This window comes from Cygnus olor, chromosome 6 (genome assembly GCF_009769625.2).
Source record: "Cygnus olor isolate bCygOlo1 chromosome 6, bCygOlo1.pri.v2, whole genome shotgun sequence".
Classification (NCBI taxonomy): Eukaryota; Metazoa; Chordata; class Aves; order Anseriformes; family Anatidae; genus Cygnus; species Cygnus olor.
In genome coordinates this window covers 13,581,654-14,158,369 of record NC_049174.1, presented here as the reverse complement: position 1 = coordinate 14,158,369, position 576,716 = coordinate 13,581,654, and the positions used below count along the sequence as shown (strand labels likewise).

Genomic DNA, 576,716 nt, shown 5'->3' with positions numbered 1-576,716 from the left:
TAAAGCAGGTACTTGAGAGCTTTTGTAGCTTGGGAACAAAGTAATCAGTACCTAGGGAGATTGGAGCCCCCGGCCTCTGCCCTTCTTGAAGAAGAGCTGCCGGGGAGCAAGTAACTACAGGCAGTATTTGGGAGCCAGACGTTCATCAACAAATTCGGCCTAAGCTTTCAAGTTAGTCTTCTCAGGGCAATAATTACTTGGTTGTAAGGAAAGGTGAAAAGTTGTCAATGCATTCCCAATTCCCATTTCATTTATCAGTTCCTTGAGCCTCTCAGCTCCCCTCAGGCATCCTTTTCTCTGACATTTCTGCCCTCACTAACTTGAATATGCCTCCCAGGCACTCTCCATTACTACAGTAATGGCTAGGCATCCTCACCTATTAAGTCACCAGCTTTCTTTGCGCTCACCCCCCTCCAGCCCAGGGCTTCAGAGTGCTTCCTACAAAATCTCTTTACCCAGCACAAGCTTCCCATCCCTCTGGATTCTGCTCTCCTGCCCTCCCACCACCAAACTCCAAAGCTGTTAATAATGCATTGTCAGGTGCCCTGCGTGCTTCTGGGAAGCTGAGCACAACATCCTTAGTGCCTTATCTAAATATTTTATGTGCTAAACTACAGTCTCTTCTCAAAACATTGCTTTACCAAGTCCTTCAGATTGCAGCTGAGTCTCTGGTGATGTTTTTAATGGCGAGCCCCCCAAAGATTGCTATTTATGTCACATGCCGCTCAAAAATAAATTCTGCTCTTGTGCTGCCTGCTTCTCATAGCAAGCGACAAGCTTTGCTGTTAGCAGCGAGCATGTAATCACACTGTACAATTCAACTTCAGCTGTAATGACTTCTTAAAGATTTTTAAATGACCTAAGTGGTGAATATCAGGGCATACGGACTGCTTTGTAATCCTGTTTGTCCTCAGAACATCACTGCTAAATGGTATCTGCGGCACCAAGGCTACCATTGTGATTATAGCCTCCATAAGGCTCTAACTGTCCAACAAAGAGAATTCATTCAGGTCAAAACAGTATTTGAATGCCATTATGGCTACGGGGGGCTGCCTGGTAGTGCTGTGCCGACTTGCTGGTGTGTTAATTGGTAGTCACAGATGTGGGCATTGAAAAGGAGCGGCTGGAAGTTGGGTGAAAGACAAGCTGACATAATTAGTGAGAGTTGGTGAGGAGATGGACACAGCCTTGCAGGCAAAAGAAGCTCCCCGCTTGCTAGCTGAAAAAGCATCTCTGTCTCAGGCTGCAGGGGTCGCTTGCTGAATCTCGCTTCCATCTGCTTGGAAGATGGCTCTCCAAAGGTGGCAGACCAAATCCCGCGCTCAGACGAAACACGCCTCCTCTGCAGCACAAAGAGGAAGCTCTGAACAGAGGGAGAAAACAACTGTGAAATCCAATCTGAACCGAGCACAAACACTTGAGCCAGGAGAGTCCTTGGTGTGGAGACCCCCCGAGTACAGCTTGTTAAAGCTGTTTCCCTGGCTACCTGAAGAGGCTACTCCATGGCACAAGATGGCATCTGCTCCCTGGGAGACCTGGTGATGGGGATCCTCCTCCATCACCCCTAGCTGGCTGCTGCTTCCAGAGGCTGCCACACAACCAGACCGAGGCCCTGGCCAGGCCAGCAGCTCTACGTGGACCGAGCTAAGGCCTGGGGGCAAACCTCAGCCTGTGCTCAGGAGAGAACATTGCAGCCCTGAGAGAGAGAGGTTCGTCCCAGGCATTCACCCCCAGTGCTCTGCCTGTGGAGGCCAAGCGTGTCCTAGCAGAGAACAGGCTGCAGAGTGCAGGGCACGCCTGGGAGGACTCTTTCTTTACACTGCACCTGCTCTCAGAAGTTCTTCTCACCTAAAAAAGTGGCCTCCGAGGCATGGGGCCATGGCTCCTGCCCATAGCCAGCAACCTCTCCCCAGCCTGCACAGAGCCTGGCTCCCAAAGCTAAGCCCTAACACTTACAAGGGAGTTGAATTCAACGTCAGTCACGTGCACATTCAACAGAAATCAACCTGCTTTCTGAAGGGGAAGACATCCCAGCAATTCTCCCCCCATTAAGCCAACCTAGCTGGACTTCTGTTTAGCATACACCGTTTCTTAGGGAATTCTCTCCTTTTCCCCATGCTCCACTTTACTTTGTCTGCAATTTTTTACTTCCTCAAGAGACTCCTTCAAGGGAGAAGCACCTACCAGAAAGAAAAGCCCATTATCAAAAGCCCAGTTCTTGTGCAAGCTTGAAATTTGAATTAATAGGAATTGTTTACCTCCACCTCCTAGAGCAGAACAATCTCTGCCCGCTCCATGCCCCACAGACCGGAGCCTCCTGCTGTACCCTGCCTTCCACTAGCCTGGCGATGCAAAAGGTTCTCCTAATCAGGACTTAGATCCCTCGTGCTCCATTTAAGCCCACTGCTTCTCCTCATCTCTACTATGGGCAAGGAAAACAGATTATTCCATTTTCTTTGAAGCAAACCTTTTCCTGCTCGTAGATGTATCCTATCTCCCCTAAGTACCCTCTGCAGGACCAACCACCTCAATCCCTTCAGCCTGTCTTTACCAGCCACGTTTTCTGAACTTCTGATTGTTGCTGTCTGTCACCTCTGCTTCCCAACCAGGCAATCCTAACCTTGAATTATAGTATCCCAAACTGGATACTTAATTCAAGTACCAAGTACAGCAAAAAAGTGTTGTCTGTGTTTTACTGACAATGTTATACATCTATATATATGCTCGTGCACCTGCTTCTGTTATGATGCCATCATGGCTTTGAGTCATGGCTCTGCAAAGTTGCTATCTATATCTTTGTTCCCCATTCTACATTTGTACAACAGATTACTCATAAAAAGATGCAGAAATTTGTACCTTGTTCTCACAGAATTTCATTTTACATTTTTTCACACCAGGTTCCCAAACTGGCAATAAATACCATTTTGAATTCTCTGCTGCTGAGCCTGGTGCCCACAGGCTCCCCACACCTCGTGCCACCAGCAGGTTTAACTAGCAGACACTTTCTAACAACAAACATGTTGTTACTGAGGTGTTTACAGGGTACAAGCCTCATCCCCTCCAAACCCCACTCACACACCACATCCCCACTACAGCATGGGTTTCCCAAGCACAGCACTAAAAGCTGACGCAGCAGCACTAGAGCTCACAAAGTCAGTGGCAGCCTTGCTTTAACGCTCCTGAAAACTCCGGCCAACCTTCACCTCCTCTGCAGCACTCTGACACAGGGCCCTGATCCTACAAAGTACTCCTCTGGCATGAACTCCCAGGGCACCGGTGACCCTCCAGAGATCCAGCAAACCAGGGCAGAGGTCTAGTTGATGGTAATTGCCCTGAAACTGTGCTGCCAAGGTTAATTAGCAGTTTAGCATTGACAGGTCTGTAAGTGGCCTTCCCGATTAAGTCCTTCCCAAGCCTGCGCAATCCAGTCACTGCAGTTGGCAATCGACACAAACATCTACGGAGCTGCAACCAGTGCAAGGACATCATTCGCTTGTGTCACTGGAAGAGCACATTTCTCCAGGTTATACTACAGGAAGGCCTCGAGCTTTATCTATGCCTCTGATATTGAGGCACACTAATCACCTCCTTACAGAAAATACACAGATATAATTTATGCATTTGGTAAAATTTTATCAATTTACAGCAATCAAATTAATTAGCTAAATTAATTCCTGTTAATTTATTTACATTGCCTAGGAATATTTTTTGCATGTATAGCTCCATTAACCACAACGTTACGTTTCAGAGAAACACCAGCGTAGAGTTGTTCGGTTACAGATCACATTTGGGCTGTAGCCTCCAGCCATAGGGGATTCGGCTCACTCCAAAACCTTGGAAGCTGGTATCTCACAGGTGATTCACTCTCCCAGGATTTCAGTCTGCTCAGGAGGTGATCGCTCCCCTTGAAAAGCTAGCCTTAAAGCACACAAGAACTAAAAAGAGAGGCCCCTTTGTCTGACCCAACAAGGACAAGAAAAGCACAAACATATTCAAGTGCAGCAAACCACAGCTGACCCCTTTACTCCTGCTGGAGCCCCCAACCTTGGCTACCCCCTAGTTGTTGTTCGTTGTTTTTTTTTTTTTGTAGAAATTACTCCACATTTTCTCCACTAACAACTTAACTTAATAACTGAAGTAACTGCAAGTTAGTGTGCTGGTTCTTCTGTACCAAAACTCATGGAGTGCCATCTCTGCCATCAAGGGGAAAGGAGGTTATGCTACCATGTTGGTGCCTGCTTTATGAACGCTCTCCCTGCTCCTCTCCTTCCCTTCCTCTCCCTAACACACTTATTTTCTTCAAGTGCTTCATGGAAGCTTTTATAAATAACTGGACATATTCATTCTAACAAGCACTTTGGCCAGTCAGATTCATTTCTGTATAACCCCTTGCAGTGCTATTCAATAAAATGCGAATAATTACCATAGCAACTGCAGCATGTGGTACATATGGTGCCTCGGAGAAACAAAGCATTTTCTTTCTTTCTTTTCTTATCCTTAAAAAGAGAGCCACATACATTAGTTCTTAATACAAAATTATGTCTTACAGTGTTTATTAGAGGGGGGAAAGGTTTCCAAATGGAGTTCTCTCTCATTCTGCTTAGAAGCTCAGACAACCAATTCCTCACACATCCCCATCCTCTAATCTCTCATTTCCTCGCGTTATCAATGTGCACCTTTTTGCAAAATGAAAACAATAGGTACTTAGACAACAAAGTCCCCTGATTGCATGTTCCTGTGCTCTTACGGGCTAGATGCTACTGAAGACAGACAGCACAAAGTGAAGTCTGTTGAAATATTGAAAGACTAGATTAAAACTGAAGAGTAACTGCCCTCCAGAGCTGCTTTGCTTATCCCCTGGAGGCTTCCTCCCTCCTGGCAGAGACAGCCAAACTATAGAAATGAAACTGCATCCAAACTGCTGCAGTGTACATCTCATGTCCTGGGCACACCTTGTTGTTAACACCAAGGTGCAGAACTGAGCAGAGCAGGAGTTGTTTCACATGCCCTTGGGTGGCACCAAAGACAGCAGCACCACTCAGGAACTGGACTGAGAACCATCTGGGTCTGGTAACTGCAACAGACTTGTGTTCCTGAGCCAAGGTTTTTCCAAGATGGTGGTGTAGTAGCTTGTGAGCCTGACTGGTGGTCTCCGAAGATATCCTGTTGCCCATACAGATCGAATCATATGCTTGTATGTACATGGCGTGGACACCGAGTTTTCTAAGTGTGTAAGATCAGTGCATTCTTTGCAGATTGGTTTCTTCAGCTTACAGCTCCAAAAGTCAAATCACAACTCAGTCACCATATTCCACAAAGGAGCTCTAAAGCAGTTTAATTTTTTTAGCATCCAGCTAGGAGGAAGAGGGATGGTGCTCTTGTTGATCCAGCCTGCAAGTTATGTATCTCTAGTAAAGATTTTCTCAGCCCGCAAGTGTTGTGATCCTGCCGAATTCAGAAGGGCTGAGCTAGTGCTACCCTGTGCCAACAATATACTTCCAGACACCAGGAACTAGGTCATCTCCTTCACACCATCACCCTGCAGCAGGCCCTATTGCCCAAAACACGTCAACCCACCCTTGACTGAGTCTCCCACCAAAGCAGGCTGTAAGGCTTACTGCCCAAAACTAGCAGATGCCAAGGGATTCCGAAAGGACACGAACCATCCCTTCGAGGCCCCAGCACTTCTGTACCAGCCTTTGTTTCCAGTTAAATCTCTCCTTGGTCTCTCTCTTTGTTGTCAGCCTCTCCCACAGGACCAATATCAGAAAAAGGTTTCCTGTAAGTGCAGACACCTTGTAGCCTCAAGCTGAGGAGACTGAAAAGATGCACCACGCATGTCTCCCTGCTGCTCCGCCTTCCCCTGCTGACACATCCCTCCCTGAGCTGCACTGAGCCTGGCTCTGCAGGGGGAGGCAGCAGCGTGGGCAGGGAAGGTAATGCTGCAAGCACAACCCTTTTCCTGGGTGCCCTTTCTGTCTGAGAGAATGAATATGCCTAAGGATTTCCCCTTTCTCAGCTCCCATACCCCCAGGACAGTCCCAGGTGATTGGATTTTTGCTTTAAGATTCCTTTTGACAATATTAGCTCTAGAGAGCTGTAAAGCTGGCATGAGAGGTTTAGTTACACCTAGCTGTACACAGTCTTGCACACATGTTGCACATGGAAATGGTCAGCTGTGGTTAGGCAAATGTTTTGTCTGTTTCCAACCTTTGTTTTTGTGATCTACTCAAACTGAGTTGTTAAATCTCCAGCAGGCAGCCAGCAGTACTCATTCACTGCAGTCTTCAGCCATCAAACCCACTTGAAGGAGGCACACCTCTTGAGGTGCTGATCAGCAGATGCAAGTGGAAACAAATAACCATTACTTTTCAAAATGGAGTTATTGGTTATCATTTTCTCCTTCATGAAATAAGGCTGCAAGCATGATAAACACAAGCTCACAGTTTAACTAACAGTGCCTTCAATGAATACAAAAGAACCCCTTCGTCTTCTTGGGAACGTATTATTTCTCCAAAACTGATCTTGGACTGGGATAACACGACTTGTTTAAACACAACTTTCCGTCAAAATCACCCTTCTCCGCATTTAGATGAATCTCTTCGGAGCTGTTCTGCCACCACCCAGCAGCAATTTTTCAGACACAAAGCCACTAGAGAGCGCCTCTTCCACAGCGATGGGACAAGCACTGCCAACCTGCCTGCATGAGAGACTATTTTGCTGAGAAGTGGAGAATTCAGTGACATGGGGAGTTATTATGCACCATTCATTTCCTTGTAATTTAACTCTCAGTAACAAAAGCATAATGTATAGTCTGGTTTACTGGGCTGATTTACAACACTTTAAGTGAAAAGACGATTTCCTTCTCCTCTTTTCATGCTGACATCAGCAGATACAGCGTGCATCTCGTAACGTGACATTGCTGTAGACAGAGCAATGCAGAAAAAAGCCCTAAGAGGTTGTGGCACCGCGAGCAGCGGCTCAGGAGCCAAGAAGCAGGCCCAGCGCCACAGGAGAAGCCACCAGCAACACCTCCCCGAGGCAGACCGGCAGGGAGCAGAGCAAGCACCCTTTGCGGCAACCATGTGGTTTGGCACCTTGTCACAGAGCCTGGTGTCTCAGACCAGGCGGTGTGAACTTGCCTTACCCTGTGCCAAAACACTGCCCTCAGAGACCTCCCTCTTTCTGAAACCCAAAGTCTCATTTTGTTGTCTGGGCATATGATAAATCATACTCAGACAGGGTTGTTGATTTTATGGGACCACGTCAGAGCACCATGCTCACCCCAGATGTACCCACAAATTCCCTTTGCTTCTCCAACACATGCAAGAAAACTGGATAAGACCTCAAGGTGCTGTTACCTAGACTTACAAATCCCAGGTGGTACTTTTGTCTTCTGACCCTAATATGAAAAACCTATCATTGTAACACATCTTCATACAGCCTCAGTTTTTGCCCTGGACTCCTTAGCCCAAACCTCTATAGGCATCTCTTAATTTTGTTGTTGCTGATTTAACAAAATAACACAGAAAAATCTCACTTCCACAGACAGGAAAACAACATACTTTCTGCCTTGATCAGAAGCACTCCCTTTCTGCCCAAAGGTGAAAAGGAGAGAAACAAATGTGAGATACTAAGGAAACACAAAATCTCACAAGAACAAGTTTCCTTGCCTGACTTGTATGCATCTTGCGGTTCAAAACTGGTCAGAAGCATGTGACAGGGACACCAAGAGTGGTGCTTTTCAGAGTCTTGCAGCACTGAGCGGGTGGGATTGCCCTGTGAGCTCTGTAAACATGCACACCTGCAGCAAACGGGCATGTGGTAACAAGGAGGTGGCAGGGACACAAGGGCCTGCTCTCATCCTCTTAGGCTGTCTGTGGTACTTCAGGGAGTAATAGAGACTCCTTTACTTTCATCTGAGACAGCAGGGAGAACAAAGGGCAGATACAACAGTTTTTGCTCAGGGAGGACATGGAGATGGACAAAACGTCACTGCATCTAACCTAAGGCAAGAGCCCTGGAGTTTCTGGAGGGACACAGCAGCACAGGGTTCCAGGAGAGACTTGTTCCTGAGACACAGCACCTGAGAATGGCGGTCACGACAGAGGCACCACTTTTCTCTGTGCCAGCCACGGAGCCTGCTGAGGAATGAGCTGGCATGGTGCCCGCTGCTTTGCAATGGAAGAGGGCTGAGTGATGCCATGATAATACTGGAAGCCACCATTTAATTCTCAAGCGGTTTTCATGATTAGTAAGATGACCTACCCTGTGGACTTTTGTTCAAAAGAGTGAGACCTGAAGGAAAAACATTCATTTTAGTTAGCAAAGAAGTTGAACAGTGAGCTTTAGGTCTTTACAGATAATGTATCCAACGCCTACTCATGAGGAGACGACTGACACAATGTTCCCTAACAGAATGCACAGACGCAAACCTCAAAAGGCCCTCAAACCTCTAGAAATCAGGAGTTCTTGCCTGACTTCTATGCACCATGTAGCCCAGGATAGGACTAAAGACACCACAAGGAAAGCACTGTAGAAAGCAATGTACTACCACAGCACTGCTGCCCAGAGTCACTTCCTTCCTCTTCAGGATTTACTGTAATTAACAAATCCCACAGGATAGGTCACCTCAGCTGGCTAGCAGTGGCTCCTTCAGAGAGCCTGGTAGGAGGCAGAGGGGAAAGGAGCCATCTCTTCAGCTGTTCAGCTCCCAGGTGGGCTGTGTGCAAGCCAGCTCTAGACTGAAGAGTTCCCAGTCTGTAGGCTTGGTATTAAAAGGGCCCTCTACGAAACAAACTCTGTATGCCCCTCGTACACAAATAAACAGGGTGGACAAAGCACAGTGCCCCAAAGCAGCAGTAAAGAAAAGGGGATCTTCCACTGAAATGACTTTTTTAAGAGCAGCCAGGCATAAACAATAGCGGCTGTGACAGCCGTACCAGCTGTGGGAGGCTGCCCACCGGAGGCACGGTACCTGCTGGACAAGCCTGTGCCTGTGGATGCAGAGGCTCGTGGGATAACTTGGAAGCTCTTGGGACAGTCAGTAGTGGAGACAGTTTGCAACAACAGTATTATATTATAGACAAAAATAACCCCTACAGGAAGATGTGATAAGAAGAGATGTGTCCAGAAGTCTTCCAGCCAAGTGGCTTGCTTCAGATAGCGAAGTAAACGTGTAGACATGCCCAAAGAATGGTAAATGGACTTGAGACCCTGCTGCAGTGTCCCAGGCTAAGCTCCTCTGCTCCTCATTTAACAGGTACACTGATAATTTCACAGCTGTGAACCACAGTAGCAGAACAGGAGCAGCTGGTTGCTCTAAAAGCACCAGGAATCCCCTGCACTGAGTCCCTGTCCCTGGCATTGGATTGTCCCTACCTCAGGCAAATTTGTAGGAGCAATGTATTACAGCAAATGCCTGGATTTCAAGTAAGTCTTTCACCTTCACACGAATTATCAAGGCGATTACAAAGCAGCTGGGATATCTGGCTCATGTTTTGGTCAGTTCATTGGGACCTGCCCACAGCTTCTTCCCAGCAGACAAGAGCAGCAACACACCGCAGAGCTCTGCGACTGGAAGCTCAGCCACATCCACAGCCTCACTTCTGGAGCCATGTGCAAATCTGGAATAAGCAGGTGAAAATTTCACTGAAACCAACACTGCGCACTTGACAGCGTCTCTGGCAGCCTCGGTTATGGTCTACTGAAGTACTTCAGTCTACATCAGCCACAGCAAAGATTCAAGCTTGGGTACCTGCCTGATAGCTAGTGAGGAAATGCGAACCATGCCAGCTTAGCTTAAAATGTCACAAGTCCTGGTCAGCAGCTAAGATGGTTACTATGAGCAGAAAAATATACTTTATTGCCATAACTCTATAGTTTATCTAGGTGATTCATAACTTCAATATATTTTCAGGTACATTTGAGTTCACAACGAAATACAAAAGAAAACCAAATCCTATATAACTCCCAAGAGCTTAAGAGACTTCATGAAAGTTGCAGACTCACTGGGCACTGACGGCCAAGTATGCCCTTACTAAATAGACCAGCAAATACCTTCTGCAATTCTTCTGAGTTATGATCATGAGAAAGAACCCACAAAATAAAGCTTTTTAATCACTCCAGTGTACATAAATTCTAATGAATTCCCTCATGAAAAATTCAGTTAAGGTAGAGCTGGGTTGAGAATATGTTCTGCCTTAACATATGACCAGTATATATGGTCCCAATGCTTTAGATTTAAAAAAAAAAAATCAGAAAAACAAGGTCCACAGGAAATCCCTTGTTATTACAAGCATATATTTGGCAGATAGGGCCATGCTTTCAAAATGGGTTGGCATTACTGAACTCTTACTTCCCAGCTAAAATCCAAATCAGAACTTGTTAGCCACCAGAGGTACGTGATTTTATTTCCCAGCTTTGATTAGGTGACTTACAGAGCTAACATACACTGCCCAAATCACGTGCTCTGTGCTTCAACATTTGCACGTTATTAAACACCTTATTATTTGTATAGCTCAAGTTATTCAATTTAATTTGTATCAGTTAGCTCTATACTTCACAGCGTGAAGGCACAGTTAATTCTTACGTTTCAAACTGACACAATCAGAAACCTTAGTACTTTTCCATGAACTCACTGGAAAATAATGTCAAATAATGAATCAACGCGAGAATTTCACAACTGTTTGTGAATAGGAAAAAAGAATCGTTAAATTATTTATTGAGAATTATTCCCTTCTGTCTCCCAAGAAGCCTTCTAATAGCCATAATGTGCTCAGCAAGGGAAGCTGCAGAAGCGTTTGTTAAAGTCGCAACATGGGGCTCCGGGCTTATTTTTGGCTGAGAGACCCGCTCAGTTTCTGGGCAGAGCAGTTATTGTGCGGTTTTCCTCACTACAAACTAAGCCTGGGACCAGAGAGTTGTGCCCAATTCCTGCAATTCTGTTTAGCATCCAGGCAAACAAGAAAATCTCTACAACCCCCCTAACTGCCTCAGCAAAGCACAGGAAGCTGAACTGCCTTCAGTTTAAGAAGTAGATTTGCACAGGTGCTAAAATGACTAGGAGCTAGCAGGAATACTCTGCTTGTCATGCAGAGGGAGGAACTGAAGGTAATCCTCTCCCCCGGCTGTTCCGATGCTGCGGTGCTAATGGGAATATCAAGCAATACAACGCATTTTTGTCAGGGAAGGCAGCAAATGCAAACAGGGAGCTGATCTCTTAAGCAAGATTCCAGCTTTACCCAAGCACTTTTCAGTCAGATCAATATTAAGTTTCATGCGATAGCTGACACTTCTCCTGAATTTTGTGGTTTTAGGCCTTCTAAATAATACATTTCTATTAAGATTGCTTTAAAGGGCAATATATATTAAGTCTTCTCCGTTGAGAAGAGTTTGCATGGAAGCCATTTAAATTCTGCTAGAATAAATAATTCAAGCTTTCCTTTTTTTTCTTACTTCCTAAGAATATCTTAATGTGAGTGACAACTGAGATGTCCCTGTAAGGTGAAATTTTTAGCATGCAAATCCATAACTACATTTGCAATGCTTTTAAGATGCTGTGTAATCTGTTTATGCACTCTGTGGGTTTTCCCCACCTGAAAGAATGGGCTGAGTGGAGATGATCCTTGTTAGAGATTTTAAATGTAATTCTGTCACCCGTGTTACGTATTGATTGGTGGTGGAATTTTACTGTAGCTATATGGTGTAAATTGTGAAATAAAGAGGTAAATAGACAGGAGTGGACCACGATCTGAAGACAAACTACAACAGGCATAAGGAGCGTAGGGATGCTCTAGCTCAGCAGAGATATACCTCCCCCTACAGACTGCTTAGGAAAACTTTCAGTATTGTTTCATGCACAATGGGTCATCAGACCTACATTTTTGATTTCTGAACATCAAAAAATACTTAGATTAACTTTGTTGCAGCCAGGAAAAAAAGGGGAAACAGAGGGGAAAGTTCATTCTTCCCATCATCGTGAGTGGAAGTGGCTGTAAACCTTCCTTTCATCAGCTTCCATTTAGCAGTTTGCCCCACATCTTCTCCCGGAATTTGGTGTTTCACCCTTATTTTTGCCATCATCTTTCCCATCACAAACACTGGTCTGAGAGAATGGTGTACGGTTTTCCACCCAAGTTCACAGAGAGTCAGAATAACTTTGTGTCTGTCTGTTACATGTGACAGGGGTGATAAAAAAATTACTAGTAACCCAGAACTAGATACCACTGAAAACCCCGAAATGTTGCTGAAATTGCTTTGTGTCAATCACATTCCAGAAATCCAGACCAAAGGGCGGAGGTTTCCTACCTCCATCCTTCCCAGGCTTTCACCAAGGGAAGGAAAGGGAAAGGAGGGGAAGGGATTCTCCAAACTCAGTTCTGAAAATCCCAAGGTCAGAATGGTTCAAGGATGGCTTGCTTGAGATATGAAACACTTTAATTCTTCCATTATCATAAAAATACAGGTTTTGCCACAATTTATGCCTTTACCCAATTAATCCTCACAATAATTAAGCTTTAAACATGGCATATCAGATCCCATAGGATTCCTTCCCCACAGAGGAGGGTGGCGAGCCCCAGGAGCTCTGTCTTCCCTCCAGCTCTCTTGCGCCTTCACCCCCAGACAAGGGCCCCGTGCTTTGACACTCCAAACCACACCACGCACCCACACAGCATAAGGTGCTGTCAGCAAGCGCAGGTAGTTGGGGCATCACAGATCCTTGTGCAGCTCTCCCTCCCTGGCACCAAAGGGTGTGGGAGAGGTGGGGATCCTTATGAAAACCCAGAGCTAGCCAGACAGCTCAGCTTCGCTACTCCTTCAGGGGTAGCGCAGTCCCACGGCACAGCCAGAGTTAGACTTCAGCCTGTCCTAAGCCTCAGCTTACCTTTTGTTGACTGCTATTTTCAATTTTTTGTTGGCAACCACAGTTATCATTCAGATAAAAAGCATAAAATATACTGACACAAAAACATGGTACAACTATTTGCTGTTTGCTTTGCTTTCAGAAAGCGTGACTTCATTGTCAGCAACTTTTCAGTAACACTGCACAAACACTGATGTGTCCTGATAATATCAGAGAGAGTACAGGGGCAAAGCATGTCTACTGTTTGACACCACGAAAACCGAGATGTTTCATGGAGCCATTTGCGTCATTCATGAAAGATTTGAAGTGAAGAGCACAATTTCTTAACTGTGTCTTAAAAAAAGCTGAAGTTTTCTCCGATTTCTGAGGAATTTCACCAGCTGATTTTCTTCCCTAATGAAAATTAGGAATGACAATAGTATTTTTCCCCCAACTTTTGGACACTGATTCAGAAGGCATTTAGACAGATATAGGAATCAACCACAAGTAATCTCCCTGACCGCTTAACAAGTGCTGAGGCATTTAAATACCTCCCTGAAGAAAACTTTAGGCCTCATGGGCAAGAACCACCTCTCACTTGGAGTACAAAATACCTGGCACAGTTACACTTACTACTTTAATGACAAACAGGAGATGGAAAAAATTGGGCCTTATCTTGCAGGAGTAAACTCTTTTCAGTTGCTGTCTGGCACCTTTCAGGATCACTTTGAAGATTAAAAAGGAAAAAAAAGTCACTTAGCCAGCTGAAGTCTGCCCAGTTCGACAGCTAAATCTGGACTAACTCCATTGATTTTGGTGAAGTAATCTTCTCTTTATACTGCTTTAACAGAGAGGTTTTGGCCCAGGATCATCTCTAAAAATTTATCCTTTTCCAACTTAGAAGAACAAAAAATATTTGGGAGGGCAGGGTTTTAAAAGTAAACAAAAAGAGAGAAAAGAAGAGAACATTTGGGTGAAGAGAAAGTGGGAAAGGGATGAAAGAACACGGAGACTTTCGAAAAGACTTGCAATTGGATTAAAATGATGATAAATGGAGGTGCAGCACAGGGGTCAGGCTCTTCTCGATAACAGGATCTGAGTGCTCTCAAGCAGTTGGTGTCTGTCAGTTACGTGGGAGCCCCTTTGGTCTCCTGTGACCAGAGTTTTTCATCGCGCGTTTCTGACAGGATAAAGCAGAGCAGCTAAACAGGATAATTCCCACATTCTGCTGGGTGAGTCATTTCCCTCACGCTTTTGAAAAACCTTGCAGGCAAAGGGGAGCCGTGCTGACAAAGCAGAGGAAGTGCACTTTTCAGATTTCGCAGGGCGCCTGGTTCAAACATGTGTCGCCATGACAGAGAACACCTGCACCACGGCCCAGCCGCAGCCTGGCAAACACAGGAGCCCGCTCAGCTGGGGCCCTGCTCAACACGTGGGCCAGAAGGCTTTATTCCTTGATTTTATTTTATTTATTTAAACCTTCTGGGCAGTGGGATGACACCTTCAACCAGTGCATTCTGCTCTCTCATTATACAGCAACGTGCAATGGCTTAATTAACGAAGCTGCCCAGTGCAGACACAGCCTCCCTAGTGAGGAGCCCCGTGGTGCGAAGGAGAACAGGTCCGGCCTGATGCCGCCCGGCACGGCTGAACGGGAGCACGGCGGTACTAACAGCGCTCCTCGGTGCTGCTACAGCGTTAGGGCTGCCATCAAGAGCCATCTGAGCAGCCAGTGAGGTTGCTGAGCCTGGTGATTAGCAGACTAATTACCCCCTGTGGTTCACAACTCATTAATCAAGAATTAAAATAATTTCTGAGAGCGGTCTCAGGTGTGCAGGGAGAAGGCTGGGATAGTCATTCTGAAGCCACTTTGGGCTACAATTTGAGCTGAGCCTGGAATGATACCTCTGAACTGTTACATGCTTTAGCTCCTGCCAGAGCCCTGAGCTCTCCAAATCCTCTGAGTCAAAAACACCTTTGGCCGATGACCTCTCACAGCTCCAATGTCTTCCCCGCTCCAGCCCCTCTTCCTGCCAGGACACGCACCGCATCTCCCTGCCCCTGCCACCACAGTGCTAGGCATCCAAGGCAGAAGCTGGCAGCTCCTGGAGGTGTGCTGGGCTGGCAGGCAGCAGCAGCTGGTGCTGGGCGCTGAGCTAGCAGAGCAGAGTGCATGCACCCAGTCCAAATCAAACCCTCCTAACCCCTCCAGTCAAATCTGCCCAGCTTAACCCTATGCCAAATGAGGGAGGAAACCGAAGGCAAAAAAGGTTTCACTCAAGCCGTGGCTGAGCTGTACTCACAGCACCTCCCCAGGGCCGTGGGTCTGTGACAAGAGGACATCTGAGTGGGCTCCAAGTGACCCTGGCCCAAAGGACCTGCCAGTCCCAGCCACCACCAAAACACACCCGCAGACCCCAGCCGCCAGCAGACGCAGTGGCAGGACGCCTGTCCCTGCAGGGGCTGCTGTAACAACTTCTGCTGAGCCCCTGACCTGTGCTGCCAGCGCTGCCTAGCAGTCCAACGATCTCTTCTTCACCATTGCTCCCTAACACACCCATTCCTATTTCTTGTCTTTACGCCTGCCCTCTCCTATTGCTTTAGAGATCTGTGTAAAAAGGCAGACCAGCTAAAACACTGTCCTCTTTTGACTCCTGCTTTAAAATCCCCCCTGCTGGAACGCCTGCAAATCGTTTGATAATGGCCAGACCATGCACAAGCTGACACTTTTATCTTCTAAGCTAATGAGGAATGTTTCATTGTTTAACCTGCCTTCTGTCTGGCCAGCAGCTTCTGCTTAGTCTCGCTTATCCATATGTGCAGCTAATCAGGTCTTTGCTGAAAGAACTATCTTTATTACTTGTGTCCAGCACTTAGCACAACAAAGTCCCGAACACATGCTGAGGCTGCAGTACACAGTAGAAGGATAATTCACATATTTTCAGATCAGCTGGGCTTAATGAAAACCCTAGGACATTTAAAGAATTGGTTGAAGCTGCCTTTAAGCACCGAGACACCCAAAAGAAAGGCTGAGACTCTGGAAAACTGCTAAGGGGCAAAAAGAAAGCTCAGATCTTCAAAAGAAGGGAAGGAGGAGGAGTCAAGAAGTAAAAGAGCTCAAATCCAATTCCTGGAAAAATTTTGAAACAAACAAATTAATTACTAAAATACCTCAAAAAAACAGAAGATGAGTAATAGCCAACATGCATTTGTCACAAACACGCCAGGTCAAACCAATCTAATTTCCTTCTGTGGCCAGGGAACAGCTTTAGGGAAAAAAGAGAAAATGTCACAGAACTTTACTTCGGTAAGGTTTTTGACACTGACATGTTACTTTGAAAGAGAAGGCAGAGAAATGCAGGCCAGACAAAAGTACTCTAAGGGACAGGCTGCACAGATTCAGTCAGAAAATCATTCACTGTCAAAATTAAAAGATGGACCTAGTGAGGTTCCACAGGGATGATTTAGTGTTCTCACTAGGCCCAGATAATAGGCTGGGGCGAACGAACACCCACCATATCCGCAAACAATGCAGAGCTCTGCCACCAACAATCAGCTGCACAGGTACAGAACGAGGTTGGGTAGCAGTTCTGTAAGAAAGGATCACCAGCTGAACACGAGTTGACAGCACTAGAGCATCTCTGTATGAAAAAAAAAAATACAGAAAAAAGGGCATATATCATCCTTTACAAATAACAGCATAATCTGCATATCCTATGAAATAATCTTTCGAAACACTATTGGGAAGGCCTCCACAGAAGTAATATCTATTTAAAAGAGATGCAGACGACTTGGAGAGACGGGAGGAGACTGACAAGAAAAAAGAGCAGAAAGACTGCAATAACCAGCATTGCTTCGTGTAGTGAAGACAGCATGGAGGGGGGCTGAGCTAAGGCTTGAAATGCAGAAAGAACAGTTTTGGAGAAAAAGGGAAGAGTTTGCTCTCCCATTGATGGTGGGCATGATGAGTTGTAACAGATTGAAATTACCATAAACTTTAGGTTAATTATTAAAAACTATGACAGGAGTGTAGCATCAGACTACATTTCCCACGGAGACTGTAAAATCACCTTCATTGGAGGTTTTTAAGAGTGTTAAGACAAAATATTTTCAAAGAACAACATATGTTTAGGTGAAAATGCCTTAGGACAGGGAGCTGGAATACTGGACTTCTGTGGTCCTTCCAGACATGCTAAGGGAGGGGACGGTAGTTATCAACGAGCTAAGCAGGGATGCCTAAGTGGTTGCTAATTAATCTAAAGACATATCAGGCTAATATATCTGCTATCTAGGTATACTGGATCTTACACAACATCTAGCCAGCCAAGATGGATCAAGAGTACAGGTATTTTTTGCTCAGTTCTTCAGGGCCGTGGAGTAAATTCTGTACCAGACAATATGTCCAAATCCCTTCCTGGGTTGTACCACCTCATTTACAGGAAGACAACCTCTGGATAGTAAAGCTCACCGCTCACAGGACACAGATCAGTCTTTTAGTTAGGTCTGGATAGCAGCAGTGAATGCACAGCAGTAAGAGCCACAGAGGACACAGACTGCAAAATACTGCAGAGAGAATGAGGCCATTTCCTTGGATGTATAGCCATGTTTGCATTCCATCCTCTTACTAACTTTTCCACTACTTCATCAGTCATAAGTTATCTTTAAATCTACAAGGATGTCTAGGTGCTTGCCTTCTGATGCTGGCACATGTACTTCCAGTAAACTATTCACAAAACGTCTCACTGATTAAGTAATAAATTCCCTTAAAATAAATCTTGAATCCTCTTAGTTTCGTCTGTCTCTGATGACAGATCATCAGAACAGGTCCTCTCCTGTAAAGAGGGAAGGATGCAATTCTGTCAACAGAACTAAGGGAGTAATAATTTGATGGTTTTGTTTTGGTTTTCTGTATGATTAAAACCAACCTGGGATAATCCCAGGAATGCCACGAGACTGAACGTAAATTTGGCACATAACCTGAAGTTCCCCCAGGTCAGCATGTCTTGAAAAACAAGACAAATAAAATGGCCACATTGTCAGTTAGCCAAAGCAAAAATCCCCCAGGGGATGTGTTGCCAGACAGTTTGTATCTGAGGATACAAAACTCGGACAGAAGAATTTTTGCCCCTGAAGTCAGATAGGAATTGCACTGCCTGACCCATACTCATACTAAAAAAAGACAGCCAAACCGGATCAGCTTTATCCCAAAGTCCTAAAACACAAGAGTTCCTGTGCCTCCCAACCTGTAGTGTAGCTAGGGAAGGGTTGGTTCTCACACAGGACACTTTTCACAAACACTGTTCTGCCTGCAGAGTGCAAAATGAATCCAAAACACTGCTGTAGTACATTAGGAACCTACACCCTATTTGCACAAGTATAAGTGACTTTCCTGGACAGCAGAGAATAATCCCTTGTATTTACAGTCAGTGTTGCATTAAATAGCAAGACATGGAAGTCAGGGTTGTTTTTTTTCTGGGTTAGAATTACAAAAACAATATCCAACTGCCCTTTGGATACTGCTTTTTAGCCCTTGCTTCTCACGGGAGAGGAGCATGCTTATATCTGTACACCAAATTGCAACCCTTTTCCCATACTCTTGCCAACATAGCATCTTATTACATTCCTCTGGTGTAGCAGCAGTTCTAAGGTGCTATTGAAAAGAACAGGACAGAATCTCAACCTGTGATGTATGAGAGTAGTGCTGAGTGTGACTTACATATCAGTACACTTGTTTCATGCCTGGAATCATATCATTGCAAGATGTGATCTTCTGAGATCTTACAACTAGGACTAAGCTCAGTTAACACTTGACTAGGGACTTTAAAAGAAAATCTAAGGGCTGAGGGAAGTGCTTGGCAAAGCTTTGAACCAGCTCCTCAGCACAGCGCTTGAGGTCACTGTGGAACACAGAACATAGCCCAGTGGTTAAAAATCTGCAGAAAGAAAAGAGAAGAGAGGACAGAAGGACAGAAAAGAGAAAAGAGGAGAGAAGAGAGAGAAGAGAGGAGAAAGCAGAGAAGGAAGGGGATAGAAGGAAAGGGAAGGGAATGAGAAAAATAGGCAAGGCAAAGCACAGACAATAAAAGAGAAAGGCAAGACAAGGAATAAAAGTAAAGAAAAGCAGTTTGTGTAAAATCAAAGAAGTTTGTACAAGAAAACATTGGCTATGCCTCAAACAAAAGTAAAAGCCCCTATTTTTCATTTGGAAAAGCAGAATGATATATTCCAACATTTTCAAAATATTTTTTTTCCGCCAGAATTTCCATTCTCTGAAAAAACAATAGTTAAAATGTCAGCATTTTGTCCTAAGCAAAAATGAAAAAGTCCTGAAATGCTGAAGTTTTCCACAGGACAGACAACCCAAATGCTGCTCATTTCTAATCCAACTCCTCTTCTCTCTCTTTTTTTTTTTTAGTTTTTTGCCTCTGTCATTTCAGAGACAAAGGGGGCTCTGGAGACGACTTACTCTGGGAGAGCTGCCAAGAAGTCCCCCGCTCTCCACCCTCTCCCACTGACTCCTGCTCTGACTGCAGGTACCATTGACCTGCTTGTGAACTAACTCCTGGCAGCAATTTGGGTTTTCTCTAACAGTTTGAGCTATAATTTACAGCAATTCTCAAGCCACTTTACAAACCAGCAAACCAGACCTGTGGCATGGGTGGGAATGCCTAAGAAAAGGCAAGTTGTGGTTCCCAGAAGGGGGAAGAGTCCATCTTACAAGTTACAGCTGCAAGTAAGGTCTCTACCCCAGAAACTGCAACTGACCATTGCTGCTTCCACTTCAGAAGTCCAAGCCCAGCTTGCCTAGGATGCAAACTCCATTTCCCTGGATAACTTGCAGCTGGGGGCAGCTTGCTACTTGCAGTTTGGATGCTGTTTCCACAGAGGCCCCTGACTGCCTTCATCTGCAGCTTCCCAGAGGTGGCAAACATGGCTTGCCACCTACACAGCAGCTTGCCACCAAACTGAAGGGCAGCATATTGCTGCAGTGACATGCATCTCCCCAAAACCAAGTAGGGCACCCCAGCGTATGTCCTACACTTCATCAACAGGGGCACCCATTCCACTTCTGGACATAGAAGTGTTTTTTGCTTTCGTAGCCCAGTCTTGCTTAGAAAACCCCCACCTGAGTTTTCTGAGAAACCATGACTTTTTGAAAGCTAAGTATTAGAAAAAAAGACCTTTGATTTTCCTGTAAAGAAGTTTCAAAAAGAGAATGTGCTGTGCAGAGCTCCCAGAGAAAGAGTGCCCAGGGGAAGGTGCTGTGTAAGGGGCCTTGGCTCCCACAGGCCCCACTGAAGCTCGGGGCTGGAGCCACATTCCACACAGCTGAGGGAGAGAAACCCTTAATGTCCCTTTGTTTAGAGATCACTGAAACAATAGAAATCAGTGCCCAAAGGCTACGAAATGGCAGGGAAATATAAGGATTCATCAGGGGTCTGAAATAATGGGATTCTTGCTGAACAAACCAGGCAAAGTACAGCCAAAACACAAGGGCTGTGCCAGGTGAGCTCTGATCCATCTTGCTCCTGGCTTTTGCACCCTGCAGTGGTGGCACAAGGCTCTCATCTCCATGCCACGTGCCCTTGTCTCACTGACTCCAGCTCAAACGCTGCTCTGCTGGCAAGAACAACCACCAGCAGAATGTTTTGCACTCAGGAGCTGTCACGAATGGACACAGGTACATCTCCTGTTCTCCTTTGGGGCTCGAAGGAGCTAACATCTTCAAGGGATGCAGCCGTTTGTTCTGTGAATGCAGGTGTTCACAAGCATAAGGCATTCACCTCAGATTCAGGATGGGCTGAAATCTCCAACACCTCCATGGCTGAATTTGGGATTCGAATTTGGATCTGTCGTTAAATGCAATCAGTCTTCACAATGCTTCCACAAACAAAAATGCGGCGTTTTAAATCTCTCAGAGCCTGACAGCAAACAGAAAAATGAAAGTATCTATTTCTCATCCTTGCACTGGGATGAGGATAACATACTTAAATATCCTCTAAAAACTAGATGTTTCCAGGAGCCAGACCAGACCAGGCTGAATGCCTGCTCATCCACCAAAAGCGTTGCCGTACCTCCCCTTAAGAAATTCAACTTCCCAGGTGCTGATAAAGCATTACAGCAACACACATCATTAGAACACAAATAGGAACCATAAAATATTGGCAGTGGGTACATGGTCATTGGCACTGGAAGTTTTCCCTGAAACATACAATTTTCAGCAGCCCCTTCATGGATGAAATGGAGGTTGTCCATCAGGTAAGGCTCAACTTTTTATTATTGCTGTACTAATTAGTTGGGACCCAGGCCAAAGAAGAGATGTCTTGAAGCAGTGTGCTCTAATCGATCCAACCAGCACAGCACGAAGCCTGGCAGATACTTTTCGGTTATCTTCATAGAAAGAAAGAGGCTTGCACAAAGGCCAAGTCCCCTTGGGATACACACTTGAGCCAGGAGCATAAAGAGGAAAAAAAGGCCTTCTGATGACTCAGTAAAAGTGGTCAAACTGCAAGATGGGGAGTGAGGCAAGGCCTCATTGCCAGTCAGAACCTTGAAAGGCTTTCCCCGAGCTGGAAAGCTGTACTACCGCCGCCAGAGCCCGACTCACCCCTTTTAAAGGGGATCTCAAGTCTTCCAAGAATTAAGTCTCATCACATACAGTTCCCCCTTTGACAGAAGGTATACATCAAATCAGAATATTTCATCTAAGCCTTGCAGATAATTTCTTCATCAACATGCTTTATTAAAAAAGCGATTTGAAAAAATCCTGACCTTTTATAGGTCACTTCTCTTTTCCTAGCCAATCCGAGCTCACTGTTCCCCGAGGTCCTAATCAATTATCAGCCCATTTATTTTACTTGATATGAAGACTGTGCCCAATTAATTCAGAGATGCATTAAAGTGAAAGGTTTTACAATTGAAATGAATGTTTCTTAGTCTCTGTCATGTCCTGCTCTGGGAAATTAAGTTTAAACAAATGCTAACGGAATTGTCAATAATGCATTGCATAAAGGTCAGGGTGGTCAGGCTTTAATAAAAGGGATGTTTTTATTTCTTTATTATTACAATGTGTTTTCTTCTTCGGTCTGGTAAAAGAGGAGGCGCGCACAGCTACCACATCTGTGGTACAGTTGAAGCTTCATCGCAGTGAATTAGGAGTTGATACCTTCTCAACCAAGACTATAGCTTGGTTTCCTGTCCCCAGACTTCTGTCATAATTAATGCAAAGTTAAACATTTGACATTACATCAGGTAGGCTGAACTTTGTATTGGTTAAACATCTCATTAGAAAGACTGGTCCGAGTGCAGCTGCGATCTCTGGTTCTACAGCAAAAGTCTTCACCTCTTTGAAAATACAGTAATTTCCAGGGGAGGGCAAGGCAGACAGGCTAAGTTTTTTAAAAGGTAAATTATGTGCCAGCTGCACCCACGTTCCCTCTCATTAATTTCACTCCCTCAGCTCAGTTTAGCGGAGTAAGTTTTGCCTCCTCTCCCGTTGCTGAGCAGTATTGCCAGGCTGCCTTCTCTGCGTTGATGGAGAACGAGGAAATCCTTGTCCACACAACTTCTATAAGAGCCTTGAGTGCAGGAACTCCACAAGTGTCCTAGCAGGCTCGTCACCTCGTGCAGACACAAGAAACTTACCCTCCCTGCAGCCCTGGCAGATGGGGAAAAGTTCCATTTTATAGAAATGACACTTAAGCAGAGAGGAGCTAAGAACAGGGTCTGCTGAGGGCCCCTGGCATCCCCGGTGACCCAGCAGCACTCTGCCTGAGAGCCAGGCAGCTGCCTAACCAAGCACGACACAGAACACACAACATGCTCTTTGTTAGTGCTTAGCAAAGGATTTCCTTCATTTTAGGGGAGACCTGAGGACACCTACAAATGCTGAATGCCCTCTGGATTGTAAACTCCCTCATAGAACAGTCCACTGTAACTCCACAGCTGAAAACTACTCTCATGCCTCTGCAAACCTAGTGCTGGATTTGTACCAGCCAGGAAAGAACTCAACATGTCCTTAGTACCATTCAAGGCCTCAATACCAAAGACGCCTTCTCTATGGGCTGCCTACTTCAGAAAGTAGGGTTGTGCCAACACACCGTCCCTCTCTGCTGCTTCTGCTGGAGAGTGCTAAAACAGAAGGGAGCAGCGGGCAGCTGCCCTGGGCCCTGCAGAGCTGCTCATCTCACTGTATACAGGCACCCAGTCCCTCCTCCCTGGCAGGCAGCGAGCTCTACCACACAGCACAGGCTAATTCCACACCAATCTGCTGCACATTGACTAAATGTGTCTGCAGAGATGGGTTTTGGCAGTTGGGGTGGGTTCAGGCAGAAATCATTTGGAAGTGCTTTACTGAGTGGAACTGTACTTAATACTTCTGCTGTTGAACTCCCTGCTGGAACAGGTAAGAAAATACAGTTACATGTGTGGAAGAGAAAGGGGAAAGCTGGTGGCAGGTGGAATATGTGCCTTCCACCTCAACTGCCAACAGTTAAAAAAATGGCTTGTTTAAGCCTGGGAGTTTGCAAATGTACAATGGGTTTGCTGATGCAGGAAAAAGCATCTTGTTCTTCCTCAGATGGCTCAGTTGGGGATTGCTGCAGGAAACGCGCCATGCAGAGGAAGAGGGCTAGAATTCAGCTCCCCAGCGTTACCCATTTGTGTTTTACAATGTGGCTGCAATTACGGCATTTTCATTGTTTCAACAATCTGTACAGAATACGCCAGGGTCCCCTTTGGTTTCAGAAAGTCTCTGGTCAACAAACATATTGCTTTAAGAATCTGGGTAGGAGGCAAGGAAACACCAACTTTAACTTCATAGGAAAAACTCTGCAGCTCCTTTCAGTTCCCTGCACTTTAGTGACAGCAATCACAAAGCAAAACCATCCTTAGAATGGGATACAAGCTTCTGAAGTCAGAGATGCTGTCTTTGTATCAAGTGGAAGCAGTTTAAAATTAAGTTATTCGGTTTGCAACCAGTTGGCAATGTAGCTGCCATTTCTCAAGGAAGATGTAAAAAAATGCTTAGGCCTTCCTAAGATTTTCTAGCCTCAGCTTTCTTCTTTTTTTCTGTAGTTCTTCAGATGGTGAAAAAAAGACTGAAAACGTAACTCAAATGTAATCAATTCATTTCCTGCTGAAGTTTGCAGAGAGCCTGAAACATCAGCTCTGAGATGCATGACCTGCTCTTTTCATTTCAAAGTGAGACAATTCAGATTGAACTGCGGCACCTTCAATTTCACCGTTAGCTCCTCAGTGAGAACGGTGATGGAGTATTGCAGTAGGAAGACCTGAAACACAGTGAGGTCCTTAACCACACGAGGCAGCACTGAAGTTGCATGATTGGCTTCAGTGAGGAAGAGATCAACTCCTGAAGTTTGAAAAATACTGCTCCAAGATACTGATCATCCTCAGTTCCAACTGTGCCCCAAGTAATTAGGTAATGGAGCTTAATTTCAATCTTTATCCTGTGCTCTTCTTAAAGCTTTAAGCCAAAATACATCATCACTCATTCTGGGCTGCTTCCCACTCTGTGAAGCTGAACCAGCACTTACTACTAAACCTGTCTCTGGTTTCAAATTCATTACTTGATATCACACCCCAGGAATGTGGCCAGTAGGTTTTTAGGGATTTATTTGCAAGTCCAGATTAGTACAGATTCATTTGCCACAACCATCTGTATTTTTTTTTTTAAGTGTACTTACTCCTTTAACTACCTTCATTTAATTTTTTTTCTTTTTTTTTTAAACATCAAACAAAATAACTGGAACTTTATGGAAATATGGATTCAATCAGTGATCATTGGCTATTTTTTCCTGCCTCAGTTATGAAAGGAGATGAGGTGTTTAAATGACTAGATTTCACATGTGGAAGGAATAAGTCTGAAGGAAATAGCATAGGATTCTTTCCAAGCTTGAATTACAAATTTTCCCAGGACCCAGGAGAGGAGCAAAGCAGAGCAGAGAACAAGACTTCAGGAGATTCTTTGTCAAGTGAGTTTCTCAATCAGCCTTGAAAGGCACCTTGAGGACCCAATTTCTTCCTTATGTTGCATTCCTCAACTGGTATAGAAGCTTAAAGACTCCAGTTGGTACCTTGCTCAATAGCTGCTTATATGATGTGCTGAAGTATTTATCTGGCAATAATGCATGTTAATGTCAATTTTGTAAGAAAAATGAACTAACAGATGAACTACTTCCCCCAAAGTGCTTACTTGTTAGTATGAATCTTGCAGGTACACACTACTCATATATTACTATCCTACGAGCTCAAAGAGATTCTTTAAAAAATCCTCATAAGGTTTGATATGTGGATATTATTGAACTGATCAAATATCTAACAGGTGGAAATTCACATCTATCTTCCTCCAAGGAAGACATTCACGTCTATTCTTCCTTTCATTAAAGCAAGAAGAGTTATCTCTGTCCTTTCTCTTACTCTTCCACGCCAAGTTTCCTTCCTAAATAGGCAGTTCCTTCAGGCAGGTCAGTATGAGTAAATGACTTCAGATTACTGCAGCTAGCCCTGGTACTGTAATCACCCGTGTGCCAGGAGGGGCTGTTCCTGCTCTGAATGCCCACAAATCCAGAGAGAAATAGCTGTCTAGAGGTTATCTTTCCTCTGGCATCAAGATAGGGGAAGATAATTTCCCACTCTGGTGCAATGCAGTTCCCGTGTCAATTGGTGCCAAGAGAAACTGCAGAATAACAGCAGTAAAAGGAGAAACAGCAGCCAAGCTCCTGTATCATGTTTTAAATTTAATTTTTTAATTTCTTTTTTAATAATTGACCTGTCAAGATAATTACTGCGGATCATGAGACAATGTCTCTAGTACATTTGGGAAAAATGGAATGGTTCGGGGGAGGATATACATTTTCAAAGGGTTTGCTGCCTGGAGTGGAATGCAATTTCATTATCATCTTAAAGGCAAATGTTAGGGAAGTGGGTGGGGGGTTGGGGGGTTAGAAAACCATGTCCTTTTTTTAATTTTTAGTTTAATAAGGCTTTTCAGAGTTAAAAATCCAGTGGCAAATGAGCTTGCCCTGTACAGGCTTCTATTGAAATTAATGGGAGTAGACTTTCCTGGGAGATGACTGCAATGCAACAGACATCCTCAGTGACAGGCTGAGGATAATGCTATGTCTTGCATTATTCAGCGCACAGATTGCATAGTCTTTACCTATAAAGACTGGCCCATTTTGTTTGGCTTTTATGCTTACTTCCAATGGGGCTTGTTTACACTGCTCCCCCCCCGCAACTTCTCTCCTCCAAACACTCTCCAGGGACCATGAGTTAGAGCATCTCTGCAGGCTGCTCAGCAGCACCATGCTGCAAATTCAAGCCATTAACATGACAGCACATCTGATCCCTACGCTGCTGTCCACCCCTCCCTAGCTCTCCTATGGGAACAGCTGTTTTTAAATGGCGGGCAGTAGTGTCTCATGGTTTGATATTCAAAAACTTAGTGGACCGTGCTCTGTGCACTGGCAAGAGAAATATACGCTGAATCTGCCTGAGAAGAATTCTGCTGCACAGTTTAGCTGTCTCAGTTACTTTAATGCAGCACTGACCCGATAATAAAATCCTTAATATTGAGTATAAGCTTCTGAAGTCACAGATGTCATCAGTTTAAAGTGGAAGCAGACATCATCCATTTTAGTATAAAAGATGCCTAAATCATCATTCCTTTGAAATCAATATGAAAGCACCTCTTAGCCAGAGTAGGCCAGAAAATGTGATAAAACACAAACTCTCATTTCCCAAAAGGAACAGGAAAAAACAGCCAGACATCTCAGTTTTGTACTAGACTCTCAATTTGCTTTTTAAGCATGCTTCTAGGTATAATGATCACTACAGGAACTGTGGGAAGGCAATCTAAGCATCACTGCTTACAAGACCTGCCCGAGTCTACAGAAAGCCTGAAATGCCAACTTTGAATTGCTCCTTTCCAATCCAGTCTGGATTCCAATTAAAATCCTTTGAGTGTTTTACTTCTCAAAAGCATTTGTAGAAGAGAGGAAATACCAGTATGAAGGTAAAGTACTTCTATGGGTGGGTGGGTGTCCAGTGATGAAGCAGTGAGATGAAGAAGCACATTTAGAAGTTTAAAACCTGCAATACTCAGACAGAACATTCAAACTCAGAGATTGGCTGCTGACTAGACATACAACTAAGATCCATCCTTCTATAGTTTACAGTTGACCATGGATTTAATGACAGAAACCATCCTCTTTTATCCATTAAATGGTATGACCACATGATCCACTTACTCTCCCAGCAGGAAAATTGTGCCACTGTCTGAGAGACTACAGCTGCTCAGGAGATCACTTCTGAACTGGAGCTACACATCTAAACAAGAAAAAGTAGTAGTGGAACAGGAGTGGGAAGAAAATGCAGCAGGCCACAGTTCAAAAGAACAGAGAAGTATTTCGAAGTTGCTCTTAATCTTGGCCTAATATTCCCAAGGACAAGAAAGCCCTCATTGCCATTGATACAAGACCGACCAAGTGAAGACAAGAGGCTTTCAGCTATTCTGAGCTCTATTCTTTGCACCTTCCTTTAGTTTAACGTTTCTATCCAAAACCTAGCCACTATATTGTGTAGATCTGGTTTCTGGTGCCTGGCAGGCTCTGCTGTTTTAATGCTGCTAGTGCACTGAGGGGTCTTCATGTCTGTAATGGAACCCAAGTTTCATTGCAGAAAGGAAGAATTGACCTGCTCTGAGCCACAATTACAGATTCAGCTTCAGAGCACTCTGAAAGCTGCCACAAGGTTCCCAGCAGGAATTAGTGTCCAGCTGGGACCAAGCAACAGTGACTGCCTGACTTGCGAAGCCATTAAAACACAGAAGCATTACTTAACACTGAAAGAAAATGCCTTTTTTTCCCCTCCCTATCTTGCCTTTCCTTCTTAAATCGCCACTCAGCATTATTTTAAAAGTGCTCCTTAAGAGCTTCCATTCTGTTTTTTAGGAAGTACTGAATGAGCGCTCAAGGCCAAATGCAACTGGAGATCAGCTTTGGCGACAAGTGCTGATGTTGAAACAGAGCACTTCACACCTGAAAGCATGTTCATTGCTCAGACACAAAGGAACAGAGAAGGCAGGGAGCTGAAGCAGAGACTAGAAGCGCATGTGTTACTGTCTAACTACAGCCCTCTGTTCAGTTTACCACTAATCGACCACAATGCTTGAGCTGAAATTAAGCAGAGCAGAGGATGAACAAAAGCCCAATATCAATCACCTTTTATTTCTCCTGATTTTAGTTTGTTTCCATCACCCCCAAGCTCAAAGATTTTTCTGGCCTTTGGTTCTGGAAAGAAAAGGTTTGCTGTAAGGTAAGTTTCTAACTGCTGCTTGGCTTAGAGTAGACCTAAAGGAAATCACGCTGTCCCAGTTACAGGCGGTGGTGCACGGGTGTTCAAACCAAGAGCAGAGCTCCTCAGCAGCACGTGCTCCAACATCAGACAAGGCAAGTCCCACCGGCTGTGAGTGCCTCAGTCACTCTGCAACACCATCGCACAGCTTGTCTACTCAGGGCTCTCTGTACTTCTCTGGACTGGCCTCATCCCTTTTCCTTTGTAGAATACATGTGATTACAGACACGGGTGAGCCCCACTGCGAGATCCACTGCCTAGCTCTGGCTCAGCACCACGGCCTCTCTCTTGGATCCTAACAGGCCAAGGCTCCTGCCACAGACCCTGTTGTGTGAGCCAACGTGTGAGGGAACAGACAGACAAAGCAGTTGGAAATGCTCTGCATATAGATTGATCCAAGGTGTTCAGAGCCTTTAATGACGGGCAGTAGCCCTCTGTGAGGTCACTGCCCAGGAAAGAACCAAGGACAGAACAAAACAGACGTGTCGCTGCTTGAAGCCTCCCTGAAGTGTGGAGTAAAGCGGTTTTAATCATGACATCTTCCCCTGGATATATTGGAGAGAACACATTCCTCCTGGCACGCTCAAAGCAGCTACCCTCCTCGAAGTGCGTATGTGCAACAGTTTGTAAAAAAAAAAAAGACAAAAAAGACAAAAAACACAACTTGATGCCTGATTTTCAAAATCTGTTGGTAGTTTAAAAACCTACCCATCACACGGGAAAACAGGGAGATGCTGTCAACTTCATTACTCACAAGTGCAGATAAGCCCTGATGACACACTATTTTTCCCAAGTGATGTTGTGACCTGGGGCAATATTAAGTGCTTCAGTCCCTGCTTTCTGCCTGGATACATCCTTCTTGGCATATTTGCTCCCACAGTGTATTCCTTGGTAAGAAACTAGAATTCCAAGAGCAGGAATATATCGGTCCTGTGACTCCAATATGCACAAGTCAGACGTTTCCTATTTAGTATGCATGGCAGAAGCATGAACACCATTTATTTTTGAATACAAATGATGAAATACTGTATTTGCTGAGGAGAGGAAAGGGGATGTCCTCCACCATAATCTATGATTTATTTCCCCTCACTCTGCTTTGCTGCATTTACTGTAAGTTTCTTCCTTCAGAAGCAGGTAGGTTCATCTGCAGTTCCACAGTGGTCACAAGAGGATTTTCTGTCCCTTCTGGAAGGTATCCAACCCCCTTTTGCTCCAAGGGCAATCCCTCCATCCCATCCAAAGAAGCGCAGACAGCTGGAAACCTGCCACGTATGACTGTCTCATCAGTTTAATTTTTCTGGTAACAATAAAGAGGGTCAGTACTAATCCTGGAGACAGTCTGCACGCATGCTATAAAACTACCAGTGTTCCATCCCCTACCCTTTCAACAAAATGATGAAGCGCTGGAGCACTACAGCTGCCTGCAGCAGCATATGGCAGTCAGGGGCTTGCGAGGGAGCCAAACGGGGCAGGCACACACCTCCTTGCTTAGAAAAGCTCAGACTTTCAGCTTCCACCTGAGATTGGAAACAGAATGAAGAATCCCTGAGACTCTACCATGCAGACATTCAGGCTGTGTGAAAATACCACCTCATGACACCCCCTCCTGCCATCCCCTAGTATTATTGGGTTGTGTGTGAAGGATAAGTCTCAATCAAAAAGGTCCTTTGCGGACAGTAGGCAAGGCAGCCAGGATTTAACTCTTCCACTTGCACTTCCCCACCACATTCCCTGCCAAGCTGGGGAATGCAGTACTACTTAAGGAGATCAACTGAGTTGTTCACATGAGCATGCCCTAAACTACTTGAGTGAAAGCAGCCAGGTGAACTACTACAGCTTAAATGGCATGCCTTCGTTAACCATGCCCCTCCTTTCGACTGAAATGGGATAGGCAGCACTCACAAAATCAGCTCCGCCAGCAGGGTTAGCCAGGGGTGCCAGCACAAAGACAAACACTACGGATGCAAAGGCCCAGCTTCAAGTAACAACTTAAAAGCTCACTAAATCAGTAAACCTAGTGGCTAAGCAACTCTACAGACCTAGAGCCAGCCAAAGGGAAAGAGTGACCACAACATAAACTTATGTATTTTAGGCATCAACACCGAAAGCCACATTTACCACTAACTCTGTCTCAGGTAGAGTATGCCTTCCGTGGTAGCACTTTCACTGCATCATCCCTGTGATTTTCCTGCCCCCCTCAACTCTCCCAAATCTGTTGAAATGCTGCTAAAAGATTTGTATGTTGTTTTTCTTCCTCTAGAATCTTTGTTCACCACCTGCAGGTATAAGCAGGCCTGCTGAAAATGAAAAAAGATTCCCCAGTTTGTCTTAGGAAACAGTACCGTGTACGTAGCAATCCAGATGCATGTAGAAGTCTGGACAACGCGAATACCAGATGGAGGTATCTGAAGTTGTTTCCCAAAGAAGTCACTCTGGATATTACTGGCACGCAAAAGAGCAGGCCACATTCAAATGCCACCTAGCTATTCTTCCCCTCAACATTACATAACTCCAAAAACCATATTGTTATCAGGCTTGGAAGAGCTTGATTTATTGCTTCTTATAGGTTTTATCTTTATAGGTAATCCAATGTCTAGTAATCAGAAGCGATCCTGTTATAGTTCACACTGGCAAAACATGCCGCAATCGCCTACGTAGTTTTGGCTGGAAAATGTTACAAGCTAGTGATGTCTCTCTCCCGTGAACCGAGCTGTGGCTGAAGCCTTTTGTGTAACCCTGATATAAGCCCCTTGGGCACAAAGCTCAACTGAAAATTCATATGGGAAAAAGGGAGGGCAGGGAAGGAAGCAGCTTCATGACGTTCATGTAGTTTATTACAAAGATCTAAACTAGCACTGCTTCAAGCCTTTTCTAGCTAAAACTGTTCATAGACTTCTGAAGATAAATATGCCTCCAAAACCACAAAATGCAGCCTGGCCATAAATAAACCTCGTCTACCAGAGTACTGAAGTAGTTCCAAAGTATTAGCTCATCCAGGCGGGGTGCAGAGTTACTAGAAAGCCTCCTCTTCTCCCATGTTACTCCAGTTGTAATTTTCCAGACCATCTAGCTCTCCTCCTGATGTCAAAGTACTCATAGAACTTATGGATGTGTTTAGATTGGAGTAACTCCCCTTACGAGGTCTTAAATGTGAAAGTCAAAGCAGTCTATCCCTGTACTCCAATAAGCCAACATTGACGCCGTTTAAAATTAGTTAGATGCAAATGGGAGGAAAGAATTTGAACCTCACACACATTTGGGTTCTGTCACATTAGGGCCCTGGAAGGTTTAACTGGACAGCTGGCTCCTAAATTAGCTGTAACTACTCTGGAAAAAAAAAAGGTATGTTATCTTTGAGATAATCTCAGTGGAAAACATCTGGTCATTTGGGGGGGGGAGAGATGCTAATGATGGACGAGAAACAGAAGAGAAAAAATGATATATTTTTTAATGCCACTCTGTAAATTAATGGCATGTTTCAGTGTAGAACTCTGTGATCATTTTTGGTCACCCATTCTGAGGGGAAACTGCAGTGAGATGGAGAAGCAAAGTCACGTGTTCTGCTCTGTGTCTGCCAACACACCTTCATCTGCCATCACGTTTTGTTCCTCTGTGTCAGTTTGAGTCTTCAGTCAGATCCTTCTCTTATCCGTAGGGTCTTTTCCAGAACGGTATCACCTACTGCTTGACACCCTCTTTTCAAAATGAAACTCCACTGTATTAGCTGTTGGTATCCCAAAAAAATATTGAACTCTAAATTATTGTGGGATTTTTACTTCATGGCTTATGTGGTACTTCTTAAGTGAACTCCTATTATAACACTTCCATGCTAATTAGCATCACCCCTCCTCTCAGATGAGCTACCAGGGTGATGCTAATTTTCCAGCATCCTGGAAAACTGCAGCTCTAAAATCCTGTCCTTTTGTCATCCCCAAACAGTTCGTGTTTGGTTGCAATTACCCTGTTAGTACCGCTTCATTGACTTATTTCTCTGCAGTCGCTCTTAACTGTATATATGCATTACCTATTTATTGAGGAAAAAGCTGTTCACACAAAACTGTTAATTCACCCCTAACCACACTACAGGAGATTTCTAGACTGTTGCATGCGCTTCACTAAAATTTTATCTCATCAGTTTACAAAGAGTCGTTTCTTTCCTTAAAGCTACAGTACTCCTCCCACACCTCTGTGACCTAAGCTGTCCTTTGGGTACAGTTCATAGCCAGGAATTACAGTATCTTATTGATTTTTGTCATTGCATCATATTTCAAGCTGTCTGTTGAGTAATGTCTATGCTATCAAGGTCCTCTTCTCATAGTAGGCAGGAGTGTCTAGGGCTGTCAATCTCACTGCCATTCATAAGTACTAACATCCACTAAAAATAAATTAGAACAAAAGTGATCTGACAATGAAAAGCTGTAATTTGAAGATATTAAAGGAAAAGGCTTTTGTCAAATTTGACTCATATGGAACATGTCATATAACACGACCCAAATTGTTTGACAAGAACGAATTACCACAACACTCCCTATCAAAATAAGTCAGAGCCATTAAAATAGACAAATAAATCCCTGCTCAAGTATGAGACTAGCATACGGAATTACAGAAATCAAAGATTACTAGATAGTACTATGCGATTGAAAAGTATTAAAGGTCCTTATCAATAAGGAATCAAGAGCTCCTTATGTTTTCATCATGGATGATTTTTTAAAATCTTGAGCTGAAGTCAACTTTAAAAGTAGATTCTTTAATTCCACAGGGCTACTATGATATAAAACAGAGATGTGAAACCTAAAAACACCTGACACCAACAAAATGTAGATTAACTGCAGAAACAGACAAAAGGCCACAACAGCAGATCAAAGAGAGAACAGCTTGGCAAAGTATGATGGAGCATTACCATAATGAATTTTGTGAGTAAGCAGTGTCCTTTAAAATAATTCCTTTGATCACCTAAAAAGGCATTTACTACAATCAAGAAAGGGTTTACTTACCAAAAAATAAAAAATAAATAAAGGAATAAACTTATCTAGGATTTATCTTTAACCCATTTCCAGTACCTCCATCACGACGGTTCATAGATTTCTTCTTCTTGGCCTACCCTGGGTCTGTCCTGGGACCAGTGCTGTTTAATACCTGTATCAGTGACACAGACAGTGGGATTGAGCACACCCTCAGCAAGTTTGCAGATGACACCAAGCTGAGTGGTGCAGCTGATACAACAGAAGGAAGGGATGCCATCCAAAAGGACCTGGACAAGCTTGAGATGTGGGCCCACATGAACCTAATGAGGTTCCACAAGTCCAGGTGCAAGATGCTGCACTTGGGTCAGGGCAATCCCAACACGAACACAGACTGGGAAAACAACTCATTGAGAGCAGCCCCGTGGAGAGAGATTTGGGGGTTCTGGTGGACAAGAAGCTCGACATGAGCCAGCCGTGCCCACTTGCAGCCCAGAAGGCCAACTGCATCCTGGACTGCATCACCAGAGGAGTGGCCAGCAGAGGGAGGGAAGGGATTCTCCCCCTCTGCTCTGCCCTTGTGAGGCCCCACAGCATGACTGCTGCATCCAGGGCTAGGGCCCCCAGCACAAGAAGGATGTGGGACTGTTAGAGCGGATTCAGAGGAGGGACACAAAGATGGTCAGAGGGCTGGAGCACCTCTCCTGTGAAGACAGGCTGAGAGAGCTGGGGATGTTCAGCCTGGAGAAGAGAAGGCTTTGGGGAGACCTCACTGGCGGCTGGAACTTTAAGGTCTCTTTTCAACCCAAACCATTCTATGATTCTACTGTTCTGTGATTCTGTGCTTACCTAGTCTGGCTTCCTGAATTCCAGCCAAAAGAACTTCCTGCAGCAATCCCTGACTTGTCCACTCCAAGAATAACTTCCTCATGTTTCCTTTCAGGATTAATAGTGAGAGACTAGTCAGACATTTCAATTTAACTAGATTTCAGGTCAAGTGCCTAGCCTAGAAGCATACCCAGCTCATCAAATAGATGAATTGAGAGCCAGCTCAAGGCTTCCCTGCAATACAGGTGAAAGCGAACCCTCTCACCCAAAGGATGCTCTTAGGAGAACAAACTGGGACAGTTAAGCTGGAGAGGAAGATCCTGTGGAGCTAGGTTCACTGTTCCCATTGCTGCTGTCTACACGGGTACTGGGGCAGCAAGCACTTGCACTAGAAGAGCCTGTTCTGCAGTACACGTTTCATTTCTTGCCATCCCACAGTAAGAGACATCTCCATCCCTCCAGCTTTCTCTTAGCAAAAGCAGGAGCCAAGAGCAGTGAGAGCCCTTGCTTTGCAGGGGACTGCAAGCTAGCAAAACTGTGGGATTACAGTTGCCATGAGCAACTGCCAGCTGTGCACCTTCCTTGACCTGGCTTCTTCTTGGGCTGTCCCAGGCTAGCAAGGAGCAGTAAGAGCTGTTGTTGTCATCCCTCCACAGCAAGAGCCTAAAGGACTGGAAGGAACCTGTCTCCTGCAGATCATGTTTCAATCCAGACTAGGCTAGCAAATCTACGGGAAACACGGAGCAGACTGTTACCTGCCCAGGCATCCCGCTGCATGCTGGTGCCATCCCCTGCAGAATAACAGCAGGCCAGGCCATGCACCAACAGATCAAAGGCAGCTGTAACTGTCATTACAGCTAACATAATGAAGACGTGGTGCTAGTAATTGTTGGGAGCAGGAGTCCGCTCTTCTGAGAAATTTTCCTGAGTGCTGTTAAAGGGGCCTTGGTTGTTTTCAAATGAAAAAGTGAAATCTAAGACACTCAGATCTGCTAACAATTATCCTCAAAGCCGTTCCTGCTGCTGCCTTTCCCAACTCGGTCCATCACATGGCTGCCTCAGAGCAGGAGCTGCATGGCAGGTTGAGCGCTCTGTGGGGCGGGAAGCCATTACGCCTTATTAACTTTGAGTGACTAAGCCCTTTGTGCAGGAGCTGAACATAATTAAAACACATTTTCCTTGCTAAGCTGTTAGACTGAGGAGGAGCTCGGCTCGGGCTTTTCTTTTTGTCCTACCTGTCTAGTGAGTTTGTGAAAAATAGAAAGGCTGAAGTTAAGAAAAACCTAAAATGATTTGCTGACAGAATAACAACAACAACAATACATAAAAGACAAAAGCACAGCTACTACATGATTTAAGCTATACAGACATCTAATGCAAAAGACAGGGGTCTCTCACGTCAAAAAACGGAGAGTTACTCAAAGCGTGGAGACAACTGTTTACACAAGCTCAGGCAAGCCCTTTTTGTACTTTACATGGCTGTCGACTTTGGAAGATTCCATTTTCCAGTCTTGACTTAAGCTACAGAAACAGCCAGAGCCATCTCGAATTGTTTAAAAAAGAGGTTTCAACAAGCTGGAAATCCCTTCCACTCTTGTGGGAATTCCTGCAAGGAACTGAGCAGGCTGAAATATGCCAAAAAACAATGTTTGGCATAAGTGAGTGACTGTGGCTGCTCCTGCTACAGTAATTTAAGACAGGCAGCAGCTGGGAAAGACTGTTTCTCATGGTAACCCTTTCCATGTGTGTCCTCCACCCAGATGTAAAGTCAAAGACCCTCCTCTCAAAGGAGCAGCTTTGAAGTTCTTAAGTGATATTTAACTCCAACACCATAACCCCTTTATCCTTATTATAAAGCAACCAGTAAAATAAGATACCACACCCCAAAGACTCCAGGACTTTGAAGAGAAGAGTTAAAGCAGAAGAAGGAGAAGCAACCTTCCTTGCTTTGCTCAGGAATCTTAAGAATTCTGCTCTGTTTTAACAGCATTGTTTGAAGTCAGAGAATGCAAAGCCACTCAGTGAGATTTTTATCTTCTCAATTCAAACAACAGCGGTAATAGAGACTCCACCATCTGAGCGTGCCTATGACCTGATTTTTGGCTGCTTCTCTGAGATACTTTTGAATTCATATGCTTTTAATTTCTGAAAGAAAAAGTGTTTGGGAAAGGAAGTAGATATGAAAAATTTATCTGCATTCTGGGAGCTACACTTGGTAGAAAGGAATTATCTGTTTCTTATTTATATATACAAACACACAGTTGATGAAGGACTCTAGACTCTGGGAATTTTTCACATTGCAAAGAAAAAAGCAGCCCCCATAAACTGACAGCATGACTTGTTGCATACAGATTGACACTATTTGCCTGTTCCTATAGAGGAAAATCAATAGGATCTATACCACACTCCTTCATTCCCACTGAAGCATGCCCAGGACCTCGTGGTCCTAGCACAAGGAGCTTCCAAAGCCTCTTCATGCAGCCATTGTTATTACATTTAGGAAAAATATTTTTATCACACAGATGAATGTCTGAATTACATATATATAACATTGCAAGTATTATTTTTTGATAGAGCATGACCACACATCAGCCCAATATTTAATACCCCTGCATTTCTTGAATGTAAACTGGAGGAGAAAAGGGGATAATAATTGTATAAAAACAAAATGGCTCATTTTTAATGGTAGTTCCACTTCAAAATAGATCCTCTTCCATTATTCTGCAAATATTCACACTAGTTGGTTTACAGCCAGAGAGAAAGAAATATTCAGAACACTCAAACGTGGCTAATATCTCCGTGTGTATGGGGATATATCATATTCAAATGGCTGTTTGTGGAGGAACTGTTCAAGCAACCAGTTAAAAACAGGTTCTGGGTATTCAGAAGAAATACCAGAAAACTTGAGCAATAAGGTATGCAGGTACAACAGCCTGCTTTCCAAGGAGAGCAGCAAACAATTAATGAGAAATGCATTGGGTGAAAACTCTTATCAGCCACTTCTGAAATAATTGCAAGTATGTTTGCAAAACTCTGAGCATATTCAGTGACAATTTGAAAAGTGAGTATGAAGCTCAATTCATTAAATAAGTTAATTATTTCAAATAGTTCAACCTTTTCCTGTAAATCAGAATCTGAAGAAAGCAGCCATGGCTTGGGAGGCATTTCAGTACAGCATGGCTTTTTCTTTGCTGGTGAATGGCGCCTTCTTGTTTACATAGGGTGTGATAGCTCTAGGACTTCTCTCTGTACAGTCCCTCCTTACTTTGTGAAGGTTTTATAACTGTATGAAATGGACAATTTAAACCCACAGTAAAGCAACAACCAGGGACCTACACCCTCTTTTATCAATATGATGAACAAAAATGGCTTATGTGGCTCATCTTTACTCATGAAGGACCCCAAAGAAGACTGCTGTTTGGACCACTCTACAGCCCTGTGAGGCTGCCATGCAGTACCCTGGAGTTACCTGGTGTCTTCTTCCCGCTGCACCATCGGCTGCCAGGCACTGGTGGCCATCTCCTCAGAGGGGCTTTAGCAGTCATTTCCTCAGTAGAGACCTGGTGACCATCTCTTCAGAGGAGCATTTCTTCAGCAGGGCAGTGCCCATCTCCTCAGCAGGCCCTAGAGCCCATTTCCCCAGCAGGCCGTTGGCATCCATCTCCTCAACAAGGCAGCGCCCATCTCAGGAGGACCCTGCTGGTCATCTCCTCAGAGGGGAGCTGGCACCCATTTCCTCAGCAGGGCCCTGTTAGCCACCTCCTCAGCAGGCCCTAGCAGCCATTTTCCCATAGCAACAGTGGCATCCATCTCCTCAACAAGTCAGTGTCTATTTCCTCAGTGGGCCCTGAGGGCCATCTCCTCAGCAAAGCAGTACCCATCTCCTCAGCACACGCTAGCAGCCATTTCCTCAACAGGGCAGTGCCCATCTCCTCAGGACCTGCTAGTAGCCATTTCCCCACAATGTCGTTGGCATCCATCTCCTCAACACAGCCGCGCCCATTTCAGCAGGGCCCTGGCAGCCACCTCCTCAGCTGGCAGCAGTTGCACCTCTTCAGCGGGGCACCAGCGCCCATCCCCTCAGCAGAGGCACCTATCTGTGGCGTCAGGCGCCTCCCGAAAACCCCTTGGGGGGTTTGATGGGGGACGTGTGAGGTGCGGGGCGCCTCTGCCCCCTGTGAGCCGCCAGCAGCTGGAGCAAAACTCGGGGCGGCAGCAGCGGGGCCGGGCGAGCGGACGGCCCGGCGCTCCCCGTCAGGGGGTGCTCGAGGCTCTGCCCCCCGGGGAGGCCGCGGGGGCGGTCAGTCACGGCGCCCCTTCCCCGCGTGAGGGGAGCTGAGCCCCTGGCAGCGCCCCCAGGCCCCAAGGAGCAAATGAGGCGGCAGAGGGTGCAGGTGAGCAGCTCCGGGTTAGGAAGGGCCCAGCGCACCTGGAACCATCCTCAGCGTGGAAGATGCAGCTGCGGGGGCTGTGTTAGCTCAACGCAGTGCTGCTGCTGTGGTGACTAAAGGGAATGTGCTGCCTGCTCCGAGCTGGGTCCTGTCACGGCTCTCTGCCTCATAACGATGGCATGGACTGGGGAAAATCCCAGCAGCTGTGATGAACATGCAAAGAAGAGGCTTTAGCACAACAGCGCTTTGTCCAACCACAGACATAAGCCTGGGCCTTGCTGCAGGCCCTTGCATGCTGCAAGGTGCCGTGCAGAGAAGTGACAGCCTTGCTCAAGTCCTGCAGCATGGCGGGAGGCCTGCAGCTTTGCGTCCGAATGTGGCCTTCATCCTCCATACCCCTGTGCTGCAAGCAGTCAGCTGAAACAGGACAGGTGCTGGTGCCTCCTTGAACGCTTGATGGCCAACACATGGCTTTCTGAGGAATGGAAAAAGACAAAGCTGAAGGTGGCCAGAAGTCTGCAGGCCAGGTAAGTCTGCTCCGGCCCTGCGTCCTCCTCAGACCCTGGGCCGGTTATGATAGCTCCAAAGTACAAGAGAAATGACAGAAAATCATCTTACATGCAGCAGTGGGAAACAATTCTGGGAAAGAGTCCTATGAATGCACAGACCTGAGAAATTCACAGAAATTCACAAATTTGCTATTGCTTCGTAAGTTAGTAAACATCACAGTAAACAAGGTTTGCAGGCCCAGGCTCTCTGCCCCATGTTATCGCACTGGGCTCTCAAGTGCAGACAGGGTCTGGAATAACATTAGCAACAACAACTTGAAAACATCCAGGTTTTGGTAGTTCAAGCTCATGCCCAGATATCTTTGTGGGCTGGATTTTTTGGAAAACTGTAAACCTAAAGCACACCTGAACACTTATAGATTCGGGCAAGAGAGTTAGAACTGAAAATTATCTATGATTACTTGACATAACAGGCTAGCCAATACATGTCCGTACCTATTAGAGAACTCTGTAATAAACACATTTGTAATTTGAGTGATTTAAACAAGGAGAGAGTTAAGAGAACGGAAATCATGGTATTGAGTGGAAAGAAGAAGCATTTCTATTCATGAAACCTAATTTTATAGTACTTTTATTTACATCAGTGTAATTGGAATATAATTTGTTTCCATTTATTGTTTAAAATCTGTTCTATCACAGACACATCAGAACAGCCAGTTAAAAGCCAGGGCAGTATAAGCAGCCAGCAAGCTTCTCTCTGCCCATGCTTCTCACCTGCATTGCTGCCTTTTTTGAATTTAGACAACAGTACTTCATCTTTTCACAGCCCATTGCACTTTCTCAGCCTTTTGCACTAGCATAGGGTGTTGCAAACTCAAATGCAGTATTTTTAGGATCACGTAGATAGAAAACACAACTAAAAGCATACACCAGAATCTCCTGTGCATCTTCAGATTTTGATCCCCTGGCTCAAAAAAAGACTTTTACATTCCTTCATTGCCCAAATCCAATCTACATTACTTCACAGTGTGCCTTGAAAAACCTAGCAAGACTTGCATAGAAGGTGGGTGTTTGTAGCATTTACTAGTTAACAGGAAATAATTTACTTCTAAATGGTTTCTGGTGATATGTGTTAGATTGCTGCTATGTGCTGTCTGTTGTGGGTTCATGTGCCGTATAATCCATGTGCTTTACAACCTATACAAGATTAATCATAAAGCCAAGCTATAACTAAATCACAATCAAGGTAAAAAATCTACTTTTATGGTTGCCTATTTTTTTATTACCTACAGATTTTATAGTAACTGTTGAGTCTAAGGTATAAAATGTAATTTATGTATGTTAAAAAAGTTTAAGTGCTGTCTGGAAAAACATTGCAGTCAGGAGAACAGGTACAGCAAATGCAAGGAGGAATACTATGAAGTAGGCATCAGTGTATTGGCAACATTACTCAAGGTGGAAGATGAGTTGAGAGTATATTTCTCAGGACTGAGACAAAATGCACAGATATAGCTGTGTGTTCTTTCCTACAATACAGGAGAAGGGTCTGAAAACATGTTTGCTTTCTTTAAAGAGTATCCCTACCTCCAATGACAGTTTTTTTGATAGGTTAAATTTGTAATACTGTCATCCCAGGAAAACTGTAAGATTACTGAAGTTATCAAAATCACAGCATAAAAACCACAAGACTGGAAATTGAGCAGTGAGCAGATGCTGAAGTTTACTTTCAGCCTATTTGGAACTATTTGCATTTTTTTTCCGACAAAAAACACTGACTTTTAGTGCATAAGTATAGGTGCAATGATAAACATGCTGCAAGGCTTTCTGCAAAACTAGAGGAAACTAGAGCTGCCAGTCCTGATATTTCCGATTACAGCTTCTTAGTCCTTCATTATATAAAAAAAACAAAGCTGAAAATTAGCTTTTAAAAATCATACCTTGGTCTCTTGTATGCTTGGAGTAAATGGCCCTTGGCTGTTGTTTAGATGTTGGTCACACCTGTTGTAATGTCAACGTATCACAAATGTTTTTTTCTACACAAACCTTTCAAGAAAAACAAAGTAAGATCCAAAATTTTACAAGCAGATGACAGATTCTGGAAAATGTCAAGTGGTCATCGTTTAAAAAAAGGAGTGTAGTATAGAAATGAAGCAGTGTTTCCAGTAATATCTTTGAAGGTGGATACAGAAAATCTCTTTAATAATCCCTCCAGTATCCATCCTTTCCTTGCTAACTAAGTATTTTTGTATTCAATTGATTCCACCTCCACATGATGAGTTGGATGTTCCTGTTCCTCTGTGGTTATCACTAAGAGATTTGATTCTGGGCAAGCTGACAGAAATGCACCATGGCAGCAGCATCTTCAAATTATGAACGGTACAGGATTTCTGTGTAAACATCAATTTTTCCAGATTGCTACTGCCTGAAAGCTTTAGAAGCTATGCTCACAACTTGTGTCTACGATAATAAATCTTGGGAATGTTTACCAGCAAAAATGTAGCTAGCACCACCGCTGGTTTTAATAGCTCTGGTTTTGACAGGGCAGGCCAGAACCAAGGCTTGACAACATGCATAATGCTCGGGTGTTGGCAACTGTCCATCTTATTACTGACACCTTACATCCTTTGGTCATCCTTGAGTATATACCAGTACTCCTGCAGAAGTCTTTCTGAGCAGTGGAGGTACTGTGCTACTGTTGGAAAATAGGCACTAAGAAGCCTGCATTAAGACTGTCAAACTGGCAATCCAGCTCCATCTGGATCCTGAATGATTTTCCATCATCATATAACAGTATAAGGTTCATTTGCCATCTGGCTCCTGAATCAACTGCTGTCATACAAGCAGCACCCAGCTGGTTCAGGGTCAAGATTAATTTGTTATTTGGGGTATCTCCATTTTTAGGTGCCCAGCTTGAGTTCCTTGCTTGGTTCCTTGCTGACAGCTTATCAAAAAGGGTCACAAGCACTTCTTGTTACTGGAATACTGGGAAGCTTTAGCAAACCCTCTAATGGTATTCACTGGGATCAGTGTTGCAGCAACAATCAGGAAAGAGCTGGAGCAGGTACTGTTACAGGAGCTAGGCCTAGGGTGTCTGCATAAAGTTAGTTCATGTGCTTAGTTGGATCTCAAGCACCTCTGTGTTTTTCTTCCTGGTTTTGGATGGTGGCATTAGGATCAAGTAATACTAAACTGAAAAACAGGACCGCCTTAAAATGCATTACATTTGGGTCCCAAAAGTTCAAGTACTGAAAACTAATAATTGGTTTTGAAAATTTTTACCTATCTGCTTTAATATTCTGGCCATCATCTAATCTTTTCACAGTATCAGTCATTTATCCTTTTCCCTGAGCTTTCCTCTGTAACATATGGTTCAAAGATATAATGAAGGTGACTCATTCGATGAGACTCTCCTTGCCCAAAGGAAACTGTGAGGTGGAGCAGTACTTTGCCGTAAGCACTCCAGGAACAAGCACAAGTGCTAAAAGAGCCATTGGTTGTGGAGCTCTCCAGCTACTGGAACACTTCATTTCTCATTTTTCATTCTTATTTCCTTTAAAGCCATTTATAATAGAGCTACAGCCTGAAGTGGAAGAACTCACCTTCGCTGTAAAGCTTCATTGCGAGGCAGCAAATTGTACTGTATCAGAATATCCACCTTATCTAAGATTCATGGAATGAATTATACATATTACATTGCCTTAAAAGTGAAACCTGGTGAAGTATTACTGTAATTTAAAAATCTAAGTGGATTTGTACAGTGAGATTTAAAACTTAAACCTGTTTAAATATTGAGCTGATTGGGAAAATATTTTTGAGAAATGGAATTCAATAGGAAAAGATTCTCCATTCAGAGAAACGACAGCCCCAAACTAATTTTATCATTAGAACGAACCATAAAGAAAGATGTTCGCTGGGCTGCTTCCTTCTAGGAAGGCACATAAAATGACAGTCACCTGAATGTGTTAATATCCCTTAGTGGGAATTTATGCTGAATTAGGAATCCAAGGAAATGCAAGGTAATTTACTTTGCAGGATGATAACAGAGACATTCTGTGCAATATGGATTGTGCTAACTTTATTTTATTGATTTATTTTGATCTAATAAAAGCAAACAATTACTATTGGTAGCTGATGCATGCCTTTTTATATGTATTTTTAAAAGCACAAACCGCAGTGGTGACCAGCTCTCAGCCTCCCAGTTAGTGATGCCTGTCCTCAGGTGAAGTGGTATTTTAGCCCACATCCTCCAGCAGTCATTACGTCTTGTCAAAGCAAAAGGGATGTCTCCATGAGAAAAATGTATCAGATTCTATCTTTGGTCTACTAATAAGGTGATCATAACAAGGAGCAAACTAGCAAGATGATTTTTTTGTCTTATTAACACAGTGCTGCCAGAGCCTCATTTTACCTCTTCCTCAGTGAGTGTTGCAGGATTTTATGGGTACCATTTCCCTGCCTAAAAATGATGACTATCTTGCTCTTTACATACCGACATTATTTGCCTCTGATAAGGATGGTAGTAAAATGTTTTAGCTAGTGGAACAGGGAGATTTGCCCAAACACTGTCTCAAAAATGCACTTGTATTAGTGAGATCATTCTGAAACTGATCTGATACCAGCCATCGTTTTTAATCTCAGCATTACTTGGTATGCTTCATACACCATGTGTCCTCTAAACAAATATGCAATAAAGCAGGCTGGTGAAGTTAACCAGACAGATGGCTGAAATCCTACATGTGAGATGGATTGGTAAATGGATAGGTAAGGACACGGATGGGTGTTTCAGAAGGCAGAGGAAAGGGTAGTTGATTACAAGGCTAGATAGAAAATGGAAGGTATTATAAAAAGAAATATGGGATAATATAAACAGAGCCCCTAATCCAGTTGACTGTAAATCCCTTTTTCTTAATTGGTTTAGAAACTGTGGGCTGTAATGTGAGACAGAGGGCTCTCAGCTGCTTTTCTTCTTTGCTGCCTAGAATTACGTTAAGAGGAAAACAATAGCAGAGCCGACAGCTCCTTGTCTGTAGGGGCACTCGGAGCTAATCTGCTATTGAGACTAATACAATTATATGGGATTATAGGATTGCCACTGATACACAGATTAGGGAACTCCCAGAGGGAGTTGCATCTTGGGGTATTACGCAGGGGGAAAATATGTAAGGGTCCCAATTATTCAGAAGTCTAAAGAGAAAGCTGCAAAGACACTTTTGGATTTTTTGTTTCCCTGTCTCTTAAAAAATAACACTTGCACACATACACAAACATTTCCGCCCAGCAGAAGGAGAATAATGCAAGGGACTTTAATATATATTGTTTACTCCATACACAATGCTCCAGTGTTGTCCTGAGCAATCTGAGGTCAGAGAGAAAAATACTTATATTATATTGCTTTCCTGCAAGGGTGCCACCTCGATGCAGTAATTTGAAATGGAGGCAGAACCTAGACCTACGTTTTGTATAGCAGCTGGCTGCCCTCGCTTTCTCCCTCCCTGTGCATGCACAACATATAAAGACAGTGGCCCCAAAATGGAATGATGTAAAAATCTCTTGGGTGGGTTTTGAATACCCATAAATACTGCAGTTGTGAGCCCTGTCCTTACCTCCTTTTACAGATTTACTCTGTGCTCCCAGAATGAGCACAGAGCTGTGTAACAGAGCCTGCTATGGATGTGTGTGCTGTAGACATTGAGCTGACACATCTGCTACCACAGCTTCTGGGCAGCACAGCTTCTGGTACCTCAAGCCTTTAGTGAATTCTTAGCAGCACCATAAGATGTGTAAATGCCAATGTCCTCATTTTAAAGCTTATTAACCAACTCAGCCCAAGTAACATAAAAAGTGTGTGTTAGTGTAGCTCATCAACTGTAGCTATCCCAAGTCTCAGGTTACGGGGCTGTCTTTCACATACAACCCTTTAAGTTCAGATATTTCATACATGTTCTTTTTCCCTAGCCAGTTAGGAGCAAAATGTAAGGATGTGGTTCCCATTAGTCCTTTTCCCAAATCCAGGTCAAACAGCTGCCGTGCTGCTTAACAGCATTTGCTCATATGACAATAGCAAGTAGAGACCTTCAGGAAAGCTTCCCACCTCCTAGTCTAAGTTCGTTCCAGCCATCTAATAAGAGAGATTCTCAGCTCCCGAAATCTTGAGTGAGAAATAAAACAGAAATGTGGAAATGAACTATGATTATCTCATAGCAGTGATTCATGACAAAGCAAGGAATAAAATTTGATGGACAGCAAAGCCCAGTACTCGCTGGACCACGCTGCCGTAATTCAGATCTGTCAGTTATTAATTGCAGTGGAGGAGAGGGCTGTTTTCTCACTCTAAACTTAAAAGGATTTTCCATGCATCCAGGACCATACTGTAAGGGAATATTTTCTTTTTTTTTTTCTTCCATTTAGACAAGTGTGTTTTATATAATATTAGACAATAATTCCCTAAAAAACACATTCTTTAAACCCTGACCTGGAGGACCTTTGACCTTCAAGGAGCATGAGCAAGAGTTACACATGGGCCAAAGCATCCTTAGGAACTCGTCCTTCATTTTCTTTCAGACAGAGTGTAAAACAAAGTAGCCTTAAGGTCTTGAACCTACATCTGGCACTACCCAAGTGCCAAGATGGGTTTGAGATTAAAGGAGTCAGGTGGTTGTTCGGCCTCCACCTTCATCCATCTTTTGAATTTGATTAGACCATGCATTCTGGTCTTGCTCGGGGGTGCCTGTGGACTGGTTTCAGGAAGTGGCCTTCCATTGCCTGGTATTATCCTTTAACACAAAAAAGCCAGATTCTCCGTCTGAACCAAAAGGCACATGGTGAGCACTGCGTTATGCATGGCTCTGGAGTCTTTGCAGCCCTGAGCACTGCTTGTGGGACGGACCTGAAGTATTTTGCTAGAGGGAACATGCTGCTTGCCAGTTTTTGTAGTTATCTGAGAAACATCCAGCTCCTGCAAACAGTGGGAAGAGCAGTCAGGAGATGGTTCTGAGAAGCAGTACAGAGATGGAGGAGGAAGCAAGACAAATTCCTTGAAGTGAATTTAATTCTAATCATGCCCCCTGTGTGAATAAATCAAAGGCTCTGTGCATCCCATAGACCTTCTCCCATGTTCACAGGAGGCTGGCAAGAAGATGAAAAGTTGGCTTTTCTGCAGTGATTTTATTATTTGTTAGTTGATCACCTCACTATTGACTTGACTTAGAAGGAAAACTGCTTCCTCCTGCCAGAGCGCTGTGGTTGGGCCCAATTACTGCTCCATCCTCTATTTTCTTTTTTTTTTTTTTTTTCCTTTAAGAGGGCCTTTCCCTCTGATCTGCATTTATCTCTTAATAACAACTTCCAGCCACTAAAATTAACCAGTTCCTGCTGAGGCTAATACTGCATTGTGGAGCTGGAGAATTAACACCTTAAAATACTGACTGCAGAGGGAATTTTGGCTCAAACACAGGTCAGGTTCCTGCACATTCAGAAAAAGATTTTATGTCCATCATCTTGTCTTTTCTTTTTTTGATAGCTACACTGATTGATTCAGTACAAAATATTACCTCTCGCTATACATCCTAGCTTGCAACACCAGTATATTCATAAAATTTATTTCCTTTTTATCAGCCAGAGTTATAATTTATTCATATTTATAGGAAGAAAGAGCTCTGTAGGAAGAAGAGATAGGCCACCCAAGGTCATTCAGCAGACTACAAGTCTGTGCCCCAAAATTATATGAAATAGAGATTAGCTTCAGTCTTTTTTATTGTTGTTGTTGTTTTGAGTACTGAATTTTAAAAAGGGTTCTGAGGGGGTGAAAACAGAGGACACGAGGCTGCCACCCCCCCGGACATGTAACCTAACTTAAAGGGGAGAGCTTTGGGGTGAAACTGTCTGAATCTGTGCATGCAAGTTTGTGTGTGTGTGTGTGTGTGTGAGCGATGGATACGGATTCCCATCTGGCTGGGTGCTGGGGACAGAGAGCCGCAGGTGCAGCAGGGAATGTGAAAGGCAGATAATGCACAGTACGGAACAGGAGCACTGCATAAAGCACTTTAAAGTGGGGCGAGTGACACACTGACTTGTTTTTATGGGTGAGAAGCATTTTGTTAGGGTCTGAAGTGGATGAGAAGACAATAGAACTTACTGAGGAATTCTTCTGAGAGAGAGTGGAAGGAGAGGACTAGGGGAAAGTGAGCAGAAAGTCTCAAGTCAGATTATCCCGAGTTTATTCTCAGTCAGCAGTTGGGTGTTTTCAGCTGGTGTGCAGGGAGCTCGAACACAGCAGCAAGCATCCTTTACAGCACACCCACGCATCACCTGCAGTCAGTGATTCCACATGTCCACAGCTTGGCCTGGGCACACCGGTGGGATCTACCACAAAGCTGAACACACCTGTGTGTACAGGACTACGTGTGGGATTCAGAAATAAACGAGCTTGAAGTAGTACAGGGCAGATTAGATTACTCTATACTGAAGCAAGAGATTGGGGATGCTATACAGTATGCTATGGAGGGAAGTTGCTTCAATGGCATTTCTGTCCGAGTGCTTTGCACTGCAATTGTACAGCTCCTAATAGCAGTGCAAATGAAGCAATCACTTGTACGTGGAAGGAATCAGCAGCTACATTTGTACACAGGTACAAACAGGTTTCTCAGAGGGTTAAGTACAATAGCCAATTGCCAGCACAAATATTTGTTGTGGTTTTAGTTTACATATTTATGTGGGGATCGAAAAAGTGAAAATGATGAATTATTGTTCAGTCATTACTGAAGAAATATATCTACAGTCCAAGAGTGGGCAAAAATACTGCTTCGCTGCCACGTTTATATACACAGCTTTAATCTTGGTTATATATGAGAGGAGCTGAATGTTTATGGTTATCTAACCAGGGGACTATAAACTTGGAGCATAAATGACAAAACATACAAGAAGAATGTAGTTCAAATGAGTACAGAGGGTCAATCAGAATTAAGAGAAAGGAGAGAAGAGAAACTGGTTTAATTTAAACAGCATTAGGGGTTAGATATTCAAAATGTTATTTCCCTGGTGCTTGATGAAAAACTGCCTTTTAACCACGCAAGGCTGTTTCTCATAATCACAAAAGATGTTAGCATGTGCATGGAATTATAATGAAAATTCACTAGGACCAAGAAGCAAATTATAATTTTGGGGGTGTTTCTACTGTGGGGTGCTCAGTTTAAGACTCAAAAAGGGCTCAGAAGTCTCTCTTTGAGTACCTCTTCAAGTGTCTCTTCATTGAAAAGTTGAATGTTGAGAACCTGAGACCCTCAACATCATTAATCTTCATAACCTTGTCCTGTAACAAGAGAGAAGAACACAGATTTTTCTATATATAACTCTCAGAGAATGCTTTGGGATCTTAAACACTGAAGATGTATTAAGGAATGCTCTTGAAATATTTTACAAAATGTATCTGTTGGGAAGCATCAGCACAGATGGGTACGTTTTGAAATTCATCAACCATATGGAGATGCCCAGCACCAAAACACAGCAGTTCAGGGCAGGAAGTAGAGGCTGTTATAAGCAAGTAAAACTGAGTGGGTGAGGTTTGGTTGGCATAAAGTAATATTCAGAATTGCAGCCTGGTTACATCCTAGTGCCACATCATCTTATTTGTATTTCCAGATCGTTCCTTTCAGGATTCTGCCCCACGACACAGACAGACCACCTAATGGTCTCTAGGTGGCCTACTCTTCCCCTTCTGTCATCCCTTAGCCTTCTAGTAAAGCCACGTTACAGCTCTTCTCTCGATCCTGTCAACTTCTCCTCCCAGCTCAGAGTTAGGAAACTGCCCCTAGCAGTCTCACTGTGGGAATCAAGATTTCAGCCAAGTGCATGGAAGCAGTGTGGGGTGAGCACACCCAAAAGCACAAACTGACCTCTATCTCATGCACTTTTGGCTTTGTGATATTTAAGTCCCTTCCGTGATGACACCATTGGTACCAGAGTTTTGATGTTACAGATGTAAAAAGAGCTCTGAATTCCATCACAAAAGCAAAGATCCCACCCAAGATAGAAGCAGAAGACTAAGCTGGAGAGCTTTGCCAGCCTCCATCTCAGTGACTGTGCAAGCCGTGGCCATGAATGATTGAGTAGGCCTCTGCCTCAGAACTTCTCATCAAGCACTCAGAAGTGGAGACATGCCACTGTGTTGCGCCCATATTTACCCTGGCATACACCACGTCCTTCACATTGCCCAAGAGGGACAGAAAGAGGTGGAGAAGGAAATTTTCTATCACCTACCCAACCAACAGCTGGGGCAACGAACACATCAGGGAATACGCAATCTGTGTCTCAAGATCATGATTTGTTTTAGTGAGATACAGCAATAAATGTGTTAAAAACAAAGCATGTTCACATTTTACAATTGCATGCTTTTAAACAATATTAACAAGATTAATTCAGACCCTTTACAACACAGAATGAAAGAGTATTTAGAAACTTCTAAAGCCGCACACTGTGAACCTAACAGTCTGTAACTGCTTCGTTAAACTATAAAACTTTTCAAGCTAACATAATGGATTCATGGATAGCAAGGTCTGGAGGGATGGATCATTATGCTCATAAACTCTGACCTCCTGCATACGACACAGTCCAGAGCGTATCACCCAGTGATACCACCATCAAGCCCAATAATTTATAGCTGAACCATGCCATCTCTTTTAGAAGGAAGGACATCCAATCTTGATTTAAAGACTGTAGGCGATTAATTTACCACATCCCTTTACCATCTGTTCCAGTGGTTAATTATCTTCAGTTAAATGTGTATCCTATTTGCAGTCTGATCTTTTCGGCTTTAGACTTTTATCTGCCTCTCTGTGTGGACATGATGGCTCATAATGCTTTGATATTTCCCATGCACTAGGACTGAAATGTGATGCCTGGACTGGAAATTTCAGGTTTGGAGTTTTGTTTTGGTTTCTCTTGTTGAAGCCTTAACACAAAGACTTTTAAGGCATTGGCACAACACACTGTAATATTTCATTTTGGAGCAATTTCAATGACTCAGTGTTAATGGCATATAGTATTCCAGATTTTGAGGAGTAAAAATATTATGTGCACTTCATCTGTTTGTTTAAAGTGGTTTTTCCTAATGAAGGCTGTACTGTGCTGAAGTGTGGAAGCAGGAGTTTGATGTAGTGGAAAGAATAAGGAGTGCTGAGAGTTTTAATTCTTCTGCCATGGTCCCAGTTCTGCCACTGCATTTTGAATTGTGAGGCCCACGAAATCACCTCACTCCATCGTAAACAGTTACGGGGGCTGGGTTACAAAGTGCACCGAGATTTTTGGAGCTGGGCTGGCTGAATGACATAAAAAAACAGTGCCAGCTTGATTTTGTGTATCTTTGAAAGCTTAATAACTTCAATTAAAGTGATTTCAAAATCACTTCAAAATTGAGTTTTATAGGCAGAAAGTCTGCCACACCATCCTGAAAAGTATTTTATCTACCAACATTTACATACAGACTTACATCTCTCTTCTACCAGCTATGTGCAGATGTAAAATCTAATTTTGGTGCTTGCATTGTTTTATTGCTTAACCTCAGTTACTGTTATTGCCATGTCCTCTTTATAACCTTGTTCTATATCCCATTTATTGGAGTAGTCCCACTGTCTATCAAGGGCAGAACTCCATTCAGTCTGTGGTATTGCACTTTTTCTGTTTTTCCTTCAAATGCTTTTTCCTTCAAATGCTTCAAATTTTTTAGCTGAATAGAACCCAAGTTCCTGGAGGATGACCATTTCAAATTACTCTTTCTCAGAAATACTGTTACCTCTGTGAAGTGCATTTCTAAGGCCTAAGTCTGTGTTTCTGACAATACAGAATTTAACCTCTTTCCTCTCTCCAAGGAACTAAATAAGGCTCTGTCAGGTTACTGACTTCCTAGCAGATATGATCATCTGAATGCAGACAGTTCCTCAAATACCTGGTATTTTCTTTGACTAAATCTCTTTCTTCCCTGTGCCACTAAAGTCTTCAGGTTTATCAACAGTCTTCATCTTTCTTGGTAAAGAAACCCAGCATTCCTCATTCTGCATCTCACTTGCTTCCCTTGAGCCTCATAGAAGTAGTCTTACGTGCAGAGTAGAAAGCCTAGAGGTAAGAAAAAAACACACCTACGAAGCTGTCCAGCCTCGTCCTAGCCCGGCCGCTCTGCCATTTGGCACACGGGCTTCCCTGCAGGAATTCCCCAGCTGCCCTTTGCCACCCAACAGAGATAGGGCTCTGTATGGGGATACTACCTACGTGACTGGAAATTTAGTGCTTACGACCTACTTTGCACTAAGTCCCCTACTCGAGGGACAGCGTGTGCTTCTGTGTGAGGTCTCAGACCTCGTCTCATTGCACGCACTGGTGCAGCTTCGCTTGTGCCGTTCAAATTCACACTCTTGCTTACTGCCCAATAAATTCTGGGTACTGGTACGGGCATGGTGACAGGATCAGCAGTGCTGTGATAATGAACACTCTGTTCCTTTCTCCAAAGAGACCGCCAGGATGCACAAGGAAGGCCCAGTGCCTGCTTCCACTGCCAGACGGTGCTGTGCTGTCCCTTCTGTTTGTGAAGCAATTAACACTGAATTCTGGCAGGCTACCATAGGCAGCCAGAAACCAGAACACAGGGAGTTAATTCCCTGCTAATCCTCCTCTCTTTCAACAATCATGGAATGCTCCTAGATCTCCTTCAATCAGGAGCCCTAATTAAGAGAATCCTTTCCCGTGTCTAATTAAAACCTAAGAGCCAAAGACCAATCAGGTAGCTTTAGAGAGGTGCTCCCAAGCTGACAGAAAGAAGTGTTTGATAGAAGAGAAGCTTCGAACAACCACCAAATTATTACAGCAGTGTAAATGCAAATGGAGACATTTCAAGGAAGTCCACCAAATTCTTCTTGATTTTAATTCTCTTCTCCTTTGAACTAGTGTAGTTTCAAGTTTTGTTTCCCTGCCCTCAGCTTTTTTTCAAAGCTGCTGGCATATTCCTGGTACCAGCCATATTATCTTAATCAAGATATCTGGAGACAGTGGCCACACAGAGCTACATAGGTTATCTCATATGGAGACAGATTTGCTAAGTTATGAAATAAGTAAGAGATGTAACTATTAAGATTTTTTCCTCCCTTCTACCTCTGCTTTACTCTTGATGGATAATGTATTCCCAAGATACATTAGGCATTGTGATCCTCAGCAATATTTGTGCTTACACTGTTCAGACAATAACAAAAGGTGAAAAATGCTGTTTATCTAGCTACACAAAACATGATGCGAAAAAGCACTTCTCCTGAAAGATCTGTTTACTCAACTGACATCGGCAACTGCTAGCTCAGATGCATTTGAGAGTGCGAGAAACCTAAGGCTAGGAAAGTGCACTGCAAATGTGACAGGGAGTGATACTGCAAAGCAGGAGCGTCTGCAGCACGAGTTAAGGAAAAATGAAGTACTTTTGAAGCAGAAGTGCTGGAGTGGTCAGCAAGGGCAGTCCCGAGCTGTGCGGGTGTACAGCCAGCCGAGCAACCCTTTTAAGTCTGCACCCTGCTATCCCACGGCAGCAGGCCTGGCCCAGGACGCAAAGCAATGGTCCTCTTATCAGAGAGGAGCAGAAGTAGCTCAAAAATGCTGCAGTACTTCTGTCTTGCATTGAATTGTGCCAGGCACACAAAAGTCAGGCCAAGATATCTGGCCCTTGTGCTGCACTCAAAACAAAATTTCTTTTGATCCATATTAAATTTGTGCCTTTTGATTTCATCAAGAGCTGACTTGCATTTAGGCCATGGGACAGAGTGGAATTCATTATCTTGTGTCTCTTATCTTTTCTATTACTTTGCACTTTTCAGATTAAGTCATCATACTCTTTTTTAACTTCATCTGGCGTACAGTCTCTCATTCCTCCAAGCTGTGTCTAGTAGTTTTCTTAGGCTCTTGTCTGGCTTGCTCTCTGCAATGGCCATTTAGAAATGAAGCAACCAAGACTGAATGCCGTAGGTTAGTTGGAGCTGTAACACCAATCGATGTAATCCTACTTCAATACGTTCTGTATTCTCCTTCTTCCCTCTTTCACACAATCTGACATTTTTGCTGTTCTCTTTTAGCACCTCTGCACATTGCAACGATGTCTTCATTGAAATCTCTTATTTTTTTCCCCAGAGGGTTTGCAGCCAAGGGTGTAGTTTAAGTAGTTCTTTCCAAAGTGCATTGTTTTGCACATCTCAATGCTAAGTCCTCTGACCTCCTATCAGCAAATTACCCTGAAACTTGGTACTTTCAAGAGTTCTCTGGTAGCTTTCTCCCACTTCTTATTTTCTTCCCTTTTCCCCCACATTTAGCAAAATGTGGTATCAGTCATTTCTCGATCACAGGATTGCCACTCCCTCCCTCAGTCCCAGCTTACAGCCAGGCTGTACTAGCAAGAGGTCAGCTGGAACTGTTCCGGAGCAGGGTGGTGAGAAATAGCAGAGAGCTAAAATCATGGACTTAAGGGAAAAGGGCAGTTGTAAGGTAAACAGAAGAACAAACTGAAGGGAGTCAAGATAACGGATAAAATAGTTAGAAAGGCAAAAAAGGGTGGGTGGGTAGGTAGGTAGGTAGGTAGGTAGGACAAGCAGTAACGGCTCAAAAAACATTGTTTAACAGTAGGAATGGTGTAGCAGAAATGGTGCAGATGGGGTGAACGCAGGGGTCCAGGAGTCTCTGTCGTGCTCCAGTAGGAGGCAGGGCAGGCGAGGCTTGGTGGACCCAGCGCTGGCTGTGAGTTCTCAAGAGCTCTTCCCCACTGTGTTTCTGGGATTCTGTTACAGACGGCTCCATGGCATGTGCTCAGCAGCATTTCACCTTGTTCTCAGCTGATGTAACCTAGAGTCCAGGCCTTACACGGGGTCTTACAGTTGCTGACAATAAATCACTGGCAAACAACTGCAAAAAGCAATAATGGAACAAATGGGGAAAAAAAAAAAAACACAACACTTTGATGTGGCTCCTGGGTGCCCCACCAAATGAGTACAAAAAGATGTGTGTGTCACAGTGGCAGCAGTAATCTACGGCTCCACTAGAGCGTGCATTGTCCCAGGGAGGGTTGTTTCTGACTCTTGTTCACCTGCTCGGTGACACTAATGAATCTCTTCCTTTCCCTGTCCTCTGCCAACCCCTGTTTGCGTTGCAGGGTGAGGACAGTCTTGCTAGATGTCTCTGCGGCACTGACTGTAACAAGGACTCTATCTCAGCTCGCTCTGCTAAGTGTTACCATAACACAATTAACAGGCAGGAATAGAAGGCACTAACACCAGGAATTATTCCTGACTGTCAAAAGGAACAACAGAACGTTACCTCTGCATCACGGCAGCATCTTCAAGTATAGTCGTATCTTTAAGTGTCTTTGCCACTGTGAAATAACTCATGCTTTGGAATAAATGTATGTACACATTACATATCATATGTTATATATGATTTATTTATACATAAAGACATCTAAGAAGTGTGTATATCTAAGTAAAAATAAAGGTCTTCTGAGGGGAAAAGCATAGTCAGTGAAGTAACTAGCAATGGAAACAATAACTATCATTAGGCTTAATGATTTAGGCTGAGATGCTTAAGCAAGCTTTCCTTTGGGAAACCAAAGCCCTGGAAGCAAACAAATCCTGCACAATCCTGCTTTTAACCATCATTCAGTAGAATCATAGAACGGCTCAGGTTGGAAGGGACCTTAAAGATCACCTAACTCCAACTCCCCTGCCGTAGGCAGGGACACCAGGCTGGTGCTACCAGGAGCTGTTCGATATAGGGCAGACAGCTGTGGTGTAGAAACAAGGAAAGCTCTTCTAAATCTGCAGCTAAGCCTGTATCGTGATGTATCAGCCACTACCTTTAAACATGCAGTGCAGGAAGTGATAAAATCTTGCTTCAGTGCCCATAAAAGAAATTTAATAAATGCTTTAGAAGCAATTTGTCCGTTGCCCAGCTTCAAGGCTTCTCTAATTCCTTATCCCCAGCCACCTGCCTGCTGTCTCCACCTCACAGGCCCCTACCACCCCCTTGCCTGGAAAGCGCAGATCCCTCTGCAGTTGTGGGCTCTGCTGAGCCCCTGCAAGAGCCACACAGGTGTGTTACCATCTATCAGCTATTCCAGAGTAAGTGCCTGTCTGCAAGATCTTATCGCTCGGTAATTGTAGTGTCATTTGAGGTCACGTACTCTGCTCTGAAAGAAAAGTAAATTACCTCAGCCGAACCATAAGGGAACAAGACATTGCCGGAGAGCAGTTATGTGGAGCAGCTGACCTGAGGTAATCTGATGCAATGAAAGCACTGAGACCAAGGAACCTGTTGCTAGAGAGACCCTGTGAATGTAGATGCTGAGCAAACTAGCACAGAGCTAGTGGAAGCAAAAACATTGTTAATTGAAAATAATCACGACCAAATACATGCTTGAGCTCCAAAGCTTCCGGCGATCTATTAGTCTTGCAAGCTGTTAAAGGTGTGTAGATCCTGACTACAGGCCCCCATGAAGGACTTCACCTACAGCTCCTCACAGGAAGGTGGAAAAGCAGCTTTGACAACACAAAAGAAAATATGCTAATCACTGCGCAGAGTTTCTTTTCTAATAATTCCTGTTTTACTGCAGAATCCTAGCTCAAATCCCACTAATTTGAGATTCTTTGAGTACTTGCTACAATATTCCTGACAGCAACAGCAAAGCCACCCTATAGGAGTGTAATTTAGGAGATTGGGCAGCTACATGTTCTTTCTCATAAGATTACAAACTGGGGAAAAAATGAGAATACAGCACACTTTGTTTACTGCCTCCTCCCCCCTCCTCTAAAAACAACCAAAAGAAAAGTATCGCATGGAGGATAACGCATTTAATGAGACAGAAGCAATTCCTTTAGTGCTGAGTTCAATTAACAATAAACACACACAGGCAGCTCCTGCTGTGCAAAGCTTATCCAAAAATATGGATGTCTCAGAGTTTTCTTGACAGACAAACCAGACTCACTGGCTATTATTCGTAGCCCACACATTCTTCTGTCATGCTGTTCCTTAGGAAGACTGCTTGATAGTTATTCACAGTGGTGTCCTGATATGCTCTTTGCTATATGATGGTATACTTGGGAGTGCAACTAATAATTTGAATTGTTTGCCTGTGGTATTGTAGGTCATTCAGGTTTTGCAGTGCTTAAGTCTACACAGATTGCTCTGGAGATGACAAAGAATTGGCCTCTGTTTACACACGTACAGACAAAATCCCTTTGAAAGAAGTGAGACTCTGAGTTGGGAAGTGCCTTGCCAACTCCCAAGACTCCCAAGAAGACAGATCGTCTCACATATTGATACAACATCACAATGCAAATATCATATTGCAGTGTCGGGACAACACGCAACAAGTGTTTTGTGGTGCTCTCAGAATCCATTTGATGTGATCCATCCCTCCTCTCGTTCCTTCTGTCTGTGTGCAGAAAATGTGGTTTGTTTCTTCTCTCTTGCTGGATGCTTGGAAAAATAAGAGATGAAGGTTTGAAAAACATGCTGCATACCAGGCACATTAGCTGCCCTCAAGAGCCACAAATAGCCCTATTATTCTTCCAGAATATTTATATTACAGTAGCGCCTAGAGGCTCCAGCTAACAGCATGGCTGTACAAAACTAGGCTGTGTGCCAGCCACAGTATAAAATGAATGTTAACACACAGCCCGCTCTCCAATGAGCTTGGGATCCTCACTGCAACCACAGAAGTAGTTTTTTTTTTTCCCTCACGTGTTTCTGTGAGACAGGGAGTTTCCAGGTACCTGCGGCTCGCTCGCTGCAGCCAAAACTCTGGAGAGTTCTGATAGGGAAGGGGTGCAAAAAACTCTTATGCGAGGGGAACCTGGTGTTTATTTACAAAATCTTTAGGTTGATTTTACCCACTTTAATAGATTTCATTCAGTCATACTCTGTGTTATATTTAAATACATACTATATATATACTATTTTCAAGAAGCAGGTTGTTTTGATAATTAGTTCCAGGTCATGGTGGAAACGGACAGCATGTTTACAATATATGCTAAAATGATTGTGTGTTTCAAGCTAAGGTATTAGTAAGAAGTCAGTCAGTTTTCTGCTGCAGAAAAGATTACGTATGCAAGTTTGATTGATTTGTAAGAGCAAACCCACCTCTCAGTAGTCTGAAGAATCTCTTCAAGTGGTAGAGGAAGAATCTGGACTGCAAAGTGCAGTGTTGCTGAACTGTTACAATAAAGGCTACTTGCTTCAGTTGCTATGCCATCCTTTTCATAAGAAAAAGCATGTCAGCTGAACAGCAGCTTACATTACATTCCTCACAAGGTACCCTGCCAGGAGTAACAACCTCCCCACATACTACAGGGGCTAAAGGTCTCAGGATTAGAGTGAACAAGGTCAATGTTAATTGATGCTCTAACTAATCACAGGGTAAGTGCTTCCAGCCACAGGCAGTCTCCAATATTGGCTTAATCTGCCATATATATGGTCTAGAGCCGCTGTGATTGTAGTAATTTTAAAGGAGTGTATGTGTATATACAGATTTGTTACATATAATAGCGAACCCAGTATTAAACTTTCAAGAAGTCAGGCATGTGTATGAGGACTGATCCGCAGTGCTGGGTAACTCCATTAATTTGTTTGTGCAGACAAGCACCTAAGTACCCCTAGCTTGCCGACGTCGGCTAGAGTTTGGGGCCCACTCAGCTCCCGGACAAGTGCAGCACTACAACAGGGTGGCATCCAAAAGCAGTGACTACCATTTTGCTATAGGGTACACAGAAAACAGCATCCGTAACTCATGGCCCTTCTCTTCCTTGGCAATGTGTTGGGCCAGAGTTAGCGTAAGTTCTGGAACAAGACCCGAAGAAAAACAAAACCAAAATCCCAAAGCAAACAATAAGAAAAGAGTCCACAAGGAAAAGCAACAAGAAAAGTGAAACCCTTTAGCTGCCATGTTCTAGACATCTCTTTTGATCTCTGTATCTCCCATTTCTGATCTGACAAGTATTACAAATGCCAAGCCTACACCCCTCTTCCTTCCAGTGATTAATGTGCTATGGTCTTTCTGAAAGCTTAAAGAGCTCTCCCTCCGGGCCACAACATTTGATAAAGAAATGAAGCCTGACGATTAATAATTCCCCGGGCTGAGTTTTTGTTTAATAACTAGTCTGTCAGTGATAGATCTAAAGGGCGAGGGTGTGGATGTGCGTGCATGCGGAGGGAGTAATTTGATTGTGGCCAGGAGATTTGGCAGGCTGGCATTACAAAGCAGCTCTTTAGCAATGGCTGGAAAAGCAGCGTGACAAATCACTCCGCTCTCTGCTTCCCTGGCCTACCCCCTCTCAACAGAGCTATCTCATTAGGTTCGAGCCAGCCAATCCAAGCCTATGATTTGGGAAATATTTCCTCCTTGACATTCAAGAGAACAATTCCTTACCGGGGGAAAATTACATTTAAAAATAAATGGAAAAGCATCAATCAGCTAGGAAAATATATTCAGCTTTTTGGATCTCTGGAGAGAAAGTGATTTTTTTATTTAATTATATTTAAGTAGGAGTGAAGGCCACAGTTTGATTTTTTTAAACTAAGATAACTAAAATGATAGCACCTTCACATTTGCATATAAACTGTTACCTTTTCTTTACACAGAGACAGTATTTTTCATTAAATCTAAGTCCTGAATATTTACAGACCTGTGGAGATGTGCTAGCAGATACCTGTTGGTAGAGACAGATATGCCACATAGTGTGATAAATTGCAAGGCCTGTTCTGGGATGATTTGTATGTTGTGAGTTTTTGTAGACAGCAAGCCAACTGTGATTCCAGGTGAGCTTTTTAAGAATTCTCAAGCCTCCCTTCAGGATTTAAAAAAAAAAAAAATAAATAAATCAAATTAGAACAGCTTTTCTTTAAAAGCAGTTCTCTACTGGACTGCATTTTGTTCACTCTTTTGCTGCCTTAGTCCAGAAAAATATGAGAGTCAGCCAAGCCACTAAAGAGTAATTTTTTCATGCACAGTAGCTCCAAAGTTGGCCAAAGCAGGCCAGTCTTCTTTATAACATCACAACCTGTGCACTGAGCCAGAAGTAAACAACCACACTAGTGACAACTTTCCTGGAGAATCCAGAAATTCCAGCTGAGGTCAGGGGTGGATCATGCACCTTCCACATAAAAACCCCTGCCTCAAGAAGCCGCTATCTTCAGGCTCTGGCCATCTGTCCTCTCCTAACAGTAGCTGGTACTACTCAGGCCTCTCCCCAGCCGTGCATCACATCTCCCACTGAAGATTGCCTTCCTGTCAGAGAGGCTAAATGGCTTCAGCATGTTTTACCCCGAATGAGCTGTGTTGGCTTAGACAGCTTAAATAAGTATGTCTTTACGATGCCAGCTGACCTGTGACAGATGGAATCAGAAGGGACACGGGAAGAAGAGTCCCAGCGGCTGATGGTGCTCACCCAGTGTCTCAGAAGGTCATCGCAGAGTCAGGAACATAACCCAGGTATTCTGGCTCCCAGTGCAGCTTCCCTATTCATGAGGCTCACTGCCGTTACAACTCTGACGAAAATACATTCAGCAAAATGAGATTCCCCCGCAAAATGTATCTAAGGAGATATTTTCATATTATGAGAAAGATTATGAATTTTATCCAGGGGGTAAATAACCTCGTGAATGAAATGTGTCATTGCTAGGCCATGAAAGAGGAATTCATTACATCACCTTTTCCTAATGGGACATTATAACTGATCGTGTTTTATTTTTGCAGTCGTGCAAACTCTACCATGTCACATAATTCACCACAGAGAGCTGGAATTGAGGCTTTGCCCATATCATTACATGAAGATGAAGTGCTAGTGCTGCTCTGAATTACATTTCTATTCATTTTACTCCTTTTTTTAAGTATTTGCTTCCCATACATAAATTGTTACTATTATGCTAAGATTCGCTAAGGCACCTTGCTGACAATTTTTCCTCTTTTTTTACTCTGAATTAATAACAAAATGCAAATCAGTAGCAGTGGGGTTTTTTTTTCATTCCACTTAATACAATGCTTGAATAATAGAGCATTTAAAGGTTTACAATGTATATTAATGGCATTTAAGCACCCTTCAGAGTAAATACGCCTTTGTTTTTCTTCATCTTCTTCTATACTCACTCTTTCCTGTATTGTGCCTGCTCTCTGCACCTCACACGCTTTAAAGCAAGGCCATCGCATCACATTCTTTCTTCTCCTCCCCTTCCTTTTCAGTTGGCAACAAAATCTATCTCACTACTTAAAGAAAAATGACCACTCACCGCCCCCCCCCACACGCTGCCGAGCCAAAGCTCAATATATCTGGCCACCTAGATAAATCCAAGCAGCATTGTCAAGGCTGAGTGTCAGGCAGCAGTCACAAAGGCTGCTGCTCTATTAAATTTTTTGGCTAATAAAACACTGGTGTGGCAGCTTTTGTCCGTGCCATTACAAACAACAATGACTATTGCTTATTAAGTCAGACAAACAGCAGTTTCTAAGACTACACCAGATTTTTTTCCTCGTTTACCCAATTAAAGCTATTGGTTTCACCTACAATTTTTGTTTTGTCATTGGCACTGTTCAATTACTGTTTTTTTCATGGTTAAGTGACAGACATCTTTTATTAAAAAAAAGAAAAAGAAAATTATTCCCTAAATTATCCACCCCAGATTTTCTGTGAAAGAAATTTACAAAACAGCTTCTTTTTCCCCAGCAGCACTTTTAGCCTTGTAATAGGAGGATGGTTTTGTGGAATCAAGAAATGATGAGTCCCGTGAACGAGAATTGTCCTCTGTGCCACGGAAACATCTCTTCTCCCTGGAACAGCCCAGCCCCACAGCACTGTAAACCATCTGTGCTTTCCCAAGGAAGTATTCTTTCCTCCCCTTCTTCAGTGGGGACTGGGCAGCTCTGTGGTATGTTTGGGATTCATCACCTCTCTCTAGCTCTCTTAGGTGTTTTATAAAGATGACACAGTGATCCCAGTTTGAAAACTATTGCCAACTTCAGCAGTTTTGTGGATGTATTTGGTTTGGATCCATCACCATTGCTGAGAGACTATGCAGCTCTGATCACTCGTAAGCTGTCCTGGTAAAAACAGATGAGAAATAATAGCTTTTCCTTCTTGCTTAATGCTCGCTAAAGCCAGAAACTAGAACAGACCATCACCTGCTGAGTGCAGAATACCCAGGAGCCATTTCCAATCGCTGAGCCCAAGGTACTCAGCAAGGAAGGTGCTGACACACACTTCTCCAAGGGCAGCCCATTTTAAACCATGGGTGACTTCTGGCAGGGCCCGAGTATCTCGTTCAGTAACTCAGAAGGATTACTCCAACAGGCTCCAAGGAGATCCAGCCCAGGATGTGCCAGGTACCGGCTGCAATGATGGAGCACACTAGCAGCTCCGAGTGCCAGAAACCAGCACTGGGTGGCAGGCTAGGACAGCACTTAGCAGTGGCTCCCAGCCCTGGTGCATCACTTCCCAGCTTCTCCCACAGTTGTCTCCTTGAAAGCTACAAAAGGCTTGGTTGGGTGGTAGAGGAGGAGAAGCCCATGCACTCAGCACGGGGGTTGCTTTGCTCTACTAAATGGCCCTAAGAAACCAGAAACTCACTCTTCATGCAACCAAAGGAGGCTGCAGATATTGGCTCACTTTTTTTTCTGTTTAAACCTGAAGTAAAAGCAACATTGCTGTTGAGGGGAGAAAGTGCGACTGGAATTTGTCCAGGCAACTAATCTTGTGGGTGTAATTTTAGACTGGAGCAGTCTGGTAGCCACACACATTAACACGCCTAACTTGCACTGCGTCCCTGTGTGAGGTAAAAACAACTTGGAAGTGAGCAGCCTTCTTCCCCATGAAAGCAACCAATAAAGCCTTCCCCATCACCACCAGTAAGGTGGTGCGGGACTAACTTGCAGGGTGATCCCCTGGGCCCAGCTCAGCCCTCTTCCATCCCTGCGAAAAGCAATGAATCCGTTGGTTGTATGTGGGAACACTTTTGAGACAAAGTCAGTTAATAGGGCTAGAGATGTTTCTGTTCCCAGAACCAAGCTACTGTTCCTTCTGCGCACCATTGCAATCGCCTCTTTTTGTTTGGATGCTGTGTTACAGGCCAGTCACTTTGTTCCCTCCTGAGCCTACTGTGATTCATACCAAGTGTCTGCAGACCATGCAAACACCCGGGCCCTGTCTGAATGCATAAAATGCTAATCTCATTAGATTTCTCATTTTCAGTGTAATATTGTCACAGTGCTATGCACCACTGTCACAGATTAGCAAGCTTGCCAGAACGGAGCCCACTAATGAGTTAATCCAAATAACGCTCAAATCCCAAATCAGATTTAAAGCCATCTAGACAGAAGACCTGCCAAGGATGTGCGAGGGGTAGGAAGGGAGAGGGTCAGCCTTGTTTTGACAGAAGTAGTTGTCAATTAAGTGAGAGGTGGGGTATAATGGAGAAGCAAGCCTGCATTTTCTCCTTGGTAGGACAGACTCAGTCAAACTCCAAGATACCATACGTGGCCACTAGCCCAAATGGGCCTCGAGAAATAATCTGAAATAACAGATACATCCATGTGGAGCGTTAGCTTTTGCCCTGAGAGAGAGACAGTTAGCTATAAAAATCAGCAGCTAGCAAAGCTGCTGTTGCCATAATTTAATCTGGAGTGCTTGGAAAGTCTAAGCAGCTTATAGATCTGAGCTTGATTCATTCCATCCAGGAATCCAGGGATGAGGAAAGGGCCATTTTTCATGTATTTGTTTCTTATTCTGTCAGTGACCCAACACGCTGAAGAGATGCGCAGAGACTCAAAGGAGAGGCTTCGAGGAAAACACACATCTCATTGTTAGTGTTCCAAGTAGGTTCTTCAGATGTAGCTGCAGTCTGAAGGGTAGAGCTGGCAGGGATCTCTTTTTTTTTTTTTTTTTTCCCTTTTCCTTTTAGATGAAATTGCTCTTTTAATGGGAAAATACTGAATTATTAAAGCTGAAAATTTTCATGGGTATATACCGGCTTCATTAGGCCTCCAGTAAGATACAGTTCCACCTTCGGCTTGGAATTTCTGGCCAGAGCCCCAGGAAGCACTTCAGAACAGCCTGGCCAGCAGAGCACCATCCCAGACCAGGGGAGACCAGGGTCACAACAGGGTTGTCCACACCTCAAATAAGGGTCCAAACAGTAGCTCTTCAGGACAATACTGTCATTTCTCTTCCGTACTTTTCATAAAATAAACCTTGACAGGTCTCAGCTTTGCTCATGGAGAGCAAGAAAATATTTTTTACAATGTTGGCCTATTTTCCTGGACAGAAATAATTGTTTCTTGTCCAATGCTTTACCGAAGAGTGCCTAGAGAACAGCATGGCTTGTCATTGCATTTATTTTCTCCTTGTGGATCCAATCTTTTATGCTTTCCTCAGGAAACTAGTCTGCTGATCACTATAGCACTTTTTTTTTGGCCTGGGGTGGGGAGTAAGTCTTTCATCCTTTAAAGCAAACCCAAGAGCTTAGCATCAAGACCATACAGTTTCAGAGAAGAGAAGCAGCCTGCATTTTATGCTGACTTGTGCATCATCAACAAATTTGTCCTTAAGCTTTCATTTGACTGTTGATGGATGGAGGTAGGAAGAACAAGGTCTGACTCTCAGATGGGGAATTCAGCTAAGCAAAGGAGGTGCAAGAATCTTAATTTGATTGCTAAACGTGGCCAATTCCTTATGGAAATCTCTATTTCTAGGAACTTCTGTGGAGTAACAGTGTGTTAACAAAACCTTTTCTTCCCAAAAGCCGTGTTGTCATAGCACATCCCTTGCTGCTGCACCTTCCAAGTGTTGTGTCAACTGATAAGCAGAGTGTGCAGGCTGCTGGCCTGAGCCAGAACCCAGGGAAGTCCGTGTGAAGCTCTCTGTTCATTTCACAACGTCTTGATCCAGGCCTTGAACCGCACCTTCGCGTGTGGACAGAATAGCTTGCTTATGTCTTTTTCTGTCTCTCACTAAGCAAACAGTTTTAAGTACTAAGCAGAGTATTCAAAGAAAGAGGGTCCATTCTTCTTTACTGTTTTGTGGCTCAGTTAAATTATCCTGCTGATGAAGGATGCCAATACGCTGCCAATTTTTACACGAGATAAATTTTCCAAGTCATGTCTTTTTGACTGCTATCAAATAGATCCCAGTGTAAGGGGCATGAAAGAGCCAGCAGTCCCAAACTTCCCAAATCTAGCTAAGCTTCCAGGAATATGCATTTGTGTGTACAGATCCTACCCCTTTCATAGACAACTGCCCGCAACAATCTTCGTGCTCCATGCTAACAAGGTACTAACAACAATAGTAATCACAGTTCGTCTGCTCAGCTCACCCCAGGAGCATGGCAGCAAATTGATGATCATTTCTCATTGTGAATTATGACACAGGCACATCACCTCACCCCTGGAATAAAGCAGCACCTGCCAATCCTGTTAAAACAGCAAGGGGAAAAATGAAAGCCCTGCCGTAGCCAATCTGATTCCCTGCTGACTCTAATTACCCAGACGGGAATTTTGCAATTGCTTCCTCCACCAACTCCTGCTCTGCAGTCTGCAGACTTTGGCTAGTTCTTTCTTTTGTATGCCTACCACCACTGAGTAGATTGGGTTCCTAATGAGTCTTGACACTAATGGTACAGGGAGACAGCGCAATTACATATCCCCCTCCCATTCAGAGCAAACCTGGCAGGAAATGACCTGAGACCTCACACCCTTCTGCCCCAAAGAATCCAGTTATAATGCCTCAGGAGCAGGGCCAGCTGGTGCACGCTCCCCCCTCCAGCAGCCCTCGCTTCACTTCCCCTTGCCATTGTGCAGGTGGCTGGAAACAGTTCTTTATGGCCTAATCCACGACTGGTGGGTTGATGCTAACACAGAAGCCAGAGAAGGCAAAGCATATTGGAACTGAAGCCCATCAAGAAAGGGGAAAAAAAAAAAGGAAAAAAAAAAACATTTTTTCACACATGTGCTGGAGAGCTCTAACACACAGTTGTTGTCTATTAGGTGTTTAACAATGTGTGTAACTCAGACTGCTTTAAAAGGGGTGGGAGGGAGGAGGGAGAGACATGTGCTTCTGTGATTCCATCTTGATTGTAGTCCAGGTGTAAAAGAGACTGGAGCTACCTATTGAACTGTGAGCTAATTACAAGAAGAAACAGATGTTGTCTGCTAATGAGGATGCAGATCCATGAGAAGCATCTTAGCTGGTGAGGAATAAGCATGTCTTCCACTCCTTGAGAGAGCAGAAGTCTACAAAAGATGTCACATCCATGACCCTTCTTGCCACAGCATCTGAACAACTCACAAACAGCAGTATGTTTGCCCCTGTCAAGAGCCCTGCAAAAGAGGAAATCTCTAGCCCCATTATACAGGTGGGAAGATGAGGCAGAGGACCAAGGACACACACAGAGACTGATCAAAGCATGAAATAGGCCCAAATCAGCTTATTCTCACTCCAGTGCTTTAAATACAAATCTATTGTTTGCCTCATGCTAGTAACTGTGAACACAGCATTTCATGTATCATTTAATTTTTTTCTCTACTTTATACCCTATGATAGCATAATCTCCTACTTCCATTAACCTCACTGCTCCTTCTGTTTCCCCTCAGGGGCCTGCAAGTCTTCTGCCTCACAGCTGTTTATCATGACGTATGGGATGTTTCTCTTAGCTCTCAAAGAGTTATCTGGCCTTCGAGGATCATCCTCCTCCTCCTCTTTGCCTCAGGGTAACAAGGAACTGCTGCAGTTCTCAGCTGCTCACCAACTTCTGCCTTGTTCCCCCCCACACATACGCTGACAGTTCTTCTGCACATCTTGTATTTTCTGTCCCGGACAGTGTTATCTCTGTGGCACTCAAATGCTGCCATCAGCATGAGTGAGCTCTCAAATTGCAATGCTTATGGATTATTACAGTTTAACAAGGAAAAGATTGGAGTATTTATCTCCAGTGTAACTTCACTGACAGCAGTTACAGCATGGATCATTTCAACCTTTTGCATCCTATCTGCCTCCAAAATTTGGTATAAAATATATGTAATTTTAAGAAAACAACAGCTTATTTTAATCCCACTAATTGCTATTTTCCATATTGACGGATGTGCTCCAAAGCACATCATCTGCAAAGTTTTGAGGAACAAGAAATTGTGCTGAGAGAGCATCACGGTTATGCAGGTGTTCCTATTCTAACCCACTGCACAATGTATCCCATACTTGCAAAACAACAAAAAAGGAGCAGTAATTTCAAGTGGCTCAGGGAACTCCTGATGGATTTCTCTTTTTATTTTCCTCTCCAGTTTTAAAGTATTATTTACTGTAGTATTCAATTAAGAACAAGGGTTTACTATAGCAACGGCAGCATTGAGAGGTACTATTCATATGCTGTCTCTGAAATACAAGCTTTTAAGCACTTCTTAGCAACACTTGTTGATAAACCTATGGCATATGAGAATGCTGTGTGGTTTATGAGAAGTAACTTGCACACTAAATTAAGTCTGAAGGAACGGTATTGCTTAAGGTCCTCCCCTTCCTCCATGACTTTAATCTCTGAGCATCAGTGCACTTGTTACCAGAGAGCAACACTAATAAAAATACAAAGACATCATCTTTGGACAAGAACTACAAAGGAGGATCTGTCGTATGGCAGCTTTTCTCTCTGCCACTGTGTGGCAGCAAAAGTTGCTTGTGATTGACTGCATCAGTATCTTCATAGGCATTCCAGCTGTGACCTTGCCATCACTCATTCTGGGGACCCTCTCTCCTTTGGCATCTGCCAGCTGTCAGCGTGGGACTCCAGGGAAAATTATAGAAGATTTCTGGAAAATTACAAGGGGCAGCAGAAGGGAGGATTTGATTTGTTTTTATTTTCTCTGTAGAAGGAGTTCAGGTGCCTGCAGTTCGCCAGCTTCCTGACTTACTTTTGCCTGAGTGTCTCTCTCTGTTCTTCTGTGGGCTTCCACTTCACTGCTTTCCTTTTTCTCATGTCTCTCCATTTCACACACTTCCTCTTCCCGGGAAGTCATAGTTTAAAAGCAATGGCGGTCTTCAAAGAGATCATTTTCTTCCTCTCAGTACTCATTCCTTGAAGGACCATCCCAGCCTGATCAAATCCATTCCACAAGAATGGGAGAGCAACAAAGAATCCTCACCCCTTCTGATGTGGAGCCTGGGTATTTAGACAAGACATATCAATGACTGTCGATCATTATCTTCTTCCTCGACAAGTTTTCCTTCCTCAACTGCACTCCCTTTATAAAGGCACCTTCCAGCAAAGCTGCAAATGGATGTGCACTGGGAAAACCCGCAATTAACAGCTGTGGTTAACCACAAGCAGATAAGACCATTTTAAACATGCCTGTCTTTGTCTAGACTAGATGCTAAGTGGTGTTTGAAGTATACTCACTTTAGATGCTGTGAGTAATTCTGTTTTCACATTCCCACCTGCTTCCCCTACTGGTTGAGAACATCATAACAAATATATTCACGGTTCCTGTGGATTTGATATTCAGGATTCTCACTCTTTCATCGATTGAGGTATCATTGAATTCAAGCTGGCAGTGTTCCACGCTGCAGGACAGAAGTGCTGATCACTGCATCCTGATTTCTTATCTCATTATGGCCTACATTTTTAACTGATGTACTCAATTGCATTTTGCACTCCTTCCTAAAATCAAGCTGCTAGCATGGCCAGGTAACCACTTCACTCCACTACAAGGTTGCTATATTGGGGCGGTAGCTGAAGCAGCCATTTCATATCTATTGTTTGTAAGAGGTGCAAGAGTTAAGAAAGCTATATGCACCAACAGTATTACTGTTGTCTCCAGAAAGGTACCTGCAAATATGTTCAAAAGCACATTCTACCAGAAATTTAGGGAAGGGTGTTAGATCTATATAAAGACCAAATGCTCCTCTAGTTAGGAGCTCCTGGTTTCTATTGTTATCTAGGTCATGGCTGTAGAAAGTATCTGAGCACATGTAACCAAGGACCTGATCAGCTGGAATCGGGTGTTGCTGATTACAGCTGTTGTTTCAAGAAAACTTTAGGGAAACAAGGATGCACATCCCAGGCTTGGCATCAAGAAACAGCTTTGAGCGCTTATACAGTTACAGCTGGAGAAATAGGACTACTGTGGAGCATCAGACTGCTCGTTAACTTCCAGTGCCAAGGTTAACACCTACATTTTAGCCCTCTCATACACACTCTGTGAAACTCCTCTGATTGTCTGCTTTTCTCCTCCTGCCTGTAGAACCCCAATAAAGACCTGATTAGACCATTTTCAATCTTCTTTAAGAAAGCATGGACAATTTTAAGTGCAATGGTGGTGCACAAATTGTTTTAATTTTCTCCTTGAGTAGAATCATACCCCAGATAGCAACAATACAAGAAAATCAACAGGTGGCCTGTTTGCCAGTTACCTGAGCATCACATCTGCGTTATTCAGCACATTTGCAGTAGGAGTTGGTTACCTTCACTCAAACATTTATAGCCTGATTTAATAATGGCTCTTTGAATCCAAAAGCTAGAAAATTCACTGAGTCACTTCAAAAAGAAGTTAAGACAAGTTTTACTCGTTAGCAGGCTAATGCCAAGCAAGAAGTGTAGCTAGGGTCTCATTCATTAAAAATGGTGCTATTCAGTTCCAGTGCATCCATCGGTTTGCTTTTGCAGAAGGCATAATTTTACGCTGATGCTTTCCGAAGTCCCACATTGCTACATATTTTAAATATTTTGCCCCAATATGGCCTGATTATTGCTAAGTGGGAAACTGCTGGCAACAAATATCGTGGGGGCTGGATTTAATCTCAGAGGAGGGGGGAGGATGAACATTAGGAAAGGCCTTCTCCTGTGCCGTCCCTCAGCTCAAACTATTTGGCAAGTCATGGGCATGCTCGGTACCCACGCGTTCCTTGTTACTTGTATCTCCAAGAGATCTCTCTTCAGCATTAATTCAAAGCTCTGCTTCCTCAGCTGGGAGCCAGCGGGAGCTGTGCATTCCTTGTGACTGGTTGCTTTCATTCAATTCAATCACACCATTCAATCTGTGAGCGCAAATCCCCCAGGCCTAGACCCCCTGAAAGACTTAATGCTGACCAAGCACCTGAAGTTCCTCTTTGTCCGTGTTCCTCTCCCCAGCTCTTGATACTCCATTTTTCAGCACCCTCCCTAGCACCTCAGAGCATTCCCACGCACAGCTGCAGGATGTAGTAGCTCTAAGTTGCCTTCCTCTTGCATGGGGAAAAACAAAAGTGCCTCCTCAGTGGAGGAGACTTTATATAATGTAAGACTTTATTTTAAGAAGTTGTTGGAAAACATACAACTGGCAGACGTAAGCAGGGATTAATCCAGGTGTCCCGTTCATACACCAGGTGAATCCTGTGCTCCCGAGAACTTTGGCAGCTCCCACAGAGGGAACTGAACCCTCTTGGTAGCACACACCTTGGCTGTTAGAGCTCACTCTGAATTTGAGACATGGATTCAAATCTCCTTATGAGAGAGGCAGGGCTGTTGGTAGGGAATATCACCATTCTACGTGAGAAGGGGTTTGGAATTAGGGTATTCTGGAAAGGAAAAGCTTATGCCCTAACTTTCAGGAAAGAGCAGCTGTTTGTGAAGCCTAAGTGAGCAGATGTCTCATTTGACAGCGCTGAATGTGGTATCTCAGTTCTAGAAGGGGGCACAACTTTCAACATACATCTATCTTCAGCTCGCTGGCTTTTGTGAATCACACTTTGTTTCTCCCTGGATGAGAAATTGAATGCCTGTTTCTCCCTGGATACTGCAGAGGGAATCTAGGTACCTCAGCCAGGTTTGTGTTATTACAAGGTCTAAACACTTGCGTCTTTGTGCCTTTATAATAGTAGAATATGTATCCTAACAATTATAGGAGTTGACATGGTTTTATACTATTATAATCTTCAGGAATAATTCTTTCATCCGCACCCTGATGGCTTCCACCCCGCATGCTCAGGGTTGGAAGGCAGCCGAGGAAGAGATACTGCCAGCCAAACTACCAGTGCTTGGTGTAACTGTGCTCTCAGCAGGCAGTTAGGAAGGGTCTCCACCTATCTGCTCACAGCCCTCTGAGCCGAAAGGGAAAAAAACACCACAGATTTATAATCATAGTCTGAAGCTGACTAAGCTGAGATGCTATGAAGCATCCTCTGTCACAAACACTCTAGATTAACAGCAGAGATGAGTGAAGTTGCCTGTTCTCCTCCTTGCTGATGACTAAGCCAGAACAGCTCTGCCAGGCTCCACACAGAGGAGAGGAGACTCTTGCTGTGACAAGACCAGCTCTAAGACCACCAGTAGGAAGGGGAATTGGAGCAAAGACTTGAAACAAATTTAATGGGATGGCCAGTGGTTTTCAAAGGCTTACATAGTGATTTTTTTAGCTCAGCAGCTGAACCAGAAGAAAAGCATAAATATTTTATTTTACTTGGATTGAACCATAGCCTTTGTTTTTAAACCCATCATCCTTCCTTTGCGTTGAACAAGTGCCTCATCTGTGCCAAAATGGGATATTTTGTTTTCAAGGACTTATAAGAAAAACAACAGAAATGAAGGGTTAGAATCACAGAGGCGCTATAAGAGGCTGTTTCCAGTATAACAGTCCCCCAGCAATGGCTCATGAACTTACCTCAGTTTTGGGAAGTCATCCCTAAAAAATTAACTACTAATGGAGGCAAGGATTAAACCCCAGCTCCGCGCTGAGTGTTTTGTATGTTGGGTTAGGAAGGCATGGCATTCAGCATGGTAAGAAGTCTCCCTGAACTCAAAAACCTACACAGACACTTGAGGAGGGTCCGAAGCCATCCCACTTCTGAATGCCCCATTGCCTGTCAATTGAGGCATGTTTCTGTGTGATGGGTGTTCAAGGAAGGGGCAAATCCTCAGGCTGAGAAGTACGCGATCTGGATTCTGTCACATTCAGAGGTTTTCACTATCCCACACCTCTCTCATCTTTTTCTGATGACTTTGTGTAGTAAATTTGACTGACATCTGCCAGTAATGATGTAGCTACAGCAAATCCTGCCCTGGGTGGGAGACAGCCTTCTTGGCATCCCTTCCAGCTCCCTTTTTCTTTGGTCCTGTGGCCCAGACTGATGAATATCTCTTGGGTGAAACAAAACCACTCTTTACTATTTGCCAGGGGAGCATAACAAGTTACCTAAGGGTGAATGCAACTGGGTAATGGCTGGCTGGATAAATTTCAGGAATGGGTTTTCCCTGGACACTCTCTAACCATTCTGAATCCCTTGCTATTATACAGCAAGTTATCTGGGGCCCAACCAGAATAGGCAAATAAAGGAAGTTCTGGTGAAGGAAAATGGCTGAAGGAACTTAAGGTTACTTTCTCGGGGAAGTTGAATTTTAAACGTTAACTCAGCTGAGGCAGAGTTTGTTGGAAACTCTCTGGCTTTGAGAATTATTTTCTTCTACTTGGCAGTCAAAGCGTCCATTTTCCCTGATCACCCAGAGGTTATTTGTGACCATCTCCAATGGCAGTCTTCTCCCAAGCATTCACTCTTGGGATGGAGGCTTGTTCCAGTGATTCTGATCCTTTCCCTGGCTGCAGTGGCAGTCTGTGATGTAGCTTTGCCTCCCATTAGACTTTGTGCGAAAAGCCAGCACTAATGCCAGGTTTGGAGACAATACTGTCCCTCCATGGACTGTAATGTGAGGCTGCAAAGCAAACTTTGCTTTCAGACAGCCACAACAAAATAACAAATCCGCCCCTTCATTTTCTACACTCTATTTTCCTAATTAGGTGGGTGGGAGAACAAATGTCCACATGCAGAAAGTAGGTGGGCATAGTCTGGATAAATCCCATGCTCCCAATTCTTGGCATGGAACAGCGCAGCCATTATCCCTTCTAAATGTCAGGGAACTAGCTCCAACTCTACGAGGTGCCAGACACCTGCTCCCACTACTCCCAGCTTTGCCTTCTGCTGTTGCATCTCTCACTCACAGGCCTTGGTGTAATTCCACTCTGCACAAATTGAGGCGTAAGTGCCAGGAAAGTGGGATTCTGAAAGCATTTCATAGAAAAGCACAGACCAGGGCAGCGACAGACCTACAAGGAGGGACACAGCTGCCACTTCCATGAAGAGGTACCACTCAGTACTGAGACTGCACATTGATAAAAAGCCAGCGGAGGGTTAAAGCAAGATGCTTTCTTGCAGGCAGATGAAGTGAAATGGATTTAGGGATTTTTTCACAACAAAAAGAGGCGGAAGAGCCACAAAAGGCTATTGAGAGAAGATAGCTAGCTCTTCTATCTGACACATGTCAACAGAGAAGCAGTGGCAACAAAACAAGGCTGTCATGTTGAAAAAGCAGCTCTTCCAGCCACAGGCTAGGTTGCAGGGCAAATTGTGTGTAGCAAAGGCCTCGAGGGCAGGGGAATCCTTGTGCTGCTCTTCCAGCACACTTGGGGAGCAATTGCCAGGGAAGGCAGCAGCAGCAAGCAAAGGTCGTAGCTGTTCCACTGGAGGCTGGCAGGCAAGGAGGGACATACCCCATCACACTGGAGGAGCAGGGAACACAGGCAGGGAGAAGAGGGAACATGTGCCACAGACCATGATGTCCATCATTCCTGGAGACGATTGTCACCATCCCTAGCTGGATTAGCCCACTATTTACACTTCTGCGACTGAAGGCATGCCGATTCCAGTTTCCTTGGTAAATGAGGACACAGGATGCCATTCCTGATGTACTCCTGCAACTCCTTACCCTCCTGTAACTCCAAGCAGGGTTATTTATCTGCTGGCTACTCTACAGCACATCACAGCCCTCGTAGCAGAACAAGATCAGCATTCTGCTTAGCTCACACCTGTTGTGGCGACCCTGCAGGCTGCTAGCCATAAGGTTGTAAAAGAAGTAAGCCATTCAGCAGCAAACTACAGAGCCAGGTAAGAAGCCAGTCGGTAGCTTGCTCTGTAGTTCATCACATGGCTCCACTACTGTCACAGAAGTAGCAGGCTCTGCAGTTTTTGTGACAGTAACAATACCATCACCACGGCCTTCAGGCACTTCAAATTACCTGTTTGGTGAAAGCCCTATGCACTGTTAGCGTATGTTTAATACAAAGTCCCAGGAACAGTGATGACACCTGACGACAATGCAAGGCAAGCTCACTCTCATGCATTTGAGAAATTGTGTATCACCCAAGAAGAATGGGACACACTGATAACACAACCTTTTCTGCTACGCTGTGCCACTTTGGAGGCTGTCCACTAAAGACAGAAGATAACATGCCAAGTGAAACACAGCTCTTCTTGTGACTACAGAGTGGTTTCTCTGGTAAAGGGAAGCGCTGCTCTCCCAATACAAACCATTTGTCAACATACTGCTTCCACTAATGACAGACCCGTTCTCTCCGTGAATGGCCCTCAGAATAGGTCCTAATTACACCGTGTTAATGCAGAGGAGGAAATGTGCACAGAAATTGGAAAAACTGGCATAGAAACAGAGGAATATTCCCAGCCTACTTTCCAGCTCATTTCCAAACTCGTATTGCTCCCCCATATGTCAGCTCGAGTAGCAGTGTTAACTATTCCATTTTCTGTGGAATTGGTGAGAATCAACTTGGAGGCTCTTATGAAGGAATTTAGTCTTTCCCCCTGAGAATCCTAAGCATTAATCAAACCGTACACTGCAAGATAATCATTTTTAATTGATATTGCATAGCACCTAGCAATCCCCAACCAAGTTAAAGAAGCTTGAACAATGTTCAAACAAAGCAAAGATATTGGCCTTCAGGAGACAAGAGGCAAACAGACGGAGAGGGACCGTGAGAAATTGAGAAATGATGTAGGTTTCAGTCACATTCTGAGTCTTATTTATTAAGGAGCAAGTTGCTTTATAGTGGAGGTTGTCTGTTACTGTAGGTTTTTTTAATGAAAATCATTATTGGAAATGGTAAGATGTGTGCCAAGCAGATATTTTTCTTACTGAATTTCTTATTTGCTAACCTCATATACTGTTTCAAAATACATTGCTATGGGCAAGTTTCCTTCTGAAGGAAAACCTCTGAAAGTCACTATTGAGAAGATTAACATCTAGCATATAAAGCAACATAAGGCAGTAAGTAGCTATATATGGAAAGGAGGAAAAATATTTGCCTTACAAGATGTCAGTAGGTTGAATTCTGGTCCCAGATAACCAGTCTAAAATAAATCAATTTACATGAGCACTAACCTAACTGAGCTCAGACTCTGCCAGCCAAACACACCGTACACTTGAAATCTTGTTGCTTGGGTGATACCAGTCTCATTGTTGGGAACCATGTGGATTTCCACTTCTGGAGTATTAACTTCTTTTTAGCCAGCAAAATCCACAGGATCTGTTTGTCTTGGAATCAGAAAGTGCCAGCTGTCTACTTCACCCAGTATGAATAAATGCAGATTTACTGTTTCAAAAAGACTTATAAAGAATAGTGGTTGTCTGAAGCCAGAAGCAACCTTTTTAATCTCCACAGGCAATCTCCAGACTTATTTTCCTTTTAAGCTACCTGTGGCCTAAAACCTGAAGGCTGCATATGAAGATCCCTAAGATCAACCTTCAGAGAGAGAGAGAAAGTCAGATTCTAGCTGGAGCTATTGAAAAAGTTTCCAGGCTATGTTTGCATTACATGCTGTCTTGGAGCAGTGCCCGATTTCAGCTTATACAGGAAGCATTAGCGTGGCCAATTGTCCTATAAACATCAGAAATAACACTCAGTCCTTCCTGAGTTTGTTGTACAGCATCTAGCTTGAGAGAAAGGAAGAAGAGGAAAGTAAGAGTAATAGAGAAGGAAGAGGAAGAACCAGTAAATTTTAAGTGGAAGGAAAGGGAATGTCCACCTTGAATTTCAGAGATGGAGTAAGATGAAGATGAGAGAATCTGAGCTCCATTAATGTTGTCTATTCTGCCTTCCCACAAGTGCAGACCAACAGGGTACCATGAAATTCAGCAGGCTAGTAGGTCGGTCTCTCTTTCACTTGTAGTGCAAGCACAAAAGCAGCACCTGCTGTTGCTATTCCAAGAGAAAAACAAATACCTGATAGGAGGGAAGAGGAGAAAGCAGAATAATCCAGATGGCTTTCCCCTCTCTTGAGTGCAGCCCGGTGCTAGAAATCTCAGCCTGCACTCCTTGCCCTAGACACAGGGTGAAAGACCACAACCACAAATGCAGACCCCTACTCACATCATGGCAGGTTAAGAACCTAAGGATGTTTAGGTTTAATTACCCCTGTCTGAAAACAACTTCAGATTTGGATACAAAGACAGAAAAGCTCTAAGTCCTTTGATTATCAGGGAGATAATTGCCAAAAATAATCCAAAAGCTTCTCGAGCAAGATTTCAGCTCAAAAGACCCACCCATTTGTGCCACCCAAAGGGGGCACAAATACCACAAAATACTGTGACTGGGATAGAAATCTCAAGAATATCTCAGGTGTTTGTAGACCTGAACCACAAGCCCATCAGGTCTCACTGATGAAATGCCAAATCTACTTCTGACTCCTGTCTAGCACTCTTTTCACCCACGTTTTTACCTGTCTTTTGCGGTTCACTAAGCAGTAGTGTGGCTTTTCTCCACACTCTGAGACCCTGCAGCTCCTGTGGTTCTCCAGACTGCTGTACCCAACATGGAGTTGCAGGGAAAGGGAGAAAGCAGATGCTCTCCTTTGCCAGTAAGTACCTGCCCAGCAGCTGCCTAGCTTAGCAGCCAATAAAACCCAACACCTGGGAGTATGCACCAGCATGGCAGATACTCCTTCTTATGCGTCTGTAGCTGTTGTATCACAAGCCTATAATCATGTCCCGGGCTGGTCTTGAACCCCAAGCATAGCTGGAAACACAGATCCGCATTTAAACCAGACTGAATACCTCCACCTAGCTATAAAGGTGCATCACCCAGATGCAAACTAACCTTATTACTTCGCAGATGTCTCCCCTGCACCTTAGAAACACACTGTCAGTGCTTAGAAATGCCATTTTCTCACACCTGTTTACTTTAAACTGATTTCACTGCTGCGAAGGCATTGTCTCCCTTCATTAGCAGGGTTTTCACAGAAATAGCTTTGCTCCAACTTATGTATTTTAATAATTTAGTCAACCAACATGTACTTGCTCATTTCCCATTCAACTAGCAATGCAACCATGCGAGTGCAATTCAGTGGATGAAGCAGCTATGAAAAAGTGTTTAGCTATGACCTTAAGCAGCCTAGTTATGCCAGAAACTGTCTCCCATTAATCAGTTGCACTTTGTCTCTAGCATTGACTTAATACTCTTTATGGAGCCTTTTGTTGCAGAAAAGCTGTTGGATTGCTCAAAAATGTCAAAATTACATTCAGATTTCAGAGCACAGAAAAAAAAAACAGGAGGAGAAAAAAACGTGACAAAATTCTTATGAATTTTCCAGATGCTGCAACATGTACTTTTGGAAATGTGGTGCATCATTTTCTTGTGTTATTTGAGGAACTGTGTAATCACCCAGTTGTTGGGCTTATCATACAAGAAGTTGCCAGCAAATAACTGTTATCTCTCAAGTATGAGATTTCTGTCCCTGGCTGACACTACTGATTAAAGAGTTCCTGCGGTGAGTGAGTGTGGAAAGGCAACCATTTTAGCTGGCGGTATATTGTTCCCCATTCATATTGTTTAAAAAAAAAGGCTGGTGCTTACACAAAGGACAAACAGCATCATAGCTGGAAAGACAGAAGCAAGTATGAGGCTGTAGAAAAACAAGTTATAATTCAGCACCAATGCGGGACTGTTGAAGAGATGTTACACTGAGGCTGGCAGGCTGTGTTTAGTCTGATAGGTATGGTACTCTATTCATGCAGCTGCCTGCCTGAAACTGTAGAGATCATCCTGATTAGAAAAAGGCAGGTCCAGAAGCTCTTCTGACCTGGGTAATGCTGCACTGGTGAGCAAGTCCTGCTCAGAGGGATACATGCAGCAGGGTACCTGTCTCTTACCTACTCACCGGTTTTCTGGAGGTAGCCAAAGTCCACAGGACCATGGGACACCTGGATTTCTGCAAAGAAACATCGAGCAGTAGGACAGTAAACCCAGTGGGGGCAAAGGCTGCCATTGGAGTCAGTGTCTCTGCAGCATCTAGAGCTGTTGTCTCAATGGCAAACGGTTTAATAGAAAGAGACAGCTCCAGAGTCAACAACAAACAGAGCTGGGGCTTGTAATCTGAACAGCCACATCTGACCTTTGTCTTAGCTGTCATGGAAGAAGAATATCTTCATATTGTCCAGGCAAACACCAGAAATAACACATGGAAATTGAACAGGAGAGATAGAGCACATGAAATGGAAGGGTTAACACATTTTTTTCTGCAAGAGGGTGTTGCTCCCTCCATAATTGATACCAAAGCAGCTTTGGGCACAGTACATCCCAATGAGAGAGCATGTGGCCTAATTTGGCACTTCTTCCACCAGCAGGAGGCTCTTCTGCAGGCTATTCACAATCCAACTGAGGTTGGCATCCTTGCCTGGTTGAAGCTGACATACTGTGCCACATTATGAGTGGGAACAGGACCATCCTAACAGATTAGCGTGAGCACAGACTTGCCAGAATACCAGTATGTGGATAATAGTTAAGTGTTAAAGGGGGGATCCCTGTCCAAAAATGATGAAATGACAGTCTGTCTTCAGCTTGCCCAGCTACAGTTAGGAAATCTGTCACAGGATACAACAGCTGAGCTCGGCATACCCCAGCGCCCTTTCCGCAGCCCACATCAAAGTAGAAACCCTGTTTCAAGAGTGGGGTTCTCCAGGACCCAGGTATGGGCAGGTCCCCAGGAGAAAACTGGGAGAGCCTTAGTAGGGTGGTTGTTGTCCTTCCTGGGGTGCCTTGTTTAGCTGGGAAGCCCAGACAAGAACTTCTTCTGGTTTTCCAGGGGAATTCATACATGTTGGCTTCCCGGTGAATTTTGTAGTGAGGAGAAAAGGTTAGGGTCAGGCTGTGTTGAAGCCTGTGCAGATGCACAAGATAGGTGGTAAGGCAGGAAAATGCTCTCCCTGTTTCCTACACGCTTGCAAGAGTAAAGCAATACCTCACGTTGCATCTGAGTGTGTTAGCCCCCATTTGCTCCTTGCAGAAGTGCTCTGGCCAAGTCAGATGGCGTGCTGCTGTGTCTCAGCAAGCAACTCGGCTGGTTGAGTCGAACTGGCTGTTAAAGCTGGCATCTGCACCCCGTGCACACTGCTGGCACCTTTTCTCCAAGCTGTGCCACCTACTCTGCTGTCATCAAGCCCTTGCCTCACCACCCTCCCCATCAGTGAGGGACCTGGCATTCCTCCCCCCACATCTGATGGGATTATTCCCATCCTTAGACTGTCCTGCATGCTTCCTGGCTCCATTTCCCAGTGCAGGTAGTACCAAGATGACCCCAGTCACACCGCAGAGACCCTTTGCATTCCTCAGTGACCTTCTCGTCTGTCTGTCTCCATGCCTGAGAAAACTCACAGAATATGAACTGAACCTTTTGCAAGATGCTTGTTGCACATAACCAGGAGCTATGGTGTGTCAGGCAAGGAAGAATCATGCTCACAGGACCAGCACCACCATAACAGGATTGGCATTCTCCTTTAGCCTTAGCCTCTCAAAATTAGGGGTTTTCCTATCTGTGGTTGGAAGAGGCACCTACCATTTAGGTTGCATAGGTGATGTATGCAAAAAATACTCTTCTCAAGGACTTAATGTCACCTCTGAATACTCTTTTCAGAAGGTTTTCCTAGTAAAAGGGGAAGAAACAACTGTATTTGCACAAACTGGCAAAAGCATTTGACACGTTTTAAAGGTGTGTGTTGAAACACAGAAATATTTTTAACCCTAGATAAGATCTTGAGGAAATGTTTACTGGGCCTCAGAGGAAATGTAAATCAAAACTGCCAAAACTGTGTCAGTAGATTTCATTTCAGTTTACTTATTTAAAACGAGAATGAAAACAAGCGGAGTTCTGGGCAAGTTTGTACTTCTGCATCTCCTTTTAGATCTGTCTGTTTACATTATACAGTGTTTTGGGACTGACACAAAGGTGGCAAGTTGCTGAATTCTAAATGTCCTTCAATAGCTGGAACATTGCATTCCCGTGCCTTTTGATGAGTCACATTACTTATTTGTCACATATGTTGTTAACGCAGGGAAATGTATTCAATAAAAAAAAAACTAATCCAGGCAGCCAGCCATGGACAGATGAATGAAAGTGACCAAAAGCAGGTTGGAGCAGAAAGCGATGAAGAGAGAAAGGGCTGTTAAATCTGTGCAGTCTCCAAATCCTTTTAATATCAAACACAAAGCCTTTAGAGAGTGAAATCAACACTTCCCACATTAGAAACCCCTCTTTCTGCTCCTGAGCAGAGCCTGGGTTAGGACCAGGCTCTTTTCACATTTGACCTCTGTGATCTGTGCTTTCTCCCTTGACCTGAGGACAGAGGAAAAGCAGCTAGCGTTTGTGTAGGCTGCTTCGCAGGGATGTCAGGAGCCTCTGGATACTTCGTCAGGGCCCACCGGGGCCCATTTTGGAAGGAAAGAGAAAGCTGAAAGCATTGCCAGCGTTATGCTGAGCTGTTGTCCTCTGGAGTCCAGTCTTCAGCCAGGTTGTGAAATCAGAGGACTTGGAATCAAGACAAGAATAAACTCAAATTCAAAACAAGGTTTTTGTTACATCGCCTCATTTCACCACTGTCTCCCTAGGGCACGTGGACACCACAACAGATCGCTGCCAGCTTCGTTATTCTAACACAACATTTTCTCCCCATCATGTTTTGAAGGGAAGTTAATATTCTGCTATGTTAATCAGGGGTAATTTTTGGCTATCCCAAACAGCGTATCCAAGACCCTTGTGCCTGACAGCTGAGGCAAAGCTATTGTGATAGATTAGCACAGTGACAGCTTCTTCCATCCTGGGTTAGTCTTGGTGGTTGTCCCAGCCATTGAGAGCCAAACTCTGGCCATGGTTTCAGGAACTTAAACAACTCGTGGTAGTGTAAACTGGCCCTATCCACAAGTAGTCTTGCCAAGAGCCAGTTGACTTAACAGGCATCACAGAAGGCAAAGGAGCCCAGCTCGTTGTTCCAGCACATGGCCATGAAGCCAGATGAAATTTGGAGTGAACAAACTCATTTGAGCTTTTTACACCATTTTTGCTCTTTGGCTATAGAGGAAGCAGTAGCAGCTTTGGCACTTTGCTAGCAAAGAAAGGCTGGGAGGGGAGGAGGCTGAATACTTTCTCTTGAAATAGGTGGGTACATGGAAACTCTGATATGATTCCCACTGCCCAGCGCCTGGCCAGGGGCTCAATCCTTCAAGAGACGGCTTCAGGCAACTCATCTTTCTTATTTCTATCTCAGAGAGGGGAATCTTTCCTAGACCAAAGCATCTGGGAGGTCTTGAGCACTGCCTCAGTGCAGTGCCCTGCTTACGAGCATGGTTGTGGCTAACTGCTATGGGAAAGGGCATAGATTTTGTGCCTTTTTCTAAAAGGAAATGGGATTTCCTCCCTCAGAAGGCAACTTCTGGGTGTGTAGGTTTGTTGGCCTCCAGCTGCTACAGCTGTTATGCATGGCATGGAGAGGTGCATCTTGTAGTAACACTGCAAATGAAGGATTTTATTTTTGGTTTTGTCTTTAAATAACAGGAACTTAGTATTTCATTATTTGAGACATCTTGCTTTCAGATCTGTCCTCTGAGAAACTGAGATCACAGCAGCCTGGAGACCTGCCAGGACTCAAGGGAATTACAGTCCTAGACTAATAAATTTTGGTCTGACCTAGAGCAACCATAAATCCTAAATAAATTGTCTTACTTCACTCATGTTACTCTAAACTCACCATGGTGTTTCAGACCCTGGACATTGTCCATGCCCACTTTTCCTGAAAGGTCAGTTTCTTGGAAAAATTGTGTTTAAGGAAGCATTCTTGCCATCCCAAATATCCTCCCTATTCATTCAAAAATTAACAAAAAAAAAAAAAAAAAGAGGCTCTTCAACTCTAGAGAAGATGAACAATCTTAACACATTCTTTTCTCTTCCCAGGCCTTTCAACTTGCCAGGAAAAATCCTTCTCTTCCTTCCTTTGCTGGCCCAATCTCAGCAGCTCTCTCAGAAGACTGATGAAATCAAAGTGTAATCTGGGATCCCTAGCAGAACTTGAGCTTGTCCATTTAAAAGTGGTCTGCTTCCCAGTGAGGCAATGATTCAGTGTTATACAGAAGAGTTCTGTTGTCCCCCAGCTTCCACCCGGTGGGGCTGAAACTGCTGCTGCCCAGCGAGCGCTGCTGCATTTACCAGTTCGCAGCATTAACTTGCTAACCCTCGCAGCGCTCCACTGAGGTTGGGAGGTTGAGGCAGGCAGGGGAAACTGGATGCACAGTCTGCAGTAATTCGCAGTGTAGGCTGGATTTGTGCAGAGACATTGGCACATGTCCCACTATGTTCAACTGATTTTGAAAACCTGATCCTAAAAGTTAAGAACAGGGTTGAACCATGGGTAAGAGTAGGACTTGTATGTTTTGTCTCCAGTCCTGCAGCACAGGAAGAACTGAGTTTCAGTTCCTAAAGTTTTCAAAGGCAATTCTCCACTCTAAACCACACCAGCCTCCTACAGAGCCCAGACTGTTCCTCTGGTGCTCACATGCGCTGATTTTGGATTCACACGAGCCACTCCACTGCTTGCATTGTCATCACAGTGCACTTGAGATTCAAAAACAAAACTTTGTCTCCTGCTTTCCCACATACGCCGTGATTGCTTGCGCACCAGGGGAGTCCTGATATTCTCATCTACCTTCATGAAGGATCGTTTGTCACTTCAAGCCCTCTAGCCACCTGGAACATGGAAATCCCATTTACATAAATTCAGGGCCCAGGTTGTCTCTTTGCTCTCGCTGTTGTCATAGCAGCCTAATTCACCGGTGGTCACATCAGCCCTTCACCTGCTCCTGGTGCCTTGGAGTTACAAGTAGCAAACACAAAGGGAAAAAAGGGGAAACGCATTCTTCAGTCTGTCTCAGAACTGCAGGCTAAGCATGCAGAAGAAACCTAAGGGATTTCATACAGAGAGGTTTTAGAGGGACTGTAAGCTACTCTGGAAACGGCTTATCACACAAATATATCACAAAATAGCTAGTTCTTCCTCTCCTTAATAACGACTTTCACAAAGTCCCCCTTACCCAGGAGATGAGATCTGGAAAACCATGTGTACCTTAGGGAGCTTCCTAGCTGTCTTCTACTACAGAATGGATTACCTAAGGATTTCAGCTTGGATTAAACTCCCTGCGGAGCTTCAAATGTTGCCTTTCCACAGCAAACAACATCCAATCAGCTGTTGGCATAAACAACAGTCAAGCTGCCCCCTATTCTTGCCAGAAGAGTTAGGTCCAATGGGACTTTACAACCACAGTTTTTTTCCGCCATAGTTTCCAGATCAAGACTTCCCACCAAGCAGACACCCAGCTCTGAAATGATCTCCAAAAGGCCCAATTCCAAGCTAAGGAAGGCAAGGGCATGGGTCCAGCTCCACTCCGGGACATGGCAGACGATTCTCAGAAATCTGCAGGAATTCTGTTTGCCTGAACCTGAGCTGAATTTGTCCCATATCAAATTTTAATGGAACTGGCAGAACTCTTACATTGCAGCTTTCTTCTGTTCATTTAGTTCATAGTTCAAAAACTAATATCCCCCATTTATCAGCATTTCACATTGAGTTATTTGTTTAGTAGCAAAGAAAAGTGATTAAAGTATACAACATGGTGAAAATCACATTCTCATCCTCTGCACTGCTGTATAATTCATGCTGAAGAACAAATGAGATTACAGCTCTGGGACTGTCTCCAGAATGAGTTACATTTGTCCCGTTTCCCGTTCTTGCTATAATCTTTGTCAAGACAGTAGAATGATACATCCCATTTGCTGTCCCTCTCACAGTATTTGTCACACTACTGCAATAATAGAGTTGCTGGATACCCATATACACGTCATGAATTATTTGTTGATGTAAGGAAAGTTTTCTTGTATTCTCTTCAAGTAATCTGCCCTTCCTTTTAAATCCAGAGGCAGGTACTAATAGACATTATTCCTTTTTATTTATTTTATGTTAAGACTTGGTATTCTCAATCCTTTTTTTTTAGAAGTTATAGATGAGGAGTGGGTGAGCAGCAGAATGGTGGCAGATACAATGCATTACTTTGCTAATTGCAAAGAGGGACCTAGGTGTTGGCAAAGATCAAACCTGCTATTATATTATATATATAAACCTGTATTATATGAATAATATCACGAGCCCTATAAATAATGGCATGCTTATTGAACATGCCATTAGAACAGCCATCTACCCGTAGGCAAACAGCTTTGAGAAAACTTACCTTCTTATGAAAGCATTTGTGCACAACTGCTAGTCATCAACTAACAGCATTTATTTAACCTTAGTTCAGAAATGGATATGCTCTGGTTGCTTCTGAGTAAATGCAAATAGGAAAAGCAAAGGAAAAAAAAAAAAATGCATGAAAATTGTTAGTGATGCTTCAAAATTAATGCGAAAGGAAGGGAACAAATATTCCCCTGTGTTGTTTGCCCTAGTAGCAATCCCTCAAGTGGCAGAATACCAACAGGAAGTCAGGTTACTACCCCGAACAAGCAGTCCCCTGTTTTGTTGGAGGTTCAGTTTAAAGCTTTACCTGCTTCTCCTTGGTTGGAAATCGTGAGACAGCAGGCTCGTTCCTGTTGTCTTCAACAAATCTTGAGCCTGACAGGTCTGCTACCTCAGGCTCCTGAAGTATCTCTGCAGCTCTAGGAAGGGGCCCACCAGAGCTCAGAGCCAAAGCACCCCTCTGCTGGAGACCCCCATGGCCGAGTTAAAATGGCTCTGTGGTGTCTCCTGTCCCCCGGAGCCAGGGATGACTAATACAGACCTGAAAACAAGGAAGTGGAGACTGTGGGTAAGGGAAATGCGATGAGAACCAGGAAACGTGAAGCTAGGAGGGATCCCAGTCCTGCAACCTCAGCACTGCTTGGGCACCTTAGCAGTGAGCACGAGTGCCACAAAAACATACCATGGGCATTCACTGCTTTCCCTGCAGCATCTGCCAGCACTAATCTGCATTTCTGTGAGCTGCAGTTGTACAGAGAGATGGGTTTGCTCCATTATGGTGCACCCAGAGCAGCTGTGTTCTGGCAGCACTACTGCTGGTGCCAGCCACATGGGAGAGGACCCAAAGGAGCATACCAGGGAAGGGGAAGGAATGAAGGCAAGCTGAATCAGACTGACAGCAGGGTGAAAAGGGTAAAGAGGGGGGAATTGACCACTGATAAGCAATGGACTGCTGATTGGCAAGAGCAAAATGATTTTATTCTGTCTCAAACAGGATGTCATAAGCCAGCCATGCACTGCCTGGGTCTTTCTCTAGGAGGTCTGCAAGCTTAGAAGTCCTAAACAGCAAAGAAATCAAAACAGGGAGACTGTCATTCATGCCATTCACACATACACAAAATGAACGTGTCTCACTATACAAACAGAAGCAGCATTATGGTAGTCAGTTTTGTATTTAGAAATGGAACAGTAACAGGAATGCTGTCAGGTTTTTTTCAGAGATTATGCATTCTTCCTGGATAGTTTTTGTATTGCTGTTTGAAATATGCATTTCCAAATGTGAAATATAGACATGAACATTATGTACCAGTTTAAAAAAAAAAAAAAGTATAACTATGGCATTGAACAGATGTCTGGAGAGAATAGGAACAGGGAAAGCATAAGGATACTCCTTCATCCCCCAATACCATCCTCCCAGCAGCCAATTATTTTCGGCTCAAGTTCGGCTCAATTTCGGTCCTTGCCACCCCAACATTTTCCTTCCCTTAACCATAAATATTCAGTCAGCTTGTTCAGGTGAGAGCTAGATAGTAGTCAGTTGTCAGTGATTTTCAGCTATGATCCAGAAGGATTTCTTATTTTAGAAGAAGATGGGATACTTCACACTGGTTAAACTTGCCTTGAACTAAAAGACCATAAGCCAAGCTTACCAGAGGCAAAATGCTACCTCAGTTTTTGCACATTTCTATCAGTCAACCAAGAGAGTAGGAGAAGGAAACGAATGACTGTAGATTCCCCAACTAGAACCAGTTTTTCATTTGCCGCTGTTTACAAAAGATGTGTAGGCTGAAGCCAGTTTCCTACACCTTGAGAGCAAGAAAATTTTATATATATAATTATTCCATTCTTTGTTCTTGGTCTTAATCTTGCTTAATAATATCTTGAATATATTGTCCCTTGTTAACCACAGCAATTACGTTTATGCAAAACCAGAAGAAGGTGTGAATTTCCAGGAACCATTGTGGGGTTTCACAATGTACTGAGGAAGGAAAGCAAGCAGTTGCATAATTATTCCAGCATGACATGTTCATGCATAAAATTAGGCCTTCTCTCCAAGCACTGCCTGTCAATAAGCCCTGTAAGTCTATAGGAGAGCTGTTCGTAACACATTCAATTTTACCTATCAGTGTGATGTCCAATTACTTGGGAAAGGGTGAAAGACTTTATGCCACATCTAAACATGACAGACATAACCTTTAAGTACTGGCAAATGCCAAGATGTTGCTGGCAGTAGGCATTCTGAACATGTTTGTGTTTTTCTTTGTACACAATTTCCCTTTTTTTTATGCAAATTCTAAAGTGTTTTAAAACTCTGCATTATCACATCTCCCAAGGAGCCAGTTTAGAAAACGGAAGGAAGTTTTACACTATCTAATTTTTCTAAATCATTAACATAAAATAGGTTTTGTTCCTTCCATGGGTACTAAAATAGCATTTCCTTGACCCCTAACTTCAGCACACAAGTATCAGGTTATAAATTCAATCATTAGGTCCTGCACAAAAGATTTTTTAAAAGTAACACAGTTTTGTTGTATCGTTCTAAAAAAAAAACACATCAAAAGGTTCTCCTGTATCCCCAAATGGTAAAACTCGTCTGTACCTCTCAAGTCTTTTAAAATAGTCCCGTATGTCTTCCTTCCTAATACCTCCCAGCAGGGAGCACAACAGCAGGCCTAGTTTGTCTTAATTATCTCTCTTTATCTCCACAGGATGAAGAGATTATTGCCAGTATGTCACTGGCTGGAACAGAGGAGCCAAAGATCATATGTAATCTCCATTTCTCTACAACTACTAACGAAGTTGAGGTAACTGGGATGGCAGAACCTGAGGGAGGGAGTGGAGACCTGGAAAATGAGATTTCTGTTGGTTTGGGTTACCCATCCTAACTAGAAACGGGTGGTCAGAATCACAATGTGCATAGAAGAGAGAAAAAAAGTTTCTATGTGTAAGGGAGGATATGTTTTATTCTTGCTTACTACACGGGGAAACAAAAAAGAGAAAGCTGGTTGCAGTCACTGAGACAGCATGCTTTAGCGAAAACAGAACTTTAAGAATCACAGCTGCTATATTAACCAGAAAAAAGCTATTTGAGTAGTAGAGATACTTAAAATACTAAGTGCTTTAAAACAGAAAGAGATTGCCAGTGTTTCCTTTTTATAAGACTGTATTGTAGTTCTTTATGCATTACAGAAGTTACCTTTGTCATTTATTGACTCCCGATGCAGCACTGGACGGCTGCTTCTCTTTCAGATAGTTTAAGGAGCTGGCAACTTGGGCTTTATGTTCCTGGGAACATGTTGTGGCCTTTGATTTGAAGTCTGTGGCCTTCTGGGAACTCCAGTGGCAATCTTGGTTGCATACGTAATAGTGTTATGGCTGAATGTTCAACTACTATGCCCTTGGTTTTCTTTGTTATTAAGGGAGTCACATTTTTTCAGCAGGGCACCATAAGCTGGCTTAGTTTCCTGATGCACTGAGAAGTTAATGGGGACTAGAGCAAGATTCTCATGTGATTCCTAGGACCTCATTAGTGATACAAAATAAGATTGTAACAAAAATCTCAGTTACCATTTTCTTACGTGTTTTGTTCATCTGTGGCGATCTTTTCAAGACTGCCTTTCTCTTAACTTTTCCTGGCCCTGAGGAACAATCTTTTTGCATCAGTTAGATCGTGATCAGAGCTAATAACTCAGCAGTAATTTCAATAAATGTTCATGGAAATATTTAGCATATAATACTCAGCAGCAGCATCTCGCAGAAGTAAGAGACAGTTGTAACCTTCCAGTTTATGGTGAAAACTTAGCTCTGGATGACTTTATATCTGTTCCACATGGTGGATAAACATAAACCCCACAAAATCACTGCCTTACTGGCCTAACCTAGATTATTATTATGACTCTACCTCTGTTGATCATCATGTACGAGACAAGAAAACTCACTTCAATCACCTTTTGCTGTCTGTTACACATAATGGATGGCTACTGATGGTGAATATTTTTTCCTTGACATTAAGAGCTGGGTTACAGTGCTCAGCTCAGTCCATCCAATCAGCCTTGGGGATTGCTGCAATCTGCAGTTCTCTGTTATATAGCAGGTTATAGATAGGGTGTTTTGCCCTCTCCCTAATTGTTATATAAAGGCACAGTCATCAGACTGAGTAACCACTAAAAAAGGAAGCTCTGGGCCTAAGATCCCTCAGTTTAAAGGGAAAATGGAAATTTTGGAATAAAAATGGAATAAAGCTAACTAAATGCTGGTGTTGATGAGTAGCCTCTTCATTATCCTCATGCAGCAAAAGGTAGATTTCCAGGACTGAAGTTAGCAGGAAATCCTTTCAAGCAGCTTTGAAAATTTTAGCCAAGAATCCTCTTCTAGCAGACTTCTGGCAGCATGTGTGCACCCTTCTGGTTTCCTTTTTTTGATGAAGAGCAAGCTATACACATAGTGAAGGATTAAAAAGCAAGATACCAGTAATAATAATATATTCATTTCAAAAACTGGCAAGTTTTCTTCCTTGAAGTCAGGAAGTACCCCTGAGCCAGCTGGACAGATTGAATACTGGCTATCACTACTGTTTTCCAAGACAGAAGACATTTGATAACCTCTTTCAAGCTTAATTTTTTTACCTCTTTGAAGCATGTTGTGTATCTTCTTGCTGTCTATAAAGAACAGTGAGGCCCTGTTTCTGACAGAGGCCTTGAGGACAATACAGTTGATAAATCCAAGTGATGATGAAGATGATGACTGCTTTAATAAGTTGTAAAACTCCTGCTGTTGGCATGTAGCCATGCACAGTTGCCTGCTTCACTGTTCTGGGAATTCCACAGCAGTCTGACAAATCAAAGCCTTATTCCAAGGCCTGTCTTTGAAGGTACAGTTGTACTGACCTCTAGGACTGGGGGCCCAGGATCTGAGCATGCTTTTAATGTTAGAAAGCATGGGGAGGTTTCATAGCAGCAACAGTAATTACAGTTTCTGGCCAGAAAAATGCCCATGTACAAAATAGTCATCCACCTGCAGTTTACCAGTGGTGGCCTAAACAAATGACTAACTTGCTGATCTTCTATCCTGTGGAAAACATAAAGTCACGGTGAAAGAGGAAGAGTAATTTAACAGTACATGGCACTTCCCATCTGAGGAAATTGAATAAGGGACACATACGTACATCACCAGCAAATCTTAGCTGATGTGGTGATCTGTGCCTCATGAATGGTAGAAATAGAAAGACTCCATTTTGTACTATACTTGTGCAACTCATATAACAAGAAAACAATCACAGCACTGCGATCGTGATTCATGCTTGAAACTGTTAGGCAGCTGTTTACTGTGTGCTGTATTTATTTCCGTTGCTGACAGTCCTTTGTTATTACAGATGCTACAACAATGCTGTTTTAATTTTTACACAGAGCTGGAGAAATCCACCTAGATGCAGCCTTCGAGAACCTTTTTCTCAGTCCTCTCCTCTGTAAACTAGAGGTGGGGTAAGAAACACAAAAATGGGGAAAAACTGTCTTTGTGTACTTCTTTCTTTTCTCTCCCACCTAAGGCCTGCTTTTGTCCTTAACAGGCTCAATGACATTTCCAAACAGCTAAATGTTTTTGTTCTTTCTTTCCAGGTAGATTTTCCTAAGCAATCAGACTTCTGCTGCAGCATTACATTAAAAATATATATATTAGAAAATAAATAAATAAACAGAATGAGCATTTTAACTACAAGCAGTCTTTGCTCTTTCACTGCAGCATGGCTTCCATCCAAAGCCAATTATGTAAAACAACAGCACCTCAGCACCATTACCAACAGCCATCTAAAAGGAAGAATTACACCTACTCAAAGCTGAAAACATTTTCAAGAAATTTAATTATTTTCTTACTTTCTCGCCTTGAGCGTGCTTCCTACCTTACTTCACTCTAAAACGCCTTGGGTGTTATTCATCTAGAACATATGGAGCACTATATAAATCCAAGTTGTTGCTGATTTTACTTAAAAGTCAGGTTTTATTTTGTTTTTACTTCTGCCTGTTTACACTCCTTGAAACATCTTTTGCATTGCCCCAGATGTCGCTTCTCACAGTGCTTCATCTTTCCTACATGCTAATCTTGCTTCCTCAGTACTTGTGATTTTTTGCTTCATATAGTGATAGAGAGGAATGCAATGCCAAAAACTAATTGTCAAAGAAAATGGCAAAATGATTTAAGTTCATGCCTTTAAATTCAGTATCAATTAAGTTTAATGGTCAAAATCCTTTCATCGATTTATGAAACTGTGTAGATCATGATTTCTAAAGGAAGAAGTGACTCTGAGACAGCTCTATCTAATAGAGAGATTTCTCTTTATTTTACAGCCTACTGTCTTAACTTTAACATACTATGGATATAATTTGTAGCCTTTCGTTCTCATATTGGGTTTTCAATGATCTTGGTCAAGAATTCCAAGTATGCTGATAACAGCTGCTGGCAAAGCATGTTCCCTGTGCTGCAATTGGCTATAAGATGCAATAATTGAAGCATGATTTATTCTCACATACGGCAACAGTGGGCTCTCTAGAATATCCATCAGTTAAACCCTGGAGGCAGAGTGAGTTGTTAGTTACTGGCTAAAGTTGTGGTGGTCTTCTAGCATGTTTTTCATTTAACAACTGGGTTCTCTGCAGACCATAGACATTTCTAAGGAGTGTTCCTCATGAGGAAGTCGTCTTAATTAAGATGACTTAAGATCACATGTAAGCAATGCATCTTTTTCACTCCTTTATCTACAGTTCTCCCCTAACATGAACTGGGAGCTGTGAATGAAAGCAAACATTTGGAAGAAATCTCTTTGACTTAGGCATGTGATCAGACAGCCCATAAAATATGAGAGGCACTGAAGTGAAGGGGAAATTTGGAGGGAAGAGTAAGAAGAAGAGACTGAAGGACATATGGGAATATACATAGAATTAAGGCAACTAGAAGCAGAAGACAGAACTTGGCCCTGTAGCACAGATGTTTTTTGCAAAGCAAGCAATTAATATGGTATAGCGCCAGCCATCAGCCTGAATTCCTCTTGTCATCATTGAAGAGAATAAATTAGTAGACGTACATAAATTTTGAAAGGAGGAAATATGTACTACATTCCAAAGCATGCATATTTCTATTAACTTACTCTCTGTGGAGCTGGATGAGAAGAGGCAAAAAATCTGGGACTTTGGGTCTCAGTCCTGTTTGAAAGCTTCTACTCATTTAATCACCACTCGTTCTGGCCTCATATCTCTGCAGTTTTTCTCAGTACTAACACTTGCTCCTGCTGCTGCTGAAGGCAATGGAAAAAACATCATTGCGCTCAAAAGCACTGGAATTATAAATAGTCTCTCAGGAGTCTGTCAGCATGGATATCTGTAGAAGTGTCCGGATGCCTGCTAACAGTAAAGTCCAAATTTTTCACGTTGGGATAAGGATTATAGCAAAGACCTACAGAAAAGAGAAGGCCTAGGCGGGGACCATGGCTCTACCATTTAGTAGCGCTGTGCTAGCAGGACCATAGGCAGTTCTTGTTGGTAAATACTGAAGAGGTACTGTGTGACTGTTGTGAGGAACTTCAGAAAGCTCTGTAAAGTCCTGCACAAATGTATTATTATGCTCTGCGGCAGTACCTGCTGCTTCAGTTTTGCTTGCTGTCCCTGTTTGAAGATCTGCTATGTGCAATGCTGTTAGAGCACTGGAGAGCTCCAGCAAGGAAAAGAGCAGTTCCTTGGCTTAAAAAGACCTAAGAAGCATTAAGAAAGCTTGTTGGTTCTACACAAACATAGCAGCATTCAATTATAACCCAAGCTTTTTACCAGTCTCACTCAAGTACAGCAAATACCAGCTGGAGGGTAAGGAGGGATTTGCTTTCCAAACAGCTAGGAGAGGCATTTATTTCACTAAATTAAACAAATATCATCCTGTTTATGGCAGTAGAAGTCAGCTGGACATCATGAGCCGTGGCCTGTACTGCAGGCTGTTCAGGACTTGGCATCCAAGAAAGATCTCAAGGGAGTACAGAAAACACAGATGTGTGTCTGCGGGTCAGTGGGATCCAAGCACAAAGCCCCAGAGATGGAGGGCAGGTTACTTCCACCAGCAAGACTGATGTTGCTGGTGCTACAGCGTTCTCCCATGGTCTCCTGAGAGAGCATCTACCTGCAGAAGAAACGCAGCATGCATTGACCATCTAAATTTCCAGAGATGCAGCTTTTCCTGCCTGCAGTATATTGGCTTAGTCCTGGCTGTTGAGGGCTGCCCAGTGCCTGACCAAAGGGACAGAAACCATCCCAGTTGGAAAGACGGACTAGGTACAGTTCCTTCCCTGTGTGTATGAGCACAGAGAGCACTTGTATCGTGCTAAGAGCACGGACGCCATGCTTTCTGTAGCCCTGTGGCACTACGTATATGAGTAACCTCTACCACTCATCTTGCTTGTCCCTTACTGTCCAGATGACGGCTGCTGGTGATTTTGAATCTCTCAGCTTTACAGGGTCCCTGTTATCGATAATGCAAGAAAAAGGAACTCCATCACACCGAATGATACAGAGGATTTCCAACAGCAATTTGCATCAGCTGGTTATTCTTATTGTGACCTGAGTTTGGGCATTTTGTCAGCAGCCACTCATGCACTAAATATTCTGGCAACCTGCAGAGAGGCTGTGACCCTCTTCACTACAAGCAATCTAGGAGGCAATAGGGCATTCATTCCCTCCCAAATAATGGGTGGGAAGGTTGATTGATTTGCTTGATTGATTTGCTTGATTTGTCGAGCAAACCTCCAACTGATTTCAGGGGGGCTGGCACTTCACTCCCTCCCCACTTCCTTTGCCCTGCATTCCTACATTCCCTGCTTTCCAGTACTAGCTTACTTTTTGTGTAATATAAGGCCTTCCTTCTTTCTATTTTAGATAAAGCAGTCTGATAATGCAGACACTCTTGAAAATCCAAACAAGAATACACCTGCCATCAGAAAAAGGATAAACTTCCTGATTATTTAAAGAAGAGTTGCTCCGGGCTTGTATTCTTTAGTGAATTGAGACCTTAAACACACCCTACCTGAGGTTTGCAGGAAGTCTCTGGTGAAACCAGCATTTTAGTACAGCTCCTGAGTCCCAGCCTGGTGTTTTTGTTTGTTTTTTTTCTGAGGACTGTCATTCTGCTGGTAAGATTAATGACTGTGCAGTGTGAGAGAGAAACGGGAGTGGACTAGTCAGTACTAATGCCAGTACACAGACATGCAGACTTACTTCCAAAAAAAAAATGGAACTTACCTAGCAATAACTTAGAAAATCTGATTTCTTATTTGTTCCAATAGTGAGAGGCATTTCCTTTGTCTCAATCTACTTCTCAGCAGGAGTCCCACGCTGATGAAGTATCATCAAATTGTCAGCTCCCACTGAGAGAGACACCCGCACTGCTCACTGATTGGAGAGATGGAAGCAGTGACAGGTGTTTCTAAAAACTGTTGGGTTTTAAAGTTAAAGGAAAAAATATATATATTTTTCCCCTCCTGAAAGATTTTTCTGAAGTAGAGGAACCTGAAACAAGGCCATGAATATTATGTTGGGAGAGACAGAAGAAAACAAATGAAACTAGCTAGTGTAGTGAGGAAAGGGGTGGCAAAAGAGTGTGGTAGAAGGGTATAGAAAAGATGCATAAAATAGAAAAAAATCAGTCAGCATTTTCAATCAGGAGCAATAAGATATACAATAAAATTTAAGAAAGTCAACTTCACTGGTCCAAGAAATTTTGTTTTAGGTCAGCTGAAGTCTCAGTACTAGGCTGTTGTTGGGGTTCATCTCACAATGACCCACTCAATCAAAGGAGTTAGTGAGATTCTGAAAATGGATTAATCATTTTTATGAATAATGAGGATATCTGCACTTATATTGGTTAGGAAGAGAATGCAAAATTTATGCAGGACCAGTAGCACCACATATTAAAACTGAGCGGCAGCTCTTCTAACAGCAAAACCATATTTCATTTGCCTTTTTAACCATTTCAGAGAGAGTAATGGAAATTCTCATTGAAATTGTTCAGCAATGGTCTCCTCTGCTAAATGGGGATAATGCCAAGCCCTCCTTTTACACAGATGAAAACAAGTGTGTTAATTTATGTGAGGTCCACAGCTGCTAAAGTCAGGAATGTGATGTGAATGTCCATAAGATGAGTAATCCTACCTTCAGCAGGAAGTGAATGGTGTTCAGCGAATAAGCCTGGGACCACACAAACAGAGAGGAGAAGGTAAAATATTGAACAGCTTCTCACACAGTGGTTATTTGTCTGTCCCCTGCATTATGAGCCACAGGCCCTCTGGGAAGGACTAATATAAGCTCATGCAATTAGATAATGCATGCACACAGGAGGGTTAATTAAGGTCGCATGGTTCTGACGTCTCCCATCTCCGTGTTTGAGTTTGCAGCCTTAGTGGTGCGGTGTTTTTCAGGTGACTGTTTTTACCTTTTGTGTTTGTCTAACAGAACATAATCCATATTCATTTTCTAACAGCACCCAACCTTTGGCTTCCCCGATTGTTGCTAAACTGCATTGAAAGCCCCTCATCCCACCCGCACAGGATCCCTCTTAGAGCTTCAATCACGAGCTTCCCTCCAGCAAGGGAGACTGAACAACAATAATAAAGCATTCTCAGTTTCTTTCTGCTACGCTTCTGAAAAACAGCAATGGAACTGACCAGCCACAGCCAAACTCATAATAAGGTTTTAATTCCCTTTTATGTGGGGATACACTGATACCAGGACTGGTGTAAGAAGGCAATTGAGTGGGAAGGGGTTGGTTTGTGTAAGCATGGAGATCACGGTAGGCTACCCTGCGATTCGTTTGTATAGAGCATGATTCAATATGCATTGGATAGATAGATGCTAACTGAACAAAGATGTCTGAACCCTTCTGTGCTCAGAGTAATTCGTGCTGTCTGTCATGTAAGGGCCAGATGCTTCCTCTGGACCCCTTGGGCAAAGGAGCTGGTCACGGGCTATGAAGAGCACAGTCTGGCAGCTCCACAGATAAAGTATCTGGTCATTTGCTGCCCTGCAGCAGCTTGGGGTCTATGGCAGTAGCCAGGGACTTGGTACTCCACGTATTGCTATTAGGCAGATAAAGCGGCTTAATTGTGTATCTGCAGGGCACTCTCCTGTTGTTTCCCTGTTTTTTTCCCCATTAACCCTCTTCTGAGCACACCTGACCCCTTTGTCATGGGGCTGAATGATCCCACTACGTCTAAGCCTCCCAAGACAGCTTTTGGCAGCAAATTTAGGCCAGATATTTTCCTGTCTCTCTACAGTATTTTTTCTCCTGCCATTCTTCTCATCTCATGTGCAAACCCTCCTGGGAAAGGCCTACAAAAGTTAAGAGGGATGAAACCAATAAGAGTCTATAGAAGTGTAATACTACTCTATTCTGGAATTGAAATGGAGAGTCCTGTCTTCTGCAACCTTTTTGAGCCATGCTACTGGATTATATTCTTTGACAAAGATGTTAATTGTATTCTATTCTATAGGATGTTCAGAATGTAAAGAAAGGTTATCATTTTCTCTTAAATTCTGCAGGGTTTTTCCACAGAAAACGACATCACAGACTATATAATGCAGTCACCACATGAAGTATGCCCATTTTTCTTTTGTTAGGTACCTTTTTTATTTTTTGTATGAATTATTTATTACTCATTAATACCAGAGGAAGTGAATTGTGCTCCTGAACATGACCAAGAGAATGACAGAAGCAACGTGGCAATAATTACAGGAGTGCGTGAGCTCTCAAAATGCCTGTAAAAATGATTTAGTTGGTTGTAGAGGGGGGAAAAAAAGGATTTTTAATGTCTATTTTTGTAGGAAGCTTGAATACCCAGGTGATGAGTGCTATATAAATACCATATTGACCATTTTAAACAGTCTGTAAACCTCATCTTGTGTACTCATAGTGAGAGCAATACACAAACAGCACAATGCTCTTTGACATACTGACATCTGCTCTTAAATGTTGAAGTATTTGGCTGGATGAAATAACCATTGCATCTATAGATGAGGAGTTGAGCAGCCCACCAGATCCTTGGCAAATCCCCTGTGAAATGAGAGAGAGATCTCAAGGCCTCGGATCCTTGTGTGCATCCAGAGTGTGCTGCCACTGCAGAAAATCAGAGCATTATAGGTAGGGCTCCACGCAGCATAGGGCTCCACTCCGTAGGTAGGGCTCCACAATCTACTTTCCTTTTGTGGTCCTCAAAGACTTTTAATGTGTCTTGGGTACTGCTAGAAAACTTAGACCTAGCAGCTTTTCATGCATTAGGGGTACAGTACACTCAGCACACCCGTCCTAATTACATCTTGACCTTTTCTGGCAGGTTACCCTAATAAACTAGCATCAATTAATTTAGTAGTAGGCTCCTTCCTTTTAAACTAATCCAGTGCCTTCATTTCTCTTGTGTAAGTTGTTTTACATTTTTTGGCCCTATCTCTTTGTGGCTGTTAGGATAATTAGTTGCTAAAATAAGTCCTTAAAAATGCAGGAGTAAAGCAACAGAGCACTCTAAAATAGGTGCATTTTGTGAAGCTGTCACTGAACAGAAGATGTGGCTGATCATCTGAGTGACATGAACAGACAAAAGGGTTATAGGGGGGTTGTTTTCCACAGACAAAGAGCAGAAGTCCTTGCACTCTGAGTAGCTCTAGTTTTAGAATAAGGCAGCAGAGATAGAGGGTGAAGGGGAGTTTGATCCAGGTAGGTGGATCTACGTAGCAATCGCCGTTGACTTTCTGTGGGGGTTGTAGAGGGGTCTTCCCACTTTGCCCATGTTATGCTTAGCTCCCCTTTACAATACACCAGCAGAAATCCGTAGACAGCTACTGGTGCTCCTGGCACCAGTGGGAGGTGGAAAAAAGAAGAGAGTGCTGTGTATGTAAGTGCACGTGTGTGCACAGATGATTTGCTCTGTGACAGTGACTGCAATGGACTTGGCTCTGAAGGAGCACTCCCTGAAGAGTGGCTGCAGGATTGCTGTAAGCCTTAATGGCATAATATGTTTAAAAAAAATGCACAACCACACATTTGCATATTTATCTTGTACCATTAAAGGCACAGACAGCAAGTGTCAGCAGCAGAAATGAGGAGAGGGGAGACTGAAAGATTTTCCCACTGATGCTTAAACCTTCAAGCAACCACAGTGCAAAAAGCTCCTGTGCTATTTCTCCCCACAGCCCTGTGCTCCTGTCTGCACCAGCGCTGTCTGATCTTGAAATACTTTTAAAATGTCTCAGGAACAGACTCAGTGATGACATTGCTGGTGCAGCTTCAATGGGAGACCAGTTCCTGTTTTATACAATACCGTACAGGTCTGCTGCTGAGCGCAGAGGAAATTACTGCCTCAACTTGCCATAACATGAGGTTTTATCATGCGCGGAAGTATCTTCCTTAGTGGGGTGGAAATAAAAGAAATTTTTGTCCCCCTTTTCCCTTCACCTGTGAACCTCAGTTTGCTTCTTTTGTGCTTCTAATTCCAACTGGAAGCATGAAGTAAAAGAAAAAAATCCAAAAAAGCCATTTTGCCATAATCCAAGTTGTTGTTTTTTCTGATTTACAAATGTTTCTTTTGGGACTTTATCCAAACTGCAAGCCTTGGTGAGGGTCAGTTTTACTCAGCACTCAAAACCTGATAGCAAGATTTTCCCCAAAATCAGGAGGGCGCTGTTAAAAAACATGGATGTTTAAAAGTAGTGCACACTTAAGGTTCTTTTCTTTAGGTTTATAATTTTTCAGTTCTGTTGGATGACAGGTTTTCAGCCTTTCCAACCCCATCAAAAGGAACAGACAGCATTTTTTAAGAGAAAGCTAAAGATTCCCACAGACCCAGAGTTCAGAGCTTAAAGAAAACAATCACCAAATATGGCAAGAAACCATGAGCTGGAGATGTTGAAACATCATTATTATTATCTGCTCATTCTGTCTTTCCCAACAGGCTTCACACCAAACAAAGAGCAGAGAAAATGCTCTCACCTAGGACAGGATGAATAAGCCGGTTAAATTTTAAGAAGTGCCAGGCACCCGCAGCTCTGGTATCAGTGGGAAATGCAGGTGCTCTGAGAATAAGATCCTGTCATCAGTTTTTTTCCGCTGTTGACTTGCTTTCTTGTTCTCTGCTCAGGTGGGACACAGTCCTGTTCCTTTTCTGTGCAATGAGACTAATGGAGACTTGAGGCTGTTCTCTGCAAACTTGATCTATGGGCTTGGACAGGGTCCTTCAGCCTCTTGCGCACTCTGCACTTACAGCCTGGATGACGTGGATTTGGCTAAAACACCATTTTGCTTGCTTTTCCCAGTTTATTTCCCACAGAAATGAGGGTGTGGGAGGATGCATGTGCCTAGGCCTTGCCCCGCCACGGAGCTGGGATTTGCCTGTCTGTACAGAGGAGTGCAGGCTTCATTTAATTTCCTGCTATGACCTTACTGAAAACAGCAGCGTGGCAGGAGGTTCAGCAGTGTAGTGCCTGACTCTGCAGTCAGTGAACAGTTGCCCACGTAGTAGTGTAAAGTGGACCCCACCAAAAGTTTTTTGGTGTACTCAGTGCCATCAAGTTCCTTTTTGTGACCTAACACCCCAAGTCTAACTGGCTCTGAAGTCCCTTGATCTCAGTTTTTCTATGCATGGGTTGTCCTATATATGACCCAGTGGGACAAGAACAGATTTGGAGTGCAGCATCTCTCTCCCTTGGCTGTGAGCAGTGCCAGTGGCACTAGTTCTCTGACTGACGTGCCTGAAAGCTTTCCTTAGCTGTCAGATGCTGAGCAGGGATTCCTGCTGGTGTGCAATGGCAGACAAGTGACATTGAGTCAGCTGGTAGAAGGCTATGCTACCAGTCTCCACAAGTGTACCTCTGCTGGAGCAGGGAAAGAGGCGTGAAGAAAGCTAAAACAGAAAGAGCTTAATAAGGTAAGCAACAGGAATCCAAATGACCAATGACAGAGATGCACATATTTCCATGCTAGGATATGACTCTACCGTTTCTTTATTACAGCTGCCCTTTTAATACATCCTCAGTAGTTTCACAAGTTGCAAACACCTGTGAACTAGCAAAGGCTGAAAAGAAGCATGGATTTCTCTCCCTGCTGGTCCTGCATTGATTGCAATTAAGGAGGAGGAACTGTAGGTAAGGCTTATATGAGTGCATATCCTCCCCAGGCCAGATGAGTTCTTGCTGTTTGATTTTTTTTTTCTTGTCACTTCCTTCTGCTTGTTAAAGGTGCCAATTGTATAATTTTGCGCTATGATTTGAGAACACTATTCACACCCATGGTAGTGATGTTCCACTTCATTGGGCTGCACAGCTTTTAATTTCAAGTTAATACAGTATAGAGGTTTTATGTCCAACATTCTAAATGCCACAGCATGTTGATGAAAAGAAATTACATTGATGAAACAGTTAGGCAGTGATTAATATGATCCATAACTTAGAGTGATGTAACAGCCCTAGCTTTCTCTCCTACACAAAGTGATGTCCAATTACTTGCTATTGATCAGATATTGCATTGCACCAAATGGGACGCCAGCATCAATTCATTTCATCATATTGAATTTCAGCCAATATCAATGGATATTTGGCACATGTTTTGCTGAAACATTTGTCTGCCATCACAGAGCTGATGAACAGGTTGGCAGGTTTTGTTTGTGAAAGGGTGGGGAGGAGACAGAGAAGGAAGAGAAAAGAAATGCACTAATTCTGCTTGTGAATTTCTCCCCATGCCTAGCACTGACAGCACAGGAATGCCTCTCTGCATGTCCACATTTGTTTCACACAAGTGTCTGCATGCCCCTTTCAGGCATGTTAACATTCTGTGCTGCTCACTGCTTATTTTTTATTGATAATCAAGTGAATAATTAAAGCCCAACAGCTACGTAAAAAAACACATAAATCATATGTGAGTAATGCTCCTCTGCTCAGGCATAGCTCCTGTTGTAAATGATGGCCTAGAAATCCATGATTCATGCCAGCATGTATCACTTCCTCACTCCACGTTTGTCTGTAGGACACTTGGGTGCCAGCCAAAGCTCAGGGGTGTCGGATGGAGATACATAGGGTAGTCTTCAGATGTCTCTTTCAGCTCACTTTCCCATGGAGTTATGGTATTGGTTTTGTGTCTCTTCTGGGCTGTTGAGGTGCTGTATTCCCAACAGACATGCTGTTAGCTCTGAGCTTCCCTTTGCCTTATTTTTAATGTGGGTTTTGTTGTTGTGGGGTGTTTTTTGGTTTTGTTTTTGTGTGTGTGGCTTCTTGGACTTGCAGTTATTAGTCCACTTCTAACATTTGTTTTACTCTCATTTGAAAGAAAACCCTCACGTGGGAGTGCCCATCCCGATTAACCTCTCTGGCTAAGATCACCAGTCGTGTGACTGCCACATGGAGTACTGCTAGGCCAAATGTAACAACATCTGCCATGCATTCAACAACTTCCTTTTGGATTCCTCGCACTCTATTTTCACTTTCAGCTCTAAGCAGGAGTGAGATATGTTCTGCTGTCTCTCAGATGCCAAAGCACTGGGAATGTGCCATCCTTCCACTGCGAGCTGGGCGTGTTTAGGAGGCTGACAAATGAAGCCAATAACTAGACTAGGAGTGGAGACGAGCTGTCCACAGCTTATTTCTGTTGACCCTCAAGGCACCTTTCTCCATAGACCTTCTTTCCACATCCTTGAAAAATACAGGAGATGCAAAATTACCACTTATGGAGCTGTAGCTCCGCAAATATTTACATATCTGCTCAATTTTATGCACTTGAACAGTCCTTGGGGCTGTTTGAGGGTGTAAAATTAAGCATACGTGGAATTTTTTCCAGGCTCCAGCTTTCTACCTTACAGACCAGATGGCATCTCTTGGAAAGCTTTGTGGAACATTATATATAGAAACAATTCCATTTGTTATTCTAATTATTTGTTTGCTGAGCACTGACAGCATAGTTGATATGTTGCAGATGTTGAGAAATGGCTCTCTTTTCCAAGGAGCTTGTGACTTCGGTAGAAAGTGGCTACACGGACCTAAGGATGACAACCTACCTGAACTGCTTTCTTGACAACCTGTTTGATTTTACATGACGGCCTCCTTTCTCTTTGTGATACTCCACTCAATTCCACAGTAGCCAACTACAGTGCCTGTGGCAAGATTGCAGTGTGTCCTTGGAACAGATCAGCTTGATAATGGTACTCAAACTGGAGATTGAGTATAAACAGAAAAAAAGGCTGAGATTGCCAAAAGAAAGGTAGATTAAGTAAGAGAAAATAAGAATTTCTTTTAATTCCATGAGCCCTTACATTTTTCTTAATCAGTTCTAGTGTATAGCAATAGTTAACTGGTAAGAGTAGAATAATAATCACAGCTGTCCACTCAGTACTGAACTTCTAAGAACCAAAATATTTTCCGTTCTTACCCTTTTTTAGAATATTTTTTCCAAACCTAGTTTCAAGCCTGTGAACAAATTATTACTTGGCATGTGTCTGGAGGGAGAAATATTCTTCTGCAATAATTCAGTGGATAAAGAATTTAAGGGACGATCCCCCTGGCAAATGCTTGTTGTATTGCAGAGCGTATTCACCTGATGAATCAGTCTGATCCTTGCACTTGGGCTGCATCACACAGAGACAGTTTTTCAGAGGACTAGTCTTCATCAGTTCCCCTCCAAAACCAGACCCCTTTGCAATATTTTAGAATAGGTACACAGAAGGCAGAGATACTCCAAATCAGGAGACACTTGTGATTTTGTAGGTTCATATATTTATGCAATGAAAAGTATTCCCTCTCTTTCAAATCAAAAGCCAGATGAAATTCCCCAATTATTCATAAGTTGCACAAATTCATCATGATTCTTCAATATAAAGCTCTCAGGATTAGACTAGGAACCTAAACATCTCAAAACCCTTACTACCAGTTTATCTCTTGAAGAGTTTCTACCTGTGATGTGAGATTGTCAGCTTTAGTCAAAAGGAAGAGGAAAATCAGGATTTTATTAATTAATTTATTCATTTTGCAATACTTCTATTTTACTTATTCCTGCTTTTTACTTCTTGTTTTATGCTAAGAAAGCAGTTTTTGTTGTTGTTGTTGTTGGTTTTTATCTCTTTTGGCAGCAAACAGGTAAAAGAATGAAGGAGAATAAATCCAGCCACTGATTACTCTTATCAGACTTTCAAAAGATAATGAAATGTAAAACCTTTAAAACTCAATTAGCGTGATGAAAATACCCCTACAAATCTCTGAAACAAACTTTGAACAAATGCACGTGTAGAACTCCAGGTCTTCATTTTTTTTCTACCTCTAGGTTCATTTGCATGTGTGGCTGAGCAAATATACAAGATACACACTGGAAACTGCCCATGCACTTCATGCTGCAATGTTGCAGCTTCGGCTGCTTGGTTAAAGTGATGCTCAGGTCTCACCTGTGTGGCGCGAGAAGCCGTGTAGGTGGTTGTCCAACAGGCTGGGCGGTGTGCATCTCGGAGCTTGGGCTGACTTAAAGGGAGGGTTGGAGCTCAAGGAAAACATAACATTGTTGACGTAGGTCCTGAAAAAGAATGGGTCAACTCCCCCCCTGAATTTAAATGGCTTTAAAACTAGAAATTAATTACAGAACCACAGCATCTGGAGCAGCTCTGGAGATGCCCAGTCCCACCCCGCTCAAAGCAGGGACAGCTGGAGCAGGCTCCTCAGGGCCGTGTCCACCTGGGTTCTGAATATCTCCAGGGATGGACACTCCACAGCCTCTTTGGGCACCCTGTGCCTGAACTCAGTCATGGTCACAGTAAAACTATAATAATAATTTTATATTTAAATGAAATTTCTTGAATTTCAGTTTGTGCCCATTGCCTCCTGTCCTGTCACTGAGCACCGCTGACAGGAGTCCTGCTCTGCCTTCCTTGCTCCCCACACCCTCAGGAATTTAGGCCCCCTAAGACCTCCTAAGTCTTTTCTTCTCCAGGCTAAATAACCCCAGCTCTCTCAGCCTCTCCTCATGGGGCAGATGCTCCAGTCCCTTTACCATATCTGTGTCCCTTTGCTGGGCTCACTGCCATGTGCCCACGTCTGCCTGGTATGGGGGAGCCCCCGCCTGGGCACAGCACTCAGCTGTGGTCTCACCAGTGCTGAGCAGAGAGGAAGGATCACCTCCCTCGACCTGATGGAGATACTTCTCCTAATCAGCCTCCGGTTTTCAAACCAGATATCAGTTCTTGTTTTCAAGCTTTGTTCCATAAGTGTGAAGGATAAATTGGGAAAAAAGGCAAGCAAGCAAGCAAACAAACAAACAAATAAAAAATCCCGCAGCAGAAAGTGCAAGCAGAGAATGTCAGACAAGTCATTGCATCTCGAGGCTGGGGCCCTGAGAAGAAATATCACACTGCCACGTTACTTGTTACAGCTTAAAGAGCTGGCACTGCAGTGCTCTTGTTCAGCCACCATGTCTCTGGTTGCACCATGTCTTCTGTGGGGAAGCGTCAGGCATTCAGGGCACAGCTGGCGTCAGCTCTGCTGCCTCCTGGCTTCTCTGTGTGCTCCAAGCTTTCCCTTAGCCTACAGAGAGTCCAGAGGCATTTCCTTGGCTCCTCTGGTATTTCAGCCTTCGGCTCTTGCTCCAGGCTGGCATAAGGGAATCAGGGTTTGGACTTAAGCTGTAAGTGGGAACATGTATGTGTGTGCGCTGAGGAGAAATCAAGGGGAGGGATGTCACAATGTCTTGCACTTAAAAGGGAAATACTCGAATACTGAAGCGATGTAGAAGCACAAAGTGGGGAGAACTGGGGAAACAAAATGATTTAGCTGGCATATGATCCGCTGTGGCAAGAAACTTCATGATTTCAAAAGGCTTCCCAGTATTTAATAGAAATGCAGTAATAGGCTTAAGTGGAGAAGGGTTTAAGGATAGGCATCATGTGATAGCTGTGATAAGAGAGATGTGTAATTGAGCTGGAGTGGAGGTGAAGGCTCTCCCTGCACGTACAGCGATATTACATTCTTTTCCACTTGGATGACCTCTGCAAGCACACTAATCCATGGATCTGGAGACGGATAATCTACCAACATCCAATTTTCTGGGATTTTTTTTTTTCCTGGACAAACAATTTGTTCACTGAAAGGTGTAGGTGTTAACTCTTTCCTGGCTGAATGGACCTCCAGGATTAAAGGTGAGTTTGTTCACAAGAAATAAGCAAGCCTGTGCTTCCACCTGTCTTCCTGATGGCATGAAGAGGTTCCCCAAGTTAGGGAGGACTTTCAAGATGGAAGATGTTAAATCACCACTGCAATTAAAATGTAGGTAAAGCCATGAGCGCAGGCTCTCAGAATTAGCTGAAGCTAAGAGAGAGGATTAAGCTAAAATGTTTTGACTGTGATCCATGTTCAGATCTATTCCCTGGAGGTCAAATACAGAATTCTGGGCAAAGCCCAATTCTAACAGATATTCCTCGCTCTTACAAGATGAATGCATTTCTTTTTCCAACCACAAATGCCTTGAAGCTGGGATAAAAAAGGCTATTGTGCTTGGCTAGTGCTCATTCCTCCTGGTGCTGACAAAGCCCCATTGTTCTCCCCAGGAGGAGGAGGAGGAGGAAGGCCAGGGAGCAGGGTGTGGCCAGCACAGCCTCACAGAGAGCTTTGAGGGTTGTTTGCATCCAGTCACTTCTTCGCAAGCCACAATGAAAATTTTGCAGCTGCTATTGTAGTGGGGAGAGTTTGGACGGTCGCTGGTGTGTTAGTACACTCTGCATCTTTACAGTGTGTACTGGAAAAGAGTTCTGTCATGGCTCGATGTACTTAGTGGAGGGATCTGCGTGGTGGTGTTGCCTGTGCAAGCAGGGGCTTGGATCAGTGACTTGGTTCTTTCTGTGCCTGTCCAAAGCACTTGGCCCCTCTTCCCTCTCTAGAAGGCCCACAGCGGACATACTGCTGCACTGCCACCTTCTAGAAGGGACGAGCAAGTGCAGCCTGAGGGCAAGGGTGGCTCTCTGTCTTCTGCGAAGTCACATACATTCAAATGGCATCTGCTTGGCATGAGGAAAAAGCAGCATCAGAAGTGTTCCTGCCTCTGGTCAGGCCTCATGGAGGACTGCTCAAGGCCAGTGTGGAAGTCTGTTGGGTGTTTGTATGGCAACAGTTTGCTTATCTCCATCAGAAACCTCAGGCCTCCGTGTGTGTGTGCAGACAAGGTTTAGCCCTCAGTAAATCTCTTCAGGAAGAAGGGAATTTTCTAAAGGGAGGAGAATGGTGGAAGCAAAGAGAGTGATGGGATGAAGGAAGATCTGGTGGAGGGAGCTATTTGGCCTGGCTGGTTTGCTGCCCTCCAGGCTCCTGACATCCTCAGCCAAGCCGGGCTGCCCTTTGGCCCAGCTGCAGGCGTGATGGACGCGACCACCCCCCGAGGGAAGGGAAGCCCTCGTGGGGAGGCTTTCTCTGTTGACCTCTATCTCTAGCACTGCTGGGGTTAATTTCGTCATGAGTGACAGTCTCCCAGAACCTAATTGCTCATTAAAATCTCATGTAGCAAATTTCTGCCCAAGGGAAAGTAGCATTTTTATAACTCTTTTCCCGTACAAACACACACGCACCCCTCCTGTTTTGTTAGTGTCCGGCTGGGTGTTCCCCTTGCAGGTTGACCCTGGCTGCAGATGAAAGGGAATGTCGGATGGGAGTTAATGAGTCCAGCTTCCTCCCGCTGAAGCCAGGCAGAGCAATTCGGTAATGGTTTGCAAAAGGGCCATCATTTGAATTTCTGGAGCAAGGACGTTGACTTGCACCTCCGAAGGGCCTGTCTCCCACCCTGCTGGGGTTGTGCTTTGCCCCCTCCATTTCAGAGAGGCCGCAGCTCCAGCATGGACAGCTGTAGGAGGACAGACACGCTGCACGCCACCTCCTGGCTTCCTGTGCGGAAGGTGGGCCAGGTCTTCTCTGTGCCTGGCTGGCTCCTCGTCTCTCCTGTCTCTCAGCAGAACTGTCCTCCCTCCTGCCATAGGGGGGCCAAACTGATGTTTTCACTCCAGCTCTTGGATCCCTGCTTTATAGTGGATCACTCTTTGGCCCAGAGATTCTCCCCATTTTGGTTCACAGCACTGTTTGAGGTCCCCAGCCCAGAGAAGTGGTCATCTCGCTCCTGAAGGAGGACAGTCTGCTGCCTTGGAGGCCAACCAGTTTGCTCAGACAAGTGATAAACCACACAAGCATGGATGCTTGCACTAGCATTTGGAGCCATTAAGAGCATAAAAAAAGGGGCAAATGGTGGAAAGGGCCAAGTCGTGTTTGTGGAGTTTTTTTCTTTGCAATAAAGATTGGTCCCAGCCCTCTGCTGCATGCCTGCTTTCTCCTGGCTGGGAAGGGAAAGGGCAGGCTGAAATTTCTAATCTTAATCTGTCCCTTGGCTTGATCATGTGCTAGCTTTTGCTGGGGGAGCAGATCACATTTCTTGCCAGCCCATGAGTTCCTCAAGGCTCCTAGCTCTGCTCATTTTTAATTAAATGTCTCATTTACCAGCATGCTTACTTGATGGCTTTGTGTCCCACACAGCTTACTGCTCATTCCCCACCTCCAGCTCTGCAGAGGAGATACATGCACATCGGTTTGTTTAATGTAGGATCCTAGCTAGAGGTATTACTGTCATATCAGACAGATGGACACAAGAAAGCATTTACCTCCCTCTGTCTGTCTGTGTGCTACCCTGCCTGGCTTGGGAGGGCAGAGGCAGCTGCTGATGAAAGAAGGAGACAGGCTTCCTTTATTATTCCATCAGGGCAGGAGACAGAGGGCACTTGACATGAAAAAGCATCCCTTGGGGTGGCTGCGGTGGGCTTGCTTTCCAAGAGGATGCCCATTGCCTCGCTGAGACAGCATCCCCAGTGAGCAGAGGAACGGAGAGCAGTAATAGGGTTGGTGGTTGCTGTAGAAATTGATGAAGTAATAGGCTTAGCCTGCTGTTTCCTTTCTCATCGTTTCCATACTTGTTTGTTAGGGTGGATGGCAACACGCCTGCAGGCGCCGGGGGCTTTCTTATAATGCGAGCATGGCTGTGCCTGGCAGCGTCTGGAAGGGCACGGTGGTCGGGGCTGCAATTCTGTATCTTTACGTGACAGAGCTCTCAGGAAAAGGAGTCGGGGTCAGGAGCCTGATGTTGGATTTAAAAAAAAAAAAAAAAAAAAAAAAGCAAAAATCAGTACTGAAATCGAACGAGTTAGCCCAGATTTGCACTGCTTATCTGAGATCAAAATATGGACATTTGTTCTAAATAAAAAAATATCAGCCTCTCTTTCTGGTAAGCCAGCCAGCTGGTTAAAATTGCACAAACACATTGCAATCAAAACATATCTCCGTAGCTGTGATTTTTCCCTGTGGCCATGACTGGATGTCACCTCTAAGGGGCAGTGTGTGTGTGCATTACAAGGCAGGGATCAGCCGGGCAGAGATAACATACTGCTGAGATCATTCTGCAGTGGCAAGTTGTTTTTCTGGCTGAGAAACAAGACATAATATATAAAGTTGCTTTAAGGACAAGAATAACAAACATGCTGCATAAATAATGTAAAGCAAGAAGAAAGTCCAGCACTGTTTAGAATATTTTATGAGGAATTTATTGCTGTTAATTGAAGGGGAGAGATTGATCACTGAGGAATCGAGCTCATTACTTAACAAAACCTGGATAAATGGTGTGTCACTTCTCCGTTCTGCTTAGCATTCTCCTCCTGAAGCCTTTCTGTTTATGGAAAAAAAAAAAAAAAAAAAGTATTTCAAACGAGATACAAAGTGACGCCCCAGGTTCCCTCCCCTATTCCCACATAAATAGATTATAGAATAGAGACAGGCAGGCTATAATTCTCTCTCCTTCCTTTTCTTTTCCTGCTCCCCGACATTTTGAAATGTGTTTTGAACCTCAGCAGATATAAACAAGGGGGTAAGCAGATCTAAACAAGAATTGGATGGGTAGAGGAATCCTCTGTGCTGTGCGCATTCTCTGCTCTCTAGGGCTTCCCGTGGCTGCGTGCAGCAGAGCGGGGATGCCAAGCACACCGAGCGGCAGGCTGCCGCGCTGCTCCCAGCACCTTGGCCCAGGAGCCCTGCCAGCCAGCGACCCGGCACTGGGGTCACCTCCCTGCAAGCCCTCAGGGCCTGATTCGGACCCGCAGGACAGTTCTGATAACAAGGATGTCTACGTGAGGTGCCTTAGAAGGTCTTCACTGTTAATTTGGTAGGGGAAGAAGCAGGGGGAGGTGAAAAGGCAGCACATTATGCTTTTTTTTTTTCTTTTTTCTTTTTTCTACTTTCAATTTAGATGTATTCTCCAGGCTTTGAATAGGTGCCTGTAATGAGCTGGCTGAAAACAGAAATATTACTGGAATTAAAATAAGACGAGACTCACTTGGACATGCACAGGGATGCTGATTACACCCAACCACTGCAGCCACCCTCTGCTGCCTGTGTAATATTCATTTTCCAATTGTCAGCACCAGGCCAGGGAAATTAAAGGGCATTGTGTAGGTATTAGAGCCTCACCTTGCTTTCTACATGTGGAAGTTGGGGGGGGGGGGGAGGTCAGCTGAGAATTGCTGAGCCTAGTCTCGGCAGCCACAGAGACAAGTGAGGGGGCTCCATCACCCAGCAGACCCCTGTGTGGGGCCTGGGCAACACTGGGCTGGAGATGTTCAGGAGAAGCGGGGCAGATATGCCATGTCTGCCCTCAGCTGCAGAGATAATCAGCCCTAGACTGGAGTTACACAGGTCTGCATATGGCCCTGGGTAAGCATTGCATGATCTGATTTCATGGCAGCAAGATAATTTTCAAATAAATCTTCATTTTACCAGCTGTGTTAAAAAAAAAAATCCCTGAATCTCAAATCATCTCAGTTAGGTCTGTTTTTTCCTAATGAAACACTTTGTGTCTTCAGCATGACGTTTTTATTTTTGGACTTCCATTTTATTTTGATCTTGTTTACACTGCGTATAGCTCAGCAAAACTGCTCAAATCCAAACTGTTTCAACCCAAAGCAAAATTTCTTCCAGTCTTCAATTCACCAGTGTTTCATATCTAATGTCAGCCTGAAAATATTTTCGCCCCATGTTTTTCACCATGTAGTTTCATTGCTAACTCATCAAAGTTTAACTGTGGTTTCAGTGAACCCCTCCCTTCTCCACCTCCCAGTCACTGAAGCCCAACACACTCTTTGCAGGGTTCAGGTTTTATAAGATCCTCTGTCTGGACATCTACCACCAGGGCTCCCAGTGCTATGCAGGGCACCACGTAGCAAAGAGAATTGTAGTTTCCTTTTAAATGGCAGGGGATCATTCTTCTTTAGATTTGTCAGTTATAGTTCATTAGCATCTGCTTGTTAAAACATTCAGGAGATGACTGTCTATTTGTCTGGATGAAAATATGTAAAGTTTAGTCATGGGCAACTTACTGAGGTTTTAGGGTTGTTTTTTTTTTTAATTTCTATGGGACTGTGATGAAACTCAGGCCTAATTAAGTATGGGATTTTTTAATACATTCCTTGGTTATTGCAAAGAAAATTCAAGGGTCGTAAGGGAGCACAGCCTATTAAGAAGAAATCAAAGTCTTGGGTACTTTTTCTAAAATATTCACCTATCTCATTTCTGCAAAATGTTCCTACAAACCTAAGGAAAATCCTTGCGTCTGAGTGGGCAGCACATGGCTGGCTTTCTTCCTTGGGCCTTCAATGGCTTCTGAAGGACCCAGAGTGGAAGCTGCCCCACAGAAGGTGCAAAGTGTCACCTGCTGGGTCCCTCTGAACCTCGTGGCTGTGTTGAGGTAGGGGAGCCGGTGTCTGGGTAGGAAGGCAACACATCCCCCTGCCTTTTGCTGACTTCTCCTACCTGCCACAGGCGTCCTCCAGTACAGAGGAGTCCATGGGGACCGCTCCATCTGTGCTCGGGAGCCGTCCTCTAGGCATCTCGGGATCCTCTGACGGCCTGTTTGTCCTCATGCCTGTCCTTTTCCGCTGACTGTACACTGATCCCAAAAACAGCAGCCCTGGGCGTCTGGCAGACTGAATCTCTCACAGATTTTTTGAGCATAGATGCTGCATCAGGCAGCTAAGTTTGTCTTTAGCCTCACAGTTGGCTGTGTGAATCCAGCCCCAGCTGCTTCATGATAGAAGCACAATACTGACATTTTCCTGTGTTTTTAGAAATGGGCTTAGTCAAATGGTTACAAATAATTTGAACTTTGGAAAGCGAACTCCTCTTTTTTTTTTTTTCTGGGGGCCCAGTGCTGGAGAAAGTAGGTGATGCATGATATGACATTAGGCTCTTCATTTGCCGAGCGCTGCAAAGATTAGATTAAGCTGCTTGTACTGTACATGTGGCTGAGCCAAAGTGCTGCTGTGAAAAATCCTGTCCCGTCTGCTTCAGCAATGGGGGCACGCCACCTCTCCTCGGCAGCCCTGATGGTGCCCAGGGTCGGTCTGGTCACGGTGGCCAGCAGTGGGTCAGCGTGCGTGCCTCTCTATTTGCATGTCTCTGTGTCTCCCTCAGGCCATTTGTCTCACGTCTGGCAGGATGGCCCTTCCGTGTCCTCGTGCATTTGCAGACAGTGACACAGAGCTGTGATACTCCCTTCCTCCACCTCCTCTCAGTGTTGAAATTGAGAGAATTGTAACAGAGTGGTTTCCAGCAGAGAACAGGAATCAAGAGCAAGGACTGAACCCTCACATGTATTCATGACCACGCACACTTTTATGGACCCAATAGTACTGTCAAGCATTTCATGGGGCTTTCTATCAAGGACACTATATAACAATAAGTTGTATTGTACTGCACTTTCAGTGAATATATGAGGTAATTGGTGTGCAGTTCCCTAGACTAATACTGGAAGACAGGCACCTGTAGACAGAGAAAATGAAGTTTAAAAATCTCTTTGCTGACTGCGTTTCCCTGGCTGTGAGAGCAAAGCACAGCCAGTAGCAGCCGTAGGTCACTTGTTCTTAACCCTCTGCTGCTTCCCTGTCTTAGGAGGATGGAGCTGGGGGCGGGTTTCCTTTAGGAGTGGAGCTCCTTCGTTCAGCTCCTCTGGGCACGGTGTAAATCCCTCTTGAACCCAGCCCTTGGTGCAGTGCCTGGCTGGGAGCTCGCCTGCTGCTGAAGCGCTGGGTAGGGGCTGTGGCTAGGAGGAAGGCAGTATATTTTCTTTTGTGTTCCTCCTCACTTTGTGAGCCATCACAGAGCCATTTCTCTGAGATGCTGAGTCCCAAACATCAGGAATGTGATTAGGTTGAGTCATGCTTTCATATAGATTTCTTTATTATTATTTCTAACATTTACCCACTTTACTGTGAACAATAATATTTATGGGGAGCGTGTCCATCCATACATAAATCCTGCTGGTGCTGTGCCTAGGGACAACCGCTTGCTAGGCAGCAGGACTTTAAAAACGTAGTCAGTGTATTCAAGCCCACCCATGGTGATTTATCTCTGACTTAATCTCCTCAGGAGGAGGCCATGCTGGCAATTCTGCTGTGCCCGCAGCGGCTGAATAGCAGCTTACAGTGCTAGCAGCACTGAGTGCCATGGTAAACTGTGCTCAAGGCAATCTGCCACCCATTGCTGCCGGGGTTAGTTGCAGATTCAGATCACCTACCCAGGCATGGGAATGTGAACTTGCACGTCACTGGAGGCCCCAGAACTTTATTTCCACCACACTGCGTGCACCAGCGAGTTAGAGAGTGCCATCCACTGACCAAGTGGTAGAGCAGGTGCAAAGCACAAAGAAAAGAGACTTGGAGAAGAGCCTGTGATTCACAGAGGTTTTTTCCTCAATACAGCAATGAAAAAAGCAGCAGCAGGATTTTCAAAGAAATGTACTGAGAAAAAAAGAAAAGTTTCTGTGGCTGTTGCCCATCAGGTCTAGCACTTCATGGCAGAGCAAGAAGAGACATTAGGCTGTGAACGCTCTGAAGGCAAGGACTGTCTTTGTAGCCCATGTCTGTGTAGCACAAACACAACAGCAAAACAGTGAGCCAGTCTGATCTGTCTTCCTGGGTGCTCCTCTAAAGCAAATGCTACCAATAGGCTAGGTAAAATAGTAAGCAGAAGCAAGTATGTTTGTCAATCTGCTTTTCTATAACAAGGTTGTATAGCTACCCACTAGCAGTATCACAACTGTGTTGTCATAAGGCAAATGATGTAAATAATTTTTGGCATTTTTAAGATGGCTGCAGTGTTATGGTCTAAACAGCTTTGTACACCCTATTGACCGTCATACTCTTCCATGTTATTGTTTAAGCGTGTCTGAAGACAAATGTTTTATATTAATTTTAATTTCCCTTAAATTGTCTTATTTCATGCTATCGAGCAAATTAATCCACTGAATCAAGGACAATTCTTTCTGTTGGGCAGCTCATCTTGCTCATTATTCATTTCTGAAGGAGCGAAAATGCTTTATGTAATGCCATTCTTCTCCTACTTGCAGTGATCCCTGTAAATATGAGGGATTTTTTTTTCTTCAGTCATTGTGTGCAGTTAGGTTGGGAGCTGGCTGGAAGCTGCCCTTGTAGCAACAGAAGGTACTGAATTGGTTTAACCCAAACCCGTAAGGAATCTAGGGCCCATGTTGCTGGGAAGTTTGTTCTAGGATTGCTTTGGGGATGGGGAAGCAAGCACATCAACTTCTAGCGTACGCCCAGGAGCTGCACACTGCCTGCACTGAACTTCGCAAGCATTTTCTCAGCAGAATAAAACCGAATCCAAAATGTGTTGCTGGGCAGAACAGCCGCTCTGAGGACCTGCAATGTTCTGGGAGGCCTGGCTGCTTCCCTGGGTGTCTGGAAGCCCAGTTACAACAAAACCGAACCTTTTAACCTTGTTTTTTTGGGGAAAGAGTAACCTGGCACGTCCTGGCTGCAAAATACTGGCGTGGATTATTGTTGGCTATTACAGTATCCAGTACAGTGTGCACTTTCTGGACACCTTTTGGTGTCCCGGTGTCGGTCACGCTCCTGGTGTTCCCACTGGCTTCTCCTGACACATAGGGTCAGGGGACGGGCCCAGCACAGCCTCCAGCACTGAGGCTGCGGGGTGGATTCGGCCTTGTGCACCGCAGCCCTGCCAGGGAAAGGACTCGGGGCAGGGAGGCCAGGAGCTGGGCTGGCTGTATCCCACAGCCCAGTAACGTATGGCAGATGATGGCACAGGGCAGGGGAGGTTTAGTGCCAGCATCTGACTGATAGGAAAAGTGCCCAGAGGCTGAGGGTTGCTTGTGGAGGCTGCAGCCCCGCAAATATCCGTGTGTGTCACTCTTGAAGGCCTCGTCAGGCATGGGGGCTCTTGGCTGGGGGCTGGCAGAAGGCCCCTCCAGAGAGCGGCGGGAGGCCCTGCTGAGATTAAGCTGCACTGCTTTGCCTGCAGGTAGAAAGTCTTTGGAAGAACTAACCTAATTTCTTACCCCCGTTTTTTTTTTTTTTTAAGTGAGACAGGATTGCATTTTCATCCTTGTAGACTAATCTTGCTCATTCAAAATTGTTCATTCAACAGGAAAGTAAACAGCTCTCTGAGCTGTACTTCTCTCCCCCGCTTCCTTGGCAAGAGAGACCTGTAAAAGAAGAAGATAAATAACATGTCAAACATGGTCTGGAGAGGCTTCAGCTGAGCAGTTTCTGGCTTCCCCTGCCTGTCCTCCAGCTGTTGTGCCCCTTGTAACTTCAGTGGCTGCACACAGGCTCAGCCTGGCTGCGGTTTCATTCAGATGGATCAATGCTTCCAAATATTTTTCTGATTTAACGGTTTCTGCCCAGGCTGAGGCTTCAAACCTCTCCTTACACGGACTGGGAAAAAACATATAACTACTATTTCACCTCTCTGCCATGAATAGACAGTTAATATGTGTAGGTAGAAGATTTCAGGCAAGGTGCTAGGTCAGAAACCATTTCTGTGTGTGCAGGGGTCCCATGTGTCAGCTTTGCATGTACCTCGTCATAAACTTCCATCGCTGGGGTTCCCCGGGAAGGCAGACCTCATGCTCAAACAGCATCAATCACATTTTTATGTGATGACTGCCAGAGCTCCTCCACGATTCTGCCCTGAAAATGCCTTTATGAGGGAAAATTACATTCAAACAAAGCTAAAAGGTATCTGCTTTCACCAGAAATTTCCTGTTATTTGTCAAAAAGAAGTATATGAACAAATCCCAAATGGCTGGGTTCTGAAAGTGCGGTGCCCCGCACCAAACCTGCTGTTCTCTACCTTGCCCCGTGCAGGGTCTTGCTCCCGAGTGCAGCAGAGCCACGTCCCCAGAGCAGGGGCAGCCAGAAAGGTGGCGGCAGAGCACCACCGGACTTGGGATACAGCCAAGGTGCGAAAGGGCCAGGGAAGAAGGGGAGCAGGAGGTATTTAAGTCGCAAATGCCATAGAGGTATTTCAGAACGCATATACTTGGGGGTTGAATTTCTGCCAAAAACCTGAAACTTCTCTAAAACAGATAAAGAGCAAGGTTGTTAAAAACTTCCACAGAAAAAAAGATTGATTCCAGGCATCTGTAGTGACTATGCTAAATGATAGATATGTTCTGATAACCTAATTACAGTTTAGAAAACGGATTGCGTGTTCTGATCAGGTGCTCTGCTATGTACACTTCAAACACAAAATATTAGAAATTATCTGCATTTTCTAAACTCCTAGGGATCCTCAAATAAGAGGCACTGGGTGTGTGACAGAAGATGGGGGTCTTGAGCTGGACCTCTGAGTAAATCTGCCCATCTGTGATTTTCCAGAGCTGTTTACTCATTGGTGTCAGCCCTGTACAATAATATTTGGTGACTCTTTTCCCTGCCTCCTCCCACGAGAAATGTCCTTCCCATAATTGCAGTGACTAAAGATTTGAGGTCATTTTTTTAAGAGTGGCACAAGATATGTGGCTTCTCCATAAACTCCACGATCACAAATAATAATAGCTTGGTGTGTAAAGTTGTAGGATTCCAGTTAACATCCTCCTCTCAGGCATTCAGTGAATCTCATCAGTTATGATATTCTTCTGTCAGTAAAGCAGGTAACTCCATTCATATCAGCTGAAGATCATACATGCGGGGGAAGTGAAATATCAGAACCAACATTAGCTGGGAGCAAAGATGTTGCCAGAAATTTTAAAAGGAAGCAGATTTCAGTAAGGGAGCATTTCAGCATTTCAGTAAGGGAGCAAAACAGGACAGTTACAGTAAATTGTGTCATGAATGGCAATCAAGCATTTAAAGGGAAGACAAGGTAGCTTTTTTTTTTTTTTTTCTTTTTTAAGTAAAGTAAAATCTGTCTAAAGTAAAATCTGTTTCTAGCTGGCAGCTGCAAGGGAGAAAGATTTTTAAAAACTCATGTTGATTAAATTAAAAGCTTAATTTTTGGAGAAGCATTTGATATGCAACCACTTGCACTTGAAGAAATTTCCATTTCATAAGAACAAAACACAATCCTTTCCACAATTGGTTTATGGATTGATTACAGTACATCAAAAAAGGCAAGTAGATTGATTCATAGCTGTTTGCATGCGTGTGCTTACAAGCCACTTAGTGCATGTGCAAGCTGTTTGATTTATAATAATGCGCTGATAGAATTAACTGTATGCAAGATGCTCTGCAAGACAGGGACCCAACCCAAACAGTTTATGGAGTAAATAACCAGGCACTGTAGAGAGGATGCAGTACTCTGGGATGTTTTGTGGCTGACTGGGGCAGTTTCCTGTGTGTTTCCCTTAAGCTGTAATGTCTGGAACTTCTTTTTTAAAGAGGACTCTTCAATGATGTGGTTTGCTTGTGCTGCTCAGGAGGCAGGCTGGGTGCTTTCTGGAAGTTGTTCTTTCAGAGGTGTGGTTTAGAAGGCTGGAGATTTAAGAGCAGAGGAAGAGGCAAGGTTGAAGGCTTGGAGGCAAATGCAAAAGGAGTCACAAGTGAGGTGGAAGAAGGTGGCATGGCTGGTGAACTGCGCAGATTAAATAAACAACTCGGGCATGATAAGTGATGCTAATATGGACAGAGCATTCCTACGGCAAGATCTGGGTTGCTTCATAAGCTGGATTCTTTTAGAAAGCTGGCGCATAGATACAGCTGCTGGGAAGGTCACGTATACACAAACCAAGACTGCAGGTTATATTTTCAGTTTGGGACCAAATACTAGAAAGCAGAAAGTCTGAGAAGGAGGTAGGGGCTATTTTGGACAGATGAATGAATGTGAACTACTGTGAAGCTGGGGCTATGAGGGCTGCTGCAATCTTTGGGCAAGTAAGCAAAGGGATTAGTAGGACTCGGGAGGGAATCACATCACTTCTTGATACAGGACTTCTGAGAGATCTGCTGAACTCTGTGTCCATGCTCATTCTCAGACATCCAGAAAAGATGCAGAAAAACGGAATAGCAGTACAAAAACAACTGGAAAAAGTATTTGCAGCCCTGCCAATTCTGCTTCTTAATGAGAGACGTAAAAAGCTGTTTCAGGCCTTTCCCTGCTTATCCAAAAGGTTAAGAAATAATTTGATTGAGCTCTATAAGCATTATTTGGGAAAAAAATTCTAATGCTAGTCTTCCATCTGGGAAAGAAACCCCAGCAGAAAGGAAGACAAACAGACAAGGTACCAGGAAAACTAGATTCCCCTGTACCAGCTGCTCTGCAGGAGCTGTTTGTCCCCTCTCTGCAAGCGTGTGTTTATCCCTCTTTCCCTGGAAGCCAGGCTTCCCTAATAAATCACCTCACCATTATTGCAGATAGCTGCAGGTAAGAGCCTGAATGAGGATGATTACCACAGGGAAGCTGACCTGTAGTAATTTTTTCCCTTGAGGTGAACTATTCAAATGTTAAAGTCCATGGAGAGGTCCAAGGGCTGTCAGCTGAGGCTAGACACATTTGGATGAAAGATATGATGCATTTATTTTTAACGGGGAGGGTTAAATCTTTAGGTCAAGCTATCTAGGGATGTAGTATGTTCTCTACTAGCCGCAGTCTTTTAATCAAGACTAGGTGTCTTTGTAAAAGACATGATCATCGCTCAAACAGAAGTTACAGGTTCAACACAGAAATTCCTGGATGAAATTCTGTGGCCTGTTAGGCTAAATGATCATAATGAACCTTCCCTGGCCTTTCACTCTACTAATCTGTGAAAAATGAACAGAGGATTGATAGGCAACCAGGAGCTATGCAGTTCGGATCGTGGAAAGCAAGGACAAGAAGATTAAATTTGGTCAAAAGGTACAAAGAAGTTATGGAGGAGCTTGCCAGTGCAGTAGGCAGAGAGCTGGGTTTGGTCATGGCAAATCAGGGTACACAGGAGGCAGTCTTGGGAGAGCCTGGGAAGCTCAAAGAGAGCAAGAGAGAGCAAAGGAGACATATCTGATGCAAATGTCAGAGACGGCACGATGGGGAGACAGGCAGAAAATACACCCCCAGCAAGGGAAGTGTCACTGCCGACCTAGGGGACTAGGCTGGAGTGCGATGTGCCAGTTCTGACAGGGAAGGGAGGAGAGAGAGATCTGGGAAGAAGGGTGAGGTGAGACGGCCTGCGGGGAGTGTGCAGAGACAGAAAGTCTGGGTGCTGAGGAGGAGGAGGGAAACGGCAGGAGAGAAGGCCTTGAGATGGTTTTGCTTAGGACAGCTACAGAAGTCGGCAGAGCAAGCGCTTCCATTCAGACAGCACAGGCTTGACTTTTCTGGCAGGATTACCTGATGGCATTAAACCCATGCTACCAAGGAAAAATACAGGAAAAAGCGTTCACATGATATAAAAGCAGTGCATTCATTTTTAACCGCTCCATGACCAAAAATAAATTGTACAGTCATCCAACTCCAAAATACCAGATTGATGGCAGAATAGTTAGAACTCAGCAAGTTAGGTAATTTTGCACTGAATATAAATGAGACTTACAAGATAAATGACATTTAGTGACATTAATTAACTGATTAAATTAAACCTGATATTTTAATCAGAATTTGTTTATGCAAAGCTCTGGATAAAAAGAAATGGAGTTTAACCTAGTTACTTTTAAAATTCCAGTTACCATAACAACTTCTTGTGATATCAATTAAAGGTGGTCTTTCCTTTATAGTATTTTTAGAACTTGAGTTACCATAACAACAGAATGCTGCTTCATTTGCAAAGAGTTAAAATATGTTGTTGTTCTTTAGGAAACAATCAAAATACAAGTGGGATGCCAGGAATTAATACCCCAGAATGGCTGCACAAACAGCATTTTTCAAACACCTCACTTGTGGCACGAGAGACTGATGGATCTTCTCCAGTGTGACAGGCTCAAGATGTTCCTTGGTTGCTCAAATCAGAAAGAGATTATTTATCAATTGGAGAAGAGCGGGGCTGTCAGGCACCAGAGGTATTATGAGCTGTCAGATCTGCAAGGAAAAAGGATGCAATAGCAAATAAATTCACCTGGCCCTCAAGTGCTTCCGGAGGGCCAGCAGGAGAGCGTATCAGAGCCGAGGCGGTGACCCCATGCCTTCTCCCCTGAGATCCCCGGTGGGGAAAGAGAAATGCTGGCAGATCATTTCAAGGACTTTCTCTCCACTGTGCTGACCCCCCAGAGGTTAGTGCGAGCATCCTTCTATTCTACCTCCAGCTGCTCATCATCTCCTGTGAGGCGGTTTCCCGTGTGCAGGGGCAACACCTGCTGAAAGAAAGAGAACAGACTTGGTCTGAACTTCCTACAGAGAGGACTGGATGAAGTTAGTCTCTTGGCCCATCCCCACAAGAACCTCCATGAGACAAAAGCATGAGTAAGGTTACAAGCCAGATGAGTGGCACTGGTCAGGAAACACAAAGAACACCACAAAAACACGCACTTGTGTATGTTCACCACAAAGCTAGCTAAGGGCTTACACCTCTATCACTGTGGTCCCAAGCCTGATTTTAATGTAATGACTGCGCTGAATTACCTCCAGAGGGGACAAAACAGTAACTAGGAAATAATGGCATGTCCTGAGCCTACACACTGCTGTTTGCTTGCACCTTCCCCTGGCCACTGTCAGGGGGTTGGGGGGTGTCATCTGCAGGGTCTGTGCAGATGGAGCTTTCCTCTTTTTGCAGAGGTGGATCTTGGGGATCCCATTTACTTGTGTGTAGAGCAAGGGGCGGCCTCTGGACACCTAGAAAGCCTTGAACCTGCAAGGAAAGTGCCTTGCAGCAAACAGCGGCCCATGAAGCGTTGGAGCAAGATGATTCTTGCCTCATAGGCATTGCTATTCAGTGGAGAACACTGCAACACAAATGCAAGTTCCCTTACTTCACCTGGGGCTTCCAGTGGATATGTGGGCTCAAAGATGGTGCAGGCTGTTACCAAACCAGAAAACAGAGCCCAGTGTGTGAATGCACAGACTACTGCCCCCTGAGTTGGACACTGATGCAGAGGAAAAGGAGAATTGTACTGGATTTCTGCTACTGCCTTTTGAGGACAGGCTGAAGGGCAGCCATAGCCATCTTGTGTTGTTCTGCAGTGACCCTTTGTCCAGGCAAAGATGTGCAGGCAACAGCCTGAAAGTAGGAGAGGCAACCCTGCATTCCTGGTTTGATTGCTGTCCTCTTCCCTAATGAGGTTCTAAGAGGAAGAGGAGGAGGGCACACAGGGGAATTTGCATGTACTCATGTGTCTGGGGCTTATTTAATTAAAAGGCAATATAAATGTCAGCTGCTGCAGGTTGCAGTCCGGATCACCTTCCGCCACCCTCATCTGCCCTCCTTCCTCCTGTCAAAGCAAATAGAAAAATAAGCTGGGGGATGGAGGGGATCAAAGGGCCAGCACTGCTGCAAAACGCCAGCTTGGCTGATTTCTGCTGGGCTGGCTATGAGGGGGCTCGAGGCTGAATCCTCCTCCCAGCAGCGCCAAGTCAGAGTGCCTGCCTGTTGCAGACGTGACTTGGGGGCAGCCTCTTCACGAGGAAGCTTCCTCCTCCTAGCAGCAGCCACCCCAGCCGCCCCAGCGGCCCCTCACCGCTGCTCTCACACAGTTGCCACCTCCTTGGGCCTGCTGGGGGTGGCATCTGTGAAGGCTCCTGGCCCGTTTAGGCCAAGATGGGCTGCCTCAGTAAAGGCCTTCACATGTGTTACACCGGGACCAGCTCATCTTCCCCACGTGGACGAAGACATGCTCACACAGAGCACACTTGGCGGAGCTTTGTGTGTGGGGTATTGTCAGCGGGAAGAGGGCCCCAAGGAGCTGGGGCTGCGGTGGGGCCAGGCTGCTGCATGAACTTGCCCAGAGAGGTTGCCTCTGAGCTCCTGAGGGAACCCGAGTTTGTAAAAGGGCAGGAGGAAAGCTTCATATCCACCTCCTCGCTCCTGACATCGCCTTGTGTTAACCCCCAGGCTGGGCCGCGCTGAACATATGACACTACCTGCGATTTTATTGCTTGAACAGAAACTGAAGAAATGTGTCATCTCAGGTTTCTTTTACCAGCGAGTTTTCTTTTCCATCAAGCCTGTGACCTGGGTAGCTTGTGCTGTGGGGAAGGTGCTGGGAGAAAGGCTGAGGGCAGGGTGTAAGTGCCAGAAGCAACTAGCTCGTGTCCCGGCACTCACCCAAGGTGCCTGAAGTCCCAGCTTGGGCCCTGTGGTCCCAAGGCCCCCCTTTTTGTCTGAGTACACTGCTTCTATTTGAATGGCATCCAGCCTGCCAGTGGCAGGCAGGGTTTGCATATGCTGGGGCTGGTGCACACTTTTCCTGGGCTCACGAGCAGTGGTTCAGAGCTAGCTGGCTGCAAGCAGGGCTTCCCTCTGCGGGGCTGAGCATGCGGCCTGTGCCAAGTCCTTCCCCAGCCTCCACGCAGAGCTGGACACTCGGGGATCCTGGCTCCCAGCAGCTGAAGTCACTGGCAATGAGCATGGCAAATGTGGCTCTGGTAAATGGTTGAGGCTGTGCACAGAATAGCTGACTTGTTACGGTGCTGATAGCAATAGCACTCATAATGTTAATTTGTGTGAATCCCTCCTGTACAGGGTCTTGCAAGGTGTTAATCTCCGTAGTTTCTGTGTTTCTTTCCTTTTGCATCCTCTCACTGGCTTCGAGGAAAGCTGGCCGTATGGAGAGAGTGGATTGTTTTACTGCTGCAAAAAGGAAAAGCACAAGAAGAGGGAAATAAATGTATTGACAAGTGAGACGAATAAATGTTCCTCTTGCCTGCACTATATAGAGGTGTTTGACATACCAAATTATGACATAACTGTAGGAGTAATGGTTGCAGCTGTTGCCTTTGTAAAATGATCTGCAATACCACATGCTAATAAGTAAGACAACATGTCTAAGTCATTTTATACAGTGCCAGAAGACTAATCCCATGCCATGCATGCACAGTGCCAAAAGTGGTCATATCACAGCAGTAGGATCAGTCCTGGAATAATCACATCCTTAGGAAAAAATCCTCTGTGTAATACAATGAAATCCCACTTAAACAAGTCAACCTTGTGAATCTATTAGAGCAGCATCCCCAGAGTATTGCTACCGTGGTGCGCTTCTAGCACAAAATGGAACGCTCGTGTGTGAAAATGAAGACAGGACCAGAATATTTACTCAGGTGAAAATAGGCTGCTTTTGGGAATCCTAGTGGGGAGAGAGACAGAAGATCTGCAATTGCCATAATGAGGATATTGAAACTTAAAAACATGTACACAGCCAACCTGTCAGCCCAGCTTTGCGCCCCCTAATCCATATAGAACTCCCCTTCTCTTCTGCAGGAATCTTCTTTGAGCTAAGATGCAGGATCATCCCCCTAATCTAAAGAAGTTCAAGCCCTTGCTGCATTTTTCAATTCATACATTCATCCTGAATGGGAGCAGGATGTCAGAAAGTCCCGAGGCAGCTTTGCAAATCACATCCTTTAGACCTACAAAGTCTGGATTGCTTTTTCCCCTGTGTACTTTGCATTAGCTCTAAACACCACCTTTGAAAAAATACTTTTGACAACTTCTTTCTGAATATCACCACATGTATAAATCTGAGAAATACATGAAAGCTGCCTATTTATTGAATAATGAGACCAGCCTAGCTAATTCAGCTGTGCAATACAGACAGATGCGATTTTCCTAATACCTGGCGCTTAATAATTGCAGTATGTTAGGGCACATCTAAGCTTCCAAATCACAGCAGGTTTTTGTATATCCATGCAGAGCATTGTTCAAGTTTATCTATTCCTTGCTTTTCTTCCACAGAATGGTATTTATTACATTCATTTTCTGTCACAAAGCATATGAGGAAGTTTATAAACAAGCCTGCAGCACGTTGGTCAGACATCCTCAGGGTGTCTTAAACAGCTGCTGAGCTTTCCACTTCCAAGGAAAGCTGGGGATTTGAATTGGCTAGGGCCAGACCATTCGTGTGACTCCTCTGCTTTCCTTGGCAGGGGGAAAGCATGACGTTGAATAAAGTTTCATTGGCAGGCAAGCATGGAGCCACCAGTACTTGGAGACCTGTCCTTTGCTCTGGCTGCTGCCAGCCTGTTGCATACCAGTTAGTGCTTGGTAGTTGTGCCTTGGGGCAGCAGCAATGAAAGAGGATATTGCCATCACAGTACTGTGCACTTATCGCCCATTCCTCTCCAATTTCAGGCTGTGCAATCAACAGTGTGCCATGGTGGAGGAGACACAGTTAGGAACTCTCAAATATCCTGGTACCTTAGCCTGATGGTCCTAGCCTTTGTTTCCCTTCCCTCTGGTGCTTTTCAGTCCTGATCATCACAATACAAACTATAAAGATCTGGACAGATCTCTGAGGCAGGTGCCTTAGTAGGTCTGGGCATTTTTCTGCCCTGAGTACAGCCTCTGTATCTATGACCTATATGCAGGAATTTCATGGCAAATTCATTCCAATTCAGTGAACAGTTAGGGGACAAGTACAATTCTCTCTCTTTTTCCCCTGGTACGTTTGTTGGTTACCAGATCCTGCCAGCCTGTCCCAGGAGGTGCACACAGGGTATGAAGACAGGTGAGTCACGTTTCCAGGGAAAGGAGCATGGAAGGCAGGTGCATTCCCATGGAGTTTCTGAGTACACTGTTTCCAGAGAGGGTTTGATAACATGTTATAAAGCAACAGGTGATTCGGGACATAACATTTTGGTTTTTGACAGAAGATATTTTAATGTGGAAGGGAGAATTGGCCAGTGGAAGGGAGAACGAGCCAACTCTAGCATCCTGAGGCTGGGCTCCTGCAAACTCAACAGAGAGAGGTTGGCCTCTTCTGGAAGAGGACCTGGGGCTGAGAGGAGCAGAGCCTCCCTGAGTCACCCGGGAGGTCTGAGCCTCTCCCAGCTGAGATCAGCTTTGCAAGAGCAAACCAGCCATGGTGAATGCCCTGGAGTTGTTCAGGCAAAGCTCTTCCCAGAAACTCCTTTACTCTGCCTCGAGCTACTTTTCTAGGAGATTGGTGGGGCAGCCCTCCCATTACAAAGGGGATGGTGCTCCATATCACTAGATACTGTTTTGGATAAACAGCACCCTACCTATTACCACCACCTCTGCTGGAACAAGATGGTCCTTAAAGAAAAAGAAAGACATTGATGGCATCTTAAACAGCCGCATTTATGAGGGATTATTATTCATGTTTGTGAGGCCAGAGCAACTGCTTTCCCTCACCACCCTTTCCTCTCCTTGCTTATGCAAAAGCGAAGGAAGGTTCCCTGCCCAGGCAGACATGACATGTTTGCCCAGTGAGTCACACAAATTCTCTTTTGCCCAATCAGCTCCCGAATAATCTATACAGCTGTGTAGAGTATGGTGATTTCAGGCCTCTTGCTAGTCCTGCTGTAGAGATGATACTGCTATTCCAGAAATTCCCCTGAACAGATGGCCTCTGCAGACCAGAAGTCCTATAAATGCATTGGAAGTATGTTAATCGGTTTTGCATGCAGTAAATAGAATTTATTCAGGATGGAACATTTTGTGGTTTAGTCACTGAAAACAGCTTGAAATTATTTATTGGAGATGATTTTTGTTTAGGGGCCAGAACAATGGCTGAGAAAGATTGGATCGTTTTCCAAAGCGAATAAATCTACCCATACGGATTTTTTTTCTTCCTGTCCCTCTTTCCGTCATTACTCATTTTTTCTGTCACATTGTCCTGTTGTCTTGATTTACCATAGCTTTTCCCAAAGCAAATTTGCTAAGAGAATGTCAGCTAATTAATTATTGTTTCAGCATCATTTTTATTCTAGACCTTTGACCTCTTGGCAGCTCTGCAAAGCATTCTGATGCATTCCACATTTGCTTAGTAAATATTTCTTTCAGACAATAAATTGAGAAACAAGGGAATGAATGCATTGTCTTTAAAAAAATAGGGTAGAGGGGAGATAGGGAGATAGAAAGCACAGGACAAAGTTGCTAATCAGATCAATGCATTAAGTCCCACAGAAAAATAGAGTGGCAGGATCTGTACTTACTGCGTGGTAGAAAGGAACATGTCAAGAGATATTACTCTACTGGTTTTTATAATTCACTTTCTTCTATTGGCTTTTATTCCTCGATTCCCCATGTGAGTGCACATGCTCTCTCTGGAGCAGTGTAATTTATCTTTGCCCAGGTGAGGAGGGATCTTTCTTTTCTGTGCAGCGCTGCGAGGTAGGAGCAGCTGCCACTTGCCAGGAGATGCGTCCAGCACTTCCCTGGGAGGCTCGATCGGCATCCCTCTGCCCGCTGTCCTCCTGCTGCCTTCAGGCCTGGGACAGAGGGGACAGTGCCAGCACAGGGCATGGGGGGAATCAGCTCTGCAGTCATGGCAATGCCAGGGCCAGGAAAGAGAGGGCAATCCAGCCACAGGCCTCCTCAGAGTCTCGGGACTATCCCCAGGTGGCTGAGCAGCGCTTTATGTCCCTGACCCAGTTTAATAAGCGAGGCACCTCTCAAAGCCTCCAATGATCTGAATAAGGCACTGTACAATGGAGAGCGGGAGGCACCAAGTAGTGACATTGATGTCTGGCTGAATGCAGCCCCGCAGGCTGAGACCCAGTTTCTTTCTTAAACTGAATGTGTGCTTTGGCTGCATTTTACCCAGATTCATGGCTTAGTGCCACTCCAGCTCTCCTCCAGCTGCTGTTCCTGTACCCATTCTCATACTGGCAAGCAGGTATCTGGCCCTGTTCTGCCAGACCATCCCAGATCAGTGTGATCATTTCTTCAAAGGGAATTTTTATCCAGATTGATTAATTTGACCAGATCTGATTTTAGAAGCTCCTCAGAAATCTGGTGAGGCTGGGACCATCTAACTTGCTCGTTTGCAGTAGGCCCTATGCCCTTGAGGTGTCTCCAGCACTCCCTGGCAAGCTGCAGGCATCTTCTGCTTTTATTTTTTTGCTGGAGACTGTGGAGGAGGGGAAGCACAAGAATGCAAAATAAGGTTTCACAAGCTGTGGTTGCAGTGGTCAGGCGGTAAGCGGAGAACAGTCCCTCAGCCAAAGCACAGGGCCCAGAGCCAAGCTTTCTGGATCCTTTTTGTCAGTTCTCCTACACATTTCCTGAAGGACTTTGAAGAAATCATTTAAGCTAAATTGGTCATTTGCATCCAAAAGAACAACTGAAGTAGCTTGATTTTCAGACGTGCTGAAAGCTTGCAGCTTCTGTTCAGAACAGAAAGGTTGTGTGTGTGTTTTTATCCGTCAGGCAGTGCCTGCCCTCTGAGCCCCAGTTCTCATATGGTCTTCATCTCTCTTTGCCTTGCTTTCCACATCTGTAGACTGGGGAGAGCAACAGCTAACTCAGAGGGCTCAGAGAGAGTTAACTTGGTAATGTTTGCAAAGTGCTCTGAGATCTCAGATGGAAGGCACTATATAAATGCAAAGTATTATTTTATGAAGATCAGTTAGTAGCACTTCATCATTTCAAATGGCACCAATTATACACAATGTACAGTGATATATACGCTCTATTTTCATAAAGTGCTGCTGCGTTTGATTCAAACTTATTTGCAGTCTGATAACTACACAGATATTAATAATGCCAGAAAGAAGAGAGTTTTGCATAGTTTATCATTTGTAAAATTATTTTTCCAAGCATTATTTCGTCTGCACTGAATGCCAGATTCACTGGCCTGTGTGCTGGCCTGTGTGCAGCATACGTGTACTGTTCTGGTGACACAAAGCAGCTGTAAAGTCTTGTGCCTGCTTTGTGTCACCAAAGGAGGGGTGAAATAGCCAAAACATACTTGCCAGTGAATCTGGCTCTGGACATGTTCAGTCTGTAAATGGTGATAGGTGAGATTTTGTTATGTCCTTTTAAGCGGACTAATTCTTCCTTGAAGAAGTAACTAAAGCTTTCTGTAATACAAAGCCTCAACAGACACTTCAAATTAAGACCATGCATATAATCTCCTATCCATTTTCAGTATACAATAGCATAATTTACCCAGCTCCAATAAAAATTTCTAGGGATGCCACCCACCCCTCCCTCACACACACACAAAACAAACACTGTTCCTGTAGCTTTGCCAGGCCTTTCTTTTTCAGACTGTGCATATGGCATCACTAAAAAAAGCTACTAAATCATATGGCTAAACTCAGAAGCGATGTGCAGTTGTGTATGACCAACATTAATTTATCTGACAAAACACTAGAAGGCAAGCCATGAGTTTTCTTTCATCTCCGTACCTCCACCTCTGTGAGCTGCATCTCTATTCCCCCATAGTATTCATAGCCTTTGCAGTTTTGGGGGAAGATTTACAGTATTTGGTGCTTTTTCTTTTTGTCCCTTAGTTGGCACACTGCAGAGAAAAGAACTTCAGGCATCATGGTTGTCGATGACAACTTGCAAACTTGAGCTAATGTGTCTCAGTGACTACTGAATGGACATAGGTAGGCCTCCCTAACCTGAATTTAATCACATAGACACATCTGGTGTGGTCTCCGCTCTTCTCACAGCCTTTAAAACAGGGTTGAACAGCACCTGGTGACAGATGAACCAACCCTGCAAGTCACCTGTTGAATTGTCCTATGGTCAGGAGCCACTAGACCTACCCCCTTGTCTAAAAGAGCAGGGAGGTGTCCTGGATGGGCTCCAGGGAAGGGGACAAGTCCCACTACTCCATCACGTACCTCTCAATTCTTTGCTGGCCCAGCAGTGCCTGCTGGCTGGCCTCTACCTAGACCAGGGGTTCAGGTGACCTGGCACATTGCTGTGCTCTCCTAGCCTCGCTGCAGGTGGGTGCTGCCCCTCAGTGGTCTAAAACCTGCATCTAGTGGTTGAACCACAGCACAGCCCTCTGCCCACTGGGGCTGCTGGCAGCACAGTGCGCCTGGGCCACGGGCAGCGGCTGTGGTTGCGTTGGAGGAGGGAGGCGACGTGCCTGAGAGGGTCCCAGTGTCCTGCAAAGTCATGCACGGCTTTTGCAACGGGGCGCTGTGCCTGCTAGTGCAGGAGGCAGTGAGGAGATGATGATCATACGTCTCTGTTGGAAGTCTTTGACTCTGTGTTCTTAAGGAGGCAGACAGCAAGCACAGAGGGCATCGGCACCCTGCTGATTTGAATTTGCAGTTCGCTTGAGCTCAGTTTCAAAAAAGCCTTTCATTTGAGTACATAACATATCAACTAACTTCCCCACTACCTCACATGCGATTTAAGGAAAACCATTCACAGCTCTGCGGCCTCTCACAGTGGTCCAGACAGTCCTGGGCTTCAGAAAATACCGGAGAATATACAAAGCAATTATATTTTCAAATCAATTTATTTTCATCAGGTTCTCTCTTCATCTGAGAGCTGCACTGTTTGTGAGCGTGATCTATGTGAGGACAGCTGAATAATTTAAGTTATTGATGGAAGTGCATGTAGGATAAAGATTTTTGGTCTTCCCATTTTTTTATTGTCCATATTTCACTCCACCCATGTCAGGGCAGAAGGTTTAGGTTATTTGATGGCGAGAAAATTGTTTTATTTATCTTATAGTTGAGAGTAAGACTCTTCTAACAATGTAACTACAAAAATAATCTCAGTAAAAGATCTAGAGGAGAAGGTTTTTATGCACAATTGCACAGCATGGGAAAATGTTTGAATCACAGAACTAAAGGCTGTCTATTGACACAGAGAAGGAGAAGCGACATTCAAGGCGTAAAACAAGAGCAAATTGCACTGTGGCAGGTGCAGGCTGTGCATGAGAAGCGAGTGGGCTATGGTTTGAGATGGACATATCTATAAACCCAACAAATTTATTTGTGATCCCACTTCCAGGGGTAAATCTGCCATAGTTTCTGGGAATGGCACAGGCAGTTGCAGCTTTTCCAAAGATGGTCACCTTGGCTTGCTCCAGGCTAAGGTGCCCGCGGTGCTGCTGGCCACAGGCACCCCCGCAGAAGCAGTGGCATTGTCCAAAGGGCGGGTGGCTGCCATGGCATTTGGAGATGCTCAGTATCTTCTGATTCCTTGCTATAGAAAAGGAGTCCCTAGCTCAGGTGTGAAATCATTTCAGTCCCCATGTGCACAGGCATCTTTTTATGTCTTTTTTTTTTTTTTTTTTATTATGCATGTGCTGCATCTCTAAGCATTATAATCCAACAGTGTCTGAGCAAAAGTATTTCAGAAGGGGGAGGGAACAATGTGGAAGGTTCATTCTTCAGGGTTCAGGTTCATTCTTCCCCTCTGGTGACCCTAAGATATAACTCAGAGGTAGATAACAAACGTATAACCTTAGCTTAGATTTTAATGGGTATATTTCCACACAGAAAAATTCACCATGCCAAACAGTCACTTCCTTGAAAGAGGACCAGTGTGGAAAACTGGGATATTACAACACACAAAATAATGGAATAAAAATGCTTGTGCCGTGTTTGCTTGTTACACGCTTTGATCAAGCCAATCCTATTAGTGTGCTTCCAATCTTTTAATGAAGCTCCCGTGTGCAGAGTTTTAGCAGGAGGTACTTGATGCATTTCAAAACAGAGATCTTTTGGTGGGGCAGGGCTCAGAAGCAGAGGCCTTTCACACTGAATTAAAGCAGTAATTCCCATGGGAAATACAGAAGCAACAATTCATATTTTTGTCTCTACCTGGCGTTGGCTGTAAAAGGATGCAGCCGCACAGGGTCAGCAGCAAACAGCTGCATCAGATCAAGATGTAAGGAGGCTCCAGCTGCTTGTACCTGCCCTTCAGCTGGGGGTCAGCAACCAGAGAGCGGAGGACTGGAGTTTATGCAGAAAGACGTCATCTCCTGTTCCACTTCCATACTTACACCGCTAACACTCTGCAAGCTCAGCTTGTCTGAATTCCACCCCCGCGTGAGTAATTTTGGCAGCACAGTTACAATAATTGGCTGGTGACTATGCAAAATAAGGGAAAACTCAACGGGCTTGAGGTGAAGATTTTTATCCAACCCTGATTTTTATCTGAAAAGCTGAATGTGGAAGTCAGAAGGGGCTATAAGCAGGCTGGGGTGCCAGGGTAGGTGCTTTGGCCTTTGCTTCCTCAACAGCCGCGTGCAGCATCTTTAGCAGCCAGGTGGATGACCTGGCCAGAAATGTTCTTCTCTGTTCAGGTGAAAGCTTGGCTTAGAGGCTTAACTACTGAGTAAACAGGAACCGGAGGGAACAACTTCCTTATTTATTTAAAGCACCTGCAGGACTTAGAAACGAAATGAATCATGGCAAGCCATTTGGTGGACCGAGAACAGAATTAGAATGCACTCAGCTCGTTTCTCAGGCTTTTAATGTTTTTCTTCTTTAATTGGACTGACTGTGGTTTCACCTCATTTGAATAAAGCTTCAGATGTGTTTGGATTTATTCTAGCTTGAATGATGCAATGTGATATTCCTGGGATTCAGAGAGGACTCTGGGATTCTCATAGGTATTTTAAGCTGAATTTTAATGGGAAAGGTGACATGGATTGTCACACAAATGGAAATTGCCATGGCTACCAGCAGTGCTAATCCAGTGCCTTGACTGACTAATCCTGGCCTCATTGTGCTCAGTAAAGAACTAAGCAAAGATTTCTGCAGGTTGGTTGGTTTTCCAACTATGATACCAGCAGCTATCTAACCCGATACAGCTTGAGGAATTTGCATGGATAATGGGCATGGATTGAACAGCGTCCCAGAAAACTACTTTTATAAATAATGCCTTTTGAAGATCACTAACAGAGTGCAGCACAGGGCTAGCTCATCTGAGCTCTGGGATGAAGTGGAGATCTTATGCTCTCCTCTTTCATACAAGAGCTCAGGGACTAGATCAACATACCAATTACTGCAGGAGGTATTGCATCTACTATCAAGTTAATGAAATTAAACAAGCCCCAGGAGTCAGCCAACATAACTCCTGATTTTGCTGCTTCATTAGTGGATCTTTTGTTCAGATCCTGCTCCTGTAGTTCCACGAGATCCTGAACTCAGGAGTTACCAGCCAAGGAGCCATTTTGGAGATTTTGGAGAAGGTGCAGGTTCACCCTGAAATACAAGCAGCTGAAAGGCATTGCAGCTGCTCCCTCAGGTTACATGGCTAGGTCCTGGACAGTGCTCTGTGTGAGCAAGTGAAGAGAAGAAAATGATGAGAGCAGGGCAGGGAGCTCAGCAAGCAGCAATGAAACCACTGCTGTGCGGAGGCCAAAAAGCTCGTCCTTAGCAGCAGGAGGGAGGCCAAAGCTGGGTCTGCAAGGCTCAGAAGTTCATTTGCATTCTGCCAGTCAACTTTCAAACTGGTATTTCGTCAAGGAGACAGTGCCTGCAACTGTATTCCCCCAGACTCCAGGTTGTGAAAGAAGGCCAGAACAAGCCCTGTGTGCTCCCAGAGTCCCTCCAGGGCTGCAGGAAGGCTGTCACAAAAGCGTTTGCCCAGTTGCCTTGGCCCTTTGCGCAGCGATTAATTTCACAAGGACCTTGAGACTACTTTAGTTTCAGCTCTTGCAGATATGCATACTGCTGAGCACTGGCTCTGTCAGAGATATCCTCTGCTCTCCCCACAGTCTCTCAATTTGTGTGATTTCCATTTCCCCCTTTCACTTTAAAGGACAGTACCTGTGTGTAGACTGCAAATGAACCGGAACTTATCAACGTCACAGGCAGAGAGTGTTCCTACACAAAATAAAATCTTTGAGTGAGCTCGAAACACCATTCTGCAAAACACATTCGTTACCAAAGTGGTCCCTGCTTTGCCAGCCATTCCTCAAATAACCCTTTTTGCATAGCAGATGTGGAAAGTTGTTGAGGAATTGCACCGTATTCGGGAGCTCTCCAAATTCTGGCAAGATGTGAAGGGAAAATGAAGTCCAAATGCTTCCTTCCCATTTCTGGTTCCTAATGGAGCCTTTCGCATGCTCTCTTGCCCCTTACTCCAAAGGCTGCTAATATTCTTCTCCTGAACAAGAGTGACCAGGTATCACTGCAACACACGCAACACATTCTTTAAGTCTTCTGAAAAATGTAAATTAAGTGTGGGGATGAGTGATTACAATCCCCATGTGCTGATTCCTTATTAACAGATGAAGGCTCTTCCCAGGTCCACAGAAAACCTGTTCTCTGTGGGACTCCTAAAACATTGGCAAAAGTAACTAATGAAACTGTCTGCTGTCGCAGTTTTTTAAACCCAGTCCAGCATGTTAATCCCAAAGTTATCTTTAACCCACACCAGCTTCCTCCATCCTCATATATCTCTTCTGGCTGCTGCCACAGTGGTTGGAAAACAGTCTGGCTCCAAACTCAGCAGATTTGAGCTATTGCCATGTAGATGAATGTGAAGAGGTGCACTTGGAAGCCATCCTCATCTTTTTGTAAATGTCCAGCATTTCAATGCAGAAAAATAATGGTGTATTTAATTCATGTGCTTGTTTCTTTATTTTTCCAGAACACGAGGACAATGAAACTGTCCTGAGGCTGTCTACACAAGTCATACAGGGATAGCAGGCCAGCAGACAGACACCTGAGCTACTGAAGTGACACTCAGAGGTAAGTGCTGAGCATCTGTCCAGGTGCGGAGCTGACACAGGCTACCTCTCTGTTCAACACATTTCTCAATGGCACTTTCATTCCTCTATATCCCTTTTTTGCTCGCCCGAGGAGAGCCATCTCTGTGCTCAACTCCTGTCAGAAAAGATGAGCTATACTGCTGATTATTTGCTGCTGGGAAAGTCATTCTAGTGAACTGTAAGAGAAATCATCTGCCCAGGAGTGCTGTCGACTGCAGAAATGCACAGATCTAAAATAAAGACCCCCCCACACCTTGCTGGTTTGGGACTGTAGGTGATTTCAAAGGGGCTTAAGGGTGAGAGTTCCAGTACCCATGGAAGATAAATTAGAACTGGGTGCCTAATAGTGTTATACTTTATGAAACTCCCAGCCAGTATATGGAGTTCTGTGCTTTGTCAGAATTATGCCACTGATACACTTTTGTATGGACATACGAAATACTTGACCATAGCTGCCCAGACTATCCCTCTTACCTACCTCCTGTGCAACTCCCCAGAATCTAATCAATCCCCAGGCCAGCCTGTGTGAGAAATGAGTAGACCGTCAAAGAAGACCTCTGTTGTTGCATCTGGATTGCAGTCAGTCTAATATGAAAGCCTGTTTTGCGGAATAGTGCTGTTTGGTCCTGCCTGTGAAATGACACTTGTGGCATTGGCTCAGTGAGAGGGGACTTGGATGAAACTTTAAACAGGTGTCAGGAGGATTTGGCCCGAGATGTGAATAGTGCTCTCAGCACAAAACAGGGGCTTTATCATCTGTTCTGAGCATATGATGCAAGACCCCTTTTAAAGCCAAGGAGACAAAATAGGAGGGCGGGATATGAAGTGGAATAGTAAACAAGTATCCAGCCCCTGAGGCCAGAACAGATGGACACCCACCCCAAAACAGGAGCCAACACTTTGTGGTGGCTCAGGGAGCAGCTAACCACAGCCTGTGATATCTTGGGTTCCCAGGAGCACCATGAAGCACAGATAGTTTAAGAAGAGCCACTTGAAAGCAGTCCTTCTCACTTTTAACAGTGATTCTCTGCCTGCATTGGAGTCAGTGTGGGCTTGATTTTGATATGTTTGATTTCTTGACTTTTTTGTATGCCATTCCTGAGAATATAGCTCAGACTTGTTTTTCAAAGTGAGGGCTTGATTTTTCTGAGTGCTCAGAGCTCTTCTTGACTTCAAGTGGAGATGTCGCTGCTCATCTCTTTTGAAAATCAGGTCCATCTTATGGGAGCATGTGGTTCTTTGTATTTGTCGCAAAACTAAAAAGAAGTTTTGATAGAAAACAAGCTTTATATCTCCTCTTTCATACAGACAACATGTAGAACTGCCCTTGGGGCTTTGAATATATTTACATCCTTTCACAATTAACCCTAATGGGACAAATATGGCATTTTTTCTTCTCTGAGCAGAAACACTCAAAGCTGCAAAACATCCCCTGTTTAAATAGATCTCATTATATCAGCTACACCAAATCTCTCCTCTTTATATACAGAGGATTAGACTTCTTTTCTCTGTCATGCAACATTAAAATAAGAAGGCATACACAAGGCTGACATGGATTTGACAAAAAATTAATGATTTGTACATCACTTTAATGCTTTAAATCTGCAATTCATGTATGCTAATTAGGTCATAATGGGGCTGTTTGAGAACAGAACTGTCATCAGGCTGCTCTGGCGGCTTCTGGGAGCAGAGATACAGCCCTGCCTTCCACTGGTTGGCTCCTGGAGTCTGTGCTGTAACCTGGCAGATCTATGACACCATTTTTTTCTTGCACAATTGTTTCCTGGATGTGGTGCTTTAATCTATCAGAGTTATGATGGCATATCTCAAATAGCGAGCTCCTGGATCCTGCAATACATCCTGGTGGAAATGGCATGCAGGCACTATATCTCAGTGATTGATTCCTTGATTTTAAACTGTCACACTCTATCTCATAGGGCAGCTGTCAGCTTCCCAGATGCATGAAATTATATTTATGCAGCATGCTAGGAAAAAAATATATATATAGTGATTTTATTTACAGATAAGTAAGGTTGTAAAACTTAGGAAAAACAAAAGGGGATTCAAAAACATGCCTGTATTTTATTTTTTAGCTGAAAAGCCTGGCATATCTCTCTGTTGCAGGAGAACAAAACTGCTCCCTCATTCAGAGATCTCTTTAGTTTTGCACCAGTGGTGCAAAGACAAAAGCTGTCACAACAGGGAGAGGGAAAGCCAGAAAGCACCTTCACAAATGGGACAACGGGAAGCAGCTCATCTTGCAAAATGATAACAGTGGAGAGTATTGTGCTGTGTGATAACACAAGCTGCTGTCTTTGCTGACAGCTGTTCTTTACAGGTTCTAGCAAAGCCCAAAGCTGCTTTGCAGTTTGTAGAAGGGTATTTTGTATGGAAAGTTCAAAAAGCATACAGTAACAGAGGAGAAAGTTATGCCTTCCTGTGAGTTTCTTCAAGGGGAGTGTTACAGGTGTCATGGGGCTGATCCAAGCCACCTGAGGGCAGCTTAAACTTTCAGTCAGCTCTGGATCATAAAGGAGTAGTTTCAAGAGGCATATCACATTCTTTGTTCTAGAAAACTGGAAGGAAGGCTAAGCAGAGGTGAATGCTTAAGAGTAGGGGATTTGAACAATGATTCTGCAAGGAAATCTGACAGAAGTAATTTGTTAAAAAAAGTGGGAAGCAACAGGCCAAGGTAGCAACTGGATTCTTCTGCCTGTGGTACACCTTTTTGACTTCTCTTTTGCACGTTGGCTTCAGTCTTGTTCTCTCATTTCCTCTCTCTCTGTACACATGTGCTCACAGACACACACATGGACATCCATTCACTCATATTTATGGTCAGAGCTGTACTTGTGGTCAGTGTGCATTTTCTAAAGCTCATAAAATCGTGTCCCATTAAGGCATCTACAAGTCAGATCTTTTCTTGGCCTAGGCATCTGTACGGTACCTTTTGTATGTGGGGTGTTCTCATCACATTACAAGTAATAAAGGTGTTCCTCATCCTTTTCTTAATAGCTATTTTTAAGAAATATAGTCATAAAAATTCATTTTCTTTTGCACTTGGCATGGTCATATGTAGGAGAGGAAGCCCTCTTACAGCATGGCTGTTCTATTGTCCTATGAAAGCACATTCAAAGCTTATTTTCAAGGCAAAGCAGCCAGTTCATAATCTCACTTTTCATGCAGAGTCAACAATCCAAATGAAAATATAGAAGGTCTGCTGGGAGGCGTGCCTTGCCCATTCAGAAGGCAGAGTGCCAGGGTACATGCTGGATGATCTGAAAAATGCTGGCTTGGCAAATCTTGGAGCAGTCGCCCATTCTGACCACTCTGCAACACTTCTGTGCAAAATGGTAATGTAGACAGTCTGGACTACAGAATAGCTGTAGGTTTTGCACTGTGCCTCAGAGTCCCAACAGAGATTAAAGCTCTCCTGTGGTTGGTGCTGCATACTCATCGCATCGTAAGAGATAATCCCCCTCCCAAAGCTTACAGTCAAACAGACAAGACAGATGAAAGACGGGAAGTAGAAGAGGCACACAGAAGTGAAGTGATTTGCCTGAGGTCACACAGCAGGTCGGTGACAGAGCCAAGTATAAGAAGCCTTGCTACTTCTTGCCAGCATGATGTCCATTGCCTAAAGCTAGTGTACAGAATTTCTCTCAGGCTGAAATGCTCTCAGTCTTCTGCAGGGCTGCTGCCAGCAGTAGTGCTGCTGTGCTGCGGAACAGTAGATGTTACTTTTCTGCAACACCTTTGTGAAGCTTGAGCACAGGGCACCACAGTGTGCATCTGTTCAGCTGCCCTGACTTTGCCTCATCACTGATCTGACAGCCCTATTGTCACACCAAGGGGTAAGCACAGTCCTGGTACAGGACAGACTCTGCGTGCACAATGTTCTCTGAAGGGTTGAGTCATCACTACTAGACACAGCGTTTGCCAACCGTGAGGTGTAATTCCTTTTTTCCTTCCCCCTTATCTGGACTAGCTATGTTTTATTGCTTGGCAAAATGTCTTTCTCATTGTGTTTTTCTTTAGTACTTATTCATGATGCAAAGAATATCTTTCCTTTGCATAGGGAGGCCAGAGACCGCATATGAACTTGAAATATGTTTGTGTAGGGCCATCTTTCAAGAGCTTATAGTTAAGATGCTCTGCCGCTGCTAATCCTGGTCAGAATTGGCTTCCCTGCTGGGGTAAAATAAATCAAACCAAATGCATCTGCAGCCTCATAGGTGTAATTTAGCACAACACTGGGCAGGGCAGAGACAACCTGTCTAATGGCTTCTCCAGCTTTCACTAGCTTTCCTGAATGAAGTCTGCTCCTGTCAGTACAAGCAGCTGGAGCCAGGCCAAAGGAAGCAACAGGGAATCCAGATAGAAGGCATTTGTAACAAGTATAGTTCAGATTGCCTTTGACTAGTAAGCTGAGGTTTTATGCATATCATAACTGATTTGATGTCTGGACCTTCTCATTCTTGCTTACAAGCTGCATGTGGTGTGGTGCACCAGAGCAGTGCAGCAATATGTACTGACTACATGGAAAGTACAAGGTGTAAAGTGAGAGCAGATAATGAGATTAAGAGGGGGCAGTATGTGTTTAGGAGTAGTCCTAACTTGAGGAGTGGTGTATATGCAATCTTTAGTTTGTGTTTTGTTTGCTTTAGATGGAAATTCCCTCCAGAGTATCCCACTGTAGCACAGTAGGAACTTGTCAACGAGCACATTAATGTGGGATCGATTTTTCCAGCAGTCCTTGTCCTGCTCATCATTTCGTGTGTAAACACACTGAGAGATAAAAATCCCACCTTCCCAGCAAAAGGTAGCAGCTCTTTCTACAGGGACTCAGTGGTATTTGGTGAAGTTCACCATGCAGGACAGGAAATCCATTACTTAAGAGGCAGGGTGTGAAAATACTGGATCAGTTTCACATCATTTGTTCTCAGCATTGTCACTGATGTCCTCAGAGCCACCAGTGTCACATTCCTTGTGGCAAAAGCTGAAGCCAACATTTCTGAAAATCACTCTGATGCTTGGTATCCAACTGGAGATGCCCTGGGTCTGTGTCCAACAGGTACCAAACACTCACAGCTGCAGGAGCTCTCCCAGCAGCAGCTGCCCAGCACCTGAGACACCCACACCAAGTCACACTTTGCCCTCACTCAGCTCCTGAACTTCCTGTGGGCCCAATTCCAGCTCTTTTAGAAATGCCTTCCCCTGCTCAAGAAAACTGAGGGCCTTTTAATACGTCCGACACTCTGCTTTCTCCTTCAATTTAGCTGCCTCCCATTTCTACACCTCTGTCAAACAACCTCCTCCATATGCATGTTGCCTGTCATCTTACTCAGAAAATGCAACTATAAAGCATAATTAGTATTAATGATGTGAGAGATTGAGTTTCTTATTTGTATTAATTGCTGATTAATGCTTTAAATGTCTCTAGCACTTACAAGGATTTTAAATTAGAAGTATTCCTTTCTGTAGTGTCTTCTCGGAGGGGGGCTCTTACTGACTGGCACCGACTAACCCAGAGCGTGCCGTGAGGTTGTTTATATGTTCAGGTCTGTTACTGCAGAACAGGGAAAACACTGACGGAGCTCGCTTAAGGGGGAAGAATTACTTCACAGCTAGCGCTGCACTGAGCTGTGTGTTTGGATTTTAAATAAAAAATATTGCTGTGGAGCTGGAAGGGTCTCGTGTGAGCCCCTTGTTAGCATTGGCAGTCCTACAGGCTGGTGCAGGAGGACTTCAGCTTTTGCTATATCTAGGGAGCGGTGAGCTGGGGGTAAGGAAGTCAGAGTTCTTTTCTGTGCTGAAAGAACTTCTGTAAACCAATCTGTAGGCTACCAGGGAGCAGCCCTTGGCTCTGCTTTGACAGCAGGAGGTTAGCACAGCTTTCCTATATGTAGCTTTGATATATTGTTTAAGCATTTAACTTTGTCATGTGTGTCAGTCTTATGAACTGGTGGACCCCAGTTTCTAAGGCCAGCCCTGTGGATAGCAATGACTGCTAAGGAGCCCAGCCAGCGACCTCCTTGGGAGGCAGAAGCAGTCACAGAGACCAGCACAAGAAATACCTGCTTTTTTAAAACCTGGGCCATACATATGAATTAGATCTGTAGGATAAGGATTCTGTCTGGGGGGGTATGTGTGTATATTGATGCAGGAACACATTCTTGAGGAGAAAGGGGAATATGCTGCCCATCAAAGGTGCCTCTTGCTTCAATTCATCCACAGGAGAGGTTGTGTTGACATAACTATTTCAAGGAGAGCAACCAGTGTGAAAGTCTTAAACTGGCTAGGCCTGTACCTACACACAGCACTCATATCTTCTGTGTAGGTATCTGATGGCATTGCTTCCACTGCTGCTTTGCACTTTAATTCAGTTTCTGCATTTTGATACCAGTGTGCAGGTCTCAGCTGGAAGAATTAAATACTGTTATTCATGTTTGCTCAGCTGGGCTGGTTTAAGAGGTTATCACCTCCCAGTTGTTTGTTATTACACCACAGCAGTTCACAGCAGAGTTGGCAGAAAGGAACGTGTGCTGTCAGACCACCAAGGTCAGGGCTGTGTGACACTGCTGGACCAAGAAATTAAATGGCAGAGGCAGAGATTGGCGTTCCCTTCCATCTGTTCCAGAGTTCTTATCAGAGCCCTACATCCCATCTGGAGGGGGGACTGAGCTTAGGAAAATAAGTTTGAAATTCCCGTGGAGTCTTAGGGTGAGAATGCATTTAGCGGCTGTACCCCAGAAGGAGGGTGAGAGCCTGCAGGAAGGGGCAGAGTCTCACTTTCTGCTCCCAGCTGGGGCAGGAGGCATGCAGGAGGGTGGGAGCCATTTCAGGCAGACATTATCCACATAGTTTTATGTTATTCACATAAAAGAAGCTGTGACTTGCAGGGATGGGCCTTCCCCAGGGTAGGGGCGGCTTTATACGTTTACCTTCCCGTAGGTGAATGCTTCCCAGTTTGGGGCAGGGCAGAAGACGCAGCCTGGCTGTTATTATGTGCTAAAGCTGGCTACTGTGAAACCGCTGTCCTGCACCCTCTGTGTTAACTCGGAGGAAGGTGCAGGGGGAGTTTAATTCTGAGTATGCAAGTGTAACGCAGAGCATCACCTGCTTGCCCAAGTGGTGCGATCTCACTGGCAATCAGGGGTCTCATGAGCTTTCATATGGAGCATATTGCATTGAACCAAACATTTAGGTTTTGTTTTGAAAGCTTGCATGACCTTTAACTTAGCTCCTCAGTGACATGTCAGTCTCTGTGTCAGATTTGTGGCCTTTCTGGAAAGACACTGAACTCCGATTTCAGTTAATCTAAAAAGAGTTTGCTCTTTTTGATCTGATTCAGGCCACTCATGTCGAAAGAGATGTCCCTGTTACTGGAAGTTGTGTGTAGTTCATTTCAGCCCTAGAACAGCCTGGTTCTGACTGGCCTGCAGTGGAGGAGGCCTCCCGGGAAGGCAAGTGCCAGGGGTGCTCGTAGGGGGCTGTCAGAGCGATCTGGCCGTGCTCTGGTCTGCTGAGCTCCTGGCAGGCCTCCGGCCTGTGCTATCTCCTGCAGCCTTGGGTTGCCATGTGGCCCTTCCTTCTTGCCCTTACAATTCTTCACAAGGACTAAAATCATACATTTTCCAACCCATTTAACTTTTTACTTCACAGAATGTTTTAAAATAGTGGGGTTTTGGCAGGCTCACAGTTTTTAAGTTCTATAAATGAATCGTCCTATTTTTAAAGGCTTTTGAGCTATATAAACATGACAAATGGACCAAAACCCACAGGCGTGCATGATATTTAATGACAGGAGCAGCACACTGTGTGCAGACTCGACTGTTTTAAGACAGTTAAGATCCCAAAGTTCATTATATTGGGTCAAGTCTGGTCTTCCCCTCACAGCCATGGGGCAGCAGCTCTCTCCTGCCTCCCCTTTGAGGATGGGCCCAAGGTGGCTGTTGCACCCTGCAGCGGAGATGCTGCGGCCCCACTCCTCCTCTGTGTGGCCAGAGCATGTCAGCCGCTCAGAGGAGGCTCTTGTCTGTGCATCTCAGCCTGTGGCTCTGGGATGTGCTGCACAGCCTCCCCCAGAGATGGTCACATTCCTGCGCTCCAGGCTGGGTTCATGCAAGCTGTACACTGGTCCATAGGCCCTTGGCAGTGCACATGGGTTAAAACGCCCATTAATGTGCACAGAATTATGAGGGATGTGGGGTTGTTTGGGGTCCTTAGTTACATATTTGTCTCACCACTTGGCAGCAAGGATGAAACGCACATTTGCAATGAAGAGGGGGCTTTTTAGCAGTGTGTCTTGAGCTGTTAAGCTGTTATCTGAACCCTTTGACCTCCTCTGTGACAGCTAAGGGACAGAATAATTTCCAGTGTTTTCCTAAGAGGTCCTGGGTATCATACAAACAGTTGGGGTTATACCACCAGAATGAGAGTGTGCAAATCTTTACTGAAAGATAGGCTTCATTATAATCAGTGTGTGACCGAGAACAGATCTGGGGATGGATTACATGCCCTGATAAGGACAGACTAACATGGGCCACAGTGGCCCCCAAAACAAGAAAGCAGTGGGATTGTGCTTCTGCAGCTGTGTCCTCCCCAGAAGCACTGAATATTTCTGCTCAGGGCCTGAGGGCCCTCTGCAGCAATTCGTGTCTTGAGCTGTGATTGCAGGGAAGAGTCCAGAATGGAGAGAGACTGTGGTGATGTTTACCTTTGAAGTGACCTGCCTGAGGGGTGGGAATTTGTTTGGGCTTTCTTCTTCCCTGAGTACCTGTACAAGCATCTTTCTTTGCATGCACTGATAGCATTAATGTGGCAGCCTCCTCCAGCTGCAGCATGTGGGAGGTTTGTTGTAGAGCAGCTAGACTACATCAGATTCTATCTTAGGTTCACCACATCATGGGACATTTGCTCCAGTTCTCTTCTGCTCTCCTCCCTTCCCCTGTACAACCATGCATAAAGAGGATCCTTGTGCTGTTGCAGAAGATATTCTGACCATACCATGAGAAGGCTATGCATTTTGCCCTGGCTTGCTGGCAATGTTTTAATTTATTTGAAGAAAGCCTCCTTTAATCCTTTTAGCAGTGACAAGCTGCTAAAAGTGTTTCTACTGGACTGATTTCATCCAGTAGCTATGAGAGAACACTGGAGAACACTCTGCAATATCCCAGTCAAGCCACCGTTTGTGTGGTGTTGACACCATCAGCGAGTGTAAAGAAAGCAGGAATTCCACACCTAGCACTGGAAAATAAAGAAGTTGGATGACAATTTTCTGGCCATTTAAGAACAGATTTGTGACCTTTTATTTTTCGAACAAGAGCTGGTAGTTGGGGACTTGTTTTTCTTTTTCATTTCAACTATTCAGTAGTTACTTTTGTTTTCATTGAGCATGTGTATGTGTGTGTGTTTTATAGAAGCAGCAAGCAGGGCTTCCCATGTGCCCATTTCTTCAGTCCCTCCTTTTGCAATGTGACTAGACTTCACGTTCTGCAATGAATTCCTCAAAACATACACAGTCTGTGCAATGCTGACTTCATCAGTATTCTGCATTTTCATTGGTAAGCCCAGTGCAGCCTGCCCACGAGCTTAGTGCAGCTATTACAGAGGAAGAGGAGAGGAAATGCCAACCAGTCCAAACACAGAATATTGAAAAGGTCAACATAGTAGAGCATGCTGCTATGATTCATAGAGACTTTAAGAGTCTAATATTTCATCTCATGACAAAGATTGTAATGAGAACTGAAAATGGCACAACATTAATTCATATTTGTGACAAACACCATAATGAGAGTGGAAGTGTACAAGCTTCAAACATTCGTGTTAGCGATCTGTGGTCCTTGTTCTGTAACAGGACACAAACCCCAACTGCCCACTTAGAAAGCTAAAGCCAACAAAACTTCTACAGCTACTCTGAACAGCCCTAGTACATGTTCTGATGTTAGTGCAAGCAGAGAGGCACAAGCCTGCCAAAAGCAGGAAAATGTGGATGGACTGGGCAACCAAATCTGTTGTGGGTTGCCCAAGCACATGCAGCACACAGGCATACAGTTGGTCGGCTACCATGGCATGTCCATGCAGAGCTGTGTGTGTGTATTTGTACAGTTGTATAACAAACATGCTCTTTGCACAGGCTTATTTCTACAATGGTAGAAACTCCCTGTAGATACTGGGAGTTGGCTGGAGACAAAGAAGATAGGCTAGATGTTAGCAATAAGTTCCTTATTTTCTGCCTCTGACTGGTCCTTTTAAAATGGAGGGGGAGAAGATGTGTGTGTTTAGAAAGTACTTCCACTTACTACATATTTAGTCTGCATCTCCCACGTTATTGTAGGGTCAGGGCAGGTTGAGCAGAGTGTGAGTTGCAAGTTTATTTTTCCTTCATGTTGGTTTGCTTTAAAAAAAAAGAAGGAAGGAAAGAAAAAAGGAAAGAAATGGCATATGGACAGTGGCAGCAGTTGTTGAAAATGCTCAAATTCATTAAATAAACAGGCATGTATTCTTTATTATGGTGACACAAGAGGCTATGATTTCATACTTCACTTACTGGCCCTGTGCACAACCTCTGGCTTCAGCTCCACAGGCTGTTGCACCATGGTGAGCTGTTTGTCTGGGTAGAGGGCCCCTGAAGGTCCCCCACAAGGCTTCCAAGTGACCCATCACTTTGTATACCTCAGCCTGTGGCTGCCCATCTTGATCCCCTCCCCTGAAGAGGCTCAGTTGTGATGATGTGCCACGCACCCCATGCTTTGGATGCTTTCAGAGGGCTGGCCCAAACTGCAAGAGGGTCTTGTTGATCGCCTTTTCCCTTCCTTTCCCCCATGCTTGCAGTTGCAGAACTTCCTTCAGGCGATGGAAGCAATTTACTTGCTTAAGTAACATTAGGAAAGTATTTAACGTATATTTAACAGTGTCACAGTGCAATTTAGCAGCTGGAAACACAGAGGAAATCAGCACCATGTGACATACCAGCTCTTAATGGGCCATCCCCAAGTGCTCCATGGAGCGTAGTTTAAGAATCAGTGTCTTATTCCATTTTTAAGGAAATCCATATTAATAAAGTACTCCATCTCTCTCACACACATGCATACAAATCCAGGGAGATGTGTGTTTCACATCACAAACTATATAAACAGAAGATGTGTTACCCACTAATGAAGTGGAGCTCTGGGAAGGACGGCAGCAGCTGTTTAAAAGCACACAGTCACACTACACAGCATGCTGGAGTGGGAAGTGAAGAGAAATATTGTATCAGGTTGTAACTACAGGAGGAATTTAGATAAGCAGAAGGAATTTAGAAAAGCAGAATGTGATCATCCACACTGAAATTTAATTAGACCTCCAGAGCTTCCACCCTCTTACAAAAGGTATCACAGGATTGCCAGCAAAGGCGAGCAGTTACTATTCTTCTGCTTGGCAATGTACAAACACACAAGATGATATAATTTATATTCTGAAGAGTTAACAGTTTAAAGCCCCCAATTAGGGTGTCAGGAAGGAAAGGGGAACAGAGACAAGTGGGGAGAGGTGGGCTGGGAGGAGGGAAGAGTGTGTGTGGTTAACTGATGGCTCTGGCCTTACGGAGTCTGTCTGCAAAGCTTGCAAATGTGTGTGTGTGTTTGCAGGGACAGAGCTTCCTTGAAAATAGGCTTGTGAAAGATGAGCTAAAACAGGGAGGGAAGGGAAGGTCAGAGAACGGTGGAGAACAAACACATATATATGAAATGTAGGTTTTCAGGGATTTTGAAGGTTGAAGTCATCTGAAAAAATGTATCACGTTAAAGAGGCAACAGTCCCATGACTGCTGAATCCTGCCCCAAGCAAAGGGGTAGAAGCAGGCAGAAGGGTGGAAGGCAGGACTCAGCCAAAGTGAACTGGAGGTGAATAGAGATCTGCAGTCACATATCCACTTATTTGTAATTTCCCTTAATGTTCCACTTACAGATGGATTATATTCTCTAACACCATGCTGAAACATCAGCAGCTCCAGGATTTAGCTTTCCTTGGAGGTCTGCTGCTCAAGCTGGGGCAAATGTGCTATGAAGTCAAAATATTTGAGGTTGAAAACCTGGCCCTCACTGAAGCTGGTTTTAAAGCTCTCTTTGACTTCATTGAAGGCCAGGTTTCACCACTGGTTCTTTTATGAGCCATTTTAAACTTCTGTGACATTTTAAACTGATTATTTTGCAATTGGTTTCTGAGCATCTCTTTCATGCTGGAATGTCACATTAATTCATTCTTAATTGATCCATACGCTTCCAATTTTCCTAATCCAAACAAGTCTAAAACTTGAGTAGTCTAGATAGTATCTTAAAGTTTATTACTGAAGATATAGTTTCTGTGTTTTAAATTCCCTTACAGAAGTAAGAAACAGCAGCTTTTTGTTAAAAAAAAAAAAGTCTTGACAGAAAGGTATGTTTGCTGGATTGTACTGTTTTTCCAAAGACAGTTATTTTAACTCTGGTTATTTAAACTGCATTTGATCCCAGAGGATGTAAAGATGACTAAGACACCATGGTTACTTGATTTCTGCAAGCTGTAGTTGCTTGCCAAAATACAGTTGGAAGGATTGCTATTTAGCAGAACTATTGTTAAATGCTGTGGTCTTCTTTTTTTCTCTCCTGAACAATCTTAAATATGTCCATAGTGATTAAGAATATTCAGGCTCCTACTGCATGGCAGATATATAAAATTATAATTTATATTCTCATTTGAAATTAAGTTTTAGTGGAAAATGCCTATCAATCTTACTTAGAGAAAAGAGAGATTTTTTTCTACAGCTTTATAACTGTTACAATATGCCGATATGTTTTACTTCTCATTCTAGGGAAATAGGGCTTAAAATGTAGAGGGTGTTTTGAATTTACAGTCTCTGAAAGGATAAGCTCACGGCTTTTTTTGTGTCAGTAATGAACAGAAAAAATTGCTTCTCATACTTCCATTTGGCACTTATTTTGTATTTTCTGCAATTAAAGTGGGGTTATAGTCAAAGCGACTCTAAAAATGACACATTTATCCTCTCACAGAGACTCCTGTATCAAATTTCCTCTGATTATAAATCAAGAGATGATTTCTCTAGCTGTCAGCACTGCAAATTCATCTTGGGATCTCAAACTGGAAGCTGCATTCTTTACACATATTACACCATCACTCGTAACAAAGACCCGGGAATATGGATGTGACTGACTATGCAAGACTCAAAGTATAGTCCAGCCCTCTCCCCCCTGGCATAGCTGGGGGCACACCAGCACGGGAAAGGGTCTGACATAGCCACGGGCCGATGCTCACCCATGCTGTTCTTCTATAGGCGTCCAGGATAAGCTATCCAGGGTGGGGGCACTGAAGGCTAACAACATCCACCGAATGAGATGGGTGGTGATGCAGCCTACCCTGCAAAACAAGGCCCTTCATCGAAACGCTCACAAAAGGGATGTCCAGGCTTTGGTTTCAGTTCAGCTCTGTCTTGCCTTTAAACAGAAAAAAGAGATCCCAGCATCTGTTTTGCCGGTTCTCACGCTTCTAAGCACCTGCCCAGCTTTTCTTTTTGGCTGTGTTCAGTTAGAGATCTCCTGTTGCTTGGCTTTGCCCGGCGGAACAGAGCTGCCCTTGTTGGTGCTGCAGGCACAGTCATGGCACAGGCAGCAGCACGGCACGGGGCAGCAGCCTGGGACTGTTCCCAAGTGCCGAAAATGCTGCCTTCCCTTTGCTAGAGTGATTTACACGAGTAGAGGTGTACCTCTCTTGGTCCTTGTCATTTTCTTTCTTTTTACACCTCTCTTTTCCTGCGTCATCAGCACCACAGAGGGTTGCTCTCCACGCTGCCTGGCCCCCCCAGGGCCACCCTGAGCTCTGGGTGGTGGGGTTAGCCTTGTTTCAAAGACGTGGGGGTCACTGACATCCTTGCAGGCTGCTGCCATTCCTTAGGGAGCTCTGCCTACAGGCACATGAGTCAGAGCCCAGGGATGTGGGATGTAGGCCACCCACGTGGTTTCTCCAAACTTGCAGTCCATAGCACAGTGAACTCCGACTGGCTAAGAGACCAGCAACTGTGTTGTGTCAAGCCTATTTATCACCAGCTGCGGGTGTGGGAGTCATTTAGTTTCACGTTTTATGTAGCAATTCAGTGTGCTGCCATCTCACCGGCCCGCTGAGACATCTTGAAGCTAATTATGCTCATTTATTAAGTATGTACTGCCATGAATATCTCCTTCATGCTAGAGCAAGGGTAGCGCAAACTTAGTTGGCAAGTGAAATACAAAAATGGTTATTGTTGCAGGAGTGCTGGCACAGGAGAGAGATGTTAACCTGCATACGGACTCAATAATAAATGAAATGTTTGACAGAAAAATGAATTGGCGATGTTCTTCCATCTTTCTAAAAAACTGACAGTGTATCCCTACAGCCATGGAGTCCACAAGCTGACAGTTACAAAGAGGTTTTGTGAGCAAACTAATATAAACAGTGTCAGCCTGGCATTAATTCCGGCGTTCCTTTTCTGGGCAGTTTGTAAAATCTAATCAATGGGGCATTTTTCAAAAATCTATGAAAATTGTGAGCCTGTAATTGTGCCTTCCTAAAATAATAACTGGGGACCTGGCAAGGGAGGGTGAAAGCTGCACAATGTGCCTTTCTTGCTGGCTGCTGCTGGAATGTGTCTTGCAAGCACAAGCTTTTCCCATTACGCAATAGTCCCGTGCAGAATCTTGAGTGATACAATGCTCATAGGAGAAACTGGAAACTTCAGTTCCACTTTCCCTTCTCAATTCCCACAATACATATAACAGTAATAAAAAGTTAATATAATGACTGACTTTCTCTTTGCCTTTTCCCCACATAGTTTGACTGTTTATTTACATATTTTCCTTTTATCTGAAATTGTATGGCAGGCTCCACACATCTGAAGATGGGCTGGTTCCAGCCTCCCCATGCTTGAACTGCCTCTTGAACTTTCTCTGATTACATCATTATGTATAATGATACATTATTAGTGCCATCAAGGCATGCAGAGTTGGTCACAGTGCTTACACTCTAAATCTGACAGAAGCAAAAAAGAGGGCAATAGTTTAAATAAAGGGGGAAGTGGAGATGACATTGAGGAGGAAATTGATTGCAGAAAGCTTTATCAAATGAGCACTTAGATGAAAGAGGGCTCTGGAGGAGAGAAAAGAGCCTGTTGGACTAGAAGTTGAGGCTGTTCCAAAATGAGGCCCCTATTCAAGAAAACGTTTCAGTTCAGGGTAGTGTGTAAGCATGAAGTCAGATATTTGCTGGACTGGTGCACATAGATGTTAGGGAGGCATATGTATAAAGGCATGATGAGTTGGAAGAATCAATAGGAATATAAGTACAGGAGAGCAGGGAGGCTTTGCAGCTCGTGTTCAACAGGGCCAAAGTCTACAGCGTAATGCGGTGCATGAGGGGGAGAGATAGGGATGGTCAGACCAGAGGTGCAGAAAAAAATGGCTATTTCAGTGAGAGGACTTGTAGGGAGAGGTGATCTCTTCTACTAAGTAAGTCAGTATATTGCTGGGGAGGGGGCAGGTGAACTTCTGAGTATACAAACTTTTCTCCACGGCTTTAGAGGCACTGTCTGGAGACCTGGCCAAGAAAAAGATGTAACCAAACACCTTTTCCATTCTCACAGATTTTGAACTTTTCACTTCCTTAAATAAATGACTTCTTGCTCGCATCAAGGTGCAGAGCGTGGACTTGAACATGAGGCTTTGGCGCACCAGGGGGATGTCCTAGCCACAGGTCAGAAAGAGAGGAGTGATAGCAGCAAACATCTTCACCCAGTATTAAGAGATCTTGCAAATCCAAAGCCTCTCATTTGATTTTGCATGTTTCTGCTTAACTGAATTGGAGCTTTCCAGACAGCCTTATTGTGTTGTATGGAGGAACAAACAGGAGGAACACAACTTGGAGAAAAACACAGCTGAACGTTAGGAGGAAGGGAGCAGTGTGGGTAGGAACAAAGGAGATGAGAACATAGATCACCTGATGGGCATACAGCTAATTTAAGATAAAGGAGACAATCTGCTCGTTTCCTTTGCCATACGTTTATAGTTTGATGGTGGAGTCTGAATACACAACATCTGCCATACTAGCATTAAGTGTTATATTTTTATCTGTCTTGTGACTGCTGTATAATAGGAGGTTTATTTGATTTTTAAAAAGATGGATGATCTGGAAGGAGAGAGTAGGCTGTCGACACAGGACTCTCAGTTGGCAGTGAAGGCCTCGATATTCTTGACTGTAACAGATAGTGCCTACTTCAAGGGCCATGTAGCATAAATATGTAGGAAAAATGCATGTGAGTACAGCCTTTCCTCCACAGAAAAAAAAATAGCATTTAAAACTTCTATCAACCTTTCATTTGACTGAGATAGAGCACAGTGAGAGAAAACATCTTCATCCCAATTTCTGGCCCAATCAGAGTATATTGCCCACATGTGTGTGTGGTTCCTATGGTATATCTTGCTCAAGGTGCAGGAACGTGGTTGAACAGCCTTGTATTCTATACGACACATTATTTTATCTGAATATTCTACTGAATAAATGTAACTTGGGGATAGTCTCATCACATAAAAATCATCAGCTCTTGTAAAGCTGGCTTTAACACACCACTGGGTAATGGCATCTTCACCTGATATTACTAACCTGCAGGAGTGGTTAGCTGTGCACGCCTAACCCTACCCATACTGAAGGAGCATCACCTTGCCTAAGTGGTGCAAAACCCTGCAACACCGTGTACCCTTCTTTCAACCTCCCTTCAGGTCAACCTACCATCGTGTGCACCGAGCCCTAGTAGGTGGTAACCTGTAACACCATGGGTTAACCTCTTTGTCCTTTCTACTTAAGATCAACCTTGTAATAAAGTTTTCCTGACAAGCAGAAGTTGCCTCAGTAACAGTGGGAGGTAGAACAGAGTTAAACAAAAGAAACAGTAGGCCTGTGAATAAACTGTTACTGAGGTGTGAGTTGCTGCATCTTCGCCTGCCCGATTTGGATCATCCTGCTTGGTTAAAATAAAATGGATATTTATTTCAGGCTGTATCTTACAGCTAGCTACCTTAGCTGTCAGAAGTCATACGTAAAAATATCCTTTTTTCCAGAGAGAGCCATTCATCACTCAACCAGTAAATATTACTCACTCCATTGATTATGCTGTGATTATATTTTCTCTTTAAATGGCTGTTCGAATTGGGTATAAAAGACCCATTTGTTTCTACTATAGATAGTCTCTGTCTTTAAATGCTTCATTGTTTTGAATTAGTCATTGCAGTTTGCACAGCTGAAATGCCAAATGTGATGAGTTTCTGAGCAAAGTCTGGGATCTGTGCCTTTCTCCTCTTTACTCTTGGGCCTTCCAGGGGAGCCTCCAAATCATTTCCAAAGAGTTTTAAAGTTATTACTTCCACCCCTTGTGCAGAACTGAAACTTGACTTTCTGAGGCACCAGAAATTCTGAAGTAATTCTCCACAAGAAAAAGGCCTCGGCTCAAGGGAAGCAATTTTTATCAAGTAAATAAGGTCTTGGGAGACCTGAGTCCCAGGCACGGCTCTACCCTGCCTTGCTTTCTTGCAGCATTTCGTGAGCTGTCAGCTGAGGGTAGTGGAGCCCCGCATACAGTGCTTTAAAACGTGCAGGTGGCAGTGAAAGCTCCCCCTCGCCTCACCTGCTGCTCCAGATCCTGGTGCTCACTCTAGATATATCTTGCCAGGCAAAGAACTGCCTATAAACATCGTGCAGCTCATGAAGATTATCAACCCGCAGAGAACCTGGCATGTGGTTAATTAATTAGGCTGAATCCTAATTAATTAAGGGGCATCCTCAGTGATTCTGTCCAGAGCCAGCTCAGATGGAGCCTGGCACGGCCGCGCTGGTGCAGCCCGAGAACTGAGCTTGCTGCCTGCCTTCACACAACACCGTGACCACAGGCAAGGAAGCACCAAAACATCGGGAGCAATCCCGAGCGCGTTCCCTGCTTTTTTCCACCACCTGGGTGTCCCCACAGAGCAGCACGCTGCCTGAGCGTAGGTCTGGCAGCCCAGCACGAAGACTGTGCACTACTTTGTTCCTCGGCCACCTCTGTTCTTTCGAGACCCCTCTCTATTTCTCTCTTCTCCTGCTCTTCCAGTACAAAGTTCTCCCTCCAGCCAGCCGATGTTTTACCGAGTCTTTTGAGGATGCTCTCAATATCCTGCAGAACAGCAGGAGACTTTCCAGCTGCAAGCAGCCTTGGAGACCCTTGCTGCATGCCAGCCTTCCCATCACTACACTTACCCTTGGCAGCACAGAGGCTTTTGACAGAACTGCAGCTTGTCTTGCAAATGGCCAGTCCATGTGGGAAGAGGTTATTCAGGCCACGGAAGGGTAGGAGACCATCCTCCAGCTTTGCTTCCTTCCTTTAGATCTACCTCAAAGACCTTTCTTAGGCAGGTTGCTGTGTGAGAAGTCAATCCTAGCAAGGCTCTCTTTGGAAATTCAAGTTTCTCAAGCTTGGAGAGAGGGAAGAAAGGTTTAACGCTTTCTGAACATCCAAGCTCTTATCTGATGTATGTGCATGTGAACAATAGTCCTGTAGTTACCTCAAAAACACAGCGTGTTGCAGGTTAACTGGTGAGCTCGTGTAAAGCAGTTTCAATGGCTCTTTGAGGCAAGTGATCTGTGCCATTTTATTAAAAGACAAACATGCACAGTATTCTGTTATAGATAGGCTACGTCATGGCTGTAAGTGAAAAAAAACATCGAGCTTAAAATAAAATCTTCAAAGGTACAAGAAAAACATTAAATGAGATAATCTGAGGCTCTGAAGCTATAGCACTTATCCATTATCTTCAAATTAGGAACCACCTGTTCTCCATAACGTCTGTTTGTATGAATGAGGAACTCTGAGTTTAATTAAGTTGCCTGTGTGGGTGGAACAGGCTTTCCAACAGCAGTGGGATTATTAATGGACATCTATATTGGAGTTCTTTGCATTTTTGAAAGGCTAATTACAATGTAAATTTAGGTTTAAATTATTGCTTTGCTCTGGATGGGAGTTGTCATTTATTATTAGGGTGTTTTTTTCCAGATCCCAAGAAAACATTGGTTTGACTGTATAAGCACTCGAGTCTCTTATTTTTTCCTAATTTACACTTTTTGCTCATGGTTCAATGTGCTATAAAATATTCCCCCATCTCTAGTTTCATTATTTTTATAGCTTTTCATTTTATTTCTGCCATGCAACTTTCTAGGGTTTTGAGAAAATGAAAGGCATGATTTTTGAAAACAGGCCTGAAGCTGAAATCTGGAAACTCATCTTAAGAAAATTGCCCACTGACTTCCTACTACTTTAACGTTTTAGCTGCTAGTTTATTGCATGTAGCTGGTGACGTCTGCAGCATAAATCCAAATGCGCTGGGTGCTACACTGTGTTCTGGCATAATGAACCCAGAATAATTCAGATCTCCAGCTCTTGTGTTCACTGTTTGGCTCTTATATATGCCTTCAGTGGTGAAAAATGGGTTTGTGAGTAGCCTGGACACCCTGAGCCCTGCACTCCGGGAGCTCTCCCTACACTGCCATCCGTAGCTCAGCTGTACTTTGCCACCGGTGCCCATGAGGACAAACGAGCCCCGCGTGGTGGAGCGGCCTGCAGCGTGCCCAGCCCTCCCCGTGGCCCTGCTCTCCAAACCACAGGAGGGACACTGGTGGCCCACGTGCTGAGGTGGTGCATGACGTACTGCTCCCTTCTTCCTCACTGGAGAAAATTTGGCCTGGAGCAGGTCCGAAGTGCGAGTCCGAGAGCTGCAGGCGGTGCGGGTTGGTCAGGGAAGGCTCTCGCAGAAAGGAGCCGGCCTTGTGCTGTGGGCCCGGTGCGCCTGCACCGCCTTCACGGGGAGAGGAACAGAAAGGCAACGACCTAGCACAGCCAGCAAGGTACTGCTTGACCTGTTCCTGCAGTGATGTGGGAAAGCAGTTGGCTGAACATCCGCAGCGCTTTAATGTGGTATTTTGCGCGTTGTGGTTTATTACATGCCGTAGGGAGGGAGCTGCGGCCCGCCTGCGTTGGCCACAGGGTCAGCGTGAGGCTAGTAGGAAATAGGAACATCTGACTCCTCACAGGCTGCATTAAAGGCCTATCTGCTTTGGCACTGATGGATAAGCTAAAGTTTACAGCCGGGAACAACAGGAAAAGATGCAGTATCTGGTCACATCTGAAAGACCTGCAGAGCATGGTAACTCAATTGTATGCAATGAGCACTTCACTCGCATCGCCACTGATAGAATTCAATTAAAAGCTATTAGCATAACAAGCATACAAGGGTTGCCAAAGTGCAAGGAAGCTACAAAGCATCTGCCCAGGGCTGGGGGGACTGATTTGACAATTTTGATCTTTCCTGCTCCATCCTTATTTAGCAGAGAACAGTGACAAAGTGCTGATCTGCCCTGTGGCATTTTGCTTTACCTTTTTCTTAAGTGAGAACTACCTCACAGAGACTTCTGAGGCCACCATCCATAATCTGTTTGCCTTAAGGTGCTCTTGAAAGAAAAGAAGCACTATATAGCTCTTGTTATGAAAGTTGCACGGTTCATGTATTGCTGGGGGAAGGTACCCACAGCAGGAGTTGTTTGATTGTGTGGGAGGTCGGATTAGGTATTTGTTGAAGCCTCCTTGGCCTTATACTTCGTGACTCTCTACAATTTCTTTTCAGAGCATTGAAAATCAAACATGGCTGTGAATTAGAGTCAGTCCCTTCCTTCTCTAGTAGTCCCTGAAGCAAAATTCTCATGGATATTGAGAAACCCTTCTAAGAGCCCTGACGAAGCAAGGGACACAGGAGCACCGTGTCTCAGGAGGACTTGCTGCTCCCCATGGGCTGGCTGCCTTTTGGCTCCCTCACCCTCTGCCATCACGCTCCTGGCGCTGGTGCTGCCGTGCCCTGACGTGGGGCCGCTGCTTCCCCCGGCCACAGCTGGGGCTGGCCTTGGGAGCCTGTAGCTCCCGCAGGCTGTGGGGGCAAAAGGGTCTGCCCTGACCCTGGGGTCTGCACCCACCCCTTCTGGGACTGGGGCTTTTGAGGTAGAAGACTGGAAAGAAGTGGTAGTTAGGCATCTTGAAATGCTTAGAAAAGTAACCAGTAACAGTTAAATGGTTAAAAGCTTAAACAAAACTGGTACAAAAATAACCAAACTGTTGAAAAGTGTGATTATCTCAGTGTGGGATTATTATCATTACTATTATCATTGTTGTTGTTACTTTGCATGGCTGATGGAGGGCTCTCATTTTCTCCTAAATTGGACAAAAAAGGCTAGACAAGTGACAGCACTTTTGTAGTTGAGTCTCTGGGCCAGGCCATCTCAGTGCAGGAGAGGTGCTTTGCCCCAGGTGGGTCCCCAAGGTGCCCCTCTGCCTCCTGGGGACAGTAATACTTAGCAATGCCACGAAGCCATTGTGTCCCTCATTAAGTTATGTATGAGTTCCTTTGATGAAAGCTTGTATAAAAATACAAAATATGATTCATATTTATTTTATTCCATAGTCCAGGTAGGGTCACATTCTGTGAAATTGCAGAAAACAGTATGAGATTTTCATTTTAACTATTTTTTCCTTCTTTCTGTTTTTCATATGTACAATAAGGTTTCATTCCTTGCTCTGTAGCTGTGCAGTCGTTCCCTTCTGTGTTATTAAAACTGAGAAGGAATGCCTCTAGGTCAAAAGAGACTTATTAGTGTGTTAGGTCTTGCTCTCAGGAACAGATCCTGATGTATGTGTTACAATTTGGGACTGATATTAACTCAAATTTCCTTAGTAGAATGAGAAGGTGCATGTAAATTTCATAAAAATAACTGTGATTAAGCAAAATAAAACTAGTTTATCTACGCTCTCTTTGAAGCAGAAATAGCAGTAATATTATTAAATTATCCGAAACCCATAGGTTAATATAAACTGTTCCCAGACTGCAGCATTTTGGAGAGAATTATTAAAGAAGCAGTTGGTGTTATTCTGCACTGAGTACATCCAGCTTCATGCACATGCAGTTCAATTCAACATAATGCCATAGTTTATTTAGGAACAGCTTTACAGACTCACTTTGCAGTCTAAAGGCTAAGACCTGACCCCAGATAGATCAAAATGTATTAGTTATTCTCAGTTTGGCCTGGGTTAAATATTTGGGGTTAGGGGAGGAGGGGACAGCATTATTTCATGCAGAGCACTGCAAAAGGCTGTGTATCATCACATTTTCTCATGCTTTTGCATTTGAAGTTTTTATTTGATTATCTTGTTGTGGGGTGGAGTCAAATGAATATGTTTTCAATTTGGGAGTGAATTGTTACAATCTGAAGTGGATTTTGTAAGCTTCTTGGCATCAATAAGCACAAGTGATTGTGTTTTTGAACCCAAGACTCATAAGGGCAGCCATAACATGTCATGCCTCCCTCTCCACACATCCCCCAGGTTCTGCATGTAGAATATTCTGAGGTAGCCAAAAGATGCATGAGGAAAAATGGCTTTGTTTTGAATAAATGTGGTCAAATGGTGTTGAATAAAAGAGGCACACAGATGCAGGGTTTGTTCCTTTAGGCTAATGTTTTCAGACTTAGTTATGTACTCACATTCACATATTTTAGTCCCTGAATCTAATCCAATTTTCTGAAGAAGGTACAGCATTCTCAGCAACTCTGTAGCCATGACAAAGAATCAGGATGCTGATTTCGACAGTTAAATTTGCACCTGTAAATTTATCGGAACACTGTAACTGTAGAAAATGATGAGTTCAAAAAACGTCTTCCTGATTAGTGCCACAGGAATAATTGATTTTTTTTTTCATTTTGTCAGCCATTTTTTAATTGGTTTAGATGATACTTATTGTCCCTCTGAACAAAATTACTTCCTTTCCCTTCCCCAAAATTTTGTTTAGTTCAATTAAAAAAAAAATCTGTAAAAAGAGGAGACAAAGACTGAGTTTCAGAAAAGTGTTTGAGGATGCAGTGGTGTTGTTATTCTCTTTTTCAGTAGCTCAGTGTCTAAGAACACTTCTCTGAATGTCAAGAGATGGGTTCGTAACCTCACTGAGAACTGGTAAACTTGAGGCAGGAGCCTCTTTCAGGTGAATAGCTAACTAAGCTCTAAGCACTTGCAACATGAACGCAGTCCTTTCTAAGGGAGACCGCAGCTGCTCTTTGTACCTGGGACTGCTGAAGTGTTTCATGTGGAGGACCGCAGGCTCTGGGTTAGAGGAGCCTGAAGCTTGAGCAGTCTGGGTTTCAGCTCTTGTCCCAGAGAGTATTTGTTCATCTGAGTATAATAAAAAGTATCACTGGAAAAAGGACTACTCAGGCAAATTATCTCTTCCAACAGCAGTTCCTTCCATGGGGTGCAGGACTTGTGGTGTCCAAGCTTTTCTGGCAAAGAAGGGAATCCATTCTGCATCATTTGTACCCTTTGAAAAAGGGGGGACAAAACTGTATCCTTTCCTCGTCCTGAGTTGCCCTTCTCTTCTCTGCTCTCATCAGGAATTATTTGTGGCACACTTCATGCTAACTTGTAAAACTAAAAATAAATAGATGTTGTGAAGGTGAAATTACACTTTCAGCTATTTTACAGTTTGTTAGCAAAATTGTTAAAACCCCTCTGTTCTGCTATTCTCTGCTGCTCCTTTCTCCATTTGACTAACAGATCGCCCTTTTTGCCAAAACACCCTGCAGCCGGTTGTCACACCAGTGTATATTTACCAGCTATCTTAGCGTGCCCTTGGAAGGATGAGCAGTGGGTATAGCAGTATCTTGGCATGAATATTAGATGTTTAGATTTCGCATGTGCTGTTTTAGGGAATGCATAAAGGCTCCTACCCACACCTCGAAACAGTTAAGAAGTGGCATGAGGCCATGTAAAAAATCTAATTGAAGAAGGGGAAGAATTTGGAGACCAGCAGCATCATAGTGTGACAAGTCTGCTGTGTAACAGTGGAAAACGGTCAGAAGTAAAATAAGGCAAGAGGAAGAACCATCCATTTGGAAGAACCAAAGAATAAACTGAAAGCAAAATATCCAGACTCAACTTGACAATTATAGTAAGGCAGCAGCACAAAGCTAACCCTCCTTGAACTCTTGGAGTTGACACTGCAACTACAAAAACCTGTAGGAAACGTGACGAAGCTGAGGACGCCATGGCTGTGAGGAGCAGCTGCCACACAAAGCGGTCCCTGTGCTGTCCCTTCATCCTGCCATTGTCAAGGGGTGAGGAATCACAGGAGACAGGGGCTGAAGCCTGCAGTGTTGCATGCTTGCAACAGTCACAGGGATTTTTAAATGCAAACCAACCAAACAAAAAACACAGGCTATGTCAAATGTAAGTTTGAAATGGCTGAGCAGCAACCAAGAAAACCCCTAGATACATCTGCACCTTGTTGACAAGCCTTGTGTGGCACACAACTGCTTTGAATGCAGACAGTCTTTCCGTGTTCACTAACAACACTGTTTGATGTGGCCCTGATCTGAGAAAGCCATTAAGCCCATCTTTAAGTATGTGCATAACAATCTTAAACAAAGAGGCTTTCTTTCTGAATCTGGGTCACTCGTGGAGATACATCTAACAGGAATTATTAAACACATCGTTGAAACCCGTGCTCGCAAAAATAGAGTGCGTCGAGACACACGTACGCATCGAGCCCCTCTAGCGGGGTGGTGAGGCCACACACCAACCTTTGCTCGCCAGGGGAGAAGGCAGCAATCCTGCCATTGAATTATTGACCACGTTGTCAGCTTGAAAGAAAGGCAGAGCACTACCACATTGGGTAAAATAAGTGCAGCTGGAAACAGCCTTCTTGTGGGGCTGCATGCCCCATGCAGCGTCACTTACCTTGCCAGGGAAGCAAACCCAGCTGTTCTCTGCTCGCCACACAAGCTATTCGTTTCAGTTAGGTATTTTCTCCTTGAATAAGCAGGACAAAAGGGATGAGATATGCTGAATCATTTAGGGAAAAAATGTCGCTGTCAAGTGCATTATCATCAGCTAAGCGAGGCCCTGGAGGCCAGAACCTCAGCCTGTAAATTATATATGCTGAATGCCTGTGCTTTTACAGTTCTGTTGAGGCAAAGCCTGCACAGTGTGTTGCAGGGCTGTTAAAGAAAACACGCAAGCAAAGTTATATCGTAGCTGGTATTTGCCCAGTGGTTCCACCTCATCCTTGGGACTAACAGGTGTCCTGGACACACCGAGTCCCCAGCAGAGGGGGGGAGTGCCCAGAGCCTGGCTTCGGAGCTGCTGGCAGAGGTACCTGCGGGGTCACTCAGCTGCTGAAACGCTGAGCCATATAAAAGTGGGGTGTGGGAACTGCAAACCTCCTAGGAGAGCGCACACCCAGCCTGTGAGAGGGAACAGATGCATTCTCCAGAGGTGGGTGTCACTCTTGCTTGAGCTACTCACTTCTCTGATGTTTCCTCTGTTTAGCGTCTACTATTTTCTTCCAATTTTACTTTCAAAGCTACCCGTGCCCATTAGCAGATGGTTGCCTTTCTGGCTTATTTCTCCTTCCAGGAGGTGTTTAGAGTCAAGTTTTAAGTGAAAACACCACATGTTTGGCTTAACACCTGACACTGGCTAGGTTACTTCACGTTTGAGTGATATTTGAAAACTTGTGCAAGTCATTTTCTTATTGGAAATTGTCCCCTGCAATTTCGCTTGACCCACAGGATTATATCACAAGCCAGCTATTCTCCGCTGAACTACATCATTCTAACCCAAAACTTCAGATATTAAATTAACAGTTTCTTACCCAGGTAATTTTAGAGGAGTGGAGTTATGAGATTCGGGTGTGCATCTCTGGAAAAATGCTCTAGCTTTCCTCTGCTCGCTAGGTGCAGCTGCTCTTCTAGGATCTTCTGTGCTGGCTGCACTGACCTGCTTGGCCTGCAAAGAGTCTCTTGCTTTTCCCACTGAAATGCTGCTTTTGTGACCATTTCTGTGGCAGTTAGTCTAAGACAGTAACTCCTGTTCACTGTGCATCAACATGTTCTCTGAAGGGAGCCTTTAGCTCCTAGCCATCTCTCCTGAGGAAGCATGTGGAAAAAGACCTGTCAGCACAGGAGAGGGAGCAGGGCCTTGACCTTGCATATCCTTCCTTGGGACCAGGAAGTTGCTTGGCATGGATGCATGGGGAAGCACAAAGCCCCGTCACTTCTGAGCATCATCTTCCTAGACCGCAGGTAGCAGCACAGTGGGAAAAACCACACCTAGGCATTGCCACATCCTCTTTTTGTTTATGGGCAAACCCAGCTAGTACAGCTCCATCAGCCTCACATCCCTCACATCCTGCACCCAAGACAGGCAAAATGGTTCCTGCACTCTGTCCTCGAGGACAAGCCAGAGGGTGGCCTATTCCTCTAGCACCTAAGGCTTATGGTACCATGCCTATACTCTAACAGAGGGAGCCCAGAGCAGAGCTGAGTGTGTAGGCACAAGACTTTGACATGTATGAGCTTCCAACCTCTAGGTAACAACTGGCATCGTGGCCTTTGCAGCAGCAGACCTTCCAGTCTGCTCCAGGGCTGGGATAATGAGCTGCCCCTTCGCTCTGAGCACTGGCATGATGGAGTCGCCTTTTAAAAACTGTATTGATTTCATTGGGAGCTTTGACAGAGTATGGGTGTTGAAGGGCTGCCAGATTTGGCTGTTAATCTTCAGGATTGCTTCTTTCTGCTTGGCTGAGCATATGCCTAATGTTTGCTGTCGCCTATGTGAAGGATTTAGAAACTGTCAATATCTCTGTTGATTCATGTAGCACTGAACACAGTGGGAGCAAGGTACGCAGTTGGGTCACTCCTGCCGGGCTCCGGCATTTAAGCTGGGGTAATTTAAGAAGTCACCACCTTCCGTCCCACCACTAGAGCCTCTTGCCTTAGGAAAATACAAGCTGCAAAATCTCTGGGGCACCCCCTCCTCTGCTGCCAGCACTGCAGCTCCATACTCAGACAAAGCTGAGACCCGGGGAGGTTCCAGCGGACGCACGCTCACCATTTTGTCTCCTGCCTTTGCCGGGTGGGGTGGTTCCTCTGTGGGCCAGGAGGGCTCTGGCAGGCGCTCTGCACCGTGGCGGCTGCTTGAGGCCCTCCCGGGTGGCAGCAGCACCGTGGGGCCCAAACCATGTGGATACCGAAGGGCTGCTGCTGCCGTTGGTCCCACCGGCGCACTCACCGCTCCTGGAAGCCAACCCCTGTGTATGAAGGAGACAGGGCGGCCTGCACGGGAGGGTTTTTTGGAGACCATTTTGTGTGTCTGTCCTTGTAAATGTACCATGGGCGCTCTGTTCTGGTGAGGATGGGTCATTTCTGCAAATGGTCCGGTGCTCACATTGTCATGGCATCTGCTGGGTGCCTGTAAGGACTGCCAAGTGCTCTGGCTGAACTATAATGTTCATCAAGTATATAAGGCAAAGAGAGTATTCGAGGGGGTGATTCCTTTTTATTTATTTATTTTTTTAAGGCATGCCTGGCATTTTTGTCACAACTGTAGCTGACAAAGCATTTTCTGGTCACGCTGCCTCAAGACAGCACAGAAGATTAATGTTTGGAATATGCTAAGCTCTTGAAAAAATGTAAAGATAATATCAGAAAAGTAATTCAACATGTCCCCGAAGCTCTTAACCATAAGCGATGACATTCTAATCATTGGGGAAACACAGGACAGCGCTGGCAGCCTTTCGGGGTGGTGGGAGCGTGGCACAGTGCAGAGGGTGCAGAACCAAGGCAGCACTCGCAGCAGGATTGCTGTGCTTGCATGGCGCTCTCCACAAAGCAGAACATCTATCGGTGCACCCAAGAAAGCACTTTCAGTTGATGCATTGGATACCAGCGAGCTGTGGGATGTGTTCCTAGCTCAGAAGCTTCACCCTGACCCTGGGGCATGTGCATCCTGTTCCCACATCTGTGGGTACGGGCACGTGGGCCACCTTCTTGTACTCGTCTGCTGCCTGGCTTGCAGGCTCTTTGGGACCTGGAAGCACACCCTACAGACGGAAGCAGAGAGGTGCTGTATTTGCATAAGTGCTAATTGTGCCGGGCTCACGCTTAGGTGCCCGACTCTCTTTGGCATGCAGACACACAGGGAAAGAACCTGTTCATGCATGGTTCACCTGGCAAGGGGGGAGTGCGGCAGGGCTCCAGCACAGTCCTTCCCGCTGCTCTCTCGTGGGCCCTGCTCTGCTGCAGTGCTGCTGTAGGGCCCTGAAGGAACACCACGCGGACAGCACCAAGGTCAATAAAGCATTTTTCTCTGAGAAAAACTGCTTTTCTCTCTTTCACACTGGACTGTGCTATGGAGGTGAAACCTAAGTTGCAACAAACATCTTCAAAGGCAAGAGGCCCCTACAAACAAAGCCGCTGATTTCTGTTGTGACAGAGCAGTTTCTGCTGTCCTTGCTGAAACTGGTGAGAGTCTGGCTGGAGGAAAGGCTGTAGGAAGACTGGGCTCAGGGCCTGTGCTTTTCAGATCTGAGGAAGGAGGGCTAAGCAAGGCCAGCAGAGTGGAGCTGGAAGGTCTTTGCCCAGAGGAGCGGTGTCCTTTGTATCTGCAGCCCTTCTGGGAACTGCTGCCTCTAGCACAGGGCAGGTGGGAAGGGGGGCACGGGTGTTGCTTAGCTTCTGAAGAGCCAAGCTTTACACTGACAAATACATTACAGTGAACAAGAAGTGACTCTCATTCACTTTTACTCCAGGAGCAAAGCTGGAGAAGGGCCAGAAGGGCCACGGAGCTGTGGCACAAATACCGGCAGAGAGGTGGCAGACAGAGCACTGCTGCTGCTGGTGGTGTTCCATTATGCTGTTCCACAGCAAGGCCTTTAGCTGTCATCCAGGCATGCATAAATAAAGCAGTTTATTTATAAATCTCCACTTAGCATAGTCTGTCTGATTTTCTTGAAATGCTGACTTTTGAAACAAGTGCACACCTGTGCAAAAAAAAAAAAAAAAAAAAAAAAAGGTAAACTAGAAAGCCCCCACACAAGCAAAAAAGGCTAAAACTTCTAACCTGGACAAGATGATCATGAGCAATGGAAAATGTCCTAAAATTCCAACTAAAAAGAAATCTGCTCTTGTGGATTCTGAGCCTTTACTTCACATTAAAAACTCATGTTTTAGGAAGTATCTGGCCATAATACTTGCAGGTCTTGCTTGCTTGTTTCTTCAGAGAAAGCTGAAATGTTTGTATGTAAGTTGACTCCATCTGCTGGGCTTTATACATGGCATTAAGTTTCATGATGTTCAGTTTTGCCCACTTGCAGTTTCATCTCAAGTTGAGCTTGCCAGCCAGCGAGGGAGGAGTTTACGTGAGCAGTGAGGTTAGGACCATAAAACTGACTAACTTAAGGAAAGAAAGTAACCTGGCAATATTTCAAATATACCCACTGGATCAGGAGTACTATATACCATCAATCGCAAAAGAATAGTTCATTTTCAAAGCTATCCCTGTGGTTTCATAAGCTTTTTGCCTCGACCAGAAATTCAAGAAGCAATAAAAGAAGACATGCTTCTAAATGCTATAATAGATCCAGAGGGAGCCCAGATGGGGCAGATGATTACAGCACTGAACTCCCCCCTATGGAAATGGACAATTTTGAATATTTTCCTTCAAAATTCAACAATGAGGTTACAGCTCCTGAGACTGCATAGTGCTGACCAGTACTACTTTTCTGGCCTGGCTTTCTTTAGGAATTTCAATAAAAATACCAAATTGGTAGTAGTACCTTTCTTAAAGAGACTCTCTGGGCTTTGGGTCCCAAATTATTTGCAACCTATGAGTGTCAGGACAACTTTGTGGTTAAGCCCCTCTTCCCAAGGATCTCCTGAGAATGAAGCATCCTGTGAGGAAAAGAGTTAAGTCTGTTAAAGCCTTGTAGTGTTTCAGCCATCAAACTGGAAATTCTTTATAAAAAGAGAGCAGCCTGATTTACAATCTTCAAGTGGGTGGTTTTAAATTATTCAAAATGTTGCATTACAAATCCAGCTGAGTCAATTCTAATTTCAACAAAAAATTCAAAGGACCATAAATTATCTGACTGGCATTATATGATTACCTCAAAAATCTTAATGATTAAAAAACATGTTTCCCTGTAAAATTGTCAGATAAATTAGAAAAACCTAAATCATTTCTATAACACATTTCAGTTGTTGCAGCAGACATTCAGAACTGAAAAAAAAACTCATAGACAGGTTCTTTATCTTTAGGATTTTGCAGCACCCAAAATATAAAATGCCTCTAGTTCTTTTCATGTATCACTTCTAAATCTGTAATCACTACGCTCTGTTTGTGTGCTTAAGCGCTGCTTGTCAACAGCCTTTTTCTCTGCCTGGCTGCTAAAAAATGTTTGTTTGCAGTTGCCCTTGTGCTCCGAACTGCGCCGTTCTCTATGCATAGCTTCCTATGCAGGGAGGCAGAGCATTAATACCCTGTTCAGGTAATACAGAGAACACAGTGACACATCGGCATAATTAAATAATGTCATCAGTCTCTGAAGTGTACTCCCTACGGTGATGCACCGCATGAGAAACCTCCTAATACGACACCTACGGGTTTCTTCCACAAAACTGACTCTACTGTAATGTATTCCATTAGGAGAGCTGAAGTTTAATGGGGAAATCATTATTTTATTATATTGGTATTTCATGGGTAACGTGGTATGAAGTTTCTGCCCACTGGATCCTGTTACACTCAATCCCAGCTCAATTACGGAGCTGCCTCCTCTCCGAGGCGGCCTTGCCATGGAGGTGCAGACCACGGCGGTCCAGCCTCGTCAGCGTCAGGAGTTCTGCTGGTCTCTGACGAGCACAGGTTTTGTAGCTCAGAAGCTCTTCCCAGCCCTTTTCTGGAGCCTCTACAGTTTTTCACAGCTGTTTTGGAGTGTGGGCACCCAAAGCAAGGGTCCAGTAGCAGTGTCTCCAGAATTAAATTGAACCTGCCTCTGACGGTCCATCCCATTGCTGTAGCCCCGAACGTTTCTCCCACTGCAGTCAGCAGAAATATCACAGAATTATAGAATCATTAAGGTTGGAAAAGACCTTCAAGATCATCTGGTCCAACCATCACCCTGCTAAGTCCCCATCCCAAGGAAGGAGGCAGGGAGAGGGCCTCTGCAGGGCTGCAGCTGCTGTGACACCGGGCAGAGGACAGCACGTACCACACCGGTTGTGGCAGCAGGGCCAGACTTCGGCTCTGCTATCTGGTGCCCTTGTCAGATGCTCCAGATAAAGTTACTCCCAGCAGATCTGAACACATTTGTGGTGCTGTTGTCTCAAAAAATGAGGGGAAAAGACGACCTGAAAGCCAGGACAAAGGACGGTTGTCCCAGGGTGCCATCCACTGCTGAGCTTAGCAGCTTCTCCCGTGCTCTTGTTCCTTGCCAAGTTGTTTTGCTGCCTTCTGACCTCCTGGCCTCCTGCCCTTCCTGTTCCTGCTATGTTACACACGAGCTTTCGGTTCCCTACCTTTTGTTTTATCACTTCTTGCAGTCAGGCATGCTTTATTTTACCGTTCCTCGCTCCAGCTCCTTGCCTCTCCTTTACTATTTATTTGTCCACCCAGCGCTGTCTCATGGCTGTGGTATTTGGGCACCAGGCACCTCGAGCGAAGTGCCTGCTTCATTGGCTCGCACTGCTCTCAGTTATGCTGGTTGCCTGGTAACAGCTCTTATAACTCAAGTTGCAAAATTTTTGCTGAAAAAAAGATCCCTGTGCTTCCCAACAGCCTCAGCTGGAGCAAGGCTGCGAGCGGGGCTGGAATTTTCCAGGCTCTGAGGCTCTCCCTGATCTCTTGCTGTCTGTGTGGAAAGCTGCAACAAAACCAAGGCAGCCTCCTTAAGGCCTGCAGGGGGGATGCAGCAAACCACACAGCATCCCCACTGCCTTCACGCTGCCTCCTTGCTGCATTCACATGAACGCAAATTATTACCTGAGCCCGCAGCCGGCTGGCTCATGGCTGGCGGGTGTTCCTGGCTCGCCATGTGGTAGCGGAGGGCTTGTCTCTCTTGGCCCCTGCCAGGGGTTTCCACCCTGCAGGATTCAGTTTTGATGCTAAAAGATGTTCCTTATTACTGGCCTGGGAGCTGGGAGTCTGCGTGATTTTAGCCGTGCCGAGGAGGGGAGGCAGAGGGTGCTCGTGGGTGCACGCCCTACTCGCTACCTGGGGTGAAACCCCTCCTGTTGCATGCATTGGTGCAGGCGACAACGCCTGGGACCCGGCCTCCCATGTGCATGGCCCGCCCTGCTCTCTGCCTTCATGGATTGGGAAATCAGACCCGGGGCAGGGGGACGAGAACATCATTCGGCTGCCAGAAGCAGCAGCTTTGACTCAGAAGGCCGTGTGCCAAGGCTCGTTGAGCAGCAGGGCGGCAGCTCCTGGGCGCACCCTTGTCCGTCGGCTCCCACCAGCCCCTGCCCAGCAGCGGTGCCGGGATGCCTCCCTCGCAGCCACAGCAAAACCCATACAAGCTTCTCCCCAAATCACTCCCTGATTCTGCGATACCTTATAAAACCCCAGTCCTCCTGCAAAGTGCTGAGCAGGGAGATCTTCAGCCCCTTGCCAAAAGCACCCAGAACCCCTCAGTTCATGTGAGCATCCAACTCACTGCAGGACCAGAATGCTAACTGCTGCAGGAAACTGGGTGGAAACAGATGAGAAACGAATTGTTAACCTTATAATGAAGAATCCATACTATAGAAATCACAGTGAAAGAGAGAAAGATTTCATGGGCTAGCTGCAGTAAAAATAACATTTCGTGCTTCATTGCATTAATTGAAAAGCATGTAAAAACACCAATAACATAATTTCATAGCATTAATAATGATTATGCAGTGTTCAAAGTTATTTAGTGATGAATCCAAATACAAACAAAATTAGTATGACCAGATCATAATTTATTTTTAAAAATTTGAATGAGCTGTTGAAACAGCAAGCAAAAGAAATCAGCATGTGTTTGTTTGTTTGCTTTTTTCCTTATGGAATTAGTGGGTGTATTTTATTCCCAAAGCCTAGCAGAGGACAAAAAGAACATTTTTCTATCCGTTTAATTCAGTTTCTGGAGGGGTGAGAAGCTCTTCTTAATGCCAACATGAACACTTCCCCTCCCTGTCTATAAACACGTGCACAGACAGCAGCAAAGGAGGGTGTGTGTAGGCTCTAGCTGCTGAGCTTCTTGGGGTAATGTTCTTAGCACAGGGAGGAACCACTGAGATTTTCAAGCCCCAAGAAAAACCAAATGTAGCCGCTTTGGAGAAGTGGCAGATATGCACTGGTGCTTCCCAAACCTTGGTCAGTGTGGCTGGGCTTGGGGTTTCTGCAAACCACGCTCTTCCTGTGTGAGATGAAAGAAAAAAAAATGCGGGAGCATGATGCGAATGGATAAAAGGAAAGAATATTTGCTTAAATTGCCATGTTCCTAAATTATTTCTTATATAAAACTAATAAAACTTAATCACATGTAAGATTTTATTTTCGATCCTTATTGATCTCTGCAATGTGTGTAAACATGTTGGGGCAAAATAATTACAGCTGAAAAATACTATTTATTATTAAACAGTGTGTCTTATTTTAAATATCAATATTATGGCCTCTGGCATTAGTTTTACATCGACTAGAACCGTAAGTGCTGTTTTTTCTGCTTTTTTTTTTTAATATATGGATCCAGTACTTGGTAAATACTTAACTTTCACTAAACAAATACAATCTTGGTTTATTTTCTGAAAATCCCTTCAGCTGTGCATTTAGCTAACAAGAACAGTGTTTGCACTTCATCCCCAAATTTCAGATTCCCCTTTCTCATCCTGATGAAATGACAGCAAAGGGAAAAATTGTTAGCCTCAAATGTAAGATTTAATAAAACAGATGATAGATTTGTTTTGGGGAGCATTGCTGTTCTGTTTTCTTTTTTCTCTTCCCAGCTGTTTGGTTTTGGTCCCTTGCCGCCTCTGTTGTGTGCCAGCGCCTGAGCTGGCTGCCTTACACCCTGCAGAAGCAGGTTTGTCCTCGGGAGCCGCGTGGTGAGTCAGCGGTGTGGGAACCTCTTCAAAGAAAGTTTTGGAAGAGCCCCTGACAAAGGACTTTCCCATTTCAAGCCAGTGACTTCAGTAGGAAATGATTTTCTTTGCTAGTGAAGGAGAGGTCGGTTTGTTACTGGAACCACGAGGAAAGCTGCCAGTATTTACTTACAGCTGTGGGACTGTGTCGCTGGTGTCTTAGGTACGTGTGAGTCCTAGGGGTGCCACAGCTCGGGACAGCCCTGGGCGTGCAGCTACGGGCAGACAGATGTCAGGCTGCGGACTGGTGCCCGGCAGGTCAGAAGAAGGAACTGTTTATTAGGTCCCAGTGAGTCCCAGGTACCTACCAGGCATGGCTGGGGTTTCTCCCCTCTTGTCCATCCACGTACTTATGTGCTTTGCTGACGCCAGCCATCCTTACTGATCAGGAGGAACATGGTGCCGCTGCACAGGGAAGGGTTAATTGCTTCTGTCCAGCTCACAGCCTTCAAGACAGTCATTTTCCCTGCATGGTCAGGAGTCCGTGTTGCAGGTTTAGATCCAGTCCTGGGCATTGCCTGCCCCGTAAGCCTGGTGGAAGCACTGGTGACGGGGCACAGCGTGGTGCTCCCATGTCCCTCACCACTCCCATAAAGCAGGCGGCCATCTGGGGACGCGGCGGGCTTGGGTGGCACCTTCCTGCGGGAAGGCTTGGGAGAGGGCGACGTGGCGTGAGGGTGGGTGTAAGTGCAGAGAGGGTGAGGGCACATGGGCAGAGGAGAGGGCTGACATTGCCTGTCGGCGCTGCATCCAGACAGTGCTGGGCTCCCGGCGGGCGGTCGGGGCAGGGAGAGCTGCGGCAGCGAGGGGAAGGCAGAGGAGGCTCGGGCAGGGTGCAAGGCGCTCCGCAAGGAGCTGGGGAATCTTTTTCTCTTTGCCACGCAGCTGAGCTGAGGTGGCCTGAGTTTGTTGCTCTAGCTGGCGGAAAGTTGAGAAATCCCTTAGGAGGAAGGGTGTGACAAAATGAGCGAGGCTCCTGCACGGAGGCTGGTGAGGTGTGACCAGCAGGCATGTATTAATGAGAGGGAAGCTGAGTTCTCGGCCGCTCCACCTGTGAGTTCCCACCGAAGGCAGCATGAGAAGGCGTAAATGACAGGAATATCTGAAAGCCGCTTGCAGTTTAATTATTGTCAAAAAGCTTCGAGAAGATTTTGGGTGGCTGAGGAGTTATGCAGTCTGCGTGTATATCGCCAGAGTAAAATCCTATTAGAAATAGATGAAACTACCGGAAGGTGATAGCTGCACTATGGCATAAAGCCCTATTCAGAGACTGATGTAATGTATTTTTCCACTGCAGGGCAGGAGCGAAACTTTGAGCTATTGTTTAAAGAAAGAAAGAAACTCTGGCCCTCAAGGCTGCGGTAGGAAAGATAGTTTTAAAAAGATCATTAAAGCAAAATCCCTCTTGAAGACTTTGATGTCTATTGATGCAAGCTGCTATTTGTACTCCTACTGAAGACAGATCTGAAAGACTCTGCAATTACTAATAAATCGCCTGCAATATTGAGCAATTACCAACAATGCAATCATAAAACAGTGCAATAACTAAATAATTATACACTTGTTAGGAGAATACATTATTGGGCACCTTGGAAAGAAAGGGAAAGGAGGTGAGAATACAAAAGACAGGATATTGGATACCACACAAATAGCAACAAAATACACTCCGCTGCCAGAATGCTGAATAGCTGCACATGCTTAGGGCCAACTCCCAGCCCTAGAAAAAATCAGGGGAAGTTTTAACTATTTATAGGAAATTTTTTAACAGGATAGTTAGCCTCATTCAAAATGCTGAGTGTGATGGCTGGGAAAGGTCTCTTCTGAGAGGGAAGAGGAAGAAGGAGGAGGGAAGAAAAATGGGATGGGAAGCTGAGGTTTCACCAGGAGAACCTGCTTGTGGTGTGCGAGAGTAAGGACATTGCTCTTGTTTAGATTTCACCCTCAGTGAATTTGGGATCATTCCAGAAACATCTGGAGAAAACATCTGCATGAATGAAGTGCCTCTTGGAAAGAAAGGTGTGTGTCAGCTACCATGAGTCAGGCTGATACGCCGCTGGCTCGGCTCACTGGTGTTCAGCCGTTGCCGTAGGTGTGAACGCTGGAACACAGTGGAAAGGAATGAGGATTTTGAAATACTGTTGGGAAATGCTGTGAAGTGTTGTAGAAACAGAAAGAACACTGTGTGCTGTATACACTAAAGAAGAATATCTGTTGTTGAGGAGGTCAAGAAATCGTAGCCGGAGGCTTTTGGATATGTGCAAGGATTAGGGACCATCTGGAAAACGGATCATGTGAGGAGCTTCCCACTAAGGAAAGGCGTGGTGTTCAGCATGCCTGACCCAGATAGCTTCGCAGGCACCCTGTACATAAGCAGAGCACAATTCACGGAGCAGTCTAGAAACTCTGATATTCCTGCAAAGCACAGTGCAATTACTTGAACATTAAGTAATCATGTTCAATGGTGGTGGCAAAGTGTGAGGGGAAGACGAAAAGGAGCAGCCCGGCACTACTAGGTGAGGCAAGCCTCCAGTAAGCACGGGTTTATGCTCCTGCCCTCCTAGACAAAGGAGAGGAGGAGGACTCTGCTCCAGTCCTCCCGTTGGCATCCCTTTTAAGCAAATCCTTTGTGGTCAAGGGAGGGGAACAGCCACTTACACACCACGCTCCTTCAGCTGCTGAAGGTCGTGCAGCTGGCAGCAGGCACAGCGTCTCTTTCCACCGAATCCTCTCCCTCCCTGCCGTGTTGCTAGAGAGATTGATTTGTGATCTCAGCCCCTCCTTGAGTTCTCCCCAGGCTGCCCTAGCCTGGGAGCCCACATCTTTTCCATGTTTAGAGCACATCGTTCAGCTTCGGGGAATGAATGGGTAAAAAATTTTCTGTAGCTCATATTACTGGATAGTATAAAATAGCCTGGGAGGAAGAAAGAGAGAAGTCGAAAGAAAGTAAACAGAAAACAGAACTGGTGAGAACCTATTTCAAAAACTGCACCTTCAGCTGTGATGTAAATAGTCCTTTCCTGACCTTCATGCTAAAATAGGCATTTTAAAATTGCGTATATTAATTAATGTTATATATACTGGCCAGGTTACAGCAAATATAGATTTGCTGTTAGCAACCACAAGCGATGGCTGCAAACAGAACAACTAATGAAACCCACATATGAATAAAACAAAATGAAAGAAGTCAGTGCTAGGAGCTAGAGGTAAACAAAATCTGGAAATGACATACTGTTAAATAGAAACCAGTGGTGGCCCTTGAAGACTCGAGTTTTTCTCTCTCAGATAATCAAAGGCCATATTGTGCCTTTAGGCGCAGCTCTGAGCAAGGAGAGATGAATAAATTGCCTTGCCACAGGAGTAGCCGTAGGGCAGGAGGAGCAGAGAGCCAGCGCAACGTCCCAGCTCCCAAATCAGAGAGCCGATGTGGCGCTGCGCGCTGCAGCAGCTGCGGGCGCCCGCGGGAGCTAGCAGCTGTCTCCTGGGGAAGGGTGAGAGTCTCCGGCCTCACGGCCCAGAAGGCGAACCACCGCTGCAGAGCTCTCATGCAGCATCAGAGCATCACATGGACATGGGCTCTGAAATACTTAACACGTTGTGCTCTGTAACAGGACTAATGTCACACAGCCTAGGGTCTTAGCCTGAATCTCCCTGCACTAAGAGGGCAGGACCTGTGTTTTCCTCTCTAGTTCAAGAGTTAGATTACTCCAGTACAACTGCTAATGATTTTTGTCCAAAAATCCCAGTTAGGAAAAGTTAAGCTTGACTGATTTTCAGGGCAGTCTGTGTGCTTCTGCCTAACCTCAGTTTGTTATACTCCCTGTTTGTGCATTGAGCTACCTGGAGATGAGCAAGATCATCATCAAATCTCAGGTGGTGGTAGAGAGCTGACGTTATCACAGAGTTAATAAAGAAACCTCCAGGTTGTAGCTTAGCCTTCCTTGGGAGCATCAGAGAGCCCCCAGGGCTGGGCAAGCTTTCTGTCAGCTTGCGGACTGGTAACTCTCTCTGGTATCTCTCTTCCACAAGGTACCATGTCTTTCCATGCTGTAGTGGAGCAGAAGGGCAGCCTGTTCCTTGCAGAGGTTTTGGGGAAACATCCTGCCGTCCTGGCCCCAGGGATGATCCTGGCCAAGGTGCACCACAGATGGAACAAGAATGAAACCCTGGCAGAGTGATAAGCATGGCCTTGGTCATGGTCATGGACCACAAAACCACACTTCACACAAAATGAAACTGAGCTTGGAGAGAAGCAGACATTGGCAGCCAAAGCCAGAATTACACCATAAGTAAGATTTTTTGAGATATGTGAACAGAAACATAAAAGAAATCTGGGGTTGAATCCACCTATGCTTTAAAGTCAGCTTCAAAAGGCTTTTCTCTCTAAGTCCCAGAGATTGTATTACAGAGATGTTTACCAAACCTTGTGGCTGAGGACCATTTTAGAGAAATCTCTAAACATGTAACTCATGTACATAAATCTCCCCTGGGTCTCTGTTTAGATTTCCCTTCCCCTCTGGATTTCTCTGAACATACCTTTGGTGTTTTTTGAGGGACTAATTTCTGCACCTGCCAAACTTTTAAGAATGTTAAGATCCCTTTAGACCTGTTTAACTGGAGCCATCTCCTGCCCACACTGTAAATAGAGCTTGTTATCAACAGCTCTTACCCTTAATTAACCGTACATAACTCATTATCCGATTGTAAGCAAAACATTCCTTTCCACCCCACAGGGTGGGGTTTAGCCCTCAGTGCTCAGCTCTCGTGCACTCAGCTGCTTCTCATACAGGCACGTGTATATTGACAGGCATACATGATGCCAGTATAACCTGGCAGGAGGCATAGATATGGTAGTAATTTAATATTTATAGCAATAAATGACTGTATAAGAAGGCTCTCAGGAGGAGCATAGCCCGGCGGGCTGCCCCAGCTGAGGAGGGAGCACTGCAAGCCCACCCTTAGCTTTGCAGCAGCAGGGAGCGGGGCCCTTCCCCATCCAAAGGGGGACGGGGAGGTGTGATCCCACCTAAATTAACTGGAGACAGACTTCTCCCACCTTGTTCCACACTTTTATTTTGCTATTGCAGGGGATGTAGTACTGGTGTACAAGCATACTCTTCTTTTAGGTCCTTGCAGAACGTAGATATTAAAAAAAGTTCTTTGTTGAGCTAAATCAATATAGCAACACAAGCGGAAAGAAGATATAGGGTAAACTAAGGGTGGCAGCACGAATGGAATCTCAGAATCGTCTTGCTTTGCAAGTCTATATCACAGTTCCTTTATTTATTATTTCAACTTTAAATTAGGTTCAATTTAAACTTTTGCAAGAATGTGATTTCATATAGCTTGTAAATAGATTTTTTAAAATTGTATTTTTTAAATTCTACTGCAGTTGCCAAGAACACTTGTTAGTTTGCTTTCCCTTTATTCACCAACATTGTACCATTGAGACTTGGCAGCGAAAGTGGTTTTATTGATTTTCATTATCCAGGCTAGGAGAAATGCAAAATATAAACAGCAGGAATTATGACCTTTTTTGCTTTTAGTAATTGAAGGGTTTACTGGTAACAACATTCAGTAAGTAGCAAACAAATATATTCTACTGCGTTAACAGAAAAAGTTTGAAAAATCACAAATCAGATCTCCAGAGGTTATGCAACCGATTTAAACGATAACACTTCTTTATTTTTTTCTCCTCATCTGGTTCAGCTTTATCCCCAAATCCATTCCAGTTGGCAGTCCAGGAACAAAAGATGATGCCTGTACTAACACCTTTTTTAGCACGTTTGGAATGTAACTGAGCTCCAGTTTAATCTATCCCATTTACGTGGTTTATTAACAATAGAAAAGAGGCCGAACCAATAACGCTCTCAGAGCATCTTCCTTGGCAGCCATGGCTACTGATGCCAAACAGTTAAATGCCTGACGGGTGATAGTGCAGGAAAGAGGCGCTGCTCAGAGCCAGAAAATTAAAGGTCAAAACTCGTGTTGTCTTGTTAGCAGCCAAACTCGGAAAATTTCCATTGTGTTTCCAGGCGAGTTGCTTCACCTGTCCATGTCTGCTGGCACAGCGCTTGTGAATCTTCACTGACATTTGCTGGCTGTTTTGGGATATTTAGGTAAAGTCTCGAAGATACCAAAACAAAGTACCGATTATCCTTACTGCAATTTCCAGCTGGAACAGAAAACCTGCAAGGGCCGCTCAGCTTAGAAAGATGTGAATTCGGAAGCCTGGAATTCGAGTGTTCTGCCTGGTGCTGTGCCAGTGTGGTACCGGTATGGGAAGGGGCAGGAGGGGGCAGAGCTGCTGGCGGGAGGCGTGAAGGGAGAGCACTCGGTCGGCACCTTGCGCCGGGGACTCAGGAGGTGGAGGCTGAGTGGATGGTCCTGACAGCCCGCAGCCACGTGGAGGGAGCCAGAGGGACCTCAGAGGAATTGACTGCAGTACAGAGCAATGCGAATAGTGTGGTAGGTTGGCCAAGGCAGTCGTTTGGGTGAATGTGCTAAACACAATGGCTTATTACGGTTGGTGGATGTGGAGGTTTTGTCCATTCCCCTTCCTGTTCCCAGCCATGTGGCCCTGTCCTCGCCCTCAGACCTGCTCTGGGATGTAGCAGCCCCTTCCCTGAGTGGCCTTGGCTTGCCCACAAAGCAGAAAACAATCTTTTCTTTTTTTCTGTGTTAGCTTTCTACCAGACTGATGAGCTGAAGTGGCTCATGGAGATATCCAAGAGGCATCAGGTGGGAAAGGGCAGTAGGAGGGGCGGAAGACAACAGTAGTATCGTTCAGTGGTAATAGGCTATTAAATCACATCACCCCCTCTCAGGAAACTGATACATGGGTGTTATGAGTGTATCTCATGGATATATGTATGCATTTATGCATGAAACTCTTGTAGCTAGGCTGCCTGCCAAGCCCTGTAAGCCAGCATAAACCAAAAGGAAAAGTCAGCCGTCTCCCTGTGCCGTGCCCTCCCTTGGGCCAGCGCACGCATTAAGCCCAATTACAGAATTGCGTGCTGGTTTCTACTGATTTTCTGCTTTCTGCAGAACTGATTTGGCTGAAAGCTAATCTGGCAAAAAATTAATTTTCACAGGAATCAGTTTTCCACAGCATCTCGTTGCACAGACCTGCAACTTTGCGTGCTGGCACGTGAAAGGGAGTGGACGGGAACAAACAGCTGGGGCAGGCAGGGAGCAGAAGTCCCTCACAGGGCGCAGCGTTACGCCTGCTTACAGCATTACCTGGGCGAGGAGCTCCTCAGAGCGGAATACGGTTTGGATTTCTGTAAAGAGCTAAGCGGGCAGCTCCTCCTTGATGTTCAACAGTACAGTAAAAACAATACCCCATTATTAGTTTTAAAAGTAGGTGCATTCCACCTTAAGTAAGTTTAACTGGGCATAAGGAGGACGTGGATGATCCATTTCTTAGAAAGCACATGTGCCTGACGAGAAGAGGTGTATGTGGCTCTGAAGCTGCTTTGTCGTTTGGAAGCCTTAAGCTCTCAAATGTTCTTGGGGTGTTTTTTTCCAGGGAATATTTTGTTGCTGTTGTCATAATGCCTGACGATCCCATGCATGAACAAATAATGTAGAAAACTGATAAGACACAATTATGTTCAGCTCTCTTCAACCTCTTGCAATTCAGACTGTAGTTTCTCAAGACGTGAGTTGTGGGAATTCCAGTTGAATGTTCTTGGTCCTCCCATACTTTGCTTCACAGCTGTGCCAACGCGACAGCTTTTCTTGCCATGCTGTTAGCTGCATTGGGGGAACTTACTTTTGGAAAAAAGTGTTGCAACTTCCTTGCCCATCCCCAGAAGAAGGAAAAAACCTGTGACAACTCTCTGATAAAGCAAAGGTTTTATTTTCTGACAGTTGTGCAGGCTTAATGCCCAGAGATATTACAGGTAAACCCTTGCTATGTAGGTGGTAATTGTTACCTGCTGGCTTCAAAGACTTTCAGATTGTTTCAGAGTAAACAAACATGTTAAGCACCCACAACACAATCATGTCTTATTTGCAATACCGCGCATAACTTTCAAACAAACACTATCAGACAGTAAATACACTGGTGGGTGATTCCTCTGCAACCTCTCCTCCCTCCCTGCTGACGCGTGTTAATTAAATACAATTTCAGTTTCTGTAAGATGCTTAGTATGCACATGTAAAGAAAACCTTTTCTCCTCTTCTGAGATAACTTACAGGTCCTTATGCTGTCACCATGTACACTGAAACCCCCTGCTTAGGCTTTGGCTATGGAGTTGGGCTTGCAATTGTTTTAATTTTTCCAGACGTCCCAGCCGGTCTCAAACGAGGCAGTATCCCTATCAACAAGCCCTATCCACCTCCAGCTGCAGTGCTTATCACCCGCACCTTTCTGAGCTTGAGGACAAGAAGCCATACCATGTTTTTCCCTGAATGTGTCACACCTTGGTAGTAAACAGAGCAGGGGGTGGGAGGGAGAGTGAAGCCTTTACTGTCCCAGTCAATCATTAGCCTCGAAGCCAAGCCCTGTAAGCGCTGGGACCCAGGCTTTCTGCCGGCACGTCGCAGCTGAGACGAGGAGCTCCTGGAGCTCCTGCTGCCTCCTGCTCAGCTCCAGGCTGCTGCCTGGGACCTCTCCTCCTTGTCACTTGCTCCAGAGCAAAGAAATGTGCAAGCAGCCATTGCCTCCCTGCCCCGGATGCCCCTCCGGCTCCACCGCTCCAAACCCAGCTGGCAGAACCGCTCTGAGCTGCGCCATGCCTTCCCCTTGCCCCCTGCCCTTTCTTCTTTTTACTGGGGATTGTTTCCATTATTTCCCCAGCCTGGCTTGTTTCTGGCCTGTTCCATTGCTTCACTGACTTTTTTTTTTTTTTTCCTGAAGAAACAGAGCATTCCTCTTCTTCTGCATTGCTTCTTTGCATTAAAAAAATAGTAACTTCTGGTTCAAATCATATCGGATGCACATTTGTGAACTTGCACGTGCAAGCACATGTACAAAGCCTGGGAAAGCCGTTCTATATGGTTTAATATTTTCCCGCGATTTACTCAGAAATGCTGCGGGCTGATGCCAGACACGTCCGGGTTTGAAAAGGGAAGGGGGGATTGTTCACCGCTGCAGCAGTCCCAGCCTCAGCCGGTGCCTGCTCCTAAGGAACCAGCGTAAACTTTCCGCTTGCTGGAGTTTACACGGCTCTATCCCCATCCTGTCCCAAAACTTCGCTCTTAAACGTAACCTCCAGCGTAAGCTGTCTTGGCCTGTTTCCACTGCAGCGCGTCTGTGGTGCTAGCACCTGGTTGTGTCGCCCAGCACAGAACGCAGGCTGCCTTCTGGAGTGCACGTCTGACCGGTGGGGCATTTATTCTCGCTGCAGCAACCGTCCCCTCGTGCTGTGCGCTGTCACGATGTGGTTAGTACCGGCTTTTCTTTGGTTTGTGGCGATTGCCAGCTGTGCGCATCTCTGCGCCCAGATGGATCGGCTGTGCCCGCGGTGGTGCTGGGCCGACCTGTGTGTGTGGAGGTGACCTGGGGGTGGCACGGCTCAGCGCCGCGTGGCAGGGCTGGAGGGGACCCGCAAGGGCCGTGGCACCACAGCCCCCGAGCACGGCGGGCAGGAGGGGACCCCGCGGCTCACCGAGCCCAGCTCCGGTCCCCTCACAACCACCCAGCCCCAGCCGCTGTGCCTCAGAGCGTTGCCCGGGCGCTCCGTGAGCCCTGCCAGGCTCGGTGCCGTGCCCACCGCCCCGAGCAGCCCGCGGCCCACCCCGCGGCCCGGCCCGGCCCGGCCCGGCCCGGCGCGGCGCGGCCTCCCCGTGCCCGTGCCGCCGCGCGGAGCGGAGCGGGGCGGGGCGGGGCGGGGCGGAGCGGGCGCCGCGTCCTGTCCCGCCGCGGCGGAAGGAGCCCGGCGGCCGCGGCCTCGCTCCCGGCGCTGCCCGCGCGCGGCCCCGGGGCTCGGCGCGCACCTGCCGGCACGCCCCCGCCGCGGGGACGCGCACCGGGACGGGGACGGGCACGGGCACGGGCACCTGCGGCGGGCCGGGCCGCGGTGCGGAGCCGTTCGTGCGGTGCCGTGCCGGGCATGGCGGCGCGCTGAGATGAAAGTGACCGTGTGCTTCGGGCGGACCGGGATCGTGGTGCCCTGCAAGGACGGGCAGCTCCGCGTGCGCGACCTCACGCAGCAGGCCCTGCAGCGCTACCGCCGGGCGCAGGAGAAGGTGAGGCGGGGGCAGCGGGGGGCAGCGGCTGGGGACGGCCCGGCCCGGCCCGGCCCGGCCCGGCTGGGGGCCTGGCAGAGGCCTGGCGAGGCTGCGCACCCTCCTCCGAAGGCGTCCGAGTACAATAAAAGTGCTGCCCGCAGCGTGCGGGGTCTGCCTGGTGCCCCGGGTGGGCTCCTGCCCCCGCTGACCAAGGGTTTGGTCGCCCTAGCGCCAAGCTGGAAGTCAAACTCTTGTTCTGCCCCGCAGGTCTGGGAGAAGCTCGCTAGCGGTGTGCTAAATCCGTCACCAGCACCTGAGGCGGCTCCGGGGTCGTGGTCACCCTGGTAGGGCTCCTCAGCGAGTGTCCTGCCCTAACCGGCCTTGGCGCACGTAGGGCCTGACGGATACGTTTATTATGAAAAACTTCCCTATCGAATATCACATGTGTGTGATAATGGCAAAGTGTCTGCAGGTTTCTTACTGCTGTTATGGCCAACAGTCAACGCGACCTTTTGCGCCGAAGCATGGTTCAGAGCCCCAAAATTGCCAAATCATCTCCGTTCAAGGACGGGGCTCGCCACAACCGAGTGCTTTGGTTGAGGGGAACTCAGGCACTTAAAACATGGTTTCAGCCCGTACTTGTGATGACCCTGGGGTTAGTCTCATGATGGCAGCCAGAAGGTGGCCTGAAAGGCTTTTGTCTAAATACGTCATACGCCTTTCCTTCCCGCCTCTCTTTTTCTTCAGAACCCTTCAGAGGGGACTAACGGGGTCTCTGCGTTTTGGGACAGGCCCTGCCTGTTCTAGAAGACTCAGGGAGCAGCTTATAGGGGAAGAGTCCCAACAGCTTCAGAGAGGTTCAGATAAACACCGAAGCTATGAGAAACTAATTGTCCTGTAATGCTTTTTAGGGTTTTGTATCCAGTTCGCTGTTCAGGTGATGGTTCTAGATAATGATTTTTATTGTAAGCATTCATCTCCTATGCTTCGTTCAGATGGTGTGAGGTCTGAAACATCCAGCCTTCTCTGTGGCAAAGTGAGAGAGAGGGCAGGGTTCACGTTTCTGACCTTGTATTTCTTGTCTTTCCAAATGAAACTTCTAGGCTTTATCCTGATGGAAGTCCTCAGTTCCCTACCCTGCATCACAGGTGGACCCAGTACTGGGTGCAGGCCAGTTTGTTCAGAAATGGCTGGTCACACTGGGTAATGGTGGTTCACAGCTTGCACGAGGGCTGGTAAAGAGGCAAGGGGGGCAGAAGCAACCTGAGGACCTGAAAAATGCAGAACAGGTTTACATTCAAGTCACTTAAAGTTTGATGACTTGTGGACCCTACCTCCTTCTTCTTCACTGGAAATTTACAGTTTTCTTTCAGGGCTTTGATTAATTGCTTTTCAGTCTATGTGGTCTGCAGTGGAATTAGCCAAAAAGATAAGTAGATGAATTTCATCTTGTCAGATGTATTTGGAGTTGGTGCTCTTTCCAGAGGAGAAAATTTGGGGTTGGATAAATAGATCATACAGAAGTCACAAACAATTATTTTATTACCTTGTAGAGAGTTTCTGTCCAATCTAACATGGAGGGATTGGGTGTCTTGCCATTTTTTTTTCTAGCTTGTTCTAAAATTAACTTTTTTTTTTTTTTTTTTTTTTTTTACAAAAACATAGACTGCCATAGGGAATGGGATTATTTCAAGATAATCAACAACTAAAATCTGTTGTGTGGTGTGGGTGCATAAACAGGTTTATGTGAAAGATAACTGAATATTTGTTTTTCTTTTCAAAATATTTAGAATGTTTGGAATACTTCCTGTGGCAGAATACTGTTGTTGCTGTTGGCACATTAATGTGCTTTATGTAATTTTTTTAAGTGTTAACAACTTCTGAAAAACAAAGTGGAAAATGTTATTGTTAAAGTGCCTAAGTATTTGGGGAAGGCAGGAAAATTGATGCAAGGAACATCTTTGATAGCTGCAGAATGGAAAATGAAAAGGTAGCTAGGATACACGCTCTGGGAATTTTTTCTTAGTTACAACACTGTCAAATATCCCAAAAACGTCTGTGAGAAGCTTTGTATTTCAAGGGTTCTTCTGGAAGCAGAGTTTTGCCATTACACAACAGTCATTTGATGGATTTCTAGTGTCTGGTAAAGGGGAAGATGTGAGATTAGAATATTAATTCATGTATATTGTAAGATATTTGGGTTTCTTTTGCTTATAATACTAGCAAAATTTTTAGTGGTTTACAGTACTTAGCAACTCTTTAAACCTACATTTGTAATGAGGGGAAAGTTGATGCAACAAATGGCCAAGTCTCGCATTTCCATGAGACTTTTGGTAAATAGCTGAGAACTCTGCAGGCAGTCGCTTATTGTAGCCTGCTGTGTTTTCTCTGCAAATTTGTTTTGGTTTCTTGGCTGGGCTGCGTTGGTGAGGATTGGCCATGAAAGCTCAAGTGCTGTCATTCAAACAACAAAATACAGGGCTGTGGCTTCAGCTGAAGAATCAGACTGGGATTATTATTTTTTGGATGTTTCTGAGATTAGCAGTGAATTGTCAGGAGCACTGTTGTAGTGCTGAGCGGGCAGACCTGATTTTCTGGAGGGTTCATTGACTCATTAAGGTTGGAAAAGACCTTCAATCATCTGGTCCAACCATCCCAGGTTCAAACACCTGCCTGGACTTGGGACCCACTGTCCGTGTGACAGTGTCAGCTAAGAGAATCCTGTGCTCCGTGAATTGTCTTGGATGGTTAAGCAAATGTTTTGTTAATCGTCTTTTCTGTGAGAGTTGTTAATAAATTTTCAGATAAGTGACTGGCATCTCAGAAAGTTACCTGTGTTTCAGTGAGGTTTGATGGAATTTTGTGAGTCAGGATCTGCTTTTGCTGTTTGGTAACGCGTGTGTTAAGGCTTCCTGCTGGCAGGTAGATTCAGTAGAATTGATTCCTTGTTGTCAACCCAGTCCTTTACTGTTTCTTGTAACTTGGTATTTTGGTGCCTTGGGGAGCGTTTGCTTGTTATCTGTATTTAGGATTCTTTGCTTGAATGAGAGTGGATGTACTGCGCGCGGCAGGAGATGCTGTGTGTCTGCTGCTCTGGGGCTGTGAGGCACGGCCCTTGGATGCAAAGCAAGGTGCCTCCTCGATTGTTTTCCAGTCAATTAAGAGACCTTTGTCTTCTCTTTTTCCCTGAGTATGTGGACGGGAGGGAGAAAGAGATTTTGGGTCAGCCCTGAAGGATTGCTTAAGCTCTCGTGTTTTCTGGGTCTGTGCGGTCCTGTTAACAGCAGCTCCGCAGTGCTTCCAAGGCTGAATGCATTCGAGCTAAATGCAGCATTGTGCTCGTGCTTCTCCCCTCTGAGACACCGCTCCCCAGAGCAGGGGACAGCGCTTGAGCTGCCAGCCTTGTAGTGAGGCCGTTGGTTCAGCTGGAGATGCTAGGTCCAGTGGCATGTTAAAAGAGAACTTTAACAGCTGTCGGTACAGAAAGTGCCCAAAGAGGATGGCCCTGAGCCTAGGAAGTGACATTCACAAGGACTTTTCTTTAGCCTGCAGTGAAACTTGGAGTCCACGGAGAAATGTCTAACAGCAGCAACAACAACAAACCTTGCTGGTCCAGATGTTTTTTTATCCCTCTGGAGGAGCTGGGGTGGAGGAGCGGCGGTTATCGCCTGCCTGTGAATGTACTCGTGTTTGTGTGTGTGGCGCTCACCCAGAGGCTTGCTTGCCGTGACTGCTGTGGCTGTTGGAAGTCTGTTCTTAGAAGCCAGTTGAATGGGTGGTACAAGGAAACATGTGAAAAGTTAATAAACGCTGCAATTTGCCATTTACATACAGCTAAAAATGTGCAGATTAAGCCATGGTTAAATTCTTGAGTGGGTCATTTTCAGTGTCTGAAAATGTGTCAGCCTCCTGTTGGGAACGCTGACACAGGTGATCAAATGTGAGTTGGGCTGTCTCACCTGGACTTGGTCTGCAGTTGTGATGGGCATTGCAGTGTGTGCTTCCATCGATGAGAAGGTACAAAAGCCAGCAGGTGATTCTGCAATGGTAACAGTAACTTGAATTGGCAGTCGGACTGAGGGGGAAGCAGGAACAGTAGTGGCCAAGCTGATTCGAGTCGGGTGTATTTCTGATGGGAGAGAGAACAGCGGGCTGTTGGGTTGTACTGGCCACCTTCCCCAGATGAGAGGCATTGAAAGGGCTAATGCTGCAGAATGACTGTATCAGATTCTAATTCCAACTGAAGAAATAGATTTTTCCCCTTCTTTCTATTTTTGTCTGCCCCACAACATGATAGATAGTTTTGTAGAATTATGTACTGCTGTTGTAAATCAGGCAGCAAGCAGAAGGAGCAGTCAATGTTCTTGCAGTTTCCCTGAAAACAGGGGAGGGGTGGGGGGAGAGAGAGGGAAACAAGTTTGACTCAAAATTTTATGATTACAAAAAATGTTTGTAAGAACATAACAGATTTCTTCAGAAGATACCAAGTATAGGTGGGAAATTTTGAAAGAAGTCCATTGTTAGGAAGGCTTTTGTGTTTTGTGCAAATCATGAGTACTTAGTCCTTCCTAAAGAGAGAGTAATACAACTGTATTTGTGTGGCACTTTTGTCATGAACCTGGTCCTTATTTTTTTTTCTTTTCTCTCTTTTCTGTCCGAGTTCGTTTTAGCAAGTTTCCTATTTTATGCTCTAATAGGAATGGAGTTAATCCATAATCTTTGTTTTACCAAAACAATGGGTAAAGTAAGCTCTGGTTTAAGTACTTTCACTAAGGAATGTTTTTAACCATTCATCCCCATGTTTGCCAAAGTATTTCTATATAAGCTACAGTATGGTAGCAAATTTTTAAATTGTCTTGGAAACTGATGCATGTCAGTGAACAGTTTGTTATCACTTCTGCATTCACCCTTCAGGTTTGTCCACTATGATAACATGCTAAAGAGGCAGAATATAAGTTGCATGAATTCATGGGCAACTGACTCACCTAACAGGAAGAGAGGCCACATAAGTAGGCAAAGAAAAGGGAAAGAGACAAAGTATTTCAAAAAGTGTTTATATAAAACAAATTGTTACTGGCTTAACCATAGTGGTGATACTTCATTGATACTGGAAATAGCTTGAAAGTGGCGGAAAATGTGAGTTTCTTAAAGAAATTTTGTATGAGTTCTATTGTTAACTTGTAACTCTCTTTAATCATGAAGGAGATACACTTTTGACAATTTTTTCTCCTTGGCTTTTTGTCTCTTGGTGATTTCATTGTCCTAGCATGATTGTGGTTTTTCTCTATTTCTTTTTTTTTTCTTTTTTTTTTTTTTTTTTTTCTTTTGGCACACCAAATTAGGTCGAGTTGTTAAAGTAGTTCCAGGGGACCAGGTGAAGCCAAGGGTACTGGTTTCCTCAAATCAGCATGCTCGTGGGCTGTGCAGTCAATGTGGTGGTTGTACAAAGCCTTCTAATTAAGGCATAGTTCAAGTAAGAAGTTTCACAGTGGGTATTTGTGTGAGCATTTCTGAAGGGGTGGCTTCACAGGAACAGAGATGCTCTTTACCTAGAATTTGATTTTAAAGTTGTTTGTAAAGTGAGTGTTTTCCTAGACTGTTAATTTCTCTTTGTCCTGCAGATTTACAAGTTGAGAAATCGTGAGTTTAGTAGTTCAGTTCTTCAATGTGTGTAGTTATGATCAGTTGTCAGTGGAGCTCTGTTAAGAAGCGTGTTTGTCCTTCAAGCTGTATAAATACTTGATGCTGTGAGAAGCAAGTTGAGGGTTTATTGTTGAGTACCTTGCACACATGAATTGTGAGTATGTGTTTTACATGTGCGTGTTACATACGTGCTGGGAGGCGGAACTGTGTACAAGCTGCTGACAGTGGCTTTCTGTTTGGTCCGAAGCGAGTTGAATTCATTCAGTGATCCTGAAAAATGGAGAGTTAAAAGTGCCTACCTTTTCTATCACTCCTGCATAAAATGCTACGAAGTCTGCTTCTGTACTGCTTCATAGCTACTAGTGTTGATGTAATGAGTTTTTGGTAGGTTTCCAGTCTCCTTTCTCTTTTGAACCGGTGTTTATAATCCAAACAAAAACTGTTGTTGGACTGGAAGTCAGACTTACACAAAATGTCTTACAGGACTTTATGTACTTATGTAACTTGAAAAATTAATTGTTGTATCTCTCTCTCTTTTTAGAGGCAGAGTACTGCCAGCAACTTGTGCTTTTGGCTGAACATTGTTACCTGATGTTAATGGGCTTCAGGGGAAAAACTCAGTTTAAGGGTAGAGCTGGATAAAGCTGGTGGAAATTCGGTAGGCAAACTGAGAACAGCTGATCCTGGAAACATTGCAGGTCAGGCATCAATGTGTGTGATAGTACAGGGTTTTCATTTGTTTCCTGGAACATATTTATCAAGTTCTGAGTACTCTTCAGTTGTTCTCATTTGAGACAGCGAAGACTTTCTAATAACTGGCTGTGCAAACAGTCACGTAAGGAAGCCGTCGAAGAGCAGTACAAAGTTCTCAGTAGTGGCTGATTCCTGTTACTCTGCCCACGTGAACACAAACTGTATGTGCTCTTGTACAATTGTGAAGAAGTTCAAAACCCAAATGATGTTTTTCATCTATTTATTTCCTGCTCGGGAAGCAGCATGCAGTATGACAGTTTAATGTTCAAAAAATTCCCTTCTGGCGTAGGATGGAACTGAGAGATGCTTTTGCTTGCTGCATAAAATGCTGCTTTAGTTTTTTCAAAGTATTTGAAAACAGGGGGTTGTGTTCTGTTGGTGTTTTCTTTATAAAAAAAAAAAAAAAAAAAGCTATCGTTTGTAATAGATACAGTTTTTATCTGTTGCTTCATGTTATGTGACTGTGCTTTCCTCCTCAGCTGTTCAGTGTGAGGTCGCTTGAGTTGCACCACACTGTGCAGTCTCGCGTCCCGCTGCTGAAGCAGCGATTTCCTCCCCCACTGAGCATGACATTCTTTAGGCTTTCCTAATGACACTCATGTCATAACTGCAGCGTTCCTAGGCATGAAGACCTATTGCTTCGTTATTGAAAACTCCCTCCAGCTCCCTATTAGGATGCCTGTGTTCCTTCCTTAACAAATGGGATGATGCTAATGGGCTCGAGCGATTAGTATTGTTGAAAACAGATCCTGCTTTGTATTTTTGTATTTCACTCCTGGGTTTTGCTTATGCATAAAGATACACCCATTTGATGCTGGGGAGCTGGCTAACAGCTGTGATGGGTTCCTGTGAATGATCTCTTGATAGAAACAGACTTCTAGATGCCACTGACCAGACAGTGCCCTGAATACATTGGTAAACTGAGCAAGCTGCGTCATGTAAAAGTTTTAGAAAATGGGCTTGATACAAGACCTTACGGAAAGAAGACCACAGTATGTTACCTAGCATCTCTCCTAATAAAAGTGTTACTTGTTCTCCTCACGTGGTGTCGAGGTAGTTATGTGAGATGTATCATCAGTAATTTATTTCTTGTGCAGCATTGCTTCAAAAACTTCCATGTACAGCAAACTTCCTATTATATGAAATTACTGATTGCACTGGATAGGACTTCTTTGGATCGTTACCCTTACTTTAAAGAAGAAATATGTAAGACTTGTTTCTGTAAATTATTTTTCTTATGCCTACTGGTTGTGCTATAGATACCTCCATTAAACGAACCATTGTAATGTTTTAATGTCATCCAAATTTGTGTCACTATCTAGTGTGAACCTGTAATTTTTGTGCCACCGGTATATCCATTCAGAGTCATGTCTTTGCTTTGTTGTGGCAGGTGCCATAGCACTCCTCCCGTGCTTCGACTTGCTCTTGGGGGTGCTTCGGAGTTGGGAGGTTCAGCCACGCTCTTCTCTGGTTTCGTGGGTGTGCATTGGCAGCAGGTACTGAAGTAGGAGGCCTCGCTGTGGCAAGGCTTTTCTTTGATTGCTCTATCTATGGAAAAGAAAACTACAGCCTCTAATAAGGATCGTGTTTATCTGAGTGGTACACAGAGAGGAAGATGGATGGCTGTAGGCGCACGGAGTTCAGTCTGACAGGTAGAGGCTGACAGCTGGCTGTTTGGACTTTTTTTTTTTTTCTGGCTAGGGATTGCCTTTAAAGGTGAGACTCCGGTGAGCCAAATGGTTTTGCAGTACAGCTTATCTGATGGAATGTTTTCCAGATTCCCAACAAAACACTAGTAACTGGAGGGTGCATGCTAAAAAATCGCCCAAATATTTTCCTTTATACAACTGCAGTAATTTCTCACTCGACAGAGCTAAATAGAACATTTAGTCTAAAACAGAATTTGATGCATCCAGACAAGCTTCAAGACTTTAGTTCTTGGAAAACTGTGTGGCTTTCTGTCCAGAAGCTGAACAGCTTCTCTCTTCATCCCTCTTTTTTAAATCCTTGTAAGACCTTCAGGTTGTTACAGAAAATGTTATTTCATTCTCTTCAGTGTGTCAACATCTGAGCTGATCTTTATTATCAAACCTGAATATCCAAGTCTCACATTCTCTGTGAAGAGAGAAGATTTTGTTATATGATCACGTCCTGTTTCTTTTAAGGACGTCAGTATACCGGTCAACTAAGAACAGTTCCAGCTCCAAAGGAATTAGAATCCAGCATGTCTCTCTTTGGACCGTTGAAGAGGACTAAACCATTTTTTCTGATGTCCATTATCCTGTCATGCATCCTGATGAATTAATTAATCCTGTACGGGTTGGAATTGTCCAGTGTCTGAACTATGGAATGGATCTTGACCACCCACCTGTAGACTGTTCTACAGTTGAGGTTTATTTCTTTTAATTTGGGTATGGATTTATGCTTTCTGCTTACCTGTGAAAGGTAGCAGTGGTGATTAAGAAGTGTTTTTGCAGTTCCCTGAAACTTACCATTAACGAGGTTCTGTCCTTCCAGTGAGCAAAGAGATGATCTTCAGCTGCTCCAGAAGGTGACCGGTTGAAAAGATGCCTGGGCTGCTATGCAGCTGTTCCCTTGCTTGGCTGGTGCCCCTGTGGGGCAGGCAGACCTAATATAAATGCATCTTTATAAATCTGTGTAGCACCTTATTTCTCTTTCACCTCAAATCAGAAGTTTTCCTAGTCTTTCCTAGCTTTTTTCCTTCCCTTTTTTTAGTCTTGAAATGATGGATGCTGTAGTTAATAGTGATTAGGACAGAGTTTCATGCAGGTACTTTGGGGTATGATTCTTCTGTGTTCTAGGGATCTAACTGCTACTGGACATAGGAACACTATTCATGTCAGTTCCTGTAGTTCAGGCATTTTCTGTTGAATGCAGTTTGTAGTGGCATGCTTTGTGTGCTGTGACCTTTGCCTAAACTATGTTATTTTTTAATAATCCCCCATGATACTACTAATTTAGTGATGAATTGGCTCGATAATGCTTTGTGTGTTATAAAGCTTTGCACTGATGTTCTCTGCTGCCTATCTTTTTTTTTTGTTTCTGAGCACAAGCCAAAAGTAGGACCAGACTGCCAACTTGAAGATTTTGCTGTTAGTGGGAGTGTTGGCTGTTGACCGCTTTGGATGCGGACCTTTAGGAAGTGGTGGGTTCTAGGAGTAAGGAAGGCAGTGTGTGACCTGGAACTCTGGATAAGAAGCTTCCTCAGCCATATTTTGTCAGATTAGCGTATGCTGTCTAACCCTGCAATTCCTGCCTGAAGGTCGGCTGCAGAATCTTTCCTGTGGATTCCTGGCTGAGCAGCTATTTAAATTCTCTCTCTACTAGCTTTAACATTCTCTGTAATTTTTTTTAAATTATTATCTTGTTCAATAAGGATTTTGATGGAAGATTCTCTCATCTCGGGTTTCTTGTTGTCTTTCTTCTAGATGCTAAACACCATGAAGAGAGAACAGGAGTATAGTAGTGCTGAAGTAGAGGAAGCAATAAACAATGCTATTTATGACTGCATTTAGTTTTAAAAGTAGAAGTAAGTTGGGGGTTCTACAGATCTGATTAAGGTGAGGTTGCAGTTTTACAGCAGTTTAAGCTTGGTTGCACTTTGTTTTTTTTATGGGTAGGAAGGCCTATGCAGCTATGTAATGAAAACTGTTTCTTGGTTGCTGTCCAGGATGAAATCACAATTATCTGAGGCGGGACAGTAAGATAGGGGAGTTGGGAGAGAGAAAAATGAAAAGGGATATGGTCTTTATTTAAAAGCCTTGTTGCAACCACTGTCCAGAGGAGGATGAAAGCTAAGGTAATGACATCAGTTTTGAGGGCTGGGGTGAAAACAGTAATTTCAGATTTAATTGAGAAACATGGGGATTTTGTTTTTTGGAAAAAATGTGTTAAAGTAGTTAGTGAGACGAGCGGGTAACTTCCTTTGTTGATTTTCTAGCCTCTGTCATATTATATCTGTAGTAACTTGGATGAACATACTGAATCTCATGTACGTTTTTTTAAGCTTCTGGTTTTAAAATAACCTTCCTGTCTTGCATTCGCTGCTTAAGTTACTTTAATGAAGTTCTTTCTTATCAGTTATCCTCCTTTGTCTTGAACTGTGAGTTAGTCCAGATGAAAGCCTGTATGGAACCCAGAAGTGATGCAGTAGGTTTTTTTAGCTCAGTAGTCTCCAGAGGGCTTGCATTGGAGAAAATGTCAGTAATTGTTTAAGCCTGCAGGAAAAAGAGACAAATACATTATTGCATCAATCAAATGTGAACTCTTTATGAAAATGCAGTTTAACTCCAAACCGCTTGTGTTGAGTTAAAAAATTATTGGCTCTAATAATGATTTTTGCTAACATATAATTTTTCTTCCTAATAAAATGAGTAAGTACTGTGAGGGGTTGTCAACAATCTATTGGATTACTTTTACAAGCTATTTTTCTAAACTTGAGGAAATACCTGGTTTGTTTTAATCTGCCAGAAACATGTCGTGCTTTGCTTTGACTGATTGACTTCAATTGTATGTTCTTTAGGTTACTTGCTCTGCTGAGATTTTCTACAGAAGTTGTCTTTGTATCCTCCTCTGGATCCAACCTGTTACCTTCCCATCCTGTAGGACAGGTTACAGCAGTATGCTGACATCAAATTACGTTATCAGCATGTTTTCCAGAAGTAGGGTACTATGTTTGTTTAGTCAGTCTGTTTCTAGCATTTACCTTTTTAACAAATATGATGGTGTTTTTTTTTTTTTACTGATGTTGGAAACTTGGCTGTCCTCTTCTGCTTCTGGTACCTCAACCTGCTCTTTAACTGCTCCAAAATCAAGAGATTGGGAAGGAGACTGCTTGTTTGAATTAAATTTACCCGGGTCTTGCGTGGGGTAGAAAGACTTGCTGAGATTTTTTTAAAGGACTGAAGGGAGTTAACATGCTCAGCTCCCACAGAATTATGCTCATGTGAAAAACCCAACCGCTGCCAAGTCACAATTAATTTTCCTCTGCTGCTTGTACTGAATGTATTCTGAACAACTGTTTTAGGAGTTCCTGGCATTATAATATACAAAATGAAAACTCCCTAAGGAGTTGGAAACCTGAAATGGTTGTGTTGGGCAAGAAAAGCAGAAAGTTCATTGACATTTTGCCATTGTGCATGGAGAAGGACCAGCGTGTTTGTAGTAGTATTTGTAAGGCAGGGTTTGTTTAGATGGCAGTGAAAAGGAAGAGATCTGCTTTTAGGAATAGGGAGGTGATTCTAGCATTGAGGTCTATCCTGTCAGTGATCAATGATAGCTCTTCTGTGTTAGGTAAGATTAGCACTTGAAAACCCGAAGAAGTCTTCTGTATTAATTTTTTCAGGAACAGTTATTTGAATGGCTCTCATTCAGCTGCTGACTGGTGGGAGATACTAACTTTACTTGAAAAACTCTCATAAAAAGCACTCCACTGGCTTTCCAAATAAGCAAAAATTAATTCTGAATTTTGTTAAAATACTCAACATAGCTCAGAAATGCTTGAAAAAAACACTCATGGCCTGTGCATTTTAAGTATATTGCTTCTGAGTTTTTTTCCCCTCATAATTACTTTTTTTTTTAAATCCACTATTTTTTTTTCCCAAAACTGTCAAGAGGACAAAATTGCTTTAAACTGTTACCCTTTTCATGTACTTGTACTTGATGTAAGGTAGATCAGATGGGAGTATACCAGTGTTGACCCCTTAATCCTTGAGTCTGGAAAAATGTTGGCTTAGGCCAGCTCCCATCTAAATTAATTTTGTCAGTTTTGGGGGAGTAATTGCAGCAAGTCAAAAACTGAAAGGCGTAGGTGATTTGCTTTTGTACTTGCAGGTTGCCTTTTACTATTACACCTTTCATGTAGCATTGAAAGATGTATTGCTGACGTTGGACTACGTCATCTTAATCTCCTCATCCCAGGTCTCTGATATTTTGTAGTTTTTGTTGTTTTTGCTGCAGCAACGTTTAACTCTACCATTTAGCTCTGAATATAGACTGAATACCCACTTTGATTATTTTTAAATGTATGTTTTATATAGTATGGATTTTGCAGTTTCCTGTGTTGCCAACCTATTATTTCTTGCCTGGAAGAACAATGTATATTCATTGCTGTATTTGCTTTATTAAATAAGCAATATTCAAAGAGACTAGGACAACTAGGTAGGTCTGTTTTGGTAACTTCAGATGTTTCATCTGTAATATACATCTGGCAGCATACACACATTGTTTATCTTGGTATGACAGAGCCATCTTTTGAATTCAAAGGAAGTGGAGAGGTCTGGCTTATTGTTCATAATGTGGTTTATTAATGGCTGTAGATATGAAAAGACCATCTCGCTAAATGGAAGTCTTGGTCAACCTCTGACTCTTGTCTTAAAGGTTTGAGAATAGACAATATGAAAAAATACCAGCTTCTTTCCAGATGGCTGAATGCTTGATGTGTCTTTATGTTTAGCTGTCATTCAAATGTGAATGCTGTGGTGATTATAAATGTCGTCCATTTTTCTGGTTTGAAATGTTCCCTTTTATGCATTGTGTGTGTACAGATTAACTGTTTGGCTTATCAATGGGGATTTTAGAGCAATAAAACCCAACTTGGTGGTATAGCAAAATCCAGGATGTTAGTGTTCATAGCTGACTCGAGAGTGCAGGTCTCAGCTCCACATAACACATTGTATACAGTAATTGTTTAGAAATAGGTTGTAGTGGATTATTAGCATTCTTTAAATGTTGCTTCAATTCTGAAACATCTTGCACACTGCAAGTTTTATACTGTTTAGTAAAAAATCTGCAATCTGGGGGAAAAATGAGTTCTAGGAAGCATGAGGAAAGGAACTTGTTTAAATTGTGAAGAAGAATAAAAGCTAGATTTTGTTATTAAGCTATGAATGTGAAGCACTTTGTATACAGTTTTAGACAACGGTGAGTTAATGCTCAAAGATGCAGACTACAATTTAATAGATTGTTAAATAATGCTGTAATCTTGCTAAAAATTAATGAATTTTCAGATTTCTAGTATTGCTTTTATGTTTTGGAGCCTAACTCTGTTAAGGATATGCATAGTGTAAGAAATACCTCTAATAATGCAGCCAAAGCTGTTCCATGTTCTATAGAAGGCCAAATCATTTACCTTAAGTGACTGGTGTACCAGCAAATGCTGATGTTACTGTGTTGTTTTTTTTTTTGTTTGTTTGTTTTCCTATTAACTGACAATGACTTTCCTTACCTGGTAGCAAGAATCAACTGCTTCATTGCACGTGCTGGCTTTCTTTTTCAGACACTAGTGTGTAGCGATAAAACTGCTGCCTAGTGGAAGTAGGTCCAATGACTTTGCTGAAAAGCCTTCATGCTTAACAGTGAATGCAGCAGCTGAACTCTTCAGGTGTGGGCTCTCTACCAGTGCTTGTGTATGTGAGCTGGGAAAATGTGATATAATCATTTGTTAATGAGAAGGTAACATTGCACTTGGAAGTACTATTGATGATGCATTGTGATAAAGCATTCCTATAACTTGGTCAGCTTTTGTGAAAAAATGCCTCATGTCCTGTTTGTTGTAGACTTTTCCAAGAGGTTTTTGTTAAAACGTATAGAGAAATGTTACTTCTGCAGATATTCTCTATAATGTGTGGAGCCACAGTATGTGGATACAGTTGAGCCCTGGAAGAATGAGCAAGGTAGCCGACTAAAGTACATTGGACTCCTCTATAGGAGTGATGGATGGCATCAAACTGCAAATAAAATAGAAGGTTGTACTGGTGGCAGCTCAACACAGTTGTGATGTATGTGCAAATACAGCATTTAATCAAGTTTGCTTACTGGCTGTTGTCATTTGAAGTTTCTCTTCACGGGGTTGTACTGGCTGGACTAAAACTGTAAGGAAGGTTTCTGTGTGCTCACTCCCCACCCCAGCTCAGGAACGACCATCCTGGTCAGAAGGGTGGAGAAAGGTGCCACAGAACAGTAACTATGATATGTGTCGTTCTTCACGTTTGAGCTGAAAGTCTTTTCACCACTGCTGAAGAGGCCTTCCTTCTTCTCTTTCCTTGTAAATCTCTAAAGATGTTCCATCCCAACTCCTTTGTGGTTCTGTTTTCCTGAAGGTATTTGGAGGAGTGGGAGAAAGAATGTCTTTTTGCACTTCAGGATAAGGGAAGGGAATAACGCTTCTGTACACAAGCAGTATTGGGTTTCTATGAAAGAATGAATAACCTCATTCTGTTCTTTGTTGTCTTCTATCTAGCCAATATCCGCTTCCTTTATGGCTTAAGATTTTGATGATGTGTTAATTCTGGGATATTCTGTATTTCAGTCAGGTGAAGATGGAAGTTGATCTCGAGAATGAGAGAGTTGTCTTTGTTTGGGTTTCATCTGGTTCCATCACTCAGCTCCGCCAGTACCCTTTCGGATAGAGGTTGTTTGGTCTATTCACAGGGTGTCTTTTCTGCATCTCAAAAACCAAAACCTAAAACCCATGAATTAGTAACATAACAAAAATGTATGAGAGATTATGTAATAATTCCCTCTGTGTAATGTTATGCTGTTAGATATTTTTATTACTTTTTGAAATTACTGCACGCTTTTTTTTCAAAGGCTAGCCAGAACCAGTAAAGCTGACTAATCTTTACAGAATTTGGCAGTGTTTGCTGGTCCTTTATGCCTTGAGAACATTCTTCAGTCAGTCATTTTTGCTACTGAGAAGTAAAGGGAGAAGGGAGGCTGGTTAATTTAGCATTTCAAATGACAACAAACTGGCATGTAACAGCTTCATTTAGTACAGATCTTGCTCCAACACCTGTATGGCTGAGAATCCTTTATTTCTGCACAAGCAATTCTAAGTTCATCTGCTACTTCACCTCCCCCCCCCCTTCTTTTATCTTTTTTGTGTAATGAACAGATGAACTTCTGTCTCAAAGGGACTCAGCTTGCATCTTCAAATACTTCTAATGCTTCTGGTTTTTAAAGCTACCACGGCTGTCTCAGCAGCTTTCTAGCACATTGTCCCTAATGGCTGTATTTTGGAGCAGGAAGGTCAGTCAGGCCCTAGGCCATGCTCCCCAGTGTCTGTTTTGTGCAGCAAGTAGGTCTGTGCTGCTGCAGTGCCACCCTACTGCTTTCTGAGAAATCGGTGAAATACTTTTGTATCCTTGGAAGAAAAAAGCCCCCCCCCCCTCCAATATATATACTGGCTTCTCTTGTGGAAGTATGGATATACTTCTGTAATTTACTGCTGTTTTTTCCTTGCTTGAGCTTTGTCTAAAGCTCAGTTTACATTATAAGGAGTTAGGGGATTTAATCATACCTGATCTGCATTGTCTTACCAGCATTTGTATTCTGTGGTATGGGAGTTTGGAGTCTGCTATTACTCGATCACACATTTGAAACTCCAGCCGCCCCTGATAAGCAGTCCTGTGTCAGCTGCAAATACATTAATCACTTCACCAAAGTAAAGCCAAACAGTTGTAAATAAATTTATCTTAGATAGTATCTAGATGCAGGACTGAAGTGGTGGCTGCTCTTTTTGTAGCTGCTGAGCCCTTTTATCAGTTTTTTTGTTTAGGATCTGGTATACCTCAGTGTAGAGTTAGCAACCAGCTCAGCTGTGTGAATTTACAGCCAGCCCTGAGTTCTTGTGATCAGTAGCTGTATTGAATGGTTTGAATTTAAGGTATCTTCAGTTTTAGTTGGCTAAATATCAACATTGTTTTTCACTCACTTAACCTGAACTTTACTTTTAAAATACAATAGATCTGTACGCATGTCTTTCTTTTTTTCTTAATAGTTTATTTTATTTTATTTCTGTGTGAAAAGTGGCTGGTACCTTGAACAAGTAGCTTTCAAGTGTTACGTGCTCACTTTAAGCTGGATTTTAAGAAATGATTGGTGTCCTTTCACCCTCTGGTATTTCCTTCAAAGAAACAAAAAGCCAGACCCAATGCTAATTAATTATTGGTCAGCTGCCTGTAGAGGTGTAGCAATTTGCATATTGGCATAATAATAGCATTTGGAGTATTTTAGCTAATACTTGACATGGAGAACTTGGGATACAAAAGTTAAAGTATGTGCTTAAAATATTGTGGTTTTACTTAGAGATGTTTTGTTTTGGAGCTGTCGTGTCAGCTTTTTTAGGAGTGAGGCTTTTGTCTTTTTAGCTTGTTGAAGCAAGTTAGTCTAAAGGGCTCGATGAGCTGAAAGATATTAGTTTATAACTGAATATCTGTTTACATTTCTTATTTACATTCTGACAGGCTGTCTTTAATTCAAAGCCTGGCATACAGTGCACTTCAGTTTTAGCTGAGACTTCAAGGAGCTTTTTTGTTGTAGTTCTTAGTACTGCAATCTGTGTGGACCTCTGTCTAAACGCATGTCTCCAAAGATCTTTGCCTGTTCTGGTTTTGCATACTTGTTCTTGCTGAAGTATGTTTCTTAAATGTTAAATGTTGGAGGGCAGTGGAAAGGTGTGGGTTTCGCGATCTCTCAGCCCTGTAATATCTTCTCTAAGTCGTATTTTATTCAGTCTTCAGATAGTATTCAAGTGGCAAGCCATGTTTGGAGACTGGTTGTTACTCAGATTCAGTATAAAATCGGAATGCTCTGATTTTTGAAAGGTTCCAAATCACAGTTTGAATGTAACTTAAAATGTTCTGTTTTTTTTGTGGGGGTGGATTTATATATCTGTGCTCTGACCATTGGACTGTTGGGGATTCTGTGCTACGATGTGCTAGAGTCTCTGCAGTTTTTTTTTTTTGTTGTTTGTTTGTTTTTTTTTTTTTTCTCAAGAAGATATATCTTCCCCCTCCTCCCTGAATATTCATCTGCCAGGATAAACCAACTTTCTCTTCTTCCTGCTCTCTAGGGATAGTGGAGTTCTCTAGGTGAGAAGAATAACTACCTTTCCTTCCTTGCAAAAAATAAAAAGACTTTCCATTTGTTAGTATGTAGCCCTATTGATTTATCAAGGCATAATCATTTAAAGATGGGTAAAAAACAAGAAAGCATCTTCAGCTTGAGAAACTGCCCAAGATGGAACCTTGCTGATGTCTAAGTTTGGCTTGCTGTAAGGAGGTGGCTATTAGGATTTATAAATACGTTTTCCTGTCTTCTCAGTAAAAAAGGAATTTATTTATTGTAACCAAAAAAGAATTGGAGAAGGAAAGAGGAAGAAAGACTGAGAAGCAGTTCAGTTTCATCCGCCTAAACTAAAGCTTTGTGTATGGTGGTGTGCTGAAGAAGATAGGAGAAGAGAGAAGTGGTTATCAGGCCATGCTCATCTCATGCTGTTGTGTTTTGATGCGTAGTTGTAGTGGTATGTAGTCCTATTAATTTCTCAAATAATTACCAGGTAAAGATGGCTAAAGAACTAGGAATACTGCAGTCCCTTGAGTGACTATTCAGCATAATGACCATTCAGCATGTTAAATATACCTTACAGTGCTGTGCGTATGCTGTGTTAGCTGCATTCCGAGAGCTTAAAAAAAAGCCATGTCTTCTGGTTGTACGCTGTGTCTGTCTTCACTCAGTGTTCCCTTTGACTTCAAAGAAAAGCGAGGGAAGGCTTTTTTGCCCTTTCCCAGATGTGTAACAGTTCTTCTATTAATGGTCTGTGGTATTCCGCAGACCTCATGCATGAATTGTTTGTTTGTCTTTGTTTGCTTTGCCTTTTCCACTCTGATCCTTAAGAGCCAGCAGACAGCGTGAGCAGACTTCACAAAAACTTCACACTGGCTGAGGTGTAAAGCCCAACCTTAGTGACCAGGATGTCCTGTTGAATCTGTTTCTGCACTTACCCGATATGATTAGTCTCCATTTTGATGTCAGGTATTTAGCACCTTCAAAAAGGGAAGCTTTTAAAATTGGATATTTAAAGTGACCCTAAGTAAAAATCTTATTTTTCCGGGACTGCTTTACTACTCTGTGATTCCACCCTTTGGCGATATCACATCCAATGATGATATAAAGAAAAAGGGTGTATGTGTGTGTGCAGTTTTCAAAAATAGTCTTGAAAGATGAAATGAATGAATATGGACAACAAGTTAATGTGTATGGGGGAAAAATACATAAAATGGGGCCTTTCATCGGTAGCTTACTTGGAATAGCTTCCTCTGGTATTGTCTAAAAGCAGATCTTCTAAAAGACAGGGCAAACTGTGCTGTTTTGCAGGGATGTCTGGTTCAGCTCATGTTTGAATGTTTAATTTATTTCTTTTAGGAGTAAATTTCTTCTTTTGTGAAAAAATCCTTAACCTCTCTGAAAATCAATGTACGTACTGCAGCTGGAAACAAAGAATCACGGATGTATTATTTAGAATGACTTTATTTCCCATGATCTCTAATTTCATTTCCTGTGTTGAAATCAGGGGAGATAAGCTAACGTAAAACAAGCACAAACAGATTAAGCATATCCTTTTACATTAAACACCTGTGCTAAAAAGCATATTGATCTTGTGAGAGCTTCCTTTTTTTTTTTTTTGTAGTTGAGGTGTATTGAATCCTCGTGAAAAGATGGTTCTTCATGTTTGTTTGCAGGTAACTTCTTGCTTTTTTCAGAAATGTACTGATTTAGGGATTGTCCAGTAACCTTATTTCCTGTATGTTCCTCATGTGTGCAGATACGCTGTCAAAACAAATTGCAAGTGACTAGAGAACAGTTTGGTACAGTCTCACTGTTGTATGTGATTAATAGGGGAGGCCTATTAAGGAGGAGTTTTAGATAGGTGGCTGCTATTGTTATTAGTATGATACCATGCTCAGTAGCGTATGGTAATCTAGTATCCCTTTAATTTTGTTGAGGCAATTGGTCAAAGGTTGGGTAAGTGATTATTAGGTGAAAACTCATTTTAAGAGTCCCTAGCGAAGCAGGTGGTGGTGCGATTACTTCAGCTGGGTACTTAAATGTGTTGCAGTTGTGTGATGTAGTGTGCGATCCCAGAAGCACTTCCCCACATAGTTCAGGTGGTCTCCTCTTCTGCTCCTGCAGAAAGGGGAGCTTGGAGGGAAGTTTCGCTGTGTTCCACGAGCGTTATGGCTGTGAGGTGGGTCCCTGCCCTCCTGACCAGGGAGCTAACGGACGTAAATACTGTAAAAAATGTCACCGGTAGTACTGTGTTTTTTAAATTCTTGCGTACTTAGTGTCTTTGTGACTTATGGTAGATTACAGTTTCAGGCTGCATGTATGTAGCTGTATTAGCTGAAGTGCAAATGCGTGTCCTGTCTGGGAATGCTGTGGGAAGGGAGGTGGAGTTATGTTTTGGCAGGAGAGTTGAGAGCTTTTTAGTCAGCCCCACTAAATCTACCGTTAAAACTGAAGAATTTTTGTCTTGTCTCATTGCCAGATGCTTAAAAGCAGTTTCTTTCTGAGCAGGCACCTTCTGTCCTCCCCGCCCCCCCCCGCCCTTCCCCTCCAAGCTTTAATTTGTGTCTTTGAAGTCAGTCTGTGTAGATCTTGAATGTCACTGACATGAGAGAGTGCGTATCCCTTCACCTGGTAGAGCAATATGAAGAAGTTTTATCTTCTCTCTAGCATCTTACAACATTTTCACTTCTAGTGCAAGCAGATTCGTTTTTCCTGAAAGCAAAAACTGCGATGGAATATGTGAGGCATATATTTCTTACCATCTCGCTGTTCTGTGACGTGTTTATTTTCCTATTATTATCTCGAAGGTTTCTGCCACTTCTGAACTTCTATCTAGAAATTATTACAGATGTCTCAGTTTTATTCAGGATAACTATAGAGCTATGAAGATGAAGTAATTAATTCTAAGTATGAGTTTATTTTCAACAGTGAGACCTGAAAACATGGGTTTGTAAATTATTCTGTTGTGCTGTAATGCAAACTTAACTCTCGAAGTTTCCTGAGCGGTGAAACCCAAATTTTGCTTTCTCTTTTTTTTCTGGAAGTTTGTGAAAAGAAGTCATAATGTATACTCAATTGGTCTTTGTACAGGGGGCTTACTTGGGTCTGGTCAACGTTAGGGTGTGTTGAATTCCATAAATGTCTGGAGTAGACTTAATCTCTTGTGCAGAAAGCTGTTAGTCTTGGCTTTTTACATCAGTTTCTTGTTTGCTTTTATTTTTGTTAAGATGTCATGTCTGCAACATATTATTGCTAGAGAGATTATATATATGTCTACCATTTCAGCTGTCCTCACATGTATGAACTAGACTCGGTTCTTTTTCTGTGAGAGAGGAGGAGGCATGATACATTTTTATTGTTGCTTTTCTTAGGTTGTATACCCAGGTTCAAGTGCCTGTCTGTTCTGTTGCTGCTGACATCTGCTTGCTGTTCAGCTCTAGGTCATTCTCGAGAAATCCCTCTGCTGTGACTGAGGAGTATTTAGTAGTCAGCAGATTTAATATGTGTTATGCAAATCCTTACATCCTGATCAGCTGTTGATTTTGGGAACTCTGCCTTCATATTCCCACAAAGCTGAAACCCCGCCTCTGCTACCATGGTGGTGGTAGCCTAACTGCTGAGGGGTGAAACGCTGCCTGAATAGAAGAGACGCTTCAGGCTTGTTAGGAGGTGGTGGTGGTAAGCAAACAAAGTGCTAGAGGCCGTTCTAATTTAGTGCTAAGTTTTGGGAAGGAGTTAGAGATGAAGTCTGAGGCTGTGACCAAACTCATACTTCTTGTAACTCTCAAACCACAGCTTGCAGAGCTGACTACTAATGCTTGAAGTTAGTTGGCTGTGGATGCTGATGCATCATGTAGCCTTGGACTGCTTATAGAAATCATGAAGTACTTACATGTTGGGAGGTGATTGATCACGTTGCACTATGCAATGTAAAAATGATTAAATAGTAGTACCCTTCTCTCTCTCATTGACATTAATCGAAAATGAAGTTTTCAGAGAAAGAGACTGCCAGTTTCCTACTTGAATTCACAGGGAGGAAAAAGGAATCAAGATGGTCCTCCAAGTTTTTGATGTCTTAAAAATGTGTATTTAAAAATAAATAAATAGGTTTGTCTTAATCATAGAATGATTGGTCTTTCACTTGAATCTGTTCCTTCTTGACCAAAAACAAATGCATAGAAGAATTCTTGAAATTATTTCGAATTATGTGAAGGGTGAAGGTGCTGCATTAGATGGCAACAGTTTAGTTAGGATTCTGTTGCAATGTGAACATCAAAACCACTTTTCCTTAAATTTGTCACTCCTGCCTACAACATACTTGTGCATTCATGTGACCTGGCTTTAATTTATCATTTGGTAAATATTTGCATAGTAATTCCTAAAGTGTTCTCCCACACATAAAGGAAATGATGATAAATAGCTTTTAAGTGGCTTGATGTTAAACACAAAACATGACTTGCAGCCCTAAGGTAAAATGTGCATTTGTGTAACTGTTCAATATTCATATGGGAAGTGTTGGTATGTATTATACCAGGTAATCTATTCATGCTTTTCCTTTAAATATTTAGATGTTCTGTATCTTAATTTCTGTATGAGGGTTATGCAGCGTGGTAAGATCAGTTCTTTACACTCATGCTATTAGGATTTTTGGCACCACTTAAAAAAAAGTTTTTGTTTTTCCCCTAAATGACCCTGCTAACATGAGAGTGTTTGGGAGCAAATATGCTGCAAATTTCCTTGACTGGATTTGAAGCCAATTGACTTCTCAGTAGTGGATTTGTTCTCCTCCTCCCTATTTTAAGTAGACACTGCGATTCTGGAAGGCGGTGCTTAGCAAAGCAGGTAAGAGAACATGTGAGGTGGGGAAACTCTGCTTTTGCAGAAGAAATGTCCTATGGTGCATAATAAGCTGCTCAGTAATTGTTCCTTCTGTAGAAGAAAGGGCTATTGTGCAGAACCTCCAGAATCAAAGCTGATTAGTGAGATAAGTTTAAAATACAGTTTTATTAGTACCTGGGAATTCAGGTCATCCCTTTGACTTGTTAATCTGGACAGTGTTTTTGGAGGCTGCAGACCTTTTGTCCTCTGCAAAGCATATGCAGGAGAGCTCTTCTGCTTCATCTCTTCTGCTTAAGAGCATGTGCTCTGCCAGGTGCATTTAATTGCTGCAAAGTGTCCTCGTAAAGGTGGGGAGTAATTTTTGGGGGGTTGGGGGGTAGGCTTTAGCTGCTTTAATGTATTCAGTCCCTGTTTTTTGTTGTTTGAAGTTGTCTGGGAGGAAAGAAACAGATGACATTGATACATAGATTTTAGTTTTGTAATAGACACTGTATCCTGTGTGTGGCTGCTTTTGGAGTTCATTCCAAGAACAAAAAATGTTCTCTGGCTCCAGAATCTCTTTGGAATGGGTGAGCATTTTGCTGGTCGGAGGCATTGTTACATCTGTTAATGTGCAGAGTGAATTTCCTCCACCTAGGAGGGAACTGCTACCAGCAGTTACTGTTTGTTTCATCAAACAAGTCTGTCAAAATCACTGCTCTCTCTGCCTCCGTAGTCTCTGTTTTCTAACTTTCAGGGATGATGTTCCGGTTAAGTTAATAGAAATACAGATGTGAAACTGGGTTACGAAACAGCACATGTTCAGTGCTGTAGTTGGGCAGTTGCTGTGACTGGGGGGTTCTTGTGCCCAGAAGGTCACAGTGCCTTCACACGGTGTGGATCTGAGCTGCCATGGGGGAACCAGCACCTAAACAGTGTTTTTTTTTTTTTTTTTTTTCTCCACTAAGGAGAACGTGAGAATCTTGTTCTGTTCAAGTGTTTTAGTGTGATTTGTTTTTTCTTTCTTTTAAAGATGTGGCGCCTGAAGCTGCACTTGCTCCAAAGGCTGGCTGAGGAATGGTGTCTTCTGTTCCTTCAGACTGATCTAGAGAGTTTACTTTCTCTTTATAGGGCCTTTGACAAAAACACAAAATTACTGTATTTGTTGTGGCCCGAAGTAAAAAGATTAGGGTTTTGTTAAGCATGATGGAATTTAGGGTGGCTGTCTGTCTTGAGCTTGTTTCCTGCCAACTTGCTGCATTCTATTGGGACAATACAGCTTTTACACTCCTTTTTTTCTTTGTTTCTCTTTCAAAGGCACATCTGGGTTGGTACAGCTACAGAATCACAAATAGAAGCAAACAGCAAAAGCAAAATATTCCAATCAGCTCTTTGGTTTTTTTTTCTTTCATATCAGCTTTATTCTGTGCATAGGACTCTCTAAGTGGCATAATATGTATAACAGGTTTTAATGTATCTTCAGACAAAAATATTAGCCACAGAAGTTCATCTAATTAAGAGGAGTGGTTTTCAAGTATGCTGTTTTAGTGTTAATATGTATGAGTATTTTTCCTGTTTGTTTAAAGGTTCAGGAGGAACATCTGTAGCTACTGACGCATTCCAGTTTGAGGGAATCTTTTTACTTTGTAGGTTTATTGGTAGGGTCAAGCAGTGCTCTTTCACAAGGTTTCAGCATTAAGTAAATTATTTGATCAAAGTTAACCTGCTTGCTTGCTGCACAGAGATGTATTTCTTCTCCCCCTTTTGATCTTAGGAATTTTGTGGTTATAGAAAAAATAGTTAAACCATGAGCTTAAAAATAGACCACTGAGCTATAATAGTTGACTGCATTTAATCACTTTGCAGAGATGAAAACATGCAATTTGATTTTCTTGTTAAATTTTAGAATTTTGAGCACCTGATATGTAGAGTGGAGAAAAAACAAAGTTATTTCACAAATGGTTGGTTTCAGTGCAAAATGAAATAACTGTGGTTAGGGGTAAATTCCTGATAGAATAGACATGTTACAAATAGAGATGCTCCATATACTTAATTAGGTGGTTGTCATTCAGCTGTGCTGTACTGTACAAATACCTAACCATCAAACAAGTACGGGGGGTAAAAAGGTTGTGGTTTAACCCTGGCAGGCTGCTAAACCCCACACAGCTGCTTACTCCTCCTTAGCTGTAATGGGGAAAAGAAGTGGAAGGTTAAAACTGAGAAAACTCATGGTTTGAGGTAATGACAATTTAATAGGTAAAGCAACAGCTGCGTGTGCAACTCTAACCATCCCTTCCTTTCCCCCAGCTTTTTTGCTGTGCACCATGTCATGTGGCATGAAATATCCCTTTAGGCACTTGGGGTCAGCTGTCCTTGTCCCCTCCCAGGCATCTTGTGCCTGCTCACTCGTGAAGCAGGGTGAGAAGCAGAAAAGAACTTGACACTGTGTAAATGCTGTTCAGCAATAGCTAAAACATTTATGAGTTGCCAACACTGTTTTGGTTACAAATCCAAAACATAGCAACTATGAAGAAAACTAACTCTGTCCCAGCCAAAACCAGTACATGTCAGAATTGAAACTGAACTGTGGAAGGTAGGTGGATCAGAACAGGAGAAACATTCTGTGAGAGTTCACCAGTGAAGCTGGTTGCAGCATGATGAGCTGACCTTTTGGTATTGTTAGGGTTTTTGTGTGTTGTGAATTCTTTTGTTTTGACTGCTGCCTATTAATGATTTAAAAAAAAAAAAAGTCTAATCAAGTTGATCCACATCTGTACCTGCAATGGAGTTATCTTAATTATCCCTTGTCCATTGATGGCCAAAAGTCATAGAATGGCCATAAATAAATATGGGGTGGGATATACCTACTTCTCAGGAACTTCATTACTAGGGGAACATCCAAACCAGCGTTCAGGAACTTGCTAGTGAGGATGCTGCGTCTATTGCGCTTCACTTTGCTTCTGAGAACAGTGATCTAATAAGACTTGGCAGGGAAGAAGGGATTGAAGATACAGTAAGTAGAATCATTGAGATTGCATGTCATGCCTCAGCAGTGTTCTCTCCCATTTCTGAAGCCTTTCTTAAGGCTGTGTGTGCACATGCTAGTTTCTTGATCCTTAATTCTAGCTTATTCTGGCCAGTCTCCATACTATTTGATGGAGGTCTCAGATATGCTTTGTGATCTTAAGCAAGCATGTTTCCTCTTCAGTGTGCTGTAGAAGATGCCTCGATAAGCATTGAATTGATGCTGGTACCATAGATCGCTCAAACGTGTTGCTATGAGTTGGTGAGCTGCCATGTGTTTGTTAAATGCCAGTAGCTGGCTCTGGTAGGGTAAGTTCAGATAGAACTGCCACTTAGCCTGTCTTCCTGGCAAGTTATGTGTATGCAGTTAGCTGTTATGGTTTGGGGACAATGGTTACTAAGCTGTGTGCCTGCACCCCTGTTTGTATTTCATGTCTGGAGAAGAGGCTCTTGATAAGTACTGTCTGAGCCTTTTGGCTTCAGGGTCAGTGGAAGGATGGCTAAGCTCCCAGTTACTGAAGTGGAGTTGTTAATGGATGAGGAAAACACTTAGTTTCAGAAAACTATCATAATCCCTGTTTATATGATATACAGTGCTGCATTGCAACTTGAGAGCATTAATTTCTGGAAACAAACTGGGATTTGCTACTTATTCTTTTTTTTTTTTTGCAACTATAGCCTGAGCAACCTCCTCAGAGGAGAAAAATGGTGAATGTTTTTACACGTTTGTCTGTGTGTATGTATATATACACATTGTGTATTTTTTTAAAATAAATATATATCAGAAACTGTTAGGAGATGTGTGTGTCCATGGATATATGTATTGTGTGTGCGCTGATTATAACTCAAGCTGTCCAACTATCAACTACTCCAAAAAAACAACAACCAACAAACACAAGTGTTTTCAGCTATTTCCATTAACTACTGTTGCAGAATTGAATTTATACCACTGTAATGTAGCAGTGATTTAAGATTTATTTTACATCTTTATGGTAAATAACAAGGTTAGATTGTATGATTTTTAACAGCACTTAATCAGCATTTGATCTTCAACCAGTTTAACAGAATGATTTCAGTGGAATTTGCTACAATAGAAACAGCAACTGAAAAGATTCAAGGATGGTAAGATTCACCCAAAACTTACTGCAGGTTCCTGGTGGGTGTCTAAATCTAGTCATGTGCTGCCAGATCACCCCCTGGTATGAGCTACTCACCTGCTTCCTGGTTGGCATTTGCTGGTGGCCAAGCCTGTCCCTTGAGGAGCCGGCCCAGAGGTGCTCCTCTCCTCAGGGTGCCTGAGAGGCATCCCAGGTTGGGAAGATTGAGGATGCTGCAGTCCCTGGAGAGCTCAAGGAGCTCTTCACTTGGGACTGCTATTTTGTAGGACCATGAGACAACTGGCTGTGAATTAATATAGCCAGGATGGAAGAATACTACAGGCAATTTTGGGATTTTCCTCTGAACCTGCCATTCTGGTACCTCCCAGCAGGGAAAGTTCTGGTACTCCTCAGAGTCTGAGGTGCGATCAGTGAGAGCCCTTTAGTGCTCATCCATTACTCGTGTTGCCTGCGGACAGTGGAGGACTGATGTAACAGGAGTTAATCCTGAGCTGTAGCTGAGCTGGGGGAAAACCTACCCCACCACATTTTTCGTTCAGCCACTGTATTTGTAAGATGAAGTGATTGACTTGGATTCCTTACCACACTGTTCTTTTGCGCTGTCATGATCCGTAGTTTCCCCATGAGGGATTTCAGCGGGTACCTGCTTGAAGGCAATGTCCTCCTTCCTTCATGGCCCTGGCCAAGGAACGGTCGCATCGAGGCCTACTGTGGCTCATAAGCCTGAGCAAGGCTCACATCCAGTGCAGGAGTAGAGCATACTCTCTGCAAGTATTTAACCTAAGAATTCACGTGTACAATAAGGCAATGTAAATGTACATTCTGAAGACTTTTTTTTGCATAGTAAGCAGTGTCTTATGTCTGCAGTTTTCATTTTCTCCTTTTTCAATAATTTTCAATTTTAGAACAAGCTTTTTACCTTACGGTTTAAGAGGGAAATGGGTGTGAAGGAGATGGGATACAAAACTGCTTCATCTGGTGGCGCTAAAAGCATGCAAGGTTAGGTTGAGAATACTTGTCTGTCTCTTACAGGATTCAACTTACTGGGTAAATATTCACCACCTGGAGTACACAGATGGAGGAATCCTGGACCCTGATGATGTGCTGGCAGATGTTGTGGAAGACAAAGATAAGGTAGAGTCTGAGTGAAAATACTACTGCTTTTTGCTATGTCTTTTCAAATAACTAATGCTACATTCTAATTTCTTGTATCTCCAGCAGGTGAGGTGAGTGTTGAATATCCTTAAATTAAACACATCTGCCTATAGGTGCTGTAGCACTGTTTCTGGAGTAGAACTGGGGGCAGGGTGAAGGGGAAAGCATAACCAAAACAATGAAGATAATCAGAGGAACCTAGCAGTTGTCTTAGGACTTAACCTTTTCAAGCAGTTTTGTTTCCTTTTATTGCTATATGAAAGCTGTGGTGAAGGAATGAGAGTTTTACAAGACTTTTTTTATGCCACTTAAAATGTCTTTGATAATCTCTTCTGCTTAGAATTAAGTTTCTGAGAATCATTCAAATGTCATGGTTGAATGTGTGACAAAATAAACAGACAAATTCTGTGTTGACAAGAACAGTTGCCCCAACTGTGTTGTATTTCACAGAGTTTCTGTGGTTTGCTACGGGTGTCCTCCCTAGGTAGAGAAATAATAGATGCAGAGGAGTTCCTTTTAATGTTTTTGTAATTATCAGAAAAAATAGCTTGGGAAACTGGTGACTTATTTCACTGTAAAAAAAAAAAAAAAAAAGATAAAATTTGTAGTACTTTGTGTTGCATAAAATCACAGGGAAAAAATGTTTAGTGACTTGAAACTGAAGATCTAAATGTGGGATATGTTTATAGCTTTGTCTACCTAAGGTGCCATATGCTTGGTGATTTCAAAAATAACTTTGTGTATTGTAAACAGAAATGCTAGTTCTGCATGCTGTTTGTTTGTTTTAATAAAAAGTACATTGCTTTGCTTACAATTAATGAGATGCTGTTTCTCTGTACCTTAGCAAATTGCCTAAGAGGTGCCTCCATGATATTTTATGGGTGTTTGTATGGGAATTCTTAAAATCAGTGAAGCTATTTTTTTTGTATGTCCAATTAGCATTTCTTGTTTGTCCTTATTTATTGAAAGTATACTTGAAACATACAAAACCCTTTTTGGTTTGGAGGAAACCAATTGCTTTCTGAGGATTAGCACTGCTATACAAAGCATAAGGCCATCAGCATAATATGTCATAGAATCAAATAATCAGAGTTAATGGAAATGGTTTACTTGTCTGTCTGATCAGTTAATAGAAATAAAATAGAATAAAAAATATAAAATAAAAAAATAAAAATATAAAAATAGAATAAAAGCTAACGTGTCTACCCTGGATTACCTCTATTTAGTACTGACAAACATTCATGCATTCTTGAGCAGTAGTTTGCAGAACATTTGATATATCATCCAATTTTCTACTTGTTCCCAAAGCCTTACTATACTTTATCAGTGGGTATCACTATGGTTGAAAATTGTTGCTGATGAAATTCCTACACAACTGTAAATGTAAGCATCTTCTATTATAAAAGTGTTAGGTGGGATTCTGAGGTTGGCTTTTTTGGGGGGGGAGCATGAGGGAGGAAGCAAAACAGGATGTTATTCATTGGAGTAGACTGAGACAGTTTAGGAATACAGCAAAATCCTCAATTTCCCTTCCTGTGATGTCTCAATGACATGTGGTACAAATAAGGGAGATACATTCAAGTGTGTCTATAGGTGATGCATCACTGCTGTCTTTTCTTCAGAAGGCCTTGGTGAAACAGTGATAAGTAAGACTTACTGAACAGCAGTAGCTGCAATGGCTTTTTTTATTAAACTAGAGGAGAAACATGTAATCACATAATGGGACTACTGGTTGAGGGGTCAAACAATTCTTTCATGGGAGTGAAATTGGGCCGTAGCACCTTCAGAGCGTGTATATTGAAGTCACTGATATTACCTGCTTGCAGGATTCAGTATGATCAGATAACAAAGAACCAGCCCTATAAAAGGCTTACAAATATTTTGTAATGGTTTTATTGTAGCTTGTTAGCCTTTGAGCCTTGGCCGCTGCTATTCCACACTGAGAATATTGGCTAGGGTATCTTTAAGCTTTGCAAAAAGGGGAGGAGATGTTGAGATCCAATATATCTGATATCTAATTTGGTGTTTAAAGTCCATAAATAGATGAAAGAATTTTTGGTATGTGTATCTATGCACTGATTTTCTTTGGTTAGGATTATCTGAATGTGTGATAAATGAATAGGCCACAGCTTTGTTGCTGCCTTATTCTCGTCATTCTTTCCTTTGTGTCCAAGACAGGAGTGCAGTCTCTCAGGAAATCAGTCAGTCTATACAAAAATAAGCATTGCACTTAACCTCAGTGCCTTTAAACAAAATTGTTTGGCATTGCTGACCATCAAGCTCCTTTGTAGTGGCAGAGGAAACTAGCTGGTGCTTTTTCTTGAAGCATTAATCTGCTCTAGATCATGATTTGATAGCAGTAAATTAGCACAGTTTCTGCAAAGGAAAATGTGCTTGCTAATCTGTTGAAATTCTTTCACTTTAGCAACAACACGGTGAATCAGGGAGAGTTATCAGATGTAATTTATTTGGAATTTCAAAAGCTTTTGAGAGTCCTTAACAATAGCCTGTTAAGGAGGCGCAGCCACTCCTGAGGTGAGCAGCAGAGTGCTGTCATGGGTGGGTAATGACTGAGAGACCAGGAGGGCAGAAGAAATGGTCAGCTTCCAGCGGTGGGAAGCTGTGGTGCTGGGACACTTGCTGGGCCTTATTAGGAGTGGTGGCAGCGCTCAGCAGTTCTGCTGATGTTAACTTCATGGTTTCCTCTTGAACTTGAAATTAATTTAAAAACTGGATAATAGGCAGTACAGTGGATGAAGTTAATTGCTATCAGCTGCATGGTTATGCATGCTAGAGCAGGTAACCTGTTCTTTGCGCATATAAACTGGTCCTAAATTAGTATTAGATGTGCTTGGTAACACGTCGTGGAAGTGCTTTGGCAATTCTTTATGGCAAGAGCCCCTTGTGCAGTCGCTATAATAATCTATGGCCTGAATGGGATGTCAAAGCTAATGTTGAACAATTTTAAAACAGTTTGTTTTCACTGAGTTATCTAGCCAAGTGGTTTGTGTCCTGATTGCTCTGTATGGTAGATTAATACAGAAACTCAAATTTTGTCATTTGAATAAAAAGGCTATTTAAACTGTCCAGTTTTAATGTGTTTTAGCTATAAGTGGAGTCTTCTTTGTATGCTATTTTTAACAGATCTCTCACTTGAAATTACTTCTTTGCCTGAGAAAAATGCTGTAAGAAAATTTGTTGTACCAAAAATGAATACAAAATGTTTCCCTTCATATTGTTGTGTATGCTGAGCCTGTGTTTGGCACATCTTAACTCAATAAACTTGATGTACTTACCTAGATTTCCCTCTAATTTATTTATGGAGTTATGTTTTCATATATTCATAAACACTTTAGAAGACTAAAAGGATGTAATAGAGCTCTATGTTCATAAGTTAAAACTTGCTCAGTTTACAGGAAAAGAGTTTAAACTGTTAATAACTTCCTAGAACAGAACAGTCCTGCTCTCTGAATGCATTAAAAACTGTATTTTCCCTGTAGAGTTCTGTATCTAACCTGACTTAAAGAAATCTTTATCTTGATAGGACTAAATACAATAGCTCTGCAGCTATCAGCAGAGCCCTTCTGAAGTAGGATGTGATTGTCTACTGTCAAGGGTGGCTTTTTTTTTCCTTTTTCCTCCTTGGTAAGACTCCCCATGCAGGTGCAAGTAACACTGATAGAAGTGCAATATTGCAGCGTCTACAATTTGACCACCAAAGCTGATGAACTTACTGGAGAAACGGTATCCTCATACAGTCAGTGATGCTGGCAAAAGATCTAGGCTTGTCAGCCTAGAAGATACTGTAAGCTTAACTTCTCCAAAGGCTTGCTTGCCTTGTTAGCAATTCAGTTCATTTAAGCAGACCAGGTGTGATGTGTGAGGGGAAGTGTGGTGGTTTTATTTATTTATGTATTTTTAAGGAAGGGAAGGAAAAGAGCATGTGATGATGATGCTTAGTGTTGTGCTGATAGTGGAATAACCAGCAGGCTGTGTGGTCTCAGAAATACTTTTTTATCTTGGACTCTTCCTTGGTTAAATACAGGTGACCCGTATGTTGTTTTTAACAGCTGCAGAAGGTTTTGAAGCATGCAGAGCAACATAAATGAAATGCTGACAGTGACATTCAGTTAAAAAATTTTTAGGGATTGTAACTGTCATTTAAATGTTTCTGATGATGATATCAAGTAAATAGTATGAATCAAGTGTAGTTCAAATTATTTTAGCCAAGCTCTTAATGAAATAATAAATAGCAAAGTCAATGAACTCTTCCTTCTTGATTCACTACCAGCAGAAATGTGATATTAGGAAAACGTATGCTGGAAGGTCTCCAAATGCTGGAGAAATTGTCTGCTGCTAATTTGAAAAGCGTTACTGAGCTCACGAGCTCCTGCAAAGAATCTGAAGGTCTGGTTGAAGCTGTTTTTTGTAGAGGATGCTAAGTACCTTCTTAAACCTTACTTCAGACAGGGTTGTTTGCAAGTAGCTTTAGTTTTAATGAGGAGTTTAGAGCAAGGCCGTATTGTGAATGAGAGGTTGGTTTGGAGTAGTTGCTTCAGCAAAGTGCGAAAAGCTTGGATTCAGAGTGGATATCAACTTCCAGGATAAACTGTATGAAGGAAACGTCTCTGAGTACCTGACAGGCATGCTTTCTTTTAGCAGCCACTGAACTTATCTGTTGTTTCCAGGTAGATTTAGTCACTGTAAGTGCTGGGTGGTTATAGTACTTACACAGCATTTATTTTGTGATCCAAGTGTGACTCTGGAGACCTTTGTTGTCATTCCAGCTGTGGAGGTGATGGCATACTGTAAGATGCGATGTTTATTTCAGTTAAGTTTTATGGAAGCTGTTCCACCTCTGGACAGTTTCTTTTCCTGCATACCATCATTTTCCCCTCTAAGTGGAAAGGGAAGTTGGAACTGAAGTAACTTTTGTGTAAGTAAAGTTGTGGCTGAAGAGTATCTGAGATGTTGAAGGAAGTGACTTCTACAAGCGGGTTGATCAACGGTAAAATGAAGTCAAAATCGCAAGGCAAGAAGACAGGAGTATCTTGATCTAAAAAATATATAAATTTAATCATAAAGGGCTCTGGAATTCTCAGTGAACTTCTCCTAATGGGGAGATACAGCATTGTTGCTTTAAAATCTGTAACTGTGAATCATTGGAAGAGGCCCTATTTCAGTTAGTTTCCAGTGGGTCAGTAGAGCCTGAAAATGCTGGGCTTTACCCATTTTTTTTGTCGTGTGGTTTAATACTGAAACATATGACCCATACATATTGTGCATACTTAACAGAGTGAAATTTTGTTCAGACTCTAGACCTTTGTCTAATTGAGCTGTCTACAATTTTCTCTAGGGTTTTGTAATTTTCTGATAACTGCAATGCGGAATGGAGTTTTTTATTCTTTAGTTTGTTGTACAGCAGTATATTACACTTGTATAGAAAAAAAGCAAGCCATGTAAGACTGTTACGGCTGAGAGCTTCGACTTATTGAAGTGTATGCTGTGGTGTACGCTGCTCTACAAGTTGTTGTATATTATTCAACTTTTCCCCGGAGAAGGTTTTGAAAATATATTTCCCTTTGATATAAAGAATGAGTATGTAAGAGATGTATCTGGTAGCACAGAAAGCAACTTTTGGTTTCTTATGATGCGGAGGTAATGTTTTAAGTGTGAAATTGATGTGGGCTAGTCCACATAGGTGTATGGTAACTCAAATGCTTTGTCTTCCATAAATCTGCACCAAAGAAGGCATGAAATAAAGGGAAAAATTGAAAGATGATTTTTGTTGCTCCTGGACTCAGTTTTTGAGATGCAGTGTTTTGTTATGATATTGCATAGATTAGTACTATAGCCAAGTTATTGTTTTAATGTATTTGATTTCATGGGCTGTTAAACTGGTTGCAGCAAATACACCCTCCAGAGTTTTGATACTTAGTGCTGCTGGCAGAGTCTTGACTGTGCTACTGTAAGTTTGAATGCCTTGGTTGAGAGACCTGTTGTCCCAAGGCAGCCAGTTCTAATCTTCAGTTCTTGGCCCTAATGGGGTAAAATAAGGATTAGTACATCAAAAGCCTGGTACGTTTTAAGGTGGGGAAAAATGAAGTAGCAGAACCTTGGGCAAGCTGGTATGTAAGGGCTGTAGTTCTTTGATTTTGATTTTTACTGTGTGTTTTTTTTTTGAAGTGTAGTTTTCAGGCTATGGTTAATAACTGCCAGAATATATGTAGGTATTTGGCTATTACTGCTTCTGATTTTTGCTTTCACACCTTGTGGTTTCGCTAATGAGATCCTATAGATATGTAAGTCTTAAAATTTGATTATCAAAAAGGGTAACTAATAATTCATTCTTCTGTCAAACCCTAAATTGGTAGAAATGAAACTATTTTGAGTAGTAAAGTTACAGCCTCCAAAGCCATGATAGTGTTCTTAGCTTTGTTACATTCCAAGTAGTCTGTTTCTTTCCTGTAAAATAACTTGTAATATGATGTTCCAGTTGTAATTTCCCATAATCAAAGTTACTGGGATATGAAATTGTTACCATTGACAGTAATAATTCCACAGTACTGTTTACAAAAATATTCTTAGCTAGTTCTGACCAGTGAAGATACGAACACAGAAACACTGCTGTGAATAAAACCTCTGTGCAGCTTCTGTTCTATCAAGGGAGTCCATGTAAGTTATTCTTCAGGTGTCTGATAGTTAGCTGAGCATCTTACATCTACAAGGAGGGGAAGCATCAGAAAAGAGCATATTGTAAAAACCTTTATGATTTTGAGTACCTTAAAATAGAGAAAAAAGTGAGATGCAGGTCAATCCTAGAGCAGAATAGAGTAGCTACCCTTTTGCATTGACTGCAGTGATGGCCTTTCCCCTAATCTTGAGTCACAGGCTTTTCTTAACCTATTGGATTTGTTAAAAAGGACCACGTCAATGCTTGCCAAAAAATATTTGAGTTCGTATAGGCTTTATGTATGGTTTTATACTTCTTATGTATATTTTCTATGGTTAATTCTTTCTCTTGAAGGCATGTTGGGAAAGGGGGACAGTCACATTTGGGGGGGGGGGGGGGGAGGGGAAATGTAGACCTTAATTTGCTGACCCTTTGAATTAAGATAGAGTTTTGTGTTTGCTATTGATGAAATTGTATGCAATCCTGTCAAGCTACAGCCTTTTAAAAATAATAGTAAAAAATATATAGAGAGAGGAAAAAAAAAAACCACACTTCTCAGGAAGAAAAGGTTTTATGCCTTTTTGAGCCAGTGCTTGTTTAGGAAACAAATATTTGATTTCAGTCCTGTGTAGTAGAGTATGCCGTGAATCACCATATATGTGTGTGTGTATATATATATATAAATAAAATGATATTTTGACATGAATTAGTCTGTTTATTTTTGAAGTGGGATCTGAACTGTGAGTACCAGGGGTAGAAAATCACTAGAACTTACTAAGCAACACATTATTTCAGTAATGCAGTTTCTTTTAGAACACACATTATGAAGCTTTGCATTTTTATGAAATTTGTTTTAATTTCTTGCTGCAGAGGTGCCATGCATTATTCAAGATTATAAAATGATTTGGATTTCAGGAGCATTTGGATTTGCTGATGAGGATTTCAAGCTGTGTAATTATGAAACTGAATCCACGTAGGTTGGAAGTTCAGAACTCATTAGTGTAATCATTAAAATAACTATTTTTTAAGTGTGGTATTACGTTCCAGGGTGTGCAATTACACTATCATGTGCTCCTGGTTACTGGAAACATTCTTGTAATAAACTTCAGGTCTAGTGATATGGTTCAAGGTAAGTTTGTAGCTTTAAGAACAGACACCTGGTCAAATGTTGCTTTGCTTATTAAAGAAAATTCAGTTTTACGGATATACAGCCATAACACAGTGCCTGTATGCATAAATTAACCTCCTGTTTATCCTAGAAAATCATAAGCTTTTACATATTTAGTGCTGTATAAAGTCATTTTTCTTAAAATGAATATTGTCCTGGCACATATTACAAGGGTTTCTTATTTCAGCTGTAGCTACTTTACAAGTAAAAATGTGCTTTAAAGGTCCTTAACAGGTGGACTCCAAAACTTTTTTTCCATTACAATGTTTTTATTTTGATGTCCTCAACTGTGAATGCTTTCTCTGAACGTTTGTAATCACCAGAGCTTTTCATTTTGCCATAGTATTACATTACTTTTCTAGATTAAAGAAATTTAAATGCTACAGTGGATCTGTGGCACTAATAGGATTCATGATAGCTTTGGAGTACAGCTCCCTGTTTGAATGCTAGGAAGGGGATTCTTGAGTTAGTCCTTTCCGTCTAAGATACATGCAAAATTGTGGTTTGTGCTTTTCTAATTTGATTTTCTACTGATCCCTCTATCTTATTTGTATTCTGGTATTTTTAAAAATGGATATTAAAAAAGAATAGATATACAGCAGGGAGCAGGTTTGGGACCCGGATCACTTGTGTTTTGGAGAGAATTCAGCTGTGCCACTGCAATGCTTTCTCTCAGTCTGAAGATGTTTTGTCATCTGGGCACTAAGTATTGTAACCAACTGGGGGTAAGACAAGTCAAGCAATTAGCTTCTGTTCCTCAAACAATGAGAGGAATGGAGGGAGGGAGTTCGTTTTAAGTACATCTGGTCACAAATGAGATGGGCATTCACGTATCCTGACAGAAAGAAGCTCTGTGTCTCTCTTCATAAGGCTAGCCTGGCTCAAGTTGTTTTTTCCTCCGTAGATTTTTCTTGATGTAACATTTGGAATTCCGTCTATTCATGTTGACGTTTAACACACGTGCTTATATACACTTGATGTTTGGCAAATGAGCGAAAATAAGGGAGCCTTGTTGTGGCAAGTTATTAGTTAATGCTGCCATTTCTAACCACTGTTTGTTACATTCTTTCCATGAAACATGATGGTGATGAGTTATGTGGTGTGCCAAATGGAGTATTTAGAGAATAGCAATGAAGCTGTTGAAAATTTGACATATGTAGAAGTTTATATGTATGTATAGACATATAAATGTTTATATGTATGTATAGACACTGTTGTGTTGTAAAGAGAAATTAGGTGTTAAATAAAGTTGAAATAATAAAATAATTTCAAATATTAAAACTAATTTTTATATTGAATATATTAACATGATACTAGAAATTTAGAAATGTTTGCATTCCTTCCTCCCCCATAATCCATTTCAGGAATATTTCCTTGAGAATACACAGTATCTTTGCATCCTGTCAGCATGTACATGTAATTTGTAGCTAATGAATGGTGTGTAAAAGTTGAAAATCAATACTTCAGTATTAGTCTTTGATAATTAGAATTAAAATTTGAATTTGCTTAAGTTGCACATTTTTATCAATGTAAATGTGGTATCTGCGGTGATGTTTCATACCAGTTGAGTCGTTACTCATATTCAGAAAAAAATTGTTTGGATGTATTCATTGTTATAAAACTGAAGTAGTCCCTACCTGGAGCTTGTATTCTAAAGATGCTTCAGATGAATGCCATCCATCTGCTTGTGTATCTTATGGAAATGCACAGTAATAGAACAAATGGCAAGGTGTTAAATTTGTAGATGTAAAAAAGATAATACTTGGCAAACAGGAATTCTAAGAGGTGATTTTTTTAAGAATTAGTGAAGTTGACCTGCATACACTTCAGCTTGGTTAGAGGCATCGTTTGTTATGTGTTCTTGAAAATTGAACTGAAAGCAAGCAATAGTCAAAACCTAAGATGAAAATACATGCAGAGCTAGTCAACGAAGTCTAAAGATGTGTTGTGCCTTCCCTGAACAGCATGAAAATAGTACATGGCTTTATACCATTGTTTTTGCCAATTTGTATTTTTTTCATGTGTGTCATTTCTTACTAGTTAAAAGTAACCAGTTTTAAATCTCTGCCTATTTTGTTACTGTCCTCCTTTTTCAAAATACATTTCATGTCTTTTTTGCTTTTTTTAAATAAGAGCTAACTTTTTGATGAACTCAAGTTCTACTCTTGTGATTATTTAGCAGGATTCACTAATTATAGTAATTAGTGGTTTTTTAAAAAAGTACACTTTTCCCAGTGCGTTTTTAACTTTAAGGTATAATTCTCAAGAGGATAAAAAAATACACTATGGTAGATCTTGCAATCAAGTTAATGCAATCAAGTTGCTAATCATCTTTTTGGAAGAACCTCCATTAGAGAAGATGAAGACTTGGTCTTTTGCTGAAGAAATGTCTTCATTTGCTGTTGATTGAGGTTCTAAGCTTAAACTGCTAGGTTTAGCTTGACCCAGGTCATATTAGTGGCACTTTCAAGTTATGATTGCTTGCCTTCCTGGGACTACACAGAGATTAGTGACTGATAAGAAATCAAAGAACCGGGTTTCAGAGTACTGAGATTTTCCTGATCTCAATGTTTTACATCTTTAAAGTCTGAGGAGTCTTTCATATGGTGCTAATGCATTTTATATTAACACTACTGAAAAGTTTTCCTTAGATGACATGTTTCTTAGAACGTTTTATGTTCAGTCTTTAAGGAAGGTTTCCTAAACTTTTTTATATATCTTAATATCTACCCCATAAGAATCAAAGCTGTAAGTAAAAACTGATGATCAGGAAATTCCTGTAGCCTAGTGTAGAATAATGCTAATAAGGTGAACAAACAATGTAGCAACAGGAACTAGGTGTCTTGTGGTACTCTGCTGTACCTTGGTGGCATTGAAGTTAAACTGCTGGAGTGGGTACAAAATGTATTTTGTGAAGAACTTTGATAACTGTGGGTGGCAAGTTTAGTTTTGAAATAGCAGATGCATATGAAGTTAAAACTACCCACTGGCTTTATTAATAATCTTTGTATGGAACTGAAGTTCTTGCTTTTGACCCTCAGAACTGGTTTATAGTAACTGTTACGAATAGTTGATTTGAAGGCTTTTTTTCGTTAGATGACTGTTTTTTTTAACTTGTATTTAAAATCCTGTAATTTTTTTCTTCAAAATCAGTTTTGTGTTGCTTGACAGAAGTAGAGTAGAAAGTATTCCTAACATTCTCTGAAAAGAAAATCTGTGATCCTTTTATTTTTACATTGGCAAGAGTGATGATTATTTGGAGCATATTGCATAGGAGACCACTTTTTCTCTGTTCTAATTTTGCAGTATACTGCAGATGTTGTTTTTATAATCTATATTTTAATGTTTTTGTGAATTAAAGAAAAACTGAAGGTGTTTTTCTGACTTTCTTCCACAAAAGCAGTATATATTGATGGAAAAATGTTGACACTATCCATCGTGATGGGGAGTATCACACTTGACATGTCTTCCCTTTCGCTCCATGTCTTGAACTCTGAAGCACCAAATGGCTTAAATTAAGAATTGTATGGGATGTGTCTCTGAGCACAGAATCTAACCTCTTCTCTTTTGTGTAAACTCAACTTGAAATCCATCATAAGTTTTGATATATTCCATATTAGAAGTAGTTAGCATTTGTTTTTTGCTCCTTTCCCTTGCCACTTTTAGTTGTTTGTTCTGAAATTGCTGTTCTCTGGTTTAGAACACCAGCACAGACGGAGAACTCCTGCGCTACCTTTCTGCAGAAGTTTGACTAGTACGCAGGTATTTAGGCTGGGACTGGTCCAAACATGGTTGCACATGTTGCAGCTTGGATTATTATTTCTGTTTATTTTCAAGAACTCTGTGTTAATTCCACCAATGGCCTCTTCCATGTCTTCTGTAGTATGCTAATACCGCTCTGTCCTTCTCATTCAGCGTAACCACACCAGGTTTGCATTTGTAGTGGTTGATTAATAACTTTATTAAATGTTGTGCTCACCTTTCTCAGCTGTTGAACTTCCAATTTGTAGCAAAAACTTCTTTAGGCCCATATGTATGGTTGTGAAGACATTTATATTAAAAAAAAAAAATGCATTTATCTCCTCTCGCTGCAGGCCTTGAGATCACCTGATAGTTTTTTTTATACAAAGATATAATTTTTAACTCTATAGATGCAGTTTTTAAAACCAATTGTGTTAATGTTATGGGTTAAAGTATTAAATAGGTTTGTTTCCAAGATTCAAAGCCCCAGTAATCAACTCAATTTGGTCCAAAGTACTTTTTTGGTTTGATGCCAATTGTTTGGTCAAGTAGGCAGAAAGCTGACTGCTTCCTTTACATGGCAGGGTCAAGCATGCTTAGTATCTTTGGAGGTAAAGCAGTGCTTGCGTGGGTGTCAGACCACATGGGCATGTCACCTGCTGTAGCAAAGTCCAAGGAACAGGAGAAAGGACGTACTTTGGTTCTTGGGCAGAACTTGGGAATGTTTAGCTGGGTTTTCTTGTGTACAATGGGGTAGACTTGAACACTGTGTTGTATCTTTCCTGTGAAGCCTTGTGTTATTTAGTGAATTACTTTAAACTAAGGACGTCGTACCCATTTAATTTAATAGTTTACATAACAAATAACTTATAGTTAATTTAATTTTCACTGTTATGTTATGTTATTTTCAATGTTAATTTTCACTGTTCTGGTGACTGATTTTGTGATTATCACACTCAAGAGTTGCTGACTGGAGAAGGGGATCTTCTGGATATAAATTTTCATATGCTTATTAAGAAAGATTGTAAACTGTATAAAGGGATATACAGAGGACTTTAGTTTACCTGAAGGGTGTGTTTTTTGTGTCCTTACTGCTATTCAAACCTTTGATCTGTGTTCCTGACTGCGGAAAGAGCAAGTCTTTGTCATATTGAGTCAGCACTGTGGTATGCCACTTCTATAATGTGAACAGATTTTGTTCAATAAAGTGACATTGCTTTTGCATGTTATTTCTTAAAACTGTTGGTTCTCCAGAGGGAGGGTTAGCTTCTCTAGTTTGCCAGCTAAATTAAACAAATAACCGGTCACTAACCCTTGCTGAGGAAGGTGCTCAGTTTCAAGGAATCAGATTATTTTGCCTGCTGTTCAGTATATACTTCTAGGCATTTGTTCAACAATGTACTTGGTGATGAAAGTCTGTTCTTTCCTGTTGTTATTTATAGGAAAAGAGAGCGAATTCAAGACAGGTTGGTTGACTCTAACAATCAGCTCCCAGGAGAGAAATGGCATGAAATGTCCAAGGTGTCTGACTCCTTCTGGAATTGGCAGGGGCGCTATTCCTTTGTGCAGATACAGTCCATTGTATGCAGTGGCCATAATCTCTTGGTAATTACAACATGGAGAAGGGTTGTACTTCAGTGTACAGTGAGTTTTGAGGAAACATCTTGCCCCATGGATTTGTGTGTTTGTCTTTTAAAGTTGCTGGGAATCTTGCTATTTTCAGTGATTGAGTGGCTTTGGGATGTAATGCAAATAACCCTGGCACTCCTCATTGGGTTTCTGTCAAAGCTTTTAAAAGGCTTTAGGTAATTTTGAGGTGATTCTAATGCAGCTTAAAGTTCTAATCCGTACTTTGAAGTAGAGCAAATTCAAAAGGCTTCTTGTATGTGGCCATAGATTTTTAAGTGTTTTTTTTCTTGTACTTCAAAAAAAATATTATATTGAATATTCAGGTTGATTGAATTACTGGCAGTGATGGAAAACAGAGCCCTGTGGTTATCCAGGAGCAGAGTGCAGCAGCTTGTAATTGTGGATTGAACAACCTGGAATGGAAAGGTGGGAAGTAATGCTAGCATTCCACAGACATAATCACAACTTGATTACTGCCTTGGAAGTGCTTGTTAGCGAGGGGCTCGATGCGTCATTTTAGCAAACAACATGGAGCATAGGTCAAATTTAAATGAAGCAGGTGACCACTAGTGTTGAACTTCGGATATGCTTTGAAACAAGTGCCTGAGACCAAAAGGCAATTCTTGTATTAAGCACAGGAGTGTTAATAATATTTGCTTCACACTAAAAATATATATATATATATTTTTAAATAGCATATGGCTTTTCCTTTTGCTCTATGATACAATGTAAGACTATTTCTTATCCTGTCCCTTGTAACCTTCTTATGACTCTTCAGAGCAGGGTTAAGGCTTTGGGGATAATATGTTTGTTTTCATAGTTCAGCTCCTAATTTTTAGCATTTATGAAGTTGCATTTTAGGGCAGTTGTTATGACCACTCTAATTATTTTTGTTCTGCTGACCTGTTGCCAGGGTATTTTTTCTCCACTGCCTCCACACTGTCCCAACCCAAATCAGGTATACTAATTCTGTATTATGAAGCAGTCTGAGAAAGTGCAAAATCTTGTATTTTTGTTTTTAAACTGAAACAAAATATATATTTCTTCACAAGTGCTGGAACAATTTGAAGAAGATATGCCTACTTTCTGTGGTAGTGTTATAGTATATACCTAAGCATGAGCATTCACTTGATGGCAATTCAAGTAATACCTTTGTAGTTTGAGTCTTCTGTATTACACTTCTTTTTCAAACACAAATAGAAGTAAATTTGTTTGGAGACTTGCAATTAATCAAATATGTAGTATGTTTCAGCCAGCCCTGTGTGTTGGGCAGTGCCTCTGTTCCTGCATAACAAATAGCACTATTGAATGAGAATTTAGGTTTTAGTGTAGGATAGGTGTGGGGGCTTTTTTATTTATTTTTGTGTTATTATTTACTGTTTCATCTAAACAGAGGTCAGCAGTCAACAAGCCCTTTTTCCTGAAGGCAGAACTGTTGTAGAAGAGTTGATCTTCACCTTCTTGGATGTGAAACTGCAGAAAAGATTATGGTACAGCATAAAGGGTTTTGCAACTATGCTGATTAGCTGTGCCACTTCAAAGTTTAGAAAACCTGATGATTGGCCACATGCGGGAGAGGGAAAGCTGATAATTGCAGCATTTGGAACACCAGCTTTTCTTCATTAAAACTAATGAGGATATGAATAATTCTACAGTTTGGGGGGTGTTAAAAAGTAATATAAGAGCTGGAAAGAGAGAGTAGTCTGAAAAGAATATCCTTGTGCTGTGATATTTAATTGATCAATGGCTGTTTCATAAAAAGGAAAAAAAAAACACCACCAAAACCGTATGTATATGTCAGCATGCTCTGGGAGTGCTATGTCAAAGGGTTCATCACGGTCGGGATCATTATAAACATTAGCTGTAAGGTGGTGTTTGTGAGTTGCTTGCTTGTCTGCTTTAATTAACATTATTTTGGTAGTAGAACAGGGCTTGAAAGTTAATGTGCACAAATGTAGCAGTCCTACCTGGATTGTAACCCCCAGCAGATGTAGGGGAGAGGAGGGGATGACAGTGCCCAGCATGTTGGTAGGCAGGCACACAGCACCTAACTCAGTCCTAGATGCACTCTGCTGTCCCTGTATAGAAACATAGGCTGTGAAATTCTTTTGGCAATTAAAGGGATGTGTGTTTTTTCTGGCTTATTTATTTAAAAAGTAAAAATTAGGGGGAATTCAGTCCCTTTTGAAATTGTCCCAAATGTATAAAGCACGTGAATACAAGCTATTCCTTTTTCTGTTCGCAGTTCAATTAGGAACACTAGCCACTCTGTGGAGAATAGCTGAGAACATAAACATGCTTCAAATATCTTCAGATCATATAAGGTAGAACTAAGGAAGAATAACAAACAGCAGATGAGGTATACTTATTTTGTGGTAACATTCGATTGAATGGTAAACAGTGGGTGTTATTGGGACTTCCAGTACTTGGCTTTTTCCGCAGCATGTTGCATACTCTAAGGAGGAAAAAAAAAGCCACCAGAATTGTACTGTGAACACAAGTGCTAACATAGTATTGCAGAATACACTCATTAGGAAACTGTAAAATAGTGGAAAACAATTGTATCATGTTAATGGAAGATACATCACTGACGGGTCTAATACAGAGGTTAAAGGTGATGAACAGTTAAATTCTGATGTCTTGTTATGAAAATAGAAGCATTTGAAAATAAAAACACTATCTTTGTTTTCCTTGGGAGATGAACAAAGGCATCTTTTAGTGATCTTCATGTTCTCTGGCTTCTTGTCCGTAGGTGTCAGGGACTGCGTGCCATCCTTCCCATCTGAGCCAGCCCCTCTTCCTTCCTTTTAATGTAACTTTCTTTTTATCTGAAGTGGTTAGGTAAGAGCTCTTGAATGGGTTGAACTGGCTTGTTTGAGACACTATCAGTAAAAAAATGAAGTCAGCAAGTGATTTGCTTAGACAGCAACAAAACAACCAAAACCCCTTGTCCCAAGCAGTTGAGACCTGACAGAAATAAACAGCTGTGCAAATAATTGGGTCTATTGCTTGGGTTCCTGGCAGCTTCATTTTTAGGCTACCTTCTCCATTCACCTTGGAACTACAGAGTGAGCATTTTTGGGGAAATCCCTTCTTAAAATTGCGTTAATGTTCCAGCTATAGCAAAATCCTTCCACTTATGAAGCCGCTGCTGCTGCTTTATTTAAAATGTAGTCTGGGCTGGGGTTCTTGAAACAAGTAGTGGCTTCTGATATACCACTTCTTTCTAACATCATGTTTAGACAATTGACAAATTAGTGTTTGTTTTTTTTGTCTGAAAGCAAGGGGTTGTAGGATTTAGTTTTTTTTTTGTCTGTGGTGTGTTATGCGAGTTATGGCAAAGTTAAGTGTTTTTTCCATGTTATTTGCTCTATCAAGATTGGTCTACATTTACGTGGTAATTGTAATTTATAACTGCAGTGGCTTTTGCTTTAATAATGTAATTTAAGTAGCTAAACAATCTAGCTTTTATGTAAGAATAATTTTTTTTGAGTAGGCTTATCTGGAGTAAGCCAATTTCAAGCAAGTTATTTTGTTGCCATGACCACTTACATAGTATACTATTATAGTATACAGTTAGTATGTTATTGTACAGTATTCTGAATTGAGGAAGCTCTGGAGCTAGAAGTAAGGTGAGGTGTTGGGTTTTAGTCTGCAGCTCAGGGTTTCCCTAAGGTGGATGGACTTCTGTGTACACCGAAACTGGTAATGGGTTTTGGTTTCAGGAGCTGGCCTGCTCTTCCCTTGACCTCCTGGGAACTTGCATGGTTGGTGTTCGGTGGCAGGGATTTCTGCAGCTTAACTGGGCTTGGTCACCTCCCTTGGGTTGTTTTGAAGCTGCTTCCTCCTGGTTTGTTCGAATGGCTGTGGTTTTAGAGCCCTTGCTGTTTAAAGGGGAGGAAAAAGAAAAAACACAACAAAAAACAAAACCAAAACACCGGAAAACCAAACCCACTGTTGCATTATGTAATTAGTAGTAGCGCTTACTTAGTTGACCTAGGGAACAATGATTTGCAGAATTTGGTTAGGTTCAGTGTATTCCATTCATCTTATAACCCTGACAGCTTGCTTTACTTTTTTTTAAGCATTGCAAGTATCTTGCAATTTCCATTTTATGGTTGGGAAAGGGATATGGTAGCGGCCCTGTTCTTTGCACTGCAGAAACAAGTGTTGACTGAAATTACAAGAACTTGTATTTCTTGGCTCATTTAGGGTTTTTTGTTATATAAATAGTTACAGAGCTGACCCACACAAGTTGCTTCTCCTTCCTGGATTAGATAGTCCTCATGCTTTGAACTACTACTGTGGAGAGGCTGTTGTTTCTTTGACTGGTCTGTTACTGTTGCTAAATCCCATTGAGTTGTGCTTTCCAGAGAACATCCCCTGTTTCTGAATAAGCAAACCACGTTCCTCATTCCTTCCTATTCACTTTTTCATGTTAATTCCATTGTTCCCAGCTGTTGTCTTGCCATGAAAAAGAGGATAACTGGTTGGATGAACATATTGCAGGCAAGACAAATTCTTTATTGAAGTCTAAAACAAAATCTGAGAGGCTCTGTTGGAGTGGCAAACAACTGTTTATCAAAGATTATGCTGAGATTACCAAGTTTTACAAGAGATTGTTTAAGATGTTCTGTATGTGCTACATTACAGTGCCAAAATAAAGCAATTTTCTTTGGCACTTCACAAGTGACAGATTTAATAAACCTTATTACCTGTGCTTTATGGAAGAACGCAGGTATAGAGCTGAAAGAATTGCAAGAGGCAGACCATATTTGAAAACGGCCACAGCCAGTTCAGAAGTGTTTGTGGTAGTAAAATTTACTGTGTGTGGAGATGGTCAGCCACAAACACAGCTGCAGCACTGTGGATCTGTATTTCGTGAGTGCTCTCCTACAACATCACTTCATCATGCCAGCGTCCTCTTTCATTATGCATAGGGGCACTTTTGATAGTAAACTGGGGCTCTGGGTTTGTGTTCTGTAAATAAGTGTTAAACAAGCATTATATGCCAAATTTCAGCTGGGAAGGGCGCTTCTTCATGCGATTGTTTCTTGCTGGTAGTATCTTTCAGAGATTTGTTTTTTAACTTTGGGAAACTTGGCACCGCAATAAGTATGCGTTCAAGAAACAATAGCAGATATAAACACTGGATGTTAATTGTTTTGAAGTGGCCATGCTGCTAACCTTGTAAATCTGAGCAGAACGTCCCCAGGGCAGAGGCCACAAGATGTGCCTTGAGGAGACATGGGGAGGTGGCAGTAGTTTACGGGCAGGAGGTGATGCAGGAGCCACTGCTTTTGTAGGCTTTGGAGTGGCAGGGCCAGGCAGTGGCCTTGTAGCTTGCTCCTGAGGGAGCTTGGCCTTGGGAGCAAGCCAGCTGGAGCTTTCATGACCGTAGCCTAGAGAATACATCAAACAGTGGTGTGGTAAACCATGCTGTTAGAATCTTTGCTGCTGATACCACTAAGTCACGTGTTGTTAAATAGTTTGCATGAAGGGTCGGTGTGATTTCATGGAGCTGCCTGGGGGTTCACAGTCTCCCTTCAGGTTGCACATGCCTTCTGTGCCTTTCCTAAAGGTGCTGTGGAGTTGATAATGTTGGGTTCCACTGGGACGCTGTCCTCATCTCTAGAGGGTCCTCCTGCAGTGGGATTTTCTGCTTCAGTTGCTTCTTCCCCAAGAGGTCTGGGTGTGAGGGATACGGTGCGTTATTATTGGGTCTCCAACTGCTCTTCTGGACAGCGTGTGCTGGGACCTGCTGCTGGTCGTGTTGTGGTACTGGGAGGTCAGCAGTGCTAAATACTGGGGCAAGGTTTTGGCGTCTAATACGAGATGAGGGCACAGATTTCACTGCAGTGTGTTGGTCCATTACTGTCAGGTCAGCCCCCTTGCAAAAAGAGGGGCTGTGGAGGGCTGGGAGGGCTTGTCCCGTGTCTCTACAGGGTGGCTCGTCTCCTCTTACTCTTCTGCAGCTGGTTGTTCATTCTTCCTTCTTGTGCCCTCTCCTTTGTAACCCGGTGTCTGGCACTTGGGTGCTAGTGCAATCGCACTTCTTGCCCGCTTCGGTCATTAGCTCACTGTTAGTGATAATGTATTGCTTCTGGCGAAGTCACGGTGCGTTGTATTAAAGTAGTTTTGTACATGGAGTGTATCCAGAGAGAGAACTTTTGTGAAAGAAGGCTTGAAAACCCAGATAAGGGGTAGAATAATAATCAGCATGTTGAATGCAGTGACGTTTTAAGCAATTAAATGTTTTCAGGAGAAGTTAGAGAAACTCTTAGGGTTTTTGAAGCCATCTAGCACTTTTTATTTATTTTGGATTATTTCTAATAGCTGGTGTTCTGTTAGCTTGCTCGTGTTGAAGAATTTGTAACAAAGCTATTTATAGCGTGTCTAAGAGACGCCTCTTTTAACTTAATAGAAAAAGCAATTTTTGTACAATTAGATATTGATCTGTTCTTCTCAGTTAATTGCAAAAGATTTTTTTTAAATTTGAATTTAGCTGCTTTTAACTATATTCATTAGCTTTCAGTGGCACAAAATGTAAATAACCTTAATGGTTAAATAATATAATCACATATTTCTTATTTTTTTAGTTAGTGTTCTTTTTAAACTATGTTTGTAACAAAGTAGTATCTCTTCATTTGTCTATCTGGATGAACATTAGCGTTTGCAGAGAGCTACTCAGTGGCCAGTGACTTGCAGTATAACTCCTGTGTAATTGTGTCCCGTTATGAGTTAGCGCTGTGTATTTCAAAGCGGTTGCTTCAGGAAAGAATAGATCTGAATAAACAGAACTAAGGGAGCTTTTACAATGACAGGAGTAGAATATACTTGTATTTGAAAAATACAAATATTTGGAGAAAAGAGTAGAAGCCAGTGTATGTATCTTTTGGGAGGAAATTTTAAAGGTGAACTTAGGATCCGTTGATCCCCAGATGTGAGAACATGTACACGCAATCAGCAGGTCCTTGTTTGTCATGCCCTCAGGCAAAGCCCTTGGATTCTTCACTTTTGGACAACTGCTTGTGTTGTGCGTTTTACCTTAGCACGTGATCATTTTCCCATAGCTTTTAAAACCACCATTGATTCTTACGGTCTGGGGCAAATGGTGCCCAACTTGACTTTCAAGGTTATTAAGGGCTGGGTCGTAACTGAGTAATTTAGAACTAATATAAGGCACTTGAGAGATTTCTGGTGGTGAAATAAGAAAAGATGAGGGTAGATTTGAAGAAAAAATGAACTTCTATCATCTTAATATGTGACTGACAAGTGGAATTCCCAAGTGTTGGAGCTTGTTCCCAGTAGCTTAAGCCTGGTAGTTTAAGATTGTTAAATAGCTGTTAGGGTACCCTTTTCCTCTTCTCAAGACTGAGGCAGCTTCAGGAGATTGCATAGGCATATACCTACAAAAATGCAAGGCATATATAGTTTGATTGTGGAAAAATAGGTAATTGAGCTGGTTTAGGTTCATGTGGAGTTGGCTATGTACAAATAACGTACATTTTTGACATTCACAGGCTCCGTAGGAAACCCAAAGCATGGATTCATAGCCTTCAAAGAAGTCTGTCAATTTTCTGGCTCAACAAACCTTGGAGCTTCGTCGTCATCTTTGTCCCCTTCCCCTTTTTCCATGCCCAGAACAAAGAATGTGCAAAAACTCCCAATTTTGAAGAATCGTGCTCTCTTTTTTGAGCAGTTCTCAAGTTGTTGAATTGTTTTATGGCTTCTGTCATTTGCTTCCTGAATGAATGGTCCTGTGTTGGGTATGGTTAGCATTATTTGGAGGAAAACAAAACGGGGGAAAAAAAAGAAAAAGTCCTCTTCTGTCAATATATGTTTTTGGCCCATTTTGTAGGAATATGAAGGAACAACAAGATTTGATGTGCATCCATTAGCTCTTGTTCCTTTACTTCATTTCTTAGGTTCCATTTTCTGTGCTGTCCTTGTGGGCGGGGGCTGCCTTGTACCAGTATAGGTGAGAGGCAAACTGAACTAGGTGTTTCTCTTTCTCAGTCGTTATATTTATTTCTGTATGACTCTTTCCTGGGAGAGAGGGGTGGACAGAAGGAAAGGGAGAGAAGAATTTCATTGTCTTAAACAAATGAGCTCTTGCACAATTTTGCAGTGTCCTCATGATAAGTACATAAGTGAACAATTTTAAGTATGTTTTGTGGCTTGCTTTAAAAGTCTGGTGAAAAGTGAAATAAGTGTTTAAGAAGCTAAATTTTAATTTGATATCTACTTGATAGTTCTGTACTGAACTACTTCTGTCATTGATTTTACTTTTTAAAACACTGTTTTACAGCCTACTTAAAAATGATTTTCCTACATGTGGGAAATACTGCAGTAATTAAACACATTTGGGTTTATGCATAAATTTTCTAAAATTAACTCTCTCTTTCACACTAATCTTTCTTGTCTTTAATTGGGTTGAAATGTGTGAAAAGGAAAAAGGTTTGATAGGGAACTATTTTTCAAAGAGTCGTTCCACTCCTGTGCATATGTAAAGGAGCTGCTAGATATGCTTGGGCCAGGGAGGCAAGGACCCTTCTGTTAAAGGGGAAACATTTCTATGTTGGTTTCTGCTGCATCATTTTAAAGAAACAGCAAGGAAAAAGAAGATTACACTTTCACTCCAGTAGAGTAATTCAGGTGTGCTGCAGTTAGGAACAAAATATCCTTTCACTTAGTGAATTAATGATTTTTAATCAGGAAATTGGGACTATCACTTTATCCATATTATGGATATTTTTTCTTTTACGTTGTTTTTACTTTTTTTTTGTTTCCCAAGCAGAATTTGCTAAGCTATTCACAAATGGCAATGCTCACTAAACTTTAAAATCTTTAAATGTGTCTAATAAGTAAACTAATGCCTGACACATTTGCTCAAAAAAGAGAAATCGTTCTGAAACGTTTGAAGTTAGGGCACATTTCAGGGGAAGATGGAAAAGTGATTAAAATAGATGTGAAAAATATTTAGGTGTATATCCTGCTGTAGTAGAGTTGGTGTAAATTAGTGGAATAAACAGTTGAAATATTTTTATTGTAACAGTGACTTTTGCTTTATTTATAGCCGAATTCTGACTTCCTGCTTTCTTAGTAGATTTGTTTTCTTTTTGGAAACTCTTTTCTAGTGCTGAGTAGGAAACTAGCTTGTTTCAGGTGTAGGTATAAAAACTTTATGCCTAGATCATACATTTTTGTCTTAGGGAACTTTGTTTTTAACCTTTAACTCCATCATCTTGTTTTTTCCAAGTATGTTTGCTGTTATAATTATTTTTTCAGTTAACTTGAAATTTATGAAGCCTATCTTGGGATCAGCATTCAGTCTTTCACGTACAACAACAAATTTGAGACACATGGTTATGCGTTTTGTATTCAACTTTTCACTTTGGAGTAAGTGATTAATCTTTCTTCTTGTCATGTTTCATGTCACAGTAGCACTGTCGTTTTTTCCCCGTGACAGTCTGACACTGTTTAAACATCAGTCTAATTTTGCACGTAAGCCAGTTTAAGAGAAGGCAAAAAAATAAAATCACGTGAGGCATGTCACAATAACTTACTTTCAGAAGCAGCAGGCTTGCAGAAGGCACAACTTGCTCTGTTCTGCCTTGATTTCTGCTGACAGCAGGCTGTGGTGTTAAGCACATATAACAAAAATCAGGAGTATTTCAGACAACAAAAGTATGGAAGAGTACATTTCTTCCTGTGAAATGAAAAGGCAAGGCTTATTGGAGGGATAAGATGGTGGAGCCAATATACGATTGATTTTGTACTGGTATCTCTGCCTTTTTAAGGAAAAGGTCTGCTTTGTGCCACATGTTTTAATAGTTACTGTTTTTCTTAATGTGCTACAGTTCTTAGTGTAAGTCCTACCTGTCACCTTCACCAATTGAGTTTTCACCTTTAAAATGATGCTTAAATACGCTTATTTTGCCCTTATTTTTTGAGTTCACGATAAGCCATACCAAGGTCATGCCATCAGTTATAGATGACTTCTGTTTCCCTGTATGAAATATTTTATGTGCTGTTCCTTATTCTTTCAGTCATCTTAGCTGCAATTGTATGGCAATTTTTTCCTTTCTTTCCCCCTGTGAACCAGCATTTCATGACAAAATGGGAAAATAACTGTTTTGTTTTCCTTTTTTAAGCAACATGTGCAAGAATCTGAAGGCAATGTAGGTGATGTTTCAAAACCATAACTTCTATTTAATCTTAATAATGGTTTTAATGGGAAACTGTGTATCACCCCATTCCTAGAATGTGTTTAGAAGAAGAATGTCTAGCCAATGCGTGTGGTATGTAGTGCTGCTCTAAAGAGAAGACAGTTTACGATATATTTTATATGGATTCCTGCATCAGGATCTTTGTGAGAACAGAGTGCAGGAGAAGCAGAAAGCCTTTCAGGTATTTTTTGTATAGTAGACGGTTAACTCTTGTTCTGTATGTGTTACAGCTGCTTATTTACCACTTTGGACTAAGGGTGGAAGAGTTTCTGGTGCTGCTGTCGGAGCACTGTGATGTACCGGGTCCTGCACGGCCTGCCCAGGCCTTTCTGTGTTCCTTCTGCTTTCTTGCTTGGAGTTGTTGGCCGTGCTGTAAATGTCATGCTGCATACTTCTTGAGCAGGTTTTGAGGCAAACTAATGGGTGTGGATTGCATGAGGCTTTCTTCTAGATGGCTGATGTCTTTTTCCCCTCTGCAGTTCTGTTTGTTGAAACCCAAACCACCAGAAAAAATCCTCCAGACCATCCGTGACGAATGCGTGGCTAATATCTTCTTTGGGTCTGAGAAGGCCATGTGGACGAGGAAATGCCAGATGATCATCTAGTTCTGTAGTTCTTGTGTTAGTTAATCTATTTGGCTTTTCAGAGCTCACTGAAATGATACATAAAAATAGTTCTGTATTCCTTTCAAAGAGAATTTGAGAGATGGTACTGACCAGCAATTTATGTTTACAGATCATGCATACATGCGCACCTGGGCCTTACATAATGTAGTTTAGGGAAACAAGTCAGCCTTTAGCCAAACTGAACTGCTTAATCCATTTGGGACAGCGTACTCACTGTATTGTTCTAGCTGGACTTTTGCAGCCTTTGAGCAGTAGATTTGGTGCTGAGGAAGTCATTTAAGGGAGGCTATTTCAGAGAAAATGAGGAGGGAATTACCCTACTTTTCCTTTGTAGGTTTTGCTAAGAAGTCTCTTTCTTCCTGTTCCATCAGCTATTTTTTCTTTTAATTCCTTTTTAAAGCATGGGCACAGTACATTGCCAGCCCTGGAGAATGGAGTGGTTCCTTGCAGGACCATTCACTTCTAATGCTTGAAGGTGCTTGATGGAAATTGCTCATATCGATGCAAATTTTTCCCTACCTTATCTCTATACACTCTCCTTTCATCTGCAGGTCAGATGAAGCAAGTGTTGCCACTGAAAGGAGGGACCTCGAAACTCCTTTGGATTACAAATAAGCTTTTTCTTCTTTCTTTTTATAAGATGTCTCACTATTACTTGATCGCTTTCTGCCCCGCTCCTTTGGGGTATCATGTGCCCTTGGCCTGATATAGTCTTAAGCTGTTGACTCAACATTTATAGCCCTCTCTGAAAGAGTTGTCAGGAGACACTATTGACCCTTAATTGGAATTTGTTACAAAGGCTGACTTATATTATGCTGAACTTGGATTATTTGTGAGAGAGATTTCTTAAATCTTTCAAAGAAAAAAGTGAGCTAATGAAGGTCTTTGATCTCTTCTGTACTGAAGCTAACTGATATTTGGGTTGTTCATAATTAATTTCATCCTTCAAATTAATTTCTGTGAGCTTTAGAAATTAGCAATGAAGTAGTTCATAGCTTTGGTCTTCTTTAGTAGACATTGGGCTTAAACAACATTTCCCAAAGCTACAATTACGATAAAAGGCAGCATGCTGCCACTGGTAGAAGAGATGGTGGAAGAGAACATTTAAAGGCGCTATTGCATTCTTGCTCTTGCCTGCTGTTACCTGCTTGGCATCTGTATCTCCTGGAAACTTTACTGAGCTGTTTGCTTTGCCTTTTTCTCCTAATTCCCACTTAAAGATACCACCTAGCTTATCACAGTATGTGTGCAGATAAATGTCCTAAGAATGCTTAAAAAAAAGTTATTTTTTTGGTTTATACAGCCTTCATTGATTTAGATTATAAATGAAGTGATGTAAACCACTTCTGAAGAAAGGATGACAAGACAGTTGGATTCATTTAGCTTTAAGCCTGTTGTTTTTACTGTACTACAAATCAACGCTTTGTTCCTGTAGGGCCTTACAGTAATGGCAAAGATCCTGAGAATTTCTTGTCTGCCTCTTTTGTAAGAAAAAATAGAGATGTCAAATTTCATGAGACTAGGAAGAAATTGCTGTTTCACTAAACTTGAATGCAAGTGAATATAAAATGCAAAGTCTTAATACAAGGATCGTATTTGAAATGGCAAGATGAAACACGTTTTGAAAGCTCTTCTGCTTTCTTGTTCTCTTGTGAACTCTCCCACTTGTCTTGAGTCAGTGTCTCAGGATGCTGGGTGAAGTTGCTTGGTGGTTTTTGCTGTCCCTGAGAAATATTTTTTCCATGATGTTTCATTCTCTATTACCTGTCTAAAATAGCTGAACTGTGAATTGTGCCTCTTTCTGTTCAGTTTGCCTCTGCGCATCTACATAATCTATGTGAGATTGCTTCGGATTGCTTATGGTTAATTTAATTTATCATAAAGGAAAGCCCGGTATGAGCCTGTTTTAGAGCAAAACTCTTGCAACGGTGGATTGATGAAGTCAGCACTTCTGTAACTGATGCTCAAAAATACTCTTGCAGTATCTCCTTTTACAATTAAATTGTTTTATGAGACAAAATAGTTGATTGCTTTTTTGCATGTCCTGTAGGACCTCTCTACTTTGGAAAAAAATGTTGAAAAGCCTGGAAATGTTCCATGTTTCTTCTATATACAGAAACATAACGTGGTGGAAAGGACATGTACTCAAATGTTCTGAAACTGCAGACTTCCTCTGAAAGCACGTTGTCCTATACTTCCTTGTGGAGACAAAGTGAAAGCGAGGTTTGTGTGCTGTACCAAATGGAAATATTTACTATTGAGTGAAGTGTAGCTAACTATTTCTTGAGAAATAATACTGTATATGTAGGGCTTTGAAATACAGTGTTAGTGCATGAAGAGTAGGGAAAGGGGAGATGTGTTCTGTGGATTGTATTGCTGTGAATCTCTTACACTAGCGATGGACCAGGAAAGCAAGTGGTGTGTACGTGTTTTCACCTCCTCTACCTTATCAGCTGCTTGGCTGCAAAAAAAAAAAAAAAAAAAAAAGGATAACTTCAAAATTGCAGCAGTGATGTTCTTTCATATTTTTCCGTTTTTTTTAGTCTCCTGTTTCTGTTGAAAGTAAAAATGCTGGAAGGTTGTATTAACTTCTAGAAGAAGAGACAAGGGGTAGAAGGAATTCTTGATGGTTGTCCTGATGCAGCAGAACAACTAATAATGAAACAAATAGTTTGATGTCTGTATAATATCTGATCTAAAATGAATGTATTTGTGTCCTTTTTGGAGTTATACTGATTATCTGCATTTCAACAGGCCAATGAGTATTGTGGCTGAGATCTGCTGTGTAAGAATACTAGATAGTGCAGTGTGAACAATTTAATAATGCTGTCTCTAGGAATAATTTATATATTCAATAAATAACTCCAGAGGAGAAAGACAAAGCATCTCAAGTGAATTACGTATTTTCCTTTGCTTGCTATAAAATATGTAGACTGTGTTGTCACAGAATGACCCAGAACTGTGCGGGACCCTTGCATACACCAGGTCATTTCTCAGAACTTCAGATACTGCTTTGGCAGATGGTAAAGGTGAACAATTCAGATACAGCAATGCAGCAGGACAGAGATTGTGAAGAGATGAACGTAGTTGGAATTGAGAATTTTCTGTATTGGTTTATGAATGTCTTCTGGATCTTTTTCTCTCTAAGTAGCAAACCAGAAATTATCTATTGGATTGTATTGAAGTACCTAATATTTGCTTTATGTACATCTTCAGACAATAGTAGAAGAGAAGGCAGGCTTATTTTCAAAACAAGCACGTTAATGTTAGAAACAAAGCTATCTAGAGCTGTCTAAGCAGCGTGTTCTCAGTATAATCAGGCAATAAAAATGTGGGCTTGATGTCTAATTTCACAGCCTCTATAGATTGCATTTAATAACTGTTATTTTTTGTCATCTGTGGTCTGTAGAGCAAAAAAGACTAATGAGGCAGGTAAACTTCCAATACCAGATTCACAACTCCTCAAGCTTCATGATGCATAAGACTTACGATGGTAAAACACAAACATTGGATGACATAGTGGGATTATTCCATCTAGGGGAAAGACTGAATTTTGGTAGGAGTTGGTTAAACCTCTGTTCAAATCAGAGGACAGGTTGTTTGCAGATAGCTGTCTGCAGTTCTAGTCTTGGATGACTGGTGATGCATATAATTTAGCCTAGAGTTTACTGAAATATTTATGCTTCCCCAGACTGCATCATTCCATGTGTGCATGGAAACTGCAAGCTGAGTCTGACAAGAAGCTGGCCAAATTAGATAAGTTGTCTGAAACTCATACTTCCTACAGGCGGGGGGGAAACCGGGAAGGCAGCTACTTTAATATCTTTAAAATCAGAGTGCACTAAAAGATGCTTTTAACAGGAAATCTCCTCATGTATGCACAAGGTATCTGTATCTGGCTTTATTTAATACTGATTGTATGACAGTTAGATGCTTAGTCCTACATCTTTTAATTAAAGTAATGTAAGTGATAATTTCATTAAAGCAGTCTACCAAGAGAAACTTTGGATAATGATTTCCAGCTTCTAGAACCACACTAAGGCAGAAAGTCATTCCAGAAAACAAATTATTTTTTTAAAAAGTCACTTTACAATTTTTCATAAATATTTGTGTAATCGTTTGAACTTTGTAGTAAAGATATTGTACTATTTTTGAGGAATGGGGAAAAATCCTGCAATAAATAAAAATTAAAATAATGTGAAATAGATGTATTGTTAAGTAAACTACTAGAACTGGGTAGGATCTGTAGATGAGAATAGCTACAGTGCTCAGAGGGAATACTGGAGTAGTGAGTGCATGCGTGAGAAAGCCCAGCCTTTGTTAGTGTCTTTGCTGCAATGGCTACTAAAATAATAAGTGTTCCATGGATTTCTTTTTTTAATTTCAGTATGAGCTCAGTTTTTTCCCTCATCCTTGATTTTTTTGGGTTTGGGATCACTTCAGCAGCTTTTGAGTTACCAATATCCATTATAGCTAGATGCGGTATGTGCTCTTTCTGGAAGTTGGACGAAAAGTTTTGCCAGCATTGCTGCAAGGAAACCATCCTTTCATAAGAAAATGGTTCTATATAATAGTGTGGTTTAATGCTTAATTACAGTTTGTTACAGAATCATTAAAAACTACTGATTGATTTAAAAGGATGCTATTTCAAGGTTGTATTTTTTTTAAATCTCTCCACAACTGTGTGCTTCTGCTGTTATTTTTCAGTGATCTTTATAACTGTTCAGATGGACCTCTTCTGTGACAACATCAAAAAAAAAAGTTATTGTGGATGTGTGGAAATTGTTTTAATATTCTGTTATTAGCAGGTTAACCAAAAAAATATATCTGCATCCCAGACTCTCCAAACCTTTAGGAGGAATATTTAACTACTTTGATACTGTTCTTCCCCTCCCTCACTAGTTGACAAAACAAAATGCTTTATTGTAAAGGAGATGTAATAATATATTTATGGCTATGGTTTAATAAGGAAAAAATGTATAAATATTTAGTATTTTTTTTAAATATTGGAGCAAAAAAAAAATCAACCTCTCAGGGATTTGGGATCACAAGCCTTGTTTCTCTAAAACTCCATGAAACATGGGCCTGTATTTTTTTTTGTCATGTAAATGAAAATAGTGGTTAGGTGTTTTCTACAGGCTTTTAAGTTTGTATTTTGAGGGTTAAATAACTTTTTCTATTTTTTCATGTTCTATCACTGTAACCACAGTAACCACTTTAACTGTGTTTGATTTAGTCCCAGTAGGCAAGCGAAAATTAATATTTAGAGCAATTCATAGGCAAAGTGAACTTATCTCTTCATCCCAGAGGACTGAAGAAATGAATTAATTATTGTTGGCTTCAAAATTGGTATAGTATTGACAGGTTAAAAAAAAAAAGGTTTTATGTTTTCATTTTTTTAACTAGCTCTGTTCTTTCAGCCTAAGTAGTAGACAAAAAAAAAAAAAGAAATAAAGGAAAAAAACTACTGCTCATTGAGGAGGATGCATTTTTTTCTCCTTAAAAATAAAACAAAACCCCCACCTCCTATAGAGTTCACTTGGCCTTGACTTGATTGCATTGCGGGAGATGAGGGAAACCAAAGAGGTGATAATATCCAGCAACAAGTAAATGTAGCTTCGCAACAGTTGGCATTCTTTTTTAAACCTGAATATTTGCCTCGTTGAATATTAGGCACATCTTTGAGCTGCTGCGCAAATGTGTATTTACACTGGTTACAGCTCTGAAATTTTGTTTCTAGGACCAAAAAGCAAAAGTCAGAACATGGTTGACTTGCTGCAATTTGCTTTACAGGTATAATATGTACCTATATATCTCTGCAAGAGATTGATCCGCATGCAGGCAGAAGTCTGGCATGTGCAAGGGTCAAGTCCCTTAAGTGAGATCTAAGTTTTTAGCGTGTGGAGAAACAAGGGGCTTTGTTTTCCAGTCATGGTATCCAGTAACACAAAATTAAGTTCACTTATGTCCCAAATGCATTTGGAAGTTGGAGTTTTGGAGGTAAAAATGGTTTCTTATTTACATGAGGTGTTCTGAAAATAAAGGCATGAAATAATTGATAACTGACACTCAAAAGAGTGTTATTTCTTACACTACGTGGCTCTAAAATGTTGTTTTGTTAGCCTGAGTGTGTTTTTTAAGCATTTGCTTTCTTAAATGTTTACTACAATACTTTTCTGTTTTCTTCCCAAGAAATATCAGCATATAATATCTGGGAATGATTAATGATTATTACTTTTCTGTATTATTCCCAGCATCATGCAATTAAGAGCAAAATTAGGGAAAAAGAAGCTGGGGGGGGGATAGAAAATCAAGCTGTTAACACTCGAGCATCAATTCAGAGAGGTACAAGTGCATTCATTGCATTTGTTTTAACGTGCCTGTTGCCGGCTGTGGCTAGCTGGGGAGCTCGTGGAGCTGGGGCTTGGCTGCTGCCAGAATCCAGGGATGCAACCCGAAGCTACAGATCTATCTGAAAACCTGAAGCTGTTCTGCTTGCTGCTTGGGTATGTAATGAGCGTATTCTGGGATTCTGTGCCATACCAGGAACTTGGTCTTAGCCTAATTAATCATTAGAGGTTGTCAGCATACTATGGTGCAGCTTATTATTAGAGACAGCCTGCATTTCAGAGAGTTTGTGACCCTTTTATGAGTAACTATAGAAACCTCAGCAACAGTAGTTATTAGCTTAAATTATGGAGTTGGGTATTTTTTAAGAATATTGGTCTGAGTTGGCGGCTAATAATTTTGGTGTCTAAAAAGATGAAGAAAGACTATAAAACTAGAATTCTGGCTACTTAACTTGGAGTAACAAGGTAATGAACAGATTTAGTTTTTCACAAGGTCTCCCACATTTTTCAGAAAGTATAAAATACCTTAGCTTACTATGCAACAATAAAAAGAAAGATAATCTGCATCTTTTCTGAAGTTATTGTATACAAAACATATTATGTCCATGCCCTTTGTAGCTATGAGCAGACTATGGAGACACCTTCTGCCATTTGCAGGGTTTCTTTTTTTTATTTAACGAAGGATGCAAGGAAGGACGTAGTCTGTAGCAGGGGTTGGGATGAGGAGAATGGGATCTACAAATTGTACTTCTGTTTGTAAAGCATAAATGTAAGAGAGGAGTGAAGAAGGTGTTGCTTACTGATTACAAGTGAACAGAAATCAGCGGTGCTCATTGATGTTTGAAGAACTGGTAGGATTGCTGTGTCCCCTGTTCCTGGACCAGGAACTACACCACTGATGTAAACTTGTCACGTTGTCCTCGTTCGGATGAAACATGATGTAGAACATTCTTTTTAGTTAGAACAACAATTATCATCAGCTATTTTTGCTGCCCATTTTTTTGTAGTTGTTACACTGACACCGTGATAGAATACTTCTGTAGTAATAAGGAAGACGTTAACAATATCTGGCTTCACGTCTGTACCTATAATGAAATTATCCATAACTAACGCCTATTTTGTACCAACATTTTTGATGTATAAAATCTGTTCAGTTTATAAGTACTTTTTATTGTCAACATCAGAGTGCTGCTGGTGTTATTTTCATGTTTGTTGCATTTCTGGTTATAGTGCAGAGTCAGGATTCAACAGTTTGCTCATAAGGCAGAGGCAATTATTTTTTTGCTACTTAAAATCTATGGTAACTCTGCAGTGATGTTAATAAAGAAAATAAAAGAGAGCACATAAATGGTTGAATTCATCATAATTTTCCTGAGCATACAGAATTTTCTAGTTCTAGCCACTGGGTTAAAAGTGTTGACGCAGTTTCTGTGGAAAAAATGAAGTTTTTATTTTTAGTTGAAAATGTGTTCATGAATGTAGAAAACATAATTACTTCAGGATTCAGTGCGTCTTGCAATATGAGAAAATCTAGGAAAGGACTTGTTTACCGCAGCCCTCAAGGGTGTTCCCTACCTCATCTTTTCATCCTTGATAACATTGGGGATGCCCTTATTAAAGACTTGGCTAATAACTTGAAGAACCTGTGATACAGAGCTTATGCACCATAGGTAAGTTCCCTGCTGCACTAACTTCAAGCAATTTCACTGATTATAATATTAGACTTTATTTACACTAGTAAAGTACTGAAAAAAATTGTCTCAATTTGTCAAACGCTGTTAAGTGCAAGTGAATCCAGTGAAAGAGAAGGGAAAAAGACAACGTCTAATGTGAACATTTGCTGCAAAACGCTGTTAACTGTTCTTAGCTGCAAAAATACTCAGTTTCCATTTTCAATTGAGTTGACACCAGCCTGCATTTTGGAAGGGAGTTTAAACTCCATCTTTTGACTTAAATTGCTTTGTAAGTTTTTTGAAGAGTAGAAGTAGAATCATATGCTGGACCAGATCATTAAGAGTTGAGACAGACTGTCCTCTGTGTTTGTGAGTGACTGGATACAGGGCGTAAGCCAGTGGGTACAAGTGAAACTTGTTTTTGATAGTTGATGTGTATAAAGGCTAGAAGGAGTTTGGAGGTAGAAACTGTATTTAGGAAAGTGGATCCACTGGTCCAAATTCTTGAGATATAGCTGAATAAACTTAAGTTTTCATTTCATAGTGATCATGTGGTGATGGTCTAATAGTTGGAAGCTTTATAAACCTGTGATGGGATGTTGAGTTGGCCAAAGCTTGCGGGTAGTGGGATTTTTTTTGTGTGTGTGTGTGACTCATGCTAGCTTTTAACGAGGAATCTATCTGTTGGAAAAACTGTGAATCTTGAAAGCTGTATTTTTATTACTTGCCTGTATAAATTTGCATGTTTCAAAGTGGACATATCATTTAGAGAGTACAGACTTAGAGATTTCTTCTAAATAAACATCTGTAGTAAGAAAAGGGCAACCTTTCAAAATAATGTCCTTTCACTAGGGAACATGAGCCATGAGCAAAAGAAACTCGATGACATAGCTAAGCCATGTAGTGATCATACAACAGTGTGTAGTAAGTTTTCTTTTAGTGATTTTCGTTGTTTGTAATTGTCTGTATTGGGTGGATGTAATCTTTGCATTTTTTTTTTCCACTGTGCTCCATCCTATTCTGTTTCTGCTGCTTTTATACGTGCTTGTAGCTGGAGAGGTAGTTGGTCACTCTTCTTGATTAGAGTGAAGCTGTAAGACCAGATACAGTATGCAGTTCTGTGTTTTAAAAATTCTTCTCATCACCTTGCCAAAACAAATCACTTACAAAAGTGGGAGAATGTTCTCTTTGATCAGATTTGATTTTCTGATACAGTTTGAATAATCTTTTTATACAGTATTGCAGCTTTTTTTGCTTGTTCTTACACCTTAATGTCCTCCTAGGGTTGGAGGTTACATCACAGCTGTGTATGTATGGGAAATGTTCTATAGCATTTAGGTGTTGGATTTTCATTAGAATTGTACAAACACTTACTGTCTTTTATCATCTCTTTGTTATAGCTTATGCTGTGCCTTTGGATCATAAGGCTAACTGACAAAACAGTTGGATCTTATTTGAAACCAGTACGTGCTTGGTAGGGAACATTATTGATAAAATATATTTTCCTTTAGATATACTTCCGAAGTAACAGAAAAGACCTGAAAGATTTCATTGCTCACCCTGTGTGAGTCTTGGAGAACCAGACTAAGGAACAAGAACAAAACCCTGTCTTCTGCAGACTTCTGTGCAGCACTAGGGAAACGCCGTGATGCAGAAACAAGAACTGGCTGTAATTGAAGCAGGCTCCTCAGTGGGAGCTGTGACTTCTGTGTTGCTGGCTAGTTATTTGCACCATTGTAAGTACAGAACAACCATGTCTTCAGCTTTTCTGAAGTAAAAGATTTTGAAATTCAGATCCGTGGTAGTGCTTGTTCTCTGAAAACTGCAATATCAATCTATCTTTGTTTTTTTAGTGCTAATTTTTCTGAATTGGTATTGGGGGGATAGTTTACAGATGGGATCAATAGTCTTCAAAATAATTTCACCAGTGACTTCATTAGTTCTATTCAAAATGCAGTGGTGAGGGGAAGAAAAGAAAAGAATATCACTAAAGAATAATTAGCAGAATGAAATTGAGTTAGTAGGTGTGACATCCAATTATTTTCTGCCCTGGAGATAAATATCAAGTGAAGGTTGGATATTGCAGCTTCAGTGTAGCACCTCTGCTTTTCCCAGATCAGACAGTGAGAAGTAGCCATGTTGTGTGAAGAAGGAAGATTGTGTCTCAGACCATTGTGCCTAACACCTGGCTTGGCTCAGGAGCGATTTAGTCACCATGATTGCTGCTTTAAAAACAGCTTTTCTTCATAATACTGTTAGTTTGTGGCTGGCTACCTGGCAAGTTTTATTTCAGTAGTATTTCTGCTCCGTGCAGTAAAAACCGTTCAGAGGTGGGTGTTGGTGGAGGAAGGCTGAATGCTGCATCTGTACAACAGTGCTACCATGCATGTGTGCTATAGAGGGCTTTTTGACTTGTGTGTTCCTGCCTGCCATCCCTGAGGCCTGGGTCGCTCCCACCCACCCTGCCCATGTGCTCTGCCTTGCTGGGCCTGCGGCTCTGGGCAGCTGGCTTGCACCTCATGGTGTGACTGGCCAAGTTAGTGCAGCTTTCTTAGCTGGGTTCCCTGGTCTGCTGAAGGGCTGACGTGGGCTGGAAAAGCTGGATAGGGTTAGCCTTCAGTGCATTGTAAGGCCCCATCCCATGTCTTGCAGCTGAACTCACGGCTGCTGCCTGACAGCGCTTGACGGGATTTGGTCAGCACTGTGAGCTCAGCATGGCCCATTCGCAGCCTTCTGCAGTGTGACAGGCTGCTGTAGGCAGGATTTCATCTCTGAAAGGTGAGGGCCCATTTTTCTCTTCCTTTAAAAAAGGAAAAAGCACATATTTTAGAACCCTAGCAGGCTTTTTTCTAGCCTCTTCTGGAAATGCTGTAGCACTGCCTCAAGTTGATACTACACTTATGTTGTATGCTTCTGTTGTACTTGGCGTTTATTCAGTGTTTTTCTTGAATTTCACTGTTACCTTGGGATATATTCATATATTTAGTTTTTGCTAAGAAAGTGCCCAGATATTTTTTTATTGTGAGATTACAGGTATCTTTTTTTTTTCCTGTCTTGTTGGTTACTTACTGCAGTCTAATTCATTCTTGGACTTCTGACAATATAAGCTCATGCTCCATTAGGGAAAACTTAACTCTCTGAGTAGTTAGCTGTCAAAAACAATGTCACAAATAAATATGTTTACTTCGATGTAGATTTGTTTATGGAAAAACTAAGTGTTACAGGAGAAAAGAGTCATTACTACTTAACAAATGTTGAACTTTGTTAGAAATTGGATGTGCTTTGTTGGAAATAGATGAAAAGTATTGTTATGAGGTTTTCATGTCTTGTGAAAACAACCTGTTTCTCCCAAGCAAGTTCTTTCACTCCATATTTTTATCTTCATGTTTAACTTAACATTTTTCTCCATGTGCTATTTTTCTTTAAACGTCTCCATTATGTAACTTATGTAGCTGGCCCTTTTTTGGGTGAGAGAAGCATTTTATTGATGTTTGTACAGCTGTAAGAATTTAATGATACTGTGATAAGATCCATTAAGAAGCCAATATAAACACTTCTGCAGTTCTGGTATTTCTTCTAATACAGCACTCCAGGCTGTGTACTTGAATTGTGTTATATTAAATGTAGATGTGTGATGCAGACAAGTGTTTTTCGGAATGAGGCTGGAGATGATGAAGCTTAGCTCACTTGATTGGAGTGTGGTACAGACATTGAGATCTGCCGAATAACGGCTCTTGGTTCCAGGCACTGAGACTGCAGAGGTGAAGAGGCCCTGATAGGGTGTTGAGAAAGCTGGCGTCCTTCATTTGAACAAAGAAAGCTTCTAGGGTAATGGAAAATGTAGCGCTTCACAAATGCAGTCTTGAAAATGTGTAGGTCCTTTAATGAAATTTAAGGAAACGGATTTCATATTTGGTTACGGTGATGAAACTTTCAATTCTTACACTTGTCACTTTCCATATCATTAGTTTTAGGGGTCATTAGTTTTGCTAGTAACTGTATTAAGTTGTTGTTTATTTCTGAGAAATAAATGCAAATTTAAAGGCAGTAATTCTGTAGGACTTTAATAAATGTGAAGGAAGCAGCGATCCATGCTCACAGTTACTGAGATGTCACTGTATCTGGAACTAATGCAAGCAGTCTGGTGGTGGTGGTACCTTGGAATATTTTTTCAGGCTTCTACATGTAGTTGGAATAAGCATATAGAGCATAGGAAACTTAGTGTTCGCCATTGCACAGGAAATGAGGTCACTAAAGATTTGTTCTGCTGTGCAAATGAAATTGTGTGTTTTCCCACTTCTATAATGTATGTATATTTTCATATGGTGAACTGACTTCTTGTTGGAGGAGGGAACAGTAGGGGTCACGATGACAAAAAATAGCTCTTGGCAATGTTGATGTAGTTTTTAAATATATTTTGGATACAGAAAAAAAAGTTTATTTTACTATCTTTGTAGCTTCCTTGATTTTTTTTTTTTGCTGGAGTGGAAGCTTCAAGTGGCTTTTCAACTTCATTCTGTCTCCTGTGTTGTCCATCCCTCTATTATAGCCCCTCGCACATCCAGGCATTAAAATGAATTCATGCAAATTTATAGTTTTATGAAGACAGGTCTCAGAGGTAACCCAGATTCTGGTTGTAGTAAGAGGATGCTAAGTTCATGCTCTCTAATTTGTTCTATTTTTATTTCTTGACACTAGTAAGAGTAATTTCTACCTTTTTATGCTAATCAGGTACAGGGTTTATAGTGGTCTTATGGTATTAAAGCAACAACAACAACAAAAAACAAAACAACAAAATACCAAAAAAAAAACAACAAAACAAACTGATAGAGCACCAAAATGAAGTGGTCAAGTGAAAGAGAGCTGTTTATGACACCACTACCGCTGCTGCCCCCACCTCCCAAAACACCCAAGTTTCCCAAGATCCCAGTGGCTTTCTGGGCTCCTGCCGAAGCAGGGGGCATGACTTTCCCCTGTCACAGCACAGAAGTATACGAAGTGAAATCCTGCAACAGTTGAGAATGTGTGAATCCTGGGGTGAGGAGGTAACCCAGCTTTGAAGAGTTGTTCTCCAAAAGGAATTTGCCTCTTTCCTTTCCTTAATTTTGAAATATAAGGATATCATTACTTCTACTAAAAGGTTAAGAGATTTGTCCTGTTGACCAAATAAGCCTATAATCAGCAGAAGAACAGATTAATTCTAGTAGCTGTTAGTCTCTTACTTGGAATCAGCCTTATTAGTGACACACTCCTCCTTGTTGCCAATTGCATGTGTAGTTTCAACTCAGAAGAAATGTAGGAGTTCAGGAACTAAGGAATACTTGGAACCAAGTTAAGATCGTCTTTTCTCATATTTATAATCTGGAGCTCTTGTAAGACTTTGTGGGCTTTCATCTGCCTTGCAATTGTTTGTTTTTAAGCATTTTTCTTAGAACTATCTAGTTTGGTTCAAAGCATAGCTCTTGTATTTTGGATGTAAAATCCATACTCTTTTTCCCTTATGTTCCATTTAATTAAGTTGATACAAAGCAACTGTCGTCTGTTTTTTAAAAAATTGCTAATGCTTATAGACTTTAAATGAATTAAGGTGTAATCTTAGCTCAAAAAATGCCACTTTTACTAATAAATTGTTACTGGACCCTAGTTTTCAATACTGTAGCTGGTTATATAAAACCTCGGTTAACTGATGTTCCTCAAAGGCTAGCCATACTTTTGCAGACTAGCAAAATAGTGTTGTGTTGGGAAAAGAAATACCAGTTGCTTGTCATATTTTTCACTCTTCTTCCCTAATTATAGTTAATGATTTGGTTAATCCTTAACACATGCAGATTTTCTCTTTAAAACACAGTTAGAACGGGTGGGAAGAAAGCCTAACTGATAAGGATGCTTTGATAAAAAGGGAAAAAAGCACATTGTACGCATGCGTTGTAATTTGTTTGGCTTTTTGCTGTTTTTAATATTCTGGCTGCTTATGCAATACACATCAGTTCTGGCAAGTGAGATACCTTAGACTGTCAATTTGACAAATGGTACATTTTATTTTTTAAAGCATATTTGTAGCTTCATGCTGTCTTTGAATATTTTCTTTTCCGTAGTCTAAGATGCTCTTTTAATGTAAATTGAAATCTTGCAATATTCACCAGTATTTTTGTTCAGTTTAGGTAAACTTCCCTGCAATGTTCTTATGGCTTACCTTAAGAGAAAAATCTAACTTGACAGAGCACCGCAAGAAATATTTGAAAGTTTTTGTTTTGTTCAGTTAGGTTTTAGTGTGCCCTTACAGGATTTTAAAGAAAGTCTGTCAAAATCTGGACTATCGTTTGGATTCTCACTATGATTGATTGGTTATTGAAACACAAATAGCTGTTAAGATGGATCTTAGAGGTATCTTTGCTTCAGTTGATGAGAGGAGCCTGTTGTTCTGTGGGGAATTGGTATGTAAAATCAATTGTTTTTTAAGTGTCCATATTTTGAAATGTTTTCTGTGTGTCATCAGTCCCCAGGTGCTCTCACCTTGCACATTCTGACTGTATTTATTGTAAACAGGCTACAGGCTCTGCAATGAAAAATCCCTCTTGGAGGTCCCAGCTTCCAGACACATGATTCTCTTGCCCAGTGGCACTTCTTGCTCTGTAATCACAATATTAAACGAGAACAATCAAAATTCAGACAAAGCTTAACTATCAAAGCTTAGCAAGGGAAGGAGATGTAGAAATTCAAGATACGGTAAATGGCAGACACTGGTTAATTTAATGTGACTTTTGGAATGTCCCTGGAAACAGGAAATATATTTTAAGAGATATTTAGCCACTTAAAGCACGTAAGCGCTTTTGTTTTGTCTGATGTCTCACAGTTTTAGATCCAGATGTTGGATTTTTTTGCTTGTAGCATTATAGAGAGCATATTCAGCTGAGAGACATCTCCCTGTCCCCCAAATATTTTTGTGGTTGCAATCACTTATGCAAGCCTGTGCTGCAATTGCAGTTCGATTCCCTTTTACCAGCACCTTCAGCAACAGTCGATTTATGGCTGCATTTACCTGCGAGGATGCTGAGAGCACGGCCAAGTTCCTGCTGAACACCCCCTGAGCAGGGGCAGTGGTTAATGGCAGCCCAGACACCTGCTCCTGACTTGTGCCGTGCTGGATTGGAGCCTTTTGGCTTGGCTGTGGAGTGAGCTTGCCAGTGCAGACATGAAAACAACACTGTGTTCCTGCAACTGGGGGCAAAGAAAACTTGGTGGTGTCTTAATTTTTTTTTCTAAGCTTAAATACCTGAGGCTGCTTTTTGCATTCATTCCAGCGACTGCTGCACTCTCTGGTTTCCTGGGAATGCTGTGCTGAAGGTCCTGGGTGGGTGATGTGATGCGGATGTCTGCATTAGTAAGGGTGCAGCTTACTTTGCAGCAGCAGAAGCTGTCAAAATGTTGGCTTGCAAGCACACCTAATTGTAGTCCTCATTGCTGAGATACAAATATATGTATATATATGCTTATTAGTATTTAATTATAATACTTTTCCTTATCAAACTCTGAAAGCCATTAAAATAATGTTAACAAGAAGTACTTGGGTAGTCTCATCAGTTTGCACTTTCTCCAGTTCAGCCTCCTGGTCATCAATTTCATGTGTATCTCATCATATCCATAACAGAGCTTGGGGAAGCAATGTCAGTAAGAGTGTTCTCAAAGTGGAAGTCCAGATAATGTGTTATCTGCTTATACCAGCAGCACAACGTCTTGGCTTCACAGTTTGAGCTTTTCCTTTTTTTTGGTCAGAGGACAATGTCTTTAAATTGCTAGATCCAGAATTGCTAGGTTGTTGCACCACTGGCAAATTTACAGTTACAGTGCAGGATTTCTTTTAAAGCCCATTACAGTTTTTTTCCCAAGATTTGAAGTAGTACATTCAATGTTCCACTCTGATGTGGAAACATCCTCAGTTTTAATTGCTAAGAATGTGCATGTTTGTGCTCTGTTACATCATCTCAAATCATGTTGCACTCAGGACAAGGGTGAAAAAGAGTAATTTATCTTTTTGTAGGTGGTTTGGAAAGCTTTGCAGTCAGCCAAAATCCACTTGTGCGTACCTTCATTCTGTGTGTTTTTTGGGGTGTTGGAAGAATATGGAGAAAATAGCTTCTTGGAACACCAGCAAACTTCGCTATTACAAGCCATTTCTATTTCCTCTTCTGCTGATAAGTAACCTGATGCTTCGCTGGTGATGCTGTTCCCTTCCTCTGCTGCCCTACTCCCTCTAGATTGGAGTTAACACTTGCATTGAATTAAATGCTTCATTGAAGAGCATAAGCTTAAGACTCAGTGAGATAAAAATTGATTTAGGAAGACCAGCAGTGCTGTGCAGGAGGCAATTGGATTGGAGTGCTGGCGGTTAAGTCCTTTAGCGCTACATGAGAGAATAAATAGCATTTCAGAGTGGACTTTCTGGTCAGAGCCGTCCTCTAGGCCTGTGTCCTGTCTGGTAGCTGCAGAGGTTTTTCTGTTTTTCACTCGTTTAAGTAGATAAATCAATTTTTGAGTAATTGGGTTAAACCTTGAAATATATGCCAAGCTCAGCAAGGAAAAAGTAAACCCTGGTTTCAAAATACATCAGTAGTGCCTTAAAGGGAAGCGAAAGATCAGATTGTCATTTCTATTAAACTTGCTCACGTTTCTGTATGTACCTTGAACGTTTTAGCATTTCTCATCTGAATTCTTACTGAAGCTATGATGCTAGTTTTTAGGTTAACTCAGTGCTGCATGCTGCAGAACAGATGACTTCAAAAAATAAGGTAAACTGTGAAGGACTTTTTTGAATCGGGTTAATTAAGCTTTGCACATTTGTTAGCGGCTTTGAAACTCATTCTTAAAATGTAGTGAGACTCTAAACTGTAGCTGTTATCTAGCAGGCATGTCTGCGTGGCGTTGAGCACGTTCAGCTGTGTTTATTCCAGCGAGAGCACATGTGAGTGAGCCTGGAACTCTTGTAGCTCCTGAATTCATCACCTTGTTGTAGCTTTTGCTCGTTAGATTTCAATCAGACACTTCTGTTTGGAAGAGTAGTTCTCAGAATTGGGTAATTTTGGTATGAGTAATGTTAAGGCCCTGTGGTGCTGTAGTTTTTAACTTGGGAAATTTAAACAGGCTTAACAGTAGTGCTGTAGCTGCAGCATGCCAGTCATGTTAACAGTAGCCTCAACCTGTGCGCGCAATTTGTATGTGGCAGACGTTCAGTGGTGGCCTTGTGCTTGGTGTCAGTAATGTAGCTGCTGTCGTGGATCTCCCTGCATTAGATGCATGTCCGTAGGTACTTGAAGAAGAAGAGGTGCTGGTTCTTTCCATTAAGGCTTTTTTTCAGTTGCAGGAGACTAACAGGGAATTAACGTGAACGTATTTCCTCACACATGATGGGAAGGCAGACCCCCAGAGGTGGGCTCTCAGCATCCTAGCAGATAGGCAGGGGGTGTCCCAGTGGCCACAACTCTGCGTTGCCTGCCCGACTCGGGCAGTGCAGCTCTCCTGCAGAGCCCAACGCTGCTTCTCCAGTGCTGCTGCTTTATTTGAGGTGAAAGGACCAGACATAGACTGACCCGAGCTGTTGCAGTCTTTTCAGAGAGTTAAAGCTGTACAGTGAACCTCATTTGCACTGAAGTTCCTTTGGTTTTAGTGGAGTAACGTTAATAATAAAATAGAGTAATTTTAGAAATTAATTCCTAATATTCTGCAGTTGTTAGAAATAATGCATAAAGCATAGTGGGGTACGTGGAATTTAAATAAGTCAAGTAATAAAATTTAAGGTGCTGCGTTTCCAGAGGTCATGTTAATTTCATAAGAAATTTAATATCAGAATAACTCACTGTGAAGACTGAAAATACTTTGAAATTATTACTTGAAAAAGTTTTATGATATGTTGTCAGGGTTGCCAAGAGATTCCTTGCCATGATCAGCATAATTCAAAAATGTAAATAATGGAACATTTATTTTTTTTATGGCCTTTTAAATTTAGTCAGTATCTAGAGTTACAAAACAGGAGTCAGAACCTCTGGGTGGGTACTTAATTTTAAAATACATTGTCAATGGTAACTGAGAAACAAAAAGTCTAAAAGCTTGTTTCTGATTTACATGGCTGTGAAATTAAAAGTAGATCTGGTTGTTCTGCCTTTTTTGCTTTAAGAAAAAAAAAAAAGCAGTGTTCTCCTAAATGGATATAATTGAATTATAACACTTGGGAAAGAGTGCGGTTTATTGACAGCTTGTGCAGATAATTATTTTAAATTCTATGATGGATTGATGGAAGTTTATTTAAAAAAAAAAAAAAGTGATCCAGGCACCAAACTCAAGATCAAGTGGCTGATCTTTTGTTCTTGCTTCTTACTTGATTAATGAGAGAGAGAGCAATTGTTCACCAAACCAATAAATCCTTGCTCTAAGTAGTCAACAAATTTTTGTTGTTGCGTTTGTGAGGGTAGTATAACCATGTGATACTGGGATTTACCTGGGTCACTGTATATAGGCTGCTTTTGGTTTGATGCTGCTTTTAGTTCTAGACTATCCCAAAAAAAAAAAAAAAAGAAAAAACAAAAAAGAAGAAAAAGGAAGAGCCTGTGGTGGTGGTCCGTGGGGATGAACCGGCCATGCTAGAGCAATAGGAATGCCAGGAAATAAAACGTTGATAAGATGCTTGAGAATAGGAGTGCTTGTGCCACTTTTGAGTAGACGACATTTCCTGTTTTCTGCGGGAGCAAAGCTTGCTTCACTGCATTTCAGAGGGCGTGCTGTGTGCTGTTGGGGACCTCAGACGGCGAGGAAGCTTGAAGCTGTGAAAAAGGACTTCAGTGACTGAAGCCTTCATCAGCTTGAGACTTAGGCTAGTAGAGTGAAATTCTTTTTTTAGATAGGTTGAGTAAATGCCTTTTGAAAAAAAGAGATTTGGGCAGATGTAAAAGGAATAATGTTGGATGTCTTAAATTACAGATCTTTTTTTTTTTTTTAACTTTAATTAAAGATTTAATGAGGTTTCCTAAAACCCTTTAAGAAGAGCTCTTATGCATTTAGGTCTCAAGAAGGATTTCTCCTGATACTGTTGGTTCAATATTAATTGTGCAGCTGGTGATAGGGGAGCAATAACCTCACAGAGGATTTTGCTTTCCAGAGCAGTGGCTCAGCACAAGGTTGCACATTTGGATGTGGGGGTTTGCTGTTACTGCTTGTGTGCAGAGCAGGTCGGGGCACTGTCTCAGGGACAGCTGGTGTGGCAGGGTCCCTGGAGCTTGGTCCTGCCGGCCCCGGGCTGCAGAGCAGTCAGCTCAGCATGCTGTCCCTCTGCAGTGCGTGCCAGCAGCTGGAGCCTACTCAGCAGCCGTGGGGCAAGTCGGGTTGCAAAGGGGAGGTGAGGTGTTGAGCATCACCCTAAGCTACCTGTACTTGCACCTCTAGCCTCTTGCAATTGCTCTGCAGCACCTAAACTGTCCTGTATCTAACTCGTATATACTCAGTGCATAACTAGAAGTGCAGTTCAGTGCTAGCTCAATTTTAGATGGAACTGGAAAGGTGCACTCTTATTTCAGCTCACTCAAAGTGTGATGCTTTCTTGTACACAAGAAAAGATGCGTCCGGCAACTTTCAAATAGATTTCTACATCCCAACTTTTTCCAGCTCAAAACTGCTCTCACAAGTCAGAAACACAAGTTACCATTAGGATGCAGAGGGCTTTCGTGATCTTGGGTCATGAAGAGAATGTACATTTCTGTAGAGGTCCTGCTGCCAGCTGACCCCCATTATTTGTACCATACAGTGGAATAGTTGAGTTCATTTTTAACCATGTTGCTTTGAAAAGTTGGAATAGAACCTGCAATCTTAGAATACAGCACTAAGATCAGTTTTGAAACAATTTGATTAGGTAGACTGTGAATAAAAGGATTTGTGTGTGAAAGGAATTGGAAATTTCAGTTCAGTTGCTCCTATGCAACTGTTCCCAGTGTGCTTTCTGTCTTCCATTACACTCAACATACTTTTGACAGTCTGACAGAAACACAGCTCAGCAGACAGTGAACCTGAACTAAATTTCTTCATTCTTTAAACCACTGATAAAACAGTGGTTATGAAAATAATAAGCTGGCAACAATGATTGAAAACACAGCATTCAAAATTGCAAATGCTTAGCAGCTGTGAACTCCTGTGAATTCTGTTGAACTGCTTTTTTCAGACTTCAGCAGGGCCTTTCACTTGGTGCTGCTGTTAGCTGACAGTGCTGTTCCTACAGTTTACGTGGTCCTTATATTCCGTTGTGCAAAGTTTCACTAAAATTCAGTTGTTAAGTTTTGCAATTGCAATTCTTAAAGTAAAAAAGTTGTTTTTTTGAGCTTCAGTTTCGCTCTAGCAAACGGAGTGTAGTACCTTCTGCAGTAGTGACATTAAAAAGTCACTTTTAGTATGAAATTGTTTGAACCTGGTAAATTCTTGTAGCCTTAATGACCCAGGCACATTGTTTTTAAAACTGAAATCTTGAGGATTAACTTGTCGTCAAATGTTGATCAGAGCTGAACAGAGAAAGGTGAAGCTGAAGCAGAGCCCCTTCTCAAGAATAAGAAATTAACGCGTGGCAGTTGACTTCAATCTAAGTAGAGAATTTCTGGGGATCGTTACATTTCCCAGAAGGCAAAGTCAATTTACCTTTGGCTTGTGCCTTAATGTATCAGGGACAAGTAGTAATTTTGCAGACAGACAGGTCCCTGGAGGGCCTATATTCTTAACTTTATAAAAGTTCTAATTATTCCATTTGTAAGTGCTAACTTAAATAAGTTGTGCATATAATTTAATTGCAGTGTGAACATCCTAGATTAATCTAGATGAAGCAATTAAGTCGCACAAATATTGATTCAGAAAGCAGAATTAGGAAAATCTTAAAGCATGAGATGAAGAGTTTCATGTGCTGAAATACTTTTGTGGAAAGCATCCTGTTACTGCACGATTCACCAGTCCTGCAGTTGTGCTATGTTTTTCCTACTGAGGCTGCACTAGCAGTGACTTGCTTAACAGGGCCTCAGTCTGATAGAACTGTCAGGGGATGGTAGTGCTAAGCCGCTAAGCTAAGTGATGCTCGTCATTATCGAAAATGGTGCCCCGGGAAGGCATTCAGACACCTTACGGTGCTGCTGACAGCTGGATGGATGGCTGGATGGAAACTCTGATCCCACAAGTCCAGGGGCAAAAGTTTGGACGGTGAGATGGAAGCTGAGGCAAGTGGCGATGTTGTGGTTTCGGGCCTGTAATGTCGGCACTGCTGCGGGCCCCTGAGGAAAGCTGGCCTAGGTGGGGGCACGTGGTTCTGCCTTAACCCTTGCTCCACACAAAGCGTGTTTGCTGGGTAATGTGCCGTACCAGAACGGCTGAGGAGAGAGATCAAATGCAGCCAGTGTGTGCCTTTCGCAGGATTTCCTTAAGCTGTTTTCCTTAGGTTAAAAGTGGTGTTGGAGATGCTTTCCTGCAGAGCGCTCTGTGTAACTGCTTCCCAGGGGAGCAGGCGCTGTAAGGAGGTTTAATCAACAGCTTCGCCATGGAAAGTGACTTAAAAACAGAGTCCTAAACGAAGAATGAGTGGTGGCTACTTGGGCGTGTCCAAAAGAGAAGGAATTTCCAAAATCTCTACAAATGAAACATTAAGGAAGCAGCCACCCTTTAAGAGGGTTCTCCCTGTCACTATTCAAGGAAGAAAACTATAACTGTGTGTTGAATTTAAAAAAAAAAAAAAAAAAAAGTAAAATGCATTTTTCAGTTTAGTCTTTGCATTTGGGGATGTTGATGCTTTCTTTGACACTCTTAATATTACTAAATAGGGACTACATACAATTCCTGATGATTCTTTGTTTCAGTCATGTTATAAATCATCAACACATCTAGAAATAATGAATTCTTTTGGGAGACTTGATTGCTTTTAAAACGCACGTTGGTTAGCACTGCAGTTACAAGGTAAGAAGAAAAGAGCAAAACTTAATGAGCATGCTTGGGCTGCTGCTTCAGCATGACAAATCTCCCTTTCATCGCGCTTACTTATTTCCTGTTGGAACAGGTAGACTTCCAAACAGTAAAACAAGTGGAAAATGTTTCATCCCATGGATAAACTCTGTATAATTTTAGTGTATCTAAAGTGAATTTAACATGTATTATGTATCTTAATACTTCTGGTGCAAAAGCATTTTTGAAATGGACTTCAGTGGACTAAGTGCACAGTTCTATAGGTTCCCTACAACCGAAGTAGTTGGGGCCAGCGGTCTCTAGCAGCAAGTTCTTTGTGTTATGAACACAGTTCTAACATCACAGTTATTATTAGAACAAAGAAGCCTGGCCAAGTGTGCAGTGCAGTGCTAGCAAAATTTTATTCCTGAAAAAAAAAGTGATGTAAACTAGAGCTCTTTAATGTAAGATGAAAACTAGCCGACTAGGCAAGGGAAGCCACAAATACCAGTATTCAGTTAAATATCTCCCCCCCAAAACAAAAACAAACCCGTGCAACCAAAAAACAAAAACCTGCCCCCACAACTGCCCTTATGCGTAAGTTGTATGTCAGTTTAGGTGTATAACTAAAAGCTGTTTTCCATCAGGAGGTACAGGGAGCTGTTCAACAAATGTCACTCGGTAGAAGTAAATGTATTTTTAATCGTGGACGCCCGTTTCCCTCACAACACTTCAACAAACCATTCTGTTGTTGGAAATAGTTACACGCGTCCTCTCTGCCTTGCCTTGTTCTGCCATCCAATTACTAATCACGGGTTCACTAAATGGAACCTCTTAAAATAGCTATCGAATTGCCCGGTAACATGTCTCCACAGTCTGGCTGAGACGGCCGCTGTGTGAAACCGTGCTCAATTGTTTTATTTACAGCCTTTGGAGAGCCTTCTCTGGTTCCTCTGAACTTTGCCAGCAACCCTACTGAAATAAATTATCTTGGAGCTGTTTTTCAGTAACTCTCTGCAGTTCAGGCAGTGACCTGAGCAATCAAAAACGAAGTTATATTTAGTTTTATTTAACAGATTTGTATGTTCGTTTTCGGGCTTGTTTAGAGTTACATATGCATAGCAACTTGTTTGATAAAATTCCAAATTTCACAATTGTCGTATAGAAGAAGCACAGGATGTAAAGAAAAGCTAAAAATTACGGTTAAAGAAGATGAACCTGATTTTGTTCCTGCCCTTTCGGAGTCAGGAAACACGTTGGTATACTAATGGTGTGTAGTCACAGTCATCATGGGTCCATTATGGCAGATTACCACTTTTTTTCTAAGGGCTTCAGTTATGCTCTTGAGTATCTGGAATTTAGGCAGATAAAACTGTTATTTCTCACAAATGAATCGGATGCTTGACAATCAGTTAAGACTTAATTGACGTGGGGGATATGGAGAGTGAACGTGGCAGAACTCCAGATTTTTACTGCTGTTAACTTATTCTGCGATTCCTGATGAGCATCTGAGACGATGAGCCCCGAGAAGGAGCCGGCTGCTGATGCAGACATGAGATAAACTCTTTGCATTTAGGGAGCTGGAGCAAACCACCCTAGGGCACAGTCCATGGCAAAGCCAAAAATTTGCTTGCTTCAAGGAGTTTCCTGGTAGCCTTAGGGAAGGTATTAATAGAACCTCTCAGGCTTAACCTTTTTATAAGTCTGTAATGCAGTCTTTATTCATTCTTTAAAGTCAGGAATTTAAAGCAGATTAACACGGATAGTAGCACAGTCCAGCGCGAATCAAGATTTATGGTGGTGTTAGTGTCCAGTTAATTCTAACGTAAAAGTTGCTTGTTTTGGTAAAATACGCGTTAAATCTCAACAGTAGTTTCAGTCAAATATTTGTCCTTACATTCTGGGGAGGGGTGATGACTATATAACTTTCTCTTGATTTTTAGCATTATGAAAATCGTAAAGGTTTTCAATGAACATTCTGTTTTTTACAATTCAAAAATGACAAATTGACTATTTGATCTGCACTGTGTTTGAACAATATTGTAGTCTCTGAGGGGTTCTTGGAGTGTGCAGAGGTGCAGGAGAGGGGTCGTCAGCATGGTGAACAGAAATGCAAAGACTAGCACGTAGCAGTGAGAGGAGGGAACACAGTTGCAAGATGCCACAAACTGTTGGGCAAGAAATTGCTGAATGGTATGTTGAAGTGGATGTGTGTTTTTTTTTTTTTACTGAAGCAAACTGCTGTTCTCACACAAGAAGCAATGCACAGGACTTGTGGAGACATACAAATAGGAACAGAAATTGAGAACTGTAGCAGACCACAAATGATCTCAAATAAAAATGATGATTATAAACGAAGGGATAATGGTTTATTGAATGACACTGAATATTTTTTTTCATTTTCCCCTATTCTGGTGGTGAGGAAGGGCAAGACTAAATTTGTGGTGCTTTTTGGGCGATACACAACTAGTGAATTGCAAATCCCTTCTGCATAAGATGATTATTTCAGGGTTTGTTTTCTGCAGCTTTTGTTTTGGTTTGGTTTGTCTTTGCAGTGCAAACCCAGCCAGAGTGTGAGAAGGTTTTAGCAAATAAAGATTGCTCTTGGTAGTGACTCTGGCCTTCAGAAAACTTGAGGAAACAAATGATTGCGTGTCTTCCCTTATTTCTCTTGAGTATGTTCTACCCGTTAGATTTTGCTGTACGGCAGATCTAAGCAGACATTTTACTTCTGTTAGTGATGTATGTTCTTTATCTTAACAGATAAGAATTATCTTAAAATATCAGATACGATGCGAAATAAATACTGACGTTTTAATCAATGTATGATGTTAAATGTTTCTCAGGCTAAGCAGAAACACATACTTCCAAAACTCCCTAAAGCACTTGGAAATTTTTCTGTTACCTTCAGCTTTGTATGGTGACAAGCAGTAGTTTAGCTAAGACACGTGATCTTGGAAGGGAAAAAGGCTGCAAGCCTTGTCTGTTGCTGTCTTTCTGGGGTCCCCAAAAAAGGAGATGATAAAGTATGGAAGGACTTGTATCTCTCTGCCAGGTAAGAGTAAACGATCATCTGGAGGAAGCTACCTGTATCTTTCAGGAGCTAAATATGGATGATTAAAAGGAAAATTATATTCTGGTTTACACTATTGAAGACTACAGAAAATTAAATTGAAATGGAGAATTTGAGTTAAAATGTCACAACTAAATGTGTGGAACCAGGCTACGAAGATTTTATGGGGGACTTCTATAATTGGCCCTAGAGAACATGGTCAGAGATCAGAATTTTTTTTTTGAACAGGTGCTTTTGGTTTCCTCCCTTTTCTGCTTCTGTTCCTAAGGGTGCAGAGAATGAAGTGAGGTCAGGTTTTCTTGCTTTCCCATTCTGGGATGAGGAACAGCACTGCTAGCAGTGTATCATCACTATGTATAGATTAGCAAACAACAGGCTTGGGTATGAAACAGGCTACGTTTTTGGTGAATTTTTAGTTAAGCTTCACTTGGAGGGATGTAGAAGCTCGCATCTGTGTTGAGAACTTCTGCAGAATGAGGCAGAGACAAAGTAAACATCCAGGTGCTTTGGGAATCTCTCTGGGACCCTAAAATGTGTGCTTTCTGTAGCACTGCTAAAGAGGTTCTTCTTGGGCAGTGGCCTTGTGATGGCGAACTTGCTGTGCTGGTAAAAGCACCAGCTCCTTGGACACTGACGAATTCACAACAGATGCCTGGATGAGAGAGCGCTTTACGGTGCCATCAAATCCCGTGGTGTCAACTTGTAGGTATTTGTAAACAATTTACTTCTTCTGTTGGGCTTAACTAAACTCAGATCTTGAAGCATGCTTCCTCTTCGCAAGAAGCATTCATGAGCATGCCTTAGAGACTTGTTATGTCTCTATTGCACATGCGAAAAGGAGGTTTATTTTTCTCACTAATTTTCAGGCAGAGTTTCTTTCGTGATGCCCTAGAATAAGACACGAAGCTTTAATGACCCAAGAGGATCTCTCTTCCCCAGCATCCTAGAAGTTTTCCTGTAGTCTGCTCTTCTGCTGCTTTGTGGTGGTGGTATCAGTGTGTCAAAAAAAAAACCATGCAACTACTCCAGCAGGTTGTGCTGCTGCTTTGCAGCGAGCTTTGTGCAGCTCAGCATCACTTCACCAGGTGAGTGAACTTCCTTTGTCTGTGACTATCTCCTGGCAAGGTGGGAGCTCTGCATACTGCTATAAAAACAATTCAGGGCAAGCTTCAGAGGATAGCTAAATGCTGGAAACTGAGGTGGAAAGTCAGGAAAATATTTCTATCTCTAGAAAGTGAAAATTTGTGTGTTGAGGCTGGCATTGGTTAATAAGGATGTTGATGGCAGGCTCAGCTACTGTTTGAAACTTGGGTTGTCATCTCTCTGTGGTGGTTTGAAAAGACAAGTTTTGTCATGGGCTTGAATATTTTTGCGTGACAGGTATTTTTTTGTGCAGTCACAGCATCTCAGAAACATGGAAAATAACCAGATCATAAATAGTCTCCAAAAGAGAGTAATACATGCTAGTATAGACTTATTATTTATGTGAAGTGCACTAATTTCCAGTGTACTCCTCTTAACATTTTATATATCATTCTAGCACAATGGTCCAATATTAACAGTTTAACCAGTAATTAAAACCTTTTCGCAAATGGTGGCAGAGATGCTTGGTATTATCGTGTGTGTTACTCCAGTTGTGGGAAGATACACTGTAGATTTGGGATAGTCTAAGTAAAACGCAAAACACTGCTGGAGATCCCCCTTTCTTAAAGGGACTGAACTTCCTAAGTAAAAAAATTGGGAATGTTTTACTGTCTGCTGCTACTCTATGATTATTCAGTGTGCTATTGCCCAGGGAGGAGCAGGAGGAATACTGGAATCCACTACTGATGCAGGATCCTAAAGAAAAGGTGGTCATTAGGAGCTACAGAAACTCATTTTACTAATAAGGAAAAAAATTAGTGGTTGTCTTGAAGATGTTTTCTTTAATAGTTCTGTTTTTAAAATTTTAATATAAATTGTAACATAAGGCCTTATGAAGATTTGCTCAGAAATGTAGTTTGCTCTTTAAAAAAAATTACACATCAGAATAAATGAATAGATTTAATTATGTTTATGAATAACACCTGAAACTGTTGTGTATTTTGTTTGCTGTGTAGTTGACAAAGTCCAGTTACCTGCAATATGTCCTACTAAAAGTTACCAGAGTTGTTCCCACTCTAAAAAAAAAAAAAAAAAAAAAAAAAGCTAATCTTTCTTAGCATTTTATCCTGATGTCACATGGAGCTCTGGGTTTGTAAAATGGGTATGGTTTTCCCTGTATCAGGAAAAAGTATGTACAAGTACACACTGCGATGACTTGTTGAAGAATCTTTAATATGAAAACTTAAACAGTTGAAATTATGCTGTTAATTAAATAAGCATCAACATGAATTGAGGAAAAATGTTGACAGAATGTATTTTGTAAATATTCTGAAGTATTCAGGTGTTGCATATGGTTTCACTCCAAAGAGTCAAAGTGGTACTACTTCAGATGTGGCACACGTTGCAAATTAGTTTAGTGACAGAAGTTAATCTTTTTTCACAGAGCGGCGGTTAATGACCTGTTTTTTGTGTTACTAACCTTTTGTCCTGGTCAAAGTGTGTATATATCCCCTTTGTTCAACAGTGTTGGACAGGTATCCTTCAAAATTGTGCAAGTGACCACCTTGTAGGACTTCTTGGAGTAGCTGCTGCACCTGCTTTGAGAGGTCCCTAAGGAGCTGGAGGCAGTGCCTGTGCTCAGCTGGGTCCATCTCTTGGCTTCCATTCCTGCACAGCTCTAAGGAAATCTTGGTCTCCTACCTCTGGTGACAACCCATACCTATAATGCCTGTGAAAGCGTGGCAAAGACAAGCATTTGAGATCAAAAAGTAGGAAGTCTTCCATAACCCCTCGTTTCATCTGTTAACAAAGCTCTCATGCCACTTGTCAGCTACAGAACTGAGAAAAGGGTGGTCACAGCAGAGATGTACGTGCACAGAAGAGATTAACTTATTTACCTTTTAAAATGATCACTACTGTGTCTGTTAAGAAGTAGTATATCTACAGATGGTATTATCCCATATAATTGTGTGCGAGAGATGGCTGGGATTTCTTGGGCTTTGGGTTGCAGTTTCTTAGATGTCTCAGTGATTTCCTTCGTGCAGAGCTAGATGGAGCTATAAGATCTTCTGTGAAATAGGTACAGTGCTAGGGACTCTTCTAAGAACTCCTGCTTCTGAATTTCCCTTTGGGCTGGCTGGTTAAAGAGTAAACACGTTGTAAGTCATGAATGCTTGCTAACTGGAGAGGCAGCATTTAACCAGTTCCTGGTGAGTAATTGGAAGGTGCCCATGGGCACCCTACTTGAAGAGTGCAAATCTGAATTTGAAATTTGCTCCTCTGGGGGGGAACGAAGGTGATATTAAAGTAGATGGCAGAGTTACCGTGGCAGCACTGTGCATAAGACTGTTTCAGAGGTACTGGGATGGATTGTAAATGCAACTGACCTAGCAAACCTGATAAAGATTTTGCCGTCATAAAAGGGTTGGGGTAACCTACATGGTTAACTGTCTCCATAATAAATATAGGGATGTGATGACCACTAGCCAAATTTTACTAGTGCCTGGGTGTGAGCTTACCAAATATGTTTTCTCCCATTATTTCCTTGCATTGTATTCTTGTCATAACCATATTGTTGCTTTGTCCTGCCAAAGCATGAAATGTAGGGAAATAACATGAGATGCTAAATGTTTTGTTTAGTGCTTAAATATGAATCCTGTGTATTTTTAAGATTAAGTTTAATAAAGGTCACCTTTGAAGTAGTTAATTGCAGTAAATTACTGTGTTGGATACTCTTAACTGGATTGCTCCAGGTCCTTAGCAGTTCGTGTATGCAGATAATCAAGATGGTGAGCACCACTATTTGCTAAGTGGTCAAACACTACTGAAATCAATTAAATATTTTGCCTAGTGCTTAAACTCTCAAAATAGCATTCTATTTTTCATTTTTAATTTTCCTTCTAGCTGTCATTTTGACTCCGTTTGGGGCAGGTGTGGACCGTATGCCCTTTGCAAGTAGAGAAGAGAAAAATACCTTCTGCATTCCAAATTTCTGTGATTTGAATATTGCAAAAGATGCTATCTTGACAGGTCCAGAGGCTGAATTTATATCTGTAGAAAACAGGCCGAACCCCAGGGAATGGAAGTGCAAAGTTTTCTTCTCCATGCAATGCTCATCTGCCCTGGAAGTGACCATCCTGAATGAGGTAGCTCAGTCTTCAGTCTTCTGTAAGTTTACTACTGGCAGTAGACCATCAGCATTGGCATCAATTATTGTCTGTGCTTGTCTGGAAGATTAAATTGGCATTGTTAGTTGCTCAGGAAGATAGGAATTACTCTTCTGGATCAGCTGTTCTTGTTTCTTTCTTGTTTATTTTTTTGTGTTCACATGAGTACAGTATTTAATATATTTGCCCTGATGATGCTGCAACACTGTTCATATTTTACAGGCATGAAATACTGAGCAGGTGGTGCTTAAAAATTGCATAAGACTTGTTGTAACAGGACACTGAGTAAGAGGGGATTCTGGGATTCTGTTTTATATCCTGATCCTAATCAAAGTAAGTCCCTTTCCCTTGTTTTGGATTAAAGTGTTTGTAGCATTAGGTAGGTAGTGGTTGGTTGGTGTTAGGGTAAACATAGTTTTTACTACATTTTCATTCTTTAATGGAACAGATGTTCCATTAAACAATCAGATGTTTTCATCTGTATAGGTTTCATATCCCACTTTAGCTTTAGAATCTGTTAGACTTTTGATTAAGTATTTACAATAGTGAATGGAGTATAAAATGATCGAGAAACTTTTAAAGAAATACGGTAAGCTTGTCTAACACAGTATTCAAACTTTGGAGTATTATAGATTATACAGTATTGCTGTATACTAATTGTCTACAAATATGACAACACTGTACAACAGTCCTTCAGAGTTTAAATTTTTCTTGCTTGATTTGGATCAATGCTGCAATTTTATGCGTCTTCCTTAGATTAGCCAAACCCTGACAATACTGCTAGCTGAAGTGTTAAGCACCAGTTTCCATATTTAAGCATCTCAACATGGACAGCATGATTTATTTATTTTTTTAAGGGAGGGAGAACAGTGGTTTGTGGAAATTCATGTAGTCTTCGGGCACTTCAGTCTTCTGAGCTCTGAGAATTTTCCAGGTGTGGTTACAGGTAACTGACTTCAGCCAGTGAGTTTTCAAAAGCTTGGCATAATCATTAAGACTCAGCTTATGACCTCTCGTTCTTCCTTATTGAAGGTGGTTCTGTGATGCCATCCTGTCATAGGAGAGGTATTATAAGGAAGTTCTTATCAAAGAAATACAAGATGGGCTGAGTGTTTAAAAAAGAATAAAGCACTATAGTACTTTTTCCCTTATAAATGAGTGCTCTCATCTGAGTAGAAAGCTGTAATTGGTGGGTGCCGACTCTGTCTTGTGTTCATGCTGTGTTCACCTCTGGGTGTAAGAGTGCATGTTATAAACCTCTACTCCTGCAATTTTCACTGTACCAGCAATTACAATTCAGTTGTTTGTAAAGAAGAAAGAAGAGGAAGTGGTATTTAATAACACTACAAAATGACGTTCTCTCAAGTTAAAAACAGCAGGAAAAAAAAAGGCAAATTTGAATAGAATTTCTTCATATGTTGGTTAGGAAAGAGAATACATACAGACCAGTACGGGCATTCGGAGCTGCAGAGTTTGTCATCAGAAGTTGCAAAGGTCCAGCTCTACAGAAGAGGCTTTGACAAGTGATTGCTTAATAGGTAGTAGTGGTCTTCAGTGTCTCTGGATTTTTTCCTCAGGCTCTTCCGTTGGGCCTCACAGTTAGGACAAACAGGCTTCTGTCTGTGCTTAAAAGAGAAGTTAAAAACTGTAACTTTCGTTACACTGAATGTTGAAGGGAATCTTCAATCTAGTTGAGGCAAAAGTTTTCCAGAATTTCTCTTATGTTGCCTTTGCTTAACTTCCTATCATTAAAATTGTCTCAAGTATAAAAGCTACCTTAATAGGCCCACGAGGCTCTACTTATTTACTTGTCATCCACACCATAATGATGTTTCCTGGTTTCATTTCTGTTTTCAAATAGTAAAGCAGAGTTCTTGTGCTTGTATTTTTTTTTCCAGTTGCTGAATGATTCATTGCTGCAAAGTCCGCTTTAGCTAGCTTAGAGATGCTAAGCTGCCACTCAGCAATGTTCTTGCAGAGGGCAGATGTAGGAAGCAGGGCACTGGCATAGCACCAGCCTCTGGGGTGGCAGCAACCGCATGCAAGACGGAAGCCCCAGCTGCTCTGTTTTCAAGCAGCATAATTGAGGCAGATGTGTGCTTGGCCACATAGAGATGAAGACTTGGTAAAGCTATATATCCCCACTTTTTCAGTGATATCCTAAATGGCACTTGTCTGAGAGAGAAGAAACATTAAGCGTAGGTTTTCATACACTCGTGATTATTCCGTCCATGTGTTCTGAAGTTTCAGTTTCTTGCAAGCTGGCTTCATGCACACTGGAGTGAAATTTGTGATACAATGTCAGATTGCTTTCCAAGACATCTTAGAGGAGCACAGCTGGCTGCTGCATTGTCTGAAAAAGCAAGAAGATTGAAATGCTGGTGGGGACTTCGGGGTAGGGTGGTGTACATGTGCAGAATGTTGCTATGAGTGAGTAGTGGGTCTTTTAATATGTATTGATGAAGGAAATTCAATGTATCATTTAAATGAGGTGTTTGAGCTTGTTTTCCTTTAAATAATAGGACTAGAAAATACGAAAACTGGAATTTGTTCATTGGCTATTTGTTTCCATTATGAAAGAGAAATAATAGAGAAAAGATAAAAAATAGATGATCAGCAAAGTGATTTAGTACTGCATGAGTACTCCTGGATTAATGTAGTGATCATGTGCTGTCTAGAACAGGGAAGATGCTCAGAGGAAGAGTTAATGATACTTTATTAATAGTTAGCTTTTATTTTGTATACTCCTACTGTCAAGCTTCATTTTAGTTGTGATTATTTGTGTTGTGTATTTCTTATGGAGCTGAAAAAAGCTGCAAGTCTTTCTAGTGCATGTGTCAGTACATGTTCATTTCTGTCTGAACTCCCATCCTCATGAAATGCTCCGTGATCTACTCCTACCAAAGTTTTCTGGTTTCAGTGATGAATCTCTCCCTTGGTCATGAGACTTACTTGGTTTTAAATGATATTTTAAAAAGGAAAAATAACTGTCCTTATTTGCTTTGTAATTTTGCTGGTTGATGGGCTGCACTCTCAGGATTGGAAGCATTTCTACAGAATCCAAAAATGTGACAAACTTCCTTCAAATCAAAGCTGGAAATGTCATCTCCTAGTATATGTCCCACAGCTGCAGTTTGAAGATAACATCAATTATCGTGAGATATGTACTAATGTGTTTTGAGAGCTGGCAACTCCTTGAGTTAAAAACTTCCTTCTGTCTCTTGTGACACTTTTCTGTGGGAGGGAGGAACTGGGTGGGAATCTAGAAGACTTCCTATCTTTGATGATGAAACACCCTAAAATTGAAAAATTAAGAACTGTTAAATTGCATATGATTTTTTAAATATCAGATCTTGTGTCATGCTTATGACTACTAGGCTCAAGTTTCTGGTATTTGGATGTTTACATTGCTAGATCCCCTTTTTAGTAATGCTATTATTTAGAAGCATAAAATTTTTTGTTCTGGTTTCAGTTTGGTTAAATGCATCTTTTATAAGGGTATTCCGGAAAGGCAAGTGAATGGAGATCTCATGGGATGGATCAACAGAGTTGTCATAGGTAGATAAATGGGTTTTACCCTGCAGTGCTGTGTCTCAGACTCCAGCAAAAGGATCATGGGCTTGTCAGAAGGCTGGAAGAACTATCCAGTCGGTACCCACATGTGCACATAGGTTCTCATTAACGAAATCCTGATGGGACTATAATGCTCTTCAGATAATCTGGGTCTTTGTGTGCTGAAGAGCTTTTCTTACTAATTTTTGAAAGATGCAGTACTAGCAATCTGCCTAGAGGCTGCTGCATGTCGTAAGGCTGGGAGCTTGGGCCCTTCGGCGTGGCTCTTGCTCGGCTTCTTGGTTGCCAGTAGCAGACGACTTTGAGAAGGATCCTCGCCAGCCATATGCAAAGGCAGGCACAGTGCATGTTTAATTGGACACGTACTGATGTTGAGCAGGGATTTTGGTTTGCAGAGGGAGTGACAAGCCTGTATGCTCACAATAATCAGTTAAACTGCGCAGCGTTTTCTTTGCCTTAATAGGAAAAGATGTAGTGATTGTGTAACACTTTTTATGTGCAGTAGAAAGTCCCAGCTGGAGATAAATTCTTCTCTGTGTAAAAAGGAAGGGTGTGGGCTATTACCTCCCTTCACCAGACTACTAGCTGCCTTGTCTTGCTGTATAGCTTCCAGCTGAGATTTTTTTTCTTCTGAATGTTCTGCTGCGTTAGTGCAGGGCATTCAGAATGGTGTAAAAATGAAGGCTGGTGTTGTGTTACTGTGGGGTAGCAACTTAAAGGAGATTTTAAGCGTTTAATGTAGCTGTAGGATATCAGTAAAGTTGGATCTTCTGTGCTTCTGTCTCCTTTGAGTAGTTGCTCAAGTGTTCCGCGCGTTTATGGAAGACAGCAAAACGCATGTTTTAAAAGCAATCAAGTGAAACTCATTGTTATTTTCAGAAACTTACAGCTGATGTTTAGCTGCACACCAATTACTTTCCCAAGGGCAGGTTATCTTTAAAATAAATAAATAAATTTGCATAACTCTGTAGGGAATAGGATAACTGATGTAATAATTACTTGGGAGCAGAGCCAGCATCCTGCAATTATTTTAAAGCACATGTGCTGCAATGTCTCTCTATATTGATATGCTTCTTGTGACATCTTTCTTCTGACACATTCAATTAATGTTTTATTATCTTCTTCCTATTTAAAAAAAATAATAAAAAAAATACAAAAAACAGTGACTGAGCTGGAAGCAAAATAGGCTGTTCACTTACTTAACAAGAATGGTTAAGTGGTTCTTTGAACCTTACTGGAAGTATCTTTGCTGAATGAGTTGACCTCATATCATTCAAGTTATTGATCATACATATGCCTGTGGTTGGCCGAGAGCAAACAGGTTGTGGTGTTTCCTTCAGTGAGGGAGACATAATTAGATGGATGTGATTGATTAGAATTTTCAGATTTGTCAAGTATCCTCATCTGCATTCCCCATGTGTGCATGTGCCAGCTACCAGCCCAGAATGGGGCTGTTTCTCTTCTTCCCCTTGAAATCATTTTGTTTAAAATGCTCCAAAAAGATGACTGCAAAATACCACTGCTTTTATAGAATCTGTAGTTCTGCATGGGTTGCATCTCTTGCTGCTTTTCTCTAATGCATTGTCTGCTCTGACAATACAAATTTCTGTAATCGTTTAACTTGTATTTGTTTTAGTCTTTTTTAGAGACAGGTATGTCACAAAGGGAAAAGATGATGAAGCTGTAAAACTGACATAAGGCAGTTTGCACTGGGTTTGAACTGCCTGGTAGTGCCTCTAAAAAGTTAGCTGCTTTCTCAGTGCACCTGCATGAGCAGATCGAGAACCGTCAGTGAGTGGCTGCTGTGCCACGTGTAGGGGACTGTAGCCACAGGCACTCTTTAAAACTGCTTTCGGGCTCTTCTGAAGTGGCTGGTGGCTTGCAGCAGCACACAGATGAGATTCTGTGGCCAGATGGTTTGTATGCACAAGCTGTCTTTGTCACTACCGTCAGAAACGAACCTAGTGTGCTATGCACGCTTGTGCGAGTGAGTGTGCCCAGAACAATACACAACAGCATGGCTAGAAGTGCCATGCACCTGGAGCTATGCATACGTGTTTGTGTCTGTCTGTCTGTAGAGAAGGTGATAACCTCAGCCGGGTGCTGAGAACTTTTTTTCTGCTTGCTTAATGAGAGGAGTTTACAATGAGAGCACCGTGACAATTTCAGTACTATGTTGTAGTCGTGGTAATTAGTATTTAGCATGGTATCTAGTAATTTTCAGCTTCAGCGCACTTTACAAACATTAATTAATTGTCACAGCACCCCTGTGCAGTAGGTAAATGCCTTCTTTACTGCCATCTTATAGAGCATTCAGGAGCCCTGAGACTTGCAGGCTCACTGGGTTTGACATACTGATCCGAAGCATAATGTTTTGAAAAGGTCTTTGTTAAGTTAGGATAGTTTGTTATTAATTGTGGGTAAAAGTTGTCACTGCATTATCATTACATCAGCCTCTGCAATACTGTGTTTTGTTTTAGACCCCACTGGTTACATTAGAAAGTGAAAACTAAGACCCTAGTTATTTTACTTTTTTTCAGATGCTATGCCAGTCTCATCTGACTTTATTTTATTTTATTTTATTTTTTTTTGCTTGTGGGGCTGGGAAGATAATTCAGCAAGAATTCTGATGTGACTCCTGCAGCAGCCTTGCCCCCATCGCCCTCTGAGAGCAGCCGTGCTTCCCTGGGCTCCATCCCTATGGCATGCTGCGAAGTCATGGGCGTGGAGGTGCGGGGCTCCGTGCTGTCCTGCAGACCCGGCAGTCCTGGTGCAGGGCATCTGCGTGGAGGAAGGCGTGCGTGCTCTCCGTACGGTTTTGTAAATGCTACATCACCACCCCGCGCGGAATTTATACGGTTTAATGGGATTAAAGGCAGTCGTGCGTGAGTGTTGCTCCTGTGTCAGTGCTGGCATGTGGGCCTTGTGGCTGTTCCTAGCTGCTACCTTGTGCTTCCTGCTGCAGCAGCTGACGTAGAACGTTTGACTGAGAACTTTCAGCTGCTGCTGCAGTACTTTACCCCGGTAACTGTTTCTAGTTAGTGCTGCTGACAACTCATGAAAGCATTTGAAAAACATTTTGCTTACAGGAACAATTCTGCTGACATATTTTTCTTCCTATCTTTTTATTACTAGCAAAATTTGCATGAAAACAGGTCTCTGTTTATTAGGAGTTCACAATCGTCAGCTTGACAGCGTAATTAGAGCAGTGTTCAACCTTCAGAATGGAACGAGCTGAAACTCGCTGGATTTCCCTGTGAACCTGAAACTTCTGGCCCTCTTTAGCGGTCTTAAAAACAAATTTGACTTAATCCATACTCTGGAGTGTAGCCAAGGCAAGATTCAAAACGAAGTGTGGTGGGCAGTGGAAGGCTTTGTACGTGTGCAGGATAAAGCCAAGTCGAACCACATAAGCCAGCACTCCCCTATCTCCCCCTGCCTAAGGGAAAACGCGTGGCTGCGCCCACTTGTAGTCCTGCCTCTAATGGCTGGGAACCTAATCATCCCTACAGCCCTAATTATGATGCCATGGTAGGCAGAGATACTAGGTGAGGAATAAGCAGCAGGAGCCGATCAACTCTTGAGCAGCAAATGTCTCATTATACTCAAGTGATGGGTATTAAAAACCAAGGAGAGGGGAGACACAGAAACGTGGAGCTGAAATACAACCCAGAGTAGCAGGATTTTTCTTCATTTATCTATTTTTAATTTTGTGTGAACATCACAGCTCTCTGGGCAATTCAAGCTGTTCTTTGCACTATGCCTGTCCAGTTGTTTGCCTGGGAATCAGGGCATTGAGGTGTGGGGTCTGGACTTTGCAGCAGACCTGTGAACCTTCTGATTTTATGAAACAGATATTTGATGGTGTGCAACTGGGTTTCATCAGCTCTTGGCTGAAAGCATTTGTGAATTCAGACACATAGATTGTCTTCATCTGAACAGTTTCTCTACGGTATTGCTCTTTTGAGGTCTGGGAGTATTTAAGAGTGTTATTCACTCCTGATCTGAATGAATAACAACTGGCTATAGTTTGTTTACTGCTACAGCAATTTGGAAGTATTGTTGTGTAAAATTAAGAACACAATCTAGTTTAAGTTCAAAGTTTCTGTTGATTGTGTCCTAAGAAGCCAGGGTTAGCTTCTGTGGCTTCTGAATAATTTTCTGGATTTTCATTATCATACTGTATTTACCTTAAGCAGTAGTTAAACCAAACATTTTTCTAAATATTATTTTTGCTTAAAGGGTGTTTTTTTTTTGGAGATGATGGTTCAGATGTGGTAGTTCAAGTGCTTTGAAATCAGTAATACTACTTTTGGAACAGCACTAATCTATACTTCTAAAAAATAGTTTTCTTCCATTTTATTTTCTTGAATGGCATCAAGTACTCAGTGCAGTAAACATGTTAAATATTTATGGCTCTGTCTATAGAAAGTAGGATTTTTCAGCAATATTCTAGAATATTCTTCCTTTCTCCTCCTGCTATGTTTCTGTTTAAAGAAGCAGCTTTTTTAATGTATACAGAACTACTGCTGTACTCACTTCACAGTAAATCAACCCAGTGGAATCTGGTTCACCAAAAGAGGTCACTCACCATATGTCTTGGTCCACATTTTCCCAGGATTTGCATGAGCTGCCGGCCAGATCATTTTTTGCTGGCCGGCAACTTTCTTTTGCTTTTTTCTGTATGGCCACCATGGCCCTTTCTTTACTGTAGGTGAAGTGTGTGATGCCAAAACTCAGATGCTTTCTGCCACAAAATGGTTGTAAATCCAAAGATGTGTGGTGTCAACCTGTGGCCCATCACGCAGAGGTAGTACCTATTCCCACTGAAGTGCAAATTAACTGGTCTTATTGAGACAATATTGTTGTTCTCCTTTGTGCAATTATAGAGTACTTAAATTACCTTCTTATGTGATGAGCTTTCCTGTCAGTTCTGGTCAAGTTGTAGATGTGGTCATCAGATAAGGGGGCCAAAATGTGTGCCATCAGTACAGGGCAAGCTGTTGCAGGCACATTGGTTGAAAAAGCTCTGTGTGAAGAAAATGATCTGTGTGCATAGTAATTCTGACAGTAGTGTCATGAGAAAAATATCTAGTTGTTACCTCTATCGAAGTGGCTTGTGGAATAACCTCTTTCCATGGCAGTGTGGGCTGGTAGGCTGTTAGTGCTGTGTGACTTGTATCATTGGACTGTTAGGAGAGTATCAGGGGCTAGAATTCACCCCGTTCTTATTTTCAGTGTCTCAAGCCTGGACGTCCAGGTCCAAAAACTGCTGTATAAATGTTGTATTTTTTTTTATTAGGGGAAACACTTTTCATTTGAAGGAAGGGAGGAAGGAGGGGGGGAACAACTTTAAAAAGAATAATCTTGTTAAAAAAAACAACACACATTTCATGCTCAGAAATATTGATTAACAAAAAAATTAACACTATATTAGAGTGTGTTCAAAAGCAATTTTACATTTTCTTCTATTTGTATCAGTCCATTTTGGGACAATATAAAGAAATATTCCTGGACTAGTTTTTGGCACTATATATTAAGATAGAGTATAGCTTCATTAAATAATAGACCTATAAATGAACTGGAATGCTTTTAACAGCTCTGTAATATACAAAGTATGCCTCAGTGATAGATGCAGTTTACATCTTGGTTTACTAGCTGTAAATGAGATTAATAGAGCTCTAGAAATAATGTTAGTCGGTATTACAGATGAAAGAACTCAAAAGATAACGACTACTTAAAGTTAAATTTCTTTTTATGGGAATACTACAGTAGATAGTGATTAACTATGAAAGTTACTGTAATAAAAGTTTGCAGAGCTGTAATGTTTACAAAGACATTTTTAATTGCAAGGTTATCTCTATGTATGTCTTTCTCAAAAGTTCTGTAAGGGTTGACCAGACAAATGGCTGTTACTCAGTGTCCTGCTGTTATCCTAAGGCACTCTTGGGGTGTTCTCAAATAGTATGCTCTGATTGCCTCTTAGAAGTGAAGCAGAATCACTAACCTCATTTCTCATTCAAGGTTGGTCTTGGTCTACTGTCTTGGGTTATATTCTGATTTGTTGGCCATGACAAAAAAAAAAAAAAAAGATGCAGCACTACCTGTGTAGTACTTGTGGTTTGCTCACAGGTCTGTTAAGTCCTGTGGCAGTGGTGCCCAAGAGCATTTAAAATTATTATAATAATACAGCAATATTAAATAGCTATATATCAGCATAATTTCCCTGTGGCTACATTTGTTTGATTAGTATTACAGTGGTGTGGCAGGACAATATATCAGAAGTAATCGATCTGATTAGTATGGAGATGATAAAAACACAGATTGCATTGATGTTTAATAGCATGAGCACTGGGGTTCTGTAAGCATGGGTGTCCGCATAGGCTATGTGAAAGGTCTCTATAACGAATACAGCAAATACAGCAGATTTTTGAGCTAAGTTGTTTTTCTGCTAAATTTCACATCAAGTTATGGATAGTTTGACTTTGCTGTGTTGAAGGTGACAGTCAGAGAGGCTGACACAAATAGTTTTAATTGTTTTTTGAAATACACATTTTTTCACCAAGGCAGATATGAATCTTAGTTTCTTAGGCTGCTTTAGAGTGTTGCAATTCAATCAACCTAATAAATATTGCAGTATTGTTAGGCATCAAAACAAACACTTCATAATTTTTGTTTTTGATAACAAGATAATCTACATCTGATATTGAAGTCTTGATCCTTGGGGGTGTGATGGAGAATTATTCCTTTTCGGTAGCTTAACTGGGGAAGGAATGTAAGTAAATAGTAATAGAATATGGATTATTGTCTTTCTGGTACTAGAGTGAACAGAAGAAGATTACCATGAGGGAAAGCAGAATGCTATATCACAATTACATAAGGGAGAAGGTAGAATTATTTACTGAGGAGGAAAGGAAGATTAGTTTGTGTAGTTATGTGGAGTGTTTTACTGGAGTTTTTCCAAGGGAGAAGATGCAGCTGATGTACTCTGTGTCAGGGAATCTGCATTGTGAATTGCTGTCTTCAAGAGTGAATTCAACTTGAAGTGTTGTGTGATAAGCTGGGGGGGGAAGGGAAACAACTTTCTTCTGAGTTCTTTCCTTGGTTCAAGTTTCCCCTGCTTCAGAGCTATCATCGTGCTGCGTCTGTGTCAGTGCGGGCACTGCGACCGCCTCAGGTATGTCCTGAGGAGACCTCCAAGGCTGGGGCCTTGCCAGAGGCTGGGTGTTAGCACTGAGCTGCACGGCTGCCCCCGGAGGGCTGCAGGAGCTGGGCTGGGTGAGCTGCTGAGGGGCTGCTGGGCCTTGCGGTCTCACAGGTCCTGTCTCTTTGGCCTTTTGGGGTTGTGACTTAACCTGCCCTAGAAATAGAGATAGTCTTTGAAGCCAAATTGCATCATCTTTAATGCAAAACTCAGTGTCTACCGCATGCTTTCTCAGTTCAACTAAGTCCCAATCTTGTCACAGCGAACACATCTGAGGCAGTGCCTTCATCAGGCAGCGTGGTCACTCTCCCCGCTTCCATGGGCAGCGCTGGCAGGAGCTGCCTGCCATCTCTGCCTTGTGTGCTGGAAGCCTTGCTCTGCTTCTCACAAAGTAGGTGCTTTACAGGAGTTGCCAACTGTGATTTCTGGAAGCAGCTCACTGTCTGCTGCTTGAAGTTGGTTTTGTTCTGCTCCCAGTATCACCAGTGAATCAATAACCCAAACGAGTAATGTAGACTAAAATTTTGTTCTCAAGATGCTGCGGCAAGGAGAGAGGGTATGGGAGAGAAACAGTGGGTCATAAGCTGCAGCACCAGTCCTGAAAGCTTTGAGAGGTTTTCTAAATTGACAACAATGTGGAAGATGGGGAAAAAAGTGATAGTTACGACCAACACTTAAGACCTTTATGAATGTAAAATTGTTTCATATTAAAGAAGCTTGCTTTCTAACGACTGGTCCTTCTGTGTCCAAGGTCAAGAAGCAGAGCTTCTCAATTGTAAATTTCCCTGTTTCATAGGCAAAGAAATGTGTTGCGTGGTAGATCAGAAAGAAATAGCTGTTACACTTTCAAAGGTATGATTTTTAAACTGATTTGCTGCTTTAACTCAATCAATTGGACAGAAAAGCATTATTCCTTATCTGCTTGGTATAGCTAGTTTAGTTATGCAAAAAAAAAACTGGGGGAGGGAATAACTGTTAAGAATTTTCCTATTTTTAATGGGAAACATTTTGGATCAGCTCACAAACTAATTTGTGCCAGCCGTCTGGTATCAAATTCAATTTGTGAGGGAGGAGAAGAGTTTGATTTACCCACCTGCTTTAATATCATGAAATATATTCCGTAAAATATGGAAAAATATGCACTGACTTGCACCTGTTAACACATGTGGTAGTAACTGCTGATTATAGGTATTGCTGGGAATTAACAATGTGTCAGTATTAGATTTTCAGTTCCATAGCAGAAGTATAAAACAATGTGTATGTAAGCCAAAGAGTTTAATTCATTCATATGAAATGGAAATGGTTTATAAAATGTATACCCTTGCAGAAGAGTCTGTTCCATCAATGACGGCTTTCTTTAGTCTCAGGGAGGAATAATACATTTTATGATGGGCCAGGTGCCCACAGGAAGTTCTAATATTGATGTGACTCAATGCCGCATTCAGCAGGTACCTACTGTAATTCTCAAGAGGTTATTTTGGGATCCTGTCTTCACTAGAAAACTTTCGTACTTCCTATATCCAGCATTCACTTTGGTTACATTTGTGGTATTTTCTATTTTGAAACGCTTGCAACATGTCAAAAGAAAGGTTGAAAGGGGATTGTATAGGTCAGTTTCTTTTTCCTGTGTTGGTTTCAGACTGGCATGCAGACTCTGCCTTGTTACTGCTTTGCAGTTGGGTTCTCTAGTCTGCAAACTTTCTGCGTTTTTGGCAGCAAGTGGGTCTTTATATGCAGCTTAAGTTGCAGTTTTCTTACAGTGCTGTTGTGTTTTTCTTAAGTGCCTTTTTCCAGTTTTCTCCATTTAGATCAACTGGTTAAAACTTAATGATAAATTGTTCAGGAAGGTCATCGCATTATTAAAAAAATTTTTTTGAAAAATCTCCTTCCAAGAATAAATGCTGTAACACTTGCAGTTTCACATGTATTGATTATAAAGAGGTGGTTACAATGAAGAAAGTAAAAAAATGAAACTGAGTACTGTTGGAAAACTAAAAGTTAAAATCTGTGAATGAAAAGTAATTGCCTTTCACGTGTTCTTGAAATTTAACAGTATCCAGAATATTATTAAAGGAGTGAATTTTTTTTTTAATTATTATTTTTAAGAGTACCACATCGCAGTGAAGCATCTCCTGGTTGTTCTATAATGACTCTTGAGTCAGGTCCCTCTGTATAGCTTGGTTGAGTTCCGCTTGCTTTTGCTCTCATGTGTGTCCATGCTGTCATTCGGGCGGTCCATGTGGTCACTGACTGTTCCACAGCCATTTAGTGAAGTCTCATGGCACTCACTCAAATACCTTTTTCTAGTTTATGAACAACTGAAGGCGCACACTACGTTATGCGAGTCCTCGTAGCTTCCCAAGTAGGAGTGCTTCCACGTGTGCCCAGGATTCGTGCTGCTTTTTGCTGGGTAAGCTGTGCTCAACGCTGCTGAGTTTCAGCTCACTGTGGGGTTCCAGCACCGCGTGGCATTTCAGTTACTTGTTGCAGATCAGTGCACAAAGTAGTTTTGTGCATTGACTCTGCTGTTGGTGTTCGCAAACAGATAATGGGAAATAATTACTGCATAACTTCAGATCCCACATGGAAGTGGAAAGGTGTTTGCGTAGTCCTCCTGTTGTTTTATTAGTTAGAAGTGAAAAGAGGAGTCTGGCGCAACCTGGGAAGCTCTCAGCACTGTGAGTGGACTCAGGACCAGAGGGGGTTTTGTTCCTGCCTTTGAGCATGTGTTCAGATGCCCCAGCAGCAATAAGTAACTGGTGAGTCTGACTTCAGGTTTTTTAACAGATCTCAGTAAATTGTTGTAAAACTGTGTGTACATTTGAGTGCATTTCCAATTTAGTACTTGTTCCAGCATTTGGCTGAATGCTGCATCCATGCTTCTTTGCATACTTTTTTTGTCCTCACTAAATGCTAGACTTGTGCTTCTGGAAGTGTGTAATTGTTCAGTGCTTACTTCCTCCTCCTTTCTTTAATTTGAGGATTTGTTTTGACAGCTAAAATTCTGGTGGTTTACTGGTTTTCTGCTGCGGTAGAACCTAAGAACAGATGTCGTAGCAGAATGTTTGTGTCCCCTTTTAAATAGTGAAAATTCAATTTCTCCATTAACTCACAGTTTTCCCACTCAGATATTGTAAATTTTTTAGATGATTGTATAGCATCCCCTATCACAAATTTTGTTGTTTTGCTCTGAGGACTTAATTAAAGCCGAAACACTTAATATATTTTTATTTGCTGAACAATAATAATTTTCATTAATAATAAGATATTTTTGGTGATTGATCTAATGCATGTCCATATTTTATGTTTCTCTCTGATAGATTTTTTTTGGGTTAATATGATCAGTCTTTGTTCCAGAGCAGTTTCTATCCTGTTCAAAGAGCTAATGAAGTACTCTAGACTTGAAATACTGGGTGCATCTGGCCTGTCATAGGTCTCAGATGTTTTTTTTTGTTGGCTGGGTTGCTTCTAAACCAACATTTTCTTTGCATGTTTGCTTTTAAGTAATTCTGCTTGGCCCTATTTGTGTGCTAAAATAAAAAACTGAGCATGGGGGAACTTGTGCAGATTCAGTGCTGGCTCTATTAACAAGCTTCTCAAGCAACCAGCTCCCTTCTCACCGCAACTTAAACTGGTGTGCGAGTTTATGGTGTGAAATAAGGCTGAGATGTTCTGTTCTGGGTGGGGTTAGTGGCTCTGAGACAGGGCTCGCGGTGGGAGCTAGCATGGTCTTAGGCTTCTGTTTAGGTGATTAAAATCAAAATGTTAGAAGATGCAAGTTTAAAAACAGACAAAAAAAACAAGCTGATGGATTGTATTACTACTTAGATCCTTTGCTGTGCTCTCACCTGGTTTTAGATTTTGGTTTTGGGAAACTATTTTATTTTTCAAGTTTGAGTGCTAGGCAAAATAAAATACTAGGATCTTGGGTTTTGTTTTTGAGAAGTGATGTTTTGTAGGAAGCTAACTTTTTTTTTTTAATTTACAAAATTGATACCGAGTCCATAAAGCAAAAAATCTCATCTCATTATTGCAGGCTCAGTATTTGTTTCTGTAGACAGATGTTGACAGATTTTTTTTAAAAACTTTTCCTAACTTTTCCTAATTCCTCAGACCTCCAGTGAGTCCTAAAAATACAATTTCCTGAAACCCTTGAAATCGGTAACCTGTGACAAAGAGAAATGTGTAGCTTTATGTAAGTAGTATAGATTTGGAGAATGTAAATTGACTGCAAAGTGGAATTAGGCTTGCTCAGAATATGTAAGCAAAACTTCCTCAGTACTGAAGTGATGAATTGGCATTACAGGGCATTCTGTGTGTTTTCCAACAGCATTTAACTGAAAGAAGGCTGGGAGAGCAGATGTGAGTGCCATAGTGAGGGGGTTTATTTGACCATTTAATACATCTCATGTGTTTTTTGTGATTTCTCAGGTGCATCTCGGATGTGTTCTGATTCTCTGTTATCTAAATGGGAAGTAACTGATGCTTTGGCCAGTGTTTTTCTTTATAAAAAATAAGAGCCCTTCAAAGAATATTTAGGTAACTTCAGGGATTTCTACAATAATGATTCTGTTTTCTATAAACAACCAGTATTATCCTTTAGATCAAGACGCATTTGGTAAGAATTTTTAGCTCATAGCAGGGTGCATAGCAACGGCATTGAAAACCAGCTTATCCCAGTATGCAGATGCCCACTGTCTTCTCCAGAGTGGTTGATAGACTGCTGTGTTCACAAGCTGTCTGTTAATTGTTCATGTTGGCATTTTGACTCCCGAAATAGGATAGTATATGGTTTGTCATGGACCTGAGCACTAGCAAGTGAAGTGGAAAGCTACTACTTTGGGGGAGGGGAACAAAAAAATCCAAACAAATGAACAACAACAACAAAAAACTGTTAAGGTATCAACACCTGATGTATTGCAGAAACACAGAGGAAAGCCTGTGAGTTTCAAGAATGGAAAAATAGGCTTTGTGCCCCTTGTAGGGGGAGGACTCCCTTGTTGGGGGTCCCTTGTCTCATTTCTGTATGATTCTTTGTCTCTTCCTTGTTCCCTTCTTGGAGCTGAGAATGATTATGTAGGACTTGTTAAAGGACTATTTTACAGGAACCCATGGCAGACAAAACTATGCTTTTGTGCCAAGAAGGATGGCATTTTCTGAAGAGCGTAGTGAGTTTTTGTTTTTGCAGTACTCAGATCTATTTTTAAAACAGTTGTTTGTTTTTTTCTATATTTATCTGATGCTGCTCTTTTTACCCTTCTGTGGAATGCTGTTATTTTCAGTCTTCTTAATTGCTTCTCGAGAGAGAGGACTTTTTTTCTTCCCTCATCAAGAAACTCAGGGAAGTTGCTGTACCATGGTACAGGCAGACTGGAAATCACAAACTTAGTCAATTACTACTGTGGAGTTAGGCTGTTGTTCTGATGTGGGCTGACAGAAGCAGAGAAATCAAAAGGTGTTGCTGACACATTGCTCACAGTTCTGTTTTGCCTGACTTATTTTGCATGCTTACTTTAATGGAGGATGATGCAATATCGCTTTCTGTTTGAAGTTTAGATATAACATGAGAAGTGTAGATAGAAAGGCTTGTTAGAATTTTCTTACCTTTTTTTTCAGCTAATATTTCACCTTTAACACTAAAAATTTGTTTTAGCTACCATTTTGTCTGTCAATTTGTATACGTGTGCTTTCAATGAAAAATATTTTATAGCAGTCATTATTTTGCTAATACCTTATTTTATGTAAAGAAATGCTTGCAAACTAGACAAGGTAAACAATTTATTTTATCATTAGTTTTGCATTGGTGCATTTCTTTAAAGGACTGTCAGGTTTCCTTTCTTCAGGAAAATAAATTCTAAGAACTTATTTTACTGGAAGTGTTGTATTGGATTTGTTCTTGTTGGCTTTTCCATCTCTTTATTTTTTTTGAAAAGGCATTTGCATTGAAAATGAAAGATTAATCTATGCAGGCCACCCTTGATGTCCTAATGCCAGGTTGAGGGAGTAAAAAAATTGGGGAAGATGGGGAAAATAAGATTTTTCATGGTCATGGAAGTGCTGTATCTCAAATAAGCACCTCTTTGCTGAGAGCTTGTCATTTTTCCTGCTGCTGGCATGGGAGTGAGGAGCAGGGAATAAGGGGAATAGCTCCAGCTGTGTCAAGTCACCATGTGGGGGAAGTTCATTGATCTTTTTTTTAATCAATTTTTTTTTCCACTTTACAGTGCCTCTCGGTTTCAAACGGCATGCACGGTTACACATGAGCTCCCGGTAGGCTCATGGAGTTGGAAGCAGCTCTGGCGGAGGTGCAGCAGCAGGCCGCTGGCACGCTGTGTGGTGGCTCCCAGCCATTGCCTGCCCTTCCCGGGCCCCTGTGGCTGTTACCTGCGCTCCCCTCCTGTGCTGCAGCCATGTCCTCGTGGTGTCAGCCTGCGCAGGGACTTCCACGAGGAGCAAGCTAGCACTTGGTAATTTTCCTTCTGAGATGTTTTTCTTAAGTGAATGATCTGTTTGCTGCCTCAAAATTCAGCTGTTACCACATACCGAAAGCCGGAAATCGCTGTTCTGCACCTTAAGTGCAGTTTTGCAAAGAAGACATTATGGTACAGTGTTCGTATCCCACGGATTCCATGTGGCATCTTTTAGAGAAGCAGACATCTATTAGCCTCCAAACTTGCCTGAGGCTAGGATGCTTTGGCTCTTTTAATCTTCTGCATAATCAGCAGTGATGGTGCTGAGTGACGGCTTCAGATACACACATAGTCTCGTCACTTTTTTTTTCCCCTTCCCTCATCAATGGCATCTATTTAATGTCATTGTGACTCGAGGCACTGAAGAAACCTGAGGAAAGGTGGCAGGTGCTGTCAGTGATGGCTGAGGATCTGTGCTGGTCTGGATATTGGATCGGACTTGATCCACGAGCCAGAACAGGGCTGGGTTAAATCTACAGTGCTAGTACTTGGGGAATAAAATCTTTGCCTACAGTTTTGCTGTGACCTTGGATTGAGAGACTATGTAAAGAACTGTAAGGCGCCGCTCCATGCGTGGTGCCTGTCGCAAGGCAGTCCTGCAGCAGGCTGTAGCCTGTGACTGGAGCTCTGATCACAGCTCCTTGGGTGGAGCTCAGACAGGCCGAGCGCAGAGAGGAGAGCTGTTGCTGCGGGCTGCGTGCTGGATTTCCCTGTGGCTAGCACTACCATTTCTCAGTTTCTTTTTTTGCAGGCAGCTGCCGCTCTGAGTCATCTGTGGCTCCCTGGAGGAGAAGAGCAAAGTATTTGTGGTTCTTGAGGTGAATACAGAGAAATTTGTTGCTGTGGTGGCACTAGGGGTAGTGTTGAAACCATCTAGGGTCCTAGTGGTGCCATTAGTCCTTTTGGGCCTTGGTGGGCCTCAAGTGCTGCAACTCGAGCCTGCATGCACGTGGATGAGCTTTGGTGCCATCTGGGTGCCTCCGCATCGTCTCCTTCTCTGTTTTTGTGCTCTTGCTTGTTTTTGTGTATGCTGGTGAGATGTGCTTTGTATGTGAATGGTCTGAGCTCTGCTACACTCTTGCCTCGAATTGCAGTCGTCTTTTTGCTAGGGCAGTGGAGGCAGTTGCACAGAGCTGTAATTCCTGGCGTTTTTTGCTGTGTTTAATACAGAGGTTATAAGAATTCCCCACATTTAATCAAATTGGTCACGTACTGTGGGTCGTGGTCCCCAGTCTGTGCCTATTTAGTCTTACATAAAAATTTTTGGTTTTATGAAGTCTTCAGATTTGGCATTTTGAAATATGTAAGTATTTGCTGCAGTTACTTGAGCATGAGGATTAGAAATGAAAATAAATTACGTAGACTGTAATTCAGTGCTTTGCAGCTGAGCTTAATGTCTGCGCCTCTCTTGAAATTTGAAAAGAGGATAAAGAGCTCATAAGTTTCTTAACAAGTGAAACGTACCAGGCATGTACTGAAAGAGTGAAATAGAAGATTAAAGGATGGAAGGAGAAGGAAGTAAAGAATGGTTAATTCAAGTCTGATCTGCTCATAAGCGTTTGTTCCAGTATTACCATATTGTCTGTGATCTGCTCCTTGTCTCAGTCCTAGGCTAAAGTTACTTTCTTGCAATAGTGAAGATGAAAAGATAATAGGAAAATGTTTTACAAAAATTGTTTTAATTGAGCAGCAGCTGTTCAAATAAGTGATTAAAGCTGGTTATGCTTTGTATCCTGACCAGTTGTGAAATTTTCAGTGGCAGCTGGACTGCAACAATCTGCTCCATACCTTCTTGCAGTTGTAGCTATAGGTATTTTAAGAGAAGTTTTTTTTTTTTTAACATACCTGTTCAGTTAAATGTTTTACTCTGTTTTCTTTAGTTACATACCTTAAAAGCAACAAACGTAAATGCTCTGTTCCAGGGTAAACTACAACAAGTTTAATCGTAAGCCAGGTTTTCATGGCATATTTGTGGGCTGTAATACAGCATTTCCACAGCATAGCAGGTAGTGACAAAATAAAATGGTGTGCATGCTGAAGGAGCGTACTTCTGACATGCTTAAAGAGGCATTTAAAAGGTGGGAAGCAGCTTCTCCTTACTTGGCATTATGTTGTATAGGGATTTACGGCGCACTATTTCCTGTAACTTTTCTGCCCCAGTTCCATCGTTTTTTTTCCTCCGTGCTCTAGTTATACTCTGAGGAGTTCATGCAGGCCATATTAACTCCTACATATGCAAGTTTTGTATTACTGGAGGCTTGAAATTGGCTGAAAACTTGGAATTCATTTTTAAGATGTTTGATGTAGAGGTCATGTAACAATTCTGTTTGGTTTTTTATTCTGGTTGCGTTGCCACTGATGCATACTATGCTGCCTTTTAAATTGCCTCTCTCAAGGCATTGTAAAAATCAGATATGGAAAAATTAAAAATTCATTTGTGGTTGTGACCATGAATGTGACCGACTGAAGGTTGAATGGTTGGTTGCTGAATGCTCTTCAGCAGCCTGGCCTTTGGCTGCCCCGAGGTCACTTGCGCCCTCCTGGGCGTTGGGTGCAGGCAGGACATCTTGGCAGCTCGTTGGGTTGAGCGTGATGGTGGAAGAGCAAAGCAGGCCTGAAATTGGCAGAGAACCTCAACTGTTGGCTAATCCTAAAACCTTACTATTCACTTTTGTTTTTAAGTGGAAAACACATTACTTACAAATTATAATGAAGGAAATATTCCACTGTGGAAATGCTGCAGGTTTGGTTCTGAAGTTGCAGGACATAGGAAAAATACATTTATATGGTTTCTAGAAAAAACAAAAGTTCTTGAAGTAAAGTCACTAGGTCTCTGAATATGAACACATGGGAAATCAGTTATGCCACTACTGCTGCTCACCTCTCCCCCTTTTAGGTTTTTAAGCAATTCCTATCTTTGTTTTGGTTCTCTGCCTACCTATCCAGCAAGAAGCCTGGATTTGGAGGGCTGGCTCTACAGACACAGGAGGGTCACATGTTAAGTTTAGATGGGAATTAGTCCTGCAGAAACTCATGAACGAACCTCCAACTGGCCTTGCAACACTTAGAATGTGTGGGTTTGCAAAGGAGGTGTCAAACAGTACACGTTTTTGTGTGTGAATATTGAATTGTATGTATTGAACACTAAATACTTAATTGTAGACCAAAATGTAAGTCATTTGGTTAAAACAATGCATGGTAAAAGAAACTAATGGTTAGAGGTAACAGTAGTGTGGGGACAGTTTGTGAGTAAGGGCTGCTGCAGGGGCACAGGCTCGGCTCTGCTGGCCTGCCTCTGCTCTTCCTGCCGCCTGACTCCCAGACATGGTGATCACTGAAATACACCTCTGAAAGGCCGCTATTTCTCTGATCCCCTTACTACAACAACAGTCTCATTTGAGAAGACTCCTATTGCTGTATTACTGCTGAGGTTTCAGATGCTGGGTCTGCCTGGCGGTCCAGGGAGAACCTTCTCTAAAGCACTGCAGAGACGGCTCTGCTCCTGAGCTGCGGGACGTCCCTTCCCTTCACGCTTCTGTCAAGGGATGGTCCTTGGGATTTACTTCCACTCGTTGCCTGTTGTAGCATCTATTACATGTGAAAATTTCATTTTGCTTTATATGGCTTCTGAGTGTTCTCAGCCTTACTGTTGTTTTGATACTGTGCGTCTGTGGTAAATACAGTAACCACTGCTATAATGTATCCTTGCATTAGTCATGCCTATCAAAGGCTCCGTCCAGTGTGGTTTAATGTAAGAAATTATTGTTAGATTAAATGCAAAAATCTGGTTTTGCTTTTTCCCCTCTTTTGTTTCTTTCTTCCCTCCCACTGTGTGCATTGTATAGGCTTTTTATTTACTTTGCCAGATTGACAAGATTATAAATGAGAGCTGTGTGTGGAAGCCTCTAATTTTTCATAAGTAAATGAATTAATTTATCATAGCTGTTGTGTTTTATTGCTGTCTCCATGCCAGACTGGCCAGCTTCTTTATTCCCCCTTTTACCTTCTAAATACTGAATCCATGTCATTGTGTTTGACAGCTTTCTGATTCCCCTGTCAGATGCAATTTGGTGCTAATCACGTTTTCTTTGCTTAGTGTCAATGATACAGGCCATGCATAATATTCCTGTATGTCCACTTATTTACTTGAAACACAGCTGAAATGTCTTGGGCATTAATCTGATAGAGCTACTACATTGAAATGCAAAAATGATGCTTGAGTAGTAAGATAATGCAGTGTGGCAGATGTGCAGTAGATAACACTGAGGCTAAACTACTGGTCTTTACACAGCTCTGATGCATTTTATTTGTTGGTTTTGCATACCTTTTCATAAAAAAAAAGATTTTAATCAGTACTGGTTCATTAAAATGTTGTCATTTATAATTGAATTCTTCTCTGTGATCAAAATTTGAGAAGGTATTTCTATTTGTTCTCTTCCCTCATTTTTAAATGCACCCTATAAGTTTATATGTATATATTTAAATTACAGGACACATTTCGTATATGCCTACCTTTAATGTAATTGCTCATATCTTTCATTTACTTGTGAATTTGAATTTTTTAACTTTTCTCCAGTACATCTCTGAAGTTTTCAAAGCTGTTGTTAAGTGACTCTTGAATATTTCTGTGAGTTCTGCCAGTTACTGAAAGCTAGAACATACTATAGGTGTTCATCTGTTAGTTCCCACAGAGGTTGTTTTGCAGCACTTATGCCTAAACTGAATTGAAAGTGTATTTTCTAATTTTGTTTTCTCCAGTGACCTGTTAATGCTTTTTTTGTGTTTTGAAATCCCTCTCATACAGCAAAGAAAAGTGACTGTTTCTAGAGGATTTGAAGACCTTGAGACTTAAGTCCCCATAGCACATGTAAAGAATTTGGTCATGCATTTTTATTAGTATTTACCTATTGAATTATGCATTTTCTTTGGTTTCTGCATTTTTTTGCCTACTCTGAAATACTGGTATCTACTGTTCTGGTACTTTATAGAAACAGTGATGATGGGTTGCGAAAGACCTAACTGCTTTATAAAGGCTGTTGAAATTTATTCCCTCTTTGTAAAAGTGCACTTAAGTGGGAGATTTGGGAAAGGATGTAGTGTTGATCTGTCATAAAACTGATGAATTTTGAGAAATATATATTTTATGAAAAAATTCAGACTATTTTATGCTTGTCAGCCATATAGATATTGAAGATTTTTTTTCTAACACCACCTTCTACATATGAGTATTGCAGCTAAGTGTCTTTATTTTAGGATGTATATAGATGTCAGAGGAAGAGCTTCCGCAGCTGGAATTGGCAGTTCTGAATTTTCCATCTCTTGGTGTGAGAATTCTGTTCCCAAAGAAAGGAAAAACCCCAGGCTGGAATCACGCTTTTTGGAGAGCACGTGGATTCTGGTCAGTGATGCTCACAGGTCTCTCTAGACATGACTATTTGTTCTCCAAATAAAGCATTTCATCAAGTAATTGAAGTGCAAGTATTTATGTATGCGTGGTGGGGTTTCTAATGCTATTTCTTAGAATAGCGCAGTTCTGTGAACTCCTTAGGAGGTAGGTCGGTGTTCTCGAAAACTGAAGGTTCACCTGAAATCCTGAATGAAGTCTTCTGATTACAAATGCCTTTCTACTTGTGCAGAATCTGCTCACTTGTGCATGCAGCAGGCTGGATCATGAAGTTGAAGTAATTTTTCCTTTTCAAAAGAGCAGACTATAAAGTTTCTTACTGCTCCTTGTAGCAGGAGTGCTGACAGTGGACCGCAGGGATGCTGTGGTATATGTGATAGTTCCATGTTGGACCTTCACTAGAGAGATGTTTCACTGGTTTTGTGGGCAGTCATAGGTAAAGGATTTGACACAGTGCATTGCTTTGCCTATTTGTAAAATTAAGGTAAGGATATTGTAAAGCACTTGAACTATACATGAAAAGTGTTGGTAAGAAAGAAAGGTAATAATTTATGGCTATAGTAGTAACCTGGGACTTGAGAAAAGTAGGTTTAATTGCCACGTTTGTCCTGGATATCCCACACTATCTTGAATAAATAAACTTCACTGTGCCTTAAATGTTCATTTCTGAAGTTAGGAATGGTAATTCTTTAATTCTTCAAAAGTGTTCATAAAATGTATATTCTGTGCTGTTTTTTTTTACTTGGTTATTTTTGTGGCCTTTCTTTGTCACTGTCTTGAGTTATCAAGTGTGCCATATTGATCATATTAAGCGTGCTTGTTCTATGTGGTTTGTCTGCTGGGGGTCTAGGATTTAGCTGCTTTACTTAGTTTCAAGCAATTGCTTTGTAGGTGTTCTGTATTTTTTTATTTGTGGAAATATAAAATGCATTTTTATATATGCATTAAATTATATATATGCATATATATATATATATATACACACACACATGTAATGTCTTCCACTAGTAATATGGAGAAAATCTCCATATTCTTTTGCGTTGTTTGCAGTAAGAAACAATCTGAATAATAAAATTATCAAATGCTTTTTATTCCTGTTTACTAGCAGATAATTTTTAGTTCATGTTTCTTTTTAGGATGCTTCAAGTAGTATTTGTGTGCTTTAAATTTCATAGATTATCAGTTTGCCGTATTGTTAGAGACATCTGAACCTCTACGACGATAGTGGAACCAGAAGGGGGATTTGTAGCAGTTTTGTTTTTAAAAACATTTTATCTCATAAATATAGGGTAGTTCTTTGTACTGCATAATATATATTGAGTGTGGATATAGATTCTTTAATTTACTATGTTGTTGTTTAGCATAGGAGGATACTGAAAGGGTTCCAAAATAAGGTTGGAGGCAGTATGTTCAGCCCTCAGCCTCTATGCTGAGCCCCCCGGCGGTGATGATGAATTGGGGATGTGAGCAGTTGTGAGGGAATCGTGTGAAGTAGCAGGCTTCTCAGAGGGGCTCGCGCTGGTCAGCAGCCTCCACGTTCGTAAGATGTGGAAGAAGGTTCTGGTGATGCAGGGAAATCTCCCTTGGTCAGCGACAAAGATGATGTACTTGTGTTTTTTTTTTAAACAAATTTCCAAGGAAATATTAGTTGAGTCACTTTCTGAATATTGGTGAACCTGCTTGGATATACAGTGCATCTTGAACCAATTCCAATAATGTTTGAGGGAGATTTATAGACAAATCGAGTTTGTTGACACATCTAAGATGAAGTAACGTAACACTAGACTCCTGCAGGGACCAGGAATGTGACTACAACAGTGATGTGTTGTGAATTTATGGGGTTTCTGTTTACGTAGTACTCATTCAAGAATCTGACTTGTGGATTTGTAAGAAAGAGAATGCAAGTCATATTGACAAACGTGTTTATCACATAGGATTTACCTTTCATTCATCCATGTTCAGCTGCGAGTGAAGTCACCACTAGGGAGAAAAAGTGCTGTTTCTCTGTCAGTAATTAAATCTAGCTGTTCGCTTGGTATTGTTCCCCCTGTGTGAAATGGCAGTCTACTTGGACTGTTCCCACAAACGCGATCACATAGGTTTATATGCTATCGAGAAGCATGTACAGGATTGTTCTTGTAGTATAGGCACACGTGGGCAGAGAGATAAGGATGCTTCGAGCCAGCTGAGGTGTCTGGGGCTGCTCCTGCTGTCTTGGCCTTGCTGGAGCCCGATCTAGCTCCTTGCATGCACCAACATGGTCCTCTTTATTTCTTCCCCTCAAAAGTATTGTATCATGTCTTTAAAAGGTGTTAAAGGAAACCATCTAGAGGCTTGCTAAAAATGACTGCCAGGTTTTGGAGGCTTGCTAAAACTACTGAGGTTTAGGGATAGCTATCAGGGGTATCCTACAGGAAGGGATGCCTACCTACCTGGTGCAAAGTGACATTTGGAACGGCGCATTTGGTGCTCTTGGATACAGAAGCTTTCAAAAAGGGACAGGTGTTTAATCACATCAGCAGTTGTTGCCTCTTTTGTTCACTTGTAATGCAGCTGCTAATGGATTTGTTCATTCCCCCCCGCCCCCCCAAACATCAGTTAATGTGAGAATTAATATCTGATAATGGGGACCAAGAAATTTTTGAATGTTAATGGCATTGTGTGCTCCTTCTACCCCCTTTAAATTTGCATCCTAATAGGATTGGAATATTTTAGTGGCATCAAAAAAAAACCACACTACCCTTCTGTAAAGAGATTGTGAGTAAACCCTCAGTGATGCACCTTTGGATGAGAAATTTGGTACACCAATTGATTCCTGAGATCCTTTTTCTTAACTGGAGACTGAACCAACTCAAGTCTAAGTGATTGTGAAGTAAACAAAAATATATTTAAAGTAATTGGATTTGAATTAAATATATTTCTCCATTTATTTAAAAAAAAAATTGATTTTCAGTGATTGATCACGACTAAAATGTTGATGTGCAATTAAATATCTTTACATTAAATTTAACACTTTATGAAGAGAAAAATGCATTATATGCATATTTATGCAGTGATACTTAGCATACATTTATTCAGTCTTAATTTTTACATTTAGCTTAGGAAATGCTGAGTGACAGTTCTTATTTAGTAGAATATTAATTTCTTCATGGCTTGTGTCAAGCTAGCTTTAGAAATTGGAGTTCAATTAAAGCTGCAGAGAAATGAGTTTTAGTTGAGAAAAAAATGGGAAACATTCTGTATATGTATTGGAAAGAGTTTTAGCAAGAGTTTAGCATTTAAAGCTGTATTGAACAGAGGCAGTTTGTAGATGATGCATGATGGACTGTACAGCTGATAAGAGTAGATGAGACCAGGAGGAGTCTTTCAGATCTTGGAGCTACTGGTGCTCAGCTTTTGCATGTAATTTTCTTCATGGGCTGTAAGAAATAAGACTAGCAAGCTTCTCTGCTCTTCAGTTCTCATCAGATTTTTCATTTTGAACAAACTTACTGTTGAATTGAATAGCTTAGATAAACTGAGATGAAGAGAATGTGCTCTGTGCCTAGAAGTGGCAGTGATGGCTGTCAGGAGCTCACCATTTTGTCTCTTCAGGAAGCTCTAGCTCCATGTGGTTTGCTCTAGGCTTTCTCCTCTTTGATAGCTTGAGCTTCCTTTTGAAAAAAAAAAAACAAAACAAAACAAACAAACAAAAAAAAACAGGGATGTGCTATTTGTGAGCAATCCTGTGGAGGTTAGGAAGTGGCTGTGGAATCCTGCATTACCTCACCGATCGCACAGTAGCCTACCTCTCTCTGTGCTGTACGTTGCAGTTGAAGAGTAGATCAGAAACAATTAATATAAATGATTATAATCCCGGGAGAGCAGGGTAGCACATCCAAAAATGAAGAGCTCTGCTGGGTCAGCAGAAGTTGCAGAGCTTCTTGCCAGTCTGAAAGCAGGGCAGGTGAGCAGAAGCTAGGAGGCTGGCAGGAGCTGCCCTCATGGCTGCGGTGACTTTGGCCCGGAGCCCAGGGAAGAGGATGGGGCTGCCCTCCTTCCCCTTCATTGTGCTCAAGGTCAAGAGGCCAAGGACTGGAAAGCACAGCTCTCCAATCTTCATTTTGATTAATAATGCTGTATTTTTCCCAGGTAAACAACACATGTAGGAGATGAGAGTGCAAAAAGATTTTTACCAGACTTGGCCAAAGCTGCTGTTTGTGCTGTGGGCCCATCACGATGTGCTGTAATGTCTTTGCGTTTGACTTGTGTTAGGCTAAAGTAACTTAAAACTAATTCTAACTTCAAATGCTGTTGTGATTGGAAAAAATAGTCATTTTCCATTCACCCCAGGTGATAAATTACCTCTGTTGTAATGTCCTGTTCAGAGATGTTTGGCAGATTGCCTCTGTCTTTGGGGAACAGGCAGATTTCTGTTGGGATCAGCTCTTCATCGTCACTGTGCAGGGCCCAGCTGGGCACAGGACTGGGCCTGGCCTTTGGGTGCCTGCCTGCAGCCCCGCACCACGGGTCCCTGGTTCAGCTTGTAAACAGAAGATAAAACAGTGAGAGAAGGGTGGAGGGAGTGGCATTTTTTTTTTTGCCTCTTAAACCTTTCTCGTTTCAATTCGTGTCAGAATGGTGAGCGGGCACCTTGGGGTTTGCCAGCTGTGGCTCCCCCTCATCACTGCAGTCTGTGTGGTTTGTTTGCTTTGTAGCATCTTGGGCATCCGGATCTTTAAATTAAGAGTGAAGTTATTTTGGAGACCTTCCTAAATGGCAGTGTCAAGTTCTGCAGTGTGTGTGCCTGCTGAATTACTAATAGAAATCTATTTGACTTACACTGGGTAGGAACCCAGGAGACTTGATTTCAGTTAAGTGTGAAAAAACACTCTTGGTCTCTTAGAAAGAAAATAATTTGACTGGAGGATAAGGATTCAAGGCAGCATGAATGTGTGTTATCTTGTCTGGAACTTTTGTGGACTTTCTTCCCCCTCGGGTTTTGGGAAGCCGAGGAAGCCTTGAAGAAAAGTGTGCCGTTACGGAGATATGGCTTGCTTGCAGAATGCTGGAGCTGCAGAAGAAATAGAAACCATACCTGCAGAGGAGCTGATTCAGAGGACAAACAATGTCCCTCTCTTAATAGGGTATTGTTGTTTTTACTGGAGGGGAATAAATGTGTTCAAAAATCCTCCATAAAAGTCGAGAAAGAACAGAATCAACAGTTCTGTTAGCATTTCTTGCCAACCTCAAGGTTCACGTGTTTCAGACCATTAGAATAACGGCAGGTAACTAGGCAATGTGGCAGTGAGAAAGGCAAATGTGATTCTGTGGTGAATCCATAAGAGAACTAATAACAAAGCTTGGAAAACACAAATTCCCTTTTGCGGGGTCTGGTGAGAACCTCCATGCAGATGGGTAGAGGAATAGCCATGTTTATTTTTCTGGGGAAGGCTAAAATACTTGGCTAGTCTTGTGGCTCCAGTTCTAATGGCTTTTCATGATATTCAAGATACTCAAAAATTCATGACACCTGAAACGCTTTGGGAGAATTTTCTGTTAGCTGAAAAGATTTTTAGTCCTCTCTCATTGCACTGTTTGAGTAGCTTAGGTTATTTTTGGAAGTGGAGCCTGGTATATCATTCAATTTGAGATTTTCTTCATAAAAAATGCTTTGCTTTATGAATAGGTCCCTTTATCATTTGTAATGAAGAGTGGAAAATGAATGAACAAACTTCTATGAAAAATCACACATGAAATTTCTGAGTAATGGTCTGAATAGTCTGAAGTCATTTATTCCCAAGACATATCACTGTTTTGCAGAATATTCAAACTGCTGCAATCAATACTCAAGTATGCCCTAAGCATGAAGATGTTAAAACTGAAAACTTCAGATCACATTAAAACAATATTTAGGTTATTTCACCTAGTAATGTAACTGTTAATTGAATTCAACTTTCTGGTACAATTTATTTGGTGGTTTTTTTAAAATTATCTAATAAAGAGTTTGTTTAATTAGCATAGGTATGAAACCATGCTCAGTATTGTACACTCTATTCAATATGATAGAAGAGTTTACTTTTCTTTCACGGCTTGTCTTACAGGAGATAGTCTCCATAAGAAAAGCTTAGATAATTTTATTCATTGTTGGGAGGTCAGACTTTAGTCAGCCTATTTATAGTTAAATTCATAAAACTCTTCATCAAATACATGCTTAACAGTATACTTAACAGGGCATTGAAATTCAGCCTTGGAAGTGAGGAACATGTCAAAATCCATTTGGTGAACAATTATAATGTCACGGAAAGTATGTTTTGGTTTCATATTTTGGATCCTGCACTGCTGTGGAAGGACAAGAACGTTCCTAGTGCTGTAATTTTTTTCAATGGTGGTTATCTTTTCTTATATGTTTTGTTTAAATAGCCTGTGTTAGTATTTGAATAGCAAGTACCAACGTGTAGATAGTAGAAAGGCGTGTATATATAATATATATATATATGTATATATCTGTGAGATGATGCTTGTTTGCAAGCACGTTTAGGTCCGAGGGGTGCATAACATATAGGTATATGTACGTAGCTGTTAATGACTTTGCAAATAAGGTTTTCTCGAAAGCTGTGCTCTGAATTTTGAGTTGGAAAATGTTGAAATAGTATGTTAAATTTTGCTGTGAATCTTGAACATGATGTCAGCATTGAATTTGTTTACGAAGAAATTAAGAAACTTAACTATGAAATTATGCTGTGGGCAGCTAATGCTTGGGTAAAAAATGACTGAAATGTATAATATGTAGATCATTCTTTTAAGGAGTATAATGAGCAAGGCAGCAGTAGGATGTCTGTTATGAACTGATTGCTGAAATGAGTAATTGTCACTGAAGGGTTTTTTGTTATTGCCAGAGCTGTGACTGTCTCTGGAAATTTTACTTTTACTTTCATTGTTTTCACAGTAATGGTGCATTAAGATGTCAAGTCAAAATATTTTTTCTAGTCCTTCTGTTCGGATGGTTCATTTGAGAACATATATTTTTGGAACTGCAGTGTTTGGAACCACCACACTTCTTTTAAAGTTTCAGAATGTTTCACAATTTTGTGTTTTATTGGTCTTCTGAGAGAGCATAACTTTATAGAAGGCTTATTCTTCGGTTGTGGTAGACTTCTTAAATTGGTTTGCATGTAAAAATTAATAAATAAAATAGAAAAACAGTTATTTTGAGTGACAGTGGTTGACCTCGCAATATTTTTTGAGTATGGTAACACAAAGCATGCGAACTAGCCAGTTGTTACATAAATTCCAAGGATTTCTATGATGTTCCTGTTGCACTTACATTAAACTACTCTTTTCTTCCCTCTTCTGTTTGTTTTCCCTTTTCCTCTCAGATGTTAGGCATAAAAGTGCCATGATGTTTACGAGCTCATTGTAGGGACGTGGTTACTCTAGGTCAAGGTCAGCTGCAACACACTGCTGCTGCTCAAGCATGTGGGGTCATGACTCTTAGGAAAATGAGGTTACTGCACGAAAGGCAAAATTTTCTCTTTTTTCAGAAGAGTGTGTATGCATTATTACAGTGCACTTGAAACCCACTGGGACTACTGTTTATTGACAGAATTAATAACAACAAACCAGTAGAGACTGATAGCATTAGTTTATCATTACAGGCAGACCTTTCCTCATCAAGGTGACAACCAGTTTTGTAAGCTTACTTTTGCCTTTCTGGAGCCTGACACGTAAACTGTCAGAGGCAGGGCAAATAATGCAGTCTCACTAAACTAGGCATCAGTAAGAATAGGACTCTTGACAGTTGTAAATACCGAAATGTTTTTCTGCACAGACAGAAACACAGTGTGAGAACTGTATGACGTGTGGCAACATCCCAAGATTTATCAAGCCTGTCTACTAACGAAAGTCATCATGTGTGTTGTGCTGTACAGATGGTTTTACACTTCCTGATGGGTTTCATAATTCAAGTATTTTGTGCTTTTTTTTTACTCCCTAAGTTCCATTCTCCCATCCCATAGTGTCCTCTAAAAAGATCAAAGCCGTTTAAAAACAAATAGCTAATTTGTATGCTGTCATTAAGTAATTGTGGCTGAAGCAGAAACTTATTTTTGCCCATTTCATACTGTCAGATCAGCAAGAGCGCAAGGGGAAAAGAGTGGTTTGGTAGTTGGTCTGACTTCTTAATTTTTAACCTAATTGATTTCATAGAAGTTACTCGGGTTTAATGGCAAGGGTCATATCTGTAGACAGGAAGCAGGTTTGCAGAAGGGCCTGTACCTAGTGGCCCAGGTGAAAAATAAGCTGAGCAGGAGTCAGCAGCATGTTTTTGCAGCTACGAAGGTTACATACACATTTAGCAGGCTAGCAGAGGTGTAGCCATCAAGTTGAGGAAAGCAGTTCCTCTACTCTATTCAGTACTTGTGAGACCACAGCTAGGTTGTTGTGTCTGTTTTGTTCTCCTTTGGGCAAGAGAAACATCAGCTTGCTGGAGCAAGCTCAGCACCAGGCCACCAGTACAGTCTGGGGCTGGAACGTGTGGTGTGTGGGGAGAGGGCGAATGAACAAATAGGGAGCATCTTCTTGCTGTCTACAGCTAGTTGACCGTCTGTAGGGAAGACTCCACCTCACTTTTTTGAAAGTCCACAGTGAGGAGACGAGGTAATGGGTGTTAAGTTGCCATGCAGGAGACTGATTAGGTAGGAGAAACATTTCTGTCTCATGAGAGTGTTCAAGCACCACAACAAATTAGCCAAAGACTTGAGAGCTCTGTACCTGGAGATGTGCAGAAGAGAGGCAAGACCCTGAGCAAACTAAGCCAACTTTTAAGTTTGAGCTAAATGACAGCATGGCCCTACTTCCAGTGGAAAAAATGGACCAGGTGATTTCCAGAGGTCCTTTCCAACATAAACTGCTCTGTTTGTCCCACTCACTAGAGTGGAATTTAGTTAAAATATCACAGTTCAAGTGCTTATTTACAACTACACAAATGCAGTCTTTAACAGTAGTTACTACATTTTATAGCACTATTTTAAATGGACTCTCCAAAATTAGCTAGTTCTCTGTAAAGTCTGTACAGGTGGAAGTAGTCAGCTTCAAGGTAACCAGGAAGGAACTAATCATTTGTGAATTTTCAAGTCCTCATTCCATTTGCTTTTTGCTTGGATAGAGGAGGAATGAAAACAAAGGGCATTTGTTATCTAGCAAAACTCAGAAGCTATTTCACATGAAAACATAATGAGTATGACAGGCTACAAATAGCACTGAACATGAATCTTTTACAGAAGAAAGGAAAAATGTCCTTTGGTGTATTTACTTCAATCAACCCTAATAAGGCTTGTTTTATGTGTTTTATGCATCCGCCATCATAATTATAAATCCTTGACATTTTAGCACTAGCATTTATATCTGCCAGGGAAGCTACCCAGAGTCAACCCTCAAGGAATGTCTGTATTGTTACTGTGGATCTCCGTAACAGCTCTCAAGTAGCTACTAAGTGGCTTAAAAAATTACATCTCAGTCATGCTTGAAGGGCTCATCAAACTTTGCCACAAATATCAATGTTAAGTACCCAATCAGCGGCATTGTTTGAAGTACAGCCACGTGGCCCACGGAGGGGTAGGTTGGACAGGAAGAAGAAAGTGGGTAAGGTCTCATCAATCAGGTAGATGTTTTTCTGTGACCTTTCAAAAAAAAAAAAAAAACACAACAATGAACACTGCCTGTTCAGCTACAGTGGAATAACAGAAGATGAGGATATCTTTCAGTTTGATCACACACATGCTGCACAAAAAAAAAAAAACAACACCAGTTAGACTTCCTGAAAAGCATGCACGGACGGGGTTTCTCAGGCATGATATCTTAATAAAGTTTTTCTAACCTTTGCAGACTAGTTGAGGACCTTCCCAAAATAACAATAAATAGCAATGATAGTAAACAAGAAATTACAACAGGCTGTTAAGAAACTCCTGCAAATTTTGGAGAGCACAGCCTCCTGGTGTTTGCACCGTGTGCAGTAGGATTCTGTTCTGGCGACGTTTAGATGATACTCAAAGAAATCTGGACAGAAGGAGTAGGAAAAGTGTCAGGTGGTCTTTGGAAAGAGACTTTGGTGTATATAGTCCTGGCATGTAGGTAAACAAGATGGGATAATCACCATAGCTTTCCTGTAACATATCTATAATTTGTTTTCATACGTAGGTGTGAAGGAAGGCTGCCATATGGTGTGTACATGGGTATTTTTCTTTGACAGCCTTTATTTTAAGTTAAAGGAATTCCAAGACAAGCTATTTTGCAAGAATACCAGTTCAAATACTTATCAGCATATGCCAGAATACCTTGAAAGAACATTGAAGAAAGGCTGTAGAGCTCCACGAAAGTTTTACATTGAAAAAATTAAATAACACTTTTATCCATTTTTGAGGTACCCTAATTACCTTAGTTCTGTCTGTTATACCATTACTAGAGTTCAATCTTTTAACCATTTGAACAGAAGTCTTTCATAAGTAATATGTAAAATCTAATTTTACGTTAATGAATTTGTGGAACTCTGTCAGAAAGACACTGTGGAGGCAGTTTCCACAGTGCCTTTCTGAAGTTTTTTGTTCACATGGATCTTGTCTTTATCTAAAATGTTCTTGTCCCCTTGTGGAGTTATGTGGAAGGTAGAAGTCTATCTGTGAGGGAGAACAACAGCTCCTTTAAAGAACCATGGAAACATTGGTCCTGCTGTTGTGCTCAGACATCACGACACACACATACATGTTACATGGGCGTGCTCTCCATGGCATCCACTGCTGTTAAATGAGGCAGCCAGGTGCAGTTACTGCGGCCTTGTGGCCTGCGATGGGCTGAGGAGCTGGCCACCCAGCCACGTGTTCACGGGAGCTTGCTTTGTGTGGCTGGCAAAGCTGAAGCAGTGTGCAGGCTGAGAGCTGCTTTTCTTCCTGGTTCGGTTCCCTGAGCTGACTCCCAGCGGGTCCAGAAAGTGGCCCCATTTGTGCGAAGGGGTGGCAGGAGGCAGCAGGTGGCAAAGGAGGCAAGACAGGCCAGCACAGCCTCCGCGTAGAGGTCGGATCTTGAACTTAAGATGGCCTCTCAGAAGAGGTAACTTTGCCTTCATCATGTGTTGTTGCTGGTGCTTGAATGTCTTTGAGGGCAGGAAGTTGGCTGACCTGGCCAAACACACAACCTTGTTGAAAGAAATGAAGAAAGAAGAAAAGAAAAAAAATTTTTAAAAAAAAAGGGGGGGGTGGGAATCCCTTCTCCTTTTTGCATTGGCCATATGGAGGCTGTTTTCAGCTGCTGTTGGCTGCAGCCTGCCTCCATCTGTGTGTGTCTGGTGGCTTGCAGGTGCAAACACCTCTGATCTTTTTATTTTCATTTTGAACTTAGCTGTTTGCTGGCATCAACATGTTACATATAGAAACACCCTGTGTCTTTCTATCATTGTCATATATGTGCAGGGATAAATACATAATTAAATCCTAGAGATCCCAAATTCAGGGGTCAGAGAGCAAGGTAACCATGATACTGTGGTGAACTTAATTTTCTGCTGTAGCTTGAGCCATCATTTCTCTGTATGTCATGAGCTTAGTGAAACAGTTGCTGAGCTGTTAATTCACCCCCCTCTGAACAGTTCTTTTGTGGAGATGTGAGTGCTTTGTATGAAAAGTCTTTATTAATTGAAAAAAAAAAAAAATAGATTTTTTCAACATCATTTTATAAGTATCTAATTATCACTCCCATAGGAGTACTGGCTGTCAGAAGTATAGATACAGTTTTAAAAATGTATTAAAAAATACAAGTTTTTGTCTTAAATGAGAATTGAGGTTATGAAGTAGCAGTATCAGGACGGTAAACAAACATGTCTTGAACAAGTGGACAATTTTACTAGCTTTCCTTGTCCATAGTGAGAGAAGAAATAGAAGCTATGAGTGCAGAAAAATTGAGGAAAAATTTCCATCCAACTTACATGAAAAATTCTGTACGTGTTGAGCATTTAACTCTTCCTGGTGCTTTTGAATGCATCATTCTAGCTGTTGAAAGTCGTATCTCATCAATCATGTACTGGTGCTAGCTTATGACTGGGAACTTGTCTTAGGGATTTTATCCTGACAGTAATTGAAAGCTGATTAATTTAATTGCAAGCAAGTTTTTATTTTATCCCTTTTTTCCTAGAACTTTGTGTACATGTGTGGTGTTTGGGATAGGAAAGGAAATAGTGTTGTCTGTTTTGTAATTCAGCACAGAAAAGCTGGTAAAATACACACTCTTTAACCTTATTAACAGTAATCTAGTTGTCAAAAGTGTAGTTTGAAAAGCGGATTAATTGCAAAACCTTTTATTTAAAATGGTGCATAGGACAAGGGAAAGCCAGTTGTTCCAGGACTAACAGGCAAGCGCTGTAAGGCAAGGTTTGTCAAGTAGTGCGCGGTTCTCTGTATCGCTGCCCGTGTGCGCGGCGTGTGACCAATGCCAACATTTCATCTCGCGGGGAGTTTTAAATGCAATGTTGCATCAGTTCTCTGCCTCCCAGTGGGCAGCGATACCCCCGTGTAAAACAGGCTGCTGCTTTGTATTCGGACCCCTTCACTCGGGATCATAATTTTCCTCTTCTCTTATATACCCACCTTTTTTTTTTTTATAGGAGAGTTGATCTTAATTGAATGTGAGTGTTGCTCTATGTGTTTGGGAATAAAGTTGTATGTTTTTTACATAATTTTCTTATACTTTTCTGCAAGTTTCCTAATTGGAATATCAATAAAATATTGAAAGAGTAGTGCCATAGGACACAATTCAAAATTAGAATTTGGCTTTACTAAATTGCATTGTGCTAAGTTTGCCATGCTTAGGTTTAACGAAAATGCTAACAAAATAGCACCATTTGTTATTGCTACCTTATGTTGTGGCTATGTCAATATAAGTAGGGAGGAGTTCAATAACCAAAAATGACAGAAGTGCTAACTTTCGATAATTTATTATCTATGTAGATGGCAGGTTGCAGAAGTCTAACTCCTTTTAATAGATGTTATAACAATATGCAATAAAACTATTTCAGCTGTACAGAAATACATAGATATATTTGACAGTAAAAATTGGTATGTTCTTTAAATAAACTATTTAAAAAAAAAACTGAGATGCTTAAGTACAGCAAGCATATAAAACCACAACAGAGTACGTGCGTAACTTCTGCAGTTCACAAATGTCTAGAGTACTATCTCGATTTGTGTCAAAAAAAATCAGCTGGCCTACTGAACTCTCGGTATTTGTAAATATTGAACTTATATTGCAAATAATGTTATGACAGATTTGTGGGAGACTTCTTAAAGTGTCCCAAAGTTCTTTTCTTCAGGAGGGGTTTAGGTTTACAGTCTATTCCAATTAACAAATTTTCCATACTGGAAACGAGAAGTCAATTACAACAATTATTTTTGAATAGCTGATTTACATAACCTTAATTGTATTCCTTTCCTTTGAAAGGCTGAGGCTGATATTTGTAATGGTTTGATTGATTTGTGGTATATTCATACTGTTAGGATTGCTACTGGTAAGATTCTCCTGCAGCTGTGGTCTTGAGTAGTTCTCTCCTGAATAAACATTTTGGAAAACAAATGGCAATTTTATTTCCGTGGTGAGGAAAGATATCAGATCTTTGTTACCGCTACATTCAGTACTTAAAGTATCTCCTTTCCTCACTCTGTTTAAGTCTAGGTTGCGTTAATTAACTAGTGGTGTGTTCCATACCATTAAGAAATGTTTTCATTTTTTTTTAATCTGTCAAAACAGTGCCTGGCTGTGCAGTACAGTCACTTGAGGAATGACAGCAGTAAGAAGCGCTGATGGACTTCCATAACAGCAGCAACATGGATAGTCATTTTAATAACAAACAAGAGGTACCATGGGTTTCTTGCCATGGTCTCTTGGTGTCTGGCTCCAAATGTGCTTTTTTGGCTGTATGTAGTTGTGAGGCGTAGAGATGGCGTGGCGGCGACTGTGGTGTGAATACCTGGGTAGTTTTCTTGCGATGCAGTAATAAAGTACAAGGAGTGTAGTCTTTGGTACTGAAATTAATGTTTCCCATAAGCTTTGGACAAATAAAAACTAAATTGTGTGCTCTAAGAGCTATTTATTTGGCTGTGGAAAGGAAACAGCTTCCATATGAAAAGGGAGAACCAGTTTTCTACCTAATAATTTAAGGGGTTCTGTGCGCCTCTGAAATATGCATTGGTAAATATGAGCTGACACATTTCTAGCAACCAAATTATAAATGAGAGAAAGACCTGAAAATGTCAGTTTCTTCCTTAGAAGCATCCTTCCTTCAGGATTTTTGTTTGCATTTTTTTCCTTTCCTTTCCCTCTCATACATTCATTTCTTCCCTTAGGCAAATGAGGTCCTTTAAATGTTTGTCTCTTTGTTTCAGTATGCTGCTTATCACAGGATATAATTTTTGACACGTGTCTTGGAAGTGTCAAAGGAGATTTTATCTACTAATATTTTTATAGAGAGAGTATGTATGCGTCCCTCAAAATAACAGAGAGAGGCAGCATAGTAAATCAATCCTTTAGACTTTGTTTCTACATGTGTCTTGACATCGCCTAACCAGGTGTATTAGCTAAGTAAAACTTTGTTAAGTCCTAGGGAGTTCAGAAAAAGCAAAACAAATGGATACCTAAAGGTAAAGATAACTTGTACGTCCTTACTAGGCAAAGTGCTTGTTGTTGTATGGCGGGAGAGCTGTGCCACATAAGGCATTGGGCAGGAAAAGTGCTGCTGCAGTCATCTCCTGCCCCCCTGGAGAGGGCTCTGGGTTGTCAAGTGTCTCATTGGTTGGGAGCAGCCGGTCTTGTAATTTGTGTAGGTTCATTGGGAAGTCATCCTTTTGTCTTTTATCCAGCTCCTGGAACTCTAACAGCAAGCAGCACACATGTCTGAGTCACTTGTTGATGAAGCTGTACCTAATATACGTTATCTGATGACATATGAGTAGGGATCAAGACAAAATTCCTTGCAGGCCAGGCTAGCTGAGGAAAAATGATTTTGGTGGTTTTCATCGTTTTCACACCATCATTAATGTGAGTTTGGATAGCAGACTTTGCAGCTTGTCCGTATTTATTTGTGGCTTTCCTGCTGGCCTGAAGTTGTGAAAGAACTGGTGAGTGAGGCCAGCTTTCAGAAGTAAAGTATCTGGTATAAGCTTGCAGGAGGGAACGGGAAGAGGCTATTGATAGATTTATGGTGGGCGCCTACAAGTGTGCGTGTGTGTGTGTACCTTGCGCTCTTACAGAGGCGTAGGATTGGGGATTAACAGGGCTCCACCCTCTGTCACTGTGCTGGATAGAACTTGTCCTTGGAACATAATTATTATGTAATTATAAATAAAAGCTTTATCTGTGTACTCCATACAGCATCCATGGGTGTGCTACCTCTGCCCACTGTGTCAGTCAGTAGCATTACAATTTTAAAAAATAGAACGCGCTCCCACCCACAAGACTTAAACACTGGTTTGTGTGTTTAAGTATGTTCAACTGTAAATATTTTGGAACATAAGATGCTCCCTAATCATAGCATGCTAATTCTGAGAAAAGCACGCCAGCACAGGGCAGTGCTGAAGCATGTACTCAAGTCATACTGGAGTCCAGATGTATGTGCTTTCCTAAATCTGTATGCTTATGGTTAGCTGTTCTCAAACAAGATTGTTGGTTTTGTACTCCCATAACTGATAATTTTTGCGTTAAAAATATAAGAGAAAATTCGGGGAATACTTTAAATATACAAATGGTGTTTTCTTCTGTTTTGATAGCTGATTGCTGTTTACGATGAGGAAGAACCTCACCGTAAGAGTGATGGCACCAATGGCAGTCTGGCAGACAGAAGTAGCCCAGACCCTTTTGAGGCAGAGGTAGCGGCTCAGTTGGCTGCCTTTCAACCGATTGGGGGTGAGATTGAAGTGACTCCTTCTGCCCTAAAACTGGGTATGTATATCATGCATGTTTATTTTCCAGTTTTAACCAATGTATCACTTTTTTCTTCTTTTCTGTTCGTGATTTGAAGTATTTATAGATTTTTTTAGCACCCGATTATTTGCCTTATGATTCAGTGAAGATAATTGTAATGACAAAAGTTGTGCTTTTGAACATTTGGTGCTGAACTCTGTGCATAGTGAATTTGTACCTGAGCTTTATCTTACTCTGTGTTAAGCCCATCCATATAGCCGGGATCTTTCTTCTTCTTTCTCTGAGCAGGTAAGTTACTGACAATCCTTCATTATAATCTTCTGAGAGCTCAAGAGATGAAACCTATTCACGGTTTTTCTAACAAGAAAATCAGTGGGGAAAAAAATATCATTTTTGTTTAAGAATATCGGTTTAATGAGTGTAAACACCTGTGTGCAAATATACATACATACTTTTTTTTACCTGAGCGTGTCCCATGTTTTGGAGATTCTGGTTGCAAACATTTCATCTCTTTGTTGTGCAACTTCTTCAACGACAGAGTCCTGTTTGCCTATCTGACTTCCAGATGAGCAAATTGTGACTGGGAGAGGTTTCTGTTTAATTCCCTCTTAGATCAGAGCGCACTACATGAGGTGCTGCAGCTCTGGTCCCCTGCATTGCTTCAACATGCCTGGAAGGCCAAGAGTTCAAATGCTGGTTTCAAATTAAAAAGAGAGAGAGCCTTGTAAGTTGGACACAAAGCAGTTTTAATTACTTTCTTGGATTGAGAGTGGGCAAAGCTGTCACCTGGATACTAGATATGGAAACTTTCAAAAACTTACTTAGGGTGAATCCTCTTCCTCTCTGTCTGTAAAGCAGTAGTATACTGACAGCCTTTGGCAAATGAATACTGTTCAAGAGAGACTTGTGTGCATTTCACTAGAGCTCGTTGCCCAATTCACCCTGTATTTCTTGAATATTCTTGGCAGTCTTGTAATGATGTGCAATAAAATTTCTGAATGCAAGTGGGTGGCATAAAGATAGAAAAACTACCTCTAGTTGTGCTACTCATGTTGTTGGTTGTCTGGTTTTACTCATGTTGTCTGGTTTTGATATCAGAAACTGAATGTTCAGTTGCCTGTTTATTTTAATTGCAATCTAAAGGAAAAGGCTGATAAAAGAATGAGCTAAAATAAAACTTCTAATGGAAGTTCATTGGTTGAGGCTGCATAACATAACTTCTGATGGAAGTCTGCTCATTTTTGTCTGTTGTAGAAAGTATTTTAATCCAAGCTGCGTGAAACTTTTTAGATTCAAATTTCTGTTTTAATGGGTCATTTTGGTTCTTTCTATATTCTGGTGAATACAGCAAAATCTCTTTAATGACACAGGAGTTTCTCATATGAAGATATCTTTGGAGAGGCTTATTCTTGTCATAAGAATTAAGTTTTTATCTTCTATGTATCTTCACTGATTTTGATAGCCACGATGTATGGAAAAGTTTGTGGCTAAAGGTCTGATTTTTGAATGGTTTGCCACATTATTTATTGGTTATTTTGGAACAACGTGGTGTAATCCATGTTTTTAGCATGTTTTGGAAAGTAGATGTACTAGTAGTAGTACACTGTTATCCATGTACCTCTGAACTATATTAAAATTTTAAAAAAACAGCTTAAAAGCAGTTTTTCTACTATGCTGTTGAACACAAGCTGAAGGCTGGAGAGAAGAGGAATTTCAGCTTAATGCAATTTTATGTGAAACAGTTAAATGCTAGTACTCTTGAGCTAACCATTAAGCTACCAGATCATTCAGTTTTTGTAGCATTTATGGAATCTCTGCACTATGGAGTCTAGAGGTGAAATACAGCATGCTAAGAGCAGCCAATTCGGCTTCTACTTCATTTTCAGTGCTATACTGATATACATTTGAAATTAAAATGGGTGTTTGTTTCTTAAAATGGAGAGCATAAATATAATCTGTTTGTCTTGATGGTTCTCTTCCAGATTTTCATTTACCTAGTGTAAAATAAAAACAGATTTTCTACCTGTCAGTCTCGTAATCTTGGTCCAGAGTCTGAAATGTAGTTGTTTTCTCTTCTGGACTTTTCATCACCGATAACAGTTCTTTAGACTTAAATTTTGCCTTTATCTTTCCTGTGTAAGTCCCTGTACCTTAAATTAAGTTCCTATATCCATTAGAGGCAAATTGAAATGTATGTGAAGAGATAGGAGAATGTGGTTGCATCAATATCATTGACGCATGAACCACAGTAGTCTGGCTGCCTAATTATTGAATTGATTCAACCTTGCTAGCAGATATAAATACTAATAATTTTTAAAAGCTACCTTTATTTCAGGAGCAAGAATGTGATTAAATATATACATAGTGAGCAAGCACTGGTACTTCACATGGTGAAGCTCTTTCAAGAGCTGTCACGTGTTTGGCCTTTTAGAGTGTATTTTTGCAGAAGGCCTTTAGGGATGATATGTAGGAAATCCATTGTTAAATCAATTGACAGATTGTGGAACCGTTCTGTCTGTTAGTTTCTGTTGGATGTTTTGTGTGCTGTGAAACCAGATACATACTTCTGTGTAGAAACAGTGAACATTTAGTGATCTGCTCAGAGAGTACTTGGAGCCTGATGAAACATGAAGCATGTGAAACAACTAAGTGCTGTCATTCTCAAGCATGAGAGAATCAGCACAGATTTTAGAAAAGGCACTTAAGATACTGCCTTCAAATTGTCTTTTTTTTTTTAATGAATTGTGTATTTGATACAGGTAAGTTAATTGTATGTTATACCTGATCCTAAAGCCCTTACTGGCTAGATAGAGATAGCAATGGTGGGGGAAATATATTTTTATTAGACGATTACTTCTTCCACATTTTTTTTGTGGCGGATATCCTTTGTGTACTGACCACTCTGACTCAGTCTGAAGTCATGGTTTGGATGTCTTTCCCTTAGTGGGTCTGGCAGAGCTGATCCCTACACTGGGATAAGGGCTGTTAACGCTTCCTGGGTGACTTCAGAACTCGGGAAGATATCCTTACTCTCTGTCTCAGTTGGTCTGAAGTGGAGGCATTGAAGTAGGCTTGGAGGCACTGTGAACAGCATATATTTGGTTAGTCCTCTTTCAAGTTGGTGTTGAAATGTTGTGTGGTGGATATGCAGACAGTGCATTTTTAAATAGAGAAATATGTATGATTATGCTTTTTTAATGTTATGAAAACAGATATGAACTGAAACTATTCATTTGACAAAATGTTGCTATTGCTTGTATACAGCATACGTGCTGTTTCAAAGTAGGAAAGATTTTTTCTTATATAAGAGCTATTTTGTTCAACTTAATCTTGCAATGTCAGTTTATTGGCAGAGTGTACTGATGTTTGTCAGTACACTGAGTGTAATTCTCCTCTGCACAATTCAGGGAAAATTAACATTTTGTATTTAATTTTTTTTTTTAAAAAGCATTGTAGAAGCACATGCTCTCTTCTGTGGTTTGAGGCAATACTGTTTATTTCCTTAAGCAAATATAATTTTATTCTTTCTCTGTGCCCAACAGCTGCTCTTACAGCAGTGACATCATGCATTGCTTTGTGCAGTTTGTCACAGGTGTTGTGAGGATGCCACTGGACTTGATGGATTTTTCTCCTCCGTGGCATTTGGTTTAATCTGGTTTTAAAGAATTGTGATGATCAATTAAAGTCTACTTGTGTTCTTAAAACAAATGGCTTCTGTTCTCAGGCAAGCTAAAGGTTTGAAGATAACTTTTCATTTCAGTCAGAGTGCAGGCTTGGTATATTTTGACCTCATGACTTAAGCTTGGTATTACTTAGTTGTCCTTGATTCATGGAAATGAGCTTTGCACCAGCATAGCTGAAGTTTATCTTTATATTGCAGCAAAAACAATACAGTAATATTTTCTATAAAGCATTTATATATATATATATATATACACATATAAAAATACCATGTATTTTTTTTATCTGTTTAGAAAACAAACCAGCCTGCCCTTCCTTTCCCTGTACTCAAAAATTTAGTAGCAGTGTAGGCACTAAATTTATGTGCATAGTAGGTTACCAAAGAGGCTTCCCCTTCTTTCTAATAGCCCCTCTGCCTCTGATTTCCCCAGTGATTTTCTCATCCATTATTCCCCTTGCTTCTACTCCCTTTGCACTTGCTTTAATATATGTTACTTTGGGGTAAGGAATTATTCCCTTGAAAATATGATAGGTAAGGAGAAAAATATTTTCCATCACAAGTTCCACATTTTCCTGAAGTAGCTCTCCAGCCGAAATATTCATTTCTAGCCTTTTATTGCCTCAGGGATGGTTTTGGGGGATGGTGATGAATGGGGCTCAGAATGATGGAATGAATTATATCACAAAACTCTGTACTGCTTTTTGATACTTGTTTATTCAGTGGTTTTCCTAAGATTTTCCTTATTTTACTGCTTTTGCGATGTTGCCGTTTGTGTGATTATTTGTGTATTATTGTGATGCATAGCTAGCTTCAAAGGTAATATTGGTTAAAAACAAACAGAACAACCCACCTAAGTAAGCTAAATATTTGCAACTGGAGGTTTGGAAAGGATATAGTGTAATATCATACTGAATGACTATAGTACAATCTCCATCAGTACGCTCTGGAACTACGCAGTACAAAGGAGTGTGGGGGTGTGCGTGTGTATTCATAAATCTCTGTGGTGCTGCATTACCAGGTAAGAGGCAATATAGTGAAATCTATTTCAGGTTGAAAATGAGCCTACGAAGCTTGGCCGAATGATAGTTGGAAATTATTCAAGGTAAAAATAAGACTTCGAATAAATGTTTTGGGGTAGACAATCATCCTTTTTTTTCTTAAGAAACCAAATTTATATAGTTTTACACAGTCTTGCATTGTTCATTCACCAACAGTTTTGTTAGCTGTTTGCTTTCATATGAATATATTCCAGTATACAGATGAACACATCTTTACAGAAGTTGTCAATAGAAAAATTACAAGTAACAGTTAAATGATTCAGCAAGTTTGCCCATTGCCACGTGGCTCTTTCTCATTGCTTTCTGTTTTTTTTACCCTTCTAAGAGCCTCAGTTGATAGTTAATTTTTTTGGCTCCTTACTTTGAAGTGCCACTTGAGATTCTGATTGTTTCTCAAAGCAGAAATCTAGAATCTCAGCCAAGTGAAAAGGAGAGTTGTGTATTTACTTCTCCTGAATGTATCTGGCAAAAGCTGCACCTTCCTCCCAATATGTTGCACAGTTTTCCCATAGACACAGGGGCTGCTGATTTGTGTTTTTTCTTCGTAACTCACTACTTCATTACAGCGAAGTCAGTTTACTATAGGCATTAAGTAAAAGTAAAATGTTGTGCTCACTAGATTTGAAATGAGGATGAATGTTGTACAGTATTTCTGGTCAACTGTTTTTAGCCTTCCAGCTAAAATGGAAAAATGACCTTTCGATGATTGTGTCCGTTCTTAACTCTCCTATAGAAACAGCCATCTTACTGTTTTAAATACTAGGTTGGATTAAGAGGGAATGATGATTCAGTTTCCTCACCACCTAAAAACTAGGAGTACCAAACAAAATGATCATTCAACAGATTAAAAAGAAAAACATCCCCAAGGTACCTCTTTTGTGAAGCGTTCAGCTAAATTCTGTAATTCAGTGTTATGGGCCAAAAATCAACGAGGTGAAGTGGAATTAGACAAATTCACAGGAAGTGGCTCATTGGAGACTTAACATACGGTAGACTGGATGCTGCTCTGATTTGGAAGTCTTTCAACCATTTATTTATGCAAGCTGGTAGCATACGCCACTTTGTCCTGGCTGTTATGCCCCCTCGCTGGGTATTTGCTGCTGACCACAGTGAGGTGTGGGATAATGGGCTGGCCGGGTGCTAGGTCACACTGGGTGTAGCTCATCTACGTGTGTTCTTGTCGCTCCTTGAAACCTCACCAGACACCTTGAGTTGCAAAAGTTTCGCTATTTTATCGTAATGTCTTCTTTTAAACTGGCAGGAATAAGTTTGACATTTGAGGCTAAAATTGGTTTACCATCACCAGAATACAATATAATCATAATAGGAATTACTTTCAAGGAAAGATTAAAAAAAAAAAAAAAGAAATCTTAATTTAGATCACATATAAATATATATCATATATGTAGAGCACAAGCCATATTTACGTATTACAGAAAAGTATATTAATGCCTTAAATTGTTATACTCCTTTCAAATACCATTAAGATATTCAAAAATATATTTCAGTGTTCCACTGCCAGCAATAAAATGCTACCGAAGTGATATTCAGGCTGTACAATTTAGCTGCCAAAGTTTTTAAAGAAAGTCAAGCCATTGAACTGTGGAAAAGTCACTGCCTAAGCACCTGTAACTGATGCTAGCTGAAGTGCTAAACCAGCTTTTGGCAGCATGGCCTCTTTTGCAGGTGCAGAGAATATTTTCTTTGTGTCAGTTTATTCAACTAGTACAGTTCATTAAGTATTTCATTTGAAGTTGAGAAATGGGTTGGGAATTGAAATAGAAGAAATGCTTATTTTCACCTTTCAATCTGTGAATAAAAATGAGGTGTGAGAGCCTGAGATCTATTAGCTTTAAAATCTTGTAGGATATATTAGCCTATAATGATTGATTTAAATTCAGATAATATGCTGTTTAAAAAAGCCAGTCTGTTTAGTAAGATGAATGCTTTTTGCTGTGTCCAGCAAGTTGGAAGACTAACAAGAAACCATTTTTATTGGTGTTTTTAAGAATATGTAAAGTTTAGTTTCCGTTTACATGTGAATGCTATTTGGAAGGGATTACTTTAAAAAAAAAAAAAAAAGAAGAAGAAAGGAAACCAAGTCAGGTGTGCTTAGGGAAGTTCTAATATAACAGAAAATAGATTTTTTGTTGTTGTTTCAAATGATAAAAGGCACAAAATGATTGCAGCTGCTCTGATTTTTAATCCCTGTGCCCAAAGCAGGGAGCAGGAGGGTGTGGATCAGCCAGAGGGTGCCTGATGCTGCTGTGGGTCAGACGGGGCTTCACCAGAGAAGAGCAAGAGGAGCCGGGCCAGTAGCGGCGAGCGCTGGCTCTTGTCAGCAGTGCCACTCTGCTCTCACAAAGCTCATCAGTCGGCCCAGTGAGGATTAGAGTCGTGAGTTTTGCTAGAATCCAGGCTGGCAAAACCCACCTGCTGCGGGCAATGTGATTGATCCCTGTGCTGGGCGATGCTGCTGCGGCTCCCTCTGCTCTTCCCTGTCTTGTGCCAGTTGTTTCATGAGGCACCATTTCTCATAATGGCAGCACCAACGAAATGTCCTTCAACTATAGGAACAGTTCTTGTGTTTTGTAAATAAAATCTGACTTAATGTTTTCCATCGTGTGCAAACAGGGAAAAGCATTCCGTTGAAATTCATGGCACCCAAGTCCACCCCAGAACATCTGTTTTTATAGCCTTTACTGGGTTTTACTTGCAGTTGGTTGCTTTTGTTTTCCTTTGTAAGAAAAAGTAGTCTTTCTTTAGAGTGATGGGGAAATACCTTGTTCTGCATTTGTAGATTTAAGTCAGTTGTCTCGCTGTTACATCACCCTAGTTTGTTAATCTAATCTTTTATCCATGGGAATTTAAAAAATGCAGTATGCACTTCAGGCAGAACTGATAGCTGTAGATCTTCAATTTTGTTGCTGTTACGAGCAATTTGAGTTAGTTTTAAACATAGAAGTCACACTGTCAGAGCATTATCCGATTAATAATAATTATAAAAAGTGGTGCTGTCCTGTCACAAAGTAGAATGCATAAGGTAATGTCAGGTACACTTTAAGTACATGGCAGAACCGTTACGTGGTGCCTCAGGTGGTGGTAAGCAATAAATCTGAGGGTGACCGAATTTCCTCAGGCTGATGACTTAGAGCTCTCAAAAAGCCCTGACCGGCAGAGCTGTCTGCACGCCTGCTAATGTGAAATGTCTCTGACAAAGAGAAGAAAAATGGTCATATATTAATGACCTTTCCTGTATTTAAGTATAAATTACTATCCTGCTCGTAATGTTGTGTTGTGAGTTCCTGAATTGTTTGGCAGGACCAGTTTAAAAGTCGTTCTGACTCTCCGCTTAAGCTGTTGTGTGGCAGTGGTCAGCACGTCGGGGATCCTCCAGCCCATAGCTGTCTGTGTTGAAGGGCAATTTCACACGTGTGTATGGATGTACCACTTACGGTGTTTTGCTTCAAAGCTGGCTTGAAATTTTGTTGAGATTTGCTCAAAAGGAGCTCTAAAAATATTTTGACACACATACAGGTGTGGGAAAGTAATTTGTCTGTCCGTCCTGGCGAGTGTAATGCGGAAGCAGGCAGAAGAGTAATTGTCATTTGTATGGCCTTTAGCACCTGACAGTTTGATCCACATGTGATGGACAGCATTTTTCCCACCCTAATCAGTATTTTTATATGCAGGAGCAGAATTTAAAATTATGACTTTAACTGTGTGGGTGATTGATTGTAAGTCTCTTTCTACCCACTTACGGTATTCCATCCAAGTGTATCCTTAGTTCTTCTCAAACATAGCTCTTCCCTGCTGAGTGGCTAAAGCAAACAGACCTCGCAATATTTTTGGGAGTTGCAATGGATGCAGTTATACACATGTGCATGTATTGCCTATGTTCCTCAATCTGGCAGCCTACCCAAAAGCCACCTCAGTGTGTTTGCACCCAAAACCATGACAAAATCAATTTTTAATATGTAATTTAGACTGCATTATAGATAGCACAGCCTACAGAAAATGCTAGTGGGTGAAAAACTCTGGTCGTCTTCATCGGTTTTCTGAATTTGGCCTTGTGACAGCAGCCTGCAGCCTGAATCCCAGAGAATAAAAGGGTTTCAGCCAGATGTAAATTGTGCTTTCCTGGGCAAGGAGACTTGAAAGCAAAAGAAAACTAAGGAAGGATTGGAATTGTCCTGTTTGCATTTCTGGTCACTCCGGGTGATACTTAGCTATCTAAATGTAGGCATCAATTTGCTGCCAGAACTCAGAGCCTAGAGACCCTGAAGAGTTTAGGGGGACCCTGGGAGGGACGGCTGCAGCTCCGGACACCCCCAACCACGTCGGGGTCCTGAAATCCAAACTTTGTGCTATTTGTCTGAGGTTGCCCGGTGTTCCTAAACCCAGAATTAGGCAGCCATCTTCTAACCTGAAATGCTGATTTTTTTTTTGATCCACTGAAGGGTGTAAATGCTGTGAAGTAAGGCAGAAGGCACTCCTGTTCAGGGTAGGTGTTAACATCTCTGTACAGCTTCTTAGTAAAATTAAAAACAAAATAAAATAAGAAAATAGGATTACATCTGGCATAGAGATGCTTCTTTTGCCATTGTGTTGATGCAAGCTTTCAGTTTTTAATTGTGCACAAATGGCAGAACTTCTCTTCTGTTTTTTCTAATGTAACCAATTTAAGTCTAAGTGTGGTTTCTACCATATGCTTGTTTCAACCGTATTTGCAGTTAAAAAAAAATATTTCCAAAACATAAGAGTTCAGGGAAAATACACTGTTAACCATGAATCTGTGTAGATACTAATCTTTGAAGGTGATGCTAGCAAAAGGAAAAAGGATTGCTCTGCATGGCTTAAAGCTCAGTGGTGCAGAGATTTGCTTAAGGAAGGGAAAGTGTAGGACTTTCTCCTCAGCTCTGTCAGAGAGGATTCATTGTGAGTAAGGCTGCCCATGCACACGCAGAATGTGCTGTGGTACTGTGATAGAAGGTACCCTGCAAATTTTGAAAAGGGGGGAAATGTCCCCTGAAGTAATTGAGGTTAAAAGCTGTTGTCATGAGAATAAAATTTTAATTTGGCTCATGTGTTTGAATCTCCGCTGTCTGCAACTTACTGCTGCAATGCAGCAAGATGAGGATAACTAGTTTTTTAAACCAAGTTCCAAAGTTTAAAGTACAAAGTGCTGCTCTGCAATAAAACAGCAGTGCTTATAAATAGCGTGTCTGTATGATCAACTTGGTATGCAGAAAGGAGCGTGTTTTCTGTGTTTCATCGTTCAGGGAAAAGAAATACTTTTTCTGTCTTAGCCCACAATGGTTATTATAAATGTTCAGCCCAAACGCCAGAGCATGGGTAGAATACTGCAGAAACGCAATACAACAAAAGGAAAGCAATAAGGAAAAGAAAACATTGTTTCTTGACAAAAGAAAGCAGATGGGAGTATCTCCTAAGTAAACTTCTCTGTAGTGTCTATAATAAATGGTATGAGTGATGGTTTTCCATTACCTTTAGCTCATGTCTAAGGAGGACAGTGACAAACAAATTAAAGGTATGTGTATGGTAGGCATGGGCCATGTGTGTGGTGCGTGTTGTCAGGGTGCTTATCTATGTGTGCAGTTTGTTATTCACTATACAAATCTTGTGGCAAATGTTAGTACTGCTTCTGTCACAGTGCAGCATTGCATGCCCAGCCAATGGTGTGAGCTGGAATTGCATAGGAGTTGAATTGTACATTTTTGATTAAGGTCCCCTCCAGTGACCTTCCTGAAAAGACTTCTTTAGGGTAACACATAGAAGGTAAATGCAACTTTTGCTCCCATGCTATGCTTTGGGCTTTCAGGTTAATAGCCAGTTACTGTGTTTTTATGGGACTCCTGAAAGAATAACCAAATCAGTGTCTGCTTTTGTCCTAGCTTAATTTAATTGCAAGAATCAACTCTTTTTTTTTTTTATAAATTGGGCCGTGATTAAATATTTCTCACGGTATGTTGGTTATGGTTCTGTGGTCTTTTACTGAATTGGAAAGAAGTTTCTCATGGTCACTGCTGGTGACTGATGTTGCAGAATGGGTATGGCGCTGAACTGGTTTTGGAAGCATGTGAGGGTATTTTAAAGGCTTATTATTTTACACCGTGTATTTATTTCCTGTCTTCTAGTTGACTGCAGGGATTTATTTTTTTTAAACTGAGTTACTCTTCATTTCTCCCCATGGGAGAAGGAAGAAATGAGAAGAGTGGTCGGGATGATGGCTTTGAGAGTATAAGCAGCACTGTATTTGAATTTGGTATATGGCTTATTCAGTTGTGAAAGCTAAAAATAAAATGCCAATGCAACTGGCTTTCTGGTAGTTCAGCAAGAGCATTTCTCTGCAGAGTTCATGTTTATATGAAAAGGATTTGGAGATTATATTATGCTGAATGATACAAGTGTCTCAAGATCTGTTTTCAAACAGCTGTATTGAAGAATGACTAAAAATTGGATGCAGGTCACCAGACACCCTTTGTTCATACAGGGAAAGAATGATTTTAAAGAGTAAGTATTTATTGTACTGAAGAAGTATCTTAAAATCCAACGCTTTTTGGCTTTAGCTTTTATATGCAAATAGTAAAATGTTTGTATATCTAACTAAACTGGAACTGCTAAATGGGACTGCTAATGTACAGCTGGACATTATTTGATTAACCTAAAGCTGAGGTATTGGTTTGAGGTTGTTTTTTTTGTTAGTACAGTGTGATGGAATCACTTGCTGTATGGGTGTTTGACTTACCCTAATAAAAAACTGAGTACATAATTACATTGATGCTTATAGTTTTTAAAATGTTTTATTAAATACAGGTCTGCTCTTTCTCTGTATGAGCACTACTCACCACAGAAGGGGGAAGGTATCTATAATGCTCAGTGACACTGCTGATATATGGTAATCATACTTTGCTATACTGATATTAAAGTCACTGTTGTACCACTAAATAATCCATCCTGAAAGGCAAAGATGTGATGAATTACACACAAAAGAACAACATACTGCTTTTGCTGAGATTTGGAATGAGTCACATGTTAACAGGGCAAAACTGGCGTACTTAGGAAGACACACGGCCCAAAAACCTAAAGCTGTCTAACAGCACTGTAAGAAAAAGCAAAGTCATGCTGGGCAACATTTTGCATATAAGGAGAGGCAAGGCTGTATAAAATAATATTGAATTGGTGAAGAGTTTTTTTTTTTTTTTTTAATGGTGAACTGGAACATGGAAATCGTGAGGAACAAACTGGAGTTTGCAGATGAGTGCTGTTGGCCCATGTCTGTATTTTCATGGGCAAGGAACTGATCAATTGCCTTGTTTTGTGGAACCTCTGCCACTGGTGAAGCAGCCCTGGCTTGAAAGGAAGGAGGGGAGGAATAGAGGGGAGCTTCACTGAACCCCATCTGAGGGGATAGCAGGATTGCAAGCAGTGCACCAGGAGTGGAGTTAGAGGGGTCCAGAGTTGTGCATGGGGTTTGTGTCCAGGGAAGCCATTTGTTTAGCTGAACATTATGCAGAAAATGTTATTCTAAGTATTGAAGTCAGAAAATGAATAATGGCATTAAATTGCATGTGTAATTAAAATATTGGTTAAAGATGTTATTCATCTCTGGTGTGTATTGTAGAAGAGAGTTCTTAAAATTTGACCACCTAAATTTGGAAGGATGGAGCCATTTTAGAATAGAAATAGACATTTGTATGCGTTTGCAGTGTTGGGCCCAGAAGGATAAAGTGCCAGCAACTAGACAGAGCTCGGGCTTTGATAAGGAAGGAGGAGAAAAAAAATCCTCATCTGTAAAGAGGCCATTAAAGAGGCTTCTGGGTTTTAGTCGTTTTAAGGACCAATTCAAGCTGGGCCTTCAACACTTATCACATGGGCTTAGAGGGAAAGCAAACCATGTGAAGAGGAGCAACATTTGAGTTGAGGGATTTGGTTTCCTTTTGACTACTGACAACTTTGGACAATCGCACAAAATGGCCATTTCTTGTGATTGGTCTGTTTCACCAGAAGATTCTGAAGAAAATGTGCGTAACTTGTGATACCAAGACGAAGATCACCCAGACCAGAAAAACATTTTCACCTTCTGATTTTTGAGCATTCCTGCAATACTAGGATACAAATTTAAGGCTGTTTTGCTTTTCTTATTGATTTCCTGCATAAGTGGAGATCAGAGAAATTGCCTGGGTATAAAAACTGTTGCTTACCGTGAGGAAGGGCAAGAACATTAGTTTTTCTGGTCATTCCTCAGCATCAGGTGCCTGGATTTCTTACAGTTGTAACTACAGTGAAGACAAAAATTTTGCTGAGGTTGAATGTAGTACAGTTGCTCCAGCATGGTTAAGTGCCTCTCTAATGAGGAAACTTTATTGCATGTTCAAACTTCTATTATAGATCCAGTGATTATGGCTGCCATCAGTCCCAGCCACTATATTTAATATTATAACTGTCAGTTATAGTCTTGTTTTCACTCGCAAATTTGAAAAATTGTCTGAGAACAATGTTCTCTGCACTTTTTATTCGCCTAGGGACAAATTATTTTGGAGGGACTTGGAAAAAAGGCATTTTTTGTTTAATTTTGGATAACATGCGAGTTTCCTTTGTCATATTACTAAAGGTGTTTTCCCTCTCTCCCCACCTGGAGTTTTTTCAGGGAGTGTTTTATGGCACCAGTGTGTTCTGGTAATGGGACAGCTGTGTCACCAGGAGCTGCTGACTGATCTTTGGGGTTGCTCCCAGGCAGCACACAAATAGGCACAAGTAGCTGGTGAGTCTAATTGGAAATGCCTGCAAGGGGAAGCTGTTTAGTGTGTGGCTTCTCCAGAACAACTGCCTGCCGCTGTTCCCAGGGAATCCTGGCAGTCAGCAGTGGGAGGCAGATCTGCTCTGAATAAAACTTCTTCCCACTCTCCTCTTGATACCCTTGATATCCTCTGCAGAGCCAGCTCAAGCCGTAGATGCGAAGTGAAATTGGCATAGGGAGTTATCCACTCGTCCTTCAGCTGCCCTTCAACCCAAAAACCAGTGCCTGGTCTGTCATTTACATGCGTTAGTTTGGGAAGGCAAAGTAGTAATACTGCTACTTTGTAGTAGTGCAAGAGACAAGTGCATCTTGTGACCTCATGGAAATAAAATTTATGACCGTATGTATTGTCATAGCATTGTTTTCAAAGTGACTTTCCATACAGGCTGAATATGGGCTTGTATAATTGGTATGGGAGAGAGCAGCAGTTGCTCAGTGTGGCTTCTGGAAGGAAGAAAGTAAGGACCGGTTGAACTGAGACTGTGAGCCCCTAGTTTGCAGGGCCTAATGCAAAACTGCACAATGAGAGCTGTCCTTAGCGTGGAGTGAAAAGCTTTAGAGTCTGTTCTGGTCTGGTGAAATAGCCACTGCCAGTTGTAGAAACTAGCAATGCTATTGCAGTTCTTGGTGTTTGCAGTCATTCTTGATATCAAGTGTATGGTTTCTGTCTCAGAACTTGATAATACGTGTGGCTACCCATAACTGCAAATCTTTGTTTTTTCCAAGAACGTGTGTTTTTCTCCTGTTTGACAGCAGTTTTTATGTAATTTATCAGGTCACGGATAAAAATCTGTATAACAGAGCTTGAAATCATCTAATGTCTGTAGTTCAGCACATCCTAAATAGCACAATTCCATCAAATCCAGTAATTCACCAGATGGGTATTGGCACAGGGAAGCTTGTATTTGACCACTGTACTCCTCTCTATTAAACTACATGGAGCTCTTCCTTGTTTTCCTGCAGTACTGTTGACCTGTTGCTGTTCATTTTTTTTCTCAGGCATGCCGCTTCTGGTACGAAGGAGCAGTGATCCAGCTTTGGGCCCCCCTGCTGACTTTCACCCAAGTGCTTCTCATCCCAGTGACCACAGTCTCAAACATGTTGCAGCAGTAAGTGTCCACTTAACTCATCTTTTTATTAGGGCAAAAACTGTTCTTACCTGTTGGTACGCAGCTGTCTTATAAGCTAAATGTGTTTGGATCTGAAGCATCATACTCGTTTTCTGTGAAGGAGAGAATTTCCTCTGCATAAAATGGGTGATATAGTCATTTAGATGATACAGTCAATTAACAGTAGTTCACTTTTCTCAGTACAGTATTTACATAAAGCTTAATAGCGACATAAGACACCATTGTGCTTTTAGTAATTGTTTCTTTGTTTGGCATTTTATTGTCCAGTTTGTCATTGCTTAGTGGGGAAAAAATGTACTTACTTTTAATATGCATCACCAGTCTTGAACCTTTTTATGCTTCCCTTGCCTTTTCCATGACATTTTTGCCTTCCTTTGATGTGCTGCTACTATCCTGCATGGTCTCTTCTTTCTCTTACGTCTGTTTTACAACCTTGCTCTTCCCTTCTGAGGACAAACTCAGGTGCAAAATTGTCACTGGTAAGTATGGAAGCAAACCCATAATTGGTGGGGATGCAGTAACTCTTAATTGGACATTATTGCAGGCTGTTTCTGATCTTCTGAAAGTGATACTGTGTTGGTGACACTTAGGCCACATTCTTTACTTTGCATTTTTAAGGCCTGAAGCTTTGTGTTTGCATATGGGAAAGGCGTTCCTTTACTACATGCAGAAACGTGAAATTCTGTTGAATCTGTTAATGTGTCAGCGGGGATACATATGTGTATCAAGCAGAACAGAGCTTTTTGGTAGATTTGATATTTGCCTAGAAAGCTCTGCTGGGTCTGCTTCTGCACTGCTTTATGCCAAATGAACAGTGGTTTAATTGTTGCAGATGCACCTGCATATTCTTTCCTTGTGAAACATCTGGCTTTTCCCCTTTACCTTCCCTGATTCGGTCCCTGTCCCCACTTGTTGGAACTGATCTGTATCATTCCTACTTCCACACGCCCAAACAAAAAGGAAAAAGCAAAACCTCAGCTTCCTCATTTGGTATGGGGAGATGTTTCAGCCTTGATAATAGTTTGTTAATGCTGTGAAAATCCACAAACAGCTGTATTGGCACATTGGGGAGCAGCAGGAGTGAACTAAAAAACTAACTAATGCTGGAGGTGGGAACCAGTTCAGCTGAAGATCTTGCATTTAAGACCATATATTCCGTTAGTTTCACAAGAATGAGGTAAGTTTTTTTTAAAAAAAAAAAAAAAAAAAAGTCAGGTGACTTGCATCTAAATGATGTTTCATGGGTCTCAGTGTTGACTGGAATTCAGAAGACCAACACAGGGTTTTAGTCAACTGTTCATTTTTTCTCTTTGGTCAGCTTTGGGCACATCCAAATGTCTAGTGTGCATCCTGTTTTACAGTGTCTTCTGTTATTTGCAGAGTGGTGCAATTTAAAAATGCTCTTGACTCTCCAAGTACATTATGGTGTTTTAGGGGCTTCACTTAAACAATGTGCTGTGTCATTTGTCAGAGAGGTAAGAGGTTTTTCTTGAGGTGTATGCTGCCAGTGCTTACATATTCAAGAAATACTGGCTTAGTCTGATAAATTGAAGTACAAAGAACAATTCTGTAATGTTGCAAAAAAGTTTGCAAAGTTGAGAAATCTGTCAAGTGAGCAGATTAGTGTTGATTCTGTTATTTCATAACTAGAACAAAAAACAAAATGGTGAAATTGTTTCATTCCAGAAAGTATTTTATGTTATGTTGTTGACTATCACGGAGAGAAAGGTTTTTTTGTGTTTTGTTTTAGTTGGTTTTTAATATTATCAGCCATAAGTCCTTTTAATGCAATTATATGGGGACTCCAGTTGTATCTGGAGGCTGAAGGCTCACACTGCTTTACTGAGTTGTATCAGTACACAAGACTTCTCTAGGCCTAAAGGAAACCTCTGTGCCTAAAATACAGAGCATCTCTCTGTCAGCTGTAGGGTTAACAGCAAAAGCTGGACAGCTAACAAGAGTGAGGAAGGTTCTCAGATTTTGAAATGTTGCGTAAGTGGGGAAAAAAAGTCCCAGAAGGTTGAAAGTTTTTATTGTTAAAATGAAAATCTGTTACAGCAAAACACATTACACCAGCTCTTATTTTTGCAACAGTACTATTTCTAAAACTCTCATCGTCAATCATACTGAAATATGCTTTGGCATAATGTATTGGGAAGCATAAAAAGCTTAAATAACTTAAATTAAGTACAGATTGTTTTAAAACACAAGGAAGAATTGATATTTGACAAATGAAAAAACATGGCACAAACAATGCTGCATTTTGAACATAGCTGTGCTCTTTCACACAAGCTTTAAAAGAGTATTCAGAGATTTTCTTTTGTTCTGTATATTGCAGCTGAAAAATTAAAGCTATTATTACATTTTCTTTGCCACATGTTTTTTTCTAATTAAGCTGCTTGTGAACATTCATATGCAAGTTGGAAGAATCAGAACTATGGGTAAACTACCTTCAGTATACACAGTAAAAACTACGTATTTGTATTATTTATGCCATAGCTATCTTAGTTTCAAATATAAAATTATATCTGTGTTCTATAATTCACTTAATTGTTCTTGGCACTTTGGGCGTTTTGGTGTTTGATACTACAGAACTGTTAGTTTGGTGTTACGTAGAAATGCTCTTGGTTATGCTGTCTTACACGATGTGTATGGATACCCCAGTAGGTGGGTCAGGTTTTTAAGAGGTGATTGTCATATGAACATCAGGGCAACACTGGTTTGTCTCCAGGTGAGTGCAGGGCAGATGTGCAGTAGGGTAATGCATCAAGTAAAACAACAAATGTGCAATGGGGTAAGAAAACTGCTGCCTGGTTCAGGAGAACTGGATGAACCCGACGAACCATTTGAGCAGTACACAGTATTTGTAGAATCTGATCCGAGTTCATAATACTCGTTTCTCAGATGTCGTCCTGGTGTACGTTCTCTCAGGGGAAGGCAGTCTCATGCCATATTATGATTACCAAAAGGACATGTCTTTTGAGTGACCAGGGAGCTTGAGATGAGTTTAAGCTATTCTTTCACGTTTTCCTCTGACACTTGTTTTGTCTCAGCTATAGTTTTAGCCCCAATTAGCAAAATGTTTCTAGATCAGTCAAAATCTGATCATGAAGTCCAGCATCTGTTCTCTCAGACTGGAAGTCATTTAACAGATGGTACAGAATTTGAGTCTCTCATTTCATCCAGACCTTTCCTTCCTTATCATGATAGCTGCCACAGAAAAATCTAGAGACTGTAATCAGGGAAAAAGGGGGATAGCAAAAATCCAAATATGCTATCAAAGAAAAGGTATTTCTTAGTGAATTTGTTAATTTATGAAGGTGACTGTTAACCTCTTCTGACAAGTTACGATCGTAGTGTCCTGGCCAGGCTTTCAGAAATGCAGACTTCCTCCCTGCCTCCCCAGAGAGGACTTCAGGGAAGAGTAGTTAGCGTAATGCACTCCTCTGCAAAACTCTGAGCTTTGCTCTGGCAGTAGCCAAGTGTCAGCCCAGCAGCTTTTTGGCTGCGAGTGTCCTGGCTTCAGGCTGTCAGGTTGGCAACGGACGTGAAGCCTTCTCCTGGGGATCTCCCACAGAGTGAGGCCACGCTGCGGGACTGAGGTGGTTGAAGCCGTTGGGAGGGAGGAAGCCTTCTTTTGCCTCCGGCCGTTCCCTCAGCGCTAGCCCAGCGTGCCGCGGGGAGTGGAGCTGGGCTTTGGTGCCGGCTGCCCAGGCCAAGGCTGGAGGCCGCTGCCCAGGCACCAGTCAGGTGCCAATGGGCCGCGGCACGCCTGGCTTGGGGCATGCGGTTAGGTTCGCTATTGAACTTTCTAGGGAGGAGATCACGTTTTGCTGCTTTTCCTCAGTCTACTGAACCGTAGTAATTACCATGGTATAATTAAAACATCTGAACTTCCCTTTCTGGAGCTGTTACCTTTGCTTCTCTCTCTCTGTCTCTCTCTGCTCAGGGACAGACTTCTCCACTCTCTTAAAACTCAGGATGGATGAAGTCTTAGACTGAGGAGTGTGGTCCCTTTTAAGTTGATGGGAGTTTTGCATTAATTTTGGAGGGATGAGTATTTCACCTCCTCTTGCTAACCTGCTGATTATCATGGGGCTGCTACATTCTGTATGACCTCCTTTTCTTCTATAGTTGCATGTTTCTTCAATAAATACTTGGGTTAACTTGGAGTTAATCAATAGGAATGGCTGATTAAATTGCATTTATCCATACTTAAGGATACAATGAGATGTAGGATCAATTGAAGAGCTGCTCCAGCAGCTCTGTCCAGTTTCCATTTTTACCTAAACGTGACTTGAAATTGACTGTATTTTATGCATTGTGGACATATAATTTGCAATTTTATATAAGGTTCATATATAATCAGAACATTTTTATGTTTCAAGCCCTTGTTAAAAAGGGTCGAAACCTCCCCTGGTTCTTCTGGCCATTAATTGTGTTTGTAACATATTACCCTTTCTGATAAAGAGTCTGTGGATTAACATAATGTGAGCGTGTGTAAGGATGGAGCTCCACGGCTTGTTCCTTTTGCATGCTGTTTTATGTACGTATATAAACATGAAGTCATACTACAATCAGAGCTTGGTTTCAAGGTAAAGGTTATCAATAGTACTTTCAAAATGTTTGGGTGTTTCATGGTAAGTAAAAGCGAAAAATGTTGTTTCATCTAATCAGGTTGTTTAAAAGCAAGGCAGGGCACGAAAGGTCTCTTTTTGCTCAGTGCTGGAGGGCTCAGCGCTGGAGCAGTGGTTGTGGGTTTGTACCTCGGGCTGTTCATAATGCTTCCTGAGCTGGGAGGCTGCATTGCAATGGGGTCGTATCATCAGTCTGTTGGGGAGAGAACTTCTGTCCGCTGTGTTTACCCACCCTGACGGGGTCAGGCAGGTTTAATTTCTGTCCCCTTTGCACGTGCCAGAACCTCAATAGGAAAGTGTCCTGTGGTGAGGTGGTACAGGGAGGTGGGCTGTGAAGGAAACCAGCCGTGGTGGGAAATTCAGTAATGTGTCAGAAAGCAGTGCTAGAAGGACGGTGCACCTGTAATGCCTGAAATCCAATGCTTTTGATGTGTTATAATTTGGCAACAAATGAAGTAGGAGTGGAAACGCATCTTAGGTGTTACAGTGCTTGTTGCAGGGTAGAGACAAGACCATTTCACCGAAGTGATGTGGTCTCAGCCTGTCTTTCAGAGCAGGGAGGTTTTTAAGTTCTGGAAGGCATTTACTTATTTTCTTGTGAAGTTTTGCCATTAATAATTTAACTCCTGCTTTTGAAATACTGCTGTGTAGAACCGAACCGCAGATTTGGGGAGACTGAAAAGAACTTTCTGTCATTCACCTGGGAAGTTCTGAACAGTGCCGGGTTTTGAAAGGCAATTCTGATCTGGGTGAATCCAGTTTTTAAAGCAACTACCATGTGCCTGTTTATGCTGTGCGACTTCTCATCAGCACAAGAGCCTGCCAGCGCATCACTCTTGATGTCTGATTAGCTGATCAGAGGGACATCTGCAGCGAGGGAGCTCTGAAGTTGTTGGGGCGAGGCGCTGCACAAACCGGAGCTGCGTGGCAGCCTTACGCCGCAGCAAACCGCGCCTCCTTGAACCTTTTATAAATCCCGCTATGCAGCTAGCTGAGGGCTGTCAAATTAACAAAAGCCATTCCTCCTTGAGTCTCTCTGTTGTTTTTCCACCCTGCGCTGCTTTCCCTCCACTGCCTTTGTAGCGTGTACTGTGGCATTCGGCATCAAAAGGAAATTACTGTATATTGTAGAGGAAAAACTAAGAAATCTAAACGAAATATTTGTAATGCTTCAGAGCACTGAATTGATCATCTGAAACAGGACAGAAGTGCCCTGTGGTAATTTCCTTTTTTGCGTGCGCAAAGAGGTATGTGCGGGGGAAAAAGACTTCTTTGTGCTTCCTTGCACAGCTTACCCTTCAGAACAAGTGTATTGTTTTACCTGTATTGTGCAAGGTGAGCGGTGGGTGTAATTTACATATTTTTATTCGAGAAGGATAAGTAGACTTTGTGATTTCTTTTAATAAGACTTAATGATGACTGTTCTGTGACGTTAATATACTATATAAATTATCAGTAATAACGGTACAATCAGTAAAATGTTATTCATTGTTAATGTGTTGCTTTCTAAAGCTTGTTTCCAGTGAGAGGAATGCAGGCTTTTCAGTGAATATTCATGAGAGAAAGTATCTATTATGAAAGCCATCAAAGTTCTCCATCATTCTGGAGCTTATGTTAGTAGGGGGCTGAGTTTTGATTTCTTTTTAAAATAAATTTTGGGCCTTGACTGTCATTTCAAAGATGCCTGATTGTTTATAAACCTTCCTCCTTTGTCCTCTGCCTTGTGTAGTCAGGTAGATGTGACTGCAGATGATGGAAGATGGCTGTAAGACTTAAACTCTTTCTTTTTCCCACGTGGCCTATCTTACAAAGAATGTGGAGAAATTATAGGGTGGAAATAAGAACTGCTGACAAAAAAGGAAAAAAGGTCATGCTTTCAATGCTGCTGACACATATTCATCTCTTATAGCTACATCTTTGGGGTCCTACAAAATACTGTCATTCCATCTGGAACAGCTTTTAGCAGGCAGCTTATGCAACAGGCTCCTTGCACTGAAATTGGAAGGAAACATTAGCAAGTTACTTGTATGTCTGACAGTCAAATTAAAAGTGGAAGATGGCAGTCAACATGGCTCATGCATATATATCATTTACTGTCAAGCTCTAGAAACATTTAGCTAAAATAAAATCGGTTCTCAGTCAGCGTCCTATTGAAATACAGACCATTAAATATATAAATACCATCTTCTGAGAGCACAGTAACCCGGGGGACAACTGGGAATAATGGCAGATATCTTTGATACCTAGTTAGGCCCAAATGTTGCTGTGACATTAAGAAAAAACTCATTTTTGATTTTTTTTTTTTAATACATCATCTTGCAGTGCACAGATTTGTGAGGTTGTGCTCTTGTTCTAGTTAATATTTTTGTGTTTCTGAAAATGAGGCCAGTGGCTGTGTTTCTCTTAGTGTTGATAGTAACTTACACACCTTTTTTGGTAGAAGGGGCCCATTAGGTACTTAAGTTACCTGTTGGAAAGACGTTATCCAAGGATTTGTTTTCCTGTGTAGATGGTGTCTCAACTAATCTGAATATACAGGTTTTGCAGATCATCATTTTTGAAACATGCAAATTCACAATTGTGTTTTTTTTAATGGCAGTAGGTCCTGATTTACTCCATACTCTTCGAAGTACTTTCTTATGGTGACAACTGGAATGAAGGGAGGAATATTCTAATGCTTCCGTGTGCTGTGCACTTCGGGTGTTGCGTGTGTTTGGTATGTTGGAGTTGGGAATAGAAAGCTGAGGCCACTGCGAATATAGATTAAAATGGTAAGGGTGATTCAGCGAGATTCAAGATCTAGAATGAGCATCTCAACTTCCTTTTTTGTCTGATAAAAAGGAAGTGATTAGAACTAGAATAAATGCTGATGAGTTGCTGCAAAAGCAAATTTTTGTCCCTGTTCCTCTGTATGATCAGGAACAACAACCGCCTGTTTGCGAGGCACCCTGGTGTGCTGGTGCTGAACACCCAAAGAGGGGCATGCTTGTGGTCTGATCTGGCACTGTTGTTCTTATATTGTATTCCAGATTCTAAAGTGTATTTGCAAGTTCAAGGTTTTACATATCCCAAACAATATTATTAAAAACAAGAAACCAAAAAATTTTGGACTCAAGAGTGATCGTACATAAGAACAGTTGCTCCCAAAGATTGATTTTTTTTTTTTTTATTGCTTGGGAACCAAGATGGGTATTGGTTTGTGATTTATTCAGTTCTTTATTTTTAACATACTACTAATAAATATTGCCTTGGTTTAATCTGGGTTTCGGGTAGAACATATGGATCCCCAAGCTTCTGTCTCAATAATGCAAGTAAAACAGCCTTCTTGCTTGCACTAGTCCCAAGGAATGCTCATAATATGGTATGTGCTGTGTTTGAGCCGCAGCATGTAGTGCAACTGGGCTGAGAGCACACTGTGGTGTCTTACAGATACTCTCCTGGTTGGAGAGACTATATTGTCTATTTAACAACTGGCTTAAGTAAGGCATCGTGAACTTGGACTTCAAATAAAAGAGTTACCGAGTTTTTGGTGGCTTGCTTGCTCCATTGAGCTAAGTAGTGGTACATCTGCAAAGATTATGCATTTAATACCTGTGGAGATAAAATGGCCACCTCCTTTTCCTTTCTTCTGCTTTTTTGGAATTACCAAGTGCAATCAATTTCACAGTGTACCTAGCTTCACAAGAAACAAAAGGGAAGCCCTCCCTTTCAGCTGGCCTCACCTCAGTCTAAGAAACATGGCAAAGGCTTCTAAATCTGGAGCTCAGTTCCACTCCCCTTCTGCTTCCACCCCCCACCATGCCATTCTGCAGTAATCTGCAGGAATCTTTGGCTGTCCGGCAGCAGGCTGGGAATCAGACAGAAGATTGGGACTTTACCCCATTGTTTGGGGGGTAAAGTGGGTTCTGCTGGCAGTGCTGCTGAGCACGGGCCAATTGCTCTTCATTGCATCCTCATCTTAGGATGCCTTTCCTAAGAGCCCTGATGAAGTCTGCTTCTAATGCAGGAGAGGCGTATTCTGAGGGGAATCTTATAAAACACTTCTGAGAGGTTGCATGGATGTTAAAAGGAGGAGAGGCCAGGGAACAGAAACCCACAGATTAAATGGATTTCAAGTCACAAAGAATAAGAAACTCTATCAGCTGGAAGAAACGTATCTCCTATTTGGTTTCAAAAGATGTAGCCAAAGTATGGGTGTTTCATCTAAAAATAAATAATCTAAATAAATCACGTCTGTGAAATGCTGCAGTCCTGAGATTGCAAACAGATTTGTCACCAAATTCTTGTATGGATATTCCCTTTAGCCAAAGAATTTCTTAACACTGTTTTGGGTTTAAAAGCACAGGAATCCTTAGATCTGTGAGGCATCGGCAGTAGCTGCAGAGGCATCAGGTGTTTCTGTGTGCTTCTGCAAAGATGTGCTGTTTCTTAATTATTGGTGGTGATGAAGATTTTTTTAGCAGCTATGAAACTGATGGGGCTAATGTACATTATGTGGATAAATGTATATGCGTTTCCTTCATGCGAAGTGTGTGCCTTCCTGATGCTCTCAGATTTCCATTTGACAGAGTGAATACAGTAACTCTATCTCTGAGGGAAGAATATTCTACAAAAGATATCCGGAAAATATTGATGATGGAGGCAGTGTGCTGCGCAGTGGGAAGAACAGCTCAAACCAGGAACTACTTTGCTTCTAGTGGAAAAAAATGTAAAAGAGCATAATGGGCATATATTACCTCCCCAAGTTCCTACCAGGGAGGCTCAGAGGAACAGAGTGAGTCACCAAGGATTAGAAAAGTTTCTACAGTAGAAATACTTTTTAATATTATTTAGAAATTACCCTGTAAACTAGTAAATAGCGGAACTAATTGTTGGGATAAAAGAAGGTGGCTCCACCACAATCTTTGGTCCGTCCTGTCTGTCTTTGATCCCCTGTGAAAATGGGAAGCACTCCATCCTGTCATGCAGAAGAGAAGGGAAATTGCCTGGATTACCCCTTATATATGTATCCAAACAGCCAGCAAGAGTGCTTTGTGGTGGATAATTTGTTATGGTCAGATTGATAGTCTAGTTAACACACAGCAAGCAACTTTTTTTTTTTCTTTAAAGCACATGAGAACATAGCAAGAACCCATCATCAGTAGAAATACTTTCAAGTTAAGGATTACCATGTTAATAATAACAAAGCTATCCTTGGGTTTACAAAACACAGAACCAAATGATCACTTAATGCCTGGCTACAATTTTCTGCCTTTTTACCTTTCAATGTCTAGCTTGCGTGTAGTTGTCGTTTTCAAATGGCTGTTTTGAGAGGCACATTGATGATGCTATTCTGTTAATGTCACCAGTCATGCAAACACTGATATTAGCAGGTAAAGCAAGTTCATTAGAACCAGATGCGTGCTCCTGTAAATAAATGTAATTTTTTTAAAGTATGGCACTATGCCAACAGATTGTAACACTTTTGGGAACTGAATCTGCTGCCAATTATACATTCATAATACTATAAGAAGTATATAAAACACCAAATTATAGATATTAGTTACATTAAAATTATTTCTGTACAGTCTAGTGCCAGTTACCTTCTAAGCACAGGTCTAACATGAAGGTTTCAGGTTTACTGTAATTTAATTTTTGTTAAATTATTTGATATTAATAGTTTATTAGTGATATAATTATCAGGGTGACCACAAAAATACTTCAATGTTTTTCTTTATAATTTGTGAGATTGCTTCAGGTCCAGCTTTCCATTCCACTGCTGCCAGTATTTCATGAATATTTAGGGCTGATTGGCAACTGTGGGTTGCAAATACATCTATTTAGTTTGCAGTGCAAAAATCAAATGAGAAGATTTGACACATGCAATTTATAATCTGTTTCCTTTGCTTTTTAAATAGTTGAAATAATAAATTTAGACTTCTGGTAAATAACATAATGGTACAAATAAGAGTTAGAAAGCAAGTTCATAGCACTCACCAGTTCCTAGGGGAACAAAAATAGTTTTATTCAAGCAGAAGGCAGAGGGATGTCTCTGTGCTGAGTGTACCACCAGCTCTTTTTAGTGGGGAAGCATGTCTTTGGAAAGCAATACGAGGTGATGCTGCCCGCTTAGCAGCATATATAGGATATATGCGTTCATGCGGTGCCCTTTGCTGACAGTGTCTTGTAAGAGAATTAAGGTTGCACCCCAGATACATTGTTGTAAAAAGAACAGAAATCAGTTGAATATATTCAGATAATGGAAAAGTGTCTGTTCAAAGGAGTCAGAATATAACTCGTTAGAGAGTGAAACTTATTTTCCAACATCACTGAAATTTTAGGGCTCAGCTTCCCAGGCACCTACCACTGTTTTTTGTTTTTTTTTTTTTTACAGATACTATTGGTATCTCTAACCTCCCTCTGAAATACTACATTTAGTTCTGTGCTTGTCTTGCCTTGATGTGGGAGCGGGGAGTCTGTTCGCAGGCTCGGAGCCCCCCTGGGCTGTCGCTCTGCTGCCCACCTCCTGTGGGGCTGGGAGGGGGCTGCCACCTGGCCCCTCATGCCAGCACTGCTTCTTGGCCTTGCTGCCAGCCTCCTGTCCAGCCTCCAGGACCAGCTGCAGGGGGCTGGCGGGGCTGTGCTGCCCGTGGGGGAGGCCTCCTGCGGACTCAGCTTCATTCTGTGCTGCACTTCTGTCCGTTCAGGCAGCCTCAATTCAAATAAGAAATGCCAGCAAACAGAATTGTGTGGCTTCGTATTGATGACTTTCCCTTGCTTTTGGAGTTGAACTTCACCGTACACTGTGACTGGGGAACAGGAGGCTCCTATTGAGGAAGACAAATTGTGTCAGGAGCATTCAGCCTCTAGTCTAATACATTTTTCCTACTGCACATAGCACTTCTGGGTTCATTATAGCTCACTCTCATAAGTCGTCGTTTCTGTCTCAAGGCTGTTGTGCTTTCCAATGTAAAGCAGATTGATGCTGGCACATTTTTTCTATTTTAATTTTACAAAGTTGTCACACTGAAACTGTTCCTCATATTGGAAGTGCTTTGAAGTGAAGAGATAAACAAAGAGCTAAAATAAAATTAAAAAAGGAGCGTGAACAACATTTCATCTCGGTGTGCCTTTTTTAAAAAAATAAGCTGAATGGATGTGGTACCCTTGTGCCTCTGTAGTAAGTCTGCAAACATTAGCTGATCAATCTAAATTGAGTTAGTGTATATGCAGTAAGCAGAAACAGGTGAAAATTAGGTTATCTGTGCCCAACTCTTTCTATTTGCTATGAACAGTGAGATATAAACTAGTTTTTAGACCTGATTAGTTTTGTTTATTTTCAGAGAGGGGCAGAAGCAGAACGTGTGCCATATCTGCCGTAGTTATTAAACCAGGCAACTATATAAAGTCACTGGCTCAATTGTGACATTTGCAGATAAAGGTGGAAAGCCCTGCTATAAATAAATCTGAAGTGAATCCAGGAGGAAAACCAGCAGCAGTCCTTGGTGCGTTTCAGTTTTATATCTATGAAAAATAGCAACAGAAAAACACAAGAATTTTCTGTCCATTCAATAACACAAAAGTCAACATCTCTGCTAGTGTCAGAAATGCCAACCAGTTTATAATCCAAATTATGGCCTATAGTTTCCTTTTCTTGCTTTGTGGACTCTGAAAACTTTTCCAATGCAGACAGTAAGCTAGCTCTTCAGTAATTTTTTTTTAGGATCTTCTAAAAGTAGTCAAGGAATTTACAGGAGTTTGTTGACCAAAGATTGAAGGCGCTGTCTGCAGCAATAAACTACAAAATACTGATGACAAATAATGGTCTCACTGTTACAGTTCTTGGGCGCACAGTTCTTACTAATTTTTGATTTAAAGGGGAATGACAACTCTATGTCCCTAGAACAGCTGTGAAAACATGTAACACATAACAGCTTTTACACTCACATAAAGCTGTTTATACATGCTTAAATCTTTTCAGCACTGAAAAGCACCAGTTGCTCAGAAAAGCATGCTTTCTCTGAAGTGGCAGGGTGCAATCCTTTCCTGTGCATCTCAGCCTTACCTGTGCAGTAGGATCCTCTCAGTAAACAGCTAATGCTTTCTTTTACAGAGATGTTCAATCACGTAGCTTTAGTGGAGCATTTTTTTTTTAAATACATAGAACTTAATCAGCTTACAAAAGGTTAACAACTTATGCTCTCTGCAAGCTAATCAAGAACCCAACAAAAGTCATTCCCGTGTCACTTGCCACAGCCCTGAGCCCCTCTGAGCTGAGTTGCCTTTTCCCTAGAGGAGGAGTTTGTGGGAAGAAGGTTTTGCCATTAGGTTCTCTGGCATTTAGCACCACTGGTGATCAGCCATGCCTATTCTGCCTTCCAGAGTGTTGTGAGGATGAATTAAAAATCCTCTGAAGTGCTCAGGTTCTTTCCATCAGTCCGAACTTCAAGGTCTGCTCCTGTTTCTGTGTCATCTCTTACTTCAAAGGTATCTGCCCTTTGGCTTTTAAGTTGAGCTGTTGTTGTTGGGGTCCCTTTGGGTTGCCTGAGGCTATCAGATGTCCAAACAGCCGTAACAACAGAACTAATATTTGCTTTCATATGGTAAACAGTTCCTGTTTGATTGCTACAAAGACATAAGATGGTTCAGGCTGCAGCAGAAAGAACTGTTCAAACTTTTTTTCAGGTTGTGTTTAGCTCCCCAGGTCCTTGCACTTGTGATTTCTAGACTCGATGGCGCTTGTGGCTGTTGGAGCTGGATACAGCAGCAGGGATTCATGCACAGAGGGGACACGCATTTCAGTCCAGGTCAAGTCTAGCTGCCCCTGAAGTTGTTCTGGTTGGGTTTTTCTTTAAGTTCCAGTATTGCTGTTGAAAATTATAACCATTTAAACAGAAAAAGGGTTATTTGCTGAGAGAGGATGTGGCAAATGGAAAGCTCATTTCTCTTTCTGTTAGAAGCTGGACTCACTTTGTGCTCACAACGCTGTGCTGTGGACAGCTCACGCTTGAGGGAAAATCAGTGTTCAATCTGTTTTTGAGCTGGCATTCAGCAACCCAGGCTGCTCTGTCATCTCCAGGCTCAACTGCTCTGTTGCCATTGTACAAGTGCAAGCGTGTATTGCACGGAAGTTTGGAGTAACTTAAAATGCAACAGCACGTCACTTTAGCAACACGGATCAGTATTACTCTGTTATTCCACTGTCTTGTTTCATGTATACAGTACTTCTGATTGAAGTGTTGAGCCCAATTCATTGTCCTTTTATGCTGAAATTTAAAGCCCTGTGTGAATTATGCACAGATACTTGAAAACATGCCATTCCTGCCATGATCCTCTTTTCCGCTGGGAGCTACTTTTGTCAAGGATGTATTGCTTGTGGCTGCAGGGTGTACCATGTTTCAGGGGTCCTAGACTATTAAGTTTTTTTTTTTCAGAAGCAAGCAGTGAATGCTTTCTTCAGTTGCTTTTGAATTTGGCAAAGTTCTTATCTAAATGAGATGCCTTTCTTCAGAAAGTCTACCTTGTTCTTTCCCTCACAAAGTAACTTACTGGAGCTATTCCTACCTTTTCTTTCTAGAAGAGAAGATAATGTCTTTACATTTGAGTACATAGAATACATTACAGTGATTTGGAGCCATTAAATATGCAGATTAGTACTGCTTGATACACAAAAGCTGCAAGCAAAGTCTAACAGCTTGCACTGGATTTTTATAATATAATTATAAAGTCTTCAGAAAAAGCTTATTTTCTGTGTGATAACTTCACTGTACAAAATGTTTTATAAATTTGCTTTTCTAAATAATAAATTTCAGTGAACTTAGCATAAGTCATCTTATTTTCTTTAAAAGCAAGCAAGCAAAAATAAAAGCAATTCTCCATCCCAACTAATGTAGAAATGTTGCTACTCCTCCAGCATTTCTGGTTGAAGAGCATTTATGATTATAATCAGACCTGGATAATTCATGTTGGTTTTATTCATAAGTAATAATACTTGAAATATTTAACTAGTAAACAAAACTGGTCTGTGCTACGTATCTAAGCTTATTGTACTGAAGTTTTAAAGCCTAACTTTTCTTAAAAAGTCAAGGAAACTGTAAGTTAAGGATACGCTAATCATTAAATCAATCTGATGCTGTATGCCTTAGCTCAGGAACATCATAAAGTATCAAAATGTACCAAGACTTCTTGTCATTCCTTTGTGCACCTGTCATGTTCTTCAGCATGTCACAAGCACAAATCACATTATTAATTCTGACCTCCACTCTCCTATGTAGCATTAAAAACAAAACAAAAAAGCCAGCAGAGTAAAATGAGGAAGTCTGAGGAATGGGGTTTGCAGTTTGGGACAAACTACAGGAAAGATGTATCCTAGAAGTCATCAGAGGTTTGCATAGACCTGTAGCTTGCCTGAAGATTTATTTATAGGCTACTTTCGCTTATACGTAAAACAGGTCTGTTAGTCACGTTATTTTCAAGAGCACCTTCACTATGTTGGCTCATGAAACAGCTTTTACTATAGTTTGCTTCACCTTCTTCTGTTTTTCACTCATTGTGTGAGACAAACCGACTCAAACATCAACAAAGGGAAGGAAACAGTTCAATCCAAGGCAGTTACCCAAGCACAGTGCTAATAGGATTCTGTTATTTCGTGAGCTGTAATAAATGGCAGTCTTGGAGAAGGCAATGCAGCTGAAACGAGGGGTTCATAAAGCAAAGCTTTCACATTTTATCTTGCTGAATGTGATCCAATGTCTTTTAAATGTTAAATGACTGCATAAATTCTGAGTTTCTTAACCCTAAAAGGAGAAAGTAAACTTTTTTTTTTTAATAACTATTCAAAACATTTCTAAAAGTCTCAATTAAGTAGAATACTGAAGTGAAAGCTTTATGTCTGCACACTTGCACGGCATCCCTGTGCCTCACTGTGTTCATTATGCTGTAGAGTATGGAAAGTAGTTTGGGACTTTACTTTGCACTTTGCTGTGTGCACCACAGTTTTGGATTTGGAGTCTTGGCAGTAGATTATCCAGGGTCCTTCATATGAAGGAACTGGAAATGAGAGAGCCATTTTGTCTTAGTGTGTAGTTTCTCTGCTTGTCTGAAACCAGCCTGAACATCTTCTGTGGAGAGGTTAGGAAGTGATGGAGCTATATAAAAGCATGCAAGGAGATGCTTGTTACTACCTTCCACTTTGCGGTAACCACTTATATACTGAACATGCCTCGGGGATATTTTGTTTATAGGAAACCACTGATGTGTAAGGGATAATGTTTGTTTTAAAATAGGAATAAATAAAAATCAGGAAGTCATTGTGTAAGCCTTTATATGTATGTGTGTATATATATACACACATTAATTCATAATTCACTTTTCTTGTGAGAAAAATTGGAGAAACAGGCATGTTTGTCCAGGAACACATACAAGAATTAGGAGAGTTAATAGCTTATGCTATTTTTTTTGTCTTACTGAGAATTATTCACTTGTTCATGTCACCTGTCGTGCTCGCCTCAGGAGCAGCAATGTTTTCTGACATTTGTCCTTGCAATTAAGCATGTTGCTATCAATCAAAAACTGTAGTGCAGTTAAGCCCATCTATAACTGTAAAAAAAAAAAGCAGTTTTGTCAATAAATACAACTTTGTAGTGTGAAAATGAAGTTAACTTCGTGATTCCCTTTTGCTTATTTTCTCTAAATAATTTTAAAAGTCACCGTTGAGGGCTCTTGCTGTACAATATTGTTCTCTCATAATCTGATCAGTAGTGCAAAGAAAGTGTTATATCTTGATCTTAATCTATATGGTTTTATTATTACTGTGCTGTTTTATTCCCAGTGAATATGCTAATACATCTTTGAATGTATTTTGTTCACCCTGCTTTCTTTCAGCCATGTGATAAATCCTGTTTTCTTCCACTGCAATTTTTAGTGCTGTCAAATTATTTACTAACCAGTGCTGTTATTTCAAGATGTAGTTAATAATTAACATGAAACCAGATCATACTATGAAAGGTTATTTTCGGATGACTTTTCAAAATCCTAGGAGAGGTTGAAAATACCATTATGATTCATAAGGATTTGTTGGAAATAACAATATACTCTAAGGTGATCCGCCTCTGGTTTAAATTACCTGCTAGGTTTAAGATAAGCCACTGATAGTAATGTCTTGACTCATAGGAGTCAACTCAGATTTATTAATAATATCCACTCATAAATTCAGGGTAACACCACCGTGCCTGTAATTTTAGATCCTAAAATAAGGTTTTGTATACTGTTGTACAGAATTAAAATGCTACGCAGTTGTCTTAATTTCCATTGAGAATTAGGATCAAGATCAAGGGCTTTGTGTAGGGTGGTGTGTTTTCTTACATTCAACTCTCAATTCCTTGAAGAGATTCAGACAACATTTAACCCTTATTCACTTGTTTGGTGCTGTCTAGGTTGAGATGTTCCCATGGTCCCTCCGCAATTTCTTAAAGACTGATGACCTGGTTTTCCTCTGAAAAGGTTTTTCTTAGAATTAGGTTTAAAGAATGCAAAATGCTAGGGTTTGCCTGTCAAATAGAGAGCTGGCAAGGCTGATTTGTGTTGGTTTGTTCTTAGGTTGTCATGATGACTCTTTGTCCTCAGTGTCAGGGCAGGTTTTTTGAGAATTTGGTTCAGAAAATGCCCAAAGCCTAAGGGAGGTGAGGATTTCCAAGGGACATAATTCCTTCCTGTATGGAGATAAGTTGTGAGACTTCATAGTGTCTCTGTGACCAGAGACAATTTTGGATGAACCTCACCTGCAACTTAAAATTATATATACATAAATAAAGCTATCTTTTGAGAGTTTAACATCACTTATAGTAGGGAGAAAATGGTTAAATATTAGATGGCTGCAGGATGATGCTCAGACTGTTACCAGTAAGCCACTTAGACTGAAGCAAGCTGATAAGTCTTTCATTAACTCAATGCCTCAATGTACTGGAGAGTAAATAAATTTGCAGCCCACAAAGTTAAGGGGGGAATACTTAACTCCCAGCAGGAATGAAAGTGCCTTTAATCTAAACAAGCAATGTAATTTTTAGTACCTTGTGTTCAAGGGCTGCATTCCAAGCTGAGGAAGTTCTGTGCTAATCGCAAACTGTGGTTCCCTGGCACGCTGTGGCAGTGTCTTGGGAAAACACTGGATGAGTGGGTCTCTGAGAGCGTTCAAATCCTTGTCACGCTATAGATTGGGTCTCTCATGGGATCTTGGTCTTTGAGTTCTGTGAAGATTTTGGATTTCATGGAGTATGGCGGGTATGTTTTTTACCACTGCTTTTTTACAAAACATTTCTTCTGTAAGCTGTTACATTTTTGTTTGGTCTTTATCATTTCAGATTGTAGCATGAGCTATATTTCAATACCTCTATACTGCACCATATTTTCAAGAAATTAATTCTTCTCATCTCTTGATATCCATTACTGGCCAGTCTGTATAGTACCATTAGGCAGAAGAAGGGATCTTCAACTATAAAATTAGTGCTTAAAGAGGATCATATGGTCAAAACATGAGACGTGTCTGGGAGCTTGGTATTCACGGTTTTTCATTACTAATGTCAGTTCAATGTTCAGCCTCTGTCAAGGGCGAGCAGTAAAGGATGCGCACCTAAGACATCTGGAGAAAAAAAAATTCTGTTACTCTAGATGCTTCTGTTCCTATAGAGCTGTGTTGGTGTTTAGTTAGAAAAGCATGCTGGTTTTTGATTTTCTTCGGCTTAACACAGCGTGGTTAATAATGTTTGAAACATCTTTGTTTATATTGTTGGCTACTGTGTTGTGCAGACACACCTGTGCATACTGGACTGCAGGTCATGATTTAGCTGTTCTACAAAGGAGTCAAAGCTAAAATATTCACCTCCCTCTGCATCATGTCTTGTGCTTTCTCCCCTCTGTGTTCCTCAGGCTCCAGCATTACTTGCACACACACATTCGCATTCTGATTGTTCTTTCTCTAGCTCTGCTTTGAAAATGTTCTAAATATTCATAATGTTATGTATATATCATGCTAGGTGGCTGTATATTATTAGAAAGCCTGTGCTTTTAAGCACACTGTCATCCATTGTTCAGTAAACACAATTACATTGCTCTATCTTTCATCTCTTCTCTAATGAATCCATACTAATTGATTAATCAGTGCTGTTGCTTCACTATGATAATCCCATATGAGGAGCAGTAGTAACATCACTAGCAATTATTAGCATACGTTGTACACGGAGGAAGCAGACTGTAGCACACGGCCAGTGCCACCAGAGGAGGTGAGCGGTGCCCAGGCTGGGCCCCATGCTTCTTCTGCAGGCCGTGGGCACTTGGGGCAGCCTTGGGCACAGCGCAGGGCTGTGCTGCCTGGTAGTGCTGTGCTGCTGGAAAAAGGTGTGTCTGAGGAGGTGGGGGCACTGTGGGCAGCTGGGTCTCTTCCAAAGTGTCAGCTGGATGGGTTATTGAAGTGACCGTCGTCCTGACTTAATGATGAGAGTGATTTCTAAGGCAAGGTAAAGGATAGCCTTACACCACTACAGCATTTTACTGAGGTAACTTTGGTTTCCAAAGCAGTGAGTGCAGTTTTCTCATCTTGGACAGAAGTTAACTTTGGTGCTCTCAGGTTGTGAGCAGTGCTGTGGCAGGTGGTTGTACGGTAATGATTTGGTTTTCCTTGCTGATGCAGAATCAACGGAACTATGGACTTCTGTCACCAACCTAACTTGTTTCAGGCTATACGTTACATGCTCGAGATAGCAGTGAAGTAATACATGTGTTCCTCAGTTCAGTCCCTCTACTGATTTTGAAAACCGGTTTGGTTTTTGAATTTTGAACCCTCCTTATCCACTCCCACTGTCACTGGTGGTGGTGGTGAGGGCAGATTTTCATTTGGTTGTTTGACCTACCTTCCTTTTCCCTCTTCTCCCTGTTTTTTCCTCTAAATATCAAAGTAGACAATGATAGCATCATTGAGATTTCCCACATATCCATAACTTTCCTTTGGATTGAGAAAGACAGCTAAATTCAATACAGGATTTACTGCAAGGAATAGAGATGTGAGGCTAGAATGTCATTTATTCATCAAGCTTTTAGATGGAACATGTTCTTTAGCAGCCTTTAAGATAATACTGATTGCACATTGGTGTGGCTGAAGAAAGTTCTGATTTGATACAGCAACTGCATTTGTATTTTTTTCTCTTTTCTGTATTGTAAATATATATATATATATATGTATTTTTTCAGGTGTTCAGAATTAGTAGTTTTATGTGGTGTAAGTAGAATTCTGTTTTGGGGCGAAATAGTGATGTGGAATTATGTGCAAGAATGCTTAGATAAGACTTTAAATGTTGACTAAGTAATGCTCTGAAGAAATCATTTCAATGTATTGTATAGCATTTTCAAAGATTTCCTTTTTTTAAAGGAATACAAGTAGTTCCTCTTTGCGTAAATGAGAGGATTTTATAGTTTGCAAATCTTTTGTAAATGGTTCTGTCAATTCAAGATCTTGGGAAGCTTGAAATAGTGAGTCAGACTAGGGAAAATAATATGATAGTCTCTTGGTCTGAGAAAATTTGCTGGATTTTCTTGCAGAAATGTGATTTTTTCCCATTTTTGCAATATCATTAATTGCACCATGGCAGTTTCTAACCAAGAAAAGAGATTAATGTGCATTTGTGGTGCTAATTATGAGCACTTCTAAAATGATGCTCGTTGCCATGGGAATGCCCCCAAATAATTTGTATAGTAGCTCAAATGTCCAAAGGTTGTGAACTTTCTTGAATACAGATTCTGCCTCCAAGTGGGTAATACAGAAGAAATTATAATTTTTTTCTTGGAAACACCTACTTCTTCACTTTCTTGCATTGCCGATAGCACTGCTAAATGGTCCCTGTAAATAAGAGAGCCATAGATTTCTGGACAGTAAATACAGCGTTTAATTAAAACACTAAGAGGTAAATAAAATATTAATATTTTAACATTACACTAGTAGAATCTCAGGGTTTATGTACTTGATTTCTAACAACTAGGCACAAGAGTACTCATGCTTTAGGTCAGCCAAAATCTTTTTAAATGTTCTTAGCATGCATGAGCTCGATTTAATAATCTTTCTGAGACACAAATAATAACCTAACTCACACAGTGACTTGCTAATGCTGCCCTATAGTTTCTAGTTGCCTTGCGGTGCAGGCAGAGATCTTCCTCTGGTCTTCAAAAGACCATGTAGACACACTCAGAAACAAACAAAGGGTATTTAAATCAGCAAAACTCTCTGCCTGGTTTTGCTACTTTGTCTTCTTAATATAGTTTCAGTCAGGAAAAACATCAACATTGAGTGTAGCTCTTTCTATAGGTACTGGTCAACTGATTTCTCTCTGATGTTGGGCAGACCCTGACACTTTTTCATTGAAGAAAACAGAGGTTCATTTTCTAAACCACTGTAGACCTTATAGAATCCTAATGTGTTTTTAGTCATGAAAAGCCCTATTGAAGCATTCAGTAACATACGTATATGTTTGAATGCCCACCCAAGCAAGAGCAATTAAAATCAACATGATAAATGGGAAGGAGGGCTAATAAATAATTGTCTGTTATAAAGTTTCCAGTGGTCATATGACTGGCCACATACCTCCATCATTGCAGTAATTATTCCAATACTGACAGCTTCTAAAAGTTGCGAACACTTACTATATTACTTATGTTTCTGGTAGTTACTTTTTTTACTCTCCTGAAAATTTTCCTTCTACTTCAAGAATTGGTTCTTGGCCAGTAGAGGTGCTAAATCCAAATATTTATCAATATGCTATCAATGCTTTTAAAAGCTGCTTTATAGTATTTTGGAAAATACATTGCTCACACCTCACCCTGGAAATTCTTAAAATGTTGGGCTTAAGTCCAGAGTTTTATGTGCAGGAAAGCTACTTCTGGAGACTTCACTGTGGTAGTTCTCATTTTTCTTTTCCTCTGAGCCTTTCACAAAAGGAAGTACTTACACAGGCACTCTCGCTGCACCTCTTCCTTCCCTTCAGCCATGTAAACCAAATGCCAATAAAGGTGTGAACTCCACTACTGTTGCAGTTAGTGGAAATTTCTTTTTTTCTAACTCGGTGTTAGAGAGAAATTTCTCATCCAAGGACCCTTGGAAAGTTTCATGACCAAAATTAAATGCAACAGTTTTGATCTCCAGGCTTAAACCAATCCTTGCTGCTCTTAAAAAGAGGACTTTACTGTTTGTTCATGACTTTAGGAATGGAGTGTTGCTGTTTCCATGCAGTTTCAGGAGGTTCATGAGCTACATTTTTAATGGTTAAGACTGGAAACAAATTGGGTTAGGGAGGACACTTTGGAGGTTGATTTTGGCAAAGTGTATTTTATGCTGCAAAGCTGAGCATTTCCAGAAGAGCTTATTGGACGTTAAGAGGTATGAGACTGGTTGGTGTCACTTCTGTCCGCAGAGAACAGGGGCTCTCCTGGTTTGGTTCATGCTGACTCCTGTACTCCCTGGGAGCTGTGTTTGATATCGACAATATTTTGCCCAGGTACAAGGGAGTGGCTTTAAGGTATCTGTTGAATTTGGACCAGCGGTGATTAGGAAGATAGAGGATATTGCTTCCCATGATTAACCCCATGAGGTACTCTTCCCCGTTTTCTAGGTGTGAGAGAGACCTGCTTACTGTTCCCAGTGTGCCCTCCCACTGTTTTGGCAGCAGTTGTTGACCACTGCTCTGAGGTGTAAACAATCATTTTGGAAATGGCCATGTATCCTTAAGATGTTCCTGTCCCACTTCTCACAATGATATGGAGTACATCACTTGAACTGTGCATGTGGTTCAGTTACACCTAATCTGCCCCAGTGCGAAGTTGCACTGAGTAGGTAGACCTGCCAGGGAAGGAGTTAGCACTGAAGAACAAACACTAAGTATGCTGTCCACAAGTATGGTTCAGCCGTGAGGATAACCCTCAGCAGAGAGTTGGTAGCAAACACTTTAGTGGAATAATTTCTTAATCTACTCCAGACTGATTCCCAGGAGCACGTCTATTTATGCCCTTGGCTTAAAATATCTTTTTAAGTGCCAAGACCAGCTCACTACAACATTCAAGGCACCCACTGGTAGTTGAGAGGGGAAGGTGTTGCTGTTATGGTTCCTCAAACTGTCATGTAATTGCTGAAAGCCAAACTGTATTACAGCTTGTCTTTGCATTGTGCTAATTAAACATGAATCCACTTGCATATTGTGTTAAAAATATCCGAAGATGTACAGCTATTCTGATTTTGAAAAATACCTTTACCAGTCCAGCAGAATACATTTCAGTTGACAACACAGAAAGAAGTTGCATGATTCTTATTTTTATATTTGTTGCCTGCCTAAAAATCATCTTTAGCAAGTGATTAATTGCATTTGCAGATACTGCACAATTGCATCAATTATCCATTTAAAATGAATTTCATTCTGAATAGTCAAGAGCATGATGTAGATTAATCAGTAAGTGAAAAGGAAGTATTGTAAGCTGTTTAGAAATACTCATCATGTTTTGTGGAGGCAGAGTGATTTAAATCAAGCAGACCGCTGGAAAAGTAAGGAATACACAGTATCAAATGCTAATATTTTTTCGTTTAGCTTAGCAGCTTTTTATCGGCCTGTTTTGCCTTGGTTTCTGTGCGTGATATAGCAATGATAGTTATAGTGTGGGGATTTAGATGGTTATGAATTTTTAAATTTAGATAAATCAGTTGTGATTATAAATACACTTGTTTAAGTATGACAGCTTGCATGTCTGATCAAAATTTCTCTTTCGGACAAGCTCTGTAATGTCATTTAAGAGCATACTGAACAGCTTACTCAGTTTCTATTATCGGTTAGTTTTAAAAGGGTTTGCTGGTTATTTCATTACACTTTGAAGCAAAAAAGGAAAGTGATATTTTAAATTTCATCTGATTTTTTTGAAAGGTATATTATTATACTAACTTTTGCGGTACCAAACCATTCCACTTACAAATACATTTCAGGAAGTGTTTTTGGTTATTATGGAAAGTTGTGTGGGTGGGCAGGTAACTAGGTAAGCAGATGAAATGCAGATAGATATTGACAAAAACTTAACTTTCCTGTCTAGCATATGAGTGACTTTGGTTTTGTGTAACCTACTGAAAGTTGTGGTTTGCTGCATTCTTCGTTTTACAATGTTACGGTGACAGGAGCATGGTAACAAAAGGCCCGGGTTCCTGTGGGGGAAGCGGGCTTCCAAGCTGTCCAGGAGCCCCACAAAGCTCACAACCTCTGCGGCCTTCCAGCAGGCCCGGTGAGGCCCGGCAAGACCTGGCTGCCACGCGGTCACCTGCGCTCTGCCAGGGCTTGGAACCAGCCCCGTGTCTAACTGCTGAATGTTAAATCAAGAGTTGTGTAACGTGGGTTCAAATGAGGTTAGCATACTTAAACCTGTGCCTGTTTATATTCTTACGGAACAAAACCCAGCATGTACACGCGTTCCTTGAGCCAGATGGTTTGGGGTATTTGGTATGCAATGTCAGCTGTTGTGTTTGTTGCTGTAAGTAAAGGTAAACACCTTTGTAGCGGCTACTAATCGGTTTGGGAATATTTATGAAAGTGCGGATTTTTCAAGCTAAAAATAGTGCTGTGGCTTTTTAAACTCTTTCTGGCTGTCAGAAATGCTCACATGATCCTGAAAGTGCTGCTAAAAATGCTCAGTTTTTAAATATGGTAATTAGGGTTGTCTGTTGTGAGAGCAGTAGATGAGACATTTCCTGCATTTGTAAACTAGTGTCCCTTTCACCCACAGCTTTCTTTGCATCCGATTGTTTGTTGTGTTGGTAGGGCCTGAACTGCCACTGAACCTTCTTGGAGGAGGATCCACGTTGGCCAAGCAGGGAGAGCGAGCTCTGCGACCTGCCGCTCTGCTCCGTGACCTTCTGCTGCAGGGTCTGGAGGTCTTTCCTTTGTTTTAAAAGCCTGACCTCCTCAGGGAATACAATACTATAAACTGGAACTTAAGGCATATATTTTCACTTTTAACTTGGCCATTAAAATAAAGTTTGAAATAAAGATATTTTCCCTTGGGATATGCCAGACTTTGAGTGGATACCATTTGTAATTCTTATTAATAGATCTTATTTATTTCCTTCAATTTTATGGTTAGCATCTGATGACTGCTTTATACTCCAAGTATACCCTGCACTCAGGATGTTCTCCAGTTGTTTACACAGAGTTACTGTTTCTCTAAACTTCCCATCTAGTTCTGAGATTTGTCTACTGTTGCTTATTGTTTAATAAGAATTCCTTTTCCAAATAGAAAAGGACCTTTTTTTTTTTTTTTTCCAGCTGCATAGCTTTTCCAAAAGTGATATATCTGCAGTTTGGAATGACCTGCAAACTTGCATCTTGTCCTAAGAATAGTATTGGGAGTCTGTCAGAGAGGTGAATAACAGCCCTTCTATGCCTGCTGGTGGCTCTTGACTATTTCTAAAGATCTGTCATGTTGACAACGTGGTATAGTGCACTCTTGAGTGAATTTACAAAATATTGCTATAGGAGACCCTCAGTGAAAAATTTCTTTTGAATTAAAAGATAATGGAAAACTACACCGTAACCAGAGTTTAGCTGGAAAGCTGATCAGGTGCAGATTTTTTTTTTCTAAGACTTGAAAATATACCTTTTCTTAGTTGTGACAATAGCAGAAAAGCAGAGCAATGGCCTAACACAGTGCAGGGCTGGTCAGTGGCCTTGCTGTCAGGCAGCCCTCTGCTGTGTTGGCTGCTCAGGGCTGCTCCCTCTGTTTGAAGTCAAAACAGGAGCTTTGACTGTTTTGAGCTAATTTTATCTATCCCTTTCTCCTTCTCTAGCCAGAAACCTATACTTTAATCTCTACATTCAAAAGTGCCACTCTCATTTTTTATTTAAGCTGATAGGTTCCAAAGAGTTCTATGTTTTTGTTTTTGTTTTTTTTTTTGTAAAAGGAGCATTTTAAAGAGAGAAAAAGAAGGGGGGGTGGAAGGGAGGGGGCATGTTTCTGCATTTCTCATACTCTAATCTCAGTACGATGCTCTACTGATTTCAGCATATTTGTTTTGGGAGCCAATACCATCCATGCTGACTGTTAAATTGGGAATATGGTGCACATTTGCAGGGTAGAAAATGTTACTGGCATATACTCTGTTACTCCAACTGTTACACATACACATTTACCTAGTTCAAGAACTGTCATGTAATGAATACGAGATACTTTCAAGCATTTGGGTTATAATTGTTTGCAGAGAGCTATTATTTAATAGGATCCCTCTCTTCTGTTTCAGTCCTAATTTGAAAAATTTGCTTTTTGCAGCCCTAAGAAAAAATGCTTAATTAAAATTATCCTTATGTAAATAAATTAAAAAATAATAATAATGCCACTTTTCTTAGATGCATGTGCCTTCTTGATTTTTCTGTTTACCATACTTTTTTGCATTTACGCCTATTTCCTAACTGAAAACTGCAATTCTGTTGTATTACTCTGGCAGCTGAATTTGAGTAAAGTTTTGGGAGTCAGTGTCATTAATTCTGCTATTGAAAAACTGACAATTGATCTTTATTAACAAGGTATTAAGAATTTGTGTGTTTTGGATCATTGTCTTCTAATAGTTATGCATCGTTGGCTTGCTATCATTCAGCCTGTTGGGCAGGAGATATCTGTTTAAATTTACTGTGGCTCTAATGAAATGCTGAAGTATAAAAGGAATTTGCCCGTTTGTAGTGATTATTACGTGACTGGAACTCTAATGTCATTCTCAGAGAGTCTGATAATGATTATGAATCTCTATTATGATTCATGTTTCTGTGATAAGTTAAGACTTCAAATATATTTAACTGTATTTACTGATTTTAGCATGCCATAATCTGTGGTGTGTGAGCACTGTATGCCTTCAAATAAAAATTGGGGATGATGTTCAGGAGGGGGGAGTATGACACTGAACCCTCCCTGTGGCATTTCTGAAGTCTGTAAAAACTCAGCGGTCCAGCTCAGGTGTGGATAACTACTCTTTTAGCAGCCTTTACCATTGAATGTTAAAGAAAAAAAAAAGCTGTAGTTGAAGTTACGGACTCCAGACTTCATCCTCTAATTCCTTTCTGAAGCTCTCCCTTATGGAACAGTGGAGATGAGCGACTGTCAGGCACTTCACAAGGTTGGACCACTTTTTCTAACACAGAAATAAACATGCCCTGAAACATTCCTGACACATTTTAAAATCTGTCCTTGAAGACCTCTGTTGGAGGTCTGATACCCCTAATAGCTATAACAACCTTATTTTCCAGCTTGCTGACATCTTTTGCAGATCTTACCTTTAGCAGAAAAGAGAACAGTTGGTTGCCATCTTTGTGTAACAACCTTTTACTTATCTTGCAGTGTAGCTGTGCACTTGCCAACATTGTGCTGTGTGACTAAATAAATCTAATTCCAAGTATGACATTAGACTTGTTGATCAAAAATGGGGTTTTAAACCTGTGAATCAGTCAGCAGAAACATGAGATGAGATCATGTTCTGGTATCTATATTTGTCATTGCTGTGAAATCTCAGTTACCCAAGGAAAGGGGGAAGGAGGACAACTATGGATGTAACCTCGCTGTAGCAAAAACAACAGTACCCAAAAGCCCAGAAATAGAGAAGTAATGTAGCATGTGCAGACTTGAGTAGACTGCAAGGGAAGTTTTAAATAGAAGAACTGTTCTGAGGCATGAGTAGCAAGTTCTCACTCATGCATTGAGCAGCACTGTATTGCAGCCAATGTCTGGAAGAAAAAAGAGTCAGGTTAATTTACAACCCCAAAATCTGCTCATGGTTTGGCTATTTTCAACTTTTCAAAATGAATACCCTTTGTAGTACCAATGTTTTCTCTGGTTAGCTAAAAAAGGTTAGGTTTGGGAGCTTAGAGTTGATGAGGTCTGTCTCCTTCTGGCATCTGCTGCTACCAAGGCTCTGTCTTTTTTTCAAGATGAAGTCAACATATGAAGGCTGTGTGTCAGATTTCTGTTGCTAACTTGCTGCTTGAGGTTGAGTTTGTGATTTATGAGGTTAGTATGGAATATGCTTCATACAACAAGAATTGCTCCTTGACGTGTGGTTCCACTGTGAAGAGGGATTGGAAGAGATGGCATACACTCAATACACATTTTTTCAAATAGTTCTTCCATTAGTGACAGAAGTTACTTTCAGTGAGCTATACTGGCTTTGCAGTGGAAGCCAACTCTGTTGCCTTGTGCTCTGATTAACATGCAAAGAGAATTGCTGCCAAGATAATAGGTTCAAAGACGTGGGGTGGTGAGTGAACAAAAGGGGAGGGAAAAGGAGGGACAGAAATCCAGCTTGATTTATAATCCAAAAGTTTGCTTGCGAGGCTGGTCATGATTCTTTTCTAAAACAAAAGCAGCCCCCTCTTCCTACAACCTTCTTTCTGCTTATACACTGAAAATAAGTTTCTCAAATCTTTGAGAGACTGAAAACACCAAACCTGTAAAGTGGCCTTTCTGGGTAGAGCCGCCTTTCTGAGTAGATCCATCTTTTGAGAGAAATTGGAAGTTTTATTATACACCATAAAGCTTTTGTAGAAAATAAGATTGTCTAACTAGTTAACTTAGTTGTTTGGAATTTATTCCAAATTGCTACCATTTGCTTTGACACGACTTGATATGGCAAGTATATACATTGGAAAATTGTACTACTGTAGCAACAAAAAATGGTGATTAACTTTTGGCTTTATCTAGTTAAGATCAAGCTTTGAACTGAATTCTCTTAGTGTGTTGACAGCTGAAGATTTATGTCTTCCAGCTATATTCCTGTTGCAGAGTTGGCAGAAGTGACCTCTCCAAAGAAGGTCTTTGTTATGGATTTTGCTGTGTTTACATTATTGCCGTGAGGGTTGCAATGAAGTACAGTACATTAAAGCTAATATATCACCTGCTGACAGTGGTCTTATCTCATTGGTACCTCTTTCCCTTTTCCAGTATGGAAAAAAATGCAAACATGAAGAATCTAAGGATCAGGAAAGGAAAGTTAATAGTTTTAAAGAGTGTTAGCGTTAATGTTAGGTCCCTGTGTGCACTGTATTTTTGTGCCTGGCCAAGTCATTCCATAATTTCGTTTTCTGTGAAGTTAATGTGAAAATGTCTTTACCAGAGTAAAGCTGCCAAGGGACAGAAAAAGCAGTTTGTTTGAGATTTAGGGAATCTATCATAAGCAAGGAGGTGGCAGGGGAGGAAGCAGTATTGGTAGCTTTTCCACCTCTGTGGAGGCCTTCAGCTTGAACTGTTCCCTGTCAGCATGGAGCAGCTTTTTAAAGACAGGTGCCCAAGCATACCATAGCCTGCCCTATACAAGTCCAGGGTGGCTGGTGACTAGTTTCATCAATCACTCTGTCTTTTTGCAATGGGTTGAGAGATTCTGAATGTCCTGTTAGGTTGTGTGAAGTTAAGGGAGGAAATCTACTGACTATACAGGGCCTTGATGCAAAATCTCACTCCTCTCTCTTCCCAGAGGTGGTGGGAATGGCCTTCTGGCATATTGAACCAGAATGTCAATGGAAGCATGGTGGGACTCTGGACTGAGCAAACAGGACTGTAGATGCCCTCCCATTTCTGTGAAAGTTGTTGCATACGCTCCATACAAAATGGGCTTTTCAGACCTCCCTGTCAGGGGGGTGATGTTACTTACTACTCGTTTTCTCTTTCAAGCACTGGCTCAATAATATCCACACAGTCAGTGTTCTATAGGCGTAAATACGTGCTTAGTTTCAAAATGTGCTTTGAAATCTCTCAACAGGGTGCTTCCCAGGGATCCTTTGAGGATGGGGAGATGAACCTCAGTGGACCTACAGAACTGTTGTCATCTCAGAGGGCCCGGCTCCCTGTCAGGTAGGAACATCTTCGGTGCGGCGCTGACTTGAGCATGTTTTGTCAATATGCAAGTCAAGACTGACTTCTTCCACCTGCGCCTGTGTTGTGCTCATTATCATCATGATCTCTTCTTCCTCATCCTTTTTCCCATTCTAAAAATTCACTCAGTGCATATACCGAAGAATTTATTTGCACATGGCAATCTTTTACCCTGGTTGGCAATTATGGAAAGTTTTACTTGTGTTTGCAGTATAAGGGTAAGATGGAGGTATGATACTGTTGTATATTCAGTGGTTTGCAATTTTGCAAGTATTTAATGTCTCCAGATAGAGGATGTTCTTACGTAGTATGTTATATCTGAAATAACCATTTGGCTGAACCATATAATCATAAAACAATCTTTTTCAGTTAAAATGTCACCTCTGTAAGGTTATTACTTCACTATATACTGTAGTAGATTTTATTTCTATGTTTATACACTGTGAAAACTATAGCTAATATTTGCAGTATTTCCCTGTGCATTACCTCACTAGGGTAGTCAGATTGAATGCATCTATTTCCTCTCTTCATTTACAACAGACCAGAGATGGCTAGTGCTGTTAGAACTGAAGGTAGTAGGGTTCATATTGTTAATTTGGGAAATACCTTCTATTTTGACCAGTCTAAATTTTGAATGGAACTTAAGTAAATATATAATCTGGCTTGGAAGCCAATACAGTAGAATTTGATAGCGGTATAGCTGAAATAAGAAGAAACTAGGTGTTCTCAACAAGTTTAATATTTAGTTTTGGGGTTTATTGTTCCTGAAATCACAAGGAAAATCCTGAATGGCTGAACTGAAGTTAAAAACAAAACAAAACAAAAAACACACCACAAACCTTTAAATAACTGCTTAAAAAAGCAGTTTACATTTGTTACTGCAGCCTGACTTGTTAATTTTGGTGTATAGTATCACAAAGTAGGTCATTCAAATCCTCAGTGTTGATAATAAGGATTTGACCTGGCAAATTTACAGCAAAGTGTTTTCATATTGTTACTCTCCTGCCCCATCCTAAGCCTAAATTTCAGTTTTGAGTGGAGATTAAGGTTGTGCTAAAATAACCTTTTTGAGTAGGGAAGGGAATTAAGGTATTCAACACACTTTGTCCAGTGTATTGTGTTTGCTGAAAAACTGTAGTGATATAATAACATGTTATATAATAAGTGTCATATGGGAGATGTGTGTGTGACAGGTAAGACATCAAAAATAAATTTCCATTTCAATTTTGAGGAAAGCAAATAATCATTTACTGTAATTCTGCAACTCATAGTTGTTTGTCAAAACAGTATAAAATAAAAACAGTGTAATGAATAATATCTGCATGCTGTAATCTTTGAGCATTTATCCTCACAAATACCTGAGAAAAAACAAGTGCTAATATTCCCATTTTATATAGATGGGGTTCCAGGAAAGAGGCATGAAGTTCTATACCCAAAGCATGTGCAGAAGTCTGTCAGAGCAGGGACTCTGGTTTTCTGGCCCATGCCAGGGTTTTGCTGGAGAGATCACCTTCCCTTTTAAGAGCACATAAAAATCAGTCTTTTCCATACAAGAGAGTTAATTTCTTAGTCTTGTTCTGTGTGTCATCATTTCATTTCTTTCATGGGAGATTTTTTCACCTTGGTATGGTTGTGCTTCTCGACTCGTCTGTCTGCATTTTTTCCCCTCTGAGCCCTCCTTGTCACCTGCTTTTTTATGCCATTTTGTACTTCTCTTGCTGGCTGGCACTGATGTGTATTTTTAGAATGGTATCATGGAAAGGAATTGGAGTGCTCTTCCAGCCTTCTTTGCACCTGCCAGGCCTCTAAGTTACATGCTAGCTGATTAGTGTTCATCATGCAGGTATTGAACTTAGCTTAGTTGCTAATGTTTTCTTCTCTTTATATAATTTTGCTCAAGTCATCTACAGTTTGTTTCACCTGAGGTAGTTATTATGCATCACCAAATATATGCACTCATTTGTCTCTTGATCTGTTAATTTATGTGGATTAATCAAGCTCTGCTCATGCTATGCTCAGATTTATTGTTGTCTTTATGCTTTTACTAGCATGTTTTAGATCATCTAAGTTCTCTTAGGAGTTATCTGAGCACGTGTTAGTGTTTATCAGGTTAACCAAGTTATTGCTTATATTTGAGATTCTTCAGAAGATGGTGGTTGTATTCACTTGTATTTTGGTGGTGTCATCAGAAACTTTGGCAGTGAGAAAGATGACAAGACGTCTGTGTTATATTTCAAATCCTGAAATGGACAGGTCTTCTCTATTATATCACAAAACACTCAATAATGAACCTAATTCTCTCAAATTTTTTGTTGAAATATGCAAACCCCCTTGGAGGGAGGAGTATGGAAGGAAAAATGACAAAGGATATAGATTGGGTCCCACTCAATGACTGAGCATCAAAGTGCTGAACCAGACAAGGAGTAGAGGAAAAACTAGTCGGAACAATGTATTCCCAAGAACCTTTCTGTGTTGGTTGTAATTTTTTGTAGGTATGTGATTCATCATAATCTGGATTGAGATTAATGACTTAAAGAAAAACACTGACCAAAAAAACCATCAACAGCAACATAGAGAGGAGCAGTGTTTCCTTAAATGCAGAACTCCAGTGAAATAGTTCTACCAAAATATAACTTGCTGTGCATCCTAGGGGCCTGAGGAGACGAGTACATTGAGATTTTTTTAAAACACTGTTTTGCCTGAAAGTATTGATAAAATGAGCTGTTGGTTTTTTTTTTGGTTGTTTTTCCACTCCCTAAAAATTATGAAATATGTTCAAGTATTTGCAATACATTCACATTTCTTAAAACAGTGTAGTTAGGGGGAATTCAGAAAACACTGCTCTGTAAAACTTGTTGGCATTTCTGTGAAATTTACCAGAATTTTAAAAGTTAAAGAATATATATTTTAAGGCAGTGATTTTGCTGTTGTATAGCTTTCTCCTTAGAGAAGTGCGGAGTTATTTTAAAAACTGTTTTATAGAGGTATTTTCTTTAGGAGGAATTGTTTTATAAAGAAAAAATAATGAATCAATCACTAGAGACTATCTATCTTTCTTACTAGTATCTTAATTTGATTGAATCTAACTAATTATTTGTATTAGAAGCTCTTATTAATAAAACGATGAAAACAGTTATTTCCACAAAAAAACGTAAGTAACATCTTGATATATAATTTGGTTCCTTTCGCGCTGTTCTTTCTGGAAAATAAGTAAATTATAATTTGTGCAGGTGTCTGTCTTGTTGTATTTCAAAGGTTTTAGGGCCATGAAGGACCACCGAGTCATGATACTATAAATCTTCATTTAAATAAGTCATGTTAAGTTTAATGATGTTAATGAAACTAATATTTCAGCCTGAGAGCTGCTCCGTGCTATGGAAGAAAAGAAAACCACTATTGTGACTGCTGCTTTTACCAGAAAATACTCCTTTCTGCCATTGAATTTGATCATTATGACCTATAGCACTTAAATAAAATAGCACCTAGTCACCTAAGAAAATTATCTGAGGCTTCTCATCAGAGCAGCAGCCTATCTGAGGTCAATGTTCCTTCTCTAACTGTAGCCAGTAATGGGTATTTCAGAGGGAAGCAAAATAAAGAACATCGTGATTAATATTTTATGATTGTGAAACCTGGTCAGTTGAAGGGAAAGGCTTCAGACCTGGCTTACTTTATAATTCTCATTCAAGTAGGAAAACTGTTCCATTTGAAGTAAATCAGTTCATTAAATTAAGTAGTTAAAATTAGAAAGGTGCACATTGGGTAAATGAAATGATGGGCAGTGTGGAGGACTTTTAGCTCCTCTATGAAGAAGCTAATAGGAAGGAAATTTCCTTGCCTGGATTCTCTAGAAAACATTTCACTGTAGAAGTACTGGGAAACTTTTCGGGACTGTATCCCTCAGGAGTCTGAAAAATTTAACATGACCTTCTGAGAGATGAACTTTGCTGGAGGAAGACATGAGACAGCCTGTTACTGGCAGTTCTTAAAGGAATAAATAAAAGCAGGACTAATTATAATCCTCTTGTAATTTGTGAAGGTGGATTTTTTATTTTGTGTTTGCTGGTAAAGATAATGTTCAGAACAAGAGAAGCCAAGCTAATACCATCATTGTAGAAAATTTGGTATTTTTCCTTGCTGCCTATTCTAGATGAGGACTGAAAGATTTTTAAATGAACAGTGGGGTCTCAGTACTCTACAGAAATCAGAGTGAAATGTGTTACAGCCCAAAACCTTTAGTCCCGTAGCACAGTGTACATGGAAATACTGAAACTTTTCTTCTGTTTCTTAGTAAAAATGACAGTTTTAAGAGACGGGAAACTTGTATCTGCTTGGAAGTGGATGTTTAGCTTAATAGCAGTGGATTAGTTGGAACTGAAAGAGTAATTTATGCATAGATAATTCATTACATGTTTTCATTATGTTCTGTTTTGCTGTCTTCCCACTTCTTTTTAGCAGAGGTCAGGGTTAGTTCCTTGGTTTAGGCACTGTAGATACATAATTAAAGTGTAGCGGCGGGGTTTTTTCTTCTCTATATTTTACTTTTTTTTTTTAACCACCTTCTGTGTCTTGCAGTAGTCTAACAACACAGAAGTGGAACAACTTGATTAAAAAACAAAAAAGACAAAAACCTGTGCCTGCAGGCTGTCTGATTTGTCTTTAAACTTATAGACAGCTGATCTTGTGAGAGCTAACAAATTTTAGTGGGGAAAAATCTGTATTGCAGCGACATCTTTACTAGATTAACACATTTTAGATATGAGGAGATGATTGGTTGCCTCCTCAAACCTGAAGCTGGAAGATTATGACATTATTTCATAGTAAATATTTAAATTTTTTGTGAGTGTTTTTGTTGTTGTTGTTTGTTTGTTTGTTTGTTTCTTCATTTTTTTTCCCCCATGTGGAATGGAACAGCTGAAACATGCCTGACTCTCTTAGAAGCAAGTGAGCAGTTTTGGCTGTGCCTGGAAAGCTCCTTTGTGACCCTTCACATTATTATTTTCTCCTCTCCTTGCAGGGTACTCTCCATCACTGTTTGGATATTGCTCAGACTTACATCTATCTTTGAGTGTATTCACACTATTTAGTATCTCCAGCTACAGTTTCTTCTTTATAGTTTCCAAGTCATTTTCATCAGAACTTTTGAGCATCTGGTTTAAAAGGGGAAGGAAAAAATGGAAACAGGGGTAGGAGGTGGGAGGAAAATGTGTTTTCTGGCAGCTGTAGTTAGGCTGCCTTCTCCAAAAAGATGGGTACAGATACTTCATTACCATTAGCAACTGACTGGTAATGTGTGAAAGAAGTGCATGGGCAGTCATCACCCTCTTTATTTGGATAGATCTGCGTGTGCTTCGTCTTAAAAATTCCCTTTATAACGTGGTATCACCCATAGCCTGTGCACTCTAACAAATGCGAGCAGCCCTTGTTCGTGGATTCTCTCCTCCCCGGAATGGCAGCATTGGCCGGTGGGGCTGGAGGCATGTGTGAGGGACAAGCAGGGAAGAGCAGCTCAGTAACTTCACCTATGAGTGAGCTCTCTCTGCATCTGAGTGACATTTCCGTCAGCTATGCTTATCTGTTTGCAACGGGGGACATGACATCCTGTGCTGAGATTTTTTTTTTCAAATACAGCAGCTTGCTAACTGTACCCTTAAAAATATACAAGGAATTCAGTGATCTATTGAAAGCCTGTTGCTTAGTTATGTGCAGGTGTTGAATAGGGATAAAATGGAGAAGAATATGCTATTGGGATGATAAATACTTAATAGGCAGTAGATCCTTGTGACATGCACATGATGACAAGTTTTGCCCCATGTAGAAAGAACTTTTTTTTCTGAGGTGCTGTCTTCTACGTGTTTAAAAAAAATAATCAGCTGTAGGTTGCGTCTTACTGCATTCTCAAAGAGAAGTCCTACCAAAATCCTCCTAGCACTGGTAATTTGGGAAGGTCAAATCCCCTTAGCGAACAAAATCTTACTGCGAAACTGCAAAACATTTACCTGTGGAGAGAGGTCCCTTTTAAGCATCTGCGTTTCAGCGGCTGAGATCAGTTCTTCACTATTATTGGATAGTTGGTAGAGGAGCCTTCAGCTGTCAAAGCTTTCCCTATTGTGTATTTGACAAATTGGTAATACCTGATGCAGTTTTCAGGAGAGGGAGCTATAATGTTTGACAGCAAGGGCACTGTCAGTGTGAAGAACAGACTGATGGCCACTGAATATGCAGCGCTCCATTTAAATTTTGCTTTCTGTGTTAACAATGGACTGTTGTGCATGCTCACTACACACACACGTACACAGACCTTCTTTCTCTTCTCTAAACTGTACTCATCAGCATTTTTAATAATATGCATGGCAAGCCTTCCTGCCAAATGTGATAGACTGTAAAGAATCTGGCAGAAATCAATAAACATCCAGCACTGAAGAATTTACATAGTAAATGACGACAGCTTCTTCAGGTTAAAAATCAATAGTATGGTGTTGGCTGTGGCCTTGGATGCAGCAGGCAGGTAACGCAGGGCAGGTGCCGTCCCTGCTGAGACCACAGACATGGTTAGTGCAGCAGTGGAGGGGAAGGGAGGCACCAGCACGCATTCGAAGAAGCTGCAGTGCAGTGTTTCTAGTTGGGGTAAACCTTGCAATTCTGATTAGTTTCACTGAAATAAACACTTAAAAAGTTCGCTTACGTTGATTGCTGTAAGAACATACCTGTACTTACTGCATTGCACACCCAGCAGGGACAGGATTTTCTGAGGCACTATCTCTGTCTGCTCCTGGGAAACGCACTGATGCTCTGTGCTTCACTCACCTGTGAACTGATGCTCCTGGCCTCTCATCCCTAGCCTGCAGTTGGACTCCAGGTCTTTGCATACTGACTTGATAGGTCAGAGTTGGCTTTTCACTTAGTGCAAAATGCATTTGAGATGTAGAGGAGAGATTCAAAATAGGAATAGGTTACAAGTAGGTTACTAAGTTTTGGAAGTTAGCTTTTCTTCTTTGGGGATTAGGTTGTTTTTTTTTAAATGTGTTGAATATTGCAGAAAATCCATCCAATGTCAATATCAAAGCTGTCAACCAAAATATGGAAGGCTGCTCTGCATTCTCCCCCACCACTCGCTATCAGTTTTTCAACGTGACTGTCAAACTCAGAGTCCCAGCACCTTGGGGTTCCTTGTGCCTGTAGAGTTTAATATCCTTAAACTTAAAGCTCATCCTGTTCAGCATTTCATTCACCCATACCTATTCCCCAATTCTCTTGCCACTGTAGTTTAAATTGCAAGTCAGTGTGGACCAGTATGCTGCTGGAGTTAAGCTGTTCTTTTGGGCAGATGAAACCAGCTGGAAGATGGACAGTAGGAGTGGATGATGTCAATTTTTTCCAAGTCTTTAATCTTTGAGGTTTCTAAATCAACAAAGCTGAATCCCAGATATCCTGCTTTAGTTATTTATTTTAAACTCTCAGGCCTTCATAGGTATGATATAAAAACAGTGTGTCCTCTAAGGTCTATTAATGTTGTTGTGAAGGACAGTTTTCTTTTTAGGTTTAAATAATAACCACATTTGGGAATGAAAAGTAATTCAGAGTTGTAGTTTTTTCATTTTGAAATATAAAGTACCTTTTAGATACATATATGTGGTGTCCTCTTGTTCTGGATATTTAGTGCTTTAGTACATTACTTCTAGGATGTGTCACTGTTTTTAAAAGTAACAAACGATCTGCATGCTACTTGTTTTCAGGAAGAAACCAATTTTTCCTAGTGAATAGATTTTAAAAATAAACTTGTATGTTATCTTTGGTCTTGAGCTGACTTATAACTGTAAGTGCATTGATTTAAGATGACAGGTAACCTGTCTGTCATGGTCACCCCCAGAAAATTACTGCTCTATTTTACCGTTGCTTAGGAAGACAACTCTTCACGGGAGTCCTTAAGCAACACAGCGTTATCTGGGGACAACCAGGATTTATTTAAATTTCTCCCTTTACAAATGAAAGCCCATTTGCTACTGTTGAATATTTTCTGGACCTTTAGGACTTAACTCCCTTATGTGTTTTGGTTCTGTACAAGTTCAAAAGATAATACAAGTACCATTTTAATGATATTTTTGTCTATCAAGAGAATTGATGGAAATTGAAGGTGGACCTGAAAGAATAGTTAACTTCCTACATGTGTGTTTTTGAGATTTTGGGAACAATCCTGAGTGGAATCTAGCTTTTCTTTCTTTGTTTTTAGTTTCACTAGAAAAAAAAAAGTTTACTAAGACCAAACAAAAAAAAAAAAAACAAAACACACCAAACCTCATAGGAAGATTTTTGTCAGGATTTCCAAGCCTGGTTCATGAAGTAGGGGGGAATACAGGAAAGAAAAATAGCAATACATGCTGATAATGCCTGTGTAATAGATATAGTAAAATGGAAATCTTTTATGTCAGGATCAATAGTGGTTTGTTGTTCAGGATTTGTCCATTTCATTTATGTGGAATACAAAGTCATTCCAGTCAGTCTTTTGTGGAGAAAAAAATTACAGAAACCCTCTCAAAACTGTATAAGTGTATTTTCTCATTCCATATTTAACTGAGCAAGATAAGGATCATTGTACCAAGGGCAAGTTGCTTCTGATTAATCATTATGCAGCTGGATAAAAGCTTTTTTAAAATAAAAGTATTACATTATTAGAAAGCAATGGCAGAATTTGTCTAAGATCAGTTGCAGTAATTGTTGTTTCCCTTGTTTTAGGTGTACTGTGTGTTTTTCTGTAATGCCCAGTCTGGCGTAACGAGGGCCTCCCTTCAAGGGTGGTCACAGATTCTGCCCTTACAGCTGTGCCCTTCTGCCCATTCTTGCATCGAATCAAAAGGCCACAGGCCAGGGCGATCATTCAGCAGATCCCTGCAGAAATTATTGCTCAGGAAAACACTGTTGGGGGAAGGAAGGAGTCAGAGGTGTTTCTCATCTTGTAGAGGTGCGCTCTCTAGATCTGTTGTAAGGTGTTTGCAGAAATGTCAGTCTTCTGTTCAACAGCAGCCTGCACTTAGATCAGACTGACTGGGTCTGTAACTCAGGGCACTATGTAAAGTGGTCACTCAGTTCAGCATTTACAGAACTGGTAAAACTGTAGGATTGATGTGCAGGCATAGACAGAGCTTTTTAGAGTTCAACTGGATTAGAGTATTCCTAATGTGAAGGGAAATACCCAGTAGCTTTCCTCTGGCCACTAATCCCAAGTGTTGCTGTTCGGTGTGATTCAGGGGGAGGGAAGTGTAATGGTAAATGTAGACTAGCACAGAAGGTAGGAATTCCGTACTGAAATGTAGAACTCGCCCCCTTCTGATCTTTTTTGAAGTTCTAGCCAATTCAAGTACCTTCCTTTTCAAACTGTGATCACCCAGAATAGAACTAAGGTCACTGCAAGGCTAGCAGTGTAAAATACTCAATAGGAAAAGAAACGGCATCTAGCCATGAAACAGCAAAAAAATGTTTGTTGTATTGTCAGAGATAATACAGAGGTTATTGGTAATGCTTTTTGAGGAAGGAAACTTCCTGAAGAAATGGGCTGAGTTGCAATTTTGATCATATTTTTTTTGTGTGTGTGTATGTCTGAGGTTGTATGCAACACAGGGCAGAAAGCAAGATACTTAAACATAATTCAATTAACTTGCTTATTTGTTTGATGTCTTTAGTGTGTGATCTGCGTGTTCATAATGGGTCCACATGGGGATAATTGACTGAAGCAGCTAATGTGAAACTTAAGTTAAAAAGTTGCTTTTTTTCTAGAACATGTAGAATAAAATTTCTTTAATGGAATGAAGTATCCCCTGACTTCAAAGCGTATTTTAAATATTCTGGTTAATCTACTAAAGGATGCACTTAGGAAATTGTCTAGTGTTTGGTGTCTTTCTTTTTCCAAGTACACAAATCCTAATCTAAAGAAAGATTAAAGAAATTTTTAGGCATTTTGAATTTCATCAGATTTTCTATATATTAGTGAGCTCTGAGTGTAATATCGCTTCTATACTTTATGCTATTTCATCAAATCATTTTTTTTTCGGTTAGAATTTGTTTCTAAGGTAGAAAATTATGTGAAGAAACATATGAGATGTTTTCTTGTGCTCTTTTTTTAGTGAAATGACAAAAACGGTGGAGATTTCTGGGGAAGGTGGACCCTTGGGAATACACGTAGTGCCCTTTTTTTCATCTTTGAGCGGAAGGTAAGATATTTTTGGCATTGCTCAAGAAGTATTTTAATGAAAGGATTTCAGTTTCAGTTCTATTAAAGTACCAGTTGTATAACCATAAGGAAGAGCAAATGCTTAAAAATATGTAAAAATTGTTACTTGAGTCTATGACCCTGTCTTCTATTACCAAAATGTTTACTAGTCTTAGTTACATGAGACAATACCAACCAATTTGTTCATATTTGTTCTTTTAATTGTCTCTGTTTTTCTTCTCTGAATGGTAAACTAGACTCTGAGCAGAACAATGTATTTCTAAGATGTCAGGGTTGGTTATATTTTGTTGTGTTTTTGTTTGTTTCTTGTTTTCAGTTGGATTTCTCTGCATAGGCCCTTTCTTAATGACTTGTCAGAAAAGAAAAGTCAAAAAAAAAAAATCTGCTTGCTTGGTCATGCCTCATTTTTTTTCAAGCTACCTTTCAGATTTGGTTGCATAGCATTTATAAAATGTGTACTATACCGTGAACTTTTCTTTGTCACAATACAATTACTTTAATTATAAATGATTTAACATAGTCTCTTGAGATCACAAAAGCCTATTATAGCAGCATGCTCATATTGATGTACTGTAGTTAAGACTGTGTCAGCATTTTCATTATAACTATTTTCCAAGCTATGTAACTGGAATGGTAAAAATAAAAAATAAATAAATAAAACATCTGGACTGAAATTTGACATGCGAAGGCTTAGCCAGAGAGTTAATTTGACACTGGAAGCCCTGTATAAGAGATGGGAAATTGCCAGTGCCATAAATGACACTATTATATAGTAAAGTGGCTGCCTGTAATACAAAGCCAATTATTGCAAAAGTAAAAATTGTCTAATCCTTAAATGTTTCTTTACTTGTCAACTTTCACGTAGGACAGAGAACATGAAGGATTAAACTGCCTTGTAAAGGTCTGTATATGTAAATGTTTTCTCAGTGCCATCTGTGATTGTTAGTTAACCCACATTCCTTCAGAATATTTTATTTGCCAAAGGGGAAAGTAGATAACCACTTGCTGGAAAAATGTCACTGTCTCAAGAAGAAAGTTGGTCTTGCATGGGAACTGAAGGAGGTCTGAGTTGTGTGAGGCTTTGCAGGCTGCCTCTTTTGAGCAAGGTGCTTGTGTTCATTGTCCAGCACAAAATACAGACAGTGGTTGTTTGGTTTGGGTATGCCATGAATGTTGGAGTGTGTACACTGTATTTCAAAATGTGATGAAATCACAAGCTGTTAAAATCAATAATTTTGTAACTGTAATGCCGTTCTGTATTGAAATCTCACTGTTTTGGGTGTAGCTTTTAAAGACCTCCATAATGAAAGAAAGGAGTTCCTTGGTCTGCATAGTGTACATTTTATTATGTCTTTATCTACAAATGCTCTTGGGGATCACTCAGAGCACAGTAGTGGGTTGTGGGTGTTGTTTTTTTATTATTTTTTTTACAAATGTCCTACTTGTTTAAACAGTTGTTTTGAAATTGTAATGACCCTCGGCAGAACCGTATATCTTTGTAAGAGCACGAGGGTGACTTAAATCACTCTTACCTCTTAAGCACTAGGCCCAGGCTTAATTAAACAAATTTTAACTCATCAAAGATGAGAAAGTACAGAAGGACATCTTTTATTTCTGTTAGTGACAGGGTGCAATTTATGGGGGCACGTTGGCCATGACCAACTTGGTCTGGTATTTCAATTGTAAACAGTTATCTACTAATAAGGTAATGCTGGCTTTAGACCTAGTGCTGCTGCAGAGCAAAATTTTTCTAGAGGTAGTTAAAACATCTTATTAATTTATGAACTCTTATATAGGAATTACAAAACTAATGGAAATATTTTTTCCCTTTCTTCAGCACTTAGGTATCGTTAAAAAAGGAAATTAAACTTTAATAGTGCATTAAAACAATGCTAAAACTGAGATTGTATGAAATAATTAATGGAGTCGTGAATTTCAGCTGCCATAGCATGTGTAACTCAGCCCACTCAGTTACCACAGTGCTCACAATAAGTTTTAGACAAGTGGGCGAGCCTATAGCGTTATATGAATGCAGCACCTAGGCACAGTAGGATTAGGGAAGATTATAGCAACTGACTTAATTTTTAATTTCTTTAATTTCCCTGCTTCTATTGGTTTCTATCTTTTTGTAATTACATTGAACTAGTTCTAAGTGTGTAGCTTTTTGATTGCAGCTGGTTGGATGGTTGTCATCAGTAGGGCCGTGGGCCCTCACCACTGCTTGCCCTTTCAATCCTTTAGTGAAGGGTAGCACAGGCTGCAAGAAAATCCTGATGTGATTTTTTTTTTTTTGTGAGATGTTTTGAAGACATAATATTCGGTTGGAACCAAGTTTTCATTTAAAGTACGTTGCTTTAGACATAAATATCAATTTTAAATCTTACTATAAAGTAAATCTAACATCAGAATGTTACACATGAACAATGAATATCATGTCATTTGAAATGGCTTGCTGTGAATATGTTGAATGGAATTAAATATGAGAGGCAGTCATGAATCTGAGAAAAAAGTGCAAGACTTCTGTTTTGCGATTGGAGTGCTGGCAAACTTGGAAATTGCACATTAATATTTTATGGAGTATAATCAATAGAAAATGGTCTCTAAAGGTCATCTGTCTGTGCTGATGTGGTATGGAAATTTAGTGGATAAAACTGGATGATAAAAGGTCTTCACAAACATGCAGTTGTCAGGTTTTTGGGACCTTATATCATTTGATATATCTACGCTAAGCTGTGATTTGCAATACAGATACTCCAGGTAGGTCAGGAATATCCCAGTGTTCGTAGCAGTTAGCCACGCTGGAGTTTTGCTTCACTTAATGCAGCACGAGAAGTTTCTGTGCTGCACCTCAGTTTTCAATTTGCACATAACTTGGTTTAAAAAACAAACAAACAAAAACAAACAAAACCTTAGCTTTTGATGTTCTGCTGCTGTCCTACAATGTGAATAAATGGTATTGCTGTCATGTATCACAATAGGGTCTTGAGAACTGAAAAGTTTCAGAGACTTCTCAAACATAGAAACTTTGGTTATTTCTGTCTAATTCTATTGCTGGTTTAGTTTATTACCGTCTAGTTAGAACATTAACTTTTAAAGAGTTTGTGATAACCATTTGTGATTTTCTTCAGAGCAATTTAATCTTAGTGTCAGACATGTATTGCATAAACTATGTTCAACTTTTTATCTGAATGTGGAGATCTAGGTGTTTTCCTTCATTTCTCTAAGTATGACCTACAGGATTTAATGCTTCCAGAAGTTCTAGCATGTGGATTAGCGCTAATATCCAGCAGTTTTTCTTGGTGTTTCTTGTAGTCCACTTCTTGTTAATTGAAGCAAGAACTGGAAATTCTTCCTTTAGGTTAAGCACTTCATAACAGTCTATCTCATCTCATATAAAGCAGAGATAAATGTATATATTTAGCTGGTATAAATTAATACCAGCAGAATAAGGAAAGTTTTCATATTAAAAAATAAAATATTTTCCCTTTTAGGATGCTGGGACTCTTTATCCGTGGTATTGAAGAAAATAGTAGATCTAGGCGTGATGGGCTTTTCCATGAAAATGAATGCATTGTGAAGATCAACCACGTGGACCTCATAGATAAAACCTTTGCACAGTGAGTGCTGTTTTTACTGATATTTTTAACTAGATAAGATTTTATACGATGCTGAGTTTATAGAAATGGCTTGTTTAAGTCGATAAATATTTAGTTTGGTTAAAATGATGGAGAAAATGATAACTGGAAGAAAGTTTGTGATTTTCTTTCTGAAACCTCTAAAAAAGGTGTAAACTGGGGATAAGAATCTTTTTGTAATCTTAATAAACCTTTTCTGCTTACTCAATTTAAATGACTTCATTTTTTTAAACTTATCTTCACATTCTAATTCTTCTGTTATTTCTCCATATTGTCTTCATAATTTTTTCCTTGTAAGAACTTCAGAGTGAATCAACTTTGCAGCATATTTTTGATGTCCTTTTTCAAAGGAAATTAGATTTTTCTGGGCCTAAAGCTTTTTTAGGACTTAGGTTTTTAGAAATACTAGTACTGTCAAACTATGATTAGTGGAGCTAAATGGTAAGTCTCACCTTTTATGACTTTTATGAAAAATCTGTTGACATTTATTATCCATCTCAAATTACTTTAAGTAACAGGTTGCTTTGATTGGCTATGAATTAATTTGACATTGTTGCAAGAAAATAGCCTCTCAAATTTCAGATATTTGCTGTAGTAATTAAATAGTAATTTGTTTTTAACTTCTAATCCATATATTTAGACAGCTGAATGATTGTTTATAATAAAACAAAAACCTATTGAGATCTTAAGGGAGTTGAGGCTTGGCTTAACTTTCTGAACAGTAAGCGAAATGTTCAAGATTTCTAGACAAAAATACATAATTTCAATTTTGGGGATAAATATTTGCAAAACAGGCTTTGCTAAAAAACAACATGGTTCTGTAGTAGATATTCCCCTGTTTCTGTGGCTGTTTTTTTTTCCTCCTGATGAATTTTCCAGTTACTGCTTTCTGAATATTTGGTGCTAAATATGTTCTCTCATCTACCGTCGTACAGTGTAGCTGCAGTGGCCTTGGACCTGAGGAAAAAACTATGGGCAGTGCAGATTCAACATCCACAGTACATGCATTTGGGGGCTAGGGGAATATTTTTGGACAAGCTCTAGCCTATAGGTCCCTATGAATTCTCCTGAATTACCTTCTAGAATACCTTCTGCGTCATCACCCCTGACTGTTGAGAACAGCTAGAGAAAGCACCTTTCCAGAGTGAAGTTAATCTTGTGAATATGCCTTTTAGTTTTCATCTGGCAAGATACAATTGTACTAACCTGATAGAAGTCCAAGTTACAAAAATGCAGCAATTCTAATAGATGTGAAGAAGTACTGTCCTGATAACTACTGACCCAGAAATAGTCAGTAGATTCTCCTTTGATGGCAAAATCTGTTTGCTAGTTTCAAATTGACATTTCTTCATAATCTTCATAAAATCTGTTTTAACACTTAGCAGAGATCGTTACATACTGTCTCCTTCCATTTTCAGCAGTGGCTTTCTAGTATTGCTCCTGGTGATTGCTTCTTCTGCAGCTGTAATAGGAACAACCTACTTTCTGTATTCCCATGTTTATAATATTTGTATATATTGGGACTACTGGTCTGCTTTTTCATTTGCTGTTAATCTATTCAATTACATTCTGTTGTGTTGCAGAGCTTCTAGCACTTCTTTTAATTGGCTCCCTTATTTCTTTAAAGTATGCGTTTGGGGTATCCAGAAATGTAAATTTCTCCATCCATTATTTTTTCTCTTTGAAGTGCATCCAGTTATTTTGCCCCTGAAGACTGCATTTAGACTTTCCCAAAGGATGACTTGTTTTATTTCCACTGTGTTTTGTTTGTAGGAGATCTTATATTTTCTCTTTCATATATTTAAAATATTCATCTCCTGAAACTGAGTTTTTAAATTATCTTGTAACATGTAGCCATGTGTGGCCACTTGCAAGGATGAAGATGAGGAATGAGAGAAACCTGGTTAAGACTTTACATCCTTATGCTGTGAGCATGCAGTGATTTTTAAGATCAGGATGAAGTCTGTCCTTGAAAACCTATAACCCCTGCAGACACATTGGGATAGTGCAGTTAAAGTTTCACTGAAACCTAACCCTCAAGGGTGATGCTGGAAGAATACCCTCACAACACTCTTCCTGCTACCTTTCTTCTCTAAGTTTGAGGTTTCCCTTCTGGTCGTGTCTCCTATCAGTGAACGCAATTGCTCTGACTACTGGTGCATATATATGCTCAGTGTAGTCAAGACATTTTTGTCTTGCAGAAGTATCCCTTGCATCTGTTGAGACTTTGCTATGACTTCAGCATGTTCGTGTTGCCAAAAAAAGTACACTCAAAACAGCCCCTCCCTCCCAGGAGCTATAGCTGCAAGGTGGATGTACTATGAAGTATTGTTGGTCTGGGAAAGCACTAGGTGTACATTCAGGATGTTAACATCTGCAGTGGCTTGTTCACTGTAGCAGTGTAGAAAACTTTGTTTACTTCAGAAGTATGTTCAGCGCTGACTTCTGTTTCATAACTGAGTATAAATCCAAAGCCAAGATTTCAGTGAAATACTGACTTTGCTGACAGATATGCTAAAGAAAGGTAGGAGATATGTAAGTTGTTCTCAAAGGACATCATGATTTAGGGATGTGGTTTAGTGGTAGACTTGGCAGTGCTAGGTTAACGGTTGGACTTAGTGATCTTAGAGGTCTTTTCCAACCTAAAAGATTCTATGTTTCTATTTAAAAATAAATGTGGCCATTACTTTTCCCTTCGACTTGCCTTTTGCTAAACGGAAGCACTTTATTTTTTTTCATTGCCCAAAAGTTCTTCAGGTACTATTTCTGTTTTTATTTAAATTGCCTTCTGCAATGTGGAAGGCTTTCAGTCCACTTCAGTTAAACCCTCAGAAGATGAGAAAGGAAAGCACAGAAAGTGTTCTACTTTGTTCCTTCAGAACTCAAGGTTTATAACATATCTTAACAGATATGACTGAGTCTATAGGTTGTTCAAAATCCGGAGAAGGCTGTGGGAACTGTTGCTTTGGCTAAGTTGTCTTAATTGCCTTTCAAAGAATCATGAGTCCAAACATTGTATTGTTATTGAATATCAAGTCAAGGGGAGCAGTTTCATGAAATGCTCTAACACAGTTTCAGGTGCTGTACTTGAACATATCTTTAAATACATTGTTTAAGTCCAAGTATCTACCTTAGGAAGAAGCTGCTGCTTGAAAGATGCGAGTACTATCTACTTAGTTATTTATTAATTTATGTAGAAACACACAAACAGTTGCCTCTTTTGTAGTCATCAGATTTCTTCTGATGTCTGTATATCCCATACCCTCGTTCTATTGTATTGCACCATTTGCAGCCACCATGTTTCTTCTGAGCATGCCCATATTTTCCATCCCTCCATTCTCTATTGCTGTGAAGTCAGCTATTGGTTGTGTTAGGAATAATGAAGGAATTTGAGGCACGGTTAGGCTCTAGTGGAAAAACTGGACTCTTGAGCTTGCTCAGGATAGATGTATCCACAAGAGCAATTGTTAGGTAATCAGGGTGCCTCTGTTCCAACAATAAAACGTAGCAGGCAAACGCTTGGAAAAAGTAGCAAATTGTAACTTTAGTCTTTTACAGAGCTTTTGCCCTCAGAACTTCACTACCTGATGCTCTGCATGAAGAATCGTGTTAGTTATTTAATTCTGGCTGATATGTTTTCATAGCACTTTAGGAATCCTTACAGATGTGCTGTTCCTTTAACTTGAGGAAATGCTGCAGTATAGAAATCTTATTTCATGCTTACTTTTTAGAGAAGAAACTTTAGATATGAAGGTGATATTTGTCCATATTTAAGATACATTTTTATCTTATTCTCTGTGAAAAACTTCAAACCTTTGCCCATATTTTCTGGTTTGTTATGTGAATTTTCATACCTTTCGTTTAAAGGGCTCAGGACATCTTCCGTCAGGCAATGAAATTTCAGAGTGTCATCTTGGAAGTCCTTCCTCCATGTAATCGAGAACAGTATGAGAAGTCTGCTATTGCTCCCCTTTGTTTTCTGCATAATGAAGAAGAAGTTCCAAAAACAAAGATTCCACCTCCTGTTCATCCAAAACCTACTCTGAAACCAGTTAATCTTTCTGGAGCAGGCAGCTTGGAGGCAGGTGTACAGTCAACGCTACAACAAGCTAAGAGCCCCAACCTCCCACGTCTGAGTAGAAAATCATCTTCACCCTCACTGTCTCCCCTTATGGGCTTTGGCAATAAAAAAAATGCAAAGAAAATAAAGATAGACTTGAAAAAAGGTGAGTCTTTAGTGATTATATGATTTTTTTTCTGTATTTTTGTTACTTGAACTTTAAACTAGTGACATGAAAAGTATAAGCAAGTTATTTTTGGTTAAAGAGCTCCAGAACTTACAGAAGGTAGGGGAATGTTAGCAGTAATGTTCTCAACAGACAGCTTTCCTGTAAATTTTGGAAGCATGTTATCTTGACTTACTGATTTTAAAATATCTCAGATACTGCTTACGTGGAAGGTATTTGGTTGGCAACATGTGATATGAAGAGATACTTCAGCCTTTTCCCAAGTACAGAATAAAAGTTCGAAATTCCTGCTGCTGATCTTCATTAGTTTTTATTTATATTTGCTAATTGACTAACGCTGTTATGACGTTTTAAAAAGATGTTTAAAAATATACTCTGCACTGTTTCATACTGACCACATTTACCCTTTCCCCTTTTTATTTTCTACAAACCTTATCTTTCCATCTGTATTTATTTAGCTGTCAGTATCCTGCTTTTTGTGTGTATACCCTTAATTGCTGCTCCATGTGGATCTGTCTTTGCATAGAATAGCAGGTTTGTGCACATCCAGCAAAATGTGTTTTAAGTGTATCCCGATTAGTAGTTGCATTTTCTGTTTAATTTCTGTCTCTGATTTGACTGAGATTTAAGTCTGATGCTAGAAGTGGCCTTTTTAAAAACTGTCTGTAACTTTATTCTTATAACATATATTGAATGTAATCAAGCTGTCATTTCTTAATTTTTGTTACTTCTTAACTTAAATCACTTATTTTTACTTCTGGACTCTTCAGCTTTTTCTTAACAAAATCTACTTCAGAATTTTTGTCAATTTAGATGTAATGTTTTTGATTTTTAAATTGTAATTTATATTTTTAGATATGATAGGAATGTGATACTGCTTGGTAGCAATCATGCTCAGTGAAAAAATATTTTTAACTTACTGTTAATATTGATTTTACTACCTAATTATTTATTAAAACATTTTTCTATTAACACTTCAGGTTGTTTATTTCCAAATGTAAAATGCCTTCACTTACTGCAGCTTCAGAACACTTGTCCCTTCTTAACAGCATATAGTCAGCAATTTTTGCCTTCAAATCATGTGATATATTCCACTTTTCACTGTTACATTAAAACTACTGCTAAATTATATTTACGCTCATAAATAAGCAATTCTAATTGCTCTGATTTATTGCATCAACTGTTGATGTTAATGTAAAGGCTGGTGATAAAACCATTTACAGAAAAGGTATTCTCTTTAAAATCAGAGTTCTGGTTTGTCTTGTATTATTGTGGGTTATCCAAAAGTATTTCTGTCTGTAGTTGAAAGATTTGAGCATGTGTGTTCTGACATTGATATAATTCTTCTCTAGACCATGTAGAAATTATGCTCATGTTTCCAGCTTTTTGTTTGCTTTCCTTCTTTAAGAGCTAGCCCGAATGAGTGTCTTTGATATATGTTCCTGACTGATTACTTATTTTAATGATTATCATTGGCTTGTTAAAACTTAAATTGGGAATTTTTTGTCTGATTTTCTAGGTCCGGAAGGACTTGGTTTCACTGTTGTTACCAGAGAGTCTTCAGTACACGGTCCTGGTCCTATTTTTGTGAAGAATATTTTACCAAAAGGTGCAGCAGTAAAAGATGGTCGTTTGCAGTCAGGTGACAGAATCCTGGAGGTTAGGATAAATATTTATTTTATTTCCGCTGCTGAGTATCAATCGCTGGTTTTAACATACATATGGTACTTCCTATAAATACTACTGATGTATGGAATTAAAATTCCTGACCTTGGTAAAAAGTGTCATGGCTTTTGTTCTTTTTGCCAGCAAGTTTTTTACACCACAATTTAGAAAAAGTTTATTTTTACAGAGGTTCATGGGACAGTAGAACAAGGGAGATCTGATAACATACTGGTTCTTAAAGCAGATAAACACATCAGTTGAGAAACAGAGCATGTATTGCCTCTTCAGCCATGTCCAAAAGTCTGATTAATATCAAGGTGGTTAAGTGCTCATTTTAAGGCAATTTTGCTCAAATTGGTCTTTTTAAAATTTTCAGATAGATTGTGACTTAAAATCTCATTATCTAATGGGTTATTTCTACTTACTAACCTCAAAAAGCTCTTAAGGTAAACAGTTTTAATAATACTTAGGTCTTGTTTTTGTACATTTCATCTTCAAAGTGCTTTACAAACTAATTAAGCCTCACAAACCCCCTGCAAGGTGGGTAAGTACTACAGACCTCCTTTAGCAGATGGTGAAAATGAGGAAAAAAGGTTAAGTGACTTGTGCAGGGTCAGAGGAAGACGGTGTGGAAGCTGTTGTTAATTATCTTTGCTCTCAGCCACTGAATGACACCTGACTTAGGTGAGGGGAAAATGACAAAAGGACATATTCACGGATATGGCATCCTCTTTTCTTTTGTGCCTTGTAGGTGAATGGACGGGACATCACTGGCAGGACCCAAGAAGAGCTTGTAGCTATGCTGAGGAGCACAAAGCAAGGGGAAACAGTCTGTCTGATTGTGGCTCGTCAGGAGGAGGCCTTTCTACCTCGAGAGCTGGTAAACCTTGTTATTTTTTCCTGAAGAGTGATATTGAAACAATTCCATGTTTTAAAACTGGCTCAGGAAATAGAAATGAACTGATGTTGGCTGAGAAAGCTAGCAAAGGGTAACTCTGTAAGACTTGTATTTCAGAAGTATTTATATTTAATTTTATCCACTTTAGATAGAATTCCATGAAATTTGATTTTCAGCCCAGAAATGACATCATAAGTATAATTCACAAGGGAATATTGTACATGAATTTTGTAACTGTGAGGTCAAGCATGACTGAAAGTGGATCATTCTCTTTGAGAAAAGCAACAAACTTTTAAAACAGTTTAAAGGTCATATAGTGAGTCCTGCAGCTTATCAGTAACAAGTTAGTGGTGGTGGCTGCCCCCAGGAGATGCATCTTCTAATCCAGGTTGCCAAACTACGGAGTGATGAGGGGTAATGTTCCATTGTGTTCCTGACAAGTTTTGGAAGCGAACTTTTTGTTGGCTGTGAGTCTGACTTAATAGCAGAGAATCAGACATGCCAGAGCTTATCTCTAGTGCTTAATTTCCCCCCCCCCCGTCCCGTTTTTTTTAATGTGAACATGAAACTGTTCTTTTGTGTCTCACATGATCATAGGAGGACTACATCAATGTAAAAGTGCTATCTGTTACATACGTGTTTCCCCTCAAAGCTGGTCATCTCTTTGGTTGCCTCTTCCTTATCTTGATTGATGGCTTTACTTGACCTTTCATTAAGAAGTTCTTGGGATAAAGGAAGGACAGCATTTCCTGCTTTTGTCTCTCTTTATCTTCTCTAAAGAACACAAACCGCCTTCAGTTTTTTCTTAAAAGGAAAAGCAAAAAGGGGGAAGGAGTCATCTTGCTTTAAGACTGTTACAATCTTCTACAGAAATTCTCCAGTATGTTTTCTCACCAAACATTGCTAATAATTTTCTTCATGTTACCTTGTTATCAGTTGGACATTGCTAAAGTAAGGGTGTCCATTGCCTCTGGTAGGATGAGAAACTGGAGGGGAGTTCAGGTTCTGTCCTGTGAGCCCTTCTCTTGTTCATCTGATGCCTGCTTTTTCCTGTAGTAGAGCAATCTTAACAAAACTATTTTTGTTTTCCTTTTCCTTTCTGATTGAAGAATTTTTAAGGAGAATAATAGAATATTTTTCAGCCCTGTCATGGGTTAATTGGGCATTCCTTGTCAGTAGTTCCCAAAACAGATAAGTTTGTCACTGTAAGGCTCTGTTTAGGAATGCCTGAGCTGTGGAGTCAGTGTCTGTGTAGATCTGAGAGAAATTTCTGAGAACCAAGTACTGAATTAGCTGTTAGATTTAGGATTTCTTTTCATCTACCATCTTCTCTAAATGCAAGCTTGATTTTTTTTTTGTAAAGGTGACTCTTCGACAGGATTTTTTTGTGTGTGTTTTTAAGTTATAAAACACATTACTTGGAAAGTGTACTTTTTCTAAAGTGTGTTTTCTTCTTTTCTCTCTCCTCTTCCCCTAGCATTATACATTATTCTTTTCTGTTGTAGTCCAAATTCTCCTGGGAATCACTGTAAAGTACATGGATATAGCAGGCTGGGAGAATCTAAAAGCAGTTTGTAATTTTTACCTTCCACAATTGCCTGCTATTAAATTTGGGCCTCCACAGGATTAACTCCTTTTCAAAAGGTGACTTACTTTTGACTGGCATGATTGAAATCTAGAAATCTAGCCACATTTATCATGTTGGCTTGACCTTCGCTTAGATTGCTTTCTTTGCAAAAGAATGATGCACAGAGTGACGGCCCTAGCAGAAGTAGTGATGGTACATGAATTCTAATACTATTCTGTGTTTCTTGTTATCCAAACCAAATACAGACTAATACAAATGTGAGTTACTAAAATACAGTGGATGATTTCATGGAACCAGCCCTTCTAAATTAAAAAGCCTTTTAGCAACATCTGTTTGGTAGCTCATGGCAAAAGTATGGGTTAACATAGCACTAAACTAGCAGGTGTTGATACTAACATGATACTCGTTAAGATTCATGAGACATCTGAGAGTAGTCTTAGCAAAAATTAAAAATAATAATAATAATAAAGTTTAGCTCTTTTATTTGTTTTCAGCTTTAGCCATGATATTACATTAGGCTAATCCTCTACTAGCTCAAAAGTTACAGTGCTGTTTTGATCAAAGAGGAGAAAAAAGCCAGCATTTCAAATGTTTGTTTTTGGAGGGAGAGGCAATGGATAATCCAGTATTTTTCAAGGACAGCTGCAACAGCATGCACAGGCTATGTAATATGCATGCAGAGTTTATCTAAATACATGGAAGATTTGTTAATGCTTGGCAATAATAGGGTAATTGCTTTATATCAGACTTGTTCTTGACTTGAGCAGTTCTCCAGGGACTTGAGTGTAATCTGAGGAACTATCTTCTTTAGATTCCTTGTTACCTGCTGTAAGGAGCAGGAGAAGACCGCCTAGTAAATCTGCCCATTTCCCACAGCTTCCTCTGGCAAAGATGCCTCTGGTGCTTGGACCCACTGGAGAATACGCACAAAACTATATTGAGCATATTACTACACTAGAACTTGGTTCCTACATTGATTTCTGTAAAGAATTTGACAGCTATATGGGCACAAAGCAAATAATGTAACAAAGTAAGGGAGAATGGCATTTGGTTGTGTGAATCTGTAGTCATGTAATATGACTTTACCACATCACAAAGCTGCTGTTTGGTGAGAGCTTGGTCTGGCGAATACCTCCTCTTCCTTAAGTTAGATGAGAGAAGAGTTTGGGGGTTTTGTTACTGTGATCTATGTTGATGAATTGCTAGGAAGTAGAAAAACAGAGTAACAAACCTCTACCACACCAGAGGAGAGAGGTATGATAGGGGTGAGGATGAATGAGTGTTGCAAACAACATTATTAAATTGTAGAGAATTATGGCTTCAGTTACACTAGCTCATGCAACATCTGAGAGTTGTACAGTTACATTGTTTGCACATAATGAGGGAATAAAATAGAAAACCCAATCTTTGTAGTGTTGTTACTGCTTAAAAAAAAAAAAGAATAAGAGGATCTAATGAGTTTTTTTTTTGATTGAAGCAGATCAGTGAAGTAGAATTTGGACCAACCACAGGCTGTCCTCTTTATTATCCAGTTAGCCAAATGTTCCTTCTAATTCATGCCAGCTGTTGACAATGTAGCAGCTGAGTAGGGAGCTGATTCCAAAACTCAGGGGAAGATCTTGATTCACTTAATTACAGCAGTCTACAGAGTGGCCAGTGATTAGTGCATTCTGTGAGGTGCATTTGGATTTTAAACTGTTCAACAGTGATTGTTTTCTGAAGGATGGCTAATATTACAGAGAGAAACTGTCTTAATGGGTTTGGATTTTCCAGCTCTTATCAAAGTAAATGGAATACACATCAAACTGTGACTACCATTCTACTGTGTTTTGAAAGTACAGTGTTTTGATCATGTGCATCTTGTTCTTTCTCTGGGAAAAATGTATGATCTGAAGGTGCCATTTCTTTTAATAATGATATAAAGATCACTTCTTCCCTTTCTATTCCTTTATCTCTATATTGGTAAAACAAGCAAAGCTGCTTGAATGAGAGCAGCTCTGGTGTAACCCATTCTGTGCCATGGCCCTATGCAATTCTTGGAGTCTCATTTTAGAGATACTTTTTTTTTTAATTCTTTTTCCCTGAGCCCTCAGGCCTTTGGATATTGTACACATAGGCAGAGAAATATCCAGGTGTTGCACTTGCCAGAAATAATATACCACCGAAAATATTCGGGAGCATTTGTTTTTGAAGCACATCCATAGTGTAAGTTTTGCATATACCTTACTTGCTTTATAGATAGCTTCAACTTACCAGTTTCAGTTGTAATCATAGTTTCTGTAGTTTCTTAGCATATTCCCTGATCCTTGAAGAATGATGGAGGAAAGGGGACAAACCAGTATTTATACAACAAAAGCCAAAAGAAGAACAATGTATGTAATGTAGCTGTTGATCTTTAACTCTGTCTCTTTTATACATATATTGTATAGGATTGAAAGAATCATGATGAAAGGCAAGTTCAGTTAAGCATTTTTTCCTGCTCACTGTTTGATTAACTTTTATGTTTCAGTGTCCCACTAATTAATTCCTTCCACTACCTTGAACTTCTGTGCCTGAAGAACTTGTTTGCCTCAAGGGTTGTCCTTTTTTTTTTGTTTTTAATATTCAGAGCTTATTTTCTATTACTTCCTTCTAATTGTTTCTTGCCTTTTTATGTGCAGGAAATAATAGATGAGATTTCAGCATAGACTTAAGCATTTTTGCACCTGTTTTTGTAGGTCAAACCAGTGATTCTAATGCCTGATAAAACAGAAATGGTCAAATAATTTCAGTCACAAAATGATTTCAGCAAGTACCAATTCTCTGTTGTGTTCTCTCTATTCAAAGGGAAAAAGTCTTTCAAAAAATAGGTCAATATACGTATTTTGGATTTTAATAACACAGAAGATTCAGTCTCTGAATTGTTCTGCATAATGAAGAGAAAGAAATAATGAATGCATATGGCACTTTCCGTCTTGAATTACTTTATAAATATAGATAAAGTTCTGTGGTTTTTTTTTCCAAGAAATTTTTCAGAGAAAGTTTTTAATTTGGGGGTTTTAGATTTTATTTATGTAGATTAGTTGAGAAATCAGCGCAGACTGTGTCTGTGAAAATATATCTTTAGAATGCAAAGATTGTGTAGCACAGCCCTCAAAGGTTTTCAGCTTTCATTGATTATGTATCTGAGAACAGATACATAATCTAGTTTATTGTAGTTTACAGTATTGAAAACTATGGACTGAGGCATAGCTGATTATTTACCTTGCTTTGTAGTACAAGTCAATAAGAGATGACTATTTAGAAGGAACCACAGCAAAAGGAACTTGACCTTCTTTCCTGTCACTGAACAAGAAGGTGTGACAAGAAGTATCCCTTCATTTTCATTGTTTCTGGCTTCTGGTGGGACTCCATAAATTACCAAAGGGGAATAAATTGCTTGAGTAATTGAAGTATTTTTAAGGAATGTTTTCTCAAGTAAATTCAACAATTTTTCACTGTCAGAATGAGCTCTCACGTGCTTTTAGGTGCCAATATAGCTACCAACACAATTTACTGTGCTTTTCATCTAGTGATGTTACTGCATCTGAGTTAACTATTGCCTTCTTTGTCAAGCCCATCAAATTATTATGACCTAGCAGTATTTTGGTTGTCAGATCCCAGTCTTACTATTTCCAACAAATTCAAGGAACCTTAAAAGGGTGGTCTGAAAACTATGGTCATAGCACTCATTGCCTGCAACAACCTCTGATGCTTGTGGGTAAAGTAAAAACTAGAGTGGGGACAAATAAGGAGAGAAAAACATCTTACTACTCATGCCAAAGGATAATGTATTTGCTTACAGGATTATTGCCCAAGATATGTAAGTGTTGAGGAATGCTGCCTCAGAGCACTGGGAAATGAAAACTGTTGACTGGATAGCATCAGTCTCAGCTGTGGCATTGTCCAAAATGGCTTGGCAGTCCACTTAAATCTGTGAAATCAGAATTATGTATACATCAGAATAGAGGCACAGAAAATCTGTCTCTTAACAGAAACTGAGTCATTATACATCTTAGAATCATTCAACCAGACTTACGGTATTTGCATTTCATAAAAACAAAGTCTTTGGGCAATTCTTAAATCTTACTGGCAACTGCAGTACATTGCCTTTTACAAGGGTCACTGGACTTGTTCCATATACCATATGAAAATTTTTAAGTGTCTCTGCCTTAGAATCCATGAAAAAAGTTTTTCTAGGACTGACTTAATGTAAAATCTGTGCATATGGAGTTTGAAGTAGACATAAAAGTATCACACTACTTACTGCTTTGTTTACCATCCCTTTAAACAATAACTAATAAATCAAAATAAATAAATAAATAAGATTTGTACATCACAGTGTTGTGAACTGTTTGCCTGCAGTATATTCCAAAGGTATACAGTAACAGCAACGCTAAATTGACCCTGAAAATACAGTGCAGCTTTCCATCTTTGCAAGTGATAAGATTTTCCAGTCTAACCAGCAAGGTAACTTAACTGCATAAGGATCCAGCTCAGTAGGGTGCTTGAGCATATGATTAACTTCACATCTAGGATGGAAATTGGAATTTTCACAATGTGGTGTACCTTGACTGAGGACCAAACTAGTTAATTTTTCTCTCATTTCCTACAGTTATGGAACTTACAATGTTATATGAAACTGCATTTTTAAGGTTGAAGAGCAGCGCCACATAGAATTACAAAACTGTTTTGCAAGGACAAACCCTTTCCTTGAGTAAAACTTGCCACGTGATCTTGAATAGGCATATCAAGTGAATTGGAGGATCTCCATTTTTTGGAGCATCCTGAGACATCAAATAACTAAAATGAAACGCAGTGTATGTGCCTTGGGTGAAGAATTGAATCTAATTTTGTGAGTTTTCAAAGCTCTAATTCTAGAGGGTCTACATAATTCAAAACAGGACCATTCTATCTAATATGACATAAATGTGTAGTGTATGGCATTAATTTAAAAAGTATCCAAGTACAGCATAATATATCTTCACGGATTTGCTGGTTTTGCTGTTATTTTTTTGTCTTAGGGTGTGCCATTAGGGACCATTTAGTTTTTATTGCAGTGTGGAATGCAGATGATTTTAAAGATGCTGATATGAAAGCATCTGTCTGAAGACAAATACATGCAACAATGACTTCAGTTATTTACTAGATCGTGACAAGATTACAGCAGTGCATTAACTTAGAGTATTATTATCCAAAGCATTACTGTATATCTATGGCAAAATACAGTGTAGATTTTATATTGAGTCAATGAATGAACTGTCAGCAAAGTATTTCTTAATTGTGCCCAAGCTCTTGAAAAGAATAGAGAGAACAGTGCAAGTATCTTCTTTTCAAGCTTTTCTGCTACTAACAGTTATGCGGTGCCACAATTTAAGTACTGCTCTTTAGCTTTTACAGGTTTTGCAGAAAATAATTGCAAAAGCATGTAAATGTCTTACTTCCTTCATAAGCCTTTGAAAATAACCCTCCTGGGTCTCTTGCCTTTTGCTCTCAGCTCTGAATGGCACTCCAGGGAGTTGGCATCTCTTATCAGAAATGAGCAGCCAGGCAAGGGGCAGCCAGCATATTGAGAGACTATAATAGCATGTTGGTCAAGGGCATCAGACAGGTACTGAAAGGTCTCTTGTTGTGTTAAACAAATGCTATTTCCTTCCTGGCTTAAGTGGGAGCTAATTTTTTTTGTAAGCTTCTCTTTTGGCAAAAGAACAATAGGGATAAATAAGGCAACCTTTCCAGTGAAAGATATGCATTAGATTATCATAAATCCACAGATAAAAAGTGCAGTGGTCAATGAGAACAGGCGTGGTTAAGATTAAATAAAAGGGCTAATTGAAAGCGGTGTCCCATGGCAGACAGAGGATTGACACAGTATTGAATAGATAAAACCAGAGACTAAACAGAAGGGGGAAAAATACCGCGCATAATACTTTTTTCAGAAGTTACAATTCTGTTTGTACTCGTGACAGAGCAGTTTTTGTGTGTTGTGGGAATAAGAGAAGGCTAAAAGTATATTTTGTCTGTGCTTTAGAAGATTGGGAATTGGTTGGAGACAATTACATACCAGTAAAATTTTAGGATGCTTTAGGAATCCATTATTATAGCCTTTTAATTAAGAAATCAGAGACCTGAGGTAGAGATGTGCTTCTAAGAATTAAATACAGTTATTGGCAGAACATCAGTTAATCAAATGTATCCTGAGACTCTTGAATGAAGGTTTTCTATCTCTGTTGCTGATTGTTTAGTATGTATTATTAGGTTTTCTGCTCTTAAAGCTAATAAACTGTTCTCTCACTATTCTCTTACCTTCATGTAAACTCTTCTGAACTTTTCTGTCTGTCTTGTGGAGATTCAGCAATTGTCAGAATTGATTTTACTGAAGTTTCATGCAGATATCTAGGTAAATGAAAACATTTCTGTCCTGATTTTCTTGCTGAGGAATGGTACCTGTTTAGTTGGTTAGCTCTGTTCTGTTTAATGGCTGAGTCTGGGCAACAAGTGGAAAGATTACTTCTTGGACTTCTTTTGACTGTACTCTGGGCTGGGAAAAACAAAACAAACAAAAAAAAAACCACTGAAGAAAGAGATGAGACTGCTCCCTAAGCAGTCAGGAGCACTCAGGAACTATGTAGAGTGCTGGATGGTGCAGGAACTGGAACTGTCACACAGCAGGGAACACACATGGCCAGGCTGCAGAGGAAAAGGCAGGTGCATATCAGAGCTTGTTGCAACTGAGGAAGCCATTGAAAGCTGACAGGCTATAATTTAGCAGAGCTGAAGGAAGGATCCCCAGAGCAAGGATAAAGTGAGCAGTGGAGATCGATTTTTCAAGTCTTTTTTACTATAATCTGTTTCACTCTTAAGTATGTTTTATTAATACTTAGGAGTTGAAAATCTTTTTTGCTGTCTACAATGTACCCATCTTAAAGGAAAAGTACAGGCCAGTCTATCTCAAAGCTCTCTAGCCATCTTGAGGACTCATCACTTGGCTATCTGGAATTTGATTTATGTGAAAAATTCTCATTTATAATAGTATCATTGAGTTACTTGTCTATGTCTGCAGCAGGTTTTTTTGGCTGGGACAGAGTTAATTTTCTTCATAGGAGTTCATATGGTGCTGTGTTCTGGGTTTGTGATAAAAACAGTGTTGGTAACACTATGCTGAGCAGTACTTACACACAGTCAAGTCCTTTTCTGCTTCTCATGTTGCCCCAGCAGTGAGCAGGCTGGGGATGCACAGGAAGCTGAGAGGGGACACAGCCAGGACAGTTGACCCCAACTGATCAAAGGGATTTTCCATGCCACATGACACAGTGCTCATCCATAAAAATTAGAGGAAAACGGAGCAGGGTGTTTGCTGCTGTTGCTTGGGGCTTGGCTGGGCCTTGTTTGGCTGGTGGTGAACAATTGTGTTTTGCATTGTGTTTTTTATGTTTGTTTTGTTTTTTTTCCCCTTGGCTTTGTTTTTCTTTGCTGTGGTGTTTCCTTGTTTGTTTTTCACCCTGTTAAAATGTCTTTATCTTTACCCGTGTGTTTTTCAACATTTGCCCTTCTGACTCTCTTCCCCCATCTTGCCTGGGGGCAGTGAGCAAGCAGCTGTGTGCTGCTTAGCTGGGTACTGGGATTAAACGAAACACAAAAGCAGGGTATAACTTCATTGATATACTATCACGAAATTTCTGAACTGCTCAGGTATGATAAATTTGGGGTGGAAAATACACAACATCATTGTTGAGTGAGTAAATTATAACATTAAACTGTAAAAACCTTTTCCTCATCCAGAAACATATTTGTGATGTAGCTCATTTCATTCATTCTGTGTTTGAGTGAATTCAAATTCTAGGATAATCTTGAGGTAAGAAATATTTCTAATAGAATTTGAGGCTTAGTGCATTGGAGGAGATTTTCTTTACCAGACCATAACTCAGCTGATGGAGTTTGCTCTATTGTAAAGTATTGATGTCTTGGGATAATGTTTTAGCAACGTCAGGAAAATGGAGGCAGTGGGAATTCAGCTCTGTGAGTCACTAGCAACATTTAATATTCATATCTGCATATCTAGGAACAGGGGCCATCACTCATGAAGTCAGTTGCCCAAATGAAGCAGTTAAGTGATGAGCTGTTAACTTAAGGAAGGCTGGAGCTCTTTTTGGTTATCATTGAAAAGGCACTCTTTTCAAGAGCAAATGAAGACTGCTAATATCAGGATTATAATTGGAAACTATTTAGTGAGTATAGGATGAAAAAAAAACTTTTGATTCTGTTACTCCCTTTTTTCTCCTCTGTTCTTCCTCCTTTTTGTTTCCATCCACATTCTCCCACAAAGAAGAAAGGTGTTTCAGTCCTGTATTTGTACCAAAGAGTCTTCAGATATCATAGACTGAATACCCAGGCATTTGCTGTCAGATATCATACAGTGAGTAGGGCATGAAAATTTTAAGTGAATCAACACAATTTACTCACTGTTTTTAGATGTGTATCTCCTTTCCTGTTACCCATCCCTGTGAAATCATTGAAATGTTATTCACCCTTGCTCATGGGTAACAAACTTTTATAGTACTATTACACAATGTTCAGCATTACTTTAAATCAATGTTAGCTGGATTTTAGGGTAAGGCTAAATATAAGTATTAAAAGGGGAGGTTTTAGGATAATTTCTCTATGTTGAACAAGAAACACGTAGTGAAGGAATTTATGGTAGATGAGCAAATTTTCCAGTAATGGGTAAAACTAGTAGTTGTTTAAATCTGCTGAAATTTTTGTATGATAAACTTTTCTCAGAGAACTGTAGCAAGGGAAATGGTAGTGAAGTGTTATGTATTCCAAATTAGTTTCCTCTGTTTTTCTTAGAATCTAAGTACTGACAAAGATTTACTATACTTGCCTGGCGTCTTGCTGAATACGTCTTGATGTCTCCACTTTGATAGATGACATGGCCAGGCATGCAGGCAATGATATTGTAGGCTATTAACAAGAGCTAATGCATAGCATAGTTAACGTTACATGAAGTTGGGAACTGTTATAGAACATTGAACAGCTTGTTACTATTTTTCAGTTACTCTGCTTTTGACAATTTATTTTATAAAAATTTAAAACTGAACTCAGTTATGCTGAAAAACTACATGTAATATTCTCTCACTATGTTTATAGTGGGAGGCTTCAACTGACCACCTCGTCAGTCTTTTTTCCCCAGATATCAATGGCAAAAGTTTTCTTTGAGACTCACCCAATGTGTCCTTGCCTGCTACTTAAGTGAGGTATTTCTTCATTCAAAGTTGGCTCCAAAGAAAAACGAGAAAAATGCTTAAGTGTTTAGAAGATGACTGTCATTTTTTAAGGCTTTTTCTCTCAGGGTTAAACAAGATTTTCATTGCTGTCCTCTGGACTCCATCCGGTTTGTTTTCTGATGCCCTGAGCTGAGCTGAGTGCTGCCACGCAGCCTGCCCGTGCTGCTGGAAGGGGACAGTGTGTGGCCCCCTGCGGCCACCGCTGCTGCCAGGGTCTGGGATGCAGCCAGGGATGCACAAGTGGGTGTATGACAAGCAGTTGTACAAATGGGAATGCTCGAATTTGAGTTGATCATCCTAATCAACACCAGACTCATCTGCCTGGTTTATTTCATATGTTGTCTTGACAGATGTGTACAGATCTTGTCATCTTTATTTTTAAATAATTTTGTATTAACAAATGCTTGAAGTGCTTAGCCTAAAATTAGTGTACATCTTTGAGCTTGAAGTAAAACATATAAGATGATTCTGAGAAAGAAGCTAACAAAAAATACGTATGTTTTACTTGACAAAGTAAAACATGTTGACTTGTGTCACCTCTTCCTCAAAAATGTTTTTGCGTAGCAATAGCTTTTTGTGCCAGGGCTTAACTTCAGTCATCCTCATTAAAATCTGATCTGAACGTGACCAAGATCAGTTTTAGATAAAATACAAGTTTATACTTAGGTAAGATTATGAAGTAATTTGACAGCTGTGGTGAAGGTAGGCATGGGGATGGAGAGCCTTTATGTCCTGTGGCAACAAACCCCCAACACTGCTCCCATAGAGGTACTGGGAGCAACCGAAACACTGTGTTACATACACAAGAAGGCCAAGAGTCTGGTGTAGGTGTCATGGATTAAAGCAGAGGAATAGGCCTGGAGGTGCCTTGGGCATAATCAGCAGGATTTTAGTGTCAGGGGAGTGGCCGGGGTGCCTTGTGTCGGTCCCAGCCAGTTCCATAGCAGGCTCCCCAACACCTGAGTGCAACAACCGGTGGGACGTACTGCGGCTCTGAGGAAACATGGGGGCAGGAGGCAGAGGAGGACGTGCAGGCAGAGAGGCAGAAGAGGAGGAGGCACAAAGGGAGATGCAGAAGGTGAGGCGTGAGGCTGTGCAGAGCAGGTGCAGGAGGAGGTCTGTTGGGGTGGGGGGGAGCTGTGGAGGCTCCCATGCCAAAGTAGTTGAAAAGAGTAAGAAACAAGGAGCTGCTAAAAGGGAAAACTACTATTCAGTGACCCCCCTCTTTCTGATTATGCCCAATACAGCTCCTTCTTCCTCACTTGTACCCTGCTCCAGCCTGAATCCTCTCTGCAGGCTGCAGTTCTTCATACAGGAATGGGTTTTCCTGGGCTCTCCATGGGCCGCAGTCCCTGTCAGGAATATCCTGACAATTCCCTGTCAGGATGTGCTCCAACACAGGGCTTCTATGAGCTGTAAGGGAAACTCTTCTCTGCCATGGAGCAGCTCCTTCTCCTCCTCTTCCTTCTTTCTCTGACCTTGATGCTTCTCGCTCTTTTTGTTCCCTCCTCCACCCTCTGCCACCATCTTGGGTGAGGGGCTCAGCTGTGCCCTGTGGTGGGTCTGTCGTGGAGGCTGTGTCTGGCACAGGGCAACCCCTGGCCTCCTCTCACAGAGGCTGCCCTGCAGCCCCCCACACTATGAACACTTTGCCAGGGACACCTTGTACAGCTGTTTAGAAAGTGAATGACAAATTATCAAAGGTCCTTCATTCACCAGGTCTGCTGCAGAATTCCTAATGTGCAGAATTTCTAATTCCTCTTCTAGTAGTGGACCTTGATGTAAGGGATGACCAGTCCTGTTCAGAGGGCAGAAGTTTTTCTTATAAATCTCAGGCAGTGTACAGACCTGTGCTGCAGGAAACAGTAGCCCTGTTCTGTTTCTGGCTCTGCACATGGCCTTCAGGCTGGGGATAGCAGCACACAGGAACTGCTTACTTAGGGGAACTGCTTACTTAGGGGACCACTGAAGTAATACATAAAAGACTGTCCTGAAGGACTGCCAGAGATATAATGTCAGGGACCTTAAGGAGACCTGAGAAGGATTTCCTCTGTCCACGTCCAGGCAGGATGTGCAATTTCTGTAGAGTTCTGATCTAGGAGTTCTAAATCAACTGACAAGCATATGTGTATTGTGGAAAACAAAAGGTAGAGCACTAAAATCTTCCCTCCAAAACCATGAGAAAGTTAAATGCTTGTTAGAGGGCCAATAATTTTGTCTTTTTCCTTGCCCTGATTGTTCTGAAGAAAGTCAGAGCAAGAATATCTACAAACCATTCTGTATTGTTCACACACGTAAGTATGAATTTGTAGTTTTCCAGGGACTGTGTTCAAAACGTGTCTGTATCCACAGCTAAGAAACAAAAGTGATGGATCTGTAACAGAATTGTCTACTTATGGTGGGCAAAGACAAAAACACAGATGAGTAGGACAGGTATTGGAGAGGAGTGCTGGCATCAAGACAGCCATCAGTGTCAGCGCTGTCATTTTTATATTTGGCAGTTAGACAAATTGTGTTGACTTAATACCATGTAGTTACATTTCAGGAAGAACATGAGCATGATGCATGTTGGGATTGAGGTTTACAGTCCTAGCTCTCTGGGTCATGTAGTCTAAACAGTAGCTGCTTCTCATCAGTGAAAGGGCGTCTGAAATAAATGCAAGTGTACTTAGTGGTTATTGTTTTTCTTTGTTGCTGTTGCTTTAAGGTTTTAATTTCTGCTCATAATAAATTACGAATATATGGGATTAATTTGGCTGCTGAGAAAGCATCAGTATTTCTGGCAACTTTGTTGATAATTACATTGATACTGTATGTGTTGCAGCTTAGCCCCTGGAAATGATTCTTCCTCATTAGGTAAAAGCAGGATTGACCCAGCTAATAGTTGCATGTGACCTCTACATGATAGTTGAACAGAAGACTGATGCCTTTGAAAACAGACTGCAGTAATCTTTTTCAACTTGTGCTTGTCTGTGTATTCCCTTTTTTATTATTAATTTTTTTTATGCTACTGTCATGAGGAATAGAAAATGTCCAAACGACAAGCAACATAAACTATTCAGTTGTCTTAGAGTTATATGGATAAGGAAGTGTGGAACACAATTTGATGTGATTCATAAGGTCTTTTTACGCTAATACCTTCTATGAACACTTTATAGTAGGTTTCCTTTTTTTATTTTTATTCTGTGTAGTGCCAGTATGAATCCTGCAGGCTAGAATTTTTTTCTTTAATCTTACGATTCTAACTCTAAAAACAACAATAAAAACAACCAACAACAAACAAGCCTACAAAATTGCAGGTACAGTGTACAGTAAAAGAAAGTTCTTTCTGATCTTCCCTAGCTGTGGACACTTTACTTTGCAGTCTTGTAAGCAGTAATCTAATCTAGGAAAAATCTTTAGATCAATCTTTACCAGAGGGGTGAAAAACTTTTGGGTGGAATAAAAGTATGCACAAAGGGAGTTAGTGCAGAATAAGTTACTGCATTTTCAATTCTCACCATCACTTTTGTTACACCAACTTCCCTCTGTAGACAGTTTTAATGGGGGGATAATTTTTTAAGGATGTAACTCAATTTTCAGAGGGGAATTGAATTTAACAGTACAACTGTCATTACAGTTTGTGAGCTGCATGTAAAGATGGTGAGAGTTTTATGGCTTAAATTTTTAATGCAGCTGTGTTTAAAATAAAAGTCTATTATTCTGCTGCAACATCAGTTTTATATCACGTGAAACTAAGCCATTCTTCTTTATATTTAAACATATTGCTAGCTATTGTTATAAATAACATATTTTAAGCCGCATCATGTGACCAAATGCCTTCTAAATGCATTATTGGTTGTAACACAGTTTCTTTGAGTGACTTTCTGGAAAATAGGACTATTTCTTGTTACATGAACCTATGTATGCAACTAGTTTATGCATTGTTTGTGTGTCTCCTTTTCACCCGTATTTTCGTCCTTATTTTCACCCTTACTTTTTCCATTAGAAAGGAGAGCCAAACTGCAGTGTTCTTTCTCCAGAAACCACAGAGCAGCTGACCTTTGAGATTCCTCTGAATGATTCTGGCTCTGCTGGACTTGGTGTGAGCTTAAAAGGCAACAAATCTCGGGAGACCGGAGCTGATCTTGGGATTTTCATCAAGTCCGTTATTCACGGAGGTGCTGCTTTTAAGGTATGGAATAAACAGATCAGACTATGGTTTCATTAGAATTCTGGCAGTTGTATGTTCAGTCCTGAATCTGGCTTGATAAGTATTCTAAAAATGAGTAACTTTTTGTCACTCACTCCTTTAGGTGAACTGCAAATCTAATGTTTTATTCCAAGATTCTGGTGTCATGTGCATGGCAAGGCTTTTCCCAAGGAAAGTAAATGGAAGCAGATGTTGTGGGACATTTAAATACTGCAGGAAGGGTGGGGAGACTGAGGCTGTGTAGTTAGGAGGGAGAGGCTGCCTCCCAGCTACCCCATAGCTCACAGAAGGGAATAGGAAACTATTCTGCTGCTAAACCGTGCTGCTAGACTCAGTGACAGTTAGATATCCACATTTATCGTTCAGTCTGCACTGCTTTCGGTTTTCACCAAGTGATACAGGCAGACCTGTAAAAGAATGAAAAGAAAAATTAATTTACAAAAAATAGTAATTGGCAGTTCTGTGATATTAAGAGTTATGTATTTAATTTGTACTGTAAATAAAAACCTAGTTCACCATTTGCTTTATTTTTTATACAAAATATTTTAACCATTGTGACTTAGCTGAGCCTGACATCAATTGCACAGAAGTTACCAATTGTTCCTGAGGTGGATTGAATTGGTAAGGGACAGTATTATGAAGTGTTCTGCTCCCTCTGTGGACTGTACAAAGACTGCTGTACATTTCTGACGTAAAAGTATTTGAGGTACTTTCTAAGTTTTAGGAGATCTGTTGACAGCGTTGTTTTTTGTTTTTCAAATAACAGTTGGAAAAAGTAACTTTCTTGAAGTTATTTAAAACAAAGAAGTCTTAGTTTCTGGGGCTAGTATAGGTAGCTGTTGTTGATCCATAATGTAATTTTTTTCTCTTGTGTTATCTCAGCAATTCCTTGCAGTTCTCTTTTCTGTAAAAATACCTTTTAATTCAGTTTATGTAAATTCCTTTGCTGACATTAGCCTGCTGAGTAAGACAATTCACAGCATTAAAACTTTCATGATCATCTATTTACAGCAGCTGGTAAATAGCAATAATCAAGGCTTTAGCTTTGATGTGAATGTTTAATACTTTCCCGCTCCTATTATTTACCTGTCCTAGTCTCACAGTTATTTCAAAGCTTGGGTCTTCTCAAGTGTAACAGAGCCTGGTACATGCAGTGCAGAACATGGTGGTTAACTTTAGGGCTAAGTGACAAGTGAGTAAACTAATGTTCTTGGTGTATATCAGAACCAAGTTACAGTGCAATTGGCCAAATTAGAGCTACATGAACTCGGTTTACATGTGTGTCTGCTGCAGAGTACAACTCACTTTACCATGAAAATGAGGCTGCTCTTCTTACTTTCCCAGCTCTGTGTTCCCTGAGTAATTGTCCAAAGCATTTGCAGTGCCATTGTGTCACCCTGAGCAAACTCATTGTTTTGACTAGCAAGGCTTGTGGAGCCATGTCTCAGCAGCATTAGTGGGTTCACTACCTGACTATCATTGCCATGTCAGAGATGCATAAACCAACTCTTTCAAACGTGCTCTGTTTACCACTCTCTGTTCTCCTACTGTTACTCCAGTTAATTTTGGCTTGAGGGGGGGTCTGCAAACTAATAAAGCAGGGCTTCCTTGTCCATATCTAGGTAAGTGGGCAGCTGGCAAAGGTGGTCACCGTGTCTGGAAGATTATTTTGTCTCATGATAAACTGCAGTCCTTTGACCTATTCCCTATACTCCCTCATAACCTTTTCACCAGTTGGAACTGCCTAGTGATAGGTCTGAGTGGGGGCTCCAGAGCAAATGAGGGAGTAGCTGAGGCTCTAGCTTTAACCATGCAGTCATTTTGGCAATGTGTGGGTAATCATGGTTTATTGTTACACATGCACAAAAAACAGTTGTCTTTCTCCTGTCTAAAGACCTTTATATAGAGGAAAACATAATCAGTGGGTATTAAGAATTAGTAAAATTTCTTATATCAATTTAAAAAGTGTGCATACAATTGTGCATAAATATTTAAATTTGTCCTTATTTTTAAAAGCCTTCTTGTAACAAGTTTTTAAGTACAGAGCCTTTCTTTGCAGCTGGTACTTGTCCAGAGCATTTTCCAATGTTATTTCATAGTAATTGTCTCAGAAATTAAGTATTATGGATATAGGCGTGTGCATTTGCTTTTCAGTGTATGAAGTATTCTTGGGAAAGTATAATATGGGGAAATCAAAGTGAGAGGAAACTCATCTCAGTAAGCATTATTTCTCAATTCTACATTTAGAGTTTAAAATCTGCTCCAATTTCTGACTTTGTGATACTGTTAGGTGCTAATATAATGATATCGGGGATGGTGGGGAGGGAGCAGTTTTGTCTCTTTGTCCACACAGCAAGCACTTGTTTTCAAAAGAAAACATAATGCACAGAAGATGAGCACATTTTTTTCATTGCTGAAGTAGATGGTCAGTAAATGTATAAAGGGTTTTGATACATTAAATTCCTTTTGCTGAGTTGTGCTTTTTATAATGAAGATTTATTTATAAGATACAGACCATTTTGAATGGCTACAGTTACCAGACAACAGAATTTCTGAAGAGAGGCCATCATTTTTAGTATTTTTTGGTTTTCATTTTTTGCTTTGTTTTGAAATGTTAACATATTGATCTAGCTCTGATGTATTACTGGTATTGCAAAGCTCAGTAAGGGATTTGTGAAAAATGTAAGGGAAAAATTGAAGTATTTAATTTTGTACTTTAGGATTTATTTATTGTGTGCTAGCTAAAGATTTTAGAAAATACCAACCACTTCTTGTCATGCTTGCTACAGTAAGCCCCAGTGGCTATTCACTACTCTGGCTACAGAACCCAACGAAGTTAAAAATGCCTTAGTATTCTTAGTTGGTATTTTAATACTGTATCCTAAAGGATTCAAATATGGTTACTTTTGCTGATTGACTCATTGTGTCCTGTCTTAACCTCCTTTTGTAATTTTTGAAGTGTCTGGTTTTCATCATCTGTAAAAAGGGGTTACCAGGGTACTTTATATATGTAATTATGCAGAGCCTTTCATGTGAGGAAAACTGAATGTTTAATTGACCTTAAATACATCATCTTTCCCCACAACTTCAGGGGTTTCAGCCTTGTTCATCTTGAGACACCTTGTCTTTTCACTTGAGATGAATTCCTGATTATTGGGTACCTGCTGTCTACTGCAGCTGTAATGCAGCAGTCATTTTTAGAAAGAATGTTTTCAGCATATGCATCTGTTCAAATCAAACATGGTGTATCTTGAACTTCCTTCAGGCTTCTGAGTGCTATTGCTGTAAACATTGCTTGTTGTGTGCAGTGGATGGTGACTTGGATAATTCTAATAAAGGCTATCAAGGAATTCCTTCTGAGAGAAATGCCATTGATGTGCTAAGGAAAGTAGCTAGGTATGCTTTGATTAAAAATATAACTCTATGAGGAACATAGCTTTATATCTCCCTGCTCTACTGTAAAAGCATGAAAGTCTTGTCTCTGAATATGGTAGCCATGTGGTGGTAGGTTTTACCCCTTGCTGTGAGTCTTTACACAAACCGCACTCATTGAATAAGCTAGGGAACAGTAACTTCACGCTTTATTAGAGTAGCTCACTTGCAGTTTCAGAGATGGCATTTGAAAACTGTTTTGCTGAAATGCCAAATGTTGTTTTTCTACTCAGAAGCCACAAAGAAACCTACCTTTCAGAGATGAAAGAGGAAATGTGTTAAAACAACATTTAACTTGTTTTGAGCCAAGCAGATTGTCTTGCAGTTCAGTCTTCTAAACCAGGCCATAGCACTAGTGATGTGAAAATCTGTTTGAAAACTGTTTAGACATTGGGTTTTCTGTTGGTTTGTTGTTTTTTTGGTTTGTTTTGTGTTTGTTTTTTTTTGTTTTTAAAGCAGCAAAAAGTTTTCTGTGAAATACCTTCTACCTGAGCATGTTTGAAAACAGTGTTGAACTGTCTTCCAGGTCTGCCTTGTACAAGTGGCTTTGCAAGTGTAGTGTATCAGCATTTATTAATCATGTATGCCTTTTATCACAGATCCTAAAAGTTTAATTTTGAATTTAAGTGGAGCGTGTTACAGAGTGGAAAGAACGGAGATGCATCAAAAGTTCAAAGAACTGACTCTATTAAAATGCAAAGAAATAAATACAAAGTTTCATACAAAAGTGTTATAAGGGAAATTAAGAACCAGACCAATTCAGAGGTTTCTGAGACTGCAATGATTCATGTATGGTCACATAGTCAACAAATGTAGTCATGACAAGGTGCACTTGACCATGTATTTGTATATACTTTAGTAAGAAGCTTTATGAGATATTTACACGAGTGTTTATCCACAGAAAGGGGATAGTAATTCAGGAGCCTCTGGGACCATAGCAGGAGGACATGAGGACCTGTAAACTTTCAGTCTTACACAAACTTGCAAAAATTAAAATCCTCTTTCCTCAAACTCCTGTTGCCATGAATGACTCCATTCATTTCAGCAAATTTTGATAGAGCACAAAGGAATTACAACATGTGCAAGTAATAAAGCTTTCTGCTCAACCATGTTAAGTCTTCTCTCCCTAAACTTTAGCATATGTGATGGCATCATTTTATATGTAGAGAAAGGGTGGGGTTAACCTATTGACTTTGGTTGTATGTAGATTTATATTGGCATGAAATGTTCAACAGAGAAGTGGGAGAGGTTTCAGTATCCTTTCCAAATGGTATTGCTGTTTCCTATTCTCCATTCCCATGCTCTTCCCAGAAAAGCTTTGTTTCTATTCGTCCTCCTTCACTTCATCTTCCATTTCTGTCTTTCCATCTTTTTGCTCTTTGTGGTTTATTTTTAATACTGATCTGTGCTCCTGTTCTGCAGCTCTGTAGGACCTCTTTCTATTCAGGCTCTGCTGTGGTAATGTTAATGATACTGAGTTCCAATAAAAATATTCCTTCAGCAAGCTGGGTTTGTCACAGCTACTGTAACTCACTTTAGCACAAATGCCTTAGACTTGGCAGTGATAGCAGAATAGTTAATTGAACATCTTAGTGATAGAAAAAATAGAAATTGAAAAGTATATATATTTTGGATTACTCAAATGCATGAAAAATGTAAACAATTCAGATGAGTGCCTTATGCAGAGTGTATAATGTACCTATGATTGAATCAGATTCATTTTAACCACAGTAATGTTTTTCTATGCCAGTTCTTCTTTTGCTGTTCTTTCTCCACTGCCCTTCTATATTGGATTTCTTCAGACTCTTTCTCTTTTTTTTCTTTGAGGTCTGATGCCAACCTGATAATTGTGAATTTGACAAGCTTTAAAAGAAACTCTTGTCTCTTAATTAAATAGACCTTATTTTCTTGTTAAAGAGAGAAGTCTGCAGCACATGCTTTTATGAAAAGAAATAAACACAAATTATAGTGATAATACGAATAGGGCTCCTAAATCACAAAATGGCAACGTCCACAATTTTATTGCATCCACAAATGTCAGTTAGCCTTGGCAATGAAACTGAACGACTTTCTTCAAAGCATAGGCTATTTGATTCGGCTCAACCCAAATTTTGTTATTGGCAGCAGGTTTAGATATCAAAATACATGGAACAGCGTTAACTGAAATACAGATACTTAATTCTTAGTGACCATTCTGAACTGACAACACCGTCTGTACGGTGGCACGGTAATTGTGACAAGATAAATTCTTGTGAGAGTGTAAGACAAAAATTTCTGGAGCTGTATTTTCTTATCAGGCCCTAGTAACAGATAACAATGCATGTAAAATACTCTGCAGTATTCCTTCACAGTTGGACTGCAAATACGAACAGCTGTGGTGTGGGTCCTTTTAACTAACCAAAAGCTCCTTTTCCCACTTTTTTTTTTTAATTTTTTTGGAACTGATACAAATTAAATTGCATATGCAAGAAAAGCAGCAGCATGTGCCTGTACTTCTGCATTTGTAATTGCATTATGAACTCTTTCCAAAATGTACTAAATGGAACAAGAAATTGGTCAGTTAATGGGCACGAAGATTTTTCTCTTTAAAGACCTGGTACTATGCAGTCTCTTGTTTCTTACATTTCAGAAAGCAATGTCTGATAATCTGCATCTTATTTCCTGTATACAGCACCTCTGCCTAATAATTCTTGGTTTTTAAATTTTGTTTCTTTGTTTTTGATTGTAGGATGGTCGTTTGCGAGTAAATGATCAGCTCGTTGCAGTAAATGGGGAGTCACTTCTGGGCAAGTCAAATCACGAGGCCATGGAGACACTGAGGCGCTCCATGTCCATGGAGGGGAACATTCGTGGGAGGATCCAGCTAGTAGTTCTTCGGAGACTAGAGGCACAAACAGAGGTGAAGCAATAAATGTATTCGTTAGATAAATGCCTTTGTTGTCTTGGTGTTTTTGCATAGAGGAGATGATCACTAAATTCTTGGTAGCAGAGAGCACATCCTGGCAGAATGAATTCCTGTTTTCCTGGAGTCAGGATTCACACACTGCTTCTGGTTGACATCTCCTGAGTTGCTCTTCCTGTTGAGGCCTGGCTAAAAGTTGCCTCTTATCTTAATTTGCTGTTTTGACAAGTTTTAGAACAAAAGCAAATGTGATCCAAAGAAGGATTAGTTAGGATTAATGAGTTTTGGTGTAGTTTTGACTATGTTACCTCCTCAGGGCAACAGTTCAGATACAGATGATTAGAATTTTTCTGATTCCATTTGTTATCATAATCTCTGCTCTTAATGTGACTTGGATTTTGCTTCACTCTTTTTCATTTTCATTAGCATTTTTATTCACTCCCCATCTTTGTGTTTATGATTGTACTTTTTTTCTCCCTCAAGTGTGCATGTGCACATACGTGCTCTTTCTCCATCTTTTTGTATACACAGATGTGTATATATGTATACTGGCTGCCCTAACTACTCATCCCAGTTTTAATTTTGACACTTGAGTAAATATTTTAATAGGTTTTCAACATCTGTGCGTTCCTTAGAATAAAAATACATACAAATTGAATTGTGGTATAAAAAGTTGTAAAAAAAATCTCATTACAGAATTCTAAGAGATGATTTTAAGCTTTTTATTTAATAAGCATTGCCAAAACATTTTTAAATGTTGAGAACAATCCATTTTTAAGTTTATTCAGATAAAATATAGAGGGGGAGGGCCAAGAGGCTTGTAGTATAATTAACTTTTAACATTTTCCTGATAATAGATCTATCTGATTTACTACTATTATTGATTGAGAATTATATTTAGAAGAATATTACTGGCTGAACATTATGGTCTTTGTTGGGAGGATGTTTTGCATGGGGGGGGGGCCTCTGTCAATTTTATCAGGAAAAAAATGAAAAACATTCATTAGTAATTCTAGAATATTTTATAGGAAAATTCTTATTTGCTTTCCTTTTCTATGTGGCAGCATTACATTATAAGGAGGAGTTTAAAAGTACATGTTGCATGTATTATGCATTCTTGCAATGTAAGAAGATAGCTCACCTTCAAATAAAGCATGATCTTGCAAGTTTTCTTCATTTAGTGAAAACCAATTTTTTTGAAAAAATAAAAATAAAAACTGCAACACAATTCCAAACAAAAATCAGACTGACCTAATAAGGCTACTTTTTATTGTTAAGTGTATTGTTTCGTATGTTGTCCAGATGTATGACAAAGGTAAATAATCTCGACTCACCCTGTGAAGGACAGATGATGAGGACTTGATTGAATCAAATTCATTTTAGACAGAAATTAATTTTTATAGGCCAGTCTTCAGGTTCAATTGTAATTCCATTTGAGTCTGGACACTGTAGCAGAAACGGGTTGTTGCCCATTCATTCCCCAAAACAGCTTCCTGAGTACTGCTTCTCAGCTTGGTAGAAGCAGAAACGTTTAGAAATGCATTATTGTTTTTATTGGTCGGGACACTAATGGAGGTCTTCCGTGACAGATATGTTTTATAAGCTGAATACTCTAATTAGGCTGGTTACTGATCAGTTGTTGGGATACTGATTGTGTCATTTATCAAAGAGCTGGGAAAGCGGATTTGTTGTTGTTAATTTAATGCTCCCTATCCCACTGAGTACAAGTCTTCAATGTAGTAGTACTTTGGCTGCTGCAAGGCTTAATTTAGCTAGCAGTATACATGAGAAAGTAGTAAACGTGGACCTTGCAACATAAGAAATCTTATGTAAACTGAAGAATTTCCAGTAGGGAGAAGGAACATAATCGTCTGTGTGCAGCGTGTGTGTTTCTGTACAAAGCCTTTTCAAAGGGCTCATGCTGCACTAAGAGGGAGGGGAGAATGTTGTGTGTGCTGCCTGTCCACCAAGACCAGATTTGTAGCCGTATTGTCACCATGAGCATCCCAACATTGGTTTGTGTTTTGAGCTGAGGTGCATATTTTGCTGACTTGATTTTTGTGTTTGTTTTTAATTCAGGAGCTTGTAAGGCAGGTTGCAAGTGATTTAGTGCACACCTTTCTTATGCAGTGGTTTGCAGGCAATCACTTGCCAAAGCATTGGTCATCTTATATCATTGTACAACTAAATGGTATGGGTTAGATACATGCATTTCTTCTGTAGATGTGACTATGTAATTTAAGGAATTACATACTTAGTGTAACATTTGCTGGCATGATGAACGAAAACCAACAACAAAAGAGACATAAAATACAGAAACTTGAAAGGTTATTCTGAAAACTAGCCATAACGTTCTTCTGTGTGAGTTTTCAGTTTTCACTGAATACCAAGTACAGAAATGTCTTTTTGGGTCTGTCCCAGTTTTAGAAACTGTGATTTTTTTTTTTTCTTTTGAACAACTGCTCAGGAGAATAAATTAGGCGATATGGCACGTATTGGGGGGTGGGGGTGGGGGGGATGTCTCAAAAGAAAAGCTGACTAGAGGTGTGACAGGAGTTTGTTTAGCTGTTAGCCAGAAGACCTGCATTTGGGAGTTCGGTGTAACTCCTTCCTTGCAAAACTGCTCTAGTGTGTGATCATCGGAACATATGTACTCGATCTCTGAGAGAAGGGAACCAGCTGGCTGGCAGAAAAATACCATTGGCATTGCCCGTGTTCTTGTGTTGACAATGTCACAAGCTGCCCTCCCAGATGGAGAATTTGAATGAAGCCAGTTGTGGGTCATAAAGAAAACACTCTTCATTTTTGTGCATCACTCAGTGATTGTTGGTGCCTAGATATTGTCTGACTTCATGACCAGTAACAACAGATAGTCATTTTGAAGATGTCTTTTACATTTCACATTTGCAAGTAAGCAATGTACAGTGAACTCGTTATGCTGTTTTTGCACTGTCCATAGTCTGGTCTTCTGCATTGTTGAACATTTAATTTTTTTAATACAACATGTGGTTCTGTTTTTTCCTTAGGACCGCCTGGACCACGGGGCTTTTAAAAAATCAGCATTTGATGGGAGTCACAACTTTGCAGCTGTTTCCCGACGCAATGATACTATTCTTCAGCAATTTGTCACATACAGTCCTCAGGAAAGAATACAAGGTGGTCTCTTATATTTTTCTGTATGCTAAAAGAAAGTTTTTGTTTTGTTTTGTTTTTCCTTGAAATCCAAAGCTGCTCGAAAAGAAGTTTAATTAGACTAAGTGCACACTTTGAGTCATGAAGATCCAGAGAGGGTGGGAGAGCTGACTCAGAAGTTGTGAATTAGATTCCTGGCACAAATTCCAGTTTAAGTAACAGTTTCTAGCTCGCTGCCCCAACACGTAAGGTTGGATAAAAAACAAATGATGAGTGCAAAATATATGTTGTCAAAATGTTTATTTTATATATATCTTTAATGAGTAAAAAGACTTTTTTATTGAATGCTTAGATTTATGTCCCATGTTTTTATAAGCTAAATTAATTTATACAAATTGTAAAATTCATAAAGTACACGTGCTCCTTTTAGACTAAAAGGTAAAATTTGTTCAAAGGTTAGAAATACTCCCTTAATTTACAAATTGTAATTACACTAATGAATTCATTTTTTTAAAAGGCAGAATTGTACATTGTGCAAAGAAAACCTACAAGTATGAGCAAATGTAAGCATATAAGAGCATTAAAGATTGTTTATTGTCCTGTCTTTTTTCATTTCTGATGGCAGACTGTACTATCTGTCCAATTTGTATCTGACTCAGCAAGGTTTAGATACTGAAGATTTAGACTCCAACATTGTAAGAACAGATCTTCTTTAGATCTACATTATGTTTCTCTTGTTGGAGTTTATACTGATTCTGTAGTTAAAGGAGAATAGCATTATCCTTACATCTAGCCTGCCCTGTAGAGTTAATGATTACCAGAGGATCACAAGATAGTAAACACCTTTAAAGCCATTTGTTAAAAACATATAAGCAATTGCTTTGGAGTGATTGATGCAAGTGAATGGCAATGGGTAACCTGTCACTTAAATGAAGTTTAAAAAAAATTGTGCAAGAGTTGTACTTTCAAATGAGAATTCTCCTACTGTGATCTGAAAATCAGGATGACTACTTTATAGCACATTCATAAATCAGTGTTTTCAATAAACATCTTTTTAGTTAAATAATAATGGTAAGAAAGCATTATAGCAAACAGGAGATTTATTTTAATAGTTGATGGTGCAATATTGGTTTGCCCAAAGACTTTGAGAACTGCTATTCTGCAGAATTTTAGGAACAATCAGTGCATTTCCGTATGTATACTCTTAAATTTTTCTTTCAGCCTGTGATATTTATGGCATAAGACCTTACTTAACCTGTCAAGCAATGCAAAACATATAAATGCACATATGACAGTGTGCATATTTTTTTGTGGAAGCTAAAAAGAAATGGATATGGACAGAATACTGAGCATTCAGAGTTCAACCTCATTTTTAATTTTTCAGTCAATAATGATAACTTTTAAAACAGGAAACTGTGAACAAGATGGTCTGTAGACTTGATTTATGGTTATATTTTCCTCAGTAGAAGTTAAGTGAATTTAACAGGTAGAGAAACACTTCTTAGCAATTTAAAAGTTACTTTGAAAAGATGAGGAAAAAGGAGAAAAAAATGTGATGGCCTCAGAGGAGTGAGTGTGGGGTGGAGTAAGGATGCTCTGGAGTGCTGTTGAGGGCTATCATCAGGAGGGGTTCGGCATGGCCAGGGCTTCTGAGCCATGGCCTGGGAGCAGTTTGTAATTGGAGTCAAGGGACTATAAAACAACAAAGACTTTTCTAGTGCTACTGGGAACCTACTGGAAGTATCATTTTATTGAGATCTCTATTAAAGATTTGGTATATGATGAGTAAATTTGTAGTGGCCTTGATGGAGAACTGTACAGAACTTTGAGCTGAAAGGTTGTCAAAGGTTGTCTGCAGTAGGATATTCTGATCTGAAATGCTTTTGGCGAAAGACACTTTGGCCTTATAGTAGTCCTTCCTGTTGTAGACGTATTTCTCAAATTTTGAAGTCATAGTATTAATTATTGTAGAGCTAATCTTCCTGCTTTCCATATTGGCCTGTCACTTATTTCCAGTCCTTGGTTCCTTTTTTTTTTTTTTGCATTATTTTTTATAAAACACCTTTATCCTTGAAGGCATCTGTAAAGGCAAAGCACTACACTTACGCCCAACCATCATTTAACTCAGTTGTGAACTTCAGATTGTATGTCCGTTAAGGAAATGAATCTCAGACATGGTGAATTTCTTATGCAAGGCAAGAGCAAGCCCCTGTTGGTGTACTTACGGCGTACTGACCAGACTTTGGAGGCGGAGGTCCAGTTGGTACAACATTACAAATAATAATGAAGGGTAGAAGATCTTTTTAATGTAACACTGGGTCTAATGCAACAATTTAATGACACGAGTTGTAGTAGGTTTAATAAAATGTCACTTTCTTAATTAATGTTTTCCAATAAATTATTTCTAGTATCATTCACTGCTCCTACCAATAAAACTCATATAAAAGCTCAACAAAAACACACCGAAGCTTGGCTTGCTAGTACTGTTGTCTGTTTTAAGAGCCTTTTTTATTATACATGAGCAAGAAAAACTAATGTCTAGGGAAAAGTGGTTGTAGCCGAAACATTACATTTTGTCTTGCCTGTGGATATTTAAATAAAGGGGGAGGGGGTACTGATCTAATATTGAAATGTCAGTGTTTGTTCTATTTTTGCATGAATAATACTTGCTGCCTTCAGGTCCTCACTTCATTTGCTGCAAAGCTGTTGCAGTTTCAGTGGTTGGGTGTGTGGATTTTTTTTTTCTCCTGAGAAAGCCTCTTTGAGAAACGATACTTCAGTGCCAGAAGCATTACATTTCTGGTGCTGAAAGATTACTGGAATGTATTTCATTAGAGGTTCTTATATATTTCTTATAACCCTTTATTATATACGATTATAGAGGAAATGCTGTCATCTCTATGGTTAAGTAGTAGAATAATCGTAAAATATCTGTACTACCACTGGCTATCAAGTCCTTGTGGTTGTACAAGCATCTGTGTTTTCATACATGTAATAATGTCAAGTTAGAAAATTAAAAATTTACATTTTAAAGTAATTTTTAGAACATTACATGAACATTACATGTATCTTACAAATACTTTCCTGAAATGCTTAATATCTGAAAATTCAGTGCATTTTGTTAATAGTTTGGCTGTTCCTCAGACCACTTTCGATCTGGTAAGATCTTTTCCCGAGGTCTTGAACATGGAGGCGTTGACTACCTTTTAGTTTGTTCTCTCTTTTTTTTTTTTTTTTTTTGCTTGTGTACTAATTTTGCTGGGAGTTAGAGTCTGCCGTCATCACTCCTGATTCCCTCAGGAAGTCTGATGTTTTTCTGTATGTTCTTATCTACTGCAAGAAAAATGCCAGTGGTAACCAGTCACCAAACAGTGTTTGTGAAGAGACGTATTAGTTGCTGTGAATCAAAGTTAATAAAACAATATACTCAATACTGTCTCCAACCATGGCCGTTGCAGGCTGCTCAGAGAAAAGATAGTAAGACAACAGGGCAGGGTGTGGTGTCATCATGCGTATGTTTTCTGCTTTGGGTTGTCAGTGCCTTAGGAACTTCCTAAATCAGAAGTTCTGTCTAAACCACTGTGATTTTGATACCTCCCTAACTTTTAGTTCATTTATTTAATATTTTCTTTTAATTTGGTTTCCAAAACATTGTCGTGGCAATGAGATCCATGATTTCATTGCAAAGGAAAAACTACTGCTTTGTGTTTGTCCTGGATGTGCTACTTGATAGTTAAACTGGGTGTCTTGTAGTTGCTGTGTGTGACATGGTCAATGAGATTCTTTTTCACCTTGTGCATAGTTTGTATGATTTCATAGACTCCTTTATATCCCTTTTTATTGCTTGTTATTCTAAATTAAATACTTCCACTTCATGTTCCTTGTAGGAATGTTTTTACATGTTCCAATTATCCTTGCTACCTTTTCAGTAAGTTTCTGAATTATACTACATCCTCTTTCAGAAGGCAAGAATGAAAGAATGAAACTTCAGATGTTATTTAAAAACTAGGCATGCCATTTACTTGCAGAATGAGATGGAGTGTTTGGACTTATTCTTAAGGCTGTGAATGTTTCTTTGCCTTTTACTTCCCTAAGCATATATTCAAAGAATGATCCAGCCCACTTCTGAGGTATTGTTCCTGAGTGGCAATCGCTAATGTAATAGCCTATGTGTATGTATCAAGAGTTTTCTCCTACTCCCATGTGTATCACTTTGCAGTCACTGACATGGAATTTCACCTGCATTTTATTTCCTACTTCCTTAATATACTGCAGTGCTTTTGCAGAGCTTCATAGTCTGCTTATTTTGGGCAATTCTGAATAATTTTACATGGGTACATTTTTTCATCTTCTGATTTGCTTCATCTTTCAAATCATTTAATTACCTCATACAGTTTGAGTTTCCCTTTGTTAAATATTCTTTTTACTGTGAGAACTTGCCATTTATTCCTCATGTTTCCTGTCCTTAAATTGCAACCAGAAAAAAATATTTAAATGCGACTATTCAGTGTGCATGTATGTTGGGTAGCATATCCATTTTCTGTGTCAGGCTGGCAATCCATTTTTTTTTAATATCCCATTGGAACTTTTCATCTCATCCGCTCACACTCCCTTTATTCTGACGATGACGTTCTCACTTTTCCTGACAAAGGTTTTGAACTATTCCATATCATTCTGATTCTTAACAGGTTATCCAGCCAATAGGAGTCTGTTGGTTTGTAGGATCCTTGAGCTAATAGCATAGTTTTATTTGTTTTATTTGGCTGGTTTGATTCTAGGGAACTACTTCAGTGCGCTTACATAATAAATATAATCTGTTGTTGTCTAACTTGATCCCCTCCCTGTAAACCATTTTTCTCTCAAATTAGATTAGTACTTTCAGATAGGATTGTGCAAAAAAATCTAGCAACATATACAATGAACAAAACAGGTCATGAAAATACAATGTGTAGGTATTGTTAAATCACTTATCTGCCACTGAAGGCTAAGAATGAAGTATCCTTCTTTTCAGTGAAATTTTGGAGGGTTGAAGATATGTTCTATGTTAAAAAAACGTAGGGACTCCTTATAAGATCTGACCTGTTATACTGCAAGGTGTGAATTTACAAGACAATAATGAACTGGTTACAGCAAGCACAGCACTCATATTAAATACCTCAGGTATGTAAGTGTTGTTGCTTAGCAAACCACTGAGTGGTTTAATTGAGTAGTTTATGTTTTTCTTGGTTGGAAGTAATTTTCTGGTGTGAACTGAATGTCTTTTCTAGAGGTAAAGAAGGAATTGCCTTAATACCAGGAAAATGAGGATTGTAATTCAGAAAGGCCCTCTGTCTTGTCTTGTCAGGAGACAACAGAAATTTTTCTTCTCTCTTCTGTCCATGAGGGATGATAAATACTCCCCATCAAAGGAAATGAAATCAAGAACCTAGAATTAGTGAGGATACAGTTATACAGTAGAAGTGAAAATTCACTCAAATGGAGTAAAGCAATTCATGCCTTGCGCTCAACTTCACTATAAGCACAAAGTTTCCCTGTATTTGTCTTTAATTATGCATATGCAAATCTGAAAATCAGCTCTTCAGGAAATCTCAAGGGATGTATTTTCTGCTTGGTATGATTTTAATTCTAGTTTAGTTAGTTTAGGGATTTGAATAATTTGTGAGTCATTTCAGAATTGCTTAAGGCCTTCCGGTCCAGTCATTGATCAATGAACTGGTGTTAAGTACTTGTTTCTGTGGCTCTTTATTTTATTTTTTTTTAACACAGACATCCTTTCTTTTTAATTTCAGAGTTACCAGTGTCTGATCATGGCAGTGGTGAAAATGAAACCCCTCCACCTCTACCACCACATCCCACAGAGGATTTGCTGAACGAGGATTATAATCATAGGTTGGACTTTGTCTATTCTTAATATTTTCAGCCCTAATTGATTGTGATAATAGTTCTAATTGATTTTTAAAATCACTCGTTATTTTGTAAAATTTTTACCACCGTTTTCACAGTCACCTGATCCTTTAATATAAATTGATGTTATTCTGGTATTCAGTGCTTTGTTCATATTGGTTGTTCATAAACTGCGTTATGCCTCCTCTTGAAGATACGTGGGGTCACAATACCTTGCATGTGTTCAGTAAGACAAAAAGAATCCCAAAACATAATCCAAATTTAAGAAAAAAAAGTGAATTAAAAATTATACCAATGGATGCTATACATAGATGCAGTGCTTGAAGTATCTTAAAGTTTTAAAAGTCCTAGCCAAATTCACTTTGTAGAAAACCAAATCTTCTTATTTAGCATGTCAGCCAAAGAAGTTCTTGAGCTTAGAAAATGAAGTTTCAGTAAGTGTGAACATTGAAAAGTGTATGTGAAAAAGTTACCAATGGACACTTTACAAGTTATAAATGAGTTAGGTAGATTTTTCTGATAAATGCTACTTTGTCTAATAGTATGGAATTCTCTCAGGTAGCACTGGCTACAAATCAAAACATACCTCATTTATTTCAGCCTATCATACTTTAATACCTAGTATGGAAAATTCAGTGTTGAACACTCTTCACTCATTTTGTGTGTGTTCACAGTTGTGATAGTCGTGTGACTACGTTATTTGAATGAAATGAGGAGAGTATACTTTTCAACTAAAAACATAGCTATACTTCTGTGCTTGTGTGTATGGATGTGATTAAAAACTAGCCTTTAAATGACCAACTGCAAGTAGTATCAAAGAGTACATATATTTTATTATGGATGCCTTGAATTATTCTTTTTTATACTAACAGACTGTAATTTTACTATAGTAATTACATAATTTCTGCTCTTTCAGGCATGTAGATATGTCATGGTAAAGAAACAAAACTCTATATAGACTAATGGAAATTTGTACTGAATTGACAACTACAGTTGTTTGCTAGAATCAGTTGTTAATTTTTCAACAAGCTGGGAGTGAAAACATTCCCTTAAATGATAACTATGTACTAAAATGATAATGTATTTACAGGCCTTTCCTCCCACCTTGACTTTTTTTTTTTCCCAGTGTTGTGTTGGTGTTCCATTCGGAACGTAAGTTCCAAAATTGAATTCCTGTGGAAAGTCGTGCAGATTTCACAGAAAATTCATTTTAATAGGAAAAAAATGGAGGAAATGTTTTGACACTGAAAAATCTGTTGTTATTGTATAGTTCAGAAATAAATCTTTTTAATTTTGGAACTCTTTGTTTTCAGAGAAAAAAATAAAAACTGTTTCTTATTGAAAAATTATGTGGAATTTTTCTGATGCCTTTAAGTGAGGTGTTTTGACTCCTCAAAGATTAAAGCTATGTTGATTTTCAATCAGGTAGAATTTTTAAATGTTTAGATATTTGCCTAACTTGACATAAAATCAAATAATTAAAAACAAAAACCACACATGATACCTTAGGATTCTACAGAATATTATGGCAGCCTCCAGAAAACCTCCAGCATCTGCAGAAGAGGTGGATAGCTATATGCTTCTAAAACAGCTTTGGATAGTGGATGAAGTAGAATTGAAAGAGGTACATTGGTGACATCTTCTCCAGCTTTTTGTAACGTTATTTGAAAATGTAATGGTTAAATGGAACTAGCAAAACACGTACACACAAATCCCTAGCAAGTACTTGTATGTTCCTCCTTTCTTCTGCTAAATAAAATATGAATTGTTTAAAAGCAGCAATTATCACCAAGCATTTACATTTGTATTTGCATCTGCTATGAAGAACAAGTGACTAGAGGTGCTAAGTCTCACAAATGAAACGTGAGGATCAATGACTGATTTTAAAATGCATGGCTGCAAGCAATTGGAGGAAGAAAAACATATACATATTGCATGTTTTAATTAGATCGCTTGTGATTTGAGCTGGTGCCTAAATATTTTACGTGTTTTTTTGTTGTTGTTGTTTTTCTGCAGCCCTATCATAAATTCAGCAATGTATTTAACAGATCAGCACATCAACTTCAGATCTTTGACACCAGCCAAGCAGTCTGAATCAATTAATCTGAAAGCCTCAAAAAGCATGGATCTGGGTAAGAAGGGGTGGGGTGACGTACAGGTCAGCTTTTTAGCCCCAGCACATCTGCACCATCTCAGTTTCTTGCTTTTGTTTCTTAAACACAAATATCAGGGAGCATCAGGGAGTAAGTTCTGCAGAGGATCTGCAGTGATGGGGACAATGGTCTGTCTCCTGTAGCATCTAATTGCAAATACCATTTCTATTAAACTGAATAAAGGTTTATTTCTTTTTTCTTAAAGAACATTCTATCCATTGTATTGAAATCTTAGCTGCAGAAAAGAGGGAGCTTTTGTAAAACAGAAAGAATTGTTGTACAAGTTTTGTGTGTCTAAAAATATAGCAAAACAGCAATAACAAAAGTATTTTCATATAGAATACAAACGATTGCAAAACTGCAGTGGACAAAGGCTAACTTTCCTAAGACAAGTTGTATATGTCTTCATTGACAATGACAAACACACGTGACAATGACAAATCAAAGTGTTGCAGAAAATCTTTATAAGTGCTTGAAGAGTGGTAAGGTTATGGTCCTCTACCCATCAAAGCTGTGAAGAAAATCCTGCAGGGTGGACAAAACAGAAAGTAAATGGTTCTTTCAATACTGGTAAAACGTTGGTGAATGAAAGATTGAAGGGTTATTGCAGTTGAAAACTGAGTCATGTTTTGATGGTAGTTCAAGGAAAAGTCCATGAGATTCTTAAGCTGCAAAGAATCAGAAACCAAGTAAGTTTGTCTTCTGCCTTTTAATTCTTCTTTGTGGCGCTCATCCTTTATCTTTCTGTTTCAAGTTAAAGTGTTGAGGGAGTAACTTTTGAGGGCCATCATTAGGATGTGTTTAATAACATTTCTGTTTTGTTGGACCAGACTTTATAGACAATGAATGGAAACTGTTTAATTTCTTATATAGTTTCAAGGTACCATTTTGTTGTTGGTATTTTTTTTCCTGAAGTGTTCTAATTTGACCTAATTTTTATATTGATTTTTGTCTCATTGCTGCAATATTATTTTAATGCATCATAAAATGTGTGTGCTTCTGTGATGGAGTGTTAGGAAACTAAAGCGTTGTATTAATACATGTTGTATTAACAAATAATAAGAATCCATTCTGAGAAGTTCTTAAGGAATAAAAAACTTCACTTTTAAAGTTACTGCATGAACTGACCAGAAATGAGTCCTTTTGTAGTTCTGTTCCACCCTTTTGACAAAGAATGTGTTAGCTATATATGTTTTTTCAGAATGGAAATACTGTACATACTCAACAAAGAAATGAGTTTACAAGCTTGAGTCAAAATACATACTTACGTAGTCAACTAGAAAAAATATTGTTCAACTTTATGGCCTATTTTTAGAAAGGCTCATTTACAGTTCCCACGTAAGTCAATAGGATAGAATGTTTGCAAGCAGCAGTGTAAAATTAGGCAGTGGGAATGCACTTGAGAGCATGTTCTGAACTACCAGGTAACTTGTACTTCCTTTTCTCCAGATCTGTTCATTTATGTTGTAAGTTTCAAAGCAGTATAAACAATCTGCAACTGCTCTTGACACATACAAGTGATGCTTTGAGAATTACACGATTTACTGAATCATAATGGTTAAAAAAAAAAAAAGGTGTGTAGATGACTGGGTGTGTAGATGTCCTTAATGTCTAAAAAAAAATAATAAAAATGTTGTATGCAGATGGTAACTGTTGAAAATACCTCTTCTGAAATGAAAGTAAAAAACAAAAGGGGTAATGATTGGAAACAGTAATGTCTTATCCTTTTTTTTTTTTTTTTTTAAAGTTCATTTCTGTTTTATCAAGGAAATGGGCCCAACTGTAATCATGTAATCATTTTCTTATAAGGCTGCTAGTTACTTATTGGGAAAAAAGACTGAGAAAGAAACCTGAGTTTAGCATTTCAGGTGTAAGTTGTTTACCCAATAGAAAAATGAAATTAGGACATTTTGCAGTCATTCTTTAGCAAGCAGTGAAACACTTTGTTCAACTTTTCACCTTAAGAAAGATTTTAAGCAGAAGCCTATTTAGTCTGGAAAGGTAAAGGGAAAAGAAATATGAAAATATGAGATAACTGCAATATAAATGCTTCTAATGCAAATAAAATTCCAATAATTTAGTATCTAAAACTATTCTTTCAAACAGAGCATCAGTATAATGCACACTCCAAAATAGATTTTTTGGAGAAGGAAAATATATTAGTTTGCTTTTATATTTTTCATATTATTTAACTACAGTCATGACCCATAGTAACTTCTCATTCCAACATTCAGCTAAGTACCCATTATTGATTTCAGTGTGATGTTTGCCAGCACAAAAAGGGTGGGAAGTGCTGCTGTCTTTTTCTTCCAGACCCAGAGTTGTGGTTGTGAGAATGACTTGTTGGCTACCACAGAGGAATTTTGTAGCGATTTGGTAACAAAGGAAGTTTTTGCTATCTGAAAATGGTTTTATAACTGCTAGGCCCCCCTTTTTCTGGTTGTAATGTGATGCTGTATACTTACTACTTTTCTTTTGTTCTGTAGTTCTCCAATCCCCTTCCAAAATAAATAAAGCTAATATGATGAACAGAAAAATAACAGAATTGAAGTCTCAGAGGAGAACTTTGAGACTTTACAAAATGTGACTTAAATTCAGTTTCTTTCCTTTTAAAACAAATTGTCTCTGAGTTGTGTGTCACCACCGATGTGGGAAGACATAGTCAGTCTTTAAGGTTACAAGGTCCAGAAATCACTTGGGTCTCTCTAGACCAAAATATGATCCTGAACTCTGTAGACAACAGAATTAGCGTAATATGGAGTATAAATGTGAAATCTGTACTGCTATCCACTTATGAAACATTGTACTTTACCTTGAAATATGTGTGTAATACATTAGATGCTTGGTTAGGAGATGAAAATTGCATGGATTATACAACTGCATCATCAGAAGGATCATCAAATTAACAGAAAATTTAACAGAAAATTTTTAACACGAGGCCTGAGAATCCAGATATTGCTACAGACTGGGAACCTCATGGCAATATACTAAATTCATTAAATTAGGGAGCTAATGAAATTATATAGTAAGGATCTTTTGGTTTTGATCAAGGTTGATGTATGCACAAGAAGTAAATCTGTTAAGTAAAGACTAGTCTATAATTATACAAATTTACAACGAAAACCCATTTAAAATTGATGTTCATCTTTTTATTTCTATATATTTTAGGCCCAGAAACCTTTGAGTGCTTAATCTGTTTTCCAGTCATATCTGTTTACAAAATAATAATTATTGTAATTGTAAATTGGTACCCTCAGTGAATAGTATCAGGATATAAAGAGGGGTGATCAAATAGTGTGCAGTAGTGTTAACATGTAGCATCAATTTATTGTCGTTCCACATATCAAATCTTACAATGAAAGGGACTTGGCACATGCAGCAAAAGCTGTAGGTTACTCACCAATAGGAAGAAATGGTTTAGTTTATTGACTCTTTGTGTATTTCTGTTGTTGATTAGCAGTTGGACAGCAGCAGAAGATATGAACCACCTGATTGTTCAGGCAGGGTTCTGTGTTGTTATGCATGTGCCGTGAGTTGTATGAACCTTAACAGCTAAATTCACAAATCACATGAATCCAAAATTGGCAATGTCTGGAGATGTATTTGAAGAACTTCTATTTGTAGATGAGTTACTTTTCGCTTGAATGCACTTTATAAACAAATCAGTGGTATGTGTGTGATACTGTTGTAGTATATCTTTTAAAAATATATATAAAAAAGGATCTATGGTAGTGTAATAGTAGTGGTAGTGTGATATCTTATTTGGTTTTGCAGGTGTGAGCAGAAAATCCTACCTCATCCATATAGACATCTTTGCACCAGGTATATGAAGGCAGTTGGAATGTTTGCAGTGTGACTGGTTCTGTGCTTTAGCATCCATTATTTAGTCAGCGATCTAAGGCTTTTTGAAATCTACTGCTTCATTCAGGATAATAAGATACAGATTAGTTCCATATCAGCTCTAAGTTCCAGTGTTGTTCCTTGCTGCTGTGTTGAGATAATGACAGCACTTTCTGGATCACTGATAGAGTTCTTATCCCGTGTCTTATGGTATATCTTTTTCTTTGCTTTGCCTATTTTTATTCTGAACTGGTGACAGAAGAGCACAGCCACATATTTTCTTTTACTGATCGTGGCACTTGAGATGTCCATTTGGTAGTGTAAATTTATGTTATGGGTGATGGTGTTTGAATATATTAGCAGGGAAAATAAGTGTCCTTTTACCATGATTTCAAGAATTTGTGCAGGGCCAGCCAAAGTCTGGCTTGGATTACATGCCTGTACTGATTAGATGTAGGCTGCTTGCCAAGTTTGAACTTGTGCTTATAGCACAGTGTTAAAAACTAGCAAAACAAATGCAGAAATGCTAGAAATACATGTGTCATTGTGCCTTCCCACTCCACAAATAAGTGGTACACTTTTTTTTTGGAAACTTAATGGCAGATGAAAACGAAGAAGAAGAAATCAATGGCTTCTATACAAGTCATTGGAAAGATGATTTTCCCTTTCCTTCTATGTGCACACATTTTCCTGTACATTAGCATGGTTGTCTAGAAAATAACTTCTTTATAACCTCTCATCAGAATCCATTTTCAGTAGTGGTTTTTCTTTCTTTTAACTGTATTTAAAAGGTAATTTCTGTGGAAAAAAATAGCAATATGGATTTTTTTTTCTTGTTGTATTAAAAAAGAAAAAGAAAAATAGAAAGGAAAAAAGGTGTTTTATTATTTATCTCTAATACCCTTATTTTCTGTAAATCGTTATGCACAGGAATGATTTAGGCTATGCAGAAATGTACTGTAAAAACTACAGCCATGGGATTTGTATTCAAACACATGAAAGTGTGGCTTGTTTTAACCTGAAGCAGCATGAAATTGAATCATATGAGTATATAACAATTTGGTTGTGTATCAATTCAGGCTTTGTAGATTTATATTTAAGGATGTTGTTATAATAACCCATGACCACTATCCCAAGGTACTACTCAAATCCACCTTCCTTTCCCCATAAAGAGCAAAAACCCATAGATCTTAACTGATTAAGCTTTAAAGCCTGAAGAAATGGAAATACCCTTTACTTGATTTTAAATGTGAATGAAATATTATTTGCTAAAACATAATTAGACATACTCAGAATCACTTAACCTTGGAGCATATTTATTAAAAATATCGGCCAACTTCATTTATGTATTTAAGAATAATTAGCAAGTGAATATGCAAGAAGTGGTGTGGAGTATTCTGCCAGGAAGCCACTATTTAAGTAAACGCTCATTTCTTTGTTAATGAGGGGATGCATTAGATAACAGTACATAGTTTTAAAACACCTTAAAACAAAGAGAAACTAGTGTTTATAGAAGGATGTGGAAAATGCAGTCAGTATTATTAGCTGTTACCTTTGCAGTTTTCTACGAACCAGATCATTCTTATTCTGTTCGCAATTTTGGATATTGAAATAAATATCTCAAAAGGTAACCAAATGAGAACCAGGCAGAGCTAATGGAGATTGCTCTTCAGTTAAAGCACTGATTTCATTCAAATGCAATTAAAAGAATGCATTTTGGTAGGTCATCAAAAGTGGCATGCTGTTTTAAAATTGTTGTGTTGTTAACCAGGTTGTATGTATGGAACCAACTTCAGATCTGCATTTAGAAGCCAGTTAAGGTCATAGGAACATGAATGTTGAGAAAATGGCTCAGAATTCTAATAGGCTTTTCAGTGCTACTGGACTTTAACAATAATTTAACAAACCATCTCTTGAAGAGGACTTTTCAGAAAGAGAAATGTCATAGGTTTAGGAAAACCTATAATGTGTATGGTTGTAATTGTCTTTGGGATCAAGGGCCAGGAGATGTTTTAAACTTTTTCTAGCTCATGTCATTAACAACTTCATAGTACTGTCAGTTTAGATACCTGTTTTCCAAGGCTACTCTGCAGAACAAATTTTTAGAAATGAACACAGCACGTAGTTTTCTTGGTTTAAATAATTTTCAAATTTCTTCTTGAGGTCTGCAAGTAGGGAATGAAACAAATTCAGTTATTAAGTGATAGGGACACAGTGGGACTGAACTGAAAATTAGATTGTTTTATTCTTTGTGACAAGAAAGGCTTTTAGCAAGGTCATTCCTCTTACAAAGTTTTACACCAAATCTGGGGTGATGTGTTTGAGGGGAAGGTGAATTGTGACATAAGGACAGATAAGGACAGGAGGGAATATTAACTTATTTGACTGGTTTTGTAGAAACCTCTTAGGATTCAAGAAAGTTTGCTGTGGAGCTGACTGGGAACGTCCTATGAGCTGTGATGGTGATGGAGCTGGGAAAATGGTAACACATGGTTGAGGTGGTAGTTTCTTATACAGCTTTAGTCTAAGTTTGAAGCTAGTTGATCTGTTAATGTACTTGCACTATTGAAGTATTACAGGTAGAAAATAGCAATTAAGTTAATGTTTCTGCTTTGAGAAAGTACAGACAATAAAGAAGTCTTAATCTCAAAATAGTTTTAAGAACACTTTGTTTTAAATCTTTTCTCCATCAATATTCTCAACCAGTGAATAATGACAGATTAGGCTAGGAACTTGTGGTTTAACCATAGGAATGTGGAAGAAGTATTAATAACATGCGGGAGATGCGTAGTGGGTGAGTTGGATCAGTTTTAGCCCTGTACAGTTTCACTAGAACAGAGGTGAGAGGGAGGTAGAGAGAAGGACAACAGAAGTGTAAAGGAAGCAGTGATGGCCTCAATTAGTAGTGTCACCTTCAGGAATGAGGGACTGTTGTGCCAATAGAAGAAAATGAAGTGTGTATCTCTGTCAGTAGCAATGAATGCAAGCTTAGGCATTTGTATTCTCATTTCTGCATACTGACATACCAGGTGGAGACCAGTGATGAGTGGTGTCCATCAGGAGTCTGTACTGGGATGGGTACTGTTTAATATTTTCACTGGTGACATGGGTACTGGGGTGGAGTGCACCCTCGGCAAGCCTGTGGATGACACCAAGCTGAGTGGATTTACCTTTGTTACCACGTGAATAAAAGTTATCCTTAATCCTCGTGCAAGTTTTCTTCTAGCTTCACTGCTGTTTAACACTGAAGTGAACAGGAGCCTATCAAGGACTTAAAATCTTTCAGGAGTGCGTAGGTGTTGGATATCGAGGAGACTGCAGAACTGGAGAGATGGGCCCCTTCTGTAAAGTTTTGCCATCACTAGGGAGGGGAATAGAGAGAATTATTGAAGGAAAAGATTTTAAGACTGTGCAAAGTTTTCCTTCCTAATATGCACAGTTTATTGCTTCAGTAGATTTTAATAACAGGTCTTTGGTCTTTGTACACAGTACTACAATGAAACCTCAGAACAGCTAACAGCATTTTCTAAGTGATGGTTGTGAGCCAGCGTTTGACACAATCTCTGTGAGTAATTTATGCCACTCCTCGAAGGGGGAATGCTTCACCAAGGAAATAAATATGGCAGGAGAATTATGTCATTGGCAGTGTCGTTGACTAAAATTAATTGCTGATGCAGTGCCTTCATTATGCTGAAAGGGCTGGGTATGGATACAGTGCATTGGAAAAAGCAGTGAACGTTTTGTTGCCTTGCTTTATTTTCATGTGTTGTTTATACCACAGAAATTGGCAGATTCTAAAAAGGACAGAAGCATCATTTGTGTATGTGGTTTGGGAATACAGCCCTTCTTAATTGATTAATTGTAAGAAATTTTGTAGTGCACTTCATACAGATTTATAATGGAAAATTGTTCTCCAGGAAATTCCTTGATGTTTTAGGCACTTTTTTTTTCTCCCCCATTTGTTATAATTTAAAAATAATAATTAAAAAAATCCTTGTTTGCTTCTTTTGTGAGTGCAGAACTGCAGTTGGTCTTCAAACGTATGTCTCAGTTTGTTCAACAGAAATGCAATTAACTTCCACGCATTTAGAAGACTTTAGGTAGCTATTGGGCAATGTGGCAAATCTAATCATTCAAAAATGAGGCACTGAGTTGAAGACTAGTGCCCTGTATCTTGTGAATAGTAGTGAGTCCTTGTTTGGGGAAAAATGATATAATTGCACAGAGATTGTACTGGGAGAAAAGAAGAAAATTGATTATCACAGCTGGCAGCAGCATTGCTTTGCACTTCTCTAAACAATAGTTCAGAACAAGTTTGACCTTTAGGTAAACTTGGACAGTATTTAGATGCAAACTGTTTCTGAGGCAGTGCGGAAGATCTGTTGTGTACTAAACCGTTGAAAATCACGCAATTGAAATAAAATTGCTACACTAGTTATATTGAGTGGGGTACAGAAATGGCAATCAAAAGATTAGGTGGAAGGATATGGATGTTTTGTGGTTGCTTTTACTGTTGCTGAATACTACTACTTAGTTTCTTAAAGCAAAATGGCATTCAGGAATATTACCATAGGACATTCTAATACAACTGATTATTCCTGACATACAGTTTTTTAACCTTTTGTTTTGGTTGTTGGCATGGGAAAAAAGTATCAGTTGTTTGCTATGGGCTGGAGAGATTTGTTTGTCTTAGTAATACTTTACTTTACATAATCTGTGATTTTGCTAGTCACCCAAATGTCCGTGCTTTTCTTAAATAGCTGTAGAACTTCAGTCACTTTCATTTCAGTAATTACTTCAAGTACTGACAATGAGTATCTAACTGGCTTCTGTGATAAAAATGCGGTTCCTAAATTATAGGTGTTAGTTTTAAAAGAGATAGCATGTTTTATGCTCACAGACACTGATAACTTCATGAACTAACACACCCGGAGTTTCAGGGACATTTAAAAATGTAACCTATTTGTTTGATTTACAAGTTAAGGAGAAGGTTCTTCTTTGTGAATGTATTTACTCTCTTGCACTGATCCTTCCAAGATTTTTTTATTTAAATACATTGCATGCATCAATTCTAGCCTAAGAATACATAGTCTTTATAGTGTTCCCATAAAAATAGTCGCAGTTGAAATTTTGTTATAAACGTTTTCCTGATATACTGCAGTCTGGCACTGAGCATTCCCAAGTGTGATCCTCTTGAGCTGAAATTGTTCATAGTTAGTTGCAATGTAATTACTTTTTGATGTTGCAATAAAAAAAAGAGATTTTTTATTTTACTTTAGTGTTAAAGGTAGACAGTATATTTTCCCTGTTTAAAATATTTCAGGTGCCTTTCTGCAAAGAAAAAACAACACTAGAATAAACTTAAAGAAATTTCCATTTAGCTGGTACTTTTTTTCCAAAACCAGGAAGGACAGCCAGAGAAATACTACTTCTGTTGTAACTGAACAATTGCATCAATCTTGAACATCATGCAGAGAAGTATTTTCAAATACCATTTTGTGGAACAAGATGTTAATGTACTTCCTATATAAAGTCTTCAGTTACAAAATTTTCAACTTATGCATACATAAGGTAGTTGAAGGAAATGAATAATTATCTCCCATTAGCCTTTTCCTTCTTTTCTGTCATCTTTTCTTTGTTCCCAGAGGAAAAGGGATACTAATGAGTGGAAGTCTCATCCAGCAGACTTGTCTGTACCACTCGTTCAGTCTAGCGAAAGGTGACCATCCTCAAAGTCACTGCCCAAGGGTAATACCTCCTGAATGAAAATTACCTTATGGAAGGCTCAAACTATTATATAAATCTTTAATTTTCTTCTCTCCCAATTTTTGTGTGTGTGTTTAAATGCATAATGCTATCCTTGTTTTCTATTCTACTATTCTATTCTACTATTTTTCATTTTCTAACCATTTTATTCTTTCTTTGTTCCTCCAGTGTTAAAATCTAATTTTTATGTGTGAAGGTAGTGTGTAAAGTATGATTAAGTCAGATGGTTTTACCCCTCTTAAAACATAAAACTTTAGTTTCAGGCAGAGCCAATCATCAACATAGTTTAAAAAAATGCTGTGAACCTTAGTATCTATTATTTTTCAAGCTCCCATGTAGTGTTACATAGCCTACTCCAAGTAATCATTATGTATTATAGTGGTTGACATTAGGGACTATTTTAATTAAAGTTGCATATATGTTTCCGTTATGATCCCTTGTTTTCACACAATCATAACTTGTCAAAATGTTAACCTTTGGCAGTAAAGTTTTCTGTGACAACTCTGTGTTCTCCTTGGAGGTAAATTTGGGGGGAAGGAGGAACAAAAAAGATTTTGAACTGTGCTTGTACAAAATCCTTTTCTGGTCATTTTGAGTTACAGGATCAGTTAAACTGCATAGCAAGGATATGAATAGTTAGTATCATTTCCAGGTACTACAAAAACCTAGAAGAAAAGCTAAGGACTAAGAAAAAAAAAAAGCTAAAGAAAAGCTAAAAGACTAAGGAGTACGTAACCACCTTTAATTTTTACTAGCCTCACTGATATTTTGCCTTGCAGTATCTCTGCATAACATGCCAAAGTCTTACTTTAATCTTACTTTATTTGCATCTGTCTCTCTCAACATCATTAAACTATGTCAATTTTACTGATGAGGAAATGGTTGACAGCTTAGAAAGGTGGAGAGGAGATACAACAGTCAGGTGTTGATTCATGACTCCAGTTGTGGATTCCACGAATCCAGTCTGGTACTGGATTTGGGTTTAAAAAAAAAAAAAAGAAAGAAAAAAGCTTTCCTAAAAGTGTGGCAATATAAAAGAACATTTACTATGATATTTTTTCCCAGGAATGGCTGCTAAATGTCAATAACTACTACACAGCTTTTCCCTGGATAGAAAATAGCATCTCCCTGTACCATTACAGATAACCCTGTATACAAAGTTTTTATGGTGACCACTATATAAAGCTTGTGTATGTTCATATTTATAGTGTTGCTGGTGTGACTTGACAATTTATTTTATCATATAAAGAAATCACATTTTAAGGCATAATATAAGGGAGTGCTTGGGCAGACAGTGAAGGATAAGCTTTCAAGCCTAACATTCATTTCCTGTGCTTGTTTTATCATCCCTTACATTACATTAGCACCATTTCTTTGCATAGAATTCATTTTACGAAATAGTGATTGGTTCTTCCACTCAGCCCTCTGGGAAAGTGTTTTAATTATTTTCATGAGATATATGATAATAAACTGAACTACAGTGACTAAAGAAAAATTACAATTTTTGTTACATTCAGAAATTGTTCTCTAGTCTGCAAACCGTTACTACTGCAAACATCTTTCTTTATAAGATGTGAAATTCTACACAGGTATGATTAGCAGATAAAAATAAATCATAACGTAAAAAAAAATGCAAGCCTTCCAAAAGATCGTCTTTTTGGAGACCTCATTGTCTGCAGATGGTCCTGTGAGTCAGTGAGATGTCTTGCAGTTGGGAAGGTTTCCACATCTGGATTCTTTTTACCAATTGAGGTCTTTGATCTGAAAATGTTACAACTCTCCTATGCCCCATAATTTGTCTGGCAAGATGAGTTATTTACAAATGCAATTGCTCTTCTGACAACTCAGTTTTGAGTGTGTAAGTGCGGAGGTCCTGATCTGTAATCCACAAGGACTGCTGCTAGTTTTTTATTGGTTTCAGTGGGCTTTGATTCAGGTATGTGGACTTTGAAGCACCCCAGATGGATTGGGGGGGATGGGAAGGAATTTTTACAAATGATTGTAATTTAAAGATTTAGGATGCTGCGTGTCTGAAATTATTTGACAGTGTTTCAAAGGCTTGTGAATTTAAATAAGTTTCTGATCTTTATGTCTTTTCTTTTATTCCCCCAGTGGCAGATGAAAGCAAAGTTGGTTCATTGGCTGGATGCAAATCAGGTAAACTGTTCTTCTACTTTGGAGGAAGAGACAGCAACTTTAAAGTAGTATGGGCAGTAAATGAAATCAGCCTACAGAAACTGTGGGGACTAGCTTTGCAAATTAAGGTATTACTTTGTATGGCCTGACTTCAGCTTGTGCAACGATGAATTAGGGATTGCAGTGTGCCAGGCAGTGTATGTAGCTGAGTCATTTGCAGGAAGAACTATAACTTTTTTTTCAGTAAAGGTGTTGGAAACAGAAGATGAGGGTTCAAATCAGAGCAAGTTCAACATGTCTTGTGGAGTGTGGAGACTTAAGCAATATAAATTTTGAAAAACATAAATATTACTTTTTCTTCTTGCTCTGAGTTTCACTTCTACTACCAGAAATATTGAAGATAATACAAAAAATATTCTACAATTAAAAAAAAAGGTCATAGTTCCTTTCATTGTGTTTGTGTAGTAGATTATTTTAAAACTTTTTAGGCCATCATAATAAAAAATTAGAAAAAAAGGTCCATACTGCTGTCATTACTGTACCTGCACAAACCACACCATGGTACTGTACAACTTGCAGTTCTTGTATTATAAAAATTTCAAGGAAACGTCATATAAGACTGCAGTTTTTCACAAGACACAGATAAGCTGACATGAGAAACCTTGAAAACTTTCTAGAAAACTCAAGTTATTCAGCGATCTCTTCTAATGTCAGAAAGCCCCGAAGGTTCTGGCTGCCACTTTGCTGCATTATTGCATGTTGCCTTTTTCCACTCCTTTGATAGAACTGAAAAGCTGAATTCATGTGAAGGAAGGTCGAATATGAGATTCCTGGTTGTTTATCGTATTTCCTTCTCTGTACAACTGTGTGTCCTCCTTTGGTTCTGTTATCATGTAGTTCTCTGGTGTGGATTTTCCTTATCTGAGGACCTTTTCCTGAACTTAAAATAGACAAATTCTTTCTACATTCTTTTGGCTTCTTTCCTTAGTCTGTGAACCTCTTGGCTTCCCTTTCTGAATAAAGGGGTAGTTCATATGTCTTGTAACTCCTGGGGGAAGAAACTTCTTTCAACTTTTTGTTTTGGGAATGTGAAAGCTTCAAAGAAATGATCTTCTCAACTAGCAGAAGCTAAGGGCGTTGCCCTTGGTTTTTTTCCTATACAGAAAAACGACTATAAGCATGCAATATCATGCGGTTTTCCAAAGATCAGTGGAATTTACTGCTATCAAAGAATATTGGAAGGAAACCTGGTGAGATCACAGTTCTTTGGCAGTCAGTTGTTACAGATATGTTAAGCTTCGTATCATTTTTAACAGCATTTGATCTTTCTTCTGCACATTTCTCCAGATCATTGAAAACACCGGCTTCCAAATTTTTCTGTTTGAAGACACCTAATAATTTTATGTGAAAATGTGGGCCCATGCTTACTGACTTCTGGCTTGTTTGCATTACTTACCCCTCATGGACCTCTTGAATGTAGCTAAGATCTTTTTTCAATAGGCTGAAATCAGTGATCACCTAAGCAGTAGAGCCAAAATATCCTACAGTTTGTGACTATTTTTTTTATTATTCTTTATTATTATTCTCCTTCAGAATAAAAGGAGCTAGCTACCTCTGAGAAGGATAGAGTGTGAATGATTTTCTTGGTTCTGTCCACTTTAAATGCTATTCAAATACTGTTGAAAAGTGTGTGTTGCGCCTCCCCTCTCCCCCGTGTTCCATTTCCTGTCCCTTCAAAATACAAAATCAAGCTGTACTTTCAACTTTCTTGTTGTTCATTTAAAGTATTTATTTTAAAAATTGTTCAAGAACATAAAGTTCTCTTTACCTCATCCCTATTTTTACTGTACAGTTTTTGGAATTTTATATCATATATGCATGTTGGTGGCATTCCATCACATTGCAGAACTATTGTTTTAACATTTTTCATTCCTAACAATTTTCCTTGCCTTCCTGTAGGTACCTTTTTTTAAGAAAGCTCTAAGGGAGATACTGCAGTTTCTTGTGCTGGGAGCAAAACACTTTATTTCTCATTACATAAAGAAGAGTTTGCATCCCATTCTTGATGACTTAAGGAAATTAAACATATTTCTCTACAGAATTAATTATCACCTACTGACAATCAATGCAATTATCCCTTCTCTCCTTCGACATGACTTGTTCTATGAAATACACAGTTGAGTAATTCTCTCTAGGGAAATAACCTTTCTGTTCCTTCTGGGGCAGTGGCTCTTGAAGCATTTAGTCTCAGCTTTTGGTTATAGTTACTGTATTCCTTGCATATTACATGTTACTGAGCAGCAGCTCAGGAGTTGGTAGCACGTATTAATTTCAAAAAGTGTTACCACAACTCTGCAGAAGACCAAGGCATTAAAAGGATCTGTAGTTGTAGCCCCATCTTTCTTTCTTTTTATATATTGCACCAACAAGCAGCAGTTCCATATTTTTTCCCCGTAAAAAATAGATCTGATTTTAGAAGCATGTCTGGACACAGCCTGAACTTGTAAACATTTTCTTTGGGAAGGTGGCTGGAGAATTGTTCTTGTATTTCACCTTCACAGAAAGAAGAAATACAGTAGAAAAGCATCAGTGAATTCTGGTTCCCATAGCTGGCCTGTCCTTTCAGAGGATGAAGACTCCTGCAAAACTCACAGGCGTTCTTAGTGTTGCTAACGCTTTCCATATTACTGTTGGAAAACGCACTGGAATGCTGTGTTGATGTGGCCTACTTCCCCCTACTGGAAAAGACCAGAGTTCAATCAAAGTGTGTGTGGAAGGCATCCTGTCTTCCTGAATCGTGTAAGGAAGATTTTTCTTTCCCCTGTAATCTACCTGTGTGCTTAGCAATGGTGAATCTGCATTTCCTACACACAACTCCAGTAATGAGAATGAGAAGCGGACAAGTGGTGCCTCTATATTACAGAAGAGAAAACTTACAGAAATGAAAAATCAGTGAATATTAGTTCTGTTTTTCATGAACTCTTAGCATTTTAGAAAAGCAATTACAGGACAGCTAGCAAAGGGCAGGATTGTTTTTTCATCACGCGTAACCTGATTTATATCAAATACTGAAAGAGAATACTGAATTCTTCACAGCTATTTTCTTTTCCAAAATTCTTTTCTTGTTCTGAATTACTGCTTAGAACACTTTTAATATGTATTGACTGTCTGCTGAGGTCTCTGCTGACACAGCTCTTTCAGATGATGCAGTGCTGGAGAAAAGCTGATGAGTCTTTCTTTATGAGCTCTGACATATTAATTAGCAAAATGGCCAAAAAAGCTTTCCTATTTTTATTTTAATGTCACTAGACCATGCTTTTGGCTCAGAGTATATTTGGAGACAGTTCTGAGACAGGATGAGTTGAAGATCTTATTTTCTTGCTGGCTGCTATGCATGTCACCGGGCTACAGGTTGGTACAGGTATGACTGAATGATGTATGATAGCTCCGTCACCAAGCTGAGTCCTTGGCTACTTTGAATTAATGCTATATGGCAAGGAATAGGGTTAGGATCTGAGTTGGAAAAGGCCCAGTGGGGTATTTTGAAGCATGCATCTGGTCAAATTTTTCCCCGTGTAAATTTTGTTGCCACTGTGGTTACCCTGCTTGTGGTTCAGTTTGTGGGTAGGACTGGTGTTCTGGGAAGGAAGGTTTGAGGAGGTGGGTATGTAGCTGCAAGGACAGGCCTTTGATGAGGGTTGAGTGCCAACTCTCTGGTAGGCTGCTCTGGTAGTCAGTCACTGGTGCTTCGTACGGTAACTGAGTTGTTGTTCAGACGGGATTCAGATTAGGACTGGAGTTTGCTTGGAATAAAGTAGGTTAAAGGTCTTGGTGCATCTTTGCATCCTTTAATGACAGGAATCATTCTGTACTAGATACATCTTACTGTGGTTTCGTTAAGGTTAGGATGACAATTAAGATAGCATGGTTTAGGACAGCAGTGGTAGAAAAGTTAGGGTTATTGCTAGATTTTATATGACCCACTGGGATTGGGTATGGAAAGTGCAATGGATTAAGCCCCATCCTTACCTTCAGGAAAGGCTCTCCTGCCTATTGCGAAAGCTGTGGTTGCATTGGTAAATGAAATAAATTTGTGGCACTGAGGTTGTACCCAAACAAGTATAGAACTAAATCTTCCCTTTGACTTTAAGACAGGATGATCCCCATCTGTGTTCTGAGCCTCCATTGCAGGATGCCTGTGGGTTACCATTGAACATTGTGCCTGACATATTTGAACACCAGAACCATTTTTCAGAAGTGTTTGTGAGAGTAGAAGAGCTGTTATAAAACTTATATACTGTAGATTATTCCATTCTAGTAACCTTAGGTATGCCTTGTCACCGGTAAGTTTGCAAATATAAAAACCACATGATTTTAAGAACTGGATTTATTTTTCACAGGGACAGGATAGAGTCTGGTGCAATCGGGATCTAGCATGTTGAAGATTGTTCTCATGAAAGTGCGAATAAGTGCTAGGCTAAGCTTATTGCTGCAATTTGAGTTCAGATTTAGAAAGAAAGGCAAAACTGGAGAAATTTTCTTTTTAAACCAGAAGGATCATGTGAAATTTGAGCTGGTGAGACACAAACAAAATCCAGTGGTTTATGCATACTTATGTTGCACAAAATGCTTTCTTTTAACCAAGGATTTTGCTCGGTGCTAGTGGTGAGAATAGGAGGGACTACAGAAAGCTGAGTGGATGGGCATGGGCATGTTTGGATAGAATGAGACCAGTGTCATTGTAGCAAGTTTGGCTTCTGTTTGGCTTTTGATTTCCAGGTAACACAATTATGTCAGAGTGTCCAAGGAAGTGGCATTCTCCTCTCCTCTTGACAAATCTCATAATTTTATTAAATAAGCCTTCTCACAGCTCTCAATGTCATTACAGCTGAGCTTTTCAAAGGAGGCATTGGGTTTAATACAAAGTTCATGAGGATTTATATAGTAACTACATCTATCCCCACCACAGTCAAAAAGACTTGTGGAAATGGCTGAGCTGCCTGGCATATGCAAGTGAAGTGCCTATGCAGACATGCACCATGCCACTAACTGAAAGTTTGTGGCACATAGAATCTGACAATTGCCTTTGTATTTGTGAGAGGAGAAAAAGGCTGATTTTAGTTCATTTTATTTCTCTTTGATAAAAGAGTATGATATATAGCTATGTCAATCATTCTTGCAAGTGTGAATGAGGAATAGCCTGCTTTGCAGACTGCAGTATACCTTAGCAGGTATACTAAACCTAACCCACAAGTGTTGGTTTGGGTACTGGAGGCAAGCAAACTGTGGCAGCTCCGGAAGCTGAACAAAGTGATTTTCCCTTAATTCAACCAATGTGGAGCTCTGCGCTATTTCAGCTTGACTGACACAAAACTAATGCAACTATCTTTCTGTGATGGTTCAGTGCAGTGGGTTACCCATATACCATGTTCCTCTAAGATTTGAATCTTAAGGTATGCATTAAGCTTGCTGATCTATTGCTGGAAATATTTTTCAAAAGAATTTCATTGTTTTATTTTTGGCTTCTCTTCATAGATGATTATTTTCTCCTGTATCTATTATTAGTATTAATTATGATTATACTTCAAGCAAAGCATTCTTTTGGTCCGTGTATTTCCAAAGTAGTTGATGACATCTGAGAACCTGTATTCACTTATGCAGCCAGGAAACAAAAAATAAGATTCCTTTTCCCTGCACATCACTTGCGGAGTTAATGTTTTCTTCTGTACTTATAATTGGTAAGGTCTGAAGTCAAAGATGTTACATAGAATCTATTATGTAGTTGTGGGTTATAAGTATTTGTTAGAGTTAAAATGCTTAGCTTTTACTCAGTTTCTGCCTACTCATCTTTTTTTGTCTTCTTTTCAAACACAATGTGTCTAATGAAACCAGGAAGATAACATTAATGTACTTAGTACTCTATGCCAATATGGCTTTACTACCCTTTCTTTAGTGGACTTGATTTTTATTTTTATTTTTTATGTATGTAATGATTTCCATGTTACGGATTGTTCTAATCTACATTGGCTAGTGCTGGGAGTGGTGGTGACTCTTAAGCGGTAGAATTTGAGAAAACTTTTTCATCTAGTGTTTACAGTGTTAGGGATAAAGTATAAATGTTCAGTAGGAAAAATGTTTGTTTGTCTGTTGGAACTTTGTGTAGTTTAACCCGTCAGAGATAAGAAAACATATTGAAATGAGATGAAAACAGCATTAGAATTCTTGTTGAGTTATTATATTTTCTGATCTAGGAAGAGAAGCTCAAACTGGACACTCCAGATATCAGTTATTTTTAAGAGGCTATTAAAAAGGGGACTGATAGAACAATCTCTCTTTCTCCTGTCAAATTGTACGTACTCCTGCATGAGAAATTGGATTTTTCATTGACTCAGGAAAAGGAAGGCTGAACACTTCAGTTGTTGTATTTCAAACAATTATTCCAAATTAACAGAATTTGTTGTATCATTGGATTTGAGTCAAGAGCAGTTTGTTTTTTGGAATACTTTCTGAATGCCAGGCTGGCTGTCTTTGCAGTCTCTCTTGCCTGCCAGGCCTGTGTGGCTGATAAACAGCTCTCAAGGATAACCTAGTTAGATGGTTTTCTTCTGTGGAAGGAAACTAGCTATCACTTCTGCTCTGAGAGGAATGGTTTTGTGCCCCCAGTAATTCAGCAGCTGTAAGTCTTCTTCTGATATTTTTTATTTGTTTTTGAAGACTTTATTGGCTGTGTGATGATGATTGTTGTGACCCCTTTTATGTTAGGTCCTGAGAAAGTCAACTGTTGATTCAAAAAATACAAAAGTAAAAAAATCCCTCACTTGAGGGTGCAGTTTGATGTTACAGCATTAATCTAAAAGCTTGCTGATGTCCAAAAAGGCTTATTTAGTCACCTTCCCACCTACCTTCAGCTGCCTGGTTCCCATTATTTCTTTTATTCAAGTCCTACAGCTTAGCTGTTGAGAGCACTAAACCAGCAAAAAAGATAATACAAGAAAGAAAAAGTGGGCTTACCTCCTTGAACCACTCTTCTGAGAGAGGCAAGCTCTCATGTCAGCAGAAGGGAAACTGCAAATGGATGGACATGGGAACTGTGCCTTTCAGAGGCACCTGGCTAGTAGATCAATTTATCTGCCATGTTAAGCCATACCCTTAAAAAATTCAAATGCCAAATTTACATTGATTTAAAAAAAATAATAATACAGAGAGGTGGTATTTTACTCACCATGGATACAATTACTTTCTCAGTAGTGCCAGGAACAGGGAATGCAAAATGTCAATAAACCTCTGCAAAAGGAAGAGCATCCTTGCTGTCTCATCCTTGAATTGCAAGAATCTTCTCAAATCATTTATTCTTTTCAATTTTATGAATTATCTTTGTGTTCTGTGACTGACTCTTAGTGTGCATTGAGTTAAGATACGGCGGAGTAGTGCCCATTGATCTTTCTTTGAACTGCAGTCATTAAAATGAATAGATCTGAGCTGCTGCCTGCAGCAACAAACTTGCAGGAGAAACCTGTTTCCCCCCAATGTTCATGTGTGAGATTTAGGATCTAGAGCAGGGCTGAACGTAGAACAACTGCAGCAAGGTTACAAAGCCAAGGGTCTGTTATTAAAGGTTTTATAACATAGCATAGTTGATTTAATGTTTTCCTGTCTCCAAATGAGGAGTCTCTTGATACCTTTGTATTCATAAATGCCTGGCCATGTGTTCCTGCCCTTTTCCCCCCTGTGTAAGCATTATTCTTCTCGTAATTCCATGGTGAGCTGTTGTGGGGAGCTTACCTAGCAGAAGAAATAATTCTACAAAAAAGAACAGTATTCTTCTGGTTTAGCCAAGGGAGCAAGGAAAAGGAAGATCTGGAGAAGAGAGGGCGATTTTGTAACTGACTGTTTTTGATCCTGGGATCAGCCTGAGCTGAAGGAAGTTGGCTGGGGTGGGAGGTGGTGGAGAGATGCATCTGAGGGAGAAAGCATGGATGAAAGATTTGCAGTTCTTCAGAGATGTCTTTGTGCTGAAAGAAGGGAAGTGGGGGAGCAAGTTTGAGTCTCTATTCTTGTCTCGAAGACTAAACTGAAAGTGAGTTTTCTTTATATGCTAAGAGAAATTTATTTAATGGCCAGCTAAACTTGGTTTTGTGTATTTTTGGCCATGTGTTGTTACTTGCTGGTTAAAGGGCTGTGGCCATCTTCTAGCTGTGTTCAGGCTGCTATGCTTTGCATCTGGTCCTCCCCTAAGGAGATGAAAGGTGGTTGAGCTGTCCTTGGGAGCAGTTGAATCTGACAAGCAAGGAGAAGCTTTCATAAGTGCCAGTCAGAGTAAGACAGCAGCTCTGACAGAATGAGGAAAAATTTTCATTTAGAACCATTGGGACTGGATGTGGTGGTCCAGGTGATCACAGAAAGCTGCTGGACCAGAATAAAAATGACACTGTAAAAGCATAGATTCAGTGGAATCCTTTATTTCACTGTCTCACCCAGCATCTGTACTACAGAAGTGGCGTAAAAAAAAAAAAATAACAGAAAACAACCCCGACAAAAAAGCTAGGTTAAACAATGGAAGTCATTTCCATGTTCCCACTTTAAGGACAGAAGTGCGTATACATCTGCCTAAAAGTCCTGAACAACTTGAGCTTCTCTGTGAAGGAAGCTTGTGTTCTGAAAACATGCCAAAGACAGGTATTTCAATTCGACCCCTGTGAAATGAAAATTCAGAGTTCCTGTGGTTAGGAACTACACAGAGCACTCCAGCGAATGCATAGCTAGGGAAATGCCAGCTAGAGCTGCAACAGAAAGTATTAAACCAAGATATTGGAGAGCAATTTTGGGTGTCAGGAATGCCTCTTTCTTCCACATGGATAAACTTAGAGTGGAAAATCTGCATGGCAGTAATGATGGTCTTTTCTCAGAGGAAAATGCCTGGTCTGGCAGATACCCAAACTGCAGTCTTTAAAAATAAGGAAGTGAAAGATTTAATTTATTTCCATCACATCGTAGCGGTATGGGAACTATGAATTAGCCAGTGTGAATTGTTGACATCTAGGGGTTGCAAAGTAAATAGCCTTTTTTCCCTGGGGAGTATTCCTCACCCCAGGAGCAGAGAAAGGGACAGGAACTTTGTATAATGCGCTGGGAAATTTAATGCTCCAGCATTATAGTTGCTGTATGATTCCAACACACAAAAATTTTTCCAGCCAAAGTGCTTGTGCATTTGCACTTGTTCTACCTCCTTTTTTTTTTTCTCCTCTTTCTGAAGTGATTCTGGACATATTGCTTTATTAACCGTGGGTGTATTTTTATGTTTACACTTTACAGTTGCTATTTCTCCTGCTAGTCCATATTTCTGAGCGTTGTTCTGTGCAGAATTCAGTGAAGCAGGTCAAGAGACAATTAAAGAAAACCAATAACAACAGCAACAAAAAATACACAAGCAAACAAACAATGCTGTAGTAGCATAAAATTAAATAAAAGTGCAGACTTTTAATAACTGTAAGGAATGTGTCTGTTTACTGTAAGGCCTGATAGTATCATCTTCCTGTGGTCTGCGTCAGCTTGCAGTGAACTGAAGGTATTCCTGCAGAAGTCTGTATTTGTTGCAAGCTGAAATACTCTGGCAAATGGTGTGGTGCTGGTATAATATATCAGATGTAGGCTGTTTGGGACATTCATTCTCTTCCTGAAATCTGGTGATACTTTTCCCTATGACTATCGGTGCTGAACCTGCCACATTTTGTGTATTAGCTGAAAGTTTCTGCTTTAAGTTGTTGCTTTCAACTGTCATATTTCAGGTTGTTTCTGATGTGAGGGTGGGAGAACTTGTAAATACAGTGGATGTGTCTATATGAGCAGTGCTATATCAGGCAGAAATAAAGCCTCTGAAAGCTGAGGTAGTATAACTGTGTTAGGACAGTCTCACAGTATTGCTATTCTGTAGAAGTGGTTATTAGAACTGGAGGTATTGGAGTCTCTGAATCCTGGAATATACTCAGGGCGATGATAAGGATTGTTACTAAATTTGAAGTGATTGCAGATGGCAGAATGTAAAACACGAAAGCTGGTGTTAATCCTAATCAAAGAGTAAGAAATTATAAGTTTGAGGAAATGTAAAGCGTAAGTGAATTTGGTGTGCTTTCTATTCAAACAGTGGAGATTTAAAGTAAAGCACAGCAGCCAGCAAAACTTCAGTATTTAAAATTGTGGGGACCTCTTGTACATTGATGTTTAAATCAGACAACCTTTTTGGTGACGGCACCTGAAGAGATGGCCCATGAAAGTGCCTATGTGACTGACACTTGGCTGGTTTCCTTCGTGTAACTCCCTCCTTAGCCCTTAGAAGAAAGCTGAAACCAGCAAGTGGATCCATCAGGTCTCCTCCATTGCTGGGACCTTGTAAGGCTCTTCAGTCGTTAGCCCTTTAGCAGCTGGCAGCAAGACTGCATCCATTTCAGAAGGCAGAATGAGTTGCTTTAGATTACATCTTCTGTAACTGAGGAGAAAGTACAGAGGAGATCCTAATGCGCCTGCGTCACGTTTACCACTCTCTGCAGTTATAACTTCCTGCCAGGCCTTTCCCTGGTTTTGTGTTCCTTCAAACACTCTCTGCACTTTTTTCAAGCTTTGTGGTGAATGATCTGCAGATGTTTAGGAAAGACCTTCAGAGTACTAGGTACTGCGAAATTGGCTGTGATCAGTGTTGGCAGCTACTGTGGTTCTTTTAGTGGCTTGTTGTGACCAAAAAGACCAACAGACACTGACGAATCCCTCATTTTATTAATCCTTTCCCTCCAGGAGCTGGGCTTTTGCAGGGCATAATATTCAGTGCTGGCAGAGAGTATCCTGAAGTCATTGGTGCCAAGGAGTTAATGAATTTGGAAAACTTCCCAGATAATACATCTGGCCCTCTAACTTGCATTTTGGAGTATGAGATGTAGCAAGAAGAGCTCTGAATTAAATGAGCTGTTGGCTGAAGTGGGGTAGGGGACACTTTCTTGTATGGTTAAACTGGCCGACAAAAAGTTGAAAATGACATACACCCACAAAAGATTGAACTGTTGTGTTTGTTGGGGGTTGTGGTGTTTGTTTTTATTTCATAATACCATGTATTTACCAGTTACCTTACCTTTTGAGGCTTGACTATAGACAGGGAAACGTTTATAATTTTCCCCTTTTAATGATTTTTTTAATGTTTTTTTTTTTTTTTTTTAATTTCAAACTTCTGTCATGTTGCCATATTAATAAGAAGGATTTTGAAAGTAGCTACCAGTAATTGATATTTCTAGTCCAGCTCGCTTCTGGAATAATATCTAGTATAGTGTTTACCTTCCATAACATTTGAAATTAGGTTGTATTGTATAAAATGAATTGTTGATGCTATTTATTAATGTGCATCTTCATGTAATAAAAGCTGTGCACAGCAATATGGTTCGGAAATTAACTTTGAAGAAAAGAATTACATTGTTTGTATGTCTCATGAAATAGCATTATTTTTAGTGGGTCTTTCAGTACAGCAACGCTACTTAGCACTTATCTGCACAGCACTCCAAAAGTACCCAGAATATCATTTCTGATTAAGTGCCCTACTGGAATTCTTTTTTCTCATATAATAGAAGAGTGGGAGAGTTTTTGCTGTATATACAGTGGCAGCCCAAATGGGAAGCATTTCACAGAAGAGTAGAAAGCACTTCCTTGAGTTATCTTCAACTACCAGCAGGTACTTTCCTCCTACCTCAGGCAATGGCACCATGCTGACCTTTGGAAATATACCACTGTTTACCCCCATTCCCTTTTCACCTAATGTCTCAATAGATTAAATTTCTCATCAGCCTTAATTTTGCCTGTTAAATATATCACTTGGTATGGTAACTCATCCTTATATGTGTTTCACATTTAAATCTTCCTTGAACAAAGATGATCACAGCTTCATGCAGTAGGTTTTCTTTCTAGTGGAATTACTTTAGTTGTCACAGCTTAGTGTCGTTTCATACATCTTACTGAGGAGCTCAGCTAGCTCAGAAATTTATTTTGTTGTGCCAAAGTAAGTGACCTTGTTTTTAAACTGTTCTGATTTCACTTCGCTCATCATCAGTTATTTATTTTATCAATTTATGTGCTCATCCTTTTCCATATTGCCACTGACTCCCTGTTTAGTGTCATCAGCAAAAATTGTAGAATTCAAATTGGGACTGAAGATTCAGGAGGTATCTATCTAGTCCAGTGCCCTACTCAAAACAGCGTTAGCTATGACCCAGGGTATTCTGGGCTTTCTCCAGAACAAGCCATTAATACATCATCAGCTCATTGTTGGTCTAGTTGTTATTTGGTGAAGGAATCACTAACTTGTGCTTGCAGTTCTATGAGGGCTGTTTTTTCTTACCCGGTTCTTGGCATTTATTATTACTTGAGGTAATGTAATTTCCAATCATTTTTATGTACAGATAATAAGTATAGTGATTGGTATCTCAACCCTATGAGTGCATAGAAGGTCCCTATTGATAAAAGTCCAAACTTATTTATGTTTTTTTGGTGTTCTTTTTAGGAAACTTAAAAGCTGATTTCTTTCCCCATAGGTTGACACCTATACCGAGGTTATTCTACATCTGATTCCCACCCTTTCAGTTTTCACCTTGTGTTAGTTTTCACCTGTCTAGTTTTTCCTTCCTCTTCAAGCTTGTTCTTACGTCTAGAGAAACCTTTGTAGATTGGGTATCTGTCTGTGAGCAAATCTGTGACCTGAAAGCTTCACCTCCAGCTATCCAAGGACACCAGCAGACTTAGCACAGTTATATTTACATCATCTTTATTTCTTTGAGTTCTCCTGGCTATGCTGGTCATCTGCCTAGAGCCTTCTGCTTACTGTTCTGCTTGTGGTTCCCCTTATCCCTCCATGGCCAAGAGAGCAGGCAGGTCATAGTCAGGTCCTGGGGACAGCTGCTTGCACAGTGTGTTTAAGTATTAGTTGTTTGTTTGGGAGACCATCTCTCTCTCTCCTGTTGTCTTGTTGCTCACTTGGTAAGTTGACAGACTGAAAGGAGTAGGACGGAAACATTCTGTTTAAGTGTGAATAGTGGGCTTGGAGCAAAGCAAAGATTCACGGGAGAGAAGCAGATGCTAGTTGCCCAAGTTCAGAATAGTAGTTCAGAATAATAATTTCCAGCATCAAGACCCTGACTCTTCACCACTGAGAGTGTACACCGGGTTTGGTTCCCTTCCAGTGCTGCAGTCTGGACCTGGCAAATGGGGGGAACTGACAGCTAGAACTTGGTGTTAGAAGCTTGCATCCATCATTGAAGGCTGATTGTATTTGCAAAGACTGCAAACAAAAGCCTCAGTTAACTTGCTGTCAAGTTGTTAAAACTGAGACGGTTTTCAAGCCTCTCTGTGCTGTGGGAGTGGTGCAGTGGGACCAGAACAGAGGCTCTATCATTGATTTGTTTGTTGTTTTTTTTGGTGTAATTACAATTTTTCCTCCTATCTGCAGTTGGCATAAATTCCTGTATTCAGAAAAGGGCTGGGGTTTCTTTTGGTTGCCAGTTGAAATACTGCTGTTGACAAACAGAAACATTATAAAAGAGAAATCCAATATAGTGCAGTTATTCAGATGCCTCTGTTTTTATTGTTTCATAATCTGCCCAGATGCTTACTTCTGGGGGAGGTGGAAGACAAAATGGTTTGATCGAAGTTTCTAGAGTTTAACAAACATACCCATCAGTTTTAATTTTATAAGTACAAAAAAGAATGAGCATTACCTTCAGGACTAGATTGTCAGCTTAAATAGCTCAGTACTTATTACTGAAATGTACATCACAAAACAGCTACAAATGATAGTTCACAATCTAAGTTCATAATAAGAGACCGAATATAGACACAAAAAATCTGAGAAATAATTATTTCTTTTAGTTACTTTTTTTCTGCTGCCCCGTGGGAAATGTAGGTAAATGATAAGGAAAAAATCATTTTGTTCTCCTACTACTCATGGTTTGCTTTTTCTTTTCTCATATATAAAGTATTGGTGCAGTGTGCAGCTGTCACTATGTTATCACCTGTTAGCTGTCATGCATGACACATCCTATCACAGATTCTGCGATATGTGAGCCATTTCCATTCAAGTGTCATTTGAGGTGGGGAGTGTCTGCCTTTTCCCCCCCTCCCTAAAATAACTTTGATATTTGTTTTTGTTTATGAGAGGAAAAAGTAAGAACATATGGCAAGGGCTGGGAAGAAAGCAAGCTAGAGGGGTGCCAGGGGCTAGAAGAGGATGCTGAGGGTGGGAACACAGGGAGGTTGGGCACGTGGCAGGTGAGAAGGTGCAGTGTGGGAAAGGGTGGCATAAGCAAGGGAGGAGGAGACTAAGGTTGTGCTGATCCTGGATGACACTGCATCCAGAAACCAAATGGGTGGGAGAGAATAGAGTGGCAGCCAGCATTGCACTAAAGAAATTTCTGCTTTTCTTAAAGAAATAATATATATATATATACATTATATATATATATGTATTATTATATATATATATGTATATGTATATATATGTATATATCACAGAGCCACAGAATATTAGGGAGTGGAAGGGACCTTGGAAGATCATCGAGTCCAATCCCCCCTGCCGGAGCAGGAACACCTAAATCATGTCACACAGGAACGCGTCCAGGCAGGTTTTGAAAGTCTCTGCAGAAGGAGACTCCACAACCCTCCTGGGCAGCCTGTTCCAGTGTTCTGTCACCCTCACCGTAATATATATATATATTTAAAAATTCACCAACTATGTTAAAATAGCGTATGAGTTTGAAAGTGAAGGGTGTCTGAAGTAGGAAATGCTAGCTGTCAGGATATGTTAGCAAGTACTGTCTGGCCCCTTTTAGTCTATGCTGATGCTGTGAGACTGTATAATCAAAACCTTATTTGTCCACAAAAACTTTTACTTCCAGAGCACAAGGTGGATCTGCTTAAGTGTAAAGAAGGCTGTTTTGTGTAAGGCTCAACCCTCACCTCATGTACTATTGAAGCTAAGTATATGGCTGGTTGGTATATCATGGTTGCAGTATACGATGATAATAATGTAGAGGATTCGGGGGAGGGGGAAGTTTCTGTTTTCTATTCATTAAGTACAACTTGAAATATTTTCTGGCCATACCCATATCTCGGAATTGCTGTGGGGAGAAGTTCCTTAAACCGAATTCCAGGATATGGCATGCTCTTCACTTCGTTGGTGCCTGACCTGCCTGTGTGCTGATTTGCAGAAACGCCACATCATTTTCAGGCTGCAGCCAAAGTCAGTGGTAATAGTGCTCTGAGCCCACGACATACTATGTGCTAAGCACCAGAAGAGTGCGTGGAGAGCAAGGAGAACCAGGTCTCAAGAATCTTAAAATGTGAACCTGAATTGATCTTCATCCCTTTGTTTCAGTTCATTGTCCCCAAGACAGACAGTACTCATATGTCATAAAATAACATTATAGAAATGAATTCATTAGTGTTTCGTCTCCAAAAAAAAAAAAAAAAAAGGCACCAAAGCAAAGCACCCTACAGGGAAAGATATATGAAGAACTGTTAGACACTGTTGTCAGAGCAGATATTAAAGCGAGTCAAATAAGAAAGGGGGGAAATTGTTGTACGTGTGGAAGAAAATGTTAGTCGATCTTTCCTGAAAGAAGGAAGCTGGAGTTCTGTAAATAAAATTGTCATCATGTATTTGGGTCATAAAAGGAAAGTCTATTACACTGCATGCATAGAGAAAGAAGTTAACAATGGACACCTCTGCTGTGGTATTCTGCAAGCCCAAGCGTTACTTTGCAACGTTAATAGTATTCTTTTAAGGTCTTTTTTCTCTGTATGTAATTTTAATACATAGTCTGTTGCTGTAACCACTTGAATTAAAATTTCATGAGCCTTTTCAGAAAATCAGACATGGAAACACAAATAAATTATGCATTTTATTTAGTATGTAGTAGATACGGTATTACTGTATGAGTAAACAAATAAAAATGTGTCTTTATTAATATGGCACACTCTATGCAGAAAGATCCTGCTGCACTCTATAAACCACATATGGTTTAAAGAGTCATTTTGACATTAGGTAGCTAATGCTGGGTCTAAACCTCTGGATTTGGAACAATATGGAGTGGTAGTATAAAAAGATTAAGAATCTTAGCTAATGTAAATAAATTGGAGGTCACGTAATATAAGGCAAAAGATTGAAGATGAAACCCTAAAGCATGTCACTTTCAGAGGACAAGTACTTAATATCTTATAAAATCTGATCCCTACCTAAATTACCTGCTTGCCTGGTTTGCTTTTTCTTTTTCTACCCTTCTTCCCCTCATGGAAAAGCCCATAAGTCATCTTTTAAAATTCTGACCTGAGCACTCAGCAGTCAGCACAGTGGTATGTGTCTGTGATTAGTTTAACTGTCTTTCATACCGCTCCCTGGCCCTGCAAGACACCTGAGCAACAGAGGAATTACAAGTAGGTAGTGAATGTTATTAGTGATAAGAGATGCAGATGTGTACTCGATTTGCTTCAAGCCAGAATAACATATTCACCTAACTTCTGTTTGATGAGAAACACCACAGCTTCCTAGCACTGCCTAAGCAGATCAACACAACCCTCTTTCCGTTTTTTGTTTTTCTTTAGTGGAGTTCTGGCATGGTTCTGACACCTATTATTATGTTTACTTATTCATTTCAACTGAGGATGCAGGAATCGCTTACCTAGAGAAAGAGAAGCATAAAAATTACCAATTGCGGAGCTAACTCTACCCTTGTTTTTTGTTTGGAGTGGTTACTTACCTTGCAGGTAGTTCCACGCATTTCAGTCTTCCTCAGACCTCAGAGACAATAAATGTTTCTGCAAAATTAACTCCTTTCAGATCTACATGACTTGGCATTACAACTTTACCTCCTTCCTTCTGTCTTTCCTCTTTTTTTAGAGCAATTTCCTTATGATCCAAAGTGAAAGAAGGGAATTCACACATTGTTAAGAAAGTTTTTATAGCTAAAGATGCAGAAGCAGCAATTCTTTCCCTTGTTTAATGGTGAGTTACGCTTACAGTAGATGAAGTCTTCACTTGCAGTGTAATCTGCATTAGCAGGAGAGAGTGCCCATTTTGTTAGTGATTTTTAGAAAATGGAAACCAGGAATGAGCGCTCAAGTAAATGGAATCAATAAAAAACGAAATGGCCAACAATACTACAACCACTAATACCGAAATGTGCTTTTGTAAATGTGCTTTTGTTATCTTTGGTAGGGAATTATTCTTAAGTTTCAAATAGAATTTCTTAGTACCTTCATATAAATCAATTATCTTTGGTTTTCAGTTAAGCAGTTTAATTGCTTAATCAGACTGACAAAACCTAGTGATTAAAATCTAACAGTCATACGCTGTAAGGCAATATCGATATTAGTTATTACTCAAGGTAGCTGTTTTAGATCTAACTGAATGAACTAAAAGGAAAGTACGTTTGTAGTGTGCTTTACCATACAGGAATATCATTTTCTTCTCTAAGAGATACGAGCACAGATACTGAAGAGTTACTTAGTCAGCAATAAGAATGTATTAAAAATTGACAAAATACCAGTTCCAAATCCAGAAGGCTTCTGTGCTAAACAGATGTAAGGGTTGTTTTTTCAATAATCTGTTTTGATAAAAATTAACTCATTCTGTGAACAGCAAGTAAACAAGAAAGGACTATTCTGTCAGAACTGACTTGAAGTAAACAAATTGCAAAAAAACATTTAAAAGAACATCATGGAATTCTGTGCTCAGCTCTTCTGTGCTGCTGGTCAGAAAAGGTGAACCGCTAAAGATGAGGAAGGAACTTGACATCAGCTCTATGGGCTGATGCTTACAACACTCATTTGAAATACAGTACTTATGCTCTCATTGAACCTGAATTGTTAAGGTGAAATTTGAGTAAATTAATACTATGTCAAAACATCTGTTTTTTTTTTCCTGTTTAAAATAGAAAACATCTGAGGCATAGAAGCATAAAGGGAATGAAGCAGGAGATGAGCTATACTTTACAAAGTGTTGATAAATCATCAATAAATCACTGCAGAAACAAAGAGATCTATAGTCTCTCCACTTAAGAGAGCCAATATTGCAGAAATACAGCTAGACTTGTTCAAAAATTATTAGAGGTACTGATCAAAACTCTGTTTTGAGTTGGTGTAACAGCACAGTGAGGTGTTGGCTCATGATTATCAATTCTGTGTGCTTTCGTAGGGCAGGAACTGAAGAACTGATAGGAAAAGGAAGCAGTGTCTTCTAGCCAAAACATAGATTTTCATATATTGGCATGCATATGCTGTATTTATTTTTTTTTTATATTATTATAACTCTGAAAGCCTTTGCTGTGTAACACATTTCAAGAAGATAACAGTGGTCATACTACATCAGACAAAAAGCCTATAAAAAGCCTGTGTCCTTTGTGTGATAACACTAAATGCTAGTGCCTAATAAGAAACACAAAGACATGACATGTTTATACATTATTTCTCTAAGAGCTCTCTCCTTCCTCAAATATTCAGGGACTTAAAGACCGGAGGCAAGAATAGTTTCCATGTATTAGCTAATTTTCAGCGGGTTTTACTTCTCTTGAGGTTTCTTGCTTCATCTTGAACACATGTAAACTCTTAACATCCACAGCATGAAAAATTATCTGCGTATATGTTTGTTATCAAGGATATTGCTGCAAAGAGAAATTATGATTGATTACTTGTTGCTTCCTTTTTGTCTTAAAGCGAGATATGTGCTCAACTAGTAGCTTGCTGCTCCTTCTTGTGGGACTGTTTCTTTGCAGGGGGGCTAATTAGGCATGTGTTAGAAGAACCATGGCATTTTTTATTTTAATAACACTAGCCTCAATGTTTTGAAATCTCAGTTCAGTTTTCTGGTCGAAAGGAAATTCTTTATTATGTTTCACTATCTAGTATGAGTATTGACATACCCATTAAAGGTCAAGAGAAGATGCTGCTGAGCAGCTCTGATTAACCGTGTGATAATATGCATGAAGTTTTGAGAATTACATAAATATTGAAGTAATTGATTGCTGTAAGCCTGTACCCAACCACAGGACGGGTTGTTTTGCGTTATTGTCTTGAGAAAACAGGATGGCATGCATTTAACAGATGAAATGAATTTTCCTCTTAATGCAGATGAAATACTGGTCAACAGTGAGAGAAAGACTAAAGGAGGTAAAAAATACTTCAAAAACAAGTAGGATACAGAGCAGAATACAAATGCAACTGTTCACTCTTGATACAAAAGAAACAATAAGTGCAATCGCATAGATGCTAGAAATTTTTGGAGCAAGGTGATCATCAAACACGAGAGCTGTTTTCTCCTATGTTTGGTCAACTTGAAAAAGATAGACCGCAGCACTAGCCAGTGTAAAAAGGCAAAATAACATTCTGGCATTGCTAGAGAAATCTGGACAAGCTATTTAATATCTTTGAAATTGTTCAAAATGTTTATGTGCTTTGTTCTTAATGGTTATGAGACTGGCTTTTATGGTAGGTGCAGCAAAAGGTTATGGTTTCAAGAATATTAGTGATACTGTCATCGTTTAGTTTTAAGAATCCACTGAAGGGTTAGTAAAACAAGTAATAGTATCATTTTTTAAAAATGTATTCTCATAATGCAGCTGAGAATTGACATAATTGCAACGAATGAAGTTTTACGCTTTTGTGTTGTATGGCTTTGTATATCTATAGCCAAGTATATTTTCCTTCACGTGCAAGAAAGATGTGTGATTATGGACAATATTGGATTTTGAAGGCAAGGAGAGATCGATGCACTATCCTTTCACTATTAAATATGCCAAATATAAAGTTCAAAATGAGATTACTAGAAAGGAAGACATTTATTGTTGCAAACAATTCAAGATTTTAAATGACGTCAACTGCGTAATTGCATTAGAATTTGAAAACTTTATACCTGCTAGCTCTCAAACTAGCATAACAGAAAACAGTTAACTAAAATACATTTTCATCTTTTATTTGTGTGCTGTGTATCTGATAACATTTCGTCATGCACTGATTTCTTCATTGGTTGACTGATGATGAACATTAACTCCTACCTTGCACATTAATGTAATTACTTTGTCTCCATAAAGGTGTTTTGGCTAGAGGTCAGGCCCTACTAAAATTAGCTATCATTCTCAAGCAAAATCAAATCTATAATTAAGGATCTGAAGATTAATATTTCAGAAATTAGTGTCACCCAACGTGTTTTGGATGGATTCTACCAATCTTGTCCGAAGACCTAGCAAAACATTAGCTGAGGAGAAAAACATTACTTAAAATTAGAAAATGAAAAAGAAATAAACCAAAACATACTACTTAGAAAATGGTCTTTTAAAACGTTTGAATACTTGTTTAATCCTTTCCTTTTTTAAAAAAATGCTGTAGAACTAGAAAAAATACAGTGAAAACTTACTGTAGGATAAAAATAAATTAATTTTGAAAGTCACTTACTAGCACTGCACTCACCACAGGCATGCAAGAAAAGAAAGACTTGGGGAAAACCTGCAACAAACTACTTCTGTGAGCTGTAGTTTGTAGAGGTGCTCTTGCCTCAGAAATTTCACGATGATGTTTTTAAAGCACGAGGTAATATGTCAAAATTCCTGATAATCTATGATGATGCATCTTTGTACTGTTTATACATTTAAAGCTATTACATCTTTCCAGACCTTTGATTCCTTGAATAAATAAAAACAGAGCTTTCAGAAGAGTAAATACGGTCCATTTGACCGGCATACAAACCCACTCCTTTCTTCTCACTCCTTTAGCAGAACTGGGGGGCAACCAAAGGTGGCTATGTAGATTGATAAAATAATATAGAGCTCTTTTTAACCCATAAATCATTACTTTGAATCTATCTCAGGCTGAATTTATTAACACTTGACACTTATGCTGTAACTTATGCAAAGTGAGTGAATACTGTCTGACACTCTGTGAACAGGTATGTGTAATGCCAACATATGGTGCCAGAGGAGGGCAATGAACAAAGGCCGGATTCTCAGCTGCTAAAAGCTGGCAAACAGAAGAAAAGTGTTGATTTACTCCAGCAGAGTATTTGGCTCCTAGGCTTGGACCAATTTGTTAAAAATTGGTCCTGTTCTAGTTCTGTAGTCCCTGTTAATGTGAGCATGCTTAGGTTCCGATCCTGGAATAAGGCTCCTAATAGTTACAGTTGCTATCAATTGCTTAGGATACTGTTCTAGGCAAAGATTGCAGTTCAGTATTAGTTTGGGGTATTTCATTGTAGCACTTTGCTTTGAAGGGATTGCTATTTGAAATAACTTGAGAGAGCTGCATGATCCTGTAAAATAGCTGCCTGCCTAATTAGCAGATTTTGAAATTTCATCAAGGGATCCAACCACCAAGTAGATGAAGTAGATCAAATTGGGGGCTGAGGTCTGCAGCTGATGCATGGTATTGTGTTAGTTTTCTGACATGGTTGATTAGGTATCTGATTATCCAAGCACATCCAGATCCACTTGGAGCTTGACTCTGGTTCATGCTACAAGAGTGTACTGAATCACTGAGCAAAATCGTATGTTTCCAATAATATTGAGGCTCGATTTAAAGGAAACCTTGATTTTTCCAAGATAAGCCACCTTGGTTTAGTCTGCGTTAAAATGCCATTTGATTGTGCTTAACCTGTATCCAGTGATTTTGATTGCAGTTTCACTGTGGCATTTCCTAGCTGCTGCTTACCATCCTGTCTGACCTAGGGAAATTTGGAATTTTTTAGGATAACGCTTTGGCTAACTTCTCTAGAAACATCCCCATTGGTTGCTGAGGGATGGCAATGATAAGAATTAGAATGACTCTTTCATCTCATTAGATCCCACATTTCTGCAACCTGATACTGTATTGTGTTTAGGAACATGCTGTATCCAGTCTCCATTTGTTGGGTAAGTGAAAGGGAAGAAGGTACTGTGACTTATAGACAGGCAAGGAAAATGGATAAGTTCTGGTAGAAGAATTTCAAGAAAGGTGTATGTGTATTCATTTGGCCCTACAATTAAATCATATTCTAAGTTGTTCCGTGAAGCAGTTCTATTTGCTTTTCTAATTTTGCTATTTAAACATATTGTAGCAATGTAAAACTGCATATTGTAAAGATCCTAAACATAATTCAGTAATGCAATAGAGTAACATCTTTAGGGTGCTAAAAATTGCTTATGGGGCAACAAGACTTAGAGATATGGGGAGGTTCCCCTTTCCATGGGGGATACTTAAGGCTAGTTTTCAAACACAGATTAGAGAAAACAACTTTATTTGATGTCTCATTCATGTTCTTACCACTTTTGTAGTTGTTTTAAATAACCTCTTTATTAAAAGGACACATCATGACATGCATATCTAACAAAGGAGCTGCAATCCTCCAAGGGAAGGGTAGTACCATATATCCCCAAACAAATGTAAATTGTGAAGTAGTAAATCATATAGACTAGGCCGCAGAGTTAACTGCTAAAACTGAAGCGGTATTTTGACTTTATTCTTAAGGAAGGCTGGGATTGTAATCCAGTCATGAGTCGTGCCTGTTACAACCCAGAAGACTGCCAGATGTCCTTTGGTACACGTCTGTCTTTGCACACTGTAGAACAGCTCAGCAAAACACTTGGCTGCAGCTGTTTAGAAGGAAAATTTCCTGCCAATTTTTCCATGAATTGGACATGATTTTTCTAAGGATTCACTTTCATGGAAGGAAGCACTGAGAATACTTTTCATGTTTTAAGACCGAAAAAATGAATGTTCTCAATACTAAAGTTTTTATTGTACTGATGTTGTTTCTGCTCACATAGCCTACCTTCTTGAGTTTCTTACTAAACCATGCATCTTACTTAAACACATAGGCTAAGGAGCATGAGTGACTATTCCTTTGTAGCTTCTGATGTGTGGGTAGATGGGATCATTGTAATTGCTGAAAATGTGAACATGAAATATCATTATATGCTCACGTACCTATGGGAATGCATATGTATTTCTGTTCCTCTACTTTAGGAGCAAGTTTATGGCCAAATTTACCCAGGTCCAACTAATGTTAGAGGAAATAACCTAGTCATGAAAATTAAACTTTCCTTCCTTAAAAGCTGTAGTGAAGGACCTAGTTCATGGCCTACTTGTGTGCAAAGATGGAAAAGCTTTCTTTCAGTCCTTTTTTGAGTTATTGGTGAATAAGGAAAAAAAAAAAAAGTATTACCCAGCTGGCAAAGTGCACGTTTCCCACTCAGTTATTGCAGATATGGCAGGAATCCACACATTCTTTGGGTTTGTTTTCTTCTTAAAGCAATCCCCATCTCTGGAATGAGGCCAAGCAAAGAAGTTCTAGTACAGAGAATAGCTTAAAAAGGAGGGAAGTTGAAGCATGGAAAGTGAAGCTAGATTCAAGTCCCAGTATCACTACAACTATGGGTTTAACTGTTACAAAGCTATAGTTACATACTGTTATCAAAATTTTAGGTATTCAAGTGATCTTAGTTGTACTGGGAGATAAAAGAGGAACTTCTGTTCAGGGCTGTGGCTGAAAAAGTGCGTAATCCTTTCAAATTCAGTATTTCAGAGATTTGAGTCAGACCTGGACTAGATAACCATTTCTTGTAGTCAGAATAAGTTTGACAAAATTTTGTAATTAGAATTCTGTTTAAGAGCTGGATTTTTGCAGACTTTTAAAAAACTGTTTCAAGGTAAAAATTGCTAAACCCAAAGGACTTACAACAATATGCATGTTTTCATGCATATGGCCTTTGTGTGTGTTTGCGCGCGCCAATATAGATAAGTGGATTATGGGTGTATTTGTACCTTTTGTGCAGGTAATCTGCAAGCAACTTGCAGATTATGTGCATTAATTTCTTAAAGTGAAAATTAATCCAAATATGGTCTGTCTAAACCTCTTGAAATAAACAGAAGAAATTGGTTTTCCTAAGTCCTTTGGAAGATCTATAAATTGTCTATAAATTGAACCAAATGTAGATTAGGAGTAAGGTACGCGAGCTCACTACTTGTTCTATCTGCTTTATTTTGAAGTGCAGTAAGGACTAAACCATTTTACATTGCTGTATTACTAGGAAATGCTAGTTGCTGCAGTAGGTGATCCTGGTTTTGTTCAGGATTTATGGATAAAGGGTTATCATTGAGAATGGCTCATTTACCGTGTGTGTGCCTGAGACAGAAAGTCTCGGTCCTCCGAAGCTTTGGTAAATGAGTGGCGGAATCTTCCCAGATGGAGATTTTTGCCTGTTTGTAGTTGGCTAATCCACAAGTGGTTCCCTGATAAGGTTAATGCCCAGTTAATTGCTCCTAGCCTTGACACGCAGTTTAATTGCTACTTGGCCAGCATACGTTTGTTGCTTGCTCTGTGTAGAATTCTAACGGATGTAGCGATGCAAACCATGGACTGGTGGAGTGCAAACAAAATAAATACAGTATTTTATGTTCTTTTAATTCAGGGCCAAGTGGATTTGGATGAAGTGTTTATTTAGTTTGCTGGCTGCTTCAGATGCTGTGGCATATTGATTCCTTTTATTACTTGCAGCCATTTAACCTGACCCCTCTTAGATCCAGTATTTTAAAAGCCATAAATTTTAACTTTAGTTATGAGCAAGGACTGAAATGCTGTGAAAGCCTTTTTATTAGCAGAGCTTTGCCTTACTCCATGTACACGTGTCACCCATGGCAACAATATTTAGAGCATCTTAAATGAGAGTGGCTGTTGGGCAGTTTCGTGGTGGTGGGGTTGGCAATAAAGAGATCTCATAAATATCTCAAGCATGTAGGATTCACTGATCAGTGTGTAAGCAGGTGTACAAAAGAAACGCCTTTATTAGTAGCAAAAGGAGTCCTCTTTCCAGCTTACTTTGTTAAAATCTAGCCTTTTATCCCTACTCTTAATGTTCACTGACAATGCAAAGCAAACACAAAAGAAGTTGTTTATATAATTTTGTTTTCTAATTGCAAGTTAAATTGGTGTGATTGGAACTTATTTTTCTGTGTTGCCTCGCCTTGGCTTTTCTTTTACATTAATGATCTAACTTGTTGCAGTAGCCTGAATTAATCCCTGAATGATGCTGAAAGCAATCTTTAACCTGCAGCTTATGCGTGTGTTTGTAAAAATATGTGCAGGTAAAAACATGGTGCAAAAAAATGACGTACCATTTTTAAAAGAAAATCTGAATAAAATGGTTCATATAAGAGGATTTCTGTCTGTCTGCATTCACATATAAATAACTCAAAAAAGCACTTTGAATTAGTGAAGAAAAGTTTGGTGAACTCTTTGCATCCTTATAATTTGTTGTTGCTGATTTAAATTAGTCATTTAAAAAAAAAATTCAATTTCAGGCTTGATAATGAAGATTAAGTAATAATTCAGTAGGCTATTTCAAAATAAACCTCAGGCTTACTGAAACTGATTTAACATAACCATGAATTTAACGTGAGTATTGGCTTCCTTTCTCCTGTTCAGCTACTGATGAAGTTTCCTCCTCTGTCCCACAGGTCAGATTTAACATTCTAGATCTTAGCCTTGTACCATTAAAAGTGACTTTGTTTGAATGGTAGTGCAGGGACTCTCACTTCATGTTAAACTTTGGCCTGGGAACAAAAATGTTGTTTTAGCTTATGGAAGTGTAATTCATATCAATTAATCTGGGAAAGTGTCACGTTTCCCAATCGTTTAAAGCAGGATTGAAATCTTTGACCTTATCAGAGGGTGGGTGTGGAAATAGGAGTAAAGCAATCACAAGGCACTGGAATTTTTATTACTTCTCAATTCCAGACTGATCAATTTACAAGGTGCCTGAAATCACAGGGGAATCATATTTACTACAAACTAGACTTTTTCCTGTCTGCATTGCTTTTCCTGTACCTGCTTTCCTCTTGCAGGTTATAACAGCTATATCTAAAATCAATTTGATATACATAAATATCCTTGAGGAGAAAGCTGCTATTTTGTAGAAGGTCAGGTAGCTTAATTTATACTCAGACCTGTCCTAATGGCAAGTACTTGAATTTGCACCAGTTAGAGAGAAAATACTAGCCCCTTGGAGGAGTAGGGATTCAAATAACCTAGGAAAACTTTTCTCTAAATGTACAGCTGTCCTGTGAAGTGGAAGGTTATGGGAGAGAGGTTAAACTCGTCTAACCAAATAAAGAAAACTATTTCAATAGATAACATCAGACACTGTTTTCTGCAAAGACAGACTTTACTGCATTTTGTCCAGTGTTCTGCAGTAACGTAGCAAACGTGCCATTTCTTGGACTGCATTTGGTTAAACCTCTTTCTTCTGCTTCTAATTGTTAGCAATAGTTATAGTTATACTGTTGCATAGTATAACTTGCATTTTTGAGATGCTTAATGCTGTGCATATTATTCTTTTTGAAATATTAACATGTTCTTTAGCAGTGTCGGTGTTTGTTAGTGATAAGACTGTAGAAAACAGCATCATGAGCACACCTTTCTAAGCTGACAGTAGTCATGCATTTATTTTTGTCTCTTGCCTAATGACTGCCTTATCCCAACCATTTCTTTTACAACTGGCTAAAGCTTAGCATACCTTCTGGGCTCCAAATTGTGAACCGCCATTATTCATAGTTGAAATTGAAGTTTGTGCAAATACGAGCTAAATTGCAATCATTATATGTAGTAAAATAGATTGAAATATCTGTAAATCTCAAGTCTGTAGCTTGCTCTTTTAATCAGAGAACTTGTTAAATTCCCCCATGCTTTGATTTCTCTTTCTTAGATATTTCTGCCAGGAGTGAGGCTGTTCAGTGTTCAGTATTCCTGCTTCTAATTTGAAATGCTTGGTTTGAGGTATAAAATGAGCAAAATGATACATGTTGTCTTTAGTATATGAGTGCAAGATAGTGATTTTCTCTTGCTTTTTATCAAGCCCTTCATAATCTTTTCTATGCTACTTGTACAGAGTAGTGTTGAAGAAAAGGCTACAGTATTGTCTGAGGTTATTCTACAAAAATACCCTCTGAAAGCTCTTCATTTGAAAATCACAAACTAAACGATGTAATGACTTTCAAATTCCTTCTTCCTATATCATTTTCTGCATTGAATCAATTGATAATTGAGGAGCATCTGAATGTAAAAATGTGAGTGGAAAAAATCCTTTACAGTTGTGCATACTACCATAAATAAATGAAACAACTTTAAACAAAATGGTTCACAAAGTGAACATGAATTAATTTTAGTCGGTATATGATGTTGCAACCCTGTGGGCAAGAACCATGTCTGTCCACCTGTTTTCTGATGTCTCTGTCGTACAGAGATGAGTAATAATGTTGAATGTTTTATATCTCATGTTTATTAAAAGAGAAGGTCGTGATTTTCACTTTTTACACCAATTTATTTAGGGGTGAATTGTCTTTTTGCCAGCCCCTGCTCTGCAGGTGTGATTTAAGTTCAGCAATATTTTAATTTGTATTAAAAGAAACCAACCAAACATATATGATCAGTGAACTGAAATTGTTTTGAACATATTGTGACATATTGTTTTTGAACATATTGTTATTGAACATATATGTTTATATTTACAATATATTCATATTGTATTGAACATATATGTTTTGAACATATTGTGTATCAAAGTATTTAAAACTTGAACTGGTTACTTTAGAGAAGAGATAAACATAGGGCTGATGGTAAGGGCAAGCAAGATCAGTTAGGTTAGGGGCAAGGCTGAGGTTGGCAGGGCTAAGTTTGGTATGGGAAACATTACCCAGGATGCGTCTCCAAAGCAGGACAGGGCTTAGGCTGTAGCTGCTGCCTGAGACAGATCGTGTGCCGAGCTGTGCCACAAAGCAAGTCGGCCTTGGTGTTTTGTGAACAACCAGGGGTTTGCCCGCTAAAAGCACTCCTGTGCCATCTTCAGTGTCCCAGTACCCAGAGGGTAGAAACCTCACTGAGCCTCAACCATTTTCTCTTCCTTAGTTTCACATGCAGCTCCATCCTGTGCAGCGCAGTAGGAAACAGGAATGTATGTGTTCAGGCCTCCTGTAAATACAGAGCTAGGCTATCACCTCTTACGCTTGGTGTTTATGTTAGTTTCTTAGTCACAGCATAATTTTTCCTTCATTTTTTCTTCACAGCTGGTTTTTACTTCACTGTATACAAAATATAAATATCAAATAAGTATAATTTATATAAAATCGTTCCTTTAAATATTATTGTTTGGGTATATTGCCGTATTTTCAATTTTCAAGAAGAATCGTTGTATAAAAAGTGAAATTAATGATAAATGTATACAATGTATGAAGTTTAGGGTGTCTTGGAATTGCATTTTCTTATGAGTGATAACAGTTATGGTTCCTCTTCCATTCTCCTCTCTACATGGGCCTTTGGGGTGGCTTGCATCCACAATGGAAGCTTGTTTCCCTTTGATTTTTGTGACTGACATCTTGCTTTCACTGTGTTTCTTTCTGCTGGGCTATAAAAGAGAAGTCTGGAAATATCTGAAACTAATAACAGTAATAAAAGAACAGAACGTAAAGTACATATTACATAAAGAAAAAAAATCTTCAGTAGCCATGTTGACGTTGAACAGAAAATTGAGGTCTATGTAATACTTCCTTTCAGTTAAAGGACAATTGCTTAAGGATATTATCTTGGAACCAGCAACTTGTTTTCAGCCAGTCACAGGCAGATGCTGGCATCAGCTATTGTTTTTTGAAATTCAAAAGAGATGCATAAAATATTGCACCATTTATAAATAAATAAATAAGTGGAGGCTTTTTATCATGATGCTGTAGAAAGAAGTAAAATGAGGACTGAAGAAATTTAAAATCCATAAAAAGGAACATTTTTAAGCACAATGAACAATTAAAATATTCCTTCCCTAACGATATTTTTGCATTCAAAATCTGAGTAGGGCTAGATATTTACACACGCATTCAGGCATGCACCACCTAGAAATGCCTGTTAGTAACTTCTAAAAGATGAGAGAGTTTTTTTTCTTGTTGTCCTTTTTTTGTTTTGATTTTTACCCATGAGTAAAATACATATTTTCAGACTTACAGCTATCCTAAAGGTCTGCAGGAAAAGTCACTGCGAGGGGGAACCGGGAGGGAAATTTCCATAGCTGAGAGTCTGTTTGGTATTTATTTGTTATGGAGTCTTGGGCATTCCTCTGTGCAGCATCCAGTAATAGATGCTGCCTCTGAAAGCATGGGGACTGACTGGTTAGCCTGATTGCGGAAGCTCCTCGGCTCCTGTCTCTTTAGTTGCACACTAAGGTGTGACTGCTACAGCCTTACGATGAAAGGAAAAGGGAATAAAAGATGTACTGGAAAAATATAAAGTTCCCCCTGAAAACCTTGGTGAATATGTCCAAGGATGTAAACTCCTTGACTAAATGTTTCCCTTCTTAATAAGACTGCATTGTTCCTACTGTCATCAATAAGAAAAAAGGTAATCAGTTTTCACCTGGATTCAGATGCTTTTTTATGGGTGGATTTTGACAGTAAGTGAGAAACTTCCAGTGTTGCCATGTGCAACAATACAAATTTCAGATTAAATGATTACTGCTTTAGAAAAGGGCAACTACATGCCTGATATTAATTTGTTACTAAAGGATCTCAGTAGGGTTTTGAATAAATGAGGACACCTTTTAAATGGTAGAACACAGGAAGATCAGAGATGAAATTTCACTTTCTTTGTCAGTGAGGAATATTGTTAATCTTTGCCGTTTTATTCTGTCTTTTAAGGTAACTCGATATTTGATGATAGTCTCGGTGTCAGTGAACTGACCATAAGCCAATTCTTCTGGGGGCATTAGAAGAAAATTCAATTTTCCAAGGCAGTGTTGTTCTGAACTTACTTGGTAACTAAAGAGTGCTCCATTTAATTTTTTTCCTTTTTTTAATAGCAAACTGAAAATACTACGTGAAAGTCGTCATAAGTGTTCTCCTTACCAAAAAATGGGAAGTTATTGCTATTTATTGCTGAAATTAATTCCTTGGGGATGTTTTCATGTTAGGACAAAACGGCAAAATAAAGGCTGCTTATACAGAAAGAAACATACTTTGCCAGTAACTGTCAGTTTCCTATGCAATTGTCTAAGGCATGTGTTTGACAAAGAACCTGTTCTTCATGACCCTGGCTGGGTTAGGCAGTATGTGACCTGGTGCCTAAAATCTGTATCACAGTGTGCAGGCAGCAAAGGCCGAACAGAGCTTCAGTGCTGATACGTGTCGCACGTGAGAGTGTCACTCCAACACCTTGTATGCTGGCTTCAATTTTCTTAGGATGGCTTTCATACATTAAGAGTAGTCTTCCAGTCCGAGCACTCGTCTCTATATAAGACACGCTCTAACCAGCATTCAACCCAAGACTTTTTTTCTTTTTTTTTTTTCCCCCCAAGCAATGCAGTGTAAGGCCCTAATTTAATGTATACAGCTTATACTGGGACATGTATATAAACAACTTTCGTGCTGGCTTTTGACAAAGCAGTTTCAGGTAGCTGGATGGTTGCAGCAGCCTGGAAGTGAGCATTGGCTGCCAAACCTCCCCGAGCCACGAGTGCTGGCAGATCCCTGAGCCCTGCCGTCTGTGTCTGTGCAAAGCAGTGGCATGTCACAGCGACAGCACTGTCTGCTTGTGGAGGTGAGGCTGTGCCCCTCACTTCCTCACATGTGCTGCAGTCTCCTGTCGCTGTGCCCCAGTTGATACCAGTCCTCACAGGCTCTGTGGATGAGGCGCTGGGCACCAGCCTCAGCTTAGGCCTGCGACCCAACCTGGCTGAGGTTCCCCAGGCCGCTGCAGCCTGCCATGCTCGGCCTGCTTCACTGCTCTGCCCTGTCTGCTGCGCACAACACCCCTCAAAGCTGTTTTCTGCCTCAAAACAAGGAAGCATTTTCTTTGCTAATCAGAGTGGCTTTCAGTTGGCCGCCTTTTGCAGTGATTGTGCTTCCCTGGTCTGTTTTCACTTGTTCTCAGGCTAAGATAGGCACCACAGTGCCCTGTGCTGATGCACGCGTTTTTAGTGATACTAAGCGTCTGTATGTTGTATGCAAGTCATTGCTCTAACTCCATTTTAGCACTTACTAATTTGGCAATAATGGTAGTCTCCAGAATGGCAATTAGTGAACAGAAGAAAGTTGCTCTGTGTGACCTAGCAACCAGGCTTCCCTTAAACTTATTTTCTCTTTTTTTTTTCCCCTTCTTTTTTTCAGCTACATATCAGTCTGCAGGGAATGGAAGTGTAAATTGCTTTACATAGACACTACTGATGATTCTCTATTTGGTGCCAGTTCTCAGCTTTTTTCCTTTTAAGAATTTGCTCATCACAGTGTTTTAGTTCAGAAATAGCTGCACTCTAGGATTGCTAAAATCACAGCATAGTGTTAACGTATCTGTCTGTCTTGTGATTCTTGAATCTCTTTGGGAGTGACAGTATTTGGACATCTATGTGAAGGTCTTCTCTTATATTGTCCTGTTGCTTATGTTAGTATGACTTTAAAAAGTTGAAAACAAAAGCATTTTTTGCTCTCAAAGACAAGGCATTTTGCAAGGCAAAGTCTCTTCCTAGGTGTTTGTCACATTTACTGCTCTGCCATATAAAAACGAAGTAGGTGCTACAAAGGCTTTTAGATTATGCTTTAGTTGTGAATTTCTCCACTGCTTGGTATGCAAGTATTCTGTGAACTTTTTTTTTGGCGTGTTCTACTATCACTGTATTAATACTAATTAACAGTAATGCTGCCACAAAAAAAATAATCTAGTGTGGGAGAGTCAAGCATTCAAAGAGAGGAAAGGTTTGGGAAAATTGGGAAGGTACTTGTTCTTTTTTGCATGAAGTGCTTTCTCATGTCTATAAACAAGGAAAGAGGCAGCAACATCATTCGTGTTAAGCTGTGCTATTCTGGAAGTGTTCTCTTCTTGAAAAACCTGCTGTGTGTATTGATAGCATAGCACCAGTTTCAGCTTGAAGAAAAAGGTTGGATGAAGCTATGAGAGAACTTAATATCTTCTCATAGGAGAAGCATGTTTGAAAATATCAGCCATTCAGACAACCTGAGTCATTCTAAAAGCCAAAGCTTGTTTTGCAGTGGTGTTTATTTTTGTGGATATACTGGTAATGTCCTCTGTGAGTCTATTAGCAGTGTCCTGTTGTCAAAGTCTAAAGAAATAACCCCATCCTTACCACTGGTGCAGACTTGAAAGTATCACAGAGAGAGCCTGCTATTGCCCATCACTGTTGTTAGGTCTGTGAATCATGTGCTATTCTCTCCAAGTCTGAACGGGGATCTCTGCAGAACTAGGCTTACCTCGATGTTACTTTTAGAACAAATTACATTGATTGCACACTATTTCAAAGGCCCCAACTAATAAAATACACAATTAAATGTATCTGTCTCACTAGTTTAATTTCACAGTGTGGTTTTAGGTGTAAAAATTTAACTGTTTATTTTCCAGACTCTTCCAGCAAGGATTTTGGTCCTACTCTGGGACTGAAGAAGTCCAGTTCTCTTGAGAGTCTTCAGACTGCTGTGGCTGAAGTTAGGAAGAATGAACTCCCTTTTCACAGACCCAGGCCTCATGTGGTCCGTGGTCGGGGGTGTAATGAGAGTTTCCGAGCCGCCATCGACAAGTCTTATGATGGACCAGAGGATATAGAAGAGGGTATGTTGCTACTGGTAGTCATTGAGGGAACCACCTTCATTTAGCATGACTGAGGGCCAACTCAATAAAGCATCTAAGCAAGCAATTTAATCCAATTGAATTTGTTTAAATTTAACATGCTGCTTATGTCCCGCTGAAAGGGAGCTGTCTTTGTAGTACTCCATCCAACCTTGACTGGCTTCAGTGTAAAGTCTTCACTGATCTCCTTTGGGGCAGGGGTGTGTTGGAGGAATTAGAACTCAATCCTTAAATAATTGTGTTTTTCAACATCAAGAAGCAGCTGCCTTCTTCAGATTACATTAAAAATTATCTTGCCTGTTTTACAGAGCTGTCTACAATTCCCCCTTCTCCAACTAGGAAATTGTTTCCCCATACAGACAAGGAAGAGCACCCTGCTGCTTATTCTGTCACCATGGGCTTATGGACCCCACTCTGGAAATAATGTCGTCTTTAGCATGAAGCATAAACTGTGCTTGGATCCTGAGCCCTCAAAGAGAAACAATACAGCTCTTCTCCAACCAAGCAGAACAGTTTATGTATTTCTTTTTCAGCCATTACAGTGGAAAGATTCCAAAAAGTGAATGAAAATCATATTTTTTACGTAGGTTATTTGTTGAAGTGAGCCCATGATGAAATGTTTTTACCCCAGCATGCCAGTTGTCTTGAGCTGATGGACTAGCCAGGTTTCAAATAGAAGTGTTCTACCATGTCAGGATTTTCCTATCGTGATTAATAACTAGAAAACAAGTAACTATAATAATTCTGTATTTAATTTACAATAGAACTTTGCTTGAATTCACTAGATATGTCTAGTCTGATTTCTAAATTATTCAGTTAAATGCGTATGTGTTGTGAGTCATTTGAGCACCTTGTAGACATGGATGCTGTATTTCATGTGTTTGCATTGTGGTGGCCCCTAGCTATCCCCATTGCTTCTTTTTCATTTTGTGCAGATGGTTTTTCTGATAAGAGCTCTCACTCTGGTCAAGAAGCTCAGAACATGGAATCTGCCCCTCCAGGGAACCCTGAAATAGAAGATGTAGAAACCAAAGCAAAAAAAGACAAAAAAAATAGAGAGAAAGAAAAGAAAAAAGAGAAGGGCAAACCTAAAATCAAAGAGAAGAAACGGAAAGAAGAAAATGAAGATCCTGAAAAGAAAAAGAAGAAAGGCTTTGGTGTCATGTTGAGGTATGTCATTTTAAAAAGCAAAACAACCACCCTTGCTCATCGTAACATATGAAACAACTGGTGCTCTCATAAAATAGTGGAAAAATTATTTCACTTGGACTCAAAATAATGTTTATGTTATTTAAAAAGAAAGCAGTTTATACTTTTACACCAAACTTGTGGCTGAGGCAGAAGACATTTGGCAGACAAAATGTCTTTTTGTGCCTTTGAAATTCATTCCCATATGCCAGAAAAAAAATCAGGGTTTCAGGCTAAAAACAAGCATGTGTGTGGGGTGGAGGTTTTGCAGGGAATATTTCTGAGTAATACATGACCCACTCCCACACTCAGACATCTGCCTGCTATTCCCTTGGTTATCTGGATTCTTCACAAGCTTTGGGGACAGCAGGATTGCTTGTGTTACTGTAAACAGTGTAGTGACATTTGTTGTTGCTGAAAAGTACTAGGTATGACAAATCTTTGTTTCACAGCTTCAGCCATTGCCTGCAGTGGTCAAGAGTTCACTGTCCTCTCTTGGGACAACTACTTGGCAAACAGTTGTTTGGATTTCTTCCAAAAAAATTTGGCTTTTGGGTGGTTTTGCATCTCTGGAATCATCAGAGACTAGACAATACTTATCTCAGCATTTCCTTACTGCTGCTGGAGACTTTGGTGATACAAGCAATCTGGTTGCTATCACCCCTGCCTCTGGTACCTGTTTACTTTGCTGAGCATTAAAGTGTTTTAATTTAAGTAGATCTTTGCAATTAATGTATAGTATGTGAACGAAATTTAATTATCTCATATATAAAGATGTTACTTGACTGTAGTTACTTCTGACACTAAACACTGTATTAGCTTTAGGAGGCTATTAGCTTGATGGTTGGACTTACTGATCTTGAAGGTCTTTTCCAACCTAGATGATTCTATGATTGGTATTTCCTAGCATGCTGTATTGCAGACAAGCCAGGTGTATACAAAAGCCACAATCATTGCCTAGACAGAGGTGTATTTAACTAGTAGTCTATGAAATTCTGCTGTGACATCATTCACTCTGCAATGATCTTCATTAGGACACTGATGCATGAACTTGCATTGCAGCTCTCTATTAATATTTCCTCTGGTGTCAAATAGCTTATGTTTTATACTGTTATGGAAAATTTTAGCTGATTTGCTTCCATGTATCATCAATAGGAATCTTCAAATTGCCCTAGTGAGTGTTGAACACCGAAGAGAGGTTGTCAAAAATATACAGGCATGCTTATGTGCCAAGTTTGCATGATTCCAGCAGTTGTTAATGTTAGTAAGATAAAGGTGTATGGGTATACCACTCTGCATTCAAATGGAGCTCTTTAGGAATGCTCGAGAGGCACATACTCACACCTGTGCATTGCACGTGCATTTGTGTTCATACCGTTTAAAGAAATAGGGCTTAACACGGAACTGTAGTCAAAACACTGAATAATTAGGAGGGTGACTTCAACAACTCTCTTTTGTGTATGTTAAGCTTTGTCTATTTCCATTCTTCTTAACTCTTTGTAGCAAATAGGACTGGGGGAAGAGGAGAGTGACACAGAGGTCTGACAAAAGCATAAATATTCTGGTTCATGTGTTGCTAGCAGAATTGATTAAATTTGAAGTACAAGGTCTTTCTTACAGGGGTGACCCAGAAAGAGCAGGGGATGGCAACAGAATCCAAGACAAGTGATTGTAGTTAAATAAATAAATCTGATAACGATCAATATGCAAAGCTAAGAACAATGGGTTACCATTCTTAGAGATTTACTCTTTCAGAACGTGTTTCATATTTTGGTAGTGTGCAAGCTTTATACATCTGTTCTTTTCATGTGTGTTTTTATTTCAATAGATAGTCTTCCCAGTAGACAGTGGTGGTTGTTAATATTTATCTGGATGGCAGCACATTTGAGAATTTCTGTCCATTGAAAATCTGTACAAAGCCACAAAGGTGGTGGGAACAGGTTATAGAGAACAGAGGAGTTGTTGTTTGTAAGAACTAACGGCTCAGCTTGGAGGTTTTGGGAGATTCTCTGTTCTTGTCAGTGTTTCTTCCCAAAATTTTCAAAATTGTGTTTGAAAACAAATTCCTTCCTGAGAGGGTAGGAGTCCTAGGAACCCCTAGCCATGTTAAAAGTGAAAGAAGGGTGATGAGCTGTAAAGATGGAACAAGTGCAAACAGCATGGGTTTGCAAAAGAATTGGAGGGACCATATTACCTACTCAAGCAGAACAAAACCAGATCAGTCTTTTTTTCAGGGAAAAACTGCTGTGGGTGATGTGAAAAGCAAAAACTGTGAATATGAATATTTTTTAAAGAAAGAATGGCAAAAGAATCAGGGAACTTAGAAGGGATTGAGTACTGACTAAATACTAGATTCAAGAAGTATTTTTCACACTAGAGTTTGCAATGATATGAAGAGTGAGGAGATTGTCAGGAGGACTAGGGAGGAGGAGACTGCAGTAGGAAGGTTTAAATGATCAAGTGTTTTAGCAGCACGGATGGAAAGAAACAGCCAGATTTTTTACAACATTGTGGAGATGAAACTGGCATGTTTTATTGGTAGAACATCTGTGGAAGTAAAAAAGGAGCTGCAGACGACAAAGTTGTGAACTTATGCAGCAGGCAAGGTGACTACTAATTCCTGGTAGTTTAAGAGAAAAGTAGAGAGAAGTATTTAGAAACAGAGATGAGCTCAGTTTTTGACATGCAGAGTTTAAATTGGAAGGGAAACCTGCCATAGGAGGCACAGGAAATGTAAACATCATAAGGGGGCAGAAAGCTGAGTGGAGAAGGAAATCTGTAGTGTGCCTGTTGCAGATGCAGTAATAGCTGTACTGTGGTTCCCCATGCAGGACACTTCACCAAAATGAGGAATAGGGAACAGAGGCCCTGCTATACTGACAGGAGAAAAGAAGTTACTGAAGCAGGTGGCAGAGGTGGAAAAAGGATATATCTGACTGGGACAGTGCAATTCCACGAGTTTTTCAAGCTAGTCAAGTGACTGCAGCCGTGTAATTGATTGGTCTTACTGAGAACTGAAGACCCACAGAAATGCATTTGTATTCCATGTAATTTCTGGACTGCGTTGTTCTGAACCGTGTCAGCTCTGCAATGCCATGTAGTTCCACCTAAACAGGAAAACAAGCTTGCTGAACCCATGTCAGAATTGCATTGAAATACATAGGAAATGATCATCAGTGGGGGAAGCTCCTGGACCAGGACATAGAAAGTGTTCCTGAGATGTCACCAGAAAGCTCAGTGCTAATGAAGGCACATACACTTTCTGGCACTTTGGGCAGAATGACTGGCAGTCAAGTGTAAGGGACAAAGGAAAGTACAATTTGAGACCAAAGTCGCACATGTATATGATGGAGGTTTTGTGCTATACTCACTGAGCCATGTTTACAGCTGTAACATGTTTTATCTTGATAGTATATCCATGTGAATTGGCTTGTTTCTGCCTTTTAATCAATAACAAAGCAAATCAAGGTATTAAAACCAAACTGAAGTATTTATCTGTAGTACAAGAAAGCGCAAGTGTTGGACTTTAGTCTTTTTGCATCTGAGATTTTTGAACATATTGGAATTGCTACTGCATTGGTTTTTTGCTTTTTTTATTTTTTTTAATTTAACAACAGAAAATAGCAAAGCTGTTAGCAGTTGCTAACAGATTTCACTTAGTGCCTCATCTGTTACTCAGCTGCTATTTACTTGTAGTTCCTGGTCTTTTTTTTACACATACAAAAAAAAAAAAAAGATTGCTTTTCTGCTAAGCTTTTCCTGGATTGAAGCTTTATTTAGATGACTGTGATTCAGGGAGACCATCAAGAAATCATGTGTTTATTTTTGTAATCCTTGTTTTTAAAAATGTCCTGTTTTCTGTAGTATGAACTGGAACTCCTGGCCGCCACATTTTAGTGACTGCTGCTCCTGGAGCAAAGTAGGTTGGTATACTGGAGATCTGAAATGCAGATGACACTGATTATTACTGGTTAGTTAAGTTTCTATAATCCAAAGTACTATTTTACCATGGTGCAGACTGCATAGTGTTTGTGTTTTCTTGTTTGGTTGGTCCTGATGCATATATTGCTTGCCTTAGGATTGGATCTGCATATGTGCTTCAAAGAACAACAGAAGCTGACTTGATTAAGTGTTTGTATGCAGCATCAGCTAAGCGAGCATTATTTTACTTTTTGATATTTTCTGGCACATTGCACCATCATAGCTCACTAAAACAACCCAATGCTAGACAACAGACGGCAAAGTAAATTGCTAATGTATATCAGGAAAACAACTACATTAAATACCATCGTTACTGGAGATGTGACTAAATCTACACTGCAGTCTCAGGAAAAAGTCAGTCCCTAGCATCCATGACAAAACTTGGAACAAAAATAATATTCAATTCTATGCAGATGCATCACAGGACCAAGGTTATGCAGTACTACATGAAGTTCTTGGTTTACTCCCTTTCTTACATTGGACTGACTGATTCTTTCAGGGCACGGTGAGTCTTGAGGGGACTGCTGTAGCTCAGATGAGATTCTCTGTGCATCTTTTTGAAGGTGTTTTGTATTTTCATGAGCAACACTATAGTGAAACAACATCTTTCAAGCCTTTGAATAAAGGGAGTCTGTAGTGTTGTTACTTTAGAGCTGTCAGAGGCCAAGTAAAGTGGCTTTGTAAGCTGTTTGGAAGGGTTAATTAACCCCTTGGTGCAGGGCAGTAGAAATCCCTGATGCTGAGCACTAATGCAAAATGCATTATCAATTAGCACCGGGAATGCAAAGCCGATCTAACCAAGAGATTAATCTAAAAATAAAAATATTATTCCTCAGTTGACTAGGTGATGAACACTGGATTTTAAATTTGTGATCTATAGTTATTGCCTTGCTTTGAAATCCTGTCAAAACATTCCTTTCTTACAAAGGTAGGCTTTGAGTTGCTTTCTAAATTAAGTTGGAGAAAGACCGAACCTTTAAATTACCAAGGGAATATGACCTCTGCTGTGTATTGCATTGCTGCTCCATATCCTAATCCCATTGCAGTTGTTACAGTCCTGGCATATAATAAACCTGACTCTATGGCTCTCTTAGTACCTTTTCCAGATAACAATTGTAAAAATTCTGGGTAGCCCTTTCCACTTTATGAGTACGAAGTTAAGTTAGCTAATGGACTGCGGCCACACCAATGACATTTTAATGGTTAGCTCCCCATAGGCAGAAGCCAGTACGTTGAAATCTTTATTTTTTCATTATTTTTATTTTTTAAAAAACACCCTATGAGCAAGTACTGGGGACTCAAAAGTAAAGAGTTTTGCCAAACTGGAGTGCAATGGAAGAACAACCTCTCAGTCTTTCTTTCTAGATGGGATTCAGGGAACAAAAAATTTTTGTTGGTTTAGGGCATTTCTTGTCAACTTGACTTCACTAGTTCACTGGTGAATGTTTTCAAAATTTGTATGGGTGAGAAAATGCATGGCCCTCAAAACCAATGGACATCAACCACAGCTTGCATACGTGTGCACGTATGTGTGTACATGCAAGTGAAGAAAGTAGAAATATGTATATCAGTTGCATCTTGCTTTTTCTTCTTTAGATATTATACGCTTTCTCACATAACAGTTCGTCTTAAATTATTTACCTTCCATTTCACAATATGCGCCATGAATATTTTATTTTTTGTCCCCTTAATTTGCCAACTTTCCTTTCAGCTAAGTGCGTTAGTGATTTTAATTTTTTATTCTAGTTGGAAGACAAAAATGACCCTTTTTTCATTATTACTATTACAGGCCTTGTGCTCGGAATGATACTTTTACAACCAGCACCATTGAGCCTGTAATGGTATTGCAGAGTAGATTGCATAATGTACAGATACTGCCTTCCATTAAGTATAGCACTATGACAGCTTATGGAGAAAATTATTTTCTGGTCTTTGTTGCCCTGAGAAGTTAAGCACTGGGGAGGAAAAGTTAACATTATAATTAATAAGAGCATACAATAATGATGCAATTTAATGGAGAGGGGTAGTGTGTGTTCTTCTGTGTGTGCGTGTGTGTACATGCTCCTATTATATATATAAATATATTTATTTATATATACACATGTATATATTGAGCTGGAAATTAATATGGACATGGATAGACAGAAAAAAACACCACAAGACTAGATTAAATTATAATTAATTAGGCTAAAGTTATTTTAGATTTTTTTTCTCAATAGTGAAACAATCCAAGATGGATCGTGCATGTGTATTAGATACACAGCATCAGTTAATGAGACAAATTAGTTGTTGAGAGGCCTTGACTTCCTCATAAATATTCCTACTTTCTAAATATATAAATTGGTAAATAAAACTCCTGTTTCCTTTAAAGAACACAAGAGGATGAGTGAGATAAGATGCCTATTCGGTTTAATGTATCTCAAGTTCGTTAAGTACTTTAAACTAAAAAAGGAGAAGGATCTTAATTTGTGTATCCCTTTTCCTTTCCTCCACTGTATTGATTCCTCCTTGGCTGCATTCATAGTCAGACCAAAATAGAGAAAATAAGGGGGTTTTGTACTAAAAATGATCACGTGGACTGCCTACTAAAGGCTTATTTGTTTAATTAAGCATCTGTTCTCTTCTTAATATGCATGCATAAATCTCATTAACATTAGATGTATGCAAGTGCAGTGAAGAAGAATAGACCCCTTACTCTCATTACTGAACTTGGATAACGAGATTTATATTTACTTAACAGATCAGAGCAGAAAGTTCCCTCTGACTATTTGAAAGGACTGGAAATTACAAACTGTTTACAAGGAGCATCCTTTTTGTGAAATAGTTGCATGTTCATTTCAAGTTAAAATATCATTATTCAAGCCATTACTAAGGAAAAAAAAAAGCTGCATGCTTTGTCAGGATTAACTATGTGGACTAAATTCTGTGATGTGTCTAATTAAATGCATGCTAGCCTATTCGCTATTGACCTCTGGGCATGCCACACCTACTAAAATAAAAGTAAGCTCCTATTGGAAATACGAGTAGGTCCTTTCTGGAGGTGGCGTGTTTCTTCTAAGTGTCTGTCTCCTCTCTCCCAGGACACCACTCCTGGAGAGGTTGAAAAAAAAAAGTCCTAAAAAGCAAAGTGTATTTTTGATGTTATGCTCTCATCAACAACACTGTGGCAGTATGTTTATCCTTCATTCAGTATACGTGGCTGTTACCAGTTTTAAAATCCATCTCTTGTCTGGGGATAAAACATGAATACCAGATTTTCCGTCTAAGTTATGGTATATTGGGTATTTCTGTGTGTAGTACGGGTGCATTATGGTCAAAGATCCTAGAGGGTTTAAGGTCATGCTACCTGAGCTGCATTTTAACTAATAAATACATATTTTGCTCAGGAATGTTGTGTGAAGGGAATTCTGCCTTAAGACAAAAAAAAAACCAAAAAGCAGTTTTGCTGATTTTGTGGTGCAGTATTTCTTGTAACGCGAACTTGGTAATTTGGGGATCTGTGGTGGTGGGTAGACAACAATTAACAGAGAAATTACACAGAAGGGGGCTCCTGACAGATTCCTTAACTACAAAGTGCTGGCAGGTGCCAGTTTAATAGGTATTGCCATTAACAGCCATCTGTAGAGAAAATGAAATGTGCTCATCTCACTGAATTATGATTTATGCCAGACAAAGCAGTCAAACCAAAGTAATATTTATATTATAATTCAGAGTCATTGATTAAATGCACATGGCATCTCAAATCCAGTTGACATTTTAAGTTGAAATGATTGCAGACATGTAGCCATTTATTTAACTATTACTTTAAAAAATGTGTCTCTACTTGTTATTAATAGAAGAAAGTCAGACCTGGCCAATATTTCAATAGGCTGACCTTTTGTTTTGCTGACATATAAAAGGAACAAAGCTCCTCTTAGGGTAGTCACAATTTCAGAGAATATGAAGTATGCTAGGCTCAGAAAAAAATAACCCGTTTGAACCACTCTGCCTCTTTCTTCCCTCTTCTTTTCCACCCAGGATTTTTGAAAGAAGGTGGGCAAGAGATGGTTTAGGAGATAGGAAACAGCATGAGACTTTGTTTCAAGTGCCTGCTCTGCTACTGAATTCCTGGGTGACACTGGTTACCTCACTTAGCTGCTCTGGGCTTCAGTTATCCTTATACAAAGGTTATCCTTAATGCTTATTTAAAAATAAATAAAAAACATTTCCCTGCTTGACATAAACATTTGTTTGGTTAAATGTTTAAAAAGTACGTAATTTTAAAAACCATTTTAGCTATTTCTAAATACTAGTTCTATCTAGTTCTAAACTAGTTCTATTTTTAAGAAAGTGAAAACCAAAAAATGTAAGCTTTTGCATGATTTTCTCTCACTTCTCCTCTGGTCACTAGGACAATTCCTTCGCTGAGGACTTTTTACTTTTTCCTTTTACTTTTTTTTTCCAGTGATTCCAATTTTTCTCGTTTGTTAATCTTGTACTGCCCAGTCTATTACTTCCACGGGGCATCTCTCCATTCTCCTTTGACCTTTCCTCATTATTGCTTACAGTCCCATCAATTTTCAGCAAACTTTGGTCTCTTTTCTCTATGGAAAAAAATACGATGCCAGCCTAGACCAATTTGCAAGCTCAGCCTTCTGCTGTTGTGCTGTTGGAAGAACAGTTGACAGTACTGGGTAGCTCACCCTTCGCCTTCCTTGCCACTGTTAGCACATGAGATGCTAAGCTGGGGTCTCCTCCTCCTCCTGCCTCCTAGCTGTAGATACTTTTACCTTCAGAAGTGTGGTTCAGAATACAACGGCTCAGAAATAAAGTTGACCCTCTATCTTTTATCCTGATTTTATGCCTTCTTGCTAGAAAAAATTGACTTGTCATTCCAATTTAACACGGGCAAATTCATTTTTTTCTCTGCCAACCGTCCCTCTTTATTTCCTTGCTCCGTCATCACAGCAAGTGGCGGCACCTTCCCCCCTTCAGAAAAGTCGCTACGTGGGATGTCATCTTGCAGTGAACCTTAAACCCTCTCAATAAAGCCATATAAAATTTGCTCTTTTCTTACCCATCTCGCTGAAGACTTGACCACACAAAAGAAGCAGTGTAGCTTCTTCCCTTTCTGTTTGGACTCCTATCAACTGGTTGCTTCCAGATTTTTTCAGTCTCTGTTGTGGATCAGGTTGCTGGGTCGTTGTTCTGACTGCTCTCGCCTGCCCCTGTCAGCACAGCATGAACTTCATCTCCTTCCCAGTTTGGTCTGTGTTAACAGACCAGTGTGGTAACATATTGCTTTGAGCAACTGTTAACACTTACCAGCCAGCTTGTCTCAGCAGCACAATTCCTACTGCAACGTACTGCAGCGTGTCTGTGCAGAGAGGAGTTTACGTAGCCCTTCAACTTGCCTCAGATTTGTCCCTGCTGTAGAACTTTGACAGCGTGTGTGAATGTTGGCAGGCGAGTGAGGAAGTAAGGCTTTCAGATCCCTTCCACCCCAGCTCCTGCTTTCTAGCTCCAGCCACCAGTAGGAAGAAAGAAAAGCTCTTTCCAGCTTCCTGCTCTGCACCACGTTGGTTGTCCCATTCCAACCCCACCCCGTTTTATTGGAATCTTTAAGGAAGCAAATGCAAAGGTGTGGGATTGATCCTTACCCAGTGGTTCCTGCTCATTTCAGCTGCAGCGTTAACTCAGTCTTCTCACCGCTTCCATCCCCTGACGATGCTTTGTTTGTCCCCAGGTTTCTGTCCCTGTTACTTTTTCTTCCTCTCCCTACCTCGCACTCCACCCTGGGCTCTCTCTTGTCCTTGCTCTTACCCTGCTTACGCAGAGCCATGACTAATAAGCCTAGCAGAGCTCGTTAGTATGGGCTCTGCTGCGTGTGCTGCTTCTCCTCTGTACCTTGTCGTGAGGAGCAACTGCTGATTTCTCAGTGGTCGTGATGCTGCATGATGCTTGACATAGAAGTTAATGATGCTATTGAGTGCGCCCCTCACAGAAGTATTTATGTTCAAAGAACACTGCACTGCTTGCTTCCTTCATTCAGTTGAAATGACTTCTCTAGGGTCTTGGCTTGGGCCAGGCACATTTGAGAGAATTTGCTCTTCCTCCTTAGAAGTCTTTGCAAAATTCTTCATTGTGAAAATCAAGATGTATTCTTCCTTTTCCCTTTCTGGTTTTGCAATTTTCCACTTTTGTCCCATTTCTTAATTTTTTTTAATTGTTGGGAAGAGTCAATGACCAAAGAATAAAAAGGAACCTCAGCAAATATAGAATGTTAAACAAATGCTGACATGATGCAGACTAGCACTGTGTGGGAGTGTGTGTATATATCTATATATATGAGAGACGATGAAATATATTGCTGTGTAGCCACTAGTTTAGAACCAAAAAATAAAAAAAAGTCGTCTTATAAGTTGACTCCCAAGGCAAAAAATCGTCTGTCTCTGCGTGTATATGTAGTACAAGATAAACAGATCACTAAGTATTTACAATAGTTCCTCAGCATTTGATGTAGTATTAGGTTTCAAGTAAGGAACTGGATGCCTGTGCCATTCATTCCCCCTTATTTAAAAGCAGTGAATACCTGGCCTCACACTAACCCTAGACTGTCAGGTTGGGTGGTAATGTGCGAATAGAATTGTAAAGCTATTTTCTGGTGATAGAAGGCCACAAGTGTTCTCTGTTATTTTCTTTCTAGCCAAAGAACCCCAGTGAGTAATGAGTCAGGCACTGCTCATTCTACCTCTGTCGACTTTTTGTTTGGCTTTTTATCCTCTAATGTGGAAATCTGTATTACAGTAGCTTAGTATAACAGACATCCTCATGTTCTGTTTTTAATTAAAATTAGATTGAGGAAATAAACAATTCAAAGAAGTTAGCTTTCTTTCTTTTTTCCCCCCCTCTAAGTATGTTTTCCATATCCTCTTCTGCATTTGGAGGTGCTTGTTTCCATTCTCGTGCTCTTGAATTGTTCAGCCTCCCCAACAGACAGTGAGGGAGGACTGTCAAAGCAGCTCATGTTCATTCATTTAGTCTCCTTAGTGACACACATTTTTAAATTATTGATTTTTGTCTGTTTGTGTTGATGCAGTCTGCACTGTAATTCTTAACATAAGAGGTTTGTCAAAAGGTGAAGACTTTGCAAAACCAAAAATACACTGCTCTTGAGAAAAAACTTTCCATTTTGCAGCAGCAGATCGTGTTTACTAGGACTAGAATATAAACAGCAGCATAACTTGAATTAAATTAATCTAAAGAAATCAGCAAATATTTCTTTCCTTTAAAAAGTCAAGTTATTATCATCTCTGAATACCTCAGCTCCATCTTTTTCTTGGTGAATTCCTATTTAGTCTGTTTTAGCTTGGTTGGCATTTGTTGCTTCCCAAACCATCATTCATCTGCAACAATGGAGGGTGCTCTAGGCAGGCTCAGGCAGAGCTCCAGGAGCTCAGGACTGAAGTGGTTTGGGAAATAATGTAGAGAAATTGCTGTGTATAGTTCTGTTTTGAATTCTGTCTGCCAGTAGCAGTAGTGTTTTGTTCCTGCGTGGGAGATACATGCTAATTTCAGTAATTACAAAGTCGAAGTTGTATTTCTGCATCTGTAGTAAATGCTGTCAATGTTTTGTAAGACCACGATGAGACCTGTAAATCTTACGGCGCTAGCTCTCTGTAAACTGCGTAATTTGCCTGTGAAGTATGTTATACCCAGTGAGTGGTGAAAACTGATTTGGCATGCAAGCTTACTAATTCTGAGTGGATAACTGGCTTTAGTCTCCAATGCTGTAATAAAGCGGATTTGGTTTTATTGCATCCTCCTACATGGAAAGTACTATTAAAAATCTGTGTGGTAGAGATATTTCAGTGTTTTACAAAGACTTGTATGTTTCTGCATGTTAGAGAGTAGGAAGGAAGCCCCAGTCAACAAAATGTGCTCTGTCAGTCTAATTAGAAGCACAACAAGTTATAGGCAGTCTGAAGTATGCTAACAAAAATACTCCAATAGAAGTATATTCATTTAATTCATCCCAAACATTTATCCTGGCTTAAATACCAGATTCTTCTATCTTGCGGGGGTATTCAGATTGGAGAGAGTGAGTTTAATCTTTTTTGGTTTTAGGCTACATTTTAAAGAAATTGAAAGATGATGATCCTGTCGTGGTGGGGAGAAAGATCACTACCAGTCTCGACCTGCTGTACAAAACTTACACTATACCATAAAGTGCTGTCCATGCGCTTGTATGCAATTGGAAGTGTAGCATAGAAAAAATGACCTTTCAGTGGGGAAAATGAAATTTAAAAAAAAGTTCCCAACAACCCTAGAGTAGAAAATAATCTGAGAACTGAGATTTTAAATAACTAGTTATTTACCTCAGTGGTTTAATAACTTACTGAATCCTCAATCCAGCAGAGAGCAAAGCAATAAACTACAGTTGCAGTATATACTTTTCTGTCATCTTTGCTCTACATATTTACCTTTGCTATTTTAAACTGTTATCTGTATTCTTGTATTTTTATGGAACTGGTGGATTAGCACATAAATCTTTGAAAGTATTATATAATTAATTTCCAGAATATCGAGTAAACGCTGGGTTTCTTCCTTTGTCAGGCTATTTCTGTCTCTATAATGAGAACAGCAAAAAGTTAGAAGAGGAGGTGGTAGATTTACATGTGCAAGTACTATAAATACTCTAGGGACAGGAGCAAGGAGGTCCTTAGAGCCTACATAAGTTAAAAGGAGCTTCTTTACAGAATAGTCTCATCACATCACTGTGCATCTTATGCATCTTTTCAAGGACACAGATAGACCCAAACATGCTGAAACATCCCACATCTGGAGAAAAAGCATGTTTAACAGAGTATTGTATTCATGGCTTCATCAGATACCAAGACCATTTGTTGATCTTGCCTGTCAGTTTATTGTTTTTCTCAGTCTTTGTTTATTTTGTTTACATTGGCCATTCACTCAGTACCTTGGGACACAAATTACGTATAATGGATCCAATTTACTGGTCAAATGTTAAGTCAGTCTCATGAGGCTGCTTTCCTGTTGGTTTCTGTTGCCATATTAATCACAGTAGTATTGTAATGTCTTAGAACTTTCTATTGAGATTTTATTCTAGTGCTAGAGCAGCAGTTCCAGGTAGGTGACAGCTTGGTGAGTTTGTACTGTCATTAACTTGAGCAGGTTTCTTGCATCTTAACTTTAGAAAATGCCAGCCAGATTGAAACTGTGACTGCTGTCTTCTGTAGAGGGAAATCTGTGTCCAGAGGGGCTAATATCTTTTGTCTGGCAGTGTTTAGACCTGCGACATCATAATTTTTCCATTTGGCTTTATGGAAACTTGATGTTGAACATCTAGGTTTCAGTTTAATGATGTAAGGAAATCACCATGCAAGGCAGATGCAGTCTTAAAATAAGCCTACAAATATAAAGGTTAATAAGGAAATCTGTAAATCAGAGATTTCATATACAGCAGTGATCAGAGGAGGAAAAAGAAAAATTAAAAAATTAAATTGGTCGCATAAAATGTCATGCCACTTTACAAGCTAAAAGGAGAAGATTGTAAATGAAGCACTGAAGTATGAGATTTTCACTCTGTTTGTAAATATTGAATTTAAATGAGCTTTAAAAAGCAATACCAAAGACAAAAACCCTCTGCCCCCAACAAAAACAATGTCTTGTTTGGTTGGTAGGCTTCTCAGGCACCCAATTTCAAAGGCTGACCAAAGAGGAGAGGGGGAGACCAAAATAATACATCAGGGAGGAGGAGAAAAGTACAAAATTGGAAAACAAATTGATACAGTGTCTGCATGAAGATAATTAAAGCCATGAGATTTAATTAAAATCACCAAGTGGCTGTTGCTATCAAGAATGAGACAGTGGGTTTTGAACAGAATTCCTCTGAATGTGTACAGGGAGCAAGATAAATAACAATTTTACTGCTGGCTATAAACAAGTGTATTCACTGAAGAACAGCCCAAGCTGTGGGTATTTTCCAAGGCCTCTGCACACCAAATTTCAAGGATAACCAGATGCTCTATAAAAGCATCTTGTGATCAATTGTATTGAATGGCACAGACAAGTTTCATTGAATCAACACAGATGACTATCCATTTGACTGAGCACAGAAAGATCGTTACAGACCTTTAACAGAGCATTTTCTTCTCAGTATCTGTCCACTCTGGAACTTGGATTCATAATAATCATGTTGGTTTCATGCAAAAAACAAAACTTTATTAAAGTCAATATACTGTAGAAGTTCTGAAACAGAACAAGGAAACCCAAGAGAGTACTGTAACAAGCAGGTTTTATAACCTGTTTCTTTCAAAATGCTGCTACCATTTGTGCATTTCAATGACAACAGAAAAATTCCAGAAGCTACAACTAAATTTGCCTGACCAGTGATGAGGCTGAGATTCAAAATTATTTATTGTTTCATGGCAGCAGTGGAAGGAATGGGGATCAGCTGCACAAGTGATCAGACCTGATTGCAGAAAATGAAATAGAAATACAAACTGTGGCAGAGCAGAAGGAAGAGTTTTGGGAACCTAAATAACCAACAGTTATTTCAAAACAGTGGAGAGCATCCTGTCTTCCTAAAGAAAGAAGAAGAAAAAAAAAAAAAGCAGATGTTTCAAGGAGATATGGATTGGGTTTAAACCAGAAAAAAAAAAAAAGTAAACATAATGGCTTTGTGGCAAAGTTTTCCTGGTCCAAGTCAAAGCCTGTTGAAATTGATGGAAATCTTGTACTGGATGCAACCCACATACATCTGTGAGATTGAAGTGTGCCACTCTCAAGTTGTGACTAATGCTTTTTTCCTTTGGGTTGTAAAAGTGTAGGAGAATTAACCCTAGTCCCAGCTCTATGTAGAGTTCAGAGTGATAAATGTGTTTTTCTGACTTCCTGGGGAGAACCTAGCTTGAAACTGAGTGCTCATAAGGTCCAATTCTTCCCTGAATAGTGAACCTAAAAATAGCTTATTGAGTTTCTGTGGTTCTTTCAATAACTTAGTATCAGGTTTTATATATATATATATATAGAGAGAGAGAGAGAGAGAGAGAGAGAGAGAAAACTTTATTTTATTCAGAAATACCCTTCACCTGCTAATCCTGAAAATTGCTATCTAAACATAAAGGTATTCCTGCTACTCATTTGTTCTCACTGGTATACAAAGATTTTTGAGACTAAATTCTTTCTTTAGCTGCGTCTTTACCATCCCATACTTTTGACTTGTGTTTCACAGGAATAATAGATAGAATTTAGCCTAGCAATTCATGAAAAAGAATAAAATTTAGCTTTTTGTCCATTAGGTTTGCTGATTGTTTAGGGCCAAAAGGATTAAACAGTAGGTGAAACCTGGTTTATTTCCCTAGTTATATATCGTTGATGAATTCCCAGAGGAAGCAAATCTGTGAAGTACTATTTCTGTCATGTAGCAATCGGTGTTGGGTAGGGAAGGAAACAGGTTTTCTGTTCCTGAGAATTTTAAAATTCATAGGAAGTTTTGCCTGATATTACGAAACTCAAATGTTTCTCACAGGCTAAATCTGAAAAAGAATAAGTTTGTGTTAATTGAAAATACCTATTTTTACACATTTTTCACTTCTAGAACCTTTTAATAGATGGGTATTACTCTGAAGAGTCACTTTAGTTAAAATCTTGAACAGTTTATTGTGGAAATACAGAACTTGACAATTTTGAAATTAAAATATCAATTTGTGATGTTACTACTGTAAAACAAAGAAAAATGGCATACCAAACGAAAATCTGATAACCTCTACAGTCTGCTTGCTTAGTAAAATCTAGTAGCTTAGGAAAGAGAAATGCTCTTTTATAATACATTAGGAAGAGGACCATGAACCCAAGGTGTAACATCATAAAAAGGTATGCATGATGTGACTGAAAAATGTAACCTCTTTTGTAAAGTCATTACTGCTATTAATTCTGAAACTCTAGCCTGTGATGTTACTAGAACATGGAATGGAGCTAAGAAGAACTTAAAGTGGAAACAACTCCATGATCTGAAAATGTATGTAATAAACTTCTGATAAAGCACTGACTCCTAGCTGTGAGGAAGAGACGGTGATGGCCAGTCAAGTGCCTGCTGCAGCCTGTAAGGATCTGGTAGGATTTAGTGTGGCATTGAAGTGTTCAGAGGAAAGAAAGAAGCCTGCACAAAGGAAAACCAAATATCATGAGCTAATAGACTCATAAGAAGGCCACTCAGCAGATTCAGCTGAAAGGTTATAGGATGAAAATGAGTAATAAAGAATAATGTCAATCCTCCAGGAGTGGAGCGGGAATGCTAAATGTGAAAATCAAGGCATATCTTTGCCTGCCTTCGTGTCTCTTACTTAGTTAAAAGTAGATCTGACACTAGGTCTCCTAATGTTAAAGAGAAGAAGAACACTAATTTAAGAGCTTCCCCAGTGGTGCTCTCCCTTCTGGGTCCCCCTCGCCTCTGTCCTGGGCTCAGTGCCTTGGGCAAGGGGCAGCAAGGGAATCTTGCCGCCTGCCAGTGCCTGGTGCCTGCGCTGCTGCTGCCTTGGGCTCTGCTTGTGGAGAGTGCACACCTTTAGGAAGTGAGAGCTCACTCCTGGCATAATGAGGTGGGAGAAGGAAGGGCCTCTTTAGGAGTAGCCCTTGCCAGGCACTACAAAGCAGTCCACCATATAATGCAAGTGAATGAACAAATTGAAGAAATAGTTAGGCATGACATTCAAGGTAATTGTAGAGAGGGATAAACGTAAAATATGTAATCATTTTTCATTCCCCTCCATTGAGCCTCATAGTATCAGCTTCCCATATTTCCTGTGCCAGCCAAAAATCTGCTTTCTCCACAGTCTGCCTCTTAGAAATCCTGACGCTGGACTTTCCTTGGTCTTAACTGGTTACGATTGGTGTCCAGATACAGATGCCCTTCTCAGCTTGTTTTCAAAATGAAAGTTGGCATGCTTATTATTGTTCAGCTATATATAAAGTGAAACAGACTTTCAAAAATCATTTACAGAAGATTTGCTGTGACTATTGACGTTTTCTGACAACCTAATTTTTCTTGTAGACCTTCTCCTCTCCTCCCACCTCTCCCCACCTCCTGATTTCTACTCTGCAAACAGCAGAAAGGTATTTGGGAAAGTGAAAAGGTTATGAATCAAACTTTTTGAGGTATTTTTTAATTGACCCTGGGTAGACATTTAGATGGAGCTGATAGGTTGCAGATGGTCTGTATTAAAAACTCTCTTTATATTAGAAGATGCTGTGTCTTGCATCTAATGATTGAGTAGTCTCCTGTGGAAACATGCATTTACCCATAGTACATAAGGAGCATTTTCAGTTCTGTACATATTTCATCTGTTACTGGATTAACCTGAACAATCTATGGGTAACCAGATCCCCTGGATGGAAGGACTGATTGGATGCTTGTTTGATACAGAGATTTTTTTTTAGAACTAAGATTTAACAGGTTTGCTCTGAAATGCAGCCACTGGTATTTCATTTGAAACTCTAGGCTATGCAGACTTAGGAGCCCAGCATATAAAATATAGGCTTTGTTTCAGTTATGTTTTCCATAGTTTGCATCATGCAGTGTAGACTGTTTTGGGGCAGGATGTTCTTGTTTGGTTTCTGTTGTTTGTTGGTTTTGGGGTTGTTTTCATGTTTGTTTGTTTGTTTTTCATTTTCAATCCTGACTAAGAATGCAAGAATGGTATTAGGCAAAAGCAACTATGGACATTTGCAGTTGCATTAAAATGTGGTAATGCTGTCAGAGAAAATAACAGCAAGGAAGTCAAGAGACTCTATTAAATAGTACTGATATTTCCAGCCTTTGGAATAAAACAATGTGAACTGGGATTGAGTTTCAAGCTAACTTAAAAACTAATTCAATTTGAGGGCTTGGTTACAAGCTGGCCCTTACAATGTAGTTGGGAATCAATAATACTGTTTCACTCCTATTGTATGAAAACATGATCATTTCCTTAAAAACAAAACAAAACAAACAAAAAAAACCTTCATTTTTAATGTTGTAAGCTTTTAATAGTGAGTGGCTGAATTATCTCTGTAATTCATTACCCTCTCAACTGTTAGATGAATGGGATATATTATGGTTTGTCATTATTCTCGATGGTGGCATGGAGACTGGGGATTTAAATCGGCTGCCACTGCATGGGCTATAGACATGCTGATGACTTGCTGTGAGATTGCATTTAGTTCCAGGATCTCTGGTGCTTCAGAGTATAAAGCATTCAGTTGCCATGATGAACAAAAGCTTCTGATGGTTTGTGTAGGTATACTAGGAGCAAAACTGAAGAGAAATAGCAAAGAATGAAAGTAAAATGCTGTTTTCTTTTACAAGTGACTAGCTAAGTACAGAGAAAAAGTAGTAAATTTATGTCAGGAGGGAAACATACAATAGTTGAAATATTATACAGACATCTCTACGTGAGTGTGTGTGGAGATATATAATGTGAAATACAGTATAATCTTAACATTATGTATGTACTTATGACTGCACTGGCTCATTACCCATTGCATCAAGGATGCTCAAGTGTTTATTATGCTATTTACCAAATTATAGCTATTTCCTGAACAGCCGGCCTCTGCTGAATATACTTGTATTCTGTCCATCTTTAATAATGAAGCCTGCACTTTGGGGCAGAAACATAGTCTGGCAATGATCAGCAGGAAATAGGAGAGAAATTGGTAATCTCTTTAGCTTTACTGTTTTATGTTGTTTATTTGACTCTCCCAAGTATTCGTTTAGGGATCTTGGGCAGCATAGGTCAGGCAGTTGAATTTTAGTAGATATTAAGAAGTGGGCTGAAGAGCCAACAGATTTCTGTAAGTTTTATACCAAAACTGTAAGTTTTATACAGTGTTTTGTTTTTCAGTCACATCAAAGATTTAGCTAATTTTTCTTGGCGGGAGTGTTGTAATAATTGTAATACAAGTTATCAGTATAACATTTGTTAAGCGTTGGTTACTTACTGCGACATCTGAATGAGTACATAAGATGGATATATGTAAATGAAACAGTGCTAGAGGTAGAAGGAATCAACAGAGTTCTCCAATGTTCAGGCTGTTCTGCTACCAGGTGAACAGTTGTGGCCTGGTATCTGAGCACAGAAATCCTTCCCAGTGATGGGGATATTACATTGGCTTTAGGGGACAGACTCTGTCATTGCCACGTTGTTGACTGTGAGGGCAGTTGGGTTGATAACGTGTCTAGGTTCTCATCTGGGATGCACATCTCCCCCACACAAGGGCCTGGGCAGATGGGGGCTGCCCACCCCTTGCCAGCTACCCAAGGTAGTAAGGGCAGTGGAGGTGTGCAGTTCAAAAGAGATCAGGAAAGATTTCTGTTGCTGGTGGCTGATTGAGTCTAGCTGTCCAGGGTTGTTTTTACTTTCTGCAGACCTTCATTAAACAGAGTGGGAGGATGAGCATGTCATCTTGTTTACCTCTGCCGTTGCTTTACAAAAGCACCCCAGTGCAGACAAGAACCTCATACTCACAACAGGAATTAATTGGTCAGCAGATTAAGAGACCTAGAGCTGTGGGAAGAGAGACTTACAACAAAACTAAAACACGTAGGTTCCTGGTTGTACGTCCAGTCACAGGTTCTTCTACATGGGGGGGGAAAAAAAAAATCTTGATCCCCTTTTAATAAGTAGTTGATGGGATTTTAGAGTGCATGAAACAAGTTAATTGTGCATTGTGTAATCTGGCTTTTTTTCTTTTTAAATTATCTAGGTTTCTAAAAATATCTTAGAATAAAGCCCAAAACCTAAAACTACTTTAAAAATCCATTCCACTTTCCACCATTTATGTGATATAATTTTTACTTTTTTTCCATCTCATTCTTGGACAATACCCAAGTCAGTTGCACATGCTGTCTTTCTTGCTTTATAGAGTTACTCCAAAGTTTAACTTGCTCCGTAAAGCAGTGCTTAAACATAAATCTGCTTTTATTTCATTTTAACTTTCAGAAAAATATCCCCAAAAAGGTTTAAGAAAACAGTTCAGAATATAAATGTTGGTTTATAATTCCTTCAATTATTGAAAAAAATGGTCCAATCATTCTCTAGGTTGGCTTCGTGGCTCAGAATGCCTTAATCTGACAGGAATGCACTATAATCTATGAAAGGAACATCTTAATTTATCACAGAACCCATTACTTCTAAGTTATATTTTGAGCTCTGAATAGCTGTACTTAATTCTTCACAGATAACATAGAGTGAAGTCTCATTCATGATGCATTTTAGAAAACGGAGTTTGTTTTCTCTTCCAATGAGAAGAGTGGTGTTGTGTTTTTTTTTGGTATGGAGGTAGATATGTCACCTTCTAACTTTTTGGAACATGCTTGTGATTTTACAAAACAAATATTCTCGAGATCTTAACCATCAGCTGTGGAAGCTGGACATTTCTTTGCGGGTGAAATGCAGCTGGAGCTTCTTCAACTTCTGCATTTCCCCCTCCACCACTAAGGTCAGTACTTCATACTTGTTTCTCATGTACTGTAGAGTAGCAGTCTGGATTGGTTTATCGCATACTTGCATTTGAGTTAAAAGTACACTGAAGACAGACATGTGTTGAGCATTATTCTGTGTGTTTGGAATTTGAAGAACCTCCAAATCTATTTAGGGTTTTGTATGATGAAGAGTTGAATTCTGTTTTAAGGTACTTGAATCTATCCTAGACTTGCTGCCAATTTTTTTTGCTAACAGAGATGCTCTCCAGTGCCTAACTTTTTACATCTGTATTTGATAAGGCTGGCAAATGTCTTTGATTAGGGTGTTTTTTGGAGTGGCCATTCAGAGGCAACCTTTTTCTGTACTCTGCTGTGTCTCATAAAGAAAGGTTTTTCACATTAGTGAAGCACTTAATTACATTGGAGCAGCATAGTTACTTTGGGTTTTAGACTTATTTGGACTGTAAAAGCAAAATGTAACAAATGCTACTATCTGCTCTTCTCATTCCTCCCCCCTGCCCCGCCTTTCCCTCTCTGTGCCCCAACAGACTCTATTCCTCCCTTTCATCCTTATTGTCTGATTCAAAATCTTGTCAGGGTACTTAAAGCGTGGAGTAGCTTCAAGGCGTGAAGCAGGAGATCAGCTTTTCCCAGACAGGATTCCACACTTGTTCTGTGAATTAAGGATTTCTACAAAGGTTAGCCAGAACTATAACAGCACCCTTTTTTCTCCCTGAAAAGTAAACTTAGCACATCTATCGTGTCTGAGGACTGGAAATTTCTGGCTTCATAGAGGAAAATGTGTCACTGTGGTGTATGTCATCTGACCTAACTATCCTAGAGATTTTTGTTCCATTTATCTCCTACATGCTTTATATAATGAAGGAAGTCTCCGTAGGCATGATCAACCACAGAGAGTGAGTGAAACATAATGGTTTCAATCAAGCTTTCTGCTAACCCAAGTTAGTTGTTACTCTTCAGTCAAAGGTGCTATCTTTCACCTTGGAAACCAGTAATAATTATTCTATTCATTGACATTTGGTAGGTTTTCACTAGTCACTGGTCACAACCTTGTGCTTAAATTTGTAAGAAGCTTTTTTTATTTCGAATTCTAATATTTTTTTCCCCTTTCAGAAAAATAACCTCCTTGACCTGAATTTGTGGAGTTTTGTGATGATCTCTGACGTGAATATCTTGATAGGAAATGCTGCAGAGTTCTTTGTGTCAGCCCGACTGTGTTCCACGCATTTGTGCAATACAATTCCAGCAAACTCAGGTTACTGCTTTTTCTGCAGAAATCTGTCAGTGGCATGAAAGAGCTATGAAAGAAATTGAAGCAGAAAGCCTTAAAACTCATGTGTTACCCAGTTTATTGTTTCTAAATTATGTTCAGGGGCCCCTCATTTCATCTCCAGACAGAACACAAAAATTGGAACCCAGTTAAAAATAATTGAGGGAGGGATGAAGTTAGTTTCCCTGAGCACCCAACCTTGACATTGAGATTGTTTGCCAGAGAGCCAGGAGCACTCAAAGTGGTTGGCTGTTGCAGAGTTAAGGACCCTGGAAGCCCTGGCTTCTCCTAGCAGGCTGCAGCTGCCAGAGTAGCAGCAGTGCTGCCAGCAGCAGAGCAAAGCAAGAAAGAAGAGTTGTTGGGTTTCCTCCTGGCTCCCTTTCACGGCTCCCTAGCTGACTGCTTGGGGGCTCCTCTGGACAGCTGTCTTTCAGGGCTTTGGGACCTAGGAGGGTCCGACTGCTGGGCTGCCTGAAGCTGTAGACCCTTAAGGCCAGACTCCTTCATGGTAAGTCAGGCAAGCTGCTGAGAGGCACAGTGGAGGCCTTTCTTTCTTGATGTTAGATTGACATCAGACAGGATTTTTCACTACAACATATCTGATCTCTGAACACAGAGCGTCAGAATTTTTCCTTCTAGCTTTCAGTGGGGCTGTGTATCTTATCTTCTTCAGAGAATTTGCCAAAACAAACTGTACTGTATCCTAAAAAAGATCATTTAAAGCATATGTATTAAAAAAAAAAAAAAAAAAAGGTGTAGCAAAGCTTTCTTAGCCACTGCAAAATGTTATGGATTATCTTTGCCCACTAAACATTAATTGCAGGTATTTTTTGATTTTTTTAGCTTCCTGGATTTCTGGAAGCAGGTTTCATGTAATCCAGGCATGACCCTCAGGGTAAACACATTTTCAGTTTTAGTTTGATTGGTACTAGTGACAGAATGAAGAAAAGGGTTCTTTCATCTGAGCGTGTATGAATAGATACTTCTGCAGATTTTTTTTTTTCTTTGCCTGCTTCTGGTGCTGGTAATCTGACAATTACCTGAATGGTCCAGAAGCTCAAAACAGGGGTGAAGAGAACCTGGTTTTCTCTTGGGATTTCTTTTTCACGCTGCATCTACCTTTCTCAGATAGGGGAATATCATAACAGGAATTTGATGTATACATGCATCTTATTTATTGTCTTATTTTTAAGCTAAGCATAAACTAGAAGACCCATTTTACACTACCTCTGTGGGGAGTGAGAGCATACACTGAGCGTACAGTGAGCATACACTTTAGATCCTACATAATTGTTATTCTTTAGTAAAGAAGTGATAATAAATGCACTGCTTGTTAGAGGATTCACTTTACTGCAGGCTTGTAGCATTGATCTAGTCAAAGATTCTTCACACTGCAAACAAAACTTGCATATCTGTCATAGCATTACAAGCTCCTTTTGTGTATGTGTGTGGCAATGAACTTGCAAAATATCTTCCTTTTTATTTGATGGCTCTTAATTTCCTTTGCTCTATCTGTGATAAAAAGGGACTTGAAATCAAATAGTGTCACTGCTGAGGTTAAAAAATATTTCACTATGGAAAATCTTGTGTGTTAGATGCAAAAGCTACTAGCACAAAAGAGGATAAATAAGTAATGGTAAAAATATGTGTTTATAACCATAAAACAGCAAGACCTACAAAGTAAGATTTGAGAATATAATTATGACAATGTCAACAAATGTGCTGAAGTTGATTTATGGTATGGCTCTTACTGGATGACTTTGTACTCCAGCTGACTCTAAACTGTAAATTCTTCCATTCTTTGTCCTGTTTGGTTTCCATCCCACACATGCAGGTGTTACAGTATTACTTTGAAACTAGTTTTAGAGATGACCCTAGTTCATCTCCCTGGAGCTATGCAAAACCCATATAAACAGAATGAGGATGTGTGAGAGGAATTTATAATCATTCTAGGAGGGGTCTGGGGCTCAGTCTGGAGATGGAGAATATGTCTAAGGTATGGAAAGCTTAATTGATGGCCTTAAAAAAAAAAAAAAAGGCAATGAGTAACCTGGTAAATGGCACAGACTGTTAATTAGATGTCTAAATTTACCAATTGTGTCAGGAAAATTAGGACAGCGGGAACAATATGTCCCTAAGCTGTTCACTAAACAACTGCTGTGCTACTTATTTATATTTATCTGATGAAAAAGTACGTGCTGAAAGGAACACAGGAGGAAATCTCCCTCACTAGTCTGAAGCTCCCAGATCTCTCTTTTCATAAGGCCTCTGTGTCCTCACATTCCCTAGTCTGAACTGGTCGTTGTAATACATGGCCTCAGAAAATACTAAACTGTAAAGAATTTTAATAGTATGTTCAGGAGGGAGCCATGAGGAGATTTTGAGGCTTAATCCAATGCTCAGTGAGGACAATTTACAAATTCCTGTTCATTTTGTGAGGAATCAGATCAGGCCCATGCTGATGAGAGGAAGAGGGAAGTTAGTATCCTACTTGGGATTCTTATTTAAGTATGTACATATTTAAATAAGTGTGTTTTGCAAAACACGGGATATTTACATATGGGCATGATTATGTGCATATTTAAATATATTTATAGCTAAATAGGCAAACATTTACATGCATACCCAAGAAAAGTGCCAGTTCATCCCCATATGGCACTCCGGTTCCCAGGTGGCTGGCTGCCCCGTGCCGGGCTGGCGGGAGCCTGGCTGGAGCAGGTCAGAAACTTCGCATGACGCCTCCAGCCATGGAGAAAACCACAGCTCGTTTTCTGTTCCTCCTGCTTCTCTTGGCTTATTGTGTTTTGCATCTGTGAGGGCCAGTGCAGCTTATTATTTCCGTAGTCACTACTGACCTTTAATTAGACAGGCAGAAGTAAGTAACTCTTTACTTTGCTGAACCAGTCTTTACCATGCTTTACCCCTGTGTACCTGATACTAGGCAGGGCTAACTATCTAAGACATAGTAACGGTGTTTTCAAAAAATGGCCATTGCTGAAAAAGAAAATCGGGCAGCACTCTTGCAGCTTCCTTTTTCAATGTGTACAGGACATGATCTTTTCACATGTGTTTTTCTGGAAGAGTTCAGACAAGAAGTTCTAAGAATTTCTTAAAGTAAAAGTAGGCAAGAAAAAAAAAGTAATGACAATACTTTTTTTTTCAACTTTGGCATGCACAATTTGCTCACTACATGAAACAAGCTCTACTATATAATTAATGTCAGATCAAAATAGTCTTGTTTATTCTGATTTTAGTTCCACTTGTTCCACTACTGACTTATTCATAAAAAATGGGGGGGGGGGGGGGGGGGGAGGAGTAATCTTTTATCAGTATGCAGACAGCACAGCTAAAAATTTTGTTTAATAGTCTCGTATTAGCTAATACAGCTTCAGTAATTTTAGATATATAGTATATATAAATATATTATAGTTAGTTTATAAATATATACATATAGTTATTTATATAACTATGTAGTATGTAGTTATTTATATAGTTAGCTTGACTTTAGCTTTAGCCCAGCATCCAGCCATAGCCCAGAAGAACAAGTTCTCAGGGAAGGGTTCTGTTTGCAGCCTACCCCTTTGCTGCCATACTCCAGCTGGAGCTCTAGGCTTTGTTCATCTCCTAACACTTTAGGCTGTCATGTTCCTCAGGCGATTGGGAGGCTTGCTGAACTTTGTTGGGCACAGCAGCTGTGCTGAGTTTTCTTTTTGGCTGTGAATTTATTCTGGGAGAGGCTGACAGAAGCAACAGGGAGGAGGTCAGAACCTTGAGGATCCAGGCAACAAAAGAAGTTTCCACCATCCATTCTTGTCCTTTTTCCAGCTTTGCTGGTGAGGCTTCTTCCCAAGTACAGAAGAATCTGTTGTTGTACAGGCCTACCTATTACCATCCAGAAGTGCCACTGTTGTCTTAGTGAACACTTTACAAAGATGTTGTAGGAGCTAGAGAACAGCTTACAAAGCTTACAGAGGCGTTTGTGTAGAACTGACAGGCATCTTCTGCAGCTTTGGGGAGGCCAGACTTTCTGCCTTTGGAAATCACCCTATATAAGCAAAATTAAGAAGGGTTAAAAGGGGGGAGGGAAGGGCATGTTTCACACCTGTCTTCAAAAGCCTGTTGAAAGTGTCAAACTCCTGTGTTTTTGGGACCACCCAAAAAAACACACCATGTGTCTGAGAGCATTGTCCAAATAGTTCTTGAACTCGGTGCCATGACCATTGCCCTGAGGAGCCTGTCCCAGTGCCCGACCACCCTCTGGGTGCAGAACCTTCCCCTAACACCCAGCCTGACCCTCCCCTGTCCCAGCTCCATGCTGTTCCCTTGGGTCCTGTCGCTGTCCCCAGAGAGCAGAGCTCAGCGCCTGCCCCTCCGCTCCCCTCATGAGGGAGCTGCAGGCCGCCGTGGGGCCTCCCCTCAGTGCGGATCCCTTCCAACTCAGGATATTCTGTGATTCTTTGAATCTACAGTTGCTGTGTGCAAACACAAGGTTGTTTTGCAATGGCCTGCCATAGACATGGCAAAGGTTGAGGCAAGACAATTTTATTAAGAGATTGTGGTTTGGATCTGAGAAAGAAGGTCTCAAAGAACTGAGCTTCTTCCTGGCTATGGAAAGGCCCAGAGGCTAAGGGTGAAGGCTGGTGATAAAAGGTGCTTAAGTAGCATTTACAAGTCATCTTGTGAATACACGCCGTTGAGTTATTTTTGGGTCCTGATTTGGGGTTATGTATAAGGTTCGGAAAAGAAGGAACACACAATTTTCTCAGAAAGGATTATGATTCAGGAGAGAAAAGGTCTAAGAGTTTAATTTCTGGAATATCAAGGGGATATGATAAGGGTTGGTTCAAAACGTTAGGTCATTAATAGCATAAGTGATCTGACTAAGCTTAATCCTGTGCTTAAATTACTATTTAATGATAAGAGAAGCCTTTCCTCATTTATCTTAATGTTTTTCCTTTTTGAAGGGCTATTCTCTTCTGCATCATGACAAAGTTGCTTTGAGAGTATTTTAAACCGTTTTTCTCCATGTTTGATATTTGAGGAAATAATGCATCTGTGAAATATCTTCTTTTGTTGAAAGGAGACATGGAGTTTTTCTGGTGTGATAACTTGAACAGAACAGGACAAACACAATGTTTGCATTTGTTCCTAGCAGCTGGTCTGTGAAATAGTAAACACTGCATCTACTGGGGGAATTAAAAGTATGGGCTAGAACAAAATAGACCTTTCTCTTTTTGGCCCTGCCTCAGGAAAAAGAACATTCCTTAGCATATGCTGGAATTGGAACCAAAAGGACATGGAAAGCCTATGTTCCATCTCCTAGGCCATGCTCAAATTCAGAAAAGTAACCACTGGAAATAGGAAAAGCAATTTCGTAGGTGGGATGTTTTTCAGGCATCTTTGTACATTTGGTTTTATCTAGTTGTGCTGATAAGGCAGATTGGAATATGGTGTCCAGTAAATGTCTTTTAAAAACATAGTTAATACTGAGAAGCAAGATATTTGCAGGTCAAGATATTTAATGCACAGAGGTCAGTGATACTGGGCATCTATCTCAATACTAGTATTTTTTCTTCCCCAGGCTTCTTCCCTTGCAACAAAAGTCACACAGGTAGTTTGATCTTTTTTCATCCCACGTGTTGTTTTTTTTGTTTGTTTTTATTAAGCCTAAATACTTCATCTGAGTTCTTTGTATTCAAAGTGACAAAAAGCAAATATTTTGCATTTTAGTGCAGGAAAATCTATCGTTTACTTTATTCTCTTGTCTAGGCATTTTGCTTCTCAGAATCTATGTTCCAGCTCCTTGGTATTTCTTGAGAAAAAACACAGCCTTTAGGTATCTCCACTTCTCTACCTTTCCACTGTCATTTCATTTTCAAACAGTACTAGCCACAGTGTATGAGTCAAAGTTATCGTCCTCTACGTAATGTGAAAGTTCACTCTTTGGAAACTTGTGCTTTCTCATATTTATTCAAATTTCAACCAATCTGTTAAATATTAGCAGTTTTTGATAAAGATTTCTAATAGCAGCACTGGCACATTAACTTGATTTTACTATTCTGCTTATTTGGACAATACACAAGCTGTTAGAGGAAGTATATCTGACAGCAGAAAAGATGCAGTTGTTAATTCCAGCTGTTGTGAGTGGACTTGGGGGAATGTTTTTTCCAGGTGTACAGCTTTCCAGTTATTGAAATTCAGGACCTTGGATTTGACCATCATTTCTGCTTTACATTCCTGTATCCTGTTACCTCTTTTTTCCAAGGATCATTGGACTATATTTGTAGTGATACTTGTCTATTCAGCAGCAGCTGGAAGAGAGACAGAATGGCACAACTGAACAACTATGTTCAAGTGAGAAAGAGGATGGCAGGAAATTGTGTAACTGAAGGGAAAGGGGCTAAAGGGTTTCATTTTCCCCCTGGAAGAAGAAAAACAGAATTGAGGCCTGGGTGTCTTAGCTCTAAGAGCATGACAGAAAAATAGCATCATAGCATTGTAAATTAATAATGCAACCTCATCTAAAAATCATGTCCCGTCTTCAGTGCGGTTGTCCAGATGCACAACAGTAATACAATACTAGGAGAAGAGTGCAAGGACAACTAAAGAGTATGGGAAAAAAATCCGTTTTAAATATTGTATCTAACAAATCGAAAGATATGTTATATAGACATCATTAGGCACTCTTCACTTTTTCTTACAATAGAAGACCAAGTATACAGCTAAAGAAATGGAAATGCAGATGGTTAAGTTATTTCACAGTCAGGTCTCTAGTTTGTTTTACAGATGAAATACCTTCAGTTAAACATAATTCATCAACTGTGAGCGCTTGTCTGGTGAAATTTGTGTTCATACTGTTGTGGGGTTTTTTATGCAGTAAATTTTTGGGCCTGAGGCCAAAACATGTTTGTTCAAGACGTGAAGAGTGACTTCTCCTCCTCTCTGCTTGTGAAGGTAGTTTTTAAAGAATGAGTCATCAAGTAAAGAAGTAGCAACAATACATATGATCAGTTGCAGTTAATGATGAATAAGCATAATGCTCATTTTAATGAATAATGATTGCATTCAATTCAGAAATCACCTGTAAGCCAAAGTTTTTCCTACAAATTATTTGGTGGACAAAGCCTATTAGCTAATGCATTCAGGAAACATTGTGGTTGAATCAGGCACAGTTTGGAAACAAGGTGGTGTTAAGTTCATTTATTGATTATGCATCCTAGAGTAGTTTTTATCAACACCATTTAGTTATTTATACAGCGATACTGTTTTCTCCTGGCATCCTCTGTGGCATAAGTTTTGATGAAGTCAGTGACAGACTTCCTCTGTGTTCTTCAGCCTCCTATGCTGATACAGGCTTTGAATTTAACGTTTATTTCATCAGTCATAGCAAAGTTCTTTATTCAGACTAATTTTTTGCATTGAGATGATATCGTGTAGAATTTGTAGATCTGTGCTCATTTTGGTCACTAGGTAAAATTAGCACAGGTTTTTTTTAGAATTGTGAATAGTTGAATGCATGAGTATAACATCAGAACCTGGAGCTGTAGGGCAACTGAGAAAAGAAGCTATGCCTTTGTGTGGTGAACAAAGCATCACTGTATCTAAACAAGAAAGCAGACAAATAGTTTTTTCCCTACATTTTCACACAAAAACTAACAGGCTGGTAATACAAACATTAATAACAAGTCTTGTAAAAATTGTGTATGCACATCTGTGACAGGAAATTAGTGTGTGAAAGGCAAGAAATGTGCAAGTAGGAAAAAGATTTGAGGAATCTGGACTGTTTATGTTGTTTAATTAACTTTGAGCTACATGGTTGTGATAGCCAGCAAAACAAAAGTACTTCATGGATTTAAAGCATAATTATACCAATCTTCTCTGAACTTATCCAGTAAAATATATTTCTCTATCTGATTGTTCTAGAATAACTTTAAGAATGCTTTTTTAGAATGCTTTTAAGGTTCAAGAAACAGCAGCAATTGCCAGGTCTTCATTAAAACCTTATAAAGAAAGTTTCTGGCACATAGTACGTGAGCAGAAAAGCAGATACAACAGATCTGTGTAGTTCACGCAATTGACTAAAAATTTCATTTGCTCAATTCTGATATTTATTCTTTATTTATAAAGTGGCAATGAGGAAGGGTTTTTAAGTTCAGTCTAGTTTCCTAGCCTGATAAGAAAGTCTGTTGTGTAGCAGCTGGATGAAACCTTTCCCATCCCAAGCCCCTGTCCTTCAGCTGCCAGAGCCACACCTTGTGAGCGTGATGGAGTCCTTTTGCTTTTTCCTTCTTTTCATTGGTCACTCCATTATTAGTGGAGTCCTGGAGGGTTAGCAGTCTTGCTGACTTGTTTTTATATATGTCGTATATTTATGTATGTCATATATTTAATATATCACGTGGCACTTAGGAAAATGGTTTAGTGGTAGACTTGGTAGTGTTATGTTGATGGTTGGACTTGATGATCTTAAGGGTCTTTTCCTACCTAAATGATTTTATGACTCTGTGATCTGGGACTATCTCTGCTGAAAATAACTGGTAACCAAAAGCCACGATATATTGAGAACTGAAAATTTTGTAGATCATTCTTTTCAAAGTGTAAAAGTAACTATGACTAATCACTTTACTTTGTAATAACTACTTGCAAAATCCACAAAAAACTAGTGGTAAAAGATCTTGGCAAATGCAGGTTGAAGTCCATCTTCCTTGAACATCCCTACTTCTCAGCTTGGGCTCCTGACATTTTGCTTTGTGTCAATTTTGCTGTACCGAGGAGAACAGGGAAGAGCATCCTCTAGAGATTTGTGACACAGGTTTTTGCTTAATTAACTGGTAGAGAAGGCTGCTTGACTGACAGACAGAGCCTCCTTCAGTCCCCAAGTGAGTGGTGTTAATTTTCTGCAACATACTGGGGAACATATTCCCATCAGTGTGTCCACACAACTCTTATTGATGCTAATGAAAGCTGGGTGCTTGTATCAAAGGGGAAATTGCTGTGTGTGCGCCAAGGTTGCATCCTAAATCAGTGAACAGTGGAATTGCATCGTTCCACTGATACTTTTCTCGTGCTTTGTGTCTTTCAGCAACTTCATTGTTTTTTCTCATGTTGTTATAACTATCCTAAGCCAAATTTTTCCTAAGCAAACCACAGAATAATCTAGTATCAGTTTTGTCAATATGCCACATAAAATGTTTTAAAGCTGGGAATTCTGAGAAAATAGTTGAGGGAATTTTGGCAGACCGTACTGGTTCTTCTTGAACTCAAAGATAGTGGTGAATTTGTTTCATATGGGCAGCTGTTTGTCTGAAAACTTCCTTTAGTATACTATGAAAGTGATTCACCCCCCTAATACATCACTAGAAGTCTCTGCTACCATCCAAGACACTTAAAGGAATCACATTTACAGTTCTAATTGATGGCCACTGTTTTGACAGGCAAACAGATTTCTCCTCCCAGTGGCTTCATACAGTTGGCCTCCAGCAGACCTTACCATTAGCAAAATTCTACTGAAAAGTGTATACAAGCTAATAATAAATCTGTAGGGAAGGATTTTAACCACAAACTACTATGTCTAATTAGTGATGTACAATAGCCAAGGCCAGGGAAGGAAAGTATTATTTATCAGAAGGACTGATTTTGACAGTTTAAAAATGCAAAAGCATCTATTATTTATTATGCTGAAACACATCTTTCAAAATACAGTATATGTAACTCCACTCTTCTTTTATTTTGGCATTGTTTTGAAAGTTACTGCTCTCCAAAAAAAAAGGCAACAGTCATTGAGGATGCAGGGATGGAATTTGTGATGCTTAAACCTTAAAGAGTTCGTTGTGTAATCTAAGAACAAGTCTTGTAGAGTTTTCTGTTTGCCTTTACTGCCTCCCTTTCCGATTCAATACCCGTATCACTCCCTTGGACAAGCCTTCCTTCGAAAGAGCCTCAGAGTCTTTTCACTGTGTACTCTCCTTTAGTTCAGAGTTTCTCAAGCACTCTGAGCAGTGCAGAGCTCAAATATAGGCTAAAGCATCCTGCTGGGAAAGAATTGAGACTGTTTTTGGTAGCTCAGCTACTGTAGTGAACTCTGCATGTCTCTACTGCATATTGCTGCGCTGTGTCTTGGAGGCAAGAGTGCTGTTTCCCAAGACACATTCCTTTCCTTTTCTGCCTCCAGCAAAAATCTCCAGGAAGGGGTATTTCCGTAACAGTGCAGCAGGAGAGCATATGAAAGGAGTACGGAGCAAGGGGTGGGGGGAGAATGAGTGTATTGGGAGAGAAAAAGGAAATGATTGAGGAGAGAACTTAAAGGAGATAGGGGGAAATAGAAAAGGGAAAAAGCATCTTAAACTGGTAGGAAAACAAGGCAGGCAGATATGTAGCGTTACTGTAACTATGGCCCTGAGGTGATTAGCAGAGAAAGAGAATAAGACTTCTTAATCTGGGCAAGTCGTTTTTCCCCTTTGTGCCTCAGTTTCTTAAATTTATATAATGGGTGTGGTGACACATGCTCAACATGAATGATCGTTAGAGTGTGACTACATTTCCATAAAGAAAGGGGCTTCCACGAAGGTTTAGGTGTTGTCTCAAGCACAACGCAGGGGACTCCTCTGTTACTGCTGTTTTTCAAGAGTCAGGCTTTCCTGGAGATCTTGTTGGAACCTGCAATGAACAGTTTCTCTTCATGAAAGTCAGATAAGCCCCAGCAAATCCCCACTGTGGCACATAAGGAGAGGAAAGCACACAGTGTGGTCGAGGAGGTGAGTACTGCTGTTCTGAGATAATTAGCGAGTCTGACACTTCGAAGTATCATGACGCTGAGTGCAAATGTAGCAGGTTTTCAGTTTTGTTTTGCAAATGTCATGTATTTAATTTGCCTCACGAGTTTTGTATCTGCAGTTCTGAGAATGTCATGGGTTCAAGTTTTTTCCATATCCAAAAGGGCTGAGCAAACAATTTTCTGGTGTGAATGGAGATTCTCATATAACGTCTCAGTGGCTGAAATGATAAGAAAAGCACCAAATACCATGAGAATCACGATGCACGAAAAATGGAAAAATCCTTCCCCTTACCAATATGCATATACTATACATGCATGTGTGGTTGATACGTTAGTGAGTTTTGGGGCTGTATTGCTGGTAATAGGGGGAAGAGGCACAGAACAGATGAGGAGATAGCATGAAACAGAAAAGGAGGAGGAAAAAAAAGCCTCTTTCCCTCACTTCAGTTGGTCTTTTCCCTGTCTCATTTACCTGCTAAGGCTGAAGGTGCTGGCGTGACACCGAGGGATGCTGTCTCTCACTGGACTCTGCAGAATTTCCAAACTCAATGTGAGAAATCCACCGAGTCAGCAAGTAGTCCCAGAGGGGCAGCTGGCAGCGCCTGCAGACTGCACAGGGTGTCTCTGTCTCTTACTTTTTGTCTTATTGACTGAACCTCAGAGGAATAGGTTCAGTCAGAAACTGCATTTATCTTTTTCCTGAATGACAGAGGATAACAAATTCCTGGAAAAATTAATAGCTGTCCTAACTGCCTGCTTCTCTTCTTTTTTCTTCAGTGTGGGGATGAGAAAATGGGAATTAAGAAAGCAGAGTCAAGGGAGAAGACCTTAATACTCTGTCCTTTTCTTTTTCTCACCATGCCCAAGACATGGGTGTGATTATCCTTTTCCCCTAGGGTTGGCATTTGCAGACTTCACGTAGAATAGGGTTAGGTATGTTTCTGTGCACTGTTTCTGTGCAGTGGGAGAGAATTAGTATTCAATTCAGAAGAAATTACTTTCCTGTAGGGTAGAACAGAGAGGGGAGAAATGGCTAGTGTTATATGAAAGCAGGGAAAAATAAGAATATATGGGAATAGTTTCGTGGATGGAGGGTAATTACACTGCCTGGTGGATAAGCTGGTAGGGCTTGATGCATTGGACAGACCATAAATCAACTTTTCCTTCTTCTGGCCAAGCTGTAAATCATAGCTGTGTTATATTACTGTAGGTGTTTATTTCTCTGTGGATGTGATGTAGGATGCAGAGTTCTTGTACTGGTGACCACAAATCAGCAACGTGGTCATCAGATGATTGAAGCATCATTTCTTGGACGCAGGTGGAAAGCTGTCATTCACTGTAACAAGTTTCCCAGTCAGATAATAATAACGGTGACCCCTCTTAATAAACACTATCTCCAAAACTCATACTACCTCTGCATGTTTTCTAGAAATAAGTTTCTTGAAATATTAAAGATGATTCCTCAGGCTGCCTTCTGTTGTCTATATTTGCATCGTTGCCGAGGAGAGTTACTCCAGTCCATTGGTTCTGTAGATGGACCTTGTGGTTTTGCAGCAATCACTTGTAACTCAGGTAGCCCAAGTCTTAGGGTACCATCATGTTCCTCGGTTTTTGTCTCTGGTCACTTCATATACTGCAGAAGTTACATCGGGTCTATGGTAGGGATGGATAGAGCTACCCCACTGGTAAGGATTTCCTAATACCTAGTTACCAGAAAGAGTTACAGTAACTCAGCATTGTGACATCTATATACATTAAGGGCAAGTTTGACATTTAAACAATAAGGATGTGGGGCATAAAGGCTTAGGGAAGATGAAGGTTAAAAAGATTTCAAGATTTCAGGGTATTTATTTAGATTGCCTGACTTTGTTCTGTAGTTTGTGTGCAGAAGAGTAACCTCTTACATTTCATACGGCAAACAACCTCCAATCATTTATCTGATACTGAAACACAGATAATATTTGAGACAATGATACTGGCAGTGTAGATTTTCTCTTGTTGCTGTCCATATGGTTGATGCTTTCAGAGCAAGCTTTACTGTGTAAGTTAGGGCTTTTGTTTGACATTTCATTTCTAAGTTTCTTCATTTCATTGAAGATTAGATGTTATTTACCTGTGAGGGGTTACAGCAAGCAGTTTCCTCAGGTTTGGTGCTGGGAATTCTTTCATTAGCCCTTAAGTCTGTGAACAGTGCGATGATCCAAGCATTAATACAGGTGTGATTAACTGTCTTTTCTCAGCTTTGTTTGCTTTGTTCTACTGATACCTACAAGTTACATAATAAGTAGTATGTAAGGATATGCATTAAAGGCAGTTCCCCATTGTAGCAGACTTCTTGGCAAATTTATTTTCATTTTAGCACAACTTCAGTGGGAAAAAAAATTGCACTGTTGATTTATTTTGAATGAACTCCTGGAAGGCTTACTAAGTATGCCATGTGGAAAGCTCCATGAAATGCTGAGGGTTAATATACTCTGCTCTTAATTTCAAATTCCAGATAAATACGGTTTCAGCTTTGATCCTGTCTGTACTAATTCATTGTCACTGCACTAATTAATTCAGCATGCTGGAGAAAAGATGCTAATTTGGGCATCAAAGAAATAAACGGGTTGGGGGGAGGTTGTGTTTAATGAGAGTTGTTAAAAAGATAAGTTTTACTCCCATTAGACTGGATCTGGAAGCTCAGTCTAGCTCCAGTAGTTAGCTACAGCAAATTAAAAAAAAAAAAAAAAAAGGTACTTAGTTTAACGTTGACATAACAAAATAGGAGCAATGAAATATTGGTGTTAATAATGTGGTTTTCTTTGTTTTTGCATTATCTGTATAACCTTCTCTTTTCCTGCTGACCATAACCAGTTTAATGACTATCACAGCATTAGAATAATGTGGATTACCTCCCAAAGTGATTTGAGGATGGCTAAATATAAGCATAGTCACTGTCATAAAGCTTAGCTAAATTTGTGAAATACAAATAACAATTATAGCGCAGGACATGTTAACAAGTTGTGCCACTTGAGTCTTGGTTGATATAATAAAACAAAGGTTAGGTTATTTTTCTCTTTCCGTGCGAACTAGTTTTGATTGTCTAAGCTTGCACATACCTGCCTTACCTGCTCTTTGGGGTGTTTTGGTGGGAGCCTGATGGAGTGACCAGCTGGCTGTTGGGTGGGATGGAAGGGACTCTTTCAACACCACCACAGTGCTGAGATCCGGAGTATAAACAGGAGCAACCGGTTTGGGTGTTGTACAAAGCACTGCCCAGCCCCGCAGTGGACTTGCCTTCCTGCCCCTTCCTCTCCTTCTCCTTGGAGGTGGAGGCACTGCCATCACAGTTCACCTGCCGTGGAGCTGTAAGCAGAAGAGGCTGATGTGGCCGTCTCCAGGTCCTCCATCTACCAGGGACAGAGAATTGGATGCAGTCAGTGGTGAGAGGGGCTGGCAGTGGGGCAAGGAGAAGAGATGCACACCTGCCTCTGGCACAGAGCTGCCCTTCCACCAAAAGTTTAACTCGTGCCATGAAAGTACTGCCGTCTTCTTGGATACTGGTGAAGATGTGAACAGTGTTGCCCAGTCCTTGCCATGTGTGCTCTGTTCTCAAAATCACAGCCTTTACCCAAACATATTCTCGTCTTTCTGTATTTTTTCAGCTGTTGCAAAGCTCTTGATCCATTAGTGTAATACTCAATGGCATGCTTCTGTCCAATAAGTAAACATTTAATAACAAACCTTTTAGATATTTAGAGAGCCACAAAAAACGTAAAAGAAGTATTTCATTAATGTTGCTATTAACATAAATGTAAAATGAGCCTGGTCTGTAATCACAAACAAGTGTGACTCACTAAGGATCTTTACGGAAATATTTAATACTCTGTAAAAGTGTATGTATGAAAGTGATTAATCAAAGCACAACGCTGCTTCTAGGGTATTTCTTCTGCTGTAAAGCTGCATGATAAAATAACTTAAAACACACGGCAGTAGTGGCAGTTAATAAGCTTTTTATAGTCCCTGTGTGGACCTGAAAATCATACCTTATTAGTATCTTTATCTTTCTTGTTCACTCATTCATTCTTACTCACATTTAAATTTAATTTTAAGGGTTATTTCTAGTCTTTCATAAGGGAGCTGCTTTAATAATCTCAGCATTTTTCCCCATTTGCTGTGAAATGACTAGGAGCCAGAGCTTTTGTTATATGTACTTTACAAATCACTCTGTTTTTTTACAGATCATTTCTGGAGATGTCAAGGCTTTATGACATTGTTAGGCTGTGTATCTTGCTTGACTGTGTCATATGCCCTCTTGAATTATTTCCGTGCAGATGTTTGCAGTTCCATTATGTACCCTGTTGGCTGCAGTGACGCCTACTGATCTAGGGCAACCAAATTAACTAAGAAATCCAAGTTGCTGAATTTAGTCAGCAAGCTGCTTAGGGTTCTACCCAGCAGATGTTTCTCCTCCTTACAAGTCTGGGACTTCACAGACCTGCCTGCTTTTTAATCCTTGAAGCAAATACCAACATGTTTGAGATCTGGAAGCTCCCAGCTCCACATGGAAATGGTGTTGCCATGACCACAGCTTTAGGTCTTGCATATAAGACGTTTATCCCAAATATAACAGAGCAGGCCCATAGAAGGTTTGTTCTAACTTTTATCCCTTGCAATGGGGATAAAAGCCTTGAAATGAAGCATGTGTGCTTTTATACGATAGCCAATTGAATGTTAATATGTACTGCAAGATGATGATGTACACTCGGTATTCAGAAACTTCATTCATTTAATGCTTCTAAGGGGAAAATGTTATTTACAGGGCACCCATATTTTCCTTTGAAATTCAAAGAAATAGGATAATCCTTCACTGTGCTACAGCATGTTCTCAACTGTTGCATATGGACTTTTCCCATAAGGATGTATCACTCCGAGGTCTGATCACTTAAAGAAAATCCCTTTATACTCTTGTTTACAGGACTGTGCTCTGAGAAATTGGAATATTAATTTTCTCAGCTGAAAAGTATGCTAAGGTTATTAGGCTTTTTTTTTTTTGTGGCTTAATGCTTTGTGCTCTATATTGCTTTTCTTAAGTGTTAAATTTTTGCTGTTTTTATTCTTTAATGTTTGTGCAAGATTTTTTTGAGCTGAAAACATATTACGATAATAATAAAAAACAATGGATTTTTATGATATAGCAATGTGCACAAGAGGCTAAAAACTTCAGCATTTCCTAGCCTTTAGCTATATGCTGCGTACTTAGTGTAACAGGTAAAAATTGTAAGTCTTCACAAATCCCATGTGAAGCTAAATATAACATGAAAAACAAATAAAACAAAACAACAACAACAAAAAACACCCCAAAACAACAGATCAAGTGTTTTCATCAAGACCAACTCACTATTCCTGATTTATAATTACACTGGAACTTGCCAATTTGTAGCTAGAGCAGCTCTACCAGCAGACAGCACTATTTTTGCTGAGAGTTATCATGCTTGCAGTTATTACAGTCAAAATCATCGCTATTTTATTTAAAATGTATTTTCTTCATAAGGAAGAAATAATACCTAGTCTTGAAAAGGAGGTATGTCGAACATTTCTTTTTTACATTTCTCTTGAGTATGCAACATATTCAGCTTTAACTCCCTTCAACAGTACAATATGCCCAAGAATACTGTTTTCAAAATCAATACTTACTACAGTCAAATATGAGAATCCACAAAACCATAATTGAAAAATTGCGGGAGAAAAGTAAGCAGACTGAATACAAACAAAGTACCAGACTTGGATTACGACCAAGATGCAAGTGCTAATACAGCCTCTCTTGAGAAAACCGCCATGAGACCTTCACAGCATGTGCAAGCATTTGAAAGCAGGGTGTTTTCAGGTGCAGCCTGCTGGTGCTCATCCCAAGGAGAGTTGTTCTTTGGCTGTCTGGTTAGGTGCTTTGTTTATGTGACATCTCTCTAGAGAGCAATATATGCAGAGTTTCACATGGCTTTTCGCATGGGTAATGAGCCTTCCTCACTTCATATGTTCTCACTCTTTCTTAACAATCTCTATCTGTCTCATGTTTCCCAACTGCTGCTTTCACTGCTACCACCAACCTCTGATGGGTTTTGTGGCTCCGCAGCCTTGTAGGACTGCTAGAACTGGGAAAGCAGCAGTGGAATCAGTGTGCTGCTCTCAACTCAGGAAAAGCAGAAGCATGGAAAGTATCTGCTGTCTTTCTGGAAGCACTGATATAAGAGAGACCATCAAAAAAGAATTGAAGATGGTTTGTAGGAAAGGGGTGTGTGTGTGTATGCATGTATGTATATATATTGATCAGAGGATCCCTGGAAGAATGTAATACGCTAGCTGTCTTGTCACATATAAGAAAAAGGCAAGAGAAGGCCATGCACTAGGATGTGACTCTGTCTATTCCCCAGCACAGGCCATGGTAGAGCATCTCATGTTAATGCCTGTAGTATTTGTCTTTCTTCTTGTTTGCACCATACACTACATGACCGTCTCTCATGCCCATCATTCTCCTTATAACCAAATTCTTATTGTCTGGAAGACTTGCTGAAGAGTCTGTCAGAACTTCATTTGACCATAAGCTCATAATTATTGATTTAAATGCACTAAAAATTTGGATTGTTAACTTACAAGCCTGACAACAAAGATTTCTGGTTTGGTCAGAGCAGAAACCTAAAGTCAATGATTTACAAGTTAACTACATGTACAGTAGTTCAGCTATTCCACTTGAGGCAGTTTGGGCTGACATGAAAAAGAAGAAGGGTAAAAGAAAGATCACCAAGACAATACTGCAGACTTACAGAGAAGAGTTTGCAATTGTGAGTCAGAGTAAGTAGTTTGCAATACGGTATATTTAATGAAGAAATCGTTACTTTTTTGTACGTACTGTCATTGATTTGCATGAAAGGACACGTTAACTTACATGGAAGGCACTGATCATTTATTTACTTATGGAATTGAGAATTCAGATTGGGGAAAAGGTGTGGAGTTTTTTATACTTTTTGGCCCATAATTCATAAGCATATATGACATACAACATACTTGACCCCAGTATTCTGTCTAGCTCCATCAAAAATGAAATGTAGCTCCCTGGTTTAGTCACCTTTTACAGGCTGCATAAAATGGGCTGTTATGCTATGCAACATAACATATCAGTACAACGTATAGAACAGTGGAACCGTAGAACTGCTTGGGGTCTCTGGAGGACTTTCACTGCATAAATATTAAAGGATAGTACATCCCTAGGCAGAAAGGAAAACCCAGAAGTACTTTAAAAAGAGATCTTAAAAGCTGTCTAGTTTTGTACTTTCAAAATATATCAAGATTTTATTCTTTCTGAATGCATCATTATTTAAACAAAGAACAAATCTTTAAATTAAGACCAGATATGATTAAGAGATAATAGATACTGATAAGAGCAGAATATGTGGTCCAGTCTGGGTGCTGGCACCACAGTCACTGCAGATTACTTTCAGAGAGCTGTCCTGTGGTAAGAAGAACCTTCAGCTACTTTAAAATGTGCAATAATAGTTTAGTCCTGCAGTGGCTTGCTTTTTGGGTTTGGTGGGGCTTTACTGCTTTCTCTCTCAAGCAGTATGTTTCAAAAGTTCAGGAACCAAATCAGTTTGAAACTAGTCCTTCCTATTGCACATAGCCCATTTAAAACTGAACTTCTTTTGCAATGTGGGATCTATGGTCAAGATAAAAGCTCACAGTGTTGTGATTGCCTAAAATTTCTGTGCTTTAGGATAGATAAGTACTGTTTTTTCTTCTGGTAATTATTTCTTCTTGACTCCTTCCTTGATATCTTAAACAGATTTGGAAAGAAAAAAGAAGATAAAAGCGGGAAAACAGATCAGAAGGGGAATCCAAAGCATGATGTACTTAAAGAAGAGGAGTTGGAGAAAATGAAAGATGAACGTGAAAGGTGAGTAAATCGTGTCAGCGTTTTTGTTCATCAGATGAAAAACTGATCTAGTACATCAGACATCTTTGGTTCCAGCTGGCTGTGCCATAAGACGGTAGTTTTTGGACTTAAGTATGTTCTTTACTGCACAAGAGTTTGCTGGCTAGCCCCATGTTGCAGAAGTATCTAGTCAGCAAATGCTGAGTAGGCAGACACAGTGGGAAGAAAAGAGGCTCAGCTAGTTACAGTCAGTCTGAAGAGTTAGAGGCAGGGGTCTGCTGGCAGTCAGGGGGTGGGAAAGGGATGCTGGGCAAGACAAGAATCTGAGGTTCGTAGGCACCACTGAGCATGTGTCAGCAGTGAGTTGCAGTATTTCGGAGGTAAGGTTCTGAGACTGAAATACAAGGAACCACTGATGTGAGTAACACCAGTTGTCTTGTTCATAAAATGCTCCTGTTCCATGCCCAATCTTATCATCTTCATTATTTTTCCAAACGGGGAGTTTGTAGTTTTCTCCTTTCACCCATTTCAGCCATTCAGGGTTTGGGGTTAGTTTGTAAGTGCTGACAAGGCTCAGCAAACTTCTCTCTCCACTTCTCTCACCCAACTCATCCAGGTGTCCTTCACGATATGCCAGTGAGGGTCTTTGCTCCCTTCGGATGGCTGCTGTCAGAAAAGTTAGAGCCCATACTTGCTGGCTTTCAAGAGGCTTCTGCAGTTGCTGCAAGACTTTCCAAGCTGTAGTATTATGGGTTATCAACGCATAGGGAAAGCTTTCAGAGGTTTATTTCCCTCAATGGAAAATCCTGCTCCTGGGTGATGGGAAGGAAGCAGATACAGTTCATTTTGGGAGTGCTGAGTCTTTCCTCGCAGTACAGGCCAGCCTTTGTGGTGCTGATCAGTGCCCAGGGAAAAGATATCCTGCTTTCATTTGAGTCATGCAGTACATAGTCAGCTGTATGAGTGGAGTGGTAGATGACGGGATGGAGAAAAAGAAATAAATCCAAGCCCCAATCATTGAAGTCTGCTGCTAATATTTATTTGACTCATTTTAAAAGCTAGTACGGTATCCAATTGCCACAGTGCTGCTACTTGCTGCTACTGGATATGCCTAGTAAGTGTTTGAAGTATTTAGTTCATCCAAGTTGAGTAGTGTCAGGAGAAACTTTGTACCATTTGTTTTAAAATTTCTATATCACGTCCTTGATTTTGCCAGATTGATGAGTGCCTTTATTTTAAACTGCTGACTCCCAATTTGGATACTGGCAATTTGAGAGGTATGTGTCCTTCATTTTAAAGAAGCCAGTGTCTTTTATTAGGATCCTGGCAAGCTAAGAAGCATGTATTCCATCTGTTAAAGGCCCAGTGTCATTTAGTAAAATGTTGGCAGGCTGCAAGGAATGAACCCTTCTGTCTAGAGGTCTAACATTCCAATTGGACATGAGATAATTTTCTTAATATTTCTTTAGTGTTGTATTTTATTTTTTTTAAGTTACAGTCACTGATTGACAGTAACTTGGTAAGACTGCATTAGAAACTGGCAGCTCAATGTCTTCATCATTCTGGTTTCTCTAGTAATGATTTCAGTTTTGACCTGGAAGAGTTTGTGACTGAAATGGAGAACAGCAGGTGTATTGAGAAGTGGATGAACCAAGATGATATTTTTAACTCACTTATTTGCCTCTTCTTCTATAATGCATGAAAATAGAAATATACCCTATTTTCTATCAGGTAATACAGCTTGTATGGCTTGAGGATTAAAATTAAAAAATAAAGGGGGGAGGGGGAGAGAGAAGAACAGTGAAGAAAATTTCCTTACATTATCCCCAAAGCTATGCAACATATGCTGTAAAAAGAGTCAAGTCACTTCAACTTTCGAAGTGAAATAAGAGCATGGCAGTATATGTATGCACACATAAGAATGTCTACAGGCTGATTCCTGAACCCTTCTTGAATTGTAAGATGGAAGAGGCTTCATCTTTCCTGGAGGAAAATTAAGTAAGATTCTCATATATGAGTAAGAACTGTTTGGGAGATAGAGTAAAATCAGTGGAAGGAAACATTACTTGACTTAAACATAATCCAGTCCTTTTGTTTTGTTGTTGACTGTTCAGCTAGTGATGATACTTGGTAAAACTCTAGACAAGTTTTATAGCTCTGTCTCAAGATTTAGTAATTGAATTCCAAGATTTTAATGCAGATATTGGCAAAGAAAACCTTGTGGCACATCCACATCATAGATCTTCTGCTTCTATGACTTCACTAGCTGCAGTTCTGCATATTTGGTTTCATCTTTGTAAAACCAACCTTTACTTAATTTTACTAAAACATCAGTATGCTTTCAAATCATATTTTCAAGTGAGTTACATTAAAACTACTAGGAATGTAATAGTAGAACAAATGGACTACAGAAATGTTGATAGAAATGCAGCTTTTGTCCCTTGATACCCATGAACAAATCCTCTATTTAACAGTTAGAACAAAATACAAGTTGCTTTTTTGACATCTAACCTTTTTCGAATTAATTTAAACACATACCTAATTTTACTTTTCCAAGATTAGCTAAGTAATTTTGTTCAGACACAATCCCAATTACTACAGTTTTAAAGTCAGTTTGTTTGCTTAAACTTCAGTTTTCTTGAATACTGACTGCCTACATATTTCAGAATCTGTCATACTAATACTTAGGATTTTTAATGTGGTTTTTTTTTCAGAGGCTGAACTGTCCATTTTTGACACTAGTAGAAGAGGTCAGAGTAGTTGATTTTTGGGCTGGGTGTGACAGGATTAATGATCAAGTGCATCTTAGCAGCTGTGGACCTTGCATGGTTTTAGAGGTTGGTTTTACATGCACTATATGTTTGGCAGATCTCCAAAAAAAAAAAAAAAACACACTGAAAAAAAGGCACAAAAAAAAAAAAAAAGAATGTTGTTCCAAGATATGTTCCAGCTGAGAAACAGTTTTCAGAAGGAAATGCATTTCCAGTTTACAGGAGCAGGTTGTCTCCTGGAGTTTTGCAAAGGTGGTTTGTTTGTTTGTTTGTTTGTTTGTTTGTTGATTGGTATTGGATAGGTACAATAATATCTCACAGAATTCCAGAGACAGGCCTGCCATAATTCTGTATTTCCTTGTACACAGCCTTTTCCCAGAAATGTTGCATGATTACAGACATGCAGAAATGACAGATGTGATCACTGCATGATTATGGATTGGCTGTGCAGTACAAATTCAGTGAGTCTGGCTCTGACAGGAAACATCAGATCTTATGTAGGTGTGCTTGCAGGAACATAAGTCCATCGTGCTCAGACTAGGCTGGATTACTGCTTGCACGGAGAAAGAATTGTATAGTGCATGTGCAACAAGTCTGACACATCCAGAATGTGTTAGATCTAGTAGGCGTATGCAGACAGAGCATACAGCACTTACTCTGTAATGCAGTTGCTTCCCAAAAGGATTGAACTTGCTGCACGTTGGTCCACAGCACAGATTTGCCTGGCAACCATTTTATGGGCCACCAAGTTTCACACTTGAACCTTAAAAAGTGAAAATAAATTGAGTATTTCTCTAGCCTAGCAATTCTTATTTCCATTCCCCATCTTTCAGTTCTCAGTACAACTCTCTGTACTGTACTGCCTTGTAGCTGCAGTTCTCTGAAGCAGCTCTGCATCCTGCACTAAAATGCTGACATCGTTATTATTTCTTACTGCTTGTATTCCCTAACAGTCCCAACCAAGGTGAAGGTCTCATTGTGCTCATTGCTGTTAGGGAAGCTTGGGCCCAGCCCCAAGCACTTACAGTTGAGGTAGCAGAGACAAAATCTGCCAGGAAAAAAAAAGTGTCCCGTGGGTGGGAATCTGATGTGCAGGCAGTGCAGCTGCTTATCCAGGTTCCTGAAAAGTCCCTGTCAGGCTAGGAATTTGTTCCAGACCTCAGCCCCAGGCTTCCTTTCATTGCAAAGGCAGTACTTCATTATATGACTGCTACTTCTGCAGTCTTCAAGTGGTTAAAGGGAATTTAGGATGTTAGGCATTCCTCATTTAGTAATGGCTTTATCTGTGTCCAATTGAATATGAAGTCAGCACCCCTCTGAATTTCACAATTTTCTCCTTCTCCCCCTACCTCCTGTAGCTTTCCTTTCTGCTGCAGCAATGCAAAACCACTGAAACTTTACCAAAGTCAGAACTTCATGGCACAGCTTTTTAGGAGGAACGACTTAGCTTGTGATACAGTTCTCTGAGGTGGTGGTTTGTCCTTCCTGACACCAGTCAAGTGGTTCATTGGACTGAGGCCCTACTTCAAATAAGCTCAACATTTTGTTCCTGCTTCAAAGACTTTGGCTGTAATAAAACATGTGCTCCAAAGGTCTAGAATCTGCCCATAAAAGGAAAAAGCGAATGCTATGTCTGAGGTTTATTTTGATCAAGCTGACTCAAATCTGTATTTTTAGTGCATTCTGTATAAATTACTCAGAATCTATCATTTTAACAATAAGATGCTCACTACATTATTAAACACTGGAAAGGATCCTATATTCTTTCCCTCAAAACAAGATTTCTCTTCCTCCCTTCTTCCCATCTTTTTCCCACTCATTTGGGGTTGCCTTTAAATTTTCTTAAGTTTGAAAATCTTCATAAAACAAATTAGATACATATATTAGGCACTTGAGTTTTATACATAATAATTTGTTTGCTTTTCAAATGCAAATAAAGTGACTATAAATGAAAGAAAACTATTTTTTTATTTATTTAGGATTATTTTACTGGAATATTCATGCTGAGACCGAAGTCTCTCTCCTAGTAGAGCAGAACATTTCCTTCACACATATATTCCCTTTACATAAAATTTCACAAAATATGACACCCAGTTTAAAAAAAAAAAAAAAAAAGAAAACAAAACAGCTATGCACTTGTTCAGAGGATAACTGGTTTGTTTGGTTCAATCAGTCTTAGTTTTTTACTCCATATTGGAATTAATTGAGGATTTTTTTTAATAGTATTAAGTTGTTGAGTGGAATGTCAGAGAAGCAGAAGGAACATCTGGCCCTTGCTTTCTGAATGTCTGAACTGAATGCTTAAGTTACAGTGCATCTCAAATTTGGGTAAAATTAAATGGTTTTAGTTTTTGTATTAAAGACTGAGTTGCCTTTACTTTTCAGAAGCCTTCCAGAAATTGAAGAGAGCTTCTCTTGTCTAATCAGCTCTGGTGCTTGTTGCCTGTTCCCATAGTTTAAAAAATCAATACATATGTTTTTGATATTTGGCAAACAGAGATTTAATTTTGCAGCTGCAAGATCCCTGTACGAAGGGAATGCATCTTACAGAAATAAAATCATTTAGAGACCATTTCTGTATGAGAGAATACTTGTGAGTGAAACTCCATTCCATTTCTGTTAGCAGTTGCTTCATTATATTTAATTACAAACAATTTCTATGTTACTGGAAATCAAAATGAAGACGAGAATAGTTGCAGCCATGGCAGTGTGGTACGAAAGCCAAATTGTTTTGAGTCAAAAGTTGAAACTCACTGTTACAAAAATGAAAGTATGATTTTTAAATGTGGTACATCTCAGACTGCACTCATACACACAGAAGTTGTTATGAACCCCATGTAGTTTTTGTGCTTGTGTTATAGTCTTGCAAAGTCTGAAAGTATTATTATGGCTGTTTATAGTTTATATTGATCTCTAGTAAAATGTTGGTAATTGCTCTTCTCACCATTCAGCTCAGTGCTAAACCACATGTTTTTGGGACTCTGAGCGTGTGCATCATTATTTATTAAGGGTTAATCCAGCCCAGCATATCTCTTCATTGAGTATGCCTGACTTTGCAACACAGCTAGGTCTTGTGGTTTAGACAAAATAAAGTGTTGGATGTGATCCCAGTTTTAATACTCCCTATTTATTATAACCATTGAACTCTGATCAGATCATGGATTGGATTGGATCCCAGTTTTTTAAATGTTTCAATTTATTGCTGGCTTGCAACCCTGATAAGAATACATATTTGATTAAAGCTTCAGTTTTCAAAAATTCCAGTTAATTACTTTTAGATTCTTATTAGATCATAGTCGTGTAGTATGGTATGTTGAAGTTATGAAAAAGTTAGTGGATGATGTTGCGTAGGTCAAGGTCATAGTTTCATTTTTTGCTGACAGTATGAAGTTATCAGATTTCTGTTTATTACCGTGGCAGCACTTGCACTGGACAGGAGGACAGATTAATCCCAGCCCACTGATTCTGAATGATTCTCATTTTAGATCTGCTGCTGCTCTGCATACCAGAACACGTAATAAAAGACTACCACTGAACACTGAGAAACTGATGCGTGGTTATGAATAGCTGAGGTAGATGACTCTCGCTTACCTTTCACAGGTTGTGACGTGGAATTCAGAACCAAACAGCAATTTGTGAGCTCCTTCATGTGGCTAATCTACCGCTGGAGGGCATTTGTATGAAAACATTAGGCTGCGAGTTGATCCCAGAACGTCCTACCTCAGCATTTAGCAGTAAGGATGGCGAAATGGCACGTGGAATTGGTCCTTTTCTTCAACTATCGCAGTACTATTCCATGTATTGGAGATTGCTGAAAATAGCCCTCTCCAGATGTCATAGTTGTGCTAAGTAAGACCCAAAGTCTCATCCAAGTGTCCTTGGTTTGCTCATCATTGAGGTGCTGGTTTCACTTTGCTCTGGAGACCACTTTTCACAAGCTGTGCTACCTGCCCACCTAACTTAGAGGTCCGAGCAGCCCAATGGCAATGGCCTGGCTCTTGCTTGTACGGATGTGCCAGTGCAGTGTTTTCTGGATGTATGGGAGCTTTATTGCTTGGTGTTTTAAAAAATTAGACTGTAAAACAGAAATACTGTTATTAGAAACTTTTAAAGACCAAACTAATACAATGAAACTGTCCAGTGTACTAGCCAGCCTGGGTAATAGAGTGCTTTCTAGGAGACAGACTAATCTGGCTTAGGGATTTCTTAGATGCAGTACGGACTGTAGGTCAGCTCTTGGCCTACCCCAAAATCAATAAAACCGTAAGAATGACTTGGAAACTGCATTTCATACCTTGCCCTTCCAATTGTGATTTATGACAGTCTATCAGAAGTCCTTGGCAGGCACTTTGAAGTAACGCCACAGCACAGAATTCCTGTTCCTGTTTCCAATGGAAAAAAAATGAAAGTACAATTCATGGGGATGGACAGGAAGTCAGTTTGTATGTGTGATTCTCCATAGCAAGCCTAAACCGAAATAACTGAAAAGCTTGGTCTTCTCTGCTCAGTCAAAGCTGGGTTTTGCTTTCTAGTCCAAGACTGGTAATTAGGAAACAAAAAAAAAAAACAACAACAGCAAATGTGAAGCCCAGACTGACAGACGGAGAATGTTCCTGTTCTCGAACAGGAAGATTCTGTTCAATAGGTTCCAGGTTTGATGTCGTTAAGTGTAGAATAAGGAAACAGCAAATACATCCTATCATGTGGAGCTAGGCCTGCTCCTTCCACTACCAGTATTTAATTCAAATTAAGGCATAGTATGTATGCAGTTGCAGAGGTGGTTGTGCAAACTCATGAGGTCTCACTAAGTAAGTGGGAGCTGCACGTGGTAGGTACCTGTGCAGAGATGTCCCAAGTATATTGTATTACTACAGTATTATAAATAATGAAATCTACTTTCTTTCCTGAAGGTGGTAGGGCAAAGTAATCTCTTGAGGTGCATCTGTTGCGTGCCACATTGGCATGTTGAAGCTTAAAGAGGCCACATTTCTGCTTGGATTTTGATTTCTGGAAAAAAATAAGGTGACATAGATTTAAAGCCAGCTGGCTTAGGCGTCAGTAGAGGTGTATGACTTAGTGATTTGTACAGTTGAAGCTGAACTCTCCGCCAGATCCTGTGTCATCACATTCTCCTTTTGAGTTAATTTTATATGCTAGATTCAAGGCTCATCAGGAAGTGCTATGATCCCAGGTCTCAGGTGATGTGTGGGCCACAAATTAGCATTGAACAAAGTTCTGGGCCACATGTGGGTGGGTGAATTCAGAACAGAAGGTAGCGGGTAGGTTCTGGGGTTTGGAAAACATGAACCTGCATTAAAATTCACATTATGCGGCAGACATTTTATTGGAGCCCAGTATCACACAATGACTAGTGTTAGGCATGCAGACTACTTACCTAATACAGACGCTGCTGTCCTTCCTCAGGTACGATGTACAAAATGCCTGACCTTTATTTTTTTTACTGAAAAGTACAAATCATAGCAGCCTGGGAATTCCTTTAAATCAGCATAGAGAACTAGGCCCACAACTTATTTGTGGTCTGCAAAGTCCCTGCAGATACAAGGTCATCTTACAGGAGGAGATTGAAGTTCCTAAAGGCATCAGAACATTTCAGCTGAAAGATACTAAAGAAGGAATTTTGACAAACCTGGAATGATTCCACTATTTAATCCACATTGCTACAAAACAAGGAACATCCTGTTGACAAGAGACTGAGCAACCTGGTAGTGTAGTCAGCCTTGCTTTTTCAGCAGGAGATTGAACAGGGTGACCTTTAGAGGGTTCCTTCTACCCTTTTTTTTTATTTTTTTTACGAAATTGGCACTTCAGAAAATAACACAGGATAGTTACAAGCAGAGAAAATTGCATAATGTAGTAAAATACAGCATTTAATGTGATAATTTGCTTTTAGTAATCTGCTGCATTTCACCAAATGTAGAACTAATGTAGAAAAAAGAGAGCTACTGAAACTTTCTTAGATTTAGCAGCAAAAGTGAAGTCGTGCTCTCGTTGAAGTTCACAAGCAGAAACGCACTGACCTCATTAGAACCAAAATTTTTCTTTACAGAGCAGGATCCTGAGTGACTTGATGATCACTTCCTGTCACCCCTGAGATAAATGGAAGAACATTGAGCCATCTGTCTTTTCTGTCCAAAGCTCACACTTACTCATCAGCAAAATTCTTGTTTTGTGGTATGAAAGGGCTATGTTTCATCTTCAGTTTGTCATAAACTTAGACTACATTGACCATAAAATTTCCTTCTTAGTTTTTTTTTTTCCCATGTTTCTTTGCTTACAGCCATCAAAGGGCAGCTTTTTCGGTCAATTCAGCATTATATGGAAGGCATAGGGTAGTTCTCCAGAACAGGCAGTGTTTTGTGTTTAAACCTTGCTGGTTTTCATTGTTGGGCCACTTAATGCTTGTTGCAAGATCTATCTTAGCCCAAGTTAGTCTCTTACTCCTTTAAATTTGTGAGATGCCTTTTTTTTTTTTTTTTTTTTATTTCCAAGACTGTTTCTGTTCTTATTTACAATTACAGATACTAATTACAGGGGAGAAGTTGTTCAAATCCAGCACAATAGAATGAGATAGAATGAAGAAACACTTGCATAGCTTATGGAGAGGATGTTTTTAACAGATATGCCTCCAGCAGAATGCCCTGGAAGATAATGCTAAGTTATATACTGTTTGGGTTTTGATGAGTCCATATCAGATGTCCTCATGGATATCTGTTGTTTTATTTTATTTAGCTGTAAGACTTGCCTACCTCTAGAGTTTTCCTAGATGGTGATTGAAAAAATACAAGTGAGTCTTTTCCTGATAAAAGATGCAGGTTTGAGTCAGGTTATTAATGTCATTCTAGACCATGCCTGTCTGAAAAATGATTATGAAATAAAAAAAATAAAAGCACTATACTGAAATTATTTCCTCAGATATTCAAGTGAAATATATCCATTCCCATCAGTGATTATGGCTTATGAATATCTGAAGGCAGGATGTTTTCAGTCCACTATTATGTAAATGAATGAAAATACAATATTTTAGTTACCAAAATATATTTTGCTAGCAGCTAGAAAGAAATTAAAACATTAAACCCAATGGAAATCTAAGTGACCTCCTGCAGAAATAGCCTGCTTTTCTCTAGACAACCCGTTACTCAATATATGTATGAATTAGGTAAATGAGAGACAAAAGCAGAAATGTTATGTAAAATCACAGTTGAAGTATTAAGATACTAAATCAGATGTAAATTGAGTAATCATTGCGGTATGTAGATCTTGGGGAGAGTCACATGAGTGGGGAAAAAATCAGTGCAGCAGCTTTTATTCTGCTGTTCACAAGGAAGAACCAAATGAGTGGGAAAATGCTTAGCATCTCAATGATTTCAAAAGCCTTAAAGATCAGGTTCTTTTCAGAGTTTAAGTACACCTCAAACTGCTTGTACACACAGTCACCTGCTCTTATTCTGCTCCTCTTTTTGTGAACAGGATAGAAATTCTCCTAAAAGACCTATCGCTCCCTCCCTGTTTCTGTTGCATGTTTTATCTGTTGTTGTTATTCTTTCTTCTCCCCCAGGAACATCTTTCATTGACTTAGCCAGCATCTTTCTTATTCATATATATGTTTGCTCTTCAACAAATACTATTGCTTTTAATCTACCATACAAAAAATGTTACTGTATTCATCTTAAGTATAAAACAAGGTCCCTGAACCACTCAGTATTTCACTATTGTAAAATACACTGTTTGGTCAGCAAGTGTATGTTCTTGTCCATTTGTGGTGTTTGACTACTTAGACTGGCACCTTGGGGCTTAGACCGCGTCATTCTTTGTACTCTGCTCAGTACTAAGCACAGTCAGTGCATGGCTTATTAGAAAAAAAAAAGAAAAAGAAAGAAAAAAAAAGTAGTACCATCACTTTTGTGCTTTTCCTGTCACAACAGGGCTTATACCACCACTTCTGAAGTTTGTGGGCTGGAGCAAATTTCACATAGCGTCTGCCTCCAGCTCATGTTCTTGCACCAGTGAGCCAGTATTGAAGTAGTGCTCCTGCCCCTGCTTCCCATGGGACTGTCATCACACAAGTGCTTTTAGTGGGGCTTGTGCCGCCAGAAAGCTGTGACCTATTTGAGACCCTCTAGAGAAGCATTTCTTGCCAGGCTTCATGCTGACAGGACGTCCCAGAGCTCATGGGGAGTGCGAGGGAGACGTTCAAACGCCTCAGTAAAGATTGTTCTTTTTGTCATGGGCATATTTCTGGTTGGTTGTTTTTTAGTCCCCTATCAAAACCTATTCTGGTGTGAAATGCAGCCTTGCAGCTCTCCAAGTAAAAGCCCATGGTGTCTCCTGGGCCAAGCTCCCCTCCTGTTGTCCTTACACTGTGATCAGACCTAGTGGCTGTTGGTGCCACTGAGTAGCTTCTTGTGCCTCCTGTTGGGTGGCAGACACCCTGTGTGGGTGGTGGCAGGGCTGCTCCCAAGGCCATAGCTCCTTAGATGGTGACTCCCTGCAAAGCTCCTTCTGAGCTAGGGCTGGTGTGGAGCCTCCAGAGCTGCAGGCTGGGTTGCATCCAATATCTGCCTGGTTGCTCCCCGTTGCAAGCAGTCTTTGATTACCAAAGTTTTTTATGACCCTGGCCTTCTTTGAACTACTGCGCTGCTCTCACTAAGTCCTGCGTTTTAGTTTTTCCAGAGGTTTTTTCTGCATTGGTTTTAGAAGGTTCAGCATTTTCTTGTTCCCTGCTCCCAACCAAGCTACCCACCCAGCCTATGCCTGGACAGCCAAGAGATGAGGAGTATCTGGTGTGGCTTTTCTTGGCCCTCTCATTCCATTCCTGAAAGCATTCCTGGGTATGCTCCACAAGCCACTTCTCCTGCACTCCTTTTTTTTGGAGTTTTCTTGAGGTGGTCCCAAGCCGTTCCAGCAGCTGCCTTGCTCTTCGTGAGCTGCTGTCTTCTGAGCCAGCTTTTGCCTGTCAGTATCTCTGTCACTGATGTCAGGCTAAAGCATTTTACATTGTGTTTGTCACAGGCGGCGAATACATATGTGGTCATTGACAGTAGCTCAGCAGAAACACAATAACTTGTTAAGCCACAGTAACTCAATCGTGTGTCTGAGCTCTGAGCTGCAGCTGGAAGGAGCTGTTGGGGCTGTTAACCCCTTTGTGGCTGTTGCACTCTGGGCTTGTGCATCTTTTCATGAAGTAATACATGTACAGTCGGTGTATGTGATTCGTGAGGGTACGTCAGGTAGGAAAGTTGAAAGTAAATGAGAGCATTTACTTGTTTTATAGCTCTGGGGGTGTGCTACCGAATATTACATGAGGTGTCGATAAATGTTTTCAAAATACTGTGTCCCACTTTCAGAAGTACATGAGACATATCAGATACTGTCTTCATTTAACTCCTAAAAGTAGCATGCAACAAGTTTTGAAAATGTTGCCTATAGTTTTATTGAGCTTATATATTTTATCAAAGTACTTTTTTTCTACTGAAATGATTTGCTGTAGAGAAAGGTTCTAGCAATAGCTAGTGGGTCTTGAAAGTGACAGAAAAGATGAAGATAGGATATGTGTTGGATGCTGTTGAGGAAAAGGTAGGTCACAGGAAATAGAAAGGGCATTGCTTGATGCAGCACTTCTGTTGCTTGTTCTCGGGCTGCTTGTGCGCAAAGGTTGTGTTTTTACAGAAACACAGCTAAGGGAAGTTGATGTAGTTGTCATGCAGTGATTTAAATGGAGAGCCTGGTGTTCAGGTGGCGGAAGAGAGCAAGCAGGACTGATATGGGATACCCAAAAGGAAATATATTTAACTTCCCTTCATTCTGAGAGGCTTTTTTTTTCCCCTTCCCTCATCAGGAAGTTTGTAGAAACTTCAGTGCTACACTAAATTGTTCAGATGGTGACCTGTGCCTCTCCTCATCTCTGGTTTCACTGCCAGCATCATGGTGCTGAGTGACATTTTATCTTTTGTCACAAGTTTACACCAGTTGTTTAACCAGACCCATCCTGTGCTTCAAGTTTTGGGCTCTCTTGTAATTACTGTTTGTTCATAATAACTGTAAGCTGGTTGCTATGATAATTGTGTTGATTTGGAAGGATTTTCTTTGTGTTTTTGTGGTGGGAAGTAAAGACAATGCTTTTTCAGATAGGGAGAAGTGCAGAGGAAGATGCAGAAATATAAAACCAATAGAGTGGGATATAGCAGAAGTAGCCTGCTTAGTAGGGTTGACAGAGTGTTGTAGGAGAGAGAGAAGAAATGCAACATTTATTTTTTTTTATATCTCAGTAAAGGATTCCTGTGCATCTACTGGGACGTGCTGCAGAAAAAAAGATTGCTTTAAAACTGGGTGAAAACATGATGCTGAAATACAGTGAGCATATTTAAAACTTCAGAAAAATGCAAAGCAATTTCCAAGGTGAAAAATGTAAGAGAAGGTCTGGAAATCCAGGTAAATAGAGAGAAGGGAAGAATAATCAGTCATCTGGCAGTTTGTTTCCATATATTTGAACATTTGGATTGAAGTGAAAAAAAGATCACAGAGCAAACTTTATAGATTTGTGTGGAAGGGTAAGAAAGAAACACAAAATATTAATGCAGTTGTAATAGCTGTGCTGAAAAGATGAAACATTGATCATGGAAAATTTGACATAACCTGGTATTGGCTGGTCAGTATAATATAGAATGGAAATAATTGTTTTTGAACAGGTTCAGCTTACAATAGTGGAAGCAATTGGAGGTTGCATTCAGAAGAAGTTGAAGAAGGTAGACTTATTTACAGGAACAAAAGAAAATTGTGGTGACCTAATTCCAGGTTTTGTTGTGCAGAATATACCAGTATTGATAGCAGAACAAATTACTCTCACTGTCAGACATGAAAGCAAAATTCACGTGATACTGCTGTGCTGCACTACTCTTTTGCTTTCAGATAGGTCTTAAAAACCTAGGGGACGGGTGATATATTGGTCCACAGAATGTTATGTCTCCTCATTTCTGAGAAACTGTTGGGACTCTTCTTGTGAATGTGTGCCATGCCTTCTGCACTGGCGTGTGAGAAGACCGTTCCTTGATTGCAATGTCCTCCTGCTTTTCTGCACTCTTTCATCCCACATGGGCCTGTAATAATTCCCCACTGTGTGTCATGAAGCTCGTACCTCTGCTGATATATTCCTGCACCAAGGTCTGTGTTAGGCTTTTTGATCAGTAATTGAGGCTGAAGCCCTCCAGTTTCCCGGGTTTTTAAGAAGATTCAAATAATCTTTTTCAAACTTCATCTGAAAGGCAGAAACAATCTCAAAGTGCCTTATGAATTTTAGTAGGTGAAGAGCAGGATAATGAGAAGCAAGGACTGCTACCAACCAGACAGAGTTATTGAGTGCAGGAGCTAACAGTTATTTGTGTGAATTTTTTTAAACAAAATAGATAGATTTTTACATTTCTAATGTAATCCCATGTGGGGCATGTAAAATATTAATCCTTCTGCAAGAGGGTTTCTCTTGAAGTCTCTTTATGTGTAAAAGATGGAAATCAGCAATGTAGACTTCCCTCCCTGCTTAACTGATGTCTGAGGCCATATTTGCAGTGAGAATCCACCCCTGTCGTTGCAGTACAATGAGTGCTCTTGGTGATGAGCTACCTGGAAAATTTGTTTTTTAGGACAAATGGTCCAGGTGATAACTTTGCCACAGATTCATTTATGTGAATGATCAATGTGGTTTTTTTCACACATGGACACACTGGCTTTCTCCACAAAACTCTGCTGTATAATCTCCCTTTTATATTTATTCACAAACCCTTGGAGGCTTTTGCATGCTTTCAGCTGCTCTTTAATTATTACTAATTTGCTAGCAATGGTTTGCGGTTTAGATGGAAATAAATGATAACCAATACTTTTTAGTTTGTTGTCATATACAGCTCCTCCATGATGACTTTTCTCCCCATACCGTTGTCCAGTGTTTTATGAAGAAAAGCATGACCCTTACCAAGGTCTATACCACTGTCACCATTAGTTTCACAAAGAATAAGTTGCACATCCCATCATTCTGTGAATTCCATTAAATTCTCACCATCTCAAAAAGTCGTCAGCCAGATAAGCCAGAGCAATTGGCAGTAAAATGAGAGAAGATACACCTTACTAACTAAATTTATCACGCATTGATGCCAGGCTGTGCCCTCCATAAGATTCTCCTGAAAAATTTCCCTTGCGGATAAAGCAAGCATTGTGCAGAATCTGCTACAACTTTAAGATACTGGCTTAGCCCATGTGAGTTTGCACTTGGTGCTAGCACCTGTCCTGATCTGAACCAACATTCAAATGCACAACAGGGAGTGTGTGTGGCACTGAAACCTGAAGCAAAAGAGAAGTAGGGTGAAGGGTATGGAAGGAGGAGGAGATTGTACAGAGAAGAGAAACTCCAGGAAGAAAAAAGGAGGAATTCTTAGGAAGCCTAAGTGTTGAAACCTGAGAGATGTCAAGGATACACTTGGATTATATCTTGTTTCTTCTAATTGACATTTAATCTCTAAGAATAATGCAGTAGATTACATTCAGGCTTTGTGAGTATTTTTAATGAAAAATTAAGAAAAATTAAAGAAAATGAACTAACTGGGCTGGGATCAAGAACTTGAAGAAAAGCAGAAATGGTGTGTTAGGAAAATATTACTCTCTCCCCTCCTAGTCTTCATAAGAAAGTATTTCAAGAGAAAAAAGGTGATCTGCTCCACTGAGGAAACATGGAGTGGATAGCAGGCATCTCCTCTGTCAGCGGCCTTGTATCATATGCAGGCTCATCCCACTGCAAAGTATGCCTACATTTTAAGCATTAAAAACTTGCCCTTTTATTTAGCACCCTCACTAGATACGTCCTCACACGGATAAGGGAGAGGTCTAACTGAAAAGCCTGCATGATGCACATTAATGTACTCAGGCATATGTGGAGGAAAGCATGTTGTTCTCATTAGAATTATTTGTGAAACTATAAATCATTTGAAAAGTAATAAACATTTATTTTGATGATACAATTCTAATGGAACAAAATAAGTGGCATGAATCTCATTCTCCACTTAATAGCAGCTGTCTACCAGACTGGATCATCAGCACCAAGCTCCTGATGTGCTCTGCTCTTCTTTCAAGGAACTGTTTTCTCCATGTCCATTCAAGACTCTTCAAAACATCTTCATTTTTCACTCTGTAGAATCCTGAGGCTTTACTGAGGCAACCAGGTCTGCTTACATCCTTTGTACTTATTCTTCTGTGGTACAAATTAAACTATTCCTTCTATGCTGATACTGTACTTCAGATACAGTAAACAGTGAATGTTGGCTTCTTCTGTCAATCACTGCATTTCTGTATCTGTCTTCCATTCTTCATTTTTTCATCCATGCTTCATTATTTTCTCTATATGCTATTTATTACATACTGTGATCAACATTCTGCTTGATCCATCTCATGGCATTTAATTATGCCGTGTTGAAGAGTAGCTGAGCAGTTAGTAGAAGTTGCATGTGCCTTGCTATAGGTTGTTGTGGTTTTTTTTTCCTTCAGCATGAATGTAGAATCATTGAATATCAGCTGAGTTTGAAATTTACCTGAATATGTTTTACTATTTCAAAGAGATTACACAATGGCCCTGATTAGCAGCAGTGTTTTGTAATACCACTTAAGGCTTTATCACAGTGGAGTACTGCCAGTAATAGTCTTTAATTCACTTATATGCACCAATTCATCTCTGTCAGGTTTCTATTAATTTCTTTGCTGTTTTACTTTTTCCCTATCCTGTATATAGTGAGGCGTGATTTCCCCATCTATTCAGCCAAAATAAAATTAAAAAAATTAAATCTTCAGCAAATGAACTGTGGTCCTTTGGTTTGAGACAACTCTGCCATCTCTCCATTAATGTTCACATTTACTCCACTTTTCAAAAGTTAGTTTATTTATAAGAATCTGGGGGGGTCAACTGTGCAAGGGACAGTAATAATTTTATTGGCTACTTTAGATTAAACGTTTCAGGATTGGGTGAGGTATATTAACTGCAAAGTGGAGAGCAGCTGTAGAATTAAAACCGTATGTGTGCATGGATATGCATATACACCTCTAAAAAGCCACCATATTCAGCATTGTGTTTTTTTCACCAAAACGATGACCACCTTGGTTACAAAGGTGATTTCCAGAGACAAATTGTTGTGTGCACCATTTTTTTTTCATCTGGCACCAGTTTCACTGCGTACTGGAAGATCTAAACAGTTGGATTTGGAGCTGGTGCTCCAAATTTACGTGATGAATCAGTGTCTGTGGTTGCTGTTGAAGCAGATCCAACTGCATATTTGTTCTTTGTTTTTCATTGTTAGGATTGGTGCAAAGCATCAGGAGTTACGGCAAAAGCAACTGAGAGGCCTGCTTGATTATTCCACTGGTCCTGGAGGACCTGATATTGATGATGATGAGGTGGATCCAAATTATGCTAGAGTGAATCACTTCCGAGAGGCTTATCCAGCAGCGAGCATTTACAGGCCATCATCACCAGCAGTAGCAGAAACCTTTGTATATGCACGTGATTCTGCTTCAGCACCAATGGAGAGGGAGCACTTGGAAGGATTGTATGCAAAAATAAACAAGCAGCACTACCCACAGACTCCTGGTGACAGGTAACATTGCCACCTGGCATTAGAAACAATAATAGCTTGGTAGAGGGGAGATTGGGGCTGGGCAGGGAGGCTGTTCAGATGCCCCAGGCACCTGTATTTACTGACTAGAAAGCCATGGATTTCCTCTTAAAACTGTAATTTGCTCCAGCAATGCCCCTAAAGCATCTGAGCAAGGCAGCAGTCAAACAAAAATCATTAAAGAAAAGTCCATATTTCACAAACAGAATGAATGAACTGACTTCAGTCCAATTTCTCCCCTGCTGAGAGAGTGCTTTTCCCTTTTTCACTCGGGAAAAGTTCTTAAACTGCATCAAAAATAATCTCTGGTTTCAGATCCCTTTTGATCCTGCTGATCATCAAATGCCTATTAGTAACAGGTTTTGTATGATAACATGATATATTGCATATGTTTACAGTTTAGTTTTTCCCAGCTGTGTGATATTATGCACTTTCAATTAGGCTGGGGAGAGGACTGGGAATCATGGCATTTTTATGCAGACTGTGAAGTGTGGCTTCACAAGACTGATTGCCTTTCACAGCCTTTCCAATAACCAAGTGGGAAGGAAGGAGCAATTTTTAATCCTTACTGTCAAGCTTCCAGGTTGATAGCACCAAAGAAAGATGGTCAAGTTTTTCCCTGGGTTAAAAAGAAAACGAATTCTGTTGAGGTGATGATTACCCACCATTATGATGGTTTTAAAACTGGATGCTTCTGGAATCTGGGGCTAAAGGAACATAAGTCTTCATTAGTATCACAGTGTTAATGCATTGACGCTGGGTTTTTCAAACCAATATCTGATTGTGTAGGCGTTATAGAGAAGGGTATGTGAAAAGAAGAGCTGACAGAGAAAGACATGGGGGACTTGAGGAACTGTTTATGCTTTGAGTTCATGCCCACATATGGGTCATGTCTCCCTATAGTCTCAGTCTGTTCTGTGTGATACCACACTTGTTAATTTTGGAGAAATACGTGAGCACAGATACAGGAGTGTTTTCAGTTCGTGGCACATAGTACCTTAAAAATGTGTACTGAGTCCTTGTTATAAGTAGTAATAAAATACGTCTGACGTAATTATAAGTGTGTAGCAAGGAATGGGCCAAGTGTCTCTCTTTCTCACCTAAATACAGTATGAGAGAGACCTTTCCAAACATAACGACATTGCTAATTCTCTTCTTCTGTATTGTTAACTCTTCCCCTACTGCATAAGGGTGAAGTGGGTGAGATTAGAGGCAGTGATTGCAGCTTTTTGCCATCTAAAGTGTTTTGCTTTCCTAGAAAAGGCTTGAGGTGATTGTTACTGAAGTCACATGAACATCTGTGTATAGTAAAGGGATCAGAAACCAAGTTCACGCTAACTCGGAAACCCAGAGCTGAGAATTACCGTCAGGAGGGAGTCCAAATTCAGATTCACTGATTTTTCAAAAATAAGTGTATACAGATGTAACTCAGCATGGGAGTAAGACACTGTCATAAAGGTTGCTTCATAATATCAGTTTTAACAGAGACTTTATAGCGTAACGTTTTAAACATGTCGTCAGTTTTGAAGTGTGGTTTATACATTGTTTTTCCATGCAGCCATGAAGAAATGCCCAAGTCTCTCCCTCTGGCCTCTTTTGTTTGATTGCTTATGTTGTGGCTTTAACTACACTGAATGAACTCTTGACTTGTTATGTGGACATGATCGCAATCCCAACCAAGTCTGGATTCAGTGTTGGGATCCTGGATTTTACTGTATATTTATCTGTAATTGCATGTCTTACCGTGATAATTCAGTGAAAAACTAAACAAGAAAAAAGTTACATAATATCTGACCTATGATCAGAAGTCATGCTGAAAGGCTGTTCCATCTGTTTTGGTTCTGTACTGAAAGACAAACAGTCCACAACAACTTTGCTTTGTTGAATTTCTGAGGCTTGTAGATAGTGTTTAGCCAGATTAGGAAAAAAATAGGAAATATGGGATTCTTATTAGGCTGCCTTTGTTCTTTTTTTAAATCTTTTATTTCCTTTGTCTCAGAGACAAAAAGGTTGTTGTTACTCACCAGCAGAAATGTGCCAAACCTGAATAATTTGATGTGAATTTATGCAGTGTGTTGTGAGGTCTCAGCCAGCAGTTGTTGAATGTAGTGGCAACTACACGCAAGGAAATCTTTCTGTGCTAGAGGGAGAGTATTGAAAGGAGAAAAGAGATGTGGAAAGAAAAATCTCTGGGTAACATGTTAATTATGAAAACAAATCTGCTTTCAAGGGTCAAGTATGAAAACTGCCTTGTCTGCCTCAGAATGATGGGAAGGGGTTATAATGGATGCTTATTAACCAAACCAAAGTTATTTTACATTTGCAGGGTTGGACGTTTATCAATGCATTTGTCATGTAATAGTTCATGTTTGGGTCCTGCTAACGCATGCATGCTCTCTCAAAGTTTTGCTATTAATTTTACTGTAGATGGATGGCTTTTTCTCCTGCCTCTGACTCTCCACTTGTAATGTAGTGTGTGGAGATTTGATCAGTGACTAGAGTAAATGCAGCTTGGAGTAGAAGGGGGATTTGAACACAGAATACGTTATTGCATTTTGGTCTGGAAATTCGTTATGCGTCATTATGATAGAGAATTAAAACTCATTATTTGAAACGGTAAGTTCACTTTTATTTTATTTTATTTTTGCAGAAGAATGCATTAGCATAATAAATGGCTTGTAGAATTGGAGGCCATTTGTAAAGAAATAAGCTTTGTGGTCAGATATGTGCCATTCACCATTCACATACTTACCCACCTTCCCTTTTCTCATCACAAGTCCATCGAGTGTCCCCAGTTTATTCTTCTCAGTAGATTCCCAGTTTAAACTGAGAATCTCCCACGGAGATCCCACTATTGCAGAAAACAAAAGCCTGCTAGTGTATGAAGAATGTTCCTTTAATCACTCTGAAGTATGTCTGCTGCCTCCAAGCACTGCTGCACAGGGCACAAGCAGACCTGGTTCACACTGCTCTTTGCATACTAACGTCCCTTTACCTACAATTGCATCTGGCATCTCAGGGATTTTTTTTGCCTTGGTTTATTTTGAGGGGTTTGCTTTGTGTTATTTTCAACTGTTGTGTAACGTTCTTTTGCACTGCTTCACAATTGTTGATTTTTATTCCAACGATGACTATATTCAGTGAAATAGATTTAATTTTTGTGTATATCTTACTGAAAGCTTTGGGATTCTTAACTCAGAGAGGTGCTAAATAAATGTAAATTGTCCTTATTAATGAATATAGTGAAAGCATTAGCATGATCAGTGTATTCTGTGAATGTTAAGTTAAAGACAGTTAAAAAAAAAGCTAGCAAAATCACACATTTCATTGTAAATCAAGCATTTTTCTGTTTATTTGTAATTAGACACAATTTTCTGTAATGCAGATGCCATCCTAGAGGATGGTGCAGCCTGTGCAGGCACCTTGTGCAGCTGGGGAACTCGTGGGTCTCTGCTGGAGACGCTGTACAAAATTTCCTCAGCCTGCAGCAGAGGCTTTGCGGTCTGTGGCCCATATGTTCCCGAAAAGAGTGGTAAGTCACATTTCTGAGTTTAGTTATCAAGGCTGTACCATGACAGTGCTAAGTTGCACCATGGCAGAGCCTAGGTGTCAGACCAAAGCCAAAAGAGCATATGTAAAACACTTTTATCACTTAAATGTCAGGCATGTCACATGTTGTAACCCTTTCTCACGTTTTGAATAAGTAATTTCCTCTTTTTTCCTCCCTCGAACATGGTGCTGTCAAGTTTATCCAAACACTCTGAGCACATCTCCTGAAAGGTTCTAGAGACATGCTCAAGTTATTTGCTCAGCCCAGAACTATGAAACATTTAAAGTCTGATGCCAAACTCTTTGCCAAGTATAATTCTTCATTTATTTGTGTGTCTTATCTTGGGGAATTTCAAAGTGCTGGTCTGACAAAAACGAATACAGTTTTCCTTTGTTTAGCAAGAATACATTCAGAGCTGTATCTTGTTGCAGATTTAAAAAAAAAAAAAAAGAAAGAAATCACTGTTTTATTGCATAGGAGTAGAGTCCAAAGCCCTAGTCTGTTCCAGCTCTCTGTTTTTGGAGATGCTATGTTGGGTCCCACTGTAGAAGATATTACGTGGAAGATCTTATCTCACTATGGAAGATTGTACAGTGTTAATTACTTAATCAAAAAATGGATCTTCCTTATTTCAGATTTAAAATTTCCTCATGGAAAACTTGCACTCTTCCAGCACGTTCAATCTAGCAAAATGCAAAGTTGTAAATGAGGAAAACTATCCCTCTGCACAACCCAACCTGTGGCCCTCAAATCCCACCCTCAGAACAGGTCGGAGGCATGGGGGAGAGGCAAGACACACTGAGCAGTCTGCCCTCCCCTGGAGAGGATCAAAGACAAATAGTGATGTGTGTATCCTGAGAAACTAAATGGTAATCGTAACCTGTGTGTAAACTTGAGAGGAAAGTGAAAAGGATCCACAGTTTTGAAATATAACAAATGGAGAATTTTTGTTCTAAAAAGCAGGCTAAATGCTCGTCTTTTGGGCAGGTGTAGGTAGCTCCTGTCCTGTTCAAAGCAAGGTCTTAGGAACCCATAGCTGCACAGAAAAGGTTTTGTTCCAAAAGGGTAAGTTAGGGTTGTCCAGGTATGTCACTTGGCCCTCAGCCTGACACTGAAGGGGTTTTTGTCAGTACAGTGCACCATGGTCAATGCCTAATGTCCATCTACAACACCTTTTATCACTGAATAGAAAAAGCAATTCACTGCTAGAGGGGTGGGTGGTCTTTTACTCAGGAATGGCTACTCTTTAAGGTGGATGTTGTGGAGGCAAGATAGAAATGAAATGAGTCTGTATTGTAAAGGAACAGAAATGGAATGAGACTCTGAATGTATTGGTAGCATTCAAGAAAAACTACAGTCCAGGTAGAGTTCAAAGTGCTCTTTCTCAGGACAGATCCCTCACCTAGATCCTTCCAATGTTGGGACCCCAGCCCTGTTGTTCACTTCTTGTGGACACCCCAGATTTCGCAGAGATCAGGTGACCCTGGGTGTTTTAAAGCACGTCTAAACAGAAGGACATTGTCAAACTTGAACCAGAGCAGAGCTGCTACTGCCGTGTAATGTGTGCATGGTTGTTCGAGGCCATGCATTCTTCAGCAGAAATAAATTCTGTCAGGAATAGTCACAAATCTGCCTACATGCATCCTGCCTGCTAGGGTTTGCATTTGGATCACCTCACTTATTGACAGATGTGTAAAATTTTATATACTGCACTCCCACAACTCCCTTGTGACTCCTGCTGCAGATGCTGGTGAGCCTGAGCTTTGGCAGCTGTGTTAAGCATTCATATGCATTCAGGTTTTTTATCCCCTTCAGCCCTGTCTTTTCTTATGTGATATATTATTGCATGGAATTATTTTACATTAATTCTGCCTATTTGTTGGTAATGTCCCATTCTTTCTGTTGTTTGGATGCAAATGCAAAAGATAGGTCCCTGGAGAAAGAGCAGGTCTGTTACTGGAAGATGAGACCATACCAGAGGATACAGAGTGAAATGCAGATGGTGTTGTCAGCCTCTTAAATGTACAAATAAAGACAAAATGAGGTCGTCCATACAGCTGGAATGAAATCATATGGCCTTGCATGTGTTCCTGCCATAGCGTATTTCCTAGTGTGAGCAAGAGATGCTAAATTCTGCGTCATGCAGGATGTTGTTTGACCAAAAGCTCATACTTGCGCCTTTAATCAGCAGTAGAATAATGAGTGTACGTATTAACTTTTCTCTGTGCCCTTTTTTTTTTTTTTTAACAAAATGCCATTTAATTTTAAATGCTAATATGTGTCTTGTTAATGAAGAAGCCAGAATTTACTATAAGGTTGGTAAGCTCCAAGGAACAGTGAGGAAGATCATTACACTTCTGCTCGTAGATAGCTATTTGTGAACCAGCTGATAATGTGCAAAATTAAGATTTCGTAAGTGGCATTTTAAATGAATGGTTAATGGCTGAAGATTAATTAAACAGTCAGAGTTGTTCAAAAGAGAAGCTGTTAAAATCTTGTTTATAGGCCAGTCACTTGCATACTTAAAGTGCAAACCTTAATGGCATGTGGTATTTCCATTTAGCAGGCAAGAAGTGTAACTAGGATATATTTCTTGAACAAGGAAACTTACCTTACTGGATATACTGTATAGATAGATGGATGTAACATTGTGTGCTCTGTTTTCCTCCTAGTTAATAGTTGTCTGGTAGCGGTATAGGCAGTGAAATGCAAAATCCTCTGGGATTTCGGTAATCCTAAATAGAATTGCTAAATCTTATTTTAATTAAAGTTAAAGGGACATGGTTAAATGTGATGTGGTTCTATTTTCCCACTACTCTCCAAATAGCCTGTTCTACTTCATACACTTTGGGGTTTTCAAAGTGCCCAGCTTTTCATTGCTCCAGGTTGTTTTCTGTCAGAATGAATCTCCTCAGACCCATCGTTAGCCTTGCAGAGTTGCTTCAGCTAAGGGAAAAAAAAAAAAAAAAGTATGTTTTCAGTCAGGTTTATTCTGTACTGCAACTCGGGTTAAATGATGAATGTTAACGTAGTCCCATTTCCCTGACTGAAGAGAAACAACAAGCAGAAGGTCCGTATGTTGCTCACTATTCGGAGGCTTGTTCTTCCAACACATAGTGATCCAAGAAACTGTTTTTCTTATGTTTTCCCCTTCTCAGCCCGGTTCCCAACTCCTTTTGTTAACTCTCTGCTGGTTTTCCCCTAGCTTCCTGACATAGTCGTTTTGGCTTACCATCTTCTAGCTTCTGGATAAGCAAGAGCAATTTCCAGAGAAAGCCCTGATGACTTAGCCTTGTGCAAGCTTTGCTGTGTAGCCTGGTGTGAGGTGAATTTACATTTCTGACCTCAGGGAACTTGTACTCTGTCCAGAACTGTGAGTTTCAAAAAAAATGCTCTCATAAGGTATTTTTTGAGCTCCTACTCAAATGTAGAAAGAAATGTGCAAAGTGAAAGAAAAAGATTCTTCCTTTCACTGCAGTGATAGTCTTTGTCTAGTAAAACTGATCAGTAGATGAGAGTATGGGATTTAGTCTGTGCATATTGTGTCTTTTCTTGGAGGTAGAAGAGTCCTGAGAGTCTTCAGGTGACATCCCACAAGTTCTCATATTTTCTGAAAGTAAGCAGTCAATAATAGGTTTTCTCCTCATTTTTCTTCAGAAAAAAAAAACCAACAACAACAACAACAAAAAAAAACTCCTACACTTATTCAGATGACTGCAGCAGAGGGAACCACGGGGGACACCACAGACCCACCAGCATTGCCAGGTTAAATAGCCACCAGGAACAGTGCAGTAATTTGGGGGCTTTCCAGCGTGACTGCTCATGTCCAGGCATAGTGCTTAGATCTGTATGGTGTTCACACAGCTCAGCTCTGTAAGGGAAGCCTTACAGTGGAAACTGTAGTGGTCTGTAAGCGTCCATAAAAATTGTAGGGAATTCTTGACATTTTCTGAGCAGAATATTTATACTTTGATTTTCCTGCAGTCCCAGTTTAGTTAGAGTTTATACTGGCAGATCTTTAAGATTTTTCTGCTAATCTTAATTCTTTTGTTTCAATGAAGTGACTTAGCTCTCAACTGAAGTTATAAAAGATGTAACAGGGCCATGGATCTGACCTCAGAATGAGTCAATGGGAACCTACTTGTGGGAGGTTTGAGGATCTAATAGCAGAATAAACCAGCTGTTGCTAAACAGAGTCCAGGACCTTGCTCCTTGCTTGTATCAAGATGCTACTAGTGAAAGGTTACCCAAGGACTTAGTAAGCAGCGTTGCTGGAAGCAAGTACAGACAGAAGCGTGAACTGCCTTTCGGTCAGCAGAAAACTAAGAATTGATGTTATCTGAAAAGCTGAAAATCACTCAATATTGTGCTAGCAAAAGTATTGAGAGAACTGAAGAGATGTGATGGAAATGGCTTAATAGGCAACTGGATGCAGAATAAAAAGAAAATAATTGTGATTACTGTCTGACAGCTGTGCAAAGCATACAGTCGATGACAATCTCTAAAACGTGCTATTTTTCAATACATGATCACAAACAAGTCCAGTGGTAGAGACAGTAACCCGAGGGGTCAGAGCAAGCCAAGAAAAAGTTTGTTTGTCAGCTCAAGCCTTCTGATGTAGTTAGGATGGTACATACTCTGCACCTCTGTGACTGTCTGACTGTCCTTACATCCCTGAAAGGAGCCCTGGCACCATATGGAGTTCACACGTATAGTGGCTGAGGACCAGTCTCTCTGGCAGGCCATGCAGCTACAGATCATTTGTTGACATTGATCAAGGTATCTGTATTGATTCTGGGATGGTCTAAGAGAATTGTGACTATTTTGTGGAGGGCGGTGTTAGACTGTCATAGAAAATGAAACAAGTGACTTGTCTTCAACTGGATTGTGGCCTGCATCTGAGGGAAAGTGAGGTCTTTCATTAGGACAAAGGAACATGAGAAAATGATGTTGCTTCAGATAACCATACCAGTTATCTCTTGTTATCACTACCTTGTCCTTGATGCCTGGAGGCCATTTTTTTAAAAAGCAGTGGAGAGCAATTGCATGAAAGATTTTATACTCTTCAGTTGCCTGCAAAACAGGTAGCTGCCTTAATTTTTTTTTATCAAATCAAACTGAAGGAGAGAAAAAGAAAAAAAAACAACCACATGATAAAGATGATGATGTAAGAGGATTGAGTGTGAAATACCTTTAGAAAGTGCTAAAAATTGAATAGCTTGAACATACTTGTAAAGCAATAAATGTCCTCTTAATTTGTTTTCCCCCCTTCTTGTTCCAGTTCCTTCAGTGGCAGTCGGTCAGCGTGACATTGCATCGATGTCATACTCCTCCAAATCTACGCTGTGGGAGATCGCTAGCCCCTTCCCTCCAGTGATTTGGCAGTAGTGAGGAGAAACAAGCGTCAGATAGTGTTCTAACATTTCAAACAACATCTTATCGTTCAGTCTCTGATGACCCATATTTATGGTTTAATTTCTTCACTCACTTAAAATTTTAATCTTAAATTTTTTTTTTCTGCCTAATAGTATCTTAGGGGCATTTCGTCTGAAACCACTATTAACTAGAATACATCCTTCAGCTCTGGCGTTTATCTGTTGTAAACACTTCTGCCCTTAGGCTTTGATGTCTACTTAGTCCTGGATATGGTTATTACCTTGTAAATGGGAATCAACTGCAAACGATCATTATGGTATTTACATAAAATGCATGGAAAAGAATTATTGTGAGACCAGCCTATAAGTTAAAGCACGGTACATGTTTCCAGTGGAAGTGCTGTGCACGGTCTGGCAGTTGAAAAGTAAGCAACAATGCACCTTCAGAGGGATGCACACAGGTTAAAGCATGTTCTGTTGGGGGGAAGGAGGGTGCAGCTATCTTCTGCGTCAGAGTTGACATAATGCTAAATTGGCTGAAAGACTGCTTTAATTGAGCACTTGCATGCCCTAAGTGCGCTGCTAACCAGGGGACCTGGATTGCTTCAGCGCTGCTCTCAGGTAATGATAGAGGAGGCCTTCTGCAGCTCGTCCCTGCTTCGCAGGTCAGCAGGCACTTCTAGCACGACAGCAGAGTGTGAGCTGGTGGAGGAGCATTAGGGAGCAGCAGCAAAGCAGCAATAAACCTGTTCCTAATTGTTATGGATTGTTAGTACACAAATTACAAGCAAACAGTCTGCAGTCCTTCACCTGAATAAGGTGCTATTTTCTTCCTTTGACATTTTCTGCTGTCCCGCATTTGAAAAAAAAAGCAGGAGGCGGCTATTCGGTGCCGCCGTGTACAATGGCCATGTTAAAGCAGTGGCTGATGTAAAGGGGACTGGGGGGAAGGGATTGATCTTTTCCTCCTTTTCTCTGTAAATACCACTGTCTGCATCAGTGTTGATACTTTGACCTCTTTGCTACAGAGCTTGAAAAGTCTCTTGCACTTAGTGACATGTTCTGGCTCCAGAACCGAACAGGCAGAAGTCTAACTCTCTGTCTTTGAGCATTGCTGCAAATAGATTATCAATCTAAATATGATAAGTGCTCGAGTATTCCTCTCCAAATTTACACTCATTAGCCTAAATACTGGTATTTTTTACATGTCTGTGTGGCTTCGGAAATGATTAACAGTATTCCTTCATACCTTTTAGCCTTTTATCTGCACTTTGCCCACTATCTCATTACTATTAGCTGTGGCAAATACATCAAACGGCTGAGCAGCTTCATTGTTCTGGTGTTTTTCTTTTAAAGACCGCAGTGCATAGATACATGTTAATTTCCCTTTTGTATTAAAACCTGCCTCTGAGGAATAAGATTGCCAGTATTCAGGTTTTGGCCAGTAAAAATACTGAGGTCTAATATCTTCTGAATGCTTTGTCTCAGTTCATGTTTTTAGTAGTGCAGTGCATTTGTAGCAGAGGTCTGCTCTTCTGTAATGCCCATGGAACCTCAAATTACTGTCCCCTGAATTTAGGAAAATGATTTTAATATGCTTTGTAAGTGTTTTCTTTAATTCTGGAGTTGAGAGATGATACATTTAGACACCTGCTCTTACAAGTGAGTGGAAATTGAAAATCATGCCAAGAAAAATGCTGTTTCGCAGAAAAGTTTCAAAACATGCATTGTTTAGTGTGTGACATAAAAGAGATTATGTAAGGTTTGTGGGCCCTTGTTTAGGAAGAAGTCACTCACTCTCATGGGTCTGTAGCTTTTCTGCTAGCAATACTTATTGCTTACATCTGAAAAACACTGTATGAACTACTGTTTTCCCCATCAACTTTGAAAGATGTCTAGGAGGCTCTGAGCACTAAGTCAGCGCAGTTCCCTTCCACTTTTAGACCAGAACCGTGGTTGTGCTTAAGTTACAGTAGAGGATCATGACCACTCCACTAGTAAAAGTGTCTCTTTGTCAGTTGTCAGGAGACAACTGATCGGTTTATAGGTAACAAATGTGAATTCGTGCTTACTGGGAAGAAATGTGACTGCTTCTGCATTTACATACATACCTACATAAATTTGGTGGTACACGCTTCATGGCTATAGCTGTTGGAAGTAACACGTGGTAGTCACTGTATATGATAGGCTAGCAGCAGTTGCCACAATACATAAAAGGGATACAAGAACAGATGAAATCATTAATGCTTTTCTATCATATCCTGTCTTATTTCTAGTAAGATACCATGCCTGGTACTTAATGGGGCATATCTTTGAAAAAATCAGCAGGTATGATGTTCTGGAAAACATGAAAATCTGCAACCTTGTCTTAGAGGCCAAAGTAATATTTTTGATTTGACATTTTTTAAAAGTACAAATTGTGTCATTGTCACTGTTACATAAGCTAGAAATTGTAAATTTATGTTTCACAATCTGAAAAGCAAAAGATAGCATGTGGATTTGCATCTGCTGTTCAGAAAGAAGACTGATGTGCAAGTCCTCTTTCCATCAAAGTGGCAACATTTCAGTTGATTGAGGTGGGAAATCAGAACTGATTCCCATGCCTGGTTCTCCCCGAAAGAATGATGAAGTGATGTTTTCTTTTCTGTTTTATACTTATTAGTTTCACAGCCAGATTACTGTAACTTGAGCTTTTTTGCCATACTTCTGCATGACTGTTTTTGTTAACCGCTTTTATTACCTTTTAGCCTGGTTTTTGCATCATGCTATTGACAAAATGAGTTTTACATTTTTTTTACCCCAAAGTTTAGAGCATAGAATACAGAAGAAATCCATACAAAAAAAAAAAGTCTGAAACATTAATTGGACTAGACTACAGCATTTAAAGTAACCTATTCTATCGTCCATTTACCTCCCACATGAAATGAAAACTCTATTTTGATCTGAACTGTCACAGATAATTTCTGCACATAAAACACATCCAGAGACAGCTTTCAAATGGAGTTGTCACTTCTTATTTAGCAGGCTGGGGACTCTCTATTGTTGTCAAACCCTCTTTGCAAAAGCATCACTAACACACTGATATGCACAGTTGTATGTAAGAGGAGGAATGGTTGCACAGCCTCCATGAAACAGAAAATTGTATCTAGGTGCTAGAATCCTCTGCAGCTGAACTTACCTACACCTTAGGAGAAAATCCTTTTAGGCTATTTTTAAGAAGATTTTCATACTATGAGCTGGTGTTGGTAGGGGTTGTGTTTTTAGTATAGTGAGGTTTTAGTGTGAAATAGTCATGATTAACATTTAAAAGCTACTAACCATTGTTCTGTTATTTTCCCTGACCTCTGTGGGACCAGAAGTTTGGCTCTAATCTCTTCATAAATTTCAGAAATTCTTCAGCAGGTGCAGTGGGAATATCTCTGACTGAGTACAGAGCTGCTGCCTCAGAGTGTATTGCAGCCAGAATGCTGAGGCAGGGCTGTAGCGTGCTGTTTTCCAGACTGCTGTTCTGCTGGTGGCCAGCATGGCCCTCTGATGGGGTTGGCTGGAAGACCCAGCTATGCCATCATAGATGACAACAGCTTAGAGGTAGAAGAATAATATTATTATTCTTTCTGTTCTTATAACATTGTTTGTCCTGAAGCATGATGGATTTTCACAAAATAAATTTGCATCCTGGCCTCAGTTGTATTCTCAGAGGTTTATACTATTGGAATATGCAGTTAAATAGCAGTAATTTAAGACTGAATTTATTTATCTCTCAAGGTCACAAAGTAGACTGGTCCTGCACCAGGATTAAGGGGGAAGAATTTGGTTAGTGTGATGAGTTGTCCTTTTTTGCTGTCTCCACAGCAGCACTGAATGGCTTGCGCCTCTCTTTTCATTGTGGTAAAGCACAAGTTGGCAGAGTGCTCTTCCCACCTAATCCTGCAACCACAACATAGATAGACTATCTGCTGATCTGTCTGATAGGCATGACTTTGTCAAATCCAGACATATACTTGGGAGTGAAACACGGAGACTGAGGGCCTTGCATTTTCCCCAATCTGCCCGAGTCCTGCAGGTGCCTTCTCTCCTGCAGCAGGGGGTGTTGAGGAGCAGGACTGGAGGGAGAAAAGTTTCCTGTTGCAAAGTGGGATCTACAGAAACACAAAACTAAAAGGTAGAGCCCAAATACAGCTGGTCAAAGCCCAGTGCCTGTTTTAAGGACCATATCTTCAGTACTGAAGCGACATAGAGGTTGGAAACCACATTCTGGTTTCTAAGCTGCGTGCCAGCAGATCTGAGGGGGCCTTGCTCAGGGTAGGCCTCAAAGCCTGTCCTGGCGAGGGATGTGATGGCGAGCAGCTTTCTCTGTTCTGCTTTTCCCTGCAAATGTATTGTATTCATGAATCAATTTTAATTGCTATCCCATGGGGAGCAGTGAATTAGATGGAAGAAAGGGTAATTTTGTATAGTAATGGAGAGTATGCTTAAATGTAGAAAAATGAGGGAAAGAAAAATCTTATGGTCACTGTGGTTATGTCAGTGATAATGCGCCTCCATGGGGATTGCAAACCATGGCCAGTGCAGGAAAAATAACAGCAGATAAAAGCAATCTCTCCTCCTTCTGCTCCCAAATCTTGGTGGGTCAGCTTGCTTTCCTCTCTGCAGGTGGGACAGGTGTACAGAGCTGGGCTGGGTACAAGATATCCTCCTTGCTCCCTCCTTGCTCCAGGAATAGCAGCTGTGATCCACTTTTGGGCTCAGGTGACATGCTTATAAAGCTATGGACTAGAGAAGTGGATGGACATTTTTCCTTTGCTGGAAATAGCAACTTTGGAGGCTGCATTCTCACAGGTATTCTGCATACACTTCTTTTAGTTACCTGGCACCGAAGTTGCTTTGTATGTTTGTAGGGTAGCTCTGTCAAGTTGTTAGTTCTTTTAAATCAAAATGCTAGTATACTGTTTATAGTGACTTCTTACAGAAGTGAGACTCAAAAACAAAAATTGTCTTTGCAGCCTGTATGGCTGTGATATATCTACCACCTTCCTCAAATACTAAGTATCACTGTCAGGCATCTTGCTGACCAGTGTTCTTTCCATATTGTCTTGTGTTCCCCCACCTGCCTTTACTGTTTCCAATAATTCCTCTGTGTGTGGGAACAGGGCTCTCCTTTTATTTTGCGTCTGTGCAGGGCCTGTTGCACGGAGAGCCCTGTCTCTGACAGGGGCATTGCAGGGGTGCTTTGTCCGCAAGTACTCCAAAGGTGGTCTTGACAGATTTGAGGCCATCCCAAAACTATGCGGAGATAAGGAGGATACCTGTCAGAAGCTGGAGCGAGGCCACTCCAGCCTACAGCATTTAGCCTGGAGCTCACTGCAGATTTTGGGAAGGTCTTGTACCCTCATGTGTTTCCCTGACCTTTTAGAGGCATACATATGCCTGTTTCCCTCTGTGCTCCAAACCAGCTAGCTAATGGCCTGCTCCGATCCAAAGAGGATGTGCTTAGGTTAATGTTGATGTGTCCTGCTGAGAGCACAGTACCATCCAAAAGAACTTCAAAGCCTGCTTTTCTGCAGGTCTGCCTTCAAAACACTATGCAAACATGTCCTGCAGCAATGTCAATTACTGACTCCTGGGAATATATCTCAGAATGGTCACGCCCTCGTTTCAAAGGCAATATATGGGGCCATTATGTGAGCAAATACAGTGCATGTCAGTGAAAATCCATTGATGATGATGAATTTTGGTTGCTGTTGACTGCAGCCAGATACAGGATGGTGAGTAAGGGGTAAAACATTAACCCTTGAGCTCTGTTTTTTTGTGTTTTTTTTTCAGTAAACAGGTCAGGGTTTCATAAGAGCTCAAGGAAAATACGAAAAGAAAAATAAAGCTGGAGATAAGTCTTAAGGAAGAAACAAAAAAGAAAAAGCCAAGGAAAGCAAAAAGAATTACAAAAAAAAAAATCCACCTTGGGGGAAAAAATCAAATGAAAAGATTTTTAAAAGGGAAGAAATTAAGAAATGGTAGGAAGAAGATTTTAAAAATATGAACAGTGCCAGGAGCTTCTTTGCAGAAGGTTTGTGTAGAGGAGAGTTAATTCAGGTTTGAAAAAGTCCAAGAGTTCTAGGGAAAGCTGAATTGTTTGATTATTTTCAAACCTTCAAAGAGAAACATTACAAGGAAACTGTAGAAGAAAGTACACAGCTAGAATTACTCTTGATCTGCTGTAGGGTGTGTGTGTTTGTGTTTGAAAACACTGTCGTGTCATTGTTTTAGTGTACTGATTTTGATTGATAAATTGAGTTAACCTATATGAATCTGAAACATTTCAAGATTGTATTTTAGTCTCTTCATTTTCGTAAGTTACTTCTGTTCAGATAATGTAATACTGCTAGTGTGTCCCCTTCCAGTAAAAAATGTAGAATTCCAGAGACGTGTTGTCTGTAGATCAAGGTGCAATAAGGTTTCCCTTCATAATTACAAATATCCTTTGGTGAAAATACAGGCAGTTTCAGCTCCTCTCATTTCCATAAGTTGTTGTGGATGCAGTGTTTTGTATACTGACAGTGGAAACAGCACCAGAACCAGAACAGGAATTGAATTGCAGAATGTGGATGGATGGCGTTTTCTGTACATGCTCCCCTGGTTGATGGCACCAAACAAAGGAGTATCCCTTGCTAACGCTCTCCGTCGCTAACCATGGTGAGCAGCGGACTCGTGGCGTACCCAAAGGAGGAGCTGCAGGCAGGGTCCAGCCCTGCCTGGCCCTGCAGCACCTCCCCAGTGAGAGGAACCTTTGCCAGGACCCCCCTGAGAGCTTATTGCAGGGGTGACCCCAGGCCACGTCCTCAGCATCCACGAGGGGTGTTTTTCGTGTATTGATCGTGTTACAGAAGAGAAGCAGTGGAAGAAGAGCTTTGTTTCCTCACTCTTGACTCAGAAAGCATTTACCATTAACCACTGTCCCTTCCCCCTCCTCTCCCAGACCTTTGCTTCAGTATTCACTTGTCAGCCTGGGCCTTGTTCCCCAGGGTGAGATTTCTCCTCGTTTTATAATGAGGAACAGGACCTCTGGCTTTTTCCATGAGCTGCCACCAAAACTGATGTTACAGCTGGGCCCGGCAGCAAGGATGGCAATGTGCAATAGTAACCATCCCACATGAGATTTAGATTAACTGCTCTTCCGTTTGGTTCTTGTAATGCTTCAGCAGCATGATCTGATTTGCTGTATTCACATAATCCATCATTAATTGTCTGACTTAGGAAACTAGGTTCTTCTGCAGCGGATGGAGAGATGGGCTCCCCTGCGTTCGGAGCGGAGCCTCACGTTCTCAGCTGCAGCTATTTTACTTCATTTATCTGTTTTTTGCTTTCAATGTGGTTTATTTTTTCAAGCATTCTGGCAGGAGGAGCTGGGACGACAGCAATGCTTCTGTGAGAAATGTCACCGCGGAGGCTTACTTAAGCATAGAGGGAACTACACAGTAGCCGCTGGCTGCAGACCTCCAGCTTTGGTGGCGACGGAGGAGAGGAGGAGTGGGTGCTGTGGCAGCATGCACTGGCTGTCTCCTCCTCCCCTCTGAGGAAGCTGCTGCTGTCACTGCCAGAGGATGCTCTAGTGCTTGTAAGGGACAGCTGTTGCACCCACATGGCTCCATCAGTGGTGGCAGCGATAGGGACAGGCTCCATGTTCTCGGCTCTCTCCTTCGCCCCGGCAGTGCAGGAGAGCAGACAGGAGCGGCTCTCAGGGGCCAAGCTTGCTTCTGGGGCTTGTAGCAGAGAGCAGGGGCAGAGAGCTGCACAGAGGTCAGGGAGCCCGTCTGCCTCCATCCCCGTGCACGAGAGGTGCAGCAGCTCTGCGCCCCCTCCCTCCCCAGTCACGGGCCTTTACTGTCTCCCACAACCCTAAAACTTCCAGTTCTTTCCTGCCGTCTTCCCTTTTCCCTCACCCCAGGCTCCTGAAAGCTCCGCTGCCTCCCCCTGAAACTTGCTCTATCGTTGCTGAATTGCATTTTATCACCCCACAAATGAAAACAAAATAAACTACTTTATCCTCCATCATTTGAGCAGCAAAATGCAATTTGCTGGTGTTGCTGCAGATCTTTGAGCCAGCTCTGGTCTGGAGACTTTTATCACTTTGCAATCTAATCTGCTGAATACCTCTTGCATTGGAAGAAAATGTTTTTTAAAGACAAAAAAGGCTGTGTATTTAGCATGCGCAAGCCCATATGTCCTCATATTTCTCTATATGTATGTACGTGCATCTATATAAATAAAAAATACATATAACACTTTGAAAGTCCACACCTAACTTGCTAATGTCAGCTGTGGTTGATAGACAGCTAAGTCAGACTCTTTTTATAGTCCATTTCTAAAATGAAACCATAAATTTTAAAGCCAGGCTTCATCATTGCAGAGAAAAAGCTTTTGCAGTCTATTGATGAAATATAACATTTGATAGGATTTATGAGGCCCAGATTCGGGAGGATCATTTGCAGAGCACTTAAAGCTGCTTTTTCCTGCCCTTTGCCTTCCCTCCTCCCAAATACACATACCAAAAAAAATCCATTAGTAATGAAAAATTATTAAGGAAGATTTTTCTTGATTCCATACAAATGTCAATTTGAGAGAGAAAAAGAGGAAGAAAACAGTTGCAGGAGTTTCTACAGTAGAGAGATCTCAGTAGAGCCAGGCTGATTGTACGAGAGGAATACTAACTTTTGCTAATAAATACACTGCGTGATTCTTTGCCGTAATGCAGTCATCTGTAATGTGTGTCTACATATTTTTAATAGCACTAGATGGATTTTATTTTTTGATCACATAGAGATACTCACAAACTAGTCACAGAAAGTTAAAAATAAAAATGATACCCAGCTTCTTGGTATCTTGATAAAGTTTCCTTCTGTCTTGTATTACCAGAGTGATAATTTCAGAGGAAAAACATCTTCTGTAACTTGCGATCACAGTATCTGTCAAATGGTAGGAAATGAAGAAAACTGCCAGACAGTGTCAGATTTATTAACAGCTCTAAGAAAACCAAAATTAATGCATTTTCTCGTCTTTGATGGGTTGAAATGTCCATGTGCTGTACTTATCTTAATGGACAAGTGAAGGAAGTAGCACTCATCAATTAAGTCTCTCATTAAGCTGACTACAGCTTAATCTGGAGCACATGCAGGAGTGCTGCGAGCTTACCAGGCTGTGCCTTGGAGGTGGTTGCAGTGGTTGTTGGGAGCACTCACACCTTGGGAGCAAACCAGCTTTGTGCTGCCTTCGGGACCGGGAAGCAGGATTCTGTGCCAGGCACAAGCAGTGCTGGGGGGTGGAGTGGGGGTCAGTCGCACAGACCCCTACTGCTCCACTTACCACAGGAGCCGTTGGCCTGACTTCCACTGGAAAAACATGTTTCCGCCTGTTAATAACCAGCCTTCAACCATTTGGGTTGAAAATGCCTATGTAGGAGGTGTGCTGAAGCCAAATTTCTCTGGAATATGATGACAGCTGTTTTGGGGGGCTGGGAGGGAGGAGGCAAGGGGTTGGTTTGTCTGTAGAAAAGGTAAAAATAAGCAGCATATGATACTTCCAATAAGAAGCTGTAGTCTTTCCATACTCTGGAACAGGGCCTTTATATTTAGGAAGGGAACACAGCCTAGTCTTATACCAGACTGTGCCTTTTGCCACCCCTTGAACGTTGACAATGTGACTAAATTATAAGATTTAGAGTACTTCCCACACACATGATGGAAACTTGGCTGCTGACTTCACCAAAAGTGCTAGTCCTGAGCTGCCAGAGCCTAGACGTGCTTTTCCAGCAGTAGGTTCTCCTGGCTGCAGGGACCAGGGAGGCTCCCAGCGCAGCAGAGAGCAATGAGGTGACCTGGGTATGATCAGTGTCCCCTTACCATTGTGTTCCACCTTCTGGGGAGGGAAAGTGGAAGCTGAGGTGAATGCAAAATCCTAAGAAATGCCGTGGAGGGGTAGGACAGGAATAGCTGGAGCAGCCCAGGGGATGGGGAGAATAAAAGACATGTATATGGGGAGGAGCTGGATCAGGGCAGCGTGGTGGGCGGTAAGTGGGTGCCTCAGAGTAGAGGGAAGTCTTTCCTTGTGAGAGCTTGACCCTGTGGGCTTAATGCTCTGTTAACATATTATATATGAACTTATATAGTCTGTTAATGTGTTATATATTGAAGCAATGCAGAAAGGAAGAAGTGTTGTTGGGTGTCCCAAACCACCTGCAGCCTGATCGTTACTGGCAGACTGCTTTGTGAAAAGCTTCTGGGAGATGGTGCTCAATGAGTGCTGGAAGGCGAGACGCTGACCTAGATGCATCAGGGAAGGTGCTAGAACAGCCCACGGGACAGGGATGCACTTGTATGAGAAGCTGGTAAGGGGCCAAGGAAACTGGCATTCTCGGGTGAAAGGTACAAAGGAAAAACTTCAGAACATCGGGGTGAGAACAGAGAATGAGTGCAACGAGACAAAACACGTGAGGATTTTTTAGTTGTTTATCTAAACATACCAGTTGAAACCACATGAGCAAATGTAAATAGAGAAAATCAGAAGGTGCGGGACAGTGTTTCCTTTTTATTTGGGAAAAGAGAGAGGAATCATTCAGCAGGGCTAGGGATGGGCCTGAACCAGAACACTTGCTTTAGGGTGTCTGACACATCCCAACCAAATGCAGAGATGCAGGCTTGCTCTTCCTCTTCCAGGTGAACTGTACGAGGAGGTGATTGTGTGTAGCTTGAAGATTCCATGACTTTGTTTTTTTCCGTTTTAATATAACATTTTTCAATCCAATTACTGAAAAGGAATAGTTCTTCACCTTCCGTCTTCAACACCTGAAAATTTGCCCCCACCTCTCCGAGTGAAAAAGGGGGAGTCCTTTCAGAGAGGCGCAGTGCAGCTGCAGCCATAATAGGAAGGAGCGAGAGAAGCTGCGCATGTCTGGAAGTCTGAGAGCTTCCACGGGCTGCAAAATAAAAAGTAATAAAGTTCCACTGCTAATTTAGGCCCTTGAGTGCAGAAATATTTCTCCGAAATACAGTTCAGCTTGTAAAATGTTTAATTCTGTTGATGTGGAGCTTGTGATGAAAGCTAGCTGAAGGGAATGTGCGCTCCCCAGCCATCGCAAACGTGAGCAAAAACGCTGCACTGTGTGGGGGAGATGTGCCCGAGGAGGGGAGGGAGGTGCTGCTGGGGTAGGCAGGGTGGCCCCAAAGGCAGCAGAACTTTGCAAAATCCATCAACTGCTTCGGCATCTGGCAGGGTTTCTGTTGAGCAATAACCACAAGCTAAATTTGCCATTTATAATTCCTGAGAGAAGCTGGTGGTAACTGTTGTTTTGACTTTTGAGCGTGTTCCTGTGAAACTGCTCAGATCTCAGTTATCAGTTGAAAATGCTGCCCTATCAGAGAGCTAAAACGAATTTCCCGTCAGGATTGTCCCCATGATAAGGTTGTTACAAAATTTTTAGCCGCCTTGCACTACTACAGTGTAAGAAATATAATTAACAGTGTTCCTCTTGCACATCTGTTCAGTGCTTCATGTGTCATGCTAGTATATATTCAGAGCAAGTGAAGTGTGGATCTTGTAGTGGAGTTAGGGTGTTCCAAGGAGTGCGTATGGCTTCTGCTCCCCTCTGTGAGAAGCTCCGTGTATTGTAGGAGTCATTCTAGCATGCTGAATAGTGCTTTTGTTATGCTGTGCCTTAAGCTCACGGATAGTAAAATACATGCGAAATAATTTAATTTGTTATCTTTGCTTTTCTTTAGCTTGTAGTTAGAACGTAAAATGTTTTCCTTATAAGGCTTCCATGCTTCACCTTGCATGTGCCAGTGGCTTAATAAGAACATCTGCTGTCTTTCTGTAGCAAATCCGATGATTTTTCTATGCACGTATATTCAGTTGTACATATAAATAGAATCCAGGCGCTGTTAGATGCGTATGAAAGCGTACGTCAAATTGAAATGGTAACATATGAGGTTTTCTGTAGTTCATTTATGAAGTATCAAGTTAAAAACGAAGCTGTGAAGTAGCCAAAAAACTTTTTATTTCTGCAGCCAAAGGCATATGCTTGTACAGCCTAACCTAATTAGATCTCTGAGATATTCTTAGAATGGTCAGTGTTTCATGTGTTGTATCATTGTCTGAGAGTTGCTTTTTCATTATAGTTGGGCTTTTACACAGCAGAACGTAGGAGAGCATTGCTCCAGATGTCTGGCTCCTTTTACTGATTTTGTTGCTGTCTACAGCAAAACTTGAATTTTAGCTTTACAGTGTAAATTCCCTTTGAATCTTTGGATGCCCTTAAACAGTGCAGTAGTGGAGTATGTGTAAATGTCTACAAAGTATGGTGATCGGAGTGGCTAGGTTAAGAGAGCTATAAAACAGTTCCAGCTGGACAGCATTCTTGAGGTAAGCTCTAAATACGCTCCAAATTGTCAGCACACTACTCAGGAAAAACACAAGAAACAAATCATCTTCAGTGTGCTTTGCTTCCTTTAATGTGCATAAGGATAGTGTAAACAGCCAGTCAATTTTCAGCAGTTTGTGTAAAATTGTCCCTGGATTTTGCTTCCATACTTCAGCCTTTGGGAATAAAAGCATCACACTGGATTGTTACTCTAAGTATACCTGTGTGTATTTCTGTGAAGGCAACGCTATCTATATTTCAGTAAGTATTGTGTATCTGTCCATTAATATTTATATAGAGCTGAGAGCTTTGGTTCTTGCAATTTTTAATAAACATTGATGGTGTTACTAGTTTATACAAAACATTCAGTATGCTCCATCAAAATGGCAGCTCTAATTAGGTTCCTTGAATTAGCTAATGGATTTTGAGAAAGATAGCTTACAAAGCTCTTACAGCTGTCCAAGATATTCCTGCCATGGCAGAAAGACAAAAGGCCGCTGGAAGCTACAGACTTTAAGCTTTAGAAATGCAGCTGACAGTTAAAAAAGATAAATTACATTTGTATTTTTTTCCCGTAAAGGTCCTAATACTGAATTAATGTTATCCTCCTGGTGATCATTCATTAAAAACACAAACAAACAAAAACAACCTTTGTAGTAAGGATGCGAATTGACTGAGAGCTATGACTTTCCCTGATACTTTGTAGACGTTATAAATTAATTCATTTATTTATTTTAAAACATAAACTTTATCAGTAACAGGATTACAGACACAGAGACTTCTGAATTGAGATTTGTACCTTATTTCTACCTGGGCCAGATATTATAAAAATGAACAACGTAGAGGATTAGTTGCTGCCATTCTGGCAAAGGCACAAATTTGTATGTGTGCAACAAAGAACCAAATATAGTCTCTTGTGTGAAACTTGGAGAGGTAATTTCTCGGAGAAAATGGATAGTTACTCCTGGCTTTGTAGTTTCCAACAAAATGTGTTTTAGAACGTGGACAGCATCATCTGCTGCGAGCAAGTTCTTAGATCCTCGACTCTTCCCTCACAAGGGAGCGCAGAAATTAAGACTGCGGTGAATTGTCACCTTCTCTCCCTCCTGCTTTTGCTTTGTGTGTGCTAAAGGGAATTCCAGAGGGACTCTTGAATGGCTAATTCATTGGAAGTCTGTAAAGTACTTATTATTTCAGCTTTAGCAGTAAGTTTAATAAACTGTAGTGCAAAAAAGCAAGAGTCTGCAAATGAAAAAACCTGGCTGGCAGTCGCAGGCAGGTGTGATAGCCATTAAGAAACAGAGCTACATTTCCACACAACAGTTTAGCATTCAGCATTTGCTTTGTTGAATTGTTAGAGCTGCAGTAAATGGAGTTGGAGGGCTGAAAATCTACTCTGTGTGTTGATGTGACCTATCTATTGTAAATATGCCAGCTGCTTTAGATCAGGGAAGTAAAATACCCCCTCCCAAGCCGTGTTGTAATACAAAGTGCCAAAAAAGGCAATTTAAGTACTTTGCCGTGTAAATCCAGAAGAAATTACCTTGGAGAGAAGGCCCTCAATTATGCCTCACACGTGACATCTGCATGATAGATAAAAGGCATAATTGATATCATCTTTAGTGAAGAAACCAGAAACTGTTGCATTGTCTAGAGGCTACTGAAAATACGAGGAAAATCTGTTTTTCATTATTTTCATTGTGTATTGTTTATAGAGAGTTTGGTTGTTGACAGCATCCGAGTCCCTAATCTCCCTGCTTTCCTAGCCCTTTTGAGACACGTGCACATCTCAGATCAACAAGACGGCAGTAAACTGGTCACATGCCAGGAACAGGCATTGTCATTAACCAGCCTGAACTGTAAGGCGTCTTTTTTTATTAGTAGTTAAAGTCTGTTGATTGCTTTTTTGATGAGGCACAATACACTGGGTAGAAAAGAAAAAAATAATCTTTTCTGTGAAGTAAAGATGACAAACTGGCTGCTAACAAGAAAGTGTCCTTTCCTGTTTTCCTTTCCTTTTTTTTCTTTCCATTTTTTCCCTTCCTTTTTTTTTTCCTTTCCTTTTTTCCTCTTCCTGTTTTCTTTTTCCTCGTGTTTCTGTTGGAGTAGCAAATACCATTGTGTTGTTACAGTGAAGTTAAGCCTTAATGTGCCAATTTTGTTTCCCTAAAGCAAAAAACTAGGCTATACCTTTATTTCTGGCCAACTGTAGCCAGCTATAGGTTATAAAGGGGGGCAAAAGAGATGAAAAGTGGCCTGGATTGGAAAGATGGTGCTCATCTGAATGTCTAGGCCATCTGCCATGACAAACAGGAAAAGGTGTTGTATGTCATTTGAAAGGACATAAAAGGATGCTTTATGTCAAGCCACTGAGAAGTATTGTATAAACAGTTTGGAAAAACTGAAAGTGATATAAATCTGTTGGTCTCAGTCCTCAAATAGTTCTGGTGAGGCTTCTGTAAACATATTATGAGCTATTTGGGGGAAGAAAAGGTTAATGACGCTGCTGATTCATATCGTGCAAGGCTCACTCTCCTCCTTTCTTCATAATGAATCGGTAAGAATATCGTCGTCTTTCTCTCCACTAAGCTCCTAATGTCAAGGGGTCAGTAGTGATGTTACAGGGTCAATAGGACTCAACTTACATTCAGACAAATGGTAGTCATGTGCTGCCCTAGGAGTCTTTGACCTTTTGGACATCAGTGGTTGTACTGCTTTTATGTTAGTCTAAAGAATTGAAAGGTGACAGCATATGTTATGTTGAAGGACAGTTATGACTTTGTTAAGTATTGTAAAGCAGATATGGAGTATCTGTAAAACAAACTCGGGGACTTCAGTGTACAAGTTAAATAAACTCAAACAGATGTAAATAGCTTCTTCTGGGTAGTTGGTTTTCCTGCAGTTTATTTGTGATTCTTGGCTTTGTATTTATATACTTTCAGTTAGAGAGCAACATATCCATCTACATATCCATCTACTGCTTCTCAAGGCGGCCCATCTATGAGAGGCAGCCCTGTGTAAGTGGAACTGGGCTCAGTCTTCCTTCCAGCCACTTTGCACAGGTTTCCAAATCAGATGTCCTGCTGGGGCCCCTTTTGCATTGATAATGTTCCTAATTGTGTGTGCACAGGGTATAGTCCTGCCCAGACCAAGAAAGCAAGCATTGCAGAGACCAGTGAAATGGTTTGCATGGATCCAGTGGCTAGAGAGGTACGGCTCTTAAAGCAGGTCCTCAGCTGGGGTGCGTGTAGCTGAAACGCGGGCCGGGCCTGCCTGGACAGCAAAGGGGATTCGCAGACCTCCAGGGTAGTATAAGTGGTGCCACTAAGGCATTTCTGACAAGTCTTTCATTGCAGTATCATTCATTCACTCAAGTGCATATGAAAACAACAAACGTTCATTTCTTCCTAAACTCTCTCTCTCTCAGTGGTTGGCAAAGATGAAAGCTGAAATACTGTAGGATTATGTTCTTATCATCGATTTTCTTTTTATCGCTTTCCACCATTCCTTCTTACTGTTGAGGTGCAGAAATATCTTCACAAGCAATGTAATACTTCAGAGTAGAAAGACAAGGTCTGGAATTGAAAGAGTAATATACTTGAATATTTATTTGTTATAACTCCAGAATGAAAATTTTATCCTGAATGAAATATTCTCTTACATGCTCCGTTGGACTCCTTTGCATTGTATACCTGTGCAGACCAGTATGTTCCTTGCAGTGTATAACAGCTAGTTTGGGTTTATAGCAAATTGTGAATGGAAGATTGTCACTTCTCTTGAGTCAGTGAATTAAGTTTTGTTTGTTAATGGAAATTTCACTAAAAAACACTTTTTTTTTTTCCACTTGGAAGCACAAGTAGTTTGTTTAAAGGCTGACAGTCAGATGGGTGAAATCAGCGTTTGAAGTAAGTGGCTGGCAAAGTGGCCTGTGCAATATTAATGTGTTTAGGAAAACCACTGGAAACAAAATGTTTATTGCCTCTTAAATGTATGTTTATATACAGCTTTAAGTGGTTCATCTTCGCCTGTACATACAACACTTGTTTTTCATTTTGTGCTATCTAGAGAGCTACAGTTAAGAAGTCACTAATTTAAAAAATGACATTTTCAACCTGAATGATTGAAATCAAGATGAGCTACTCAAAGGAAGAATAGAGGGGAGATTTTATTGTGTAAAATCTGAGCTATACGTATTAAATACTGACAATAATCTTTTGATTCTTTGAAAAAAATAACTTGACTGTCATATTGCAAACATGTTATTGCTGTGGTGCTTGCTCATCTAGCTCTTCAGAGATGATGAGATGAAATTTCATGGTCATATTTTACATAAGATTAGAGATAGCTTGAAGATAACATCTGTGCCAAAGTACAGTTTACACTTTGTTTTGGGACACCTATGCCAGCTGTATGGTTTGAGTGGCTGTTTCGCAGCGGTTCTCCTTGCAGTCACAGTGGTCAAAGCGGAACCTGTATTGGGACTTAGGCATATTCGGGTATAAGGCAGAAAAACGTGATTTTGGGCAGTTGTTAATGAAGTTAGTTATACAGCCCCAGCAACCCAGAAATGATGAATGTTCAGACTTCTTTTTTCTTTCTTCCATGCCAGAAGAAAGCTTTGGTTTGTAAGGCTTGTAACTGGCAAAACTACAGAATGGCTGGCAGGAATGTGCTTTTTCCTCTTTTGATTGTTCTAGTAAGATAACTGCTATTATTGTTGTTATTATTATTATTATTTCCAACAAAGGTCCTTGCAGTATGTGCAGCTTATTCAAACAACTATTGAACTTCTCTTAAAATTGCTTGCTTGTGGCTTGGAAGTTTGGAGAGTTTTTGCTACTATTGTTTGAAATCAGCATCTCAGTCTTCACCAAACATTTTGTAAAGTTTCTCCAAGTCTTTTTTCCACACCTCTGTGTTAGTTAAAAACTTCCACAAAAAGCTTTAGGGTCCATCCCACCATCACCTACTTCTGAACTAGTCTCCTTAAGTATAGCACTGTTCTATGAAATAGTTCTGAAACCAGTCACAAAATGCAGAGTGGATGCTTCTCTTACAGTTTTCTCATGGTGGTTGAGAAGTCCATGAGCCGATTAACTGTTGGAGCCTGCAAGCACGCTAGGGAGAATGGCAAATGTGTGGTTGAATGCTTCTCTTTAGACCATATACTGCAGGGAGCCATGTCAGAGAAGTGAGTTTTGCATGATACCGTAGATACCATGAGGACTGTAATATTTATGTCTCCTAAAGGAAGGAGCACTACATTAAATGTTAAGCTACTGTAAAAGAAATCCGTCTGCTGTACTTACTGGGCTGGGGAAAAGCTTTCAATAAGTCTCCTTAATATAAATTGACTTTGATTGGAGTATTGTTTTTGTATTTCTTCTGTAAGTGCAGGTTCCTTTTCGGTATAAATAGTCATGCATCCCAAACATTTGAACTGGTATTCATTTACCAGCCCTGTCTGAGAACTGCTATCTGATCAAACCAATATTTTTTAATTATGTACTTATAGGCAGATGGGAGAATAGTTTACAGTCAATGTATGATCTTCTCTGCAAATCTTGGAAAATTGTTTTTTGTTTTTTTTTTTTTAATATTGCCTTATCAGTTTCTTTTTTTTATTACTGATGACTTCATTCTGTTTGAATTCAATGCTTCAGTTTCTTTGGGGTAAACTAATAGATTATGTATGCGATATTTGCACAGTGCTGATTGAATTCAGCTGGTGAGCTTGAATGTGGTTCATATATTCACATAATTGTCAGGAGCCAACTTGAAATTCAGAACTGTTTCACGAGCATTGCACAGGGCATCGTATTCATCTCACATTACTCAGGAGTGGGTAAAACTTTCACGGTAAGCTAGATATGCAGCTCTTTCACAAGCCAATGTCTTTTACATTTGTGCCTGTAAACAGTGATGGAGAAAAAAATGAGCCATTGAGCTCTAACTGTTTCCTGAAAAAATGAAGCTGACATTGCACTGATCATCCCCCTTCTGATCTGTTACCTGCACCTTCCTCACAGATTCTGAACTTGCTGGCCAATTCTGACCAGATTTGACAGATGATTAGATGTTCAAAGGATGCTAAATCAGGTAATTTTCATGAAAATAAGCAACCTATTAGAGGGGTCCAGATGAATGCCCTTGCCCGGGAGAAGCGCAGCAGTGTGAACTCAGTCCCATTATCGGACACCAGAGAACCCACAGGAGAGAAGCACAGGAAATCAGGCTTCACGGAGCTGCTTGTTTCCACAGAGATTATGCTTGTGTTTTCACACTAATCCAGATGGATAACTTTCCATGTGGTGCTATCTTTCATTCAAATGTTCCTACTCATTCTCATGGGGAGGTTTTGTACTTATTAATATGGCATGGCAGAGGTTTGCTGAAGAATAAGCTGTCAGGCCCAATTTATATACAAATATATATATATATAACCTCTTCAGCCAAAATACCTGGAGGTAGAAAGGGTCATGTGGCTATCAGGCCACTGTTTGCGGATGCTAACACTGTTTGCAAAGAGCTGCAGGGAGCCAGCCCAGCTGGAACCAAACCTGCTATGTTGCATGGATTTCAGCATTTCCTTGTCTTAGCTAGTGCTGCTTTGGGTAATGACACTGGCAAAGCAACAAGGATAACATTGCACTTTGGGCCTTATCTGTATTTTAGCAGCCCTAATTAAACTCTTTATCTGTAGTCACAGTTGAAGTCAGGGGATTTCGCAGGTATTGTATTGCTCATGAACTGTGGAGCAGGCTTCACTGTTTTAAGTGATATCCCCCATTAGGTAGTCCTTAACTTGCAAACTGGAGGTGGTTCTCCACTATTTGACAAGAATCCATGCAAGGAATAAAGACATTTATCTGTGAAAAAAGTCATGGGGAAAAGGGAATATACTGTGGGTTTGTTTTTTTTTTTCAATAATCCACAAAGTTTGCGCAAGCTTTCTGCACTGTCTTGGCAGATCATGAGAAAAACTTCCTCTGGAAGAGGTTGGTAAGTCAGCTAGAGAAGCTTGAAACCTCTGGGGCTTTGTAGAGTAGAGGGGCCGGATAGCTTGGGATCCAGGGAAGGTGAGTAATTTGATTTTTCATGGAAACATACTGATGCTGCCAGTAAACACTTCCAGTCCTGCATATTCAGTTGCATTTGCACTCTACGTGGGATCTCTCTCCATTGGTAATTAACTTTGAACCTAATTTAGCCACCATTCTAGACTGCTATTAGGTATTAGAAACTACTTATTATTGAACTGATGGGTTTATGTTCAGTCTTCTCTATGTGCTTTCCTAATTCAGTTTGCTATGCAAATCCTATAAAAGGCTAACCTAGATTCTGGCACATTCATAGTGGAGTTCAGTATGACAAGATGCTCCACAGAGCTCATGAATAAGTTTGTATGTCTATAGCCCTTTGCTGGTGAGGCAGAGTTGAGGTTGCAGATTAAGAAAATACATGAATATGTGCTACAACAACAATGGTGTGAGTTTAGACGTGGCTACAGAGAAATTCTACAACAGTTCCCTGTGAATGTTCGTAAATGCTACTGAGCCATGCAGTCAGTATTTGCCCCAGTGCTGGCCAGAGAAGGGCTGGAAATAGGTCTGGAGGAACATTTAATTTATTAATTTTCATGTGCCGTATTTTATTTTTTTATTTTATTAGAATTCCTAGGGATTTTCAGGATTTTTTTTAGTCCTTTCAGATATAGTGGCGTGAGCTTCCACAGTTGTGCAAGTCCAGCTGTAAGGTTTTGAAATGTTTATCAGGGTCAAAAACCACAAAGATGAACATGTGTTTAACTTGACAAACTAAACTCAGCTAGCTTTACCAAGGCAGCTTGAAGTGTAGCCCAGCATAGAAGTGAGTCTTTGTTGGATTACTGCTTAAATACTACCTTCAAAAAATGGAATCGGGATTTGGTACTTCGCTTTCCCATCTCTTGCCTACCCTGTATTTTCATAGGTGATGTTTTAGTTCTTTGTGTAATTGGGAGTGAGGCTGTTTTTTTGTTTGTCGGTTGTTTTTTTGTTTTCTGTTTTTGTTGTGTGGGTGTGGTTTTTTTTTGGAGATAAACCTTATTTCTTTGCTTCTCTGTGAATATAGTCTATTCTTTACCTTGAACAAATGCAATTCTAGGGAAATTCCACATTTAGCGTGGGAGCAAAAGGAAACATTTTTCTGGCAGCTTATCATCATCATCATCATTATTATTAAAATATGATAGCCATTTATAGCTGCTCATAGGAATGTTAAAAGTTTCCTTGTGCTCCCCCATCTGTCTGCATCCATCTGTTGTCTCTTGTCTTGTACTGGAATTGTTGAGTTCTTTGGACAGGGATAGCATTTTTTAAAAATGTGGATCAAGTTCACAATTAGGAGCTGTATTAATACAGGAAGGCAAAAATATTGGTGATGTGAGCCAGTGGGCACTGTGCGAGTCAAGAGTCAAACAGTCGTGATCCACTTGTCTCAGGTGTGGGAATTGTGTGTGCTCCTGTGGGTATCTGATAAGTGTTTAGATGTGTGTGTACATATGAGCTTTATTTAGCATTTTTTATTTTTCTCAGTGGCTGTGCAGGTGGTGGGAATGCTGATCGCATCCAGAAGTTACGTAAGGAGTACCATCAGGCCAGGCGAGAGGGCTTACCCTTCTACGAGGAAGACGAAGGAAGAACACAGCTGTCTGATTACGACCAGCATTGGGTAGGTCTACAATGTGCTGCAAAGTGCTCTTGTAGCCTTCGGGGTTTGCAGAAGATGTCCATTTGTTTGTATTTTACAGAAATCTTGTGTCAGCCTAACATGATTTTGGGGGGATTTACAGAATTAGAGAAATCCTTAATGCCAGCTTCCTCCACCCCCAAAGAAAACACTGGTAACATGAAAACTTGGCTAAAAAATACCATGCCTGTTCACTGTCTTTGATCTAGGCCCAGGTTTCCTCTCTCCTGGGGTGGTCCAAGATATTCAGTCCTTGCCAAACTTTGTCACATGTGGTAGCATCAAGGCTTTTCAGCAGGATTTATGGTATTCTGGCAGTTCATCCAGTGATTCCCTGGATTAATGACAGCATTAGAACAACAGGCTCTCACTGTGCTTAGCTGCAAAGTGAGAGGGAGGAAATACAGGCATGTCTACCACTGCCCTTCCTTCTGTACATTGGACAATAGCAATCTGACCGTGACACATCCTCACTCACCTTTATAAAGTGAAAAATGGAATAATTTACTCCTTCTCTGTCAAAGGGTGTTAAAATATTTTACTGCCATAGTAGAACTGTTACAAACATACTATTTTCTTGATTTTACACCTAGGAATCGCACTACATAGAGACATGTTATGTACCCTGCTAGAGAAGAGTAACCTGTGGTAGAACCTGAGATTAAGTCAAGAGTGCTGGATTTTTAATGCAACAGCTGTAGTCTATGGGATGACAATTGTGGCTCTCAGCTCTACCTGAGCAGACTTTAGTGTTGGATTCTGTCTCTTTAGAAGTAATTATAATCAGCAAGCATTCAAAAATGTAACTCTGATACGATGCAATTTATGCTAAATTTGAAATTTATTTTAAAAAAGAGACAGAATTATGTTAAAAATCTTAAGAATCTAAATACACCTGAGCTTTGAACTAACATTGTTTTTAATGTCCTCCTAACTATCAGTGCAAATGTTGAAGTGAAATCTTCAGTGATTGGGGTTATAGTCTAAAAAAATCCTGTGTGAGACTAGATTTCATTGCAATCACAGAGACAGAGTTAAAAAGAGTGTTTTTACATAAATTATCATTTATATTTGTTCATTAACCCCAAAAAGTTTTTGTATATATTACTCTGATTCAGGTACCCAAAATTTCACTTTCAGCAAAATAATCTTTCCTTAGAGTTGTTAACTTCAATTTACTGCCTTAAAATTTGTGGTCCAACTTTCCCATTCTTCTTCTGCATAGCTTTTGTAAACTGAACCGAGAATATTCATCAAATGCTTCTTTCTGTTGAAATTGTATGGTGTGTGAAGTGTCCTGCCAGAGGCCCTAGACTGGCCCAGTGGTACCTCTTCAGTAGCCTGAGGTTTTTTACTTCTTATCTGAAACTGATAGAGCTTTATTAATCCTCAGAGGAGGCTGATATTTATGGTCCAGTGTTGTTTCCTAAGATTCACACAGGTTTCTTCCAGGTAATCCTTTTTAAGCCTTTCCTATTAGGTATAATACCCTGAGATTACTGATTTCCAAAGCCTTGCTTTTCCTATGAGGCAAGTTGTCCTTAATCAGAGCAGCTGAAAGGGAGCTCTGAGTATCTCAATCTTGAACTGATTAATAATAGTGGCCAGGATTGTTTCTTTTTGTCCTTCAAATGCAGAATATTTTTAGACGTTTTCTGTTGTGAGGAATTGTACTCCGCTCAAAAATCAGAGTTCACCTTGAGGGCTTTAATACACTGAAGTTTGTTGCTGCAACAGTTCCTCTTGTTGAAGCGGTTTACAAATTTCAAAGACTTCTGGTCTCTTCACTGCAACAATATCATCCATTGATCCATCCAGCCTTGCTTTCACAGGCATGGTCTTTTAGTCTGGAAAATACTGCAGCCATAGCTTGCTCTCTCTTGACTCCTGGCTGAAATACTTGATTCTACTCTGACATATGGTTTTACCCTTAAAATGTATGTTACATCATTCCATTCAAACAAAAACAAAGGAACAAAATTAGAATCAAAATATTCAAAAGAAAACAAATGTCTCAAAGCATCTTGCCAGAAGAGTCCTCAAGATATTTTATAAGCAATGTCATCTCACCTGCCTCAGGCTGCTGACCCTCAGCAGTACTGTGGTAACACAGATTGAACAGCAGCTGAATTTTTCTACCTTTACTCATCAGTGAAGAGACATCCTGGTGACTAATTGCATAATTGCAAATAAAAACTTACTCCAATCTTCAGGACAGTAGGTCTTTCTTTAAAGGGTCAAGAGACAGCTGAGGAGGAGGAAAACCTTCTGGTATAATTTTTCTTGCTTCATACAGGAGATAAGATCACCAGGGAAGCTGCAGCTGGAAAGGAGATTGTGGGTCTCTGCATATATTTTTAATACTCAATTAGTTCTTCTTATGTTTTTGTCAGTCAGCTGTTTTACCTAAGCCAGCTTCTCTATATGATGTCTTTCTAACATACAGCAGCTGCTGTAATCACTACTTACCATCTCCTGAAACATGCAGATAAGTTGGGAAGCAACAGAGGATAATTTGAGAAGACACTATCCTGTCACAAATCAACAGCCTCAGAAATGGACACTGGGTCTTGTCCTCCAAAAAGTATCTGAGAACTCATGAGGCAAATTTCTCTCTGATAAAGCTGACATTGACAAGTGGCCTTTAGCTGACACTGTAATGGGACAGAATTTCTAATAGAAGGGGTATTTCTAACAATCTACTTTTTTTAAAGTGGGATAAATCAAGTTAAAGTGCAGAGCTGGTTGAAAAGCCAGCATTGTAAGGCAAAATGATCTCATGACAGGCAATTGGGATCCATAAATGTTTTAAAAATAAGGTCAAAAATTCATTTTAAATAGGCCTGCTATTCTCTCATCATCCATTCCCCACCCCCTGCATCCATTTTCCAGTCCTCTGCTGTTCTTCTCATCTGTTGCTGGATGAAATTTTTGCTCTTTTGCGCCTTCATTCTGGTCTCCCTTCCCCACAGTCTGTTCTTTTTCTTTTTGTAAGTGACTGAATAATTCAGTTTAGTGTGTCTCCATAAACAGACACATGTATATAGCACTGTCTGTGCTATGGAGCCAGATCCTTTGAAATTCATTTCCAGTTCCTTTGTGTTTTGGTTTCTCATTGAGTTTTGCATCCTTTGGAATCCTCTACACCTGCTCCCGCCCCCCCTTCATTTCAGGTTCACAGCTAGGATAAATGTTGAGCCCAGTTCTACAGGGTGGATCACAAGGGTTAAAGTCAACCTTGGTCAGAGGGTTAACCTAGTTAACCAAAGAACAGGCTTGTGGTGAGTGTAAATACTGTTCAGGAAAAAGAGTGCCAGGTGTTGTTAGTATACTGTGAGATTACCCTAAAATTTTCTGACACTCAGGATGTCTGCTGGGAAGCATCAGCTCAAGACAGAGTGCATACGTATTCATGTCCTAGTAGAACATCAGATAGTGAAAGCACTCATGAAAGTGTTCTGTACAAACCTAATCCTAAGGCCACTGGAGCCTACAGAAAGAGGCAGAATACGTCTATGTGGTATTATCATATAGTGCAGTATCAGTCAGACCCTGAGAGAACCCTATAAGCAATACGCTGCAAGAACTTAGACAGTATCCCTAGGAGTTAGAGAGCCTTTTCATGGAGCACTCTTTTTCAAGGCATTAGAGTCACAGAGTAGTAACAGGTCATAAGAAATACAGAAGGAGCTATGAAGACAAGCTGTAAATTTAGCATGTATGATTTTATTTAAAGGCATTTAAATAATGAGAAATTAATCATCTATTTGAGGATTTACTTGGATTGTCTTAAAGACTTTGTACAAATTCAAGTTACTTAATATCAATTCATTCCTTCAGAGTGGCAGTAAATTTTTGAAATATTCTTTGTAATATACATTCAAGGACTATGTGTAACACAGGCCGCACTGCAAATAATTCTTCACCTGTTAGTGACCACATCAGCTTCACTGTACCAAATTTCATGTTAAGCGGCTGTAAGAGCTGCTTTTTTATTTGCAAATGAGGTTTGCAAGTTGATAAGTAGCCTAAAGATAAAAGCCTCTGGATGCTAACTGTGAACATTTTGAATGAAACAAACCTGTAACGTACTGAGTTTTGTCAGTTCCAAGTCAAGAATATGGAAGAAGAATCACGCCTGTCTGTGCTAAAGGCCAAGTACTTTATTGTGTGCGTGGCAGGGATCCAAGCCTAAAAATCAAACAGAAAAAAAAAAAAAAAAAAAGAGGAACGTTAAGAACTGCATTATTTTTCCATAATGTGTCAAAGGGTTCTATGCTTACTTCAGGATGAGTAAGGAGCTGTTTGTACTTTTCACGATCAATTAATTCCAGGTTCAGGATGTTGCATTTCAAATAGGTTAGGTTCCCAAAACTCACCAGCATTTGTGTTGGACCACAGCTAGAAACCAAAATTCCAACTTCCAGAATAATAGCATTCCTGTCTTCTAGCGCAATGGGAGAAGTGACAATTTTATGTACTTTGTGAAACCATATAGCAGAAACTGCTGTGAATTCCAGACTTTGAGCCCACAGACTGTTAGTCAGTAGAAAACATTGAATTAAAAAAAAAAAAAAAAAGCAATGACTTACTCTGTGTAGCTGTTTTGAAAGCTGTGGATCAGAAGTATTTGAGTATATGTTATTAAAACATATTAATTAAGAGAGGATTTAAAGCGTTCTACTAGGATGTATGATTAGCTCACCAATCACAAACTTTTTGTGGTCACTACTTACCTCTGTATAATGAAGGTTTCAGATTGGGGTATATTCTAAAAAGCTCTTCTAAGCAAGCATAGAGATTTTGAAATTTGCAGGCTGGCTTTGGGGGTAGGTTTAGGGGAAAATTATTTTAGAGAAATCCCTGCCAAACCTCATGTGAAAAATAAACTATTCCAAATGGTAAATGCAAGGAGAGCCAAATTCAATTCCATTAATACTAGTAATAAAGAGTGACTCTTATAACTTGCTTGGAGTCATTCCTACTTACACAAAGGTTAAATTTGGCATAGAGAAACTGAACCAGAGGGGAGTCTGAAATGCTCGTGTCTTCATGCTTAGCACTATGTACACACTCTTGTTTACCAAGGGAAACAGTTCTGGTGCCATATGTCATCTTATCAAAGCCCGCCGGTACTCTTTATACCCTACAATATTCTGTGAATCCCAGAAATACATCATGCCATCTATTCCACGAGGTACCTCATCACACAGCTGCTTTTTGTTTTATTTAAGTGCAGGGGGGTTATTCTGAGACAGACGGACTCTAAGCTTTGCTCTTTCTTCATAGAAATAGCAGGAGGAACTTGGACAAAAGCGGGTGGTGCTGCCAGGCCGCCTGGCTGTGGCTTTTCATGCAGGCTGGCAGCACTGGGAGGTTGCACATTACCACATGCTCCAGCGGTCATGTCCCTTGCAGCTAGCAGAGGTTCTTCTGATCTTGCCCAAATTGAGAACTTGATTGTGGTATCACAGAGACCATGACAGCTGCCACAGATCATGCTGGTATGTTATGAAGAGCCCTAGAGGTTTTCTGTTGTATGTATTTTTCCTAATTTGCCAATATGTTTGGGGAGGCAAGAAACAAATCTCTAATTGGTAATTATATTGATGAGGGGAACGAGTAATTCATGCCATGTAGTGTGGTGAACAATTACTGTACTTGTGTGCAGAGCCTTGGCTCTGCAACTTTTATCCTTTGGGCACAGCTGGATGGGCACAGAAATGGCATTTTCAGAGCTAGGCTTTAAACTAGCCTGTGGGTCTGTGCAAAGGCTTCATTGCAGTTGTGAGCAGCACAATAGCTGGGCCTTTGTGACTTGCTTTGTTTTTGATAACCTTCTGCCAGCGTAGGCTTTAATAGTTTTCTGGATACTTGTTGATCACTCAATAGATACGTGACTGTGTGACCACTTCCCTTGAACATGTGTGCACGCTGTCAGTCTCTGGCCAGCGTCACATGCTGAAGGTGGAAGAGGATTGAAATTTTAACACTGAGCCTTCATGAGGGGTTGCTAAAGCTCCTCCTTTGCACTTTGAACCTTCCCTTGCCCTCAGTGATATGTACTTCTCCATGACAGCTCAGTCCTGACCTCTAGCAAGTCAGTGCCCCACATACCATAGAATCAAATACAGCTGCTCGTGGGCCTGACTACAAGGGAGGAAAAAAGTACACTTCCTTTTAAAATTGACCTCCCCTTCCTCGGGCTATTAGTAAGAGGCCTGCTTCAACTTCTGGAAAGAGGCCCCAGTTACAACAACGCTCATTTTCTTAATCATGAGACAAGTCTGTAATGCCATTTAAATTCATGTCTGAAGCTAAGCACATGCTTAAGGTATTTATTAGATCGGACCTGGAGCCAGGCCTCAGACTTGACCCCTTCATCGGCACAGGCTGAAGGCTTTGCCTTTCCTATCAGGTATCCGGTACATTTATCAAATAGATGCTGACAAGGTTGACTTCTTTTTGAATTCTCACAGCTTAATCTCCCTGGGTTATGTCCTTGTTCGGTATGTTGCTGATTAAAAAGAAATCTCTGCCCTCAAAAATATCGATGATCCAAAGAGTTGCCTAGCTCCTGTTGTCCCAGACAGTATCCTGTAGCCCAAAGATGCTGCTCACTGTCCAGTTCTGCCTGCTCGGGGTAATGTGCCACCAAGACGTAGTTTTGATGAAGTACTGTAGCATTTGTCCATTTAACATAATGGAAAGCAGAATGACCTCAGAGAGGGAAACTGTGGCAGTTGCCCAGAGTGTGCAGAGCAGGGTCAAGCTTGAAAGAAGCTGGGTCAAGCAATACAACTATGTCATTGAGGCTGTTACAGGGTACAGGTCTTTTATTTTTTATAGTTAAGTATGTGACAGAAGCCAGCTGAAATAATGGACTTTCGATTACTTTTGATTTCTGGATTGAGATCTTACATTGTATATGTGTAGCACTTCTCATTACTGCAGCATAGGATCTGAGCTGTAGGTCCTGGGTCTTCTGGAGTTTTGTTGAAGTTCCTCACTGCAAAATGCATTAGAAGAACTGCTTGTTAAATTACATCATAGGCACAGTTTCAGCAGCCAGGGTGTCAGTGTTCTGGTTACGTTGTTGTCTCGCAGTTAAAAACACTAAAAAGTTCAAGATTTCTTCACAGCCAAGGTGTGAAAAGCAATTAGAATGTATCGCTGGGTGCTGGGTATAAGCAATTATCTATGAATATATAAAGGCTCTATTTTTTCTCAACAAACAGGCGACATTGTTATAATTATTTAAAATGAAAAAGAAAGTCACTGACTCAGACATTGAGAGATTGGGCGGATAACTTTATTAGTTCCCAGTCTAGGGTCTGTAGTGCAGATGCTAATCTAATATCAAGATTGCATTAAAATAAAGCACAAAATAGGGGAAAGAGAACTCCATTTACCCAGTAAGGCTGGTGCTGTACATGAGTTTGGTTTTTCTGCTCAAGGCCAATTCTTTTCAACTTTCAGCTTCAACTTTTATTGTTAAAGAACACTTGGAAAAAGGAATGCTAACGCCCCTTTTTCTTGCTCAATATGGGATCCAACTGGAACACAGTCTTTCCATTGAATGTGCTGAGTTTTGAGAAGTTCCGTGAAAGTTAGAAGTCAATCTCATTTTTTGTTTGCTTTTTAAAAAAACTTTCTTTAATGTTCTTGCTTTGATTAGTAAACTGAATTTGTCAGCAGGAATTTGCTGGTACAAGAGTGTGTCTGATGAAATACCTGCATTGTGCAACCTAATCTGAAGGGTTGATTTTGATATATATATACATATTTTAGTCTTTTTAAGACAGTTGCTGTTCAGCTGTATTTATTAACAATAAGAAAGCAAAAGTGATGAAAACTGCTGCTTGGTTTTGCTGCTTTTTCTCTTCAAACAACCTGGCTGCTAAGTTATGTGTCACATTGCCCAATAGTAAGTAGAGCCATTCCAGCTGAACTGTTTGTCATAAATCCTGTATGATAGGAGTTGTTTAGTCTTTTGTAATCCAGGTGCTACTGGGTTGTCTGCCTTCAGAGGACAGTGCTGGCTCCAAGGGGATCCTACTATTCGAGGCAGATTACATGTGAATAATCCGGTGCCCCAGAATATCATAGATTTCATGAAGTAGTATGTTAATTTCAACATGTGTGTTGTGAATACCTACAACTGAGAATGAAGACAGATTTTGGTATCTCTTCTAAAATGTGGTCTGGTGACTAATGGTAAGATTTTTGTGTGTAGTCTTTTCATTTGTTTTCTTGACAGGCTGCAAATAATGGTCGTCAAAATTACCATTGCAAATAATGCACTGCTGTATTAGGAAGACCAGTGCTGTACGTGACAAGTAATGGCAGTGGCTGTCAAGGAACACAGACTCTGGGGAGGCCTGGAGAGTCTGTATACTTTATACCATCAGGTATTTCAAGAAAAGTCAGAGCAGCAGATACCTAAGTTGAAATTATAACTTTGAAGGCTTGGTATGACTCAAAACAAGGCAAGCAAACGTGGGTTCTGAGGAGATCCAAAAGTTTCTTTTATTATGTTAAGCATGACCATATCACATTATATTCTGTAGTTTGTAATTTGATGATAACTCCTTCAAGATAAGACAGTTTGAAATACATACCTGTGCCTTCTATCCCTGGTCTACCATCATCAAACAAAATCATTCTGACAATCTAAATTCAATCTTTCCTGTGGAATGATTATAGGGGAATTTAACAAAATACTATCTGGTGGTACCCACCAGTGGATCAGTATTAACATTTACATTTGCATATGAAGCTAATTTTCAAAGTATTTCTCTTAATTTGCTAGGAAGATACCTGTCAAGTTAGCAATTAAACTGTAATTTGGTCACTGAGGTGTTTACACGGATTAATAGATCTCTCCCTTCAGCGTATGCTCCTGAGTTAGAAATAATAGCTATACTGTGTGGTAGCATGACCCCACTTGAGTTTCACACACACATGCACAAAATCAAATTCCATCACATTTTAATGCAAATTTTACCTTTGCAAATGATGGCCTGAAAAGAATGAGTTTCCATGGTAACCTTAGGGGAACACATAACCTGTTTATCATAACTTCTCCATGAAACAAGACAGGGGGTGGGGAATATGCTTTGATGTCAGCTGTATTTTTCTGTAGAGATCATTCTTCTCTAGCATGTATAGAGAATTTACCAAAATGCACCCATACTGTCCTAAATAAACTTTTTTCCCTCTCTCAGAAGCAGTTATAGAAAATAATATAGAAGGGCAAGGCAATAGCGGGTATTCAAAACCATTAACCATTAACATTTCAGCTGCTGTCTATAGTTTGACAACTAGGTCAACATTTTGAAAGACCGATCACAAATTACTACATAGAGAGATCTCTTCCATCACTTTCTCACTCCTTGCTTTGCCTCCATGCTTTACGTTTGGCCCTTGAGTATCCCAGCTGCCTTTCAAAGGCACTTTAACTTTTTTGCTTTCTCATTCGTCCACTTCAGTGCTGCAAGTACTGTCTGAAAAATGCATTGAAATATCTCAACTCTCGCATTGTGGGGCTACACCACAAAAAAGGAATGTATTGATTACACTTCATATTCGGTGCTGACTCTCAGAGTGGAGGTGGTAGCTTCTGGAGCTGCCATTAGTGAGGAGTGAGTTTGATGGCTTTGAGCATCTGCAAGGCTGTATTTTTCCTGCAGATGCATAGTAACTCCTGGCTAAAAGAAAGTATGTCTGCAACATTTTTTTAAGGTCATTAGGAGTAAGGAACAGATGTTGAGGTTTTTCAGAATGCTGCTTTGAAGTGCCATTTAGGAGTCAACTGACAGGACTGACCCTATAGGCAGTGATTTTGGGGACTGGAACACAGAAGAACCATTGCCCACAGTTACCCATCTGGTATCCATCTGGTACCAGCAAACAACAGACAGTACCAAATCGCAGAGAAACTGTACCAACTGCTAAATTGGTATCAGCAAGCAAAGAAGGTCGCCACCCAACAGCAGTTGCAAGCAGGAGAAACAATGTCTGTAACATTTACAGGCTGGTATCTGAAGATCCGGAGGAACCTGATGCCATAGCATATGGAAAGCAATTCCCCTCTCTAAGCCTGCTTATGCTGATGTTGTTTGCTCAGTATTAATCCAGGTTTGGGATTTTTTTTTTTAACCATATTGAATTTGCGGCGTGGAGAGCTTTTGTCATAATGCCATTGAAAGAGAGCCTCTCTTTAGTGGCATCTATGCTTAACAGGATTAAGGTGGATTTAATAGCCTGTGCTACAGGCTAACCATTCAAATTCTAAGAATACTGTTCCAGAGTGGTGTCAAGTCACAATAGAAGGAGTTGGGGTTAACTTCTAACTCCGTGACAATTTACTCTGCTCTTTTTCTTTGATGTGAGCTATTCTTGGGGAGAGGTGTGGCAGGGGGTTGTTTCCCAATTTTATAGCCATCTTCGTCTTCTTCCCTGTGTTCATTTTTCCCCTGTCTTCTGTCTTGTCTTCTCTTGCAGCAGTGTGCTGGTTTGTACAGTGGCTAAGTGTTTAGAATGTAATAATACAACAGTGAGAGGTTTACTGCCTCTAGGCGCTACCCCTTCCACTCTTGAGGACCTCCAGCAAGGCATGATTTTATAGACAATGAAAGGCTCTCTCTCCCCTGTGAAGCTGCCTGCCTGCAGGAAGCTTTTCACTGTCTTTTTCCACTACTTGCTCTGCAATTTAGTTCTGTGCACTGCTATTTCCCCCTTCCCCTCCCTCTTTCCTTCCCAGACACACATGCACATACCCCCATGTATGCATTCAGCACCAACACCAGCTGTAGGTAGATGCAGCAAAATGGCATTATCTTGATGTATATGTTAAAAACCTCAAAAATACCCCAAACGTTTTCATTTGCCATCCTCAGCATAAGTGGAAATATTGATCTGCCCCCTGTTTGCTTTCCAGATTCTGACACTGTCATTTCATTTTCCCTAAAAAGAATACAAGCTCATATCTGTGCTGCACAGAGTGGCCATTACACCCTGGCACTGGTGCCAAGAACTCTGCTGACTTAGCTAGAGAAAGATGCTGAAAGCCCCTGACTTGGAGAGAAAATTCAATTCAATTTGCTTCATACAGTGTCTCTCATGAAGTATTTCAAAATGCCTTATATCAGGAGATAACATAATGAGAAAATGCTTTAGAGAACTGGGATTCAGATAGCAAGACAAAATGATACACAACAATGAACTGGAGTAAAAGAAAAGACGACTGTCATTTAAAAGCAGTAATCATCTGGATAAGTAGTCTTGTAAACTAATTACAGTGAGAAGAGAAGCAAAGAATGCAAGACTGGGAGGAACAAGAAGCAGCTTAGTTTCAAACAGAGGCTAAGGCAGAGTTTCCTTTGAGGCGGGGGAGAAGGAGCGGTGCATGGTATTGTAGAACAACTACGAGAGAGCCACTTAATACGTACATGTGAAAACGTTTTTTAATGTACGCTCTATATTGCATCACAAATGTATCTCAGTGAAAAGTTAAATTATTCTGTCTGGTAGCTGGGAAGAAATTAATTGCATTGGCCTGGTTCAGTGGAAGAGCAATTGAAATGCCCCCTTGTAGTTGGAAGAATCAATGCCGGTGCGTGCTGAGTTTTTTTGTTGTTTTGCTGCTTTTAAGTTTTGCGCTGAGCTCAAGGGCCTCTGTTTGCCTCTGTACTCTGAGAATAGGTTTGCAAGTGAGGGTGTCGCAAATCTGGTGCTCATTAAAGACAATTAAGAGGTAAAATTAACCAAAACATATTAGACGACTAATGGAAAAAGAAGCCACCCACAGAGAAGGACACAGGCCAGGAAATGATCTCATTTTGCATGGTCAGAGGAAACCATAGTCCTCCTGCACCAGGGATCAGGGATCACGGAGTTAAGGTTCAGAAAGCAGAATATTATCTTTGTGGGGCTGTGCAGTTTTGGCTTCACCTCCATCTCTGCTATTTTCTCTCTGCTTTCTGTTGTGAGATACAGCAAATGCTGAGAGCTTGTTTTCTACTGAGCTAAGGCAATTGCCATGTTTTTAAACTGTTATGGGAACAGCCTGTTTCCCTTTTAAAGTTCCCATCTGTGTTTGTATTTCCCTCAGTCTATTGCCTTTATAGAGAATTTTCCTCTCTCTAAATCTAAACCATTAGTTTCACCTCCTTGAACAAGAGGTAGGACATTAGTGAGAACTAAATCCTGAGATAATCAGCCTTGCTTAATTCCAGCATGGAGCACTGCTGTCATCAGTGCTTCTGGTGCTTATTGCATAGGAAGAAGGGACAATGACTGTAAATATGTACATCTGTGTATATATATATGTGTGTGTGTGTGTATAGAGATAGAAGGGGAACATTTAATTGCCTAGCGATCTTGACTGACCAAGTATTGTTCAGCCCTCATACAACTGATTTTCTAAGTGAAATTTTTCAAAACTACTCACCAGCACAGCCAAGATCATCAGTAACTCTGCAGTGTGCGTCTGTGTTTCTTATGGGGAAGATGAAGGATGGTTTGATTACTGTCTCTTTTTTTCTTTTAGACAAGGATGTTTTTCTCACCCAAGGGAAATGCATTCTAGCAGCATGAACATAACTATTAATCAACACTTAAGCAATAATCAGTGAATGAAAAATGATGACCAGAAACTGAAAATGTACTTGCATAACTATTTTGGCACTTTTCCTTTGAGATCATGCCCTTGCATTTTAACATGAACAATTCTTATAAAATTAGTGCTGATATATTCCAAAAGGCAGCGATTTAAAAAGCCAGCACTTATTTTTCAAGTTAGAAAAAAAAAATACCAGCAGTGAATGATACATTAAGATCTGCATAAGTAACATTACAAAGCTACTCAATAATGTCTGAGATAGATCCTCAATTGATGTGAACCAGTAATACCTTATGGGGTTACTTCGGAGATGTACATGCCAAATTCATCCTCACTAGAATGCTGTGTTCAAGTGTGTAAAGACATGTAGAGGATACAGAGATGTTGACGTTTTCCCTGTGTATTTTCACGCAAAAAGGAGAGAGAGCCATTGAGAGATGCAGGTGTATGTCAGCTTTGGGAATTCCTCCAAGAAGAATCAAATGCTATTGAAATTGAAACAAACCACTCTCATCAGTATTTAACATGCTTTCCTGAATCAGGGCCAAGGTATGTGGTAGCACCCAGCAGAAACCAAGGCTGTGAGACCCTACTAGGACTGCAGCAATACCTTCCTTCAGCTCTTGAAGTTGCTTTTTGACAGTTAGCCACAGTTCTAATAGCATCAAGTGTTTTATGGGGTAATCTTAATACCAAACCATTCTACCAAATGCTTAGAAGTGAGTGTGCATGTGCATGTGCTCAAGGGAAAGAAGGCTCAACATTTCCTATGACTGAGCCCAGAAAACAGAACTTCAAAAGTCTGTGAGATCATGACTTGGGCAGTGAAGTGGCACCCACAGCAATTTGTTGGTTCACCTTCCAAAATACCCTGTATTTTCTCTTGACAAAATAATAATAAATTTAAATTAGTTGCCAGACTACCCAAAACAAGCTTTCAAAGCATCAGACCATGATTTGGGGAGCTCTTACAACTATACTCGCAAGACATCTGTAAAATGGAAGGGGAGCAGAACTACAAGGTTTCTCAGGACCTGCAGCGCTAGGAATGCATTGCTTCCTTCCCTAGTTTTGAAAACTATTCTATGTGGAAATTAAGTATGTAACAGGGAAGCTGAAAGTGTTCTCTGTCCAGTGGAGGTGGTTTTGAGGGTTCCTATGGAACATTTCTTGGATTGCCATTGCAGCCACCTAATGAAGAAAAGCACCACTAAGAGTATCGAAAAGAAGCATTAAAGGTGCTGTCTTATATCTAAACAATAGTAAAGCAGTACTGATGGGCTCATATAACATTAGACTCCTCTTTGAGGACTGCTTCTGTCATTAAAATCAATGCAACTTAATTAAAGCAAATTATAGATAGATACATCTATAAATAAGATATTAAAGTGTGCTGCTGAATATGATAATTGCTGCATATTTAGCAATCAGCGTGTGTGTTCTGCTTTTGCCAGGAGGGATTTCTTTCAGTGGAATCAATGGAGCTTTATTAAAAACCATCCAAATTAGAGGGAGAAATGATGAGTGTTATAATAACGCAAAATCACTGTTTCAACTTTCATTGCAAAACCAGGAAAGCAAAATACATCCCTCTTTGTGTATGTAAGGAAAACATCAGGAAAATTCTTTTGAATTGTGAACACTGCTAGAATTTTTAATTTTTACCTTTTGATGCAAAACATAAAAAAGCTGGATGGAGGAAAACATGTTTTCTCTGGAAATGCTGGAGGTCTTGATGGGTGGGATAATTAGGATATCATAGCAGCAAGCAATTAAGAAGACACTTTCTATCAACTTCATCCATTTCACATGGAACATACAGTTCACTGCCTTACATAACCCACCTCTGTTTTAATAGCTAAAGAAAGTCTTAGTGAGTCAAATCATCCTCTTAAATTCCACTGGCAATCACTAGATCCAGGCAGACTGTTAAAATGCAAGAAATAAAATGGATGTATTTTGATACTACACCTGTGTGTGAAACATTGAGACCAGGGTGGGGAACAAACCCACTTTTACCTCTCAGTTTTTTTCTTCAGTTTTCACTTAATTGAAAACAAAAACCAACTGTGTCTCAGCAGAGGGGAGACCTGAAGGTTAAAGGGCAAATTCCATTATACCATGGCTCTTTTTGGCATGCTGAATCTCAACCCATGTGATTAGAAACGCTCACTGACAAAAGAAGAGCTTTGAGAACAGAGGTCAAACCAGCATCTGAATCAAGTCCTTTAACAGATGATCACAAGACTATTGAAAAATGTGCTAAGCAATGCAGCAGTACTATGTGCCATGTTTATACACAGGTTTGCAGGCAAAAGGCACTACTGGGTGGGATTTTCAAAGCACTTGGGTGATGGCAGAGCACATACCTCACTCTGCAGGCTTCCTGGGCTGGATCATGTCTTTCAGTGCTTGTCAGTCATATAAAACAGAGCAGTAGTGTCATGCCATTTTTTATGGAGAGAAAACCAGAATGCACCAACTCCAGTGATGTTTCTGAACATACACAGTGAATCAGTAAAAAAAAAAAACTTAGGAAGTCTCAGCTTCCTTATCTTCATAAGCTCTTCCTGATCTCCTGTAATTTTAGGTAAGTCAGGCATGACTTAAGTGGAGTCAGCAGTACTTTTCCTTGGGTTCACAAAAGTATGGCTAAAATCAGCTCAAGCTGTATGAAGTTATAGTATTGCTACTTATGTAGTAGGCAACACAGACTGTTTCATTGTCTTTCAGATCTTAATGATGATTGAAATGTTTGGAGGAGGCTTACCGTTCGGAACTGGGAAAAGTAAGGGGTTAAAAAGAAAAAAAAAATGAAAAGGGCAAAGGAGATGTTTAGCATAAAAATGGAAAATGAACAAACCTTAACACCCCCTATGTATTCCTTTTTAAGACCGAAATTCCTGATGCAGAGCTACAGTTTTCCTATAGCTAGTTAAGAAGCTTTAAACAAACTTTTTAACAAACCGATCTCTGCAAAGATGGTCAAAGTTTTCCAATAGAGCCCTGAGTAATAACTGCTGCATATGACAGAGGGATCAGTAACTGCAGCCTTCTGAGACAACCACCCTGAAAATGCCTCTGCTTTATTCTTTTCTTCCTTGTGAGCAATACACACGGTCTTGGGTCTTCAGCCTGCTGACCTAATTTGGGATGAACGTAGAGCAGGGAGATTGGGTAGCTCAGGTGGGAATGTGTGAGAGGAAGTAGAGCCCCAGGTGAAACCAGAGTCGTGCTGAATGCCATCTCCACTGCCAGGGGCAAGGAGCTGCTACTGGTATTCCTTTGCGGAGCGCTAGCTCCGTCTCGAGCTGTGGGTGGGTGCACAAAGAGTTGATTCTGGCTTTGTAAAGCTTCATGAATTTTAAACGAGGTCACTGTAGTTGTTCATGCCACAGTGGCTGTCCAGCCCCAGATGCCTCGCTCCATGTGGAAGAGGTAAGGGAGACTATTCTCTTAGCTGCTCTCTTAGTCTAGAATAAATTCTCCAGGAGGAAGCCAGTGGAAGGCAGGTGAGGAGAAACAAGATGCAGCATGTCCTGGGAAAAAAAAAAGATGCAACCTCATGCACTTTTATGTGCATGTTTCAAGGTACTCTCAATCTTTAGGGTATGAAGTAAATCTTTTTCTGCTTGTAAAGAATTGTTCATCTACAACCCCAGCATCTTTCTGTAGGCAAGTCCTAGGCTTATTTCAAGATACCTGCCTGCAGGTGTATTCTACTCACACCATACAATTTATGTGCAAATACTTGAATTACCAAACACATTTGTTCTCTGGTTTGATCTAAATGTGCATGTTCACTTTTTTTTCTTTTTCCCTGTGAAATTTTCCTTGGGAGAATTAGCAGGTTTGAGATGCTTGCTGTTAGCTTATCATTTCCTTGTATTAGAAGACTCCTCTGAAGTACCTTGCAGTTAGTGTATTTGACATAGATTGCACTGACACCTGCACAACTTTTGTCTTGTTTTCTCTTTTTCTTTATAGTTACTTTTTCTTTCTGTCTGTTTGGGATCTGAATGTGAAATTAAGAATCTACAGTTTTCTGTCTTGAAACAGGCGTGGATTCCATTTGTCCTGGAGATGAGGGGAGCCCTCAGCCTGCTCTCCTTCTCTTCCTTCATATTAGTCCCCTGATGATGCCTGAGGATTCAGAAGGCAACGCACAGTGCCTGCACTGCTCTCCTATCTGCATTCCCCCAGCTGCTGGGGACTGGCAGGGTTGTAATTGAAGACGCAGAGGTGTCACACTTTTTTTTTCTGAAGTGATGTATTTCTATGACAGAAATCTTGTTTACCAATGGAAAGTATTGGAGAGAGAGAGAGATTTTAATAATATTAAAAAAAAAAAAAAAGCTAACTAGATGGAAAAAAGCCTTTCTGCCCCACAGAAAAGCTTGACTGGAAAGGCATTACAATATATGGGTGTAATATCTTGTCCGTTTGTCTCGTATCTTGTCTCCACGTGTGGCCACTGCGATGTGCTTCAGAGGAGGCAGCAGCACAGTTGCCCAGCGGGCAGTCAGGAGAGCAGCCTGCTGATGCCAAAGTTTCTACCAGCTTGCTTTCAGAGAAGGGAAGACTTCTCTTTGAGGCTGTAGCTGACTTGAACCTGTCAGAGCCTTTACAGCCGTCTGTTAACCTGGTGCTCCTTCTTTGGATTAATATAAGTGTCCCAGTTATTCAAGGGCTTGGCCATGATACTTTGCAACAGTAAGTTTGATGAATTGTTTGTTGTTGTTTTTTAGTAAAGATGGCATTTCCTTTCCTCAATTTAGGCATGCTGTTCTTTTAATTGCACTGATGGGATGATGGCTGTTTCTGTGTTTATCTCTCCCCCGTTATTTTTGCATATTCATGTTTTGCTTGCTAGTTATTTGAGGCCGCTCTACGCTAAGATGATTTCTTCTTAATGATGGCTCTTTTTTTAAGTTGATGTAGTTAATTTAAACCCTGAAAAAATACAGATGCATGTTTCCAATCATTCTTAGTGTTGTGCATTACCATACATCTGTGAAACGCGCCTTTAATCTGCCGTTGTGCTCTCTCTGTGCTGACTGGAGAGTTGATCTCAAGCTCTCCAGGCCGCCTCTGGCAGGGACTCAGCCAAACATCGCATCTTCTGTCAGCTCCTGCGCCTCGCCGTGCACTGCACGGTCAACATCCCTTTGCCTTGGGTGGAACTGGCAGTTTTTAATCCTTTTTGTTAGGGTTCTTGTTTACTTGCCTAAATATCTGACAATTATTAAATATGCTGTTAAAATCTACATACCTGTCCTGGGGCCAGCTGTGTGCCCCCTGCTTGGGGGAAGGAGGGCAAGTTGGAATATTCTGCTAATTAGTATCTGTAATGCCAATTCTTAGCTCGGTTTGTTGTGAAGACAGCAAGGAGCCATTGCTTTGACTCGTTCTGAAGCGCAAATAATTGTGTCCATAATTGTTCCGTTTTCACAACTTCCCTCTTCGTCGGGGTAGTATTTTATTTCAGGCACCATTTTGCTTTGGCTGAGGGATGCTACGTTTTTACTGCTGTGTGGACAGATGGGGAAAGGAAAGGAGAAGAAATGGCTGAGTCTTTAATTAGCAATAGAGAGCCAGAGCTTGCTTTTCCAGTGCATTGGGGGGTTTATACAGGATGGGGAGACTGAGCAGCTCGATGAAACCAAATTAGCAAAATGGTATCCGCCGCCAGGGAGTTTCTATGGCAACTGGCTCTCGAGTCGTATATACAAACAGAACTGGCAGGGGGGACCTTCTTCTATTTGGTCTGTAGGAAACCATCAGAAAAGGGGTATTTTCAGGCTGTAAAAAGGCCTTGTGATATAAATATTTCTTACTTTCTGGTGACTGGTATAAGTTTTGGGATCACTACTGAGCATTGGCATAATTCTAAATCTGTTCCTGTTACTGCACATTGACTGGCTCCTGCTACTCATGGTAGGCGTGAAAGTAATCACTGTGAAGCTTGCATGGCATCCCGAGTGCACAGTCAGTTACCTGGCACATCATTTAGCTCATAAACATCTTGCCTCTGAACATAATTAATAGCCTATCTACTGCCATGCAGGTAGACTGTATTCTACATGGCTTTTATGCTGAGCAAACTAAATTACACGTTCAGTTTTTTTTTCTTTCTTCATTCTTCTTCATAAATAGCAGAAATTGGGAGGTTCCTCCCTCACCACTGTACCTGATGAATTAAGGGAAATTACCAACCTGATCAAATTAGCAGTGTGAGAACAGCCAAAGCAGCTCTGACTCCCAGCCTGAGTGCATCTATCTGTGCAAATTCTCTCTACGTGTCACTTTTACTGGTAGAAAAAATGAATGAATGATCAATTTAGACTGCTGCCCTCCTTTTGAAATGTAGGGCAATTACTGTTACTTTTCACTTGTCCGAAGTCAGGCACTGCTAACGTAGGGGTCATTTCCAATCAGAGGTGGTTATTTCTTGTGGCCATCAGTTCCACGAGGATTCCATTCTGTTTTGCCTCAGATAAAGTGGAATTAGCAAGAGGTCTGTGATAAATAATTTTTTCACTTAGGAGTGTCTTGGATGTTCAGTGAGTGGTAAGGTACATAATGGTATTTGTCTAGCATAATTCCTGTGCTTTGCTAGGAATTATGCCTCTATTTGCATTGCACTTGTCTTATGTAATGGGTCCATAGTAAAGAGATTGTACATGAAAATGCTGTGTAGAAGTAGATAAGACCTACTACACCTGAGTGCACAACCTGTCCCGTTGTAGAAGCTTTTAAATCTCCTCAGTAAAAATGACGTATTATACATAAATTACAAGGCTAACAGAAATGTACTCTAACCTGTGGAACATGCAAAATGTTAATTTTTGTTTGTTTCTCTATAATCAGGCATTTGCAGAAAGCTTCATGTGATTTATTCTTTTCTTTTTAATGAATTGTTAAAAATGTTTGAAAAGGCATTATATCTTCCTTTCTGCCATTAATCTGTAAAAGAGGAAGGGGATTTTAAATGGCCTCTTAGTATATTGCTTTATAAAACTGCTGATTCTAGCAGCACCGGAATAGGAATACATACTAATGTAGGAAACACTGAATGCAGTCAGAGCCTCCTGCATTTGTGGAGGAAAAGACTAATAGCTCCATTTTAACAAGGCTGTTAACACTTTGGGCCGTCAGCAGGCATTGAGTGAGTGAAACTGGGAGAGCTCCTGTGTGCTAAAAGCATTGAAGTTCACCATTTTGTACCCCAGTTGGAGCCTTCCTGATAGAATAGTGCTCTCCAGCCAACTCCAGTTGCCATCTTGAAAACAAACCAAGTAGTGAGCTGGCATTTTGACTGAGTACACTAATGCTTCACTTTTGAAATGGCACCAGAGCATGACAAATGCACTTAACTCCCAGTTGGATACTTAGCTTTGCAGTGGTGTTAGGAGAAGTTTCTGGATTTGTGTTAAAGATGAAAGCAATGCCTGTTTATATCACGTTTTATACTTGAGCAAAACACACAAGCGAAGGAAAAACAGCAAACTTGGTACTAAAATGCTAGCTTTGACTCAAGGAGTTATGCTGCAGGAATCAGAAGTATGCTTACTTAATTAGATTAGCTCCTCTGGTTACTGAATTCTAGGAGGAAGGCCAGCCAGGAAAGGTGAGACAGTATCCCAGCTAGCATGCAGACAAGGAGAAGTCTCTGAAGATTGTACCTGTTCTAAACAGCTCCTTGATACAAAAGCCTTTCTTGTTAGCAGTGATAAGATTATGTATAGGATTAGGAGCTTCTTTGAGCTCCTGCCTTTCTTTTGTTGATTTTGGCATGTTGCAGCATCATGTGTTCTCTGCTTATCGTTTTGAGATGCATTGTTAGTAGCTGGGGTGCATAATTGATCTTCATCTCTAATTACTCTTCTCTCCACAGGTTCCTGGAAAAGGTCCAGACGGGAGCTCATACAATATCCACTTTGAAGGGATGGAAAGGCAGTATGCATCTTTACCCAGGTACGGTGCCGAGCCTCGTATACTCACATCCTCCTTCCAATGAGTAGGGAAATCAGCCTGGCTCCAGCAGGAGACGTTATTTTGCAATTTTGTCATGTCATCTTTTGCTGCTGATTTAATGCTATCTTTATAACTGTCGTAATAATTTTGGACTTTTGGTTTTATAGAAAAAAGTCTCTCTCACTGAACACATTAGCAAGAGCCATGATCCACAGGTAGAGAACATGGACATTGGGGAAGCTGTCTCTGTGAGAGTTACAACTGGTCATATCAAGGCCTAGCTGACCAAGTTTATAGTGACATAATCCTAGCACGCAATAACAGAGTACTGCTGTGGAAAGTCTCCAGTACAGCAGCTACAGCTCCTTAAGTCCTGTGTTGCTGCAAAGACCATCTAAGTAGCAGTCCCATTCCAGTAGAGCATCTCTGTGTTTTAACTGAACGCTGTGGAAATAAGAGCAAATTCTCTAAAGGCTTTTTTATTTATTTATTTTTAGGCCTTATCAAGTCAATAAAGAGTAATTCTAGTCTGAAAACCAGTGGGGCATAACAAAAAGGAAGCATTTCACAGATTTCAGTCCTATTTCTATGGGAGTTCTAATAGCATGGTGTAAGTTTTAGCAACCTAGAAAGAAGAATGAGAGAACGCTAGAAGAGAGAGTGGAAAGAAAGGAAAAATAGAAAATATTCCCCCCTGTGGAATGAGAGGGCCAGGAAAGACCTTAAAGAGGTTGCTCAGTCCACTTCTTGGACCTCCAAGCAAGGTAATTTGTAAAAACAAAGCAAAACGAGCTATTTATAAGCAAGAAGAGATTCTTAGTTGTAATGTAGTGCTGGCATTTAGGAAATCAGTGAATAGTTTCTTTTTGCTTCTTTTTTCCACTGACCTATGTACATTCGTAGGTATTACTGCAAAGATTGATAAATATGTAATGCTGTGTTCGATTCCACATGAAAATATAAAGAATATCTTACTTTGGAAACCAATACAAATTGTTGGATGTTTTTAATGCTTCTAAACCAAAGAATGTGTCTGTAGTCTAGTTACTGTCTTCAAATGATATTCGTTACCCTTTGTTTTGGAACTTTCTTCTGTGCAGTAACTTGCTTTTCTAACTGAACCCAGCTTTCCAGCAGGGTTTCCTGTATGTATTTCCTGACTGGCTGTGGATATTCTTACCATACTGGTTAAATAGACATCATCTTTCAGAGTCCTTCAACACCCGTGTTTCCTGTCATGTTTTAGCAGTGATTTTTGAAGGTTCTACGTAGTTTAATTATACACAATTTTTTAATCTATTTTAGAATTCAATTTTGTTGAATATTTCCTTGTGAATTACAAGAATAAATTAGCAAGTGGTGCCCAGTGTAACTCTCTACAGCAATTTTCACATTCCTGTATCACATCTCCTTTTATTCATCTTCCATTCAAGCTAATCAGCCTTATTTTTCCAATCTTTTTAAAATGGAAATTTCCCAGTGAAGTAACCTCCATCACCCTGAGTTATTTTTGTATCACTAGTATGCCTTTTGAGCGAGGATGACCAGAACTGAGCACAATACTGCAGATGCAGACACGCCTTTGCATTATGCAGCAGCAAAGTATTCCATATATTCCTTTTGTCCTGTTCCTTTTTAAACCTGTTGGACCCTCAGCGTATTCCCTGGGTGTATTGCTTGCTGGGGCACCCTGCATTTTTCAAAGTATGTCTGTGTTAATCACAGTGAATCTCACAGTGTTCTTCCCAAAACTTCCATTTAACTTGCTGGAAACATGACTCTCCCAGCTCTTCTGACAGGTTTGAGCATTTAGCTGGCTAGGACTCACCATTTAGGAAGTGATCCAAACATGCAATAAGCTTTTGGAGATCGGTGTGAAAAGAATGTCATTTTTCTCAGAGCCTAAGAAGATAATGCTGCAGTGAGATGGTGTGTACTTCAGGTGGATTGTGCGCAACGCCTGACCTGAAGGCTCACCCCGTCACACGTAGGCCATGTCGCTGCCCTGTCCCTAGAGCATTTCCACCCAGGCAGGAGCAGAGCTTTGGGATAGCACAGCCCTGGATGTGCCTGCAGTCGAGCAATCAGCCGCTGTGTTTTATACTCACATTTTGTAAGTTTTGCAGTTTCACGTTACTGCAGTAATTAAGCCCTGGCAGTCACAAATGACTAGATCACTACAGTGAAGTCTACATCCAGAAGAAGGGGATGCAGTCTCATTGCCAGCCACTAATGGAAATGAGTGATGTCTTTTGTTCTCATGGCTGACTGCCCAGGCGTATAGAGGAATCCAGGTAAAAGCCACCTATTTGCCAACCAATTCTCTGTGGAGGATCTTGAACACTATGGTAACAGGCAGAGGAGAGAGAGAGAGCGATAGGTGGTTCTACAGAGGTAGTATTTCCTCAAAGACCACCTTTCTTCTCCCCAGCTTTCTCATAGTCATGGTTTTCTGTCCTTCTTCTCTTGTCCTGTCCTCACCTTGGTCAAACCACTGAGCTGTATTTGGTATGGAGGTAGCATATAAGTGTCTTACGAATTTAGCCACTTAAGTCCAGTTTAATAAGAGAGAGCTAAGGAGGATCAGCTGAGAGTTGTAGCTGCTGGGAAGCAGTTTCTCTTTGCAATATAGCGTTGAGTCTAGGAGGCTCTGACCTTTGCCTGCCACTCTGGCATGGCACAATGCAAGGGAGTAGAGGAAAGTGCTAAGGCTGCAGCTGGTTTTCCTCGAGGAGGAGGAGGAGGGAACCTGTGCCACGTCAAGAGCAAGTGGGACCTGCACAGGGAAACACTTCTGCTTACCTGAAGCCAGCAGGAGCCATGCCAGCATGTGTGTGGACATGGACAAATCAAGGAAGAGAGCTTTGATTTTCCTCCCTGCTGGGCAAGAAGGAGAAAGGCTCACCTGCCAAATAGCTTTATGAACGTGTGGTACCCAAAGGCACCACCCTGTTCAGTGCAAAGGCACACATCCTGCACGAAGGGGAAGACTGTCAGCAGCATCTGTGCTTGTCTGCTGCTGGGTTTGTAAAATCTCAGCATTTAAACAGCGTTGCTGCTTTGCCCTTTTGTTTTGTATTTTTCTGGCTTTCTCTGAAGCTGCTAATTTAAGCCTAGATATCATGGGTCAAATTCAGGTGCTGTGAGTCTGTATTAACTGCATTTGTGGAATTCAGCTGTGTCGAGTGTGTTTGCCTTTTCTGGATGCTTGCAGCAAATCCAGTGTCCCAGTCTCACTGAGCTCAGTGACACCCTTTTTGCCTTTGAGTGTAAGGTCTGTTCCTCTGTAAGGTTACGTTTTTAATTAAAAGCTGAAAACAGGAGGCGGCAGCCTTTGGGGGAAGGCTTTGTATGTGATGGGTTTAATGAGTGGCCAGATGAGTTACCTAGTTAAGTTTCTAGCTAAAATAATGCCAGTCTGTAGACTTTGTTTGGAAATGTCTACAGAGGCAAACATTTGAATTGGATGATAAGTGACTGTGGCAGGAGAGTGGCAGGTCTTCATCTCAGGCTGCATTGTGCTGTTCTGTCTGCAGAAAAGAAGCAAAACGGGAAAGACAGAAAGGAAGGCTTTGCAAGAGAGAGACAGTTCTGTGCACTCGGAGCTTATGTGTTGCCCTGCAGCTAAGGCTAAGTAGTGCTGAATAGTTTTATTAAGCAATGTTAAATCTTCCCGCTGAGGGGGAGAATGGCTTGAATCTTATACCTCTTAGCCTCCTTTTTTGGCAAGAGGAGTGTGGGAGCTAGAAAAACATAAGTATTTTTGAACCCTTTTTAACAACTGTTTTCTTGGTGTAATCCAGAATATTTTCCTGATGGAACAGATAGAAAGCAGAAGCTGCTCTGTTTGTTGATAGCTGTATTTTTCATAGCTTGCTTTTACGTATTATATATAGCTTTCATATTATATATAGCTATATTCATAGCTTGCTTTTGTGGAAGTCTGTCTTAATCTAAATCACAGACTTGCCAATAGCAACCTTGCTCAGAGGAATCTCATGCCCTCAGACATAGTCTTTGCTGCATTAACGGAAAAGCTGGCTGTGACCAGAAGCAGAGACACTGAGATGGGATACTGATGGCATGATGAGTGCAGATCAGAAAGCTCAGCCATCTTCCTGGTAAGAAGTGCTAATTGCAAAAGAAAGCTAACACTCCAGACTTTCTCTGGAATCCTCAAGTTACTGAAAAATATGTGTTTTGTCAAGAAAACGGGTGCAACTGCACTAAGAACATCACAAAATAATTACCAGGATGGAAAAATGAGTTCAGGCTGCATAGGTGAGTTCAGCTGCATTTCTGTGGCTGGCAGGAGACCACTGAGCAAACTAGCAATTGGCTCATGGGAATATCTGTCTTAAATGTAGCATGCACCTTAAAACTGGGGAACTTGCAAGTCTGTTAAGGAAATGGCATTGCAATACAGTGGCAGCACGTAGTCTTGTCATACTGGAAGTTTCTCTTCACATTTACCATGCAGATTGCACTTTTTAAGGCAGTAGCTAAAATAAGCCACCCACCATTGTTAAGTTTGAAGCCAGAAAGGACACCTTGGATCACCTTGTCTGAGCCTTCTCAGATCCTCTACATTTCTACATCAGGCTAAATTTCAATTTTGATCTACAACGTTACTTTAATAAATGTACTTACAAAAACATTGAACCTAGAATTAAAATGTCACAGAGTGGAGAATTCATTACACTCTTCAGAGGATATTTTTACTATTTTTTATTTTTACTGTTTAAAAATATTCTGCCTTTTTTTAAGTCTGAAATTGTCCAATTTCATTTTCTGAGAAAATTATAAGTTTCAGCTAGATTTTAAGAGCCAAGTGGTCTGTAAAATCTCTCCCCTTCAGTAGTCCTATGCAGTGATCATTTATTTTATCTTTTAACCTTCCTTTCAATAAATTAAATAGATTGAGCACTTAAGTCTTTCACTATAGACCATGAAAACAACATTGACTCAGGGGGCAGGAATCCCCATGCAGTCAAATTATGAGATAACCTCTAGAGTTGAGTTGAAAACATTTCCAACTGTTTGGATCAAAAGAATTGTTTCTGTAACACCTGCGTCATGAAGAGATAAGGATCCTCAAAGAGAAGGAATGGATTACATAGTGAGTTCCATTAGCTCTTTCTTGCAGTTGGGTGTTCTTGCCTTTACTAACCAAGTTAATTTCAAAATGCACAATTTCTGCAATTTAATTGAATCCCCAAAAACGTCATCATAAAGTGACTTGACACAAATCACCAGGAAAAGTTAATTATCTGTTAAATAAGTCATCATTTGCCATTGTCTAGCAGAATCTGAAAATAATATACTGACAATACTTAAATATGTATACAGTGTATTTGCCTGGTTAACAAAATGAAATCATAATTTTAGTGCAGACTATAATTAGCTTCAAATCAACTTGTCAGAGCATTCTCAACCTATGGGAATCAACAAACCAAGGAACACAGATGAAAAAGCAAGGCTTCAAATCAATAATGTAAATCAAAATTCCTTGTTTCTTGGTTTAAATTGCAATTAATTTTCTGCTTTCAATCATTTTCATTTAACTTAGTCAGCCCATTTTGCCAAAACTCTTTCCCTCTTCTCATTTTGAGTACTTGATTTACTTTCATCCTTGACATCCAGAAGTATGTTGCACAATATTCACCCAGCAGCGCAGTTGTGGTTGCAGCCACCAGCTGACCTATGTGGTGGTGTGGTTGTTTTTTTTTGTTGACCCATCTGCACTGACAAGGGCCATGCAGTGGCACAGAGGTCCTCAGTAACAGTAACAACATTGCTCTGTCCTGCCATGTTATCTTCCAGGCGCCTTCCTTGTGCTCAGCAACCTCTTAATACCTGTCTACCTCTCAGTTTCCATTGTTCCACTCCTCAGTTGACTTCATTACATGGCTCTACTCAATTCTCTTTTAATAGTTTTTAGCCCAAAATCATGCATTGTGGCGGGCAGAGAGTGGCAATGCTGAGGCAGGCTGCAGGAATTGCAGGCAATGCCAGTGCTGCCTTGCAGCACTGTTAAAACTGTAGGATCAGTCTCCTGGTTCAAAAGAGCATCTGCAGATGTATCATCATAAACGCGGTTTATTTTTGTTTGTTTGTTTTCTTAAACTGCAATGGCAGCTAAATAACTTATCATCCCAGTCCAGCATCACCAATGTCATGTTCTGTCAGTGAGAGCACATAACTGGATGCACATTAAGCAGATACAGTGCAAACCTTTTAACTTTTTCTGTATAATATAACACAGTATTTTTTAGTAATGCTCTAATTTGCCCTCCAAAGTGGTGGAAAACAAGTGAATATTTTGTAGTTTTGGGTTACAGCTGAAAAAAGTATGTATCTTCCCATTTCTCATGTTGATTAAAGTCAGGAGAAAGGTTTGAGAACCAGTTGTGAGTGGTATTTTTACTTCAGTTTTCAATGTGAATTAGTATTTTTTTTAAATATTCACCTGACAGAGCTTCAAAACTAAGACAACTTGATAATTTGATGTCTTAGCAAAAATTAAATAGGATTAGAACCAAGTAGGGAGCAAAAATGAACGACCCACCTAATTTCATCATCCTAGTCCTATAAAATATAAATAATGTTCAAACAGTATATTCTACAGTACACTTGATTATTAACTTTCTCTTCTGTTTTAGTCATCTAAAGTAATATCAGTAGCTCAGGAATATTTTTTAAATATGATTTTTATCTTGACAGCTGTACTTTCATTGAAAATGCAGCAAAATCTTATCTGTCTGCATCTTCCAATGGAGTGATCTCATTATAAATGAAATACGTGTATGGTTTTAGTTGGTTTTTAAGTCCTGGCAGATGAATTTAGAATCAGTTTTAATGGAAATACTGGTCCTACTCAAGGACCTCCAAGATACGCTGCAATAAACCAGCGAAGATGAAATACAAGCAAAGAAAAAAAGAGATCATTCTTACATGCTAGAGTACAAACTTGGGAACCAAGCTGATGTGCTTATTAAAAGATTATCTTAAATCCAATATCAAACAGTTTAAGATTTACTTAACTTTACTTAACTCTGCAAGGTAATAAAACTGATTGCTGTGGAAACTGCCCAGAGTCTCTGAGATGTCAGGAAAGTCATTGTATTTCAAGAAGGACAGAGACCAGATCCAAAGTGGGACACCTGAATTGTGGTAAACGCACGCTGCAGGGACCTGCAAGTGCTCTGTTGCATCTTGCTCTTGCATCAGTTTCAGTTGCTCTGCTGCATTGTGCCATGGTCCTAATAACACCTCTGCGTCATATGTGATGTCTGAAGGATGTTTTTGTGCACGGTGTCAAAATATATCTGTCCAAAAACATTTAGAGTTTATAATAATCTGTGCATACCTTCTACAGGGAAAGTCTCAGACATTAAAAGCCAGTGCAGATAGGGAGGGGTCTACATTATACTGTAGACATGGTTCAAAAAATGCTCGTGTCTGAGGCAACCTAAATTTCTCTAAGACTAGGAGGAAAGGAAACTGTAAATGAGATCACAAATACAGAAATCCGTAGGTGGAATTAAAAAAGGAGGGGATTTGGTTGTTAAACATGCCTCTAGTCTTCTAATAGAAGGAAATATCAGCTGAAATGAACTGGATGCTTCTATCCAAATTGAGTCTTTATGCTGAAAAAGTATACTTGAGAAAGCCAGAAAGGTCAAGGTTCATGACATCAAATCATGGATTGTGGCTGGCGGGCCACCTCTGTAATTTCCATGGGGATAACTAAAGAAAACTGAGCAAAGAAAATGTCTGCAACAACTGGGACATAGCTTGAAAAGAACACTAAAAGCCAGATGTCCCAGAAGAATACTTTGGAAGTGTAGGAGGAGGCAGAAGGGGATGGGTTTTGTCAATTTTTCTAATAAGTCAGTCAACTCCTCATAGCAAAGAGCCAGTTAATGCAATATGGAATAGTTTAGAAGTCAATTAATATTTTGAAATTAAACAGCCAGCTTGCCTTTTTTTTTTTTTAAGGAGATATTAGCTGGAGTAAATAAAAATACTTTAAATTGTCACATTTACAAAAAACATGGATCTGTTTGGATTTTATTGTACAACCAGGCGTAAGACCTCCCACTAAAAGTAGGAGCACCAAATTCAGCTTAAAGATATGGTAGTGAAAGAAAATATTGCCTGTGAACAAAAGGGCTTGAATTAATATTATCAAGTTTAATGAAGTCGTGGAGACATAACTCAGGAACAGAAAAGAAAGCTGTATTAGCTATGCTTCCAATGAGTAAAAGAACAAACAGCTGTTCAGAACAAAATTTTAATGAAAGAAATAAGTGTCAGTAGAAAATGGTTAGGTTGAGATGAAGGATCTGTGGAAAAAAGATAACTGGATGCAAATTAAAAACAAGGAGATCAAATTAAAAAACAAAAGCATATGTCCCACAGAATGTATCAGCAGAGTGATGTGCTGAGTGAAACCTGGGGAATAAGATGTGTGCTACAAAATGCAAATACATCCTCTGCATTGTCAGGATGAATATTGAAATGGCTCAGGAGACCAACGGACTGGGAAACTCAGCCAGCTGCTTTATAGGTATGGATATGTGGAATAAAAATGTTGCTGCTTGGGTTGGGTTGTAAGTCAGAACTGATCAAAAAGTTTGGACTCTAGGCTGCAAAAGTTTTGTTTTTGTGAGGAAGTTCATTGTAAATTAAGGTAAGGCAATTCCACTGCAGTTTTTGGCAATGCCTTTCTCTTGATAAATAGGTCTGGAGGAGTGGCTGAAAGACAATTTACAGCAAATGTGCTTTCAAAACAGCTAACAGAGGAGAAACATAGGAAGCCAACACCATCAGGTGTAAAAATACACAGAGTTTTTGAGGATGTTGGATCAGGATTTTTTTGAGCAAGCTTCCTGCAGTGCTCCCACAGTGTTGTGCATAGATGTCCTGTACGTTTTGTCACAGCTCAGCGAGGTTCCTGCTAACAAGTGGCAGCTTTGTGATGGCTCCCATCATTCAGAGGCAGGCTGCAGCTAGTTCTCCATAATCCTGCCTGTGTCTCCTAACAGCAAAAAGCGGGAAAGGTTAAAAAGAACAAGGAAGTTGCACTGTCATGGCAAGATCTGAGTTTCTAATAGCAAGCCATTAAAAGTACATCAGTTATAAGTATTCTTGTGTGCACATCGGTGAAGGAGGAAAAGAGATATTGCCGATAAGGTAGGGAAGTGAGTTGTATGTGGACAGTCTTAAAGGCGTACTGTAAGGTAATGATGGGCTATGGACTCTTAAGGACTCGGATTCAGTTCTGGGCTCTTTTACAAGCACGTCGGGAGGGGACACGGTGAGCGCCCAGAGTGCCACCCACTGAGCAACAAGAAGACATGGGGGAAGGAGATCTGAACCACAGAGGAACTCAGGGGCAGTGCTTTAAACAGCCCTGTAGTTGTTTATGAGTGTTATCCGCTGTGAAACCCTGCGTTGTGAGGAGGGAGCTTTTATATAAACTCGTGATTAAAGGAAAGAGCTATCTAATTTGGGATGAAGAGAATCACTGAAGAAGTTAATAGTAAAAACAGTTGCTAGAGCAGCTGTTTCAACACAGCTCATTCAACTGGCAGCCAAACTGCTTCCATCTCATGAGTAGGTGACACATTTAATTTCTCTGCACAGAAGTCTCTTAAATACACATCAAGAGAATATTCTGAATTCCATGTTTTTATCCACTTTCATTATCCATATATTCACCTAAGGTTTTATTTTGCTCTTTAACTCCGGCACTTTAAAAGGTCATGCTTTGGATTTGTTCATCCAGGTAGAGTAACACCTTATTCTGCAAGAAATGTGGTACAAGCTAGTATGAGCCTGATCCAGAACCAGTGCAATCCATGGTTATGTATCGATAGATTTCAGAAATCAGTAGGTTTAGACTGAAATGCAGTCGCTGTTAGAGCATATTCCATCATTTCTTTGTTGTCCAGGTCTGTTTGATAGCAATTTGATAAACAGTGGTGTTATCTCTTATACCTAAATGACATCTTTGCTTTTTGCACATGAACTCTGCAGACCAGTGTTAGCAGTCAAAATCTCTCCATATTTTGGAGGTTCTAGGAAAAGGAGTATATCTTTGCATGCTATCTTCTTTTCCACCCTGTTCCATCTTACCACAGATATACGTGAAGTAGGACTTAAAAATGAATGCAATTCAAGGTCACTAGAGACTCACAAACATTCACATCAGTGGCTGTTATGGGCCATTAACTTTGTTAAGAGCCAACATGGAGCTAAAACTCTTGTTGTACCCTGTTAGAGAAAATTAATTCCTGCTTTCTTAGGAATCTTTACTCTCATCTCTGGGCTTGGAAGAGATTGTATTGTTCTAACATTTAATAGTTATGTAAATTAGCTCTAATTTTGTCACTTAGCACCTGTACAAAATTTTCTACTAGAACAATTCTTTAAAATACAGCATAAACAAAGTATAAGATGCTCAGGGATGCTGCTCTTTCAATTATGCTTATTATAGCATAAGCTATTTACCATAGGTAAAGATGCTCTGGCTGTGCCAGAAGAACACCAGCAAAATCTGGTAGGCATGTAGTTGGTGTTAGTACACAGTTAGAGAGGGAGGTGAGGTGAGGAGTCATGTAAACTGGAAGCTGTTCCTCAAGTCACCATCTTCTCTCTGTGCATAGACTGGTTGATATCTCATGTGCTTGCACCAGCTGAAAAAAACAAAGCAGAACATGCAAAGATGTCCACTGTATGACATACATGGGAAGCAGGAGGAAGTGAGTGTTAACTTTAACAGAAAGTGAATTATCTGCCATCTTTGTTCCACTCCAGATGTAATTCAGCAAGAAGATTGAATCTGAGTGTTAGATGGTCTGAGACAGCACCTTGGAAATTGGCAGCCAGTTCCAAGCAAGAGAGGAGAGGGAGGGCAGTAAATGTGTGAACAAAGCCCAGCCCAGGTTATCAAGTAAAACCCCAAGCCAACGGGGGTCCTTGGATATTGAGCGGCTGGAGCTTTTCTTCATTTAAAGTAGAAAAATAGCTTTTGTTTTCCAGATGAAAGGAAGTACTTTGAGAGCAGTCGGTTGTAGATCATGACAAAATCTGGCAAGCAAAACCAATCTCAGAAGGATTTCACAGCTGAAAATCCATGCGAATGGCTTTTTGCTTGGTGTTAGTGTACCGTTGTACATACCCATGTGCCAGGAGGTTTTGGTCCCTCATCTAGCATTTTTATTATGAATTTTGACTCAATCTGAGATGCTGTGCTTTAAAGAAAGTTAATGTTTCTTTTCTGAGAACAGAGATGTTTTCAGTATAATAAGAATGCATTTTTAGGAGACCATTTTTATGGTCATGGCTTTGGTTATGGTTTTTCCTTTTGTTTTCTTGATAGCAATATGCTCTTGAACTGGAATCAACCACCAGTAAAACAGTAGCTGGGACAAAACTAATAGAAGAACGGACACAGAGTCTTTCTTTCAGAGATCCTCATACAGCAAATATGCACATTCAGTGATTAAAGATCTCCAAAATGAGCTAAAAGTTTTCAGGACACTGGTACTCACTCGCAAAGCCCTGTGTGTCCCATTTCTTATACTGCCTGCCTGACTCAACTTCTGGTCATCCTAATTAGTGTTTTGGAGGTCTCCAAAGGCACTGGGTTTTCTCACTGACTTGGGAATTAGGCTGAATTTAGGCTGCCTGAGCATAGCGGTGCTGATTTTGAGCACCTTTCCATGAGGACCACTGCACTGTGGGGCGTGCTGCTGCCCCTCTGGGCAGAGGAAGCTGGGGGCTGCGAGCTGTGCTGCGGTGCTGCCTGCGCCACAGCGTCTGGCACAGAGCACAGAGCCTCACAGCAGAGCGGCTTGCAATGAAAGGGAATTTACCAAAAAAAAAAAAAAAGGCAAATTCAATTAGTCAGTTGAAATTGAGTTGGGGATTACAACTTGGATTTTTAGGCCCAGATCCATCAAAGCACTTAAGCACCTGCTTTACCTTGAATACATTTTGCTTTTCAATAACAAGCATTTGCCTAGCTATCAGAGGCCTCCAGGAAACCTGGACTTAAATGTGCATTGTAAAACATAGGGGAAGGATGGGAGACAGTCAGTGGTACTTACATAAATTTCACTTTTTCACTCCCTGAGCTTTCTGTGGTTTAAATAATGCCTCCCTAATGTTGCCTCAATGTACTGGTTTTTGTTAAATATACTGTAAATAATATCAAAATATCATTATATTTAACGAATAATCTGACTTTTTCTCTGAAGAAACTTGTTACTGATCTTAACATGGGATTTCTTTAGTATTACTGAGTGGAATAGAACCTTAATGTCATTTTAGTTTGATTTCTTTGTGTGAAGGGCTGACAGCTCTCCCTTCTCTCTTGTCACCAAACATCAGAAGAAAGCTCTGTTTTTGAGAGATTACTGCACTGGTCCTTGGTCTTGCAGAGATTTCGTCAGAAACATTTTGTTTTTAATGGACAATGGAAAGTGTTCAGCTGTCCATTATTACACTTCTTTGTACACAGTCTAAAAATATAAATGGAAATTATAATTACATCTGTAATGCTGGGTCCCAGCTGAAATCACTTTAATCCCAATGCGGGGGAAAAAAATCAATAAAGAACCCTTAACCCTGGTCTTTTCCTCCTTAGACGTCTTGTTTTCAGTTGTACTAGTTTATACCACAAGTTTTACGAGTTTCTCAAGGAACTTCAGTACACGGAAACCATTTTGCATCCTTAGAATGGTGTTGCTACTTTCTGACATAGAAACTGGAATGTTCTTCTTGGTTGTTGGTTTATATTGTAGCTGTTTCATGTGATGTGAAATTCCTCCCTTTTAAGTTTTGATCATTAAAAAAGAGGGGCCTTTGAAATGTTGCAGTTATTTTAAAGAAAATCCCATTTTACTGGAAGTAGAATTTCACTTGTTTATTAAAGAGGAACCCAAGTCAGCATTAAAGATGAACACTGAGGTTTAGAAAAGACATCATTCTCAACTCACCACAGGGCCTCTCTCCTATATTGTGCTTTTTTTCCTATGGGATTCAAATAGTATGTCTCTCAAGGTTAAATATCAAGTTCAGGTTTTGTGTTTTTCCCTATCACCATCTGTGAGCACACCATCAAGTGTTTTGTGTTTCTGCACCTTTCTGCAAAGCTGGGCTTAATGCCGATAGTGTTTTTGTTTTGAATGTGTTTTGGGGAGGGGAAGAGGGGCTGCTTTTATGCTGTAAGGCCTGCACAAACTATTAATTGTCTACTAATTGCAGCTTCCTCTGAGCATCGGGCTCTGGTAGCATGCACGCTATTCTACATTGCCCCAATTGTCACGTTACCAATATTCATAGGTGCAGAATCTGTGTAGTAGAGGTGTGCTGTTCGTCTGGGGGAACGCCTGTTTCTTAGTAGCTGTACATAAACACCTCTCTCTAGGTCATGAGCACTCAAAAAGTGAAAAGTAAATTAATAGTATTGGTCTGTCTTCCCTCTGGATACCTGCAAGGGAGAATCAGAAAGGAAGTTTGAGTGTAGAGTGAGGCATTTCAGCAACTCCTATCTAGTACTCCAGCTATTTATTTGCTATCTCAGGTTTTCAGGCCTTAACTTCCTGACTTCATTCCAGGATACAGATGTCTCATTCTCTGCCTGCCCTCTTCTCCCCTTTCAGATACCATTTTCCTATACAAGAGCCTAAATCCAAAGCTCACTGAAATGCTTCCATTGACATCCAGAGGCCTTGGCTGAGTCTGGATGAGGCCGGGGCACCAAGTTTCACGTAGTATCAAGTTATTCCCTCCTCTCTGTCTGGTATTTGAGCAGGGCACAGATCTCTTTCCATCTTTGCTTCCCTCCACAAAGTGCCTTGATGTTTTTTTTATGAACATGCCACTTCAAATCTATCACATCACACAATCTGAAAATAGGTAGAATGATACTGTAGTAGTGGCCTTTATTGTTCATTAGTGAATCAGCAGCCTAGCATACTGTGGCTTTAAATGAGCTATAAAAACTGGTTATTTTCGATGATGATTCCCTTGATTTGAACGTACTAGAGCATAGATAATTGTTTGATTGATTCATTATGTAAAAGATTTGTTTCAAGGTAGAGGGTATTTTTATTTAATTTACAAAAAAAAAAAATCAAGCCAAATTGAGACACTGTCTTTAGGGATGTCTGGAGTCTTTGCCAGGTTCTTACCAGGTTCAGATAGGGAGGTGCAACTTCTCTTTTTCTCTCTAAATGGCATACAGTAGCCTTACAGGGTGGCACAGGAATAGGTACCTGGGGGTACCTCTCTGACTGTGATGGTGTTCATCATAATCTAAGCTGAAGCTGCTGGTGGCATTGTGACTTACACATATGACTCTACTGCACATGGTAGTCTTTGCTACATGATGTGTGTATATGTTTAAAGGAAATAAAAGCCTATAGCTGGTGGTGCTTTCTGGAGCCTCTCTTTATCTCAATACTGGCTTGCCTCTGTCTTCCAATTGTTGTGTTGTCAACTTCGTAAGGTATCACTGATTTCCAGCTATTGGCATCAGGTTCTCATTGCTATGGGAGACAGTGTTTTGGTGCGTCCTTAGAGCCTGTTTTTCTGTCCTCTGCTTTGTGCTCCTTCCTCCAGCTTCATCATCCTGACATCTTCTGTTCTAGGTACATGACTAAGCTGATAGAAGTGTGTTTCCACAGGCTGTGATTGCTCTCTCTAGAAGTTGCTGTGCTCCAAGAACTTTGCTGTGCAAATTTTATCTTGTCATCTGGCATGCAGTATGGTGTGCAGGATGGCACAGAAGAAATTTGTTTAGAAGTTGCATATCTCCTGTATTAACAAGTGTTGGGGGCATGCGTAGATCTGGGATATTGGGGATCGCACCAGTTCCTAAAGATCAAAAGTTCTGCATGCCCAGGGACCACACTGATATGTCCTGCTGGATGCATGATGCTGTCTCAGACAGAAGCACATGGAAAAAAAATCACACAGGTCCTGATGGCATCATGTTATCTCCCTCTTTGCTGGCATTGCCAGGGGCAGTGCTGCTAGAGAAGAAAGCAAAGAAAAGAACAGTTGCCAGGCCAAGAGAGGAGTAGGACACAGCTGCTGTTGTTGGATAGGAGAGTGTGCAGAAGAATCTTCAAGGAGGACAAGGATGGGAGCAGTGGGGGCAAAGGCCGCGTTGACAGTGATGTATTTGGTACAGCGGCATGTGTGTATCTCGTACACTCACAGCTATTCTTCAGGGCGTGTTGAAGGGGGTGGTTGAGGAGCCAAGCAGACTCACAGCTGTGTCTCACCTCTCTCGAATCTGCTTCTGCCACCAGAATCTGGTGTGCTAAACCCTCCTAATCTGAACAAGTAAACAGCCTGTCCCAGGCTGCCATCTCAGAGAATGGCGAGGATTTTGTAAATAAAGGAAACAATTGAATGATAAGTTCACACTTCAGCACACTGCTTAACAACCTGATAACAGTTAATTACATACAGTATTTTTAAATGCAGCAACAGGGAGATAACTCATGCAGAGATGGAGCACAGACACTTGGGCCTCACAACTGAAGGTTAACCTCTTACTACCCAAGTCCCTAAAGAGGCCGGTGACCTGTATCTCCCAAATCTCCCCAGCTTTGAATGTTTACTGGCCAGAAGGGACTGAGGGACATCCACATAGCATTTCCTCAGCCACAGGTGAGTGCAGAAGGCAGAGCTGGAGGAAGTTGTGCTCAGCCCATGCGACTTGTAGGGCCCCACTTGGAAAGAGCAACCTGTGTCCTGGTGGGCAGGGCACGCAGGGTGCTAAAACAAGGGATGTCTCCACCATGGGCAGCAGGTAGAGTATGTCCCGTCAGCAGTCGCTGCGCTTGCTGCAGCTGCACTGATGTTAGTGTAACAGTAGAAGCTCTTAAGGAAGAAGCCAGCATAAACACAGCTGGAAGGGGCTGCAGTCGCAGGGCGCTTGCGGCCGTCTTCATGTCTCAGCAGCTGCAGGCAGTGCTACTGCTCTCTGGGCACCGGGTGGGACGTTTCCGTCTCTCCCAGCCCTGTGGGATTCAGGGTTTGACCCTTGTTATTTAAAGCTCAACTTCAGGACGTATGCTGTCAGAGCGCCTGCAAAGTTTGTGACTTAATACAAGTCTAATTAACTGATTTGCTTATCCAAATGTGGAGATTTACACACTTTTGTAGAGGCAGCTGTAAAGTTATAACTTCAGCTGTTTATCATGCCCTGAGCCTTTAAATCTCAATTATTAAAGGTGGTGTTTAATGGCTGGCTGGAAAAGGGGTGGTTACCAGAGTGTTAATGGAGTGCTGCAAGCCAGGAAATCTATAATCTAATGCCTGTATAGAAATGAATGGCTCTAACAAAAGAAAATATAAGGGAAGGGGGCTGGGGGATGGGGAGGCTCTATTTACAGGCTACTTGTGCTGTTTAGGAGCAAATCAATACATGAGCAGTAGAGGAACAGTGAGGATTGAAATACTGCCTGAAGAAACCAATAAGAGCTGCTTGTTTTTAAGGTCCCCCTCTCCCCCTCAAAAGCAGGATCTTTCTTCTTGGATGTTGAGCCTTGCCTTTACTGCGAAGGGGAGAGAAGGGAATGACACTTCCCAGGGAGTTTAACAGAATGTCTGGACCTAGAAACAAAATGAAACGGAGGGAAAAATAACCAGCTACAGTCAGTTTCAAAAATCATTTTCCTTTTTTATTGAAGCATGATTTTACTACCCAGTTTGTGCCATCGGAGGCAGAATTGACAGCCATGCTTCATCATGGCAACGGGAGAAAACGCTGCAAGGAATGCTTTAATTTAAATGAGAGATGCTTTTTTTAAAAAAAAAAAAAGGAAAGGAAAGAAAGAAAGCCTGAAAGCTTGGTAATAACATTAATAACCAGTTCTTCTGGGTTTTTACTAGCCCACTAAAGATCAGACAGCGTGTTAAGATCCCAGCGGCTGAACAGTAAAGACCCAGGCCCAGGCTATTATTTCTTAGGAAGATTTTTTTAATGACTTCTGTTATTTGTTGAAAAATCATTTTAACAGCACAGCTGAATAATCACCGTGCTTTAAATTCATTCTGTGTGAAAAATGAGAACAGGATAGAATTTGGTTTTACGTCCCTTTGAAAGCGCTGTATGAAAATGGCACAGATAGGAGAAGGCAGTGAATGGATAGGCTAATGGAGGAGGCTTCCCAGGCCTTCTTTCTGAAGTGGAATTTGGACTGTGGCAACAGAATTGCTTTTAAATCAAATGAAAATCTCCCAAACCACCACATGACCTTTAATTTTTACCCTGGTAGCCTCCAAAAAAAGCATAGATCTGCAGTAGAGCTTAGGGTGAGGTGAAGACATCTGGATTTTTTGTGTTTCTGGCTCTTGTGCTGCTGCACAGGGCCGGCGGTGGGATCTCACCTGTCTGTGCCTCTCTCCCTGCCCATTGGATGTCTGCTTTTTTGGACAGTAGCTGGCTCTTCTCGGGGCAGGGTTAGCAAGGTCCCTGCATCCATTGGAGTTACTGCACAGTACTGTGGTACAAATATTCCATGAGAGAGACTTCACTTGAGCATCTCACCCAGGTGATGACAGTTCTGCACTTGTCACTTCCCTATATTAGTTTGTCTGCTTTGAAAGTCAAAATTCAGCTGAGAAACCTAAAGCATTTGCTTCTTTTGCTGGCTTCAGCCCTTTGAAAAGCTTTCTGTCCTCCAGTGCCGCTTGGCCTGCATCATCTTAGAAATGTGACACAAGAGACCAAAGGCCAAGAACACTTTTAGTTTATAGCAAGAGCTTTTGGCCTCTGCTGATCTGCAAAACAAAAGACCAAAGGGACCTTAAAATCTCATCCAGGTCTCTCCCCGACAGAGTGCAGGGGTTCCTGAGCAACAAGCGTGATTGCTTAGCATTGAGAGTAGGTTACCAATGCCAAGAGGTTAATGACTCGCACGGTATTATGTTGTGTTGAATAATGAGTAACATATGAAATGACACTGTTGTAATGACTCGCTACTTAAAGTACCAATCTGCTTAAGACCCCTTTAAGCTTGAAGAGATCACAGAATAGCGATGTCTTTTCAATAGGTGCTGCTTTTTTTATGCCTCATGGTAGGGGAGATGTGCCATGCCTGAGAGCATACAAACAAAACAAGTGGTGAATTGAGTAGGAAGGATTATTGGACTAGTTGTTTTGAATGCTCATTGAGCATTTATAGAGCACCAGCTAGCATATTTGGGGCTTGTTGCTGTTGATTTGAGTTTTTTAATCCTGATTATCACAGTTCCTATATTTGTAGGTTGGATTTAGGGAAGGAAAGAAAAGGGAGCTTTGCCTGCAGGATAGGATTATCAGAAGCTGATCTGAGATCTTCTGTGGAAAATAAACTAATGCTGGAGCACAGGAGCAACACTAAGTGTTCCATGGCTTCGTTGGTGATGGGAGGCGGTTTAATTAATTGGCAGCCTAAACTGTGATGTTAACCAATCTTTGACATAGTCTGGTCCCTTAGGGTTTTAGAATAATCACTTGTGTACAGAATAAGCTGTTGGTGCTACCATAAGAAATCTTAGTAATCTTGTAGTAAAGTTTAAAACCTGTCAGACTACTGTTTCCCTTTCTTACAGTTGCTTCTGCAGTCTACTTGTCTGCATGGCAAGTTGGAATCTGATGAAACTTTACACTTGGCCCCAGATGTAAAGATGAGTGGGACATCTGAATAGCTCCAATCACTAGTAGCTGCCCAGGTAGCTGCTGGGCCCAGCAGCTCTCAGAATTTGTCCCTCTGCAAATAAAAAAGACTCTGTTCTCTGGTCACTTTAAGGGTAGACTTCAAGTGGAGTAATATAAACTGTACAGTTGCATTCCAGGACTGTGGTGCTTTTGCTGTTTGTTTCTAAATATTCAAAGCCATAGTATTGTAGAGAAAGAAAAACTGCACACGTAACCTCTTATGTTCAGGCCAGTCAAGACCGCTGCTAAACTTTGCAAAACTGTGCGCAATGGTAGGGAATCTGGCCTGCATCTCATTGGAAATGTACTCTTGCTTGAATATCAAACAAACTCGTATGGCTCCCTCCTTCTCCAAATCCAAAACAAATACAAGTTCTTTAAAAAGGAGAGAGATTTTCTGCTTTTTTTTCCACCAGTAATGCAGGTCGTGAAATGATCATTATTTTTATGGGACTGCAAAGCCTATAGAAGTCAAAGCTATGTAATATACATTGCAGAGTGTTCTGCTAATCCCGTCCAACCGCAGTCGTGCCTGGCCCAGGGAAGAGGGTCTGGTAACTGGAAACCTGACACTGAAGGAATTCCAAACACAGTCCTCAAACTAAAAACAGCTCTCTCCACATGGCATGTGCTACATGAGAGCCAGGGATTGTATTCGTTTATGTTATCTGATTTTTTAGCCTTGCGTTGTTGATAAAAGAACAGGAGAAGAAAGCACCTCCACCAGCTCAGCCCATAAATAATCTGTGTGTGTGGTTTGGGGTTAGTATGACATTGCTAGACATCTGCCTTCTACTGAGAGGTACAAGCCTCTCGCAGACAGGAGCCACAGAGCACTTCATTGCGTTGCAGATTCCTCCCAGCATTAAGATACCAAATTTGATTTCCTGTGTTTTTTTAAATGCAAAACCTATCATTGGCTATGGGAAGTATTGGTCTGAAACAGCAAAGAATATTTGTTACAGGAGTATATCACCAATTAAGATGTAGAGACAGACTTTAATGAAGCTCAGAGTCATGCAGTCATTTTTTTTGCAACCTGCAGTTTTTTTGTATTTTTTAATGAACGTTGAATATTAAGCAACAGAATTTCTTATTGCCACAGACTACAAACAGCACTGCAATGTCTTTAACACTGTATCTGGAGAGAGAGGGACTACGTGGTCTTTTCAGTCAGTTGTTTTTAGTGTACATCGAGAACAGCTTTATAAAGACACAGTAATGTATTTGATACTGTAAGATTGTTTATTTGCATAATTTAATTCTTACATCTGCTCCTTTTTTCTTTAAAAGTAGATCCTCTTGGCTGAGAACAAACAGCTCGCAGTCACAATGCGTACAATAGAGTTCTTCAGTGAGAATCTGGACACAGATAGGACCTTGTTGCTTTCTCCTGTTCTTTAATCACAGCCTGAGCTGCCTGATGCCATCACCCAGAGTCTCTCTATGTCTTGCTTAGACATGAAAGAGATTGCAGCCAAATGTGGGCTTTCCATTTGCCACTTAGTCTGTGACTGTCTTTGAAGTTTATTTCAAGAAGTACTCCCTGACAAAGTAAGAAGGCAGTTTTTCATGTGAAATTATATCCCTTGCAAAATATTCCTGCAGCAGCTAGAAGAGGCAGTGATGGAAGGGAGCATTCCCTTCCTTGCTTTTACCAGGTACTAAGAATGTGACCTCTGTGATTCTCCCCATAGAACAGAGGCAAGAAAAACTCTTTTGTCATGATGAAATCCAAACCCCCAACATGATGGGGCACAGCATGAACAGCCAGATCGTTTTTTGCTTTCCTTTGCTCTGAGATAACCCGAACATGTGTCTTTGCAGCTTACGTTAAAGGTGACCTGCAAATGGGGGTTAACAATGAAACACAGTAAACCTGAAATGAAATGTGTTTTTTTTTCCTTTTTTTTTTTTTTTTAACATTAGGTATTTAGGCCTGTGTGACAGGTACGCTCTACCCTGTGAGACTCTTGGCAACTGAAGAATCACTGAAATGGTGTCTTCTAAAAACAAAAAAAATGAATTGTAGAAAGCAAAAACTGTTTTGGTTAGTTTTTTTGAAACGTACAGATACCCATTTGACTTCAATGACTAAATATTATTTTGGGTAAAAGAAGCCCTTCTTATGTATCCTGAATCCTTTAGTTCTGTTTTAAATAATTCCAGAAGCTTTCAAAATTCTGCAGCAAAGCCAGAATATGTTAGGTCTTACATGCTTTGTACTTGAAAGGTAAATAAAGTAGAGAGAAAAACAAACTAAACTATTTCAGGCTTTACTTGTCATAGAGAAAAAAAACGTGTACTGTTAATTGAATGTCAATTACCTGCTTTAACTGCTTTACAAACAGGTTACCTGCTTTACTTAGACAAAGCTCCTTTTTGCTCTTAAAGCTCAAAATTAATCGCAGTTCTTACCCAGTCAGTCATGTAGAAGATAAACCAATAGAGCTGCTAACCAGCATGTGAAGCTATATGGCCAAACATGTCTGCAGCTACCTCTGTGTCTATGGGTCTGCTTCAGGGGAAGGTGAGATTTCTCTTCCTTGTGATAAAATGAACATTTTAAGGGACACCTTGCATGTGACATTCTTGAGGGATGCATTTTCACATTACCCCACTAGCTTTGCCTTTTCTTGAAGATGGTGCTTCTGCCTGCTTGCCTTCCACTGCTTCCTCAGTCAGCAGCCTCTGCTGTTAGCTAGACACACATCACTGATGGATCTTCCACTGGAAGCCAACAGAACTGAACTGTCAGCAAAAACACTTTTTGAGCTCTGAGTTCAGTTCCTTCCCAGGATGTTGTGTCAACTTCCCCACCTTCTGCCTGCCATTAATTTCACTGGGCCCACAGGTCAAACAACTGACTAAAAATCTGGAAAACAGCTGACGGTCAGAGCAGCTCCTACGCAGCATGTCCTCTCAAAGGGCACACTCCTGGCCTGGTCCTTTTGAGTGGCTGGACCTGCTTGACCCAATTTGTGGATTTTTGATCAGTCCCCGGGTCACTGATTTTCCACTTGAGGTTATTGGTTTGACCCCCCCAAACCATGGGTCACTTGGGAGGTGTGATATGGCCCCGTGAACTCTGAACTCATCAGGAGCCTACAAAAACAGCAACGAAGGGGAGAAGAATTTCATTAGGGCCTCCTCAGAGGTGGCAGTGTTTGCGGAGGGGAAAGGCAGGGGTTGTTTTGCTTCTTGCAGAAATAAGCATAGCAGCTACAAGGGGCTGCCAAGTAGAAAGTGTTTGGTTTGAGTTGTTACGGCAATTTCTTTAAGGGTAAACAACAGCATATACTTTTACACCTTAAGCTATCAAGTGAAAATACTGTTTTTCCAGAGGAACCCTGCTTTTGCTGCCTGGAACAGCCCCCAGTCTCCCAGACTTACTCGTAATGGTAACAGCATTCCTATAGTCAGAGCATGGCATCTAGAGATGGTTTTTCTACCTCAAAAAGCTTGACTTTCTGAGGGCTAATTTGAAGCACTTGGGGATGAAAGGGCTGTTTTCTCCTGTATTCAAAGACATGCCAAATGGGTTCATGTCAGAGACTCCCCAGGCTGGTCGTTCGCACTGTGAGCAGCTCCCAGAGAGCAGATTTCACCGAGCATGGCTAGTAGGTGGGGAGGAATTAATCCTTAGGAAATAAATCAGCTTCTACATGCAGTGTTGGTCATAAAGGGAAGAAAAGTGTCATCCTTTGTGGATTTGCATGCATAAAATCCACTGCATCGCCAGGGGAAGTGAGCTGCAGAGGGTGGTACAGCCACGGGATATTCTTCACGAAATTTCCCTGGTCATGATGACTGGAGGCTGCCTTTTGGGCAGAGTTACCAGGGTTTACCCAGCTTTTGCTCATAAGAGAGTTCCAATAATCATTTATTAGATTACTGATTATATTATTGCCAAGGCTGCCAAAAAAATTGGCATGACTTCCCATCTTCCTGGGGATTTCCTAAAGGATCCGTGTGAAGTGGATTCAAGCCTTGTCTCTCTGCACCACCTCTCCTCCAGCTGCTACCCCCCAACTCTGAGGAAGACTCTCAAGAATGATAGCAGCTGTGGGTATTTCCCAGGTAAACTGGTTTGAAAGAGAGCAGCTTGCATATTATTTAGTTTTTAAGAAAGATTTTGCCCCTCGTTCAGGTTCCTCTGCAGTCTGCCTACACAGGAAGAGGTGGTATAACTGTAAGTGAACCAATGGTGGATTTAGTTTCTTGCTTAGGTAACAGCAATGAGGACTATGTGGCACAAGCTCAAGATGCTTGGGTGCGTGCCTGAGGTCTGGCACATCTTTGCTGCACAATTCTAGGTGAGAGCTGCCTGAATGTGCTGCCTCTGCACAGTCACACTTCCACCCAGAACTGGACTGCCTGAGCTTTCCTGGAAGCAGCTCTGCCGGGAGCCAAGCGGGCTGGCTGGATAGCAAAGCGCATCCCTCTCTTCCTGCTGCGTCCAGATCCATCGTGTGAGCTGAGGGATGAGCTGTGCTGAAGGCTCGGGATTTGATGCTGGTGGCTCTGTCCTGTTCTCTGCAGTCATTTTGGTACCAATTAATTTTGATTTCGTTATTCTAGGGTCATTCAATTTTGTAGTTTGATCTCTGTCCAAAAGCTGCCTGGCTTCTTGGTGAATTCTGGATCTGTGTCCAAGCTCAGTCCCATTTTAATGTGATCCACAAGAATTTGGTTGATTACAGCTGCTGATGAGAACATCTTTTAAAATCTAATAGACAGGATCTCAATTGTTACCCTTAATTAAAAGGCGATGGATGTAGGTTTGACATTTGTTCTTGTTGGTTTGCTGCTTGACACAAAGCAGTTCTTAACATCGCAGAAGCCTTTTTAGATTGGATGTGCATTTTTGTGCACAGAAGAATTAAAAGCTGTGTGTGATGGGACTGACTAGTGTACAAGTCTTCGTATAGAAATATGTGGAGCAACTCTTCGGCCTGGTGGAAATAAGGCTTCGTTGCAAGGCGTAGGTGTGTGAGCAGAGATAGCAGTTGTCTCAACACATGCGGTTAGGAGTCCTTTCAGTATCTCAGGGTGGCTTCAGGCCCTTCAGCACTTTGTCTGGACTGTCTCACAAGGAGAGAGAGGGGGGAAAAAAAGCCAAGAGTGCCTGTCTTTTATAATGTTCTGTTTTTAAAGCAAAAAGTCTCTGGGGAGCATGGGTCCTAAAAGTCCAGGGCCTGGAATTCTTCCTTTTGCTCTTTCCATTTTAAACAGGAAACATTTGCACTAAGTTATTCCAGGGGGAGAATTGTAGGTTCATTTCAAGGCAGATAATGTTTGTTCATTGCCTATGTCCATGATTTACCCCATGGGCTTAAACGAGTGCAGCAGAAAACCACATGTTTTGTTTTACTTCATGCAAAACAAGTTCCAGTGGAGTCTGGGAGTCCAGATTAAGAAAGGGGAGGCAAGCTTGTAAAATCTGTGTGAACAAAAGAGAGGCATTGATGAATTGTGAACACCTGATCTGCTGTACCAGAATGATGACTTTTTTTAATAAATCTATGGAAAGGCTATTTAAACAGTTGATGAGTTTAGTCCCAAACCCACAGAGCAGGTGTAATTGATTTATATTTTCGGCCCCTGTTTGGGTCAAAGCCCTGCCTTCTTCCTTCAGCTCACACTTGGAGAGGAGCTTCCTGTGCAGTCAATGGGAGGTTTTGCCAAAGTGCAAAGGCATTTGCAATCAGACTGGCAAAAACTCCTAATTGAGTTGAACTTTTGTGGGTATTCTGGCGACATGTCTGTGAGAACAATTATTTTTGCCATTTCGAAAGTATCGCAAGTTAAGCTATACTAGGAAAAATACCAGTCCTTCATTAGTGCAAATCATGGAATTAAGATGCAGAAAGCTAGAGAGGGCTCAGTGGCACATCCTCAGGGATGACATGTTCACATGTTGCTTTTCACGTGAACTAGAGCTTGTCAGATCCATACTGATGCAGATAAGTTACAGACAGGTTACAGAGCTTTTGTAATATCAAGTCTTCCAGATCACAGGAGTTTTTTTTTGAAACCCCATTGGCAGCTCGCCGCTGCACACAGGTATAGTAGTCTGACATCCCTGTGTTTCTTCCAGTAGTTCCAGTTTTTCCAACTATAGTGTTTTGGAAAGCTTTCGGTCTGACATGTATAGAAAAAATAGTGGAATGGCTTGGAAAGCGTGAATATTTGCGCATGTAAAGCTTATGGGATTTGCAGACTTGCAGACCCAACTCATCTGTTTATCCTCAGGCCAGATAAGATTCAGTCAAACATGCATTGTTTAAGGAGCTTTGTTTCCATTATGGCAAATGGATCACAGGAGGCTGAGTTTGGGAGCTGAAGGGCTCCAGTGCTCCCCCATTGTAAAAGGGCCGTGATGTGTGCTGGACCCTTCTTCCAGCGTCCTGGGTGTTGCAGACTTCTGTAGCTTGCAGGTGGGAGGGTTGTTATCCTTCAGGAGTTCTTTTGACTCATCTGGACATGTCATGGTTGAGGTGGCATTTCCTTTCCCAAAGTACACATAGACTCCGAGAACAAAATGTGCCGCTAGGCTTGTAGACTGCCTTTTTATGTGCTTTATTGTGTTTTTCCTCCACAGGCGTGGACCTGCAGACCACTGGAATATTTAACAGGACCACGAGTAATATACAAAGAGAGAGATCTTCCCTACTACCAAGGAGGACAGCCTGCTGTCCACCCGTCTAAGGGGAACTACATCCGCGCACCAGACACGAGAGTGGCAGAATTGAGGTACCCCCAGTACTACCCAGCCCAGCCCGTTGCAAACCAGCATAAAGGACCCCTCCGGCAGGACGTGCCACCTTCCCCTCCTCAGCCCCACCGTGCACCAGCTTATAATGAAATTGTCCGACACCGTGGGACCAGTCCAGACCAATACCAGTACAGGCAACAGGATCCCAGGCAGAAGAACCCCATGACAGCAGCTGTATAGCCACGCACTGGACTTGCCAGCACAGCCCAGGAGGACTCCCGTTGGACATGGGCCTTTTAGAGTTGTTCCACGCGTGGCTGCCTGTAAGAACAGCATTAGACCTGGAGTCATTTGTACTGAGCTGGGCTCAGCATAGGTGCTTTCTAACAGGCGAACTAAAGCCGCGGGAGGTACGATGTGTTTTGAGTACGTGAGGTACCAGACAGTTGAGTATTTTTTAATTCCTTTTTAAAAATAGAAAGTGGCTGCTGGAAATGAAGCGCAACACTTATTACACCTCAGGGCTATTTACCAAATCCGGTTGCACCTATACAGTGCACAGCTGCCTGTATGAGGGCAGCGGTGTCACCGGAGTTTACTTCAGAGCACTGTTGCAGAGCCTTTAAGTGAGAACACAGCATGCAGTGCAGACTTCTTGCGGAGCTGGGGATCTTGTGTAATCAATCAGCTGACCAGGGACCTCGTGGAGTTAGCGGCCATGTTCCAGACTTGTTCAGACCAGCAGCTCTGTGTGTTAAGGATGCTGCAGTTCCAGATTTGTAATCTGGCCTCTGTCTTCCTCTTTCTATTTGATGGTGGCAGCAATTTATCTTGTAGCCTTCATTTTTCTGCAGTTTGCGTAGCAAGATTCTCCTCGTATTGCACCTGCTGCATTTGGAGTAAGGCAAAAAGTTTTATCCACCATGCTTGAGCAGGCTCGCAGAGGACAAGGCAACCAGCCATCTGAGAGGTTGTGTCTAGGTGCATGTGTGTCTGTGAACATTTCTTAGTTATACAACGTGCACTCTTTAAATGTAAACCCCAGAGATCAGATCCTCAGTTGTTCTCAGCAAGTGTCACTCTCGGGTTTTCAGTGGAGCTAGCCTGAAGTGGCTGTGGAGGTGACTGCGGGCGTGGAGTCCATAACTCACATTAAGTTAACGTATCAGGTGCTGCTTTGGCTCAGGCAGGGCAGCCCAGTTCCCGGCCCACTCTGGCCAGGAAGACAGCCAAGTGCCTGCCAGCGGCGTGTGAGCCGATTGAGTGCCTGTGCCCTGCCCTCGCCAGCCTGCTGCCACGGGAAGGCACCTGTCAGAACGGGGCTGCCCGCAGCCTCCGCAGAGAAGCTCAGCCTCAGGCGGTGCCACGTGCCAAACGACTCCAGTTTCTGCAGTCAGGGGTCAGCAGGGAGAGAGGCTTTTCGCAGCGAGAGGTGAGGAAAAAAATGAGGAAAGCAACAGGGAGAGCTTTGAAACCTTGGGGCCCCGGAGGAAGAAGAGGGAATAGCTGTAAGCGGTGAGTTATTTGCAAGAGTACATGGGAAGAGAGGAGGTAGGAGGTGGGTGAGTGGGGAGCTAGGGGCACACAATGCTGGGGCACCTGCCCGGCTCTTTGCCCCGTGCAGCCTGAGCTTGCTGTGCAGCCAGCCTGCCAGGAGGCCAGAAATACACGATGGCAGTCACAGAGACATAGCTACCTGGCCCAGCAGGGCTGGGGCCCTCAGAGGTTTATCTCAAGGATGTTGTTGCAGGGAAACCGTGCAGTCTTGCCACCTAGCAATATGAAGTTGCCAAGTGCCCTTAATTCCTCAACTTCTGTCTTTTGGGAGTGTTACTAAATAGTTTGGGCTCCTCTCCTCATCAGGGAAGACTGTGACCAAGCCAAGGATTAAGTGCAAGGATTTCTTTGATGTCTTTTTGACACCTTTGGTATGCAACAGATTAAATCACATAGGTCACTTCTAGGTGTTAAATCACAGGAAGATCTATCTTGCCAGGAGCGCATCCCTTTACTAGAAATCCCTGGGAAAAGGCCTCATTAGAGTAAGAGATCCATAAGGCGCACGGCAGGGCGGGTTTGTGTGCTCCTGCTTTCCAGGGGCCACAGCCACAGCTAATGGCCGTGATGAGGGTGAGCATTTATCCCTGTCAGCCTGTTGCTTGTGTGCTGCCAGCGCCAGGAAGAGTCTGGGAGCATCTGCATCCGCCCTGCTGGCCCGTGGGCTCCTGCAGTTGCATTCACACTGACCTCTCCCCACCAGGCAGGCTGGAAGCAGGGGGAGAAGCAGCTTTGGGGTGGTGGGGGGGGGGTGTCTCTGTGACTCAGATGCAGGGCTGGGCTCCCTGGGGCAGGGGCAGGCGAGCTCTAGATCCAGTCAGGAGGAAGCATTGGTGGGAGGGAGAGGAATGCAACCGATCATGAAGCAAGTATGTTTGGTTCTTGCTCCATTTCTTTCTGCCCTCTTCCCTAGAAATGTAGGAGGGAAAACCTCTGGAGGGAGAGGTTGGATGTAAAGCTGGGTGTCTCTCGGTACCCTCCATAAGTAAGGCACATTCCCCAAGGAAACTCTGCCTGTCGCATACGTGCTGTACACAGCCTTGTACTTCTCTGAAAGAGTTTAGATGCTGTAGGATACTCAGCCAGGACTTGGCAGCCACAGGGTAGATGCTGGTGTTATGAAGCCCTGCTGAAAGTGAAGTGAAAACAAATTAAAATACTTTCCTTTCCCTGCTTGAAATATAACCCCTGATACATTTGATCCAGCTGTAAAGAAACTAATGTGTTTGACAGTGGCTTTATCAAGCCAGGCCACAATTAAGAACAGCTCTGAATAGCTACTGCCTTTATAAATCACTCTCAACTAACCCTTCAAATGGCATCGCAGCACAGTGAGCAGAACTTATTTACAGTATTTCAAGAGCCGGGGCCAAATAAAATCTGGATGGAAACAGCTCCTGGGTTATTTATGGCCTTTGAAGGACCTGCGCAATTGTCTCCCCGTAACCTGAATCTTCCCTTAACAGCTCCCCTTGACTGCATCAGCTCCGCTCGGTTGAGGCAGTCAGATCAAACCAACAACTTCTGAGCTGTTAATCTTACCCAACAGGTTATTAAATGATGCTTCAGCTGTTAGATCAGTACAGAGCTTCTTCCTTCTTCCGAAAAAAATAAAATAGCTACAAGCATAATATATGGATGCATCCTACAGGTGAGGAGCTAAAGGAAGAGCAGGCTGTCCTAGCTGGGGGAACAAGACCAAAAAGTATCGCAGAGCATCTCCTCAGTCTCTGGTGCCATTGTTCTGAGAGAAAATTGCCATTTGCTGGTTTAATATCTGATAGAGGTATGGTATTTTCAAAAGTATAATGTGTAACTACAGTATATATAGTCAGCTTCTCTGCAGTGTAAAATGTATGATTTTAGCACCATATTGTGGAAAAATATGTACCGTGCAGAATTCACGAGGTGCTACAACTGACGGTTGAAAATACACACTTGCAAAAATCCAAAAGAGCCGTTAAGTAACAAGTTGTTCTTTTCCCCATATGTCCATATGTTTGGGAAAATTATGAGTCTGAAATGCTCTTGACACGTAATTGCCTCGCACTCCCTCATCCAAAATGTGCCAGTCCAGCAGCACAGTTCCTGACGTAGGGGGTGTGAACGGAGGGCTGGGGCTTGCGGCAGGAGCGGCGTGCCATAAGTGTGCGTGTGAAGGGGAGTCAGGGCGAGGGGGAGGCACGCTCCTGCCTGAAGCTGGAAGCTTTGATTTCCTGAGCTGGTGTGTGCAGCCAGCAGCTCTGGCCCTGGCATGTGGCCAGCCGGGCCCAGCAGTTGAAAGATGAAGATATACGGGGAGGGCCTGCGGATTTTCTGAGTGACCACCCACTAGTGACCCGTGGTCTCAGCCTGGGAGCAGACATTACCACTGTGATATAATATGGCGGGAGTCTCTAGGCACCCCTTGAATGCATAAAGAAATAGCAATTGTCCTTTGTGGGGAAAAAGAGAACTAAGCATTTTAATTTAAAAAAAAAAAAATGCTCCTGTCTTGAAGAATTGCGTGCAGCTCTGCATTCCGATTCACTCCAGCTTCCTGAACTAGAAATAGCTTCACATGCTGCCTAATTTTTTTACAGATGAATTGTGCTACCTCCTCCTCCCAGCCATCACAGATTTGTTTATCAGAAGGTTAGTGCTGTGAGTGAATCCATCAAGTGCTCTGCCAGGGCCACATCCTGATGCTCTGCTCTGAGCAGGGGCTGCTTTGCGCTTTCAAAATGCCCTACACCTGTGCTCTCTGCCACAGTTTTTCTGCAGTCTCTAAGCCTTAAGTGCAAAGTTGGAAGGACTCTTTACTGTCTGAATTTAAAAACACACTTTTTTAGACACTTCTGTATTATTTTGGCGGAGAGGAAGGTGTTTATGGTCCTGACAATACCCGTATGTTTAACCGAAACTGATTTCAGAATCATGTGTGATTGTTTTGGGGGAGAAATTCAACACACAATTTGAGAGTTTTTTTCTAGTACCACATCAAAGATTTAGATCTTTTGTTACATATGGCTATACAAATTTTACCTGTTTTATTTTGCAATAAAATAAAGGCTTTAAGACTATATATGATTATGTATTTTCATGTTGAGTCTTTCTCTGCTTTGTATCTACAAAGTCATCCTCACCTCTGGATGTGATTTGATGTTAGAAGACTGTGTGCGATCAGGCCGGATCAGAATTGGTAAGGTGACACCAACAGAACAAGCCACAGCAGCTGTGTGCTGATTGTAGAAAAAAAAAAAAATCACCAAGCTTCACGTGATTCATCATTAAATCTGCATTGTCTTCAGTTGTAGAGACAGAGTCCTGATTTCGTAGCCCTGACTGAGAGGTGGAGAGAGAGAAAGAGAGAGAAGTCCCTTGCCAACTCAACAAA

At 40.8% G+C, this 576,716-nt stretch overlaps 1 protein-coding gene and 3 long non-coding RNA genes across 6 annotated transcripts; 2 read left to right on the top strand and 2 right to left on the bottom strand.

Annotated features, from left to right (window-relative positions):
* The first annotated feature begins 36,503 nt into the window (after nucleotides 1-36,503).
* Nucleotides 36,504-131,225, top strand: LOC121072328. Its single transcript, XR_005821124.1, has 3 exons — nucleotides 36,504-38,926; nucleotides 86,011-86,106; nucleotides 131,057-131,225. It is a non-coding gene; the product is annotated as an uncharacterized LOC121072328 (long non-coding RNA).
* On the bottom strand, nucleotides 89,096-93,658 carry LOC121072327. Its single transcript, XR_005821123.1, has 4 exons — nucleotides 93,481-93,658; nucleotides 92,572-92,721; nucleotides 92,357-92,475; nucleotides 89,096-91,456 (listed from the first exon to the last, which is right to left on the bottom strand). It is a non-coding gene; the product is annotated as an uncharacterized LOC121072327 (long non-coding RNA).
* Nucleotides 131,226-175,123: 43,898 nt separating the features above from the next.
* Nucleotides 175,124-576,401, top strand: PARD3B (par-3 family cell polarity regulator beta). 3 transcript variants are annotated; one of them, XM_040560832.1, is made up of 23 exons: nucleotides 175,124-175,433; nucleotides 202,673-202,774; nucleotides 294,588-294,759; nucleotides 309,302-309,411; nucleotides 338,848-338,939; nucleotides 349,079-349,165; nucleotides 352,677-352,802; nucleotides 356,688-357,046; nucleotides 358,587-358,726; nucleotides 359,484-359,612; nucleotides 374,512-374,697; nucleotides 380,876-381,046; nucleotides 384,076-384,205; nucleotides 389,971-390,070; nucleotides 392,102-392,217; nucleotides 403,957-404,001; nucleotides 436,406-436,612; nucleotides 437,566-437,800; nucleotides 478,146-478,256; nucleotides 495,352-495,648; nucleotides 525,577-525,712; nucleotides 546,253-546,332; nucleotides 571,670-576,401. In XM_040560832.1, the coding sequence occupies exons 1-23, from the start codon at nucleotides 175,314-175,316 to the stop codon at nucleotides 571,698-571,700; spliced, it is 3,282 nt and encodes a 1,093-aa protein (XP_040416766.1). In that variant the 5' UTR covers nucleotides 175,124-175,313; the 3' UTR covers nucleotides 571,701-576,401. The 3 variants fall into 3 exon arrangements, with proteins under 3 accessions (XP_040416766.1, XP_040416768.1, XP_040416767.1); XM_040560833.1 differs by lacking the exon at nucleotides 403,957-404,001 and having other exon boundaries at nucleotides 175,213-175,433; XM_040560834.1 differs by lacking the exons at nucleotides 525,577-525,712; nucleotides 546,253-546,332; nucleotides 571,670-576,401 and adding an exon at nucleotides 497,225-497,285 and having other exon boundaries at nucleotides 175,211-175,433.
* Nucleotides 364,262-369,740, bottom strand: LOC121071931. Its single transcript, XR_005820855.1, has 3 exons — nucleotides 369,700-369,740; nucleotides 367,543-367,777; nucleotides 364,262-365,170 (listed from the first exon to the last, which is right to left on the bottom strand). It is a non-coding gene; the product is annotated as an uncharacterized LOC121071931 (long non-coding RNA).
* Nucleotides 576,402-576,716: the final 315 nt, after the last annotated feature.

Coding starts and splice junctions, on each gene's coding strand:
- PARD3B (XM_040560832.1), top strand. CDS start 175,314: ATGAAAGTGACCGTGTGCTTCGGGCGGACCGGGATCGTGGTGCCCTGC. Junction 175,434..202,672: donor ACCGCCGGGCGCAGGAGAAG/GTGAGGCGGGGG, acceptor TGTCTCTTACAG/GATTCAACTTACTGGGTAAA. Junction 358,727..359,483: donor CAGGTGACAGAATCCTGGAG/GTTAGGATAAAT, acceptor TGTGCCTTGTAG/GTGAATGGACGGGACATCAC.